We start from the raw sequence: 576,716 nt of genomic DNA on the forward strand, positions 1-576,716 counted from the left end.
CTGAAGATTCATTCAGATTGTTGTACATAGCAAGTTTGTTCCTTTCCTGGCGGGGGATATGTTTAACTGTCAACCCATTGAAGGACATACTAGTTTCCAATTTTTGGCCATTATAAGTAAAGCTTATAATGGATAAGTAAATATCCATGTGTAGGTTTTGAATATAAGTTTTCATTTAGGGTAAATACTTAGGAGTACAATTGTTGAATTGTATGATGGTTGTATGAATTTTTTTTTTAATTTTGTTATCATTAATCTACAATTACATGAAGAACATCATGTTTACTAGGCTCTCCCTTTCACCAAGTACCCCCCACAAACCCAATTACAATCACTGTCCATCAGCGTAGCAAGATGTTGCAGAATCACTACTTCTCTTCTCTGTGTTACACAGCCCACCCCTTTCCCCCATCCCACACATTTGTACATGCTAATCATAATACCCCCTTTTTTCTTCCCCACCATTATCCCTCCCTACCCTTCCATTCACCCCAGTCCCTTTCCCTTTAGGTAACTGTTAGTCCATTCTTGGGTTCTGTGATTCTGCCGCTGTTTTGTTCCTTCAGTTTTTCTTTGTTCTTATACTCCACATATGAGTGAAATCATTTGGTATTTGTCTTTCTCTGCCTGGCCTATTTCTCTGAGCATAATACCCTCTAGCTCCATCCATGTTGTTGCAAATGGTAGGATTTGTCTTCTTCTAATGTCTGAATAATATTCCATTGTGTATATGTACCACATCTTCTTTATCCATTCACCTACTGATGGTCACTTAGCTTGCTTCCATTCCTTGGCTATTGTAAACAGTGCTATGATAAACATAGGGGTGCATCTATCTTTTTCAAACTGGTCTGCTGCATTCTTAGGGTAAATTCCTAGGAGTGTAATTCCTGGGTCAAATGGTATTTCTATTTTGAGCTTTTTGAGGAACTTCCATACTGCTTTCCACAGTGGTTGAACTAGTTTACATTCCCACCAGCAGTGTAGGAGGGTTTCCCTTTCTCCACAACCTCGCCAACATTTGTTATTGTTTGTCTTCTGGATGGTGGCCATCCTTACTGGTGTGAGGTGATATCTCATTGTGGTTTTAATTTGCATTTCTCTGATAACTAGCGATGTGGAGCATCTTTTCATGTGTCTGTTGGCCATCTGTATTTGTTCTTTGGAGAACTGTCTGCTCAGCTCCTCTGCCCATTTTTTAATTGGATTATTTGCTTTTTGTTTGTTGAGGTGCGTGAGCTCTTTATATATTTTGGATGTCAAGCCTTTATCAGATCTGTCATTTACTAATATATTCTCCCATACTTGTAGGGTACCTTTTTGTTCTATTGATGGTATCCTTTGCTGTACAGAAGCTTTTCAGCTTGATGTAGTCCCACTTGTTCATTTTTGCTTTTGCTTTCCTTGCCCGGGAAGATATATTCATGAAGAAGTCACTAATGTTCACATCCAAGAGATTTTTGCCTAAGTTTTTTTCAAAGAGTTTTATGGTTTCTTGACTTACATTCAGGTCTTTGATCAATTTTGAATTTACTTTTGTGTATGGGGTTAGACAGTGATCCAGTTTCATTCTCTTACATGTAGCTGCCCAATTTTGCCAACACCATCTGTTGAAGAGACTGTCATTCCCGCATTGTATGTCCATGGCTCCTTTATCAAATATTAATTGACCATATATGTTTGGGTTAATGTCTGGAGTCTCTAATCTGTTCCACTGGTCTGTGGCTCTGTTTTTGTTCCAGTACCAAATTGTGTTGTTTACTATGGCCTTGTAGTAGAGCTTGAAGTTGGGGAGTGAGATCCCCCCATTTTTTTCTTCTTTCTCAGGATTGCTTTGGCTATTTGGGGTCTTTGGTGTTTCCGTATGAATTTTTAAACTATTTGTTCCAGTTCGTTGAAGAATGTTGTTGGTAATTTGATAGGGATTGCATCAAATCTGTATATTGCTTTGGGCAGGATGGCCATTTTGACAATATTAATTCTTCCTAGCCAAGAGCATGGGATGAGTTTCCACTTGTTATTGTCCTCTTTAATTTCTCTTAAGAGTGTCTTATAGTTTTCAGGGTATAGGTCTTTCACTTCTTTGGTTAGGTTTATTCATAGGTATTTTATTCTTTTCGATGCAATTGTGAATGGAATTGTTTTCCTAATTTCTCTTTCTATTTGTTCATTGTTAGTATATAGGAAGGCCACAGATTTCTGTGTGGTAATTTTGTATCCTGCAACTTTGCTGTATTCTGATATCAGTTCTAGTAGTTTTGGAGTGGAGTCTTAAGGGTTTTTTATGTACAGTATCATCTCATCCGCAAATAGTGACAGTTTAACTTCTTCTTTACCAATCTGGATTCCTTGTATTTCTTTGTTTTGTCTGATTGCCATGGCTAGGACCTCCAGTACTATGTTAAATAACAGTGGGGAGAGTGGGCATCCCTGTCTGGTTCCCGATCTCAGAGGAAATGCTTTCAGCTTCTCGCTGTTCAGTATAATGTTGGCTGTGGGTTTATCATATATGGCCTTTATTATGTTGAGGTACTTGCTCTCTATTCCCATTTTGCTGAGAGTTTTTATCATGAATGGATGTTGAATTTTGTCGAATGCTTTTTCAGCATCTATGGAGATGATCACGTGGTTTTTGTCTTTCTTTTTGTTGATGTGGTGGATGATGTTGATGGATTTTCAAATGTTGTACCATCCTTGCATCCCTGGATGAATCCCACTTGGTCTTGGTGTATGATCCTTTTGATATATTTTTGAATTCGGCTTGCTAATATTTTGTTGAGTATTTTTGCATCTACGTTCATCAGGGATATTGGTCTGTAATTTTCTTTTTTGGTGGGGTCTTTGCCTGGTTTTGGTATTAGGGTGATGTTGGCATCATAGAATGAGTTTGGGAGTATTCCCTCCTCTTCTATTTTTTGGAAAACTTTAAGGAGAATGGGTATTATGTCTTCTCTGTATGTCTGATAAAATTCCGAGGTAAATACATCTGGCCCGGGGGTTTTGTTCCTGGGTAGTTTTTTATTACTGCTTCAATTTCTTTGCTCGTTATTGATTTAACTTTTGTGTTTCTTCCTTGGTCAGTCTTGGGACGTTGTATTTTTCTAGGAAGTTGTCCATTTCTTCTAGGTTTTCCAGCTTGTTAGCATATAGGTTTTCATAGTAGCCTTTAATAATTATTTGTATTTCTCTGGTGTCTGTCGTGATTTCTCCATTCTCGTTTCTGATTCTGTTGATGTGTGTTGATTCTCTTTTTATCTTAAGTTTGGCTAGAGGCTTATCTATTTTGTTTATTTTCTCAAAGAACCAGCTCTTGGTTTCATTGATTTTTGCTATTGTTTTATTCTTCTCAATTTTGTTTATTTCTTCTCTGATCTTTATTATGTCCCTCCTTCTGCTGACTTTAGTCCTTATTTGTTCTTCTTTTTCCAGTTTCAATAATTGTGATGTTAGACTTTTCATTTGGGATTTTCTTAGTTCTTTAAGTATGCCTGGATTGCTATATACTTTCCTCTTAAGACTGCTTTCACTGCATCCCACGGAAGCTGGGGCTTTGTGTTGTTGTTGTCATTTGTTTCCATATATTCCTTGATCTCTATTTTAATTTCTTTGTTGATCCATTAATTATTTAGGTGCATGTTGTTAAGCCTCCATGTGTTTGTGAGCCTTTTTGTTTTCTTTGTAGAATTTATTTCTACTTTTATACCTTTGTGGTCTGAAAAGTTGGTTGGTAGAATTTCAATCTTTTTGAATTTACTGAGGCTCTTTTTGTGGCCTAGTATGTGGTCCATTCTGGAGAATGTTCCATGTGCACTTGAGAAGAATGTGTATCTTGTTCCTTTTGGGTGTATAGTTCTATAGATGTCTATTAGGTCCATCTATTCTAGTGTGTTGTTCAGTGCCTCCATGTCCTTACTTATTTTCTGCCCAGTGGATCTATCCTTTGGGATGAGTGGTGTGTTGAAGTCTCCTAAAATGAACGCATTGTATTCTATTTCCTCCTTTAGTTCTGTCAGTATTTGTTTCACATATGCTGGCGCTCCTGTGTTGGTTGCATATATATTTATAATGGTTATATCCTCTTGTTGGACTGAGCCCTTTATCTTTATGTAATGTCCTTCTTTATCTCTTGTTACTTTCTTTGTTTTGAAGTCTATTTTATCTGATATTAGTACTGTAACCCCTGCTTTTTTCTCCCTGTTGTTTGTATGAAATATCTTTTTCTATTCCTTGACTTTTAGTCTGTGCATGTCTTTGGGTTTGAGGTGAGTCTCTTGTAAGCAGCATATAGATGGGTCTTGCTTTTTTATCCATTCTATTACTCTGTGTCTTTTGATTAGTGCATTCAGTCCACTTATATTTAGAGTAACTATTGAAAGATATGTTCTTATTGCTATTGCAGGCTTTAGATTCATGGTTACGAAAGATTCAAGGTTAGCTTCTTTAGTATCTTACTGTCTAACCTTACTTGCTTATTGAGCTGTTATAAACACGGCCTGATGATTCTTTATTTCCCTCCCTTCTTATTCCTCCTCTTCTATTCTTTATATGTTGGTTGTTTTATTCTGTGCTCTTTTACGTTTCCTTTAACTGCTTTTGTGGGTAGTTGATTTTACTTTTTGCCTTTAGTTACTATTTGGTTGGTCTGCTTTCTTTGCTGTGATTTTATTTTCTCTGGTGACACCTATTTAGTCTTAGGAGTTCTCCCATCTAGAGCTTTCCTCTAAAATACCCTGTAGAGGTGGTTTGTGGGAGGCAAGTTCCCTCAACTTTTGCTTGTCTGGGAATTGTTTAATCCCTCCTTCATATTTAAATGATAATCATGCTGGATAAAGTATTCTTGGTTCAAGGCCCTTCTGTTTTATTGCATTAAATATATCATACCATTCTCTTCTGGCCTGTAAGGTTTCTGTTGAGAAGTCTGATGATAGCCTGATGGGTTTTCCTTTGTAGGTGACCTTTTTCCTCTCTCTCTAGCTGCCTGTAAAACTCTGTCCTTTTCCTCAATCTTTGCCATTTTATTTATTATGTGTCTTGGTGTTGGCCTCTGTGGGTCCCTTCTGTTGGGAGTTCTGTGTACTTCTGTGGTCTGATCGATTATTTCCTCCCCCAGTTTGGGGAAGTTTTCAACAATTATTTCTTCAAAGAGACTTTCTATCCCTTTTTCTCTCTCTTCTTCTTCTGGTACCCCTATAATCCTTGCTTTTGTCCATTCTATTACTTCTGTGTCTTTTGATTGGTGCATTCAGTCCATTTACATTTAGGGTCACTATTTAAAGATATGTACTTATTGCCATTGCAGGCTTTAGATTCATGGTTAACAAAGATTTAAAATTAGCTTCTTTAGTATCTTACTGTCTAACCTAACTTGCTTATTGAGCTGTTATAAACACTGTCTAGTGATTCTTTATTTCTCTCCCTTCTTATTCCTCCTCTTCGATTCTTTTTATGTTGGTTGTTCTATTCTGTGCTCTTTTATGTTTCCTTTAACTGCTTTTGTGGATAGTTGATTTTATTTTTTGCCTTTAGTTAGTATTTGTTATATCCCTATAATGAGGATATTGTTCCTTTTGGATTGGTCACACAGTTCTCTTAATATTGTTTCATTCCTTGAGATCCTTTTATCTCTCTCTCTGCTTTAGCTTCTATGCATTCCTGTTCTCTGGTTTCTATTCCATCAATGACCTCTTGCATCTTATCCATTCTCCTCATAAATCCTTCCAGAGATTGTTTCATTTCTGTAATCTCCCTCCAGACATCATCCCGTAGCTCTTGCCTATTTCTCTGCAGCTCCATCAGCATGGCTATGACCTTTATTTTGAATTCATTTTCAGGAAGATTGGTTAGGTCTATCTCCTCAGGGGTTGACTCTATGATTTTGGTCTGTATCATATTCTTCTGCCTTTTCATGGCAATAGAGATAGTTGTGCAAAGCTGGCGCCATGTGTAGGCTGGGAGAATGTCCCCTCTTGCTGGTTTGTGGCCTTCCTCTCTGGGAGAACAGCGACCTCTAGCAGCTTGTGCTGGGCAGTTGTGTACAGCTGGGGCCTCTGATTCTTGCTCATCTGCTGTGAAGTTTAGCTCCGCGGTTGTTGTGGGCATGGCCTGCCTCAGGCTGCTGCTTCAATATGATGGAGCTGCATCAGAGGGGAAACAGCCGGGAGGCTGTTTATCTCCATAAGGGGCCTCTGAGCTGTGCTGCTGCACAGGGGGTAGGGTGCCCAGAGTTCCCCGGGATTCCCAGCCGCTAGGCTAAGTGTCCCAGGATGCTTCCTTCCAGCTGTGGGGTCACTGTCCCTTTAAGACTTTCAAAAAGCACTCACTTTTCTTTGTCCCAGGGGCACCGGCTGCGGGGACCTGCTCACAGGTCTTACTGTCCTGTTTCCCTAGTATCCAGCACACCAAGCACTGTGTGTCTATGCTCCCAGTGTGGATGGCTAGGGTTGGGTATTTAGCAGTTCTGGGCTCCCTCTCCGTCCCCACTCCAACTCCTCTCCTCCTGCCGGGAGCTGGGGTGAGGGGCGCTTGGGTCCTGCCAGGCCGCGGCTTGTATCTTACCCCCTTTGCAAGGTGCTGGGTTCTCGCAGGTGTGGATGTAGTCTGGCTGTTGTCTTGTGTCTTCTGGTCTCTCTTTTAGGGATAGTTGTATTTGCTGTATTTTCAAAAATATATATGGTTTTGGGAAGAGATTTCCACTGCTCTACTCATGCTGCCACGTTGGCTCCGCCCCACATGATTAGTTTTTTTAAGAAATGAACAAATTGTTTTCCAGAGTGGCTATACTAGTGTACATTCCCAACAATGAGTAATGAAATTTCTTCACTCCTTTGCCAACATTTCTTGTCAATATATTTTTTTAACCATTCTGATTGGTGTGTAGCTTTATGTCTCTGTGGTTTTAATTTTCATATCCTTAGTGGTTAATGATGTTGAACATCTTCTCATGTTTCTTTGCCATCTGTTTATCCTCTTCAGTGAAATATCTCTTCAAGTCTTTTGGTTGAGTTTTGAGAGTTCTTTATATATTCTACAGTAGTATATTTTGTCAGATATGTGGTTACATATGTTTTTACCCAGTCTGTAGCTTGTCTTTTTATCCTTTAACAGAACATCTGCAGAGGAAATTGTTTTAATTTTTGTTAATCCAGATCCCAAAGATTTTCTCCTGTTTTTTTTTTTTTTTTGGTAAAAGTTTTATAGTTTTACACTTTACATTTAAGTCCACCATCAGTTATGAGTTATTTTTTGCATAAGGTATGGTATTTAGGTTGAGGTTCTTTTTATTTTAATCCATGGGTCTCCAATTGCTCTAGTTCTTATTTATTGAAAAGGTTTCCTTTCCTTCATTGAACTGCTTTTTCATGGGCACATTGGTATGAGTCTATTTCTGGGTTCTCCATTCTATTCCACTGACCTATGTGTCTATCTCTGCCAGTAGCACATATTTTGATTATTATAGCTACATATGAATTTTGAAATTGGGTAGACAGGTTCCTCCCACTACATTTTTAGTGTTTATAATTGTTTCACCTTTCCATATGTATTTTAGAATAATTCTATCTATATCTGTAAATTTATTGTTGGTATTTTGATACTAGTTGTATTAAACCTGCGTATACTTTGGAGGGAGTTAACATCTTACTATGTTGAACCTTTGAATTCATGAAAATTTGTATTACTTCACCTATTTAGACTGTGGTTTCTTTTATCGTTATATAGTTTTTAGTATCTAAACCCTCTACATTTTTATAATTATATCTAAGTATTTCATTTTTTTAATGATTGTAAATGGTGTTGTATTTTTAATCTCAGATCCGTATGTTTATTGCTAGTATATGGAAATACAACTGACTTTTATGTCAATATTTTGTAGTCCTATAACCTTGCTGAACTCACTTATTAGTTCCAGGAATGTTTTTGTAGACTGCTTGGTATTTTTCTATCTAGAGAATCATGTCATCTGCAAAAGAGGAATTTCTATATCTTTTTTTCTGATCTGTATGCATTTTAGCTTCTCTTCTTGACTTGTTGCATGGGCTAAAACTTCCAATACTATTGTGAATAAGAATAGTGACAGCATACATTCTTGTCTGGTTCCCAATCATAGGGGAAAAATATTCAGTCTTTCAGTCTTTCTCCAGTAAGTGTAATATTTTCTGCAGGGTACTTGTAGATGCCCCTTATCAAGGAAGTACCTAGATCAGTGTTTAGGATACAAAGGTAAATTGCATAATCTCCATCCTGGAGAGGCTCAAAGCTTAATGGAAGAGACAAATGCAAACATATAACTAAAATACAATTATGAAAATATGTGTAAGGCATTACAGGGACTCAAAGGAGGGGAAAATACATACTACAGTGGAGATGGGTGTGAAGGTCAGGAAAGATGTCAACAGGCCTATATGCCTTAGGTGAGTTTTATTTCCTCCTCAACATTTTATCATGAAAATTTTCAAACATACAGCTAAGTTGAAAGAATTGTGAAATCCCCACCTCAGGAACCTAGAAAGAGAAATATAAAATAAGCCCAAAGTAATCAGAAGGAAGGAAATAATAAAGACAAGAATAGAAATTAACAAAATTTAAAACAGAAAAATAAAACAAGTCAATGTAACAAAGACCTGGTTTTTTGAAAAGATCAATAAAAGTGAAAACCTCTAGTTAGACTGACAAAGAAAAAAGAGAGAAAGCACAATTTACCAAAATCAAGAATAAAATATTTCTCTATATCCTGCAGATGCCAAAGGATACCAAAGCATTACTATGGTCACCCCAACACACATGAACTCAGACGACTTAAAGTGAGCCACTTCATTGAAAAACACAAACTATCACAAAGTGTATAATATGAAATAGTTTGAATAGACCTCTAAATTTAAGAAAATTGAATTAATAATTTTAAAATTAGCAAGAAAGTTATCTACATATCTGTATGTTTCACTGGAGCCTTCTGCCAAACTTTTAAAGAGTTTAACAATTCTATGCAGTCTCTTCCAAAAATTAAATTAAAGAATTAACAATTCTACACAGTCTCTTCCAAAAATTAGAAAGAGAAGGAATAATTCTCAATTTATTTAATGAAAGGTTACCATGATATCAAAACCAGAGAAATACAGTAGAAAAAGAAAACTCTAAACCAATATCCCTCATGAATATAGATATAAAAATACTTATTAGCAAATGGAATCCAGCAATATACAAAAAAGGATTATAGAAAATGACCAAGCAGGGTGTATCTTGTTGAGATTTTTCTGTGTATTATCCTGAAGACAAAAGCTAAAGGACTTTTTCAAGTATTTATGCAAGTGCCCCTTTTTTGGTGAAATGTCAAATCTCTTGCCCATTTTTCTATTGTATTGTCTGTCATTTGCTTATTGATTTATAGGAGTTACCTGTATATTCTAGATACAAGAAAGGTTGCAAATATTTTCTCCCTTGTGACCTCTTAATGGTATCACTTGTAGAAGAGAAGTGCCTAATTTTACTGTAGTAAAGCTTAATAATCATTTCCTTTATGCTTAGTTTTTGTGTCCTATTTAAGAGTTTTTCCAATTATGAAGATATGCTCCTCTATTATCTTCTAGAAATTTTGTTACTTCACCTTTTATATTTAATTTTTAATCTCTAGATCTTTGTGTATGGTCTGAGGTAGAGATCATTTCATTTTTTCCCTAAATTAATATCTAATTGACCCAGTGCAATTTATGGAATAAACTACTCTATTCTCACTGCTTTTTAGGACTTCCTTTGTCATTACATGTGTAGCTCTATTTCTGGATTCTCTACTCTGTTTGACTAGACTATTTGTCTATCCTTGTGACTATGCCATAATTTCTCTATTTTTTTTTCTTTTCCTTAGAGATGTCATTGCAATTCTTAGTCCTTTACATTTCCATGTGAATTTTATGATTATCTTGCCAACTTCCACAAAAACAAAATGTGCTGTCACTTGGATTGGGATTGCATCTAATCTACAAACTAATTTCCAATAAAGTTCATGTACATTGTCTATCATTTAAATTATTTAGGTATTCTTTCATTTTTCTTAGAAGTGCTTTATAATTTTATGTGTCTGGAGGCCTTGCAGTCATTAAATTTATTCCTAGGTATTTGATTTTTTATGTTATTATAAATGTATCATTAGTCACTTAAATACTCAGTGTCCTATTTTCCTCATTTTTACCCCATGCGTTGGGTACAGCTACTTTAAATGAAGAAAATAAAGCTCAGAATAAATAAAACAATTAGGGAGGTTACTTAATTATCTCGTACAAGGTCACACATCTAATAATTGGCAGAGCCATGATTTAAATTCAAGCAATTTGACTTTGGAGTTTACACCCTTGATCACTACCTTATAAGATCTCATCAGTCACTGCAGATTTCAGAAACACCAATGGACTGTGAAGAGAATGGCCACAGAGAGTGTTACAAAATGCCCTATAACTGGGCACATGCCAGATGACAGTAATAGGAAAGGAAGAAAGGGAAGCGCAGCCACAATTAGCTGACAAAATTAAACTCTCAGATTCGCAAAGGAATAGCTAAAAAGGAAAAGATTTAAAGATGATTTTTAAAGCCTCAATTTCAACTCTAAAATTAAAAAAAAATCAAAAAAGAGGTGATGATTCCAGAGGTACCAGCTTAGGCTCCAACACTTAGAAGAGGTCTTACCCATTTAAAAGTCCTGACTGGCATTTTTCTAGCTTTATGGGAAGCCTGGTGGAATAACCACAGACCTCCAAAAGCTGGTCCAGAGCAAAGTTTTCTCCCAATGGGTAAACACTAAGTTTGCCTCCCATGTGGTGGCCTGGGCACAAATGGAGACACTAGGACCTAAGGGGAGAATTCCTGGTGAGAACACTCTTCGTCCCATTGAGATAATAATGTTCCTAAGATTAGGGGATGTGAAAGCACTTCTCTTTTGGTCCTGATTATGGAGAAGATGGACATTTTATGATAACTCTCTCCAAAAGACTAAAGTGCCCATCTTTTCATCCAGAGGGATGCAGCAACTGTGGGGGTGTTGTTTGGTGGACAGACTCCAGTTGCTGCCATTTCTGATCTGCTGATACAGTGGCTATGGGAGTCTGAAGAAACCAGAGCAGGACCAAAGAGTGGGGCCCCAATGGCCTCACAAGAGCCAGGCTCAGCTAAATCTGTTTGCTTTCTTACACCAGAGAGAGATCTGGTCTATGAGGAGGACAAGGTCATGGGGGGTCGAGTTGAAGAGCTTCTCATTGGCCCTCTCCTCCAATCCTGTTCCACTCCATACCGATTATGGGAGGCCTGCTGGAGAATCATCCCAAACAGGGAGCATTCCATCTGCACCTCTAGCTGAGCTGCCTAGATAGCAGGACTGAGACCTTCTTGAGGGAACATGCAGCGAGCCACAAAGGGGGCAGGATCCTATGCCCTATATAAACGTCCTGTAATGCGGCTCCCCGACTCCACTTAGGGAAGGATCACCGTGCAGCCAGCCATGCTATCTGAGTGGGAGTTGGAGCCCTCAAAACCTTTTTGGGACAAAGACACAAGGCCCACATTCGTGAGATGAAGGTGTCAGGATGGTATTTCTTCTGATATTTACTTCCTGTCCTAATATTTACTCCTTTCCATTGTCTTTATAATGAGCCTCAGGGAAGGGATGTGAGAGGTTTTAGGGAGTAGATTAAATAGCTTGGACTGAAACATGGGAGAGACAACAATTCCCAGAGACCAGAGAAAGCTTCTTGGATTAGAGAGACCGGAGAAAAAAATGAGGTCTCTTTGAAGAGCCTTCTGAGAGGATGTCTGAAGACATTCAGAGCCTGGGCAGCCTCACATGAGTCCCAGGCTCCAGGAGCGCACGGAAGCTGAGCGCATTTCCCGGACCTTCAGACCCTGCTGACTGGATCAGTGAGCACTCCGCAGCAACCTGTGTGTGCCTCTCCTCTGCCTTGTTGCCATGTCAACTCTCTGGGACATAATGCAACCCTGAATAGGACTGAGGAGGCTGCTGCTAGGATTTCCAAACCCAATGTGCCAGAGCTTAGAGAGAGAGGTTTTATTTCTTGGATTTCTGAGTTTGTGACCTGAGATTATTAACTATAACATTCTATTTTACCATACCTAAACAGACTAATATGGTATTTCCTAAAATGCATTTTTAGGATGCAAATAATTTTCCTTTTTTAAACACTTGTGTGGAACAGTGTCCAAACTATTAATAGTGATTATTTCTGTTGTTCCCAAAGCAAGGAGTTATTAGGAGATCAGTGCTGGAATTGGCCTGGGATCTACAGCAGAGAAACAAAGATGCTGAAAACTCAACACCTAAGTTCAGAGAAAGCTGGCTTTTGGGGCCAGGCACATTTACAAAGGCATACTGAGAGATGTCATTCAGCAGAACCAGGTGAAACAGACCAGACTTCCTCACCTCCAACTTCTCCATTCCCATGGAAGATTAAAGCTCAACAGTTGTCTTCAGGATGTAGATGAGACTGGGGCTTTAGCCTGACGGGGGACTGTCACAGCATGGCAGAGTGAGGGACGTGCTTCAGAGGAATACAATACAATGTTGTCAGCTGCCAGTCAGCACAAAGATATAGCTGAGTCTCCCACAAGCCGCCAAAGCCAGGGGCTGCTGGGAGTGAGTCCCTCAGCAGGGGGTCCAAATGGAGCCACCGCCTGTTTCAGATCATGATCAGAATAAGCTCGAAGTTACAGCACTTGCCAAGACACTCTATTAAGCAGATATTGGTATTTTCCTTCTATTTCCTGCCACATCAGCAAAGGAACAAACATTGTTTTAAGGAAGGAAAATAGAACGTGGTGTGGGGAAGACTATATATTTTAAAAGAATATTTCATGGTCAGGGACATTAGGAAGACATCATAATAAACAAACAAAGAATTTGTTTTTACTTCGCTGCTTCTTGGAACATTTAATAATATGAAATTCTGAGAAAGGGAATATTAAGCACAATGAACCCAAACTCTTAACCACCTAATCTTTTTGTTTTCACAGCATGATATAAAGGTCTAGCATGCTGCTAAACACCTTTTGAGAAATGTTAGATTATTTGTGCACAGTAAGCAGCAGGGGTTGTGGGATTTCAAGGAATACAAGGGAAATGTCCAAGTTCATTCTAACCCACTGGTTAAATCACACCCATATTTCTTTTAAAAAAGTAATTAGGCAAGTATTTTTCTCTTCACAGCTGAAATGGTACTAAATATCAAAACGTTGAAAAGTCCTTACATATGTGTAGGTCAGGAATGTTTTCAGTCTTCAGTGGGTTATCAAGTGTTTAAATGACCCTATTTGCCAGAACAAAACATTCTGGAGAAAATATTCCTTTCTGAGTCGTAGCTGCTGTAGAACAAGATAAACAGGTTTTACTGAAAGACAACAGGGTAACTTTCATTTTAAGAAGCAAACACTTTATTAAAAACAATAAATACATCTGTCAAAAAAGTTCAGTTGTGTCCTGAACTTCAATTTTACAAATGCAGTCACATTTTTATTTACTTCCCATTGACTTTTCCACCCTCCCCGTGAAACACACTCATTCTTGAGGACTACAGTTTTCCCTTGCATGATCATTCCCCAATGCAAGTGCATGTGCACACACCCATGCTTTTATATCTATCCTTCTCTAAAAATAATATGAGATCATGTCTTATAATCAAACACTGCCCTAGTAAGAATAAGTTAGGTTCAGTTGTGTTGTAGCCTGGGCAAACATGGAATGAGAAATTTATTTAGTGATTGAATTCCTGAAAGGGGAGAGTTCATCAGTGTAAAGTCTCGCTTTATCTTGTCTTTGTTTAACTAACCTAAACTGGAGTTAAACCATCTGAAGTGCAGCTTGTTGGAAAAACTTGACGTCAACATGCAGCAGTTACTTCCTTCTAATTTCCTGAGCTTCTGGGATCAAACAAAAGTGAAATTTTATGTGTCAATCACTTGCTCTTTACTCCTTATCCCCATCAAAATACCCAAAACTTGTCTCAAGAAAAAGAACTATTGTTGAAAGGACAAGTTTGATGGTACCCAAAGCCTAATTTCTTTTATTCAGCGAGTGACACATAACTGAAAAATATCCATTTAATTTTAGTAAGTAGGACTAGGAATCCCAACAATTGCCAAGATGATAAACACACCATAATGTACACCTTGTGCATGTTCACCTCTGGTTTTCAGGTGAAAATATCAGAAAATAAGGTGGAAGAATATGCGATGTAACATACGACATAATAGCCAAGTGTCACATTTTGTCTTGGGGCAAACTTCAGCACCTCCCTTATTTAGCACCTCCCTCCCTCTAGATAGACTTAGCTTCTAAGCCATCTTAATAAATTGAGGATCATTCAACACAAAGAAAAAAGCAGGATTTCAGACATAGAGACTGCCTTCCCATTGTTTCTCAATCACACCACAAATATACATAAGACCTGATCTAGTATTGTAAATAAAGATGAAAATATGTTATAAACATCTTCTTTATCAATTGTTATTTCTTGTCCTTTCCTTGATTTGTCTTCTCATTTTTCTAATTTGCTGTAGCAATTACTCAATTTATTTAATAGTAAAAAAAAGACCACTGAAAGTACAAAACACTATAAAGATTAATATCCAAATTGTCTTCTTACCCAGCAATGATGGATTTTTATTGACAATTTTAAGGAGCAATAATGAAAAAAGCAAAATAGCATGTAAAAAGCTGACACAAGTAAAAAAGAGCCATATTTGGTAACCATATGAAATTGTTGAGATTTCAGCAGTTTTGATACACAAATATATCTTAGGGATATTGTGGGTTCAGTTCCAGACCACCACAATAAAGCAAATGTTGTAATAAAGCAAGTCTGTTTCACTGTTTTAAAGATGTCAACTGAAGGTTAAAAATAACTGCTTTCTCATTCACTGCTATAAATGATACCAGGAAAAACAAACAAACTATCATTGAAACACATGAGTTCAAAATGTAACTAATAGTTGTCAAACTAAGCTAACCCAACTAAAAAGTTAGAGAAAGTAAGAAAAGTTTAGATTTTCATTTTATTGCCTGGTTTTCTCTAACCTGGTTAAACTGTCACATACAGTTCTTCAAATGCCAGGTAATAGAGACCAGCTTTAAATAATCTTTTCTTTAAAAAGTATTTTTTAGTGCAGAGTGTGATGGGCTTAATGGTTTTTAAAAAATGAAAACCCTCTAGGTGTCAAGTGTAGCCAGGTGAATCCACCTTTGAGGTTTGCCCTTCTGTGTATCTTGCTGCCTGAACCAAATGTGATCTGTCAGTCATCACAATCCCTGTGAAAGTACCTAAGGAAGGAAATACAGAGAGCCTTAGTACACATTTCAGTCAAATGCACACATACTTTATCACTAACAAATTTACCTGAAACTCTTACTAAAAATATTATAGCACATAGTTTAAGGAAGCATATGTTCAATATGTGCACTTCTACTCCTTCCTCTATAAATTTCTGAGAGTTATCAATGACATTTGTTTCTAGTGAAATGACAGTGAAGCTCAATTTACTATGAATCTTTGGCACCCCAGTGCTGCCTCTCTTATGTCATACCAGGACACAGCTGTAATATCATTTTCAGTATTGGTGCATGCATGAATTCATGAATGTCTTAATTATTTCTGTTAACATGGCTGGACAATGACAACCCTCTGACCGTTTAGTCAAGGAAAAAAATTGTGTTCGTGTGTGTGTATTTTTATTGGACTAAAGTTGGTATATGATATTAGATTGATTTCAGATGTGTTATAACATAGTGACTTGATAATTATATACCTTACTAGATGCTTGCCACAGTAAATGTAGTTCCCCTGTTACCATACCAAGATATTACAATATTATTGGTTATATTCTGTATGTTGTACTTCCATTCCTATGACTGACTTATTTTACAGTTTGGAGTTTTAACCTCTTTATCCTATCCTCTTCACCTATTTCACCATCCCTCTACCCTCCTCCCTATAGTAACTAACAGTCTGTTGTCCATATTTATGAGTCTATTTATTTTTTGTTTGTATTGTTTTACTACATTCACATATAGGTGAAATCATACAGTATCTGTCTTTTTCTAACCTGGCTTATTTCACTTAGCATGATAACCTCTAGGGCCATCCATGTTATCACAAATGGGAAGGTTTCCTTCTTTTTTATGGCTCAGTAATAGTCCATTCTGTATATGCATCACATTTTCTTTTCCATTCATCTATTGATGGGCATTTGGATTGCTTCGTTATCTTTGCTATTGTAAATAATGCTGCAATGAACATAGGTGTGCATATATCTTGTCAAATTATTGATTTTGTTCTCTTCAGTAAATCCCCAAGAAGTAGAATTGCTGGGTTTCATGGTATTTCTATTTTTGGCTTTTTGAGGAACCTCCATATTGTTTTCCACAGTGGCAGAATCAATTTACATTCCCACCAACAGTTTGGGAGGGTTCCCTTTTCTTCACATCCTGGCCAACACTTGTTTTTTCTTGTCTTTTGGATGGTAGCCATTCTGAGTGGTGTGAGGTAATACCTCACCATGGTTTTGATTGGTACTTGCCTGATGACTGGTGATGTTGAGCATCTTTTCACATATCTGTTGGCCATCTGTATGTCTTCTTTGGAAAAATGTCTATTAAGTTCCTCTGTCCATTTTTTAATTGGATTATTTGTTTTTTATGTGTTGAGTTCTTTATGTAATTTGGATATGAGCCCCTTATTGGATATATCATTTGCAAATATATTCTCACATATGTCAAGTTGTTTTTTTTTGTATTGTTGAGGATTTCCTTTGCTGTGCAGCAGCTTTTTACTTTGATGTAGACACATGTGTTAATTTTTGCATTTGTTTTCCTTGCCCATGGAAATGTATTCAGAAAGAAATTTCTCGTGCTGATGTATATGAGATTCTTGACTATGTTCTCTTCTAAGAGTTTCCTGTCTTACATATAGGTCTTTAATCTATTTAGAGTTTACTTTTTTGTATGGTGTAAGGCAGTGATCTAGTTTTATTCTCTTACAGGTAGTGGTCCAGTTTTCCTAACACCATTTATTGAAGAAATTGTCTTTTCCCCATTGTATATCCATGGCTTCTTTGTTATATACTAATTGGCCATATATGCATGGGCTTGTTTCTGGGATCTCTATTGTGTTCCACTAATCTATGGGTCTGTTCTTGTGCCAGTACCATATTGTTTCAATCACTGTAGTTTTTAGTATAGCTTGAAATCACAGCATGATACCCCCAGCTTTTTCCTTCTTCCTCATTATAACTTTGGGTATTCTGGGTCTATTGTGGTTCCATATGACTTTTAGGGTTATTTACCATAGTTCATTGAAAAATGTCATTATTTTGATAGGGATTGCATTAAATCTGTAAATTGCTTTGGGCAAGATGGCCATTTTGACAATATTAATTCTTCCTATCCACGAGCACAAAATAAATTTCTTTTTACTTGTTTTTTCTTTAATTTTTCTCATCACTGTCTTACAGTTTTCAAAACAAGTCTTTCACTTCCTTGGTTATGTTTATTTCAAGTTATTTTATTCTTTTTGATGCAATTATAAGTGGAATTGTTTTCCTAATTTGTCTTCTTGCTAGTTTATTGTTAGTATATAGGAATGCAACAGATTTCTGTGTATTAATTTTGTATCCTGTAGCTTTGCTGAATTCAGTTACTAGTTCTAGTAGTTTTTTGATGGAGTCTTTAGGGTTTTCTATATACAATCTCATGTCATCTGCAAATAGTGACAGTTTAATGTATTCCTTACCAATTTAGATACTGTTTATTTCTTTTCCTTGTCTGATTGCTGTGGCTAGGACCTCCAGTACTACGTTAAATAAAAGTGGTGAGAGTGGGCATCCTTGTCTTGTTTCCAATATTAGAGGAAAGGCTTTCAGCTTTTTGCCATGGAGTATGAAGTTAGCTTTGGGTTTCTCATATATGGCCTTTGTTATGTTGAGGTATGTTCCCTCCATACCCACTTTGTTAAGAGTTTTTGTTATGAATGGGTATTGAATATTGTCAATTGCCTTTTCAGCATCTATTGAGATAATTATATGATTTTTATTCTTCCTTTAGTTAATGTGTATCACATTGACTTGTTTGTGGTTAGTATACCATCCTTGTATGCCTGGAATGAATCCCACTTGGTCATGATGAATGATGGTTTTGATGTTTTTTTTTAAATTTTTTTAAATTTTGAGATCATTAATGTACAATTACTTGAACAACGTTTTGGTTACTAGACACTCTCAATATCAAGTCCCCCCCACATACTCCATTATAGTCACTATCCATCAGCATAGTAAGATGCTATAGAATCATTGCTTGTCTTCTCTCTATATACTGCCTTTCCAATGCACCCCTGCCTAGACTATGTGTGCCAATCGTAATGCCCCATTTTCCCCCTTATCCCTCCCTTTCCACCCACCCTCCCCAGTCCCTTTCCTTGGTAACTGTTAGTCCATTCTTTGGTTCTGTGAGTCTGCTGCTGCTTTGTTCCTTCAGTTTTATCTTTGTTCTTATAGTTCACATATGAGTGAAATCATTTGATACTTGTCTTTCTCTGCCTGGCTTATGTCACTGAGCATAACACCCTCTAGCTCCATCCATGTTGTTGCAATTGGTAGTATTTGTTTTCTTCTTATGGCTGAATAATATTCCATTGTGTATATGTACCACATCTTCTTTATCCATTCATCTTCTGATGGACACTTAGGTTGCTTCCATTTTTTGGCTATTGTAACTAGTGCTGAGATAAACATATGAGTGCATATGTCTTTTTCCAACTGGGCTGCTGCATTCTTAGGGTAAATTCCTAGAAGTGGAATTCCTGGGTCAAATGGTATTTCTATTTTTAGTTTTTTGAGGAACCTCCATACTGCTTTCCACAATGGTTGAACTAGTTTTCATTCCCACCAGCAGTGTAGGAGGGTTCCCCTTTCTCCACATCCTTGCCAACATTTGTTGTTGTTTGTCTTTTGGATGTTGGCCATCCTAACTGGTATGAGTTGATATCTCATTGTCATTTTAATTTGCATTTCTCTGATGATTAGCAATATGGAACATCTTTTCATGTGTCTGTTGGCCATCTGAATTTCTTCTTTGGAGAAGTGTCTGTTCAGCTCCTCTGCCCATTTTTTAATTGACTTATTTGCTTTTTGTTTGTTGAGGTGCATGAGCTTTTTATATAATTTGGATGTCAACCCCTTATCATATATGTCATTTATGAATATATTCTCCCACACTGTAGGATGTCTTTTTGTTCTACTGATGGTATCCTTTGCTGTATAGAAGCTTTTTTACTTTGATATAGTCCCACTTCTTCATTTTTGCTTTTGTTTCCTTTGCCCGGGGAGATATGTTCATAAAGAAGTTGCCGATGTTTATGTCTAAGAGATTTTTGCCTACATTTTTTTCTAAGAGTTTTATGGTTTCATGACTTACATTCAGGTCTTTGATCCATTTTGAGTTTACTTTTGTGTACTGCATTAGACAGTAATACAGTTTCATTCTCTTACATGTAGCTGTCCAATTTTGCCAACACCAGCTGTTGAAGAGGTTTTCATTTCCCCACTGTATACCCATGGCTCCTTTATCATATATTAATTGACCATATAGGCTTGCATTTATATCTGGACTCTCTAGTCTGTTCCACTGGTCTTTGGGTCTGTTCTTGTGACAGTACCAAATTGTCTTGATTACTGTGGCTTTGTAGTAGAGCTTGAAGTTGGGGAGTGAGATCCCCCCACTTTGTTCTTCCTTCTCAGGATTGCTTTAGCAATTTTGGTTCTTTGGTGGTTCCATATGAATTTTAGAATGATTTGCTCTAGTTCATTGTAGAATGCTGTGGGTATTTTGATAGGGATTGCATTTTATCTGTAGATTGCTTTAGGCAGATGGCCATTTTGACAATATTAATTCTTTCTAGCCAAGAGCATGGGATCAATTTCCATTTATTACTGTCCTCTTTAATTTCTGTTAAGAGTGTCTCATAGTTTTCAGGGTATAGTTCTTTCACTTCCTTGGTTAGGTTTATTACTAAGTATTTTATTCTTTTTGATGCAATTGTGAATGGAATTGTTTTCCTGATTTCTCTTTATGTTAGTTCATCGTTAGTGTATAGGAGTGCAACAGATTTCTGTGTATTAATTTTGTATCCTGCAACTTTGCTGAATTCACATATTAGATCTAGTAGTTTTGGAGTGGATTGTTTAGGGTTTTTTTATGTACAATATCATGTCACGTTTTGATGTATTTTGAATTCAGGTTACTAGTATGTGTTGAGGATTTTTGCATCTATGTTCATCAGACACAAAAATTTTTTTTATATGTGTTAGAATATTGGTCTGTAGTTGTCTTTTTTGGTAGTGTCTTTGGTTTTGGTGTTAGAGTAATGCTGGCCTCATAGGATGACTTTGGAAGTATTCCCTCCTCTACTGTTGGAATACATTAAGGACAGATATTTATCTTATCTTTAAAAGTTTGGTAGAATTCACCTTTGAAGTCATCTTGTCCTGAAATTTTGTTTGTTGGGAATTTTTTGATTACCAGTTCCATTTTGCTACTAGTAATTGGTCTGTTCAGATTTTCTGTTTCTTCCTGGATCAGTCTTGGAAGATTTTGTATGTTTCTATGAACTTTTACTTCTTCTAGGTTCTCCAATTTACTGGCATATAATTTTTCATAGTAGTCTCTTAACATTTTTTGAATTTCTATGGTGTTGGTTATAACTTTTCCATTTTTCATTTTTGATCTTGTTTATTTCTGTCCCCTCTTTTTTTTTCTTGGTAAGTCTAGCTAAGGTTTTGTCTGTTTTGTTTCTCTTCTCAAACCACCAGCTCTTGGCTTCCATGATTTTTTAATTGTTTTAGTCTTCTCCTTTTTATTTATTTCTGCTCTGATCTTTTTATGCCCCTCCTTCTACTAATTTTTTGTTTTTGTTTTTTTTCTTTTAGTTCCCTTAGTTGTAGGGTTAGAATGTTTATTTGAGATTCTTCTGTATCTTGAGCTAGGCCTGTTTGCTGTAAACTACCCTCTGAACCACTTTTGCTGCACCCCACATATTTTAAACTACTATGTTTCTGTTTTCATTTGTATCCATGTGTTGTTTGATTTCCTCCTAAGTCTCTTCCTTGACGCATTGATTATTTAGAAGCTTGTTGTTTAGCTTCCATGTGTTTGTGCTTTTTCCAGTTTTTTTCTTCTAACTGATTTCTGTTTTCATACCATTGTGGTCTGAGATGATGCTTGATACAGTTTCAATCTTCTTAAATTTGTTGAGACTTGTTTTGTGTCCTAAATTGTGACCTACTTTGGATAATGTTCCATGTGTGCTTGAGAAAAATGTAGTTTAGTTGTTCTTGAGTAGAATGTTCTGTATATATCTGTTAATTCCATCTGGACTGATGTGTCATTCAATGCCTGTTTCCTTTTTATTTTCTGTTTGGATATCTATCCATTTATCTAAGTGGAGCATTAAAATCCCCTACTATTATTGTGTTTCTGTCAGTTTCTCCCTTTAGGTCTGTTAGCATTTGGCTTATGCATTTAGGAGCTTCTGTGTTGGGTGCACAGATATTTATGATTGTTATGTCCTCTTGTTGGACTTTTCATTTTATCATTATGTAATGTCCCTCTTTGTTTTTTGTTACTTTCTTTATTTTGAAGTCTGCTTCATCTAATGTAAGTATTGCAATTCCAGCTTTCTTTTTGTCCCTATTTGTATGGTATATCTTCTTCCATCCCTTCAATTTCAGTCTGTGTGTGTCTTTAAGTCTGAGGTGGATCTCTTATAGGCAGAAAATAGATGGGTCATTTTTTTTTTTATCCATCAGTCACCCTGTCTTTTGACTGGAGCATTTAAGCCATTTACATTTAAAGTAAGTATCAATGTGTGAACTTATTACCATTTTGTTAAATGTTTTCTGGTTGTTTTTGTTCTATTCTGATCATTTTTTTCTTCTTTTTTATTTTATGACTTTCTTTAGTGTTATGGTTGGATTCTCTTCTCTTGCTTTTTTGTGGATCTAGTATAAGTTTTTGTTTGCAGTTACCATGAGGTCTTTCTATGGCTATGAATAAAACAATCTATAATAGGCTGATGGTCACTTAAGTTCAAATGCATTCTAATAGCACTATGTTTCTTACTCCCCCTTCTTCACATTTTATATATATAATATCTTCTTTTTATTGAGTGATTCCCTTAATTTTTAGGTGTAATTTCTTTCCTACTTTTTTCTTCTTCAACTTCAGACTAGCATTTAAATAATTGATCTGCTACCTTTACTATGTATTTGCTTTATATAATGGAAACTTTTTCCTTTCTTAAAGTTCTTGCTTCTATTTAGGGTCATTTCTTCCTCCTAAAGAAATCCCTGTAACATTTTTTTTAAGACTGATTAAGTTGTGGTGAAATCTTTTAACTTGTTTTATCTGTGAAACTTTTTATCTCACCTTAAATCCTGAATGATAACCTTGCTGGGTACAGTATTCCTTGTTGAAGGTTTTTCCTGTTAAGCACTTTAAATATACCATGCCATGCCCTTCTGGCCTGTAGAGTTTCTGTAGAAAAACAGATGATAACCATATGCAGTTTCCCTTTTATGTAATTTGTTGCTTTTAAGATTCTCTTCCTTTGATCTTTGACATTTTAACTACAGTGTGTCTTGGTGTGGACCTCCTTGGGTTCATCTTGTTTGGAGCTCTCTGTGCTTGCTGGATCTGGTAGAATGTTTCCTTCCTCATATTAGGGATGTTTTCAGCTATTATCTCTTCAAATAAATTTTCTACTCCTTTCTCTCTCTTTTCTCCTTCTGGGACTCCTATAATGCAGATGTTAGGATGTTTGATGTTGTCCCAGAGATCTTTTACCCTATTCTCATTTCTTTGAATTCTTTTTTCCTTCTGCTCTTCAGCTTCAATGCTTTCCATTACTCTATCTTTCAAGTCACTGCTCTGTTCTTCTGCAACCTCTAGTCTGATGTTTATTCCATCTAGTGCATTTTTTATTTCATCTGTTGAATTCTTCCTCTCTTCTTGGTTCTTTTTTAGACTTTCTGTCTCTTGGTTGAGGTCTGCCTTGAGTTCCAATATTGTTTTCTTTAGTCCAGTATCTTTAAAACCATTGCTTTAAACTCTTTATCAGGAAGATTGGTTAACACTATTTCATTTACAGTTTTTTCTGTTTTGTTTTTTTCTTGTTCTGTCATTTAGAATGTATTCCTCTGCTCATTTTGCATGACTTTCTGTGCTTGGTTCTACGAATTAGTTGAAATGGCTTGTTTTCCCTGTCTTCAAGGATTGGCCTTGTATAGGGGAAACCCCTGTGTAAGACTGCATGTGCCTCATGGTTCTGGCAAGTTGGAGGCCAAGTAAGTATGAGATGGACTTTTCCTGGTACTGGAGCTCCTAGGTTGTGGTCCAAGAAGTACAGCCTTGGGGGCCCATTGGAGGGGATCTTAGGTGGACATCTATGGGCTCCTTGCTGGCAAGGGGTGGGTGGTGAGCCAGTGGTGGGTTGAGGGTACACTCCAGGCAACTCCTGGACTGGTATAGCTGAATCCCTTGTGTCTCTTCACCTTTATGCCTATGCACACTCTTGGCCACTTGGGACCACTCCAGGGAATTCCTGTGTGGGACACTCACCAGATCCCACTGGCAGTGTGAAGTCAGGATCCATGCATGTTGCCCCATGGCTTCTGCATGCTCTGGGATGTCCTAGGGAATTTCTGCTTCAGGGCCTGCCAAGTCCTGCTGGTGGTGAGGGGTCAGCCTCACACATGCATTGCCCTGTAGTACTCTGGGTGACTGCCTTAGCAGCGCTGGCATGCAGATCCATGCACTGCCCTGTGAGCTGGGGAACTTTCTAGTCCTGATAGGAGCTGGGCTGGTGGATAAAAGTGAGCAGCAAGGTGGGATTACTGGATCTCCTGCAGTGCATCTGGTTATGGGAAGTCAGGAGTCTGCCTAGATCAAGTCTGAGATTGGTGTGTGTGCTCGTCCTGCTCTCTGCTGCACTAAGATACACAGAAAGCATGTGAACAATGGCGCTGGTCAGTTCCTGTGATTCCAGATTGCTTCCAGTGGTTTCGTTGCCAAGGGGTGGATCATTAGTTCTGAAACTTAGGTTCTTTCACTATGATCTAGTTGCACTTAAAACCACAGGGATATTTTTCCTGCACCTCAAGACAGGAAGTCTGAGCTTAGCTCTCTGTTATATTCCTTCTCCTCTCCTCTGCCAGTCACTGTGCTGGAGGTGAAGTTCTTGCAGTTACTGTGTCTCTGTCTCTCTTGTTGTTCTGGTTCTTTTTTTAGTTTGATCTTTCTGTCCCTCATTGTATAGAAAGTATTCACCTCAGTCTTCATTCTTCTTCAGGGTGAAATGCTCAGTGTGTAGGTATAGATTTGATGGTGGAAGAAAGTGGATTCAGGCTCTCTCTACTCTGGCTTCTTCCCAGAATACTCTGAAGATTTGTCTAATCAAGAAAATTTTAAGGATCACTTGAAGGCATAAAAATCCCAGACATTGTCTAAAAGCCTTCCTTTGACATGTTCTTATAAGATCAACAAATGCCAGCATCAAAGCTGACAACTTCAAAGGCAACCTCAGAAACAATAGTGAAACTCGTGTTGTCACAGAAGACAGTACTACATGGAAAAAATTGATTTTGACAATGTTGAGTAGCAAAATGACTTGTAAGAGATTTCTGAATGTGAAAATGTTTTAGGAATGCTTTAACAATTTTTTTTGCTTATTTTTTCCTTCTCAGAAGAGTAAAATATGATTTTTTAAAATAAATAAATCTAAGAAAAGCTCTTTCAGTGGGTTGGAAATAAAGATTCTAAGGGATAAGAAAGCATTATATCATAGTTTAATAGTTTTTTTCCAAAAAGGTGGAAGAAATAATGGTACATTTTCAATCAAAGTTGACAAAAATTGGTAATACTATAAGCTAAAGATGATCAGAGGCTTCCACAATATCTTCACCTTGTCAATTTTTCCTCTGGCATATAATTTTGATCTGATCACCCTCCCCCATTCCCACTGTTCCTTCCCTAATTATGACCCTCGTAATTTCTTGGAATATTGTTACAATAACCTTTTATAGATCACTTTGTCTTGGATCTCTTCCCAGACCAATTCATTCTTTTCAATGACTGACTGATCCCCATGAAATTTGATTGCATTCTGTCTGAAAACCCTCAATAGCTCTACATTTCCTAAAATAGGGTTAATAAATATACTGTAAGTGTGTCCTCTCCTCACATACCATGGCTAATCAATCATGTTTCTTTTTTCTCCTTTAGTTTATATGTTCAATGAGGGCCAAGTTTTTGTTTTTTTTGCCAACCATTAAATTTCAAATAATTATCATACCACTGCCACATAATAGGTCTCAATAATTTTTGATGAAAGAATAAATGGGCCAAATATGTTTTTTAATCCATGTCCAAACTCCAGGTAGCAACTATTTATCTCTTGCAGTTAGTACTCAAAGTTAACCATCCCAACCCTGTAAGACAATCTTTAACTCTTTAAATAGTAACCAAGGTCATTAAGAATCTATCCCTATGTCCTTTTACAATCTCATCTCTTGTTTCTCTCCATCATGTACCCTTATACTCCAACCTCATCAGGCCACTTGAAATTTTCTGAATAATTTGCCAAACTTTGTAACTTAATCCTCTGCACTTTCTTCATGCTGCTAACTCAATGTTATTACACTGTGTTAAAGTATTTGTGTCTGTTTGCCCTCTAGAAAGTGAGCTCTTGAAGGAGTTATACCATAGCCATTTTATGTTCTGAGTGCCTAGCATCATTTCCACCAGAAAAAGGTACTGAAGCAAAACGTTTATGGATAACTGTATTAGTTTCCCAGGGCTTTCATTACAAATAACCACAAACGTGATGGTTTATAAAAACAAATTTATTTCCTCACAGTTCTGGGAGCCGGAAATATGAAATCAGGGTGCTGGCAAGGCTGTACTCCTTTCAAAGGGTCCAATGGGGGAATCCTTTCTCACCCCTTCTAGCTTCTGTGGCTCCAGATGCTTCTTAGCCTCCATCTTCACATGAATTCTTTTTCTTCTCTGGGTCTTCCCTCTGTATATCTTTTGTACAGACACTTGTCATTGGATTCGGGGCCTAGCTGGATAATATTATCTCAAGATTCTTAGATTATTGTATCTGAAAATATCCTTTTTCCAAATAAGGTTGCATTCACAGGTTCAGGGATGTGGACATATCTATTTTGAGGGCTACCATTCAACCAACTAAATGACTTCCTAGCATACATACTTCCCTCACAAATAATTCTAAGAGTATGAATTCAATAAAACATAAGGGTAGATCTTAAGGGAGCACATACAAAAAAACTCTCACATAATTTTGAATAATACTAATAAATATTCATGTTGCTTAAATCTCAGCTTAATGTTGCCATTTTGTATTACTGCAGCTTTACTGATGTTAGAATTATGGCCATCCTATGGTATATCACTAAAATGCAAATAAATGATTCTATTACAGACCATGAAATATGATCACATCTCTGCACATTCAAAGTAAGCATTCATTTTGTCTGTATACTTTCCAGAGACAAGTAAATTATCCTAAAATCTATATATAGTTGTATATGTGGGGGCCCTGCATGGACTTGGCAATACGGACTTTGCTTCACTAAGGCTGAACACTTGTTACTGTATTCCTGACCCCTGACACAGTCTCTTACTTCATCCCTGAACCTCATCTCATTCCTGAGGGAAATGTCTACCACTGCAATAGCAAAAAGTTGAAGTAACAGAAAGACTGGTGCTTGAAATTTTACTCACTTTACATGTGTGCCTGGAATCTTATCTCCTTCCCCACCATTTGCTTAAAGTGATATTTTATAACGTACAGCTATATGGGACTGGTTTTCTACTCATTTCACACTTCACATTGAAGATGGGAATTCAAGTCTGCTTAGAAGAAAGGCATTTTAGAAGAAACTGCATCTCTCTGCTGACTTGTCATTTTAAACATTTATTTGACTGGCTGCTATAAATATCTGAAAATTTCAGCAAGTTGCAAAATACAAGTCTGTTTGCTGGCATGGACTTCGAAAGTGCTCCAACTGTCCCTCTTAGCTTTCTACAGCCCATGCTGTGACCCTGAATTCATGTAAATTGGAATGTTTTTATTCATTTAGAAAACTTTAGATTTGGAAGCAACACTGTAAAAGTATCTAGACAATTGGTTTCATTTACAAGTAGGGAATCTGGATCTAAGTCAGATACCTTGACTTGATGAAGGTCACACAGACCTAAGAGTTAGGGCTTAGACCCACTCTGTCTCCATTCTACTCAGGATGATGTAGGCAGGGATGTTTGCTTGGCCTCTCTGGAGTATATATGCCACTATTTTCATGAACTAACCAACAAATCTAATTAGTCAACAACAATAAAATAATGAGAAGGAAGCACCAGGTCTTTCCTGGAGATGTGAACATCCAGTTTCACATGTCACTAGACATGTCAGAGTACCTCTGTTCTTTCATTGAGCATTTACTGTGCATTGCTGCCAAAGTCTGGTGGGGCAGAATTCTGTTTTCCTTATATGAACAGAACTGTATATGAAACCTGCTGATGGGTGGGCACAGTCCATTTATTCATTTGCCAGGAAATTAGAAAATTAGAGTTTGACAGGAAGTGTGGTAGGGAACGTGAGGCAATCATTATCACTTTTGTCTGTTGAGTTCAAGATACATAGTGATGCTACTATTGTATAATGTAATCTGATCTTATTAAAATTCAAAGTTTTATAAACTTGCAAAAGAAGAGGAAATTTATCTACATAGCTGGTTTTTAGTTCAGCAGCAGAAATTTCATGCCAATTTTTTCTCCTTGAGCTATGATTTATTGGTCTAATAAATTCTTCAATTTCTATTTCCTCATTTAGGTTTCCACAACTTAGTCATCATTTACTCTGCATTTTTACTTTGTAAGAAGGCCCTATGATCCCTTTAAATTTAGGTGTTTGAGCTGTGAAAATGCTTACAAAAATAAACATGCTTTGTTTAATCTGTTCTAGTTGCTGGAAAACTCCACCCGATTCATGCTTTGGTTTTGTTCATTGTCTTGGCCGTTGTTTATTTTTCTGATAGAGTAAAGCCCATGATTTCCAGTCTAAATTTTTTATAACTGTGATTATTTTAAGTTATTTCTGTTATAGTCCCTGTCGTATTTAGTTTGCAAACTTTATTTAGGGGCTAAAAACTAAAGTTAAGTAGGGAATTTAATTTTGGTTCTTGAATTTACTGACAAAATATCATAGCTACATTTTTCTCTATTTCCCTGTGTCCCAGTTAAATAATTAGAAAAATTTAAGTTACTGTGCCCACTGAGCAATATAAATTTAACTCTGTATACTTTTTAATGAACCTTTTTATCTGTCAATCCTTGCTTAAAGTAAATATATTAAATGAATTTATTAAATCACATTTATTTCTATATTTTTAACTTAGCATCAGTAATATAAACCTGTTTCTAGAAGGACTTCCTTGGTTACTGCTTGGTACCAGACAGCTTTTTAAATAAATATAAATAGAAAAGTCTACCTGATTCAGTCATAAATTTGCTTCTCATGACTTTGTATCCACTTAAATTGAAAACTCAGTACTATTAATGTTTCTGAAAGTAACGGAATGATTCCTTCTAAGGTTATATGGCTTAAATTCCATCTTCTTTTTCAAATGCACTAGGCTATTAATATTTATTTAAAGTAATTATTAAAATAGTCATTTCTTTTAACTTAGCTTTAATCAATTATTAAAGCATGCATAATGATTCAAAATGAACATGTGCAAATTTGGAAACTGTGGCAGTATGGAATAAGCCATTTACTCCAATATTTGAGGAGTAATGCATCTAAGACCTGGTGCTGATTCTAGTTTGATTAATATCTGGCTCATCAGTCTATTCATTTCCATTTTTAATGTTGACATGTATAAACAACAGGTGCTATGCCTGTATACCTCCAATAAATGTTTTTTTCATTACACTATTACTTACATCATAAGAGAAGAGGTGTATCTGTCTATACATACACATACACCAACAGTTAAGGAAAGTGATTTTTAAACCAATTAAATGTACAGATAAAAATATGCTATAATGAAAGGGTCTGAGATAATTTTGATGTATTAAAAAGAAAGTGTTCTGATTATCAATTGCTTATTGAACGTTTTTTAACCAAAAATATACAGCTATGATAAAAATAATGCCTTTTAGTCTCTGCCAATATAATGCTAATTCTCTTTAATTATCTTTAGAACTCAGAGGCCAAACTATTCGGCAGATAGTATGTCAGGATCATCTCTGCAGTCAGGTCTCTCATGCTCTTGGTTAAAACTCAGAGGTAGGATTGTCAAACTACACCAGAAACCAGCAGGTGAAAAAAATTAACATAGTGGTATTTCTCATCATGAAATTCTAACATTTTTTATCCCTTTGGGAAGTCTGACTTTAAAAGGTAGATGCGGGGGAGGGACTGAGGATGGCGGCGTGAGTAGAGCAGTGGAAATCTCCTCCCAAAACCACATATACCTATGAAAATATAACAAAGACAACTCTTCCTAAAATAGAGACCAGAGGACACAGAACAACATCCAGACCACATCCACACCTGCGAGAACCCAGCGCCTCCTGAAGGGGGTAAGATACAAGCTCTGGCCCGGCGGGACCTGAGCACCCCTCCCACCGGCCCCTGGTGGGTGGAGAGGAGTCAACAGGGAGGGAGAGAGAACCCAGGACTGCAGAACACCCAGCCCCAGGATTCCGAACCAGAGCGCAGACACAGTGCATGCATGGGGTCCTGGATACTAGGGAAACAGGGCGGCAGGCCCGGTGAGCGGGTGCCTGATGCTGACTCCGGAGAACAAAAAAACAGGAGCGGTTTTTATTTTTTGGCGAGTGCTTTTTGGAAGCCTTAAAGGGACAGGGACCCCAATACTAGGGAAACAGGGCAGCAAGACCGGTGAGCGAGTGCCTGAGACCGGCGCCTGAGGTCAAAGAAAATCGCGCGTTTTTCCCTTTTTTTGGCGAGTGCTTTTTGGAAGCCTTAAAGGGACAGGGACCCCAATACTAGGGAAACAGGGCAGCAAGACCGGTGAGTGGGTGCCTGAGACCGGCGCCTGAGGACAAAGAAAATCACGCATTTTTCCCTTTTTTTTTTTTTTTTTCGCTTTTGTTGTTGCTGTTGTTGTTTTGGTTTGGAGAGTGCTTTTTGGAAGTCTTAAAGGGGCAGGACAGGACACTTAGCCCAGAGGCAGGGAATCTGGGGATCTCTGGGCATTCTAACCCCCTGGGCAACAGGGAGCACAGAGGCCCCTTACGGAGATAAATAGTCTCCCAGCTGCTCCCGCACCAATGGGGCTCCACCATTCTGGAGGAGCAGCCCCAGCCAGGCCACGCCCAAAGCAACAGTGGAGATAAACTCCAAATCAACCGGGGAGGTAGCTGAAGCCCTGTCTGCACACAGCTGCCAAGCATAAGCCCTAGAGGTCGTGATTCTCCCAGGAGAGGAAGGCCACAAACCAACAAGAAGGAAAGCTCTCCCAGCTATCACTCGTACCAGCTCTGCAAACTATCTCTATCACCATGAAAAGGCAAAACTACAGGCAGACAAAGATCACAGACACACACGTGAGAAGGAGACAGACCTAACCAGTCTTCCTGAAAAAGAATTCAAAATAAAAATCATGAACATGCTGATGGAGATGCAGAGAAAAATGCAAGAGCAATGGGATGAAGTCCGGAGGGAGATCACAGATGTCAGGAAGGAGATCACAGAAGTGAAACAAACCCTGGAAGGATTTATAAGCAGAATGGATAAGATGCAAGAGGCCATTGAAGGAATAGAAACCAGAGAACAGGAACATATAGAAGCTGACATAGAGAGAGATAAAAGGATCTCCAGGAATGAAACAACACTAAGAGAATTATGTGACCAATCCAAAAGGAATAATATTCATCTTATAGGGGTACCAGAAGAAGAAGAAAGAGGAAAAGGGATAGAAAGTCTCTTTGAAGAAATAATTGCTGAAAACTTCCCCAAACTGGGGGAGGAAAAAATCGAACAGACCACGGAAATACACAGAACCCCCAACAGAAAGGATACAAGGAGGACAACACCAAGACACATAATAATTAAAATGTCAAGGATCAAGGACAAGGAAAGAGTTTTAAAGGCAGCTAGAGAAAAAAAGGTCACCTATAAAGGAAAACCCATCAGGCTAACATCAGACTTCTCAACAGAAACCCTACAGGCCAGAAGAGAATGGCATGATATATTTAATGCAATGAAACAGAAGGGCCTTGAACCAAGGATACTGTATCCAGCACGACTATCATTTAAATATGATTGCGGGATTAAACAATTCCCAGACAAGCAAAAGCTGAGGGAATTTGCTTCCCACAAACCACCTCTACAGTGCATCTTACAGGGACTGCTCTAGATGGGAGCACTTCTAAAAAGAGCACAGAACAAAACACACAGCATATGAAGAATGGAGGAGGAGGAATAAGAAGGGAGAGAAGAAAAGAATCTCCAGACAGTGTATATAACAGCTCAATAAGCTAGCTAAGTTAGACAGTAAGATACGAAAGAGGCTAACCTTGAAGCTTTGGTAACCACGAATCTAAAGCCTGCAATGGCAATAAGTAAATATCTCTCAATAGTCACCCTAAATGTAAATGGACTTAATGCACCAATCAAAAGACACAGAGTAATAGAATGGATAAAAAAGCAAGACCCATCTATATGCTGCTTACAAGAAACTCACCTCAAGCCCAAAGACAGGCACAGACTAAAAGTCAAGGGATGGAAAAACATATTTCAAGCAAACAACAGTGAAAAGAAAGCAGGGGTTGCAGTACTAATATCAGACAAAATAGACTTCAAAACAAAGAAAATAACAAGAGATAAAGAAGGACACTACATAAAGATAAAGGGCTCAGTCCAACAAGAGGATATAACCAGTATAAATATATATGCACCCAACACAGCAGCACCAGCATTTGTGAAATAAATACTAACAGAACTAAAGAGGGAAATAGACTGCAATGCATTCATTTTAGGAGACTTCAACACACCAGTCACCCCAAAGGATAGATCCACCAGGCAGAAAATAAGTAAGGACACACAGGCACTGAACAACACACTAGAACAGATGGACCTAATAGACATCTATAAAACTCTACATCCAAAAGCAACAGGATATACATTCTTCTCAAGTGCACATGGAACATTCTCCAGAATAGACCACATACTAGCTCACAAAAAGGGCCTCAGAAAATTCCAAAATATTGAAATTCTACAAACCAATTTTTCAGACCACAAAGGTAAAAACTAGAAATAAATTCTACAAAGAAAGCAAAAAGGCTCACAAACACATGGAGGCTTAACAACATGCTTCTAAATAATCAATGGATCAATGAACAAGTCAAAATAGAGATCAAGGAATATATAGAAACAAATGACAGCAATAACACAAAGCCCCAACTTTTGTGGAATGCAGCGAAAGCAGTTCTAAGAGGAAAGTATATAGTGATCCAGGCACACTTGAAGAAGAAAGAACAATCGCAAATAAATAGTCAAACATCACAATTATCAAAACTGGAAAAAGAAGAACAAATGAGGCCTAAAGTCAGCAGAAGGAGGGACATAATAAAGATCATAGAAGAAATAAACAAAATTGAGAAGAATAAAACAATAGCAAAAATCAACGAAACCAAGAGCTGGTTCTTCGAGAAAATAAACAAAATAGATAAGCCTCTAGCCGAACTTATTAAGAGAAAAAGACAATCAACACAAATCAACAGCATCAGAAATTAGAACGGAATAATCATGACAGACTCCACAGAAATACAAAGAATTATTAAATACTACTATGAAAACCTATATGCCAACAAGCTGGAAAACCTAGAAGAAATGGACAGCTTCCTTGAAAAATACAACCTCCCAAGACTGACCAAGGAAGAAACACAAAAGATAAACAAACCAATTACGAGCAAAGAAATTGAAACGGTAATCAAAAAACTACCCAAGAACAAAACCCCGGGGCCAGACGGATTTAACTCAGAATTTTATCAGACACATAGAGAAGACATAATACCCATTCTCCTTAAAGTGTTCCAAAAATAGAAGAGGAGGGAATACTCCCAAACTCATTCTATGATTCCAACATCACCCTAATACCAAAACCAGGCAAAGACCCCACCAAAAAAGAAAATTACAGACCAATATCCCTGATGAATGTAGATGCAAAAATACTCAATAAAATATTAGCAAACAGAATTCAACAGTATATCAAAAGGATCATACACCATGACCAAGTGGGATTCACCCCAGGGATGCACGGATGGTACAACATTCGAAAATCCATCAACATCATCCACCACATCAACAAAAAGAAAGACAAAAACCATATGATCATCTCCATAGATGCTGAAAAGCATTTGACAAAATTCAACATCCATTCATGATAAAAACTCTCAGCAAAATGGGAATAGAGGGCAAGTACCTCAACATAATAAAGGCCATATATGATAAACCCACAGCCAACATTATACTGAACAGCGAGAAGCTGAAAGCATTTCCTCTGAGATCAGGAACCAGACAGGGATGCTCACTCTCCCCACTGTTATTTAACATAGTACTGGAGGTCCTAGCCACGGCAATCAGACAAAACAAAGAAATACAAGGAATCCAGATTGGTAAAGAAGAAGTTAAACTTTCACTGTTTGCAGATGAGATGATACTGTACATAAAAAACCCTAAAGACTCCACTCCAAAACTACTAGAACTGATATCAGAATACAGCAAAGTTGCAGGATACAAAATTAACACAGAAATCTGTGGCTTTCCTATACACTAAAAATGAACCAATAGAAAGAGAAATCAGGAAAACAATTCCATTCACAATTGCATCAAAAATAATAAAATACCTAGGAATAAACCTAACCAAAAAAGTGAAAGACCTATACCCTGAAAACTACAAGTCACTCTTAAGAGAAATTAAAGGGGACACTAACAAATGGAAACTCATCCCATGCTCATGGCTAAGAAGAATTAATATTGTCAAAATGGCCATCCTGCCCAAAGCAATATACAGATTTGATGCAATCTCTATCAAATTACCAGCAACATTCTTCAATGAACTGGAACAAATAATTCAAAAATTCATATGGAAACATCAAAGACCCCAAATATCCAAAGCAATCCTGAAAAAGAATAAAGTAGGGGGGATCTCACTCCCCAACTTCAGGCTCTACTACAAAGCCATAGTGATCAAGACAATTTGGTACTGGCAGAAGAACAGAGCCACAGACCAGTGGAACAGATTAGAGACTCTGGACATTAACCCAAACATATATGGTCAATTAATATTTGATAAAGGAGCCATGGACATACAATGGCAAAATGACAGTCTCTTCAACAGATGGTGCTGGCAAAACTGGACAGCTACATGTAGGAGAATGAAACTGGACTATTATCTAACCCCATATACAAAGGTAAACTCAAAATGGATCAAAGACCTGAATGTAAGTCATGAAGCCATTAAACTCTTAGAAAAAAACATAGGCAAAAACCTCTTAGACATAAACATGAGTGACCTCTTCTTGAACATATCTCCCCGGGGAAGGAAAACAAAAGCAAAAATGAGCAAGTGGAACTACATTAAGCTGAAAAGCTTCTGTACAGAGAAAGACACCATCAATAGAACAAAAAGGAACCCTACAGTATGGGAGAATATATTTGAAAATGACAGATCTGATAAAGGCTTGACGTCCAGAATATATAAAGAGCTCACACGCCTCAACAAACAAAAAACAAATAACCCAATTAAAAAATGGGCAGAGGAACTGAACAGACAGTTCTCTTAAAAAGAAATACAGATGGCCAACAGACACATGAAAAGATGCTCCACATCGCTAATTATCAGAGAAATGCAAATTAAAACTACAGTGAGGTATCACCTCACACCAGTAAGGATGGCTGCCATCCAAAAGGCAAACAACAACAAATGTTGCCGAGGCTGTGGAGAAAGGGGAACCCTCCTACACTGCTGGTGGGAATGTAAATTAGTTCAACCATTGTGGAAAGCAGTATGGAGGTTGCTCAGAATGCTCAAAACAGAACTACCATTTGACCCAGGAATTCCACTCCTAGGAATTTACCCTAAGAACGCAGCAATCAAGTTTGAGAAAGACAGATGCACCCCTATGTTTATCGCAGCACTATTTACAATAGCCAAAAATTTGAAGCAACCTAAATGTCCATCAGTAGATGAATGGATAAAGAAGATGTGGTACATATACACAATGGAATACTACTCAGCCATAAGAAGAGGGAAAATCCTACCATTTGCAGCAACATTGATGGAGCTGGAGAGTATTATGCTCAGTGAAATAAGCCAAGCGGAGAAAGAGAAATACCAAATGATTTCACTCATCTGAGGAGTATAAGAACAAAGGAAAAACTGAAGGAACAAAACAGCAGCGGAATTACAGAATCCAAAAATGGACTAACAGGTACCAAAGGGAAAGGAACTGGGGAGGATGGGTGAGCAGGGAGGGATAAGTGGGGAGAAGAAGATAGGGGGTATTAAGATTAGCATGCATGGGGGGGAGGGAGAAAGTGGAGGGAGGGCTGTACAACACAGAGAGGACAAGTAGTGACTCTACAACATTTTGCTATGCTGATAGACAGTGACTGTAATGTGGTTTTTAGGGGGGACTTGGTATAGGGGAGAGCATAGTAAACATAGTATTCTTCATTGTAAATGTAGATTAAAGATTTAAAAAAAAGGAAAAAAAAAGAAAGAAAGAAAGAAAAGGGGAATTAGTCCTTGATAGAATAAAACTATTGGTAAATCAAAGATTAAGGCATGCTTTAAATATCCTTAATTTTGATCACTTAAAGGGTGTCAGATGATCGGCTATGGAGGTACTCTTTTCTGATAGTATTCCTTCCTCTTAATTAAAAAAAAAAAGAGCAGTTCCTGTGTGCTGACCTCCAATGAGTTCTACACAGTGGTATAGAGGGCATGTCAAAGTGTGGGCAAAGGGTCTGTTTGTTTTTATGCAGAAGATCAAAGACTAGCTTGGCTACCCAGAAAATGAACTAAGATACGATAGGAGGAGCTTCCGGCACCAGCACTCTCTGGAGGACTCGTGCCAGGGGATGATCATCAAAAAGCCTCCACAAGAATCTGGGCGATGCTGCGGTTGTGGCTGCGTCCATCCCACCGTTTCCTGGACTTGCCACTGGAATGAGGAGGGAGATGTCTAGGCTGGCATGTGCATACAGTGAGACAATGAATTTGAGTGGATCTGTACTGTTGGAACTCAACCAGGAGTTGGGAGGGGTGCAAGTTGTAGCACTCCAAAATCTTACGACTATAGACTATCTAGGTTAAAAGAACATATGGGATGTGAACAGATCCCAGAAATGGGTTGCTTTAATTTGTCTGATTTCTCTCAGACTGTTCAAGTACAGTTGGACAATATCCATCATATCATAGACAAATTCTCACAAATGCCTAGGGTGCCTAACTGGTTTTCTTGGCTTAACTGGAGATGGCTGGTAATTAAAGATTTGCTTAGTTTATGTCATCTTACTCCTATTATGTTAATATGTGTGCACAAGTTAGTTAGTAGTTTAAAACCTATACTTGCTTAAGGTACTCTACATGAAGATATGTCAAAGAAATAATCAATCCTCCCATGTTTTCTTCCATATGCTACCTCTATAGCTTTTCTTCTTCCTTCCTAATTACAACCCTTAAATAGAATTCGTGCCTCATATCGAATTTACCGAGTATCATAATTCCTCCAGGTGGTAAAGATACCTCGAGACAAGGGCTGAGCATAGAAGCCACAGGGCATAAATCTGCAAAGAAGTAAAAAGCTAACCTTTTCAAACAATATGGCTTCTCTCTCACTTACCAACTTTACATCTCCCTGTATGGCCCCGGAAGGTGACTGGTTAGCCAGAGACGGGTAAGATTCCTCAAGGGAGGAACAACCTAAGACAGGCACAGTCACAGGAGGGCTATCAGGAGAGAAATTGGGGATCAACAGTGGTGAGGCTTAGAACCTCATCCCCCCTGTTTTGAGAGAAATCTTCTGCGTCCGTGGATGTTTTAATGCCCTTGTCTAGCTTGGATTAACACATAGTCTACAGGCACACACCTGATCATTTACAATTGGTCTCTTACAACACTAAACTATGTTTTCTACCTTTATCTTGCATCTACCTACCACTTCAGCATTTTATTAAAAATAAAAATAATAATAATAATAAAGGGAGAAATGTGGGATCCACATATAAATCAGGTATAAAAATCAAATCAATATTCATATTTGACCTGATTGTTTATAATTCATAATGCGTGATCAAAACCGAAAGTTTCTGTGATGAATGCCCTTGTACTGTTCACCATGTAAGAACTTATTCACTATATAAGAATTTGTTCACCATGTAAGAACTTGTTCGTTATGCCTCAGAAGATTGGAGACTGACTAGAATTAGGCTTGAGATGGATTAATGATTGTGCACTGAGCATTGACCCTCTATACAGAATTTTGTTGTTGTTAACAACCATTTGATCAATAAATATGAGAGATGCCCTCTCAAAAAAAATCAAATGAGTATTCATATTTGAACTTTTTATAGTTCATAATGCATGAGCAAAACCGAAAGCTTCTGTGATGACTGCCCTTGTAATATTCACCATGTAACTTATTCACTATGCAAGAATTTGTTCTCCATGTAAGAACTTGTTCGTTATGCTTCAGAAGAATGGAAACTGATGAAAATTAGGCTTGGGGTGGATTAATGATTGTGCATTGAGCATTGACCCCCTATACAGAATTTTATTGTTGTTAACAACAATTTGATCAATAAATATGAGAGATGCCCTCACAAAAAAAAATATATATATATATATATATATATACACACTTCCAATTGTAAAATAAATAAGTAACTGGGATGTAATGTATAGCATAAGGAATATAGTCAAAATATTGTAACAACTTGGTATGGTGATAGCTGGTACCTAGAATTATCATGTATATAAATGTTGAATCACTGTGTTGTACACCTGAAACTAATGTAATACTGTGTGTCAACTACCCTTCAATAAAAAATAATTATCTTAAAAAAAAAAGTAGATGCAATTTCAAATTTAGAAATTCTGGAGGGTGAAGTTTGCTAAACCTACTCTGGAGATTTACCAAGAGACAGACTTGTATGAAAAATACAGATCCTCAGCACCGCAGAGCATGTACTTGGGAATCAAAAACCTACCCTAACTTCTCCATGCTCTCTGGGGTACTGCCTCACACATTAGTCCCCATTCTTGGGCATTCTCAACCTATTCAAGCTCCCTTCTCTCTTCCTTCAGCCATGCACAGGTCTCCCTCATTCTGAAAGCATCTTCTCTCAGCTACTCTCCTCCTCTTGTTAGTACTGTTCCTCTCTCACTCCCCTCACCAACTGGCCTTCTTGAAAAAAAAATGGTCTATATTGGTTCAGTTCATTTCCTCAGCATTTATTCTCTCGGAGTCCTCTTACAATCTCAGTTCTGCTTCCAGCACTTTTCTGAAAACTGCCCTCACTAAGGTCACCAAGACAATTCTTCAAGGGTTTGGAGGGTCACTGGGTTACAGGTTGAAACCTCAGATAAGATGGAAGTTGAATCTAGACTTCCAAATGATGCAATTAGGGGAAAGACAGCCTAGGCTTTTCATTACGGCATGAAGGAAGGAGGCACTTTTTAATGTTTCAAAATGTGTGCCCTCTGATTCAAAACAGCTTACAGCTCAAGCCCAGTCAAGTTAAGGAAGCAAAGAGAAATTCTGACATAATCAAGAAATCTGAAAATAGAAACCTTGCATATTTTAATTAAAAAAACTACCCTCAAATGTACATAATTTAACTGAGAAATGAAGCAAAATTAATAGCTCAAGAATAGGAAACTTGTAAGAATTTGTGTAAAATGATGTCATGAAACAAGGCAAAAATAGAAGTAAGTCTAAGTGATTCAAACTTTCATGACAAAACTAATATCAGAGATAAATATTGCAAAAGAAGCTTTTTAATATAAAGAGCATGTTTTAATTAAATTATCTGGATCAAAAAATAATAGATTATACTCACAAGGATCAATACATGGATAGGGAACCCAAAAGGAAGAAGTTTATAAAATTCAAGCTGACAGAAGAGATTTGCAAATAATTAATGACTAAAAATATATGAGTTTAAACTCTCCTAATAAAGAGAAAGATTTTCATATGGAGTAAAAAATTGAAATAAATGCAATTACATGTTTTTTCCGACAGCTACCTCGTTAAGAATACAATTCACCTATTTAGGCTTCTGGGCCAAGATAGTTTCAAGTAATAGATAAAGTAGATAACTCCCTGTTATAGGGACTGAGAGCTTAGTTTTTTAAAAGGCAGCATAATAAACCAAACAATATAAACTCTTTAAAAGTTTTTGTAGTTTAAGAATTCAAAAAAACCCCCAAATCAAAAACCCCAACATTGAAAAATATACGATCTACAATGGAGATGTTAGTTATCGACCTTTAAGTACAACCATAAAAACATATAAATGCAAAATGTAAGAATACAAGGATTCATTGATAAAAATATAGAAACAGACCACACTGTTAATATTTGAATGAAAGCAAAACATGAATAAGATACAGGTGTGAATATATTGGAAAGTTCAACTTAAGAAATAGCAAATATGTAATTTTTTTGTTTTACAATTGAGAATACCAACTTTTCAGAATCCAAGGACTGTCTTGAAGACAGTCTTCCAGTAAGCCATAAAACAATAGAGTCTACATATTCTGACCACATTAAAATAAGTATAAAATTTAATATCTTAAAGTTTAAATATAGGCAACTTGGAGACAAAAAAAATATTATTCTGATGCTTAAATTACTAGGTATTAAAAACAGAAATTCACAGTAGAGAGAGGGCTTATATTTAATTATTTCACAACTCAAATTTGTAGGCATAAGATTCTCATATTGTTAGATTTTGCTTTAAATTTTTGAGAAACAATAATTTAGGTTCTAATTAAAATGACTATATATTGTGTATGAAAATTCATAGGTACAAGTCGGGCTTCAAGCAATCCTTAAATGTTTCTATTATTAACCAATAAGAATTAAAATAAATTACACATAATGATTAAAAAGGTAGAAAGAGAACACAACCATATAAAGAAATAAGGAAAAAAAGAGTTAATTTACTTACAGATATCAAATCAAAAGTCCTAAGCAAAACGTTCCACAAATTTGAAAATTGATTTGAAAATGATTAATGAAGGCAAAGTTGGGTTAGTAGGAGAGATACTACTATCTTTGTATTAGTAAATCAAAGAAGAAAAAGTTTCACTGTCTGGAACAATGTTGAAAAAATTTTACTAAACTAGAAAGACAAATTATCAACATGATCAAGAATTTCTATTTCTAGCCAACTGCTGGTCCTTATACTTAATGGAACATTTCTATTAAGTTAAATTTAGGAATGAGGAAGCCTGGCATCACCATCTCTATTTTATTATTTTTTCACAGAATTCTAGCTAATGCTATGAAAGAAACCAAAAAACGAAGGAAGGAAGGAAGGGAGGGATGGAAGGAGGGAGGGAGGGAGGGAGGGAGGGAGGGAGGGAGGAAAGGAAGAGGAAGAGAAAGAAAGGTGGAGGAAAAGAGTGAGAAAAAGACAATAAGTGGTACAAATATTAGAAAAGACAAAAATATACTTGGAGGTAACAGGATTATCATATAGTGCCCTAAGGATATGTTCTCTATTAACAACAACAAAAAACAGAATTTTTTATGAAAACAAATTAAATGAAAATATTACAAAGGAAAAAATTTACATGAATGGGTATTTTCTATTGGATTTCTTGGTAAGATTCAATGGGATAAATATATCATTTCCTCCCAAATTAATTTACATGCTAAATTCAGTTCAAATAAAAATCTTCCCAGAATGTATAAACAATCTTAAAGTACTTCTGTGATGCTTCTGGAAGAACACATGAACAAATATTACAAGAAAAACTATAAATAAATAAGAGTAATGAGAAGGAAACTGGCTTATTGATACTGAGACATATTTGTAGTTACAGTAATTAAAACATTAAGGTATAAGAATAGTCAAGTCAGTGTTATGAACTTAAAAACCTTTCCACAGGTGTATTTTTAACCATGTGAATCATCAGAGGAGACACTGAAACTTCATCTCTAGGAACTTGCAGTGAGGTCAACTGTTGTATCTGCAACATTAGGGAAATCCAAGTATGGACCTTCTGAAAAAAAACACAGACAAAATAACCATATGTTTATTTACAAGTGAAGGAATGAAAGCACTTAGTGAGACTGGGTAAAGCATGACTGAAGGTAAAAAGGAAAATTCAAAATCTAAGTACATAAAAAAGAGGCACACAAAATAATCCTGTGCTGCTGTTTGTAGCTAATGAGAAAAGGAAATCTGCAAAATAAGAGTTACATTTAAAGTAGTAAAATGTATTTACAATTTTTCTTTTTCAAATATTTGTGGCTCAAGACCAAGTAGAATTGATAAAAGATCATCTTTTAAAGGATTTGATCACTTGTAAATAAGTGTTTTTACAAGTTTTTGGACTTCATTCCAATTAGCAGTCCCTAAAGCAGCTGCGGGATTCCATGTTCTCAAAGATTTTGTTAGAGTCTTTGGTAAGCTCTTTAAAATGGAAACTAAGCTGACCTTGTAGTAATATATCATTAAAGGCTCTCTACAAAATAAACTTTAAAAATCATAAATGAACTGTCCAAAAACTTGTCACGAGATAAGTTTTCTGCCTACAAACTTCATAGGAGAAATCATTGCCTTGCTCTGGCAGTTGTCAGATATTTTTGTTTGGAGACTGAGTAAGTGAAATAGGTGCTTGTCCTACCAGTTTATTTTCTAGCCTTAAACCCTGCAGGTGCAGCATGACATTTTTTTTTTACGAGATTAAAACATGATCCTGAGAGTTGTGCCTCCTCCGTATCATTCCAGAGGCTATTCCCATCAGAAAAAGTATTTTAATGGAAACCCTTGTCCACAGATTCCTTTCTTCTCAGTGCTTGCTTTTCTTTGCCAGACACAACAATTTTTCAAATCAGTCCTTAGGTTCACCTCCCAATTGCTTTTCAAAAACTTCCCTGGAGGCAGGATAGGGGAGTGGACAGAGGCTCAGAGGAAAAGGAAACTGATTTTAATAATAGTTGTGCAGCTTTTTACAAGTTTACTTCTTTATCTGAAAAGGAAAGGTGATTTTATCTCTGCCCAACAGTCCCAAACCCTGGCTTGATTTTGTTCATTTAATCTTTATCTAAATAATGCCCCCATAACGTTATCTAATTATTTCAACATGTTAAGAACAAGAGACCATGACATGTACTTATATATAGTCACGGTTCTATCATGGGGATAAGAACTGTAGCATACTATTTTATATTTCTACGGAGTATCACAAATTTTGAATTGAATGAGAATTATCATTCCATGTTACCATGTTGAAAGGCTTTTAAAAGTCTAAGTTGATAAATAGAAGATTTTATAACTATTTATTCTCACAATAACAGAAATCAGAGGTTTACAGTATCTTAGGTCTCTTGTCTTTTTTTGTTAATCTTATTTAGTCCAACACTTATAATCCAAATTCTTTAATAGTAAACTCTTAGCATGTGGTCTAAATTTTATTGTTGTGTTACGTTCAGTAACACTTCAAAGTTGCCTGGATGCTGGAAATAATTCTGTTATATATAAATTTAATACATTTTTGATAGGAATAATTTTAGATTTTCTTTCAGGATGATAATTATCAGTCACTAATGCTAATCCTCAGTTTATCTTCAGAATGGTCAAACATATTTTTGTTAACTTAGATCTTAAGTACAGTAGCCTTCTTTCCAAGTGAAAGTTTGTTTTCTTATAGACATCTTCAGCTACAGCCAGTCTATTATAGGTGAACAATCTTTGGTCCACATTTACAAAATTCAAAAGGTTCTGAAAAATAAAAACTTTTCATGATTCACATAGAGCCAGAATCGAACCCAAATTGCACTCATTACGTGGCAAAACCTGAGTCAGACTGACATGAAGTTATTTATATCTTTATCTATTTTTGTACAGTTTGTTACAAAATACAAAAATATTAATGTGTTTGATTACAGAGTGTGGCCATAGACTTGGATGAAGTTGTGAAGAAACATATAGTAAATGTATTGCATTGCTTCCTAAATTTGGAAAACAATTTAAATTCCCAAACACATCTGGAATGTCAACCTGCATTTGTATTTTAATTTATGAAAACATTTTGATCAGAGCAGGAAAGATCATAAAACTTATTTTTAGGTTTAGTCTTTACAGGTAACTCCTCATCCTATTGCTGTTTGATTATTTGTTTGCTTAAACTCCCCTGGTTATGACACTCATGTTTCATTCTACCTTTACCAACATCCTATACTCAGTGCTCCTTTGTGTACATGGGACTAAAAGCCACTCTTTTCACATCTGTCCGCTGTCACTAGGACCCCTCTTTGCTTGTCCCTTTGGGGAAAGAGTCTGTGCACACTACCAAAGTAACCCTTGGACTTGTTCTTTAAAATTTCTCTCTCCCAAACTCTAAATTCTATCCTTAATTACCTTTTACTGTTATTATTAACTGGCAACAATCAATTTCTGTGGCTTTTAAAACATTTTTGCTCTTCATAAAATGGGAAGCTCACAACCCAGTTTAAGCGAAATTTATTCCAGTGTTCTTTAAGCCCAGAGATTGGTATACTAAACAGTATTTAGCACATGTAAGCTACTGAAGATGGCACGGTGTTTTGGTTACCTGTCACTTCATTACAGACTATTCCAAAACTTGATGATTAAAAAAAAAACTACGATTCATTTTAATTTTATTTCGTGATTCTGTGGGTCAGGATTTTGGACAGCCACAAGGGGATGCCTTCATCTTCACCACAATGTCTAAGGCCTCATTTCTCTCTCTCTTGACCCACTGCCTCTTCACATGGCTATTTTGAGGTCTCTCACAGCATGCTTGCCTCAGGGAGTCAGACTTCTTACAGAGTAAATGAAGGCACTAAGAGGCAGAACACTGGAAATAAGCTGTCATCTCAAAGGCTACGCCCAAATTTGGCCGAACATCATTTCCACCATACTTTATCTGTAAAGCAAAGAGAGAATTGTCAAAGAGCTTGTGGCCATCTTCAATCTGCCGCAGTGGGTCAATCAACTTCCTCTGTTCTCTGAAGTTCTTCTCTTTCCTTTTATTTTCTTTATTTTATGATCATACGACCTGATTCCATGATCACCCTAAGTTGATTTCCGTAAGTTTTCCTGAGCTGTTATTTAAAGAATCCAATTTATTTGCATTTTCTGTAATGCTTTTGCTTCCTCCGTTCTTTCTACCTCATATATTACAAGAATGCTAATGAGGTGATGATAGCCCTAGCCACTTATTCAGACTGCAGTCTGGCATTTATTTGGAAATATAATCAGTGGCAAAGAAAGAGAGTATTTCCATCTTATTACTCCTCCAAAAAAGGCTCACAATGAGAAAATCCTGGATACCTCTGCAATATCATCACTCTTTTCATATATAAGATTAACAGAGAAATGAATTTAGAGAATGATACAGAAAAGATCAAAGGAGAGATTTTAAAAGGCCTTTATTTCTTCCTTCTGATACCACATATTCTTGAAGACTAGGTTCAAACATATGTATTTTATAGAGTATAATTAAAGTTCTTAATCACAAACAAGGGAATTCACCCTGGCTTATTTACAGAAAAGAGTTGAAGGAAAGGAGGGAGAGGTAAAGAAACCAAGCAGGCTCCCAGGAGCAACAAACAGGAACACCTCAGAGAATAGGCCTGACAAGGGATCTGTCACCAATACCTCAAGAACGAAAGCATTCCTGGCAGTAACAGAAAAAAAAAAATCACCATATGGACACTTTTCACACATAGTTCACTTCTGAAGCATTGTCTTCTTGTAATGTTTCTTATTGATGGAACCATGGCCACAGGTCTCATCCAAGCTAGTAGACTCTCTAGGACAGGTAGGATTTTTGAAAAATGGAATCAAACTTGAGAAGGTAGATCTTAGGGTGCGGCAAAATATCAAAGGCAAAGTGGGTGTTTAGAATTTGTTAGGCAGACATAAATGAGAATTATCTATCTCAGCCCACCTTTCAGTTGACATACACCAATATACATTCTTTTACCATATTAAACTTAAAAATAACACAGCAATAATATTCTCTAACCTACCACTCTATAAATACCAATTATACTTTATAGGCTGTTATTCTTTTCCTGAAGGGAATACCCAAATTCTCTTTAATTATTTATTCCAGCTCTATGTTTGAGATCTTGGGGATATCCTTTTCTCCTCCGGTATATTCATAATTCCATCTTGATATTTTCTAACCTATGGACTAAAATATAATAATATTGGCAAGGGTGAGGCATGGAAAATTTTATTATATAATATATACATGATTATCAAGAAGTAAAATATAAGTGTCTACAGGTATCATTTTTTGTAATTGTAAAACTGTAGTTGGTACTTACTACTTTGTGCTTTCACTACACATTCCAAGTTCCCCAAAATCTTAGTTATGGCTCATCGCCTTATAGAGTGACCCAAATATTTGTTTTTGAGGAATCTGAACCTCTTGTTGATTTGTTTATATGAAGTTGTTAGAGTCTTTCATTTACTTTTACACCTGGACAAGCCACTCACTGTGAAGGCTTCTCTAGATTCCAGATATAATTCTCCCTGTCCTGTCAATGACAAAACTACCTGGTTTTCACTCCACTTACAAGGATCAATTACCAACAACTAATATGATACTTTCTCTTATATCTCATTGACACAAAAAGTAAAAAAAACTGCTCCTATCAATTTCCAGTTTAATGGAACCATTTTTTTGTGCCCTTGTACAAGTATGTATCCATTGGGTCTAAGACATTGAAACAGCAGAATCCTCTGTTGCAGGCACAGGAAGTAAATCTCTTATAAGGTAAGTATAATAGTGAGAGCTGCCAATCACACTTCTACATGTTGTATAGAGTTTTGTGGGGATGGAATAGAAATCACCATTGCTGGATTTTTTGATTTTTTGATGGAGGCACTGACTTCTGCAATTCCTCCAAAAATGTAACATTGCTTCTGTTTTATTATGTTCAAAGAGAGTAAATTCTCCCACGGTTTTCTCTTGGCTGTTCCACCTTAATGGCCCTCATTCCCCAGGGTAAGTAGCCAATATATAAATTTTTGCAGCTACTGAGGTTATCTATTCTTACAATAAATTCAGGAATTGAGGGAATACCTACAGGATGTGTTCACAGACCCTGGCCCCACCTTGATAAGTAATTCAATCCCCACTGCCATTTATCACTTGACCCTCCTCCCCATCAAGATTCACTTCTAGTAGAACATGGTATTTGGGGCTGCAGGATGAGCATTACATCAGACCACCTGACCCCCGGGGCACAGCGCAGGTCCTTTGGGGGGAGGCTAACAGTAATATTTATTGTGATTTATATAACATTTGTAATGGTCATTGTCAGTGCTCCATACAGTTCTACTTCGATCTCTTAACATTTCTGTGAATGGCCTGCATCTATAATTCTTCTTCTATAAACTGCCTTTGGGAAGATGGAGCCACTTTGTCTGCCAGTGCAGAGAACCAATGTACCTTGAAGTATACACTTGGATTCCCTAGGATGGCCTTTAGTCAGTTTCTGTGGATACAAAAATATGAGAGCTCAGCTTCATTGCCCCTTAGCCCTCAATTGGGACAAACTCTGAGGCCCAGTTTATACTCCAGAGATCCCTCAGGGTCAGGCTGACACTAGGACAATGCCTAAAATTGCACTCTGATTTGGCTTCTCCTCTTCCTGGTCCAGCCTCCCCAACTCTCTTCCTGCCTTCTCTTGGGAGCAATTTTAAAAAACATCTCTTGTACAGGAATCCTCACTTCCGAGCATGCTTCTAAAGGAACCCAATCTAAGACAATGTCATCACAAAGTTATCCACAAGAATTCCCAGCCTCTTCTTCATTCAGAAAATTCTGTGCTGTGAACTGATTTAGGGAGCTATGGCATGGAGGCTCAATGCTGGAATCTGCTTTTCAGGTAGAGTTATTGCTGCTGCTGTTTGTTTATTTGTTTTGTTTTGCTTATACAGATAAAGTGAGACATTAGTGGGTGCACAACTTTTCAGGCCATAGGCCCCAGGCAAGATACTTATTTAATTTTCAAAGAAGGCAGGAACAACTCAAATACTGGAAAAATACATCCAATACTGGAAAAGAAGCCTACCTTCTGTAAAGGATGTTTATGAGTTGGAGGCATCAAAGTATTCTGAGCTTTCAACGTTTTCCCATTTGTCCCAACTACAACTTGGATTCCAATGGTTTTAACTTTCAGTAAGAGACATGATACCATTCGAATTCAATTGACATAATTCAGAAACCACAGGATTAGACTGTGCATTTAATTTTCACTTTCATCAGCCCTGGAGAGATGAGAGCTAATTTTAGGGTAATCATTTTATCACCTTGGCATTTTGACTCTCTTGAGCTGAGAATTTAAAGCTTTAAGCTCATCGTTTCCTTTCTTTCAAAGCTCAGCACGTTCAGAAATGGTTGACTCACTTTTAAAGCTCTTGGATTCTTCACGCCCATTATACTGTTCTAAGGAAGCAACCATTTTTACTCCCTCAATTCTTTGCCTTTAATAGTCACCTTATTCCAGGTGGCCAAGGGCACAGATGATAAAATAAGAAACTGTTCCATTACACTATGCCATGGGTACCAGTGCTCTTCTCTAAGATTAGCTGGATCCTCAGAGCTTTCACACCTAACCTGCCAGGTAATGAATCCCAGATATCCATTTGCTTGAGGGTTCCTTGCACCTCTGATACAAATTTTGCTATTGTTAGGAATCTTAGTTGCAAGCAACAACGTTTATTCTGTCTAGTTTCAGCAGAAAAGGTATTTATTAAAGATACTAGCTAGCTTATATGTTTAAAAGGGCTGGGGAAAGAAACAGGCTAACCTCACCATGACATTACCCATAGTCTACTGCCAACTTCTGAACTGCTTCCAAAACAGTCCCAAGGGAGAAGCTGCATGGGACACTGCCAGGCTCCACAACCCCCAGAATAAAATAGATGCTTTGCAGAGTCTGCCCTTACTTAAACACTTCCAAACTGAAAACTCACTGGGTGTAGAAGATAGGTGGAAAATGGTTCCTTGCCCACAGTCCTGGGCACAAAGCAAGCTAGGAAATGCAGTTTCAAAATTCTATCTTGGGAAAGCAGAATTGAAAAATACCAAAATGTAGGTGGGGGTTCAAAGTATGTTGTGAAACCAAAAATGACAAATGTATACTATATATGGCTATACTATATATGGCTACTGTGTTGGAAATACTTTCATAACACTTGTGAAAATATTTCAGCAATTATACCTCCTTTTGTCTCACATATTCGTAATATGGAAATGGTTCTTGAGTGGTATAATACTTTCAGCAAAGTAATAATAAGCATAGTTTTATTAAGAACATCTAGGTTCACGATGCCTTATTTCCACATGTATAATTCTACAAGTGCTATTGGAGTTCACTCTAGCCAATCAGAGTTTGTATTTGATAGCAATTCTTAGGTGACAATTAAATTACCAAATTTATCAATTTTTTTGTCTGTTCATATGAGTTATCAATGTAAGATCTACAGCCCTTCATTAAGATATGAACAGAGGATGTGTATATTTTCTGAGCATGGCTTATTTGTGTTTATAGGGAATTCTACATGACTGGAAATTTTGTGCATTCCATCTACCTATAAATAAATGTCTGTGTATTTATATACAAACACACTTATATGTGTATGTGTGTTTATACACAATCTCCATAAATGAGAAACCTGAAAATAGCAATCCTTGTATTTATTAGAATATAATTATTAATATTAAACAATTATATAAGAAACCTTAAGATTTAACTTAAAAATAATTTCCTGAAGACTAGACACTCTTCTTTCCTCTTTCTCCCTTAAGTAATATCATACATGCCTAGTCATTTAGATACCATTGACACATTGATCACTTCCAGATTTATGTCTGCACTCCAGACTTCTGAGCTTCAGACCCACACCTCCAATTACATGTGTTAAAGTAGATCAAGCTCAACATATTCAAACATACAATTGTCCCCTCCAATCCTTGTCTTCTTGTGTTTTCTACCTCAGTACACATTGCAGCTTTCTGCTTTTACTATCTTGGCACCCTGAGACCACCAGGGTATGAAAAGATGGAGGATGAAACACTGCAAGCAAAGAGAGTCCCAGCCTCCCATCTGTGCCAGCCATCCTACTGAGACTCTAGATTGTGAAAAAGGATAACTTAGATTGTCCTTCCCCAAAGAAATCAAATAAACAAATTCTTGTCTCAGTATTTATCTCGCAGGGAACCTACATTAAGACGTCTATGTGAGCTTTCCCTACCTTCAAATTCCAATTCCAATCTAATCTCAAATGCTCAGTTTTACACTCTGAATATCTCTTGAATCCTTGTATATTTCTTTTACTTTCAACCTACCTATACTGTTGTCTTTGAAGTGAGTTTCTAACAGACGGCATGTAGTTGGATCATACTTTTTCTTATTGTCTTTTCTTTTGTTTGTTTTCAGTCCGGCCTGCCAACATCTGGTTTTAATTGACCACCTACATTTAATGTAACTTTTGAAATGTTAGGGATGAAGTTTTCTATTTTATTTGTTGTCTATTTCTTTTTTTCCCCTACCCTTCTGCTTTTATTATCTGCCTGTGAATTACTTGAACAGTGTTGATGATCTCATCTTGATTTACTTATCATGTTTATTAGAATATTGGTTTATATAATTTCTTACTTATTGCTCTAGATGATATACACATACATAACATCATAGTATACTGTTACTGACATTTTATCATTGTGAGTGTAGACTTACTTCCATTTAGGTCCCATTTATTACTACCCATTTTTAAAGTATAATTGTCTTAAGTATTTCCTCTATATTCATTGAGTACCACCTCAGATAGTGTTATAATTTTTGCTTCAACTATCAAATATGACTTAAGAAACTCATAAGAAGTAATGTAGTCTATTACATTGACCCTTAGTTTTATCCATTCTGGTGTTCTTTCTGTTCTGAAGTTTCAATTTTTCTTTTGTTATAATGTCTCTTTTTAGAGAACTTCCTTTAGCCATTCTTTAAGAGTAAATTTCTTGGAAACAAACCTATTTATTTTCTTTTTTTAGAGAATGTCTCTATTCTCCTTTCATTCTTGAATGGTATATTGTTAGTTTGCTTTTTTTTCTATTTCAGTTTTACTAAGGAACAATGGACAAAGTTGTAATATATTTAAAATGAACAACATAATAATTTGATAGATGTATACATTGTGAGATGATTCCCACAATCAAGTTACAATTCTCAATTAAAAGAAAACTTTCAGGACCTTAAAAATGTACCACTTTATTCTGACCTCCCTGGTTTCAGATGAAAAATCTACCATTTGTTTCACCTCTAAAGGTAAGGTGTCATTTCTCTTTGGGCGCTTTGAAGGTATTTTCGTTGCCTTCACTTTTCAAAAGTTTAATTTTTGTATCTTGATCTGAAATTCTTTGGTTTTAGCTTACTTGGGTTTCCCTCAGCCTCTTGAAACTGTAGGTTTATGTATTTTCACAAGTTTTAGACATTTTCAGCCATTATTTCTTTGAAGACTTTTTCAGTTCCACTGTCTCTCTCTTTTCCTGGAATTTGGTGATAGAAATGTAGCCCTTTTGTATTATCCCATCAGTATCTGAAACAATTTTTTTCCAGTCTTCTCTTTGTTGCTCAGATTACATAAATTCTATTGCTCTGTCCTCGAGTCCACTTGCTCTATTCTCTTTCATCTCCACTCTGCTAGTGAGCCTACCACAAGTGCATTTTCAGTTGATACTGTATTTTTCAGTTCTGTAATCCTCATGTGTTTTTTTAAAATAAGTTTTATTTCTTTGCTGAGATTCTGTCTTTCATTTGTTCCAACAAAATTTATAATGGCTTCTTGAAACATTTTTATTATTATGGTTGCTTTAAAATTTTTGTCAAATAATCCCAACATCTGTTTCTTCTTGGCATTGCAATCTGTTGATTTTTTTTCATACATGTGACTTTCTTGGTATCATGAATGATTTTTTTGTATCCTAGCCAGTTTGGAGGTGATATTATGAGATTCTGGATCCTATTTTTTAATCTTCTTTTAGAAGATGATCTCCTGGTGAGGTGTAGCCCAAGGGCTGGGTGAGAGTGTACATTCATCATCTTTCTGGGCTTCCCTGACACCACCCAGGCAAAAGTGGAGCACTGACTCACACTACTTCATCTGTCAAGCCAGAATTCTGTATCTAGTGAAAATAATCATTCAGGAATTAAGGTCAAATAGAGTCTCAGGTGAAGGAAGATGAAGAGAATTCAACTGACTTGCTCTAAAAGAATTACTAAAGAAGGCTCTTCAGATAGAAGGGAAATGATACCAGAGGAAATGTTAAGCCATTTGGAATGAAGGAAGAACAATAGAATCCATGGGAAAGTTACATAGTAGCTGGGGATATGGAACAAAAGAGAGTTGAGCAACATGGAAGTGTAGGCTGGTGATCCAGAAGATAAGGATGTGGAACTATGGGGAAAGGGGCTAGGTTTAGGGCATGGGCTAGCAGGTTTTCCAGCTAAGAAGAGGGGTTGGAAGCTACACAGAGATGCAGGCCAGCAGGCTTTGTGGCCAAGGACACAGAGTGGTATAGTGGCACTGTGTGGAGGGTTAGCCAGTGCTGTTGAGAGATTGGTTGTGTTGAAAAAATAAGTAAGTTAATGAGAAAATAATAAAAATAATGAGGATGTAAGACAGGCACAGTCGCAGGGGGCCATCAGGTGAGAAATTGGGGAACAACAGTGGTGAAGCTTAGAACCTCACCCCATCCCTGTGCTGAGAGAAAGCTTCTGCATCCATGGATGTTTTATTGTCCTTGTCTAGCTCGGATTAGCGCATAGTCTACAGGCACACACCTGGTCATCTACAATTGCTCTCTTACAACACTAAACTATGTTTTCTACCTTTATCTTGCATCTACCTACCACTTCAGCAGTTTATTAAAAATAAAAATAACAATAACAATAAAGGGAGAAATGTGAGATCCACATATAAATCAAGTATAAAAATCAAATGAATATTCATATTTGACCTGATTGTTTATAGTTCATAATGTGTGATCAGAACCGAAAGTTTCTGTGATGAATGCCCTTGTACTCTTTACCATGTAAGAACTTATTCACTATGTAAGAATTCGTTCACCATGTAAGAACTTGTTCATTATGCTTCAGAAGATTGGAGACTGATGGCAACTAGGCTTGAGATGCATTAATGATTGTGCATTGAGCATTGACCCCCCATACAGAATTTTGTTGTTGTTAACAACCATTTGATCAATAAATATGAGAGATGCCCTCTCAAAAAAAAAAAACTTAAAAAATAAAATAAAATAAATAATGAGGATGATGGGAACCAATTTCTCATGTTGAAGAATATATTAATAAAATCAGAAAAGGAAAATGCTAGAACACCCTGAGGTACTGGATTATAATTAGAGGTACCAACTTGAACTCATTGTTTTATGTTTGTACAAATGGATATAAAAAGTTATAGAAGTATGAATGTATGTTTATACATGTATACATATATACATACACATATTTCCTATCTCTATCTGTTGAAAGGAACTAGAAGGTACGACCCAGCAGTAACAATGAGCACCAGGCAAGGTCCTGATTTTAGTTTCTGGTAATTATCTGCCACTACAAGAAACCAGAACTTCTTGGGGAAATGTCTGATTCCAGGGCTGATGTTGGAGGATGAAGTGAGCCTGGAATACCTTTTTTGTGCCTCAAATTAAGAATACTCAGTGATAGGGACATATCAAAAGAACACAGGTATCAGCCAGAAGGGTCTCACTGACCAAGTACAGGAAAATTTGAGCACCACAATAAATAATAATTAAAGATTTCAACACTTAAGTAGGAATCCATGAGCCCATGATCATAAATTTTTTAAATGAATAGAGTATCTTCTTAGGAAAAGAAAATATGATAGCTAACAATGAGCTTTATGGAGGAAACCTCCATTAGAGGACAGGGACTCATAAATACTGAAAAAAACTTCCTGACTTCCCTGGATCTGAGATAAACTTCTCTTATACTTTAGATTTGAAGCTGACAATAAGTGATACATACATTCACTTGTCATTTTGGTATCTACAGGGTTAATAGTGATATACCTAGCTGCATTTCTGGTATCAGAAATCTGTGTCTTTTTCTCTGTCAGTTTTTGAAAGGAAAGGAGTGACACACAGCAGCAATTCACCGGAGAATTCTGCTTTATTAGGGAAAGGTGCTAGGTTATATAGGAAGGGGCATGAGCTGACTGAGGTGTCACTTCGATGGGGCTGGTGGCTATTGGCTAGGTGCTGGGATTTGGGGGGCGAGGGCTGAGTTCACCATCTTATGGGTGGGGGCCCTTCATTCCCCCCTTTCTCCTCTATGGGGTTGTGGACGTTGCTTTCTCTCTGACTGCTTCCTGCTGAACGGAGGTGGAGAAGGGCATGAGGGCTTGAGGATTGGGAAGAAAGGGTTGATAGGACTCCCCACAGTAAGGACGAGTAGATGTGGACTTCTTCAGGTTGGAAATCAATGAAGGTTCCCTGTAACTATAGGTTGAGGACTTGTTGATTCTAATGGTGCCAAGAGGATATGGGTGCCAGAAGCCAGGCGTCTGCGGCCATTGTTTCTAGGAACAGTTTCCAGCGGAGAGAGGGGTCCATCTCAGCATATGGTGAGGAGGTTACGTGAGGGTGAGGGATCTTCTGTGGCTAAAAGCTGGTAGTTCCTGAGTAAAAGCTGGTTGAAAGTTTGATTAGAGATTTTTCCGACTTGGGATTTGATGAACTTTATTATACAGGGTAAGAAGAAACAGGCGAGAAGAATGATTATTATGGGGCCTGCAATGGGCCAGAGCCAGGTAAGGAGGGGGTTTGTTAGTATTGAAGAGAATGGGTTGGAATTGGAAGCAGAGTGAAGGCTGGAGGCAAGGTCGGTGAGCTTGGTAATGTCAGTTTCTACAATGCCGGATTCGTTGATGTAATAGCAGCACTCTTCTCGAAGGAAGAAGCAGGTGCCACCCTTTTCGGCTGTAAGCAGATCTAAGGCCTGCCGGTTTTGAAGGGTGACTTTAGCTAGCGAAGTGACCTGTCTTTGGAGAGAGGCTAGAGAATCGGCAGTGGATGTCAGGGCTCCCTCAAGTTTGGCGTTGAGATCTCTAATTGACCATAGAGAGTGACCCAAGACTCCTCCCGAAAACCCTGCCCCAGTGGCTGAGGTGGTCAAAGAGATACCGACCATGATGGGAAGGAAAGCAGCCCTTTTTGTGCGCGAGGGCAAGGGAGATTGGAGCTCAAGAAATTCTGCCATGCTGTAAAGTGTAAGCTGTGGGATTAGGGTGACGAGAATGCAGGGTGTGCTGGAGTTGGGAGGCAGTGAGTTGAAAAGACTGCCATTACACCAAAAGAAGTGTCCCGGTTGCGTAAAAGTCTTAGAACCGGACGTAGGGGTGTAGATAGAGAAGCAGTGAAGTGCGTTGGAGTGGGGAGGGGTTGGGCCTACACAGTGGTGGATGGTGAGATTATCTGCGTATTCTGGTTCCCATAGGGGTATGTCTGCAGGGGGCAGAAGGGTTGTCCTTCTGCATGGAAGGAGTAGTTGGAAATATTAAGGGGCACGGTGGTCAGCAGTGGGCGCTGTAGTGATGCGCACAAGAAACAATTGGTGGTGTTGAGGGTGTGGTTGAGAAAGCTGTAACTAAGAGTAGGAGGAATAAGAAGATGAAGAGGTGCCATCAAGAGTTTGGATAATGACTTTTTCGGAATGTCCGATATCTGATGCAACTTGAGAGATCTGGGAGTGAGAGGGAACATACTCTTGAGAGATATGAAGGGTACCGTGGGGGTTCGAGGATCCCCCATAGTAAACTGAGGCTGTGACCCCGGCGGCCCATCGAGAGTCCCAGGGATCTGGGATTGATAAGGAGAATGAGCTGTTGGGATATTTCATGAAACGGTTGGAGGAGTAATACTGTGGGTACCGGGAGTTACCCATGTAGTGAATGGCGCAAGACCAGTAGGGACATCCCCTGTAGCTGTCTGGCCATCGCCTGCAATAGGCTTGTTTTTGGTCATAGAGGAAGCAGAGGTAGGGAGAATAAAGGTAGCTGCTAATGAATACTTCAGTGGAGGGGGAAAAGTGGAGGTATAAAGACTCAGAGCAGCTTTTCAGAGGGCAGTCTGATGTGGCAATGAGGGCAGTAACTTTTGTTTGATGCTGTGTGTAAGTCTGTCTGACTTTGAATCGCTATACAAAGGAGGCTGGGATGGTGGGGAAGACAATAGGAATGAGGAAAAAAAGCGAGAGAGCAGTAAAGGAGGAAAAAGTCATGATTCGGGTATGGATGGCAAAGGGGGTGAACAGGAGATGTGGAGTTTCAAGGGGTGATTTATTTAAGTAGGGTTTTGTCTTCAGGAGAGAGAGAGAAAAAAAGGATTGTAAAAAATGGATCAAGGATTGGGGGCTGGGATGGAACAGATCGTGTAAGAAGGGGAAGAGAGACTCTTTGTCCTGGAAACAGAGGGTGTCTTGTGATAATGCTAAAACCGCAAGGGCAGACGGATTGTTGTCTGGTGTGTCTTCTGATAGGGCAACTGACCGGGCTACTCTGTCGGCTTTGTTGTTACCTCTTGCAATGGGGGAGTCATCCTTTTGATGTGATTTGCAGTGGACTATGCCTAGTCGGTGTGGGAGTTATGAAGCCTCTAGAAGTTTAGTAATTAAGGCTGAATTAGTGATGGAATTTCCTTTTGTGGTGAGGAGGCCTCGTTCCTTCCATACTGCCATGTGAGACAAGAGAATGTGGAATACGTATTTGGAGTCAGTGTACAGTGTGAGAGACGTGTCCCGGGCCAGAGTGCAAGCTCTGGTGGCTGCAATGAGTTCAGCCTGTTGATTGGTTGTACCAGACGGTAGGGCTCATGCCTCAATGACGTCTTTGAGGGAGACTACTGCGTATCCTGCATAGTGGGTGCCCTCATGTTTAAAGGAGGACCCATCAGTAAACCAGATGAGGTCGGAGTGTGAGAGGGCTCCTTCAGAGATCGTGGAGTGGCACGGAAGGAAGTTGTGAAGGGCTTCCAGTCAATCATGCGAGGGAGTATGAGGAGAGTAGGGTAGAGGAAGAAGAGTGGCCGGATTCAGGGGCTGGCAGGGGAAGAAAGAAATGTCTGGATTTTGGAGGAAAGAGGATGGTAAGGTCAGGAGTCTGGAGGGAGGGAGAGTCTGTAAACTTTTGTAGGTTAAGAGATCTTTTAGGTGATGTGGGGACAGAATGGTAAGGGGCGCCTCGAATGTTAGTTTATGAGCTTCTTTCTGCAAGAGCTGCCCAGCAGCTAATGCCCATAGGCAGGGGGCCCATCCCTGAACTGTGGGGTCTAATTGCTTGGAGAGATAAGCTACTGGGGCAAAGGATGGGCCATAATACTGGCCTAGGACTCCTAGAGCTCGACTGGACCTCTCATGAATGTATAATGAGAAGGGCTTCGACAAATCAGGAAGATGGAGAGCTGGGGCTTCCACAAGGGCTTGATGGAGCTTAATGAAGGAGTGTCGGGGTGAGGATGATAATGGTTCTTCAGGGGGGCCCTTGCTGAGGTCATATAGGGGTCTTGCCAACAGGGAGAAGTTAGGGATCCACGCTCTAAAATACCCAGCCAGGCCTGGAAAGGAAAGGATTTCTGTCTTGGTTTTGGGAACGGGCAGGTTAGAGAGGAGCCGTTTTCTGTCTAAGGTAATGGACTTTCTTTGTTGAGATAGAAGGAATCCGAGGTAAGTGACAGAAGGGGAAGAGATTCGAGCTTTGATGGGGGATACCCGGTAACCTCTGGAAGCTAGAAGGTTAAGTAGGGAGGCAGTGTTAAGTTGAGACTGTTCCCACGAGGGACTGCAGAGTAGAAGATCTTCCACGTATTGTAATAAGGTGGACTTGGAGTGATCATGATGAAACTGTTTGAGGTCCTGAGCTAGGACCTGTCCAAAAATATGGGGACTATCTTGGAAGCCTTGTGGCAAAACTGTCCAAGTAAGTTGTTCAGAATGTCTCATGCATGGGTCCATCCAGGTGAAGGCAAAAAAATCTTGGGAGGAGGGGTCCAGAGGGATAGAAAAAATGCGTCCTTGAGATCTAGGACTGAGAAGTGGGATGCTGAGGCAGGGATCTGCGATAAAAGGGTGTATGGATTTGGAACTAAGGGATGGATAGGGACAACGGCCATGTTGATGAGGCGAAGGTCTTGGACAAGGTGGAAAGATCTGTTGGGTTTTTTTTAACAGCTAATATGGGGGTATTAAATGGGGAGTGAGTGGGTTTGAGGTAATTTTTGTTTAAGAGATCTTGAATGATGGGTTGGAGGCCTATGAGGGCTGAAGTGGTTAGGGGGTATTGGGCCTGACAGATATACTGAGAGGGGTCATGTAATTTGATAGAAGCAGGAGGACATAGAGCCACGGAGGGGCTGGTAATGTCCCAAACTTTGGGATTTACAGGGTGTATGAGGGCGGAACCTGAGCTTTCATTGGGTAGAGGGGGGTTGTCGGCTATGAGGGCCATCAGAAAGGGAGTACTGGGGGCTGTGGGAGTGGATATAGTTATGGAAACATGGAGGAGAGAAAGGATGTCCCATCCTAGTAAAGGGATGGGTCACTGTGGCATAACCAGGAAGGGGTGAGAGAAAGGTATGGGATTGTCTTGGATTGTGCATAAAAGGGGGGGGGTTTAATGGGAAAATCTGTTTACCTCCTACCCCGACTATAAGAGTAATGGCAGGCGTGGTAGGGCCCCGGTATTCTCACAAGACTGAGAAGGTGGCTCCTGTATCTAGGAGGAAGGAGATGGGGTGACCGTCTGCTATTAAAGTAACCCTGGGCTCCTGTTTGGTGATGGAAATGGTCGGGCGAGAAGCCCCCGGGCCCCATCAATCTTCTGCCAGCTCCACTACGGCAGGCTTAGGATGGGGGTTGTTCGTCCAGCCTCCCCTTTGGGTGGCTGGGCAATCAGACCCCCAGTGGCCCTTTTTGTGGCATCTGGGGCATGAGGTGGTAGGAGATCTGGGGGAGGGGCACGCCCTTGACCAATGTCATTCTTGTCCGCACTTGAAACAAACTCCTGGGGGGGGCTTGTTTGTAGAAGGGCACCCAGGTTGTGGTTTTATCAGCTGGGCCAACATTTGGAAATTGGCCTGATCAGCCTTTTGTTTACGGCGCTCTTTCTCCTCCTCCCGGTTATGGAGGACTTTAAAGGCCACTGTTAGGATCTCAGTCTGTGGGGTAGCGGGGCCCTTTTCTAACTTTTTGAGTTTAGCTTTAATGTCGGGGTAGCTTTGAGCTAGGAAGTATGTCATAAGGGCATGTTTTCCGTCAGGCATTTCTGGGTCCAGGCTGGTATACTGTAATAGGGCTTGAGTGAGTCAGTCTAAGAACTCGGAGGGAGTTTCCTCCCTCCTTTGAATTATGTCTTGGAGCTTTTGAAAATTGACTACTTTACGAGCTGCCTTTTTCAGACCTGCTATTAGGCAGGAAGCAAAAATATCTTGAGAGTGGAGACCCACGGCGGTGTTATAATCCCAGTGTGGGTCTTGTTCGGGGACAGCAGTAGGGCCAGGGGGATAGGTGGGGTCAGTCCTGTGGGTTTCAGTAGCGTGTGTTTGGGTGAAGTCCCAAACTCATCTACGCTCTTCAGGAAGGAGGGTATTGGCCAGGAGCATGAAAATGTCATGATGTGTGAGGCTGTATGACTGGAGGGTCCATTGAAACTCCCTGATATATGTTGTGGGATCAGTGGAAAATGAACCTAGGCATTTCTCAAGTTGGGCTAAATCTCTTAAGGAGAAAGGGACGTGAACACGCACGATGCCTTTGGATCCTGCTACCTCCCGGAAGGGGGCGATAATTTTGGGAGGCCCTTGGGACTGAGTCTGAGGGGGACTGAAGGGTTCTGGCTCAGTCTGTGGGGGAGAAACAGGTGATGAGGGCAAAGACGGAGGAGGCCCCCAGGACCTAGTTAAAGGGGGGCTGAAAGGCTCAGGCTCAATCTACGAGGGAGGGGCAGGTGAGGGGGACGAAGGCGGAGGAGATGAGATGGGGGAGGAGATGGTGGGGTAGGAAGGGAGAAGGGATGTTGTAGGAAAAGAAGGGGAAGGGAGTGCACGGGAGGCTTCTGCAGGGGTGGAGGCAGCGGTGGTGGAGGAAGGGGAGGGGCTGTTGTAGGAGAGGAGGGGGAAGGGGGTGGGCGGGAGGCTTCTGCTGGAGAGATGGCTTGCAGGTTAGGAGAATTTGTGGGGAGGCAGTGGGGGGGAGGAGGAGGCAGCAGCGGCGAGGGGGGTGGGAGGAGGAGGGGGACGGGAGTGAACAGGAGGCTTCTGCAGGGGAGATGGCTTGCAGGCTAGGAGAACTTGGGGAGAGGCGGGAGGAGGAGGAGGCGGTGGCGGCGAGGGTGGTGGGAGGAGGAGGCGGAAAGCTTTGATATAGTGAATCTCCTTCCATTTTTTCAGGCGCTGGCAGTAGTTAAAGAAATTGCGAGTGATGTTAGGATCAAGAGCTCCCCCTGCGGGGCATTGGTTGTTATTGTCTAGGGGGTATGTCGGCCAATCTTGGGAGCAGTATTTACGGAGAAGTTTTGGTTTTATATCAGGCATCAGGGAGAGGGTAGCCAGATGCTTAAGCAGGCATTCAAGAGGTGAACTTTCAGGGAGGGATGAGGAGGCTCCCATGGCTAAAGGACAGAGAAGGAGACAAACAGGGGAAGACGAACGGAGATCCTCGGACTGGGAGCAGACCACAAGGAGACAAAGGGCATCCCCGATGATCCTTGGTGGTCTGCAGAAACTCGTATACAAGTTGGAATTTCTTAGGAAGTGTGGTTCGTCACCCAGACTTCTCTAAGAAGGCAGAGTGCCGGAGTCACGAGGAACCTAGTACTAGGAATTTTCAGCGGAAGGAATTTTTGGCGGAAGGAACAGAAGGAGGAGGGGGGAGGAAAAAGGGAGCGTTCTCATCCACAAAGGAGTCACCTCATTTATGGCTGTTGGAGGGGGGCCTGAGGGTCCGCCACAGCTGTGAAGGCCTAAGGTGGGGATTTATGACTGTCGGAGGAGGGGCCTGAGGGTCCGCCGCAGCTGTGAAGGCCTGAGGCGGGGAGAGTTCTCTCCTCGTCCCTGAGCATCAGGGCCTTGCCGGATGATCACGGTCAATGGCGCTGCGATAGCTCGGGGAAGAGCGGCCCGCTCTGGGGGAAAACTTACCCAAAGGCCAGAGAGGAGTGGTGAGTGTGAGGAGCCAGCGCCGGAAAAAGAGGATGAGGGCAAGCTGCTGCTGGTGTTGGGGGAAGATGGGGCCCAGTTGGGGTGTCCCGTCTCCTGGGTTTTGGCACCAATGAAAGGAAAGGAGTGACACACAGCAGCAATTCACTGGAGAATTCTGCTTTATTAGGGAAAGGTTCTGGGTTATATAGGAAGGGGCATGAGCTGATTGAGGTGCCACTTCTATGGGGCTGGAGGCTATTGGCTAGGTGCTGGGATTAGTGGGGGCGAGGGGTGAGTTCGCCATCTTATGGGTGGGGGCCCTTCAGTTTTACTAGAGATTTTTTTAGTTATATCAATCATTTTAAAGAGCTGAATTTTATTTCCTTGATTTTCTCTATTTTTATGTTTTTAATTTTGTTAATTTCTATTCTTTATTATTTCCTTCCTTCTACTTATTTTCATTTTTTTCCTCCTAGGTTCTTAAGGTGGGAACTTAGATAATTGATTTGAGATTTTACTTTTTTCTAATGTTTGCCTTTAGTGATAAATTTGTCTCTCAGTGTTGCTTTAACTGTATCCCACACATTTGTATATGTTTTAATTTTTATTTAGTTCAACATATTTGAGTCCCCTGAAGAATTCCCCTCAGCCAATTGCTACTTAGAGGTATGCTGCTTGTTTTTCAATTGTTTCGAAATTTTCCTATTATTGTTCTCTAATTGATTAGAATGTTTGGTTCCATTATGTAAGAGAACATACTCTGTATGGTTTCAATTCTTTTGTTTGTTGATGTTTGTCTTAAGGCCCAGGATATGGTATATTTTGATAGATGTCCCATGGGTATTTTAAAAGAATGTATATTCTGCTCTTGTTGGGAGTGTTCTATAATTGTGAGTTCAATGTTGCTTGAGGTGTTGTTGATATCCTCTATATATTTGCTGATTTTCTGCTTAGATGGTCTAGCATTTGTTTAAAGGAGAGTGTTGACAACTCCAATTCTTAAATGCAAATCTGTCTATTTCTCCTTTCAGTTCTATCAGTTGTCTCACAACCCCCCACTCCCCACCCCCACCACACCAACACTCATTTTGCAGTGCTGATGTCTGGGGCATATACATTTAGTATTGCTATGTCTTCTTGGTGGATTCATCCTTTCATCATATGTAATGTCCCTCTCAGTGCTTCATAATTTTCTTCACTCTAAAGTCTGCTTTATCTGATATTAATATAAGCACTCCTGCTTTCTTTTCATTAATGTTTACATGGTATCTTTTTCATCCTTTTATTTTCAATCTTTCTATAGTGTTATATTTACATTAAGTTTTTATAGATGGTCTACTTTGGGTCATGATGTTTAAGCCACTTGCCAATCTCTGCCTTTTAATTGGTATATTTTGACCATCTACACAATGTAATTATAGATATGTTAGGGTTTATATCTGCTCTTTCATTTGCCTCCTGTTTATCTTAACTGCTTACTTTTCAGTTTTTTATTTTATTCTTCTCTTCCTGAACATTTTTATAATAATTCTTTGATTTATTGTAGTGTGTATATCTTGGTATAGATTCTTTTTAATGGTTACATTAGGTTTTACATTATTCATTTATAACTTATTATACTATACTGGTATCAACATTTTACCCATTCAATGAAGTGTAGTAATTGTATCTTTCTTCAAGTCCCTTTGCATCCCACCTTTTATATTTATCTTATCTATCCCCTCTAGTTAGACTGAGAATTATATTATAGAATGTTATAATTTTTCTTAAAACCAGCAAATCTAATTTTAAAAGCTCAAGAGAAGAAGACATCCATGCATTTATTTTCCCATTGTTCTTTCTTGCTTGCTTATGTTCCAAGTTTCCTTTTTTTATTGTTTCCTTTCTGTTTCAACAACTTCCTTTAGCCATTGTTTCAGGGTAGGTCAGCTGGCAACAACATTCTCTGTATTTTCCTTTAATCTGAGAGTATCTTTATTTCCCTTTTATTCCTCAAGGATATTTTCACTGGATATAGAATTCTGTGTTGACAGATCTTCTCCTTCAACGCTTAAATAATAGCTCTTCCTTCTAGCCTACATGGTTTTTGATGAAACACACTGTCATTCGAATTGTTTTTCTTCTAGAGATGAGGCAGTGGTGTCTGTTGATTTTCTTTCTCATTGAAGTTAGGATTTTCTGGTTCTTGCTTTGACAGTGATTTTCCAATTGTATCCAGAATATTTTGGGTATTGTGTTATGACACTCTGGGTCTTATTTAATCTTCCTTAGCAGGTCTTCTTTGACACTGTTTTAGAAGGGGAAAGAAGATACCATCTAATTATAAGTAGGAGGAGGGGAAAGTCGGATTCCCCTGTCAGTCTCCATTGACAATCCAGTGAGTTTCAGCCTCCCCGTTAGGCCTCGGCTGACACCACTCTAACCAGGGGAAAGGTTGCATCATTACCACTTGTAGGAGATGGAAGTCTAGATTTATCATATGCTTTTTACTGATAAGAGATTGTTGACACCTCACAGGATTGAACATTCACCTCCCAAGTTGGACTTCTCTGTTATCACAGGGACAGAGTTGTGTGTGTGTGTGTGTGTGTGTGTGTGTGTGTGTGTGTGTGGTGCCTGTTACAGTGGGTTGATGAGGATTGAAGTCTAAACTTTCCTCTCAGTCTTTGATGATAGGTATGGGTTGATGAGGATTGAAGTCTAAACTTTCCTCTCGGTCTTTGATGATAGGTATGGGTCCCAGTTTTTCTCATGTTGTTAGACTGGAGTAGTGCAGTTATCACCTCAACATCTTCTGTTTTATTAGGCTTCTTGTCTCCTAGACCTTTGTGTAGAAAAAGCAGGCTTTTCCTAGGGCTTTTTCATTTGCATCTATTGGTGTTAATAGATTGTAGGCTTCTTCAGCTCCCAGTTCAGACATTGAAGCAAAAAGAAAACACAGAGAACTTACTTCCATGATATTCCTTGGGTCTCAAAGTCCCTAGTAGGTCTTCTCTCCACTTTCTTGAGTTTCCCTGCATTTCTTTTGTATGCAGCATCTGGGGTTTTTAGTTGTACTTTACAGTAGGAATAGGGAAAAGTATATCTACCTGATGTTATACAGAATTGGTGGAAGCCCTACAAATGCCCTTTTAAATTTCTATTTTTGTATATAATTTACATGTCATATAATGTTGGTATAATTATATATACATATATATTAAATAACAAATATACAAACATATAGACAAGGTACATGTTCAATATTTTTTACTAATGGGGTGCATAGCCAGATGCAGATCACAGACCAACAATGTAATCAAAGCAGTGTTACTCATTTCTTAGTTTGTTAATGCTATCATAACAGAATACCACAGACTGGATGGTTTAAGCAACAGAAATTAATTGTCTCACAGTTCTGGGAGCTGGAAGCCTAAGATCAAGGTACCAGCAGAGCAGGTTTTTTTTTTTAAGGTCTCTGCTCTGCTGATGACTGTTCTCTTGTTGGGTTGCACACAGTCATCCCTCTGGGTATACATGTCCCTAGTGTCTCTCTGTGTGTCTTAAAATCTCTCTTCTTATTAAGATACCAGTGGATTGGATTAGGGCCCACCCTAATGCCTTCATTTTTCACTTAAAGGCCCTATCTCCAAATACAATCACATTCTGAGGTACTAGGGATTTGGACTTCAGCACAGCCATATTACTTACCATTCTGTCATTACAAAGTAAATTCTGCAAGTTAAGATTTTGAGATTAGGCTCAGAAGAGCTATTTTATAATGACCATAGCTTTATTCTAATATAGTACAGTGGAGAGAGTGCATACATGTCTATGTGTGTGTGTGCAATTGCACGCATGTATGTGTATGTATGTGCAACATATTTGTTCAACCTTCCCCAGCTTGTTTCAAGGCTGTGGGCTGCCAAAGTGCCCCACAGATATGTAGTTTAACAGTACTTAAAAATCTGGGTCAGTTAGAGATATTAATTATACTGACATAATTTGGGGATGAACCAAGCAAATTTTATAGGCCAAATAGAAGTGTTTGAAACTAAAAACTATTATTTCATCAACTGTATCATTTCTCAATAACCTATGGCTTTATAAGTTTGAAAAACAAGACTAGTTTCTTAAAATAGAAAGTTTTCTTTTAACATATTTTTTTATGTTATAGAAATCAATGCTAAACATCCTTTATTCCATCTGCTTTTGAACCATGTGTTTTTAATTTTAAAGGACCATACTTTAGCATTAAGATTAAATTGTAGTGAACAGAGTCAATAAAAAAAAGAAAATTAGATTGGCATTTATATTTTTAGCCAAAATGTATGGCTGGAAAGTAGGAAAGCAAATATTTTACAATTTCATTTGTCAGTGACATTTCATAAAGTTAATTAATTTCTGTCATAATAAAATACAGTAAAAAATATTATATATATTCTATTACTTTCCAAATATAGCATACATCACTATTTTGATTTCTGACAGCAGAACTGTTCTCGTGAGGTGTCAAATTTGATTTGAATATTCAAGTTAAAAATCTACTGAAATGCCTTTCTAATTGAAAGAGTGGCTTTGTAGGTTTTATGTCAGCTTACCATATTTCACCATTATGAATTTTTTGAAATATTGTATATCTTTAAATGATTCTTTTTTAAAAGACTCTAGATATAATCCTTGTTAGTAGAGTCCATCACTCCCACAATTTATTAATTATTCTTATTTATACTTCTTTCCTGCATTCCTAGATCTTTATTTCAATTTATGAGTACATTTTCTGCCCAAGTAATAGTACTATTAGTTACATATTTTTAAATGTGCTAACAATCACAGAGATAAAGCAACTGTTGTACCACAGGGAAATCACAAACTATATTCTAGAATATTCTGTAGCCACCCCAAATGATGTTTCGGAAGAATATTTAATGACATCAGAAAAATGCTATGATGTATTAATATTAAAAAATCAGATTAATAAAGATTTTGAAAATATGATTCCACACACACTCACATAAGAGAAGAGGTTAATATTAATTCTGAATTAGGAGATTATAGATGATTTTTACTTTTTTATATTTAGATTTTTTTCCAAATTTTAAAATTAACATGTATTACTTTTATAATCAGAAAAATAATGATACATGTTATTCTAAAATAGAAGCAAAGCTGAAGTAGTTGATTTTTGGGAAATACAGGCCATTAGATTATGCTGTTTAGCTATTGGAGGCATTTTAAACTCAAGTCATTAACTCATTCAGTAAACAGTTATTGAACTATACCAAGTATCAGCATCTATTCTATGCCAGGTATAATAATTGGTTCTGGAGACTTTAAGAGGGATATATGGAGATGATTACAAAATGGCTCCACAAGTATAAGATGCAAGTAAAATCAACACTATGTGTTAGGTTCTAGAGTAGCAGTCCTAAGAAAGTGCTATAAGCATATCTGGACAGGGGAGTTAACCCTGTCAATCTGCATTGGACTAGATCACAAGAATAGAACTTACCTGAGCCTCATTAACTGAGTCCCACAAGGACATGTCTGTATGACACAGAGTTGGTTTCTGTGACTTGAGATTTTGAACAGGGTGGATATAAAAGCCAATTGTCTTGAAAAAATGTTTGCAAAATTTTAATCTTAAAAATGTAGTTGAACAGTTTCTGGAAAAACACATTAATAAACATTTGCTATGTTCTGGTACTATATGTTTTCTCTCAGGCAGCTCAGAGACTCTGATTTAGAGTCTAAAGTGTTTTGCAGACTTGTATAATATGAACAATTGGGAAAATCTAAAGTTTTTGTTTAAAATCAGACAAGAATTAGAAAATACATCTTTTTCCTTATTTAATTTTGGCTGTGAAGATTAGAGCTAAATGTTACAGTAGATGTCATGGCTATTAGTTGAGAAATGTGTGCTATTTATTTTGTTAAATTTTCTATTCATTAAAATGGATTTATTTTTTTGAAAAGACAGGTGAATATATAATTATATATATTAAAACCACATAAATTCAATTATTTTTTAGTTATGACATATTTAAAATATTATATAAAGACAAAATATTTTGGTAAAGGAAATAAAGGTTAAAATGAATCTTCCTCTTTGGTGACTTTATTGTTTTATTTCTCCAAAGTAAAAATTTATTTCAATAATTAAATGTTTTAAGAGTTCATCGCAGGGTCAAACACAGATCAACATGTAAAGAAATAAAGAAAAGACTAAGATGTGTTAGGAAGTGATAGGACTGCTGTTGCTTGGACAAACTAACAAGCATTTAAATCCCACTTTAGACACTTATTCACTTTGGCATTCAACCAGAACAGCAAAGCACAAAGGTTAAGGTGCTCTAGAATGTTCTTTCAACTAAAAGAGTAAGTACATAATTCTTTTCTTGAATACATTCTGGAACAAGTCTAAAATATAATGATCTTTTCTTTTTTCAGTTTATAATAACTTCAGTTTTCCTAGACAGCCTGGATGATTGAACAAAAGAGAACATATTTATAAAATGTATATATAATATAATATAAAGAACGTATATAATTAAAACAAATATAAACTTAAGTTTTAATCAAGAAGTAGATACTATACTTAAAGCTACATGAGGCAGAGGTTTTTAGTTTGAATGCATGTGAGATCAAATGTGTGCTTTTAAAAATAATAAAGTATGGGAAAGAAGATATACTGTGGTTCAGTAAATACTAAAATTAGATTTTTTTAGGATTGTATATTTAAGGGTAAGAATTGAAGAAAATACAGCATGATGATTAGATAAAGCATGGCTTTAATTCCACATAAATGACTTCATTTTAATTATGCATCCTTTTATCCTAGTGGAAAATGAATTTTATACCAATAAGTGGATTTTAGAAATAATGCCACTTAGGATTTTACTAAGCCAAGAAAAGCAATTTATTTTTTCTTAAACTATTAAAACTATCTTTCCTGGTTATGTCACTAAGAAATAAATCTGCCAGATTCTTTCCCTTAAAAAGTTCATTTTCCAAATCAACCATTAGAAACCACACAGAGGAAATTTTGGCTCACAGATTTTTTTTCCAGGAAGGGACCCAAAAGTTACTTCGGGTTAATTGTACCTCCTTTATACTTTCTTGTTAATTTTTCAAACTTAAGTCAGTGCTTTATAAAATATGCTGAATAAAAGAATGTAAAGTCTCATAAAATGACATATACTAAAGAGAATAAATTAGGTAATGGAATATTATCAAGTAATGGAATGCATTTGGTAATTATAGTTGGAAAATGTTTGGCTATGACAACAAATAAGATTCAATAAGAATGGAGGGAAAGTTTGTGTTTCTGGAACCAATGGCCTTGAAAATAGGATTAGAAGAATTGCATCTTAAAAAAAACTAAATGTGGTGATGTTAATGGTTTCTGAATTTGAATGTTGGATTGACTTAATAAAAGCTAACGTGGACAATTAGAATTGGCAAATCTAAACAATAGCCTTCTGAGTATATTGAAGTTCAAGGAAAAAGTGTTTTATTCTGTTTTCTGCAGGGGACCTGAGCAAATTTTATGATAACTTGCAGTCAGCAGATTTTAGTTATTATTAGAACAGGAGTCAAAATTATTACTGTCTAGGAAGGAATGATGTTTAGGAAATTAAGTCTAACAAAAAACATGGTATAATAGAGAAATGCAAATATAGATATTTTGCATGTATGTAAGAAGTAAAAGCTTCAACATTTTGGACAAAAAATTTTCAAGTGCACTCATGACTTTAAAAATTAGAGAAATACAGGTTAAACGATAGTCTTAAAAACTTAAAGCTAAACACTGGAACTTGGATCTATTTATTTCTTCTAGCCCATTGATGAACATAAAAACAAAAATGTCCTTCAATAGTCATTGCTAAGGCACTTGACTTTTTAGGAAAAAACTGTCTAGAAAACAATACATATACTTAGATAGCTCCCACACTGATTAAAGTTTTTTTTAAAAATACAACTATAATACGAATAATAATGGCAAATAAAAACTATAGATGGTTTTTTTGATCAGATTAGCAAATGCCTTTTTAAGCAATATAAGCAGGGGCAGAAAAAGATATTTATAAATCAGATTGAAAGATATGACCCCATAAAAAATTAGACAATGAATGACAAAAAGCATTTGTCTTTTGGTATAACAAAGGAATAACATTCTTTACATATAACAATCTCTTACTCATTAACATCGGAAAAGGAATATTCAAAAATAAGGAATTAAGAATATTCAAAAAAGAAGATACACAAAGTGATCAATATGCATATTAAAATGTTTAATCTCATATGAGTAAAAATCATATGAGAATGAAAAATTCTGTTTTGCCTATAAATTAATTTTGGGGAGGGGAGGGTCTTAAAAAACTTAGCACTCATATACAGTTAGTAGAAATTATTTTTATCTTAAAATAACCTTTTTTAAAATTTACTCCTGCTCTTATAGTTTGTCTATTTTTATTCATTCTTTTTGCAGATATGTACTCATCTAAAATGTGTCTAAGTTTATTCATCACCTAGATCAGTTGTGATTTTATAGCTGAAAGCTTGTCTTTGAGAACCCCCTGTCCTTTTGGGGTCTCTGACTCTAAGATCATACATGCTTTATCTTTGAATTTTTGAAATCTGCTTTCTTAAAGAACAAATCAATTTTTCATCTTGGTGGAAATTACTTGCACAAGTTCACTTCTTTTCTGTTTTCTATTCCATGAGGTCATCAGCAAGATAAGGCAACATTTTGTCACATGCTCAGGTTTCAGCAGAAGACTTCAGCAGTTATCCAAATACACGACTGATGTCTCCGTTAGGACCTTATTTTTCTGATGTGCCAGTTTTGTGCCATTATTTTTATTTAATCTGATTTTACAGACTATAATTTATGACACTTTTAAACAAACAATATAAAATGTCTAATATATATTAATCCTCTATCATCCATCCATCCATCATCTTTATCCTAATGCATACAACTTCCAGCACTCAGTCACATAAAAGGGAGGACATCCTGGGACCATACTTTCTTTAGCAAATTTCTAATTTCCATATTGATATGTAATTTCTCTGAGCCTCAGTTTCTTAGGCTGTGAAATGGTTGTACTAGGGGACAGGATCCTTTCAGCCATAGAATTGCATGTTTTCTACTCTCTCTGCTGTCCATTTCATCTGGACAAAGCATACAATGCTTTTAGACTAACTCCCATGCTAATCGGGTTTTTCTCAATCCTCCTGATTATTAATTGTGAATTATTGGACACTTCCCACATTATGCATCTGTCTTGCCCGTTCATGCTCCTCTTCAGACAGTCTGTTTTAAACTATCTGAGCATTTTCTTTACCTTCAACTTTTACCCTAAATTCTTTTACATTTGTTGTCTGGTACTCAATTTCCTGAAGTTGCTCTGTGGAACACTTGTTATGTGAAATGTTAAGATATGCTCCATAATAAAAGACAGCAACAACAAAAAATGTGGAGTTCTAAGGTTAAAAACTGTCTAAAAAGTAATAAGTCAAGTGGAATAAACTTTTGTAGGACTTCTCAGTGCCTTTAAATGCTGATTTAATTTAAAGCAATAAAGAAAAATAAAATTTATTTCCAAAATTACTTTAATATTCAACCTTTTCTTGAAGGGCATCCTACAGGATTAGCATTCATCTATGAAAATTGTCATTAAGTACCTTGGCATACTTCGGCATTCCCAACTCATGTTTACATGGAGTCTTGATGAGGGTATTGGACCTTGTTCTAAGATGGTATTCCCAGTCACTGTCAGCAGTCCATTTTTCCAGTAATGTCAGCCATAATCCAAAAAATGAAATTACAGTTCATGAGTATAACTTCTATCAGCAGCTATTCACTTTCTATATCCTTCCCCCACACCCCGTATCCCAAAGTTCAAACATCTAGAATGGATTGAAACCACTGAATTATCTCTAATCCTTCAAGTGTTCTACGTATAACTTGACGTTACCATAGACATTCTGTCAGGTATTATCTATCGTTCATTCTCTTGTCATTCAGCAGAAATGGGTAGCAGGTAGCAAACTGTCAGATCTCAGGTGTCTACTATAGAAATTCCAATAGCCAACTCCACGGCAGTTTTCTGCTTGTAATGGGGAACTCCAGTGGTTTTGAGATTTTTTTTCTTCTTCTTATTTCTCTTGATTCACTCTTTTGCATTTTGTAATTTATCATCTTTGTAAAGGTAATTTTAATTCTCTAGGGCTTCTTAAAAATTCTCTCCCCTGTCCTTGCTTCCTTTTAAATTATTTCCAACACCCTACAAGAATCTTTCATACTGTTGAGAAAGCAGAGTATCAGAAGCAATTATTTACACGGCTTATTTTCTTCCTAAGTAAGACATCTAACTTCCTGTAAGCCTCATATAACTGATGAGTGCCTCAAGCGCCCCCTCTCTAGAGAGCTCCTCTAGTCTCACTTTAAAACATCTTCTCCACATTGGCAATTTCCAAATGTATTTCTGGCTGTCCTTTCTTCCCTGAACTCTGCACTCTGATATTAAGCTGTAGTTGAGGTTTAATGTCTAGTGGCATATCAAACTCAGCATGGTCAAAGCAGAACTCTGATTTATCGCAACACTTGCCTCCTCCCTATGTTCTCTGTCTCAATTATTGATACTACCCTCAGGCTAACAGCTCAGAAACTTAGGAGTCTTTCATAACTCCCTGGCTCTCTCCCTAGATTCATGAGGAGGAGACCTTCAGTTCTGCCTTGAAAATAGATCCTGCATCTTTCCATTTCTTGGTATCTCTACTGCAGCCACAGTCATCCAAGCCACAAATGTTTCTAGACTGGACAACATCAAGTCTCCTACCTGGTGTCTCTGCTTTGGCCTTTTTCTCTTACAGTAGCCAGACAGTGATCTTTTTAAAGCATGATAATGAAATATTATCACTCCCTGGTTTAGAACCTTCCAATCGTTCAGCAGTGCACTAAGAATAGAATAAAAACTCTTTACTATAGCTTTCAAGACCCTTTGTGATCTGGCTTCTCCCAGTTCTTTGACCTCCTCTCTCACACTTGCCCCTCTTTTCTGGTGCCTTGAAAATGCCAAGTACATCTTGTGTTGTGTTAGGCTCTCTGCACTAGCTGTTCCCTATGTCTCAGTTATTGACACCACCCTCAGGCTAACAGCTCAGAAACTTGGGAGTCTTTCATAACTCCCTCATTCTCTCAATCCCTAGATTCATGAGGAAGAGACCTTCAGTTCTGCCTCCAAAATAGATCCTGCATCTTTGCATTGCATATGTTTTCTACTCTCTCTGCTGTCCATGTCATCTGGACAAAGCATACAGTGCTTTTAGACTAACTCCCATGCTAATCAGGCTTTTCTCAATCCTCCTGATTATTAATTGTGAATTACTGGACACTTCCTACATTATGCATCTGTCCTGCCCATCCATGCTTTTCTTCCTCAGGCAGGCCCCCTTTCCATCATCCCGGTTTTGGCTCAAAAGTAAACTCAGTGAAAACTTCTTTTATTTCCTAGTTCAAAGTAGTTCACTAAGCACCACCCCCCACCCCAAGTCATTCATTACTACTCCATTATTTCTATTCATTGCAATTATGATTATCAGAAATGATCTTACCTATTGTTTTCTTTTTTAATGTGATATGTTATGGCAGAGACAGTAAATAAAACCTCCTAGGGATATCAGAAGGGCATTTCATTAAGAATGATTCCAGCATTCTCCTACCTTAGCTGAATCTGGTACATTAGGAAAATTATAGTCTATCATTAAGAGAACCATTTCATAAGTAAGTAAGCAGGTTAAACGCCAGTGCATACATGTAGACCTCATCACACTGTCAGATCCAGAGAGTAAGTTCAAGTCCCTTCTAGAGCAGTGAATGACAATGTCATTGGCAGACACTGGGGAATGTCCTCGGGGACATTCAATGCTCTACTACTGGCCATGGGAACAAGGTTTTAAGAGGAAACTACCTTGCAATATCCTGTCTTGGGCCAGAAAAAGAGGTCACGACACAAACAAACAAGACAAAACAAAATACAACCAAAGACAAAAGAAAACATACTTATCATTTTGCTTGGATATATGTATGTGTGCGTTTGTGTGAGTGCGCGGTGTTGAGGGTAAGATAGGGAAGTGGAGGTGTTCCATATGATTTGCGTGGCTCACTGCAAAATGAAAAAAACGTACTAAGCATTATAGTACGGTGTCAGGCAGCAGACCACTGTGGCAGAGCATCCCACCTGAGTAGGGCCCTTTCGAGGTCGGGGCCTGCAGTCATACACCCATGAAGCCCGCCCTGCAGAGAGATTAGAATTCAGCTCCAAGGCCTGGGAAGCAACACCCCTCTCCTACACCCACCAAAACAACAGCAACAAGAAACAACTACCAAAATTAGAGCAGATGGTGCCCAGCCTTGATGTTGGAGCCGGGAGCACCACTCTACAAAGCCGACTTTAGAGGGATGGATGGAAGAGAAAGAAAACAGTTTCTGAGGCTCTAGAAGTGGGAGCGCCAGACACAAAGCATAAAGTAAAGGGAAAGAGGCCACATCAGACCTTCCTGCTGTCTTTGTGCAGACAATGCCTTTTCTTTCAAAGAAGACCACCTTCTGAATCTGGGCACTTGTGTACGTCGGGTGCTTGGAGTAGGTAGCGGTGGGTATCAGGGTGTGTCAGAGAGACAGAAAAGGTAGAGACAGGTTAAATACCTTTCTGCGGGCTTCCTACCCTTTTTGGTAACAAACCCAAGGGGTCCTAAAAGGAGCCAGGATGTGGTTTCCGAGAACCCTCTGTTTCCATCCTCCCTTGACGCTCCGAAGACCCACGGGGAACCGCAGGACTCGACGTCTTGGGTCCGTCACTGGTCGCCTCACTGGTAAAGTGCGCTGTCCCCGGGCACTGAAGAGGCGGCGGGGACTGTGGGGACCGGGACGCCCGCGGCCCAGGGCGGCGGATCGGAGGAGGTGCGCCCTGTCCGTCCGCGGAGGCCGGAGTCCCGGCGCGGAGGCACGGCCCACGCCCGCGGAGGCGGCCCTGAGCCCGCCGCTCGGTGCTGCCCCGGCGGGGGAGGCTCAGGCCCCGGGAGCCGGCGGAGGGGGCGGCGGCCGGGCAGCCTGCGGCCACTGCGGTCCGGCGCCCGCCGGGCGGACGGTCCCGCCCCCGCCCGGGCCGCGCCGGCCCCGCCGCCCCGTCCCTCCGAGCGCGCCGCGGCGGCTGCTCCCCGGCGGCGCCTCCCCCGCGCGGCGCCCGCGCGGCCGGCCGCGCTCTCCTCCCGCCTCGGCCATTTTTCCTCCTCCCTCCCCTCCCGGTCCTCATCCTCTCGCCCTCCCCCCGCGCGGGGACTTTTCCGGAAAGTTTTTATTTTCCGCCTCGGCTCTCGGAGAAAGAAGCTCCCGGCTCCGCCGCAGCAAAACTTTTCGGCCTCTGGTCCTCGCGGCCTCCGGCGGCCCCGCCGAGCGATGAGCGCCCCTCCGGCCCTGCGGCCGCCCAGCCCGCTGCTGCCCGCGGCGGCGGCCGCGCTGGTCCCGGGGTCGGGGCCGGGGCCCGCGCCTCTCCTGGCTCCCGCCGCGGCCCCGGCCGGCGGCATCTCGTTCCATCTGCAGATCGGCCTGAGCCGCGAGCCGGTGCTGCTGCTGCGGGACTCGTGCGGCGACTACAGCCTGGCGCACGTCCGCGAGATGGCTTGCTCCATCGTCGACCAGAAGGTAAGGCGCCGCGCCGCTCCCCGCCGCGCAGGGTCGCCGGCCCGTTGGCCGGCCGTCGCCGCACCAACTTTCGGGCCCTGGCGGCTCAGCCAGGGGCCAGCCTCACCGGCGCTCCGTGAGGGTCCGGCCCCGGCCGAGGCTGGCCGCCGCGGCCGCCGCACTGCACTCCCTGCTGTCCGGCTTTCCCCTCGCCCCATCTTACATGCCCGATTTCTGTGCAGTCAGCGTCCTCCTCGCCCATTCCCACTTCTCTCAGGACACGTCCAGGTATCTTGCCCTTCTCCCGTTGCGTCTCTTCCTACCCTTAAGATTTTCTGGCTCTCCCTTCTCTTGCCTCGGGACCCAGCACATTCCTGGCGCCGGAGTCCTCTTTCCTGCACCCCCGGGACACGCTTAGCACGATTTCAGCACCACTCCCTTCCTCTTCAGGCCCCTCTCTCAGCTCAGATTGATGCTGAGGAGTTCCTGGAATGATCTGGAGATAAGGAACTAATTACCTGTCAAATAAGGTTTTAGGAGCGGATGACTGACGCAGCCAGTTGTGAAAACAACTGGCCAGAGCACAACTACCCACCTTCTTGTCTTCTTTTAGTACCACCTCTGTGTGAACATGGGAGTAAATCTTTCAACGATAAAACCTGAAAGTTGCAGCCTTCGTGCTTTCCATCTCTGGGCACTGACAGTGGGGCATGGAAGTACGTACACAGGCATTTCAAGGTGGGGTTACTTTCCAGGAACACCCCAAGCCTGACTGTGCCCTTGAGTTGGAGGCTGTGGGACTCTGGACAGCGGTCACCGAAGGCCGGTTGGAAAAAAAGGGCCATTGTCCTGCACCAGGCCCCCCGGGGAGGAGACCAGCCTGCTCACCACTGTTTACGTGCAATTCTGAATTTCGGGTTGCTTCTGTGGCCATCCAGAGGGATGTTGCATGGAAGAGGGTGATAAGAGTGTAAAGGAAAGGGGGCCAGTGGCGCCAGTCTTCTTTGTATAAACAGCCAAGGTTTAGTGGGTGGAGACAGGTGTCTAAAGGTGATGAATTTCAACCCTGGACGACTAGCTAACACTTGCCTTATAAAGATCACTTGAATAATCATGAATGCTTTCTTTAAACTTTTGGAACAGTTTGCACACCTGAGTTTGTGAATTGTGGCACTGAACACAGAGACATTAAGAAAAGCCCCAGGGAAAAATCACTAATCTGGGAAGTTGTAAAAGTTCTGGAGGCCAGCCACACTGAGGTAACAGTGAGTGCCAGAAATTTTGGATCATTGAATGGACTGACATTTTATATTACACGGGACTGTCAGATTTTTGCAACTTCCATGTAAATGACAAATTTTGTCTAATTCTGATACAAACCATATCATGTGCCTCCTCATTGTCAATATTAAGGGATTTCTGTGGTACATGAACAGGAGCGCTCTCCTGACATCAAAGACCTTCCTGCATTGGAAATTGTAGTCTACAGCTATCTCCATTATGGTGCAAATCAGTTAACTAAAGAACAATTTTATACTGGATAAAAATATAAACAAGATATAATAAAATTAATCAAAAAGCGAATACAATTGAGTAGAATTTTAACTTGCTTAATTCTAAGGCAAATGCCTAGAAATACAGAGTATTCAAAATAGGTCAAATTAATATGAACAGACTCTTTTTGACCAGCTTTAGGACAGACACATACACACGCGCATACACACATATGCGTACATATATACGCACCTTAACAGAGTTTAGGATGGGGAGAAACATGTATGGTTCAAGAGGTTTGTTCTGTGATTTTGAGTGGAGAGTGAATTATAGTTCTCTCAGTAGCTCCCAAGAGGGTCTGTGTTAAATGGAGGTGATGATGTGAGTGCAAAGAGAGAGGGATAGCCAGCACCTATGAAATGCAGCAAGCATGAGGCTAGTGATTACTGTATTTAGAAAAAGTATGATTATTTAGAGGCCTTGAAATGGAAATAAACCCCAAATTGTACAAACCTCAGTCATGTTCTACATAGAGATATCCAAGCGAGGACATCTGAAAGATGGATTTGCTTTGTGGAAGATGTTTTAGAGTGTAAAAATGTTATGGCAAGAAGAAAACGAGTTCAGGCATGAGCTAATTGAGACCTGTTTCAAAACTCGGTGGGGCCAGACCTGGAGAAACACCTGGAGGGGAAAATCATCCCCGTGGGGACTGATGTATACTTGAGTAGCTCTTCTGTCTCTAAAAGAAAAGTTTGAAAAGTTTGCTCAGCATAGCCAAGGTAGAGATCTCACTTGCATTTTTTTTAAGGTCATGGCAACAGGGGAGTTAGATTTAGAGATGTGGGTTTGAGAGTTATTTATATGCAGGATACTGTAAATAAATATTTACTGTGTGGTGAGTCTAGACATGCAAATTTCCGTCCATCAATCTATCTTCCATCATCTATTTTGAGATACATTATCTTCCCAGGTAGAAGCAAGATTAAGAGAACCAAATATCCATCACAGGGTAGCAGTCATCTCTTTGCTCTGTGGCCATTGGAATGGCAGAAAGGGTCACTGTGGAGTTAAGGAAATGGGAGAAGGTCCATTACCCCTATTTCAGGGTCTCTTTTAAGTACTTTCTGAAGATATCAACTGTGAGAAAGAATGACAGGAGAGAAAAAGAAGAGGGGAGGGAGGGAGGAGAAGGTTTTTGTTGAGAGCTGAGAGTCTGAAGTCATTTAGAATTTGCTATATAGACTGAAGTCAGGTTGAACTTACAGCAGAAGATTCTCCTAATTTTCTGAGTCCTCCACATTTCATTGGTTTATAACATGTGAGAGTTTTCATAGGATTTGTTTAATAGTTCCCTAAATATTAACAGAGGTCAGATTGGCTTAAATCTTTGAAAGTGTTAGCTGAAAATCCAGATTATTTCAGCAGCATTTATGGGACATTTTCTGTGGGCTGAACAACTGAACTGAGGTAAATAGAGTGAATAAGAGAGATCTTGTTCATGAAAAACTCATCTTTATTATTATTATTATTGTTTAGACTTTATAGTTTTTAATTACGTAGGTTTGAAAAGTAGCAGACATTCGATTATACTTAAAAAATTTTGATGGTAATTCAGCAAAAATATTCTTGTTTTAATATAATGTACCCTAAGTATGTACTGAATTTTATAACAAAAGATCTTTTTTTTCTTTTAGTTTAGGTGAAAGTTTTTGTCCATAACAATGTATGAATATAGAAAATCTAATCATTCTTTTTTTGTGGAAGTATTAGCCCGAGGTTTTATTTATATTTTACTTATTTCTTTACTTTGCAGTCATGTAACCTTACAGTCTGGTTGTATCTAAAGACATGCATTCTGTTAGTTACTGTACATGATTATTGTTTTCACTTTGAAATAACAGTAATTCACATTGAAACACTGTTGCTTTCTACTATCAAAGTAACCCTGAATATATGGACTAAGAAGGAGTTGTTTTCAAATAAGGACCACTATTCCAAAGGAAGAATTAGTCTGGTTTCATAGTACATCTACCCATCCATCTGTCTGTCTATCCACAAACACACACACACACACACACACACACACACACACACACACACACACACACACACACACACACACACTCTCTATCTCTCTCTTTCTCTCTCTCACTCACTCACACTCACTTTATTTTAAACAGGCAGCATTAATTTGGGGATGTGGGATGCAATTCATTTTATGTCTGTCCATTAATTTTGACTGTTACCAGAAAAACAACTTGTATTTCCCTTTGAATTTACTAAAATAGTGTAATAACATCTACAGGACTCCTGGCATATAGTTTCACCTTGTACTTTGATAAATCAGCCATTTATCTAATTTAAAAAAACAGTGAGATTTTCTAGAAGATAATTCACTAGAGGAATAACAAAGTTTAATGTCTTGATTTGAGAGCAGCTTTGCTCTGCTGGTAATTGTTTCACTTTCATAATTGTAAGTTGTTTTTTTGACAGTTGTAGGGTCATTTTTACCTTTATTGTTAGTTTTAGCTACTCTGCTTCTACATAGATTGAGAAGGCTGGAAGTAATTAGTGGCTTGATCAGTCCACTGCATGTGTAACAAAGAAAATCCTTTTAAGCTAATTGGATCTTAAGTGTATGTTTTTAATTCAGGTTTTCTGTTTGTCTTTATTGTATATCCATTGATTTGATTTAATGATGGCATGTAGGATTTGTCATTTCATTAGTGATTTTTAAGTATTATAACTTTAGTACCATATATTTAAAATTTTAATTTCTTTTCAAAGTTGGTACTATAATAATAGGATTATATTTTGGTGTATATGTAATGCCTCTGTAATATGTATGTTACATTTGCATACATACCTAAGTATCTAAGTGTGTTTTGAAACTTATCTTCTGAAGCCTAACTATCCACATGTAGCCTCCAGATGCTGAAATATCGTTTTGTATTTTGTATTGCAAGCTGCAAAAAGTGAGGCCTCATTATGTATCTCATAATCCAAAAGAGAAACTCTGCTTTATAGTTTTCTGTCAATACACAGAACTGATCACCTTTTCTTATATGTGTATACTGTCTAATTTTCACAAGGACAATATCCTTGGAGCCTGTGGAGTTAAAGGCCTTAATCCTTCCAGTTTTTGGGCTGGAGAGAATTGGATGATTGGCTATTTTGGCAAATATGAATTAATTTGAGCCTGTAGATCCAGGATTGAGATAAATTTGAAACAATTTCAAATATTCTTTGAAAACTATAAGTGATGTGGGAGTGGGATTAGGTGTAGGGAGTGTAGGGGTGGGGTTGGAAAATTGTTAATAATGTTTGAAAATTTGCCCCATACTTAATGCCTGTATTGCTCTGTATCAGTAGACTCTCATCATAATTATCAAGGGAAGTTTAAAAATGTATTTTGCCAGTTATTATTACTTTTTTTTGGTGAGATGATTGTATATGTCTTCACCAATTTATACATGAATGACTTTTAATGGCCCTACTAGACAATACAAAGCTGTAAGCTTATGAATGTATGATGGTGACTTATTTTGAAGATTGAAGGTAATATGTGTAAAGGATAAATATACTACCTGTAAATAGGTACATTATAAATAGGATTATTAATATTCTTGGGCTTTACAGACTAGCATACTGTCTTGTTGACAAAAGAAATTTGTGCTTTATTATCTTATTCTTATCTCAACATATAATTAACATTGTAGTATTAAAAGGCAATATGGCTGTAAAGCCCAGGTAATATTTTTTTTTCTTTACCCTCTAACAGTAGGGCAAATCTTAGGAGCAGTTGCATTTTGAAACTGTCTCTTAAATCTCAATCTCTTAGAATTCATTAAGGAGTTATTTGATTATTGCTAAAAGAAAAGCATATATGCTGAAAAAAGTAAAGCTTATCTTCATTACTTTTTATTATTTTTGACAAGAGGTTCATTTAAATATTTTTCAGTTGCAGCTGTAATTGCAATGATACGTCATTTGATAAGAAAGGGAAGTAAAATAGGTAATAGTGCAACATTTGGCAGCGTAATCATCCTCAAATCTGATCTTCAAGACTGAAATCAAAAGTTCCTTTGCAAATCAACCCTTAGCAAGAGGAAAATACTTGGAAATGAGTCACGGAGATCACATTGTGCTGTCATACTAGCATCTGGAGGTTATTTGCTAAGTTGTTATATCTCATGAGTAGCTAGTATAACATAGCAGACATATTATATTGGGATAGAAGCAATTTAACTGGGAAACAATTGAGTTAGCAGTTTGGCTAAGCCAATCGCCAGTCTTTCCCAAACCTTTTCATTACCTCTAATCACTAGCTTACCTCTCATGGAAGTCCATGTCCCATTATAAAACATTTAGACCACCACAGTCAGTAATTATTCATCCACCGCTTTAAAAAGAGTGGAATGACAATTACATGAAGTGTGTGTGTGTGTGTGTGTGTAAAATTGGAATAATTGAATAAGCTCTTGAGCTGTACCAAGAAGCTAGTGTAATGATCAAAATAGCGAGCTGGACTCAAGAGTGACTTAGAAGTGGGTAAAATGCAGTTCCATAGGAGTTGATCATAACATGAAAGTTCTTTATTATGTTTTTTATTTGTTTGCTTTGTTTTCATGTGTTGGGGGTAGCTAATCAATTTTTTTGACCTCTGATCTCTGACCATAACCTTGGTTCAAATGAAAGATCTAAACCCAAATGTGATATTAGAGGCAAAACAAAGGTGTTTTAAAATAGTGTTCACCTTTTACTTGCCCTAGCATTATTCTAGAGAGGTTTTGGAAATGAGTTTTCAGTTTCTTAAGTCTTTTCTTAATATATGTTAGGATGTATTGGAACAACACAAAACAACAACCATCAAAAATGCATCACTTTGTCTCTCTTTATTGATAAAATTTAGATACAGAGAAAATGGTAATTTTTCTCATAAATATTCAGAATTCTTTTCCATCTACAAGAATATGTGAAATTTCCCCTAGGAATTCCTTTGATACTGTCAGCCAAATATTTTTGTGCCATTAAAAACCAATAACGACAGCACCACTTGAAGTTACTTGGCAGCAGAGAAACCCACTTTATGCCTTTTCTTACTCTTTCTAGTCTCACACAGAAAACAGATAATTAAACTTACAAAGCCTTTAATTACATGGCTATTATGGTCATTATGGAATATCATATAATTTATATAGTTATAAAGGTAAGAAATGGTGTAAAAATACCACATATTGAGACACACTTAAGCCTGTCCAAATTTACAGTTTCCTGTATAGAAGTTTCTTCCAAAGTTGCAAAAAGGTTTTATTTGGCTAAAGCTAGACAGTTGATACAGCATCTTAGCAATGTTGGCAAATACAAAGATTAGGTTTTTAAATATGCAATCATGCAGGAATTTTGTCCAACTTACTTTGATGAAAAGGAAAAAAAAGATATGTACCCTTCACTGGTTCATTGGCTTTTATTCTGACTAAGCCACTGATTGATGAGGAATTTGTAGAATTTACTGCTTTTATTTAGGCACAATTTCAAAAATTTCTGAATGCCTCCCTCCCCCAAACTATCAGCAGCTGTTTTGTCACATATATATCATAAAATGAATGAAACTATGAATGTGATAATGATAATCGAGCAAAAGGTATGAATGTGCATAATAAATGGTATTATTGGTAATCTAAGGATCTGTAGACAAGTACATTGTCTTGTTAATAAGAGAAACATTTACTTTTTATTAGGAAATTTGTCCAATTTATTTTGGTAAAAATGAATAATTTTTATATGTACCTTCTGTTCATATTGTTGGAGGGACTGTGGCATACATATGAAATATTACACACTGAGACAATTGGAGCATGCTTCAGTAAACAAAGTTTGTTAAAGAAATAATAGTTCAGATCCAATTAAAAGAATATTAAATATGTAAAATAAAAATCTGAGTCTATTTCTTTTTTAAACACAATAAGATAAAAAGAATCTGAATATAACCTAGGCCTGAGTTGACCTGCCAGGCAAAAACATATTTGACATCAAATAAAACAACAGTTTATTCAAATATCAAATCCACATACCACTACATCAGCCTCCTTTTGTGTATTTTTGTAATGGTCTAGGTTGATTATAAAGTAAGAATATTTTGCTTGGAGCTTATTCAGCTAGATTTATGCTGATGTAAATTTCAGACTTTCTTAAGCAAAATATTTTCCATTAATCACTAATAAAGATTAAACCATTAGGTTAAGGTATTAATAAAAATTTTAAAACTGTCAGCATTGGACATAATCAAAAAAATAAAAGCTTTCTCCTAGATGGTCTAAATCAGTCATGCTAATGATGTAATAACTACTGGATAATTATAGAACTATTGCCTTGCTTTGAATGGATAACTATAGCCAGAGACAGACCAGGGATTCAAATCTAGTTCAGGTTGAATTAAGTTCCAGAGAAATTAATTGATTGAAATAGACCATCTATCACTGGTCAAATACTTATTAATGATACTGTGTCTCAACCTTTTTGTCAATTAAACATGAACATTATTTTTCCTCTTTTAACTCCTCAAATTATTGAGAAATGGTAGGTTTTAGTCTGGTAGGGCCTCTTATATGGTACCAGGTCCTTGTAATACCTCAGAGTGGCTACATCCTTCTCAGAGTACCAGGAGAGTCATGGCCGCCTTTGGGATGAACATATACAAGGGCCCTAGGGCACCTGGCATGGGGAATAGAAGGGATTTGGAGACATCCAAGGGTGATTTCTTTGCCTAAGAAAACAGATGATGAGGGTGGGACAGGAAAAGGAATCTCAGTTTGCAGAAAGGTGGGGTCTACGGTCCATCTGTATTGTCTTTGCACTCAGCATCTTTGAAAGGTTTGGTCTGTATCCCAGATTTGGAAGGCTGCAACTAAGAACATGTGTGATTAATAGAACTGTGATTACTTAGAGATTGGTTAGTCTGGTTAGACCCTCAGAACAGTAGTAACACTAGAAGTCAGGGCCTCTTGACTAGAACCGGTGGTCTAGGGCAAACAGCAGTAGCTTTCACCATTGTCAAAAGCAGGAAAGAATGGAGGGAATGGCGGGGGCAGGAGGCTGGCAGTTAAGCTTTGCTGATAGCCTTGAATCAGTGGTAGTGGGTAGACCTGAGCAGGCTGCCATGGGTAAGGCCTGAGGGATTATGAGGCTGGTGGCCTCTGAGGGCAGAAAGGGACAGTGACAGTGAAGCTCTGACCTACTGTGGGTTATGTAGCAGGAATGGCCTCACTAGATAACCCATGAATAGCAGTGGGGAGACATCTAGGAGGTGACTTATTACAAGCACAGTAACACTGGACATTTTCAGAGTGTCACAGGTGAGAGGCTCAAGGAGCTACCTCAGGATGACTTGATTGTGAGGGTTTTCAGAAGAGCTTGTCCCAGGAGTATTGGGTTGTTGTCTGCAAGATTCTGGGGCCTCATGGTAACAGTCGCCTGCAGAGGGGAGCCTCCAGGAGCAAAACCTTCCTGGCATTTGCCTGTGCCTGCCTGAGTCTTGGCTTCTTCTCATTTGTTTTCCTGATTTTCACAGTAGCTCTTTCCAGTAGTCATTTTCTCTTCATTTTGAGGATGAGGACACTAAGGGTTAGGGAGGTTAAAGCATTTACCCCAAATCACTTAGCTAGCTATTAGGAAAAAAAGCACTCCCCCCCACAACCCCCGCCGCCATCTGCCTGTACTCTATTCACTCCACTATAGCTAATCCTAAACACAGGGGAGGACTGGGATGGCCAAAGATCTGTACAGAGCATTTGGAATTATCAAATTGTGGGTGAGGGAAAAAATACTAAACTTTCTATTATGTGACTGAAATTTACTTAAAAACATTTCAGCTTTCACAGTGTGATATTACTTATATGTTAGTTTAAATTAGTCTTTAGTTTAGAAAGCTTCCCTCACTCGGAATTCACACCCGTTAGTGGTCAGCTAGAATTCCAGTCAATTGGGAGGCTGCCACAAGGCATCTCTTATCAGGGGCAAGATACCCACCCTAGGTATTGATAGTTAATGTAAGGAATGTGAACAAGGACTCTCATTGGAGATATTAGGGCCATTAAGAGATACATGATTGCCCAAAGTATTTTAGAGACATTGCTCACACTTGAGGAGTCATGTGAACTGTAATGTATATTCTTAATAATTTGTTTTGAAATTTGGTTTCATTAAACTCTGGTAAGAAAATGTGGGGATAGCCAGTCCTTGCCCATCCTTAAATTTCTACTGATATTTATACAAAGAAGTAAATTATCTTGTGTAATTTAGTTGGCCTAGGTTGATTCACAACACTTTTTCTAATGAAATATGAACACAGAGGTGTTTTGGAGGAAGTGGTTATAGTTAAGACCATATATTGATCCGTGTGTCTCAAGACTTGTGGATGTAAAAATTCTTAGCCACCACTGTAAATCAATGGATCATTTCTTCTGAATAACACATTGATTCTGAGCAGATTCTGAGAAAGTAACTAAGGGGGCTTAAGTAAAATACCTGCCAGTGGTTGCTTTTCATTTGAGAATTATATGGATTGTCCCTATGCTAAGGATCATGCTTTGCTAAGGATATATTTTCTCTTCTTAAAAAATTTCTGTATTTGTTTGCTTATTTTTGGTCAGTTATGAATGAACCCACCCTCTGGGAACCTTACTCCCACTTTCTGTGCATGATCAACCACAGGCTGTGTGAAGCTTCTCTTTCATCTCAGGAGTGCTCAACATTCTGAAAGGTCAATTGCCTTGCATTCCTTTGAATTGCCTGTGTATAGCACTACGGCCAAATATTCCCTTGAAGACTAACTGTACTATCTTTAGGCTTTACAAAATGTAGTTGTATTTATGGGTGGACATGATTTAATTGAAAGTATATCCATAATTCAATTAAATTCTAAGGGTTCCTGTCCTGAATGATTATTGGGAGGCAGATAGTAGTTACTCATTCCTTAATGGACTAATAAGGTACCTGAAATATTTCCTCTCTTCAATGAATTTGGAACTTATGCAGCTTTAATGCCATGGACAAGTTCTCTTTTGACATGATACACTTGTAGTCTCTTGACTGATAAAAAGGCAGCAGATCTGTGCCACTGTGCTAGAAGTCTGAATTTACTAGATGTCTACTAGTCCAGTACTGTGTCTTATAAGCCTTATCCTGGGATAACCCATCATTAACTAGTAGGACGCAAGGTACCAAGTGTTGTTTGAGGAGTAGTAAGGTGGATCACTCATGCTTAACTCTTCTCTACCAAATGACCAGTGATGAAAAAGAATTGATTAGCTGCAGAGTAGCCCCTGAACAGGACGGCTCTGTTCCCTTCCCTGCTCCAGACCTTAGCTTCATTTACTAATGTGGAATGAGCTGTCGTCACCTGGGATGATCTTTAGAATATTTAAATGAATCCAATAGCTTACACAGATTTTCAAAGAATAAAAAGACTAGATCTTACACGATTTTGCTTTTATTCAATTCCTTGGAAAGAATCAGGTGGACAACTGAACACATAGTGAGAGTGGACTAATGGAGTGGAGTTGAGCTAATAGTCTAAGAAGAGTGGCCATCTACCTACTTGTCCAGAACAGTCCCAGTTTATTTCTATTGTCCTACAGTTGTTTTGAACTCTGTGTTCACTGATAAAAACTATGGAGTTGTAAGTTGAAAACAACAAACAAAAACAGAAAGAAAAACTTTACTTATAGACATTTTATTACCTTTTGTCCAAAAATGTTTGTACATTTAAAGACAAAAACAAAACTTATATGTAGAATTTGTTTCATAGAGAGTCATCAGATTACATATATTGGCAATGTCACTTTGAGTAACTTTTCTAAATGGAGTTCTAAGCTATAAACAAAAATAAATAAAAACCTTACTTTGGTTAGAATGCTATCCCCTTTGATCGAAAGTTTCTGTACAACTTAAAAAAGAAAAGATAACAAAATTTAGAGTTGATTTCATAAAACAATTATTTGATTGTTATGATTTCATGAACCATTCTCACTTTGTAGTATCTAATATAATTTTAGCTCAATTTTTTCCATCCAATGGAAATCAAGATACTAAGATAGGTATGTGCATTTTTTTGGGTCAAATAGCAAATAATTACTTATTTTGATGGTTCATACTACCTTTATTAACTTAAATAGATAAACAGATAGGCCTGCCTTGAAGCTTCAACACCCCTGGCGACCGTCTAAACAGCAAAATATATTGACTTACATGTCGAGGGATATCATTATCATAGTTTCAAGTTTTACTTTACTGTATTCTTTTGTCTGGAGAAAATACAAGATGATTAGCAAAAAAGGAAGAGAAATTATGAAAAGATGCCCTTGATTATTTAGAAAGCTTGTTTTATATTTAAAAACCAAGAAGGCAAATAAGAGAGATAAAATTTTGGAAATTGTATTGTCCCACAGTAACAATGTGTAGGCTGTAGCTCATATTTTCTTAGGTGTTCACAGGCATAGCCTGGATGAAGCAGATGTAAGAGTCACACCTATTACTGTACAATCAATGTCTGTTGATGAATATACTGTTGAAGTAATATCAAGAATTATAGGTTCAGAAATTATGTTGAATGTTCTGGCTCCTGAAAAATAATGCAAGTCAATAGATCAAAAAAACCACTTGACAAGGAACTTGATTTTGCGTAATAATTACTGTTTAGAATTTTCCCCCCATAGAAAATTATAATTTTTATGCTTCAATTACATAATAGTTTTCCTTTTATTTTGAAAATTACAAAATTACCCTGTGTGTTAGGTTGAATAAATGACCCTCAAAGATGGCTGCCTCCTAACCCCTGGAACCTGTAAATACTCCACCAAAAGGGACTTTGCAGATGTGATTAAGTTACCAATTTCTAGTAGAAGAGATTATCCTCGATTTTCTGGGTGGACCCAATGCAAACACATGAGTCCATAAAAGTGGTGAATCTTCCAGGTTAGGTCAGACAGATGAGAGTGAAAAGCAGGAGAGATTCCCACTATAAGAGGGGCTCCATCCCGCAGCCGACTTTGAAGATAGAGGAAATGGGCAAGAGTCAAGGAATGCTGGGTCCTTATAGGAGGGAAACAGGAGTTAAAGCATTGTAGTAGTGGTAGGAGATGTGACAACAGGAACAAGAGGTTGTAGTGATGCAGTGAAAGGGCTATGAACCAAGTCAAAACTGGAAGCTGGAAAAAATAAGAAAAAATATTCTCCCCTAGAGCCTCCAGAAGGAAACACCTGTTGACGTTAGCTCAGTGTGACTGATTTCAGATTTCTGATTTCCAGAGCTGTAAGAGAGTACATTTGTGTTCTTTAAAACTACTAAAAGTGTGTGGTAGTTTGTTACAGCAGTTAACAGGAAATGAGTATGCTACATTCACTGCAGAAAAGGTGAGAAATGCAGATAAGCCGCCGAATGGATCATATGCCTCAGAGTGAAACGCAGTTAACATTTTGGTAAATATCTTATCAGATTTTTTTTTCTGTAAGTGAATATGCTCATCGTAATTTAAATATGGCTTTATTTGCTCTTTTCATTTGATAATGTCTTTATTTTTTTGTTCCATTTTTCCCCCCAGCTTTATTGAGATATAATGGACACCTAACATTGTATAAATTTATGGTATACAACCTGATGATATGATGTCTGTGTGGGTGTGTATGTATTGTAGAATGATTACCACAATAAGGTTACTTAACAGATCCATCACCTTAGATAATTTTTTTTGTAGTGAGAACATTTAGGATCTCCTCTTTTAAGCAACTTTCAAGTTATATAATATAGTGCAGTGTTGTTAACTATAGTCACTGTGCTGTACATTATATTCCCAGAACTTACTTATCTTATAGCTGAAGATTTGGTACTCTTTGCCCAACATCTCCCCATTTTAATCACCTCCCAGCTCCTGGCAACCACCATCCTAGTGTCTTTTTCTTTGAGTTCAGTTTTTTTTTTTAAGATTTTACATACAAGTGAGATCTTACAATATTTGGCTTTGTCTGACTTATTTCACTTTTCATAATGCTCTCAAGATCCATCATGTTGTGGCAAGTGACAGTATTTCCTTCTTTTTGTGGCTGAATAATATCCCTCTGTGTGTGTGTGTGTGTGTGTGTGTGTGTGTGTGTGTGTGTGTGTGTGTGTGTGTGTGAGACATTTTCTTTATCCATTTATCAGCACTTAGTTTGTTCCTATGTCTTGGCTGTTGTGACTAGTGCCACAGTGAAGAGGCGAGTGCAGACATCTCTTTGAGACAGTGATTTCATTTGGCTTCGATATCTCTTTCTAATCAGTCTGTCTTTGTACAGATGGGAAAAAAGAGGAAATGTCCAAACTCACAATTTCACTCCATATTTACTGTAACAATCAAAACCACATGGTTTTATTTTTCTTATTTATTTGAGGTAAAATTAATAGATAACATTGTATACTATTTCAGGTGTACAACATGATAATTCGATATTTGCATACATTACAAAGTGATCACCACAATAAGTCTAGTTAACATCTGTCACCTTCAGTTGACCCCCTTCACCCTTTTGCCCACTCCCTTACTCCTTTCCCCTCTGATAACCACCAGTCTGTTCTCTGTACCTTTGAGTTTTGTTTTACTTGTTTTTCAGAATCCACATAAAAGTGAAATCATATGATATTTGTCTCTCCCTGACTTATTTCATTTAACATCATACTCTCAAGGTCCATCTATGTTGTTGCAAATGGCAAGATTTCCTTCATTTTTATGGCTGAGTAGTATTCCATTGTGTATATATACCCCTTATTTACACATTCATCCTCCATTGATGGATATAGGTTGATTCCTTTTCTTGGGCCATTTGATACTATCTTTCAATGTTAGTTTTAAATGTAAAATCTTTAGTGCTCTTGGGGGTAATTCTTGTGTGCAGAAAAGGCTTTTCAAATATTTACTTTGGTTTTAAAATTTAATATTCACATTATTAAAATTACAGGTTCAGATGTTAGTCTTAATCATTTTTAGCACCTTTCATAAATATTTTTATTTTTTTTAAAGTCTAGCAGACTTTAACAATCATATTTTAGAACCTTTGAAGAATTATTAGTATACTTTATGAGTAGAATTATTTAGATACTTGCAAATATTTTAAATTGCATTTCTAAATATAAGAGATTCAATTTCCTTTAAATTCTGTAATCACCTGCTTGATAAACCTTTGTATGTTCTTAAGTAATTCTTATACAGCTAATAGATGAAACATAAATATATAAATATGGTAAGGTTTAAGTTCTTAAATGTTTCACTGCCATACATATAAGCCAAAATTAATTGCTTAATTATATGTGCATAATATGTACAAAAGTATTAATATTATGGTTTTAATTCTCTTAAACTTTTCTGTATTTAATTTTAAATATTTCCACATTTGAAAGATGTTTTTCACCTGGAAATAATTTCCAACACAATTTGTGGTGTTCCCATCCCATGTAAATTTTGCAGTTGTCTTTTGGTTTGGTTGATGTTTCATAACCCCCTGTGCTTTTAGCTGGGACAAAGATTGAATTCTTACTGGCAGTGTGGATGAGTTTCACAGAATCCTATTTCTGTCAGTGGCTCCATCAAGAAAGGGGATAACTATCTATTTCACATCCCTGGATTCAATTTATGTATTACCTCTGTGTGCTGAAAAATCTCAAATTCCTAAACAGGTTGGATTTTGAACTTTTTTAGCTTTTAAGATTGGTGAATCCCTTTTCTACATTAGAGACCTTTGAACCTAATGGAATATTGCATTTTCATATTATTTCTTTCTTTTAAAACTGTGTAATTCTTATAGACATTAAGTATGTGATTTTATGTTGACAGTCTCTGAGGGCTTTTCTGACCTGAGAGTCACAACTCATAAGGTCATTCTTCTAACTCGGTTATCTGCCCCTGTAAATAAAAGATTGCTCAGGGTACCACTTTCTAACGCCTGAATAGAATGGGTATGTGAATTTATCACTATGTTTAACTTGTCCCCTATTTTTGGATATTTAGGATTCTTTTGATTTTTGTTTTTTGTTTTTTTAAACATCGTTATTTATATGTGTTGGCAGATTTTTTTTCACACTTCCACATCTAATACTTGTATTTGACCTTGTCTGTTAATATTCCTAAAGTTAATATTATCTTTTAATCTTAATATTCCTAAGATTAATATGTAGATTCTAGTTTCTATTTCAGAATTTTAGTTATTTTTCAATTTCAAAAGTACAGATGCATTGGGTTTTGGGGTTTTGTATTTGAAGAGAAAAATCAATTGAAGCAAGTAGCAAGATGCAGAATAAACTGTTATAATTAATAGCCAATACTTAAATCCATTATTGGGTAGAGTACATATGAATTGTATCTAGCAAATGCATAATGAACAAGTAATAAACTAAAAACAATGGTGAACACTTTCCATTTTTCTTCTCTTCCTTCACAAGAACTGGCCTGATATTTTTTCTATATATCCAAATTAACTTTGATTTTTTAAAAAAACATGTTGAAAAACAAACATTTCTATATTTAAGAAAATCTCATAGAATAATTTCTTAAAAGTAAAATTTTACCTTTTTTGTTCTTACTTAGTTTTCTGTAGTGTTCTTTAAGAAACCTGAAATACAAACACAGGTTTTAAAGACAAAAGTGTGAATGTCATTTTTGACATATCCGTTTTCCTCCCAAAGTCCTTTCTTTTGCAAAGTAGTTACATTTTTTATTAAATATCATAGAGTGTCTTTGGTAATTTAAAATATATTTTGATTGAGAAAACTTTGATTTACATAAAAGGTTCAGAAACATCTTTATTGGTTGAATTAAGTAACACTGAATAAATCCCATTAAAGATGTAAACACCGTAGGGGCAGTGTTCTTTGACTGTTTTTTCACTATTCTAGCCAAGGTATGTAGAACTCTGCCTGGCACTGAATAATTTGAATGAATAATTTGTCCCATTAAGTTCTTAGGAGCAGAACTGTGTAGTCAGTCTGTATGCAAATTAAGTCTTATGTTACATCTGGGCTATTTGCTTTCTAGGAAGTGCTCATTTCTACCTTTGATCCATAATGATTATTCAAATAGTTGTGTTTTTAAAGTGAATTAGAAGGGTTTTGGAAATTAAGATGTATTTAGGAAGAGTGATGGATTTACTTGAGGAAACATGAAATCCTGGGATTTGAGTCTTATGAGCAGTTGATATTCTTTTCATATAACTGGGCCAAGGATTTAAAGCTAGCAAAAACCTTCCTTCCTGAAATCATTTTATGATAGGGCCTGAATAAATATTTGTTGAATTGAACTGAGTCTTGGAACAGAAGGAGTCTTTTGTGGTTGTTAGTGAATACCTCGTTGAAATATTATGAAAGACACATCAGTGTTTTACTTGTCAAATCTCAAATCTAATTTACCTGTAGATTTTTAAGAACATAATTGTGGAAATAATAAAAAGGCTGGCATATAAAATATAGTGGTAGGAGAGATGGTGATGGAGAGGGAAGAATAATGTCTTTGGAGGAAAAGAACCATTAGAAAATCACACAGACTCAACCAGTGTTAGCTGGAAATCCCTTTGCTGTTTATTTGCTTCCCACAGGCTTGTGAAGTGAATTTGAGAAACTCAGATGGGCTGACAGGAAACATTCAGCAAAGTGGCCTCCAGTGAGGGACTTTATAATAGTTAATAGTCACTAGTTTGGCTGCTTTGATGTGAGTCAGCAGGATTACAGTTTAAAACCATTTACCTCTTCTTTGTTTCCTGACAATTCTTAATCTTAGTTACTTTAATTTTTTTTTGCTTTTCACATCTAAATTCTTGAAGTCTGTTCTATTTACATAAAAATATTTTATAAATATAAGTGTCTTAAATATAAATATCTTATAAATTTAAATTTTAACTTTTAAAATGATTTAAAAAATTAGGCTTGTTTTTAAAAATAATCTTTCTTCATACTTTCAATACTTACTATATACTACAGGACAGGTGTTAAATTTGTATCCACCCATTTATGTGTGTGTGTGTGTGTGTGTGTGTGTGTGTACAGTGTGTTTTTTACCTTCTGGGATTTTTAAAAATCTTCTCCTAATTCTTATTTTCTCCTCTTTGTAATTTTAGCTCTTGACAACCCAGATTTACATCTCATCTGTTTTAAATTTTCTGCCCTGCTGTTTGTATCTTTTTTTTCCTTCAAAATTTACTTTTTCATGTAGTTTTAATCCTTCATGGACATTCTTAAATGTCTCATAGATACTCATGAGTTGATTTTCTCCAGAGTCATAAACCCCAGGAGGTGGAAATCATATTTGACTTTCTGTAACCCTGTTGCTTTTTAACATAACATCCAGTCCTTGGATGAGGAATCTGTGATTTCCCAAGTACATAAGTGCAGTATTTTGGGGAAACAGTTGAATGCTGTAAGCCAGAAGTACTATAACCTCTACAGTTACTCCTGGGGACAGCTTCTCCCAGCCAGGGGAGATGGTATCTCCTTATCACTCATTCTAGGAGGCAGAGCATTAGTAATTTTGTAGTCATGTTTCTAAACTATCCTGCTTCTAGGCTATTTATTACAAGAATTGTCGCCATCTTTCCTGAAACATTTTACAAAGAACTAAGGTGGTGTGAGAACAGGAGTAATCTCGCCTTGGATTTTCACAATGGAATCAGTTTTCTCACTGGGAAATAGTTGTTTAAAATCATCAATGTATCTTTAATTCAGGGATTTTAAGAGTAGAGCTCTTGTTATATAAAAAACATTACTCCTGTTTATTTTCAGACGTAACTTTGAGGAGAAAATGTGTTTCCAGCCTAGGGCAAATAAACCTTTGAACCTGAAATCAGTCAAAGGGAAAAAGAAAGTGGGAGAAACCTGCTTACAAGAAGTGATCTGCTCCTGCTCGCCCATGTCTGTCCCCATCCTGGCTGGGAAGAAGCCTCCCCCAAAAAACCTCTCTGGTCCCTCCAGGAATACTCCTCTCCACCTGCCTTGTAATCATCTATTGATATGGAGATGGACTACTTCTCTCCACCCTTCAGAAACACCTACTGATACAGAGATGCACTAAGGCCAGGCAAGAGATTCTGGAAGTATTGCTGTTTCACCCACATCAGATTATTGAACAGCCCCCACCCCCAAATTCCTTGGAGTGTAGGAACTTGGAGAAATAGAGTCCCTGGAAGGAAACTTGGTCAAAATTTAGGAATTAGGACAAATCACAACACTCTCAATGGTGTAGTATGACTTTCCTGTCTTTTCCCTTTAAGAATTTTCTCTCTGACTCCCTTGAAGGTTTGCTGTTCTGTTACAGGTAGGGTTTGTACTCCTTGGTTCTTGTCCCCATTGAAACAAAGAATTTTGTGCAGAGACACAATAGTGAAGCAGAACAAAAGTTTTATTTGAGTACACTCCAAGGGAGGAGAGGCCCAGTGAAGGTAGACAAAGGCCCGGAACTTTGAGGGGAGAATCTATTTATCATGTCCTAGCCAGGAGGCACCTCTGTGATTGATAGGGTGATGTCATTTGATTGACACCTCTAGTCATACTCACATTCCTCTTGGTGTGCTTGTGTTTTCCCAAAGCACACAGAAAAGCCCATGGGGTTGGAGGTGGGTGGAGGAAATCTGCAATTTTATTTTACTGAGATTATGATGAGGTGTCTTTTGGGTGGTTAGTTTTGTTCGACTGTGCCTGAATTGTGATCTGGTTGGGATCAGTTTGGCCTGGCCCCAATAGGCAAGGAAGTTACTCCCCTGCAAAGCCTTTGTTGTCTTCAAGTGGGACCTCCTAATGTCATTTTTTCCTTGAACCTCATCTTCACATTCCCTGGTTGCTCATGTCTATCTTTCTACCTAACACTTCCACCTTGAGGGGGTCTGTCACACACTATCAGTGTGGTTGTGCATCTGAAAACCATCTTGGAAAGTGACATCACTCATCTGGCAGACCTAGAATACAATTAAACTGTCTTCAGAAAAAGTAACCTTAGGTTCTCCACAGATTGCTGATTTATTGGCCTTTTGGCCAAGCTGATTTCCAACTAAAAATCTAAGTCTTGATATTTTAGGCCAGTGATTTTACACTAGGAGCAGTCAGGATTTAGATACTGTTCTTGTACCATCTCATCCAACTGGGAATAATGGCAGATTGCTTTCAGATTTTATCAATCTCACTTTGTCCTTAGAATCTGTGAACAACAACCAATTGTGAGCTAATCTGTTTGAACTCAGCACATAACTGGTCATTTAAGCTCTGTCAGAACCTGCTCAGTAAGGGACCATTGGCATAAAGAATCAGTAGGAATCAATTTAAGGTCACTTAAAATAATAATAGCAGTTACTGTTATTATTATTATTATTATTTTCTTTAATATAGCTGACATTTATCAGCCATTACTGTAACCACTCTTTTAAAGGGCCTACTTAGTTACTTAGACAAACTTATTTACCTAAGAGGTAGGTAACTACTTTTACCCCCATTTTACAAGTGAGGAAATTGGGGCACAGAAAATATTCTCCAGGATTATATAGGAGTGACAAAGCTGAGATTTAAGTTTAAGCATCTAGCCTCCAAAGTTTAAACCACCAGACTATCTGTAGAAAGTCTTAAACATTTACAGGTAGATTAATAAATCTGAAAACATAAGGCCCCCCCTTCCCTTTAGCTTGTTTCTTAGTGATTTGATAATACTTTTGAATGAGCTGGATGCCTGTCATAAAGAACATGAAGAAAATATTCTTTTATAAATGGATAAGTTTTATTATTTGGGACTGTGGAGAGCCCAGACTGGAGACTGATCCTGTTAATTAATGATGCCATAAAAACAAGGACCTATATATACACTTTCCTGAAACTACTATGTTGGAAAATGTTTCTGAGCTTATAATTGGTTTAAAAGAGGCAATCATATTATAGATGTGTGTGTATTTGTATATGTAAAAAAACTTCATAAAACATATATAATTACATGTAAAATGTATATGTTTATTTATTTTAAGTTTCTTGATATCCTTCTCACAACTAGTTAATTTTAAAGAGCTCATTGAGACTAGCACTGTACAATGGTAGGCTTTTGTTGGATACTTTATTAGATTGTTAGTTTCACATTTTAATTATGGACTCTATATACCCATTACCTAGCTTTAATAATTCTCAAAATATAGCAAATCTTATTACATTAATAACCAATTTCTTATTCCCCAGTCATTAACCCTTCAGGTTCTTCTTTCCAGATTATTTTAAAGCTAAATATTAAGATTTTTTTTTTTAATACAAGGTCTGGAAAGTCTTCAGAATGAGTTTTAGCAAGAATCCAGGTGTTGCAATAGTACTCCTCTCTCTGAGAAGGCCTTGCATTTAGGTGCTCAGCTTTCTAAGTTTCCTTAAATGTTCATTTTATTGTCTGCTAAAACATCTTCTCAGTTCAACTGGCAACAAGAAAAGCTCTACTCCCGCAGTTATAACTGATGTTTGTGCCTTGCAGTACTTCCTGTGAGAGAGATGGCCTCAAGAGGAATTGCTTAGGATATGCAGTCTGTCCATTCTCCCATATCTTTCCCTATAGTCCTGAATCAAGTTATATTAAGCAGCTGTGTGCCAAAAGGCATTGCATTAGTGAAATGCAATTACTTGTGCTGATGCCATTACCCCTTCTCTAGGTCAACTAGATTGTGATTCTGTGAGACTCAGGGCTAAAAGGTAAGGCCCATACATTGGTCATTGCAACGTTTGGTCTTCTTCATGAGGAATAGGAGGAAAAATTTCCTGTTAAATTTTAATTTCAAGGATAGCTGTTCTTCTTCGGAGCCATTCCTATGCTTTAATCTCACTGACAGCGTGGACTGTGAAATTAACATTTTTCTGTCTTGCGTTGACTGCTCTAAAGGTCAGAACCAAATTTGGGGCTCCAAGAGCAGATGTACAGGACAGTACAGCATGGATTTAAAAATTTGGCTCTACCTCCCCTTTGTCTTTACCCTTGTTTTTCTTTTTTCCTTTTTCAGTTAAGACAAAATGTAAACAAATTAACATAAGCCCCAATAGTGGTTATCTCTGGTTTGGGATGAGACAGGCAATTTTGTTATTTCATTTTTACTTGTCTAAATTTCATGCCATATGCATGATTACAAAAGTAATAAGGGAAAGAAGAAAACATTAAAAAATTTGAATCTATTAAATAATGAACCACTAATGTAAAAATTGTGGTTGGAAAGCCAGGGTCATGTGAGAATTAAAGGGATCTGTGGTGCAGGTTTTACTTTGTCATTTCCAATTAGACTTATTTGAAATGACCAAACAAATCTTGATGGTGTAGGGCTGTATGCTATGCACTTTCAGAACTCTATCTCCTTCCATTCTTGAAGCATCTACATAGGATGCTTCACATAGGAAGGACATTTTCCACTTTGGACCAATAAAAAAAACATAACGACCCATCCTCAAAAGTACCTTCAAAAGGAAATGACAACTTCAGCTAAAGCTTTAGCTTTACTGTATTGGCCTCACTTTTAGAAGGCATGGTACTCTTCTAATGAGCCATATTATTGATAAAAATAATTTTTCCCATTTCTTCCAGTAAACAATGTATTTTGCATGAGATTCATGTCATGAAAATGAATAAACCAAAATTCCAATGCACCTCCAAGTCATGCTTTGAGCCCCATGAGCAGAGTGACATCATGACAGTGTGGGAAGAGCATACTGGCTTGTGAGTAGAAGACCCAGTTATGGTCTTATACAAATGTGTACCTGGTACGTAATTTTGAAAAGGGCCCAGCAGTGTTGCAATTCAAAGGTAATATTACTGAGTGAAATAGTTTTGACATTTTCATTATTTGTTACAATAGATCAGATGCAAATATGTTTTGATTAAATGATAAATGTGGAGTTGAAAACTCATAGAATTAATGAACTTTTTATGCTTTACCTTTTAAATTGCTCTATAGTAGGGTTATTATAAAGATTTCTCTTTTTCCCTTTACAAAGCCAAGGGTTTTTATTAACAGTGGCTTTCACTGTGAACTCTATAAAAGAATGGTTAAGGGAAGGAATCTGGGTTGAATCCTTGCTTTCTGAGTAACCTTGGGCAGTTTACTTAGGTTTTCAGTTGCCTCTTCTGTAAAATGGGGGTAAGTGGATGATCATAATAACTTACTTTATAAGGTAACCCTGTGGGTTGGTATCTACAGAACACCCCATGCTCTGCATATACTAAGCAGTCAATTCATGCTAGCTATGATGACAAATTCATTTATAGTATTATTAAGGTCATTATTTCAGGGCTGTATGGGCAAAATCTTAAGGGATAAATTCTTATTTTACATGAACAGCCTCTCTGTGTTAAAGGGTAGATTGTATAAAAAAAATTGATTCTTCAGTTTTTTGACAAGGTTTAAAAACTGACAAATTGATTTATATGATAGTAACTCTCATGAAATGGTGTCTAAGTTTTATTTACAAATGTGCCTAAATTCAGTGTTATGAAAATACTGCTTTTATTTGATGTAAACTGCATTCTACTGGTGTATGCTTATATTGATTCTTAGTGAATTGTGGATTGAATTCAAAATAGCAAGTACTAATAACCTTGATATAAATATTTTCATATTTGCATCATAAGTATGAGAATTTGCACTTTGAACATTTCATGAATATTAATCAATTAAACTTCAGAACACTCCAGTGATCAAGATATTGTAAATCAGCCTTCAGGATGAGTATTAAAATTTGCCATCCCACAAAGATACTCTCTGCCTCTGTCCTCTAAAATAGCATTCAGATGAGTCTGTAATTTGATTTATCCTCAAATGTATCTTCCTTTTTGCTTTACAGAAGTAGTTTTAAATGTCTGTACTAAATAGCAAAGGAAGGCTCAGGCAATTTGTATCTGTGGACATAGCTGATGTAATCATTTGGGCTGAAGTGGAGCCTACTTAGTCAAATTCTCAGCCAGCTCAATTAAAAACAAACCCCACATGAAGAGTGGTAATCGTGGCTTTTATTTTGGTTAGAATTACTGATGTAGTTTTGTTGTAAGATATAATGATACAGATGAACTGCTAATGTTTTGTTGAACTGATAATGCTTTGTCTTAAGAAGTTTCATAACCAAGCGAAGTGATGAAATGTGATGTATTTTGCACTTACCCATCAAAAGTACCAGTATTTGAAGAATGTGGGGTTCATTTATTCAGTAAACATTTTGTAATGTATTTTTATTGTCCTGAACAGACATAGAAAAGAGGAGACAAAGGCCATGCCCCTCCCTAAGGAGCTCACAGACTACTCCTTGACTTCCTTAGTCACATCAGCTAAAATGCAGTGAATCTTTTGAATCCCTTTAAAAAAGAAGTAGCCTCTTTTGCTATTTCAAGCTTAGATTATTATTATATTTAACTACCTGTGTAAACATTATACAGAGAGTCCCTGCCTTTCTTGTCTTAATGTGCAAAAAGACATATTTAACTTTTAAATTTGTGAAATTAAGAAACAATCAGTAGTTTTAGGGTAAATTCATTTTAAGTTTATGTTAAGCAGATAACCATGTATGACACATATTATATTTCCTTTGTTTTAAGAAACATAGGTAACTCTCTATTAATTTCCAAGATTATTTTTGAGAAAACATCCTCAATATATAAGAAATGTTAACTACTGTTCTTGAACATTACTTTATAGAATTTGTCTTTTACCAAAAATCATTGACTACTGTTGAAGAAAAGAACTTAACCAAATTATTAAAAAACCCTTAATTTTTTCCCCAGATTTTAAGGTATTGTGTTTCTATCATTAGTGATATAGCATATGTGACCAATATTTGTTCCTGTTAACTTTTCTTTTAATTGAGGTACAGTTGACTTACTTTGTCGGTTTCAGGTGTACAACATAATGATTTGGTATCTGATACACTGCAAAATTATCACTACAGTAAATCTAGTTATTAACCATCACCGCACAAATTGCAAAACAGTTTTTTTTATGTGTTGTAATGGGAACTTTTAAAATTTACTCTCTTAGCCCCTTTCAAATATTCACTATGATATTATTGACTATAGTCACCATGCTGTACATTACATACCCATGTCTTATTTATTTTATAACTGGAAATTTGCATTCTTGACTTTATTTACCCATTTCACCCACCCTTCAACCTCCCTTTCCTCAGGTAACCGCCATTCTTTTCTCTGTATCCATGATTCTTTTGTTTTTTAGATTCCATGTAGTATTTTTCCTTTTCTGTCTGAATTGACTTAGCTTAATGCCCTTAGTGTCTATCCGTGTTGTCACAAATGTCGTTTCATTCTTTTTTTTTGCTAAGGATTCCATTGTATATGTACCAGAACTTCTTTATCCATTCATCCATTGGTGGACACTTAGGTTGTATTCATAGTCATTACCCCAATTTATATTCCCACCAGCAGTTCACAGGGGTTCCCTTTGCTCCACATCCTTGCTAACACTTACTTCTTTCTTTTTGACAGCAGCTTTGAGGTGATATCTCATGGTTTTGATTTGCATCTCCCTGACGATTAGTGATATTGAGCATCTTTTCACATGTATGTTGTCATCTGTATGTCTGTCTTCTTTGGAAAATATCTGTTCAGATCTTCTGTCCACTATTGAATCAGATTGTTAGTGTTTTTGCTATTGAGTTTTATAAATTCTTTATATATTCAGGTTATTAACCCTTATTGGATATATAATTTGCAAATATTTTCTCCCATTGAGTAGGTTGCCTTTCCATTATGTTGATAGTTTCCTTTGCTGTGCAGGTTTTTAGTTTAATGTAGTTCCACTTGTTTATTTTGCTTTTGTTACCTTTGCTTTTGAAGTCAGATCTGAAAAATCACCAAGACTAATGTCAAGGACCTTACTGCCTATGTTTTCTTCTAGGAGTTTTATGGTTTTAAGTTTTACATTCAAGTTTTTAATCCATTTTTGAATTAACTTTTGTGTGTAGTTTAAGATAGTACTCTGATTTCATTCTTTTGCATGTAGCTGTCCAGTTTTTGCACAACCATTATTAAAGAGACAGTTCTTTCCCCATTGTGCATTTTTTCCTCCTTTATTGTAAATTAATGGGTCATATATGTGTAAGTTTATTTCTGGGATATTTCTTCTGTTTCATTGATCTTTGGGTCTGTTTTTATGCCATACCATACTGTTTTGATTACTGTAACTTTGTAATGCCACTTGAAATCAGGGAGCATGGTGCCTTCCACATTGTTCTTCTTTCTCAAGATTGCTTTGGTATTCAGGGTCTTTTGTGATTCTGTATACATTTTAGGATTGTTTGTTCTGTTGTTGTGAAAAGTGCCATGGGATTTTGTTAAGGATTGCCTCGAATCTGTAGACTGCTTTGGGTGCTGTGGATATTTTAACAATATTAATTCTTTCAACCCTTGAGCAGTCTGTTTTTCCATTTATTTGTGTCTTCTTCAGTTTCTTTTATCAGTGTCTAATAGTTTTTAGTTTATAGAAATTTCACCTCCTAGGTGAAATTCCTAAGTACTTTATTCATTTTGGTGCAGTAATAAATGGGATTATTTTCTTAATTTCTCTTTCTGATAGTTTGTTGTTTATAGCAACACAACAATCTTTTTTTATTAAGGTATTGATATACAATCTTATGAAGGTTTCATATATGTAACATTGGCAACACAACAGATTTATTTATATATATATGTTGTTTTTTGTACTTTGAAACTGAATTCCTTTATTCTAACATTTTTTTTTGGTGTACTCCAGGTTTTTCTATATAAAATCAATCATGTTGTCTGTGAATATCAAATAGTGACATCTTTACTTCCTCTCATCCAATTTGGATGCCTTTTATTTCTTCTTCTTGTCTAATTGTGGTGACTAGGACTTCCAATAACTATGTTGAATTTAAGTGGTGGTCTGGGCATTCTTGTCTTGTTCCTGGTCTTAAAGGAATGTTTTCAGCTTTTTGCATTGGGTATGATGTTAGCTCTGGGTCTGTCATACATGGCTTTTATTATGTTGAGGTATGTTCCCTCAATAACCACTTTCTTGAGAATTTTTATCATAAATGGATGTTGAATTTTGTCAATGCTTTTTCTGTATCTGTTGAGGTGATCATATGATTTTTAGCCTTCATTTTATTAATGTGTATCATGTTGATTTGTGCATGTTGTTCTGTCCTTGTATCCTTGACTAAATCTCACTTGATTGTGGTATATGATCCTTTTAATGTATTGTTAAATTTGGTTTTCTGATATTTTGTTGAGAATTTTTGCATTTGTGCTCATCTGGGATATTTGCCTGTATTTTTCTTCTTTGTGGTGGTGTTGTCTGGTTTTGTTATCAGGGCAATGCTGACCTCATAAAATGAGTTTGAAGGCATTCTCTTCAACTTTTTGTAAGAGTTTTTTGAAAGATAAGTATTAAATCTTTAAATGTTTGGTATAATTCACCAGTAAAGCTCTCTGGTCCTGTACTTTTTGTTTTTTGGGAGGATTTTGATTACTGATTTAATCCCCTTACTAGTATTTGGTATATTCAGGTTTATGGTTCTTCATGATTCAGTCTTGGAAGACTGTAAGTTCCTGGAATTTATCCTTTTCTTCTAGTTAGTTGATTTGTTGGCCTTTAATTGTTCATAACACTCTCTTGTGTTGCTTTGTATTTCTGAGGTGTCAGTTGTAATTTCTCTTTAATTTCTGATTTTATTTGTAACTTCTCTCTTAATTTTCTTTTGTAAGTCTAGCTAAAGGTTTGTCATGTTTATCTTTTCAAAGAACCAGCTTTTAATTTCATTGATTTTTTCTATTGCCTTTTTAGTCCCTGTTTCACTTATTCTGCTTCCTTCCTTCTACTAACTTGGGCTTATTTCTTCTTTTTCTAATTCCTTTAGGTATAAAGTTGGATTGTTTATTTGAGATTTTTGTTTGTTTTGAGAGACACCTGTATCACTATACATTTCCCTCTTAGAACTGATTTTGGTAAGTTGTGTTTCCATTTTCATTTGTCTCAAGGTATTTTTTAATTTCTTTTTTCATTTTTTGTTAACCCATTGGTTGTTCAGTGGCACATTGTTTAATTTCTAGATATTTGTGATTTTTCCAGTTTTCTTCTTGTATTTGATTTTTAGTTTCCCACTGTTGTGGTTAGAAAAGATACTTGATATGACTTCAGTCTTCTAAAGTTTATTGAAACATTTTGTGGTCTAATATATAATCTTTCCTGGAGAATGTTCCATGTACACTTAAGAAGAATGTGTATTCTGCTACTTTGGATGGAATACACCAGATTTGAGCTAATGTATTGTGTAAGGCTGACATTTCCTTTTGATTTTTTGTCTGGTTGATTTATCCATTGATATAAATAGGGTTTTTTAGTCTCCTAGTAGTATTGTGTTCCTGTCTATTTCTCCCTTTATGTCTTTTAATATTTGCTTTATATATTAGGTGCTCCTATGTTGGGTGCATAAACATTTACAAATGTTATATCCCCTTGTTGGATTGACCTCTTTGTCATTATGTAATGCCCTTGTTTATCTTTTATTACAGTCTTTGTCATAGAGTCTATTTTGTCTGATATTGGTATAGCTACTCCAGCTTTCTTTTGGTTTCTATTTGCATGGAACATCTTCCACTCCTTCACTTTCACTCTATGTGTGTCCTTACATCTGAAGTGAGTCTCTTGTAGGCAGCATATAGATAGATCTCTCTTTTTCTTTTTATCCATTCAGCCACTTTCTTTTGATTGGAGAATTTAGTCTATTTACATTTGAAGCAGTTATTGATTGGCATGTACTTATTGCCACTTTGTTAATTGTTTTCTTATTGTTTTTGTACTTCTCTGTCTCTTTATTCTCTTGCTCTCTTTCCATGTGGTTTGATGACTTTAGTGCTGTGCTATCTTTTGTGTATCTACTATTGGTTTTTGCTTTGTGGTTACCTTGAGGTTCATATATAATAGCCTATATATGTAACAGTCTGTTTGAAGTGGAAAGCAACTTAAATCTTAAAGCACTCGGAAATTACATTTTACATTTTTTGATATCACATTTTACATCTTTTTATTTTGTCTGTCCTTAACTAATTGTTATAGCTTTAGTTAATTTTGCTCCTTTATATTTTAACATTGTAAGTGGCATGTAAGTGATTAATCCACTACCTTTACTATATATTTATCTTCACCAGTGCAGTGAGAATTTTTACTGTCATATTTTTTTTATTATTTATTAAGGCCCCTCTTTTTCAGCTTGAAATCCTTTTACATTTCTTATAAGGCAGGATGAACTCCTTTAGCTTTTGTTTGTCTGGAAAACTCTTTATCTGTTTTTGAACTCTGAGTGATAACTCTCCAGGTAGAGTATTTTGAATATATTATGCCACTCCCTTCTGGCCAGCAAAGTTACTGCTGAAAACTTTGCTGATAATCTTATGGGGTTCACTTGTACCAGTGTTTTTCTTTTGTTTTTAAGATTCTTTCTTTTTAACTTTTGACATTTTAATTACAATGTGTTTAAGTGTGGCTTTTTTGTTTTCATCTTATTTGGAACTCTCTGTACTTGGAGCTGGATGTCTGTTTTCCTTCCCCAGGTTAGGAAGTTCTTACCCATTACTTCATCAAATAATTTTTCTGCCCGTTTCTTCCTCTTTTCCTTCTGGGACCCCTGTAATGTGAATATTGTTCTTTTGATTCCATAGTCCCCTTAAGATATCTTCACTTTTTTAAATTCTTTTTTCTTTTTGCTTCTCTGTTTGGATACATTGCACTGCTCTGTCTTCTAGATGGCTGATCCTTTCTTCTGGTGCATCCAGTCTGTTTTTGAACCCATCTAGTGCATTTTTCTGTTCAGTTATTGTATTCTCAGTTCTATGACTTCTGTTTGGTCTTTCTTACATATTCTGTATCTTTATTGAATTTCTCACTGTATTCATCCATTCTTCTCCCAAGTTCAATGAGCATCTTTATGACCATTAATTTAATTCTTCATCCGGGAAATAACTTATCTCCATTTCATTAAGGTCTTACTTTCTAAGGTTTTATCTTGTTCTTTGTTTGTAACATATTCCTCTGTTTCCTCCTTTTGTTTGACTCTGATTTTTTCTGTGTATTATGTAAAATAGTTTTGTCGTCTGGTCTTGAAGGAATGACCTTGTGTAGGAGATAAAACTCTTCTTTCAACCTTGTCCTAGCTCTTGATTGACTCTTGACCCTGTGATTGTATAGGCAACCTGAATTATTTTCAAAGATCTCAGTTGTTGAGAGGTTGCCGGGAGCTGTCGGTGTTCCAAAGAAGGGGATATGTGTCAGCACCTAGTTTCAGGCTGATTGGAAGTGAGATCCTTATGTAGCAGCTTTAAAAGTATGCAAATATATACAGTCTTTGGGGTTATAATCATAAACCCTATTGGCCTCGAGACCAGGCAATCTGGAGGTGTCCCATTGGCGACATTTGCAGAAATCTGGGCTCACAAAAGCACATTTCTTGGAGGTACCAGCGAGCTGCTGTGAGGCTGAGGGAGTTAGCAAAGGTGTCCCCTGGCCTATATTTCCTGACAGCAGCTCTTTAGCCCCTATATTGTAGCAAATCTGAAGTCTGCCCTTCATGCTAAGGCTCCAGGACAAGTAAATAGGCCTTTCCCAGAAAAGCTTGGGAGTATGCTTCAATCTGTTTGTGCAGTGCCCTATCGGTAGCTGCCTGCTAGGAACTGTCTCTTGCTTTTCACTGTCCCATGGGACCCAGCAATGCCATGCTTCCCCTGGCCACCAGAGCCAGGTAATTAAGGAGCTTCACCTTAGTGTACTGCTCATGCTCATTAGGTTTCTCAGGCTGAGGGAGAGCACAAGGCCTGGGCACACCTGCAGCTTTTGTGGGGCTGAGGGGAAGTGCAGGGCTGGGGCATGCCTGCTGGCTTTGTGTGTCTTTGGGAGAGCTCAGGGCCAGAATGCCCCCACCACTCTGGGGCAATAGGGGAGGGTCAGGGTGTACCCACTGGCTTTAGTGGGTCAGCGTGAGCATGATGGGCCAGGGTGTGGCAGCTAGCTGGAGTGGGAGAGTGAGAGAGTTAAGGTCTAGGGCACGCCCACCTGCGTTATCGATGCAAAGGGAAAGCAAAAAATTGGTGCCAACTCGTGCCCTGCAGAGTGTCCCAACAGAACCCTGCTGCCCTGGCAGATACTGTCAGATTAGTAAATGCATTTTCATATAGTCCAGGTGCTTTTCAAATTGATGCTTTTGCACTGGTTCCTGGGGTGAGTGAATCTGCACACGAGCTCTTTAGGAGAAATATCTCAGTTCTCTATAGCCCTTTGGGTCTCCTAGATGTGACCCTGTTGTTTTCAAGAGCCAGATATTTTAGAGGCTTGTCTCTGTTGCTGGTCCCTAGGGTGAAAGTGCCTGATATGGGGCACAAACCCCTAGTTCCCCAGGGAGAAGCTCCTGATTTGTGAGATCCCTCCTGACTATGGGGTGCCATGCTGGGGGTACCATTTTGGTATGATCAAGTCTCTACCTCTTTGACCCATTTTGATGTGGCCCACTTACCATATTTGTTGTGAAGGAGCTGTTGAGCTAGTTTTCAGGTCTTTTCAGAGAGAATTATTCCTTCTGTAGCTAAAGATTTGGTGTGTCCACAGGACGAGGTGATTCAGTGTCTTCCTATGCTACTATCCTGGACCATTCCAGATTACTTTAACCCTTAAGCTTACCTCTTCAAGAAAGGAAAACATTATTAGTTTTCTACTTTTGCATAAAATGCCCTCCAAATCAAATTTCATGTGCAAAGACCTTTTTTTCTGATAACTGTGCATCACAATCTCTTAAGCAATAACCCAGCTTTTCTTGGATGTTTAATAGACTTTTTGGTGGGTCCTATTTTACTTGATAGCTTACTGTAGCTATTGTGCACTGAACAGTTAGTTAAGCTGTCAAAATACTATGAGATCATACAGAAGCAGTAAGTTTCTGCCAAGTTAGTACGTCTTTCAGAAATGCAACTCTAATTCTTAATTATATCTTTGGAAAAAAACAGTATGAAGGCACTTCTAGGTACATAGCTCTTTACCTATTTTCTTTCCTTTTTTCTGTTTATCTTCATAAAAATGCTGTGAGATTGGCATTGTTCTCATTTTATAGATTAGGAAACTGTCACACAAAGAACTTAATAACAAGGCTGCATAGTTAGTAAATGACAAAGGTCTATTTGCTCTACAACACTTGCTTTCGTAGTGGATCATGGTTCTGCCCCAGAGATCGTTGCACTGCAGTGCACAGTATGTATGACATTTGTCATCGGGTCATGGAAATACTCCCCTTTGCAAAATGAATCGGAAATGTTGCAGATGTGCGTGGGGTTCTATCTGTGCAGAGATTTAGTGGGGGCTTTGCACCACACTTTGCTTTCCAATATATGCTTCCTCTTTGTTTTCTCTGTAAGAGTGTTTCTTTTTAATTCCTTTAAAACAAATCAGTTTGAAACATAAAAACATTATATAATGCTTCCTTACATGGTTGTGCTTTAACCCTAAGGTGAAATGTGAGTTGCCAGAGTCACAGTTTACTACTAAGTAGTCTCCAATTTATGATGCATAATTTTAACATCTCTGAAATTGTAGTATGTTTAATCTCTGTTCTGTGGCATTATGCAGTGTTCATTCTTTTATTAACTATGTGACCTTGGGCAACTTACTAACCCTCTCTGAGCTTTTTCTTTTAAAATTTTGGGATGTGTCTCCTGATCTTCCTTCTCCACCTGTTTTGTGGGTAGATCTTTTGAGGCAAAGTAACAAGATCATTTGTAAGCCATTCAGTACTATAAACATTTAACATATGAGCTAGTGATTCTTGAATTTGAGTGTTCATGAGAATCATCTGCTGAATATGCCAAAAAGGCATAGTCCTGGGACCCTTTCCCAGTGAGTCTCCTTGTGTGAATGTGGGGAGTTTAAGCAGCCCATTATATAAAAAAGAAGATTGTACCAATAAGCATGTGAAATTTTGTAATAAAAATGCACATAAAGCATCTTTGAGAGACTAGTTTTTGCCTATTAAATTAGTAAAGATGAAAACAATTAATAATACTTGGTGTGGAAAATGACCATTCTGTATGTCATTGATATGAGTATAAACTTGGAATCATCTTTCTGGAGTATAGTCTGGGAATATGTACTAAAAAAATGGAAAAATTCTTGCCCTTTGATCTAGCAATTCCATTACTTGAATTTTTAAAATGAAAATCCCACATGTAGACAATCATATATGCAGAAATATCCATTGTATAGCTGTTTCTGGAAGGAAACCAACTGAAGACAACTCAAGTATCTCCAAATAAGGATCCAGTAAGTGAATTATGTTATATTCACATAATGAAGAATTATGCAGACATTAAAGTATGGGTATAGAGTTATACTTTTATTTCCATGAAAGATGTCTGTGTCATATATGATTAAGTGAAAAAAGTATAAAACATATAAAATGAGACAATAAAATATGTGGCTATATATATATATGTATATGTATCTGTATCTGGAAAGATACTCTGATCATCTGAAATGGTAAGTGGTTTTCTCTGGTTGATGTTATTATAATGTTTTAATCTTTATTATATATCATTTTTAATAAAATATGAAATTAAAAAAAATTTTTGTAATGAAAGTCACGAAAGCATTTTTTGCTTTTAAAAGGAAAAACAGAGAACACATTTTGATTATTTTCTCTCATACTTTGTGTGTATAGCCCCTTTCACTCCCTTATTCTTCTGCCAAACATGTTAGTTACTAGGTTTGTTTTCTTCTAAATCTCTTACAAGAAGACGTTTGTATGTAGTTGTGGTGACAGAAGCCAAGGAGATTCCTGCCCTTTCCCTGAATTTTGTATCCTTAATTCTCATGATAAATTGGAATGTCTTGAAGCTCATCCTTTCTGGACCACTTTATGTAACTAAGGTTTACCCACCATAATGTAATGTACTTTTACTTGTTTTGTATTGTGTTTGCCCAGCTTTATACCCAAAATGCAGATTTTTCTGATTGAGGGAGAAATAAATCCTGTCTTTTACTTTCCTAACAGCTTACTCTGATCATCAGGGACAGAAAGCCACTGATGTCCACTGGTCCTGTCGCCTAAGCAAATTTTACTTGTAGGAGGGAAAAACAAACCTATGTTTAGGCTGAAAGACTTGCTGGGGAATGTTTGTGTGTATGCACACATCTGCATGTGTAGAAGCTTTAAAAATCTGATGATTGGAAAAAATTAATGAAAAATGGATTTACTAAATATAAGAGTCAAGAAATCTAGATTGAAGCTCTGGCTTAGGATATTAACTATGTAAGAAAATCATTTAAATTCTCAGGTTCTGTTTTCTTATCTACAAAATAGATGAGAAAAAAAATTGTTCATATTTTACCTTACAGGGTTTGGGACATGATTCAATCAGATAATCCTTTGTCCTTACTTGATTAACTTGTTCTACAAATAAATACTGAGTACTGCTGTATACTAGGCACTACTCTAGGTACATGGATCTATCAGTTCACTTAACAGACAAAATTCCTGCTTCTTTGGAGCTTAGATTCTAGTGGGCAGAGAGGAACAGTGGAAAATAAGCATAATAAACAGCAAATTATAAAAAGTGTGATTAGTGCTATGGATAAAAGTGGAAGATATGGACGAGGAGAACCGAAAGTGCTGTGGGTGGGCAGAGGAGGCTAGTGGAGGCACAGATTGCAGTTTTATAGGGTGGTCAAGGTGGAGAAGGTGACATTTGAGCAAAGACTCAAATGAGGAGAAGGAGTAGCCATGTGCATATCTGGAAGAAGGTAGCAGGCTGAGATAACAGCCAGGGCAAAGGTACTGCAGTGTGTGAGGGGCAGCAGTGAGACCAGTGGGACAGTCAATGGAGTGAGGATCTGAGGTCAGACTGAGACAGCCTTGTGGGCTCTTTAAAGACTAGCTCTTCTTCTGAATAAGACATGAACCTCTTCAGGGTTTTGTTAGAATAAGTAATGTGACCTGATTTAAGTTTTTAAAGGGTAACTCTTGGCTGCTGTGTAGAGACTAGACTGCAGGAGTAAGAGTGAGAACAGAGAGGCTAGTTAGGAGCTTTTACAGAAATTCAGATGAGAGATGATGGTGGCTTGCATTGGAGAGAACAGTCTAAGTGGTGTGAGGAATCCATGAAGCACAATATAAATGAAAGCATGTTTATTTTTATAAACATGACATTGAGCTAGAGGGTATCTACTCAAAGTTTTCTTCAGGGCTTGGAATTTAAATACATACTATTATTTGAATGGATGCTTTTTAACATCATATGTCTAGAAATTAAATAGGATCTCTTAGTTTTAGACTGCTTTTGCTAACGCCCTTGTAAAGAATCAAGTTTCAAGCTCATAAAGATTTCTTTTATGTTTCTTCTGATAGCACATGCAGCACATGATCCTGGGGTGATTCAATATTGCCCTTGTTACTGCAGAAATTGAGAAATCACTCTCAACACCACCCTCTCACTGTCTCCTCTCTACTTTATAATCACCAAATCTTGTCCATTGTGTTTTCAGATGATAAATCTGTTTACTTCTCTCCATCTCTGCTATTAACCCCATGTCCTAGACATCTTTAGTTTTGCTTGTATTTCAAGTATCTTCAGACATTCTCTACTTAGTAAACAGAGTACAAATGAGAGTCTCATCACATCACACCAGGTAAAACCCCTTCAGTGATTTCCTCTGTAGGTATTCTCCATAGGTGCCTGCTCATTGTCTGCCTTTCTCTGACCTGCTCTTGAACCCCAAGAGGTACAGGCTACATCACTGGAACTCCTTTGGCTTCCAGATTTCCACTGAAGGTGAGATGTTTCTCCTTGCACCTAGGATGAAGTCCACAATCCATGAAATGGGCAAACATTTGCAAAGAAGGCCATCCACAAGCTGATTAATCTGCCCAGGAAACTCAGCTCACCGCTTTCCTCATGTCTGGTCCTGACAGGTGTCTTTCCTTTCCTTAAAGACTCCAAGTCCCTCCTACTTCCAAGGGTTCATACTTCCCAGTCCTTCTGACTGGACCGCTTTCCTCCACTTTCCATCCCCTTCACTTGTCTCACTCTTGCTCATCCTGAGTATCTCAGCTTTAAAGTCACTTCCTCAGAGAAACCTTCCCTGGTTATACACTCTCATTTATCACTGAATCTTTCCTTTGTAGCAGGTGGCATGACTCTACATAAATATTCATATAATTATTTGCATAATATATCTCTTCTGTGCTAGATTCCAGGCTTCATGAAGGTCAAAGATATGCAAGTTTTTGTTTATCATTTAAAACTTTGCTTCAGAAGTACTTGCTACATACAGAACACTTACAAACTCACTAACTGCCCAGAAAAAGGCATTCAGAAAGTGAAGATAGCTTCATGGGTAGTTTTAGTAATTATCAAAGAAATTTTGCTGTCTAAGTTTGCAGTCAGACCGAGGAGCAGAATTGGAAAGCAGAATTGCAGCTAGAACTAGAACTGGATCCAGGCGTCTTTGCATTCTTTCCCCTGCTGAAGCTGAGCCTCATGAGCCCAGCAGTGCTATGTACAGTCCTAAGTATCACATGCCAAAGAAAACAGTGTGAACAAGGCATTTCTCAGTTTTCAGTTTTGAAGTTTAAAAAATATATGTATTTTTTCCTTACCTATCCTTATTATAACTTTTGAAACTGGAATTATTGACATTTTTTTCTAACCTTAATGAAGAACAAAGTTATGTTTCACAAATAGAAATAGGGGAGAGAGGGAAAGCTTGGGCGCCAGATATGTGGGTACAGATAAAAAGAATGTCAATAAGACTTGAAAAGCAAACTTAAAAAACAGTATTATATATAATACTAGTTATTTAAAAATAAATTCAATTATTTTTAAAAAGAATAACTTTGGTCATTAATGTCCTCACTAAAGTATACCTTTTAAAGAAAATTTGGTTTTGCCAGTAATAAACTGTTATACACATTAAATGGTTTGAAATCTGAGCTTACACGTTTTTGTTATGAAACTTTACTTATCGCTACTATTTCTACTAGCAAATGGAAATGTACTAATCTCAGAGTATTATAGCTTAGTTTTATCTCATTCATTTTTAAAAGTTTGTACACTGACAGGGTCCATCAGTAACCATTTCAGAAGGAAGTAAACATATATTATTGAAATACATATGGTATTCTAAGTATTTCAGATTTGTAGAGATGAATGGAATTTATTGTTAACTTTATAAAGAAATAGTCTTTTATGGACTTTTTAATGGTGCTTCTATTCCAAAATAAGTTTTGTGGCTGTAACATTCTAGAAATAGATGTGTTTGATGGAAATGTTGACAGATTTTTATTTGTAAGCAATGAATGAAGCCACCTACAGTTTTAGTAACCTCCCTTCTGACGAATGGCTATTCATACTTATTATTATCATTCTAATAATAGTGTTGGAATGCCAGCTGGGCAGTGTATAATATTTGATGTGATCTCAAGTCTAGTGAGTCCACATCTCAAGTACTGGCACTCAGCACATTAAAGGCAGTGCACACCTAAGGAAAAGATTCAGCCTTGAGCCCCCCCCCCCCCACGAGTTAATAATATAGGATAGGAGGTCAGGACATATATGTAATAGACCTTGTAGCATTAAGTCATTCTTGGGTAAGACTTATTGTGAGGTCTGTCAGCATGGAAATTGCAAATCAAACTCTTAAAAGCTATGATGCCTAACACTCTTGTCACTTTTTTTGGTATGGATTGCCAGAAGTGATTCCACATTTAGTAGAAAAAGGCATAAAAGATTGTTTTTGATACAAAGAGAAACTTTCTCAGTAATTTGGTGGCTAAGGTGACTCCTCACTAAGGATTCCTTAAAAGAAAAGAGAAAACCCAATTAACAATTATTTAATTATCTGTTGTCTCCTGTGTACTTATCAAGGTGTTACATACTCAATACATGGGTGTGTTTTTAAATGAAAGAGAGTGGTTGTATGTATAGACATGGTTGTTGAAATGAATGTAAGGTGCCGAAGAGCTGTGAGTAGGAAAAGCATCTGGAGGATGTGTGACCTGTAAGAAGTGTGTGACACAACATCCCCCATATAATAAGAGGACATGCAGTTTGATGAAATTAAATAATTTTTCATTTATGCCAAGTGAAGTCATTACTATTAATAACCAAGGCAATGAGTTAAGTTATTTATTTGTGAGCGTCAGTGGGCCTTACAACTTTTGATGAAAGTCTTTTAGGAACTTGAAGGGACAAGTAGGGAAATCCTTTAGAAGTTTTTATAAAAAATAAATTTAGAGTGAATTATTTTGGTATGGTGACATATGAATATGTTTGTAAACAGCTAACTACTTATAAACTGTTTCTGAATTTAATTCCATAAATATCCTGTAGATACTTTTCAGGCAATGTGTTTTCTGTAAGGGCCAAAAAAGGGGTGAGGTACATGTGTCCTCTAGAAATTTTCCATATACATGGCAAAAAAAAAAAAAAATCTAGAAGGAGATTTAAATAAAAAAACAAACTAAAAACTTACCCAGTAGTAAAGACAGATTGTGAGAGACTGTGTCTTGGAGAGATGGAGTGCGGTCCTGTTCAATTAGAGGGATCTTGGAAGCCTTCATGGAAGAGGTAAGCACTGGGACAGACCTTGAGGGGAGAGCTTATTTGTGCCTATGAAGATGGGGAGGGAAGAGGCATCATGATTTTAGGGGATGGACGGTAATTGTATAATAGCACAATGTATGGATACCACAGACTGAAAAAGAAGGAGAGAGAGAGAGAGAGAGAGAGAGAGAGAGAGAGAGAGAGAGAGAGAGAGAGAGAGAGAGAGAGAGAGAGAGAGAAAACTGGTATCTAATGAAATATTTCACTTGAGTTTTTGGTTCTTGTCACTGAATTGGACAGAGGGTTTTGTCATCCTTGGTGGCTCTGCTTCCATTTCTGATTATTACTCTAACTAGGATGTTTTGTTAAATTCTTTGAGTCTCTGAGCAGCCTGTACCTGTACCACACTAATGATGTTTATGCTTTTTTAGAGGAGTTTTTCTGCCCACTCATTTTACCTTTGCAACTTACTACATAGCTGTCTTTTGGGCGTTCTGCTAGCATCCATTTGCCATAAGTGTGCTTGCTGATAGTAATGTTGTGCATTAGTGCATTTCTTCTTTGATAAGTCCTCAGTGTCTAGAAAAGTGCCTGGGTTATAGGAGACACTTGTTAAATATTTGATTAATGTTTTTGGTAGGGATTCTTGCTTGTTATTTGAAATAAGGAATACTTTGTGTGAAATGCAGATAAAACTTGTCACAGAAACTGTGGCCATGCTGAGAGATACAATTTTTAATCATATAACTTCACAACAGTGGGTCAGTTTCATAAAAAATTGCACATCTTTGTTTATCACAGAATGTAATGTCAAATAGCAATCTGGTTTCTTTGTATAATCATTTCCCGTGTTTGTACTACCATCCAGTCATATGCTATTTAGGCAATGTCTACCTTGGAAGAGTTATTTTATAGGAAAATATCCTTTGCTTGGAAGATATTTGGAATAGTTTACCTTTAACCATAATAAATATTGAAAAAAAAGAGATGAGTCAAGGGGCTTATATCAGTGCTGTGAAAGTCCTTAAAGTGTGTCTGAATTGTCTAATAAGGTTACTGCCTAACTCACCTTCATTCTTTATATTGTCAGGCATTTTCTTATGTATGTTTTATCTGTCTGTCTATCATCTGTATCTATACACACAGATACACAGACATATTTCTTTTTGGGTAACATTTATTATATCAGGTACTGGGCCACATTTGTTATTGCTCCTACATATTTGCTTCAGAGATGAAGAATTGAGGATTTGGGAGCTTAGCTCTTGGGGCAAGAATAAATATAGTAAGTTATGGGCAGAAATTAAAATCTAGGGAGATTCTTTATTTGATTGGGTTCTCACTTTCAAAAGGTACCATCCAGAGATTTATTCTTTTACTTATAACAGATTGGGAGAATTCATAAAAGTTCTCAACTGTGAGAAAAAAATAAAACACTTGAAATATCTGAGCATGTCAGAAACTAGTGGCTCTTTGCTTTATCTTAGGAGAACAGACAGGTGTCTGGAAAGAAATGCATTTGATAAAATATTGGCGAAAGTATTAAAAGGCTATTATGACAGTATCAATAATATAATCACCCAGGGATTTAAGAAATTCCTCTGTTAGAGAAAATGACACAAATTATTTGCAAACCTTTTTAGAGAATTACCAAGGAAAGATTTTTAGCTTCAGTGGTTTCTTATGTTTCCAGGGCTAACATTTGTCCTAAAGTTTCTCTCTTGAAGAGCCCAGAAGAATGCATAGGATTGAAATGTATCCATGAGCTTCTTCAGATTAGATTGGCTTAAATGCCTGGAGTATTACCAGTTGTTATTGCGAAAATTCTTAGTTTGTAGCATAGGGTATACTTTTGTGTTTTGGTAATTTCGGGGTATGACTGTGTCATATGATTTCAACTCCAAAGTGAGCAGTTTTTATAGTGAAATGATTTTAGTTATTTTATGCTACAGTAGCATAGACCTTTGGCTTTTACTATGTATTTCTTTTTTATTTACTTATTTTTAGTAATACTACATTACTGTCTTACAGTAGTATAATTTTATATTTCTTGTGTGATTCTCTAATTGATGTCTGTCTTCTCTATTGGCCTTTCCGCTCTACAAGAACATTTTGTTGCTTCTTTCTGTATTACCAGAGACTAGAATAGTGTCTGCCTTTGAATACATGCTCTGTATGTTCTTGTTGGTTGAATGAACCGACCTATGAGGGATTTTTAGACTAAGCTAGATAAGAAACCATTTTATAGCAACCTTGATTGCATTATTTTCTAAATGCTAAAAAGGCATTTATAAAGGCTGGAATTGTCATTTAGTAGCCCATAGTCTTTAAGTGACACCTTTTCCCATTTTGATAATCCTACTTTGATTTACCTGAATTTATTCATAACTGAACCTACTTACATATGTTGACTTGTCTGGTTTTCCCAACAGTTTTTTTTTAAGAAAACAACATAATATATATTTGAGATACTTGCCTGTATTTACAGATGAGGAAATTGAGGTAAAATAATTTATGATCACTTAGCTAATAATTAGTAGGAAGATGGAAAAAAATTATACTTTCTTATCTACTTTTTTTTGCAAATAAAATACCCACTTACTTAGAGGTTGTCAGTTGCTTTTCTCTCTATTTAGAGGTACAATAATACTGCAAATAATGGTACTGTCATTTTACTGTTCAATATGTAACTCTTTCATTCCTTTTTTTATGTCCATGGCATTGGTCAAAACTTCATAAAAAAGGTTTAAGATGTGAACAATAGTATTTCTAGAAAAATCTCCCAGTGTTTCTTTATCAAGTAATGTTACCTGTTGTTTCATATAGATCTTTTTCATGTAAGTGGAAATTTTTTTTTATCTCTAATATGAGCAGGTCTTAGTATGTTACCAGAAGAAGCTCTGGCAGTGATCATTGCAACTACAAATCCTAATAAAAATTTTGGTTTGGAATAGTCATTTTACTTAGATCTGAAACATTTCTGTTTTTAAAATCATATTTCAATCATTTTAGGCTAGCAGTATTTATACTTTTAAATTGCATTAAGGTTCAAATGAGTTTAAGAAATAGCATCAAGAGCTCAAGGGCCTAATTTTAGTACTCTTAATCTGAGGAGAGCCCAGACTTGGAACACTTGTGAGGTGTTTGCACACCATAGCTCAGGGGACAGGAGAATAGATGTTTTGGAAGTTTAGGTCGCTATCACTGCTTTTTCAATCATATAAGCATCTGATTTCAGTGTAATATAGGGATGGCCATGCTCAGCTTTACTTAAGTTATTTTCACTTTATTTCACCTTATAAGTTGAATGGTTTTTTGTGAACTTTTAAAAATCATTTTAGAAACATGGTTGAGTATGTATCAGTAAATACTGGGAATTTTGGAACTAGGTGAACTATAAATAATTAAGTATGGTAATAATAATGAACTATGCATTACCTAGGAGCTGAGTCTGTGATTTGTGTCAGTGCCTACTCTTTCTATCACTCCTCTCCTTTTTTGCCATTTCATCACTATATGGAGTTTTATTCCCATTACTTGTGTCAACCTTGTTGATCAGTATGGATGTCACAGATTTCTCAAATTCCCCTTGTTATTTGCTGTCCTTTTAGTGTTGAATGAAACTATTTAGGTCTGAATTTTTTTCCTTCTCTTTAACATATTTGTTTACCGAAATACAGTGTGTACTCCAGGTCTAGAGTGTATGGTCTCTCTCTTCATGAGATGCCTTTTCAGCCTATTCCGTGTAAAACTTGATGCGTCTTTCTGTAGCCTTTCTTGCATTGTGATGTTTTTCTACTCATATGGTATTTATACATTGCCTCAAGTCTTGATGAGTGGGGCTCATGTCACTTAAGATGTTATATTGTTTATTAGTAATTTGAGCTTTTCTGTCTTTTTGACTTTACAGTCTTTGAGGAAAGGCTCTAATAGACCTTACATAGTTTTATATCTGTCAAGGAGCCTAGTGTTGTTCCATCTATAGATCAGGTGCTCAGTTTGTCCATAGTATTCTTGGCCTCACAGAACAGATAGCTTATTGATGCATATTTGAAAGAAATATTGCTTCTCCTGCTTCATTAATATGGACATATTAAATGCATACACATACAGGTATAAAAAAGATCAAATCTTCATGCAACATAGAGGGCTTGCAGTGTGTTGACTCCCCATTATGTACCTGTTGCACCCCTAGTGGGAGACCTGACATCTTTGTGCAACAGAAAGGGAGAGCAACACTGCCAGTAGGCTGCCATAGAAGTTAACTCATGTCTATCCACAGGGCAGTTAGGAGTACATCCTGAGCTTTCCTTGTAGTTTGAGCTGATAGTAAGCATTAGAACTGCCTCTAGAAGATTTTATGTTAACATTGGCAAGAAACAAACCATTGACATCAGGCATAAGTCTTATTTTGAGTTATGCTTTTGGTGTATTGTTGCTGGAAAAATCATGCTAATCCTCACCATCTGCAGCTACCAGATGTGCCATTGAGAGGTGCACAAGTTCCTTTCCAGAAAACTGCTTAATGTTGAATGTCAGTCATTCATGTTACAATGACAGAAGAGGAATAATAACTACAATTCATATTTTTCCTTTATCATCACATACCAATCCAGATGATTAATTCTGTGATAAATTAATGACATGGGATAACAAGCAAATGTACTTAACTGCTTAGTCCATCTTTTGTTCTCTTCCAAAACAGCTATAGAATAAGCTAAAGGCTGTCCCATTGAGTGCACATGTGGGTGTGGTTATTACATCCTGCCGACTGCCTTCCATTGCCCAGCTTGTGTGGCTTATTAAGAGAATTGGCTGGAAGGGTGTCAGCAGATGGTGCTAGGCACAGAGTGAATGACTTCCATCACTGTACAGTAGAAGTGCTTTCAGGAACTCTCTCCCAAATACTTTTTTCAAAAGGAACTTGTTCCTTTGATTACACCGGCAGCTCTTTATCCAGATTCCTCTATCATAAAAAACATTGCCTTCAATTTAGTGGAACTATGATTTCGTGTTTTCGTTTTCTTTGTTGTTGTTGTTGTTGCTATTGGGGAAGAGAGGAAAAGAAAGAGAAGCAGTTACAGTCAACTTTCATCTGAGATCTTTCCGTGTTCTACCTGGGTCTGAATGTATGTATACCTAGAGATAATAGAAATGCTTTATGTTCTAGTTTCATATCTTCTCAATTTTGGCAGCTACTGCCAAGCATTAAAGGAATGCTAGGGCACAGAAGCAATTTGAACTGTTAAACATGCCAGGTACACCCTCAAATTCCATTGATTTTTAGAATATTAATGAATAACAGTGTTTGCCAGCGGCTAGAATTTACTGCAAGCTTTCCCGGTACAAGACGGTGTCAGAGTGGGAGCAAGTCTCTTCCTCTCCTTTCCATTATTTCTTGTTCTGAAGTTCTTGCCAGCCACATGCACTGTTGCCTGAAGGACTTTGTATGGACATCAGAGAGTATTTTCTCATAGCTTAGGCATTCTGTAAACATGTTCCAACCATTGTATCAGAAAAAATATTTTGATTTAAGCTCCTCTCCTTAGGGAATGGGGAATTCCCCTTAAGCCTGCTAAATGCTGTTCTTATTTAAGTTGTGTCAGAAACTGAGGCTTTTTTTCATTATAATTGTTTCTACAAACTGCCCTGGATAAATATCTGAAGTCGCCTTTTGGTCCTATACTTGGTATATGGTGGTGTTCCTAAGTCCTGAATAAATGGGGATTTATAAAGGGTTGTAAAGAAAGACCCAGCTTAGTCCAAAAAACATGGGGTTCTCTTGGATGAATAAGAGATCATAAATGTCAACAGTTACTCTGTTTTGCCTTACTGAATAATAGTGCTCACTGAAAGCTCATCTCAGAAATAAATCAAACCATACATTTCATTTTTTTAGGACTGAGGATTAGAGTCTAAAAAAAAAGTACTTTAAACAATTTTTTGCTGGTTTCTGTGCCTTTGCCCTGCTTGTTTCTGCTGCCTAGAGACTTGTCACTTGACCTGAGCAAACCCCAGGCTCAACACCAGGCAAACTGTTACTCATTCTCAGGCCTTAATTTACTCATCTTCTTTGTGGAATGCCTTTTTTTTTGTCCACTTATGAGGGGAGAATTCTATGCTTGCTCCATTCTCTACGCCCACCCTCTAAAACTATTTATATATATATATATATATATATATATATATATATATATATATATATATATATATATATATATATATATATATATACACACACAAACTATTTAATTTAATTTGTAATTATAAAATTATAATTGTATATTTTTACATGCAAAATTGTATATTTTCATGTATGAAAAATCATCCTTGCTGTCCTTCAAGGTTCATGAGGATATAAAATTGTGGAGCATAAATTATAGACCAAATGATTTGTAATCCTTTTAATTTTTAACAATGTAATAACAATATGCTATATTAAGTGGTCATTGGTATTGCTAATATTAGACATGAAATATTAATGCACCAATGTATATTTGTTTTTTATGGTCTAATTCTCTGTACAGTTTTACATTTAAGATACTATTTGTTATATGTTTCACATAAAAAAAGAAGTTACCTGGTTGAAAATCTTAGCTGCAAAAGTTAACTTTTAAAAGTTTTGTTCATTATACAACCAGAACAGTGTATATATACTTTGTAAAAATTCTTTTAATCCTAATCTCAGTAAATTGCTCTTCACATTTTTGTTTATAGCCCTATAGACTTTTTAAATGTACTTATGTATAAACTTTTAAGTAAGAAGATGATTACACCATGCATATTGTTCTTTAACTGAGTATCACTTTTGAGTTGGCAAAATTACCCAAAACATTTTAGGGTAGGAGTTGCCATTTGATGATTATCCCTGCAGATGATATTCACATTGAAACTATAAGGCCACCCATATGGAGAGGTTAAAAAGAAAATCTGCTGGCCTTCAGAATCCTCTTATCAACCATCTAACGGGGTCGGATGCTGACAGTGATGCATCTGAGAGCAGTGAGTAAAGACAGATTGCAGAAGTTTCATGATTGGAATTGTGTTCTCAATTTTTTCATTTTTGTTTATCTTTGTTCTCAGTCTTGGGGTCTTTGGACTATGCAAATTTAGGTGAGAAACCTCAGATGGCGCCCCAAAAGACTAAGTAGTCATTTATTATATATTCATGTATAAGATAAAGTATTTTATGATATGCCAATCACATATAACCAGAAATCAGAAAATAAATGTTTTCCCAAAGTTCCTTCTAAATGTAGCTAAAAAGAGCCACTTTGTCATTAAAGTGAATGAATATTCATTTTTAGAACAGACATGTTTGGATTGTGTTAAACATATGTCTGTTAGTGAAAGTGTGAGTCACAAAAATAAAATTTCATCTAAAAATATCTATAGAAAAAAGCAATAAATATACACATGGTAAAATACCTTTTCTGTAAACTTTCACTTTTTTATTTTTAAAGGTTGTGATACCATTTTCTCTTATTAAAACAAACTGGAGACCATGTTCATACTGCATTCTTCACATAATCGTGAGGTAGAAGCAACCCAAGTGTCCATCAGTGGATGAGCGGACACACAAATTGTGGTATATACATATAACAAAATACTGTTCATCTGAAAAAGGAAGGAAATTCTGACACATGCTGCAACATGGACGAATCATGAGGCCATTATGCCACATTTAAATAAGCCAGTCACAAGAAAGACAAATACCATATGATTCCAGGTATCTGAGGTGTCTAGAGTTGTCAAATTCATAGAAACAGGAAGTAGAATGGTGATTTCTAGGGGCTGGGGAGAGGGAGAAGCAGGGAGTTGTTTAATGGGTACAGAATTTCAATTTTGTAAGATGTGAAAGTCCTAGAGATACACAACAATGTGATTATACTTAACCCTTCTGAACTGCACTGTCAAAAATGGTTAAGATGGTAAATTTTATATTATGTGTATTTTACCACATTAAAAAAAACTGGAGAGAAAGTACAACTTTTATACTGGAGTTTATTTTTAGCCACAATTGTTTCTATGTCATAAACACCCAAGATTGGTTTTGTGCCATTAATAGAATTATAATATAATACATAATTACTGAGCAAATGCACATTTATAAGAAAAAAATAGTTGAGGTTCTGTGGCAAGTCACTTGCCCCTAAGTTGTCCTAATTCACTTATTTTTGGTAGAAAACATTGAATATAGTAAATTATTATTTGTATACTAATTAAGAGCTAATTAAAGTATTGAAATTCACCATGTCCAAATATGTATTTAACAGAGATCCTATGCTTTAATGGTCATTAATTCATAATCCAGAAATATTGTTTATTCTAATATTTATTAACTGCTTACTGTTGTGTTAGAGACTGAGCTGGGTCCCACATATGTAATGATGAATAAGTTAAGTCTTGTCTTCAAGGAATTTAAAGTCAATTGGAGTAAGGGAGGAAAGAGTAATAAACAAAATTACAACAAAGTACCATGAAGATTATGAAAAGGGTAAATTACAAGGTGCAATGGGAAATGGAAGGAAGCACTGGGATTTTAGGGTTTCTGTTCTGGGACTTCAGGGAATACTTTATGGAAAAAAACCAATACCTTAGTTCAATGAGAGATGGACATTAATTCAATGAAATGGTTGGAGAAGCAAATGGAGGGAACAATGAGTATGGAGGGATGTAAGTAGATCTTCTGTTCTAGTTTTCCTAGGATTGTCCTTTATGCCTGTCGTACTGCCAGTCCATGGTTTCTTTTTCATTCTCCTATGTGTAGGTGTGGTGGCCTGCCTGTGGGGCTCAGAGAAGGTGGTCAGTAACTCAGGGTGATTTACTATGCTTAGAGTGTTGAGTTTGGGGGTGAGGGAGAGAAGAGACACCATAAGTCAGAGGAGGTTTTATAATGAAGATATACTCCACCTTGTAACATGATTCTGGTGGCAGGGAGAGACCATGCAAGATTTTTATAGAGAAGAATAGTATGGAGAGAAGAGATTGGAATGAAACAAGTAGCAGGACCATCACTAATAAGGCAGCAGTCCAGTGGGAGCAATGCCTGACTTTGGTCATGGGCATAGAGAGGAGTGAATGAATTCCAGAACTATTAACAAGTTAGACTCAATGACATTTAAGAATATGTGAGTTTGTGTCTGGGCACATATGTGTGTGTTTGTGTGGATGGAAAAGTAAATGATGACATTATAGCTTGGACTGCTGAGTCAATGATGGAGCAGTTCATCAAGATATGGACTGAAAAGAAGAGGTTTTGGGAAAACACATGCATTTTTACTGACGTCTTGGCAGGGAGAGGAGTGGATAAGTCCAGTGGAAGTCCATCATATGGGAGCAAAAGAGGTCCAAAATATGGAGCCCAAGGGAAGAAAATAATTTAAAGATGATGAATAGCTCATAACCAAATCTAACCAGAGCAAACCAACAAAAACCAAAACAAATAACAAATACAACAAAACTGAGCAAGAATGGGGTCAAAGAGGAAGGAGGAAAACCTAATGCCATTTCAAGAAACCAAGGGAGTGGAGTGTTTTGGAAATGATAGTCAGTGGGCATTTCAGGGGGGATTTGGCAATGAAGTGCTAGGCTGTGTGCTTGGTGGGAGGCAGTTCAGAAACTGTGTCAGGTCTGGGCCAGGTTGGAGATGAGAAGTGGAGGCTGTGGGTAAAGAAAGCCCTTGCAAAAATTTTCACTATAAAAAGACGGAGAGAGGAGTAGAACTAATTAGACTGAAGAGAATATAATAATATAATTTTATATTTATTTATTAAAATTTTTGTGGTATAATACACATAACATAAATTTACTACTTTAATAATTTTTGAGAGTACAATTAAGTACATTCATGATGTGCAACCAACACCACTATCTAGTTCCAGAACTTTTTCATCACTCCAAAGAGAAACTCTGTGCTCATTAGATGTAACTGTGCTTTCCCTCCTCCTGCTACCCTCTGGTAACTTCTAATTTTCTTTCTTAGATATTCCATATTAATGGAATTGTACAATATTTGTCCTTTTGCACCCTGTCATTTCACTTAGCACAATATTTTAAAGGCTTATCTGTGTTGTAGTATGTGTCAGAACATTCATTTTTATGGCCGAATAATATTCCATTATGTGTATGTACCACAGTTTGTTTATTTATTCATCTATGTACACTTGGGTTATTTCTACCTTTTGGATCTTGTGAATAATACTGCTATGAACAAGTACCTATTTAAGAATCTGTCTTTTGAGTATATACCTAGAAGTGGAATTGCTGGGTCGTGTGGTAGGTAGTTCTATGTTTCACTTTTAAGAAAACAGGAATTACCAAACCATTTTCCACAGTAGCTGCAACATTTTAAATACCCACCAGCAATATGTCAGAGTTCCAGTTTCTCCACATTATTACAAACACTTGTTATTTGCCATAATTATATATGGTTCCTGGACCTTAATAATGATACTACTTCCTACCATACTGGCTTTCGTATACTCCCTCAACACCACCACCTACCCACCCAATTTTTTTTTAAATCTGTCTCTGAGGCATTATCTACATTTTATCAATGTAAAAACTGAGGCATAGGAAAGTTCAGAATTTTGTCTGAGATAAGTGTACCACATCTTTCAGGGTAAAATCTTTATAGTTACAAAGACCTAATATACTTATTGTGTTCATCATTGGATTTTTCTTTTTCTTTTTCTTTTCTATGAACATTAGCTAAAATTCAGAGCTGAAATGTGTGAGATTACAAAGCAGTCTGCTTGTTCAAAAATAAAGTCTGCTTATATAAAGCAGCCAGCTTTTACCATGCACTACTGAGCAATGACAATATATATTAATACATACACAACAGTCATGTTTGATGAAATTGTTAGGTAAAACTCTAGCAAATAAATCTTAGTAACATATAAAATGACAGCATGAATTTGATCTGTGAATGAAGTTTTCCATTTTTTTAATAATTTTCTAAGTCTTTTGAACACACAGCATTGGTAAAAACAATTTGATTGCATATTCCATATCAAGTATATACTGTATATGTATGTTATAATAAAATTTACATGGTAAAATAAACAAACATATAATAAAGAATAACTGTGAAATTATTTACTAGGAATATATTTTCTCTCTCTTTACAGTGGTTTTTCTTCCCCATTTCTGGGATGGGTGCACCCCTACTTGTGTAGATTACTGATGAATAAATGGCCAGCAGCCATCTTAAATGAAATATTCAGACACTTTTAAAAACAAATATCTAAAATATCCTTTGCCCATGAAGGTCATTTACTCAAATCAATTTACCAGATACATGTTGGATATCTGTTATGTACAAAGCATTTTTGTACATGTCATGATCTTGTTTTGCTCTCTGCAAAATGGTAGCTGTTTTTCTGTATCAGTAATCTCTTGTGAAATCTTATTTTAACTTAATTTCTAGCTAAAATTCCAAAAGTTTGTCCTTGGGGAAGTGCCTGTAATTATAAAAGTAGTGTAGGCAACATCAAATTTACTCGTAAGGCAATATTTGCAACCTTTATCTATAAGGTGAAATTTACCTCACGAAGCTTTTTGAGCTGATGTTTTGCCATTTTGAAGAAAAACACAAATACGTAAATCTAATGGAATGACAAGGGGAAAACAGCAAATGACTCTATGTGATTTCAGGAAAACAACATCTAAATACATATATGTATTTTAGTAGCCTGAATTCACTTGAATATGTTTGTGTCTTGACTGCTTCTGTACATAAAGAAACTTTCCAAAGGGGAAGAAAGAATAGGATACTTGGTGTGGAGATTGTAAATGGTTTTTGAGTCAGAGCAGTCAGTCATTTTCTTTTTGACTGTAGTAATTATTTAAGAAGATTTAAAATGTATGTGGCTACATTTTAAGTACATTTGTAAGTTTTTCTTAAATGGTGTGTTTTGTTTCTTCATTGGGGTAAATGAAATGAATTTCCTCTTCTGAAACATAATATTTAACTTTTCAAGGTCAGAATGTGTGAACTTTTCCTTCAGTGGCTCCTGAAAATCTAATGGCTAAGTAGAGGTTACTGTTCAGTTAAACTCTAGAGATGAGACTGAGTGAGAAGAATAACCTCATGGGAGCAGCTTAATAACGAATGCAGCTACTGTTACATTAGGTCTGGAATAAGCAAAAGATGACAATTTTCGATTTGTGCAGGAGAGTCAAGAACCCAGTGTGTTTCATATCTTTCACATAGCTCATCCTTATTTTAACTGGATTAGTAGATGGCATTTTGGGCCAAGAAGTTTACTGTCTCATGCAGAGCTGACTTGATTTCCAAATATGTTATATCCTTTGGAAAACAGGTTCATATATGAGACCCATGAGTATCCAGACATAGAAACAAACACTTGGCAGTCAATTCATGTAAAGCAGGTAAGAGCACTTACACTGATGCTCAGACAGCAGACATACTAGAACTGCTCTGTCGAACAATGATGCTGGTGGTGTTGATGTGCTGATAAGAGTAGCTAACATTTATGAGAACAGAGTAGAACCCACCTTGCTTAGAAGCTTGCATGTATTATCTAATTTAATCCTGAGCTACTCTCATTATCCCCTTTTATAGCTGAGGAAACTATGACACAGCAAGGACAAGTTCCCTGTTCAAGGTCACATATTTAATGGACTTGTCAACATAAGAACTCAGCCTTTGTGACTGACTATATGGCCTGTGTCTATTACATTGTACTGCCTCTAATTCTGGCAATAAATTTTTTGGCAGATGGTGATCACAGAAGTTGCTTAAAGTCACAACTTTTAAGTACTCTTTTTTCCACAGGCAAATTATGTAGCTTTTATCCCACCAAAATTATATTATCACTTTTGTAGTTTCAGAGAAGAAGGTGTGAAAATTTGAAGTTATCTATTCTCATTTAATTTCTCACTTTACATGAAGAACATACCGTACCCAGATCTAAATGTCACTACCAATTGTTTCTCACACTTAACAAAAGGGAAAGTGTGTGCTCAGTTTTGAGCAGAGGCTCTGTTGTAGTTCAACAGCCCTCAGCCAAGTTTTGGCACTTGCATTTGGCAAAACATCCCAGGCAGATGAGTGATTCATATGGTAGGAGCACTGCTACTCAAAAAGGTACATTAATATAATATTAGCGTCTCTAAGTGTTTGTGAAATAACCTTAATGCAAGGACTAGAATATTGATAAAAAATTTAAAAGAAATTATTACTATATTTAATAAATATATAAACAAAGAGTAATTTATTGCAGAAGTCTGTGATGATTCAATTCCAAGTTGTATGTGGTACCTGTAATTATATTTTAGAGATATATTAAACAATATGGATATAATAATCTGATTCTTAAATATCATCATTACACTGAATTCTAAGTGTAATTCTATAACCAAACAACAGATATACTATGTCACAAGCAGTACTTGAATATAACAAGAAAGAAATGGAAATTTAAACTTATGTGATTTCAAAATAATTCTTAGCATTTTTTTCAGGGGTTATTAAGGCAAATGAAAGGGGTTTTTACAAGGTATAGTTCACTTCCAGTTTTATTCCACAGAATTCACATTATTGCCACAGCCTACGAATGACAAACATTTGTGGACTATGGCAGCAATCTGTTGGGTGTTTCAATCTATTTTGAGCTGAAATTGATTAGCACTTTATGAAAAGTGTACAGAAAATTGCCATGCTTATCAAGGCAAATCAAGCTATAATTCTGCCTTTTTTTTTGTACACCTGCAGCTATGAATATTTTTTGGTGGATACATTGAGATGTGCTCAAGAATATACATATTGGACTGCATATCATGCAATTTATTCTGATCTTACTGACAGTTTGCAAACAAAAACTGAAAACAAGATGCAACTGTGTGCAGCTCCCGAACTGTAGGTTCTGATTTTGGCATCTATGAATGCATGAGGAAACGGGCTCTAGCTAAAGAGGTGTGTGTTTTTGCTCATCTAACTGTGAAATCTAATCTGGGCATTTGTTTGGTGGATTTCATGTAATATGGAGGAAATCTGAACTAAGGTTTTACCTGATTGCCTTTATTTTTACCTCACCTCGGTAATAATAAGAAGTGGAAAGGACCTGGAGTTTGTAGTGACATGAGTTAACCATATTCAAGGAGAGTCATTCAGAATGAGGAAAAGAGGAAATGAGGAAGTGAACAATCATAGTGAACTTCTTATTTAGAGAGAAAGAGCTCTCTCTGTGTGGCAATACTTCAAGAAAAAGCAAGTATTGTAGGCCAAAGGAAAAGGAGGAAGACCATGGACTACCTGGTATTATTTGATAGGATTTTTAAAAAGATAAACTATGTAGAAATAGGCTGGTGTTCATCCTGTTACTCTGAGGCATAGTTAAGGATATAATGAGATTAAAAAAAGAAAGAAAATCACTGAAAATTTACATTTGCTATGGACTAAGATATTTACCTAAAGCTCATCTGAATTTCAGCAACTGTTATAAGATCCTAGAAGTAGCATATTGTGTGCAAATATTTTATTTTATGCCTGGCTCTACCTAGAAAGAGATCATGAATCATCTTGCTAAACTCTGTATTTGCAATGAGTCTATTCTGATAAAATTCTATATTTTAAATGAAAAGCATTTCTAATAAAAATTGCCTTAAAATAACTTTTTTAGATGTTTGTTATGAAAAATAAAGGGGAAAAAGTAAATTTAAGTTGCTCATGATCCTAACAGTCAGAGATAACACTGTTAACATTTTGGAGTTTTATAGAGATTTGATATGGGATCTGGTTTTTTACATAATACATCATTAGCCTATTTCTATGTTATTAAATACTCTCCTGTAATACATTTAGAAAATAAACAGTGTTTTAAATCATATGGACTCTCCAGCATTATCATACAGATTTCCAGTCTCTACCTGGTTGGATGTTTAGATATTTCCAGTATTTTGCCATTAACAATGATAGTGATTTTCATCATCATCATCAACATTAAAAAATTAATTGAGGTGAAATATACATAACATAGCCCTCACAGTGTTGTGATCTACCACCTCTGGCTAGTTCCAAAGCCTGTCCATCACTCCAAAGTAAAAGTCCTTACCCGGAAAGGATATTTCTCTTTCTGGCCCCAGCCTACCTCTCCATCATTATTTTTTTTTCTTTTTATTAAGGTATCATTAGAATCTTATGCTCAGGTTTCACATGAGCAACATTGTGGTTACTACATTCCTCCCTATTATCAAGTCCCCACCACATACCCCATTACAGACACTGTCCATCAGCATAGTAAGTTTCCATCATTATTTCCATTCCTCTCAAGGTTAAACTCTCCAGTCTTTCAGAGCCCAAGCCAGCCTTGTAGACTCCTGCCCAGTCAACTTTGTCAGCTGTATTCCCTGTTGCATTTCTCGCCATCCATTCTTCAAGCCTCAAGTCAGTTCTCATCTCCTTTGTGAAAACTTTTCTTACCAGCTAAGCCTAAGTAACCTCTCTCTTATGAAAATTCTTAGCATTCATGTCTATACTGTTCATTTGGCCCATTTTTTCATCTTAGCTTGTAATGCCAGTTGAGTAGCACGTGTTGCCCAAAAATTATATTGCAAACAATTTCTGTGTTGCTGGAGTGGTATCTTACCTATTTTATGTTCCCTGATGATTATCTTAGTGCATAGTAAAACAGAAAAGCACAAAATGAATTAAAATTCAGTGTTTTGCTTTATAAACCTTAGTGCAGTGCTTAGCACATAGTAGAGTCCTAAAAACATTTGCTGACTGATTATAACATATTTATACTTTTATCGAATTCTCTCTCTTGAGGTCACAAGTTGTACAAAACTAATATCTTTGTAAGAAAGTTTTCTGTGTACTCTTATTTATATTACCTGAGATTTTTACTGATATGTTTAAATACCTGATATATTTAAATACTGAGATTTATTGAACAATGCAAGTTCATCATATGTAAACTGACATTTCTCCACTCTTCCTTTTGCTTCCCTCCCTTCCTCCCTCCCTTCCTGACTTCCTCTCTCTCTCTCTCTCTCTCTCTCCTCTTTTCTTCCTACCTTCCTGTCCTCTCTCTCTTTCCCCTCTCCTTGCCTCTCCTTTTTTAAGTAAGAGTTTGGTCTCGTCTTTTCTCACCCTTTATTTTCTAGGTGTGATGTTTGTTTGCACATGGCAGATTCCAAGTGTGGGATTCTGAAATGTAGGATTACATTTTTGCTTTTGTTTTCATAATTGTACTAGTGGCTAGTAACTTCAGAAAATATTCCACAATGACCTGTGGGTCCTTTTTGGCTATTATTTCTGGTATCTCAGAGCTGTTTTACTAGAGATATAAATTATATGATTTCTTCTAACGGTATTTGCCTTGCACTTGTGTCCATATTGATTGGCCTTAGTAAGTTGAATGCATGTTTCCATAGGAACCAGAAGTAATAAATTGCTATTACTATGCCTGGAATTTCATTGTTCCATGAAGACATTTGCAAGAGAATTTATATGCTAAATAATCTATCCATTTTGCTTTTAAAAATAATTTGTATTTTTGTATAGCTCCACTTTACTCCAAAAAAAATCTTTATTTTCCTTATTATTTCAGAGGAAAAAATCTCACTAGGAATTGATGCATTTCTCACCCTCCCACTTCCCTTCTTATAATTCCACGAAAAACAAATGAAAAAAAAATGCAGTGAAGATCAAATTCAGAGCGAAAACTCTCAAAGTGTACATACCTCCATGTATTTCTGACACTTTTTACAGCATAAGGGCCACCATTTATTTTTATTGTTCTTGTAATCAGTGAATTGGCTGAGCTTAATTTTATTGACACTCCTTTTAAAAACAATTCAGCCTGATTTCATGAGTGACATCTTTTGCATCAGAGAGGACTCAACTATGCAAAGTGGCATCTTTTGAGGAATGCTCATTACCAGAGTGGCGACAAGGAACTCAGCTCAAGCAGTTTCCTATAGTGATTGCAAACTGGCTCACTTCCCAGCTCTGAATAATTTCAGCATGGGTTTTTCTTGATTGACCATCAGCTTTCAGCATCACTGAACACATACATAGCACCCACATGCACACACACACTTGGCTAGACGTAAGATAAACAAACAAAAGACTCTTATTAAACTTGAACAGTTTATGCAGAGTGATTTAATCCTTTCTGCATAAATAACATCCCTGTTCTGTTATGCTGCTTTGGAATATGGAAAGCCTATAAAGCTTCACTCAAAATTTTCAGAAGGCATAGTCAACTGTAGAATGCTTTCCGGTGATCCAGATATTCAGGGTCTATGACTAATGTTCTGACATAGATTCTCTATAGTCTCAAACAGATTGCCAGACTACTCATTCTGAGACTGATTTGTGACTGCCACTTCTACCTTCTAAAGTGGCTGGCTTATTTTCATTAATTCTGTCATCTGTTTTTGGGATGTTTACCATGTGCCTGGCTCCCTACTAGACAAAGTGTCAGAAGCTCCCCTATAGTTGCCCCCATGCCCATTCTGCCTCTGGCATCACTTCTGCATGCCACAGTCATGGTCATCTCTTGACGACACACACTTGACCATGTTACCCTCCTGCTCAAAACATTTCAGTGAAGTCCCATTACAATTTGTGTAAGTTCCAAACTCCTTATCATAGCTCACAAAGCCTTATGCAGCATAGCCCCTGCCACCTGGCTGACCTCTTTTCCTTCTATTCTGTCCTTTAACCACAGTGTTCCAGCCACACTGCTGTCTTTCTGTTGCTAGATGAAGTCAGGATCTTTGTCATCTACAAGCCTTTGTATATGCTATTCCCTCTGCCTGGAACACCCTATTCCCTGTTCTTCCCAAAGTTGGTTCCTTCTACTCCTTCCTGTCTTACCTTAGATGTCACTCCTCAGTTCTCCTCTGAACACACTGGTAAATTAGCCTCTCCATAACTGTATCTTGATATATACTCTGTTTACCTTACAGCACATTCAGAGTTCTAAACTCATAGTTATTTGCTTTATTATTTTCTGCCTCCTCCATTAGCAAATGATGTGAGGAAGGAGTTTATCAACTGTGAGAGTAATGTTTCTTTTGAATTTTAGAGAAGGTGTGGTAGGAATGAAGGTTTGGGAGAACCAGAAAGATGGAAGGTTGTGGCCAGATTAGCTTCTGAGATTTTAAAGGTACAGCAGTTCTCAAGACAACTGTTGGGGTGAGGCTGTGGGTGTAGGAGGCTAATGTCAAGTGGAGTTGAAATGAGGGTTGCTGGAGTTGAGTGTCTACCATGACCAGGCTTCATTAGGCATTGAATACATAAGCCTTAAAACAAAATCCAAATTGTATATTCTTGATTCCTTTGTCTAGATTAGTTGACCATAAATGCATGGAATTATTTCTGTGATCTCTGTTATGTTCCATTGATTTGTGTCTTTATTTTTAATGCCACCACTGTATGGATTTGATTACCATAGCTTTATAATATAGTTTGAAATCAGGGAGCATGATGACTCCAACTTTGTTCTTTTTCTCAAAGTTTCTTTGGCTATTCAGGGTCTGTAGTGGTTCCATACAAATTTTAGGATTCTTTGTTCTAGTTCTATGAAAAATGCCATTGGTATTTTGATGGAGATTGCATGAATATGTAGATTGCTTGGGATAGTATGGCCATTTTAATTATTAATTCTTCAAATCTATGAGCATTGAATATCTTTCCATTTATTTGTGTCATCTTCAATGTCTTTCATCAGTGTCTTACAGTTTTCATTGTACAGGTATACAGGTCTTTCACCTCCTTGGTTACCTTTATTCCTAAGTACTTCATTCTTTTGATGCAGTTGTAAATGGGATTGTTTTCTTAGTTTCTCTTTCTATAGTTTGTTGTTAGTTTATAACAACACAACAGATTTTTGTATGTTGGTTTTATACTCTGTAGCTTTACTGAATTTTCTTATTAGTTCTAATAGTTTTATGATGGAGTCTTTAGGATTTTCTGCATATAAAATCTCGTCATCTGCAAGTAGTCAAATGGTGACAGTTTTACTTCTTTCTTTAAAGTTTGGATGTGTTTTCTTTTTCTCGCCTAGTTGTTCTGGTAGGACTTCTAACTATGCTCAATAAAAATGGAGATAGTGGGCATCCTTGTCTTGTTCCTAATCTTAGAGACAAAGCTTTCTTGTCAGCTTTTCACCAATGAGTATGATGTTAGCTGTGGGCTTGTCATATATAACCTTTATTATACTAATATATGTTATTTCTATACACACTTTGTTCAGTTTTTATCATAAATGGATGTTGAATTACATCAAGTGCTTTTTCTGCATCTGTTAAGATGACCATATGATTTTTATCATTTTCTTAATGTGGTATATATCATGATGATTGATTTGCAAATGTTGAATCATCATTACATTCCTGGAGTAAATCCACTTGATTGTGGTGAATGATCCTATTAATGTACTGTTGAATTAGGTTTGCTATTATTTTGAAGTATATTAGGGAACACATTGGAAAAAAATGTTTGCTGATAGAAAATTAAGGGAGGATTTCTTCTCATGTATAGCTGCCAAAGTATTAATATGGTGCTAATAATATATAACTGGTTAAAATGTTAACTATTTGACTGCTTTATTTAAATAATGTTTGTGTTGCCTGTTATTTCTGGAAGAAACTAATGGACAGAGACCTCTAAATGCCATAGTTGTATTTAGGGGTAATCCTTTTCTTTTCCTTCTTTGTTCTGAATTAATGGCAATATACTTACTAAATTCCCATGCCTTGTTTTCTACCGCTTTATCTTATGTGAAATTTAACAGTGATTAATGTATACATGAACATCGTCATTCAACATGTTTGAATAATGGTAGTTTTTGTTCATTTTGATTTTTGGATAAAGTTAATCAATTAAAAAATTAAATCATACTTAAAGAGTATTGAACACAAAGTAAACTTTGTTGATTAAAAGCTAAGGACCTAAAAGTTTTAAATTTTCAGCAAGAATTATTGTATCCCAGATGAATGAAAGTTAATGGATAGTTCTGCTCAGTAAAATACAGGACTAGCAGAGGGATTATTGTAATAGGTAATCTGTAGAGTAGCCATGTGAGTGGGATACGGTATTTCATTTCTTAGCATTACCAGAAAGCAGTGGCAGAGAGAGATATGGCAAATGGCAAGACACAGATAGTTCAACTAACAACCATGGCAATTTTGATTTCCTCATTTGCAGCATTTTTTAAAACTTATTTATTCATTCAGTAAATGTTTATTCAGTGCCTGCTCTGTTGTATTGGAGGCTAAAGAAAATTAGGAAGGGAATAAAGACAAGCACAGTCATCTATCCTCATGATGTTTACGTTATCTTCACATGCAAGTGAGCATGCAATTTTCTGCACCTACCTGCCTTGTATTTTGTCTGTCAGTTTCATATTAAGTAATTCCTGATTGATATTATCATACATATATGTTGGTAGCTGCTTTGTGTATATTTTTATAATTAGATATTGCTTGCACATGTGATTTGTATCTCAGAAAAATACAGAAAATAGTTGAAGATCTGAAAAGACTACCATAATTTCTCAGTTCATTAAAGACACAGCTATTTGAGGAAAAACCTCATTAAATATTTTGAGTCTGTGGCTTAATGATCAGACCTACAGATGATTCAAGAGCATCCTCTAACAAACTGAGGATTCAGAGAGAGAAATCCAGTACGTCTGTGCTAAGTTTATTCACATGGGCTGTTAACTCTACTGCTCTAGTTCCTTTATTTCCCTGCCCTTTTATACCTTAATCCCAGGCTTTTGAGATTTTAACTAAATTGCTTTTTCTTCAAATCATTTTCTGAGTGATTTGTTTTGGGTACAAACTGGCCCTCAATTTATCTACACATTCACACTCCCTCTTTGGCTTGTTTATGTTATAGGGGACATTTAAAATGTTTGTTCTGAGCCTTTGCAGTACAAAAATGACAATATGCTGTTGATAAAAAGGAGTGACATTCTTAGGAGAAAAAGTAGCTGTGCTTTCTTTTTAAGGGCAGAGCCTGCATTTAAAAAGAGAATTGGATTAGTTGGTAGACAAATTGAAATTTCATATTCAGGAATCCTTATAGACTTAAGTGCAGACGCCACTGTTTGGATGTTGGAGTGAAACTTTCCATATATATATATAATATATATATGTATATATATATTGTCTTTGATTCCTTCTGCAGAGTTATAAAGATGTATTCTGATGATTGATTTGCAAATGTTGAATCATCATTACATTCCTGGAGTAAATCCACTTGATTGTGGTGAATGATCCTATTAATGTACTGTTGAATTAGGTTTGCTATTATTTTGAAGTATATTAGGGAACACATTGGAAAAAAATGTTCTGATAGAAAATTAACTTGGAAAGAATATTAATATGTTATCAGTTGAATTCACATATGGCCATTGGCCAGTAGTGAAAAGTATGTCCCAGTTAATGTGATTTAGTTCTGCTTTTTAATTCATAAAATAAATGCCCTTTTTAGAATCTTGCTTCAGAGACAGAGTCATTACTTTAATTGATCCTGTATATCTGTATTCTAAAAACAAACTGCAAAATGGTATCCAACCATTTAATTTCAGGTTTACCTTAAATATTTTGTTGGCTGTTCTTACAGCCTCTGTTAACTCAATGTAGCCAAAATTGCTGTTATTCTTTTGTGGCTTTTGAGATCAGACCATGTCATATTAGATTATCTGGAGAGCTCCTTATGCTTTACTGATTTTGTGGGGAAAAAGTGTGCATTTCCAAATATGAATGAAAGTAAGAATGAATATGTAATATGAATGAATATGAATAGTAAGAATGTAGAATGTCCTAAGGAGGCTTGAAAACAAAGAACAAGAGAATTGTGGTCACATTTTCTTTGTCATGTGTATTTTGCTTGATTTTCCACTATATATGTTTACTTTTTCTCCCTTTTTTTCTCAGTTATATGAAGTCACATTTTGACCAGAGCTCTGGGAATACACTGAGGGCTCGTTTGGCTTTCAGCGGTTAGTTCTAAAGCCACATTGGATGTTGAAGCCTAAAATCTTTGTTTTGAAAGAAGTAAAGTGAGAGATTTGGAGAGAAAGGAAGATCATGAATTGAAAATCTCAACAAAAAGAAAATGATTTCATTAGCATCAAGTTAAGAACACTAATGACACTAATGACAAGAACACTAATGAATAGAAGCCATACTTGGAAGTGAAAGCTAGGGAGAAAAGAATTTTTATGTTTAAATATTACTTTCTCATGGGACCCATTTCCATCCTCTTAGACCAGGTCAGGGGAGGGCGCCTCTTCTGCTTTCTCACAGCCCTAGATGCCTTCTTGTTCATGGCGGCTATTGTGGTTGTACATGTCATTATTTAGTGACTATCTGTTTCTCCCTATTATTTTTTTATTCCCTGGCATTCCCAGTAAACATCATGGAGCATGGCTCATGGGCTCAGTGCATTAAAAATAAAACAAAATTCAAAAGTTGGAAAAACAGACAATTAGAAGAATGAGAAATAGTGTGCACATTATCGTGTGAGAGCCAAAGAATACAACTTTTGTTATGGTTCCCCAGATGAAAAACAGACAACAGAACTGAGAAATAAGATGGTCTGTTTTTGGTTCCAGGGGAGTGGTATATTTTCTTCATACAAATGAAACATTCAGTTAAAAAGTGTTTCAAAATTTTTGTATCTGATACCTTGTTTTTACCTTAGTATACTATAAGTAGGTAAGAATTGAAATTTATACTCGCCTTATTGATTGCTTTAAAGAATGATATTGAATAGATACCAAAGTGACCTACCTAAATGTCCAGAGTAGGAAATAAAATAAACTCTTTGGTTTTTGATTCCTATACTGACTCTTTTCTGCCAATTTTACTTAATATATGTTTTCCCAGTTTGAGAGGTCAGGGGAAGGAAACCCTTGAAACTCTGCTACAGTTATTCAGTAAGAAATTTTCAGTAAAGAGTGGCAGACTAATCTAGTTATTCAAATGTTGCTGTCTTTATCCAAGCCAAAGTTGATTTTGCTTTATGAAGCTGCCAAAGAAGAAAATGCCTGGTAAAGAGGTAAGATAGTTACATATGGTATAGAAGTCTCTAGAAATGGTGTGTAAGGATACAGTTTGTAAATCAGGGTTCTTCCTATTAGACATAAATGAGGTAAAACCAACTCACTTCGTAAGAACTGGCGTCAACTGTACTGAGGGAATTATTTTCTGCTTCCCATTTTTCCCCACAGCTATCACTTGGTAAAGGTTATGCTTGGTTTAGGAGTTGCCAGTTATAGTTTATTTGGACTATTTTTGTCATTTATTCTGGTTGAAAAGTAAGTTTAACTTGGCTTACTTGGTGTGTTATCAAATAATTTTTAATCAAGAAATATTATAAAGTAAATAATGGAAGGGAGGTCCTATTTCATCTAGGCTTAAAAATCAGGCTGGTCTGTTTTTTAGTGGATATGGAAAATGTAACCTGTCTAATTACAGAATTAACACATAATTAGGTGAGGTAATGATCTGGGAAAAGCTAGGAAGTTGATGTAGTGGAAAGTCTATTGGCCCACGAGTCAAATGATCTAAATTTGAGTCCAAGTTCTTATCGAGTGACCTTAGGGATATCATTTGAATTATTTAAGCCTCAGTTGCCTTATTTATAAAGAGAGGATAAAAACACCTACTTCAAGGGGTAGAGGTAAAAGCACTTTAGAAGTTGCAAATGGTTAAACACATACAAGCTATGACTATTAAATGAAAAAGGCATTTGTAATACATGCAAATCTTAGAATAACATTAGTAAACAATAGCTAAGTGTGATCTTAATTTCTAGAGTTATAGCTATAGATGAAGCATCTCTGTCAGCTATAGGAAACAATATCTCAGATGATATTAGAACTGAATGAGTTTAAGTTTGAACTGTCATGAAACCTCCACGTACTGTTTCTTGACTTTGCTGCTGCAAGTCTGAGAAGCCTGGTTTGACATCCTGCCTTGCGGTTTTTAATATTAGAAGCACGATTATTGTCTGTCTTCCCTTATGTTAAGAGGAGTATCTTCATGTCCCCTTCTAAGCTACACATTACCTATGCAATTGAGTTTGGATTTCATTCTTCCAGAAAAGCATAGCCACATATTTTCCAGTAGACCTTCTGCTCCTTCATAGCTTACAATGCAATGCAGTGGGTCTTGGCGAAAACCGAAGAGCTTGTCTTATAATCAAGACTTTCTTAAGGAATAGCACTCATGGCAGAAAGATGTGTACTTATTTTGGAGATAGTAGCTGTGACATATTTATTCATTTATTTATTCCAAGTGAACTGTTTATTTTCCTGAACCACTTCTTGCCCATCCCCTCTTACTCTTTAGTTTTTCAGGATGAAGAGCTGATTTGACTAGTGCTGAATTATATAGGAAAATGGTCTAAAACGCCAGAGGTGTCCTTTAATACATTTGGTTCAATTCAAAGATCAGTTTAATTGTTCAGGCTGTGAACATATTAATTATACATTGTTTTAAAGAAATATCTTAGACTGAATGCATTAGACTTAATTATTTTAAAACATGCAATTTCCTGAGCATTATCTCCAGCTGAAGAATTACAGATCTCTTTCTAGGCCTTGAATGTTTACTACCAAGTCATGTAACTTTTTGATCATTAGTAGTTACTAGTTATTAAGTTCCCCTTTCCATCTTTGAATACTTGTAATGAGATCAGGATTATAAAAAGAAGCTTATTTTGTTTCACCCATTTATTTCCATGAGGAAGCTGGGTGACTGAATATAAAGAAATCATTACTGCCAAACTTTTAAATAAGGTTTACAAAGCAGCTGGACTTTGACTATTGATAGCCTAATTTATTTTGAGAATTATCAAACATTTAATGTGTAAGTCTATCCAAGTGAGGAAAGGGTTTACTTAGTATAAACAATGACTCCTGGTCTAAGAAGGTAGATTTGACCTGCCTTATGCTATTAGTTAATAATCTGGGTCTTTTTGTAATTAAAAGGATAATAATTTCTTAAAAATAAATGGTATTGTGCTATTAATAGAATAGAGGAGACTTCTGTAATATTGGCAGTAGATGGCTCCAGAGGAAGTGACTTTCAGACACTAAACATGAAGTAGGCTGTAGTGCCCCTTCCCTCACTTTTCTAAATATCAGTATTTTTTCCTACATAAAAAGACATGGGAAGATCTTGCTGTTTCATTTATGTGATTTGGCTTCAGAGGTCTTTTCAAGGAAAGAGGATAAAGAGTACATGCTACTGGAAGAAAATGTAGGGAAAGCAATTATATATGGAGATTTTCTACCTTTGGTGCCGGTAGAAACTCTCTTTGAGGTTTGACATTCTTCTTAAAAGAATATTCCTGGGGAGAAGTGGTACCAATGCCAACCACCAATATAACAAATGACCTGTAGTGTTTCAAAGTCATCAGAGGGGCCTTATTTAAAAGAAAATGATCACAAGCCTGGAGAGTAGTCAGATACTTACGTTGTGAAATAGGAAGTAGAGACTGAGTGAGGAAGGGACCCAAGGTATTGTTTTTAAAGGTTTGTGTGTTTAACTTCAGTGTCTTATGAAGACATTTCCTGTTCAATCATTCACTCACTCAACAAATATTTACTGAGCATCCATGATTTGCCAGACACTGTTGGGTGAGAACAGTATATACCCTCGTGGAGTTTATGTTCTAATGAGGAAGTCAAACAATGAATTAACAAGCAAATAAGTATGAATTGTAAGTTCTGATAATAATATGTGCTTAAAAGAAAACCAAACCGAGATCAGGGGAGAGATTAATTAGGGTGCTGTTGACACTGGGTTGACAGGATGCCTTCATTTATTCACTTACTTGTGCCTCTGATTGCTTGTTAGCTGAATGAAGTATGTTACTCATCTTCAAGGGGACAGGTATGGTTTCTGCTTCCAGGGGGCCATGTGAGTGGGTTCTGTGGAGCTTAGAACTCATTTTCCTGTACAAAAAAATGTTAAACGAATGTACTTAAGATTTCTAGCTGGCTCACAAAAGTCCCTTTAGCCCATGTTAAAGTGTCACTGTGGTACTAACGGTGGGATACTGCATTCTGGCTCTTAGGAGAAGGAAGAGACTGAGGACCGGGAGGGAGGAGAAGGAGCATGTCTGGCAGCTCTCCTGTGAGCAGACTTTTGAATTGGCTACTTTTTAGTTTCCCATTCTTCTGTCAGATTTTCAGCACCCCAGACTCCTTATTTCCCCCATGCTACCCTTTTCACCTCCACTCACCCTGCTCTACTCTTAGAAAGTGCTCTGCAGTAATCCAGTATTTTCTCCAGTTTTGGTTCTCCCTCAGGGACCTGATGAGGAGAGCAGTTAGAACTACTCTTAAGTGTGAAGGGGAGACACAATGTGAGTGTAACCCTAACCGGAACAAAGGCATCTGCGTTTTCTAAGGAGGACCCTTGAGTCACTGATCGCTGGGGTTTTAAGCTGTCTAATAAAGTTAAGTGAAAGTACTCAGAGCGTGTAGAGGAACTAGTTAGTGTGGGCAGGGGTCACTGGGTTCCTTTCCTCTGCTGCCAGGTAACGTTTGCAATGTCGCTTTTTGCCATTTTCTCCTTTTCCTCCAAACAAATTAGATGGTTCTCTCCCATGGCTCCTATGCCAGCAAGGGAAGAGAGAGCAGGGACAGAAGGCATTTTAATTTTCTGCCTTTTGTAAGTTGGACGTTTGTAAGTCAGGTGGTCGTGGGTAGATTTGTTCCACTGAGGTAGGTAGGCTGATCCTTCACCACATGGGCGGAGAGCCAGTCAAAAAGACAAGAGCGATTGTATCAGAGACTGTGCTCTCAACTGTCTAATATGCTAAGCGTTTCACCGGCGCACATGGCCTCATTCAGTGCTCACTGCAGCCCTGCAGGGTGTGTGACAAGACCGTCCGCAGGAAGGCCGAGGTCAGGTCATGTGCCCAGGGCCACGTGGCTGGTGGTAGCGTCGGCGCTCACATCCATGTTTGTTTGACCCTGAAGTCTCTCTCCTCATTCCTCTCATCCCAGAAGTAAGCCGGGATGACTCCTGAGCACCGGTCCCATGTTAGACTTGAGCCGTGTTAGCTCAGGATCACACGTGGCTCCTCCTGCCCTCGGGCGAGGTAAACGGGTCGCTGCGGGAGGGGAGATGGGCGCCCGAGCTCTGTCGGGATGGCTGTTGTGTCAGCTGTTCCTGCCTCTGCCAGACAGACTTGAGCAGGCTCTTGGGGCCTCGGGCCCGGACTCTGCCTGACCGGCTCCTCTGCTCTCTCCGGGGGCATTTACAACGGAAACATGGGGCAGGGAATTTGCGCATGGGCCGCGGCCCTGTTGGGCCTTCTCATGCTCATTGTTAACAGGCCTCTTGCCACAGATTTTAGATAAAGTTCACGTCTTTTAGCTGTTCGTATTTTACTCCATGGGGATACTTTCACTAATTGTTTATTTTTATTCCCCAAAACACCTCATAAGAAATCTGTGATTTTAGTGTCTTTGTACTGCTGGAGAGCACCTGACAGAATTTGGTTGTGGTCATATTACCAGAAATACAGGTTTCAACAACTTGCTGTGTTATTTTTTTTCTTCTTTTGAAGATTTCGGGTAATGGATGCTGGTGCCTGAGTTGCTATATTTGGATGTAAAATGATCTGTTCGGCTTAAGTGAAAAGCTTGTAGAGTTGGCAAAAGGATTTTTCTTTGTATAGCTGGCACCTACTTTTTGGTTTTCTAGTATTTTCCAAATGGCCAATTTTAACTTCTTTTATTCCCTTTGTGATGTATTGGATGCATCTTTCATACAGATGCACAAATTTTAGTGAAGTCCAAAGCTGAAGGAATAGAATAATTCCATAGTGATAGGTGTGTGTACAGTTCATGATTGTATTCTGTATTATCAAAGATATCAAGTATACTTTTGCATCAGAAACTGCATCACCAGAGAAGTCAATGGAATTTAGTGGAAAGAGTAGGAATTCAGATGGCCTGGGTATGGTCCTGTCTCTGCCACTTACTAGAAATGTAACCTTGGATAAGTTCCATTATTTTGTGGGTCTTAGTTCCCTAGTTTATAAATTAAAGCCATTATTAAGGTGGCCATGAAGGCTGTTGTTCTGATCTCACATTCTATAATCCAAGGGAGAAATAAAATAGAACACAGGAGAGTGGATTCTAGAAATGAAGAAAATAAAACTGAACAGTTAAAAATGTGTCATGAAATATAGAAACAATAGCAAAACAGAATTGCATCTGTAGATTTCAGATTGAGATGTGCTAGAAGGATATGGATTTGGAATTCACTACTATAATCTACCTTAAAACATTTCATCAGCACAGTTTGTGTTAGTTTAAGCTGTATCCTAGGGTAGTCATTGCCTTAGTCAGGAATACATATCACTGAGAGCTAAGCATTTATTCAGAAGTTCAACTTGAAAAGGTGGATACAGCCAGCTATCATTATCTCTAGTCAACATGAGTTTTACTATTAAGCCAATAAATATTAGAACTGGATTTTCACTGGTGAAATGCATGGTTTTTTGGTTAGCATAATGGATGTGAGAATGAGTTTTTATTTTTAAATAAAAAATTGTGTTCAAGATTCATGGATTGGGTATAGTATCTTAGACATACATCCTGCTCCTGTAAGAACTTGGCATAGGAATCTAGTGAGGTCTTCAGGAATGGCAATGGAGTCATGAATCCTAAACTAGCCAATTGATAATTTAGAGCATTGTCATTGCTTGATAACTGTTCAAGTATAACTGAGACTACTCTCTGTAGATTGTTCCATGGAATGTGTGATCAAAGCCCCTGAAAGAATAGAAACCTGGGACCTCATTGGAGTGCAAAAACAAGTTTAAAAAACTGGGATTTTTTTGTTTGTGTGTTTTATGTCTATTTGCTGTTTTTTTATGCCTGATAGCTAATTAATATTCTAAGTGGATCACACCTTGTTCTAAGACTTATTTTCATACCTGCTTATGGTGTCTAGGGAAAGAAATTCTGACCCTTCACTTCTAAATATTGGTGGTGGCTGTCAAAAAGAGCTCCATAGTTGTGAATGTCCAAATTAGCTAAGTTTTCATGACAGTCAAAAAATCTCTCCTCTGACACTTAACTGTGATGATTTATGTAGCATTTGAATCTTGGTTTTGCCATCTGCACATTACCTCCACTGGTGGTTGTGGTTACTGGGATAATATATGCACTGTTCTTGGCACAGCTCTTGGAATAATGGTCAAAAAGAAGGCAGGGTTTCATTGCATATTACCTGACATATTTGTGCCTGACCAGGTTCCAGACGAAGCCAGTGATGTCAGACATAGCCCCTGGCCTCTACAGGACTCACGGAACCTGCTGGGTTAAACACCTGGTCCAAGATGGGCCAATTAGATTGCCTTTCTTAGGGATTTGGCCACTGACCCTGCAGTTGGTCTCTGTGTGCAGCTAGAAATGTATAACATGCTTAAATTTGGGAGCTGTGGGGTGGCCACCTTTCTTCATCCTGAAGTCCAACTGCATTTCTGCCTTGACTGCAAGAGAGACTTTTGTATCTGTCTAGTGAATAAAATAAATAATAGGTTTTATTTGGGCTAGTTCAGGTTAGTTTCTTTTAGTTATAAGCAAAAAAAACCCACAAAACAAACTATTCTATTTTTAAGGTAACCAAGTGGTATAGAGGTAGTCACATCTTTCTCGAACTGTCAGTAGCATTTGATGTAGTTGTAGTTGTCTTTGTCTGTCTTAAAATACTTTCTCACTGGGTAACTATTATACTGCATTCTTCTGACTTTCTTCTTACAACAGTGGTGACTTGTTTTCAGTCTCCTTTGCTGAATTCAGGTTCTCATTCCAGCCTCCAAATGCTGGAATCTTGAAAGGCTCAGTTGTTGGCCTTCTCTTCTCTTTACGCTTACTCCTGGTTGTTTCATCTTGTCTAATGGAATCAAGTCCTATCTACTTAACTAAATATTACCTGTCTGGTGATGGGGCCCAGTTTTGATTTTTGCCTTAGCCTCATCCTTGAGCTTCAGATCTGCATATTTAATGGGATAGTTAACATCTCCTTTTGAATGCCCAGTAGGAATTCCAAACTTAATGTGTCCCAACTGAACTCTTGATTTCCTTTGCCTGTTTCTCCCATTGTCTTCTTGATCTTAGTAAATGGCACCGATGTTCATCCAGTTGCTTGGTTAACACTGGTGTAGTGCTTGATTTCTCTCCACTTTCATCCATTTGTCATCCATCAGCAAGTGCTGCCAGCCTTACCTTTACAATGTGATCCAATCTGACTCCTCCTCATCTCTGTCACCTCCTTGTGTTTGCCACTGCCAGCCTCACCTGCCAGTCTACTTCCTAGCTGGTCTCTTTGCTTCTGCCCTTGTGTCTCTGGTTTCTTTTCTTCTCAGCAACCAAAGTGATCCTTCTAAAGTGTCATATCATATCTGTGCTCTACTATAAACCTTCCCAGTGGCTTCCCTTTGCACTATGAGTAAAACCCAAAACCCTTAACATGGTCCACTGGACTGTGAATTTCCTGACCTCTGTCTGCCCTTCTGACCCATCTTCTGTGACTTCTCTCCTTTCTCCTTCCAGCTCCTCTCCTGTGGTTTAAGCATGTATATTTAAGCATGTAGGGCTTTTGTGCTCACTGAGCTCCTGGTCTGGACTGTCCTTTCCTTGGATATTCATGCGGCATCCTTCAGTTAAAGCTCTGTTTAAATGTCACCTCCCCAGAATGACTTACCCCAGAGAGAATTTGACCAAATTCAATATACCCCTTCCTTACCCTCATGCTTGATTTTTCCTAACTAGTTTTATTTTTCCTTTTAGCACTTATCACCACCTGCAATTGTATTTTACATTTATTTGTTAATTATCTTCCACAGTAAAATGTAAGCTTCATAAGCCAGAGATTTGTTCTGTTTATTCTTGTATCCCCAGGGCTTGGAAGAATGCTTGACATCAATAAATATTGATTTTAGTTTTGTAAATGAATTAATAAATACCACCAGCAACTGTCACCACTTAGATGTTGAAAAATATACAATTTATTGGTTAGGTATAGAATATTTATAGTGTATTTCCTTCATTTTAAAATCAATTTGTTTTTTTTTTATTTGAAATCAAGTTCATCTTACAAATGATACCTATATTTAATGGTAGTGTAACATTCTGAGCTGTTATTAAATAGATTCATCAACTTCTCATTCTAGATTTTAATTTTGAGCATAATACAGGCCTGAAGTTCATAGAGTTACCAACCTTCTTGTCAAATATTTAATAATAATAGATGCATAGTTTGTTGTTTCAAAGTGTTTTTTTTTCAACAGAGGTTTTTGCTATGTATTCTTTATTATTTAGATAGTAACAAATTTCTTTCAGACATTATTTCCATTGTACTATACATTATAAGACATACTACAAGTGCCAGGTTTTGATTCTTTTTTATTTTTATTTTTTTTTGCAATTGTATTAGTTATATCAATTTGGCAAAATATGCTGCTATGTAAATGTGACATATTTTCTAAATCATATATAATCAAAATCATATGCTGTCTTCCATTTACTCATATTTTTGGAATTCTACATTGATCTTATATTCAGAGTTTATCTAAATATTTTCCAAATGTTGAATTTAATGGAAAATATAATTCTGCAGTTCTTTTAAAATAAATTTTTGCTTTTAAGTTGTTATTTCAACATTACAATTATCATTTCTTAAGAAAGGTGAAACTGTAATAAATTCTTAGCCAAAGAAAGGAGATTGGTGTCCAAAACAATTGACTAAATTAGGACTCAAGGAGGAAGGCAGCGCCACACTTCTTGACTTAGCATCATGTTTGAACTTTGAGAAGCAATATCATAGATCTGTTATCTTCTTCCTCCTTCCCACTAAGACTTTTCAGTAAGAGGATTGTTGTTTTCACTATTTGAGAGGCTACAGTGTTAGAGTTTAGTGGATATTTGGAACTTACCATAAATATATTATTCTGGTTTTTATATTTAAAAAAACCTCTGTGTTTTTAATGGTTTTTTATCTGCCTAGTGTCTATTGACTCAGTGATAATGTAAGTTTGTTTATTTTGGTAGGATCATTTTCCAGTACCTCAGCTCTCTAGACACTTTATTTTTCTTAATTAAAGTATAATTGGTATACAATATCATATTAGTTTCAGGTGTATATCATAGTGATTTGGTATTTTTATACATTGTGAAATGAGCCCCATAATATGTCTTCCATGTATTACCATACAGTATTAGTGACTGTATTCCCTATGCTGGACATTATATCCCCATTAGTTCCTTGTTTATAACTGAAAGGTATACCTTCACCTATTTCTTTTGTCCCCCAACTCCTCCCCAATCCGATAACAAGCAGTTTGTTTCTCATATCTTATGAGTCTGTTTCTGGTTCTTTTATTTGTTCATTTGTTTTGCTTTTAGATTCTACAAATAAGTGAAGTCGTGTACTATTTGCCCTTCTCTTCACTTAGCATAATACCTTCTAGGTCCATTGGTGCTATTGTAAATGGCAAGATTTCATTATTTTTATGGTCAAGTAATATTCATATATATATATATATATTTATATGTATTATACCACATCTTCTTTATCCATTCATCCATCAGTGGACACTTTGGTTGCTTCTGTATCTTGGCTACTCTAAATAATGCTGCAATGATCATAGGGGTTCATATACCTCTTTGAACAGGTGTTTCTGTTTTCTTTGGATAAATACCTAGAAGTGGAATTGTTGGATTGAAAGGTAGTCTTACTTTTAACTTTTTGAGAAATTTCCATGCTATTTTCCATAATGGCTGTACCAGTTTATATTTTCACCAACAATGTATGAGGATTCCCTATTCCCACATCCTTGCCAACACTTATTTTTTGTCATTTTGATGATAGCAAATCTGACAGATGTGAGATGACTTCTCATTCTGATTTAAATCTGCACATCCTGGATAATTAGCAATGTGAAGCATCTTCATGTGCCTGTTGGCTAACTGTATGTCTTCTTTAGAAAATATCTATTCAAGCCTTCTGCCCATTTTTGTGTTTTGTAAAATTAGGTTGTATAACTTCATATATTTTGGGGTTGCTCCCATTCAGTAGTTTGCCTTTGCATTTGTTCATGGTTTCCCTTGCTCTGCAAAAGCTTTTTAGTTTGATGTAATCCCATTTGTGTATTTTAGCTTTTTGCCTTGCCTGAGGAGACTGGTCAAAAAAAAAAAATTGTTAAGACTAGTTTCAAAGAACATACTGCCTAGGTTTTCTTCTAGGAGTTTTATAGTTTCAGGTCTTACATTCAAATCTGTAAATTTATTTTTGTGTAATGTGTAAGACAGTAGTCTGGTTTCATTCTTTTGCATGTAGCTCTAATGTATGGTTGAATTTGATTTGCTGAGGATTTTTGCATCTATGTTCATCAGGGATACTGGCCTATAATTTTCTTTTTTTTTTGTGGTGTCTTTGTCTGGTTTTGGTAAAAAGTGTATTTTATAACCTAATAAGCCTTTCTTGAAATAATTATTTTGGTAGTGTATTTTAGATGGAAGATATATTAAACGTGTGGATTTTGTATCTAAGATAGTATAATTCTTTAATATTTATGACAAATAGATATTTAATCAAGTTCTTAATAATTTAGTTTTTTTCCTTTTAACTTTAAGCTTTTTTTTTAACAGACCACTTATGTTTTGGTATAACTTAATAACTGAGTATCTTAAGCAAGAAAACCTTTTTGTTTCAGGGTTATTAATCTTATCATGCATTATAGAAAATTTAGAGATTGCAGAGAAGACTTGTGGCGAAGAGTGCTAGGTGCAACAACATGGTTAGCCTGGCTTGCTGACACCCATATAAGGACCGTTTATCTTTGTCATGCTGTAGATAGCTGTGTTCCAGCCAGAAGTGTTGTGTGATCCTTGTGAGAAATCATCTTCACAGTGAGAGGGCTCTGTGAAAAATAACAACAACATGGTTAGCCTGGCTTGCTGACACCCATATAAGGACCGTTTATCTTTGTCATGCTGTAGATAGCTGTGTTCCAGCCAGAAGTGTTGTGTGATCCTTGTGAGAAATCATCTTCACAGTGAGAGGGCTCTGTCTTCTTCCCCTTGTTCTCCATCATGCTGACTGCAATAGGTGTCTGATGGATAAAGCTCAAGAGCCTTGCTAGACCATGAGGATGAGGTCTATACTGTTAGGGTAGCAGAGTGATGAACTGGAAAGTGCTTGGGTGGTTGATAAGTTTGTGGAACCATCATACCAGCTCTGGGATGCCAACCTCCAGACTTTTTCTTTAATATGAAGAAAAAAGTAAGCTCTGTCTTGTTTAAACTGTTGTTACTTGCAGGTGATGATTTCTTATCCTGCAGTACAGGTCTAAATGCTGCTTCCCTTCTTGCAGCCTTCACCTGCGTGTGTGCATCTGATACACATATGTGCACAGTACACATGCACAAACCCCTACCGAACTGACGCCGACTGCTCATAGTGTACCTTATTGTATTTGTGTTTGTCTCAACATTATATTCTCATTTTCTCATATCATCAAAATTATTTTTAAACATTTTTATATCTACTTAACAAGTCTCTGTATCATAATCTGTTTAATTGGTCCACTATTTTTGGATACTTACTTGTTTTACTATATAGCATCTTTTTATCTATCCTAGGAATATATTGATTCATATTTTGACATACTGAGTATATGTGGTATCCAAAACCATATTTAAACACAGCACATACAATTCACTTGTACTTCTGCAAGAGCTCTTCCCTCTGAGAGATGCATCTTCATTCTCCTATAATCCCTTGCACTTGCCTCTAGTATACTGCTTGGCAATCTTATTTATTTTCTTCCATGCTTCTCTCAGTTGCCCTTCAGGAAGGCCTGGAGCTGGGTTTGGCTACTTGCTGAATATTTGGTTCATTCAGCTATCGCAAACCCTCCACACAATAGCTCTATGTTTCTCTAAACTTGAAGTGTCTTATCTGTAAAATAGGTATAATACATTTTTTCCACTATTAGCATCTTGAGGATAATGAGATAATGTGTATACATTGCTTACTACAATTCTGGACCCAAGGTCAATACTTAATAAATAACCTATTGCCTTCAAGTCTTTGCTCAATTGTCAGTTTCAGTGAAGCCTATCCTGCAGCTATTCACTTTCTCTGAAATGCGTTTTCTGTAAGCTGCATGGTGGGAGAGTCTGTCTGAATTTCCTTTACTCATTTCACCTTTTTGATGACCTTTTGCCCAAAGCTTGATTTGGCCAGTCATTCCCTCCTCCCTGTACTTCCCCCATCTCCCAATATCTAACCCTGGGCCTAGTTCATATTTCCAGGAGTCTTTCAGAAAAACGGGTTCAAAGAAGAGATTGCTTTTATGCCTGTTATGCTCCCAATCCTGTCAGTTTAGTTTAGTTTTGGAGGGTAATGTGGGTCAAAGGTGGACAATTAATATACAGAAAAGGATTACCTTATTATGTATTAAAAGAGTAATTCTTCAGGACAGTGTAACAATTTGGATATTGTATACATCCAAATAACAGCCTTGAAGTACTGAAAGCAAAGCAAACAGAATTGCAGGGAGAAACTGACAAATCTGTAATGGGAATAGGTATGTTTTTTTAAAAAAATAGGTAGGTTTTTAACATATTTTGCTTAATAATCTATAGATCAAACCAGTGTTTTTCCTGTGTTAGCATACACCACAAGCATTTGGAGAGCTTGTTAGAACAGATTGCTGGGCCTCACTTGCCATTCCCAGGCTTACTGATTCAGGAAGGCTGGTTTTTCCCAGTAGTTTCCCAGGTAACTGTGATGCTGCTGGCTTGGAATCACACTTTGAGAACCACTGAATCAAACAACTAGAAATGAGAAATTAGTAAGACATAGAAGATCTTGACAACAATTAGCAAACTTGGTCTAATGGATGTATTAGAATTTTGCACTCAATAATTAGAAAATAAACCATATTTCCAGTCATACAGTATTTCCAAAGTGGACCAAGAATTGTGGCATAAAGCCACCTCAAAGCACCACAAGTTGTTATAATACAGACATTTTTTATCACCATGCAATTAATTAAAAACCAATATAAACAGATAAAAAAATACCCCATTTATCTCAAAAGTATTTTTAGAAAAGTAATTCTAAGTAATTTCTTGGTAGGTTTATATAGAGGGCTTCAAGTTACTGTAATTTATTTTTATTAATAAATAAGATCTGAAGTACATATGGCATAATGCTAAGAATGTACAAATTGGAGGTGGCTCCATTGATGTTTGTTTTATTCTGCTCTTCAGTTTTCTCTTTGTTTTAAATATTTTAAAAAATGCTAAGTGACTTAGAATCCTATAGCCATGCCCTGAACTTTATGTGGGATGGCAAAATAGGGACATTTGCCCAGACTTAAGAGCCCAGAAAATTCACCACCTGTGGAACTTATCTGAAAGATAAAATCAGAAAAACCTTACAATCCAATTCACTTCACTAGGCATCCTTAAATCTTCTCCTCTGAAAACTAGTATGTGAATATAAACAGAGCATTTTGTGTTCTGCTGAGAAATCTATACAACTTCCAAAACCCAGCATTAACGAAGTAGCTTAATAGTATCTTTTAATGAAGTACAACATTGACTAATCAAGAATGTTTGAAAAATGGGTGTGCTGATGAAGAAAATCTGACATATTCAAAATTAATTAGAAAAGCTTTTTTTGCGGTGCAAAAAAATATGATCAAATTCTTCTAAAATATAGGTGTGTAATATTTATATATATATATGTATATACACTTATACACAAATACATATACAGTTCTGTGTGTATCACAATACAGTTAGCAAACCTAAGTAAATCTTATTAATGATCAAGAATCAATTTTTAGTTATGATTATTCACATCAATTACTGTCACTCTATATATTACTGTAATTATTAAGAATACTTGACATTTTATTTAATTTCTGTAAGCTTTAGGTACAAAATGTAGACCTTATACTGAATTTATACCTGACAAAGCGACAGAGTATAACTGCCTTTTTAAAATAAATCTCTTATGCTACTGTATTTGCAAGTAGGTTTTCAGTTACTCAAAGGTTAATATAAATAAATTTGATTACTGCTATACTTTTAGATTGTTAAATATTAAACTTCATAATAAAGCTGAATAAACATCCTTAGTGCTAATGGCTAATATTTATTAGAAAATAGATAATTGAAAGTGCAGTGGTTTATGTATTATGAACCAAATGACATTTATTTTGAAGGCAGACCAATCACATACTTCAGGGTATAGCAAAACAGGGTGACCCAAAAGTAGAGGATGTCATTTTTGTTTTTCTTTTAGTCTTGCAAATAATTTAATTTTGAAATCTTTTTAAAAAACACTTCAGTCATTTGACATAAGGGTTTTGTTTCCATTAGTATATTTATTAGAATTACTTAAAGTGTGAAAGTGCACAGTCTTCTTTTCAAGTTTATAGGGCCATGTAAGGTCTGTCCAGCCATGGATATAAAAACCTTTACTGTACAAGGAACTAGATGGAATCATTTTACTATACTTATAGCCAGAAGCTAAGCCAGCCATCCTGGTGATAGGTCTGTGGTTGTGACTTTATTATGATTTTTAAGATTACTTTGTGGAATCATGTGGCCTGTCATTTTTTCCTGTCACTTCCTTTTTGCTAAACTTTATCCTTACTCAGCTCTGGCCTTCCAAATTTCTTCAAAAGCAAATCCCATCCATGACAAGCTTTCAGAGTCTCATCAGTTCAGATTGAGGAAATGAGTCTTTGAATGAGAAGCAGCCCATTTTTAATCATATTTGATCTAAAATAACAGTTTCTTTAAATCTATACTTTATGCCTATTGAGGTAACTGTACTATTAAGATTTTTCATCCAATTAAAAAAGCAAAAGCTGAACCTGTCATCCAATTTTCAATTATTCAAGCCAATAAAGACAGGAAACAGAATATGAGATGGAAAGTATTATGTGCCAATCAGCATAACCAAGTTGCTAAATAAAAAGCAATGGGTAGTTTTGATCTTTTCATGTTCTTCAACTGCTCCAGTATTCCTATAAAACTATTTTTTTTCAGTGCATTGAAACAGTATTCACAGCATGGATACATGACACATTTTTAATTGAATTTACTTGTTGGCTGGTATTCCTACATTTATTTTGATTTCTTTATATGCTAATTTTAATATATCAGATTGTGAACTCCCAAATAAGGAGGATAAGTTTAATTCTTTGGTGAAAAAAATAATGGGACTTAGTACAGCATTATGTAATAGAAGGTCGTCATTCATAGCATTTAAAAGCATTAACTCTGGAGTCTACTGCCTGAATGTGAATCTTAGCTCCACTACATTTAGCTGTATGGCCTTTGGCTAATAAAGAGATATATATATGAGTCAGTTTCCTTCTCCCTAAAATGGGGATAATACTTACTTCAAAGTGCATGAGCATTAGTGAGAGACTCCTTGTAAAATGCTTAGTAGAATACCTAACACAGAGTAATTACTCTATAATGTTAGTAACTTGTTATTGATATTTTAATAAATATATTACAACATAGTACCACTAGTATTTAGTCAAGTAGAGAACAAAAGCACTGGAAAAAATTAATTCTATGTAAATTATGTATAAACTGGCATACTAAGCATTAAATAATGAGAGTGTGCATTTGTTATTTTTTCTTATTCTAAGATTTAGGTCTAACTAAACCCAAAACTTAATTATATGTGAGAACTAGTGTTAAAGAAAAATATTTATTGAAATACTGGTGATGTTTGCTTTTGAAAGAAACAAGACAAAATTATCTTATTATTTTAAAGAAAAAAACAGTAAAAAAATCAAGCCTCTATTTCAAGCAAAACAAGAAAAGTTAGACAATGATCTGTCAACACAAACTAGATAAATGGTAGGGCTTTATTTTGCCCAATTATACCTTGGATTTATGAGTTTCCCCAACCAGAACAATGAGCAGCTGACAGCTTCTGCCTCTAGCAGAGCCAGATTGATGAAACTCATTAACAGGTTTTAAAAATTATTATTGAGAACCCTTGCTTGAATATATTCATGTAGTTTAAAATGAAGTTTTATGAGCACATACAATTTAATATTAAAACCCACATAATTATATTTTAAAGGAAGAATAAGTATTGCTATAGGAAATCTATAGAGAGGATCTCCATCAGGGGGATATTGAAAAGGACATGCTCTTTCAGAAGAGAGCTGTCTTCGTTTGCTCTGTATTTTGCCTTGAAAGGTCTGAATAGCTACTATCTTGAGAATTTTTCTTCTCTTTTTTCAGACTCACTACAGTCTATTCAGTAGTGGGTCTGATGAATAGAAAATAGAGGAGTGAAAGGGATTGTATAGGTGAAATTGAAATTGGTAGAATTCAACAAATAGCAATATCAATGTATAGGAAGAATAAACCAACCAAACTGAAGTTCTTTCAGAGATAACTCAGAAAATGGATATGTGGTCAATTGTAAAGTAGAATCCTATGTTATACATTTCTTATTCTGAAATGTTCTTACTAGATGGGAAGGAAAAGCTGTTCAATTCTGTCTGTTCTGGAAGCAACAGTAAATTTGTGCCATCAGAATCCATTTGCTCTGAGACACACCGCCTTTGCTTTGTGAGTGATGGTTTTTATTTCAGTAGATATTTTGAAGAAAGAAAGTTACCTATCCCATTTTGGGAAGCTGAATTTAAAATAAAAGTTTAGTTTCATAGCTGCTGTTTAGGCCCTTAGGAATTGGGGTTGTGTATGTCTGTTTTGCAGACTTATTAACAAGGAATAGAATTTTGTAGATCACATCTAACGGCAGAGCATTAGATATATTAGATGTGTAGAACTATTGAAAATACTATTTACTTTAAAAGAATGATTTCCAAAAGAATAAAGAAAGGATAGGGAGAGCATTCGTTAGGCACCACCTTTCAAAAATGAATTCAAATGCTATGCCTTTCAGATATATGTTTTTAAAGGAATATTTTTATAGATAATGAATTACAGGGAAAAAAAGATTTTGTCCTTATTATCCCTCTTATAATACTCTTTAGTAATACATAGTTTATATTTCCAACTTCCCTGAAAACTTAAAAATGTATGCTACCTCAGTAATAAGAAAAATTGACTCAAAAGAAAAAAGAAAGCATGTGCAAAGTCTGATACCTCATATAAAGATGGTAAAATAAAGTATCACAGATGGGCCACTTGATAAAATGCATAATCATATGAGTTACTGGGCCTCCTGTTAGATGAATACTGTTACTTTAATAAAAATTTTAAGTATTTTAATATTTTTAGTTAAAACAATATAAAATAAAAAGATGCTTCCACTTAAAATGATGAATTCTGAATTTTATTGATAATGGCCAAACATTTAAATAGGCATTTTGAGGAGCATTATGCTCAATGCAGAGAAGAAACTAGTCCAATTCTTGTTGTTCTCTTACTTTTCTTTGAGGAAATTGTTATTCATTCCTGTAAATCTTGGATGAAAAATATATATGCTCAAGTCAATTTGAATTTATTGTGCTAAATCAAGGGGAAGAATTATATAAACTTTAATATCTCAGAATTAAAGTCCCTAAGTAATCATGGATACTATAAACAAAGCTTAAAAGCCCATTTAGTCCAAGAGAAAACAACATATGTAACAGATAAATTGAAAAAAAATTTTACAGATCAATAAGAAAAATACAAATAAGCCAATGGAGGAATGGTAAATGTTAGATGAATTAAGGAAGAGGAAATCTAAACAATTAGTATTAAAGCACTAGTTCCCAGAGAAATGCATAAAAAAACATTTCATTTCCACTAACACAGTTGAAAAGTTTAGACAATACTGTGTGCTTTAGAGAAAATTTGGCAGAGGCATCGGGTGGGGGTAACTCTGTACAATGGGGGGAAACGTGAAGTGCTACCACCCCTTTAGAAGAGTAATCGGCCATATCTAGTGAAGCTGGAAATACATATATACATCAAGTCAGAAATTTCTGCAAGTAAGCCCAAAGAGACATGTATAAATATGTTCACTACAACATTGTTTGTTATGATGGAAAACAGAAACAATTTAAATAATATAGTGTGTTCATAGGATGGATTTAACTAGAAATTTAAAATAATTTCCTGAATATACATTTATATATTTCAGGGACAGATCACCCAAGGATAATTTTGAGTGACAATGCAACATACTTATAGCATATAACATGTTCATAGATAAAAGTAATTCTATGTAGGTCAGTTATGAACACCTATCATAATAATCATAGCATGATTGAAGCATGATCTGGAAGAATACACAGCAGATTTAGGAATAGATAGATATAAACCAGAAGAATAAAAGAGACTAAAAAATTAACAAACCTCTGCACAGAATAAGAAAAAGATACTTGAATGACTACTGGACTGTGAATGAGAAAAACTAGGTTTAGGTTTAGATCTCTTTCTGTCACTAATTTAACTGTGACTTTAAACAGTCTGGCCTGTTTCCTAATCTACAAAACAAGATGATGTTATTAGGCCATCTTACATTTTCTTCCAAATTTGAAAATTTTATGCATTTTGTAGCTGTGTAACACTAGGCCAATTTTGTAAACATTCTTTGTCTCATTTTACTCATCTGTAAATGGGGAGCAGCAATAGTACCTACTTAATTAGGGTTGTTTTGAAGAGTAGATGAAATAATCCATGTAGAGTGCTTAGTTCTGTGCTGGCAAGTATCATCACTCAATAAATGTAAGCTACTACAACCTTGACTTTATGAAGTTTAAATTAAGAAAACAGGTCAATTATAGCATACTTTAGTCATAAAGAATATTTCCTTCTGTAGACACTTGTTTTAGATAAGTTTTTTCTAGATATTACAGTAAACTTAGTATATTATAGTCCCCAAGGACTCATGTCTTAAATAAAATAAGCTGTTCATACTTTTTCTAAATGTTGGTTAGATTATGGTTTTTAATCTGGAAAGGAAAAAATATATATGAAATAAGGAAAAATTTAAAGCAGTCTTTGATATGTGAAGTTTTTCTATGTATTGATTAGAAAGTAGACTGTCTACTTGACGCATGTCCTCTATTAAATCTGCTGATTATTATGGTTAAATATTTGAGGAAGTTGTAACACATAGACCACTTTGGTGGGGTATGTTGGTCATGGGAGGGGAAAGCTGTGCATTTGAGGAAGACTGAGAAATAGTTTGTTGAGAAAACACCATTTCATCCTCTAACAAGAGAGTGGACACACAGAATACCTCCAGGGTGGACCCAACTTAATTCTTAGATATAATTCAGTAAAATATAGATTTCTTAAATGAGAAGATTTGACAATGTGGATAATTTAATTGTAAAAAGACAAACTCCACTCTGAATGTCTTTTTGGCAAACAAGGCCCATTAATGCATGTTTCACTACAGGCTCTGGGTGGAGGGGAGGGAGGGAGGGAGGGACAATTTGTAGTACACTGTATCTACTTTATGGCTACTGATTTTAAACAATTTCAGATTACCCTTATTGTCTAATCATATGTTTGGGAGGATGGGCTATTTATGAGATGTTAGCTTTCCAGATGCTTGAACAATGTGCTTTAAATGCTGTATTCATAAACCAGCCCCCAAAATGCAGCAGATTAGCTGTTTCTAATCTTTGAATTCAGAACAAATGTTAGAAAAAGGAACACTTGCAGAGCTGTGTAGTCTCTATTACCTCATTAAAATGTATTTATAAATGAAGTAGACAGAGGAGCAAATGTCTGCACAAAACATTGCTACTTCATTAATTTTTTTTATTACAAAAGCACTCTCTATGAAATCTGTCAGCCTAAAGGAAATAAGTGAATCAGTTGTCTTTCATTTTTGTGTTTTGTTTATCTTCCCTGCTATGCAAACGCAAGTTTAAAAGAAATATTTTAGCAGTAAATATGAACTTAGTGAAATGAAAAAATGTAGCACGTGACTAGGAACAGCATCTGGTTCAAAGTATGCATAATGCATAAATGGGGAAGTTGTCTGAATTTGAACAAGGCACTATTTTGCTTAAATGTGAGGTTTCAGTGTTAGTGGAGAAGTATGTTGTGATGGGCTTGAAACCTAAGGGTAATTCTTTAAAGGTTTCTTTTATCAAGAGTAGCTAGAAACAACAAACGGCCTACAAACCTTTTTTCCCTTCCAAATTAGGAATTTTGTTTAAAACATTTAGGTTTAAAAGACACATTAAAAATATTTTTAAAAGGACTGAAAATACCCTGATACTAGAATGATGGATCTCTATCATCATTATTAGACATTATACATAAATATGTTTATAACCCAACACAAAGAGTGAACCCTAAGGTAAACTGTGGACTTTGAGTGGCAGTGCTGTCTTAGTGTAGGTTCATCAGTTGTGACACAAACACCACTTTGGTGGGGTTATGTTGGTCATGGGGGGAAGCTGTGCGTGTTTGGGGGCAGCGGGTTTATGGGAAATCTTCCTCTCAATTTTGCTGAGAAATCACACTGTAACATTTTTCCTTATTAATTTTGTATAAGGCAGTTTATTTTGGATCCTATTTAAGAAAGATCTGATAGTGAACTATCTGTCTTTAGTAAAAGACCTTTAAATGGATCTTCTTTTAAGGTTGGACCTTATGCCAATTATCTATCTATTTCTGTGTAATGAATCACTCCAGGATTTAGTTACATAAAATAACAAAAATTAAAAAAAATGTTAGTATATTCTATAGATCAGGACTAAGAAAGGGCACAGGGAAGCCTTGAGTAGCTGGGGCTGGAATCATCTGGAGAGTTCTCTAGTCCCGTATCTGGCTCTGGCAGGGGTGATTGAAGACTATATATGTCCATTCCATATATAGTCTATATATAGACTATATATGTCCAGCTTGGGACATAGCAGCTGGTTTCCCAGAGGTACCTCGTAAGAGGGAGAGTCCCAAGAGGGAGAATTCCAAGAGAGCCAGCGGGAAGGTCCACTGTCACTTAAGGGTACCCGAGGAAGTCACACACCATCATTCCCACTGCATTCTATTGGTCAGACAATAGTAAGCCTGACTGGGTTTCAGGCAAGGGGAGTGTTGACATTTGGAAAGTTACAGTTGACAAACAGTCCAATCTTTAAATCCTGCTTGATATAACAGGACTAAAATGTAATCAGCCCATGTTATTATCTCCTTTGGGGATTAGGTCCATACCTTGGTGTAGACTTGTTATAAACAGCTTTTATCATCTGGCAAATACCTACTTGTCATTCTCTATCCCACTGAAATTTATGCTGCTCTTTACTAGAGTGGCTTTCCTCTGCCTCATGGCAGTAACTGTGTGCACACACACACACACACACACACGACTCTTTGCACAGTTGCCACTACTTGTTGTCTGTCTGGTGTCAGTTCAGATATCACTTTTTCAGACCTCATATCTGCTATACATACTCCTTTCTCTGCATACCTCTGATATCGCACTCACATTGTAAAGAAACAGTGTTTTTATATTTATTTTCCCCTATGATACATCTTTATCTTCATTTCACTACGAAGCATCTATCACATTTCCTGGCAGATGTAATCTGAGAAAAATCTCTCTTCTGAAATCCAGAAGAGAACACTTATCTTTGAATTGCTTATTAAGGAAAATTGGAGACCCACTAGATTTTTTAGAACCAAAAGGATTATCTCTCTTTGGAAAATTCTTATACTCAACAAAATTTTAAAACCTGAATATTCTAATCCTCCCATGGGATGCAGCATTAATCTTAAAGCATTCCCTGCTGAAGGGACTGATTCTCTTGCTTTTTCAATATGTACTAACAAGTGGATAATTCCAGAGTTAGTGTCCAGTTGGACTAAATAAATGTTGTCATCATTACTGACAAATGCTGGGATATTTGGAATCATAAGGCTCTCTAATTTTTTTTTTTAAACTTAAGGAAGACACATTCTCAAGTATCTACCTAGGGGATTTCATGTGGCCGATCGTGTAATTATTTGCAGTTCACCTAGGATGGCAACCAGCAAAAGAATATACTTAATAGAGTTGTTGGTAGAGTCACTTCCTCCTGTATGGTGAATTGATTTCTTGCATATGAGTATGTTCTGTTGATGTCAGTCAAGCTGTTTTTTTTTCAAGTAACATTTTGACAGGTCTTTTGATACACAGATTATCCATTGGAGATACTGACATTGTGCCAGACTATTGGTTTAGGGTCCTGAACAGAAAATGATATTGACTCTAAATTGACTTCCCCTTGATAGATCTCATCTAGCAGGGAAGGGAAGGGGCCACTGTGTGTAGTGCTGCTTAAAACAGTGGTGGTTTTGAAGGGGGATGGGAGAGTTAAGAATCATGTTTATTTTAAAAACTCATTTTGGTTGTTCAAAATGATAAAATATAGTTCCTACCTTTAATTTTCATAAATGGAAAATTGTGAAAGCTTGTTTTGGAAACTTGGACAAAACATTATTGAACTTAGTCTGCTACCACTATGTTTGATCTTGTAGACTTTGGCAGAAGGTAGCAAGTGTGACAGAGGCTATTTCTCTGAAATGAATAAAGGAACATTAAAACATGTGGATCCTATTACTTCCATTTAGGAATTTTCCAAGTACAGAATTGCTGTACCCTCACCATAGCTGATAACTCACTTAAAATTCACATATAAACTGATTAAAAATCACGAAGGCCTCAAGCATTGCATTCCAGCTGTGCGTGTTCTGATTATATTGAATGCGTGCAGTGTGTGTCCGAAGAATATGTCAGTTTATGGAGAACTGGGGGAGTTTCTAAGGCTTAACCTCAGAGTTCTCAAACTGTACATTTGGAGAGCCAAAATACACAATGGAAAATACACACAATCTTGCTGTTTCTAATTAGGAGTGGGCTTCTGTTTCTTTAATTTCAGCAGGTGGTTATTAATCATTAAGATGAAAAATGTTTATTAATGTGAATAGATTCTTTTGGAATGTTTGCAATTGAACACCAAAGACTAAAAACCTTTTTTTTTCTCTTGCATCAATAATTTATAATGGTCTCATCCTAATGTTTCTGTCCTCTGACTTATTATTCAAGAACTTTACAAAAATACAGAAAGGTAATATTTGGTGAGTACTTATATGTACCAAGCGCTAGGCTTGTATATTTGCATAATATATTCAGATATTTCCAACTGGATTCTCAGTAAAGTCAAGCAATTTGTCCAAGTCACAAACCCGTAAATCTGGGAATTTAGGTCTATTTGAATTCAAATGTGACTTTCAAACTTGACTGCACTGTTTCCAATCTTGAAATAGTCTTTCATATGTTACTTTTGTCATAATTAAAAAATTTCTTCCCAGAAATATCCAGGTCTTCTTTAGTTAGATGTCCCTTTAAGAATGTAATGGGACTGAACCAGGAACTGTGGGAATATTTTCTTGGTAGCAAGAATCAGTAAAGAATGTCCTTTTTGCATCCTAGCTGCTTGCGGGATAGTCCCTAAACAGAATAGTTTCCAGATATGCATGAACAAAACCCAGGATTCTGTACTTAGAGCAACATTTTAAAAAATGTTGATGAAAATCTAGATATTATGTACCTAAAGTAAAGAGCAGAACGTTAACTGCTTGCAAACACATTGATTGCTTTTTTCCTTTGGAAGCTAAGGATCTCTCAACATGAGATTTTCTTTACAAACAATAATGTTTCTCTTACAGGAGGTTCATCATAAGGTCATCTTTTTGACTATCCAGATTGAGGCACTAAAATAATTATTGCTCTCTTAGCATGCTGGACCAACAGCAAAGCCAGTTTGGATTGAGCCTTTATTTGCTGAGTTAGAAAGGCACAAAGTATTGACCCAAGAGAAATACTCCTAAGTGAAAAAGAAGGTTGTACAATATACAATAGCATAAAATTCAAATCATTTCTGAGGAAAGAAACCAAAGGATTCTGTATCAGGCATACTTGCATCATTTGTTTGGAAGCTACTACACTTGATCTGTGACTGATGATTTTTTCTGTAGCTCATGTGTAATGAATACTTGCACTCAGGTGACTGGCCATTATTTATTCAAATGATTGTACAAGAAAAACATTGCTTTCTGTATTGACCTGGGAGGTCAAGAATATGGAAAGTCTGGGCAGTACATTAGTCATGAAATTTAAAGAGAAAAAACAATTAAATAGGGAAGAAATTAGTTGTAGAGTTCATTGTGAAACCTGGTTTCTATGCTGAGTTACTCATTACTGGCATCCCTGTTTCTGTGGAAGGGCAGGTGTTGGTACCAGCCTGGTGATTGCTGTGAGGGATGCAGGCAGAGTGCTTGAAGGTGAAGTCTGTGTGGTTGAGGACGTTGTGTGGGGGTGTGTTTGTGTGCACACACTCATGCTCTCACATGAGCATCTCTAGGCTTTGCATGTGGGGGAGGCTTATTGTGTACCTCAGAATCACTTGGCATTGCTATGTTGAAATTAGAAGTTGGCATTATTGTAACCATGGTTTACTATACTATTTTTCCCATTAATAATTTTTAAAAGAAGGGTGAATGTGTTCAGGAATTAGTTTGTGAACCTTTTTTTCTTTGTGTTGCTTTATAAGCCTTGAGTGGCTATAAAGGCTCTCGTGTGTCCATGATTATACTTCCATTTAAAATTAAGTCCTTTGCTTAATTTTCAGTATGTAAGGAGAACATGAATAGAATGAGCACTTAACTTGAACTGTATCCAAACTTAAAAGTCACTATCTTATGCAGATACATAGCGCATAGCCCAGCGCCTGCATAGGGGAGGCACTAAGTATTCATTGAGTCAGACCTTTAGAGTTGTAGCCATAAGGTGTTGCCTATGGATTGATGGGTGAACCTTATTTACAGGGCTGATCTGGGGTGGCTTTGTGATCCTATAACCATTGTGTCTAAGGTAGATATTCCTCACCTTCTCATTGCAGAGACTGACTTTACAGGAACTGGAATGTATCTAGGAGTGCCATTTTGAAAATACCTTAGTGTCAGAAATAACTGGCACTCCATTTGGACCAAGGTCTTTAGAGACATGGATGTCTGTGATAGTCTACAACATGGTATCTGTAACTTGAGGGCAGGTTTCAGAGACCCCATGCTTCTGTCTGTATCCTGCAAAGAGTGAGCCCAATCCATTTGGTTTCATTCATACTTCTGGTTCAGGTCAATAGTTCTTCACTGTTGCTTTTTAAACAGTTTTTTATTTGAAAATAATTTCAAATTCATGGGATATTTGCAAATAATAAAAATAATACAAAGAACATTCTTCTAACTTTTTCTCAGATTCACCTAAACATTTTACCCATTTTCCTTTCCCTTATTCTCATGTTTTTTTTCCCCCCTAAACCATCTTAGGATGTTACCTGCTTATATCCATCTACTATAATGTGCCTTTTCCAAGGATAGGGTATTCTTTTATGCAAACTAAGGTATAATTATCAACCCCAGTGAATGTATCACTGATAAAGCACATGAATCCATCATTTGTATTACAGTTTTATCAACTGAGTCAGTAACTTCAGAGCATTCTGTCACAGCCCTGCCCCAGTACAGAATCCACCTGGGGTCCGGTATTGCATGTAGTGATTATGTCTCTTAACCGTCCTTTAATGTGGACATTTCCACAGCCTTTTTTTTTATGTATTATGAAATTGACTTTTGAAGCATACAGTGTGTCAACTCTTTTTTTTTTTAGTAGCACATACCTTATTTGGGTATTTAATATTCCAGTAGATTTTGCCTTTTTTTTCTTAAACTAACACAAGTTGGATTTGAACTAATAGGTTATTATCACATCTAACATTAAAACTGTTACTAGTTTTCTTCAAGTTAATTCATATTATTTGTTAAAATTCACACAGAAATAAAGCACATCCTTCAAAAAATGTTTATATCTAAAAGAAGCAGATTGAATGCACCAGTTTTTAGTAAATACACAGGTTCTTTCTAATACTGCAGGAAAAAATAAAATGCCTACTATTGGCTTTTCACTGATAACAAAAACCAAATAAAAATAATTGTATTGGAGAACAGGTTAAATTTTTCTTTTACTTTGAAATAAAATGAAGTATTTACTTCAAATGGAATATTCATTACAGTATTTGAAATTTTAAATGCCAAGAAGATTGAGCTCATCTCCAGTTCCATATGTTGACCAATTAATTGATACTATAATTGATACTGTACCTTTAAAGAAAAGCTGGTGCTGGTTTTTTTTTTAGCAAAGTGTGCTATTTTTACTACAGGAACTTATACATTAATTCTTTGAAGAAGAAAACCCTCAAGGCATTAAAACATAATGCATGAATGTTTAATAGGTAACAAATATTTGGAATGTTTAAACAAGAAAGTAAATTAGCATTGAATTAGAGAAGCTGCTGTGGATCTTCATCCCCCCAGTGGAGAGAATTGTGTGGTGTGGTGTTTCTGTTTGTTGCAGTTTGTCATCTGTTATGCCATCTCAGCTAAACTCATGAATTGAGAAACAGCCTGGGCTTATTTCCACAACATTCAGACCTTACTGTGCATTTACATTGGCTTACAATATGCTTCTCTTTTCCTTCAAAGCTTGGTCATTGCTCATTTCCACACCACAGGGTGTCTGCATAGCCATCGTGCACAGTGCAGTCAGATTATCATTGGCAGCAAGGTAAAAGGGATACTGTCAAATGCTATTTGTTAAAATTTTAATTTGTTTTTCTCTCATTGTTTATGATAACCTCCTAGAAACTTGAATATAGCATTTCCTTTCCTGCTGTTTTTTGTCATTTGTGTTTGGAAATCAGTTTTTTTTTCCAATCAAGAATAGTTATGTTGCCTTTACTGAGAAGGAAAAAAAGCTCCAAAGCTATACAGTTTTATTTTTCTCTGTAGTAAAGGAATTGTGTTTTCTTTCTTACTGGATCTTTTGGTGGAGCTTCTGAGAAGAATTCAGGAAGCAGTGTCAGGAGGCACAGAGTAAGGCAGTCATGGAGAGCAATGGGCTCTTGAGTCTTACCACCTGGGTTGAAATTTTGGCCCCAAGCAGTTCACTAGCTGAGTATTCTTGGGCAAGGTACCCCATCTCTCTATTCCTCTACATCCTTATCTGTGAAATGCGAATTATATAACTCCTATTCATGAACTTATGAGTATTTATTGAGTCAATATTTGTAAAATACTTCAAATAGTGCCTAGATTATATATAGTAAAGGGTATGTGTTTGTGAAGTAAAAACAAGTATCTCCCCCTCTTCCAGTCTTAATATCTACCCTTTTTGTTCATGAATGTTAGTGGAAAACAGAACTCACAGCTCTTTTGATAGTCTTGCTCAGAAATCTTAATTGAAGATCTATAGATGGTTTTTTAAATTTAATCTTTTCAATTGTGACAGTGTGCCAATTTGCCCCCACCCTTATTCTTTGGCTTGGTTGAGAGGAGACATTATTAAAAGGCTAAATATGTTTACTCACTCCTGGACTTCTAATACTCATAGCATATCTTTATTTTGCTTTAGAAGGAGCCCCACTTTATAGTTCTTGTAAAAGAACACATAGTGTAAAATTTCACAGATGTGAGGTATGTAAACTTGAGAGAAGAACTTGTAAAATTACTCAGAACATGTAGTTTAAAATTTCACAGATGTGAGGTATGTAAACTTGAGAGAATACATTTTCAAATACGATCCTAGGACATCTATCCTCATTCTTCAAAACAAAACAGAACAGAAAAACTCAGCAATATAAAAGCAGAGTCTGTAAATCTGTATTTAGAAAAAAATTAGTTGTTAATCCTCAGGCCTTAATATGTTTTCTTTATCTGAATGCAGTTAAAATGAATCATTTTTTAAGCCATAGTTTATATTTAGTTTATACTGAAGGTAGCAACAGAGAAAACATGATATTTTGGACTGCGAGGAATTTGGGGGCATTTCAATGTGTGGATGTCATTTTGGTGTCATACAGTCACGTGGAATCAGTTATTTTATTGAGGGCGTGATATCCTGGATGGCAGCTGTGTTAGTTCTGGCTGCTATAACCAGTGACCATAGATGGGTAGTGTAAAAAACAAACGTTTATTTCTGAAGGCTGGAAAGGCTACAATCAAGGTGCCAACAGATTTGGTTTCTGGCAAGAGCTCCCTTTCTGATTTGCAAATGGCCATCTTTTTGCTGGGCTGAAAGGAGCCAGCAAGCAAAGGCAAGCTCTCTTATGTTTTTTCTTATAAGGATGCTAATCCCATCATGAAGGCTCCACCCTCAGGACCTGGTTACCTCCCACAGGTCCCATATCGTAAGACTATCACAGGGGAATTCAAGTTTAAACATGAATTTGGAGGTACATAGAAACAACTTTTACACTCATTTGAAATACAAAACCATTAGCACAGCTGAAGTAGCCCTAACACACCATATTCACACAGGACAAAGAGTAAATATAAACTTTTGAAAATTATTAATGACATGGTTGAGAGTATATATTTAATAGAAAAAAATCATCTTGCAATTAAGGACAATAGATATTAAAAGAAGTTCGTATTTTGGATAGTGAATGATGAGAACTTAAAAAGCAAATAACTTTCCGGATTATTTAAATGTATGCATGGGTAACAATTTTTCTCTTGTGTAAGTTTCATAACAATAGATTAAAGATAAGGCATGTTTTTTAAAAGGAGCGAACATCCACTCCACGCCACTATGGCTCTGTTGCCCTTCCTGAATGTGTGGCACATGGTTGGTTCTCTTATTAGACAGTGGTGTGAGCTCAGGGAGCCTGATTTTCTCTCTGTGTTGTTTTCTATAAAGTGCTGATTAAAAACTTCAAAGAGGACTTGTGATTACTGACATGACAGTGTCCATTCATTAAAGTATTCCCTTTGCTTATAACAGTGAAGGTAGAAATATAATTTCAAGTTAAAGAAGAAATGAGTATTATTAATATGTAGAAAATTGGCAACACATTTAAATTGGTAGACATGAGAGCTATTTTAATTTCTATAGCTTACCAGGAAATAAAAATTGGGTCTGGAGTTGTGCAATAGGAGCAGTAGGAAGGCAGTGCTCAGTGCACTCAGAGTCCACTTAAAGACTTTCCAAGTTAATGTCTGGGAAGAATCCTGAGACAAGGAGATAAATTCCACTCTGTCCAGCCAGGTGGGTGTTACATGATGCATTAGGCTGAATTGTTAGTGAATGTTCCACTGACTAGTTCTGTAAATTGTTCCAGGCTCTCTATTTAAGTACCACTTGGATGAATGGCTAGACTGTAATCAGTAAATTTCTCCCTTTTTCTATTTTCATATTTGGACATGAGTTTGTGCCAAAGGCTTGTATTTTATGTTTGTATTTTTCCCTCATTGTTATGATTAACATCTTGCTCTGAACAGTTTCACTCAAGAGACATTTTGAAACTGAATTTCTAGAATCAAGAGGTGAGAATATGCTGGAAGGGTAAATCATGAGACTTCATATGGTATTTATGTTAACTATGATATATTGGTAGATTAGAAAGGAATAGTAGAAGTTAGTAGATTAGAAAGAAATTACCATATATTTGATTTATCTTAAATAATTTAGTTCTTTCAAATGGTAGTTTTGCCATGTTGTGGTTAATTATTTAATGTTACAGTATCATGCAGTCAAATGTAGTAATTTTTCTTTGATGGTTGAAAGGTCACTTGATGTACTTTTGATAGCTCTTTAGCTTTAAAGGTAGTGAGAAACCTCTGAAATAGAGCTTGGAAGAAGAGCAGGGATGTTTGAACAGCAATTGATTTGGATGGCACATGTCAGAAAACTAGTTTTTAAGAATCAACAGAAAACACTTTGCATTGTTTATCTAAGTTAAACCACAAACTTTGTCATCTTCTTTTAGACTGGTATTTATATAAATATTAAGCCATCCTTGAAACAGTTTATATAGTGAAACAATTAAAGTTGGCTCTTACCTATATTTTTCTTAGTTATCAAAAGATTTGCATGTAGTTAACTAAATTTCATGAAATATAAGTAGCTTAGTTTCAAGTGCTAAGGAATCAGTGATAGTACAGAACAGAGTGAAGGTTTTTGTGGTGATTAGATACAAAGCTGCATTTGTGTAGGTGCCAGCGATGGAGGCAACAGGGAGTCACTGAGCTGGGCACACAGCCAGCCTGGGATCCAAGCCTCTGCCAAGTGGAGAGGGTTTGAATGTACCTTTGAGAAAGTGTCTGGAAGTTAGGTGTGTGGACTGTGGTTAGGGCACATGAAGACATTAAAGGTGAGCTATTCAGAACTTGCAGGCACAAGATGGGACAGGGGAAAGCCCAGTTCCTCAGCACACTGGCAGTCAGGGGTAGGAGCTTGAGATGGCCAGAATAAAACCAAAGCACCAGCGAGGAGATGTTAATCGTCAGTCAGTGCTACTCTCCTGCCTCTGGAGGTTTATTAAGTACTTTTTGTTTGACTCCCAGGCTCAAAGCCTGTGGCTAGACGAGGCCTCAGTAATTTGCCACACCAGGCAAACCCTGACTTAGAGTCATTGGCATATCCACATCTGACTAGTGCTGACAGTGATTAATTATGTAGTGGTGGGGAGCATACAGTCAAGTTAGGTGGTGAGCCAAGTGCTATTTTATTTGTGGTTCCCCCACTTCTCCTTTGATATTTTAACTCTAAAATGAAGCCAAAGGGAAGTTAGCTAGTAAAGAGAAAGAAGCCAGGTTGGAGGGAAGTCTGTACATATCCATTCATTAGTTCAGTCTTTCATTCAACACTTGTTTTTTGAATGCCATAGTATGTTATTACCAAGAGTCAGTGAATATTCATTTATTTTTGAAATTCAAATTTCATTTGACTAATGAGCAGCCCAGTGTTTTACCCAGAGATACAGAATTAGCAGTGGCAAAACTAATTTGGATCCCAAACATCTTGGTTTAATTAGTTCTTCAGGTCTCTGTAAAGTCCTGGCTTAAATCGAGGTGGGTTTGAGTGCTGTTTCATGTAGCAAGAAATAGTAATTAGAAACATAATTTATACTGAGTTGGTGCTAAGCACTTGAGAGGTCCGTGTGGGAACAGGCTGCCATGGTTGATATAAATTGTTAAAGTCTATTGAGTGTTTCTAATGTGCTGGACTCTGTGGGGTTAATGAGTCTCTTCTATGGCCTTATTTAATGCAGTGAGAAGTAGGTGCCCTTTGAGCACTCTATGTCACTGAGGCTCTCCAGTCATGGCCACACCCTTTCCCCTTGGGCTATGACAAGATTGGTCCCCTTTGGGCAATTGGTCACATACACAGCACTAAAAAGCAACACAGAAATCTCACCTGCCTAAGTTCCTTGGGACTCAGCCTGGAGAATTCATATTTTCTGTTATACTTTTGGTGTTTCAGCATATGTCAGGTAAGATATTTTGTCTTTTGTATATAAAAATTAAGTAACTGTACCACTATCAAATATGCAGTTGTAAATGGTATATAGACAAAATTTCTGGATCTACAACTTATTCTAAAGTTGATTTTGTGCTATTCCACACACAATTCTTCCCATTTTCTGAATAAAAGAATGCTTTTGCATAAACCACTTTGGTTTTCAGACTATTTTTATAGTTTCTAGATTATGTGTTTTCATTTTCTCTTTAAGTAGATAAGTTTCCACAAGAAATATAGCTGAGCACATTCCTCCTGATAGTATACTATGTGGTTAACATGCTGACTGCAGATTTTGGATTTGAGCTAGTTATTTAAAAGATTGCTGTCTTACATATACTGAATTCAAATAATATTCACTTTAATGTTCTGAATATATGCGGGTATAGGTAGTTTGGTAATGATTATATGCTTATTTTGTTCACTTAGTAGTCCTTGGAACTTTTTTTAAAATTGATATAGTTACAATATAAAGTTGTGGTAAATAATACAGAGAAGTCCCTTGTACAGTTTTTGTGGTTTCTCCTAATAGTAACTATAGCTCTGGGGGGAAGGGTGTGCCCAGCCTGGGGCAAATCTGCTATGAAACTGGTGAACCCGAAATAAGTCAAGGGAAAGGGTAGGCTTGCTCAAGGCTTGCTCGAATACACTAGCTAGGCCCTGCCCTGTCTGTCTCCTCTGGCCACTGCTCATTCTGCCACCTCTGCAGACTCTCTACTTCCTGCCACCCCTGGGAAGAACTCCATTGGAGGATCTCTGGTGACTGGCAGATGACAGACCAATTATGTACCAGGAATGGAAGAGAGGAGAAAATGCCGTTTCTCTAACCCTTGCCCCAGAGGCTGCAGGAGGTTGCAGTGGTAAACACCTATTGGTATGTAAATGGACTAAGGCCAGGTGGGAGATTCTTGAAATTGTGCAATTTACCCCATAGCAACATTTTGTAAAATTATAGTATAGTATTGCAACTAGGACACTGATACCGATAAAATCCACTTTTTCTTCTGACTTACTCAGATTTTCCAATTTTTAATGTGTACTCATTTATCTGTGAGTGTATGTGTGTGTATATATTTGTATTTAGTTCTGTAAAATAAAAATATGGAATACATAACAAATTTGCATGTCATCCTTGTGTAGGTGTCATGCTAATGTCTCTGTTTTCCCATTTTAGCATATATGCTGCATAAGTGAGTACAGGCCTTTGGTTTTTTTTTGAAAAGATGAATTTTTAATAACTGCTTTTACCACAAGGTTGTCATACAGTTACAAAGCAGTTAGACATTTCTGAAAGGTAATACTGTTTTTTTAAAATTTTTATTAAAGTATGATTGATATACACTCTTATGAAGGTTTCACATGAAAAAACAATGTGGTTACTACATTTACCCATATTATCAAGTCCTCACCCATACCCCAATGCAGTCATTGTCCATCAATGTAGTAAGATGCAACAGATCCACTATGTGCCTTCTCTGTGCTACACTGTTCTCCCTGTAATCAACCACACCATGTGTACTAAACATAATACCCCTTAATCCCCTTCTCCCTCCCTCCCCACCCACCCTCCCACACCCCTGCCCTTTGTTAACCACTAGGCCCTTCTTGGAGTCTCTGAGTCTGCTGCTGTTTTGTTCCTTCAGTTTTGCTTCATTGTTATACTCCACAAATGAGGGAAATCATTTGGCATTTGTCTTTCTCCACCTGGCTTATTTCACTGAGCATAATGTCCTCCAGCTCCATCCATGTTGTTGCAAATTGTAGGATTTGTTTCTTTCTTATGGCTGAATAGTATTCCATTGTGTATATGTACCACTTCTTCTTTATTCACTCATCTACTGATAGACACTTAGGTTGCTTCCATATCTTGGCTATTGTAAAAAGTGCTACAATAAACATAGGGGTGCATATGTCTTTTCAAATCTGAGAAGTTGTATGCTTTGGGTAAATTCCAAAGAGTGGGATTCTGGGGTCAAATGGTATTTCTATTTTTAGTTTTTTGAGGAACCTCCATATTGCTTTCCACAATGGTTGAACTAGCTTACATTCCCACCAGCAGTGTAGGAGGGTTGCCCTTTCTCTGCATCCTCGCCAGCATTTGTTATTCTTTGTCTTTTCGATGTTGGCCATCCTAACTGGTATGAAGTAATACCTCATTGTGGTTTTAATTTGCATTTCAATGATGATTAGTGATGTGGAGCATCTTTTCATGTGTCTGTTGGCCATCTGAATTTCTTCTTTGGAGAACTGTCTCTTCATATCCTTTGCCCATTTGTTAATAGGGTTATTTGCTTTTTGGGTGTTGAAGCATGTAAGTTCTTTTTATATTTTGGATGTTAACCCCTTGTCAGATATGTCATTTACAAATGTATTCTCCCATATTGTAGGATGCCTTTTTGTTTTGTTGATGATGTCCTTTACTATGCAAAAACTTTTTAGTTCCATGTAGTCCCATGAGTTTATTTATGCTTTTGTTTCCCTTTCTGGAGGAGATGGTTTCAGGAAGAAGTTGCTTATGCTTTTATTCAGGAGATGTTTGCCTATGTTGTCTTCTAAGAGTTTTATGGTTTCATGACTTACATTCAAGTCTTTAATCCATTTCGAGTTTACTTTTGTGTATGGGGTTAAACAATATTCCAGTTTCATTCTCTTACATGTAGCTGTCCAGTTTTGCCAACACCAGCTGTTGAGGAGGCTGTCATTTTCCCATTGTATGTCCATAGCTCCTTTATCATAAATTAATTGACCATCTATGGTTGGGTTTATATCAGGGCTCTCTAGTCTGTTCCACTGGTCTATGAGTCTGTTCTTGTGCCAGTACTAAATTGGTTTGATTACTCTGGCTTTGTAGAGCTTGAAGTTGGGGGCCTAATTCCCCCTGCTTTATTCTTCCTTCTCAGGATTGCTTTGGCTATTCGAGGTCTTTTGTTGTTCCATATGAATTTTAGGATGATTTTCTCTAGTTCATTGAAGAATGCTGTTGGTATTTTGATAGGAATTACTTTGAATCTATAGATTGCTTTAGGCAGGATGACCATTTTCACAATATTAGTTCTTCCTATCCATGAGCATGGCATATGTTTCCCTTTATTGGTATCTTCTTTAATTTCTCTCAATTAGTTCTTCCTATCCATGAGCATGGCATATGTTTCCCTTTATTGGTATCTTCTTTAATTTCTCTCATGAGTATCTTATAATTTTCAGAGTATAGGTCTTTCACTTCCTTGGTTAGGTTTATTCCTAGGTATTTTATTCTTTTTGATGCAATTGTGAATGGGATTGTTTTCTTCATTTCTCTCCCTGCTAGTTCATTGTTAATGTATAGGAATGCCACAGATTTCTGCGTATTAATATTGTATTCTGCAGTTTTGCTGAATTCAGATATTAGATCTAGTAGTTTTGGAGTGGATTATTTAGGGTTTTTTTATGTACAATATCAAGTCATCTGCAAACAGGGACAGTGTAACTTCTTCCTTGCCTATCTGGATGCCTTTTATTTCTTTGTGTTGTCTGATTGCCGTGGCTAGGACCTCCAGAACTATATTGAATAGTGGGGAGAGTGGGCATCCTTGTCTTATTCCCAATCTTAAAGGAAAAGCTTTCAGCTTCTCGCTGTTAAGTATAATGTTGGCTGTGGGTTTGTCATATATAGCCTTTATTATGTTGAGGTACTTGTTATCTATATGCATTTTGTTGAGAGTTTTTATCATGAATGGATGTTGAATTTTGTCAAATGGTTTTTCAGCATCTATGGAGATGATCATGTGGTTTTTGTCCTTTTTGTTGATGTGGTGGATGATGTTGATGGATATTTGAATGTTGTACCTTCCTTGCCTCCCTGGCATAAATCCTACTTGATCATGATGGATGATCTTTTCGATGGATTTTTGAATTTGGTTTGCTAATATTTTGTTGAGTATTTTTGCATGTGTGTTCATCAGGGACATTGGTCTGTAATTTTCTTTTTTTGTGGTGTCTTTGCCTGGTTTTGATATTAGAGTGCTGCTGGCCTCATAGAATGAGTTTGGAAGTATTCCCTCCTCTTCTATTTTTTTGGAAAACTTCAAGGAGAATGGGTATAAGGTCTTCACTAAATGTTTGATAAAGTTCAGCGGTGAAGCCACCTGGTCTAGGAGTTCTGTTCTTAGGTAGGTTTTTGATTAGCAGCTCAATTTCATTGCTGGTAATCGATCTGTTCAGATTTTGTTTCTTCCTTGGTCAGCCTTGGAAGGTTGTATTTTTCTAGAAAGTTGTCCATTTCTTATAAGTTATCCAGTTTGTTAGCATATAATTTTTCATAGTATTCTCTAATAATTCTTTGTATTTCTGTGGTGTCCGTAGTGATTTTTCCTTTCATTTCTGATTCTGTTTATGTAAGTAGACTCTCTTTTTTTATTGATAAGTCTGGCTAGGGGTTTATCTATTTTGTTTATTTTCTCGAAGAACCAGCTCCTGCTTTCATTGATTCTTTCTATTGTTTTATTCTTCTCAATTTTATTTATTTCTGCTCTAATTTTTATTATGTCCCTCCTCCTACTGACTTTGGGCCTCATTTGTTGTTCTCTTTCTAGTTTCATTAATTTTGAGTTTAGACTGCTTATATGGGATTGTTCTTCTTTCTTGAGGTAGTCCTGTATTGCAGTATACTTTCCTCTTAGCACAGCCTTGGCTGCGTCCCGCAGATTTTGCGGTGTTGAATTATTGTTGTCATTCGTCTCCATATATTGCTTGATCTCTGTTTTCATTTGTTCATTGATCCATTGGTTATTTAGGAGCATGTTGTGAAGCCTCCATGTGTTTGTGGGATTTTTCATTTTCTTTGTGTAATTTATTTCTAGTTTCATACCTTTGTGGTCTGAGAAACTGGTTGGTACAATTTCAGTCTTTTTGAATTTACTGAGGCTCTTTCTGTGGCCTAGTATATGATCTATTCTTGAAAATGTTCCATGTGCACTTGAGAAGAATGTGTATTCTGCTGCTTTTGGGTGTAGAGTTCTGTAGATGTCTGTTAGGTCCATCTGTTCTGTTGTGTTGTTCAGTGCCTCTGTGTCCTTACTTATCTTCTGTCTGGTTGATCTGTCCTTCAGAGTGAGTGGTGTGTTGAAGTCTCCTAGAATGAATGCATTGCATTCTATTTCTCCTTTTAATTCTGTTAGTATTTGTTTCATATATGTGGGTGCTCCTCTGTTGGGAGCATAAATATTTATAATGGTTATATCTTCTTGTTGAATTGACCTCTTTGTCATTATGTAATATCCTTCTTTGTCTGTTGTTACTTCTGTGTTTTGAAGTCTATTTAGTCTGATACAAGTACTGCAACTCCTGCTTTTTTCTCTCTGTTAGTTGCATGAAATATCTTTTTCTATCCCTTCACTTTTGGTCTTTGGGTTTAAAGTGAGTCTCTTGTAGGCAGCATATAGATGGATCTTGTTTTTTTATCCATTCAGTGACTCTATGTCTTTTGATTGGTGCATTCAGTCCATTTACATTTAGGGTGATTGTCGATAGTTATGTACTTATTGCCATTGCAGGCTTTAGATTTGTGGTTACCAAAGGTTCAAGGTTAACTTCCTTACTATCTTGTCTTGTACTTTATAGTCTAACTTAACTCACTTAATATGCTGTTACAAACACAATATAAAGGTTTCTGTTTCTCCTCCTTTTGCTTTCTCCTCCATTCTTTATTTATTAGGTATCATATTGTGTATTTTTTGTCTATCCCTTGATTGACTTTGGGGATAGTTAATTTAATTTTACATTTGCTTAGTAATTAGCTGTTGTACTTTCTTTACTGTAGTTTTATTATCTCCGGTGACAGCTATTAAACCTTAAGAACACTTCCATCTATATCAGTCCCTCCAAAATAGACTGTAGAGATCCTTTGTGGGAGTGAAATTCTCTCAGCTTTTTCTTATCTGGAAATTGTTTAATCCCTACTTCAAATTTACTTGATAATCTTGCCAGATAAAGTAATCTTGGTTCCAGGCCCTTCTGCTTCATTACATTAAATACATCATGCCACTCCCCTCTGGCCTGTAAGGTTTCTGCTGAGAAATCTGATGTTAGCCTGATGGGCTTTCCTTTGTATGTGATCTTATTTCTCTATCTGGTTGCTTTTAATTGTCTGTCCTTTTCCTTGATCCTTGCCAGTTTTATTACTGTATGTCTTGGTATTGTCTTCCTTGGGTCCCTTGTGTTGGGAGATCTGTGGATCTCCATAGCCTGAGAGACTTATCTCCTTCTGCAGATTGGGGAAGTTTTCAGCAATTACCTCCTAAAGACACTTTCTATCCTTTTCTCTCTCTCTTCTTCTTCTTCTGGTATCCCTATAATGTGAATATTGTTCCATTTGGATTGGTCACACAGTTCTCTCAATATTCTTTCATTCTTAGAGATCCTTTTTTCTCTCTGTGCCTCAGCTTCTTTGTATTCCTCTTCTCTAGTTTCTATTTTATTTATCATCTGCTCCACCGTATCCAGCCTTCTTTTAATACCCTCTATTGTGCTCTTCACCGATTGGATCTCTTACCGGAATTCATTCCTGAGTTCTTGAATATCTTTCCATACCTCCATTAGCATGTTGATGATTTTTATTTTGAACTCCCTTACAGGAAGAGTCATAAGGTCCATGTTATTTAAGTCTTTCTCGGAGTTATATTAATTTTACTCTGGACTCGGTTCCTTTGGCATTTCATATTTGTATATGGTGCCCTCTAGTGTACCTGCTCAGCCCCTGAAGCAATGTCGGGAGTCACAGGGGAGTGGTATTGGTGCCTGGGGTGAGGAAAGAGCTGTTTCCTGCTTCCCGGCTGCTATGCCTGTCTCTACTGCCTGAACCAGTGGGCCGAGCACAGAAGTATAAGCTTTTGTCCCAGAGTAGCTGGTATGAATCCCTGCTTTCCACAAGTGGCTGGAATCTCAGTCTCTCCAGGAATTCTGCCTGTATAAGCTTTCCAACCTTGTATTCATGCGAGTATCATGGAAGCACCATGAAATCTAGGTTTTTGCTCCCATGGAAGATCTCTGGAGCTAGGTATTCCACAGTCCCAGGTCTTCCACTCCCTCCCTGCTCTGTTTCTCTTCCTCCCTCCAGTGAGCTGGGGTGGGAGAAGGGCTTGGGTCCCGCCGGGCCACAGCGTTGGTACATTATCCTGTTCAGTGAGGTCTGCACTTTTCTCCAGGTGTGTGCAGTCTGGCTCTGTCCTCTTTCCTGTTGCTCTCTCAGGATTAGTTGCATCAACTATATTTTCCAATTGTATATGGTTTTAGGAGGAAGCCTCTGTCTAACCTCTCATGCTGTCTGTCATCCTTAATCCAGTCTCTATTCCAGGCCTTTGATTTTATATGAACCAGGGCTGGCTTCAGGGACCTGTTACTAGAACATTAGGTAAGAGTTTAATTTGTGGCTTTGCTATCTTGAAATCCTTAGTCTTCTGTTTGAGTTTGTGTTTTGTAAGTGAAGTTCAGTGGGATAGTGGGGTCTACCCAGTACTGGAAGCCTTGACTCCTTGGGATGGGTACTCTTCTCTCCACTTCTTCCTCCTCCACCTCCTAAGACCTAAAGGACCTGGCTTCTTGCTCCACACTTCTGCCCCACAACTGCTGTTGTCTTCAGTGCCTGGCAGGAGAGGGTGGGACCTGAGCCCAGGTGGGAGCAAGAGCCCAAGACCTTTTGGGACAGGACACTGATGCAGCCCCAGGACCCAGTGTCACAGAGAAGCCTCAGTGGGGCAAACCTCTCACCCACCCCAATCTAAGTACCTACTGCATCCTTGGGAAGAGATTGCAGTGCTCCTGGGGGTCTGTGGGTTGGGCCGGTGGGCCTAGGGGAAGGGAGATACCTGACTTCACTTTTCTCCTGGTTGGTGTGCAGAGCATTGGTCTGTGGATGGAGGGAGGGGGATCTCAAAGCTAATGTCTGAGAAGTCTGTGGGCACTGTGGGGACAGGGGAGGCCATGTCTCAGAAGTTCTGCACTCATGCTGGCTGCAGGTATCTTGTGCCTGCAGGAGCACAGCACTGAATAGCAAACAAATAATACCATGGGACGTAGAGAGAGATCACAGAAGAAAGGAAAAATTTTGATATTTTAGTACCTTTAATTGAAGTTTTTCTCTGCCTTTTAAACAGAGGGTCCCACATTTTCATCTGACATGGGTCCTGCAAATTATGTAGCCCATTTCTTGTAAGGGATAGTGTTATCTTGAGCAGTCATTTTCTATGCACAGTATCCACTTGTTTTCACTGCATTGTCCTATATTTGCTTCAAATTTCAGTGACATAGTAAGAAGATATTCAGAGAAACTATGTGGGAACTAGAACAGCACAAAACCCATAATGATATAAATATGTGGTGGAAAATTACAATAAAACCCTTGCATCTTACACTTTAATTTTGCCTCAAGGAAATGGCAAAGTGCCCAGATGGCGATAACCAGTTCCAAAGAGCGGCCAGAACTGCTAGGGGCTGAAATACATAGTTTGTTGCTTTTCCCATTTTGGTGCTTGACTATAGGTTTTGAGGTTAGTGTTTGAAAGCTGGAGCAGGTGCCTGACACCTGGAAGTGTTTTCTTTACTGCCTTGCTAATATCAACACAATGAGACCTATTGAAGTGTATTTTTAAGTAACACTGAAACTGCTTTACATGTGTATATATGTCTATTGAAATACAATCATAAATAGGCCTGAAGTGTTTTCATTTGGAATTCAAAGGGATATGATTTGTGTCTTGGAACAATGAAAGATTCTTATAAAAAGGAACATGCTGATGGAAAATATTTAAGTAAAATTAAAATATTTGAAAAGTTTGTAAATGTAGATTGAAGTACCAACATAACAAAATTAAATTGCTTCACCTTAGAACCCTACAAACAGAGGTGCCTAGTAAACATCAGGCAGTCGTGCTATGGGATGATGACTAAGAAGTACAGTTGTTCGGACAAATTTCAATCTTGGAGGCTGAGGGACCTCTCTTGTTTCATTTGAAAAGAACACCTTCATTTTGGTGCTTAGAAATACATTTGCACATCAGATCATTTCAGTACACTGGAAGGTGGTTCCTTTTTTCCATTGAAGGTTTTTCTTTTTCTTAAGTTAGTGCTGGAGTTTTCCCTGAGCATCTCTGCATATATATTACATTAGGGATCAGTGAATTTCAGAAGTTTCCAAGGTCAATTTTTGTTTTAATGCTTGTCTGAACAACTTGATCTGTTTCCCAGTGCTCATTTAACCAAACAACCACTTTGTTTATAGTTCTGCCTGACCTGAAGTATACTCTGCAGAATGTGCTGGCTGTTTTTTGTTTGAAACTACATGATTCATGCTGGGTCCAGCAACATGAAGGCCAGGCAAAGGGGGTTCATTGAAATCTAGGACTAATAAGTGTGTGTTTTTCATCATTACTTTCACATCCTAACTCCCTTTCTGAAACCTATTCCTAGATCCCCAAATAAGAGCAAAAAAACAGAAAAAGCAAAAAACAGCTCCCTGCCCCAACTGCCCCCTCTCCCTGCCCCAGATTTAATATCTTCTTTGCTCCCTACTCACTCTCACAAAGTTGTTAATTAGAAGCAAAATGTCCAAATGTCTTTGTTTTTCCTACAGAGAGACCCAGGCAGGTGCCCAGATAACCTGTAAATTAGGTCATTAGTATAAGAATAATCATGCCCTGATGTGTTTGAGTGCTTTTTTTAGACCAGGAGGTGGAAGTAAACTCCTCATGCCCTGTGGTGGTTGCTGAGCTCTACAGCCTGACTTGCCTTCCTCTTCTGGGAGAGGACTTGTCAAACAGATCGGTTTTCATTCAGGCACCTGCATCAGGTGGAAGATGTCTCTGTGACCACAGTACACACTCCTCAATCTACTTTTTCTCCAAACATGACTGCATTTTCTAATTTTTCCCTTTTCCAGCTTCTTCTCACTTTCTATATTGCTCTAACTTTCAAATTTTCTTTTCTCCTTTCCATTGTATATTCAACTGCATTGGCAACTTACAAGTACTTATATCACCTTGTGGCCATTCATACTTTCCATGAACATAGAAATGTGTTCCAGAGATCAGAGTGTGTGCCTTGGAGGCATCCTGCAGGGGACTGTGCTTGGCTCCACCACTCACCAGCATTGTGACTGGGCAAGTTACTTAACCTCCCCTGGCTTCTTTTTCCACATCTGTAAAATGGGGATGATAATGTAATTTCTACCTCATAGAGTTACTGTGAAGATTAAATGAGTTTTTTCTTATTAAGTATTTAGAACAATTGTTGGCACAAAGTTAGTGCTTCACAAATGTTAACCAATATTATTACTTAATTTTGTTTAGCTCAATTACATACCATTGGGCCTTCTATTAGCATCCTATTTTTCTGGCAACACCTGTTAATATACCAGATAATAAGTGTAAGATAAATTCTAACTGAAATAAGCAGGCGACGAGAGGCAACAAAGGGACAGGCAGTTTATTTGAGTGCAATTACCAGGTGATGTTCCCTAGTCTGGCTATCACAACCAGGGAAGTCACACTCAGCAGGGCAGGCAGTGAGATTTTAAAGGAGGTAGGGGGAGGCAGAGCTTAGATTTACAGCGGCACAAGGATTGGCTAGCCTAAGGCACATTTTTCAGGTTGGGAGGGGGCAGCAGCAGGGGACTTTGGCATGTCATCAGTGTCTGACATGCTCACCCCTCCCTCTGGTGCCTCCAACCTTACATTCTAGCCTTTTGGTTATAATAGGCACCGACTTGATCTGGCTGCTTCATGCTGAGATGGGGCGCAGTAAAGGGTGCAGCTAGGTTTCTATCACTGGTCAGTTGAGAGGGTCTCAGAAGGTTAGCGCTTCTATTCTGGGTTTCATTTCTATTACTATTTGCAGTTTTGTGGCTTCTAGGCAAGATAGAACAAATTGTGTTATTAGGTTAAGTAGCAACATCTGGAGTTGGATTTTCTATTCTGGAAGGACAAACTTGATGAGATTAAGAATGCATGGCTGAATATGAGAACTAGAAATATGAAGAGTCTAATCGAGAATCATAGCTAGGTATCATGGGGAAACTAGAATTCTGGATCGAGTTTACATCTCAATGACTAGTAGGATTTAGTATAGATAAGACTGCATTACTGAAACAATACTTTTCTCTAAAATCACTCTCATTTTTATTAGAAGTAGCCAGATAAGAAAAGTAATTAACCGTTGGCTTGATTATTTGCATGAGTGCAGCAAGAAGAATAATTGATTACATGGGATCTTTTAAATGTGCTTTGCTGGGACTTTTTGTAAGGAATTTCAGTTAAACTTTTAAAGGCTTCTCAAGGTCAGACAGCCAAGCCAGACTTGCCATCAGGTTATGCCTGGAGTACCTGTACATTTGGGTGAATTCCTCTCTTCTTGAGGTTCTCAAGACATTCCTGAGGTTCCTGCACCTGCCAGGAAGTGATCTTCTTTACTCACCTGGCAAAGATGCTGGGAACTCTGTAAGCAAGGTACCAGGCCAGTTCTTCTAAGGGGCTTTGTGGGCTTTATAAAGTCAATCTTAGTTCTTTAAAGCTGTTTGTTCATATCTGAGTTTACACACATGTCTCTCAGGTATGACATTCTAGTCAAAGCCTTGGTAATATAACCAGTGTTTTTAATTGGTCTTCTTACAAGGAAAGCAGATTCTTATTGAACTTGTGCAAATAAACATACTGCCATGAAATATAAAAGTAGTTACTGAGAGTTTTTAAATTCTGGAGGGATCAGGTAGAGAGAAAGATAAAGTTTCAATTCTGCTTATAAAGGCAGTCATTTACTAAACTGTTGTCAGCTTAAGAGAAAAAGCTTAAAACACTTTATCAACAACATTTGAAACAAAAAGCCACAAAATCATTTTCTTAGTTTACTTAATCCTATGTAACTAATACCTGTTCTGCTGAAATCTAGTTTTTTACTAGTTTAGGAGTAATAAAAGTCACTATAAATGACAAAAGACTTACAAATGACAATGGTTAAAGATCTGATGAGAGCTTACTGTAAGACAGTTGTCATAAGGAAATTTGGATATTTCTGTAACACAAAACATTCAGTAACAAAGTTTAGCATCATTCCTTTTGACAGGGTTTTCCAGGTAATGAAGCAGGTAATTACATATCAGATAAATAAGTCAAATTAGCCAAATATTTTCTCCAATGAGAAAAAGTTCTTCTGACATGTTCTAGGGGCCTTCTGGAAAATATCAGAGTTAACTAGAGGTAAAAGTACCTTTTTTGAATTTGATTTTTTTTTTTTTTGGCACTTGCTTAAATAGGATTATAGGTTGCCATGAAGCAATACTTACACATGTAACTAGAATGACAACAAAATACGTTAAAGGCAAAGAAAGAAAAGTTAGAAAAGTTTAGCTTTTAGTCCTTTTAATATTAAAATCTTATTATCTTAAATACTCAGACAACTCATTGAGACTTTAAACATGAGAAACTGATAAAACAATTAGAAAACCTTTTTCAATCTTTCAACATTAAGAGCAGACCTTCAGTTTAAGAAAACTTTGTCTTTTTAACTGAAAACAAAATTCCAATTTTGCTGTGTACTTGATACAGAGACTCATTTGCCTTAATTTTATATAGCATGACCATATCAATTCTTCCACTAACTTTCTACAACTTTTTACATTTAGAGTTCTCTCTCTTTAAATAAACAGCTGTACTTTAGAACAAAGTTACTTTCTTTTATCAAAAGATACATTCTTTAGCATGCAAAAATGTTTTCTTTATTACTTTAACTAGTTTTAATTAGAACTTAAAACTATTAGGTACCTTAATATTCAGTGAACACTGAGAAGTAGGCTATTATAAACTGTTACACTAGCATTCTTTGAAAAATTTATGAACACATTTTTAATTTCTGGAATCATGTACTTTACAGCATAATCTCATTAAGCACAAAATATGTTTAAACTTAGCAAAACTTTAAGGTTTTAGGTTACCACAAAGATTTTCAGGCTGTTTGTAGGTATACACACTGTAACACACAATTAAGATGTTCACTTGCTATACTTACTTTACTTATTCTTAACAACTATGCTAGATTACTTACAAAACTTTTACTGAACATTACACAAAGTTAAGCCTTTCTTTAAGCATCTTCTTGAAATGTTTAACAGATAACATCAACTTAAATGACTTTAGGTAAATTTTGGCAGCTGATAACTATAAGGACATGTCTGTTTCAGTTAAACTTAAATTAGCATTAATGCTTAAATTTTATATTAGATTTTCTGGAAGTTTTAGAATGCCCGATTTTCACAAGTGCTTGTTTTTAAATCAATTTTTATTAATACCATCTGGATGTAGGAAAATATTTTTCATTTACACACTTAGACAAACATACAAATTGAGACATAACGACTGTAGTCAGGAACACTTTTCATATGAAAACATATACACAGACAGACAAACTGATATAAAGGTCTGTGCGGGAGCACAAAGTCCAAAAGGCCTGCACATATGTGATTTCACCCCACTCTCCGCTCCGGTGGCAATAATTAGTCAAGTCAGTGAGGAGGCCAAAATTGAAAGTTCTCTCAGGGGGCCAACAAGATTGGTTGTCCAAGGGATACTGAGGCCCGGCCTCAGAGCAAAGAAAGACTAGCTTCCATTTGCGAACTTCCTGGGACAAATATAGAGTAGCCAAATTAGAAATGAGACACTGCAGTGGGGTCTGAGCCTCTGCTTTTGAGGGCTGGTTCCCCATGTCTGCGCCACTTCTCAACTAATCCCGCTGAGAGGAGCGCCCAGCGTCCCAAGCACACCAAGTCATGGGAGATGTCCTGGGAGCCTGGGTGAAGGGTGTCTCCCATACCACAGGGCCAGGGGTGGGCCGGATGCCCACAGAGGGTGGGCCGGATGCCCTAATCTGGATGTAGCTATGATTTCGAATGGACCAGGTGAAACAGAGTTAGGAAGGGAAACAGACCAGGGGAAACTGAGGGACTCACTGGAAAATAGTCCACGCAGTGGAGAGCAGGCTGAGGTCCCGGGTTGGGGAAGGAGGGGGCAGTGCCGCTGGTGGCCAGTTGGGGCCCCACGCTCACTCTCCTTTCCGGGTTTTGGCACCAAATGTAAGATAAATTCTAACCAAAATAAGCAGGTGACGAGAGGCAACAAAGGGCCAGGCAGTTTATTTGAGCGCAATTCCTGGGTGATGTTCCCTGGTCTGGCTATCACAGGCCAGGGAAGTCACACTCAGCAGGGCAGGCAGCGAGTTTTTAAAGAAGATAGGGGGAGGCAGGGCTTAGATTTACAGTGGCGTGAGGATTGGCTAGCCTAAGGCACATTTTTCAGGTTGGGAGGGGTCAGCAGCAGGGGACTTTGGCACGTCATCAGTGTCTGACGTGCTCACCCCTCCCTCTGGTGCCTCCAACCTTACAATAAGGTATAGAGAATGGAAGTTCCATGGCCAGAATCCTCACCTGATTCTAATATCTACACATTGTATACATGCAATGATGTAATAGCCTACTGCACAGGCATGTATTTGTATATACATTGGCAATATGCCATTACTGCCAGTATTGTATTAAAAGAGTTCCCTGGTGCTAAGAGTGAGCCTAAAGAAGAGAGCAATAGAGCAGGAGAGAGGAGAGCAGAGGCTGGAAGTTAGGGCAGAGCCTGAACTGGAGGGAGAGATAGAGGCTACTGGGATTCTAGTGCTCGACCTGCCACTGTGAGAATAAAGCTTGTATGGGTCCCTTTTTATCCTCAATGTTCTATTGTCATTTTTCAGTCTCACCAAATCCATAGTGAACTTACCCCAGGGCTGAAATCCTCAGGAGAGACAGGAGTTTCCTTGGAACACATTTGGAATATGCTACTCTTCAAAAAAAGTTTAGCATTGGCATTTTCTCAAGTCATTTTCCAAGGACGGCAGTTTGAGGTAGAAGATATAGAATTGGAATGTCTCTTATGGTCAAATTCTTTTTTTGTACCCATCCCTTTGCCGGTGAGTATGCCTTTTGCTCTTTCTCCCAACCAAACAGGTATGCATTCTGACATCCTGATGCTTCACTTGTGATCAGCTGACCAGCATCATGGGCAATGCCTGGGAGCTTGTAGAATGTAGATCCGAGGCCCCACCTCAGACCAGCTGAATCAGAATCTGCATTGTAACAAAATCCCCAGGTGATTCCTAAGCACATTAATGTGTGAGAATATTATTGAGCTGATACTTATGGGTCTGGAGAACCAAAATTTTCCTCTAGGGAAATAGTTAGAAATCAACCTGAATTTCATTTTACAATACATAATATTGACTACTTCTACAAGTACAGCACTTTAAGCCCTATGAGATTTCCTGGAAAATCCATTGCCATTCTCTTGAGCATAATTGTTATTGATTAATGTCATGATTAAAAGTAGTTTAGGTCTACTGGGAAGTTTAGCTCATTCAAAGAAAAAAAAATTGATCTGAGCCTTTAGTCAGTCATTCTTAACTTTTCAGAAAACACTTCAGATAAATAGCAATAATCTTAACAGTGAGGGATTTGTCTCTAGGGATAATCCTTCCAACAATGACTTGCATTGATTAACTTCATTGCTTTTTAACTGTTCACTTTGTTGCCGTGGTAACTGTTTTAAAATTTAGGATGCATTTTCTTAGTTGGGATTGAGTATGGGGAAGGTAGCACAAAGAAGCACATTTGAGCTTCTTCTGCCACTGGTTAAGTACTTGATAAGAGTCTCGTGTTCTTGCTGATTTCTGAAACAAGGTTTTTGGACATGTTTTTGTGATAGGTAGAATACTGAAGGGTCAGGCTAGTATTAGGATTCTTGGTATCTCTGTCAGCTATCAAAAAGGACCAAAAGCACTAGATTATTAGTGACAGAACTTTGCTTTTTAAACCAGTTTAGTCTTATAAAGCAGGTATAATAGTGTTGTTAGATATTGTTCTCTTGCCTTTCACATATGTCTGTCTTTATGGGTGAGTGGAAGATTTGGAAAATCTCCAGCTTGCTGTGGTTGTAAAGAATGAAGGCTCAGCTTGCTAGATTGGATTTTGACTTATGAAACACAAAATGGAGTGTATTAACTCATTCAGCTCCCTTGGCTACCATGCATTCTTTATAACTGCAACCATAAATATTAATTCAAAAAATAGAACTTACCTGAGTTTCCATAACATTTGCTGCTTCTGCACAAAGAAAGACAGCAGAAATAAAAGACTGGTATCACTTGTCTCCCATTCTTTGCCTCATCAAGGGGATCTTTTAAAAATGTAATTCAGATATTGTCTTTTCCTCATTTTAAATGCTTCCCATCACCCTCTGGACAGAGCATGACTCACCAAGACTGAGCTTCTAGTCACCCTGTGTCTGTACCTGGAGTTCTTGCTGGGGAGAAATACTTGACACTTGCCTGAACACTTGAAGCTCTCTTAAACCTCTGAACTCCTCTACCTGGATTACACTGTGGTCCCTGCCTCCCTCCCTTCCCTCCCTGGTGCCACAGCTTCAAGACTCAACCAGTGGTACCACCTCAGGGGAACCTTCTGTAACCCCACAGGTCATTCCCTTCTTGAGCTCATACCTCTGCTGTGGCATTTGTCATACTGCATTAGTCAGGTTCTCCAGAGAAACGGAACCAGTAGGTGGTGCATGTCTGTGTGTGCGTGCATGTGTGTGTATGAAGTTCATTTCAAAGAACAAGCTTATGTGATTGTAGAGGATGGCAAGACTGAAATTCACAGGGCAGGCTGTCAGGTTGGAAGCGCTTAGGCAGGAACTGGTTCTACAATCTTGAGGCAGAATCTCATCCTCCTCAGGAAGTCTCCATTTTGCTTTTAAGTCCTTTTGACTCATGGGATTAGGTCCATCCAGACTCCTGAGTGTGATCCATTACGTAAAGTCAGCTAATTATAAATATTAATCACATCTACAAAGTACTTTTACAGCAACATTTATATGAATGTTTGATTGATTAAATAACTAGGTACTGTAGCCTAGCCAGGTTGACACACAAAACTATCCATCACTCATGTCGTACTGTAATCGTTTATGTACCTGTGTTTCCACTTTAGAACTGTGAGCTTTCTCAGTCATAAACAAACATTACCTTTACATAATCAAAATATTTATTTGTAGACTGCTTAAATTATAAAATTTTAAAAAGCCCATAATATTTCTATCGTTTAAATATATTGGTCCTTTAAAACTTGTGAGTCAGTTTGCTCATGAATTATAATGAAGTTCTCCATTGATACTGTGCTAATATTTTTAACTGAAGGGAAAGAAAGGAAGCAGTATATTTGTTAATAATAATTTATATATTATATATTTGTAGATGTTCATGAGGTACCTTATTAAATTATTAAAGTTATGGAATATGAGTATAAAAATGAAAGAAAAAGATCTATAGAAAAATTGAGATTTAGCTTGTTTTAAAAATAAAAGATCTGTACCATTATATGTACATAAAGGCTATATTTATTTCCATTCGGAAAAATCCCCACTATAAAAATATTAAGTATACTTAATGGCAATGGAAGCCACCAAGTTTTGTTTTATAAATATTTAAAACATACTGCTTTATAAATATTTAATGTCAGCTTTTTTCCCATGCTGGGTCACCTTATTTTGATCTTATCTTTATATTACAAATTTTTGAAAATATTGCCCAAAACTCTCTTCCCTCATGAAGACCTTCAGGATTAATTAGTATATTTTGATATTCTTTTTTTCTCCTTAACCCATTTATATGTGTTCACCTTTGCTTTTTTAAAAAAGTACTGATATGCTGTTCCATAACTTTTAAACATCATTTATGTTAACGGTTTGACTCTCTTAACATCACTATTTGACATCTGCACCTGGGTTCATTATTTAAGGCCAAATTCAGATTGTTGAAACCCATCTTCTTTGTCTTTCCTGCTGCCCTATATCTGTGTTTTCCCTTGTGTATTTCTCTTAGTGGTGCTGTTGTACTCCAAACTTGACTTGGAGTGTACAGCTTTTCCCAGTCCCTCACCTTTCACTCCAATCAGATGCTTAGTGAATCCCAATGATTGTCCTTTCCTTAGGGTCTCATCTTTACATCCTCTGTTTTTATTCCAAGAACCATATTTTCAGCTTGGATTATTATTATTACCACCTATGGAAATTCTTACAGTAAATCTACTGGAGAGTTCTCCTTAAAAATCTGTGTTATTAACATGTTAATTATGCTAAGATAGAGTTGCAATTTTGATATTCACCAGTTCAAAAACAAACAAAACAAAACTTGGTGGCTTCCATTGCCATTAATATACAAAAACGCTTTATAATCACTTAAAGTGTTCCAAATGGCAGTTTACCTTTACAGTTTTCTGTTCAGTTTTCCTATACATGGACATCAAAATTGGACTATTTATTCTAATCAATATATACATTGTTTCCCCATCTCTGAATGTTAGCTTTGCTTTTCTTTCCATCTGGAATGGTCTACTTGGAATTTCTGCCCCTTAAAATATTTCTTATCCTCTTTTTCCGGAAGTCTGTGGGTCCCTTTAGCCTTTGACATAAAGATATGACTCAAAGACCAACTTGGGGGAGGAGAATAAAGGGCAGTCTTGAATGGCCTGTCAAGCTGGCTTATGGCATGACTGGTTCATTGAGGTAGTTTCTGGTTCTCAAATTTTAAGTTACAGAAATTTTATTTTTACTTCCACCCAGAGTTGCCATACTTCATGAAGACAACCTCCTGCTAATAAAACTCACAAAACATATTTTTATGAACTGCAGTGCTTTTTACCAATTCCTAGCGAGTGGTGTGCTTTTCTAGGGTATAGCCTCTGTGGCCAGGTATGGGTCCTTGGACTCGTTGTGAGAAAGAATTCAAGAACAGGCACAAAAACAGCTGAGCAGCAAGAGTTTATTTGGAGAAAGTAAGTTTGGGTAAAACAAACCTACACACCTGACAGGTGGGCTGGGCAGACCTTCAGGGAGCCATGCCTGGGTAAGCAATAGGAAGTCTTCTTTATGTAAAGGAACCTGAATACTCACTAAATGGGTGTAGGTTTCAAAGCGAACACGGAGTTTTCTTGAGTTCTAGTTTTCTTCACTCTCACATCAGGAGGGAGAGTTGTGGCTATATTTGGTTTTCATCGGAACTGTCCCGGCGGGGGAGGTGTGATTTTTACTGTGTTTAGAATGGAGGGGTGTGATTTTTATTATGTTAGTGAGCGTATAATGTATTTTGGGGGGAAGTTTGGGTCAACTTCTCCTCCCTGTTGGAACCAGTGAGTTTGGGCCGTCTGTTACCTAGGCTAACTCTTCTCGTCCCAATAGGACAGCTTACACAGAACGTCTAGAAGCAAGCCTCTAGCCAAATGTAAACATCGGCCGAAGTCCCCCTCCTCTTCCCTGCTCCTGTCTGGCTGTTTACCTATCGTAAGACCTGTCTATAGCAAGATGCTTGTGAAGCAGAATCAGTAACTAGAAAGTTGCTGAATTGGCCCAGAATTGAAACATAAGGAATTGACTGATATTGACGGATTTAGGTTATGGGAAAACCTCATTGTCTTATTGGGTCACCTGATAAGTTTCCTTCCCTTGGATAATTAGATATAAGTAATGATGGATTTTCAGGTCTTCATCTCATATCCATCACCCCAACTGTCTGAATTGCTGTTCTCCTTTATGTTTTCCATTCCAGTAGTAGTGTCATTCTAAAAATGTTGCATTGTTTTAATTTAGCAACACTCTTTCCTTATCAATTAATATGTAAGGTAATCAGGTCTACAAAACCCCTCTTAGATCCGTCTACTACAGTGTCTTTGGATGGCTGATTTCATACATTATATGCTTAGTTTTGACCCTTCATACTCTCAAAATGTGCCTTTTGTTTGAACTTACACCAAAATTCTTAAATTGTTTTATTCATTAGATGCATTCACTTCTGCATTTCTTTCTTAATATGTTTGAATCATGGTCATTTGCAAAGTGACCTTTTTTCTTTACTGCTTGTTAGGTCTAAATTGCTTGAAAGCAGGAACCCGTTTTAAATTCTCATTTGTTTTTTGCTATAGTCTCAAGTATTGTGACTGTTAAATTCGTTCCAGAAGTGAATTTTGACATTAGTTCCTTAATTTACCTATTTACTCGTTCACTTTTTCTCTTCCTTTCTTCCTTCCCCCTTCCCCTCCCTCCCTCCCTCCTTTCCTTCCTTTTTTCCTTCCACACACATTTGTGAAATACTTGCTACATGCTGGGAATATATTAGTGTCTGGTTATACAGTTGTAAAAAACATAGACCCAAATAACTCAGTACTACCACTCATTGACTCCTCTGACCTCCTCAGTTAATCCATGTAATAGCACCAAAATGTGTTACTACAACTTCCGCACACACACACACACACTTCTTTCCTTTTTTGCAAACAAGCATACTGAGGTTCAAAGAAGAAAAATGGCTCACTTAAATCCAGGAAGTTAGTGATACAACTGGGATTTAAGTCCAGGACTGTTGCCTCCATTTTTTCCCCCCTATTGTTTGTTGGTGTTCATCGGAGGCAACTCTGTGGTTTGAGGTACTGCGATGGTTAGTTATATATTCTAGCTTGGCTAGTCTGTATTTTAGCAGTTGTAAGTGAAACACTGATCTCTGTTGCTGTGAAGGTGTTTTATGCTTGTCATTTGCATCTACAATCAGTTGGCTTTAAGTAATAGTGCAGGTGGCCCTCATCCATCAGTTGAAGGCCTTAAGAGCAAAAACTGAGAAGGCATTTCACCTCAGGACTGCACATCAACCCCTGCCTGAGGTTCCAGCTTGCCCGTCTGTATGCCCTATAATTTTGGACTTGCCAGCCCTCACATTCACCTGAGCCATTTATATATATATAAATTACACTTGACCTTTGAACTGTGTGGGTTCACTTCTACATGGATTTTTTTTCAATAAATATATTGGAAAAGTTTTGCAACAATTTGAAAATTTTTCTTTTCTCTATTGTAAACTGATCTTTATTATAAGAATACGGTGTATAATACATACAACATACAAAATGTGTGTTAGTTGAGTGTTTATGTTATTGCTAAGGCTTCCAGTCAGCAGTATTAGTAGTTGAATTTTGGGGAAGTCAAAGTTATATGTGGATTTTTGACTGGGCAGTTGGCCAGCACCCCTAACTCCTTTATTATTCAAAGATCAACTGTACATATATATTATATATATCATATATATGTATGTATAAAAATATGTAATATGTAAAAATATATAAAATACATATATAACATGTTATATATATATAGTGTATACACACACTATTCAGTTGTGTTTCTCTGGAAACAAAGATTTATTGCCTAATAAATACAAGTTCTGGATAATAAAACAGACATAAGTATTACACAAAAGTGTTTACTGCATTATCTTAAATTCCCAAATTAAAACAATGTTTTAAATTTAAAATCTATTTGGCATACAACATTTCTGTTTTTTTTTAATAGGGAGAATTGGTATCAGTGGTATTACCAGGAAGGGAGCAAGTGTGGAGAGACAAGAGAGGGATTGGATTGTTTCCCAAAGTGACTAAAACCACCCAGAGACATACATATGACAGCTGTCCAGGGAAAGATTTATATGATTACCAAAGACTTTCTCTTTCAAGAAAATCAAGCAATAACAAAACAAAAACCTTTTTTTAAAAATTTTTTATCTTCTTATTTAGCATCTATCTGTAGAGTTTGTAGTGTTCTGTAGAGTTTACTTTTGGATTTTATAAGGTAGAGCAAGTCAAATACTTTCCTGAAACACTGTCTTTCCAAAGTAGAAGATTTTGAAGAGGAAAAGGAGTAGTGATTTTAGAAATTTGGATTGCGTAACAAAAGTACTTTCATTGTTAAACCCGAAGTCATGGCATTCAATCTATAGATTGAATTTGTTTCCTGTAAATAAGAGATAATACTCTAATAAACCCCAAAGTCTCAAATACAGTTTTTGCTGTAAGTAGAAAAGGACAAAATCCAGGAACAGAGTTTTAAGTAAGTATGACTGCTCTGCTTTACTCAAAGTACAGCCTTTCCCAGGGATGGGACGTCACAGCCACATTGACTGAAAGCACCCAATTGTGGTAGTTGTGTTCTGCAAAGGTCCTTAAACACTACTGAATCAACAAACACTGAACCATTGCTCCTGGGGGAATACAGTGTTGGTTCCTCTGAGCCTCTGGTCACATTGTGATTGACCAGTAAATACGTAAACTTGTTGATGTGTTTCTGTTTAAAGACACTTTGTTTAATATACTCATGACCAGCAGCGCTGTAACTTGTACCTGAATGAAGCTTATTAAACACACATAGTTTCTCCATAAAACCCATCACAGCTTTATTCTTAGAACATGAGACAGCAATTCAGCACTATGTTTGGGGGCCATTTTGAACAGTGAAATCACCAGGAAGCACAAAATATGAAAAGGTGGCACTAGATAGATTGAGAAAAGTACACTTGTTTACAGAACGAAGAGCCAAAATAAGAAAGCAGAGTGTCAACTGAGGATGTGCACATTGGGCAACTCAGAAATTTTGCCACTTCTGGATGACCCAGAAATGTCTGTGAATGACCCCAAAACACTATGAGTATTGATATTGGGGTTACAAATACAGTTTAGCCAGTAAGCAAATTCACAAATAGAGAATCTACAAATATTGAGGCTCTACTGAAAATAGTTTGGGTCTTTCTGGACAATACATACATTTGTAATTATATAGCCTCCCCTAAAACTGCTCGGTAAGAGAGTACAGTGCTGCCGAAGAAAGTTGGACTTCTGAACATTTTATGTTCATTTGCAAGATTCTTTAACAGACATTTTAAATCCTTGCTACTGCAGCCTTTCAGGAGGCTGTATGTGCTATAAATAACAAAACTCCGAATATTGCAATAGGCTTTTTCTCAGGAAACCCTGAGCAATTTCAGGTGTCTGTTTTGAACTACTGGCATGGTTAATAACATCAACTCAAATAAACAAAAAATCAAAATCCAAGCAATGTGATGTGTCATCTTTTCCAAAATATTAGTGGAGAAGCAATTTGTTTTCTTTCACCAAGATTTACAAAGTCAATTCATTAACGTGTCATGTGTTTAACCATGTTAAAACAATTAGTTGTTTAATTGAGGTTTTTCACCTTTTAATGACTTTTTTCATATTGAAATTTGCCAAGAAATTAGCAAGTCTACAACTTTGATTATTGCAAACTGTGTATGTACTTTTAGGTTGATGCCAATCTTCTAATTCTTTGTCAAGCACTTATGTGCAAATTTCTGTGCTTAAAAATTCCAAATAGGCAAACCAGGGCTTTTCTTGGCTTAAGCAGCTGCCACATCATGGAGGTACCCCAAATCCAAGAAAGAGGAATTAAAGAGAGATTAGCTTCTTTATAGCTACTGAAGCAAAATTAGAACTCAAGGGCAGACGCAGAAGTAGATCAGCTCAATTCCTGGTGAAATTATTACCAAAAAAAAGAAAGGGAAAAAAATGAAAGAAAATCAGTGATGTGGAAGATGATTTGAACATTTTATTTCAGTGTTTCTTCAACTATTGTGCACTGAACAAGAAGAAAGGGTAGGTTGTTATTTATTTTGAAAAGATACTGCAAACCACTTTTTTCTTCAGCCATTTTATAAATTAGAATGAGAGAAGAAAGATTTATATTATAGCAAGGAGAATTATTTTAGACTCGTGGAAAGGGACACTACCAGAGGACAAAGGTTATGAATATTTATAATCTGAAATATAAGAAGTAGATCAGAGAAATTAGCATAGGCAATAATCATATTCATATAGTGACACTCTCTGACTTGGAGAGAATTCTATTAGGTAGTCAGAAAAAAGCCTATTGCTACTTGAAATTATGTATATGTGGATCCCTAACGTTCTGGGCATGAATTTGAAAGACTCACTCATCAAGATTTTTAGACACATTATATTTGCTTTTGCAAATTAGAAGCTCCAACCACAGATGCAAGTGTACATTGCCATGTGTGGAATTAATGCTTCAGACAGCTTATGAATATGTATGTGTATTTTTGTGGTGCTTCTGCTACATAAGTCTGAAAAGCAGTGGGAAGTGGGTGGAACTGTGTGGAACTGCATATTGCTGTCAGGAAAGTGCAATTCTCAAAGAAAAAATTATAGGGGAAAATTTTCATTTCAGATGTGTCTTCAAAGACATAAAATTTTCCCAAAGAGGAAAGCTGATATTTGTCCATTTTAATTGTTAGAATTTCTGTTGACATTTTCATAACAACTTGAGAATGTTCTGAGGACAGTCCTTTGTGTTTGAGTGTGCATACATCATACATAATGATTTCCGGAATGCCTTAAATATTAATATGCAGTATGATTTGGATGATACTTAGTTTTATAGTTACAGTTGTAACTGATTGAATGTCTATTACTGGTATGTATTGGTTTGCGTCCAGCTTAAGTTTTAGTATGAGGTTTTGTTTCTGTATATCACCTGGATTTTGATATTAACTAGTGATTACCTCAAAATTTTGTTTCAACAAAGAAATGCAAAATAAATTGTAGTGCACTTGGAATTCATTCTGATTTATGTTCCCCAGGCCTAGGTCATGGAACCTGGGTGGACTGGGGAGGAACAGGAAAGCTAGGGTGAATGGCGCTTTGTGCAGTCGGGCGGTCTTGCAGTGGTGGAGGTGTCTTGAGATTCCTTGGGGTCAGTGGGACACAGGGTCTACATCAACTGATTGTGGTCCCCATGCGTAGTTTGAATTTATTACCCACTATGGTCAGTGCAAAGTGACCTCTTTCATAGAAGTTTTAGGTGTAACTACTTAGTGATAAGTTGGTTTAAAAATGTGGCTAGAGCAGGATCACATCACATTTACATATTTTATATACTCTAACAGAACAATTCTGATACATCAGATGTTTAAACCATTCTTTCCAGAGCACATTTTAAATATCAGATTTGAATGGGTGATAATAACGTCATCCCTATAGCTCTATTTTATTGAATAAAACTTATTATATTTGCTCAATCAGTCAACACCAACGAGGTTTTAATTCACTTAACTGCAAGTTGTTTACAAGGCACCTTAATATCCTTCCTAAAAGACCACCTGTTACAGTTTTGCTTTTTTACCTTTTCTGGGAAGTGTCCCTCAGGGGATTTCCTATTACCCAGAATCATTTATGAAAGGGAAAGGAATACTTGGGTGTTGCTCTTTTATATGTAGTTAGAATCCCTGTGCATGTTAATTACTTTGAAAATGGGACTGGCCTAATTGAGGGTCAAGTTTTCTAGACAAAAATACTTTCTTCCAGTTAGCCCAGCTCATCGTTTCATATTAGCCTTCTTCCTCTTTAGAGCTCTTCATTGGATTAGGAGGTATTTTGTCTGGGAACTTCATAAAGAATTGCTATAAATTTTCATTGTCTTGAAAACAAACTCTCCCCCTTCCCCTTGCCTCTGCACCTCTCTTGCTTTTCTAGCCATTCTCGTTTCCTTTGACAATGAAACTCAGTGAGTCTATACTCATCTCTACTTCTCCATTAGTTATCTCTTAAATATACCTTAATCAGATTTTTGTCTGCCCTGCTCCACCAGAAATCTGTTCAGTTTCAGCAGTTGCTTCCAATCCAAGTTCCTGTATCTGCCAGTCAGTGCTTGGTCTTCATCATGACCTACCCCAGAGCAGCAGGGAGTGTGTCCTGCCAGACGCCTGTGACTCACGTGTTCCTTCCTCCTGGTGTTCCAGACCGCCTCATGTTGGCGTACCCCAGGGATCAGTACTTTTCCTCTTCTTTTCTCTGTTTGCATTTATCACTGGGGGTAAGTGTGTGACCTGACGTTAAATATCATTTATAGGCTGATGACTGCCAAATGAGTATCCTTAACCCAGAATTCTCTCCCAACATTCAGTGTTTCTATTTCAGAAGTTACAGGAGTTCCTGGTTCACATCCAAAAATTTTAGACCAGTTTTGTATCTTCCACTAAAAAGAAAAAGCCATCTACAAGATGATAGAGAATGCAGTTTTAAAACTTTGATATTGTTGAATTAAACATTCATTTTAATTTCCTTATTCAGAATTGGGGAATTTAACTTCACGTAGACAAACTAGAATCACTCAATTCAGGAAAGCACATCGTACGTGTTTAAATGATTTTTATGCATCCTTGTTGATTGCTGTTTCATACTTAAAGTTATTTACCTAACAAACTATTTCATGCAGACATAATATACCATATAATCCTATTGGAAGATATCATTTAGCCAGAGAAATCATATCCTTATTTAGAAGAGTGTTACAAATAATGCATATCACTGTTATTTATATATCAATAGGTGAAAGAAGAAAACAGCATTTATAATTAAGGAAGAAACACATATACAAACATGACCAGCTAACACATTTAGAATAATCTTACTAAATTACATTTATTTTGCTCATCTTATTTTGTAAACATCCTTTTTGCTTATTTACCAGTAAAATTTAACTGTTTTAGTTAACTTAAAAAGTTGAATTTTGTAACTCAAATATGCAGTCCACGGCATAATTCTTATATTTTCAGCCTTAAAAATTTTCAGAATTTTAGTAATGAGCATCCTAGAACAATTTGTGTTCTGTTAAGTGTCCTAACTGCTTGCTTTAATACGTGGAGTTTGGGAATATTCCAAATATTGTATTTGTCATTATTACGTAGTTGATCAGTTTTGCTATAATTTCACACTGGAAAAGAAATCTGATTTAAAAGCAGTATCAGACTGCTTCATTTTAACCACAGAGTCACCAAAATCATTCTCAAAGTGATACTACTACTTCCTATGTTGAAGAAAAGACAAAGTTAAAGATTCTAGAAATGTTCATTAGGATTTATTATATGAAAATGAAATGAGAATATAATGGGAACATGAATTATTTAATGCACAATATTGAAAAAGAATAAAGAGGTAGATAAATTTTCCCTATAACTCCTGGTTCCAAAACCAGGAACACATATTCAATATATAAAATAGATTAAAAGTAATTAAATATATATACATAAATAAATAATATATTTAAAATATATAAATAGAAGAAATGCAAAAATAAAAACTGGTTTAGGGATCAGTTTCTGGCTTTCTCAATATTTAGATTCTCAATAAATTTAATGGTATGATGAACTCGATACATCTATTTAATGACTAGAAGATTGATATTGGCATTTTGAGAATTAAAATATGTAAGAGTGATATTAAAAAAACAAGAAAATGGAATTAAATTTCATATAAATGAAAGCAAATATAAAGTTAAAAGGAAAAATGTTCACTTAGTAATATTATAGAAATCAAAATAAGAGTATATTAATATCCATCTAGTAAATTATTGAGTAACTAAAAATTTTAACTCCATTTTAGGTGACTCTGAAGGAACATGTGTGAACTCATATATTGCTGCTAGTATTATAAATTGGACGAATTTATCTTTTTTTATTAAAGTATTATTTTATGTACAATCTGAAGTTGGTTTCAAATATACAACACAGTCGTTCAACAGTTATCCATATTATTAAATTCTCACCCCCATCTAGTACAGTCACTATCTATCAATGTAGTAAGAAGTAACAGAATCATTAACTGTATTCTCTGTGCTGTATTACCATCCCCATGACCAACTTATATTACGATTGTGAATTATTGTGCCCTTTCATTCCCTTCCCCCATCCCCTACACCCCTCCTCCTCCCCCTTGGTAACCATCAGCCCCTCCCTTCACAGTGTCTATGAGTCCACTGCTATTTTGTTCCTTCTGTTTTGTTTTGTTTTTATACTCCACAAGTAAGGGAAATCATTTGGTATTTGTCTTTCTTTGCCTGGCTTATTTCGCTGAGCATAATACCCTCTAGATCCATCCATCTTGTGGCAAATAGGAGAATTTCTTCTTATGGCTGAATAGTATTCCTCTATATATGTACCACGTCTTCTTTATCCATTCATCTACTGATGGACATTTAGGTTGCTTCCATATCTTGGCTATTGCAAATAGTGCAGTAACAAACAGGTGTGCATATGTCTTTTCAAATCAGGGATTTTGTTTTCTTCAGGTAAATTCCAAGAAATGAAATTACTGGGTCAAATGGTATTTCTATTTTTAGTTTTTTGAGGTATCTGCATGTTGCTTTCCACAATTATCGTACCAATTTACATTCCCACCAACAGTGTAGGAGGGTTCCCATTTCTCCTCATCCTTGCCAGCATCTGTTATTTCTTGTCTTTTGGATAGTGGCCTTCCTAACTGGTGTGAGGTGATATCTCATTGTGGTTTCAATTTGCATTTCCCTGACGATTAGTGATGTAGAGCATCTTTTCATGTGTCTGTTGGCCATTCATATTTCTTCTTTGGAGAAGTTATTTGGAAATAAAAAATTGGGTTATTTGCTTTTTGGTTGTTGAGGCATGTGAGTTTTTTATATATTTTGGGTGTTAACCACTTGTTGGCTATCTCTTTTGCAAACATATTCTCCCATACTGTAGGCTGCCTTTTTGTTCAGCTGATGGTGTCCTTTGCTGTACAGAAGCTTTTTAGTTTGATGTTGTTCACTTTTTATTTTGTTTTCCTTGCCTAAGGAGATGTACCCAGGAAAAATTGCTCATACTTATGTTCAAGAGCTTTTTGACTATGTTTTCTTCTAGGAGTTTTATGGTTTCATGACTTACATTCAGGTCTTTGATCCATTTCGAGTTCACTTTTGTGTATGGAGTTAGACAATAGTCCAGTTTCATTCTCTTATATGTAGTTGTCCAGTTTTGCTAACACCAGTAGTTGAAGAGGCTGTCCTTTCCCCATTGTATATTCATGGCACCTTTATAGTATATTAATTGGCCATATATGTGTGGGTTTATATCTGGATTCTCTGTCCCATTGATCTGTGGGTCTGTTCGTGTGCCAGTACCAAATTGTTTTGATTATTGCGGTTTTGTAGTAGAGCTTGAAGTCAGGGACCATAATCTCCTGAGCTTAGTTGTTCCTTCTCAGGATTACTTTGGCTATTTGGAATCTTTTGTGGTTCCATATGAATTTTAGAACTATCTAGTTCATTGAAGAATGCTATTGATATTTTGATAGGCATTGCACTGAATCTGTAAGGAAAAATTTATCTTTATATTGAGAGAGTTACAACTGTGCTTATACCTTTGATTCTACCATTTGGCTTCTATTTCTGAGACTTTTCCTTTAGAAAATAACTGCAAAATAAAATACTGTGGCAAAGACAGAGAGAAGTATCATTTTTTTATACCAATTTATGAAGGTGTATCAATGAACAAGTATGTTTAAAATAAATAAGTAAATCAGTGTACAACATTTGACCTTCGCAATGATTACACATAGTCTAAAAGTTTGTATGTAGAAGGGAAATGAAAGGGTTAGGCCAAAAATATTTTCAAAAACCCTAATATTTTATAGATATTATTTTGTGTAAGGGGTACTTGATATCTTTGTTTACTTATTAACTAATCTGAATTTCTTTTTATAATTGTTGCATATTCATACTTTAAAAAGGAATCAGTAATTTTATATACTAAAGTATACTGTATACCATAGTATATATTATAAAGCATGGCCCTTGTTTTGTCTGAATAAAATTAAGACTTGGATTATTCTAAAATAACTTTTTGAAATTCTGAGCTTCCTTGTATAAATCAGCATTTTAATCTTAAATAATAAGTTGGATTTGAACCATAAATATATGTTAATATGTCTGCATTTTACAGCAACAAAACAAACATAATCATTGTGCACAGCAGAAATTTACAAACTGCTAATAAGCTTGATTTAAAATGGCCTCAGTAAAAATTAGTGTTGGAAGAACAGTTGATATTTAGTAAATTCAGAACACAGCCATGAATTGCTGTGTTTAGAAAAGGTACTCTTGTAGCTTGCCTGTTTCATTGTCTATTTTTAGCTCTCTGGTTAATGCAAGATACACCTATGGATGGAATAAAAATAATATTATATACTTAAGAAAAAATGTAATGAAATTCTATACTTCATTTTCTGTGGTTAGACACAACTGTGGATTATTTAAAATCTGCTTCAATCATGTTATGTAAGAGTTCTAGAGCCCAAGATCATTTTACAAAGCTTCAGACATTAAAAAAAACAAAAAACCCAAAACCAAACTCTAAAACAAACCAAAAACCCAAACTTGTACTTGTTTTTCCTGTTTGAATCAGAAATATGCACTGTTCATGGTATGATTATTTTGAACACTGCTCCTGTTTAAGTGTAAGAAACTAAATTATTCAAACATGATAGTGTTTTTACCCCCAACTTCCCACAGAACACACATTGAAAAGATAACTGTGGGATTTAGGATACACAAGTATCTTAGAACAAGTTGATTCTTGATAGTGGCTTTTGTTTTTCTTGAAGGAGAATATATCTCAAATTTACCTGAAAGGTGGGAGAAAACTGAACAGATGAAGCATTTCTTTGGTTATTAGAGTTGGGATGATTTTAAAAGACGTTGCCCCTTTTATTTTTCCTGTGGGCATTTGTTCTTGCCAACATTATGAAGATGACTACTATATATGAGGTGTAGAATTGGATGTCTTTTTAAGTGCAATTCCATTTTCTATTCTGCAGAAACACCTACCATTTAAATAAAATTACAGTGTTCCTACAAGCAAAAAATAGTCTTTTGTTACCTTTGTATATTTATGCATATTTTGCTTTTATTTTAACCACAAGAACTTTTTCCAATTTTGGCAGCACTAATAATCTGCAGATTGTCATTTTTTTTTCCATGAAGCAGGTATGAAGTCTTTAAAGAAGAATCTGATTTGTAGCTGTCTCTATATTGCCATTACATTTTCTTGTATGTTTTTTAATGCTTTATATTTTGCAGTTAGATCACTTTTGATCCAGTGAACATTAGGAGGATGTTTGACTTTTTAAAGCAATGGCTTCAAATTGGCAACACTTTAATGTGGGCTATTTTATTAAAACCTTGCTAAGTGAGTTTGAATTAATTTTCCTTTCTAGTTTCCATTATGTCATTGCTTAACAAGTATTGCTGTGTGCAGGTATTTGAAAGTTGGTAACAAGTTTCCATATAGATAATAAACCTTTTCTTTCTGCCCAGATTCTTCAACAGTGTCACTTTCTGACACTTAGGACATTTTAGCAATTTTCCTGGCTGCTGTTATCACTTAGATAGCAAAATTATTTCCTCTTCATTTTTTTGACTTACTTATAATGGTCATCACATTTCAGCATCCAGGCTGAGATTTCACAGGCTCAAATTGTTCTTAGATGTTGGTCTTGGAAACTTTAAATATTGAATGAAATTCTTTTCTACAGAGGAAATGCTTATAATAACATTTGGGATAAATTGATATATGAAACATATGTAATATTACTAATATTTGATAACTTTACTAAGAAGGTATTTCATTCTGCTTAACTCCACAGGATTAATACAAAATTTAGACCTTCTGACCTTATGAGATTTCATTTTTATACTATTTCATGTTATAGACTGTGCTTGGGATAAAACTTACCTGTTTACAAATTTTCTGTGACATAAACCTATAGTATGAAAGTTCAATTATAATATTAAATGGCATAAGAATTTTGACATTTTTAAAGTTTTATATTTTTATAGTAGAACAATTTTGTGTAAATTGAGGGGACTTTTCATAACTTATCTCATGGGTGGGAAAATATGAACAGAGCTTCACTTTTCTGACGTATGACAAGGAGATGATACGTCTGTTTCATAAAATGAGAATTAAACCAGGTGCTCCTTTAGAATGGCAAAAGTTAAAATGATTTACCATAACCAGTGTTTGTAAGAATGTGAACGAACTAGAACTCTCATACACTGCTTTTGGGAATATCAAATGGAAAATAGTTCAGCAGTTTCTTAAAAAGTTAAGCAAATATCTACTATAGCTATTCCAGCTATTCCACTCCTGGTATTTACCTAGGAGAAATGTACTGTACCTTGGTACAATATGTCCATACCAAAAGTGAAGTAGACTCACGCAGAAAATTGCCCAACTATCAACAAGTGAATGTATAAACAAACTGTGGTATATGCATTCAATGAAATACTACTTAGCAATAAAAAGAAATGGACTATTGATACATGGCACAACATGGATGGATCTCAAAATAATTATACTGAGTGAAAGATGCTAGGCACAAAAAAATACATAATGTATGATTCCATTTATAGAAAACTCTGGGAAGTGCAATCTAATCTATAGAGCAGAAGAGCAGATCAGTGGTTGCCTGAAATCACAGGCTGGGAAGGAGCTAAGGGACGACAAAGGAGCTTGAGAGGTGAAAAGTATGTTGCTATCTGAGTGAGTTTGGCTGTTACAATAGAATACCAGACTGAGTGACTTAAACAACAGAAATTTATTTCTGATAATTCTAGAGATTTGGAATTTGAGATCCTGGTGTTAGCATGGTTGGGTTCTGGCGAGGGCCCTTTTTGTGACTTGGGGACAGTACTTCTCACTGTTAGAGGCATACCTTATGTTATTGTACTTCACTTTATTATGCCCTGTGTTTATTAAATTTTTTACATATTCAAGGTTTGTGGCAACCCTATGCCATACAAGTTTGTTGGTACCACTTTTACAACAGCATTTCAAGGGAGCACACTTGGTGTCTCTATGCCACATTTAATGATTCCCGCAATATTTCAAACTTGTTCATTATTATAATTATTATGATGATCTGTGATCAGTGATCTCTGATGTCACTATTACGACTGTTTGTGACACCATGAACAGCACCCATCTAAGACTGTAAACTTCATTGATAAATGTGTATGTACTGACTGCTCCACAAACCAACGGTTCCCCAATCTCTCTCCCTCTCCTCCAGCCTTCCTATTCCTTGATATCCAGCGCAATTGGATTCAGCCCAGTTCATAACCCTACCGTGGTGTCTAAATGCGGAGGTGAAAGGAGCGCACCCCACTCACTGTAAGGCAGAAGCTGGCAATCGTTAAGCTCAGTGAGTAAGGCATTTCCGATGCCAAGACAGGCTGAAAGCTGGGCTTCTTTTACCAAACAGTTAACCAAGTTGTGCATTCAAGGGAAAAGTTTTTGAAGGAAATTAAAATTGCTGCTCGAGTGAACATATGAGTGATAAGTAAGTGAAGCAGCCTTATTGCTGATATGGAGAAAGTTTAGTGGTCTGGATGGGAGGTCAAACCAGCCACAACATTCTCTTAACCCAAAGCCTAGTCCAGGCAAGGCACTAGTTGTCTTTAATTCTGTGAAGGCTGAGAGAAAAGTTAAACTAGCAGAGGTTGGTTCATGAGACTGAGGGAAAGAAGCCATGTCCATAACCTCAAAGTAGAAGATGAAGCTGCAAGTGCTGATGTAGAAGCTACAGCAAGTTATCGAGAAGATCTAGCTGAGATCATTAGTGAAGGTGGCTGCACTAAACAATTTTTTAATGTAGGTAAACTGCCTTCTATTGGAAGGTGATGCCATCTAGGACTTCATAGCCAGGGAGGAGAAGCCAATGCCTGGCTTCAAAACTTCCAAGGACAGCCTGACTCTCTTGTTAGGGGCTAATGCAGCTGGTGAGTTTTAAGTTAAGGACAGTGCTCATTTATCATTCCAAAAATCCTAGGGCCCTTAAGAATTATGCCTAATCCACTCTGCCTGTGCTCTGTAATAGAACAACAAAGCTGGATGACAGCACGTCTATTTACAACATGGCTTACTGAGTGTTTTAAGCCCATTGTTGAGAAATGCCACTCAGAAAACAAGATTCCTTTCAACATAGGACTGACTGCTCATTGATAGTGTACCTGGTCTCAACCAAAAGCTCTGACAATGAGATTAATGTTATTTTCATGTCTGGTAACACACATCTTTTCTGCAGCCCATGAATCAAGGAGTAAGTTAAGCTTTCAAGTCTTCTTATTTACAAAATACATTTTGTAAGGCTACAGTTGTGGTAGATAGTGATTCCTCTGATGGATCTGGACATATTAAATTGAAAACCTCTGGAAAGGATTTACCATTCTAGATGCCATTAAGAATATTTTTGATGGATGGGAAGAGGTCCAAATATCAACATGAACAGGAGTTTGGAAGGAGTTGATTCTAAACTTCATGAATGATACTTTGAGGGGTTCAGGACCTAAGTGGAGGAAGTAACTACAGATCTGGTGGAAATAGCAAGAGAACTAGAGTTAGAATTGGAGCCTGAATTGCTGAAATCTCATGGTAAAACTTCAGTGGATGAGGAGTTGATTCTTACAGATGATCAAAGAAAGCGGTTTCTTGAGATAGAATCCACTCCTGATGAAGATGCTATGAAGATTGTTGAAATGAAAACAAAGGACTTAGAATATTGCATAAACCTAGTTGATAAAGCAGCGGCAGGGTTTGAGAGGATTGACTCCAGTTTTGAAAGAAGTTCTGTGGGCAAAATGCTATCAAATAGCATCACATGTTACAGAGAAATCATTTGTGAAGGGAAGAGTCAAGTGATGCAGCAGACTTCATTGTTGTCCTATTTTAAGAAATTTCCACAACCACCCCAACCTTCAGCAACCATCACCCTACTACCCTGATCAGTCAGCTGGCATCAACACTGAGGCAAGACCCTCCACTAACAAAAAGATTACAACTCACAGAATAGTATATTTCAGCAATAAAGTATATTTATATTAAGGCATGTACATTTTTTTAGACATAATGCTATTGTATACTTAATAGACTACTGTATGGTATAAAGATATCTTTTTTATGCACTAGGAAACTAAAATATTCATGTGATTCACTTTATTGCTATAATTTGTTATCTTGTGGTAATGTGGAACTGAACCTGCAATATCCCTGCAGTATCCCTGTGTCATATGGTAGAGAGTTCATCTCTCTTATAATGGCACTAATCCCATTCATGAGGGTTCCACATAAGAATTTTGGAGATGGCACAGTCATTCAGTCCATAAGAGTTCCTTTGGGATGATGCCTATAGTCATTATATTGATTTCTGTGGAGATTTCAGTGGTGTATTCCTATGTCAAAACTTATCAAATTGTGTACTTTAAATAAGTGTAATTTTAAACAAGATAGCCCATATCAAAGCACCTAATAAGTTGCTCAGAAAATGACAATCTCACAATGAATGGTATTAAATTGAAATAAAATGATGAGGTGAGGAAAATCAGAGACAGTTTTACTTGTAACACAGGGTAGAAAATGGTTAAACGATAGTTTTTTTTTTTTTTTGGTGTTGAAACTGCTGTGTATGTTTAAGGACTGTTATATACAGTGGTTTATATTTGTTTTCTGCTTGCAGTCATTGAAGCTACTTGTGCCCTTTTTCAGTCACCAGGTTGCCCACACGTGTGAATGAATATAGTAGTAGGTCGTGGACTCTTCAGTTGACTTCTAAGGCTGGGGCTTACTGGGATGGCCCAGACTGGGAAGAGAGATGACTGAAGAATGTGGACAGATGCAGAAGGGCAGAGCTGAATGCATCAAGAATGCTAAGTTTCTCAGTGCCAACTGGAGGAATGAGGGACCTAATTATGACTGCAGTTGCCTGTGCTCATCCCTGCCCCTTGTATTTCCCAGCAGGTAACATGTCAGCTCCCATATGGATGCCAAATAATGTATTTGGTGTAGGAGAGCCAGAAATATCCCAGGAAGGCGTGTACTGTTATGCCCCTGATGATCAGATCTGGTGATGAAGTAATGACAAAGGCAGTGAGACTGGCAAACTCTAAGGCCCTTTGTTACTTGTTCTGAAACAACAGACAACATAGTTGTTCTTCACACATCTGATTCTATTCATAATTTATTCTAAACATGCCTGATCTGGGGGACCAGGAAAGATCTTGAGCTGAATGGTCTGAACTGTGCAGTCGTTATGGTCATCACCATCATTACAGCCTCACAGAGTGGCTGCTGTGTGCTGGGCACCAGGCTGAGTGTTTTTCATTTTAATTTTCCCAGTAACTTTGTGAAAGAGAAGACTTTCCTGAAAGCCTTTCTTCCTTCCCTCTTCTCCAAATTAAGTTCAGAATTCATTTTATATGATCTCTTAACAGCCAGAATATAGCACTATAACACTGTGACTGTTGCAGTCATATAATGGTTTGCACAATCAGTTGATTAATATCTATATCCCATCTAAAAGGGGGAGCTAGATATGTCTGTGCACACACCTCTACATACTGAAGCTTAATATTATTTTTTGAGTGGGTGAATGACTGAAGTGTCATCATAATTTAAGTTTCATGGTATGACAATAAAGAAACTGTGATAACAGTGATTCGAAGTTACATATGAAGATGTTTCAACTAGCGATAATTTTAAACAAGTGAAAAAAAACTGAGCAGAATTATAAGCAGTGCAATTAAAAAACACGCATAGAGTTGGGAAATTGGGATGATGTAGATAGGATAAATCAGATAGAAAAACCCTCTGGGGGGGTTGCTATTTCCAAGGATTGTTAAACTCAATCAATTGATGAATACCTTCATCAATGAGAGGCATCAGCTCTTTTTTTCAAAAAGTAAAGAACCTAGTGGTATTTATGGCATATGATCAGCATATTGTTGAATAAATTATAAATCTTCTGTTACATTACAGCTGGCATGATGAAAACTAAATAATAATTAGACTGTACCTGTAATATACATCTTTTTGTCAAAAGTTGCTCACTCAGCGAAGCATACATCATTAGCAAATATAACTTTTATGATATGTATCTTTAAATGGCACATACTTAGATCATAGTTCTAACGAGTTTTAATTCTTACTATTAAATAGTGAAAAGTTCCCAAATCAAATAAAACAAGATAATTTAAGTATTAAAATTGTTTAAAGGAAAGGTTCATAGTTATAATTCATTTCCCTTACCTAATATAAAGTCATATTTTGTGTCTTGTTTCAGGACTTTGTCACTGTTGCTGTTAGTAATTTACTCAAAACTCAGGAGAAATCCTTACAGTAAAATGCCTTCAAAATAAAGCAAATTACCCAAAATGTCAATCATACCAGAACATGTTCGTTCAAGTGCTCTTGAAAAGAGGACACTTGACTACAACACAGAGGAGCGTTAATAGCGTTCAGAAATGTTCACTGGTACTTTAGAGTATCAGTTCAGAACCTTCTCTAAATTAGCAAAACTTTAGTCTTCAAGTGAACTGGGCTTCATGATACATTATCTTAGGAAAACAAATGTTTTTAGGTACTCAAGGAATAGGTACTCAAAGAATATATCGTAAACATATTTCTGGATACACAAACCATACAGATATTCTTGACAAGACAAAAGAATAGTGATTTCATCAAAGAGGAAGAAGACAAACCAGCCACTGTATAAAGCGGTAGCAGAGTGAATCACATACATTAATGCATTTACAAAAATACTCACAAATGATAGAACTGTCTCCTTTTAAATACTCTCTAGGAAGAATATACTGACTTCTCTTTTTCCCTGTCAAGTTCCTTTAGTAAAAGTGTGTTCTATAAGTATGCGATGGGAGTTCTTACATAAACTAAAAATCTCTGAATATACAACATACAAAGTGAACATAAAAAATGTTTCTGCTCTAACCTGGTGGTGGATATTTGTCATTTTTTAGATCCTCCGTATTTTGGGGACTCCCCTACCTTTTAAGACAGAGCCCTCAGACATAACTGCCACTGAAAAACCCTTCCCAGTCTTCTCTGTAGCTTAGCACAGACTGCTGGACTTTGGACTTGTGCCACAGGGGCTCCCTGACTATTCTGTGCTAATTCCATCCAGTTGCCTGAGAAAGCAGTGGTCACCACACCGATGGCAGTGTCTGGCAGGGTCTTGCTGTGGAAGTGTTGGGGGTGCAAACTGGTGGCTTAATGTCCAGTCATGCGACCTCTTCCTTGTAACTTGAGGCATTTCATGGCCAGTGAACTTCCTGGCTGTCTGGTCCTCTCAGGATTCTACAAGCTACTCAAAGCTCTTTAAGAATATTCATTTTCTTCGTAAATTATCAGACCTTGTTTCTGTTACATCCAATTAAGAACCCTCAATGATATAAACTCTTCTATTTAAACTGTCATCAAGTCTTGTCATTTCATGCTTCAGAATGACCTCAGCCAAGTGCAGCTCATCTCTGTAAGCATGATTGCTACAACTTCTTGCTAAATATCTTTTTTTTAACCTTCTCCCATGATTTATATTTTAGAGACACCTCCCTAAAACACAACTGTTATTATGATGCTTTCCTATGGCAGAACCCCAGAATACTTCCTTAGTATCTGTGAAGTACTATTATTAGTATTTGTATTATTAGTATTAATATTATCCCTAAAGGCTGTGAAGCTTTGGAATCAGATGAACTTGAGCTAACAGCCTTACTTTTTTCAAGTTAAATTGTATGACCATGAGCAAGGGAATTTATCTCCTTTCACCACTTTCCTCATCTTTAAATGTGGGACTATCACATATAAAATGTTATTGTGGGAACTGACATGAGAAAATGCAGAATAATGTGGACTGCCTCTATTTCAAATCCTGATTCCACCATTTAAAAACTGAATTCCCACAAGTTACTCAACCTCCCTGTGCCTCGGTTTTCTCAGCTGTAAAACAAGGACGGGAATAGGTCCTAACTCCTGTATGTAATATGCTTAGAAGAGTGCCTGGCACAGTAAGCACTCACTTAGCATTTATATTATTAGGAGTAACAAACATTCAAGTAATGGCAGCACTGATTTCCTCCTCCTTCCCCTCCTCTTCTCTTCCTTTCTTGCTTTACTACTACTACAAAATCAACTGCTGTGCATACTTTCTGGAGGAATGATTTAATAATAAAGAAAGCAAGAAAAAAGTTAGGAAATGCTCTTAAATTTTTAGCTGAGCACTTTAGGTTCATCATAATCTTACTCCATCTCACCCTCCCGATGCCCATCGTCTCTGGTGACACACGTCTCGTTCTCTCTAGTACATGCCACACTAATCATATTCCCTTGTTGCTTTTGTGCTCAGTCGTACTTCCAGTGCAAACAGAGAGGGCATTTGGCTTTTTGATTGGTTGTACCATGAGCTTATACACATCCCATTTTTCAAGATTCCATTCATATTTCCCCTTTTCTGGAAACCTTTCCCATATACTCCAGCTCCACTGATCTTTAAACTTAGTCCCTTCACTTCTCTACTATTCCTTATGTATATTAGTTTGTGTCTTTGTGGCTTGAAGTAGGAGTCCTGTGGGTGGGGGCCAGTGACTCACTCACTACTGGTCAAAAAATGGTTGACTTTCATTAAATGCATAGTCCTGAATTAGTCACTCTAGAGTAATTTCCATGTTGTGTGGGTACATATCATAGTCTCATGTCTAGCTTGTGGTCCCTTATCAATTTAGGTCTTTCAAAATAAGAAAAATCAATTTTTAACAATAGTCAAACTTAATGAAAGTTTGGAGTAAGTTGTGTTTCTTTCTGTAGAAATAATATATCAAATGTGATTAAGTTATATAACCTGATATATTTATATTTCTAAAACGAAGTGACAAGCAGCACAAATGGCCCTGATGAGCACAACAGCTCATCAGGAAAATAGATCTGAAGGTAATTTGTGTGTCACATAGAAATACACACACACACACACACACACACCTACATAATATAACCTTCCTGAGTTGTCTTCACAGTTTTTTAAAACTAATTCTTTTTAAAAGAGTTATCTAAAACTATCTTTGGTAGAAAGATTTATCAAAAAGTATCTTTGTTGGTTACTACCCCTTATTTTAAAAACATTTTAGCAGTCCAAAAAACTTAAGGACATTTTAGCATTTAAGGAATCTTAACCCACTGGGCCCCAGAGAAAACTGAAATTATTAAAACACAAAAAGTGAGCCCAAACAAGAAGATGCTGTAAAGTGAAGATAAAGAATATAGTCACTAAGATTTCTCTAGAATAAAATCTTATGAAGAAAACTGTTATCAGTTGTGCTTCTTAAGGAATGTGTGAGAGATGAAAATTGTGAAGGTAGACATGTAGGGGATAGCAAAGAAAAAATGGGCATTATTAAGATTTCTGAGGGACAAAATCCTATGGTCTTTGAAGGCAGGTTAAATATACTTTTATTTGTTTGTTGATCTAAAGTGTATAGTCTCATAACATTTTATGTTAGGTAGAGCTTTGCAACCTATGGGAAATTGTCAAATGTCAGTAAAAATAAGATTGGTATCCACTAGGTGTCAGGAATTTCAGATAATAATAGAAGAAAAAATGTATACTTATACACATAAATCAATATGCTATACATAATATGTAAGGTATAATGTATGACATGATTTATAATATGTAACACATAATACATACATAACATTCATTGTATATTATTTTGTGTAACATATATAGTGTTTAATAATATATTAGTATGAATCTTTGTTTATGTTCATATATGTAAATAAATTTCCTCATATAAGAGTCCATACCACACTTTTCCTATACATTTTGTGTATATGTATATGTAACATGGTATATAGTTTTTTTTTTTAGTTTCTTTAATAAACAGATGGGTTGAGGCCTGAGACAGTAAATTAATGCTTTTTCCACGTAAAGGGAAATGTTGGCATGGACTTTTTCTCAAGAAATAGTTACATAAATTTCTGTGAAACATTGATACTATATATTCCAAAAAATAAACAAAAAAGAGAAAAAGAGCTACCCAGGGAGGAGTCCTTCTCAGAGTGTGTCCCCAGAGGAAGGAGCTGTGGTGCTTCGGCTTCTCCTGTTAGTGATGTGCGGAGCTCCCATGACCTGTTTTTTTTTTCCTTCAGGACTCATATCTGTTGATGATTCTGCTATTTTTTGGTACAAGTCACTGTAATGCTTTTAGTTCCCTTCTTATCTGCTAAAATTTGGCCCAGGTTCAACATGTTGCAGTGTGGATTGTAGAAGGAAATGTAGAGTTTAGGAATTACAAGTGACTTGGTCTCCCCAGTTTGGGGTGGTACATGTCCTGTTGTGCCTGAGACACCTGTAGCCAAGGATGGTTGTAATAGAGGGGAAACATCTTTTAAAACTAGCTTCAGAAAGTTTAAAGCATTGAGTAACCTACAATATAAAATATTCTGCCAAAAAGAAGGCACTAGCTTCAGAATAAGAAGACAATGGAAGAGGTAGGCTAATGATTGAGACCTGTTATGTCATGTTCCTAGATGACAAAGAGAAAGGTATTTAATAATTATTTTGTTTTGATCTTTTTTTTAATTAAAGAGAAGGAGCTTTAAACTCTAAACGTAGAACAAAGCTCTAGCTAACAGGAATTTGATGCCTTAATAGATGTGGAATAGTGAATGAACCCTTAGGTTTAATGAAGGAGTTTTGTGTTGAGTTTATGGATTTCCCATACAGGGATCTTAGGAACATCATTAGTCATCTTTATAGATTTAAAGAACTGATGAGTTCTAAGAGATTAAAGATAATTTTCCAGAAGGGGTAATAGAAGAATTTATAAATTACTTTTTAGTGAATTTAATCTTAAACTTTTATCAAAATTTCTAAACAAAATTGAAGCTGTGTGAACAGTTAGAAAAATATCAGTGATCACTAGAAGATGATATGGCTTCCAGAATCCAAGAACAAATCATATGCTGTCTTGTGTAAAATTGATTAAACAAGGAGGTCACTAGACTGAGGTGTTTCTAATGCCCTAGTAGCCTATGTAAACAAACCAAAACCTAAGCCTATAATGACTCAAGATTAGGAAAACAAAACCTAATCACAAACAGCCAACTAGGCTTTACCAAATAAGGAAGCAGCATAAACTATAACCAATCAAATCATTTCCTTCTGGGTCTTCTCTGTAGAAGTCTTGCCCCAGCTCCTGTAGGTGGAGTGCTCTTAACCACTTCTGGTTTGTCACTGCCCTAATCCAGTGGATTTTTGCTCAAATAAACTTAAATTGTTTAATATGCCTGGCATCATCTTTTAACAGTTGACATCTCTATTTAAACAGTTACTTGAGTGGGATGCAGAGAACTTTATGCATGTGGTGAGTCTGGAAAGTTTTTATGAAAGACTATTTCTTTTAATAGTCTTAGGGAGTACATGGGAAGTATGGGCTTGATGGAAATGGTTAGCTTAGTTGTTAGTTGTGAACAAACCCATCGAGGACTGTTTAGTAGGTCAGTGTGTTTCCCTGTGAGAGGTTTCTAGTAATGCATTGCAAGGTTCCATCTTGGGGCCTTATCCCATTCAAAAGTTTATCAGTGATCTGGGTAAAGACTAGAAGGCCTTCTTGTCCTTCTGTGTAGGTCTAAAGTCCTGGGGTGGTTAGTAAAGGTCTGGGAGATAGAGTACAGACTGCACAGTCACACAGACTAGGCACAAATGCTGATTCTAATGCAAGTTACTTTAAAGCTTTTGGACTTCCACATCTTTAAAATAACCAATTTTCTGTGTTACCAAACAGTAGATACTCATTGAATGTTAACTGACTGACCTCTTGGTTGAAAGAATAAAGATGAACATTTCAAGCAACTCAAAAATTGGTCTGTAATTAACAGGGAGGTATTTATTATGCTCAAGCATAAAACTAAACATAAACTCTAGTGAAATTAATCACCTACACATAAATTGTGTATGAGAGAGGGAGATATTCTGAAGGATTTGCTGACTGTTTTTCAGGTAACAGTGTAATTTTGCTGACAAAAATAAGTTTTATCCCAGGCTTCTTAATAGTAACATAGTTTAAGTACATAGTACCATGTTCAGTTTAAACATTTTATTTTGGAGAGCACATTGACTAAATGGAGCCCAGTCCAGTGATGGATCCTGAAACCACATCCTTTAAAAAATAGTTGAAGACATGGAATATGTTCAACCTGGAAATAAGACAATAGAATACCCTTCAGGTATATATTATGGACCTCATGATGCTGAGAGATTGGTGTTTAGCATGGTGCCAGAATGGACAACATGGACCAGCTGTTCCTATTCACAAGAATTCATTAGAACTTCCTTACAATTAAGCTACTAAGATTATGGATCCTGTCTCATTGGAGGTTGAGTTCACCATTGTTGAAGCTTATCAGGCTGGATACGTACTCAACAGAGAAGAATTGGATGGAATTATTTCAAGGGTTTTGGGAGACTCCTTCTCTCAGAATTGGAGCTGTACAGGCAGATGAAACAAGACCTCCAGAAATGAAATAGACTGTCGAGGTCAAATGGAAATCTGGGCAGGTTTTCTATTGCAGGAGCAGAAAAGATTCAGGAGAGTCTGACAGCATGAAAATCAGGATTTAGAGGTGAGGATTGGGGACTATAAATTCCTAACCTTAAGCAGAGTTTCTTCCTCAAGAGTCAGGGATTGATTTAGTCAATTTCTAAGTGCAGTGCATTGAGTGATACCAAACTATCCCCAAATACTGTGCAGTATGTTGAACAAATGTTTTAATAAAAGTTTGTCTCCTTCTCCTACCCCTGAACATCTATAATTTTATTTTCTGAACTAAAGTTTCACATTTAAAAGAGTCATATTGTTTGTCCCCTAAAATGTTATTTCAGAATCTGTTAGAAGCTATGAATTATGTCCAGCAGTCATATTTTTACAACTACATTTTTTTAAGGTATTTAAAAAGTCTGTGGGGGTATACATATATAAATTACAGGTAGCACTTCTACTCCTGCTAAGGTTGTGGAGAGAAGAGTCACATATTTCCTCTCTTATAATTTATCTGAAGAATATGGCATTGACTGTCACACAGTCAACGCTGTTCAGCACGAGCGAGATTCACAGACAATACCCTTGAAAACAGCCACGATTGAGTAGTAAGAATGATGTCTGTAAGGTTAAATCAAGCCAAAGTTGTATTGAATAAGTGTCATCCTGTAATATCCTGCCCATTTCCCCTGCTTCTTGAATAGTCTTTCCAGGATGCATGTGTTATAGTTTTTGCTGATTGAGAAAGCTATCACAGAGAACCAAAAGCCAGGACATAGGTCCAATTAAGCCTACAGTGAACAGTGGGGCAGTAGAGAGGGTCACCAAAAGGCACTATAGGGTAAGAACTGGTCTGACAGTGCATTCAGAGAAAAAAATTGATCATTGGTCTAATGGAGATTGGGATTTGACTCAGCGTTGTTCCCAGCTGTCCCATTCACCCCCTCCTCTTATTCCCTTTCCTCCCCCTCCTCCTTCTCTTTCTCCTCTTTTCTCTTTCTCTTATTCCCTCTTACTATTACTTCTATTCTTTTTTTTTTTCATTTTTTTAAAATTGTGAAATAGAACTGGCAACCAGGAAAGTCCATAAAGCTAAAACTATGGTTTAATGAATTAGTATGATGCATAAATCATGCATTCATCACCAGGTCAAGGTAAAAGACATTGCCAACTGTCCTGTGTGTCCCTTCCCAATTATAACCACTTCCACTTCCCAATTTCTTTGCTTTTTAAAAAAATTTTACCACTATGTGTGTATGCCTGAACAATATTGTTTGGTCTTACGTGTTTTTGGCTTTTATATAAGTGGAATCATACGATAGGTATGTTAGTGACTTGCTTATTTTCATTACTATAATGATTTTTTTTATGTTATCATGTATGGTTGTAGGTTGTTTATTCTCATTGCTATGTAATATCCTATTTAGTGTGTCTAAACCAAGATTTATTTATCCATTCTACTGTTGATGGACTTTTAGGTTGTTTCCAAGTGGGGCTATTAAGAACAGTGTTGCTAAGGACATTATATGTCTTGATGTTTCCTATTCATGAGTTTCTGTAACATGTATACTCAGAGTGGAATTTCTGTAGCATGTGAGTTTCTTCACTTTTACTAGAAAAGGTCAAATGCTTCCAAAGGTTTCTTACCAATTGTTATTCATGCAGTTTGAGAGTTAACTGTTTCTCAATTCTCAAAAACGTGGCTGATTCTCAGGCTTCAATACCAAGCAAGAGGGTATGTAGTGTCTTTAGTTATGGCTTTATTTTGCATTTCTCTGATTATTAATGAAGTTGAGCACCTTTTCTTGTATATATTCCCCATTTGTATTTCCCCTTTTGTGAAGTATCTATGGAAATCTTATACAGGTCTCTTTATATTCTGGGTACTAGTCCTTTGTCTCTACCCGTGGCACATTCTTCTCCCATTCAGTTGCTCACACTTTCCTATCATTATGATGTCTTTTGATTAACTGAAGTACTTTATTTGAATATAGTCATATTTAGTTGGGGTCTGGAACAGAATACCTTCTCCAGAAAGAATCTGTATTTGCTTCTGCCAGGTACCTGGAGGCACTTTGAGACTAGTACCAAACAAGTTCAAGGCTTGAGTTTCGTTGGAGGGTCCTCATACCGCCAGTCTGGGTCACAAATCCATTCTGTTTCACCTGTACCCTGAATCTAAGTTGAAATTCCAAAAGGAAAGTATATTTGCTTCTGTCAGATGATCTCATATTAGATCTCCACCCTGTGTCAGCCTGGGACTTTGATTTCAGTCACATTCTACTAGTTAGGCCATTGAGATAAAAGTTCAAGTCTACAGGAATCTTGAAATGTGTCAGAAATGGCAGATGCACTCTTGAAAAGATATCTTCCATGCTAGCTTCTCTCTCCAGGTTCCTGTTTTTCTTTCAGTATTAACCTGATAACTCCTTGTTATCTTGTCAGTTCTTTGCTGCTTTTAAAGTGACTTATTAAAAAAAAAAGGAACTACCCAGCATTTTACATAAAAATAAAATATGGAGGAGGATTGGTTTGAAAACCTAGTTCATCATTACTGCAGACTGGCAGTTCCCCAGCGGTTCTTTATCAAGGGTGCATATCAGAACCAAATACGAATCTCTTTTTTAACCCCCAATATGCATGTGGTTGGGTCCTACCACAGAAATTCTGATTCAGCATGTCTGTAGGATAAGACATGTCTAATATAAGAAGTCTCCCTAGGTGATTCTGTTCTGCAAAATGATTGAAGTATCATTGTAAAAACAAACTCAGTCAATTAACCTATCTACAAAAAACCAACATAGACTATTCTAATCCATAAATTTAAAGTAGATTAGAGTTAACAAATTCAGTGAGGTGCAGGGTGATTTAGGTTGCTTGGATTGCATTTGGATCCAGGATGAGCCATGTCCTAACTAGAGTAGAGCTGCTGTGGCCAGTTCTCTACTCCATGAGGATTCTTAAGCAGGAAGAATAACAGGGAAAACTGGTTCTTGAGGCTCAGTTCCCAATCCATTGTCCTTTCTATGGCTCCTGTGAGTGCAAACACATCCTCAGCACTTTGAACGTCTGTGGGAGGCCCTAGGCACCACCCAAGGCTACTGGAGTTAATTTCCTGGCTGCAAAACATCTGTCTTTCATTCTCCCTCCCACCAGGAACACAATTAACAATAATCACAACCCCCTACCTCTTTCTTGTCACTAACTTGTAATTCATATTTAAAATACTTCAGTATAGATAGGAATTTAATTGTGTGCTCAAGTTTACTTTACACATATAAAGACCTTGGGGGAGTCCGCAATCTGAAGTGGTCACTAAGCACACTTCAAGTACTGCCATACAGATATGAACTATAAAACTCATTAATTAGTGAAATGGATGTTAGAGATAATTCTCCAATGGTGAGACGAGTGTGGCTTGTTAGGAGTTATACAGGTACCTCCATCCTTTTTATGAAAGGTGTATGAGAATCTTGCAAGTAGAACAGCTAACACCTCCAGAGTGAAGTCCCTAGATGGAGAATTCCAGTTCTACTCAAAGGAGCATTCTCTCTCCCCGTTAGGCTGGAGGCTTAACTTACCCTTCTGAAATGATGAATCTTTTATGCAGAGTGGTGATTGGAGTGCCTAAAAATACTGAGAGGGGAATTCAGCACTATAGTAACAGGTAGCATGTTGGTATTTATGCCTGACTGATAATGCTTGTTTGAATTTGGGGCTGAGTTCAGTCTAGGATTTGTTGTCCTTAAAACATGTTTTTCAGAATGAACAAAACAGCAGTAGACTCATAGATACTGAGGGGTAACTGGTAGTTACCATGGTGGAGGGGTTGGGATGGGTGGGTGAGGAGGGCGAGGGGGATAAAGGGAAATTCTCAGTCATAATGTAGGTTGGTCACAGGGATGCTAGTATAGCATGGAGAATATAGTCAATGATTCTGTAACATCTTTCGATGTTGATAGATAGTAGCCACTCTAGAGGGTGTAAGGATTTAATAATCTGGGTAACTGTTGAACTACTGTTGAATATATATCAATTAAAAACATGCCTAGTTTTAATTTATGTTAGTTGAAAAGTAGCTTTGGTCTTTAAAATATTAGGCTTCTGAGTTATTTACCTCCATACAGTTTCTGTAGCTAACAAAAATATGTGGTAAAGGCATTAAGACATAACATTACAGTAAAAAGTAAAGCAAAATCTGAGGATTATTCTAGGGAAGACTACTATAGGAGTTGGGCTTTGTAAGACATGACTGACACAGTCTCATCTAAAAAATTTTCAGGCTAGGTGAATTGAAGATTATTAGGAGACAGTGGTTTTGAAAAGTGGCAACACTCTGTTACTTCTGTGTTTAAATGTTGGTTCCTTTCAGTGATAGAGGGGGCATAGTGATGAAACCAGAAGAAATTTGTAGACAGAGTGATACACTGTTTAGTTTTCTCCCCCTTGTTTTATGTGTCATATGTAAACAATAATGGGCAATAATTTGATTATTTTATTCTTCTAGAGGACAAATGCATAGGTTCCTAAATAAAACTCATTTCTGTAAACATGTAGTTTTTAAAAAACAAACAAACATCTTTGCTTATTATCATATATTTGTCAAAAGAATTGGACAGCTATGACTGGTCCAATTGGTGTAAATCAGTTTGTAACCCTCTTCTTCTTCAGTTTTCCTTCAAGAACCTCTTCATTTAGGGAAATTCACTTCTCTTGCTTTCAGGGGGAAGGAGAATTCTCATCTGTTTTACACAGGAGGGCTCCTTTTATTTATTATATCCTGTGATCCCACCCCCCTTTATTTTTACTTGTTAAACCACTGGCTAACAGAATGAAGTAGTGATAGCATCAGCTCACAGCACAGGCAAATAGATGATAATAATAATAAAATCAAGCCTGAGAACTCCAAATGTGCAGTAGTCTGGAGCTGTATAGATTAGAAGCAGAAGTTTCACCCATCTCAGCAGGTCTGAGCCCCTCCAGCCTTCTAGAGGAATGACACAGACTTATGTTTTTTGAGTGCTGTTAATTATCTCCAGTCATCCCAACAACTATAAGAAAAATGTGTTCTTACTCCCATTTTGTGAATAAGAAATCCAAGGCTCAGACAGTCCCAAATAACTTGATAAATTTAAGCACTAAGTCTGGGACTTTAAAATGCTTGTGCTTTCAGTGCTCTGCTGAATTGCAGCCAGTAATTATTGATATTTAGTCTGTGTTTAAGATTTAACTTATGTTTAACAAGTACAATTAAAGAGGCAAGGAAGCATGTATTGTAGTTAGAAATATTTCAGTACTTCTAAATAGAAATATTTCAAAACTGGGTGCTTAAAATAAGGGGTTAAATTGGTAATTCAAAGTAAAACATAGGGCGGAGCCAGGATGGCGGCATCAGTAGAGCAGCGGAAATCTCCTCTCAAAGTAAAACATAGGGCGGAGCCAGGATGGCGGCATCAGTAGAGCAGCGGAAATCTCCTCCCAAAACCACATATATCTATGAAAATATAACAAAGACAACTCTTCCTAAAATAGAGACCAGAGGACACAGAACAACATCCAGACCACATCCACACCTGCGAGAACCCAGCGCCTCGCAAAGGGGGTAAGATACAAGCCCTGGTCCGGCAGGTCCCGAGCGCCCCTTCCCCCAGCTCCCGGTGGTAGGAGAGAGGTCTGAGCGGGAGGGAGAAGGAGCCCAGGACGGCTGAACACCCAGCCCCAGCCATCCGGACCAGAGTGCAGGCACAGTGCATGCGCGGGGCCCTGGGTACTAGGGAAACGGCAGCAAGAACGGTGAGCGGGTACTGGAGGCTGGTGCCGGAGGACAAAAGAAAAGCGAGTGGCCATCTTTTTTTTTTTTTGGGGTGTTTTGTTTTGGCAAGCGCTTTTTGGAAGTATTAAAGGGATAGAGACCCCAATACTATTGAAACAGGGCAGCAAATCCGGTGAGTGGGTGTGCGAGGCTGGAGCCAGAGAATAAAGAAAAACGAGTGGTCATTTTTTTTTTTCTTTTTTTTCTGGTCGTTTTGTTTTGGCGGGTGCTTTTGGTACTTTTAAAGGGGCAGAGCAGGACACTTAGTCAAGAGGTAGGGAATCCCGGGATCTCTGGACACTCTAATCCCCTGGGCTGCAGGGAGCACTGAGGCCCCTTACGGAGATAAATAGCCTCCCAGTCGCTCCCTCTCCAACGCAACTCCACCACTTTGGAGCAGCAGCCTGAGCCAGGCCACACCCAGATCAACACCAGAGATAAAATCCATAGCAGCCGGGCAGGAAGCAGAAGCCTTGTCTGCATGCAGCACAAGCCACTAGAGTTTGCTATTCTCCCAGGAGAGGAAGGCCACAAACCAACAAGAGGGCAAGTTCTTCCAGCCGTCACTAGTCGCAGCACTGCAAACTATTCCTATCACCATGAAAAGACAAAATTACAGGCAAACCAAGATCACAGAGACACCAGAGAAGGAGACAGACCTAACCAGTCTTCCTGACAAAGAATTCAAAATAAAAATCATAAACATGCTGACAGAGATGCAGAGAAATACACAAGAGAAATGGGATGAAGTCCGGAGGGAGATCACAGATGCCAGAAAGGAGATCACAGAAATGAAACAAACTCTGGAAGGAATTATAGCAGAATGAATAAGATGCAAGAGGCCATTGATGGAATAGAAACTAGAGAACAGGAACGCATAGAAGCTGACACAGAGAGAGATAAAAGGATCTCCAGGAATGAAACAATATTAAGAGAACTGTGTGACCAATCCAAAAGGAACAATATCCGTATTATAGGGGTACCAGAAGAAGAAGAGAGAGAAAAAGGGATAGAAAGTGTCTTTGAAGAAATAATTGCTGAAAGCATCCCCAAACTGGGGGAGGAAATAATCGAACAGACCACGGAAATACACAGAACCCCCAACAGAAAGGATGCAAGGAGGACAACACCAAGATACATAATAATTAAAATGGCAAGGATGAAGGACAAAGAAAGAGTTTTAAAGGCAGCTAGAGAGAAAAAGGTCACCTATAAAGGAAAACCCCTTAGGCTATCATCAGACTTTTCGACAGAAACCCTACAGATCAGAAGAGAATGGCATGATATATGTAATACAATGAAACAGAGGGGCCTTGAACCGAGGATACTGTATCCAACACGATTATCATTTAAAGATGAAGGAGGGATTAAACAATTCCCAGACAAGCAAAAGTTGAGGGAATTTGCTTCCCACAAACCACCTCTACAGGGTATTTTAGAGGAACTGTTCTAGATGGGAGCACTCCTAAGAATAAACAGATGTTACCAGAGAAAATAACATCACAGCAAAGAAAGCAGACCAACCAAATACTAAGTAAAGGCAAAAAATAAAATCAACTACCCACTGAAAGCAGTTAAAGGAAACACGAAAGAGCACAGAATAAAAAAACCAACATATAAAGAATGGAGAAGGAGGAATAAGAAGGGAGAGAAGAAAAGAATCTCCAGACAGTGTATATAACAGCTCAATAAACGAGCTAAGTTAGGCAGTAAGGCAAACCCTGAACCTTTGGTAACCACGAATTTAAAGCCTGCAATGGCAATAAGCACATATCTCGCAATAGTCACCCTAAATGTAAATGGACTGAATGCACCAATCAAAAGACACAGAGTAATAGAATGGATAAAAAAGCAAGACCCATCTATATGCTGCTTACAAGAAACTCAACTCAAACCCAAAGACATGTGCAGACTAAAAGTCAAGGGATGGAAAAACGTATTTCAGGCAAACAACAGCGAGAAGAAAGCAGGGGTTGCAGTACTAATATCAGACAAAATAGACTTCAAAACAAAGAAAGTAACAAGAGATAAAGAAGGACACTACATAATGATAAAGGGCTCAGTCCAACAAGAGGATATAACCATTCTAAATATATATGCACCCAACACAGGAGCACCAGCATATGTGAAACAAATACTAACATAACTAAAGAGGGAAATAGACTGCAATGCATTCATTTTAGGAGACTTCAACACACCACTCACCCCAAAGGATAGATCCACCGGGCAGAAAATAAGTAAGGACACACAGGCACTGAACAACACACTAGAGCAGATGTACCTAATAGACATCTATAGAACTCTACATCCAAAAGCAACAGGATATACATTCTTCTCAAGTGCACATGGAACATTTTCCGGAATAGACCACATACTAGCTCACAAAAAGAGCCTCAGCAAAATCTAAAATATTGAAATTCTACCCCCAATTTTTCAGACTACAAAGGTATAAAACTAGAAATAAATTCTACAAAGAAAACAAAAAGGCTCACAAACACATGGAGGTTTAGCAACATGCCTCTAAATAATCAATGGATCAATGAACAAATTAAAATAGAGATCAAGGAATATATAGAAACAAATGACAACAACATCACAAAGTCCCAACTTCTGTGGAATGCAGCGAAAGCAGTCCTAAGAGGAAAGCATATAGTGATCCAGGCACACGTGAAGAAGGAAGAACATCAAATGAATAGTCTAACATCACAATTATCGAAATTGGAAAAAGAAGAACAAATGAGGCCTACAGTCAGCAGAAGGAGGGACATAATAAAGATCAGAGAAGAAATAAACAAAATTGAGAAGAATAAAATAATAGCAAAAATCAATGAAACTAAGAGCTGGTTCTTTGAGAAAATAAACAAAATAGATAAGCCTCTACCCAAACTTATCAAGAGAAAAAGAGAATCAACACACATCAACAGAATCAGAAATGAGAATGGAAAAATCATGACAGACACCACAGAAATACAAAGAATTATTAAAGACTACTATGAAAACCTATATGCCAACAAGCTGGAAAACCTAGAAGAAATGGACAACTTCCTAGAAAAATGCAACCTTCCAAGACTGACCAAGGAAGAAACACAAAAGTTAAACAAACCAATTTCAAGCAAAGAAATTGAAATGGTAATCAAAAATCTACCCAAGAACAAAGCACCCGGATCGGATGGATTTACCTCTGAATTTTATCAGACTAACAGAGAAGACATGATACCCATTCTCCTTAAAGTTTTCCAAAAAATAGAAGAGGAGGGAATACTCCCAAATGCATTCTATGAAGCCAACATCACCCTAATACCAAAACCAGGCAAAGACCCCACCAAAAAAGAAAATTACAGACCAATATCCCTGATGAATTTAGATGCAAAAATATTTAATAAAATATTAGCAAACCGAATTCAAAACTATATCAAAAGCATCATACACCATGACCAAGTGGGATTCATCCCAGGGATGCAAGGATGGTACAACATTCGAAAATCCATCAACATCATCCACCACATCAACAAAAAGAAAGACAAAAACCACATGATCATCTCCATAGATGCTGAAAAAACATTCGACAAAATTCAACATCCATTCATGATAAAAACTCTCAGCAAAATGGGCATAGATGGCAAGTACCTCCACATAATAAAGGCCATATATGATAAACCCACAGCCAACATTATGTGAGAAGCTGAAAGCTTTTCCTCTGAGATCGGGATCTAGACAGGAATGCCCACTCTCCCCTCTGCTATTTAACATAGTACTGGAGGTCCTAGCCATGGCAATCAGACAAAACAAAGAAATACAAAGAATCCAGATTGGTAAAGAAGAAGTTAAACTGTCACTATTTGCAGATGACATGATATTGCACATAAAAAACCCTAAAGACTCCACCCCAAAACTACTAGAACTGATATCTGAATACAGCAAAGTTGCAGGATACAAAATTAACACACAGAAATCTGTAGCTTTCCTATACACCAGCAATGAACCAACAGAAAGAGAAATCAGGAAAACAATTCCATTCACAATTGCATCAAAAAGAATAAAATACCTAGGAATAAATCTAACCAAAGAAGTGAATGACCTATACTCTGAAAACTTCAAGTCACTCTTAAGAGAAATTAAAGGGGACACTAACAAATAGAAACTCATCCCATGCTTGTGGATAGGAAGAATCAATATTGTCAAAATGGCCATCCTGCCCAAAGCAATATACATGTTTGATGCAATCCCTATCAAATTACCAGCAACATTCTTCAATGAACTGGAACAAATAATTCAAAAATTCATATGGAAACACCAAAGACCCCAAATAGCCAAAGCAATCCTGAGAAAGAAGAATAAAATAGGGGGGATCACACTCCCCAACTTCAAGCTCTACTGTAAAGCCATAGTAATCAAGACAATTTGGTAGTGGCACAAGAACAGAGCCACAGACCAGTGGAACAGACTAGAGACTCCAGACATTAACCCAAACATATATGGTCAATTAATATTTGATAAAGGAGCCATGGACATACAATGGCGAAATGACAGTCTCTTCAACAGATGGTGCTGGCAAAACTGTTCAGCTACATGTAGGAGAATGAAACTGGACCATTGTCTAACCCCACTTACAGAAGTAAATTCAAAATGGATCAAATATCTGAATGTAAGTCATGAAACCATTAAACTCGTGTTAAAATACATAGGCAAAAACCTCTTAGACATAAACATGAGTGACCTCTTCTTGAACCTATCTCCCTGGGCAAGGAAAACAACAGCAAAAATGAACAGGTGAGACTATATTAAGCTGAAAGGCTTCTGTGCAGCAAAAGAAACCATCAATAGAACAAAAAGGAACCCTACAGTATGGGAGAATATATATGAAAATGACAGATCTGATAAAGGCTTGACGTCCAAAATATATAAAGAGCTCACACATCTCAACAAACAAAAATCAAATAATCCAATTAAAAAATGGGCAGAGGAACTGAACAGACAGTTCTCTAAAAAAGAAATACACATGGCCAACAGAGATATGAAAAGATGCTCCACATCACTAATTATCAGAGAAATGCAAATTAAAACTAAAATGAGGTATCACCTCACACCAGTAAGGATGGCTGCCATCCAAAAGACAAACAACAACAAATGTTGGCGAGGCTGTGGAGAAAGGGGAACCCTCCTACACTGCTGGTGGGAATGTAAATTAGTTCAACCATTGTGGAAAGCAGTATGGAGGTTCATCAAAATGCTCAAAACAGACCTACCATTTGACCCAGGAATTCCACTCCTAGGAATTTACCCTAAGAATGCAGCAATCAAGTTTGAGAAAGACCGATGCACCCCTATGTTTATCGCAGCACTATTTACAATAGCCAAGAATTGGAAGCAACCTAAATGTCCATCGGTAGATGAATGGATAAAGAAGATGTGGTACATATACACAATGGAATACTACTCAGCCATAAGAAGAGGGCGAATCCTACCATTTGCAGCAACATGGATGGACCTGGAGGGTATTATGCTCAGTGAAATAAGCCAAGTGTAGAAAGAGAAATACCAAATGATTTCACTCATCTGTGGAGTGTAAGAACAAAGGAAAAACTGATGGAAGAAAACAGCAGTGGAATCACAGAACCCAAGAATTGTCTAACAGGTACCAAAGGGAAAGGGACTGGGGAGGATGGGTGGGCGGGGAGGATGGGTGGGTAGGGAGGGATAAAGAGGGGGAAAGAAGAAGAGGGGTATTAAGATTAGCATCCATGGGTGGGTGGGAGAAAGGGGAGGGCTGTACAAGACAGAGAAGACAAGTAGTGATTCTACAACATTTTGCTATGCTGATGGACAGTGACTGTAAAGGGGTTTATAGGGGAGACCTGGTATAGGGGAGAGCCTAGTAAACATAATATTCTTCATGTAAGTGTAGATTAAAGATACCAAAAAAAAAAAATAAAAGAAAGAAAGAGAAGGGGGATTACTCCCTGATAGGATAAAACTAACTGCAAATCAACGATTAATGCATGCTTTAAATATCCTTAATTTCGATCACTTAAAGGGTGTCAGATGATGAGCTGTGGATGTACACTTTTCTGATAATATTCTTTTCTCTACACAATGTTATAAAGGGCATATCAAAGTGTGGGCAAAGGGTCTCTTTGTGTTTATACAGAGGATCAAAGCCAAATTTGGCTACCCAGAAAATGAACTAAGATACGATATGAAGAAGAACTTCCAACGTCAGCACTCTCTGGAAGAGACATACCAGAAGATGATCATCAAAAATCCTCAACAAAGATGCAGGCGATGCTGCAGTTGTAGCTGCATTCATCCCACCGGTTCCTGGACTTGCCATTGGAATGAAGGAGATATCTAAGCTGGCCTGTGCATACAGTAAAACAACACATTTGACTAGATCTATACTGTTGGAACTCAACCAAGAATTAGGAGAAGTGCAAGTTGTAGCGCTCCAAAATCTTACAACTACAGACTATCTACTGTTAAAAGAACATATGGGATGTGAACAGTTCCCAGGAATGGGTTGTTTTAATTTGTCTTATTTCTCTCAGACTGTTCAAGTACAGTTGGACAATATCCATTATATCATAGACAAATTTTCACAAGTGCCTAGGGTGCCTAACTGGTTTTCTTGGCTTCACTGGAGATGGCTGGTAATTATAGATCTGCTTTGGTTATGTAACTGTATTCCTATTATGTTAATGTGTGTGCGCAATTTAATTAGGAGTTTAAAACCTATACATGCTTAAGTTACTCTACAAGAAGATATGTCAAATAATCAATCTTCCCATGTTTTCTTCCATCTGCTTCCTCTATAGCTTTTCTTCTTCCTTCCTAATTACAACCCTTAAATAGAATTCGTGCCTCATGTCGAATTCACGGAATATCATAACTCCTCCAAGTGGTAAAGATACCTCAAGACAAATGCTGGGCATAGAAGCCACAGGGCATAAATCTGCAAAGAAGTAAAAAGCTAAGCTTTTCAGACAATATGGCTTCTCTCTCACTTACATTTCCCTGTATGGCCCCGAAAGATGACTGGTTAGCCAGAGACGGGTAAGATTACTCAAGGGAGGAACAACCTAAGACAGGCACAGTTGCAGGGGGGCCATCAGGTGAGAAATTGGGGATCAACAGTGGTGAGGCTTAGAACCTCACCCCTCCTGTTTTGAGAGAAATCTTCAGCATCCGTGGATGTATTATTGCCCTTGTCTAGCTTGGATTAACACATAGGCTACAGGCACACACCTGATCATCTACATTTGCTCTCTTACAACACTAAACTGTGTTTTCTACCTTTATCTTGTATCTACCTACCACTTCAGCATTTTATTTAAAAAAAATAATAATAATATAGGGAGAAATGTGGGATTCACATATAAATCAGGTATAAAAATCAAACGAATATTCATATTTGACCTGATTGTTTATAGTTCATAATGAGTGATCAAAACCAAAAGTTTTTGTGATGACTGCCCTTGTACTGTTTACCATGTAAGATCTTATTCACTATGTAAGAATTTGTTCACCATGTAAGAAGTTGTTCATTATGCTTCAGAATATTGGAGACTGATGAGAATTAGGCTGGGGGTGGATTAATGATTGTGCATTGCATTGAGCATTGATTCCCCTATACAGAATTTTATTGTTGTTAACAACCATTTGATCAATAAATATGAGAGATGCCCTCTCAAAAAAAAAAAAAAGTAAAACATTATGCCGTCTAGCTAACGAGAGTGTGCCAATGACCACCAATTCTCCAAGAGTTTTGTTTAGGTTAAACTTTAACATATACAACTATATAAACATAAAAATTTATAAGTACATAAAAACAAGCTACCGAAAGATAAGCAAGCAGCTGTAGAACATCTAGAAAGACTGAAGAAAAAAGTGGACTGACTTGCATTGTAGGGCCTGGTACAATGGAACTACTAGATAGTAATCAAGAAATAATTACCAAGGTGCGTTTTAACTATCATGTTCAGTGTCAGTTACATGTGAGAAAATGTCAAGTGAGATCCAAGTGTCAACTTCGAGTGATTTTGAAATCCAAAAGCAGTTGTAATGAGCCACTGGTGCAAGCAGGATGGATTGTGTGTGGTCTCACTGGCGTAAGGCAGCGACTACAAACTAGCTCTCAAACAGTTTCTCCAGTATGAGTAAAGAGGGAATTTGGGGTTGGCTGAATGGAATGCTGCCTATTAAAAAGAGAATAAGAGAGCTATTGAAAACTGCCATCCCACAAAAATAGCAAACAATAGTTCTTGCCCATTCAGTGACACAATAGTCTCTTATTTAATAACATTGGGAATGTCTCTATTTCTAAAGCCATTACATGTGTTTATAGTCAACTGTATAGTTATCCAGATTATTTTAACTCTTGACCATAAACCTATGACTATGAAAAATTTGAAATTAATTTTATAAATAGGGAATATTTTGCCAATGACTAATATGCAGTTTCTTAGTCATGAAAAATACATGTACAGAATTTTCTGTATAAGTGCTCTCTTTAAGAATTTTCACATGGTGAATTTTGCCACAGCACACTAGCTTTTCAACTTATGTGAGTTTGGTACCTTATAGCACAATATGTTCTAGCACATGCTTGTGGCTCTTAAATTTTCTGTGTGCTTGGTAGGCTTTCATATTTCTTGCATTAATGTACAGTGTTACCCGTTTTAATAGAAGCCCTCTCTTCTGTGCTAAAATGACTCCCAAACTTATCTAAGGATCACTGAATTTTACAGCCTCCAAGCTACTGTCAAAATGCAGAAGGCTAGGAATACATTTGCTTTCCTGTTCTGTGGTGGCTTCTGGAAAATTTAAATGTTTAAATTAGTGTTAGGACAGTGTTTAAAGTTACCCACAGTGTGAAGATGCTTCACACATTTTATTAAATGACCGGTTTAATGATTGAGTTAAACTTTCATACTAATAGAAAGATTGGATTTTTTATATTGATTAGGGTCCCTTACATGGGCCGTGTGCTTCCCACACACCAGGTGATTCACATGCTCTTCCAGGAGAATTCCATGTGTACTTGGCATAGTCCCAGTTACTCTTGTCTCGTTTTCTTCTGTTTGTTTCCTAATAGTATGTCTCACTAGCACTTTGTGCACTTCCTGCCTTTGCACCTAATCTCAGCAGCCTGTGCTAACTACAGTGTGGAACCCACAAAACCCAGCACAGTTAGAGCAGTCTCCTTAGGCTGGGAACCCTGTGATGGTTAGGACCAACGTGGCCATGTATGACAAGTGAACACCATCTGGAACATGTGGAGACACTACTGCTTGAGCACAGCTTTATTCTTATACACGAAAATTTATAAATTGGCAGTGTGTAAGTATAGGAACTCTTGGATTTAAAAATCTATTCCTACTGGAAGTAAATATGAATTTGTTCCTATCAAATGAATATAATTGCAGTATGGAAAACCATTGATGTGACAAAAACAGTCTTTTTCTTAAAGAGTGATAGATTGGCATTCCAAAATTAACATGTTCTCTGCCTCTGAAGAGTGAGTCTTCTCTCAGTCCCAGCTTTGCATGTCCTGCCCAAAGGTTGGCCTCAGGTGGCCAGATCTAATTTTTTAAGAAAAATCACAAATTACATGAAAGCTCCTAATTTCTAAATATTGGTCAAAAGTAAAGTATGGACCACACCCAACACCTTGGTGGAATTGACCTCATGCTCTAAAGTTCAGTTGAGGAACTGACTTTTTACAAATGTGACATGAATAAGTCCTGATATTGCAGTAAAACTCCAGTTACATAGTTGCCAACTGTTTGCATCTGCAGAAATAGGAGTAAGATACTCCCTGCTCAATCTTTTACCCACTTGGCACCCTCCGAGAGAGAACAGGCTTTCGCTAAAAGAGGTGCCTGAGGCCCCTGACCTCCTGCTGAACTGAGCAGTCCCTAAGTCTCTCACTGTGGAGCCCTGGGAGTCAGGTCTGTGCAGCTGCTGAGGTTTGACGTACTTTTGCCACTGCTGATGATTCTCTTCTCCCTTTCCTTGGTTATCGCTTCCCTCATCTCCTTCCTCATTGTTCTCTCTGCTCACTGAAGTATCTTCTTTTCTCTCTTTCTCCATTCCATGATTTTATCCCCCTCTCTTGGTAAGAAGAGATTTTTATTTACCCTGTAGGAAGCTATAATATTGGCAGAAAATTACCAGTTTCTGAGCTGTGCCATCAGAAGAAGAGACACACCCAGGAAAGAAACCTTGCATCCTGGCATTTCCTAGCTCCTAAGAACAGTTTCTCATCCCCTCCCCTAAGCCTGCTCTCCTCCTATGTTGCCAATTTTATCTAGTGGGTCAGTCCTGGGATCTGCATCCCAACCCAGCCTCTCCACTTCCCTGTGCACACCACACCATCCATGTCAAAGCTGCTGCCCTTCCCTGCATCCTCACGGCTACGTCCTAGGGAAAGCCCTCAACATGCCCTGTTTGGATGGCTGCCTCTCCCACTCCCACTCCCTTTAAGCCGGTCTGGAAAACCTCATTCATGATCGGGCCATGTTTCTGCTAAAAAAAGTAATCAAACTCTTTGGTATCCACAATAGGACAAAAAGTTTTGGGTGTAGCAATCAAGGGCTGTTCCCTGCCTACCCCTCCTGCCATTTTCCTGAAATGTATTTTGTTAGAGCCATCCTGTCATTAGTCATTTCCATGGAGTGCTCTGTATTTGCACATGCCCCTCTCTGCACTCAGCTACACCTCATGCTGCAAAAGCAGGTGAGATGACACTTTCTCCTTGCAGCCTTCAGGTGGGGCTTGGTCCCCCTCTTGGGTGCTTCCTTGGCACCCTACATTCAGCTTTATCATTGTATAAGTCCTGCACAGTTCTCCTGCTCCTCACTAAATTGTGATCTCCTTGAAAGCAGGAAACGTCTTTCATTCAGAATCCTTAGGGTTGCATGTGGTGCTTGTCTCTGCCCAGGCACTGTGCGGGAGCCTAAGAATCGTGAAAGAGCTGATGGACTTCAATTATTCATGCCTTTGGGGTATGGAGCTGTTCCAGTGTACTAGCAGTATGACGTGTTAGCACTGCTGATCTTATATTAAGATTCATATGCCATCAATTCATTTAGCCCATATCTTAAATTCCTATTTTTTATAGAGTTGAAAACTCTGGGTTATAATTAAATGATTTTTAGTCTTTACACAGAAGAGTTTAAAATTAAAAACATGAAGTTTATATGACATGAATACTGTGAAGTTTATATGAAACATGAAAGTTGCTATGGTCTGAATGCTTGTGTCTCAAATGCAAATGCTGAAATCCTAATGCCTTGTGTGACTGTAATTAGGAGGTAGGACCTTTGGGAGGTGCTTAAGTCACAAGGGTAAAACACTCATAAAAGAGACCCCACGTAGCTCCCTAGATCCCTCTACATTGTGAGGAAAGGTTGAGAAGCCCTGCAAAATGGCCCTAACCCAGCCGTGCTGTGCTGGCACCCTGATCTTGAACTTCTAGCCTCCCGAACTGTGAGAAATAAATTTCTATTAGCCACCCAGCCTGAATGGACTAAGACAAAGGGACTTCAAAGTCAAGTGGCCTATCTACTGGAGAGTATTTAGGTCAAAAAAGATACAGAAATTGATCTGTGGCCACTCTGCCCTTGGTTATAAAATCCATGAACAGCTCCCTGAAAGGGCAGTGCTTTGTGACGACCCCAAGTCTGGGGCTACCACTGTGGTACCTTTTTGCCACTCTGCAGGCTCACAGAATCTTGTCTGCAGGTCCTCAGACTTTCTCATCATGTGATAAGGGCTCCAGCCTGCAGTGAGGCTTTAAGAGGGACCAGTGGCCTGGCTGCTAAAGTCCCATGAGCACTCAGTATCCATACTGGTCCTGTTTCCACCACATCAGAACCTTGGACAGTTTTGGTGTAAGTTTTGTCTTGTTTTATTTTAAAGAACTATCTATACTATTAGTGCTTTTTTAAGCATTGTTTTAATTCTTGAAAGCTTAATTGATAAGAGATGAACTGCTATGTACATATTTTCAGATTCTAAAAAAAAAAGTTCCTCAAAATCTTGAATATATCTTCATCACTGACTAAATTTTGATTTAAAAACGTAGAAAGGCTTTATACATAGTACAGAGAAAGAACACTTCAAACAGACTTTGGCAGCATGTGTCATTGTTTCTAAATGTAAAGTTTTTAAACATAGCTTGGTACAACAGTTTGTTACAGTTAAAATTCAGTTTGTGTCACTTGTAGAAATCTAAACATTGTTTCTCTGTCATATGTCTTTGAAATGATATCATATGTTCTGGTAGCTCATGGGGGTATATAGAGTGCCAGAACTTACTAGAGGAAAAATATATATGTATAACCATTATAGATACAGACATAGACATAGATGTACATGTGACTATATATAAATATACTTTTCCTATTTCTTTCTGATTAGGTTTATGAAACCTTAATGTCACAACTGGGAACTAACTATGGAAACTGAGTGATAAATGTATGTGAAAATTAGAAAATATTTCGTGTACAGATCTATGACACTGTGACCTAGGCAGTGTGGAGCTAAGCTGACGGGGGAGAGCTGAAGAGAAAACTGGTTGTTCACAAGGTGGAAGAAAGCCAGGGTCTGAAAGTGAGGTCAAGGCCACTGTTGAAGAGGGCTCTGTCCCAGCATACGTGAAAACAAGCAGAAAATGTGGGCCCCTGTCAAGGCAAGGTCACTGAGTCAACGACTTTTTTTCAGGCAATGTTCTAGGCAAGCAGGAGAACTGAGGAGGGTCCAAGTTTACGGTCTGCAGTGTGACAGCCAAATTTTTAGGAGTCATGTGATTACAAATGTCAGAAACTAGTTGAAAAACTTTTCTTGAGTAACTCTTAGTACACCAGACTGATGACCAGGGATGGATTTGGTTTTATCCAGGACTCAAACAGCATCACCAGGGTTTCTCTCTCAGTTTTGTTAATTCCACATTGGCTCCAACCTGCAGAGTGAGCCCCGGTCTCTTCCCTTATAATTCCAAGCCTCATATTCTTATGCTGCTAACCAGACAATGAAGAGCTTAATTTTTCCAACTCTGAATTTAAAAAGGTTTAGTCTGCCTAGGCCAATTATGTATACCCAACCCCTGAATTATCACTGTGGCAAAGGTAACAGATTTTTCTGATTAGTAGGTTTCAAATACCTGCCCCACCTCTAGAACTGGGGATAGAGACACTTCTCTGAAGTGTAATGTCTGATTTGTGAATTTAGATAAAAGGAATCTATTCCTAGAAAAAATAAAAACTATGCACATTGGCACAGGATGCAGTAAAGGGTTGCAGTTAATCAATTAACTATTAAAAACACATAAGACAGTATTACTTGGCATTAGAAATTAATTATACCAAACTTTTAAGGAACTCTCATTCCTATAGATGAAAGTTGTTCCAGAAAATTGAAAATGAGCAAAAATTGTTGAGCTCATTTATCAAGGTTAGTGTAATCCTAACTCTGAAGCTTGATATGCACAATAGAGGAAAAGATTATTATAGGCCTGTTCCTCTTATGACTGTCTATCCTACAGTAAGTTAAACATTAACTAAGTAGATCCAACAACACATTACAAATAATGCATATGATCAAGTAGGGCCTGATATTTGATGTATTTTTTTAAATGTCAGAATAATTCATCATGCTATTAGATCAAAGGTGAAGAAAAATGAAATGGTCATCTTAATTGACTCCAAGAAAGCATTGAGAAGTCTCAGTATATGTTTATGAAAAATGTATCTTGAGAAAAAATGTATTAAAAAGGTGCATTCTTATTTTGGCAAAGGTTATGTAAAAAAATCTTGGAAAAATAATTGTATTTCATGGGAAAATTTAGTATGTATTTTGAAAGATGAAAAGTTAATAGGTAAAACACAACACTGTTAAAAAAAAGAAATGGAAATTTTGGAATAAGAGAGATAAAAGTTTTATTATTTACAAATGACATCACCATCTGTAAAAAGAAAATGCCCAAAGAATTAACAAACAATTAAAAATATAAAAGAATAAACCAAGCTCCAGGGTACAAGATCAATTTTCTTTTCAATTTTTTTTATTAAGGTATCATTGATATACAATCTTATAAAGCTTTCACATGAGCAACATTGTGGTTACTACATTCACCCACATTATCAACACCCCAATCCCACTGCAGTCACTGTCCCATCAGCATAGAAATATGCCACAAGTCACTACTTGTCTTCTCTGTGCTACACTGTCTTCCCCATGACCCCCCACACCATGTGTGCCAATCATAATGCCCCATAATCCCCTTCTCCCTGCATATATCCTTTTGAATCTGGGATCTTGTTTTCTTCGGGTAAACTCCTAGGAGTGGAATTCCTGGGTCAAATGGTATTTCTATTTTGAGTTTTTTTAGGAACCTCCATATTGCTTTCCACAATGAACAACTTTGCATTCCCATCACAGTGTAGGAGGGTTCCCCTTTCTCTGCATCCACCCCAGCATTTATTATTCCTTGTCTTTTGGATGTTGGCCATCCTAACTGGTGTGAGGTGATAATCTCATTGTGGTTTTAATTTGCATTTCCCTGATAATTAGTGATGTGGACCATCTTTTCATGTGCCTGTTGGCCTTCTGAATTTCTTCTTTTGAGAAGTTTCTCTACATATCCTCCACTCATTTTTTAATTGAGTCATTTGCTTTTTGGGTGTTGAGGTGTATGAGTTCTGTATATATTTTTGGATGTTAACCCTTATTGGATATGTCATTTATGAATATATTCTCCCATACTGTAGGATGCCTTTTTGTTCTACTAATGTTTTCCTTTGCTGTACAGTAGCTTTTTAGTTTGATACAGTCCTACTTGTTCATTTTTGCTTTTGTTTCCCTTGCCTGAGGAGATGTTTTCAGGAAAAATTTGCTCATGTTTATATTCAAGGGATTTTTGCTTATGTTTTCTTCTAAGAGTTATATGGTTTCATGACTTTCATTCAGGTCTTTGATCTATTTTGAGTTTACTTTTGTGTATGGAGTTAGTAATCAAGTTTCATTCTTTTACATGTAGCTGTCCTGTTTTTTCAACACCAGTTGTTGAAGAGGCTGTCATTTCCCCATTGTATATCCATGGCTCCTTTATTGTATATTAATTGGCCATATATGTGTGGGTTTATATCTGGGCTATCTGTTCTTTTCCATTGGTCTATGGGTCTGTTCTTGTGCCAGTACCAAATTGTCTTGGTTACTGTGGCTTTGTAGTAGAGCTTGAAGTTAGGGAGCATAATCCCCCTAGCTTTATTTTTCCTTCTCAGGATTGCTTTAGCTATTCGGGGTCTTTTTTGGTTCTGTATGAATTTTAGAACTATTTGTTCTAGTTTATTGAAGAATGCTGTTGGTGTTTTTATAGGGATTGCCTTGAATCTATAGATTGCTTTACATAGGATGGCCATTTTGACAATATTAATTCTTCCTATCCATGAGCATGGGATGTATTTCCATTTATTGGTGTCTTCTCTAATTTCTCTCATGAGTGTCTTGTCGTTCTCAGAGTATAGGTCTTTCACCTCCTTGGTTAGGTTTATTCCTAGATATTGTATTCTTTTTGATGTAATTGTAAATCAAATTGTTTACTTGATTTCTCTTTCTGCTATTCATCATTAGTATATAGGAATGCAACATATTTCTGAGTATTAATTTTGTATCCTGCAACTTTGCAGAGTTTATTTATTAGTTCTAGTAGTGTTGGGGTGGATTCTTTAGGGTGTTTTATGTACAATGTCATGTCATCTGCAAACAATGACAGTTTAACTTCTTCCTTACAAATCAGGATGCCTTTTATTTCTTTGTGTTGTCTGATTGCTGTGGTTAGGACCTCCAGTACTATGTTGAATAAAAGTGGAGAGAATTGGCCTTGTTTTGTTCCTGATCTTAAAGGAAAAGCTTTCAGCTTTTTGCTGTCAAGTATGTTGTTGGCTGTGGGTTTGTTGTATATGTCCTTTATTATGTTGATATACTTGCCCTCTACACCCACTTTGTTGAGAGTATTTATTAGGAATGGATGTTGAATTTTGTTAAATGTCTTTTAAGTATCTGTAGAGATGATCATGTCATTTTTGTCCATCTTTTGGTTGATGTGGTGTATCATGTTGGTGGATTTTTTAATAGTGTGCTGTCCTTGCATTCCTGGAATAAGTCCTACTTGATCATGATGGATAAATCTTTTTGATGTATTTTTGAATTCTGTTTGCACATGTTTTGTTGAGTATTTTTCCATTTCTGTTCATCAGAGATATTGGTCTGTAATTTTCTTTTTTTGTGGTGTCTTTGCCTGGTTTTGGTATTAGAGTGATGTTGGTCTCATAGAATGAGTTTGGGAGTACTCCCTCCTCTTCTACTTTTTGGAAAACTTGGAGGAGAATGGGTATTAGCTCTTCTCTAAATGTTTAATAAAATTTGGCAGCAAAGCCATCTGGTCCAGGGGTTTTGTTCTTAGGTAATTTTTTGATTACCAATTCAGTTTCATTGGTGGTAATTAGTCAGTTCAGATTTTATGTTTCTTTCTGGGTCAGTCTCAGAAGGTTATATTACTCTAGAAAGTTCTCCATTTTTTCTAGGTTATCCAATTTGTTTGCATGTAATTTTTCATAGTGTTCTCTAATAATTCTTTGTATTTCTGTGGTGTCTGTAGTGACTTTCTCTTTCTCATTTCTGATTCTGTTTATGTGTGCACACTCTTTTTTTCTTGATAAATCTGGCTAGGGGTTTATCTATTTTGTTTGTTTTCTTGAAGAACCAGCTCCTGCTATCATTGATTCTATTGATTTATTCTTCTCAATTTTATTTATTTCTGCTCTAATCTTTATTATGTCCTTCCTTCTACTGACTTTGGACCTCATTTGTTCTTCTTTCCCTAGTTTCGTTAATTGTGTGTTTAGACTGTTCATTTGGGATTGTTCTTTATTGAGGTAAGCCTGTATTGCTATATACTTTCCTCTTAGAAGTGCTTTTGCTGTATCCCACAGGTTTAGGCTGTTGAGTTGTGTTCATTTGTCTCCATATATTGCTTGATCTTTGTTTTAATTTGGTCATTTATCCATTGATTATTTAGGAGCATGTTATTAAGCCTCCACGTATTTGTGGTCTTTTTTGTTTTCTTTGCATAATTTTTTCTAGTTTCATACTTTTGTGTTCTGAGAAGCTGGTTGACAAAATTTCAATCCTTCTGAATTTACTGAGGCTTTTTTTGTTGCCTCCTATATGATCTATTCTTGAAAATATTCCATGTCCACTTGAGAATAATGTGTATCCTGCTGCATTTGGGTGAAGTGTTCTACCGATGTCTGTTAGGTCCATCTATCTGTTCTAATGTGTTGTTCAGTGCCTCTGTCTCCTTACTTATTTTCTGTCTGGTTGATCTGCCCTTTGGAGTGAGTGGATGTGTTGAAGTCTCCTAAAATGAATGCATTGCATTCTATTTCCCCCTTTACTTCTGTTTCTATTTGTTTCACATATGTAGGTGCTCCTATGTTGGGTTCATAGATATTTATAAAGGTTGTATTCTCTTGTTGGACTGACCCCTTTATCATTATGTAATGTTCTTCTTTGTCTCATTACTTTGTTTCTTTTGAAGTCTGTTTTGTCTGATACAAGTACTGCAACTCCTGCTTTTTTCTCCCTATTAGTTGCATGAAATATCTTTTTCCATCCCTTTGCTTTTAGTCTGTATATGTCTTAGGGTTTAAAGTGAGTCTCTTGTAGGCATCACATAGATGGGTCTTTTTTTTTTTTAATGCATTCTGTAGCTCTATGTCTTTTGATTGGTATATTCAGTTCACTTACATTTAGGGTGATTATCGATAGTTACATAGTTATTGCCATTGCAGGCTTTAGATGAGTGGTTGACAAATGTTCAAGGGTCGCTTCTTTGCTACCTAACAGTCTAACTTAAGTCACTTAGTATGCTGTTTCAAACACAATCTAAAGGTTTTTTTTTCCCCTTCTTTTTCTTCCTCCTCCTCTATCATATTCTGTATTCTTTATGTATCCGTTGACTGACTTTGTGGGTAGTTGATTTAATTTTCCATTTTCTTAGTAATTAATTGGTCTACTTCTTTTACTGTGGTTTTATCTTCTCTGGTGAGAGCTCTTTAGCCTTAGGAGCTCTTTCATCTAGAGAAGTTCCTCCAAAATACACTGTAGAGATGGTTTGTGGGAGGTAAGGAGGTAAATTCCCTCAACTTTTGCTTATCTGAAATTGTTTAATCCCTGCTTAAAATTTAAGTGATAATGTTGCTGGATACAGTATCCTTGGTTCAAGGCCCTTCTGTTTCATTGCATTAAATATATCATGACACTCCCTTCTGGACTGTAAGATTTCTCCTGAGGTGTCTGATGATAGCCTGATGGTTTTTCCTTTGTATGGGATCTTTTTTCTCTCTCTACCTGCTTTTAATACTGTGTCTTTGTCCTTAATCTTTGCCATTTTAATTATTATATGTCTTGGTGTTGTCTTCCTCGGGTTTTCAGAGTGGGGAGGTTTTCAGCAACTATTACCTCAAAGACACTTTCCCTTTTCTCTCTTCTTCTGGTACCCCTATAATGCAAATATTGTTCCATTTGGATTGGTCACACAGTTCTCTTAATATTCTTTCAATCCTAGAGATCCTTTTTTCTCTTTCTGCCTCAGCTTCTTTGTATTCCTGTTCTCTAATTTCTGTCACATTTACTCTCCTCTTCATCTTCCAGTATGCTTTTAAACCCCTCCATTGTATGTTTCATTTCAGATACTGTATTTTTCAAAATTTAGATCTTTCTTGAAGTTCTCCCTGAGATCTTGAATATTTCTGTAGCTCCATGAGCATGTTTATGATTTTTATTTTGAAATCTTTGTCAAGAAATTTGGTGATTTCAGTTTAAATGAGCTCCTTTCTAGTGTTTGAGGGATTTTGGTTTGCACCAGTTTCTTTTGCTATTTCATATTTGTAATAAATAATATGGAATAATAACTTTGTGCAGGTGGCACCCACTAGTGCCCAGAGCTCTACTGTCTGGAGCTGCCCAGCATCTGGAGCGATTGAGGGGGTTACCAGTGATCAGCACTGTGCCTCCTGGGAGGAAAGAGCTCTTTCCTGCTTCCCAGCTGTAGTGCCTGCCTCCACTTCCAGGGCTAGTCAGCCGAGCGTGTAGGGAGCAGCCTCTGCATTACACCCATGTAGCTGCTGTATGTGAGGGTACTCTCTGACAGACCTGGTGCAGTCTCATGGGCTGCAGGTGTACGAACCAGTGCCGGCTGGGAGTAAGGAACAGCAGGCTGCATATCGCAGTGGGCTCCTCACTGCTGCATTGCATGACAGGGGATATAGCCCCTGAAGCTCCTGAAAGTTCTTAAACTGCTAGACTGAGTGTGCTGGGACAATTTTGTCCACCTATCCTTTCTCCTGAGCAGCAAGCTCTGTATAATCCTTGCCCCTTTAAGCAGCCTTCCCTTATTGGGAAGTCTCTCAGAGGGCCTGCCTTTCTTTGGTCCCTCAGTGGCCCACTGTGGGTACCTGTTCTCCACAAGTGGCTATAATCTCAGTCTCTCCAAATATTCTGCCTGTGTTTGCTTTTCAACCTCACTGATCTCCAGAGGACCATGTGATGTAGGTTTGTGCTCCTGGAGCAGATCTCCAGTCTAGGTGTTCAGCAGTTCTGGGCTTCTACCCGCTCCCCACTCCATTTCTCTTTCTCCTGCTGGTGAGCTAGGGTGGGGGTGGGCTCCATCCCACTGGAACACGGCTTTGCTACTTTTCCCTTTTCTGTGAGGTCTTCTCTTTTCCCCAGAAGTAGGCAGTCTGTTGCAGTCTTCTTTCTGGTCACTGTTTAAGGATTAGTTGTATTTGCTGTATTTTCGTATTATTAAGTGGTTTGGGGAGGAGTTTTCTTCTCACTTTTCATGCCACCATCTTTAAGCCCCTCCCAACAAGATCAATTTTCATAAGCCTGTAAGTTTTCCCCTTAAAAGGAATAATCACTTCAAAATTACAGTGGTAAAAAGAAAAAATGATACAAGTACCGAATGTGCAGGAATTAACATAATTGAGTTTATACAAGACTTATATGGGGAATGTTAAAACTCTAATAAAAGCATAATAGATCATGTGCATAAAAGACAGTCCATGCTTTTGAGATGATATAATTTAATAATAGAAAGATATTAAATTTCCTTAAATTAACTTTTACCTCAGTTTCAGTTGGATTAAAAAAGTACTGAAAAAAGTTTTTATTGAAGAATAAAAATCCAGAAATAGTTGAATCAACCTTAAGAATTAGAAGCAGAGAAATTTGGCCATCAATATTAAGACATAATACTATTATGATATTTTTTTCAGAGAGTTTTATTGGAAAACAAATTGACTGAAGAGATCGAATGAAGGGCTCAGAAATAAACTGATAAATATAGAAGAATTTTCTATAAGATAAAGAGTTGTACCACAGATCAGTGGGGAACCAGAGGGATTTGTTAGTAGAAAATGTTGGGAGAATTGTTTTACACTATGGAAAAAAGTAAAGCTGATGCCTTTTTGATACCGTGTATAAAGTATATTCCAAGTAAATGAGACATGTAAGTATGAAAGTTAAATTGTAAGTTGAAGAAAGGTTAGGAGACTATCTTGTAATGGAAAGAGGGAAGAAGGCCACCTTAAATTTTCAAAAGCTAGATCGTAAGTAAAAAACTGATGTACTTGATGACATCACTTACAGAATTTGTTCTCATCAAAGGATACCACAGACAACCATTAATAAACTTGTGACTAAATGGGTGAAAATATTTGTCATAACTGAAACCCAAAAAGGGACCAATATATAGAATATAAGGAGTTTCAAAATATCGACTAGAGAAAATAACACCAATAGAAAAATAGGCAAAGAATACAAACAGCTAACTTAACAACGGAAGAAATTCCTAATGCCCACAACCTCAAATTTTGTAATCAAATAAATGCAACTAAAGTTATTATGAGATGTCATCATTCACCTTATGTCATCTTCTTAAAGTACAAAACAATTAAAGTGGGTATGCCAAGTGTTGATCAGGGTTTGTGTGTTGAGGAAGTCTCAGGCACTGCTGGTGAAAGTGGTAGACTGGTGCATCCATCCTAGAGAGAAATCTGGCAGTATTTAGTTAAATTAAAATGTATAAATATTGTAACTCAGCACTTTGAGGTACATGTAGCCTTAACATTTTCTTACACAGGTAGATGGGGAGGCATGTATCACTATATCCATTGCAGCATTGTGTGTAGCGGAATGAGTTGGTAGAAATCTAAGTGTCATCACTGGAAAAGTGGATAAGTAAATTATGGTGGACGTCAAGGAATGTTGTGTAGCAGGCAGAAACTATTGATCTGTGCATATAGCAAGTAAATTATGGTGGATGTCAAGGAATGTTGTGTAGCAGGCAGAAACTATTGATCTGTGCATATAGCAACATGGCTACATCTCAAAAACAAAAAAGGAACAAAATATTATGTTATATAATGCTATTTATGTAAATCAAAAGGTATGCATACACATGCAAACTAAAGATACACATGAAACACATTCTAATGGCTTTCTCTTGGGGTGGAGAGAGGAAAAACAAAGGGCATATGCCAAGGGAAGCAAGAAGCAGAGACAGCCTTTCCAAGAGAAATAAGAATGAAACCTGTCTGGCCAAAAGTGGGATCTTCTGTCACAGGAGTATTCAAGAAATCAGGACATCAAAACTAGATTCTAGTAGGCAGAATATATACGAATATTGTTTGAAGCCCAACCTAAGGCACAGAGTGTTGACTTCATTTATAGTTATTACCAAATTGAGAGCCACTGAAGCCCTAGGACCAAGAAACGTAGAGAAAATGGCAGGCTACTTAAAGTGAAGGAGAAGGTTTGGCAAGCGTATGCAGAGTGGATTCTGAAATAGTCATCATGGCACAGTAAGCCAGAAACTAGTCATGTTACATGCAAAAGTTTCTAGCTCTGGTAAAATGTGTTTCATTGTGAATCTTTCTTTCTGGCTTTCTTTTGCTCTTCTTGTTTCTTTTATATGCCACTTCATTTTTAGTATACAATCATTCACATTTCTTGGCTCTGTCCCTGCCTAATTTTTTTACCACATGGAGTTACTTTTTCCTTTGTTTCTTTTCTTTTCTCTTTATATTTAAAATAATCTATTGTTACTTCTTTTTCCACATTTTTTCTGCTGTTCCAAATAGTCACACATGTCTGGCCCCATTTCTTTCTAAGAGGTTGATTTTCCTCAGCCTGCAACTCTATCCTGCACACCTCCCACTGTTCCTATACTTCAGGAGGGAAATGGTAGGAGGGAATAAATTACTAGGTTCCTTGATCTTATTTTCATGCACATATTTTAACAACAGAAAGTAAGTTTATGAAAGAAAAAAACCAGGAAATCAGAGAAGTTCACTTCTAAATATACTCTTTTCATATTTTTTTAGCACTGTAGGTTGTTCTTTGATGACTTTACACAAGCGGAAAAATTAAATTTAATCATTGCATCAACTAACATTATTTTTTGGCCTTTGACCTTATGTTAAGTTGGTGATGCCCTCACAGATCCTCAAAAATGAGGCCTACATAAGAAGTTGTTACCTGATTCCTGTTTCTAATTGGTGCAGATATTTTAGAGCATGGATATAATAAAAAAAAAATTGTTCACTTCTGGAGAGGAGTGCAAACAAGAAGTCATTCTTTTGGAAATCTATCTCCCCACTGCAACTCCAGCCATTATTTTAGCTTCTCCCTGCAGGTTTATAAGGAAGTTGCAATCTACTTTCACTGATTATTTCATCCTTTTCCTATAGAGCTGAGAAGCATTCTCTCAGGAAAAATAATTTATTATTTTTTAGTCATGATGGGGAACTGGAAGAATATCTTTTCTGTCTCAGCCTCAGAAACTTAGGAGGCAAGACGGGACATTATGTCGTACTCAGTAGTATGCTGGTAAATGTTTAATAAACCAACTCTCTGAAAAAGGTATTTATTATAAATTTTAATGATACAAAAGGTGATGAGTAATTTACTACTAGTAATAAAATGTACAATACCTTTTAATTCCATATAGGCAATTATATCTCATAGAATAATTTTGTCTATTTTTTTTTTGGTATCATTAATCTACAATTACATGAAGAACATTCTGTTTACTAGGCTCCCCCCTTCACCAAATCTCCCCCACATACCCCTTCACAGTCACTGTCCATCAGTGTTACGTAAGATGTTGTAAAATCACTGCTTGTCTTCTTTGTGTTCTAGAGCCCATACCCCCTCCACATTATACATGCTAATTGTAGTGCCCCCTTCCTTTTTCCTACCCTTATCCCTCCCTTCCCACCCATCCTCCCCATTCCCTTTCACTTTGGTAACTGTTAGTCCATTTGTGGGTTCTGTGATTCTGCTGCTGTTTTCTTCCTTCAGTTTTTCTTTGCTCTTATACTCCATATATGAGTGAAATCATTTGGTACTTGTCTTTCTCTGCCTGGCTTATTTCACTGAGCATAATACCCTTTAGCTCCATCCATGTTGTTGCAAATGGTAGGATTTGTTTTCTTCTTATGGCTGAGTAATATTCCATTGTGTATATGTACCACATCTTCTTTATCCATTCATCTACTGATGGACATTTAGGTTGCTTCCATTTCTTGGCTATTGTAAATAGCGCTGCGATAAACATAGGGGTGCATCTGTCTTTTTCGAACTGGGCTGCTGCATTCTTAGGGTAAATTCCTAGAAGAAGAATTCCTGGGTCAAATGGTATTTCTGTTTTAAGTGTTTTGAGGAACCTCCATACTGCTTTCCAATTTCGTCTATTTTTAATAAACTTTCTTTTTCAAAACTCATATCCTATGAATGTAACATACAGTTGCAAATAGTGAGTGAGTACAGTTTGACATGATAGTTGGTTTGTCTTCTTGTTTATGTGATCAAGTAAGCTGAAAATGAAATAACAATGATGGATGTCAGAACTTCACATGCTCACAAATGACATGAATGAGGTCTTTGCTGAATTGAATAATAGTAGTTTTCAATACTGGGAGAAAATACCTTCAGCTACTGTGTGTGTGCACATGGGAGTGGCAGATTTCAAGGACAGCAAAAGAACACAAACTCTTATCTACGGAGCTTGAGACATGTTTGCTTTACATTGTGTTGACCAAAGCAGGTTATATGGCCGACCTCAGAGTCATACTGGGAGGACACCAAAAATAACAGGATGGCTGAATGGGCATGGATACAGAGAAGGAAATAATTACTGGTTATTTTTACATATTCAGTCTATCATAGATGCCTTCAAATCCATGTCACAGAACACCCAGAGAACATTATTTAACTATAAGGACACACAAAAGTATTTAACACTGAGTTTGTAGGTAGGAGGGTCTAGGTCTCGCCCACCACTCCACAGTCTCAGGTCACAGGGATGGTACCTTTGCAGTTCCCTTGGCTTTGTCTTTTTGGTCATAAGATGGTTGCCCACATTCCAAACATAAAGCCTTACAAAACTTTGAATAAAGGCAGAAGGTATCTGAGGGGCCAGAATAGTGAGAGAGCTTAATTTGTGTGCCATATCCTTTTATCAAGAAGGAAAAAGTGTTCACAGTAGCTGCCAGGAGAACGCTCCATATGTTACTGGCCAGAATTACAGTGTGTGACCTTCTCTAGCTTCAGGAGACAGGCATAGTAATTTTCAGGCTTTTTCCAGGAAGGGATGTTAATAGCTGAGAGATAGACCACTAATAGTGACTAAGCAGGACTCAGTAACATCCTAGGATCCCAGAATTGATTAAAAGTTGAGTCAGTGTCCCCTCTTATGCCCTTGTATCACTCAAGTCAAGGACTGGAGGCATAGCAGAGTTTGGTTTAACAGTGTGGGTCATGCCATCATCCCTTTACCAGAGGAAGAAATATTCCTTCTTTGTACATTCAGTGGACCAAAGATGGAGTAGTAATTCCCTCCACCGAAAAGTAAAATCCTGTTTCCCCAGAAAGACACGGATGTTGAATGGCCAAAACCACCACACGACCACCACAACAGTTGTTTCCCATCACAGGGGTAGATCTGTGAATAGGAAGGTAAAATTTTCTGACTAATTACAAATACCTTCTGTGCCACCCTGAATACTCTCAAAAGTATGTGGCACAAGAGAATATGATTTGAAGCTTTGGTAAGCTAAAAAATGTTAAAATCCATAGATAATTGTTCACAAATTTATTTTAGTAGAATGAATTGATATTCTAACTGGGATTTGCTTGGCCCACATTAGTTACAATACTGATTGTGCCTCTGAGGGAAACTTATAATGACTTGTGAGGCAGCAACCCTTGTTTTAGACAGTGCAAGGACAAGGTAAGAATTCCTTGGCAATCCATCAGACTGCCTTGTGATACCTCTTTCTTGTGATCTCTTACAAATTTTTGTAATTTCTGCTGTGTGACATTTCATGTATGTATGGTGTTCATCCCAACTAATACTGCTAGCAACTTAATATATTTCCTCTAAAGTGATCTTGCACATGGTAGGATGAAAATAAATATTCTATCTGTGATTAAATTAGAGTTTAGAGGTATACACTTTTTATATCCTCTCCTTGTCTTACTCAATAACTAATTATAAGAATGTTGATAATTGATTATGCTTTACTATATGCCAGCCCCTGTCCTAATGACTTTACAAATAGGCACATGATTTACATGCACATAAATAAAGGAAAGTGACACCAAGCACAGGTCAGCAATGACCAGTAGGTGAGTAGTTGAGTTAAACGTGCCTGACCTGCTCCGCCTGTTAGCTGTGTTCTTCCCACGATCTCATCTTGGCGCTGGTGATTGTATTGTGGAGGAAGCATTCCAGAAATGTTGGTAGGGAAGGAGTTGCTGGAAGAGTGACTGTCCCAACATAGACACATATACACACTTACAGATGTGTCTAACGTATATTCCAACCTGAATAGGGTATAAAATTCTGTCCTAGAAGGAAGGACAAAACCCCTAGCCTAGTTCTTACCTGTCTCTGTAACTGCTTCCATGCCAACCCTCCATTTTTCTCTCCTTTCCTATGTATTTGAAAAATGGGGCTATAGTCTGGCACATTAACATGGTATGTGGGAGAGAGTGGGAGAGGAGATAGTGTTAGTACTTCTAAGGCAGTAGCAGAACTGATTCCTTCTGTTGTACAACAGCTTCTTCCACCTCCTTAATTGCAGAGGAATTATATGTATGTAATGGGAAGCCAGAAAATTTTTTTTAAAGAAACATGAAAGACAATACAGTCTTTCATAATCCCATTCCTAGATATATCTACAGTTAATATTTTGGATTCCCTTCAAGCCCTTTTTTTATGAATGCATTTATTTTTAACAAAATGAGAGCTCTGTTGTCTATACTATTTTATAATCTTTTTCACTTACTGGAGCATCATGACAAATTTCTCATAACATTAAAGATTTCATTTTCTGCCATTTTATTTGTTTATTTATTTATAACATATTTATTGAGGCCTTCATATGAGATTGCCACTGAATTTTAAAGGTAACATAGTAGTACATTAAAATGATTCATCTTAATTTATTTAATTTTCTATTGATGGATGTTAATTCATTCAGTAGACAAATATGTATTGAACAGCTATTATGTACCTGGCATATTCTAGCTGCTGAGGATGTTGCAGTGAATGATGCAGACAAGACCCCTACTTCCTGGAAGTTTACACAGAGGGAAAGGAAGTTAGTCTCCATGTAAATATATGCACAGGAAAGGTGAGGGGCTGTCTGACTGCTTCCATCAGATATCCATCCTCTTGATACTTGTCAAAAACTTAGGTTCATTGAAGGCTCTTCACTCCCGTGGTGCAGTGGTGATTCAGGTTAAATTCCCTTTGACCTGTAGTGTTGTTTCAGTAGATTTTGTGGAAACAAAATGGTAAGTGCTATGTCTACCATCTTGATCCAGAAGGTTTCTTGGCTTAAATAACTAGAAAGAACTTTCCCAACCAGATAAATATACTCTTCTGTTTCTTTCTTATTTATTTATTTAACTATTTATTTTATATTTAATTTCTTTAGTATATATTTTGGTTTGTTGTAGATATTTCAGTGTGTTTTCCTCCAGTATTTTGAAATCCAAAATCAGCACATTATATATATTTAATAAATTATAACTGGGATTCTAATAATTAATAGAATCAGAATATTTTCTATTGATATATTCTATTAGGAAATATTGCCAAGTAGTGATTCTGAGGCAGGTAGATTACAGTGCCCATAGATATGTTATATAAAATAGTTGGAGTGGTTTTGATATATGTGTTTAGGAATTGTATTTTTAAACTGATATTCTTTGAAGCTACTTACATTCAAATTACTTACAGTATATTGACAGTAGGACCTTATAGAATAAAATGGGGATTTATTATTCCAGAGAAGTGGCAAAACAAAATAAGACTCCTAAAATATTTCAATTCACAAATTAATGAAATATATTAATAATTGTCAGCTGTTAGTAATATTTGTTGACATTCAGTAATGTCATCCAAATCAATAAAGTGAATCATTTCACAACTAAGCAAGGAAATTATAAAGTAGGTATCAAAATAGAGTGCTCTTAATAGTTCTGAAGTAAATGAAAATCTATTCAGTGAATAATGAGGGGAATTGGGAAGGGCTGATGAAGATGTACTATTTATGGTGCATACATTCAACAATAGTTTATCGACTACTTGCTCTGAGTGTGGCCTTGTCCTGGGTTCTGGAAAACAGTAATGCACCAAACAGACAGTCCTTCTATCAGAGAAGAAATACACATTTTAGTGATTAAAAAAATACTGTACATATATACAGGGAGATAAATTATATAAAGAAATTTGGAAAGAGACCTGGATTAGGTGAAGGTGTTAGTGGACCGTTGGGTGGAAGCGTGTTCCAGGGAAAGGGAACAGCAAGAACCAAGACCACCATGAGGCCAGCCGTGCTAAAGCTTTCTGAGAAGAGTGACTGAGGGAAGAGCAGAGAATGGCTGTTGGTGAGCGGGAGAGGTGAACTGCGCCAGGGTCGTGTGGTTATGTGTTGGTTTTGTGATTCAAGCAAGTTTTCCTTCCTTGCTTAATTTAAAGTTTTCTGGAGGTGACAAAGTCAAGCCACTCTGAGAAGACAACTGATGAAATACCTACAGTGGCCCAGAAAGTGAGAATTGGACCCGCAAAGACCTGGAGTTTCTGTACCAGGGAAGCTTCTCCAGGGTGAGGGCCACTGTGAACATGTGAGCGCTCAGATGTGTCTCAGCTGCAACCTCTGCAGGGAGAGGAAATCCTGATTTCTAAAAATAAAAACTGTTTTTATTTTAAGAGTCAAAGGGGAACAGACTGTCCGAGTAAATACAGGTCATTGACATGTTTTAATTGTGGAATTAGAACACATCATCTCTTTAAATCCATGAGTAAACTAGTCACCCATTTCTTAAATGGCTCCAAACTGGTCATCACCCCTCCATTAAGAAGTTATGGGTTTGTTTTCAGTACTGCTTGGCTTGGTAATGTTAAGGAGAAATGAAATAATAGTTAAATAAGTCCCTCTAGTACCTTTGTGAAGTGAGATAGCTCACTTTGTGTGACTTAGTCATGCATTCACCACTGTATGTCGAGCACATGCTATGTAACCCAATGCTACTTTAGGCTCTTGAGGAATAGTGGGTAAGATGGAAAAGGGCCCTCCTCAGTGGAGCGTATATTCTAGTTGGGAAACAGATAATGATTTTCTAGAATGGAGATAGATATATAATATCTATATAAAATTATGTATAGATATATAATTTAGGGTAATAATTTCTGTTAAGTAAAAGGAAGCAGGATGAAAGAAATAATGAGTTAAAGGAGCTGTAATTTACTTAAGGTGGTCAGGAAAGCCTCACTGAGGAGGTGACACTTGAGCAACTTGAAAGAATTACCCATGTGAATTTCAGAAAAGGAGTATTTCAGGCAGGAGAAGAAGAGCAGGTGCAGAAGCCTGGAGGAAGAATGGGTTATGATTTACTTGAAGAGTAGCAATGGCCCACATTAGAGGAAGAGTGGTGGAGATGAGGGTAACAGCTGGCGTTAAGAGCCTCATGGGCTTAGGGTGTTTCTTAGTATAGAAGGAAGCCATCAGAGAGCTCTGATCTGACGCATGGTTTAAAAGGAAGGACGACTCCTATTCCTGTGTGTAGAATAGAACGTAGGGTCAAGAGCAGGAGGAGGGGGCTTGAGCAGTTGTTAGGGTCTGGGTGAGAGATGGTGGCTGCGGCTGGGGAGGCAGCAGTGGAGATGGCAACAAATTTTATATTTGGAGCATATTGTAATGTTACATGGAGTTAACAGGAGCTTTTGAGGGCTTGCATGTGAAGAGAGAAAGGGAAAGTTCAAAAATGATTCCAAGGTGTTTGACCTGGACAGCTGGATGTTCGTGCCATTTCTTGAGATGGGGAGCAGCAAAGCACAGCAGTTAGGGGCTGGTAATTAAGAGTTATGTTGTGAACTACAGAGCTTTAAAATACAATGTTTAATTCAAATATTTCAGTGTTAATGTTTATATGTACCCATTCCCTCCTAGTGAGTGAAAAGGGGTGTGGATCTAGAAGAAGTGTCATAGCCATGGGCCACTCTTTTATTAGCTCCCTTTTCCTTGAGAATACAATAGAGAGTTCTGACAACTTGCAGTTGCCAAGCTATTCAGATGGCCCGGATTTCTCAGTTATCATTGTATACACACAGATTCCTGTTAAGAGGAATTTGTTCTGCCCTCTTTTAAAGGCAAATGGGAACTTCTCTCAATATGCCTTACTTAAAACATTTCCCATCCTTATTTCTTCCCTCTGTACTGTCTTGTGGTTATAAGCAAATTAGATTATAAAAATACAAAAAGAACAGGATGAAGAATGTCAAGAAATTAGCTTTTTGAGGATTGCTTGTGGCAACTCTAGGAAACTCATGAATTTTAGGCAGAGAAAACGGGGTGTCTCAGATCTTCATGTAGGTTGGGGCTCTTTGTCTATATTTTTTACCTCTGTGTATATAGTCACTCAATAAAATAAAAATATTAACTTGTATTGGAATAACTAGTCACATGGTATTAGTATAGTTACTAGCAGGCCAGCTACCATAGTTTTTCTTCTTAAAAAATTTGTTATTGTATGTTACCACATAGATATGTGCAGATGACCTTTAATATATATGAACAAAGAAAGAAAGCAGTCTTCTTAATGCTAAGTCATAGTGTAAGGCTTCATTCATTTACATATGGAGATTGTCTGCTTTTAGAAAGTTTAGATTATGCCAGTTTGTTTTTATGAAAGACCTACATTAGTACCTGTTTTTACTAACCAAAATAAATCTGAAAGAGAATTTTCATTTTTAGGAAAAATGGTGAACAGCAAAAATGGCATTCAGGCTTTGTTGTGCAGTGAACAGGTATGGAGGCAGCATGCACCCCAAATAGCAAGTGGCCCCACCAGGCTCCTAACCCAGGAGTTACGCCCAGCATCTCGGCATCAACCACCATAGCTTTAAACGGCATCAAGCACCATAGCCTTAAACCGTGTCTCTGAGTCTCTGTGCTTTATGTTGATTTATTTTCTGCAGCCATTAGCAAGAGGTGTCCCCAGGTATCAGAAAAGACTAGGAGAGGTTATATTTTGGGTGTGGGAATACTCAACCACTTTTCAATATAAATTAGTGGTAATTGCTTGTCTTTATTCCATTTCAACCTACACAAGGTTTCATAGTAATGCTCTGCTTTTGGATAGTGGAGAAACCTATATTCATTTTTAATGTACCCTAAATCAAAGCACATAAAAATATGTAGATTTTTTTCCCCCCTCAGTGTCTCATTCTTTAATTCTGCCTCTCTTGGGATCCAGTGTATTTGCTCTCTCACCACTCTTCAGATTTAGTCTTTGTATAGTATCTGCCTTTGCGAGAGACAACAGACCAGTGGTCAGTTTTACTGGAAATATAATACATTTCTCTGTGACCCAGTAACCTGAATCACAGATATCCATAAAAACCTTTGCAGAATCTTTTTAATGCAAGCTTTGGAAGGTCTTTGTAAAGGGGGCCAAAACCTGCTCTTTCACTGGGAGCTTGGCTGAGGACATCTGGCCCTTGGGGTGAACTAAAAGGCCAATTTATTAAACATTACTTCTGATGGTGTGGCAGATGGCTTTATTATTTTTGGCCCCTCTTGACTATTCCACAGGTTACAGCATTCTTTCCAGAAGCTGTATAGCATTTTACAAGGGGACAAGAAATTCTTTCCTATGTTGGGGAACATCAAAGTAAGTGAGAGAAATTGTTTTCATTTTGATCCTTTAAATCAGATGTACTGTCTGCTTATCGGTACAAAGAAAAAAAAAATACACCAGCTCCCTGGAGATTTGGTCTTCGGGAAATGAGATTTTTATCCATGCAACCAAAGGATCATTAGTAGCACAATCAGAACAATGGAATTCCACAGTATCAATGCCAACATCCAGGTGTATCGCCCTTGGTTATTCTAGCACAGTACTTGAAATTAATGTAATAATGTCCTAATAGGAATAATACAAAGAAGGGAGTTGTTAAAACACTGGTTAAATTATTTTCACCAAATATAAGTTGGTTTGTAGAAAAATAAGACATCTTAGTTATAATGAATATATGTATGAGAAAAGTTATAAAACTGGAAGTGAAGAAAGCCTGTGTGAGACCTTTTTAGTTTCAGGATCTGGCTGGAACCAATTAGAAATCATGCAAACTATATTGAAGTTGTAGAGCCAAGCAGAAAAATAGCAGAACACTTAGTATGCCTGATGTGTATGGCTGAGTCGTCCATCATCTGGAGTTTTTGATGAAGAATAAAGTGAAATGAAAACCTTAATTTTCTTATACTAATACATACTTAAGTGTACTGACTTATTTTATTATAGTTATTTATAATAACAACAAAAAACACATGTCAAGCAATTACTTTAGGTCTGGCCCTATTATAAATACGTAGCATATGTTAGCACATTTCATCTCTACAGTGGTCCTGGGAGGCGGTCAGCCAACAAGTAAATGTATATATGTAAGTGTCTGTGTGTGTGTGTGTGTGTATGCATATACACACATAGATCACATATATACATATCTGTGTTAAATATAAAAATATTATTGGGAGACATTTATTTATAAACATTGTGATAATGTGCATGGTGAATTTTGAAGAAGAGGATAGTATGTGCCACATTTTTCAAACTTACTTCAAATTTTATCATCATAGAGCTTGTCATGTGCATATGTTTGGGAAATGCTAATTTAATCATTAAAGTCCCATCTAGGACTACATCCAAGGGATTCTTAAATGAATGAGCAGTCTGTGGGGTCTCATGTGGTACCAGAGCTACACAGCTGATCCTGCCATAGGCATTGGGCCCCATGTGGATTATCAGGAGATGTGAAGAGGTGATGATGTGGGAGCCAGCAATACTTTTTTCTACCCTTAATCAAAGGAGGCTTAGCATCATTATTTTTAAAGATAATAAAAAACACGTAAGATTTTTGCACAGATGCCTGCTTTGCTGGGAACTCTCACCTCATACCACCCTTCATCCAAAGTTACTGCGTTTAAACACTGGATCTGAGCTGAAATGTCATTTCCTCAGGGAAGTCTTTCCTAATTCCCTTCTAGTCCTTTGTTATATGCTTTCTTAAACTGGCACTCGTTTCTTTATAACACTCCTCTCACTGTTCTCTTAAACCCTCATTTGTGTGATTACCTGTCTAATGTTTGTCCCTGCATGTGCCCTCCTGCTTCTACAGCCCCCCCTGACTCATGAGAATAAGGGACCAAGTCTGGTTTGAATTATCATTGTATCTCTAGCTAGCGACCCAGTGTCCAAGTGTTTGCTTGTTCTTCACTGGGTGAATGAAGGACTGCGAGCACTGTGAGGCCGGCCTGTATTTACCTGTTGTGAGAGGTGTTATGGGTGGTATGTATGCTGTAACAACCCACGTGAGTTCTTGTGGTGGTTCCTGGATTCGTGACATCAGCTTTTCCACTTCATTTGGAAAGCTGGTGTTCGCACCCAGTCCTTGTTTCTAAATGGTGTATCATTCACATATGGTATATCACTTGCTAAGAAAAGTGTCTTACCTCTAAACTCTTCCCTAACCTGCATTTCTGTATTTATGACCCAGGGCATAAGCCAGGCAATGCTCCTCTCTCCTGCACCCTTCCTCAGTGTTGTTATATTCCTGATTATTACGCATACTTAGGCCTATCCAATTATTCTTTTTAAAGAAAATTACCTAGAATGAAGTTAATTTAGTAAGAATCAAACATTTTAGAACATGAGAGTAAACAGTTAAAAAGGAGATGAGATGGTTATTTCATTTTTTTATGAAAGGTTGATTTTTTAACTGACTTTCGTAAAATTAGCAAATTGTTCAAGCAGTCCCATAACTATTTGAGGGTTAGTGCCATCTTTAAGGGTTCCATAAATACTTTTTGTAAATGTGTGCTATAAAATTAGCATTTCCTGGTAATCGGTCTGTGTGCGCTAATGTTTAGAATTTAGTTTTAATTTAATGGAAAATTATACTTCATGCATCTGAAATACAGACACACACTCTAGTATACTAATACCATTATCCTTCATTTATCATCACCAGTGAAGATGGTAGTCACATGTGCAAATTTTCCAAATAAGAGTACATTTTATTTTCCAGTTATTTTAGATAATTTAATAGAAATCTTTTCAAATGTATTAATACTATGTATATATCTCTTTTTATTTAAAGGGCCAATAATTCTTTAGGTATTAATTATTGTTCTCTTTACAATACTCTTTTGAGGGTAGGATGTGTAAGACTGCTGACTGCACCTGTCTTAATGACCCCAGCCAGTTTTTCTACCGAAGCTGTCCCTCCTGCTGTCAGCCAGCCTTCAGTGGGCCAGCCCATTGCCACTACCTTGTCTAGTGAAAACTGAAGTTTGCCAGAGAAAATCTTCTACAGAATTCATTAAGTCATTCACTTTGGTCTTGTCCAAAATCCAGAATCTCTAGTTGCTGTCCTGTTCTTCATTTTACCCTGTGCTTACATCCTTTACCATTCATTCATTAAAGTAATGAACAAACATATAGCCTTATTAGGAAATGTAAAAAATCTACAGTATGCTATAATGACAGTTTTACTCAGAGGGAAAGAGTGTAAAGTACATTTTTTTCTATTTCTAAGCTGCACATCCACATATCTAATTACTGTTGTATGAATAATTTTAGAATGCCTACTAAGGCTTCTAAGAGCTGTCACTGACTAGTCATTTGTCAAGGTATAATGCAGGATAATATGTTTTTACACAACAATGGTGAGGCTCTTATTAATTATTACCACCTATAATTGCTTGATATGAACATTTATTTTAAAACTTAAAAATTATATACAACAAGGTAATTATTTAAAATACCTCCAGGAAGTTGATACACAGAAGTTGCTGCACTAGTGTTAATGATGTATTAAGTCATTTCTTATTACTTTTGTCTTTTTTAATAGATGACATATTATTCAAATTAAAATAGAAGGAAAGCTTCTGCCAACAATTAAGCATCACACTGAGTCACATCTGCTGCTTAAAGATAAGCATATAATTTATTAAGCAGACTTCTTTAGCAATAATGAATGTCTACATGCCAATATATCAATATGCCCAGAGAAGAAGAATTTATAGCCTGGCTTTATTCCCCAGGTTATATGCATGTTTCTGTGTTTTATAACTGACTTTTAAGTCTCGTAACCAAAATCTACCATTTCACATTTAATCAAAACTTTAATTCCAGAAGATTTCATGCAGACCTCTCTTTGGTGAAATATATTCCTTCTATTCTCAGATAAACTTTTTTCCTCTTATTTTCCTTTGCTGTAATACAAATAGAGGGTAAGGCTAAGGTCCAAATTCAGAATTATTAGTAGAAGTGATTATTTAAGCAATGAGATTTTGAACTTAATGGAAAGGAAAATGATTTTAAAAAATGATATCTAATTCCTCAAGGGAGGAACAACCTAAGATAGGCACAGTCGCAGGGGGGCCATTAGGCGAGAAATTGGGGACCAACAGAGGTGAGGCTTAAAACCTCACCCCCCCCTGTTTTGAGAGAAATCTTCTGCATCCGTGGATGTTTTGTTGCCCTTGTCTAGCTTGGATTAATACTTAGTCTATAGGCACAGACCTGATCATCTACATGTGCCCTCTTACAGCACTAAATTATGTTTTCTACCTTTATCTTGCATCTACCTACCACTTCAGCATTTTATTAAAAAAATAATAATAATAATAATAAGTGAGAAATGTGGGATTCACATATAAATGAAGTATAAAAATCAAACAAATAATCATATCTGACTTGATTGTTTATAGTTCATGATGCGTGATCAAAACCGAAAGTTTCTGTGATATGGCTGCCCTTGCACTCTTCACCATGTAAGAACTTATTCACTATGTAAGAATTTGTTCACCATATACGAACTTGTTCGTTATGCTTCAGAAGATTGGAGACTGTTGAGAATTAGGCTTGGAGTTGATTAATGATTGTGCATTGAGTCCCCTGTACAGAATTTTATTGTTGTTAACAACCATTTGATCAATAAATATGAGAGATGCCCTCTCAAAAAAAAAAAAAGAATATCTAAACAGAAGAGAGTCCTTGGGTCAGATTCTAGATCTGCCTTTAGGAAGGCAAGAGTAGAATATATGAAAGCCCTATCTTGAACAAGAAAAGGAATTTTTTTTGGCAGGAGGGTGGAGAGAGAAATACTAGAATGGCTTTGTGTTTCTAAATATGGACCTTGAAGATTTCTAAAGTTGATAGACCCTTGGTGTTAGGCATCCCTTTTCAAGGGAATATTGGGTTTGTGGAGCAGGGAGTCATATAATTGCAGGTGCTGGTTTGAGAGAAAGAACTGCAGAGTGAACAAGGCAAGGGCTTTGAATTATCTGCCAGGGTTATCTCCATTTGGACAGCATGCCTATGGCCCAGAAAATACCAAGGTAAAATGGAGAATGCATATGTAAGTGGCTCTGAACTGGACAGTTGTGCTGTATTACATGGCTTGGGAAATGTATAGTGAATCTTCTTAGTTCAACATTGAATACCATTTAGTCTTCATCATTTCAGAAACTGGAAGTTTTCAGAGGCCTTTAAAAATATTTCATGAAAATAGGTATTACAGACTTATTATCACGACACATCTTTGGGACTGAGAGATCAATGATTCGACCAGCAATCTCAAATAAAAGTCGCCACTAAAGAGAGAGCAAATACTACCTTTGATAATGGGGTCTTAGTTACTGTAATGGGTGATGGAACACCATTCATTTTTCTGCCTAGCTTGGGGGTGCTGGGGAGGACCCTGTGTGCAAGAGGTGGGGAGGAAAACAGAAAAGCTAAAAAATCCTATGGTTTCTGTTTCCCAAGGTTACATTCAGAAAATAGTCTCATAGCTGTGTGCTCATAGTGTGGAATTCTTTTCATGTTCCTCCTTTTGAGGTTATGAAGTCACCAAATAAGACTCCTGTGCCCAAATTTGAATACATTTCAGAACTATGCCTCCAAATAATGTATTTCACTTTTTCTTTTCCTCTTTCACTTATAAGTTGTGTTTCTAGGTGAAAATTTAGTGTTCAATGAAGTTGGTAGTCTTTAGTCATCTTATATTTTTGTTGTTAGAGCTGTAGTGCTGTATACATGGTAATCACCCAGTGCTTATTCACTAAGTATTTGCTGTTTTTTCATATACTTAAGTTTTTGAATGGCTTAAATTTGTACTCTGTTTTTAGATGATTTTTTAAAGTTGTGAGGTGACTGAAAAGCAGTGGTTTAGTTTCTTTGGCAAAGTTAATAGTATGAGTTTATGACTGGTGTCTTTGTTCTTACTCATGGTGTCCCTCAGAAGGATCCAGTTGGCCTAAGGACCTTCTGCCTTCAGTACCATCTTCAGTTGCCTTAATCTTTCCTGCTTTTCAGAGCCCAGTGCTGACATCACTCAGGTACAGCTTCACCAAGGGAATTGAGAGATATTTTCACCCAGCTTTTTCTTGGGCCTTCTTGTTAAATAGTTGCTCAGAATGTGTCATTGATGTCCCTGTATTTCTGGAACAACACTTAGGGAGCAATTTGGCCAAGCTAGGAAGTGGTAACATCTTTTCAATTTATTTGCTCATTAAGGGTGACCAGTCATGGCACTACTTGTTGTAAATAGGAGAGTTCTTGGAAATGACTTAGGAATTATTTTCAGTAAGAGGAGTACAGCATTCAGCTGCCTAATGTGTTCTGTTATTGAGCAGAATAATTTAATTTCAGGATTGTCATCACCTTTAGCAAAAGTAAATGGCAGTATATTTTCATTTCCTAATCAGGCCATCTCTCTCTCTTTCTCTTTTTTTTTTTTTGACTTGACTGAATCATGGATTAACTTTTTTTTTGTATTGCTTGTTGCTTGCCCTTGTGATTGGCCTCAACTGTGGAAAAGCACCCTGTGTTCCTTACAGTGCCTGTTGGCCAGGTCGCATTTCAGCTACTCATTAAAACATGTATTTATTCTACTCTGGAGTGCATTGTTTGGCCAGCCATAAATTTACAGTGAAATGTAACAGTAAATTGTGCTCTGTGGTCAAGAATGCCAAATGACACACACAGCACAGAGGTTTCCAGTACAGGGTAGAATTAAAGAGCTTAGGACCAGTGCTGGGATTGTTGGCCATATTTTCACAGTGGCCAGTTTTGTTAGTCAAACTTGGAGAGAGCTTGAAATCATTTATCTCAGATGTTTGTGCTCACAACCACAAAGCCTCTGAGAAACACAGAACTGATCTTGTAATAAGCTCTAGCTGAGTTTACAAGCTTCTGAGCCTTTCTGAAAGCCTGTTTAGTTTAATGAGGGTTTTCAGATTTCAAAGCTCACACACCTTCACATAAAAACAGATGATTATGACCAAATTAGGGAATGTTGTTCCATGAGTGTTTCCCCCAATATGTTCTCTTCTCAGTTGTCAGGCATTGTTCTGTTACATTTTTCACCTTCCAGACATCATTTATAAATATACTTTTTGAAAGTCTTATTGTATATAGTTTCTATTCAAGCGGAATATTATGTTACATAAAAGAAAAGATTTTTTTCCTCTAACATTAAAAGACAATGTACATATATTTTGTTTCTGGCCAATAATAAAAGGTGTAATCTGAAAAAAATCGAACCCTCAGCTCTTGCTGCCATGACAACGATCCCAAGAGGCTAGGCCTCCATGTTCACCCTTGTGCCATGCTTCACAAGGCTCTACAATCTATTTCTGAATGGTTTGTTAATGAAGAGAGAAAAGCCATGTCTCTAACCCAGTAAGAAAGAATTTGGAAGAGAGGATATCTATACCTCAGTTCAATACAATTTATGTATTGGACAGATAAACTTCATGAATATTATAACTATCTTCATTTTAAAAATTTAGTCTTTTTAAACAATACTTTTAATATGTGTGGATTTATTGGTATTAGTCCACCTATTCTTATTTTTCAAAATGTTTTCTGAGCCACTGTGGGGAAGTTGGGGTTCCTATGGCCAGGATCCTCACTGAACTTAAATCACCTGATGATGTAGCTGGCCTGTTGCTAGGCTACTGCTTCCACACCTTTAGGCAATAAACCATTACTATGCTATATAGAGAGCTTGGCCCAGTGCTCTGAACGGACGTAGAGACGCTAGTGCTCGACCTACCGCCAGAGATTAAGCCAGGTAATAAACCCTTTCACCCCAAGATCGTTCTGCTGTCAATTTCTTTGGTCACATTGAATCCATAGTGAACTTGCCCGGGGCTGAAACCCATTGGCAAGATAGCCACCCTTAGAAAGAAATACAGTAATTAGGATATGAGGCATTCAGGCCTTACTTGGATACCAAATTACTTATTACATTATGCCCATGGTTTTACAGAGGCACAACACAGAATGTGATGTTCAAATGTTAGCAATTCAGGACCACAGAGAAACAGAATATAGTGATGTCCTTGAGGAAAGCAAGAGGTGTGTGGATAAGGCCACGTTGTGCGAAAATGGTGGAGAGCCAGCAGAGTCCTTGTCTCCTAAGCCCCTCCTCAGGATTCCTGCGTGATCCTTCCACCGCACAGGCTCACTGACAAGGCATTGGTTAGAAGACACTGTAAAGTTTAGCTATTCTTTGGAGAAACAATTGCCTTGCATCTCCTGCCTCTCCAGCTATTATTTTCTATTCACCCCAGCCCAAACACTGAATCCTTTCAATTTTCTCTCTCCTTTCTTGAGTCAGAATCAGCTACTCATGCTTTAAAGATAAGGTGAAAGGATCTGTGCATTTGTTAATATATTATATTTTGAAGAACATTTGTACAGTCTCTTAGCAGTTAAACTCAGTATAGCTCAAACTGGGGTTTGAGAGTTATATAATAATAACTACATTTTGCATTTTTATTTAATTAAATATATGTTGCATACTTATTTTAATGTAATCTTAAAAGTGCACTCATAAGGTATGCACATTTTTTTCTATAACTTAATTTTCTTGCAAATGACATTTACATAGAATTAAGTAGTCCAAAGGTTGGGTAAAAAAGATTAATATTCTATATCTAAAAACCACATGAGACTTTGGGTTCCATTCACAAGGATTACTTGGTATGGGACACGCCTGCTCCAAGCAAGTAGAAAACAATATAAAATATGTATAAAATGCTTGTTTTAGACACTGGCCAATAGATAGTGTGGGACTGTGATTCCTGAGAGAAGGGACAAAAAGCAAGGTAAGTACTACAGTCATCTGAGCTTCCTGCCCAGAGGCAGGTCCCAGTACAGTCCAGGCAGAGAGAACCCAAGAAGCTTGGTTGCCTGGTTACATGGAGGGGACACAGAATAGAGCTCAGGATGACCATGTCAACAGGAGTTTTAGGGATGGAATACTGGAAGGTGGGACCTATACAAAGAAAGAGCTCTAGAAATCTGCTTAAAGGTTCCCTTGAGTATTGGACTAAATAGACATCTGTGCATGCATAGGGTAAAAAAATCTATAAGGCAGACGAAAGAATAGCTGTTGGAAATTATGACATGAACACTTTCCTGATCTCACACAGGGCTAGAGACATTTGAGTTTCTACCAGGCAAATAGGAGAGATTTCACTGAACGTTTGGGAACTCCATAGAGATGTTCAAAGAGTCATGCATTAATGGTAGAGCTAAATTATCCCTAGAGCAAATACTGTTCTTGAGCTGCCTTAACAAAGCTTAAATTTAAGCTTTGAAAAAATAAAATTGATTTGTAAGTACCTTAATGTTTTGCCAAAACAAGTATCAACATTCTTTAAAGGAAGACAACAATGTCAAACTGCTCACATTAATTCATAAAATCTGGCATTTATTTAAAAAATACACGTGTGAAAAAACAGGAAAATGTGACCCATAATAAGGATTAGAAGTGTTGATGGAAACAGACCACAAATGGTAGAGGTTATAGACATAGCAGAAAATAACCTTCAAAAAATTACATGAAAATAGGAGAGGAATGACATGTACATGGAAAATCATGAAACACCACTGAAAGAAATCAAAACAAACAGGAATAAAGAAAGGCATTGTGTGTTCATGTTTTGGAAGAATTAGTATTATTAAAATGTCCATACTACCCCAAGCAATCTACATATTCAATGCAATCCCTATCAAAATCCTGGCATTTTTACAGAAATAGAAAACACAATCCTAAAATTCATATGGAACCACATAAGACCCCAGATAGCCCAAGCAAGTTTGAACTGGAGGCATAACACTTCTTGATTTCAAAATGTATTATGGTAACCCAAACAATATAGTACTGGCATAAAAACAAATAGACCAATGGCCAGAGCAATCAATAAAAAAAGAAAGACATAAATATAAGAAAATAATAATGAGACATCACTAAAGACCCTACAGAAAAGGGTATAAGGGAATAATATGAAAAAATGTTTTTGCCCATAAATTTGACAACTGCAATGAAGTGAATAGGTTCCTTGAGAGATACAAATTGCCAAAGCTCACTTAAAGGGAACTTGAAATCTAGGTAGTGCTATTACTATTAGGGAAATTGAATATGTAGTTTTAAACCTTACAAAAAAGAAAAATCCAACCTCAGATGGCTTTGCTGAAGAATTCTAACCAAAATTTAAGGAAAAACTTGTACCAATGCCATATAAATCTTCCTGAATATGCAAAAATAAGAACCTCAATCCATATTCGTTAACTTCATTCAAAAATTACCGCACAGTAGATCATAGACCCAAATGTAAGACTCCAATTAATTTATAGAATAAGACATAGGAGAAAATCTATGTTACTTCAGATAATACAAAGATTAATTAGATGTTAAAAGCATGACCCATAAAGATATATTTAATAACATTGGTTTCATATAAATTAACAACTTAAGAAAAAAAATGTTGGTATGAAAGGACAAACCACAGAGTGAAAGAAAATATATGTGAAACATAACCAATAAATTGCTTTTTTTCTATAATAGAAAGTATTGTCAGAACTTAATAAAAAACAAACGACAAAATTTTCATAAAATGGGCAAAGGAGTTGATCAAATGTGTATATGTGTGTGTGTGGCAAATAAGCACATGAAAAGATGCTAAACATCAGTAGTCATTAGGGAAATACAGATTAAAACTATGAGATACCATTACACACCTAATTAGAATGTCTAAAATAAAAACAACCAATATTACCAAGTTCTGTCAAGGATGCAGAGCCACTGTAAATCTCTTGCATAGCCTGTGGGAATGCAAATGTACAGCCATTTTTAAAACAGTTTGTCAGTTTCTTATTAAGTTATACAGCCATTTCTCTACACCCCAGAAAAATAAAAAGTTATATTCACACAAAAACCTCTAAGTGAGCATTTTTAGCAGCTGTATTTGTAATAGTCAAAAACTGAAACTAACTGAAATGCTCCTCAGTTGAGGAATGGATACATTCCTCATTGTGGTACAGCCATACAATACAATGGAATACTCAACAACAAAATGAAATAGATTAATCATGCACGGAAGAACAAGGAAAAATTTCAAATTTACTATGCTAAGTGAAAAAAGTCAGGTTCAAAATTATATACTGTATGATACCATTTATATGACATTCTTGAAAAGACCAAATTACGGGAACAAAACAGATCAGTATTTGCCAGGGGCTGGGGGTTAAGGGAGAAGTTGACTGTAAATGGGCATGGAGAAATTTTTTTGCTGATGGAATTGTTCTATATCTTGTCTGTGATGTGATGTGTATACTACATTTATGGCATTTGGTTTTGGTATACATTTTTCAGAACTTGCAGAACTACATACTACAAAGGTTTAATTTAACTATATGTTTATTATACCTTAACCATTTATAATAGCATAAAAATATTAAATACTTAGGGACAAATTTAACAAATATGTCCAAATATGCATGCACTGAAAGCTACAAAACATTTTTGAGAGAAATTTAAAAGAAGCTAATAAATAGGGCAATATACTTAGTTCATGATTTCATTTGTATGAAATTCTACAGAAGATGAATTAATCTATGGAATGAGAGAGCAAATCTGTGCTAGGGTCAAGACTGTGGGTAGCACCAACTACAAGAGGACACAGTAAAATTCAGGAAGTTGATGAAAATGTTTCATGGCTTGGTTGTGATTTTGATTGCATGGGTGTTGATGTTTGCCAAACCTCATAGACTTATACACTTATAATATGTTCATTTTATTTCATTAAATTGTACTTCAGTGAAGTTGATTTTTGGAATAGTACACAAACTATCCATTGCTTTTAATACCATTGGGGAAAATGGTGTTTTAGTTTTTCCTTTCTTTCCTTGTACTCTAATTATTGGAGAAATTACAAAAAAGGGAACTATTTTTTTCTTTTAACTAGCATAATGAAAGCAGTTACATCATTTCAGCTCTTGTGTTTCTTTTAAGGAAACTAACTCTACTAAGTGATGTGCAGAAGTAATTTCAAGCCAAGTCATCAACAGACTCCTAAGAGCAAAAGGATGTTCTGAATGTACTCATTCTAAATTCATACAAAATGGCTCATGTGAATGCAGACCCTAATTTTATTAGTAAGAAAAAATAAAGAGGAATTCACAATATATTGTGTTTATCTTCAGAAGATATCATGCTCTGGACATTTTCCATGACAGTAGCCCCTTAAAAACCACTTTTATTGATGTAACTGTCAAACCCATCACTAGTTGCAGAAATAGGAAGACAATTTTCTCTCTTTGGCTTATGATCTTTTTCTATGACATTACAAATATCAATTTATAAAAGAAATAAAAATCCTTAATAATTATGTGAAAAAGTCACATACAAGAAGAGTCCTTTTAACATACCAAATTAACCTAGATCATTTGTTTTAACAAAAATACTCAGAGCTGGTGCTGATGGACCTTCTCTCACACAGCTCATGAGATTTGGGTTGAGCTTTGTAATCAGTTTGAAATTTGTTTTGAGATCCTTAAGGCTGTTCCTTCCCTTTTATCAAATAATTCTACTTTTAAGCAAGTACAGCTACGATTTGAATTTAGGGTTCTTCCTTGCATTAGAAGGAAGAAAGGAAATGCAGGGAATAATAGTAATAGTTAATATTATAATAACAATTGTTAATACAATAACTTTCCTGGGTTTGTTCACTATAACTTTGTCATTTGTTTAGGTTTCAATATATGCCTGCTATTGGGAGATTGTCCTTGAGTAATAAATTCTTTAATTTATCCCTGTGCAGAGAATATAAACTATTTATACTTAAACTTATGTTTAGCTATTGTATTTATCTATTTTACCTTTATTGCATGAAAGCTAAATGCAATGTATGGGCAGCAACAGAAGGGAGAGTTGGGTTGTCTCCTTTGCTGTTAGAATTCCTGAGTCAAAGATTCTAGATAACGCTTCTGCCCACACACGAACACATTTAGATTTATTGACTCATGTCTTATTTTTGAATATGCCAAAATGGACTGACCTTATTTTTGCAAACAGATTGCAACAGTATGTGTAATGGAATTGCAATAAATTAACTCCCATTTTTATGCTATTGATTGGTATAGATCATATGAAAATGCACAGTTCTTCCCACCTATTAAATTTCTTAACCACCTTACTGCCAGGAATTGTTTTGAATCTTATCCCCTGTTCTCCTGTTACTTGCTCTCCAATGAGATGATTTTGTCATTATGCCCCATGGTAGGTGATTTCTTTCCTCCTAATTTGGAGTCATGTCAGTATCAATTTTTGCCATGCATTTTTATTTTGAATGTTCTTGAAACTTAGAACTGTTCTAATTAGCTTGTGTTTGTGCCCTGACATTTATTTATTTTGTTTTCATTTTAAATTTAGAGGATTTTGACATTTAATCTGTTGTGGTATTTGTATTTACAGTTCCCTGAATGTGGTTTCTATGGAATGTATGATAAGATCCTGCTTTTTCGCCATGACCCTACCTCTGAAAACATCCTTCAGCTGGTGAAAATGGCCTGCGATATCCAGGAAGGTGATCTTATTGAAGTTGTCTTGTCAGGTAGTATATTTTTTTTCTCTATCCATAGATTAATAATTTGCATTTGAAGAATTCTTGAGCATAAGGCAACATAGAAAATACACATCAGACTTGGCCCTAAAAGGAAATTTTACGGTTCTATCTGTATCAACTCTCAAAATTATTTTGGAAAATCCAAAAGGTCTCCCTTGAATTAGCTGTTTCCATTCCCAGTACTGTCGCAGTCACGTTCTCCCCAGTCCCCCAAAGCACACACGTGTGCTTTCATTCTTTACTGATCTTTTGGACAGAAACAGCAAAAGCAAACAAAACCTAACCTACAGTGAGGCTAAGACAGATGTCCGGACCGCAAATGTCCTGAGTATCTTAAAGCCAAGAAATAACAGTAGGGCTAGGAAACCATTGCTTTAGTTGAGTCAGAAGTCCAATAGATCCAAGCCAAGCCCAACTCAGAATCCAAAGATGAGGGGTTAGAGCAGGCTAGGTCAAGCCAGGCCCTACGGCACTAGCTAACTCAGTGGCTGAGCAATGGCCACATTGCCCTCTATCCAGATTTATATTTCTTGTTTAGAAGTTAGTAACGTGTGTCTATCACTGCAGAAAAAGTGGATATATTTAACTTAAAAAAAGTGCCAGAAGACAGCTCTATGGGAATCCTTATAATAATGATCATTGCAATATTGTGATGAGGTCCAGATTTTTACTATTTATTTTTGTTAAAATTGAGTCATTATTGAGAAACTCAGATTTTTCTATTTATTTTTGTTAAAATTAAGCAATGAGGAACTCATTGCTGCTTTCTCCCCTCCAGCCTTCTTTCCTTGCTGTCCCTTTGAGTAAAGGAAATTCGTTACCTCCACAATTCTAGGCTCCATTTCAAGTTCTTCCACTTGTCCTGAGCCCCACACTGAGTGCACTGATTATGATTCAGTTGGTCTGTGTTTGATTTAGTCTAGTTTGCTTTGACTTTATCGATTGCCTATCACTGTATGAGTCCTGGGATTGCCACATTTTCATTATGTAGATAGATTATATAAAACAACCTGTTTTGCAAGGTAAAAGTAATACTTTTCCTGTTTATAAGGTTGCCCATTGCTAAATAAACAAACCAAAAGCAAAAGCTTTCATGGGGTCTCATTAAGCCCAGCAAAAGCCGCTTGCTTTGACTGTGTTCTCCCTTTGCTTTTTGTTTGTTTCCTTCGTCATTGGCCTATGCACAACTAGTGCCTGGACATCTTGTTTTCTAAGTTTCCTGTTTCTGAATGCCAGGGGCTGCCTGGAATAAATTATTCAGGGAAGTCACACACTGGATCTATTCTTACCATAATTCATATTAAACTCACAGCCAGACTGTTTCACAAATAATGTAATATGTTTTATGAGCATTTTTTCCCTGTGGCAATGTCCAGAAATATATGAGGATTTTTAAAATTGCATATCTAAATTTATTTTTCTTTTCATTTTACTTTTGTTATCAAGAGCTTTATAGTAGTACCAGACAGACTGGGTGCAAGCTGTGTGTGGGTGTGTGTGGGCTCATGGAGGGGGGCTGCCCCTTCACGTTTATCCCAAATTTCGTGAGCAGACCTGCCCTTCCCCACAGACCTGTGCCCTCCAAAGAGCCCCTCCTGCCTGAGGAACAGCGTGCCACTTTCACTTGCCCTCTTTGCAGACCAAGGACCCATTGTGCTTATACTCAGTCATCCTGCCATTTACCCTTTGGGTTCCATGTTCTGCCTCTCCTGTCTCCCTGGCCACAATTGCTGAGGGTGTTTAAGGACAGAACTTTCTCTTTTCTTTTAGTATTTAAACAACTTTTATTACAAAAGAACAGTGTGTGTTCATTGTAGGAAATGTGGACACATTAAAAAGTAGAAGAATTACCCTTAAATCCTATCACCCAGAGATAACCATTGTTAATAATCTATTACAGGCATTTCCAAATTACCTCAGCAAGTGAGGAAAATCCCCATTTCCTTTCTGGTTCATAAAGTCCACATCCAGACACAAATTTTGTCCAATTTTTCTTTTTTTTTTTTAATCTTTATGCTGTTTTTTTTTTCCTTTTCTTTTTTTTTTTTTTGGAGCAAAGTTGATATGCAATATTATATTGGTTTCAGATGTATAACATAGTGACTTGGTAATTGTGTACATTACCAGATGCTTGCCATGGTAAGTTAGTTTGCCCTCTTACAATATCAAAATATTACAATATTATTGGTTATATTCTATCTGTTGTACTTCCATTTCTATGACTGACTTACTTGCAGTTTGTACCTCTTTAACCCTTTCACTTATTTCACCCATCCCCCAGTCCCTTCCCTATGGGAACCAATAGTCTGTTGTCCATATGTATGGGTCTGTTTCTGTTTTGCTTGTTGGTTTTGTTTTTTTAGATTCCACATATCAGTTAAATCACATGGTATTTGTCTTCCTCAGCCTGGCTTATTTCACTGAGCAGGACACCCTCATGGTCCTTCCATGTTGTCTCAAATGGCAAGATTTCCTTCTTTTTTATGGCTGAGTAATATTCCATTGTGTAGATGTACCACATCTTTAACCATTCATCTATTCATGGGTATTTGGGTTGCTTCTATATCTTTCTATTGTAAATAGTGCTGCAATGAACATAGGTGGATGTATGTCTTTTCAAATTAGTGATTTTGTTTTCTTCAGGTAAATTTCCAAGAAGTGGAATTGCTGGGTCACATGGCATTTCTATTTTTAGTTTTTTTGAGGAACCCCTGTGTTGTTTTCCAAAGTGGCTGGACCAGTTTACATTCCCACCAACAGTTTAGGAGGTTCCCTTTTTTCCATATCCTGGTCAACATTTGTTATTTCTTGTGTTTTGTATAGTGGCCATTCTGATTGGTGTGCAGTGATACCTCACTGTGGTTTTGATTTGCATTTGCCTTACGATTAGTGATACTGAGCATCATTTCATGTGTCTGTCAGCCATCTATCTATAGGTCTTCTTTGGAGAATGAAGGACAGACCTTTTTCTCAGTTGCTGTCCCAGCACCTGCTCATGATGGCCTCTCCTACTCTTATCAGCTACCTTGTTGGTGTTTAAAAGGAGCCAATTATATAATAGCCCAATTCCAATTTTGAATGTGGAGCCTTTGAACCCTTTTGTCATTCCACATATACCTATTTCCCCAGTCCTATTTCCCCACTGTCATTTAATAGTCAAGTTAGTTATTCAATTATACAAATTTAATTTTACACATATACACACACACGCACACACACACACACATGCACACACACTCAGTTATACTTAGATCTCCAGCATTTACCTGCCAACTTCCTTGGTAGCTATATTCTCCTACCTCGTCTTTGACTCTAATGCTTAGCATTGTGAATTTCTCAATAAATGTTTAAAATTAACATTCCTTAAGATCGCCCATCCCTCCATTTTACAGCCCAGTCTGTCCCCCATGCCTCTCACATTGTCTGTTTGTTGTCAGTCATCTGCAGCATAGTCCATAGCTTACCTCACTGCCGATCTCCGCTTGGGGCACCGAGCTGCATCTTAACCATCACTGCCACATGCCCATACCTGTTTCCTATCTTCTTCACTCTAGTTTTCATTTGATAGCTCTCTACCATTTTTGGACTATATTGTTCCCTTTCTTTTTCTCTCCCCATAGCACATGGCCCATCCTATGCATGTCTGACATCACTTTGATGCAGTCTCAACTACTTTGTATGTTTCTAGCAGGGCCTGCTTTACCTGTCTGTAATCTGAATTATGTACTTTACCATCCATTTTTGCCATTCCTGTTTCCTGAGCCACACATCACTTCTGGACACAGTCCCCTGACACCATGGCACAAGGCAGATCAACCTCACCTGGCCTCACTATTGTTCAGCAGCCCTCTCCCCCCATCCTTTTATTACCAGAGTCATGAGGTTCTCAATGAACATATGAGTTCAATAATTAACTATTGGCTATCACATTAGAAGTTATCTTTGTGATAATATTTATAAAAATATTGATGTATTATAAAAATATTACTTCTAGCTATATCCTCAAAAGTAAACGGAAATTCAAGTCTCCTTGCCATGCATTCAGTCAACCCTGACAAGAAGTTGGTACCTGGGATGTGGGAAGGATTGCATTACATTATAATTTGAGGCAAGACAAATGATAGTAACTAAGATACTTAGGCCATGGGTACAAGGGAGTTCATATCAAATATTCATTCCTGAGCCAGTTCTTGAAGAGGATGGAGTGCTATGATTGGGCACTTCCTGAAGATGTGATTAAAGATCAGCTTCCTTCAGAATGCAGTGGGTATGGGAGTAGAGGAATAAACACTGGACATACCCTTTATTGCCTTCCAACCAGTTCCAGAATGTAAACATGCTGTGGAAATTTTCCTCTTGAAGACTAAAATTCTACCATTGAATTGTATTTATTTAAGTTTCCTTGTTTCTCATGAAAAATTAAATTGCACTCTGTAGTTCAACATAAATATAATCTGTTTCTTTGAATGTTTACCCAACATTCCACCAACAGGAAGATTTTTCTGACAAAGGAGTAGAGTGAAATGTGAGAAAATACAGCAACAATTAATTTTGAGGAAGGTTAAATACTCTTCTCTCAGAAAACATCAAGAATTTTCTTTTGCTTGTGCCATTTTTCTGCTGAGATCTTTCATCATCTGTTAGTACTAACCAAGCTGCTCCTGGCTAATTTGCTGATTTTTTTCTCTCTTTTTCTTTTTGAGAAACATTGCTTGTGTGAGCTAGTACATTTAGACCCAGTAAGCTAGGAAAAGATTCCTCATGGGTGGGTGGGTTGGGTTACGGAGAAAAAAAGAAATAACTGTATTTAAGTTCCCCACCATGTACTCTCCCACCCCTGGCAAATGTCCTTTGTCTGTTGAGCAAAGGATTAGCAATCGCTACTATTGTTATGAAATAGGAAAGCACAGCAAATGGAATATCTCTAATTAAAGCCAGAGTCAGGTTCAACTGTGTGGTACTGAACTGTAAAATAGAGTTCATGGAATTTATCTGAAGTCTTCTTCGTGATGGGTCACTATCAAAGCCTGGTAATTCAGCCATAGCAAAACAAATTAATAACAGCACTGCATTCAACTCAACTCATTCAACTCAACTCAGCTGCACAACTCAGCTCTTTTTTAGTTTTTGTTTTGAGGTTTGATCTCTAATAATGTGTGTGGGTGTGTGTATCTATCTTCTAGGTGGTTAAATGGAAAATAGACAAGGACTAAAGAATTTTTCAAATACAGTCACAATTTCTAAATCAGAGCTAAATGCGGAATCTTTCCTTCTTTCATTAATGGTAAAGATCATATTTTTCGTCATTCTTTTTTTTTTTTTACTTCTGAATTGGACTTTATTGAAAACAATGTAGAGAACATCTTTGTAAGAAAGTTATATTAACTATTATTAATACATTTAAGATTTTGTTTCCTACTTCAGAATAATAAATCTTAGAGCTATCAGAGAAATTTGCCAATGTCACTTTTTTTTTTTTTTTGAGAGGGCATCTCTCATATTTATTGATCAAATGGTTGTTAACAACAATAAAATTCTGTATAGGGGATTCAATGCTCAATGCACAATCATTAATAGACCCCAAGCCTAATTCTCGTCAGTCTCCAATCTTCTGAAACATAACGAACAAGTTCTTACATTGTGAACAAATTCTTACATAGTGAATAAGTTCTTACATGGTGCACAGTACAAGGGCAGTCATCACAGAAACTTTCGGTTTTGATCACGCATTATGAACTATAAACAATCAGGTCAAATATGAATATTTGTTTGATTATTGTACTTGCTTTATATGTGGATACCACATTTCTCCCTTTATTATTATTATTATTTTTATTTTTAATAAAATGCTGAAGTGGTAGGTAGATGCAAGATTAAGGTAGAAAACATAGTTTAGTGCTGTAAGAGGGCACATGTAGATGATCAGGTGTGTGCCTATAGACTAAGTATTAATCCAAGCTAGACAAGGGCAACAAAACATCCATGGATGCAGAAGATTTCTCTCAAAACAGGGGGGGGGGGTGAGGTTCTAAGCCTCCCCTCTGTTGGTCCCCAATTTCTCACCTGATGGCCCCCCTGCGACTGTGCCTGTCTTAGGTTGTTCCTCCCTTGAGGAATCTTACCTGTCTCTGGCTAACCAGTCATCTTCCGGGACCATACAGGGAAATGTAAAGTTGGTAAGTGAGAGAGAAGCCATATTGTTTGAAAAGGCTAGCTTTTTACTTCTTGGCAGATTTATGCCCTGTGGCTTCTATGCCCAGCATTTGTCTTGAGGTATCTTTACCACTTGGAAGAATTATGATACTCGGTAATTTTCGATATGAGGCACTAATTCTACTAAAGGGTTGTAATTAGGGATGAAGAAGAAAAGCTATAGAAGTAGCACATGGAAGAAAACATGAGAAGACTGATTATTTCTTTGACATATCTTCTTGTAGAGTAACATAAGCATGTATAGGTTTTAAACTACTAATGAAATTGCGCATACACATTAACATAATAGGAATACAGCTACATAACAAAAGCAGACCTACAATTACCAGCCATATCCAGTGAAACCAAGAAAACCAGTTAGGTACCCTAGGCATTTGTGGAAACTTATCAATGATATGATGGATATTGTCTAATGGAATTTGAGTAGTTTGAGAAAAATCAGACAAATTAAAACAACACATTCCTGGGAACTGTTCACATCCCATGTGTTGTTTTAACAGTAGATAGTCTATAGTTGCACGATTTTGGAGCACTGCAACTTGCGCTTCTCCTAATTCTTGGTTGAGTTCCAACAGTATAGGTCCAGTCAAATTTGTTGTTTTACTGTATGCACAGCCAGCTTAGATATCTCCTTCTTCATTCCAGTGGCAAGTCCAGGAACCGGTGGGATGACTGCAGCTACAACTGCAGCAGCGCCAGGATCTTTTTTGAAGTTTTTTGATGTTCATCTTCTGGAATGACTCTTCCAGAGGATGTTGATGCTGGAAGTTCTTCTTCATATCATATCTTAATTCATTTTCTGTGTAGCCAAATTAGGATTTGATCCTCTGTATAAACACAAACAAACCCTTTGCCCCCACTTTGATATGACTTTTATACCATTGTGAAGAACCTATTGGAGATCACCACACAGGATCTGCTTTTTTTTTAAGAGAAAAGAATATTATCAGAAAAATGTACTTCCATAGCTGATCATCTGACACCCTTTGAAAGATCAAAATTAAGGATATTTAAAGCATGCATTAATTGTTGATTTGCAGTTAGTTTTATCCTATCAGGGAGTAATCCCTCTCTTCTTTCTCTTTTTTTTTTTATCATTAATCTACAATTACATGAAGAATATTATGTTTATTAGGCTCTCCCCTATACCAAGTCCCCTCCACAAACCCCATCAGCATAGCATAATGTTGTAGAATCACTACTTGTCTTCTCTGTGTTGCCGAGCCCTCCCCTTTCTCCCACCCCCCACATTATGCATGGTAATCATAATACCCACTATCTTCTTCCTCCCCTTATCCCTCCCTACCCACCCATCCTCCCCAGTCCCTTTCCCTTTGGTACCTGTTACTCCATTTTTGGGTTCTGTAATTCCACTGCTGTTTTGTTCCTTGAGTTTTTCCTTTGTTCTTATACTCTACAGATGAGTGAAATCATTTGGTATTTCTCTTTCTACGCTTGGCTTCTTTCACTGAGCATAATACCCTCCAGGTCCATCCATGTTGCTGCAAATGGTAGGATTTGCCCTCTTCTTATGGCTGAGTAGTATTCCATTGTGTATATGTACCACATCTTCTTTATCCATTCATCTACCGATGGACATTTAGGTTGCTTCCAATTCTTGGCTATTGTAAATAGTGCTGCGATAAACATAGGGGTGCATCGGTCTTTCTCAAACTTGATTGCTGCATTCTTAGGGTAAATTCCTAGGAGTGGAATTCCTGGGTCAAATGGTAGGTCTGTTTTGAGCATTTTGAGGAACCTCCATACTGCTTTCCACAATGGTTGAACTAATTTACATTCCCACCAGCAGTGTAGGAGGGTTCCCCTTTCTCCACAGCCTCGCCAACATTTGTTGTTGTTTGTCTTTTGGATGGCAGCCATCCTTACTGGTGTGAGGTGATACCTCATTGTAGTTTTAATTTGCATTTCTCTGATAATTAGCGATCTGGAGCATCTTTTTATGTGTCTGTTGGCCATCTGTATTTCTTTTTTAGAGAACTGTCTGTTCAGTTCCTCTGCCCATTTTTTAATTGGATTATTTGATTTTTGTTTGTTGAGGCATGTGAGCTCTTTATATATTTTAGATGTCAAGCCTTTATCGGATCGGTCATTTACAAATATATTCCCCCATACTGTAGGGTTCCTTTTTGTTCTACTGATGGTGTCTTTTGCTGTACAGAAGCTTTTCAGCTTAATATAGTCCCACTTGTTCATTTTTGCTGTTGTTTTCCTTGCCCGGGGAGATATGTTCATGAAGAAGTCACTCATGTTTATGTCTAAAAGGTTTTTGCCTATGTTTTTTTCTAAGAGTTTTATGGTTTCATGACTTACATTCAGGTCTTTAATCCATTTCAAATTTACTTTTGTGTATGGGGATAGACAATGGTCCAGTTTCATTCTCCTACATGTAGCTGTCCAGTTTTGCCAGCACCATCTGTTGAAGAGACTGTCATTTCACCATTGTATGTCCATGGCTCCTTTATCAAATATTAATTGACCATATATGTTTGGGTTAATGTCTGGTGTCTCTAATCTGTTGCACTGGTCTGTGGCTCTGTTCTTGTTCCAGTACCAAATTGTCTTCATTACTATGGCTTTGTAGTAGAGCTTGAAGTTGGGGAGTGAGATCCCCCATACTTTATTCTTCTTTCTCAGGATTGCTTTGGTTATTTGGGGTCTTTGGTGTTTCCATATGAATTTTTGAATTATTTGTTCCAGTTCATTGAAGAATGTTGCTGGTAATTTGATAGGGATTGCATCAAATCTGTATATCGCTTTGGGCAGGATGGCCATTTTGACAATATTGATTCTTCCTATCCACGAGCATGGGATGAGTTTCCATTTGTTAGGGTCCCCTTTAATTTCCCTTAAGAGTGACTTGTAGTTTTCAGAGTATAGGTCATTCACTTCTTTGGTTAGATTTATTCCTAGGTATTTTATTCTTTTTGATGCAATTGTGAATGGAATTGTTTTCCTGATTTCTCTTTCTATTGGTTCATTGTTAGTGTATAGGAAAGCTACAGATTTCTGTGTGTTAATTTTGTATCCTGCAACTTTGCTGTATTCAGATATCAGTTCTAGTAGTTTTGGGGTGGAGTCTTTAGGGTTTTTTATGTGCAATATCATGTCATCTGCAAATAGTGACAGTTTAACTTCTTCTTTACCGATGTGGATTCTTTGTATTTCTTTGTTTTGTCTGATTGCCATGGCTAGGACCTCCAGTACTATGTTAAGTAGCAGTGGGAAGAGTGGGCATCCCTGTCTACTTCCCGATCTCAGAGGAAAAGCTTTCAGCTTCTCGCTGTTAAGTATAATGTTGGCTGTGGGTTTATGATAGATGGCCTTTATTATGTTGAGGTACTTTCCCTCTATTCCCATTTTGCTGAGAGTTTTTATCATGAATGGATGTTGAATTTTTTCAAATGCTTTTTCAGCATCTATGGAGATGATCATGTGGTTTTTGTCTTTCTTTTTGTTGATGTGGTGGATGATGTTGATGGATTTTTGAATGTTGTACCATCCTTGCATCCCTAGGAGGAATTCCACTTGGTCATGGTGTATTATCCTTTTGATATGCTGTTGAATTCTGTTGGTAATATTTTATTGAGTATTTTTGCATCTACATTCATCAGGGATATTGGTCTGTAATTTTCTTTTTTGGTGGGGTCTTTGCCTGGTTTTGGTATTAGGGTGATGTTGGCTTCATAGAATGCATTTGGGAGTATTCCCTCCTCTTCTATTTTATGGAAAACTTTAAGGAGAATCGGTATTATGTCTTCTCTGTGTGTCTGATAAAATTCCAAGGTAAATCCATCTGGCCCTGGGATTTTGTTCTTGGGTAGTTTTTTGATTACCGTTTCAATTTCTTTGCTTGTAATTGGTTTGTTTAACTTTGTGTTTCTTCCTTGGTCAGTCTTGGGAAGTTGTATTTTTCTAGGAAGTTGTCCATTTCTTGTAGGTTTTCCAGCTTGTTGGCATATAGGTTTTCATAGTAGTCTTTAATAATTCTTTGTATTTCTGTGGAGTCTGTCGTGATTTTTCCATTCGCATTTCTGATTCTGTTGATGTGTGTTGATTCTCTTTTTCTCTTAATAAGTTTGGCTAGAGGCTTATCTATTTTGTTTATTTTCTCGAAGAACCAGCTCTTGGTTTCGTTGATTTTTGCTATTGTTTTATTCTTCTCAATTTTGTTTATTTCTTCTCTGCTCTTTATTATGTCCCTCCTTCTGCTGACATTGGGCCTCATTTGTTCTTCTTTTTCCAGTTTCGATAATTGTGATGGTAGACTATTCATTTGAGATTGTTCTTCCTTATTCAAGTGTGCCTGGTTCGGTATATACTTTCCTCTTAAGATTGCTTTCTCTGCGTTCCACAGAAGTTGGGGCGTTGTGTTGTTGTTGTCATTTGTTTCTATATATTCCTTGATCTCTATTTTGATTTGTTTGTTGATCCATTGATTATTTAGAAGTATGTTGTTAAGCCTCCATGTGTTTGTGAGCCTTTTTGTTTTCTCTGTAGAATTTATTTCTAGTTTTATACCATTGTGGTCAGAAAAATTGGTTGGTAGAATTTCAATCTTTTAGAATTTACTGAGGCTCTTTTTGTGGGCTAGTATGTGGTCTATTCTGGAGAATGTTCCATGTGCACTTGAGAAGAATGTGTATCCTGTTGCTTTTGGATGTAGACTTCTATAGATGTCTATTAGGTCCGTCTGTTCTAGTGTGTTGTTCAGTGCCTGTGTGTCCTTACATATTTTCTGCCCAGTGGATCTATCCTTTGGAGTGAGTGATGTGTTGAAGTCTCCTAAAATGAATGCATTGCATTCTATTTTCACTTTTAGTTCTGTTAGTATTTGTTTCACATATGCTGGTGCTCCCTTGTTGGGTTCATATATATTTAGAATGGTTATATCCTCTTGTTGGACTGAGCCCTTTATCATTATGTAGTGTCCTTCTTTATCTCTTGTTACTTTCTTTGTTTTGAAGTCTATTTTGTCTGATATTAGTACTCTAACCCCTGCTTTCTTTTCTCTGTTGTTTGCCTGAAATATGTTTTTCCATCCCTTGACTTTTAGTCTGCACATGTCTTTGGGTCTGAGGTGAATTTCTTGTAAGCAGCATATAGATGGGTCTTGCTTTTTTATCCATTGTATTACTCTGTGTCTTTTGATTGGTGCATTCAGTCCATTTACATTTAGGGTGACTATTGTGAGATATGTACTTATTGCCATTGCAGGCTTTAAATTCGTGGTTACCAAAGGTTCAGGGTTAGCCTTACACTGCCTATCTTAGCTCGTTTATTGAGCTGTTATATACACTGTCTGGAGATTCTTTTCTTCTCTCCCTTCTTATTCCTACTCCTCCACTTTTCATATCTTGTGTGTTTTGTTCTGTGCTCTTTTTAGGAGTGCTCCCATCTAGAGCAGTCCCTGTAAGATGCCCTTTGGAGGTGGTTTGTGGGAAGCAAATTCCCTCAGCTTTTGCTTGTCTGGGAATTGTTTAATCCCGCCATCATATTTCAATGATAGTCGCGCTGGATACAGTATCCTTGATTCAAGGCCCTTCTGTTTCATTGTATTAAATATATCATGCCATTCTCTTCTGACCTGTAGGGTTTCTGTTGAGGAGTCTGATTCAGCCTGATGGGTTTTCCTTTATAGGTGACCTTTTTCTCTCTAGCTGCCTTTAAAACTCTTTCCTTGTCCTTGATCCTTGCCATTTTAATTATTATGTGTCTTGGTGTTGTCCTCTTTGGATCCTTTCTGTTGGGGGTTCTGTGTATTTCCATGGTCTGTTCAATTATTTCCTCCCCCAATTTGGGGAAGTTTTCAGCAATTATTTCTTCAAAGAGACTTTCTATCCCTTTTCCTCTCTCTTCTTCTTCTGGTACCCCTATAATACGGATATTGTTCCTTTTGGATTGGTCACATAGTTCTCTTAGTATTGTTTCGTCCCTGGAGATCCTTTTATCTCTCTCTATGTCAGCTTATATACGTTCCTGTTCTCTAGTTTCTATTCCTTCAATGGCCTCTTGCATCTCATCCATTCTGCTTATAAGTCCTTCCAGGGTTTGTTTCACTTCTGTGATCTCCTTCATGACATCTGTGATCTCCCTCTGCACTTCATCCCATTGCTCTTGCATTTTTCTCTGCATCTCTGTCAGCATGTTTATGATTTTTATTTTGAATTCTTTGTCAGGAAGACTGGTTAGGTCTGTCTCCTTCTCAGGTGTTGTCTCTGTGATCTTTGTCTGCCTGTAGTTTTGCCTTTTCATGGTGATAGAGATAGTTTGCAGAGCTGGTACGAGTGACGGCTGGAAGAGCTTTCCTTCTTGTTGGTTTGTGGCCTTCCTCTCCTGGGAGAATAGCATCCTCTAGTGGCTTGTGCTGGGCAGCTGTATGCAGACAGGGCTTCTGCTTCCTGCCCTGCTGCTATGGAGTTCATCTCCGCTGTTCCTGTGGGCATGGCCTGGCTCCGGCTGTTGCTCCAAAATGGTGGAACCCCGTTGGAGGGGGAGCGGCAGGAGGCTATTTATCTCCGTAAGGGGCCTCCATCCTCCCTGCTGCCCAGGGGGTTAGAGTGCACACAGATTCCTAGAATCCCTGCTTCTGAACTAAGTGTCCTGTCCTGCCCCTTTAAGACTCCCAAAAAGCAGTCTCCAAACCAAAACAACAGCAGCGACAACAACACAAATAATAAAATAAATAAATAATTTTTTAAAAAAAAGAAAAACACATGATTTTCTTTGTCCTCAGGCACCGGTCTCAGGCACCCGCTCACCGGTCTTGCTGCCCTGTTTCCCTAGTATTGGGGTCCCTGTCCCTTTAAGACTTCCAAAAAGCACTCGCCAAAAAAGAAAGAAAAAAAAAGAGGAGAAAAAAAATATGGCCGCTCCCATTTCTTTGTTCTCCCGCGTCGGCCTGAGGCACCCGCTCCCCTATCCTGCTGTCCTATTTCCCTAGTTTCCCACACTCCACGCATGCCCTATGTCTGCGCTCTGGTGTGGATGGCTGGGTCTGGGTGTTCAGCAGTCCTGCGCTCCCTCTCCCTCCCTGCTAGCTTCTTTCCTCCCACTGGGAGCTGCCGGCATGGGCGCTCGGGTCCCGCCAGGCCAGGGCTTGTATCTTACCCCCTTCACGAGGCGCTGGGTTCTCACAGGTGTGAATGTGTTCTGGTTGTTGTCCTGTGTCCTCTGGTTTCTCTTTTAGGAAGAGTTGTCTTTGTTATATTTTCATAGATATATGTGGTTTTGGGAGGAGATTTCTGCTGCTCTACTCACACCGCCATCTTGTCTCCGCCCTCGCCAATCTCATTATTCTTTATAATAGATTATCCTGTATTATTTTTAACTTTTGCAAAAGGCTTTTTCCACATTTTCCACAGATGTGGTCATATGTTCCCCAGTATCTAGAGGTGGGGGCCCCATTAGAAAGCTAGTGCTGTAGCCTCAGCAGAGGGGATATGGGTCTATTTTAAGCAGTGAAAAAAGAGCTCCTGAAAATGAGGTAGAGAGAGCAAGAAATCGTTTAAAGGTAATATTAAAGAGCTATAATAACCATATGGATATAGTTGAAAAGGAGTATGAGAACATGAAGAAGACTGTAAGGAGAGCTGCGGTCATGTAAGAGCCATCACAGTTCCTTTTCCCCATCGCAGGTCTTGTCCTCATACACTGTTCATTGTGTTTGCCAAATGGGTTTTGCGTCTGCCCTGAAGGGCTGAAGAATTTATTTCTTGGGCAATAGTGCTATTGATTTACTTTGTGATTTTGTACAAATTTTATAACCTCTACATTATGGGTTTTGTTTGTTTTTTCACCTAAAGAAAGGAACTGACAATGGATGAAAGTATCATATAGCGCTAATAATACATGGATTCTGTGTTTTCTTCAGTCTGCAAGTAAAGTGGTATGCCTAACAATTGGCTGGATCATCTGGTTCATATCTTTTCTGTTCCTCACTACTTGTACCTTTGCCAAGACATTTAATCATTCTTTGCCCCAGTTGTCTTGGCTATAAAGTGGAGAGAACACTACAACTTACATGGTAAGGTTGTTCCAAAAATCAAAGTACGTTAATGCATACAAAGCGCTTCAAAGAGTTTCTACACATAGCAACGGCACAATAAACGTTGGCTATTGTGACTGCTCTTCTCCTCACACTCTAAGTAGCCTTTCCCTGTGGTGTTCATGGTTTGTTAAACATACCACAGAAGGAGCACTGGTCTGATAACTTTGAGAAATGTTGTGTTAAACAATATTAAAAGAATTATTTATGCAGGACTCTTCAGAACTTCGGTACATGAAAATGTGAAGTATAACTCTCCCAGATTAGTTCCCAGATTCACTTGGTCACAGAGTACTTTTTCTTTCCTCCAAGTATCTGTTGAGGCTTGGGCCCGGCTGTCCACACAGGAGACGCTCTTCTGGGTCAAGCCCCTGGACCAAATGGTCTGAGAGGGCTTGTACATTACACACAGGTCATTTCTCTCTCACAGACGGCAATATGTGCTCCATGGAGAAGTAGGAGTTTGAAAGAAAGAATCTTTGTTTATATAATAACACAAGTTTTTGAGACAGTTTACATAAGTAATATTTCCTTCAGAGTGACTCAGGGAGGTAGTGAAATCAGATATCTTAAAAGCTATAGAATATAAATGTTCACTTGCCCACACCCTTCAGTAAGTAGAGGTAGTACCAGAGCTTGAATCTAAGTGTTCAGTCACTCTTCACACACTTCAACCTTAGCTTAGCCCTTTGAACATGGACCAGTAAGCTGGAATTCTTAAGGACCTGTTCAAAGAATTTCTACCACAGTAAGGCAGTTTGTATTTCAGGGAAACATTAATGATATTTGTAACAATAAAACCAGTAATGAGCTACAAGTTCCATTGACGTGATTTTTACCACAGAACCATTATCCCCCTCTTCCCATAAAAAAATAAATATTTGATAAATATACAAACTGTAATCAGATTAAGAAAACCCTGGAGGCTCTTTTCTATAGAACTAAAAAATATAAAATCTGAAATAATAAAGTAACCATGCCCCTGCCTAAACAGGATCCCATGATACAATTTCACAACTCTGATCAAAATTGAAATAGTGTCTTAAGGTCCTCATATTTAAGGGGTCCTCATGACCATGTTTTTCTTTTACTAAGATTCAGTGCCTAAACAGCAGCCAGGAAAAAATATATGGTAAGAAAATTCTAGCAAGGTCCTCCTTTCTTCTATAGAAACTGACTTATATGGCATTGTGACAGTTATATCCACTCCTCTTGGGTTTAGTACATTGCTTAGCAGTGTTTTATCCCCCTCTGAAATATGGGCAGGAGAGAAAATCCTTGAGAGATCAGTGTATTGCTATTTCTCCAAGAGTGTATTATATGGATACAGTTTTGTTTGTTTGCTTTTAGGAAGGCAGAATTAAATGTGGGAACCACCTTCCCAGCCCTAATACTGCTTGGGCAGTTAAGTTTGCAAAATACTAGCTTTTTGTATTTATGTTTCTTTGTAGTTGTTCTTGAACATCTAAATTTGCCAGGCTGAGTAGTGCCAATTCCCATCCAACTCTAGTTGCAATTATCTATGTGGGTGAGTTTGTCACAATGGAAAAAGTAAGTGCAAGATTACAGGTCATTACTCTTTTCTTCTAAGTATGGTTTATGTTAAGTGTGTCTTCAGCATTTCCTTTTTATTATTTTAATATTAATTCTTTTTTTGTCCCTGTCTTTCAAAAAACTAGGTTTTAGTTTCTTTGTGCCACACTAAACTACTTTCATAGAAAAATGAATACAGATAGCAGGCTGTCGGGATGTTTCCATAGACTTCCCATCTCTCCCAACTTGTGACCTCAGTGGGGACATGGAGACTTTGAGCAGTCCTTTCTTGCTGTTATCATTTTCTCAGTTACTTGTTTCTGTATAGAATGGATTCTCTAGGGAGATATGGTACCACAGTGTGTGTGGCTTCTCTCTTTGTACCCAAGTACCCCTAAGTGTCAAGGCAGAGTGAAGACATTCTCCCCAGGTGACTAATATGGGGCATAAGACAAACCCTAAAGGGAAAAGTTCTTTGAAGAATCTTATTTCATTTGAAAATTTTATGCACATTCTGCATTCTTTATTATATTTCTCTTGCTTAATTTTGAGTAACATTTCTTGTCTATGTTGTTCTTTAAGAAATAATGATAACATTAGTGATGGTGGTATAAGGACATAGAGCATTTATGATGCATTAGGCACTATTCTAACACAGTGCCTAGCATATATTTACATATATTAACAGAAATGTGCTTCATATTTATTTTATGGATATATCCACATATATCCACATTCAATTTGGTAAGTAGTGGACTTTTAGTTAAAGACTTTGGTTTGAGTCCCAGAGCTGCCATTTACTTCTTATAATATATTTGGCAAGTCACGTTATTTCATTGAGTCTTTACTATCACTTGCCAAAAAGCAATAATAATATCTCCAATATAGGATTGGGCAGTAGATTTTATGAGGATAAATATAAAGGATCTCATAAACTACCTGGCAGACGTGAAGTAGTCAACCAACCTTCTTGCCCTCCCTCCACCTGCCTGGACTATGCATTTGAAAAAGGATCCCTTTATTTTTATATTAAATCCTCAGGACCTGACATATCACATACAGTCAATGTCCATTTGTTGAGTGAATGAATGAATACTTGAATTAACAAAATGAACAAATCAACAATTGAATGATTAAATCAAGGCACTATGTATCATATCCAGAAGCTGCTGTTGTTCTGTAGGAATTGAATTTCAATGCTTTCTGTTGGTTGTCCTTGGCCTAATCTATTAGGAATCATCAGATCAATCCTTTTATTCTAGAATCTTATTATCCTCTACATATTATCAAAAACTAATTTCTCTTTAGAAATTATTTATTTTTAGAAATCTAATTCTGCTTTCAAAGCATTGCAATGTTTTTCACATTTCTCATGTAAAATGAAACCTAATTCATAAAATACCTATTGTTTTCCCTTCTAATTCCTACATCACCCGGATTATGCGATTCACCATGACCAAGTAACCTCATTTGCCACCAAACTCAATTCACTCTTCCTTGAATCAGTTTTTTCAACCATTTCTCTTTTCTTCCAAATATTCTTGCTTGCTTTCTAATATGTATTCAGTAACCACTCCTTTTTAATGACTTTTGAAATCCCCAATGCTCATCACACTTGTCTTCATCACTTGGAGCCTCAGTACTCCATACCTGCATTAAAGCTCACAGTGGTGACCCTAGACCTGGCCCAAGGCTCTGATTTTTCCAATTTAGTGTTTGAAAGGAAGAAGACTGATGTCCTGAGATGCTGGTGATCTTTCTTGCTTCTCCCACTCCTTACATAGAGCTCTGTAGCTTTTTCCACCTAGCAGAACAGCTGCCCCACTGTGCCTTAGGGTCAGCTGGCAAGATCTATAGGAAAAGCTGTCATGGGCTCCAAAACTGGAGTCTAAATCTCCATAGATCTCTGTCCATGTACATACCGTGGTTTTCGAAGAGGGACATACCAAAACCCTCTGTTCACACAGATTAGCCTAAGGCCTGGTTCTTAACCATCTGGCAAGTGGATATCTAGCCAAAAATCATAGTTTCTCCTTCTCTTTTTCTTTCATCTATTACTTGTCTAACTGAGGACAGTATTATAAATCATCCAGATAATCAGAAAAAGAACAAAGAGAGCTTTTTCTGTGTATTCTCTGGTCTCTGTGTAACCAAAAATTCCTTCTATGCACTTCTTAGGGTAGATATTTAATAGTCTCATGTATATAAATCTTACCATGTTAACACTTCAGTATAACAGGATCTCAGAGGTCTTTGCATATTCAGAATCCTTCTAGAAAATATAGTAAGATGTTAGCTAGTTCTTTTTGCCTTTTTTTATGAATTGGTTTATAAAACACATAAAAATGTCTTATTAATCTACTATACTTACCAATTTGACTCTGAATTAATTTGGGGCTTATTTCCATAGATCATACTCCAACTCAAAAATGAAGATTTTTTTCTACATCAGAGATACTAAAATAGATGAGTTGTAGAATCTGACCCTAATATAAAACATTTTTTAAGCAGTAATAGTGTCTTGTAAACAGATATTTCCTTGGCTTACTTCTATGTAGAAGTGATAGGGACTTCTTTAAAGACAGAATTTTTTAAAAAATTACTAGTTTTCTGCTTGAATCAGACAGCACAAATCTTGTGCTTTAGGCTCTCTCTAGAGAATAAAATTGCTTGGGTTTTTATTTTGTCCATTTCTTATAAAAATGTGAAATCCTATTGGTGAGAACTGGCTGAGAGATATGCAGTCTAGCTAGTCCTCTAGTTCTGCCCAGTCCAGCATGGTAGCCGTTATGTATGGCTATTTAAGTTAATGAAAAGAAGTACAACTAAAATTCAGTCCCTCAATCGCACTAACTACATTTCAAATATTTAATAGACACATTGGCTAAGAGATGCCATATTGATAAAGAACATTTTCACCATCAGAAAAGCTCTATTGGATAGATTGAAAAATCTCATGGGAGAAATTGTCCAGTCTATCAGCTGTGATTTCCTTATAGGGTAAATTCCTTAGGTTTTAGTGCCCAAACAGCTCTATTTTATACGGTCACTCTTATGACATCTAGTTTTTCTTCTTGCTTTGGCCTTGCTCCCTCACGTTTGAATCCATGGCCACCTTTAATGGGATAAGTCAATACTAGATCACTTTACTATACTAATTCTTTGTATTTGGCCCAACATTCAGCTTCCCCTGGGTTTCTTAATTTCTCTGTCTTATTTCATTATGTGCTACACAGAATACCCTAGGGTTAAAGGCACAGACTCTGGAACCAAACTGCCTGAGTTCAGTTCCCAGCAGCGCATTGATTAGCTCTGTGGCTATGGAAAGCTATTTAGTGTTCAGGTGACCATTTCCTCATCTTCAAACTGAAAATTAACTATGATAATAATGTAAAGTATCAATACATTACCTAGGATAGAAGGATCTTGAAAAATCATCTTAAGAAGGAAGGGGACAAAGAAAGTAGGTAGAGAAAGAAGGGGAAACAGATCAGGAAGAGCAGTGTTGCATCATGGGACCATCTTTAGCCTCCTTGTACAATTTATGCATGGCTTCATTTATTTGTTTTATGTCACATTTTTTCAAAGTGTATTTATGGCGGCTTAATAAAATACCAGCAATGGACAATGAGTGTTGTCCAAGTTAGAAAAGACAACATTATTTAAGAATGTAAATTATAGAATACTTATTTAAAAACAATTATATACTTTTTTTCATTCCTTCATAAGCTACATTGAATCAGAGGAAAACCTGCTTCTGAAGGCCAGACCTTTTTTTAGTATAGTGCCTGGACATTTACTCTCAGGAAAATCATCTTTCTGGGTTTTAGGTAAATTTACAGAGTAGCATTCTGAATGCAATTTTTAAAGTGTATTGATTAAAATTGATCAATAAAGATTAATACTGATCAAGATCTTATGTGGGTGGGTTCTCCTTTTCAGTATGATGACGTACGGCCTTCTTGACATCTTCCTATGCAGCAATACTCCCCTTAGTGATAGGGGAAACTGTTAACATGTACTTTGTATCTACATTCATCTCTCTCTCTCTCTCTCACACACACACACACACACACACACACACGCACAAGAGAGGAGAGCCTAGAGGAGGAAAGGAAGGATGGAAAGGTTCGATTATATTTGATATACGATCAAAATTGATATACCATTGAAATCAGTGAAATAAAGCCATTGAGGGCTACCTGCATTAACAAGAGCCAATTGGAGAATGGCTACTGAGTGGCTGCCTGATGACTTCGTGGGCCTGCATTATCTCTGTTTGAGGTAAAGGTTTGGGCTTCACTTGAAGAACTGCCAAATATCCCTTTTTGATGTCCCATGATTGGTGGCACATAGCATTTCGATTCAGTAACTCAGCCATGCCACCATCTGCCCAGAGCTCTCATTCTGCCGGTTGGCATGTCATTTATTTGCTTTTAACATGCAACCCATGAACCCATGTAAAAATTACTCATAATCTGCCAAAATTAGAAATGCAGCTGTTTTAAGTCTTAAACAGCAATAGCACTCTTCATTATGCCAATGTGGAGGAATAAAATAGAAAGATGTATTTGAAAAGAGCAGTATTACACCAGAATATATTTGTACCTCCACTATTCTAAGTTATTTTTAAGACATCTATAACCTATTACCAGTGTTTACTTCAGGCTCAAAGGGAAATTGACAGATAAATATACCAAATATCTCTCTTCTTACATATATTTTAATGTAAGATTTGGGATTTGAGTCAAGCTCTGAATTCTTTTAAGTTTTTTTCTTATGTTGTGAAGCAATTTTGAACTTCAGTTTCTTGAAAATGAAAAATTTCTGGCTAACTCTGGGTCTCATCTTACCCTATTTTTATTTTCTCCAGAAGAATTTTAAGGTTCTCATCATTCCGACTTGTTAATCCTGAGAACATGATAATGTTGAGCTGTGTGGGGAATTGTCAGTGAGGCCAAGCAGTTGGTCCTCTATTAAAAAATGAAAAAAAAAAAAGATTTCTTTTCTCCCTCACACACAGTAATCCTGTGATGGTCAAAAATAAGAACCAGAAGTATAGCAAAACCTACCCCTTGGTTCACTATGTTATTCACAGTCAGATTATCCAGGAGTGATAGACATTAGGAAACAATAAAGATCTGGAACAGAGATTCCATCCAAAGACACCTTTCTTCACAGTGACTGGACATACCTGTTCTGAACGTAAAGTTGGATAATGTGAAATTGGTTTGCTCCATTCATTCGTTACACTTTGATATTCATATAGCATTTGAATTGAATTAATTTGGTTATATGTTAATGCTGCCCCACATAATCTTTCGCCATTTGAATGTTGAGCACTTAAAAAAAATCTCTTGTATGTGTGAAAACTGATCTGTAAAAAAATCACTTCCTGTGGAATCAGGGTGTGAAAAGCAATGATGGAACAGACACAAGTTTGCTGAAATGGATGTACTTGATAGGCATTTATCTTACATATCCAACAAGATTGATAACACTAAAGAACAGGAACAGTATATTAAAGAGTTTTAAAAATCCGTTTAACAATTAACTCAGTGCCAGACATACAATAGTCAACTCTGAAAATACTTGTTCATGACTAATATGCTTTTCTTGGCAATTTAAGACTTCATAAATGGGTCTCCATTTTGAAAATAAAAATTTAAGCTTGGTTTTAAGAAATTAAAATATTTGTACAATTCTGAAGTTAAAAGACACACTAGATCTTATGACATCTTATTATAAAAATCGTTGTAAAATGTTAATTCTATAGCCTTAACATACTACCTTTTCTACATAGAACAAATGTGTGATGTTTTTATATTGAGCCAAATAGATTCATCTTCTTGTCTTTCAAGCTTAACAGCAGCCTCCGATTATCTCATGTATAAATCTCTACTCTTGCTGGTTTTATGCTTTTAAAAACATTTAGTGCTGAGCAGAGGTCTTGGTTTGTTATCTCTAATGACTGAAATCTATTTTTGGCCTCCTGGAGTCTTTAACACAAAGAATAAGCAAGACAAGCAGCTTTGAAGTCAGACTGGCCTCCGAGATGAGATCACACAAGTGAGTCAGTAGTCAAACTTGGTAGTTGTTAAATAAACTGCTTAATCCTTGAATGGTTTTATATTTACAGAAAAGTTGCAAATATAGCACAGAGAGTGAATTTCAATTAGAATCATTTTCCTGTCATGTTGTCATTACACACTGCATGGCACATTGTCAAAACTAAGAAGTCAACTTTGGCACAGGACTGGAACTTGCCAGTTTTTTCCCCATCAGTGTCCTGTTTGCTCCAGGACCACGTCAGAGTACCACCTTGCATTTAATTGTCCTATTTCTCTGGTCTCCTCTGGCTTGCGACAGTTTCTCAAATTTTCCTTATTTCATAATTAAACTGAGGTTATGGATATTTGGTAAGAAAAAAATACCGTGGAGGTGAAATACACTTCTTATTACATCACATCAGGGGTACCTGACATCCGTACATCCCTGATGACACTAAACTTCACCACTTGATGAAGGTGGTATTGGCCAAGTTTCTCCACCAAAAGTTACTCTTTCTCTCATACTCTGTCACTGAGTCTAGTCCTCCTTTAAGAGGGTGGGGAGGAGATAAATCCCGCCCTCTGGAAGGGGGAATATCTACATGTATTAAACTGAATTATTCTGGAAGGAAGATGTGTCTCTCCTCCATTTATGTATTCAAAATCCAATTTTAGGGTTTATTTTCCACTAAGTTTGATAATATAAGTTCCAGTGCCACTTGTTGTAATGTTTTTGAGCTTAGCTTTTCATATTAAAACATGTAAAGAGAATACACACCAACCATCCCAACTGAAGAATTAGGGAAACTATAACCCTGAGAACCCTTTGTGTTCCCCTTCCCTCAGTCTGTCCCTTTCTGCTGCCTTGAAATTTATGTTAATCATCTCTTTGCATTTATCATTTTACATGATAAGATTTTAAAACTTGAAAATTTGGTCCCTTCTGAAATGGTTAAGTAGGTGTGATTCGTAGCCAGCAAAAGCTGTAAAATAATTACGCTTCAAAAATTTTCCCTTTCATTAAAGGAAATAAAATGCATCTCTTCCTTAATTCTTTGTAATAACAATGATGAAGCATGCTCTTAGTACTAAATAAACTCTTACCAAGTGTCTTCACTCCATAACTAATCTGCTGCTGAAGCAGGTGCTAATCATGCAAAAGGATCCTCTCATCTTAGATCTGAATTTTCTGTAAAACAAAAACTTAATGGCAATTTTCAAGTGTCTAAATGCAAATTGAAGAAACTTGGACATTAACACTATGGTAAAAGTTAAGTTACAGAAACATGTATCTTAGACAAGTACAAAAATTTTTACTATCTTGTGTAGAAGGAATGATTGTGACTTTATCTTGATTTAAAGACCTTTGTTTATAAAAAAATATATTATAATTATAATTTATAAGGATGCTAGGTGTCTTTACCTTACTGGGACTAATAGGTAATAACAAAATATTTACAGGACTTGTTTTGGCCACCGTATAAATTTTGAAATTACTTTTTTTTAAGATTTCAAATGTTTATTCACTTATAACAGTAGTCATACAATCACCAAAGATTCACAAGATTCAAATCCTAGTAGTTACCTCAGCAATCAAAGTCATTTAAATTTGCCCACTGAAGACATGTAGAATAACTCTAATCCCACTCCTTTAAATCATCCTTTAAATATTTAATCCCCCAAAGTCTCCTCTTTTCTAGGACACATTTTCTTTTATTTTTTTACTTTGTCTTTTTTGTAGCTTTATTGAAATATAATTAATAAAGAAAATTGCAAAGTGTTTGAAGTATACACATGACAATTTAATATATGCATACATTGTGAAAGGACTGCCATCACTGAGTTGCTTAACATATCTATCACCTCACATATCTACTTTTTTTTTCCTTTGGTGAGAACATTTAAGTTCTACTCTCTGTAAAGTTCAATTATACAATGCAGAGTTATCAACTGTAGTCACCATGCTTCACATAAGATTCTAAGACCTTATTTATCTTATAACTAGGATGTATTTTCATAGTTCCTTCAAGTGCCCACTTACATAAAGATCATTTGGGTACTTGATTTGGTCATCCTATTAAACTGTCCTTTCTAATGTCATCTTGTTTGCTTTATAAGGGCATCACTATGTGTTAATCCATTAGATAGGAAGGCTAAACATACTAGAATGACTAACAATACTTACTTATTAAGCAACATTTGTGTTTTGGATAAGAGGTGAGCCTCCAAATGTAAGATTGACAAATTTACCTTTAATGTCAATTGGAGGTATAGTCAGAAGTGAAGGGTAGTTAATGAAGATTGAAATCTCAGAAGCCAGATATTTCAAGAGGTCATTACAGGATCAGTATCTATAAGGCTGAAAAATGTGTCCCAGAGGCCATTTTATATTGATGGATAAGCAACAAGTCCAGGTAGGTGCATTAGCATTCAGGAAGCCAGTGGACACAGGCTAGTTCAGGGGTCCAGAGAAAGTTACAAATATCATGAAGTTGTCAGTTAATGAGCTTCATATACAAGCAGGGAGTTAAACCCCAGAAGTCACAAAAAGTGCCTAAAATGGAGGATATGATTGGAAGTGACACTGACAATTGTTAGCTGTTTGGTTGTATCTGGGGAAGAAACTGATGCCGGGGTGGGGGTGGCAGGGTAGGCCATGATGCTTCACCTATAGCTGTGTGCCATAAATTTTTTATATAGCTATTGTTATTTTTTTCCCCAACTAGAATATAAGTTCCAGAAAGGCAGGTGCATTAGCTTTCTTTTTTATTGCTTTACCCCAGAGAATAGCACGTGACACTTAGTAAGCATAATAAATAAATGTAAGTTAAGTGAATGAATGTATGAATGAATCCAGTAAATCAGCAAGTTCTATTGATACTGCCTTCTAGTTGATACCTGTATCTCTTAACTATTTGCTAGTTCAAGTCGCTGTATTCTGTCACCTGTACCACTGGAATGGTTTCCTTGCCTCTAGTCTTATGTCCTCTCATCCTGTCTCCTTTATTGTGCAACCCTCATAAATTCTAAAGCCTAAATTGGGTCATGCCATTCATCTATGTGAAACCCTTCAATAGCACAAGCATAAAGCCTCCTACATGGGTTATGAAACTGTTTGTGATTTGCCTTCAGCTTATTTCTGTAGCCATATGGCCCCATATTCTGCTCCCTACCCTACCGAACTCTAGTATGTGGGCATCTGGAAACTTGTTTTATTTCTTCCAATATTTTATAATGTCCTATCTTATTTCCAGTGCCCATTTGCACCTGCTAGTCTTGCAGCCTGTACTATTCACCTGCACCTCCATTCTCCTTTAATATGCCTGACCTAACTTCTATTCATCTTTCATGACTTGGCATGTATATCATCCTCCAGGAAGTCCTATCTGAAACAGCAAGTTTGGCCAGGCATCTCTTCCTACCACGTACTCTCCCTTACTGTTTTTAAAGTAGATGGTACTCTGTGAGGGAATGGGTCATGGTTATTTAATTTGTAAGTTAAATAGTAATATCATTGGATTTTTGGTAAAGATTCTACTGTATATAGATTCTACTGTAAGCCACTTACATGTTTTTGACTTTTCTTCTTGTCACCATATCCAGGGCCTTGTGTACCATCTGGCAATAATTGTTTACTAAATAATTATTGTTGACTATATTAAACTTCCACACTGATTATCATCCTGGGCCTTTAAGTCAGACTTGGATTTAAATATGGTATGGATGATAATCAGTTTATAACATTATTATTACTTGTCCATACCAAAAGAATTTTTTGAATGAATGTGTGTATGGTTTTTTTAAAATTCATAACTTGAATAGCATCTAACAGTGCTCCTGAAAAACATTCATCACTAAACAAAATAAAGAATATACAGGAACATATGGATTGGATTTCCATTGATGTTCAAATGCATAAAAAGAAGTGGGGAAACCAAATATCCATTAACTGATGAATGGATAAATAAAATATGGTATATCCATTCAGTACAATATTATTTAGCCACAAAAATAAAGTACTGAAACATACTATGTAATGGATGAACCTTAAAAACATTATCTTAAATGAAAGAAACCAGATACAAATGGTAATGTATTGCATGATCCCATTTATATGAAGATGTCCAGAACAGGCACAACCATAGAGACAGAAAGTAGATGAAAAAGAAAAGAAAAAATAAATAGGGAGAATTTTTTTTTCTTTTTGTCTAGAAGATAAAGGTTTGGTGGAGGAAGGGCAAGGGAAGGTATTATAAAAAAAAATACTGTCTTTTGTATACAATTTCAGTTGCTTTAAGATCTTTCAATTGTTTAGGATTGAAATTAAGACTCAAGAAGCTGAAAATAAACTTTATGTCTAGAGCTTACTAAAGGAAAGATCATTAATAAAATTATCCTCTTTTGAGGATAACCTGTGAATGTGAGCAATTAAAAGGATTTGGCTGGGCTGTATGTAGCACCTTGCAGTTCTAAAGTACAATATGCTTTGATCCTTTTGTAGCAGAAATTTTCCATTTTTGCCAATGTAGATCTACTCTTATCTTTAACTTATACACGTTTCTGTGGTGATATGATATTCCTGATGGAATACTACAACATCTGTAGCTTTGACAGGACAAAAACTGCATCGACTGGATTGCATGTGAGTCTATACACACACATGTGTGTGTATAATAATTAGTTGGTACCCTAATTATTTCCAGTAATGTTCAATAATTATTTATTTTTTTCATTTTCACTCTTTGTCTTACATATGATGAGCTCACAGATTTTTATGTATTCATTTGAACTAAAGCACTAGACATAACCCAAAACCTAGTGGAATATGATGATTCACATGTAGCACTGTACATGATCTGCATATCAAAACGACAACCCCAGAATTTAATTTTCACACCTGGTGTAGTGGAGGCTTAGCAGAAGTGAAGTAGATTTCTTGAAGGATGAAAGGCAGAAAATAAAAAGGAGACATTAGCTTTAGTCTACAATCTGATAGGTGTAGTCATATAGTAATAGTTAACACTTGCACAGAAGGTGATGGATTTAAGTCGGAAGATTCATAGATAAGGATCAGTAAGTGGAGATGAGGTGACTGAAGCAGAAGCATAGACAAAGGATGATCAAAAACCCATGAAAAAAATTCATGGATTTGACTACATCATAGAAACTCTTAATAAATTCCTCAAAGTAGAAACCACCAACCTGGGCTATGTTGCTTAACCTCAATGCAATAAAATAAAAATAAAAAAAAAAAAAAACAATTGATCAACTCAGAAATTTAAAAATACCCTTCTAAAAATTTGGGTTAAAGAAAAAAAACACATGATGAAACTATAGACTATTTGGAAATGAATGATGATGAAAGCACTGTATATCATGCACTTTAAGGATATTGCCCAAGTGATCTTAAGAAAATATGTATTCTTAAGTGCATTTATTAGAACACAAGAGTATTTGAAAATAATGTATTAATCATTTCACTCAAGAACATATAAAGAGAACAATAAACTAAGGGAATCACAAAAGATAAAAGAGGATATAATGCATGATTTTTACCAATACCTTTGAAAATCTAAATGGGGTTTATTCTAGGAGTGAAGGATTCTACACTTTCAGAAATTCATTAATGTAATTTTCTACATTAGTAGATAAAAAGAGAAAAATGATCAGCTCAACTGGTACTGGGAAAGCTTTGTACCCTTTTTTGTGACAAATCTGTAGCAAGTTAAGAATAAAGATAAACTTCTCTAGCATTATAAAGCATATTTTATGAAACCTGGATCAAACATTTCATGGAACAGTGAAGTAAAAAAGAACCATTCTCTTAAAAGTCTGGAATAAAATACAGTAGAGTGGTCTCATGCCACCATCTTTAAATACTGTACAGGAGATTTTAGCTAATGACACATGAAAAAGAAATTACATATAAATATTAGAAAAGAGAAAAACCAACTATTACTTTTAAAACAATTTGATTTTCTAATTGTTATATCTGAGGAATTTAACTGGAAAGCTCTTAGAAGCTCTTAGAAGAATAAGCTGATAATAAACCATAAATCATGAAAGACATCCATAAAATACTTAGGGATAAACCTTAAAATGTTAATGCTTCTAAAAGAAAACTATTATACATTCCTGGAAGGCATTAAATTGACAGCAAAGGAGATAGTTCTATATTCCAAGCTAGGAAGGTTCAATAAAATAAATATTTCTGTTCTTCCCAGATTAGTGATGAGTTTATTGCAATCTTAATAAAGTTTAAAAGAAATTTTATTTCATGTGAAAAGCTAATTTGAAAGAGAAAATGTTCAAGAATAGGACTATTGAGGGTGTCCAGATTATGGCTTTCTTGTGATTGCTAGAAGTTTGGAGGACTTAGGTTTGAGGCAGGAAATATACAAGATGAGCATGCAATATTTTGTTGTTCCAGAAAGTGAAGTGACTATCAAGAATTAATTAGCTGGGAGTGACATCAACAAGATGGCATTCATTCCTGACTTCGCTCTCCCCCGCAAGAATAGTTAACGACTATTCAAGAACAAAACACCACATAGAATTCTAGAACATGAAGAATAAGACTAAAGCACCACCCTGTACTTCAGAGGCCAAGACATTGAGAGTAAGAGAAGGGGCTGCACATTGACTGCATTGCCCCTCACCAGGCTATCATAGACCACACAAAGAGGTCTCTCCTGAGTTCCAGTTCCTCCAGTGGGAAAATAGAACTCAGAGGGGACAACAAGCATCCCTAGCATTATGGGTTGCTTTGCAGGAGCCCCTACTATTACCTGCACTACAAGGATTTCAGGGGTATGGGTGGGGCTCAATCACTGGGGATCTGAATGACTGCAAAGGGAGGAAGGGCTTGCAACAACCAGCACATAGATCTTGGCAGACCATGTTCATACCTATAGTGCCCATGCAGTAATCTCAACTAGCAACATTGCTCATCTGCAGAACCAAGATGGGGCTACACTCTGACCAGTGTGGGGTGCAGATCTGTCTGATTTGGATCCTCAAATAAGTTGTTTTGCTTGTTTGGGAAATTGAGAGTAGTCTGGAGCAACGCAGGCAAGGGAGCTGAGACATAGACCCACCCCCTGCACAGAGTGTCTTACGGCCCCATCTGATGAGAAGGGCTGGCAACAACTCCTGGAAGCTTTACAGCCCAGTGCCACTCAAGCCGCGAGGTGTGTGGGCAGAGCCAGTAGTTTGCAGAACAAAGCCAGTGGTCCTTTTCAGTCAGGGAACTTGGGGTGCTGTTGGTTTGAGTTAAAAAAACAAAGAGCTTTACCAGCTTTAGAGCTGCTCTTCTGCTGTACCTGGGTAGGGAATCTAGTTTGTAGCCCCACCCATCACTGAATATAGCCTTTCAGCTGTCCAACCAGGGAACCTAATGAGAGCACATGGAAGCTGCATAGCTCATTCAGCAGTTCTGTGTCCAGTGGAACTTGACCAGAGAGCATAGCCCATGACTTCTCCCATGGCAAAACCTATGGCCTCCCTCCCTGACCAGGGAATTCAGCGCACACTCAGGTGTGATTTAAGTCCCCAAACAGTGAGCTGTGTAGGCCCTGAGTGTCATCCTGCTGCCCTGCCAGAGATGGGAAGCTAATTCATAGCCCCATATATACAGAATTTAGTACCCAGTTCTGTCCATCTAGTAAGCCTGACCAGAGAATACAGGCAACCATGGATCCCATCCTAATACTCACTTGGATAGGGAACCAAGCCATCATCAGTCCTGTCGAACTGTCCTCAGCTATTTGGCACACTCCCCATCTCCATCCTCAGAACATGAACAGCTGCTTCACCCAAAATTAGACCATAACAGCAGTCCCCATTTCCCCAAGGACATTACAGTCAGACACACTAAGAAACCCAAACTGAGCTGACTGTTGAACTGTCTGTCAAAACAAATCTGCAGTCTGGTAAAGGACCCTGATTACTCAAATGTGCAGATATCAATGTAAAGAATCAAGGATCACAAAGAGAAAAAAAAAGAGGTAAATATGACACCACCAAAGGAAACTAATAAAGCTCCAATACCTGACCCTAAAGAAACGGAGATCCATGAACTTTCAGGCAAAGATTTTAGAATAATCCTCTTAAGGGAGTTTAGTGAACTACAAGAAAACACAGACAACTAAACACAATTAGGAAAACAATGCATAAACAAAACAAAAAGTTCAACAAGGAAATAGCAACCATCAAAACAAACAAGTAAACAGAAACCCTAGAGTTGAAAAATACAATAACTGAACTGAAAAATTCAATAAAGAGTTTTTAAAAATAGACTTCACCATGCAGAAGTCTCTGTGACCTGGAGGAGAGGACATTGGAAAAGAGCAAAATGAAAAAAGAAAAGTCTACTGGAATAATAGGACACAATGAAAAGAAACAATATTTGCTTATGAGAATTCAGAAGAAGAGTAAGAGAAAAGGACAGAAAATATGTTTAAATCAATAATGGCTAAAAACTTCCTGAAACTGAGGAGATAAATGTATATTCTGATCCATGAGGCCTGAAGGACCCCACATGAGACACATTATAATCAAATTTCAAAGGACAAAGACAAAGAATTATAAAAGCAGCAAGAGAAAAGAGAAGTTGCATGTAAGGGACTCCTTCCATCAAGATAACTGGCAATTTCTCAACAGGAATTTTTAAGGTCAGAAGGGAATGGAATAACATATTCAAAATATTGAAAGAAAATAATTGTCAACCAAGATTTCTGTACCTGGTGAAGCTGTCCTTCAGAAATGAAGGAGGTATAAAGACTACCCTGAAGAAACAAAGCTGAGGGAGTTAACACCAGACCTGCCTTCCAAGAAATGCTAAAGGGAGTTCTTTGAGTGGAAGAATGCTAATTAATATCAACATTAAAAGGTAGTGCAAATCTCACTAGTAGTGGCAGTTAGATTCTACAATATGTAATAGTGGTACATCATTTACTTACTACTGTAGTTTAAAAACTAAAAAAAAAAAAGAACATAGTAAAAATTACCATAACTGCAATAATCCATTATTAGTTATACAATATAAAAAACAAAAATGGAACAGCACTGATCTACAATGTGAGGAGGAGGAGGAGAAGTAGAAGTGTAAACTTTACAAATTCTGTTTTAGTTAACTTATCACTTTAAAATCAATTTTAAGATTAAGATATTTGATGTAAGCTTCATGGTAACCACAATGAAAAATCCTGTAGTAATTACACAATAGAGCATGTTATAGAATGCAAAGCATACTGACACCAAAAGACATAAAAACACAAAATATACAGCAGAATATGAAACAAGGAACAACAGATCTACAGAGTAACCAGAAAAAAAATGAATAAAATTGCAATAAGTCCTTACCTAACAATAATTACTTTAGATGTAAGTGGATTAAATTTTTCAATTAAAAGACATAGAATGGATAAATGGATAAAAAACAAGATCCAACAGTATGCTGTCTATTAGAGACTCACTTTAATCTTAAAGACACACATAGATAGAGAGTGAAGGGATGGAAAAGATATTTTAAGCAAATGGTAATCAAAAACTAGTAGGGGTAGTTATGCTTATATCAGACTAATAGACTGTAAACTAAAATGGTAAAAAGAGACAAAGAAGGTCATTATATAATAATAAAGAGGTCAATACATCAAGAAGATATAACAGTTGCAACTATTTAGGTGTCCAACATTGGGGTGCCTAAATATATCTAGCAAAAACTAATAGAGCTAAAAGGAGAAATAAACAGTAAAATGTCAGGGACTTTAATATCCTACTCTCCACAACGTATAGATCATCCAGAGAATCAACAAGGAAACAGCAGATTTGAAAAACACATACAGACCAAATGGAAATTCAACAGTGTTTTCCTGAACAACCAGTGGATAAAAGAATAAATTAAAGGGAAATAAAAAAGTTTCTTGAGACAAATGAAATGGAAATACAACATACTAGAACTTGTGGGATGCAGCAAAAGAAGTTCTGAGAGAACTTCATAGGGAATATCTGAAGGAAACACAAACAGATATCTGCATCCCATGCTCACAGCAGAATTATTTACATATGAAACAAGTGTCCATTGATGGATGAATGGATTAAAGATGTGGTGGGGGGTGGGTGTGTGTGTATACAAATACAGTAGAATATTATATCTTCACCCATAGAAAAGTAAGGAAATCTTACCATTTGCAATAGCATGGATGATGGGCCTTGAAAGCATTATGCTAAATGAAATAAGACAGAGAAAGATAAATACTGTATGATCTCACTTATATGTGGAATATTAAAAGACAACTTATAATGGTAAAAAGGTACAAACTTTCAGTTATAGTAAGTGCCTGGAATGTAATGTACAAAATGATACTATAGCTAACACTACTGTGTAATATATAGCAAAGTTGTTAAGAGAGTAAACCCTATGTGTTCTCAACACAAGGAGAAAATTTTTTTCCTCTTTTCTTTTTTACTTTCTTTTGACTGTATCTGTGTGAGAAGATGGCTGTTGACTGAATGAATTGTGGTGATCATTTCACAATACATAAATCGAACCATCATGCTGTATGCCTTAAACTTATACAGTGATGTATTTCAGTTATTTCTTAATAAAACTACCATTTATTTCTCTCAAGAAAAAAATAGGACTATTAAGTCTTGTCAGAAGGATACAGGAGCCAACAAAGTCTCCCAATGAGTAAATATGGCACAATTTAAGCATCAAAAAGAACAATAAGTCAACTGATGGAAACATATTGAATATATATATAAAAATCTGTGAACTCATAATATATAAGACAAAAATAGGATGAAAAATAAAAAATAGTGAAACCACAGGAAATAATTGGGGCACTAATTATTGCAAATGATAGCAAGTAAAAGGAAAGAATTAAGAATTTATCTTGCCTTTCCTGTACTAACTGTATTGCAAAACAGTCAAATAGCACCAGTTTATGGGAAAAGATATTCTTAATAGAAATATTCCATCTAACAATGTGGATTAAATGATAGATTTTTAAAATCATTATTTTGCTGCCTCTAACAAAATCACCTATTCAGGCAGGAAGCTTTGGTTTCCAGATTTTAGTATGCATCAAAATCTCCTGGGAACTTGTTAAAACACAGATTGTTGGGCTTCACCCCTGGAGTTTCCGATTCAGTACATTTAGGGTGTGGCCAAGAATGTCCATTTCAAACAAGTTTCCAGGTAATACTGATGCTGGTGGGCTGAGGACCATCCGTTTTGGGCTTCCACAGCATAAGAAACCTTGGTGGGGAATCTCAGAATGGAAAAATCAAGCTATAACCACCTGAATCTACTCATTGGTCGGCATTACTAAAGTGAGGCAACCATATATTGTGGAAATAATCAGGCTTCTTCAACATGTCAGTGGTATTTGACAGAGAGAAGGAAAGAAAGAAGAAAAAGGAAGGAAGGGAGAGAGGGAGGGAGAAAGGAAGGAAGGAAGGAAGGAATCTGTCCTAAACTAAAAGTGATTTAAGAGACATAACAACCAAATGTAATCTGTTGAACTTATTTGGACCTTATTCAAACAAATAAATGATAAAAAGAAATTTTGAAATGTTAGAGACATTTGTTTATGGAATAAGAATTACCAACAAATGAAGTTTTTGTTAGTTTCAATAGATGTTATGGCATTTGTGATTATGTATGAATATGTCTTTTTTTAAGAAATAACACTCTAAAATATGTAGGGGTATAATGACAAAATGTGTGTAATCTGCTTTAAAATACTTGCAAAGAATGAAAGAAAGATTTAAAAGGGATAGGTGAAGCAAATGTGTCAAAATCTCAGTAAGTTTTGAATCTGGTATTGGGAATGGGAGTTCACTATACTGTTCTTTCTACAAGTTGGAAAATTTTCATAATAAAAATTTAAAAACCCTTCTAAAAGCAGAATGATAGAGGGGTACTGTCTTGCCTGAGGGGTATTGCCCCCATACAAGTTCACTCTAGATTCGATGAGACCGAATAACAACAAAAGAATGTCTGTCTCCAGCAGAGAACTGGGCGGAGCTCTTTGTATAATAACACTGACAATAATGGCTCATTGCCAATGTGTGTGTAAACAGTAGCCTAGCAGTAGGCCAATTACATCAAGTAGTTTAGAGTCAGGTGAGGATCCTGGCCATAAGAATGTTCATTTTTCCTCCAGGTACTCACTGTTCCAGATACCAAAACATACTATACATCTACATAATTAAAACAATGTGCTTTTGACTTAGAGATAGGCAGATTAGTAGAAAAATACAGTCAAGAAGGAGGCATATCTGTGTATAAAAATTTAGTTTCATTTTGTTTCAGTAGAAAGAAACATACAATAGGTAAATTTGTCTGTGCTATTCAGGTAATGTTGGGTCAATTGTATATTCACTTAGAAAATAAATTCTAAAATAAATTTTAAATCAAGAGCCAGGAAGCAAATCTATAAATTATAGGTAAAAGCATTCTGAAGGGCCATATAAAACTCTAAGTTCATAAAGGAAATAAGTGTCAGACCCAACCTTATGAAAATATTTAAACTTCTGAACAATTGAATAATGTCATAAACATAAAGCACTAACACAAGGATTGAAGAATGTTTTTCCATATAAGACAAAGGATTAAGATTTTGGATCTCCTGCAGATATAAGAACAAGTGAAATTAATGGAAAAATGTGCAGAGGTCTGGACAGACACTTCACAAAAGGAGAATTAGAAGTATGAGGATAAATGAGAGACTGTTAATAAACATTTGAAAAGATGGTCAACCTCATTTGTAAGCAAAGAAATTCAAATTAATATAGTTTTCACCTAGTAGATTGTCTAAAAAGTAAAAACCCAGGCAATATCCAGTACTGATGAGAGTACAGAGAAATGTGCAGCCTCAGATGTTATTGGTTGAACAAATTTGTAAAGTTCTTTTGGTAGGCAACTTGGTAGTTCCTTTCAAAAATTTTAAAGAGCAAACTCATTGACCCAGCAATTCTTCTAGCAATCCATTCATTAGAAATAAACTCTCACATGTAAAGAGACAAAGTTATTAGCAACAAATTAAAATTCACTATAAGTGCCCATTAATGACCAAAAAAATTTTGACACTTCATTGCCATGAAATATTATATAATAGTTAGAAGGAAAACTGTCAGCAATCTATATTTATTGACATGGAAATATTCATGACATTGAATTAAGTGAAAAAAAGTGAGCAAATTATATTCTGCATTACGCACTTTGTCCAAGGCTGCACTGGACTATGTCAATCTGTATTTGCACTGAAGCATCTAACAGGAAAAGACTTCTTCACTTAGTCCCAAACAAAATTTCTTTTTTTATCCAAAAGTAAAACTTATTTTACTTCATTAAGGCAGGGTGCAGGCTGAGCTTTGTGTTTTCTGACTTCTTTATAGAGTCCTAACTGCTGTTAATTTTGTCCTTAATTTCAGGGCAAATGGCACATGATTATGTGGACTGTCAATACTCACACCAGCAATTGGTGCTGTTGCATATTGGGTGGAGCTGTGTCTGGGAGACTCAAGCACTGTCAAATGGCTCTACATATGTGCATATGGAGAGTTAGGATGGTGGTCTTCCAATGAGCAGGGTATGCCCTCTCCAACTTTAAGAGTAATAAACGCTTACTCTTTTATAATGAAGCATTATAAACGCTTCATTATAAGAAAGCTAAAAAGGAATTGGAAAGGCTAGAATTTCCCTATAGCATTTAAACTTCAGTGACAACCTGGGAAGTTAGAAATTAATTTAGAAGACCAAATTGTACCCACCATCTATGATTTTTCCTTAATAGAGCATGTTTTACTATCACATTTCTTCCCTGTCAAGCTTGCTAGAGCTAGATAAAGCTTGCTTTATGAAATTTCAAACTGCACTATGCTTTCCTTATAAATAACCCTGCTACATTGGTTACGTTGCTCTCTTCATTGAAAAATGACTTCCTAGGAAGCCACATCACAGCTATGTCACTCACTGTTAGTAATTTAACAAGTTATATATATAATCTCATGATCCAAATAATAATAATTAGAAACATTTATTTATGTTTTAAATGTCATTTTTTCAAATTTTCCAAAACTTAGTTTCAAATATCCACATTTTGAAGTAAGGAAATACTGGGTTAGTACTCCAAATATTGATGCTTTGACAGATCCCATATGATTAATAACAGTTTTTGGAAATATAAGGTATAATAAAAAAATATGCCTCAGTGAAGTTTTTTGAGCATCACTCATTTTCTTGTGAATTTTGACCTCAGGTTACTTTAGAAATGCATAGTACCTCTTCAGATACTGCTCTACAACTTTGAACAGGCATTTATTCTCAGGTGCTCTGTCTTCTCTGGCATATAAAATTACAGGGTTCTTATATAATATCAAAAAGTAGAAAGCTGTGGGAGTTACACAATTTTGTTATGTCAAACAGGAATACATTAAAGCTTACTGTTTGTTAGGTTTAAAATACATTTTCTGAAATTGTTGGAGAAATTCAAGCACAATCATGTCAAAAACAATGAAAAGGCACTGAAGTATGATTAGCTAGAATTTCTTTAGTCCAATTTACAAAACAAAATTTTATATTAAAATATTATTCCCTTTCTCCAAAAGTTATTTTGCATAGATTTTAAGAAAATAGATGTTTATAATAGGATAACATTGTTTGTTAATTAGTGGGTACCCTAAAACAGTTTCATGAAATTTTAAATGTTACTAGAAGCAGATCTGCACACGTGATCCAGACTATCCTTATTTTAGAAAATAGTAATCAGATGGAATTTTGAATTTAATTGTTAAATGTTTAATCCTGTGTGCATGTATTCATTTCTGCAATAGAAACACTGGGTATTGTGTTGGTGTTATCATTTGCCATCTGAGTATAAGTGGCCATCTGCCTTGGAGCACAGTGTAAGAATACTTTTCAAAAGATGTAGCCATATGTTTTAGCTCCTGATACTGAGATTTTAAATTATCTGGTCAGAGTAGGAGTGGACTTAAATAAGGGGACATGGTACATGGACCAGATGCAACCTGCAGGTATGCTTTATTGACCCAGCAAAATGTTTTCTTCAGAAAATGACACCATTTTAAAATGTAGAGATTTCATATAAAAGCGGGATTCCAGTTTTCTTGAAAATCCAGAGAAACTGGCACTCAAGCTCAGTATTCCCTGCCAGCCACCACCTGGAGTAGGTAGCCTCTCCTCTGATGGATCTTCAACTCTCCTGTGCACTACACTCACCTCCACTCTCTACTGTCTTCCTAAATCTTCCTAACACTGAGGCCATATCAATTGCCACTCATCTTTGCAACTGTAAATTATGCCTCTCATAATTCAGAAATATTTAGCAGAAACTGTTTCTGTAGCAAATGACAGAAAACAAAAAATTGAAACAGCTGAATGTTCCAAGAAGAACAGGTTGAAATAATAGGAAGTGGTTCACTTTATTCATTCTGGTTTATTTTCCTCTAGGTCTTATAGACATTTAAAAATATATATTTATGGAAATTTAATTCATATCATAAAATTCAGCCACATAAAATTTATAGTTCAGTGGTTTTCAGTATATTCACAGAATTGTGTGGCCATCCCCATCTAGTTTTAGAAATTTCCAACACCCCCAAAAGAAACCTCATAACCGTTAACCATCTTTATAGACATTTTGAAAGTGTGAACCTGCTGGAAGATGTGAAGCAAAGGGATCAGCTTTAGTCTGTAACAGATATTATTTCAAAATTGGGGAAATTTGATTTTCATGTCTCATAACAGCTGGCCTTTCCTAGCTTTGTGTTTACCTCAAATCTTATAACCAAGCTTCTCATCTCTTTTTTCCAAAATAATGATTTGTAAAAAAAAGCAAAACCAAAAACCTTGTACATAAGCACGTAAGTAGGCAAGTACTTGGCTCCATGGAGTATTACCAGATGCTTTCCTGGTGATAGATCTGAAGCCATTAATGAGCAGCCTGTATGCTTAATGTACAGCTCATGGTTTGGTTTGGTTTTTTAATGTATTGGGCTAACCTTAGCCACTCTGCACCGTGCTTTGCAGAAAACTAGATGCGTTATGCTCTGGTTACTCCCTCATTTTTCAGCATATACCAAAAAGAACACTTATAGATGACTGACTTCTTAGACAGAGTGACTTTAGCTGGCTCAAACCAATCAGCTAATCAGCTTTTTTCCCCCTCAGTGCTCTCAGTGCTCTCAACTGTCGAATAATCCAATCAGAAATTTATATTTTAAGTTTATTGGCCTATCATTTTCCTACTTCCTTTTTAAAATCTAGGATCACATGTGCCAGTTTCCATTGCCTGGCCATCCTCCTTGTTTCTGAGATTTCTCTAAAAATTCACTCTAAACTCTTTCCAGTTTGAAGATGTCTCCCTTGAACTCTAGACTTTCATATCCAGTTGGCAGCCACTGGGTTGAGTAGGCTACTCATCATCTCCGTTTGGAATGTTTGATAAGGTTTGCAAAGGCAATACGTGTCCAAAACTGGTCTCTTCCTTGATTCCTCTAGACCTGCTGCTCCCATCCTCTTCCCTTCTAGGTGAATGGCCATTCCATGGCGTCTGCTGCTCAGACTACAACCTTATAGTTATGTTTGCTATCTCTCTTTCATAGCCTGCATCTGCTCTGTTTTGAAATCATTTCACGCTGCCTTCAGCATGTATCCAGATGCTAATCACTTTTCTTTTTCTCTACTGCTTTCACCCTGTTTAAACCAACTTCATCTCTCACCTGCTTCTGACTTCCCCCAAAACATTCTACTCACACTTTGACAGCTGGGTGATCTAATTAAATTCTAATTTAGTAGTCTCTTTACTATTCATAGAACACACCAAGTCTGCTTCCTCCTCTGGGTCTTTGCACATACTGTTCCTTCTCCCTGGAATGCTTTTGCCCCAGATATCTGTGCAGTTCACTTTCATTTCCTTCACTCTCACTCAGATGGTAACTTCTCTGTGAGTTCTTCTCTAGCCATACTATTCAATTTTTTTCTCTTTAAAAGTCCTTTATACTCTCTCTATATATATATATCCTTATTTATAATGCATATATTCAGTATAATATATATATCCCCATAATCTCTTCTTTATAGTAATATTCCTTATAATAAATCTATCCCTTATATATGTTATATATATATTACTGTATAATTATAAGAATATATTCTAATAAATCTATATATAATACAAAGATATATATACACATATACATACACGTATATATCTGTGTGTATATACATAGAGATATTTCTTATAAGGAACAGACTCACATGATTACAGAGGTTAAGAAGTACTGCAATATGCCATCTGCAAGCTGGTGAACCAGGAAGGCTGGTGGTGTAGTTCTAGTACGAGTCTGAAGGTCTGAGTCTAGTACAAGTGCCAATGGTGTTAGTCCCAGTTGAAGTGCAGAAGACCAGTATCCCAGCTCAACAGTCAGGCAGAAAGAGTGAATTCTCCCTTCATCTACTTCTGTGCTATTCAGGACCTCAGTGGATTGGATGATGCCCACCCATACTGGGGAAGGCAGTCTGCCTTACTCAGGCTACCAGCTTAAATACTAAACTTTTCTGGAAATACCCTCACAGGCATGTGCAGAAATAATGTTTAACCAAGTATCTGGGCACCCCATGACCCAGTCAAGTTGACATGTAAAATTATTACACATGGCTATGTTCTTGCATTGATTTCTGGGTTCTCTGGGATTTTATTAGTTATAATATGGGAACTTTGTATTTGCTACAGTTGTGGGGAAATAAATGGAATGATTTGACCCAAACTTGCAGTAAAGAGTATCAGATTTCACTACATCTTCAACAATCCTTGGGCACAAAAATCCAACCGTGATGGGCTTCAGAACACAAAGTACTTAAAGCTCTAGATTTCTGACTTCGAAGAGGTATTTTCTGAATATCAACATTAAGCAGTGAAGACATAAGTTATAACATTTTTAGAATTTAACCAATTTGTCAGGGCACCAGAATTGTACTGCTTGTGTAACTTAAATACTTTCCAGACATTGTCTCTAAGTAAAGGACAGATGTTTGTTATTTGTACTGAAAAAAATGCACAAACTCATTACCAAATAAAGGAAGATTTCAAAATATACAATGTATTACTGAGCAATTGTTTGAGAAATAACAGGGCTGTAGAATAATTGCTTTCTTGCACATTGTCTGTACTTCACCTCTTTATTTGAGGATATTTGTAGTCATATACAATTTAGTTACTGTGGAATGAATCAACATTAGCCAATTCAGAGAAAACTACTGTAGTTATTTGGCAAAAGTATTTCTCAAATAACTTCCAGTATCATAAAAATCTTCTGTTAATCAGGCTCCCAATAAAGACATGATAACAATTATTTCTTGAAAGCACAAAGAGGAAGGATGGGTGAAGCAGGTGTTTGTGGAATAGCATTCAGAGTAGGCTGAACCAGGGGAAGTTGAAGAAGTCGAATTAGTATTTTAAGAATGGCCATGGCCATCCTTATAAAAAAAAAGTCAACTGAGTTTGTAATGTTTCCATTAATTTACATTTAAACTACACTTTAATTATGAAGGGAAAATGTTCTGACTGTCTCCTTGTATCACATGTTTAAATCCCTTTTTCTGGTGGCCTCCAAAATTTATGATTGTTTTGTCTCCTGTCTCTAAAGAGAAACAATCCTTTCTCTTAAAGCAACCCCAAGAATGGTCATTCTGTGATGTTCCCCTTGACTGAAGCCTAGTGGTTCAGTCCGTGCTGTGATATTCTCTTGGATTAAAGCCCAATCCGTAAGTCAGAACGCTCTCTTGCTTTCGGAATGCAAACAAGGCAATGTGAAGACAATCTGAAGCTCTAGGGATATTTAATTTTTTATTTAATTGTGTACATAGAGAAATTTAAAGGCAGAAATTGAATCATCTGATCGGTACATTTAGATCAAAGGCTGTTGGAACATTACATTTTCTTTTGAGCAGAATTTTAAAAAATGAATGAGAAGTCTGTTGTGAACTCCATTTAAGGGCATTTTAATGCTCTTACAATGGCCCACTCATATTATTATAAGGGGCGGGGCTAACTTATAAGTTAATTATCTAAAACCACAATACCAAAGTAGAAAGATTTAAGTTTTACATAAAACTTGGTTGTGTGCTTTGTTTCACATTTAAAATATTGCATTTATATGCATCCATGAAAGTTTAATATGCTACTTACTTTGGTGGAGCAACTACCTAGAACTGTATGTGTACATCTCTAAAAGCCCTCAACGAAGGAAGGCTGCCTCTTCATTACGGCAGGCAGTAGGAAAGGGAAAACCTCTGTTTAAAGCTCCCAGAGTGAATGCTAGTTCAGACTATTCTAAATGCGCCCTCATAGTTTGGTGGAAATGTAGCTCTTGTTGTTATATAATGGTGACAAATCGTGGGGATGTTTGTTTTAATTATAAGTGCCAAAGAAGTGACTTATTTACAACAGTCATATTAAACCCTGTATGCTGCCAATCCAAAAATTCTACCCCTCAAAGTACCATTGCTGGTATTAGATGCTGCCTTGATAGAACAGAACTTTTTTCTTATGGCTGTTGTTTTGGCCACTCTCTGCAGGGCAGTGTGGAACTCAAGGTGTAGAGGTCATGATGGCCCATATGTTGTCAGAAAGTTCTTAGTCCCATGGGAGTATCTTTAAATTGGACCACACAAGTAGTTCTAAACTTTGGCTGCTTATTAAAATCATGGGAGACTTTAAAAAAATACCTATGTTTCACCATCTGTGAGACCTATTCAGTGTCTGTAGATATAATCCAACATGGACATACCTTAAAAGCCCCTCAGGTGATTTTAATGTATAGCCAGAAGTTAATCACAACTGGATAGAATAATCATTGGCCTTGGGACCTGGCATGGTGACCTATGTGGTTCAGCTATGGATTTTAGGGACTTGGAACAATAGAGAAGATCAAGTGTATAAAAGACCGCAATAGTATTATTGTGTAAAAATGGGCTCCTTCTCAACTCCACTTAAATTTCTGCCTTAATATAATTAAACATGCCACTTATTCATGTCACAAAAGCATATTGAGCATCTATTATTATATGCCAGGCACTGTACCAGCATGAGATAAATTGGGGCTTGAGATAGTCATGCAATACCATTTTGGGACCAAGAGCCAAATCAAGGGTAAACAAGTTACAGTTTTCTTATAGTATCACAGTGAAGACAAGCCGGTGAGGAGGTTATCTACCCATACTAAGGAGAAGACGGAAGTCAGGGGAGAACAAATGGGGTTTAAGCTGAGAACTGAAGGATAACTAGGACTCAGCCAGATGGGGTAGGAATGGGGAGCTGTCTTGCCAATGGGTTTCAGCCCTGCGCAAGTTTACTATGGATTCAGTGTGACCAAAGAAATGACAGTAGAACATTCTTGGGGTGAAAGGGTTATACCCAAATTTATTCCTGTGGTGGCAGGTCAATCACTAGAATCCCATCCACTCAGAATGAGCCTGCATGCAGCAAGCCTGTCCCTGTCTCTGGGCCCCTCTACCCCTGTGGCCATCTCAGTCTTTGCCCTCGGTGCTGCCACCACTCCAGTCTCTGCTCTCCTGCAGCCTTGCAGCCATGCCACCTTGTGCCCAGAGCACTGGGCAGAGCTCTTTACATACAGTCAGTAACGTATTGCCCACACATATGTAGTGACCAAGCCAACCAGGGCCAGGTGAGAATCCTGACTATAGGAACCTTCACTTTATCCACGGGAGCATTCTGAGGAAATCAGATACTCGAAGGCCAGAAGCAAGAAGGAGTGCATGTGTGTCACAAAATGAAAGAATTTTAGTGAAGCTGGAGTGAGGGATCCAGGGTTAGGAGAGTTAGATGAGGTCAAACAGAGAAACAGATCTTAGGATTATAGAGTCATGTCATTATTCACTAAAGCAGTGGTTTACCTCCTGCTAAAACATTGTGAGTAGAATGCAAACAGAGGCCAGAGTGAAGGCAGAAAGAAAGGACACTGAAGCAGAAATCCAGGTAAGAGGTGATGGTGGCTTCAGTCAAGCAGGAGAAATGGAAAAGGCAGAAATGTGAGACTAGGTGTTTGTTACTGGGTATTCGGAGACAGCAAAGAGGAACAACACAAAAATGACCCATGTGTGGGGAATGAGCAGTTTGACCGAATTAAAGTAAGAACCTAGGAGGAGAAGCAGGTTTTGAGGAGAAATTGGTGAGTTTGATTTTTAGTATTTTACATCAAAGGCTCCTGTGACCTGAAAAATCAAACTACCTTTTAAGATAGCCAGTAATAGAAATCTAAACTCCTGACAGATATTGGGGCTAGGACCTTGGGGAGGATAAACATTCATGGGATAATGAAACTGGGCAGTAGATGACATTGTCCAGAAAGTGAAAAGAGAAAGGAGCCTGTATTTGAAAGTTTAAGGAATAAAGGAATTTGTAGTGGAAGTACCTGACCTTACATTGGACATCAGTATAACTGGGTGATAGTTCTGTCTTTGCCACTGCTTGTAACTATGCCGTAGGCAACTGATACAACTGTTCTCATTTAATTTTCCCAGCCCATACCAGGAGAAACCCCTGCCTCCACCTGGCTTGTAAGGTTCTGTGGAAGGCAGAATTGTGATCTACCAAAGATGCCCATGTCCTAATTGCTCCCTGGAACCTGTGAATATGTTAGGTTATGTGGCAAAGGAGAATTAAAGTTGCAGATGGAATTAAGTTGCTAATCATTTGACTTTAAAATAGACTATTTGTGGGTCCAATATAATCACCACAGTTCTTAAATGTAGAGGAAACAGGCAAAAGAAAGAGTACCCATGAGCTGGCAGCATGAAAGAACTTGACCTGATGTTACTGGCTTTGAAGAGGGAGGAGGGACCATGAGCCAAGGAATGCCAACCCGTATTAGGAGAAAAAAACATGTTGCACTTGGTAACACCGGCCTAAAGAAACGCAGTGAGCTGGCATGACCTCTGCCTCTTGAGGGCTTGAGCCAGCAGGTCACAGAAACTTCAGCACAGAGGAGGTGGTCAAGACTGGACTGTGGGGAATGAAGTAGAATAGACAGAGCTTTAAGAACTGAGCAGAGAAGGCTCTGACAGCAAAACTCTGACATTAGTATATTGTCAGCTGGTGGTAACGTCAGCCCTGTCTCACCTCCAGTGGAAGGAACGGTAGTGATGATAGATTGCCTTCCTCAGTATTTAACAGAGTGTCAAGTATTACAAGGATTCCTCAAAATGTTTTGTTAGATAAGCAATGTGATTATCATTCTCCTTTTATAGATGGAAAAGCTGGGGCATAGAGGGGTTCAGGCCACTGAAAACCTGGTGATTGGTGAGCCAAGTTACAGGGCCTACAGGCCGAGGCTTTGACTGGGAATCCAGAACATCTATCAGCTAATAGAGCAAGTCCCCAGCCCCTGATTTAGCGTCTGTGGCTGACCCTCTGGGAGGAAACATGGAAAACCCAAATGGGGAAACAGATGCATAAGGGATTACCTAAACATGGATCCTAGTACGGACAACAGGAAAAAGATGCAGCCCTGAGAACCGGGTATTGGAGGTTGCTGAGTGTGGAGCAGCTGCAGAAGCATGGCTGTCACAGCGACAAACAAGGGTAGCTGATAACATGTCAGAATGAGGACCACCAGCATAAAGCTCCCCACTCTCTCCCAGCTGAGCACACCTCCCATAGGTACTCCCCTGAATGCCTCCATCCAGACACCTAGTGTGTGGGCCCTGCTGCTCGCCAGTCCATCCAGGCAGTCAGGCATGTCCAGCAAGCGTGTCACCAACTGAATCGTAGAACAAACTCTCCACTCAAACGAGAAAGAACTCCAAAGGATTCCAACTGAGAGGGGAAGGGAGAAGGGAGGTTTCAAGCTACCAGTGGGACAGAGTCTCTGTATCCAATTGCACAAAACTGTTAAAGAAAGTAGGAAGACCTTTGTAAGAATTGTGCAGACCCAGTCCAAAACTGCATCGTGTCTTCCCCTGTAGAATACCGTAACTATGGAGAGTTATTTTATGTCTCTTTGAAGACTTTAAAATGGAGATAAACATTTTCCCCAAATCAGCTGTCATCATCAAAATGAGAATCTGTCTTACTGTTAGAAATTCTGAGTTTAAAAAGTTTCTATTTCTAAAACTAAATGCTGATGAGAGCTATACAGTCCAAAATAGAAACATTTTTTTTTCTAAGTATAAACATCTGAAGTTTGAGTTATAGTTAGCTGGTCCAGTATTGCAAAGAAAAGATGGTTAATATACACACACAAAGTAAGGATAAAGATACATCTTTGCTCATTCTCTGAATTATAACCATTCATCTTTCTAAAGTATTAAACTAAATTTTCACAAAGGATGCTATTTGCCTCCAAAGAGTTATCACCTTTCCTGGAAAATATGGCAAAGTGTTTATCACCGGATTGGGAATTTTAACCTTCCATATTTTGTCCAATTCACCCTCAACCTAATTCTGATTTCTTTTAGAGTCTGGAGACATGAGTTAATTCATAACAGCTGTTTCCTGACTGGCTACATCATGCCTCTGACTGACAAGTTGCTTTGTAGGGTACAGAAGAAATATAAAAGGTGATAAATCTCTGTCTGACGGTGCCAACAACCTAGTTGAGGAGAGAACGATGCACTTCAGTCATTCACGTACAACATAGGACATTACTTCAAACACAGTGGCTGTGTATATCTTAAAGAGCAAATGCTCTGAACATTATAAAGAGAGGATAGTTAGAGTGTTAGGAAGACTTTCTGGAAAAGATGTTCTTGAACTGGACTCTGAGGGCCAGTTTGGAGGAGTCTAAGGGACAATTCAGTAACAAAGTCCCATCACAGTGGTACATGTGGGCACAAGAATTCGTTAACTGTGAGAAAATGGTCTTTGGGGTCTGAGAGCCCCAGAGCATCCTTACTCTGCCAGTACCAACTAGCATGACATCCTTGGACTAGTGCCTTAAATCCTGAAAGCCTTAATTTTCTCATCTGTTAATTGATGATAATAGTAGAATCTATCTCTTTGTGTTTTGGGATCAGGATTAAATGAGATCATAAATGTAAAATGTTTAACATAATGCCTGATACATGCTATGTGTATACTAAATGTTAATTATTATTTCTTCATCCATATTCTACTCCATAGTCCTCTCTTCATCATTGGATAATGGTTTAAACACCCGTCTCCTTGGACATCCCTTCTCCCACGTCTTCTGCTGAACTCCTGTGTGCTGTCTGACTCTGGCTCTAACATCCTCCGAAGGCCTCCGCTTGGCCTCTTTCCTCTGCTGGTTCCTTTTCACTCCCGTATCTTTAGGAACTGCCTGTGGGCTGGGTGACTGCTCCAGTCTCAGGCTCTCTCCTAACCTCCCTCCTGAAGCACATTTGTTGGACATTTCCACCTGGAAATCCACTGGCACTCCTAGCTCAACATATCCACAACAGAACTCATTGTTCCTCCTGCCGGTGACCTGTCATCATTAACAGTACCAGCTGGTTTTCAGTCGGTTGTAAGGGCTCAGTTGATGGCTTTTCTCAGTAACTTCTCGGCACATCCATTGTCAAATTTACAACTACATTTATTTTTCTCCTATTTCTTTTCACTGCTAGAACCCCTGTAACTCTTCCTAACTAGTGTCCTTGCCCCTCTGCAATTTATCTTTCATGTTGATCTTCCAAAAACCTGAGGCTGATCTGGCGCCGCCTCTGCTCTGTAGCCTCCAGTGCCTCCCATGCCACCATTGGATGGATACTGTTGCCCTGCCAGGCACCCAGCCCTCTCTGCACAAGCCCTGACTCATCTGGCTTAGCCCTGGCACACTTCTGTACACCCCCTTCGGTATTCCATGGTTCAGCCAAAAGGAACAACTGTGCTCCTTTAACTGTCCTTAGCCTTTCTGGGCATTTCTTTCTGCCTGGAATACCAGCCTCTTCCCAGCCTTGCCTTTTAAGTTCCACATTCACCCTTCAAGATCCAGCTGAGGTCCCAAGTTCTACATGAAATTCTCCTTCCCCCATTACAGCACTTGTATTCTACCACTCCACATAGTTGTAGACATTTTATTCCTTCCAGTAAACGGTATTTTACTTCTTTTCCCCAACTCCACTTCCCTGACCACTTCCTCGCACTGTGTCTTCTATGCAGTTGCTGTTGACCAAGTGTTTCTTGAATAAATAATACAGTGAGAAACAAAAAGCCATTTATTTTAAGTAAGGGACAGATATAGATGAAAGTAGTATTTCAAGAAGCTTAGTCTGATACTAGTTACATGAAGGGTCTGAGCTAATTTTTCAGAATATTTGAAACTTATAAAGGGAAGTAATGAGACCCTGAATCTACTGCATCCTTTCAGTCATAGAGAGGCTGTAGAAAAGCCTTTGAATTAGAGGTTAATGGAAATTCTTCTAATTTGTGTCTTCTCTCCTACCAAGGTACATAGTTTCATCATCACGATATTTGTTGATATTCCCAGACATGACATTTACATTTCTAGATGACCTTGGTATGACAGAAAACTGTAACTCAGATTGCATACCTGAATCCTTGACTACATGAATACACAGACACACACACTTTATAATTCAGTGGATATCAAAGTATGTACGAATGATCCATTGCCATTTTACTAGGTTTCACTTTCCATTTGTTCATTATCTTCAGGTTCAGTGTATTTTTTTTGCTATGGCAAATGCCTTTGGTAGTATAATTGAGAATTACATCTGTACTCAGCAATTCAACTGCTCATTTTCTCATCATACTCATAGTGTTATTGGCTTGTATAGATCCTTCTGAAAACATTTCACCATTAGGTATGTGAACACAAATTGTACCATGTTACATATTTGAATCAAAAGCTCAGTTTCAGAAGTATGGTCCATGAGGGAGGTTTTAGTTTTACACAAACGACAATGTAACTATGACAAAATAGAAATATTTTTCAGAGATAATATTGTTTCTTATTGAATATAAAGATATTCAAGCATATAATCATTTGATATATGTAAGTGCCCTCCTAATTATTTCAACATAATAAAAGTCTCTATTTGGTTCATATTACTCAAAGTGCAATGGAGAATAATATCTGTCATAACAAGTTTCCAAATATGAATTGTCTGGTGATATGAGGAACGCAGGGCTGGTCCTGTGTGGAGATCCTTTGTGACAGTGACAATGTATTCACCTTTTCTTTCACCCAATATGAAAATATCCTTCATCTGTTATTGACACATATTAATAAAATAAATCTGTGATTACTTAGAAGCAGAACAAATATTCAAGGATACCAGTTTATTCTCTTTTTGATCTTGAGATTTTTAATTCATCACATATTCTCAGTATCATACAAAGACAAAGGTTCAGGAGGCCAACTTAAAAGTAAACAAGAAAATGTTCAGTTTTACTGTGGGAAAAAAATTGAGGGCAGTAGCTAAATAAAGTTTGGGGATTGTTTTTAATGCATTAGCCTCCCGTTTTTGAAAGTAAGAAAATATGAAAGAGAGTAGGCAAACAAGAAGTGATACTTTATTTGCAGGAGGAAATTTGTTGCAAAATACTGTAGGAACTCTACAGAGCTAAGCTGAAACAAATAGAAGAGTGCTTCTGTGGATTAGTTTTCTTTTGCTGCTTTAAGGAATTACCACAAATATATTGACTTATAACAGTAGAAATTTATCTTAAAGTTCTGTAGGCCAGACATCCGGAGGAGTCTCGATGGGCTGAAATCCAGGTGTTGGCAGGGCTACCTTCCTCTTTGGAGGCTTTAGGAAAGAGAATGTTTCCTTGCCTTTTCCTGTTTCTAGAGGCTGTCCACATTCCTTGGCCCATGGCTGCCCACCATCTTCAAAGCCAGCAATGGCTAGTTGCATCCTTTTCATTTTGCATCACTCTGCCCTTGACTCTGTTCCCCTTTTCTACATTTAAGGACCATTGTGATTACATTGTGGTAACCCAGATAATCCAGGATAGTGTCCCTATATAAAGTCAGCTGATTAACAACCTTAATTCCATCTGCTACCTTTATCTTTGCCATAACATATTCACAGTTTGGGGGATTTAGATGTAGACTTCTTTGGAGGAGGGGAGGGATGATGGTTCTGTTGATCACAGTCTTCCCTCTGGCCTGCAAGGATTCACATCCAGCCCACAGCCAAAATACATTTACCACATCCTAAGATCTCAGAAAGCCATTATAGAATCAACTCAAAGTCTAAAACCTCAGCAGCTCTAAAATCTCCAAGCTCATTATGTGCATTTGAATACTCTGGGTGTCCTATTGAGATGTAGGTTCTGATTCCCTATGTCTGGCAAAGGTAGGAGGACATGGTATGGATGTCTGATATTTTGCATTTCTAAGAAGCTTCCAGGGATGATGATGCAGGTCCATGGACCACATTTTTAAATAGCAAGAATTTAACTTCTTTTCCAAAAGCCCTGGTGGGGATTCTTAAAAAACCTTTTCTGAGATTTGGATTTGGACTTTTGGATTGAATACAAAGGGAAGGTCTTTGGCCGACTTTAATACAATGCTATCTGGTAGACACACACACACACACACACACACGGAAGACAGGGAAAGAGGAAGAGGAAAAAGAAAAAGATATAGTAAACAACAAAAAAATTTTGTTTCCTGCATGTTTACTGCTTTCCAGGTATTATTCTAAGGGCTCACTCAAACCTCAAAACCAGTTAGTGTCTGTTTTTCTTAACTCCTTTCTAACATGAGGACACTGAGGCACAAAAAAATGACTCACCTCAGGCCACCTAGCAGGTGCGTGATGAGGAGGAGCCAAAGGCTTGTGCCCGGGGCTCTGAGCCCAGGGCGTTCGCTCTTGGCCATGACTTAGAACTACAGTATTTGCTTTCCTGCCATCTTTGCCATATTATAGTGGATATCCTAGCTGCACATACAGGTCAAGTTGATGAGGGAAGTAGGTATAGCCGTGGGCTTTCCCGGCAGATTACAAAGAATACTACTGCCAGGCAGTCCTCAGCTCTCACCTCCTAGGCTGCAAGGAAGACTAGAGAAGGAAAAGGGATGGGAAGTACAGTGGCTATTTATTATTACATACATTCTTTAAGCTATACATGTTATGTATGTTCTTTGGTATATGTGATACTTTTCACTAAAAGAAGTTACAATCATTTTTTTAAAAGAGTCAATATTATATGTCCTATTGCATTCTGGAGCATCAGCTTGAAATCCAAAATTGGCTATCAGCTAATCTTAAATGAACCTCTTTCCCACCACTTGGCTACAGTAACCATCCCTTCCAGTCATGCTGATTGCTTCAGTACCCCTCACTTCCCACAAGGTTTCCTCCTCTGCACCTTACTTCCATTGTGTTTCTATCTGAGAAATTCTGTTTCTTCTTCAATTCAAGATGCGTACTTTCCCTTCATCCTTTGCAGCATTATCTTGCTGTATGCTCTTCCTTCTCCTTGCCTGGCACTCTTCCTGACCTTTACAATCTGCAAATCCATGTTTGCTTACATACAGGGTTATAGTCTACTTGACCTCTTTTGTTTGCCTTTTATTATATTTATCATCTTTCCTCAGCCAAAATATAAAATCCTAGAGGGTTGACCATGAATCTTTTGCTGCTTTGTTTTAAATACGCCAGAGAATGCTGTTTTTGTTTGTTTTAATCAAGTCAAGTGTCAAAATAATCCAGAGAATGTTACTGTAAATGTGGAGTGAGCCAAAAATGTTGATACGATCTTTGAATGCGGAGAACAATGGACTTTGAAAATGACTTCAAAGCTCTACTACATGTAATAATCCTGCAGGCAAAATCACCTTTCAAAGAATGTTTTGCTCAGTATCACTTGTGCTAATGTTATGTTTATAGCACACTTTTGGAAAATGGGCTAAATTGCCATATGGTACACATTTAATCCATTCTCTGTTTATCATCAAATCAATTTCTTCCATTTAAAATTTTCCATTTTTAGGTTCATTTTCATCAGCTTTTTTTAAAAATATATGTAACACATGGCTTGGTTTCTAGTTTTGTACATTTTTCTTTATACTTTCATCTAGGAAAACTACTAAAAAGAGTCCAGGAAAATGATTGCTTTCTTTCTTGCCATATAGTCATCTGTTTAACAAGCAGCTCCTAATAATCTCGAAAGTTTTTTAATTTACCTAAGCTGGAAGTTGATGTACACATTGTCCTGTTTTTAATGTTTATTTGGATGCTTACTATCATTTCAAATAATATTTTTTGATTTAAGGTGAGAATTATCATGTAAAATGTATACTGTGTGTTGTGACTCAAATGTTCACAGTTTATTAATTTAAATCTGTACATTTATGGTAAAATCCATTATTTTCATCAGAAATAAAATTAAAATCATTTAAGTATCCAAATACATAAATAGTAAGATTTATCCAACATCATACAATTTGGGATTTAATCATTGGAATGTCCTCTTTATTTTCTTGCTCACACACACACACACATACACTTTCCGCTAGAAACTGAAATATCTTTAGGATATAACAACTCCTCAACTTTCCCCTACCCCCTCAAAAAAAGAGCATTGTATATGTAAGTTTAGGTGAGATTTCTACCAAACACTTAAGCAGAAATTATTTCAGAAAATATAAAAGTTGAAAATCTAAAAAGTTCTCCAAATTAAAAAATTTTAATACTGAAATACTGAAAAGACAGTGTAAGGATGAAAAGGAATGCAATGGATTGAATGTTTATGTCCCCCCAAAATTCATGCTGTAATCCTAACCACCAAGGTAAGTTTTAGGAGGTGGGGTCTTTAGGAGACTATTAGGTCTTGAGGGCCAAGTAGGCCATAAACAAGATCCCAGAGAGCTCCCTCACCCCTTCTACCATGTGAGGTTACAGGGAAAGAAAGCCATCTGTGAACCAGAAAATGGACCCTCTACCAGATCCAAATCTGCTGGCGCCTTAGTCTTGGGCTTCTCAGCCTCCAGAATTGTTTGTAAGCTACGCGATCTGTTAGAGCAGTCCAAATGGCTTAAGACAGAACACACTATAGCCTGTTATGGTTTTGAATGCATACTATTCACTAGGCATAGTGATAAATGAAACTTTTTCAGAGGTGTAGAGACTTTAAATAATTTGCCAAGAATCACCAAGTTACTTATACTAAAATTGCACTTAAAACCCAGGAATATCTGAATCAGAACCCACATACAATTAATGAAATAATATTTTTGCTTCCTGAATACAGAGTCTTAAATAAAATGTTGGGAAAAAATAGAAATACAGGAATACAAAAGAATAATACAAAATAACCAAGTAAAATATTCTCAGAATAAAAAAGTAAGTTGACATTATTCATAATCAATTTTTATCGTCTTTCATGAGTTTTATTACTCTTTTAAAGTGATAAAGAATAGCTAACTCAAATCAATAGGGTCATATTTAGCTAAAATATAGGAGGCACAGTCCAGTCAAGGTTAAGAAGAAAAGAGCTATCTTTACTGGTGGTATTCAGCATTGTTTGGGAGGTTCTTAGCAAATGAACTAACACCACAAAAAGAAATGAAGTAAAAATATTGGAAAGGAGCAGGCAAAGTGATACTTATTTGCCATCTATATGATTGATGACTTGGAAAATCCATCTGTAGGTCTGAATTCAGATTGATCTAAATTATGCTCTAGAGCTTTTCTATTATTAGTTTGTAGTCTAAATTTGTCCACACTCAAAGACTTAATTTCTTCATCAATAAAGTGAGGATTATAATAGAACTTATTTTGAGGAATTGGGAGATTAAATTATATAAATAATAGATTGCTTTTAGTACAGAGCCTAACTAAAAGTTCAGTAGATGTCAGCCTGTTATTAGTAAGTGCAGTAATTTTAAAGTGTAAGAATAAAAATGAAACGAGCTTAGTAAATAAATGTAGAAAAAATCACTATATGTTTTACATACCAGCTACGAGGTCCTTTTTCTTTGCTAAATTCTCACTCTGGAGTGGTGCTGTCTGATACAGCTTTCTGCAATCATGGAAATGTTCTGTGCTTTCCAATGTAGTAACCACTAGCTACATGTAGCTATTAAGAACTTGAAATGTAGCTAGTGTGACTGAGAAACTGAATGTTTTTATTTTATTAAATTTAAATAAATTTAAATTGGAGTAACATACAACTAGTGGCTACCATATTAGAACTTAAAGGTCTTGAGGATCTCATAAATTCACATGGCTTCATTTGTTATTATGCTGATGATTCCTGTTAACTCCCCTGCTCACACTTTATTCTAAACTTCCCTTGCATGCTGTATAACCATTTGCCTACTCCTTACCCATCCCTGATGGAAAATCTTGGTTTCTCAGTTGCACAATTTACTTACAGATCCAAAATTGAACTTGGGAATTGTTCCCGTTGATGTTTAAGGAAATGAAATATATAGACATTCCTTATGAGTAGATAGACATTAAAAATGAAAGACTTTTTGCCTCCCAGTATCATTCTACCTTCTTTAGCAATATGAGCCCTTTTTTTTTTCTGTTTTGGACACATTTTCTGTAGGATTCCTTTCAGTTAATGTCTTCTAACAGGGTCTGTCCTGCTGTCCAGAACTAATGGCCATTTTGAAGCTGGAGGGAAAATCAAGCTGAGGGGCTGTCAGGGTCAGCTGGAAGGAACCTCGGGTAGTGGAGCAGCCGTGGCAGCACCGCGCTTCCCGCCTCCATGTGTAAGAGTGTAACACACGTCTGTTCTTGTTAATGCCATTGTTATTTTGGGTTTCTTCAAAATAAATGTATAAACCTAATCCCATCCTAAGACAAGTACTAGATCCACATAATGAAAATATTAAGAACATTAAAAAATGGATTCAATGGATCATCATACAAACGAACAATAATAATGTTTGCTATCATTCTTATGTTTGATTAGCACCCTACCTGGCACGTATAGTAAGTGTTAAATAAATTTTTGTTTTTCTTAGTTAACAAATACTTGTTGAATGAATGGATATTCCTTTGAAAAACAGAAATAATGAATTCATTCAACATGTATCTACTGAATACCTGAAATGCCAAGCAGTGTGCTCTCTTCTGCAGAATAAAAATGAAACTTAATGAAACAAAGAAAAGCCAAACAAAAACAGGGAATTAAGAGTAAGTACCTTGGCATAGTTATTTTCAGTGATAATTTGTAAATGTTGATTAGAGAGTTAGCTCGGATAAACTTTCAATTGAGAAACAGTCTTTTAAAAATTATTCTCCATGAAAACTAAATAAAAATCTAAGTTACACTATTCCATTCCTGTAACATTTTCACATAACTTTAAAACAAATGAGCTGAAATGAATATGGACAGAATAAGCTAGATTGGACAAGCTTTTTGCAAACATCATAGTGTGTTAATAATAACTTTATAGTAAGACTAGAGAAACAGAAGAATTTTCTAAATATTCGCGTATAATATTTATATGAAAAGGTTATTATATGCCAGGCACTTATCTAAATGCTTTATACCTATTAAATACTTCAGCAGTCCTGAGGGAATTACTATTATATTTATCACTGTCACTTTACAGATGTGGTAACTGTCCTGCAGAGTTGAGAAACAGGAGTAAACTTAGACACCTAGTAAGTTGTGAAGCTGGGTTTCAAATGTGGGCATTATTGCTCCCAGAACTGCATCCCTATCCCATTACACAATCTTTTCGGCCACTATGTTATTACCTCTATGCCCAGCATAGGATAAACTCTGCCACCACATGGAATAATAATCACAGTAGAATATTCCTCTAGACTAGAAAAAGACCTTCTATCAGAATTTCAAGGGGTACAGATGAATTTGAAAACTACTTAATTCCCTCCCTCCCAGCACTGAACTATCTCACTGGGAAAACATTACTTCTGTTTAAGTCACTTACCTAAAGACACCATAACAGAAAATATCAAATTTAGAAAAAAAATTATTCTGTCTCCTTTTAAACATTTTCCTATTCTGTTTATCCTTTATTGTCCTGAAATCACTAGGTAATTGGTTCAGAATTTATATCATGATAAAATCAGCCCCTTGTTTCTTTTAATAATAATAACATTGTGATTTATGTTTTAAAAAGGGATAGGGAATGGTATTAAAATGAATGCTAAAATCAGGTATGACTATAATAGTACTATGTGAGAATAAAATGTATATTAAATGAGTAAATGAACAAAGCTGAAACAATTCACTTCCCATATACCTGCAGAACATTTTGATAATAAAAAAATTAGTGTTGTTACACAAATTGATCACAGGCTGTCCAAACAGTAAATTTTAGATTAAAAATCATAATCTACAACTATTTGTGATGTTTTCTAAAATTTGTTTGGTAGCGATGGCTTGACTGTCCAAAATAATCCCTCAAGTAGGACCAAATCAGTTACAAAGATGGAATATAAGGTCCTGAAATATAGATAACTCTGAATACGAGTGAGTTATGTTCCAAACTGCATTAGTTTGTAAGTTGAATATTTAGAACACAGAACGATTTTGTTCTGTGTTCTAAATATCATGTACAGTGATAATAATTCCAAACTAACTCACCAAAGCCCACTGCATCCACAGTGTACCCACAGCAAGCTAGATCTCATGTACTTATTTGCCATCCAGGTAGCTTCTTGAGTCAACTGTCTTTTCAAACCTTTTGCCTATTTTTTAATTGGTTTTTTTCTTAATATGGTTGAGAGTTTTAAAAATATTCTGGATACAAGTCCTTTATCAAAAATAGATTTTGCAAATATTTTCTCCTAGAATGTAATTCTTTTCTTCATTTCCTTAAAAGGTCTTTCAAACAGCCAAAGTTTTACATTTTGATATTTTTAAAAATAAGTTACATTTTTGATGTACCTAGGAGCTTTGCTTAAACTGAGGTCATATACATTTTCTCTGAGACTAGAAGTTTTATAGTTTAGGCTTTATATTTACATCTATGATCTGTTGAGTTAATTTTTGCAAATGTTGCAAAAACAAAAGATTATTATAAATCTGTGTATGAAAATGTCTGCTATATTTTACATTTTGTGCCCTACTGCAGTATAGTGCGGAGTTCAATACTGTTATTTTTGAATGTTTTGTCATTGAAATGATCATGAAACTATTCTCTAAGTTAATAATTATACCCATTTCATAGATGAGGAAAATGAGGTATAGAGAGTTCCTGTAGCTTAGAAGCGGTAGGTGCAAATAGCAGTGAAGCCACTTTCTCCTACTCTAAAAGTCATATGCTGACCAGTGTTGTAAAAAAGGAAATTGTTGTTTTCAACAATAAACACATTCCCCACCTTATGAATGTCTGTTCAGATCACAAATAAACACTCCTTTGCACCTCAACCTCCCCATTGGACCCTAGATTCCTACCACCCTCAATTCCAGCCTTACCCTGGGCCCCAATGAGTGGGTAAACTGATGCCCTGATAAATGTATATAAACTGAAGGCCTGTTGAAAGGTTCCAGCTGGGGAATTGTTAAGCAAATTAGAGTGTGTCAACCAAATAGAATACAACTCAGCAATGAAAATGAACGGACTTTAGATACACACCTAATATGGATGAATTTTAAATACATTATGCTGATAGAAGCTACTCTCAAAAGGCTACATTTGCATAACATTTTGGAAAAGGGACAGAAAATAAATCACTGGTTGCCATGGGGAAGTGATTCTCCTCAAAGAGACACAGGTAAACTTGGGAGGGGGTGGTATGATCGTTATCTTGATTATGATGTTTGTTACACAATTGTCTATGTTTGCTGAAGCTGTACACAAAAAAGGATGAATTTTACTTAATGTAAATTACACCTCAGTAAACTTGACTAAAGAGCATAAACTCAGATTTTCAGTTAATAAAGCTCTTTTATTCTGATGAACCAGAGTGGACCAATGAATCAGTCAGCCTGATTCTTTAAAAAAGAATACAGAGTCCCTCAACAGCAAATTTTCTTCTGGAACTCCTTAGCAGCGGTCAGAACAACCCTGCACACAGCAGGTGCCCGGTCAGCAAGCACGGGATTGAATTCAACTATCGTTGAATTTTTCCTTCTTCTGGAGTGGGAATACCCAGCAGATTGCACAGTTTTGAAGGGGTTTGTTGTTTATGAATCAAACATAAACATGTGTTTTTATGAAAAGTACAGTGAGACTTAAGGAAACTTGAAGCAAAACATATAGGACCTCGGCCTGGTGTCTCTGTGCGCAAAATGTATCTGACAACAGTGATGCCATTTGTCACCAGAAACCCTGCTGTCTATTAGAACATTTCAGCATAGTTCTATCCCTAGCCTTTGTCTACCAGCCTTTTATAAGTAGTCTAAAGGGCAATTTGTATGCTAGTGTTCCTCATGTAAATGAGGTCATTATCCTTTTAAAGGTATAATGTCTCCTGGATGCGATGGAGCTTTCGAAGAAACAGACTTAACCTTTCCTTCCCTCTATTCAGGGTGCCTGCAGAGCCTGCACTCATTAGCTGGAATTTGACTCCATGACATTTTTACTTAATTTTCTTTTTCCTCTATGTTGGACACATGGGGCAACCATTTATGTTCTTTCTTGACCTGAGATGCTCTCTAATTTCTTTCCAGCTGTGGCATTTGTCATTCAGTCACATCAGGATATGGTGACCCTTCTTTCCCCACGGCAATTCCCAACTGTTAATTGATTCGTTTTAGAGAAGTAACTAGACACAGTCCCATGGACTGAGCTCCATTTAATTACTGTTAACCAGAACAGTGGATAGAAAAGCAATTTCCTCTCAAGTGGAAACATTTTTTATGAGGTAGTAAGGGGAACAAATAATACTAATTTTCAAACCCTTAGTTTTTTTAAGTGCTTGGGAATGGCAATAGACTTAAAACCAGTATTTCCCTCTAGTAGTATTTGTGATGATGATCATATTCATCATTATAAATGTAATGATTATAAATAATATTAATAATAACTGGGATTCAGATCCAGGTCTTTCTGATTACAAAGCCTATATGTTAACCATTATATTAATCATCATGGTAAGAAACTTTTGTGATAATTACTACCGGTGTGCCAAAGACAATGCCAGTTGCTTTGTTCCTCCTGATAGCCCAGCAAGGTAAGCTTCACTAACCAGTTCAGCACAGAGGGACACTGGCACTTAGAGGGGTGAGGTAGCTACCCAAGGCACCCGTTTGTTAGAATGGATGTCCATTCTCTTTATTGCCAGTACACCACACTGTTTGTAGATTACTAAGGTGTTAGCAGGGACATCTCTGGAAAGCATTTGCTAGATACTTTTTTAAGTGTGATCAAAATTATGGTTCTGATAGCCTTTGCTTTTGAACTTGAAATATAAGATTCACAGATTATTAGGATTTAGTGAAGTGTAGACTCTTGGAACTGCAGGCAAGCCATGAGAGTTTTAATAGCCTTGCTTTATTTATTCAATCCCATTTATTAACTGATCACTCAGTATGTGCATGTAACTCAGAGAAGGTGTGCTCTCTATCCTCCAGCAATCTGTTATGACGGGCATGAACAGGTAGAGGAGTAAGGGATGGTAGTCGAGAGTGATACGTTTTATAGTACAATGTGCCCTGGAGCCTGTGAGAGCAAAGAAAAGGGCAGTTTACATTAGGTGGGGGCAGACTATCACAGAAGGCTTCTCAGAGCCGGTGCTGCTGAGCTGAGTTGTAGGAATTAGGAATTAGCTTCAGCTTCGTGAGGGGTGAAAGGTCTGTGTGAAAGGCAGTGATGGAGCAAAAGGTATGTTGGGAGTGTTCTTGGCTGACTTCTCAGATGGAAATGGATGGAATAAAGTAACTCCATAGGGTAGCTCTCCTTTTTTAGTTACGTAGAGTTCCATTTTGTATGTATTTCATCCTAGAAGGAGACATTGCTGCTTCCAAAGCTTATGTTCTGCTGCAGCCCTAGAGTTCAGGCTCCTGGGAGGAAAACAGAGGATCCGTCAGATGTGAACTGTAACTCCCTTGCGTCATGAATAAATCCTAAGCTTGAGCAGGGTTTTAGTCCTGCCATCATACTCTTCTACTGTCCTTCTGCTTGCTTCTGGTTAAAAAGTAAAAGAACAAGGATTTGGCATTTTTTTCTCAGCAGGAATGAATACATGTGAACTTTCCTAATTTTCATAATACAACATAGGATGGTCATCTGAATGCCTCATAACAACAACCATTAGCTTTCTATGGCCTAACATATAGAAATATTATAAATAAACCTATTATAGTTATGCTAAATAAGAGAGACTGTTTTATGGCTCTTTGGCGAGTCAGCGCACAGTGCCTGATACGTGAGCATGCTAATGTATCTTTCCCACTCAATTTCTTCCATCACGTTGAAGACTAATGAACTTCTCTTACTTTCTAACATCGTTTCTCCTCTAGAGATTTGATAAGCATTCACTTTCATTTCCTTTTAGTTGCTCATCAGGGATCGTGATTTTATTCAGCTTTTTACTTATCATTTTTATTCAGCTTTTTATTCAGTATATGTTAGTATAAATAGGAGATAAGTTTCTAAATTGTATTGTCCCTGAAGTAACTCGTTGTTGCTAATTGTTAATCGTTTGTTAAATGATGTTTCCCTTCTGCTTTGATTTATGATCTCTCTTCTGTGGTACTTTAAATTCATACGTAGGGTGGTGTCTTGCCAATGGGTGTCAGCCCCAGGCAAGTTCACTATGGATTCAGTGTGCCCAAAGAAATGGCAATAGAACATCCTTGGGGCAAAAGGGTTTATTACCCAGCTTGTTCTCCCAGTTGTTGGTGGAGCACTAGAGTTACGTCTGCATCCAACAGTCTGCAGGTCTGTGCAGGGCCGCAATAGCATGGAAATGATCAGTTGTCATCTCTCAGATACTTGCCTCATTGACAGTTTGCAGTCGCCTTTGCTCACTGTCCTGATAGCACACCAAATATGATGCAGTGTCAAGAAGCCAAAATAATTACAATTATAAAGAACTATGTGATAATCCCATAAGTTATCTATAATTAAATAAAATTAGACTATATAACAGCATTCCCTCTTTTCTTTATCCCATTCTCTGCTTTTCAAAGTATACTTCATCCTTCAAGTTGTTCGGAGTTTGTCCTAGAAGCTTTCCCTGACAGATCCAGGTAGTCTCAGTCAGCCTTTCTTTTGTGTTTACAACCTTGCATTTTGATTATTTATGGGTCTGTCGTCCTCATTTTGACTTTGAACCTCAACAAGAAATACTACTCCTTGTGATTTTCCATATCCAACATATACTATATTACTAGTAGGTTCTGGATATACTAGTAAAGCAAACATAAATCAACTCTATGCTTGGAGGTTTTAGGACTGCTTGGCCTACATTTTTAAGATAGACATGAAAATATCTTACTTTTGAAATGCTTGCTTTTAAAACTATCACCACCCAGTAGAAGTTATAGAAGAGAGCTTGGGGCTCAATATTAAAAAATCATTCTAATAATTGAAGATACTCATAAATGCAATAAACTGATTTGTAAATAGTCATCATTGCAGCAGTATAAGCTCTCAAGGAACCATGAATAACTTATGTTTGTCTATTTGTGTGTGTGTATGGATGAATGCTAAGATGTTAAAGTAGATATGGTTTCCTATCTACAGAATACCTTAAAACTGATGAGTATGTGTATTTAAGTGGGGAAGAATGGTGTCCAGCAGTTATTTTCAATATTTCAGAGGTTGGGGAATAAACAAATTTATCTACAGCAAATCTTAACATCTTAAAAAATAATAATAATATTTTCCTTTTGGCCAGATTTGTCAAATGAATGTGGTGACACTGGTTATCGTGAACAAAAAGCTCCAATTGACTGTTAGTTTGGCATTACCTTTGATTTCTGTAAAAATTTAAAAATCCAGTTTTGTTGCTAACTCCAGTTTGTTTGGAGGGGGAAGGGTTTCAAAAAATGGAGTCTTTGCAGAAGCATGTTAAAAGGGTTTTTTATCCATGAACTGAATTGATTTCATTCCATTTGTTATTTCATGGACTCTTTCTTCCAGTATTTTTTTGCATCTCTGAGATTAGGAAGCATCTTTTCAATGGTGGCGTGCTATAATTAACTGCAGTGCTTTTTTTTTTTTTTTACTATTTCCTATTGATTGATTCAGATATAGTTTATAAACCATAGTGTTTGAACGGTCAGAGAAAAATGATAATTTGATTCAGAGTGGCTGAGAAAATCTGTATGGTTCAGATGTGAAAGCTGTCTGAATCAAGATCCTGTGTTACCTAGGGCAGCTCCTAAATTTCTGAGACTCAGTTTTTCCTCATGTGTAAAATGGGGATGTTAATAATAATAGCTGCTTCATAGATTGCTTGTGAAAAATTGAATGAGATGATACTTGCAATGTGTTAACCTTTTCTGTTTGTATGTCTTCTGTCCCAACTGCCAATGCTAGAACAAGTTGATGTTTCTCCCCAATTGGTAAAATTACCTGTAAAAAAAAAAAAGAAAAGACTTATTGAAAATCTTGGAGGATTTAACATTATTTTATTTTATTATGCAAATAATTTTGACCTCCAGAGATTATTTATTTTTCTCTGGAATCCTCATTTCTTCTTTACTGCTAACCAAACAGTTTATTCCATTTTGTGCAACAATTATAATGACCCTTAAAAGAACTACTGAGTATCTTAGAGTTTTTGGCTCAATTACCTGTTTCAAATGCTCAATGACTAAGGAAAGCATGTCATTTTCTGCTCTCCTGCATACTGGAGTATAACAATAGACTGTGAATAGAGCAAATCAAAGAGACACAAATACTAGTATAAGGGGCCCATTGTTTAGTTTGTAGCCCTGTCATATGGTTTTAATTTAGGTCGCCTGATTGATTATGACAGAATGACAGATAGCACATTGTTCCTCTCCTAGAATCACAAGACACTTTGATATTCCTATTCTTATCTGTCCATTTTGATTCCAAAACTTAAATGAAATGGAATTACAGCATTCACTTTGTTTTCCCGTGCTAAGTGATTATCTCTGAAGTGCAATTTTGTGATTAGGCGAGATGGCATGCATACACTCAGCTAATGCTGATTTCCCCCAGGGTGCAGAACAGGTAAATTCATAATGAATGGATGTTGTGCTTTGATTTCAGATGGATGCAAAGCCTTACCACACTTGGTAGTTTTATTTTAAAAATGTGTTTAATTATTCAAAAATTAACAGGAGAATATTAAAATTGAACTTTAGAAAATGGCATTTAAACATAAGTCAAGGGTGCTAACTGCTTATGAATGTTAATCCCTTTCAAAAAGTGAAAAAACAAATTTACCTGACGTAAATTGGTGGGGATGGGTGGAGAGTGCTGGTCACTGAAAACCTTTAGCTTAATTATTTATATTTTTTCTGATTAAATCAAAAATATCTGAACACAGCTTGCTACAACGATTTGTCAGTCTAAAGTTTCTTACTTTGAAAGCAAAAGTAATTAAATTATCCAACTGATTGCTATCATAGTATTGTCACGGTGGTTTGGTCCTGAGGGGTGACTTTTTTTGTTTCAGGGGGCAGGGGGAGGGAGAAGCTAGGAGTGAATGGTTAGCACAAAGAATTATCTTTAATGTTTTAAAAACAAATTTTGTCCATGAGTATAGAGCCCAATTTTAAAGAGCATTTACCATTCCCAAACTTTAGACACATTTTGACCAAACCACAAAAGTAGATGATTGGTACCTAAATCATACATCTTCACTGACTTAGAATAAGCATGGACCTTTATACTGTGTATGTTGAAGTGAGAAACAGAATTCTCAATTTCCTAGACTTATTTCAGTTGTGATGCTTTTTATGAAGAATACTAATCAGTCGGAACTCCATGTAGGCAATGCCAGTGTGTGGTTATTTGACTGTGGTTCTTTGACCTGGTCCTTCTTCCACACTGAGATCTCTTAATGTAGTGTCCTGTAGGTTAAGAAGAGCTCAATAAATCTTAGTTGTTCTTGTTATTATTTTCATTATCTTTCCAATTGAGTAAAAATACTAACTTTAATGAGTTGATAGGTGATTTTCAATAATAAAGCACATTAACTTGGAATAAAATGCTCTTATTCAAGATTCAAAGAAAAAACAACCCATTAAAATTTTAATCTCCTATTTTAGTCCAATTATATGTCCTGTTAAAGCACTGATAATATTCTTTCTGGTGAAAGTTATTCATTTTCTTGCATGTTCTGTTATCACCCTGAGGGGTGTGATACCCTCAAAGCAATCCTCAGAATTTTGGACACATATCTCACAGAAATGAATTGCATTTCCAGCATTCACTCTGTCACACACACCTTGCATACTTGAGTTTAACAAGGAAAGCTCTTTATAATTACACTCAGTGAGTCATTTGTCAGCCAGTAGCCTGCTGTCTGAGGACCAACCCCAAATGGTTATTCCCCACATCATAGGGCTGTTAGCTGTAACAGTTGGGTAGAGATAGATAGGGAAGATAAGAGGTAACACCAACATGATGAAAGGGAAGTGGATCAGGGGCCAAAACACCTGTGAGTTGTAGTCCTGTTCTGTTTAGTATCTATGTCTCTTAGGCTGCATTCTGTAGCTTCTCTGAACTTGAAAAAAAATTTTCATAGTTATTGTGGGTTGGTTTGTTTATTTTTACTTGTCTTTCTTGCTAGTCTGGCGGACTCTGTAAAGATGTCATTCTCATTATTATATCTTTATCCCGGTGCTATGCCATTGACAGCACTAAAGATGCTTTACAAATGTGTGTTGTAAAAGTAAAGCAAGGAGACAAAAAGAAGGAAGAAAGAGGAAGGTAGAATAGAAGGATATATTTAAGACCTAACTTTCTCCCCAAATTCTCTTTGAATAAAACCTTCTGAGATCAAGTGCACATGGTTCTGCACATGGGGAGATAGAGTTGCCTTAAGGGTTCAAACAACTCTATCTCCCCAAGAAGTGGCTTTCAGCTTGACAAGTTGGTGAAGTGGCTACATGGTTATTTTTAGGTCATAATTATTTATGCCCTACATTAATGGAAGTTTAAACTTTTAGGGCCTGGAGAAGTCACCATCAGTTAGACCTTTGTGTATGTATGAGAAACTGAGGCCTGTGATGATGATGTGTCACCCAGGTAACAGCAAAACCTTTCAGCTCCTCTCACTGCCAGTTCGGCAGCTCTGTGCTCTGTACTGGGCAGCCTTGGCATTAGGTTATGTGCGCAAATAGGTCTAGAAGGATACACCCCTTCCCATTAGAATTTGGGGGAAGATGTGATCTTTCACTTTCAATTCCCTATATACTTTTCTGTTTCTTAATTTAAACAACAGCAAAAATATGAATTACATTTATAACATACTAAAAATATCATGTGGAAAAGTATAATTGAAAAAATAAAGAATCAATACTCTGCATGGATATCATGTAGCATACATAACAATAGGCAATAACATAAAGTACCTTGAAGCACTAATACGATTTGCTAAACTGCATTTCTCAAAGAGTAGACTGGAATTCACCAGTGTTTGTAAATCTCTCAGCTTGACAAATTGGTGAAGTGGCTACATGGTTATTTGTAGGTCTTAATTAATTAATTAATTAATTTTGAAATTTTAGTATCATTAATATACAATTACATGAGCAACAAACATTATGGTTACTAGACTCCCCCCATTATCAAGTCCCCAGCACATACCCCATTACAGTCACTGTCCATCAGCATAGTAAGATGCTGTAGAATCACTGTGTGTCTTCTCTGTGTTGTACTGCCTTAGGTCATAATTTAAAAGCTCAGTTGCCTTAAGGGTTCAAACAACTCTATCTCCCCAAGAAGTGGCTGCTCAGATTTCTTAATTGCCTCCCTATGTGGCCCTGCTTTTCTAACATAGCTCTTATGGTCATATTCAAGTACACTATCTTTGATTTGTCTAAATGTAATTCATCAAATGTTTTCCTTTCATGAATATTTCTGAATACCTCTCTGATTTATTTGAGGAAGAGAGAAAGCAAAATATTTTTAAGTAGCATCAGTTATTTTTAAGTCTGGTTGAGCTATCCTTTCATTCATGCTTTCTTCAAGCATTTTAGCTGTTTTCAGAGTGGCCTGAAACCTTAGCAAGCAGAAAAAAGAGACGAGACAGGGCTGCTGAGCCACCACCACTTGTAAAGCTGTGCTTGGGAAGAATGGAGTCTAATGGCTGAAAGTCAGTGTTGCATCTCCTCTTTCCTAATTTTTCCCAGTGAGTTATATCCATACTTGCATATTAATCACCTTACATACAAGAATTATCAACAGATCTGAGTACCCATTCAACTTACTTTTCAACCTTGCCATTTTTACAGCTTCCGCCACCTTTGAGGACTTTCAGATTCGTCCCCACGCTCTTTTTGTTCATTCATACAGAGCCCCAGCTTTCTGTGATCACTGTGGAGAAATGCTGTGGGGGTTGGTGCGTCAAGGCCTTAAATGTGAAGGTAAGGTATTTCCTTCCTCAGCCAGATGGAACATGTGCTGGAATTATCTCCTTATGTTGTGCCCTCTGCAATGTCCTCTTTCCTTCAGATGTCTTCTCAGGGATTTTTTTTTTGGGGGGGTGCCTGGATTATGTTCTGTTCATTTCTTTACATTTCCTGTCTTTAATATATTTGCTCTGATTTGGGAAACCTGGTTCTCATATTTTTCCCCCTATATTGTGTGGATATGTTTCTTTTATATTGGTTATTTTGGCAACAGACTAAAAATAAATTTTGCTTCTTATGTCAGTGCTTGGAATAGTAGTCATTTAATAAATTTTTGTTGAAGTGAGCAGAGATTCAGGAGGTTAATCAAACCATGAAAGGTCACTCAGTTATTGAGTGGCAGACTGGAACTTATATTCACATTTCTACTCCAATATCATAGTTTTATAATCCTCTGTGGAAAGAACTCCTTAAAGTGCATAATTGAACGTTAGAACACCATGATATAATATTAAAAACTTACCAAATCATACCCTGTTCTCTTTGTATTGGGAAGTATATTGCTGTTTGAACTTTGGCCAATATAAGTAAGCACTTACGATGCAATCTATAAGTAAGGTAATCACAGTTTTTGAATTTTTGTCTTTGAGAATAAAGGTTAGGAGACAGTGATCTAGAAGAAACTGCCCGAAGTGTAGTTTTATGAAAATTTTTCTGGCTTTCGGAATAACACCTGGAGAAATTTTGAGTAGTAAGACTACATGGGGGAACTATGAATAGTAGAATTCATGAAAGGGAAATGGAACTTCCCTAATTATTGACCATGTGGAAACCAGAGCGTGAGGTATTTACATATTTTCTTAACAATTCTACCAGATAGTTATTACCCCCATTTTCTAGACAGAAAACTGACATAAAGCAATTTGTCCAAGGCCATGTAGGCAAAGAAGTTGTAGAGCCAGGATTCCAATCAATGTAGTTCAAAAGTTGTGAAGCCTATGATTAATTTTTTCCTTAATATGACTCTCACATTAGAACTTGCAGCAGCTGAAAATGACTCTTACCGTCTCTTTGGAGTTTTGCTTCTAGATCTTTCAAAGCCGAAGTCCATTATATCAGAAAACACTGAAAAAAGTGATAACTAGGGTAGTTACTGAGCTCTTCCAATTGAACCAGAATTCAAAACCCAGCTTATTTACAACTGGGAAAAGAAATGAGTGAAAGCTCTTAAGAAAATTTGAATTTCCAAATAGCCTTAAGAAAAGTGGATGCAGTACTATTTTTAAAATTTGTGACTTACAGATAATAAATAGCTTTTAATTTATGGTTGAACAAAAGTCATGTTTACTTTCTTTTTCCAGGATGTGGTCTGAATTACCATAAGAGATGTGCATTTAAAATCCCTAACAATTGCAGTGGTGTGAGGCGGAGAAGGCTCTCGAATGTTTCCCTCACTGGGCTCAGCACCGTCCGCACAGCATCTGTGGAGCTCTCTACCAGTGCTCCTGATGAACCCCTTCTGGTACAGCCTCCTGCTTATCTATTTCCTGGATTGTGTGGCAGTGGGACAATGTGATGAGTGTCAGTCCGGGACAGTACCCTGGGGGGAGGACACAGCCAGGGTGTTACTGACTGTGTTTCTTCAGGGCCCATGCTGTTGATTGGTCAGTACTTCATCAAATATCTAACATCTTTTGAGTTTGCTTTCATCGTGAGCTAGTGCACTTATAAAATATGTGAGGTTTCATCACGGCCATAGGGCCAGAGCAGCCCAAACTAATGTATGGATGTTGCAAATCATAGTTTGTAAAAATTTGGAAACCAGAGATAAAAGCTGTTCTTCTCTGAAGATTATTAGAGTATTTTGTGGCATAGCTCAAAAATATTTATTCTGGGAAACAATTTGAAATTTGCTCTTATAACAATATGAAAGTCTTTTAACTGCTGGTGTTACTGCCATACATGCTAATATACTGTCAGAGTGACACTGATTAACAAAGGCCATGAGAAAAACAGCACCTATTAGTTTACTATTTCCCTTAGCTCTAAAATATATATATATTTAATGGGTGGCTTAAATAGTTTTCTTCAAGAAAGTTAAATTTGAACTTTCCAAGCATTCAAGACATAGTGAAAAGGTGGTAAATATAAAAATTTTTGAAGTCAGAGTATTGTTCTCAAATAAGCTAATGATATGATTTTCCATTTGCTTTCTTCTCCCAATGGATATTACAAAGACTCTTCAGAACCTAGCCATTATAAAAATCAATTAAAGAAAAAATTAAAAGTAACTAAACTGTTTAGGTTATATAAATCCCTCTTGAAATGGGGAAGGATAATACATTTTGAAGACATTTCTAAAACCTATTAGTCCATTGTTTGGAAAATATTTTATTGTGATCTCTATGTCACGTATATTTTAACATTAACCAGACATAACTCAAATGAATGTGCATTTTGATAAATAGGAAAATACTATACTCTGTTTTCTTAAGACTTTCTTTTGGGAGTTTCTTGTGTTTTAAGTCCTTCATGAAGTGAACCTGTTGGTGGAAGGCAGGTACTAAATCCTACTCGTAACTAAAATATATTATATTTGGGTAACTATTCAGGATGCATTATTATTAATTACATATATTTGGGCTTTGTGTCTGATTATATTTATTCCATAAAGTTGTATTGGAATTAATGATTCTACTGAGAGGTGCTTTAAATAGTGATATACTTATTTAAAGGTGCTTTTAAATAACTAATATCACCTTCTCAACTCTAAAGTTCCTTGATTTAGTTTGAATTTTTATAAGTAGTTATTTTATGTCACAGCATTACTCTTGATTTTAAGGATAGTCACTGACTCACACTGTTTATAAAATAGATATGTAAAAAAACAAGTTTAAGAAAGAAAAATCATAAATTGTGTATTGTTTTCAGTCTTACCAGGAAAAGGTTTTAAAAAATTACTTATCTCACAAGAAATCTAAAGCACTAACGTCATTCATCATTAGAATAGATTAGAATATAGATAATGCTAAAGATTTTTCTTTTCAACTATCTCAACTCTTTTTTAATATATAGACACACATATATATGTGTGTGTGTATATAAATAACACATATATATACTTTAAAATATCACATAGATGTAATTATATTTTTATAAGTATAAATTATATATTATATGCATGCATATATATGCATAAATTTACATTTAAATATAACTTAGCTCACATAACTATAGTCTTTAACACAGGCTTTTGTATTTTTAAACCATATTAGTTTATCTAAACTACATAATTATTTATTTCGGTTATTTGATCACAAACTATATTTTGCATCAAATGTTGGAATTTATTAGTGCTTTATTTGCTGAATGGATATTTTTTATAGTAGAATGCTTAAAAATATTTTAAAAATTCAGTTCTAACCACGTTTGTCAAGAATGCTCATAGAAGATATTTATGAGGTAAGAAAATATTGGGGCCATAAGGTACTTTGAAAAATAGTATTATCATAGACTTTCATAACCTCGTATAAAATGCCCTACAGGTAACCTTTAAATGAGAAATACAATTGGAAATGATGTTTGTGATAGCATTTAATATATTAGCTCTCAAAATCATGTGCTTCGTGCATCAAAGCCCTTTGTGCCCTCCTGGGGCCCCTGTGTGTCTTTTTTTATCCAATACCTGAAGAGGGAAGAAACACTGGCCCACCTTGAGGAGGGCACGAATTTCTCAGTTGCCTTGGGTCGTGCTTTGGCTGCTGCTTCATGTAGGGACAGAACCACTTTGTTCTGCCCAGGCATGCTTGGAGTGTAATGAATATGCCCCTTTTCATTCCTGGGAGAGACATAAAAGGCCAGTAAACTATACTTTAAGATGTATAGTGAGTGCCTAATCAAAGGTAGTATTGTGGAAATAAGAGTAAGACCTTTTAGTTCTGTTGACACTAAAGAATATTTTCCATTTCTGAAAAGGATGATGTCCTAGATAATGATGGCATTGCTTATTAATGCCACAAACCATCCATGTTGCAAGTCTGCCATGATGAGTGAATAGATTTTTTCCTTAAGTAATAGAAAATTATTTTTTTTTCCATACTTGGTTGTCTATTTTGACTATTAAATTCATCTCACATTCAGATTAAGACATTAATAATTCCATTAATTTGTCCATTTTGGGCACATAAACTGAATCTCAGATTTCTGTAATGCTAGTAATAAAAATATATAACAACATAGATCAGATGATAAGCTTTATCTGTCATCATCTCTTGAGAAAATCCAAAATGTAGTCAAAAAGGTCCTTAAGTAGGACACACTAATACATTGTGTCATTATATGTAAGTATACTTATTAGAATTGTATCAGTTTTAAAGACTATTAGACACTTGCAGAAGAGAAGTCAGGATTATATCACTTCTTTTTGTTTTGCTCATCTTTTTATTTACAAATGTTCTTGTGATATTTGGTTAAAGTCAAAACCAATTTTAACTATGTTATACAATACTTGGGCAAAAAGTTAATAATCTTATCCAGAACTTCTGCTCCTAGGTATGAAGAAGCTTGTTTGTATCAGATTAACTCTCCTGCAAAGGAAAGTTAAAAACCTGGATAAAATAGAACAGAACAGAACAAAACAATTTGAAGGTATCCAAATGCAGCCAAGGCAATCAGGATTTGAGGGACTAATGTCCCAGAAAGAAGGAAGTCATAGAGAAGTCAATGCACAGGACAGCCCCACACAGCAAAGAAGTATCCAGCCCAAGATATCAGTAGTGCTGAAATTGAAAACCCCTGAGGTAGAACAAAGCTGGAGAATTTCCAAACATGTTATAAAGCCACAGTTGAGATAGTGTGGTATTATATAAAAGCAGAAAAATAAGCCAATGAAAAAGAACAGAGTCCAGAAACTACATACTTATAAGAATACTTGTAAAATTGTGATCAACTCAGATATTTATAAGATAAGAAAATATTGGGGCCACAAGATACTTTGAAAAATATTGTTATAAGCACACATATACAGATCAATAGATTTATGACAAGGATACCACTGCTATGGGAAAAGGACCTTTTCAACAAATATTTCTGGGACCAATTCAATTTCTGTAGAGAAAATATGAATTTTAACTCTACCTTGCAGCTTTTATTTAGTAATTTCTGATTGGTTTGAAGCTTCTAGCAGATAACATAGAAAAACATCTGCAAGAACTGGAGGCAGGAAAAACTTTTTGGGCAGGATGCAAATCACTGATGACAAAGGAAAAATCAATAAATGGAGCATCGTTAAAACTAATGAATTATTTTCAGCAAAATACATCACTGAAAGTAAAAAAGTAAGTCATAGAATGGAAGAAGATATTTTCAATATATACATACTGTAAAATACTCATATCCAGATTGTATAAAGAACACCCAAAAAATTTAGAAGACAACCCCATTTAAGAAATAGGCAAAATACTCAAAAGCACTTTACAAAAGAAGACTGCCAATAAATGTGAAAATATACTCTACATAATTAATTATCAAGGAATCTAAAATTAAATCTGTAGTGTTTAATCTCTACACCAGAATATCTAATGTTAGGAAAAAACTGACAATATCAAGTATTGGTGAAGATATTAAGCAATTGGAACTCAAATACATTGCTAATGGGGCTACAAATTGACTTAACAACTTTGGAAAACTTGACAGCAGTTTCCTTCTAAAGCAGAACATATGTCCATCATGTGACTCAACCTTTCTACTACTAGGTATTTATTCAACAAAAATGTATATGGACATGCATAGAAAGATATGTACAAGCATTTTTAAAAAAATTTTTAGACTTCATTTTTTTTTAGAGCAGTTTTAGGTTCAAGGCAAAATTGAGAAGGTTAACAGAGATTTCCTGTGTACCCTCTGCTCCCACACGATACTTTTGTATACACTGATGAACTTAAATTGACACATAACCACCCCAAGTCCATAGTTTACTTTAGGGTTTTCTCTTGGTATTGCACATTCCTTGGGTTTGGAGAAATAGATAATAACATGTATCATACACAGTATTTTCACTCCCCTAAAAAGCCTTTGTACTGCACTTATTCTACCCTCTTTCCTCCAGTACCTGCCAACCACTGATCTTTTTACTGTCTTCATAATTTTGCCTTTCCCGAATGTCATGTGGTTGGAATCATATAATATGTATCCTTTCCAGACTAGCTTCTTTGACTTAATAATGTGCACTTAAATTTCCTTCATGTCTTTTCATGGCTTAATAGCTCATTTCTTTTCAGTGTGGAATAATATTCCATTGCCTGAATATTCACATTTTGTCCATACACCTAATGGCATCTTTGTTTCTTACAAGTTTTGGCAGTTATGCATAAGGCTACTATAACATCCATGTGTAATGGATCTGAAGTGTGTGGGGTTTTTATGTAGACATGTTTTCAACTCTTTTGAATAAGCATCAAGGAGTGTGATTTCCTGGATCATATGGTAAGAGTATGTTAAGTTAGTGAGGAATTGCTAAACTGTCTTCAAAACTGGCTGTACCATTTTGTAGTCCTGCCAGCAGTGAATGAGAATTCCTGTTGCTCCACATCCTCATCAGCATTTGATGTTGTCAGTATTTTGAATTTTGGCCATTCAGGGTATGTAGTGGTATCTTGTTGTTTTCATTTGTATTTCCTTTACAACATATGATGTGAAGCATCTTTTCATATGTCTTTTTGTCTTCTGTATATTTGATGAGGTGTTTGTTATGGTCTTTGGCCCATTTTTAAATTGGATTGTTTGTTTTCTTATTGTTGAGTTTTAAGAGTTCTTTGATCATTTTGGACAACAGTCCTTTATTAGATGTGTCTTTTGCAAGTGTTTTGCAAAAATTTTCTCCCAGTCTGAGGAGACTTATCTTCTAATTCTCTTGATGATTTCTTTTGCAGAGCAGAAGTTTTTAATTTCAATGTAGTTCAGTTTATCAATTATTTCTTTCAGGGATTATACCCTTGGTATTGTAACTAAAAAGGCATCACCATAGCCCAGGTCATCTAGGTTTTCTTCTATGGTATCTTCTAGGAGTTTTATGGTATTGTTATTTATATTGAGGTCTACAATACATTTAAAGTTAATTTTTCTGACATGTGTAAGGTCTGTATCTAGATTCTTTTTTTTTTTTTCTTATGGTTGTCCAGTTGTTCCAGCACCATTTGTTGAGGAGACTATCTTTGCTTCATTGTATTGCCTTTGTTACTTCATCAAAGATCAGTTGACTGTATTTATGGGGGTCTGTTTTGGGGCTCACTATTCGGATCCACTGATCTGTTTGTCTCTTCTTTCACCATTACTGTACTTTCTTGATTATTGTATCTTTATAGTAAGCCTTGAAGTTGGGTAACAATTGTCCTCCAACTTTGTTCTTCTCTTTTAATATTGTGTTGGTTATTCTGGGTTTTTTGCCTCATTATATAAACTTTAGAATCAGTTTGTTGATATCCATAAAATAACTTGCTGGGATTTTATTTTAGAATTACATTGGATCTGTAGATCAAGTTGCAAAAAACTGACATCTTGATGATACTGAGTCTTGATATCCATGAACATGGAATTTCTCTCCACCTTCCTCTTCTGTGATTTCTTTCATTAGAGTTCTGTGGTTTTCTTCATATAGCTCTTATCCATATTTGGTTAGATTTATACCTAAGTATTTCATTTGGGGATGGGGGGGTGCTAATGTGAATGGATTGTTACAAACATATTTTTGACATCTTTACTCATAATAGCTAAAAGTTAGAAACATATAAATAGCAAGTTATAAAGTTATTAGGTTTCTTCATCGCAGGTCATATGAGGAAAGGAAAACCTTTTTATCAGAATAACTAATAATTAAATTTAGTTCCTAGATTTCTATCAGCTAGTCAAAAGAAAGTGGACTATAGAAATTACATTATTCAATTACAGGAAATATAAATTCTTTGGGTGCTAAATGAAGTGTAATGTAAATCATTTTAGTATACATCGCATTCATTTGCATTATAAGCATTGCTTCTACTATAGTTTGACCACAGATGCAAAACCATGATTCAAATGATCTTCCTTCATGGGGAAAACAAAACTATAATATAATACAAGCAACTACTAAAGGAATAGGTGGCTCTCCTTTTTTGGGGGGGATCTATGGACATTTCTGGCAATTATAACTTGATAGCAAGGTGAAAGAACAAAGCTGTGTGTTTCCCAAGCTTTTCTTCAAAATTATGGCCCTATAAAATATTCTGCAAATAAAAGATTTTCCTGGTCAAATAGATTGGGAAATGCTTTATGGTCCACTTAACTACTGGACATCACAATAACTATTAAGCATAGTTATGGGTCTAAGAAATCTTGCAAAATGAAATCAGTGTTCCTAAACTGACTCAAATATGGAATTGTTTGTTTCTCATTAAACTTAGGAATATCTTATGGAGAAAAAACAACATCTACTTTGAGAAATGGTAACTTAGAAGAATAAGTGATGTAATGCATTTTGCTTAGACCATCTTCAGATTTCATGAAGCTGAACAGAACTCAGATGTACCTGAATTCTGATGAGATCCCAGAGTAAAGGTATTCAGGGCTACAGACTGGAGGAGTACTCTGAGCTTTGCATATCAGCTATATTGATGATGATAATATCTTATTTTGGAAATTGAGAAACTTGATTTATTTCCTCTCCCAAAGAGAAAACTTTGCCACGTCTCTATATAAGTGTTTCATGAAAGTCATGTTTGGGTTGGTTCAAATGTGGTTGTTTACCCTGACTTCTGCACAGGCTTCATGTCAGTCCAAAAATGTAGCAGGTATTACTGGGCAACAGTTAACTTTGGCAGAACCTCAATCTAAATGTACACCACTTCCCAATGTTTCTAACAAAATGAGTTAGCTATAGATTGCAAGTGAGGATATAGGGGTTCAGAGAACACATAATAGGATTTTTCTCAAAGTTCAATAGTTTATTCAACACTGGAAAAATCAGATTTCAAGACATAGTCATGCATTTTTGTTAACTATATTTTAGTTTTCATTTGCGTTCTAGTTATCAAATAGAGCTTGCCTGCAAAAGCTGGAGGGAAGAGGGATGAAAAGGAACATATTCAGTATAAATTACTAGATATGTGGCATCTACTTAACTAAGATGTTTCTTAAATTTTCCATTGGTAATCATTTAAAAAAATTTCAGAATAACTTTTTGAATTATATTTCAACCTTAAATGAAATCATACAGAAAACAATGTATGTAACAAAGACTAAAATGAGCAAAGAATGCTCTGTAGGCATATTTTTCTCATTAAAACTCTAACCCACTACTGGACTTTACAGGTTTGAAAACCACCGACTGGTATTGATTATTCACTAGCTTATTCTTGCCTGCAGGCAGGTAACAACTATGTAATATTTGATTACTTTAATGACCTTTTCCTTTCTTTTCCCTTTGAGAGGATGAATTACGGTGAAGAAAATCTAATTTTTCACTTAAAGGTCAAAAATACTTCATTCCGACTAAAATTTATTTTCAACAAGGTGAAAGAGCCATCTTTCATCACTGACACTATGACAAGTAGATTTTTAAAAAATCTCTGCCAGCTCACAACTGTAAACTGTTTTTGCAATCTTGACTTCGTGTCTATAGTTCCATTGAAATGTTAGAAGTAGTTTCCAACTCAGACATCTCTGTGGCTGTAAAGACCAATGAATGTTAGCATTTTGCTTTTCTTAAAAGCGCACCTATATTAAACATTATTGAGTAACAATGCATTGCTTTCCTCTAATAACACAGTTTTCTTGTCTTTTACTCCCTTTATTCTGCACCTTTGCTGCTTTTTTTCTTACAACTTCATGTTTCAGTCTCCTCTGAGTCCTGGCTTTGAGGTAGGTACTAAAGCTATTTGGACTAAGAATGTGCTTTCACCACCTTTTGCAAACCAGCATTATAATATTAGAGTGACACTAGACAATTATCTGTATTGACTTGAAGAACATAATCAGCTCAGGATCCAACCTGTTGAACTGCAGAAAGCCCACAGGTTTGTCTATGAATCTGAGCGGATGGGTTGAGAATTAGCAGCGTGTACTGTCCGCACTCACTTCACCCACACTAACATGACCTTGGAACTGTGTCCTGATACCAGGTACAAGAGAGCCATGCAAACTGAGGTCACCATTCCTATATACACAAGTTTTTGTTGGCGTAGTAAAGCATAAAGCAAGGACTACCTGCAGATAAACACAACTTTTTCAAGAAAAGAGCTTTTAATCCTTAATATTTTATCACAATTGAACCATTTTTAAAAAGGATGGTATGCAAGCGAAGATAGCAAGCTCTCAAGTCAAGAAGAAATTACATGTGGAAAAGACACAAATTTCCTTCATAAAGGTTTGAGTTAGTCCCCCTCCAAAGCTGACAATTAATATCTTAAGCAAGTAATAAACTGAAAAAGGAGGAGAGGCATTTAGGTTGAGCGTCAAAGCAGAGTATACAACAGTATTCTTCTTATGATAACTTGTTTTGACCAATTGACTTGTAAATGTTTAGTTTGCCTTATTTCTGTACCTCTGGAAAATTGAGAGTTGATATACTGTTATTTTTCCCTCATGATGCTATAAATTTCAAATACCATTATAAGTAGCCATTCTAAGATGGCTCTTGTTAACTTTAACAAAGGAAGCTAATGAGAACATAATCAGGACATTCTGAGTTAAATAAAACTAACAAGTCAAGATACCTTGATTCATAAGATGTAAAATGAGGAAATCTGCTTCGATAATAATAAATTCTTGTGTTTGGAGAGATCATCTTAGTTTAAAAGCTGCTCTACTTAGAAAAGTCCAGGGTAAAAGCTAGGTATGTGTAATTTTTTATATTCTTGAAAATTTAAATTTTGTGACTTAGAGTTCCTTCCAGTCATACTTTTAAATGTGAATTAGTATATTTCCCTTCAAATTATCCTTTGGGAATGAAGCCAGAGAAGTATGGAAGCATTTCTTCATTTCATTCTCCTACATCACAGTCAAGAACAGATTGTATCAAGGAGGACTGAAGAGTAGTCTGTTTTTCTGTGGAAGTTGTACAACTTAAGGCAGCCAGGCCTTCACAGTACAGCTAAGATGCATTTTCCACATAAGCTATTGTTCTTGAACTTGCTTATATCTCCTTTGTTGAAAAGGTAGCAGACTTTTCTTTTCTCTTTATAAATGTCTTGGAAGAAAATGTTGCATAAAATTTGCCAATATTTTAGTGCCAGTTGTGTGAATTGCAGAACAGTTATGGAAACCTGGTCATGACTCCACATTTAGCATGTCCTGGCCAGTTTATGCTTTCATGTTTGGTACTCCAGGATGCAAAAGTATATCAAATTAGGCACAGGCTGTGCCCTCATGGAGCTTGCAAAAATAGATAATATGCAAACAAATAAATATAGCATATGTCTTTGTAAAAGTTTCCTGGTATTACATCACAATGATATATATTAATTTACTTAATCTCTCCTTTGATTGGGTAGTTTTCATTCTTTTATTTTAAACAGTGCTGAAATAAGCATCATTTTATGTATTGTTTGCACATTAGCGGAAGTATTAGGTTTCTTGATCAATAAGGATTTCTTCTTAGAATCCAAAGGGACTAAGAATATATGCGTTTTTTCCCAAATAGTTCCTCAAAAAGTTGTAGAAGTTTAAATCTGTGACTCCACTGACCATAGTTTATAAAAGTTTCTTTCCTTATACTCCTCCCAACAGTAGATTTTATCAATATCTTAGGCTCCTTTTCATTAATTTGATAGGCCAGGAATTTTCTACGCCTAAATACTGTGTCTTTATTGGAGGATAAACAACTTTTCATGTATTCATTGTCATTTGTCTTTCACCTATGGTGAATTGCCTCTTTACTGAGTTACTTATTGGTTCTTAGAGTCTTTTTATATTATGATAGTTGTCTTCTGTCTATTAATATATGATGGAAGTATATTTTCAGTTTTACGTGGGTTTTCACATCATTCCCATATTGATATTTTAACACATTTTCACTCATTCTCTTACTGTATATGTAGATATTGGAAATAAATCAATGTGGGCAGATTAAACATGTTATTCTGTCAAATGATTGAGGAGAATATTTTTTTCTTGAGGTAAAGAGGCTGAAGTCAAGGTAGAAAATGAAGCAGAATTTAAGACACTGGTGTCATGTGCGACTGCAGAATGCAATTGATGACACTCCTTTTTTTTAAGTAAGTTAGGTCTTACGGAATTTTTTTTAAATTTAAGAACTTTACTGGAGGTTTTAAAAATGTTTTTAAATATCTTTGAGGAAGGATTTACTTTTATAGCTTTGAGATTAAGAGGCTTTTCAGAGAATTTATTTCTGGCGAAACTAAATGCTTCTAGCCCCATCTTTTTGGTAATTCTTAACATTCAGACCACCTTACAGAAAATACTAGGAAATAAATAGCCCAAAATTTTCCCCATGTTTGACTATTCTATACCCTCACTTTTTGCATCCTGTAGTTTTATGAAAGTTAGGCAATATTCAATGTAGCTTTTTATAGAAGGGTGCATATTTTCTAAAAAATAATTTACCATTAACTACAAATATTTTCATGAAATTTCCTGGCTCACATTTAATTAAGACAAGTATTATACTAAAAGGAACTCTTAGCTTCATACTTTCCTAGAAAATCTCCCCCCAAAATGACTCATTCAGTTACTGTTTTTGTTCATTAAAAAACAAAAAGAAAGATGAGAGAATACCAATATTGCAATTGTCAATGCATTAGCAGTCTTTAACTGGATATGATCCTGATACGCTTTATAATAGTCAAGGTAGATTCTTTTCAAATGAACGAATAATGAAAAAAAAAGCTATTTCTAATCCTGAATGAGACTATGATGATTTATTTCTGGCCAAATGAATATTTTCCAGGACATTTTCCAAAGTAGCAAAAGTCTATCTAGAAATAGAGGCTTTAATTGTTACTCATGTTCTGGAGTTCCAGGAATCCTGGTGATTCATCTTAAGTAAAAAGTCATTTTTCCATTTAAATATGCACCATGACATTCATGTAGTACATTTGCCAGAGATTGCAAGATTTCTTTTGATGATTGTATAAACTAGTTCTCCAAATTCAAACGTGGGCAGTGTATGCTTTCAGTGAGGAAAGATGTCCAAGAATTTTTCAACCAGCACTTAATCCACCTCCTGAGAGTCAGAAGAGCAGGTGCAATTAGAGGTCTGTCAGGAGGGAGCCCTTCAGTACAATTAAGAATGTGTGGTCTACTTTGATAAGCTACTAATCAGCTGTCACCCAGTGTTACTCAACGTGTTTGGCTGATTGTATGTGTATTGTTGATTCATGCTCTGAACCAAAGCTTCCAGATGTGTGATTCTAAATGGTAACCTTAGCAGAAGAGTTCTTCATATATGCCACTAGCCCACACTTATACAGGTCTTAGGAACAAATGCATCTTTATGAAGGGCCTGCGCTCCCTTAAGGAAAAGGTACCAGGCTTCCCTAACACTCCCCACAAGCCATGCCACAAGACGCAAAACATTGCTCTCCACCTTAAGGTGCAAAACAGTGTGCTGCCCCACCTTGGTACTATTAACAGACATTTGCTTAGTGGCCATCTGTATCCACCTATTGTCATGCCACACCTGGCCAGATTTCAGACTCTTCCTCTTTAATTCCCAGCCAGTTATGACCGCTGAGCTCCTAGCTGAAAAACGAACACTCATGTTTGCTTTGAGAGCTGATGTGTCTTCATGAGTGGTCCTATCCAGAAACAAAGAAATAAAGGTTGGTGTAGGAGAAATAATAATGAGGCATGAGGAAAGTGGGAGATTAGAATTGGTACTATAGACTTCTAGAAACTTAAGAAATAATTCAGCTTCTAAAATATTTATCTCTTTTTACAGAGTTATTTAGGTACATTATTTTACTTGATCTATTAGACAGGGTTTTTTGATATTTGGTTCAAATATTGATCAGATTGATCAGATGAATTCCTCTCTCCCTTCTCAGGAAAAGCAAAAGTATCGCTATTTTGATAATAAAAACGTATGGTGAAGTGCAAGGTGAAGCAATGTCCAGATGCTATGAATAAAATATACCTCTTTCTCCAAGTAGCCCAGATTTTCATGATATCTATTTCTGTGTATCCATGAGCTGAAAATGCATTCCTGCATTTTTAAAACCTGAGTTGTTTTTGGTAGACAAAGTAAAATGTCTCATCTTTTTCCTCTCTCTTTTTTTAACTGAGTTGCATTAAAATCTACTATTTGGTTCTACCATGTTGTTTTAGAAGCATATGTGCATTCATGCACACACCTCTATGTTCAGCATTGACTGTTATAAGCTAAGATTCTATAAAATATGAAATTATCCTGTGGGCCATTTCTGAAAGGAGAGGCTCTAACCCTTGTAGCCTTGTACTATGTTTACAGCATGCTTTTCCAGCTTCTCCTTCGTGTCTCCGAGGCAGTCTTCAGTGAAACAGCCTCTTTCCAGATTATTTCATTCAGCTTCCCAGTGAGCTCATAAATCCAGGCCAGGCCCCTGACAATTGAGGCAGGGTCCAATGCTGTGGGAGTGTAATTTTTACTTTTTCCACATGATCTATTTGCCCTTCACTTCACTTTCTATGTGTAGATCAAGTCTGACATTGGGAGCCCCAAAACAGAAGTTGCTGACATGCAAAATTATTTTCTTCTTCAGTGGAAATACTTCTTTTTGAATTGTATAAACAGAGTGCCTGGCCTTACGGTTGCACTGATTTCAGAAAAAAAAGTCTTCTAATAGTACAATTCCCCTTTCCTCCAGGAACCCACAGATTTGTAGGATGTTGCTAACTGACATTTTGAGAACAGTACTTGTAATCTGCAGCATTCTTGGGTAGTTCTGGTGCTTTCTCTGCAAAGGGTGGATCACTTAAGAAAATAGTAAGGTTCCTTTACCCTTCATTCTGTTTACTTAAAAAAGTTAATGTAACTTCTAAGACTACTTTAGCACTCAGCAAATTGAGATCACCTTGTATTTTTAATAAGGGATTACATATGCTATTACTGTGAAAGCTTTCAAACTGCTGCAAACATAAATAGATTCTCCACTGTGAAATACAGCATCCATCATCACTAAATGAGGGGCACTGTAGCAACCCTTTTCTGCCCTGTAGTAACCCTTTTCATGGTTATAAAAAGGTGCTGATTGGCTTTTATTTATGCTACATATTTAGGGTATCCAGCGGAAGAGCTAAACTCATTTATCTGGCACACTAGGCTGGTAGTTCAAGGAATGGAGAATCAGAAATGTAACAGAATAGCACTGAACAATTTGAAACTCACCCAACACCCTATCCTCTACTCAGTAAATTACAGGGAATGGAAACATGTGTGTTCCTATGTGCATTCCTTTTCCCAGGGGTCTTCAGACTTGTCTGTTGCCCAAGAACTACTCCATGCTGGAAAATCCCTGATTCCTTGTGTGGGAGATTATGTTCATCTAAGAGTTGTTGAAAAGAGTCGATTGTTTCTTTTGGCTTCAGAAAGTAGTCAGCCTCAGACTGAGCATTAACAATGATGTTTTACCAGCAGTGACTATGGGCAGGGTTAAATAATAACTTCGAGATAAACAGGTTTCAGAGTATATAAAAAAATATCTCTAAGCAGTCTAAAGATTGGAAGGACTGAGTTCTCCTAAACCAAATTTTAATTGCTAATAATAATCAACATAGTCTTTGCGTGCCAAGACTCACTTCAGAGTCCTCAACAAATGCTTCTTCTTCAGGAAACCCCTTTTCTGAATGATCCTTTCACCTCACCATGAAAGTGGTTTATCTGTTCTTGGAACTTTCATCTATATGGGCACTTATTCTGTGTCAGGCAGTATTTCCAGAAGTTTGTGACACAGTGATGAACAAAGTAGTCAAGACCTTTTCCTCATGGAATTTATACTCTATTGAAGGGAGACAATAAAAAACAAATAAGTAAATAGGTAAATAAGACAGGTGCAGGCTGCAGTAATGGCCCCAGAAGAGACACAATGATGTGCCAGAAGGTAATAGGGTATGGACAAGGAGTAGGTCATACTTAGATGGTCATACTTAGTAGGTCATACTTAGAGGCCTCTGGAGAAGGTGATAGGTGAAAAAAAATCTGAAGAATAAAGCAGAACCATACAGAAAGAAGGAAAGAGCATATATTGTTGCTGTTAATAGAAACAGTTATGTTGTATCCAGAATTCTATTGGATAGTAAACTCATTGGGCACAAAAACTGTTATTTCCTGGTCTTTAAATATCCTTCTGCATCTGATTTGGGCCTTCAGGTAGGATTTGCCTCAGGAAGTACTTGTTAAGCCAGGTAGATCCATCTTGATGGCAATGGGAGAGAACTGTTGTGAGGTGTGTTCTGCCCCACTCTTTGATGGATAGTCCAAAAACTTCTAAAATAAGGAATGAATGTTTGGTTGGATCAGTTTACACACAACTGTGCTAATACCTTTTAAACATAATATCACCTAAATAGGAAAGTAGGCAGCCAACTGAATGATGCTTATGCAATAGAAACTGTTTATTTAGCTAGTTCAATACACATGACTCAGATTCTATCCTCCAAATCAGACAAGCTGGTTAAAATTCTCTTCTGTGGGTCAAGGTTAAGTTAAGGGATTCACAACTTTTTCTACATTGCATTTCAGCATGTAGAACATACTATTGTTTAATTATTCTGTCTCTTATGAGCTCTTCCTTCATGACTTAAGTGAGGGGAAGAAAATAATATTCATTTCAATAAAACCAGGCTTGTGAGAGCTGGGACGGACTGAGAAGAGAAGAATCATCATTAGGATCTGGAGCAAGGCTACCTGAATTCATAGTCCTGCTACTTACAAGCTGGGTGATCTTGGGCAAACAATTTAACCTCCCCGTGATTCAGTTTCTTTAGCTGCAAAATGGGATGACAACACTAATGGTCACGTGATTTGAGTGAATTAATGCATGTAAACTACTATGAAAAGACCATGGCACATATAAAGAGTTGTAAAAAGTGTTTTATTTCCTAATTTAATTCAGGTCTCAGACTCCCCATGAAACACATTTATTTCCCAAATAAACTGACTGGCGTGATGTTTCAAATTTTTTTCCGAGTTGCTAATGTTGAGGAAGAGTTACTTCATGAAACAACTATATTTTCTGCATCTTTTGAAAAACTAAGCAGTCTGGGCTTACATAATTCTAAGGCAACTGTTATCAGTATTTGAGCAGTGACCATCCTTTTTACACTGAGCCTGTCCTCTCCAATTTACTGTACCCTCCACCATTCTCTTTTGCTTCTCTGACTAAAGGCCATCCATTAATATTAACAGGCTCTGTGTATTTGAGCTTGCTACCCATCTCTTTCCAGAGTAAAAGAGGTCTTACGGATTCCATATTCATGTTGGATATGCCAAGCAGGAGTGAGGAGCAGGCAGACAAGAACAAGAGCAGTCTCAGTGAAAAATCCAGCTAATTGTATGCTCTTAAAATTTAAATCCTTTAAAGAAATTACATCAAAGTTATAGCTATGTTCTATTTAATTTTTAAAAGATTTATATTCCATTCTTGTTTTGAATATCTCTATTGAAATGTCTCATCCATTATTTCCATGCATTTAACTTCTTGAAAAACATTCATTCTGTTCAGCTCAAGCAATACTTATTGTTTATCATGTAGCAGGCACTTCCTTCCATTAACAAAGGACCAGTGTGATTAAGACATTGTCCTTCTCTGGAAGCTTGTTGTCTACTGATCGAGACAAGTTCACAGAGAGATGTCAACATGTATACTAAAGTATTTTCTACTTTTTTTTTTCTCTTTATCTCAAGGGGAGTTTACATCACCCAAATCTACTCCCCATATGGAGCTGTGAAATGAATTTTAGCTAATAAACATAAAATTTTTAATATTACAAAAGTTTTCATTTGAACCATGCTTTTGTCAAGTGACTTTCACCTCTCAGGAAATCTTATGTTTGATTTTTACATAAATGACAGTGAGCAAACTGTAAGTAAAAGCAGCATTTCTCCCTCTGTTTTCTGGCTTCACTGATGAAGAGAATTCATTTTGAATTGTGCAGTGGAATATACCTTGTTGGGAAGTTCAGAGTCCTGTTAAATGTTTAAAGACGTGCTGGCAGCTGGAGTTTCCATAATGTAATCTGAGCAATCATTTCCTGGGAAGGTCCCACGCTTGCTGAGTCATTAATTTAGCATACCAGGTTAAAAAACACATCCACTCTAGAAACGCAAGACACATAGTCTTTGTAAGTAGGTGCTGGGTGCATATGTTTTTGAGTTTAGCAGTAATTTAGATAAACACTATTGGTATAAGGATGTTACAGATGCTTCACAAAACTATAGACTTTAAAAATTTTTTAATCTTTATAATCATTATTTATCTGATCTCTAATCCTGGCTTTAAAATTCAGCTTCCATCATTTTTCTGTTCTCATATTCTCTCCCATCCATTACACAGAGAACAAAAAAGAGACCTATCTACTTTCTATCACCTACAATTTGCCAAATCAAATCATTTACATCCACCCATCCCAATTCTATCCTTGAATCCCAATACCATACTTGACAGTTGTGTCAATTCTCAAAAAAGTTCCACACATGTAACTTGATCCAAACTCCTCCACTCAGGAAGAGAACAATTCATAGGACCATTGGCTAATGTAAAAATGTAAATTTTTAGAAGCACCTCTGTATGCATATGCTTTCCATAATTATAGAGAAGGGAATTTTAGATCTGTTCTGCAAATTTTGAGCCAGTTTTTGCTCTGAGCATAATAATGGAGCAGAATGAAGCAAAATGTAGCTGTTCCCTTTCCAGAGCATTTCAACTTTCCTTCCTATTCCTGTAAAAAACAGTTGTCTGCAGATTGCTCAGGTTCACCAAATACACTGTGCCAAACTGGGAAAGCATGTAAGAGTGGAAATTAACTTAAACACCATTTAGTTAATCTAGTAAAACCTTTAGTAGTGTTGATGTGGGTAAGGAAGAATTTTTACTTGAAGAAAGATCTTACTTAAAACTGTAGAGTACTGTGCACATTATAATCATACAAATATAAAATAAAATGAAAAAAAAAATGAAGTAAGTTAAAGAAACAAAATAATACTTTATCTCTTCACTGTATATAAAAATGCATTAAGTGCAAAAAAGCCTGGTTATTTAAGTCAGTATTACCCTTTGAATCCAGGTCTGGCTTTATGTTGAAGTTACCGTAAAGTCCAAGCTACTTGGATTTAGATCATTGAGGTTTTTAAAGCATCTGTTTCCTCTAAAATGACTAAGTTCTAAATTTCTGTCTATGCTGCAACTTGGCATATCAAACAGAAATTATTATAATTAAGGCTTTCTGGTGTGCATGCCTTCAAATAAAACTTCACATCATAATTGAAATTACACATTTTTTGTTTAAAAAAATAACAGAATATTAATAATGAAAAATGTATCACTGAATCTCAAAACCCATAGAAGTGTTTGGTTTATAGTCACATCAGCAGAAATTTTTTTTTTTTGGATTTTCCACAGTCATTACTAAAGCATAAGCAGCATTTTATAAGTATATACACATTATCCTCAGGAAAGAATCCAGGTTTCTTCACTGCAAATGATGAGATAGAATATATGGAAATTTGAGAATCATCATATAATTTATAATGTCCTTTAACCCTAAGGCTCTAAGATTCAGTGAAACACGGTATTTTCTATTTAGCCTAACACTCCCTGGGCTCAATCATCATCTATTAGGTTTTTTTTTTCTTTTGAGAGGGCATCTCTCATATTTATTGATCAAATGGTTGTTAACAACAATAAAATTCTGTATAGGGAACTCAAGGCACAGTCATTAATTAACCCCAAGCCTATATCTCAACAGTCTCCAATCTTCTGAAGCATAACAAACAAGTTCTTACATGGTGAACAAGGTCTTACATAGTAAGTAAGTTCTTACATGGTGAACAGTGCAAGGGCAGTCATATCACAGAAACTTTCGGTTTTGATCACGCATCATGAACTATAAACAATCAAGTCAGATATGATTATTCATTTGATTTTTATACTTGATTTATATGTGAATCCCACATTTCTCCCTTATTATTATTATTATTTTTTAATAGAATGCTGAAGTGGTAGGTAGATGCAAGATAAAGGTAGAAAACATAATTTAGTGCTGTAAGAGGGCAAATGTAGATGATCAGGTCTGTGCCTATAGACTAAGTATTAATCCAAGCTAGACAAGGGCAACAAAACATCCATGGATGCAGAAGATTTCTCTCAAAACAGGGGGGGTGAGGTTCTAAGCCTCACCTCTGTTGGTCCCCAATTTCTCACCTGATGGCCCCCCTGTAACTGTGCCTGTCTTAGGTTGTTCCTCCCTTGAGGAATCTTACCTGTCTCTGGCTAACCAGTCATCTTCCAGGGCCATACAGGGAAATGTAAAGTTGGAAAGTAAGAGAGAAGCCATATTGTTTGAAAAGGTTAGCTTTTTACTTCTTGGCAGATTTATGCCCTGTGGCTTCTATGCCCAGCATTTATCTTGAGGTATCTTTACCACTTGGAAGAATTACGATACTCGGTAATTTTCGATATGAGGCACTAATTCTACTAAAGGGTTGTAATTAGGGATGAAGAAGAAAAGCTATAGAAGTAGCACATGGAAGAAAACATGAGAAGACTGATTATTTCTTTGACATATCTTCTTGTAGAGTAACATAAGCATGTATAGGTTTTAAACTACTAATGAAATTGCACATACACATTAACATAATAGGAATACAGCTACATAACAAAAGCAGACCTACAATTACCAGCCATATCCAGTGAAACCAAGAAAACCAGTTAGGTACCCTAGGCATTTGTGAAAACTTATCAATGATATAATGGATATTGTCTAACGGAATTTGAGTAGTTTGAGAAAAATCAGACAAATTAAAACAACACATTCCTGGGAACTGTTCACATCCCATGTGTTCTTTTAACAGTAGATAGTCTATAGTCGCACGATTTTGGAGCACTGCAACTTGCGCTTCTCCTAATTCTTGGTTGAGTTCCAACAGTATAGGTCCAGTCAAATTTGTTGTTTTACTGTATGCACAGCCAGCTTAGATATCTCCTTCTTCATTCCAGTGGCAAGTCCAGGAACCGGTGGGATGACTGCAGCTACAACTGCAGCAGCGCCAGGATCTTTCTTGAAGTTTTTTGATGTTCATCTTCTGGAATGACTCTTCCAGAGGATGTTGATGCTGGAAGTTCTTCTTCATATCATATCTTAATTCGTTCTCTGTGTAGCCAAATTAGGATTTGAACCTCTGTATAAACACAAACAAACCCTTTGCCCCCACTTTGATATGACTTTTATACCATTGTGAAGAACCTATTGGAGATCACCACACAGGATCTGCTTTTTTTTTTAAGAGAAAGGAATATTATCAGAAAAATGTACTTCCATAGCTGATCATCTGACACCCTTTGAAAGATCAAAATTAAGGATATTTAAAGCATGCATTAATCGTTGATTTGCAGTTAGTTTTATCCTATCAGGGAGTAATCCCTCTCTTCTTTCTCTTTTTTTTTTTGTTATCATTAATCTACAATTACATGAAGAATATTATGTTTACTAGGCTCTCCCCTATACCAAGTCCCCCCCACAAACCCCATTATAGTCACTGTCCATCAGCATAGCAAAATGTTGTAGAATCACTACTTGTCTTCTCTGTGTTGCCGAGCCCTCCCCTTTCTCCCACCCCCCACATTATGCATGCTAATCATAATACCCACTATCTTCTTCCTCCCCTTATCCCTCCCTACCCACCCATCCTCCCCAGTCCCTTTCCCTTTGGTACCTGTTAGTCCATTCTTGGGTTCTGTGATTCTGCTGCTGTTTTGTTCCTTGAGTTTTTCCTTTGTTCTTATACTCCACAGATGAGTGAAATCATTTGGTATTTGTCTTTCTCCGCCTCGCTTATTTCACTGAACATAATACCCTCTAGCTCCATCCATGTTGTTGCAAATTGTAGGATTTGTTTTCTTCTTATGGCTGAATAATATTCCATTGTGTATGTGTACCACATCTTCTTTATCCATTCATCTACTGGACACTTAAGTTGCTTCCAATTCTTGGCTATTGTAAATAGTGCTGCAATAAACATAGGGGTGCATCTGTCTTTTTCAAACTGGAGTGCTGCATTCTTAGGATAAATTCCTAGGAGTGGAATTCCTGGGTCAAATGGTATTTCTATTTTGTGCAATTTGAGGAACTTCCATACTGCTTTCCACAATGGTTGAACTAATTTACATTCCCACCAGCAGTGTAGGAGGGTTCCCCTTTCTCCACAACCTCGCCAACATTTCTTGTTGGTTGTCTTTTGGATGGTAGCCATGCTTACTGGTTTGAGGTGGTACCTCATTGTGGTTTTAATTTGCATTTCTCTGATAATTAGTGATGTGGAGCATCTTCTCATGTGTCTGTTGACCATCGGAATTTCTATGTTGGAGAAATATCTGTTCAGCTCCTCTGCCCATTTTTTAATTGGATTATTTGCTTATTGTTTGTTGAGGTGTGTGAGCTCTTTATATATTTTGGATATCAAGCCTTTCTTGGATCTGTCATTTACAAATATATTCTCCCATACTGTAGGGTACCTTTTTGTTCTGTTGATGGTGTCTTTTGCTGTACAGAAGCTTTTCAGCTTAATATAGTCCCACTTGTTCATTTTTGCTTTTGTTTTCCTTGCCCAGGGAGATATGTTCAAGAAGAGGTCACTCATGTTTATGTCTAAGAGATTTTTGCCTGTGTTTTTTTCTCAGAGTTTTATAGTTTCATGACTTACATTCAGGTCTTTGATCCATTTTGAGTTTACTTTTGTGTATGGGGTTAGACAGTGGTCCAGTTTCATTCTCTTACATGTAGCTGGCCAGTCTTGCCAGCACCATCTGTTGAATAGACTGTCATTTCTCCATTGTATGTCCATGGCTCCTTTATCAAACATTAATTGACCATGTATGTTTGGGTTAATGTCTGGAGTCTCTAATCTGTTCCACTGGTCTGTGGCTCTGTTCTTGTGCCAGGACCAAATTGTCTTGATTACTATGGCTTTGTAGTAGAGCTTGAAGTTGGGGAGTGAGATCCCCCCTACTTTATTCTTCCTTCTCAGGATTGCTTTGGCTATTCAGGGTCTTTGGTGTTTCCATATGAATTTCTGAACTATTTGTTCCAGTTCATTGAAGAATATTGCTGGTAATTTGATTGGGATTGCATCAAATCTGTATATTGCTTTGGGCAGGATGGCCATTTTGACGATATTAATTCTTCCTAGCCAAGAGCATGGGATGAGTTTCCATTTGTTAGTGTCCCCTTTAATTTCTCTTAAGAGTGACTTGTAGTTTTCAGGGTATAGGTCTTTCACTTCTTTGGTTAGTTTTATTCCTAGGTATTTCATTCTTTTTGATGCAATTGTGAATGGAATTGTTTTCCTGATTTCTCTTTCTATTGGTTCATTGTTATTGTATAGGAAAGCCACAGATTTCTGTGTGTTAATTTAGTATCCCGCAACTTTGCTGTATTCAGGTATCAGTTCTAGTAGTTTTGGAGTGGAGTCTTTAGGGATTTTGTGTACAATATCATGTCATCTGCAAATAGTGACAGTTTAACTTCTTTACCAATCTGGATTCCTTGGATTTCTTTGTTTTGTCTAATTGCCATGGCTAGGACCTCCACTACTATGTTAAATAACAGTGGGGAGAGTGGGCATCCCTGTCTTATTCCCAATGTCAGAGGAAAAGCTTTCAGCTTCTCTCTGTTCAGTATGATGTTGGCTGTGGGTTTATCATATATGGCCTTTATTATGTTGAGGTACTTGCCCTCTATACCCATTTTGTTGAGAGTTTTTATCATGAATGAATGTTGAATTTTGTCAAATGCTTTTTCAGCATCTATGGCGATGATCATGTGATTTTTGTCCTTCATTTTGTTGATGTGGTGGATGATGTTGATGGATTTTTTAATGTTGTACCATCCTTGCATCCCTGGGATGAATCCCACTTGGTCATGGTGTATGATGCTTTTGATATATTTTTGAATTCGGTATGCTAATATTTTATTGAGTATTTTAGCATCTACATTCATCAGGGATATTGGTCTGTAGTTTTCTTTTTTGGTGGGGTCTTTGCCTGGTTTTGGTACTAGGGTGATGTTGGCTTCATAGAATGAGTTTGGGAGTATTCCCTCCTCTTCTATTTTTTGGAAGACTTTAAGGAGAATAGGTATTATGTCTTCTCTGTGTGTCTGATAAAATTCAGAGGTAAATCCATCTGGCCCGGGGGTTTTGTTCTTGGGTAGTTTTTTGATTAACGTTTCAATTTCTTTGCTTGTAATTGGTTTGTTTAACTTTTGTGTTTCTTCCTTGGTCATTCTTGGAAGGTTGTATTTTTCTAGGAAGTTGTCCATTTCTTCTAGGTTTTCCAGCTTGTTAGCATATAGGTTTTCATAGTAGTCTTTAATAATTCTCTGTATGTCTGTGGACTCTGTCATGATTTTTCCATTCTCATTTCTGATTCTGTTGGTGGGTTGATTCTCTTTTTCTCTTCATAAGTTTGGCTAGAGGCTTATCTATTTTGTTTATTTCCTTAAAGAACCAGCTCTTGGTTTCATTGATTTTTTCTATTGTTTTATTCTTCTCAATTTTATTTATTTCTTCTCTAATCTTTATTATGTCCCTCCTCCTGACTTTAGGCCTCACTTGTTCTTCTTTTTCCAGTTTTCATAATTGTGATGTTAGACTATTCATTTGGGATTGTTCTTGCTTCTTCAAGTGTCCCTGGATCGCTATATACTTTCCTCTTAAGACTGCTTTTGCTGCGTCCCACAGAAGTTGGGGCTTTGTGTTGTTGTTGTCATTTGTTTCCATATGTATCCTTGATCTCCATTTTAATTTGTTCATTGATCCATTGATTATTTAGGAGCATGTTGTTAAGCTTTCATGCGTTTCTGAGCCTTTTTGTTTTCTTTGTAGAATTTATTTCTAGTTTTATACCTTTGTGGTCTGAAAAGTTGGTTGGTAAAATTTCAATCTTTTGGAATTTACTGAAGCTCTTTTTGTGAGCTAGTATGTGGTCTATTCTGGAGAATGTTCCATGTGCACTTGAGAAGAATGTGTATCCTGTTGCTTTTGGATGTAGAGTTCTATAGATCTCTGTTAGGTCCATCTGTTCTAGTGTGTTGTTCAGTGCTTCCGTGTCCTTACTTATTTTCTGCCCAATGGATCTATCCTTTGGGGTGAGTGGTGTGCTGAAGTCTCCTAAAATGAATGCATTGCATTCTATTTCCACTTTTAGTTCTGTTAGTATTTGTTTCACATATGCTGGTGCTTCTGTGTTGGGTACATATATATTTAGAAAGGTTATATCCTCTTGTTGGACTGAGCCCTTTATCATTATGTAGTGCCCTTCTTTATCTCTTGTTATTTTCTTTGTTTTGATGTCTATTTTGTCTGATACTAGTACTGCAACCCCTGCTTTCTTCTCTCTGTTGTTTGCCTGAAATATGTTTTTCCATCCCTGACTTTTAGTCTGCACATGTCTTTGGGTTTGAGTTGAGTTTCTTGTAAGCAGCATATAGATGGGTCTTGCATTTTTATCCATTCTGTTACTCTGTGTCTTTTGATTGGTGCATTCAGTCCATTTACATTTAGGGTGACTATTGAAAGATATGTACTTATTGCCATTGCACGCTTTAGATTCGTGGTTACCAAAGGTTCAAGGTTAGCTTCTTCAGTATCTTATTGCCTAACTTAGCTCACTTATCGAGCTGTTATATACACTGTCTGGAGATTCTTTTCTTCTCTCCCTTCTTATTCCTCCTCCTCCATTCTTTATATGTTGGTTTTTTTATTCTGTGCTCTTTCGTGTTTCCTTTAACTGCTTTCAGTGGGTAGTTGATTTTATTTTTTGCCTTTACTGAGTATTTGGTTGGTCTGCTTTCTTTGCTGTGATGTTATTTTCTCTGGTAACATCTGTTTATTCTTAGGAGTGCTCCCATCTAGAACAGTTCCTCTAAAATACCCTGTAGAGGTGGTTTGTGGGAAGCAAATTCCCTCAACTTTTGCTTGTCTGGGAATTGTTTAATCCCTTCTTCATCTTTAAATGATAATCGTGCTGGATACAGTATCCTTGGTTCAAGGCCCTTCTCTTTCATTGCATTAAATATGTCATGCCATTCTCTTCTGGCCTGTAAGGTTTCTGTTGAGAAGTCTGATGTTAGCCTGATGGGTTTTCCTTTGTAGGTGTCCTTTTTAACTCTCTAGCTGCCTTTAAAACTCTTTCCTTTTCCTTGATCTTTGCCATTTTAATTATTATGTGTCCTGGTGTTGTCCTCCTTGGATCCTTTCTGTTGGGGGTTCTGTGTATTTCCGTGGTCTGTTCGATTATTTCCTCCCCCAGTTTGGGGAAGTTTTCAGCAATTATGTCTTCCAACATACTTTCTGTCCCTTTTCCTCTTTCTTCTTCTTCTGGTACCCCTATAATACAGATATTGTTCCTTTTGGATTGGTCACACAGTTCTTTAAATATTGTTTCATTCCTGGAGATCCTTTTATCTCTCTCTGTGTCAGCTTCTATGCGTTCCTGTTCTCTAGTTTCTATTCCATCAATGGCCTCTTGCATCTTATCCATTCTGCTTATAAATCCTTCCAGAGTTTGTTTCACTTCTGTAATCTCCTTCCTGGCACCTGTAATCTCCCTCCAGACTTCATCCCATTTCTCTTGTATATTTCTCTCCATCTCCGTCAGCATGTTTATGATTTTTTTTTGAATTCTTTTTCAGAAAGTCTGGTTAGGTCTGTCTCCTTCTCTGGTGTTGACTCTGTGATCTTGGTCTGCCTGTAACTTTGCCTTTTCATGGTGATAGAGATAGTTTGCAGAGCTGGCATGAGTGACGGCTGGAAGAACTTCCCTTCTTGTTGGTTTGTGGCCTTCCTCTCCTGGGAAAACAGCAACCTCTAGTGGCTTGTGCTGAGCAGCTGCACACAGAAAGGGCTTCTGATTCCTGCCCGGTTACAATGGAGTTTATCTCCGCTATAGCTTTGTGTGTGGCCTGCCTCGGGCTGCTGCTCCGATATGGTGGAGCCGCGTTGGAGGGGGAACGGCCAGAAGGCTATTTATCTCCATGCTCCCTGCTGCCCAGGGGGTTAGAGTGCCCAGTGACCCCCAGATTCCCTCTTGCTGGACTAAGTGTCCCAGGATGTTTCCATCCAGCTGTGTGGTCCCTGTCCCTTTAGGACTTTCAAAAAGCACTCGCTTTTCTTTGTCCCACATGCAACGTCTGCAGGGACCTGCTCACAGGTCTTACTGTCCTTTTTCCCTAGTTTCCAGCACCTCATGCATGCACTGTGTCTGCGCTCTGGTGCGGTTGGCTGGGGCTGGGTATTTAGCAGTCCTGGGCTCCCTCTCCCTCCCCGCTCCGACTCCTCTCCTCCCGCTGGGAGCTGGGGTGTGGGGTGCTCGTGTCCCACTGGGCCGGGGCTTGTATCTTACCCCCTTTGCAGGGCGCTGGGTTCTCACAGGTGTGGATGTGGTCTGGCTGTTGTCCTGTGTCTTCTGGTCTCTCTTTTAGGAAGAGTTTTCTTTGTTGTATTTTCAAAAATATATGTGGTTTTGGGAGGAGATTTCCGCTGCTCTACTCACACCACCATCTTCGGTTCTGCCCCCTAGCAGAAATATTTTTAAAGGGATAATTGGGAATACTAATGAAATGGTGGTTCTTAAACTTTTATGTAAACAGTGGTAAATATTTATTACAGGGCAGTGGACTTACTTCATAGGCTTTTGTTTCCTGTTTATTTTATAATCTTTTATATATCACTGAAGGGCTTGTTTTATATTTCGATTGGAGAATAAACATCTTATAAGTATTTATAAAGTCATCAGGTAGTGACCCAGTTTTTCTTTTTCTTCTTAGCATCATGTCATGGTAATGTACACACAAATGTATGTGTGTAACTGATGGAAACATATACTATAATTTGGCAAACAAAACTTCCGAAGGCTTCTCCACTCTTGCCTTCCCAAAGTGTTTGTTATATAATCAAATTGAACAACCCAACCTCCTTCCAGTAGTAAATCAGTTACTACATGAAAAGTCACCATGCATGTACCCCCTCTTTTAAAGATTTTAAAGCTTTGCCTTTTCATTTAGAAATATAGGCCACATTGAAAATAATTATGTTTGAACAGTAACAAAAGGTAACAAGAAGTATTTCTGGCTGTGTTGCTAGCTGATTTTAATTTCAAAAATATCATGAATGACAAGAGGGCACTCTTTATTAATGCTATTAAAATCTTAAATTGCTGTTAAATCTGAAATACTATGAAAGTCTTAATTTCTGGCACTATAAATTATGCAGTTTGTGAGTCGTTATTCTGTTCCAAGAACACATGGCTGTGTGAACCCCACCATGGCCTGATTATGTGTGTGGTGTAGTCTCTGGGCCACAAAGTGACAGCCAGTTTCTTCTCCCTAAGCTCATGTAACATTTTCAACTTCTTTATGCAATCCTGCCTTGAAGGGAATAAATGAAATGACTCATAGTTTAAGGCAGTGTTTATGTGAATGTTACCAGGTTGGATGAGAAGAGAACATTTCTTTTTCTCAGATTGCCTCCATGGTATAGTAAGTAGCTCTCTGTAAAAGTGGCTCTGTTAGCACAGCCTAGAATTAGGTATCTTACATTAAGGAAAATAACTGAAGAGTGATTTGATCAACTTTTCATAGGATTTTCCAAATCTGAGAACATTTCAAGTCTGCTAAGAAAGTGTGACCTCAGATCAGCATTTATTCTGAGTGTTAAGACTTCCCAACCATGGAAAAATATCACTTTTTATTTTAGTCTATGCTTAAAACTGGTACATTGGCTTCAATTACTCAAGATGGACACATAAAACAGGGACCTAACCCTGTGGGTTTAATTATTTTTCAATTCTGTTGAAGATATTCAATATATTCATGATTCTGGTTTGGCCATCTTTTGGTCTATCTTTATAAACTTGTAGACTTCTCTGTAATAATTGAACCTTTCCAGAGTAACTATGCTTTATGGTTGTCTTTTACTGAATTGCAATTACAAATATAACTGTAGACCTCAAATCCCTATTTAGAACCTCATCTCAAATTTCATTTTACCACAGCTGGTGAATCTGCAAAATCAAAATTTCCCCATTTGGTAATGAATGGTGTTGCCCTTTGGTGCAGATAGGCATTGAAATGGGTGGAAATTGTGTATAAATGTCATTTATTTCTCATCCTGTCAATAACTATTCCGAACTTGAAATTAACTGAGTACAGTCATAATTCAAGGGCTCTGGAGGCAAACAAATGTAGGTTCATGTTTTGATCCACTATTTGTCAGCAACTGACCCAAAAGGAATTATTTAATCTTTTTGAGCTTAGGTGACTCAACTGTAGATAGCAAGGCCTGTGTAAGTTGTCTAACATGATGATCACTAAGAGTAGGAGCTTAACAATTGAGGTAAATAATTTTATTACCTATTAAAAGATAATTCAATTCATCTTTTTTTCTGACAATTCCTAATATATTTATTCTGATGATTCTCGTGTTTCCATGATATCAAGAGATACCATGAAATTGTCTAAAAAATTATAGCCAAAACACCAATATTTTTGTGTCTTCAAGGGCCACTAGTTGCTATGTTTTTCAATTATAAAAATGATGGTATAATTTTAACCCTTTACTTTTATGGTTGAGAAGTAATTTAGAATCATATTTATTTTTTTCTTTGAGAGAATCCAAAGAAATTGTAGCACTTTTCAGATGTAGTACTATGTGGGCAACTTGAGTGTGTATTTACTTTTCACCTTCTGTCTTCCACAACCACTTGAATTTTCTAACCACGTTTATGTAATAGTTGAGAAAATGTTAATGAAGTGGAATGTGCAGTGGGGTTAGTGACCATGTTTGTGTTTGCTTTCAACTTAATTTTTCTATATTAAAACTAATTGTTACTTTTTAAAATCCAAAAATTATTTGAAAGTCCTAGAAGTCAGGTTCAAATATCCTGATCTCCAGTATTCTTCTTTTTAGACTACAAAAACAAGTTAATTGAATAAGAAAATAAAAGAAGGATAAATTACCATATATAGTCCTAATTTATAGATAGCTTTAATTTATTTCTCTCACTTGCTTAAGGATCAAACCACTAGTAAATAGTAAAGCAAAATGTGATTTAGAAATACATAAATATATACATCAAATAATATCTTACATCTTATTATCCTGTAATATTTTTCAAACATTTAGCAAAAGTCACCATCAGAGTCATTTATTGGTCGAGAGAAGAGGTCGAATTCTCAGTCCTATATTGGCCGGCCAATTCAGCTCGACAAGATTTTGATGTCTAAAGTCAAAGTGCCGCACACGTTCGTCATCCACTCCTACACCCGGCCCACCGTGTGCCAGTACTGCAAGAAGCTTCTCAAGGGGCTCTTCAGGCAGGGCCTGCAGTGCAAAGGTAAGGATATTCTTGCCACCAAATATTTGTCACCTGCCAAACTTTGACCCTTATATTAATCCTCAAACCTCATTTTTTTTAATTTCACGAGTTCTCTTTGACGGATTCTTGGTTTTATTTGTTCTCTTTTAAAAATCACCATGATTAGATTGCAGATTCAACTGTCATAAACGTTGTGCATCAAAAGTACCAAACAACTGCCTTGGTGAAGTGACTCTCAATGGAGGTAAGTGAAAGATAGCCGTCATCTGCTTCCTCATGGGTGGAGGGGTGTCAGTTATGACTTAGAAGAATATTTCAACTTCTTTTTTCTGTTCAGATATTTGTGACCCAGTCCAGAGTAAACCATGGCCTCTATTTTTTCTAGTTTACTAATGTAGGAAAGCACCCATCATTGAGTTTTGATAAAAACAAAAAGATTTTCTTGATTTTTACACAGTGTACGGCTAGTACTGAAAATTTGGAGGTCCAGAATTTCTTCCCCCAACTGTCTCTTTTAACACTTCTGACCTAGTTTGTTCATAAATGTGAAAAATGTTGGAATGCCTGCAAATTACCCTCAGTCTCTCTTCAGTCTCTTTCCTCATCCTTCTCATTCCAAGCTTCGAGACAAAAGTGATGTTTTTTCACTTGTTTGTCAAGGAACCACAGAGATGGACCCATCAGAAATACTTGCTTGCTTCATCCAGTTACTTCTGTTATATATGTGCTTGAAAACCTGAATTTTTAATGTTAATAAAAAAACTTTAATTCAGCTCTCGACTAAAATCAAGACCGTGTAGTGTATTAAGAAAGATAGAGTTTATTCAGAGTCAAGTTGAGGTATATAACTCTGAAAGTTAGAAAGTTCTGAGTGATTGTTCTGTAGCTCTTTGGAGACAGTTTATATGCAGTCTACAGGGAATATGTGAGGAAAAGCTGCTACACTAACACATCAAGCAGGACGTCAAGGGTGTGTTGGGTCAGTGTCTTTCAAGGACAGACCACGTTCTGGCGCTGTCACTGTCTGAGAGGAGGCAGAGTTTAGGAGGGTTACTCATTCTCCTAAAGTATGAGAGCCAGATTCCTGTTCAGTTTTGTCTTCTTTGAATATTCAAGGCTATTTATCCTCTTGGCCCTGGATGGGGGTGCTGTGGCAGTCTTGCTGAACTGGGTGAGGATTGCTTTATGGCATCTTCACAGCTCAGCATGACTTGCCCTGGCAGACTTAGGGCCTCTGCACCTTGCATAGCTTTCGTTGCCTGTGAGGCCACCACTGGGAAACCATGAAAATTTCATTTATATCACACAGCCAATTAAAAATACATATCATTTTCTATATTTGGGTATATTACTTTGGAAAAACTCTTAACTGCATTGATTAACTCTAAAGGAAACCTAAGAAAAAGAGTATCTTGTCCTAAAAGAACAGCTCACATTTTCTTCCCACATAGTATTCCTAATGGTTCTTAGCAAAACATTTGACTTACTACAGCATGCCAGCTTTTTCCATAGACAGTGGACTGCTCTAGACATTCAGTCAGACATCAGTTTTCTGATTCCTCTGGAAAGAAAATAGTAATCGAAGATCACAGAAACAGTTCAGTATCTTTGTTGCTAAAGCATTAAAGAACAAGTGATCTTTGCTATAGAACTTTCTTCTGTGGAAGAAATATATACCTAGAAGAAGAAGAAGAGGGGAAGTCTCTTTAGGAAGACATTCCTATACGAGTTTATGCCTTAGAGATTTGTGAATTATCTGCCAAAATGGAAAGCTCAGCAGTCTTCCCTTTTTCTGTGGCATGTGGTGTTGACTTTGTTCAGGCCCAGGAAATGTCACTGTGTTCTTGATAACTAGAACTGAAGGGGAATAGTGCAGTTTTTTTATTTTGTTAATTACTTTGAAATTGCATTTTCCCCATACAGCTAGAAAATCTGGTAAAATGCGAATTTTCCAAGCTTGGCAGGCTAAGGTCTCTGATCGATCTATTTTCTAATTTTAAAATAACATCCTGCATTAGTAAGTAATTATAATTAACTGCACAGCCATAAACTGCATGACAGGATTCAGTATATCTTAAGCACTTAGAAGCTCCTGCTTATATGACCAGTTTAATATATTGGAATACATGGCATAAAAGCCAACTGGAATAATAAGAATCCATGAGTCTGAGTCTTGCATATGAATATTTCTTTCATCCTCTTGTCCTTACAAGGCTGTGTTACTAAAATACCATCAGTTCCCTCTTCCCTCATGCCTGGTATCACTGAGCTTCCTGGCACTTTGCTTCTAACCCACCCTTGGCTTCCTTCTGAGGCTCTCCATGACTTTTCATGTTTTTAGGCTTAGGGGCATGAAAAATAAGCATCAGCTTGTACAATTATGTATTCAGCCTCTCATAATTTAGATACTGATGAGCTACAAAAATATGAAAGGGGAAGAGAAGATAAATTCTTCAAGTAACTGTTTTTTTAGTGCTTCCAATTGATTTGTTTTAGGATTGCCTAACTTTCTCTTAAGCCCTGGTTCCAAGATTCCAGGCTTATCTTCATGGGTGCCAAATAATTTTTTAGACTTGCTTAGCCCTGGGGCTGAGTCTGACGTGGTCATGGAGGAAGGGAGCGATGACAATGACAGTGAGAGGAACAGTGGGCTCCTGGACGACATGGAGGAGGCAATGGCTCAGGATGCTGAGATGGTGATGGCAGAGTGCCGGAATGACAGTGGGGAGGCTCAGGATGCAGACCCGGACCACGAGGACTCCAGCAGAACCATCAGGTGAGAGCCACGCTCCCAGCCTCAGTCCAGCACTGGGATTTCAAGTGGTGTTTACTATTTAAAGCTCTTTGATATTTTAATCTATTATAAAAGAAATTAAATTGTGTGCTTAATTTGCTTATTTATGGGCTGTGTACCATAGAGGAGAGGCTTTTAAGTTAGAAGGGCAAAATTCCCGTGGAGAAGTGTAGTTTGCATCCTTTCCTAGCGTTGCCTCATTCTTCGACCCATTATCTTTTGCGTGTGAAACACACTCATATTCGCCATCCACACATTTACTACTAAATTAATGTTTATTCAAAACTCATGTGGAAATACAAAGATCAGGGACCAACCTCAGAAGACAGCATCTACTTTATAGCTGGCCCCTAATACACATATCACATATGTCTCCGTATTCCTGCTCTTGATTTTATTTCAGGAGTCTGTGAAATTTTATATTTGTGATCTAACTATCTATATATCTTATTATTAAATGATCCCTGTTTTTTATATCAGGGGTCAGCACCCTGTGGCCAAATCAGGCTGCTGCCTGTTTCCTAATGAAGTGTTATTTGGTCATAGCCATGCTGATTCATACTGTCTGTGGCTGCTTTTGTACTGCAAATGTCAGAGTTAAGTATTGTGCAAAGCTTAAAATATTTATTAGCTGACCCTTTACAGAAAAAAATTTCCCAACCTCTAATTTGTATTATAAAGTTAATTCAAACTTTTGTGTCCATTTTACATATGCTGTGTTTATTGGCAAACTAAAATTGTTCATAGAGTAGAGCAATGAAACAATGGGATTTTTTCCACTTAATGAAGTAAGAAATATTTTTAAGGTACTGGAAAATATTAATCTTATGACCCAACTGTCTTTTGAAGGTGTACTTTTCTTTAGTATCAAAGTAGCGAGTAGGGGATTGTGTTTGCGTACACACTTTGGGGGAGGAAGGAAGAAGAAAGGAAGAGACAGGAAGGAAAGAGGAAGAAAGAAATGGAGGATCATCATGATTCCATGAGCGATAGTTATTTAGAAGTTAAGTTTAAACAGTAGATTCTAATTTTTATGAAATTATCCAGAAGGAGACTTATACTCATATTAAGTGATATGATCTATAAATGATTAATATTTTGCCTGTAATATGGAAAAAAGGAAGCAAATAAGCTTTCTTGTGTGATTCTGAATACTGTTGCCTCAGTACACAGAGAGTAATCTACTTGATGTTTACCTGAAAACTGAACACTATGTACAAGTTCAACCTCAAAACTAAGATGCTTATTATCCTACTCAAGATTTCTAAAGTGGACATATAAAGTGCCATCACTCACCAGAGTAGTGCAGATTCTGAACTCTGGTACTCTATGATACATTTCACTAAAAATGGGATGTGAATTTTTTTTTACTTTCATTTTGAAATAGCAGGAAAAAGGTTTTATGCAGGAAAGAAGATCTGTATCTAAAAACACTTTATTCCTAAAATATTTTGACTTTTGAAGCCCATCAACGAGCAACAATATCCCACTTATGAGAGTAGTGCAGTCTGTGAAACACACGAAGAGGAAAAGCAGCACAGTGATGAAAGAAGGCTGGATGGTCCACTACACCAGCAAGGACACGCTGGTAAGATCCAGCAGGCAGTTTCTCTTGTCTTGCTGGCTTTAATTAGAAGAGTTGCTAATGCCCTGTGTGGACCATGGGATGTGTGAGTTACCAGGAGCAAAGCTCCGTGCAGGTGCACCACAGGATCTGCTGGAGCCCATTAACAGTCTGTGGGGATCAGATATAGAGAGCAAGCAACTTTTTAGTGTGGGCAGCAATCTCGGGGAAACAAATTCATTTACCTCTATTACTTGAGATGATCTTCAAACAACTTGGAGTCTACCCGCCATTGTATGGCAATCATGAAAATGACAGTATATGCTTTCAGAATGCTCCTCTGTGGTTCAGAATTAAAACACACAGACACACACACTGCACTTTAGGGAGAGTAAAAACAATGCTAAATTTTGTATACCTCTTAAATCCTTTATTAAGTGTTCATTTAAAAGCTAACTTATTCAGAAACATGGTAATCTTAAACGTTATTAGATAAAAACAACATATTTTTAATTTTTTAATATAATCTCAGTTGTTCACTACTCCAGATTTTAATAGTTGATGAATGAGATTGTACATGTGTGTAAGAGAAAAAATTTGATCTACGCTTCAATTAAACCAATTGACATTTGGTGATAAGCTGCTTTCTCAGTTACTGGTCGTGTTTTCCTCACTGCTATTTATAGGATCCCCATCATTTCTTTAGATAACTAGACACCCATAACCTAATCACTCTGTTTATAATCTCAATCTCTTCTGGAGAGAGGTTTACATGACTTAGAAATCAAGTGAATACCATGTAATTCTTCCCAGACATGGTAAAATACTTAAAGCATATTTACTGTTTCTCCTGGTCTACGATTAATTGTGGAAGAGACCAAGAATAACATTAGGGCCTTTGGACTGAAAAGATTAAGAACACATACACACACACACACACACCCTAAAATCATGGAGCATATACCAAGGGTGAACAAGAGCCTTATCTCCAAATCATAGACATTTACATCTGGAGTGAGCTTCAGGGAAGGTAGTGCTTTAATGTACTTTCCTGACTTCGTTAAGTTGATGCCATCAAGTCATCCTTGCCATCCACAAAATATTCTTCAATTCTGTGTAACATGCAGAATTCTTGCACCTCTCATGGAAACAAGAATACCCAGCTGGATCAGCATGGCATTCCTTATGTCCAAATATAATAATGTGTATATATTAGTAAGCCTTTCTTTTTTTATTTTTTTTAGTACAAATTCACCTTTAGCTCTTCAAGCAGTCAAATATATTTAAAAATACTTTTTTTCTTTTCACTGTCAGGCCCTAAGTGTCAGACATGGTGCTAGGTACTAACATATCATCTCCTTTATTACTCATAACTCTGATGCAAATGTGCAGTTTTATCACACATTTGCTAAATGGTCACCTCCTGGAATATGAAGTTGAGTGAGGTCCAGAGCCCATGCACTCCCTGCCATCAGATCTTATCTTCCCATTGGGAAAATGCTTTGATTTTGTCAATCTTGGGTATTAAATTTTAAGTTTTTAAAAGATCCTAAATGTAACTTGTGTTCCAGCGGAAACGGCACTATTGGAGATTGGATAGCAAATGTATCACTCTCTTTCAAAACGACACAGGAAGCAGATACTACAAGGTAAGGGTGGCTTTTTCCTTGATTGGAGCCTCATGCTGCCTCTTGCTTTCTCATGGGAATATAAAGCATCAGAAATACAAAATATATCCAACAGACATGATTGTTTTTGTGCTTACTCCAAGAGGTATTTTTTCTTCTCTGTAGTTTACAAAGCTGGGGGAATTAGGTTGTGATCCCATTATAGTCTTCTGTGAATTTAAAATTTCCCTGAGGAGTGCCTCTGGCCCCATGGGATGGTAGGGGGTGGGGAGGGGAAACTTAATTGAGTATTTTTTTAGAGATGTGTGAATTTAACCAGAAAATTGGAGGTCACAGCATATTAGCTGCAAGTAAACTCCTGAAATCCACTACATCCAGCTTTTTTCTTTTCTTTTTTTTTTTTTTGCATCTATAACCTTGAAGTGCATTGCTGGGAGTTAAGAAACATTGTGTAATTTCTCCATGCATTGCCAATATTCATAAGAAGCACTTTCCCCTAGAGAAAACTTTGGCAGCAATTTTCATTCTGTCTCCCCACATGAAATACTACAGATGTCCCACAATATATCACCCAGTAAAACACGGTTCCAAAAGAAATTAATAGTGAAAACAGTATATATGTGTGCCTTCAAAATTAATGCAGGATCAAAAAAAAATTAATGCAGGATCAGGCACAGTGGATATGATTCTCCTTGGCCACCTCACACAGCTCTAACAGGAAGAGGAAACTTACTTAATTTCTTAATTAAAATTTTATTTTAAACATTATTATTTCTTGTCATTCCATACCTGATGGAAGACAATGTGGTGATTAACTTTTTTAATATCAAAATTGTCTTAAAAGCAATTGTTTTTAAAACCAATCTCTGTGATTTTCCTCACTAAAACTATTTATTTGGCTATATTACATTAACATCTATCAAATCAAATCATATAATTCATTTTCAGTGCCTTAAAGAATAGCTAAAATTTACAAACACCATGCATACCCAATGGCATTTCAAGAGTGTTGTGATTCTACCTCACAGTTATACAAATTCACATTTAATAATTCTAGGTGTTAAGACTCTGATACAGGTTCAAAATCATCTTATATTTATTCTTGCCCATGAACATAGTAAAAAAGGCACTTGAATTTCCTGGGAAAAGGAGATGGGAAGGTTTCCCCTCATAAAGGGATTTTTGAATTTTGCTTAGTAATATTCTGTGTTTTAGAAAACCATTTTATGTAAATGATGGCTGTTTGTAATGTCATGCCTTACTGGTCCTGGCATGAATTTTATTTGAAAGTTTACACACCTGTGATAATCTACATGTAGCATCCCCTTTCTTCCACAGGAAATTCCTTTATCAGAAATTTTGTCTCTGGAACCAGCAAAACCTTCAGCTTTAATTCCTAATGGAGCCAATCCTCACTGTTTTGAGATCACTACGGCAAATGTGGTATATTACGTGGGAGAAAATGCGGTCACTCCTTCCAGCCCACCACCAAATAGCAGCGTCCTCACCAGTGGCATTGGGGCAGACGTGGCCAGAATGTGGGAGATGGCGATCCAGCATGCCCTCATGCCCGTCATTCCCAAGGGCGCGTCCGTAGGTCTAGGAAGCAACTCGCACAGTGAGTCCGCTAGCTTTCTGCCTAGAAAACAGATGAAGAGAGCCGCCTGGGGGCTGATTTAGTTTATTGGAGAACATTCCAAACAAACAAAAAAAGCTGCTTCACATACTAAGATGTTCATTAAATTATCCTATTGATTTTGTATTAAAATTGAACAAACTCATATAAACCTTATATATTAGGCAATAGCAGAGACCTACAGCTATTGGTCATAAAGGAAATAATCTAGTCAGCTTGATCTTGATCTGGAATGCCAGTCTTGCTATTTGCAAATCTTGAGTTACCATGTTTCTCCAAACCACCGACCGTGGTGCTCTGTGCAGGATACTTGGTGTGCAGGGTGCTTGGAAGTCCTTGATGATATTATCCCAGGGATAAATCTGTGCTCACCAAGAACGTGATAGATTTACCAAAATACAACTGGGATCAAGTACTGAGGATGAATTTTAAAAAGATATTTTAAAGGAATAGCTATATAAAAATGTAATTTTGAATTTCATAATGGCTATTAATGAAGCCTGTGGAAAAGTCTGTTTTTTCACATCATAGTGTGTTATCTGATGATCTGTCACAACTTTTTAATTAATCTCTACAACCAAAGTACATATTGATGGACTATAAATTCTTATTTTAGTACTAAGCAGTTCACATGAGATCTCTATAATGCCTAAACCATCCCAACAGGTGGACGGCCATGATTTGCCTTATTTACAGATGAGGAAAGCAGGCCCTGGAGAGAAAGAGTTGTCTCAGCTTGTTCCACAGCTGCAAAGTGGCATGCCAGTATTTGAAACCAAGTATTTATGACTCCAAACTCTAGATGACAAAATATTATTTTTCAAAGTCAAGTAGAGAGTATATCTGCAATTGTAAAAGGAAATAAATATTCTAATAGACATTTTCTTAGAAAAATATAAATACTGTGATTTAAAAACAGCCCTGCAGCTTGATTAATAAGCATGGTTTACTTGTTTTGCTATTACCTCTCTTACTTCTTTTGTGTATTTTTAACATGTATTTCTAGGAGATATTTCTGTCAGTATTTCGGTATCAAATTGCCAGATTCAAGAAAATGTGGTGAGTATGAATCTACTAATATAAAACTTGGTGGTACTGTAATTCTTTATTGGAAAATAAAAGCATCATATCATAAAATACATTTTTATTCATCCAACATTTTAATTTTTCAGTATTTTCTAGACAATAAATTAGGTCAATTTGGATCTTTATCTTCCATAATATTTTAGAAATGTTACATTATATGGATTCTTTCAGTGATTTTTCTGTAATCTGTACTGTTGTGTAGAGAACTAAATACCTATTACTCATCTCAGATAAGCATCTATAATGCAATGCCTGAATTTTCATGTTTGCCCATCTTGGTATTAGAATTTTCATGGTAGATTTTACACAATTTCAAATTCAGTAAATTATTTGAGTTGCATGAGTAGCTTTAACATGCCTTATTCTCATTCCTTGATTGCTGTCATATAACAACCAGTTGCAAATGCTCTTTGCCACTTGTACATATCCAGGAGACCTCAGAAATCTGCATAAATCAGACTGTATGGGTCCATAGTCTAACATCTCAGTCAACTGTGCTATATAACTTCAGCCTTTCAGCTCAGTTCTTGAAAATCATAGATCATACATATTATGAAATAATTCACGCTTTGCTTTATTGTATTTTGACACTATGGCAGGTAGCCAAAAAGTAATAAGCCCTTTACTGCATCATCTTGTGACTAAGACCTTTCACTCTACTTTGCCTGCTATACCTATGACCAAAAATGTTGACAACCATACTTATACTGATGTGAGTTTATATTTTAAAGAATAAACTCAGTAAAATAACTTCTGTGTAATGATTGAGATCAGGACTCACACACACATGTGATTGGAAACTGTGATTATTTAACCTGAAATTTCTAAATAACCATCTCAATAAGCAAATCCCTTTTTGAATACTTATGGTAAATGCCATTGTATAGTTTTAAGTCTTATTTCTCTTTATTAAGACACATTTGATTGGATTTTAGAAAACCTCTGCTGCCTGAGAGCCAAATAATTTTCAAAACATTACATAAATTGAAGAGTATGCTTTATTATAGTGATATCTCAGATTTCATCTAGCATTTCTAATCTAATTATTTATCTTAAAATATTTGTTAATATTTATGATTTTTTAATAAAATTATATAATTTATTAGGATTAACGTTTTGTTCCACTTCATGTTTGTTTTTCACTGGACTTATACGGCTAGGACATCAGCATAGTATATCAGATTTTTCCTGATGAAGTACTGGGTTCTGGGCAGTTTGGAATTGTTTATGGAGGTAGGTTAGTTTACTAGTATTTTTATTAATTTGAAATTTTAGCTGCTTGTGTTTGGAAAAGTAATCATCTCCAAGAAAAATATAAAAGACAAGGCCTATGTATATTCATGGTTGTATGTATGTCTCTTGGTGTTTTACCTTTTAGAGATTTCTCTAGGGGTAGTCATTACTTGGAAAATTGGTATATTTCTGTTTGGAAAGAGAAATTTTTCTACTCCTAAAAATCTTTTTTTGTTTAAATATTGACAAACTTTGTGTACAATACTGCTTAAATATTGATTTATTTAGACAAAATACTGAGAACCAAGGAAACTGTAATTCATAAGTTAGTTCTATTTCCTTTGAGCATATATTATCAGAACTCTATAGAAATCCATTCATATAACTAGAAAAAAATATTTTAATTCTGATATCCTTAACAATAAATGTGTTTCATTAAGGTTTGCATTTTTTAAATCTTTGAAGTGCAATACCAAATTTTTGCCTTTTTTCTTATTATCATTTGGTAAATTTATTATTTTAACATCTACTGTTTTAGATTCTAGACAATTCAATTATCTTTCAAGTCTTTAAGAAACATTTAATATTAATGTTTTACCTGCCTTATAAAATGACATAACTTTCAGTTTCTGAGGTGGGGTGCTCTGAAATAATTGCGAAGACTCACTCAATATTATTTATGATAGTATAATATTATGCTGTTTTAATTAAAAACTAAGTTCTACTCTATTTACAAAATAATTTTGATTCTTATGAAATGATTTTTTTGATGAGTCAGCAGCCATTGAGCTTTTTGTTAATGCAGAACAATGTTGTAATAGGAGAGCAAGTACTACATAGAGTTTTGCTCTACAATGTAGCAAATGCATGCAAAAAAAATCATGCTCCATAGAACATGGTAAGTACACATAAAGACACATAATGTGAGGCAGGCATGAGACAGCAGGATCCAGGTGATTTGTAACCTTCAACACTGAAGGAACATGCAGAGGCCTCCACAAGGAAGAACGAAAAGTTAAGACTAGGCCCGTATGGGATGAAGCAGGTGAGAACAGATCTTAGAAGAGAGGTCAAGTACTATAGTGACAAAGGACGAGAGACAAAAGAAGTGTGACCTTGAAGAGAGCAGTTGGAGTTAAAGGGCTGAACTTTATACTCTTGGGACAGAGTTTGTAGTGAGTCAAGAAGTAAAGGGTGGTGTTCAGGAAGCAGAGAATGTGAAAACCAGACAATTTGGTAGTGATAGCAAACAGTCTTGAAGCAGTTAGAAGGAACAGTGAGAAGGGATATAGGGGAAACAACACCAGTTTCACAGCAAATGTTGAAATAATGGACTTTCAAGTTAGTCTGTATGTGACAAAAATGTGAGTAATAATTAGTTCCATTTTCCATTTTTGTTTTCAGATTGATTTTCATTTTCCATTTTCAGAATGAGTTAACACTATTAGATGCTTTATCACTACAAGATAGTGCGGAAGTTAAGAGCTTCAGGGTGCCCTATAGATTCCCTGAAAGGTTTGTTGTGAGAATTAAATGGGATGTAGTCTATGTAAAGGTCCTATCTTGTGGTGTGATAAGGATGATGGTAATGGTGATGAGAATCTAGGTTTTATGCACATGTGTAGTTATCTGGGCACTGTGTGCACCTTACGTAATCTCATTTCATCTGCTTTTCACAACTCTGCTTTGAAGATGAGGACCCTAGCTCAGAAAGTTTGAGTGATTTGCTCAAGATCACTGAGCTTGTAAGTGAAAGAGCCACGACTTTTACTCTTTCCATTATAACATGTATTAGTTTATCAGGACTTTAAAATTATACTTTCATGAGGAGAGCACTTTGCTGGTGGTATGAATATTTTCTTTATTAAATAACTCAATATCTTTATTAAATAACTCAAATCTAAAATATATTTTTATGAGAAAATATCATGCTGTGGATACATATAACTTTTAATGGACATTAAAACAGACTTCTTTTGGTTCTAAATTGTGGCTAATTTTATAATACATATTTATTTAGAATGGAGCTAAGAAATGAAATCTTTATGGATGTAAATCAGAGCTCATCAGAAGGGTTAATTTATTCAGTGAAACATTAAAAAAATTCCTATAAGGGTCCTTATAAATTTTGGTATTCTCTAATGTAGATGCTGTTTAATAACATTATGTTAATATTTCCCTTTTTATTTTAAAGGAAAACATCGAAAAACCGGAAGAGATGTAGCTATCAAAATCATTGACAAATTAAGATTTCCAACAAAACAAGAAAGCCAGCTTCGCAATGAGGTTGCGATTCTGCAGGTACTGCTGTGTTTTTCATCTAGAGGCTGTAAAATACCCCCTTAACTTCTGCTATACAAGGAAAAGTTTCCCAATATCTGTGGCATATATCTAGGAACCCCTTGAAAATAACTGAAAAAGCAGATCAAGTATCAGACTACTGCCTGGAGAGTGTCTCTCCTGAGTCTAGGCAGCAGTTGTTCTTTTTTATGTGCTTGATTCTAGGTTTTAATATATTATTAATACTCATTAAATGGGTAATGTTTCAACATTTGCTCATAGTGGACATGCTGAGACCATTTTATTTTACATTGTTAATGACCTTGTCTTCATAAACATTCCTCCTTTAAGCTGTGATAATTATAAGGATTGAGTATGTAACTGTCAGCTTATCAGGTAAATGAGTATTTTATGTCTGAGAATCAGATCATCTTGATATTATTAATGTCCCCTTTGTCTTTCAAGGTAAGTCTTTCATTTAACTGAGCATGTTACTTAATTCCTCTCGTAAATAGCAATCTCTTTTTAAAGCCATAATTTGTTAATAAAAGGTACTATGCAGTATATATAATTTTTGTAACTATTTGAACTTTTCCCCCACACCAAAAGGAAATTGAGCAACTGCTCTGTAAATGTGGTCAACTTTGCTATCCTGTCTAGACAGTTGAGACCCTGACAAATCTCTATTTTTATATAACACTGCAGCTCTCTACTTGTCCTGCAGTGTGATCATAATTTCTAATTCACAATCTTATTGAATAGTTTTCATTTGAACATTACTGCAAAGCAAACCATTGCATTTCTTCATTTATTGTTTCATTTAGCTGCCATTTATTGAGTTTCACACAATAAAAAGTTGAAAAGATATGAACTGTGCTCTAAAGAAGCTCATACATACAGACAACGAAAAATAATGCCTGCTGCACATAGAAAAATAATATAGACTTTTCTGGGACTCATGATTTCTAAAAATGGTGTTTTTGTGCTTTTGGACAACTAATGTAACCCAGAGAACTACCACGCCATGGTGTTTTCTGTTTTCACAGGGAAGGAGATAACCATGGCTCTGAAGATGCCAATTCACAAATTCATAGCTTAGTGCTTACTGATCAGTTACCAAAAAATGATGCTTAAAAAATTATTAACTTTGCAACACTAAGCTCCATGTGACATCTGAAAACTTAATAAAGGACATCTCCCCAAATGTCCACGTGGTGTCCTGCAGGCCGATTGCCTTGCAGCACAGCAGCCTCCAGACTGGCATATGTACAGATATTTATCCTTCCTTACAGGGCATGACAGAAGTCTCATGGTTAACATGGCTGCGGTCTCTATATTTTACTGCAATTGCAGAAGACTGACTAGATGTTGCAGGTTTAATTTTCTGTGTCTAAGCCCTGTCAACACATGATCAGCTGCAGACTTGGTAGTAAGCCAGAAAAACAAAATATATCTGTATATAAATTGCCTCCTTTCTCCTTTTCTAAAAGAGTAGATGCAATCAACAACTCAGATGCAATAAACAGATATTTGGCAAAATTTTCAATATAACGTGATTTTCTAAAAAAGAATAGGTAGGTAGGTTGGTAGGTTGAAAGTCAAATTCTTCCCCTTGAGTATATGAATAGGTTGAACAACTCATGTTACCTGAAGTCTCAAAAATCCTCGTCACTTATCACTGTTTCCCAATAACCCCAACCATTATTCGCTTCATTCATCAAACTTGTGTTTATTGGTTGTATATCATGAACTAAGCACAATTTTCTCAAAACTTGTTCATCAGAAATAGGGAACTCATTGTGGCCACCAACTGAAGTAAATGAAAGAAATTCTCCCTTCTGTACATCCTTACTTCCGATTTGTGCTCTACTCTGTTTCAGTTCTTATTCATCATTTCCCTTCTTGTCTTTGATTTCACACATTTTGAGAAAATTCAAGGCCCTTTGCCATCCCCTTGTTCTAATTCTGCCTGACTATCACCCTCTGGCTACTTTTTAATCTTCACCTTACTTGACTAATCTCAGTCCTTCAATAGCATTGATTCTTCACTCCTTTTTAAATCTCTCTCCTCACTTCAGCCCCACATTTATCAGATCCTTCATCAAACTTTTACAAACTGTTACTCCTTTCCTGCTAGCTTTTCCACCTGTCTTCCTGGACATCTCCTTCTATTCATCTCCATGGGTTATGCTGATTTGGAACTCATTCCCAGAGTGAGGTCATCCTCTTTGAGAGTCACCTGTCATCACTTCACAGGTCATGCCTTAATTTATCTCTCAGCTCTGATCTTTCACAGGCACTCCAGTCTGATATTTCCAACCTCAGGACATCTCCACTTGGCTGTGCCCATCTTATCCCAAACCAGCCAGCCTAAAGCCAAATGCTTGATCCTAATGTCTTTCACTGCAAGCTACTGTCTCCTTAGCTTGGTCTATTTTGCTATCATTCTTCCAGTTTCTAAGGCAAGAACCCTTTTTTTCGTTAACTAATGAAAATATTGGACCATTCAGCAGTACCTGCAAAGTATTTCCTCTGTACAAGCAATTTACTGATCATCTGAGCCATATAAAAATGAATTAAACCCTTTCAGATGTTTCTCATCTATTTGGGCAGTCACGTATGAGTAGCTGCAACCAGTATAGCTGTGAGGGTGTAGTGCAAGAAGTCACGGGTTATGACTGAGGCCAGGGTGTTGGACTCAGGGAGCACTTCACAGAGAAGGGGCACGGGTGAAATCTTCAAAGAGTCATACACTTTTGATTACTGAAGAAATACTGGAAAACGTTATTAGACTCAGGTGCCACCTTAGTAAAATGAATATTCTATGAAAAATGAGAGAAAACTTTAGATCATTTTAGAATATGGGTCTTGAAACACTTTTCCTCATGTGTCCTCAAAAAGGATTCCAAGACACTGTGTAACTGCCTATGTATTTTTAGTTGACAGCTTGAACTATTTTGTCAGATATTTAAAGAGTTTTAATTTTATAGTTATTGAAAATACTGATATTTGAAAATACAGCTGTTATATCACTCCTTTAAATGTACGCATTAGAATCTAATATCATAGACATTTGATATTCTTTATCAGTCTTTTGAAAAAATACATGAATAGGCTCTTCTTTAACAATAGTATATTTTACAACATTCCTTGTTTTCTTTGAATATATTACAGTTTTCTCACAGAATTGTATTCCTGTGTAATGTGTTTTTCTACTTGGAAGTTCTTTGTTCATCCCCCTTTCATAACTATTTACAAAAAAAATAACTATTTTTAAATTTATTGATTACAGCACATTACATGCTTAAAGCATTCTCCTAATTTAATTATCATTACAATTATTGTTAGTAGTAAAAACTTTATCCAGCAAGATAAATATTCTTTAGATTTTATCTATGCTTGTTAAACATAAAAAATAAAGTGTTACTGAAAATACATTATTAAATGAGATTGATTTTTTAAATTTAGTTCATAAATTGGTAGATGAATATTACTTGTTTAAATCAGACCAAGTTCAGCAACAATTTTATTACTTTTTTTAAACTCTAGGAGCCAAGTTGTAAGCCAAAAAAAAAATAATAAAATAAAATGACAGTGATGAATCTTTAGAAATTTATTTTAATCTTCTCTCTGTTAATAAATCTATTAAATCATTCTCTACTTTTGGTGAAAGCATGAATTAGAAACTAAGTTCCAGAAAAATTAATTTCCAAGTTATTAGGGTCATTCAGTTCATACCAACACAATATTTCAAATTTCCTCTTATTTTTCTCCCAGAGGATTTTCCTCCCATGGCAAGACACCCTACTAATATTTGGAACATGTGGGAAGCCTACCTTCCTTTTGGAAAGTAGGAAAAAAATTATTGTGAAAGGAAATTTGGGGATACAGAATTTGAAGACTAGAGGGTTATTTTCAGATCTGTATTAGAGGAGTATTTATGGACTATTATGATTCATCCATCATTGAAAGTATAGTTATTGAGTGCTCACCATGCCCTAAGCAATAGGGACACAGATGTAAACAAAAAAGATTTTCATAAAAATTATCCCTAGACTTACATAGCTCTTAAAAATCTTTTATGTTCTCCAAGAGTATGCCTACCATAATTTAGAGTTTGCTTTGGTGGGAAGGGTATACACTGAGACCAGAAAATGGCTTTTGTGTGAGTTCATGGAGGACCTTAGATATTATGCCAGGTCAGTTGGATTTTATTATGCTTGAGTGATTGTGAATTATTGAAATGTTTTGATAAAGAAATTGTTATGACCAGATAACTATTTAAGGATGACGTATTATAGAGAAGAAAGTTTAAATGCAAAGAAACTTACTTACAGGCTGTTTTCAGCTAGTGGTGACAGTCAAAGTACCCGCATTCCTCTTCTTTATTTCTATAAGGTCATCTTGCCTTCAGTCTTACCATTTCCATTGCCACTGGTCTAGAGCAGGCTTTTAAACATGCCTCGATTACTGCAGTAGGTGATGTTCCTGATAGTTGGGGCCTCCCTCTCCTCCCCTCTGTCATCATCTTCCTGGCCCTCCCTTTCCCTGGCCCATCCTAAAGACCACAACCAGATGAGTCTTTGTGGATTTTCATCCTATCCCTCCTTACATGAGTAGTTTTATTTCATCAAATCTATTTTTTCTGGCTTTTAGCACTATAGGTCATTTCACTGAAGCCTGTTTCTCCTCTTCTACTGAGTCTTTCATTTCTCTTCAAATCATTGTCCTCATCATACTCTTAGCCTCTGGCCATTACTCAGCTTTTAGTTCCAAGCCTGGAGGCCCATCTTGGTGTACCACATTGGATTGTGCTTCAAGATCCACCAATCCTCCCTGACTATCTTGTGTTATTTTCCACACCTCCTCTTTACTTATGGCTTCTAGTCTTAGTATAAAGTAGTACTTTAATACTTATCCAATAATTCTTAAGTAGTAATTAGATTATAAGTAATCTGAAGGTCTCAGCATGCCTTTTTTTTTCCAGCTTCCACAATGCCTAGCATAATAGTAAAGACATTACAGGTAATCAGTTAATAGTTGACAAAATTGTCTTAAATCACATACTGTATTTTCTCAAATTCTTCCTCAGAGCCTTTGTTATAATACCTTTTATATAAATAAATCATTAAACTTTAGGATCTAGAAAATCATGGTAATTGATGAGGAGGAAGAGTTTGTGGAAGAGCCCTTCATTGTTCCAGATGTTGCAGGCTGTCTCAAAAGCTGAGTCCTGGAGGGGAAAAACGGGTTTAGGGCGCAGAGGAAATCAGAGAACATGTCAGAGTGATACTTTTAAGATGGCAGAACCTCTGTATCAAGAGATTTGCTAGCACAGAATGATACTGTAGTGGTATATCGGCTTAAAAATAGAGAAATAGAGCTGTAGAGAAAAAGTGCTGCCAGTCAGGAAGACAGGGAATACACAACACTGAGGAAGAGTGTCAAGGCGGATGTTGTAACAGGTAGAGGGGACATTGTGCTGACTGACAATAGGCAGCATCTAGAAATCCAGAACGTATGTCCAGATGGGTTGCAAGATCACAGGGAAGAAACTCAAGTGGTGTGGCCCCTGAAACATACTAGTTAGTAGAAAAGGCAGAACCCTGGTCCTAAATGGATTTGAGTCCAGGGAAAGAATTAGGGCCACATATAACACAGTGCTTCAAGGGCATGGTTCTGGAGTCAAACTGCCAGTGTTAAATGTTCAGGCTTGTTATCTAAGAGTTCATAGGAATGTGGATATGTTATTTAAGCTCTCTGAGCCTCAATTTCCTTATATAGAAAATCTCGCAGAGATGTTATAAGCATCAAATGTAATAATTTTGTGAATTTCTTAGCCATGCCTAGCATACAGTTAAAGTTGCATAATTATCAGATGTTACCAGTATTACCACCACTGGGTTGTAAGTTTTGCTCCTAGGAGCAAGTTCAAATAACTTGATATTTAATTCCCTGAAGACAGAACCTAGAGACACATAATTCCATCATAACAAAGAACATGGTTGACTCAAAACCCTAGGCTGGGGCCTAAATGCCTTAACATATTCATGGCCCCTGGTAGCCACTCAGTAAATATTTACTCAACAAATTATGAAGCCACAACTGAAGAAACCAGAGGGATACAGAGTTTCAGGGTATGCCAGTAAGACAACAGAGTATTCTTTACTTTTATTCCTTTTTTGTCTAAAAACTTGGTTATTTGTCTTCATGGAGCAAGATTAAATATATATCTTGTAAATAAATGGCTTTCTTCTCTTAAAAGAGAAGTGGCTTTCTTTTTTTCATCTAAAAAGATGATCAGGAGTAGGTGGAGAGGAGACAATCATGATAGAAAATCAAAGAATAATGTTGCTAAGTGTGGGTGGGAAAAATGAAAATTTTTGCAAAGCCGATTTTTTTTTTAAATCACGAAGGAGTTTCTTCTTTCTTAGAGAAAAATATGCAAATCTGAGTTCTTTTTCTTTTACTGTATACTGAGAGGTTTATTCATCTGTTGTGTCACATGTATGTGTCATATATAATACATCTATAATATCTCTTCAAATTTTTCTTTCTTTGTATTTTATTGCATGAAGAATTTCCATGAAATTGTTTCTTTAGACAAGACATATTTTGCATCTCTAAGGTAATCTTTTTATCTTCTGCATGTTCCAAAAAAAACAAAGCCTTTAGATTATATATATATATGTATACATGTCTAAAATAGAGGGGAACAGAAAACAAAGGTATATCACAAGAAAAAGAAAACTAATTTGGAAAATTTTTCAAATAGATATTGTGTTCAATAAGAAGTTAGTCAAAATTTAGTGACAAAAGTCCAGGTTCGAAGTTAAAACTTTTCCATTTTATTTTCTAAATCTTTTAATCTTTGTTTCCATAACTAAGATTAGAACTCATCTGACCTATTGTGCTTGCTTCACAGGAATATTTTAAATAATTAAATTAAATAATATATTTTTTTAAATTAATGTTTCTCATCATGTTTTTGGGAAAACACTAGTCTTTTGAGTTCCTTTATAGAAGGGGTTAGGGGTGAAGATTCCCTCACTATGCAGTTTAAAAAATATTGTGCGCTATCTCCAAATGTTGGAAGTGAACAGTCTTTCACTTATTAAAGGTTTCCAGAAGCCCTGTACTTAAGAACTTGTTTAATTTTGAGAGTATGCCAATTATTTGGATTTTGCCACAGAACACTTACACAAATATAAGATATCACCTTTTGACCTTTTTCCACATAATGTTCTGTCTTCTAATCCTACCCAGTGGACCCTGTATGTTTGCTCCAGTTCCCTTACCTGGTATATATGACATCAGAAGGATGTGTCTACACAGGTCATTTAATATTGTAATAATAATGTTATTCTTTCTGGAGTGCTGGCAACTAAATATAGAGGCTGGGCTATAGTGATACAATTTGTTTAAAATTACACTTCAAAATCTAATACCAAGACTCCATTAGATTTATGTGTTCATGTTTCCAGCAAGGCAGATTAGGAGGAAATAAAAAAATATTCCACAGGTGTCTCCATTGCTCTGCATTTGAGAACAAACAGAAAAGATACCCAGATATTTGGTCTTTTATTCAATTTTTTATATAATAAACACATCTTGAACTACAAATTCCAATTTCCTTATTTTAACAAGCCATACTTTAAATTCTTGCCTTTTCCCTGAATACAAACTGAATAATGCCATGGAGGGGCATACTTTATGGGTGGAATGTTACTGGGCTTTTTTAAAAGTAGTGATGAGTTGTTAATTTTCTGTTTAAAGCCTTTGTTGCCAATTCTTCAATATTACACCCTTTTGCCTACATTGAAATTCTGGCCTTGCCTGGTAACTGGGGGTTAGGTATTAGAATGCATACAAGGTCCTTGCTATGTGAGGGTCTTCCGCAGATTCCTGCAGCAGAAACCACTCCCTCTGCCCCCAAATTCAACCATATACAAACACTGTTGCCAATGAAACCTCAGTGTATGAGTTCAGGGAATGGGCTTAGGACATCTGGATTTTTTTAAATTGCCCCTTCATATCTTTAATCTGAAGGATTCCTGGTGGTGGATAAAAAATATTACATATTTCATACTATTTCTACCTGGTGAAAAGTCAAGAAAGGCTGGAAACAACATGAAGATGATGAGAGAGTTTTTTTTTAAGCGGTGCTTTCTATGTGCTTCTCCTCTGTCCCTGCATTTAGCTTCTCCTTTTATAGGGAAAGGAGAGGACTCATTATATATACTGTCTATCTGTAGCAAACCTAGGTTGAATATTGACAACTGATGAAGCAAGGAATGACTGAAGAGGTGTTATAGATAGGTTCATGGATATACATGATTCCAAAGTTGTGTATCAGGCCTCAGATGATTTTTTTGCTGTGTAAATAAATATTGAATTGTTTTTGTTTTCTTCTATTTGGGCCAGTGTTATTTAACTGAATACACAAGACCTACAGCCAATTTAAGATGAAAATAAAATGTTATGGTAAATTGTGCATTAGAAGGTAGCCACCTAAAAGTCGGCTCCCTTTCTTGATGACCCAGCCCAATACATCCACTGTCATTAGCAGTTAATGAAGATGCTTCAACTTATTATATGTCTCCCACACAGTTTTGGACTACATTAAACCAGAGTCAATCTTTGCTAATTACTGCTGCAACACAAGTGAATTATACTCATTTTGATGGATGGTACGAGCAAACACTTCTCACCAGGAATTATCTAAACATTTCTGAGTTCCCAGAGTCCAGTGACTTAAATTTGATTGTGGCCCCACTGATCTAAATGTCAGTGATACTTATTCACAGGAAGATGGATTATTATATCTCATCTTGCTGTTGGAGTAATATTGTTTGCATTTCTTCTTTTGACAGTATATTTAGCTTTATTTTATACTAGGGTAATGTTAATGTGCATTTCTAAAATTGTACAGATGAAATTTCCCGAAGAGGCTGTCTCCTAAAAGATAACTGCTGAGCCTATGAGCCTGTTTAAATTGTAGACTATTTTGCCAACTGAATTTGAAATGGGAACATGGTCACATGCAACAACCGAGTGATCTCCATTCTCTCTTTAGGCCAGGAGGGCTCTCAGGTGGAGCAACACAGCCTGTACCTGGCCGGCCTAAGAGGCTGGCCTAACATAGAGGTACCTCTGCTATCACTGAGGCCAAAAACAGAGCAGGGGAAAGACAGGGGGTGCGGAGGACAAGCCCAAAGGTGCAAGTTTGTAGCAGCTCATACTTAACCTCATTAGCCTCTGTTAGGTGAAAGGCAAAAGGAAATTTTATTTCTGCCACTTACTCTAAACTTTCGGTTATCAAACTAAAGGGACAAATGTGGCCCAGGCCTTTTAAAAAGACAGAAAACCTGCCTAATAATAATATCAACTAACCCTTACTATGTACCGGGCATGATTCCAAGTATTTTGTATACATTCAATAAAGGCCTAATTACATTACAAGATTATACATACTATGATTATCCAATTTTACTTATGAGGAACTGGCAGTCAGGAACTTGGAAGTGGCAGGACTGAAGTTCATAGCCAGGCAGTCTGTCTCCAAAGACTGTGCTCCGGAAATTATGCTCCAGGCCTCCAGGCTTTCCTGTAGGCCTACCTGTCCTGAGCCAAATCACAAACAGAAAGAGACCGGAATTGAAAGGACTTTTATATGTAAGGGGGTGGAAGTATAGTGATCATTGTTACTGGGAGAGCCCATTTTCAGTGCTTTTTTTCCTCATCCTCAGGACAATAATGAAATCTCATAGGAAATTAGGTTTCCAGTCTCCTGTAAGGGAGGGTCAGCATGGAGGGAAAGGGATAATTTAGAAGGAATATCCTGACTATGGCCTTTAGCTGCTGCTTATCTCCCTCCAATGACTGCTTCCTAGTGGCCTTTGAGAATGAGCTGAAATTGGGAGTATCTCCTTTTTGAGAGCCAAGATAAAATAAATATAGATCACCTACAGAGTTGGAAAATTGTGTGTTTCTCTCTATCAACTATGCTGAAATATTTACCAAAGCAGTAGCGGAAACTCACATTTTGAAGGAGTGGTACCTAGAAACCACCAGGACATCATTGTCATTCCTTTGGGACTTTAGAAAATGATTTCACAGTTAATACCAATGTGGCATCTCTGATAATCACATCCATATTATTGGTATTCTTCATAAAGATTATTACATATGATCCTATTAGTCATTATTCAGAATCCTGAGGTTGCTCATTAGCAAATTCAACTGAACTCAAAATGAAAAAGTCACGTACTGTATATTCTTCTGAGGAGAGGATATAAGTATATGTCATATTTGATGCAAGATGTGTTATCACTAAATGTGTCAGGTATCTATTGGCATCTCTTCAATAAAATCATTTAAATCTTACAGAATGTTATTTATGTACTGAAGAAAGGAGATACAGGGAGTCTTTATCTTTCAACCAAATTTACAAACTTGTGTTGAACATTTAATATGCACCAGGCACTAGGCTTGAGCTGACTGGGATTATAATAGAAAAAATAACAGCCTTAAGGAGCTTGCAGTCCTGTAGGTAAGACAAGTAGGTTCACCGTAACTAAATTATGATAACTGTTATCAAAGAGGGCTGTACCAATGACTGAGAAAAGAGAAGCATCTAAGTCAGATGGAAGCTGCCTCACAGCTGAATATTCACGCCAGGCGAAAATGATCTGGTTCAGGTAAGAGAAAAGTGTGAAAGCCTAGAAAGGAGAGAGAAAGAACAGGGTTTGTTTTGAAATCGTTTAGTACAGCTAGAGGGGAGGTAGATCTGTAGCAGAAGAGAAGAAGCTGGGGAAATAATCTGGGTGGGAGGAGAAAAAGAAGCCGCCAGGGAAGGGCCCCATGTGTCTTGTGAAAGGGGGGCCCCCTTCTGAAGCTGGTGGTGGTTCACTTAGGGACCTGAAGAATCACTTTTGGGAAGATTACAGTGGCAGCCATTTGAAGAAAGGTTTGAAGGAAAACAAGACCTAAGATGAGATTTTTCGAGAGGCTGTGGCAGGTCCTTACAGAAGAGAGAAGGCTCAAACCAAGGGAGTGACTGAGGCCGAAGGTGAGGTGTCAGTGTGAGAGGAATTCAGGAGGTAGACTCTGTTAGTTTTAGACACCAATTGGTTGCTGGAAATGAGGGAGAAATAAATATTTAGAATGACTCTTTGGTGGCTGGTCATTTACCAAGAGTGAAAACACCACTAGAACAGTAAGTTTAGAGAGAAAGACACTGATTCCATTGTTAGACATCTTTCATTTAAATGAACATACCAAAGGACAGTTGGATATAAGGTTCTGGAATTTAGAGAGAGCTGAGCTGATCGTATCCATTTGGGTATTATCTTGAATGAGTCTTTTTATAGTCAGCTGCTCTCCACATGATGACTTTTTTAGCATCTATCAGGCAATTATATGCTATTTCCCCTTCAGAAGGCATTAGGTAATTGTGGTTTCTAGGACCGTTAAATGAAGCCTAAATTATAAGAGACTGTAATTAGAAAATGGATAAGGTAGTGTGCTCTTTTCACAACCTGGCAAACCGGCCAGAGTGAGAACCAGCCGAGCCACTGCCGCAGTCCTGTACCTCTGAGAAGGGCACCTCACGTCCCCATCCACACCATTGTGCAGGGGAATAGCCTTCCTTCTGCTCTGCATGCCGTTTCGAATTTAGATCTTGGACTCATCACTTTTAAGGTTTATTTCTCTGTCTCAATATGAGCTAAATAATTTAGCGGTTTGATAAAAAGGAATCTGAAGTCTCCATATTAAGGCTACATTGCCTGCCCCTAAATATCCTGTTGAGAAGTTATATTGATTTTCATTCTCCTCTTTCCTGCCTGTCACATGTTTGAGTATAATGATCTTGAAGGTTAAAGAAAGACAGGAAAAATATGATATCTTTAACTTATCTCAGTGAAATATATGAACTGAATTTTCAACTCCAGATTTATAGTAAAGCAGCACCCTTAGAATTAAAGAATATAAATATGAATGAAACATTAACACATATTCAAAAAATATAAAATAGAATTACATAAACTAAAAATGTTAATTACTTAAATTTTTTTGCATAAAATATTGTTACTTCTATAAAATCTTTGGCTCTTAGTGACTAGTTTCCATTAATTACATAAGAATTCTCTAGGCGACTTCAGTCAGGAAAATTTTTGTCTTGGTCTCCAAATGGTATTTCCTCCAGACTTCGAAACAACTTATATTCACCCCATGGATATGTCGTCAGTCTGTTATGGATGAATGGATACTGTTCTTTCCTGTACTTACTTGACCAACCACATGTTTCATTTCCTGAAAACTAAATGACTTAAATGCAGCAAACAGATGGTCATAGCGTCCTATAGTAGCTTATTCTGCCATGAAATTTATTTTCTGGATTCCTGAGGTGAGCCTGAGAAGTTAGCAACAGTCCTTCCTGAACATTAATATGCCATAGCCAGTGTTACAGTAATCAAGCCATTTTTCAATTAAGTCAGTTACTTTGGACATTAGGAGGAGGTTGAAAAGGTATTTCATATTTAGGTAGGAAATTAGAATTCTGAACAAGTCACATGGACCACTTCAGTTAAAGCTTATTTTTTAGAGTTGCTTTTAAGGTATGGACTTCTTACGAATTGTACGTGATAATAGAAAATAATAGCTTGTATTTTTTTTCTGTTTTCAGTCTTCAAATATTGTCTTCTTTAGGCTAAAGAAATACTTCTCATCAGTTTAGAATACTGAATTTGCATAAGTAAGACATGATGCTTTATATTCTCTTTTTATTTGTTACTCTCAGAAAAACAAGTTTGGTAATTTGGTTCAATGCAAAAAATTATAATTCATGAGTAAGCATCTATGATGGTCTTGTCCCAACTCCTCATAATAAACTTTAAAATATCAATTTATTACATATCAGCTATGAAGAAAAAATTAAGTCATTTTGTTCTTGGAATGATTTTTCAGCTACCACTCAATGTATTATTTAGCAAATCTATGAAGCATAAAGATTTTTGTAAAAGATCAAGGGCCAAGTACAACAAACGTATGAGTTAAACATTTCTAAATTGTCTTACCAGTTGTGTAGACATGGCTTTTAGTTTAGCTTTCAGTGAATATGTCTTTTAAAAATCTATATAACTAAATATATAAAAAGTCCTGTATTGATAAATAGCAAAATTTTCCCTATCCTTTTCATTAAGATGCCATTAGAGGACATTTGTAGTGTCCCTCGGAGTTTACAGTAAACATGCCACAATATAGTTGACAGGGAACTATCTCATTACTCTATCGTTTTGGCCTGGAACATTCTAGGAATACACCAATTAAATTAAAACTTATGTCCTCTCTGTAGAGGGGCTCTTCAAGTTATGTTTGTAGAGCAGGAAAATGGAAAAAGGAATATATTGAGTGAAAGATTTTAGTCCCTCTGAGAGTGCACATACTTAGAGGAGTACAGGTGGAGACACATGAGGACAGACGTTGCATAGTATTTGGATAGTTAGGTAGGAGAGCTAACTGGTCATCTGCTGACTTGCTCTTCTCCCCCAACCCCATGGCCTAAAATAAGGTCAGCAGAAGCAGCAGACTGAACTGCTCCGGCACCACTGTCTTCCCAAGCCCCCCAAGCTCACTCTCCCTTACCCTGTATCTTCTTCTTCCCATTCCAGAGTTTCCTCTGCTGCAGACACAGGGAGCTCCCTTGCCTTGCAGCCTGCTTCCATTGGTCTGCTCCTATTCTATTCATTGTTCCTGCTCCCCAGCCAGCCAACAAGGCCTTGGACATTAAAGGAAGCCAGACTCTCCAGAACACTGCTTAGTCTTTAAGGTCACAGTAAATAAAAAAGAATCAGTTAAGAAGATACTCAAAGAGGAAGGTACACTTAGCACAATTCATAGATACTGTGGAAATCATAACTCAGGCAGGGCTCTCATGTCATCCCCAAAGCTTCTGCTGTGACCATTGATTTAGAAGAGGAGAACTGAGATGCCTGCTGGCAGTCTGTCCAGGGAGGCTGTCTTCTCTATCAGGGAAGGGGATAAATGAGGTGGTACAGGTATGAAAAATGCTATAACTGATATTCCATATTGCGTCTCAGATGGATATATGCTGTCCTTCCTTAGAGTCTCCCACCTAAGGACCCGGTGCTCCCATACGGTCAAAGCCAGTCAGCTGTCTGGTCTAATTTGTAGGCAGTCAGGACAAATACAGTAAGAGTAGTGACAGTGGGAGCTTGTTAACCCCGCCCTCTCCCATGTGCTTCACCTCCACCAGGGATGAGTACTTGGAGACCTGGTCCATGTGCAGTAACCAGATTTGACCAGTTATCAGTGCGACAATTTCAAGAACAATGACCCCAGCCCTCTAGAGGTGAAAGGTTATTGGGTAGACATGCAGGCATCTACACAGACCTGAACTTTCAGAAACTTGCTGTCCCATGACCACATTGTACTGTGTGTACTCTGAATCAAAAAGACCCATCAAATGTCTGAGGCAAGATCAAAATCACCAAAATGCTGAGGTGGTGGAAGGGCACGCAGAGACACACGTTATCGTCACAGGAGCCCCTGCCCACCATCACGTGGCTCTGTGTCCAGTTGATGGCAGCCTTTCCTTGCCAGCGGGTAGCACATGGATGACAATGCTGATTCAGCCCCAGGCCCTTCTGCCGTTCACATCCATCTCTCAGGTCTGAATAGTGAGCCATTTCGGGTTTCGAGTAGTTTGCGAAGATTTCATTTCACATACAATTTTACCACTTACAAAGATTTCTTTTTTCAAAACTAAAGCATTTAATTTTTTTCTCTGTTCCTCTGTTCACATTTAACTTAGTCCCTGTTTTTTTTTCTTTATGTAGTTTTTGTTTATGATTTTTTTAATTGAAATATCAGTGGAATATATTTCTTTTAATGTTAGAATTTTTTTTAATGTTAGGAATTTTTTGTTATTGTGCACAGAAAAAGAATAAAGGTCAAATGATCAAAGGCTTTTGTTGTTAACTCCAGACCAACATACAGACTTTGGCATCATTATAAGAACCCATCTAATGTTAAGAGTAATTTCATTTGACATGTGTCACAATTAACTGGTCAAGCTGAATACAGCTTGTCATTATTAGCCATGACTTTGTTGTGGAAATAGTTATTGAGTGCTTGAGAACTGTGCAGGACTACAACATAGCTGGACTACCTACATACACAGGTGTCCTCAGCAAGGCAGGGGCTCAATAATAACTGGTTTTTTGCTATTTTCGTGGTGATCACTCCATGCAAGAGCTTCCACAGCAAACTATTGCAGCCTCCATATAGCAGAGCAATTCCAAAAGATTTTGACCAAGGTGCTTTGTTGGTACAGTTAGATGCAGTACATGAACCAATTTTATTTTGTCTACATTAAATTTCTACTGAGTGTGTAGAGATGGCCTATTTATGCTTATTTAGGACAGTATGCTTAATACTGGAGATGATCCCAAGAAAGTATGGGTCTCAATATCGCATTCTAATTAAAACATGATTAGCATTTCACTGTGCTAGAACTTAGATTTTTAGCATAGAAAAAATAATCTCACTATGCAAAAGAAGTGAAGATGTATATTTTGGAGACATTAGAATTTCAAAAATGTAAAGCAGCACATGTGGAATTTAGAGATGCTAGAAATCTAAAGTGTGGGTTTCTCTATAGCTTTAAGCTGGAACCATTTTGTCTAATCACTGAGCTTGCCAAACAGTATCAAAAAACTCATTTGCTTCAAGTGCTTTGTTTATCTTTAATAGAACCTTCATCACCCTGGTGTTGTGAATTTGGAGTGTATGTTCGAGACGCCTGAAAGAGTGTTTGTTGTTATGGAAAAACTCCATGGAGACATGCTGGAGATGATCTTGTCAAGTGAAAAGGGCAGGTTGCCAGAGCACATCACGAAGTTTTTAATTACTCAGGTAAAAAATCAATTAGAGACAGAAGAAAAGATAATATTTAATATCAAATGTTATCATTGTTTAATTATAGCTTTCTATCCTTGTTTAGTCCCTGCTTTTAAACTCTAAATTACACTTGCAAATTGCATTATTTAATAAATGTCTGTGGTACCCAGAGTCCAGCAGACCAAAGGAGCACTCTGTGTGCAGGCCCAGGTATTAAAAAAATCCTCATGAAATTTTAAAATGCACAGTGGCTGAGTCCTGGTCCTTTCAAGATATTCAGGAATGGGTGTCCCTGTTAGATATTATTTTCTTGTTTGCTGTATGAATACCATAATATGGTACTTTTCCCACTGATGTTCCCTTAGAAACCTGCTATGTTAATCTAGCTTATTTCAGTGTCTTAAGCATCAAGAAGCTTAACTGTTCATTGTGAGTTTTCTTGTGGCCCTTTATGTTTATGTCCTAATAGAAAACATCTTGAAATAAACTAAGAGAACAAAATAAAATTATTTTGATGATTTTCTTCTTTATAGATACTTGTGGCTTTGCGGCACCTTCACTTTAAAAATATTGTTCACTGTGACCTCAAGCCCGAAAACGTGTTGCTGGCATCAGCCGACCCTTTCCCTCAGGCAAGTATAAAAGCCTTTGTAAGCAAAAAGGCAGCTGACAGTATCACTGTCTCCCTTCAGCATTCTGTCATCTCTTTTAACTCAAAACCTTTATTTGTTTCAAGTTTTACCTGTTCATTTTCATCCATGTGTTGTTATATTCTCTGGACTGTGGCTTTGTCTCCCTGCCTTCCCACCTCAGCCTGCCTGATACTACACACTGACCCTGCTCCTCCGGCTTTTTTGGCTTCTGTCACCTGCAGATCCTGAAGAATTGGCAGCCCTACGCCAAAGTTTAGCACTGGCCTAAGGATGAGAATACTCACTAGCTACAGGGATATGCCACCAGCACCCTCATGTTGGGCAAGACGTTTAAGTTCAGTGTCCTCAGGGACAAGGGCTAAAGTTGCTTCTTTTCCTCAACTCAGAGGATGGAAAACAACTGGATGTCTCCTCAGAGATTCTTGGACCTGAAGCAACCTGGCCCAGGTGGCTGTCGTGCGTTGCCTCCCTGGCACCTTCAGGTCCCACCCAGGTGCCCATGCAGAGCTAAGGCTGAGGATTACTGTGAATAACACGAAAGCCCCTGTGCTGATCCTTCAGCCTGTGTTTATAATAAGCCCTTGAGTCAAGTTGGTTACTTTGGGAATTTGCATGTTTTCTTGTCTTGGAAAACAATATTACCCACTTCTGAGTATACATATTTTCACATCTAGCTCTCTGTTTTAGTGAGGAAGAAGGGAGGATGTTTAGATGATTTTTTATGAATGAAAGTATGCTTTTGTATCAGTACATAAACCGCTGTCTTCAGGTACATGAAATGGAAAATAGCTATTATTACTTCCACCGTGAGAAACCCATACAATGTATATAAAGTATCATAGCTGTCTTTGGTGGACCTGCACTAAGATATACACAGACACACATTGTGACTTTACCATTTCTGCCAACTATTATTATCAACAGGTGAAGCTTTGCGATTTCGGATTTGCCCGTATCATTGGCGAGAAGTCGTTTCGGAGGTCTGTGGTGGGCACCCCCGCTTACCTGGCTCCTGAGGTTCTGAGGAACAAGGGCTATAATCGCTCTCTAGACATGTGGTCTGTTGGAGTCATCATCTATGTCAGCCTGAGTGGCACATTCCCATTTAATGAGGATGAAGACATACACGACCAAATCCAAAATGCAGCCTTCATGTACCCACCCAACCCCTGGAAGGAAATCTCTCATGAAGGTACTCTCTTCCATTCAAAAATGATAATGGTGCAACCCTTAAACCATTACTGTATTATTATTTATAATATATGTGATTATATAGTAATTATATTATTAATCCAGCTGTGAATTATTAACTGAATAAAAGCTTCTTGTAAATGGCCCCCTTGAGTAGAGAGCAAATTGATTAAGGTGGGTTGATAAGAAAATGGAGACCAAAAATATCTCATGATGAAATGTATATATATTAATAGAGAAATTAAGAAACATATATTAAGAGGTAAGTGAAACAAAGAGAAAGGGTTACCATTTGGGTGTATTTTCTTAGAACATATAAATACTTATACATTGATGTAATGGTACCAAATAATCTTTACTTACCATAGACCTATTTCTGTATTAAGCACTTTTAATCTGTTATGGACACCAGAACTTTATGATATTGGTGTTTTAATGATCCTCCTACATATATTTGTTCACCAAGTTCTTTGTGCACTAATTGCCTTTGTGTGAGATTTGAGCGTGTATGATATTTTATTTAGCCAGTTAGGGTGCTTCTATTTGTTCATTAGTAGATCATCCTTACATATAACTTCTATCTCTGATGATTTCTTCAGGATAGATTACCTCAGCAGTGGGTTGCATTATTTAACATCAAATGCTTCTTAATAAATCGGTCTGTCTCCCACAAGAAGAGAGATTGTTTTAAATGAACTGGCCAGGCAGTCTGCGCTGGAAAAATGGCTTGCTCAATGCTTCAGAAAGGAGTTCCTCAGTGAGCGTGCTTTGGGGTGTATTTAATTCTCAAAAAAACCAAAAAGATAGGTTTTACTATTATAGCTATACTTCAAGTAAGAACACAGACAGAAGAAGTGACACCCCAGGCCAAAATCACAAAGCTAGTCAGTGGCAGAGCCAGAATTTATACCTGGATAGTCTGAGCATACATTCTTTAATCACTAATCTGCTTCAATTTACTTTTCAGCCTGCATCTAGTTTTAATTTTGTTCAGATTTTTCACCACCTAAAAAGGCATATACATTCATAAATAAACATCTACTTGATACTTGTTATTGTGTGTGGTTGTGTAGCAATTGGAAAAGAGCACATGTAAACTGCCAGAAATGTTTAAGGTCTGACTACTGTTAGTATTAAATGGTGAGAGATACCCATTGTCAGGGCCTTGAGTTACTATTAGCAACAACCTTCCACATCCTTTAACTGGTTGTAAATCATAGCTGGATAGCTGTCTCTTAGAGAAATCTGTGACCTACAAATGAACTGTCATGTAGCCAAAGGACTAATTAAATATTTAGGATAATTCAACAAAGGCCAACAATGAAGTGTCACTACCTTTCTTGGCCAGGAGACAGAAAGAAGAAATTATCAAATAACCTTGTGACCAGTACCCTTGTTAGGAAATGTTACCTTTAAATATGGTTAACCATTATGCTTCATATGTGCAATCTAGAAGTCCAGTACTAATGTTGTTACCATAGTGCATATCTGGAATATCTGTGAACCCAGTTACACATCTTCCTGTTATGTGGGAATAGGACATTGTGAAAACAACCTTCATGTTTTTAATTTTTTTTCTTGGAGTAGTAGAATGAGTGATGCCCACCCTCTCGTACCATGGAAACGTGCTGGCCATGATATGTAGATTTGACCTATTTCAGCCAGAAATGAATAGCTATAGATTGTGAACATTTATTTATCACTGATAATAGAGACCAGAGGCATAAATATCAGTGGCTTATGAAACTCTTGCTGGGAAACCACAATATACTTACATCATAGGTAACATGAAAGTAAAGGACAGAACATGAAATGTGCTCAAAGAACTTGAAGCTAGCTAGAGAGATGAATTGTATGAATTTGGAAAAATTATCATTTATGTCCTTGAATTGCTAGCTAGCTATAAAATCAGGGTCTTCAGGTTCTGGACTGCACTAGTCAGAATTGCATTTTCAAAGGAGACAGAACTTAGGCCAGACACTAAAAATTGAAAAGAATGAAAACAGCATTTCAGAACGAGTGACATGGGACAGTTCAAATGGCACTATGTTTGATCAGGAAGTGCACATTTTACTTGGCTGTAGATACATGTAAGCCCTAAAAATGTCCTGCCACTCAAAGTGATGTGAGACTAGGGCAGGTGGAGCCCAAGCTCACGGGTGAGAAGCTCGGGTACCAGTCCGGGAGCTAACCGGCCCCTTATCCCCTCCTTGGGTCTGCCTCTGGCTCGCCCTTGCCTTTGTCACACAGGAGTTGTGCTACTTGCTATCCAAGGCTCAGGATGGCAAGTGAGTTACCGAACTGCTGGTATATGAGCAGAACTAATACTTGATGTAAAGAAAAGTTAGTTAAATTATATCATAATATTAGCTGAAGTGTTACATTACCGGCCTAGCTTCTATTCCACTATCTTGCTGAGAACAAAAAACTTTCTGATTACAAGTTGTAATGGGGCTGGTACCAAATAATTTTAAGCACTTAAGATCTGATAAATCTGCGAGCCAACTGGTATTTGGTAAAGGGTGGTCACAACTGATGTTAGTAAATTTTCAGTCTCAGGATACTTTAAACCACACCACAACCACTAAAAATCCAGATACAAGGAAGTGATAATCTAGGCACTGACCGCATTGACTGAAGTCAAAGGTCAGGATCAACAGTCAAGCAGTTTAGATATCGTCCTACCTGCCATTCTAATTAGCCATCACTTACCTTCTTTGAGCTTCACTTCCTCTCTCACCTGTAAAACAGAATGATTCCTGTTTATATAATGTGGTTGCAATGGAAACTAAATGAGATAAAGGATGTGAAAGGTACGTGTGAAGGCAGGTGTGGCGTGAGCCAAGGATTTGGATCCGGAGGAGGGTAGCAGAACATAAGCTAAGCAATTGTTCTGGTGGGTAACCAGGAGTTGATTGTATAATTTTAGAAATTGTATGCAAACTGATGTGCATATTTCTAAGTGTTCTTCAGACGTATTGTTTGTTGTATTTTTTTCTTGCCATGAAAAGCAAAAGTTTTAATGTCTGTAAAATACGTGGAAGTGTCAGAATGAAAAAATTCCTTTATCATGCATTTTTTTTCCGTTAGTGTAGACATGGACTTGATACCATGTAATACTATATATTAGAGTGCTTCACCTGTCATTTTGCCATTTGATCCTCACAGCTACCCTCTAATAAGTAATATATTTTAGTCTCTGTTTTAGAGAGAAACCAGAAAGGTTAGGTGATTTACCTAAGGTCTCCCAGTGGTAGGTCTTGAACTTGAAATAACTTGTTTGTCTCCATTCTTTGTACCATACATTGTTGCACACCAAAGGGTGTTTGTTTTTTATGCATGATATTTAGGAACCTGTAGGAAATATTTTAAACTCGTTATATTTGCCGTGATACTGTAACAAGCTGAGTACTGGCATTCTGGAGATATGCTTACTAATAATTTATTAGTGAATTAATCAGCACTGTAGTGTGCAAATAATAGAAACCTATCTGTAACTTAGGCAGAAGATAGGTTATTTATTAACACAACTGGGAGATCCAATTGGTGAACCTCATCCATCCGGATCCTGCGGTTCAGGTGTCTCATTTCTCTGTCTGTCAGTTCTGCTTTTGTTTGTGGTGGTTTCCCTCTCCAGTGGACTCTTCATGTGGTACAGAGTGACCCCCCAGCAGCTCCAGGCTTACATGCCACTCATTGTACATGATCTCAGAATGGAAGAGCAATTTTCCCTCAGGAGCCATAGAGTCTGTGAAAAGGGCACTGATTGGCTCTGCTTAAATCCTGGGAATAATCACGTAGTCATTCAGGAGCCTGGCTCTGACTGGCCATATGGGTGATGGAGAGCACCTCGAGGTTGGAGAGAGGAGGTCCCTGTGGGGAAAAGATACTAGGCTAAAAACAAACAAAAGCATTAACAGAGGCCCATTATAAAAATAGATTGTTTTGGGAATCAAAGTATGATTTGAAAAATGAGAAAAATTTGAGGAAAACTTAAGGTAGCATATATTAGAGACAAAATGGTGATAGTAAAATTAATTAAATTTTGAAAGGAAAATATAAAAATACCTAATACTTTTACATTTGCACTGTAGCCAAGCACTACTTTAAACTTAACATATATGAACTCATTTAATTGTCCCCAACCTTTGAACACTATAATTTTTTCATTTTGAAGCTGAGGCAGTACCCGAATAGAGCATTAAGTGGCTTGTCTGGGTGGGGCCAGGGTGTAAATCCTGAAAGATAGTTCCAAGGTAAATCTTCTTATCCACTACATTTACAGCCTCTTGATTTTCTTTCTAATGGATTTAGCCATGCTGTCATTAGATTTTTAATACACTTTCACTAGCCTAGAGCTAGCGTAGCAGCACATTTTTTAATAATATCTAAAAATACAGCAAAACAGGGTCATGTTGTGATGCAGACCTGAGTTGAGAGGTCTTCCACTCAGTGTCTTGATGGCTTCTTCCAAATTATTGAGACTTACTCTCTTAGGTCTCAGTTTTCATGTCTGAAATATAAGGATCTTAATTCCTAACTCACTGGGTCATTTTAAGTATTAAATGAGATTCCACTGAAAAGCGCTTAGCACAGTGATTGACATAACTAGATTACCTTAAATATACTAAATGCTTTACATCATCTGTTTGTCAATATTTATCTATTTTATAAATCACTTTGCATGATCTATCATTATATATGTATTTATACACACATACACATATGTAACTACAATTATATGAAGTTATGTATGTAGCCAAACATTTAATTAGTTACATATAATTATATATAACTAAATACATACATTGCATATATATATATTATACAAATATAACTACATTAGAATGCATAGTATACAAAAGAACACTTCAGGATGAATCACATGATTACAAATAATCACACAGAGGAGACTAGATAATCACAGGAAGGGAGTTTGAGAACTGTTTGGTTCATCCTGAGGCACGGTTGTGTGTCCCACCTTTTTTCACTGCATCATTGTGACTATCTGGATGGCCAAGTGACATCATCTGGTTGATCGTTACTACCCATCAGTAATCACAGCCTCACTCTCACCTCCAGCTCTACCTCATAATAGATTGAGTTTATCCCTCAGTGTCCCTGTGACCTTTTCAGGTCCTTGAAAGACTTGCACATCAATTTAAAAATATTTATCTGATTAGGCAAATTTACTTTATCCTGTGGAAAGGCAGCAGCCCATTATCACTTCAACACTTTTTAGATAACCTGGTGAAACTAAGGAAAATTGTGCCTTACTTGATCATATACAATATTACCTTCCTTTCATTACATTTTGAGCAACTCCAAAAGAATGAGAGATAGTCCAGGCTATCCTCCATGTTTGTCACATCTGGTACATCAGAGAGTGAATCTTTCATGGATGTTGACAAAAAATCAGATAATTGCAGGTGAGACTCAGTCTGTTTTAAGAATTAGGTACCAGAGGTACCAGTAGAAATATTACTATTTCTAAGTAGAGTTTGGAAATAGCAAATAGAAAAACTAGCTAATAGAACACTGGTGTATTTCTAAGGTAGAGGATCCTAATAATCTTGCCAAAGAACCTCCTTGATTATGGCTCATCTTAAATGACCTGTCATGGTCTAGCTCTAGATCTACAGCAGGCATTGCTTTAACCTCTGTCAGAGGAGCTACTTAAATGGAGATGGCCAAGCTCCACCCCTGCACTGAGACTGAGAACATGGATCACCAATCAAAACTCTGCTCCTTGAGAGCCTTAATCCCCTGGAAGACCTGACATCCTCCAGTACTCTAAAACATGTTTAAATTAAGCTCCCAATATTCAAATTAAAATAAATTATAAAATTCCTCTCTCATTCCTAACATCATTTGTACCACATCATCTTCTTTATCACATACTTAATATAAGGACAAGTTATGTGTTCCATATGTCAAATGTATTTCAATATAGATTGCCGTGAAAATAGTAAGAATAGAAAAGCGTCTCAACAAACTTCTTTATGTCAAGAAGAAAGAAGAAAAAATATATACACTTCAGGAAATAGAAAAAGGTTTATAATAAAGTTATGTGTAATAAAGAAGAAACTAAGGTGTCATGATTTTGAGCAATTAAAGGAATATAGGAAAATAGAATCCTTTTAACGTTTAAATTCTGCTTTGTGTGGGCATAGGTTTAGAAATTTAATGTTATAGGGCATAGGGGGTATGGATTATAATCTTATAGTTCCTAATAGTATATATAAATTATTCACACATAGCTTATTAATTTAAAATTTTAGAAAACATTTAGACCACACATGCCTGACTTCATTATGATTATGCAAAAGGATCTAAATAATGAAACTTCTCTAACACTGGGAAGGAGGAGGATAAAGAAGAAGTGAAAAGAGCTGTAAAAGCCAAAACTTTCAGAGTTCATAAGGGTTCTGCCTAAGGGAATTGGTTGAGTTATGTACATTTACATGCATGATTTAATCTATGATTTAATCATAAGTGCTAACACTTTTGTAAATGTTCCGTATGTGGAAATGTACATATCTATCTCACACAATATATAATGTCATGTGCATGGCACTGTTCTAAATTACAAAGGTAGCTAGTACATTAAATTAATATAACTAAGTTAATTGGGAGGAGGAAGACAATAAAATAGAGGAAACAGAAATGAAATAATTCATTGTCCTTAATGAAAGGGAATCAGTTTTTTTAAGTGTTTCTTCTCAAACTATCTATGACCTGGAGTGATAAGAAAGCATTTGTTAAAGATATGCTTCCATCATCATGTTGAATTGGTGTGTTCAATTAGAGACACATGGTAAATTTGAGGAAGATTAATAATAGACCATGAAAATCATCAGAAAATTACTGTTTTTTTCCTTTTGAGTTTTGATATTCCCTTATACACCATTAGGGAGGCAAGCAGGCAGTAATCAACACAAAGGCAATTTCGGAAACTGTCTCACACTGAGCCCCCGGCCCCTCCAGGCAGAGATCATATTCTGAGTTCACAGGTGAGGTCTAGACAAGCACCTGCCCTCAGGTCACCTGCTGAGTTAACTGCTCAATGCCAGTCACATGGTTAGTTGGTATTATCAGGATTTAAGATCAGACACGAAACCTTGACATTCTATATATAAAAAGGGGAAAAAAAGAAATGCCCTTGCATGAATCCATACAGCTTGTCTTTCATTCAGAATCATTGTGATGGTTCACGAGTGGCATAGGTTTTTTCCACTTGTGTGCTCCGGGAGCCTCCACGGTAGTATTTCTGCCACTTCCTTTCCTTGGTAAGCACAGCTAAAACTTATTCTTTCATTTGGCCTCAATCTTCTGCTGACATGTATGTACAGTATAGAATATATGGCATCTCAGGAGATAGAATGGCTATCCTAATATACCAGTATATTTGTCAAAGCACCCAAATTTTATTTTTAAAGTAATTTTTGTTATTCAGCGTGGTACATTCAAATAAATTGGTCATAAGTGTGTTTTTTCCCCCAGAAATTGGAGATGAAAAATACAGCCAGTCCAAACACAAAGCAAAGCTAAATAAAAACCTAACACCAATAGCACATGGTATGTTTTCAAAATCCAACAGTGTTCCAGAATGCTAAACACTGAAGTTGGAAGTAGCACTTTGCCATGAAAAGGAACCAGCTGTAGGTCCCTCTTTCACTACATATTGTTCAAAACAAAAAATAACCCTATTGAAAATAAGCCTTGGATAGTTGAGACCCAGAAATCCAATGGTATGAGAAACAAAAGAAAGACAATTGTCATTTTAATAATTAAACTGTGTTTGTGGCAGTTTATGAGGCTTACAGATCCAGCAAGCCTGCTGAATATTAATGAATAGATTGATTTGTCAACATATTAGCACCACTGTCAGACATAACAGCGTGGAGATGTGCGGAGACTAGCCAGTGACCTGCTTAAAAATGCTTGACTGGGTGCCAGGAAATTCTATCATGATTGATAAACTAAATGAATTATGAGGGACAGAACTTGCATCAGGGTTTAACATTTTAACGTTTTAAATTGGGGCTTAACATTTTAAACAAATTTGTTTAAACACAAGTCTGAAATGACTTGTGGTTCATATTTTTAAAACATATATTTTGTTCAATAATAAGGAAGTTTAAAATGAAGAACCAAAGGCATACAGTGATTTTTAAAACTACCAGGAAAGCAAATGTTAAAATTATGTATATATATATATCCACATACATTTCAAAATCTAAATGAGATAGTATCTGAAAGATGTGCCACCAGGAAAGGAATCATTTGTTTTGATAGCAAGTAAAATATAACTAATAGAATTTTCTGTAACAAATGATAATTTGATTAGAGAAGCTGCTAAAAAAAGTTTTAGCAAGAGCTCTGGCATTATAAGTGCTCAGAAATTAGGTGTTTATTTACCCCTGAAATTGAAATGTTTCCTATATATCCCAATTATAAAAGTAAAAATGCACTTTTGAATGTATAGTTGAGTTGAAATGTAACATCTCAATATATGTGGGGATGTAGGATAGAGGAACAACAAGGGTTAAATATTCTGTGAGTTTTTCTTCCACAGTGACAACAGAGAATAATATTTAAAATACATAATGTTAAAAATCTAATCTAACCCCACTATTTCTCTATAGTACCAATCCAGTGAGTAATATTCCAGAAGATTCTTAAATTGCTCCAGTGATGGAAAATATACAATTTCATGAGAACCCCTTTCCTTCTTAATTTGACCCTTGCACAATGAGCAAAAATGTCATTGTGTTTATACTCACTGGCAGAACAAGCCCACTCCTTTTTCCAAATAAAGCTCATCTCAGAGGTTTGAAAGTAGCCATCACATCATCCGCAGGACTTCCCTTGTCCTGGGCAATCAGTTTTCTTTCAACCTCCTGTTCACTCTGTCCAAACACTCTCCTCTTTGTTTATGTTCTTGTGAAATCAAACCCCAAAACTGTTCAGGCTCAAGGTTCAATGAGCCTAGTTAAGAGTAAGGTGGAGCCACCACTTCCCTCGTTACAAAGAACACATTCCTTTCAGCATGCCATTAAAAATACCATAAAATAACAACTGATTTGGGAGCAGAAGTAGCCTCATGTTCAGCTCACTGTGCATTTACAACCTGAATTCTTTCTCTTGTGTGTTGTTACGAGCCACATTTTCCAATTCTGTACTTAGACCTTTTCTTGAGGGGTGGGGAGGCAGCCCTAAATAGAGGACTTCGTTTCATTTGTCCCTTTTAAGTGTTATCTTACCAGCATGGCCCGTAACCTGAGACTGCAGGTTTTCTTGGAACTTATTTGTGTAATCCAATGTGTGTGCTCTTCCAGTCAGTATATCTGAGTCCTAGAACCTTTCTGTATCTTCATACTGAAACACTGAGACAGGTGGGACTGAGGACAGATACCTTTCTCTGTGTCCAGATACCTTTCTTTGTGTTTGCATCCATCTATTCATAGACCCTTTGGGCAATACTAAACCGGTAATTAACTATTTTAAATGTTCTCGTATCCCCAGTACCTTGCTACTCAAAATGTGGTCTGAGGTTCTGCCTAGGAGTCATTAAAAACAAACTCTCAGGTCCCACCCCAGACCAACTGAATCAGTATCTTCAGTTTTAAGATCCCTGGATTATTCATAGGCATGTAAAAATCTAAAGAGCACTGCTTAGCACAAGCATTTTCAACCCTAACTGCACAGACCAGAAACACCTGAGGCACTTCTAAAAATACCAATATGTGGAGACCCCTCCCCTCAAGATTTTCACTTGATCTTTGGCTTCTGTGCCAGCATTGTTGAAAAACAAAAACAAAAACCTCTCCGAAGGATGTTAATGGGCAGTGAAAAAGAAAAAAAAAATAACTCTCTGAACATCATTAGACTAATATAAATATATTGATGTCTACTTGAAATTTTGCAATTTGGCTTCAGTTTGGAAGCCACTGTATGCTGTGTTTAAACAATTCATGATTTCCAAGATCGCGTTTCTAGTCTTCACGAGGAAATGCACTCGAATGTAAAGCAAAGGAGTAACTGTTGATAGAATAACTTTCTACAGAGGAAAGAACCTGAGAAGGAAAGGCACTACTGGCTTGGGTCTCTGAAGGTATTGCACTTCACTGGATTGAGGTCATTGACTCCAGACAGGGGAAGTCCATGGTTTCCAGCGGCCTTGTTTGCTGCTGGCAGCCTCTGGTTTCAGCCCCTGAGAGGAGCGTCCCACTTAGTGTTGCTGGGCAACAGCCTGCTGGACTGAGAGCTGGAATGTGAAGGGTTGCAAAACGATTTTAAAAATAAACACACAACTTAGCATCAGCATGAAGCAAGCCAAAGAAGTACTGAACAAGCCCTGTGGCAGGCAGCGAGGCAGAATGGAAAGGGGAAAAAAGAAAACACTTCCATGAAGGCAAGGAGCTCGGTGGTTGATAGATGATGGCTCCATCACTAGAAGGATAGTTCTGTTCTGGTTTCAGATTTGCAGGTTTGTACCTGAATAATCTGTGGGTGTACCTAAAGAAGACAGTAAATATGAAATGAAAAAGTACATAAAAATGGTAAGTATTGTGCCTGGACAGAACAGGTTGGCCCTGGGGTTTCATAGGTGACTTCTCTTCTGCAAGGTAAACATTGCAAAATAAGCATGCTCTGTATTATAGATATTCCCAGCATGATTCTAATTTTCTGATAGAAGTCATTCTCCCTGTGACCTGTTATATTTTGTAAAGTTGTGATGTCCTACCATCCAGGAATATTTTTAGCCAAAAGGATGAAAACCATGTGCATATAATGTGGATATTAAAACTTAGAGCTGAGAAAATGGCCACTTAAAATTTTAATTAATAGGTTCAATCTACTGAGTGCTATGTAGTGAGGATTTTTCTAATGCATCAAATGATGCATTTCAAAAAACTATTTATGAAACGTATGTACAATAATAAATACACAATCTGTGTGACCTTAAAGGAATGAAAATCTTGTGGCGAGGGTGGGGAGACACAGGCATGTCCTGAAATAATACAAGATGAGAAGTGGAAGATGACTGAGAGATATGACCTGAGGAACCTATTATGTATTCAAATATGTCCAATTCCATTCTTTTAGGATTTTCTCCAAGCTTTGGATACTTGGCCCTAGCAATGGCAGTGCAAATGTCCTGTCTGCCTACACAGAACCTATTGTGTCCATGCTCGTGGTATTTGCTTTGAAATATTGAATGACTACAGTATAGTCTCCACAATTTCAAAGAAAATTCTGAATTTTGATACCAAAATAAAATGGAATCTGTACAGTTAACACTCTTGTGGAACATTGCTTTTCATATTAAAACACAAAGCCCTTCAGCTCCTGCATATACTATTTAATTTTGGTTTTGTTCAGATATATTTGTGTACCTGGCAAACAGCCCACACAGAATTTCAGCTATCCTAACATCCTTTCTGTTGAAAAGTCCCATTCTGGTAAAAACAAAAAAAAATAAGAATGTTTAATTAAATTTTCTGTTTGCTTTCTTGATATTTTGATCTCTCAATTCATGGGGCAATGAGAGGAATTGTTGTCCAGGAAGTTAGGAGGACAGTAACTATGTTAGTCAAGAATTTCTTATAGCTAAAAAAGAAACTTCAGACTTCAAGAAAACAGATTTTTTTTATAGGAAATATTTTTCTTTTATAGGTGATGTTAGTGTAAATCCATAGCTAGAGACATTTTAGAAAGTACAAACTCTTTGCTCATAAGGGCTTGGGGAACCTTTAAAAATGAAAATTTGATCCATACAATTGTTAAAAATTTTCCAGTAAAAAAGGAAAGGGAAGACTTCGCACATTTCCCCCATGTGGTTGTCCAAGGTGTGAGAGCTTGGACTTAAGATATTTACTAATAGAGTGGAAGGAAGGGATTGAGCTTAAAGATGAATAAGGCACCAACACTCTCAGAGAAATATTAGAAAGACTGACTTCCCGAATAAATGGGCTGGTTCAATCAGGAAATAACCCTACTACTCTCTCAAAAACTTGGTATCGTATTTGCTGTAAAAAGGAGGAACAAGCCAGTGCCTATTTTTCTCCTGCTTTCTCCTAGCTGGAAGGGAGTCTTCTTACTGAGAGAGAAAGTGGTGGAGGGTGTGAAACAAAAAGTAGAACCCAAGAGAGTAGAGGATGCTCTTTTCCTGCCCGGCATTGGCCCTAGCCCAGTGCCAGCTGTTTAAAATGGCATCTGCTTATTGCCCGAATCCACAGAGACTAGCACTGTGTTGCAGTAAACCCCACCTCATACATATGTCTGTGGAAGGGAGTACTGGGTAACAGAAATTCCTGAGGCATTCTCTACATCTCCAAATACCCCTGTCTCACAGGCTCCAGATCCTCACAGAGCTCTACGGAACTGGGAGTGTCTGCATTCTTTACCCCTGGGGCACCAGCATCCCTTTCTGCCACAACCCTCTTTACCTCCTGTGTCCCATAGCCAGACCAAGTTCCTTTTCACCTTTACTTTGCTCTGGGAAGAAACTCACAGATTCGTCTCTCCCTCTCCCTCTGCCCCACTCCCTGTAGTTCTAAAGGCATGCCCTACCATATTCCCTCTAGATCAAAATTCTGAGTCTTATTTGCCTTTTGCACCTGAAGTTGAAAACCCCTTTAGACTTCCTTTCTGATGGCTGGCTTTCTTTAGAGACTGCCATGGCTACTCCAGTTTTACTAGTCTTTTTGCTCTGTTGCTATTGGCTTCCCCCTTACGGTAACTTGGATCCTTTACACATTGCATTACACACAGCAGCCCTCTCCTGGGAGCTGCCACCGGCAGGGAAATGGAGGTGTCACACGAGGACGCTCAGTGGCTGCTGTGAAATACAATAAATGTTCGGACTTACTGAATATTGAAGAAGCTAACAGAGGTGCTCTTAGAGCCATTGTGAATAATTTTTAATAAATCATGAGTAAAAAGAGAGAGATACCAGGATACATAAAACAAGCCAGAGTTTTCTGAATTTCTAAAAGGGGGGGAAGAATGGATTCTGAAATCATCCAACAAGAAGCTTAACATTTATCCTTGACAATCCTACAATGAATGATTGAATAGTTTGCAAGGATTTAGAAAACAAATCCTGGTCTTTAGAAGGAAATTACTAAAAGTTTATGTGAACTAAAAGTCAGTGTTAGTTTACTTAGAATCCATTATTCCAGAATAATTTCATTTTCTTTTTAAAAAGGAGTGTTGGATTTATAGAATGAGTAGTACTGAGAGCTGATGTGCTTTGACTATCATAAAACGTTTGAAAAAATCTCCCACAACATCCTTTAAAGAAGATGATGAAATACAGACTGGATGGGAGTACTCCTAGGAGGAAACACTGCTTTTTTATCAGTCTTGCTCAAATAATAATTAATAGACACAACAGTTATGAATGTAACTTGGGATAGAGTCATCAAGTCCAGTATTTAAGCCTTGTCCTGAAAAAGTTCCCAATAAACCTACATAGCAGATAGGTTTCTTCATTTGGAAGTAGTGGAAAGTTGGGGAGATTTCTTGATAGGAAGGGATCAATCACATCACATTCAGAATTGTCTTTACAAGCTAAAATACTTAGTTAAAATCACAAAGATAAAATTACAGATAGAAAAATAGCTGATAGATTGAACTACCCCTCCATTTAAGTATGTAGAAGTTTGGTGGAAATGCAACTAAGAAAAATTTGTTTAATGTTCAAGATTAGAAAAATTTAAAGTATAGCTCATATTTGACTTCATTATCAGTCAACAATGAGTCAATGATCTGTTCGGGCTGCCGAACGCCGTAGTGTTTGAGACCCCAGCTTTGGAGCCAGTCCCTCTGGGTTTCTACCTCAGCTCTGTTACCTAGGAGCTGTCTGACTTTGACCTTTGAAACCTTTAGTTTTTCCTTTTATGTAAACTGGAGATTAAATAATAACTACTTTCATAGAGTTGTTATGAGGAATACCTAAGAATATGAATGTAAAATTAAAAACAAAAAGGAAAACCCTTAATCCTAGACTGTATGAATAATATCTGTGTGCACAAATCAAGTTGGCAATTAATTATGAGGAAAGTTCTAGTCAATAAATGGACAAAGACATTGAAAATATGCTAGTGACCATTAAAATAAGGGTTCACAGGAAGACCGAGTCCAAAGGGCAACCTGAGGAGCTGTGCAAGGTGAAGTTAAGGTGAATCACTGTCATACAGAATAGAGTCAAGTTTTCAGTTACACCTAAAAATAAGTAGTATTAACATGGGTAAGTTATAAAAAGATGACTTTGGGCACAAAATAGGAGAAAAGAATTCTTGTCACTACTATCATGTAACACAACTGACATGAAATAGATCAGACCACTGAAGATAATCACTAGAACCCCAGCTAGTTATAGTTCACAAATGCTAAACACAGCATTTTTTTCTTTGAGTAGAATATTCATTAAAGGTCAAAGATTCAGAATGGTGCATTTTCCATTTTGGTCATATGTGTGTGTGTGGTGTGTACCCATATTTTGTCTTTGCAACTAGATTGGAAGCTTTGTGGATCCAGGGCTTTATCATTCATTTCTTAGGGAAAATTTGGTGAGTAAACAGGTAAATGAATGATTGATACATACATGTAAGGAAAAGAGCCATCGAAGAGAACATTAGGGGAAAAAAACTTCAGAATCTCTTTCAAATATGGGTTTATGAAGGCATTCAGGTTGGTGCAAGTAAAGCTGGATTGTATGAGAACTTCATTAATGAAAAGGATGTTTTAAAAGTTCCAGAAATAATGACAGTAGAATGGAGTTCTCAAACACTAATGATGGACCTATTTTTTCTGTAACACCTGATTCCCAACATTTAGCTACAGGTTCCAATATTCAGTAGTTAATTGTTTCTGTTACTTTGCTGCCAAGAACAACAAAATATATTTATAAGCACACAAATACACATACACATATTTATACACACATGCATCCCCTCTAATTCTCTACATATATCCTAAACTATTGCCTCTTGGAGGTATTCATCATTACCTGGCTGTGCTTATTCAGGTCACCTGGGCACTGGCTGTAGTCAGATGTGTGATTCTATGCTTTACTCAGCAAAGAGTTTTTCCATCTTCACCTATTCCATTCCCTTCAGACCCTCCTTGTCTTGTTTCTTGTCTGGCAGTACTTCCCTCCCTGTTAGGCAGGGAGGTTCACTGCTGGGACCCATTTGGGTACAAACCAAACCTTCTGTTGAGTTACTGTGCTCCTACCTTCCTAATTACATAATTCAAAGCAGAATGAGTGAATTAAACACATGTATTTATTCCCTGCAGTGCCTGGAGAAGCATATGATGTGGCATGCATACAGTAGCACATAAGCTCTGCCTTCATTCTTCATCCTCCATTTTTGCTGTGTGACTTCACAGCAGCAAGAATGGAAGGTTCACTTTACACACACATCAGTGAGTAAATCACGTGAATGGATGTTTTAAAAGCACATGTCCAATACACAGGTCACTAAGAGAACTATATGTTCAAAAACTCTCTGAGAACACATGCTTGGGATTTGAAATTGTCCTAAGTACTGTGTTTCCTAAGGTATCCTAGCTAAGGCATGGACAACATTTAAATGTGTGCAGTTGGCTTTACCTTCTCCAATCAGTGAATTCTTAGGTGTTTGATTCTATAGGCCATCCATGCAGACAAATGCTTGGAATATTAATGTTAGAGAAAGACCATTCTGGATTACCAAAAGACTGTAGAAATCATTTCTTTTTGCCTGATAATGAGAAGGATTCTGATTCATTCTGATTGAATCAAACAGTCTTCATTCCAGATGGCCTCTGGACTCCTGTGACAGTCTGTATTTTCAGGACCATCCATGTTAATACAGACCAAACAATAGAATCAAAGCTACCTGACTTGAGACTTGATAGTTGGGGAAGTTGGGGAGTTAATCTGAAATTTTTCTTTATCAGCTACCTATTTAATTACAATTTTTGGTGGAAATATCCATCTCTTAAGAAACATAATAATCAGGGTAGGTTAAAGGTGAAAATTAACTAGTGAAATGTGAATGAATGATTCCATTAGTATGGCAAATTTCACTAAGCTCTTTTTGGGAAGAAAATGCTAAAATGATGAAAGAAATATGGGAAGTTATTACAACACTGAGTGGGAATCATAAGGCAATAAATAATGAGCTATTAATGGTCTAGGCTGAAAATATAATTTTTCAGAAAAGTGAGAACTCTATCACATGGTACTATAGGAAACTAAGATACTTTGTAGATTAGATAAATAGAAAACCAAACCACTTTTCTCCCTAAATTACACTTGTAAGAGTCCCAATCACAGGCAGATACTAAGCTGGATATTTTCATTTTAACTTCATAGAATAATTTTTGTTGGACAAGGTTTTTGCTGTGTTCTCCTAGAAAACAATGGAGGCTGACATAATTCCAATTCATTGGTTATTTTTAAAAGCATAGTGAAAAAGACAGTGTTTTCCTATTGAGCCATTGGTTTTTAGGCTTTAAGTTTATCATGAGTCATAGCCCATGTTATGCTTATTTTATTCCTTTTAAATATGGTGTCCAGATGTCTGTCATTTAATTCAAGACTATGGAACCCATTATGTATATTCAAACTTTAAACACACTTTATAACAAAATTACTACATGCTTTCTCTTGAATATTAGTTTTATCCTACCATTAGTGCAAAGCATATTTAAATGATGCATATGTAAATAAAACTCCTACTTTAGAAAAATGTTTTAAGACTAGACCAAGAGAAATTCATATCCTACTCACTGAAGACTCATACTCCTTCCTCCAGAATTATTTCCTGTTTCATTTTTTAGCATCTGAAATAAATGAAGGCCAAGGTTTTCTCAAGTGGACTTTTCTTCAGGTTCTGGTGCCTATGACCACTGTGCTACATTTAACTGTGTGAAATAACAGATGTGAAATAAACTGTAAATGAATTCTGCATATGTTCCAGATTTTTCAGCCATTTTTACCAATAATTTAAATTTTTTTCAGCCATTGATCTTATCAATAACTTGCTGCAAGTAAAAATGAGAAAGCGCTATAGTGTGGATAAGACCCTGAGTCACCCATGGCTACAGGTAAAAATCAATGCTTGGATATTTTCTCAGTTAAATGACCTTCTAAATATTTATAATTTGATTATTATATATAAAAATCTTTTGTCATTTTTAAAAGTAATTCTAATACCAATTTTTTGCCAAATGCCTAAAACTTTTTCGGATTTAATAACAATGAAGTGTTTCTAAACCTCTCTACCAGGAACATTTGACAGGTGAGAGACATACCACACACACACTAAAATCAAAAACAAAAAAACTATGGGCCATAACAAAACTCCAAAGATCAGATATCAAAAGTATCTGTATGTGTAATCCTGATAAATGCCCAAGTAGATGCCCATCTGGTCATGCACTGTATTCATTTGGAAGCTATGTTTTTAAATCCTAGGCTTATACTCATGGAACAAATGCATGGCAAATGTAAAGTATATGCATGTGTTTGTTTTCTCTTAAATATTTGTTATTGTCACATTGAACTTTAAGTTCAGATAAATGATACTCTGAATTACTGAAGAATTATTTGTAGGCATTAAATGTGAAAGAAACACCAACATTCATAGCTGCTTGACTGCAAGCATTAATTGGCCACCCTTTGGTACATGACATCATATAAACAGTATGCATTTTTGAAGTTTAGGCAAATGGATGGCTTGGTGCTGATGCTCTCACATCAGGGTGCCTGGTTAAAGATGCAGCACTGTAAAGAGTGGAGAGAAAAGGGTAACTCCTCAGTTGTGGGAGCTGACAACATATGAAACAGTGTTTTAATGAATTTCATCATCTCCATGGTAATATTTTGGAATTTCTTCCACAGGATTATCAGACCTGGTTAGATTTACGAGAGCTGGAATGCAAAATCGGGGAGCGCTACATCACCCATGAAAGTGATGATTTGCGGTGGACACAGTATGCAGGCGAGCAGGGGCTTCAGTACCCGGCACGCCTGGTCACTCCAAGTGTTGGCCACAGTGACAGTCCTGAGACTGAGGAGGCAGAAATGAAGGCCCTCAGTGAGCGTGTCAGCATCCTCTGAGTTCCAGCCCCTATAATCTGTCAAAACACTGTGGAATTAATAAATACATACGGTCAGGTTTAACATTTGCCTTGCAGAACTGCCATTATTTTCTGTCAGATGAGAACAAAGCTGTTAAGCTGTTAGCACTGTTGATGTATCTGAGTTGCCAAGACAAATCAACAGAAGCATTTGTATTTTGTGTGACCAACTGTGTTGTATTAACAAAAGTTCCCTGAAACACTAAACTTGTTATTGTGAATGATTCATGTTGTATTTAATGCATTAAACCTGTCTCCACGGTGCCTTTGCAAATCGGTGTTTTTCTTACTGGATGCTCTGTTTGTTAAGAGTCTACAGGAGCTGCCCATGAAATAGTTCTGTTTTGTGTGTCCCATTGGTGTTGTCATTATAAGCAAACTCTTGAAGAGTAGATTATTACCAGTGTTCTATGAACAACTTCAAAACTCATGTGGAAAAAAATGAATGATGAGGATTAGAGGGTATGGACATACAATCCTAAGACACAGATGCATGTAAGAGTTTTACTGTTTCAAAACCTTTGCCTGCCTGGTGTGCCTCAGTATATTTAAACTCTAGTAAATGGACCTAGATGCACCTACTATTATGCCTAAATGCCTTAGAAATGTAAACTGCCATGTATAACAGATATATTTTCCCCCTTTCTTACAATACCTTGCTGTACTGTGGAAAATCAGCAGCTAAGCAAACTTCGCCTTCATGTATTTTTCAATAATGACAAATAAATATTCTTCTCAAAATATGTGTCCCTCTGAATAAATTATTTTCATTTGTAATCCCCACTAGGGTTTTCATGCCAATTAGGAGCAGAAGTATCTGTTCAAAAAGCAGAAAAAGGTTTAGAGTCTAGAATTTAACTTTAACTCTAAAGCCATGTAAGTGTGCTTCAAAGTGTAATAAAATCTTTCTGTCTTTCATGTCATGTACTTTCCAAAAAAAGACAGCTTTCAAAGAGAAAAATGACCAAAGCCATACAGGACATTTGGAGGCATAAGAAAACTGTAAGTAGAAATCTCAGAGTAGCTTCCTGATTTAGTCAATATAAGCCAAAGATTGAGTAGAATAATGACTAGTTTCTTTCTAACAGTATATAAACAAAAAGGTTCCAAGGTGAACTACAGAAATACATACAGATTGGAAAAGAATTCCTACAGAGAAAACCAACTGAAGTGAAGTTCCTAGAGCATGGGGAAGAGAAAACTTATCTTAGACCCAATAGACTTTAGGTGTATGGGATGGGTAATGGGGGCTGTTTTCCTTTGTAGCAGGATGACAATGAATTATCTATTGTAACTATGTAACAGAAAAGTATAATGAATATTTGGAAGAATTTTGTACATGTTGTGAGACACGAATATATTAGAGAAGTATGTTGACTGCAGACAATATTTACACTTGGAGAATGGGGAGAGAATAGTTGATCTTCCCAATTAGTACAATGCAATCAGTATTTTGTACTATTGCTTGTCACTTATTCTAAGGGATTTGAAATTCATTTTGTGTCCAAGTCTCAGGAATAGAGCTATTCTGTTTATTTGGAATTGTTTTAAGGAACAAAATACTGATTCATCTGAAGACACACTAAAGTCCATGCAGAACAGCCTACTACTTTTAGTTGCCAAAAGGGAACTTGTTTTTTCATCCTTACCTGTCCACATTACCAGAAAACACTGTTCTTTCCACCCTCTCTCTTGCCTTAACTCCTATTCATCCCTTTGCCATGCATTTGACCTATGTCCCGTGTCTTTTTTGTTCCTTTACTCCTCTTTATCTTCTTTTTTGTTAGATGGATATTTTTAATGTGCCATTTTAATTCCTTTGTTGGATTTTTATTATTTTTAAGTTTTTTTAAATGATTGGTCTACAGATTATAATATGCATCTTTACTTAATAGTCTGCTTCAGGTAAATACTAACTCAATTCCAGTGAAATGTACAAACTTTGCTCCAACATAGTTCAGATCCCTCCACCCTTATTTGTGATATTATATTATGAGCCCAATAGTGCTGATTTATAACTACTGCTTTATGTGATTATCCTCTGAATCAGTTGAGGGAAGAAAAGAGAAAATATGTACTATATTTTATATTTACATACCTTTTCATTGCTCTATTTCCTTGTGTGAATATCAAGGTACTATTTACCTCAGTGACCTCCTTTGGTATTTCTTTATGGCAGGTCTGTTGCAATAAATTTTCTCAGTCTGCATTCCTCAGAATGTTTTTGTTTTGCCTTTATTTTTAAAGGAACATCTTGCTGGATATAGAATTCTTGGTTGATAGGGTTTTTTTTTTCTTTCAGCATTCTGAATATATCATCCACTGCTTTTAGCCTCTTTTTTCTGATGAGAGGTCACCTTTAATCTTGTCATTCCCTTTTATATGAAGAATTGCTTTTCTCTTGGTAGCTTTCAATATTTTTTCTTTGTCTATCAACAATTTGACTATGTCATGTCTGAGTTTGAATTTTCTTGCTGTTTTCCTATTTGAATTTATTGAGCTTCTTGCATGTGTAGATAAATGTTTTCATCCAGTTTGTTAAAGTTTTGTCCATTGTTTCTTCAAATACGTTTCTGCCCCTTTATCCCTCTCTTCTCTACCTGAAACTCCCATTACATATGTCAGAATACTTGAGTCTCACAGTTCTCAGAGGTTCTGTTCATTTTTCTTCATTCATTTTCTTTGTATCCTGCAGATTGGATAATCTTTACTTATCTATCTTCAGATTCACTAGTTCTTTCTTCTGCCAGATCCAATCTGCTATTGAGCCCCTTCAATTAATTTTTCATTTCATTTTTTCTTCCCCAGCTCTTAAATTTCTATTTGGCTCATTTTTATTATGCTGCTCTTTTTAAAGACTATTTTCTATTAGGTGAGTTACTATTATCATACTTTCCTTTAATCCTTTAAACATGGTTTCCCTGAGTTCATTGAACAATTTTGTAATACCTACTTTTAAGTCTTTGTTAAGTCCAACATTGTGCGTGCTCTTTTTAACCCTCCCCTCAACCAGAGTCAGTTTTCATCGAATGCCATTTTTTCTTGTGTATGCGTAAGACTTTCCTCTTTCTTTTCATGTCTTATAATTTGTTATAAAAAACTAGGTATTTAATATATTATAGCATCTATATATTGTGAGTTCCTCCAATGCTGTTGTGGCTTTTTGCTTTTTGTTTTTTGAGATTTTTTTGGTAACTTTCTAGAATTAATATTGTAGAATCTGTCTTCCTTGCAGTATGCAGTTGCAGGTCTCTCTGCTCAGTTTTATTTTGTATGTGTTTATTTCTTTTAAGTCTGACTTCCTAAATGCCACCTCTGAACCAGCATAGATCAGTAGTCAAAACGACAGCTCAGAGTTTGTGTTGAAGCACCTTCAATCAGTAAGGTATCCTTTGCTGATAGATCTGAGTGTGGGTTAGGTTCAAGCAGTTAATAAGTTTCTTTCCCCCAGACCTTTTACTTTATGTACAAAGTCTTACATTCAACCAGGTAATGAATAGATGCCTAAGGCTTAGTCTCTTCTGAGTGTGTGTACAGCTTTGCACATACCAGTAGCCTTTCAGCTACCAGGGATTTGTGGAAGGGAACCTTCTCTGTATCTCCCTTTTAAATTTCTGCTTGTTCTACCAGTCTGTTCATTACCCCAGTCAGCATTGCAACCTCTGGGTGGCCAACATTGCAGCTATCCTAAATAGCCCTGGAAATGGGTTTTTCCATGCTCTCAAATCAAATCAGACCCCTCTATCAGTAAGATTCGGTTTTTTTTCCAGCCTTCCCCATCCTAGTGGGACTCCCTTGCCATGATGGGAGGAGGCAAAAAGGCCACAGACTCCTGTTGTTTACTAAGGTTTAGTAGTTTTCCCTGAATAAATTCTAATCAATTTATTGTTTGACCTTTGCCAATTTCCAAAGACCTAAAATGGTTGTTTTGGAAAATTTTGCCCATTTTATCATTGCTTTTTGGGAAAAGATTCACTGAGCTCCTCCACTATTCTGGAAGTCCCCAGAGGCAATATTAAGCACACTTTAAAAATAGCTATAGGTCATTAAAAATACCCTGAAAACTTATATAATCTATTATAAGTAAGAAGATTAGTTAGGAGAAAATATTCATAGAATTCCAACTTTTCTCATTTATGTAGATTTATCATGATGAGCTACTAAACTATCAGGTAGTTAAATATTAATTTTCTTGTGAAAGTGAAACATTTTAAAATTGCTTTTATTCCATTCTCACTCTCTTGGGCTCCTAGTGCCTGAACAACATGACTCCCTGGACCTAAGTGGGTAAAAACCTTCCCTATTTCCATAAGGTATGAGTGATTGTGAGTGCGGTCCATGTGAACCTTCAAACCCTTAAAGCTAGTCTCAGCTAACAGCAGCATGCCACTTGAGGAGAATGCTTTGGCACATATACAAAAATTTGGCATTAATGGTTACTATTCTGCATGTTTCCTCAGCATCTTGAGCTTCATTGTTACTTCTAAACATTTCCTTGCAGTTCAGAGAAAGAATTGTTTTTTTAATCTCCTCAGGGGCTCTTTCTTCCCCACATCTGGGGATATATATATTTGTGTATATATACCAAGGAACAAAATCATTTTCATCATCAATAAATCTCTTCTCACTAATGTCATCAGTAACCCCTAATTCAAAATTGATGGATTTTCTCAATATTGCATAGAGGTTAGAAACTCAAATGTAGAGACAGACTAACTTTTGCTTGAAATCTGAGTGACCTTGAAAGCATTGTAATCTTTGATGTTTTCTTAGGGATATTCTAAGAGACTGAAGAGAATAACACGTACAGCCACCAATAGGTCATATTTATTATTCTTTATAGTCATTCAACAACTGTTTTTTAATCCCTTTCTATGTGCTAGAAATATAGTAGTTGAAAAGACAGATGTGGTCACTGCCCGTATTACCTATGAACTTTGTTCTATTGTGTCCTGCCTCCCTCAGTTTTGATGAATTACTAACAAGGGCATGAACTTTGAAGCTTAACAGGAATGGATCAAATCCCAACTCCAAGTTTTGCTAAGTGAAGTTAGAAAAACTACTCTATACTCAGGAGTAGAAGGGCAACAGTGAAATTTTAGAGTGCAGAGTATTTTAGAGTATCTTACTTAGCTGTAAGGTAAGTACTTAAATTTCTTAGGCAAATTCCTGCCATATGTTGCAGCTCAACTTATACTAATTTCCTCCTCTCCCATACCTCTGTATGCATTTCCCAAGGTTTTTGTTTTCTCTTTCAGTATTTTCTCCTGATGTGACTTATGTGCATGAATTCAACTATTACTTTGCCAGTACTCCCAAATTCATTTTGGCCACCATAAGCTCTCAAAAATCCAATTTAATTTCTCCTTGAATTTATGAATTTATGGAATATGTGTATCTATAAGTCCCACCATGACATAAATTCAACAAGTCCCAAATCACCATTATCATTTTAACCGTCTAAGTCAGCTGCATTGTAGAAAGATTCTAAGTGAAATCTTTTTCTTCAGGCTCTTTCTCCCCCCACCCTGTCTACTCTGCACACTACTGCTAGATTTATCTTCCCCCAAATTGCTTTCATCACTGTGCTTTTATGTTCTGAAATCCTCAAAGACTCAGCTGCTCCCAGTTACTTACAAGGTAACTTCAAATTCCTTAGTGTTATGAAAGCTGCAGGGTCCAAAAACTAATAAAGTACTGTTCAATAAGAATTTCTTATACCCCACAGATTTCTAGACCACAGAAATGAATGTCAGAGCTAATACAGAAATAATTTTCACCTCTTTGAAGTTCATTTCTTATTTCTACAAGAAGCTGAACAAGATAACTGCTAACTTATCTTCTAATACATAGATTATATGAAAGCCTAGTTTAATTTGAATGTCAACAAGGTGTCCATGATGTATACTTTTTGTCACCTCTTTATGCTTTCTAGTTCTCTGGGGTAAATGCTACTTTGAAAAAGGAAAGGTCACACCTTTCCTGCACCTCCTTTGTATCATAGATTGTGTCCAGGGACTTTTTGACAATAGATGATTTCTTTAAGTGAACCTAGGCTTCCAGCTAATCTCTGCTGAAAAGTGTGAACATTTGCTACAAAACTTCTTTCTGTACCTTAAGTAAAAATGGTAAGATTTTGAATCAAGATTTATTTTTCTGGGAAATGGAAGAATCTTAATGTCTTATGTGGTTTTGGGGATATACCTAACACCCTTGGATCTTTTCCTTTTGAATTATTTAGGCTGGCTCAGTCTGAGAACTGAGGTTGAGCTTTACTTGAGCTTTGGACACTAAATGATCCCAGTAATCAAGGAGATTCAAATGGATTTTTATTATCTCCTAATTTTGCCTCCACACTTTAAGGTAGGTAACTGACTAGTATTGGTTGGCTACTAGATTCCACTAGCTGCCATAGAGACAGGGATTATTACAAGCAAGTACCTGAACATGACCTATATTTAGGTCTCTTCAAAATCTCCAACAAAGTGGATTCTTTGCAACCTTCACCCTCTAAATTAAGGCAAGGAAGCTGAAAGAATCACCTATATAAAGATGTAAAAGTAAGAGTGAACCTGACATGAATAGGGAAAAAGCTCCTGATGAAGTAGAGGGTTAATATGAAGGATACTCAGGAGATAATGTTGTCCAGGTTAAGCAGAGGTAGATTATCAAAGGCATCAAAAGATGGGAAGAATTCACACGTTGTTGCCAAATAAGTAGTAAGCAATTGGCAATTTTTGTCGAGAATTCTGAAATTTTTTATTTTGCACTTAAGAAAGAAACAATACAGTTTTTGTTTGGGGGGGTCTAAGAATTTAAATAATATCTTTAAATTACACTTAGGTTCATCTAAAGATTAAAAGGCTTTTTTAAAAAAGGAATGTAAGCAGAGTCTAAGTTGACTATACTTGCATTACTTCCATTTGAAGACAGAGTACTGTTTGCTGTCAGATGTGAAATTCTTTCTCATACTTGATTCACTTTGTTCAGACACCAAGATAAACTAAAGGCATCTAAGAGGAGACAGTGACTCTTGAAGAACGCTCCGTAGGCAAAACTGCAGAATAAGCCACATTTGGACTCCATAAAATTGTAGCTTATGTACAGAGAAATAATCATTAGAGCCAATTATCTTTAGACAGACTGATGTTTCAAATTCTAATTACAAAGTTTTAGCCTCATTAACACATGTGCTTCACTTTATATCTTGGCTACCACATTTTATTGTTACAATTCATTAAATATAACATGAAAATGAAGATCATCATAAACTTCATCATATAAGCAAAAGAAAAAGTAGGGCCTGGGTAACGATAATAACGCTTTATATTTGCATAGCAACTTCCTTTTAAGCTGAAAACATTTCACAAACATTATCTCATTAATCCTATGAGTACAGCAATAAAAAATGTTTCTTAGGTCACTGAGTTTGGGACATTGGTGCATTAAATGGCTACAGTTTGTTCCCAGTGTTGCACATTGAACTATGAACAAATGAAGTAAAAGTAGTTCAGATTCATTTATTATTTAAAAATTTACATACAGTAAAATTGACCCTTTTTGGTCTACATTTTTTATGAATTTTAACACATAGATTAATGTCATTGCCACCACATGGAGGATACAGAATTGCCTTATGACTCCAAAATGCTTCTTTATGATATTCCTTTGTAGTCAAACTCTCCCACATTTTCCCCTGACAAACACTAAGTGGCTCTCCAGCCCTTCTGATTTGCTGTTTTCAGAATTTCATATAAATGGGATCGTAGATTATGTAACTTTTTGAGGTTGATTTCTTTCCCTCAGTATAATGCCTTTGAGATTCCTCTGTGTTGTGTGAATCAATAGTTCATTCCTTTTTATTGCTTAGTAGTATTCCCTTGCATGGATGTATCTAGTTTGTTTATCCATTCACCTATCACAGGACATTGAAGCTGTTTCTAGTTTGCGTTGATTTTTAATAGAGCTGCTATATATATTTGTGTACAGATTTTTGCATGAAAATAAATTTCATTTTCTCTAAGTTGAATACCCATGAGTGGGCTTGCTGGGTTATATGGTGTCTGTTAACTTTATACAAAACTGACAAATTGTTTTCCAGATAGTCGAATTACCACCATCAATGTATGAAAGTTCCAGTTGCTCCACACTCTCAGTAGGACTTGCTGTTGTCACCCTTAAAATTTTTATTTACCCATTCTAGTCAGTGTATAATGGTAGGTCACTGTGGCTTTTGCTTTATTTCCATAATGGCTAAGATACTATTATTAACATGTTTATTTTCCATCAGTATATCTACTTTGGTAAGATATTTGTTTAATTGTTTTATTCTTGGTAATTTGTAGATTCTTTGTGATTTTCTACACAGTCCTCTTCATGTAGAGACAATTTTACATATTCCTTCCTAATCATAGGCACTTATTTCTTGGTCCATTGTATCTCAGTTGTCATATTTAGGCACACGGATTTATTTGTATTATTCCCTTATTATCCTTTTAATATGAGGAGCCTGTAGTAATCTTCCATTATTGATTTTGGCAATTTCTGTCTTCTCTCTTTTTCTTTGTTAGTCTACAGATTTATTAACTTCATTGATCTTTTGAAAGAACCAGCTTGTAGTTTCACTGATTTTTTTCCTGCTGCTTTTTTGTTTTAAATATAATTAATCATATCATCATTATTTTCTTCTTTCTGCTTGCTTTGGGATTGCTCTGTAGTTTCTTAAGGTGCATCTTCAATTTTGATTGAACAATTATTTTTAATATAGCATTTTATTGCTATAAATTGTCCTTTAAACATTATTTTAGCTGCATCTCTCAAATATTGATATGTTATATTTTCATTTTGATCAAGTTCAAAATATTTTCTAGTTTCCCTTCAGTCTTCCTCTTTGACCCATGGATTATATAGAAGCATGTTCTTTAATTCCTAAATATTTGGAGATTTTTTCAGTTATCTTTATTTTATTGATTTCTAATTTAATTCCATTATGACCAGGCAATATACTTTGTATGATTTCAAATCTCTTGAATTTGTTAAGATTTGCTTTATGACCAGTATATGGCCAATCTTGAGAACATTGCATGTGTACTTGAAAAGAATATCTATTTTGATATTGCTGGGTAGAGCATTCTGAAAATGTCAGCTAAATCTGTTAGATTGATGGTGTTGTTAAGTTCTATATCCTCTGGTTAGCATTTGCATGGTATGATTTTCTATCCTTTTATTTAAACTTACTATATATATATATATATATATATATATATATATATATATATATAAAGTTTCTTGTCAATATCATGTAGTTGGGGCTTTATATTTTTAAAAATTATGAAAATTTTTTATAATTTATAATATATAATATTTTTATAATTTATATGTTATATATATTATAAATTGTAATAATCTTTGGTGTGCCCAATTTAAATTTAATGTTGATATTTTTGGATTTGGATCTACCATGATCTCAATTTTTCATTTCATATTTTTTCATTTCCTTCTTTTCCCTGTCTTCGTTGAATTATTAGAATATATTTTAGTATTCCATTTTTGTTAATATGTTGAATATTTTACTATGTTTTTGGAATTTTTTATTAGTGGTTGATCTAAGAATTATAATATACCTACTTAACTGTTCACAATGCATTTATAATTAATATTTCACTGCTTTCAGTGGAACATAGAAACTTTACTACCTTATAGGTCCCTTTACCCTCCTCTCTTTATGTTTAGTTGTAACATGTATTACATCTACATATATTGAAAATCCCATCAAACTGTTATAATTTTTGCTTTCAACCTTCATACATATTTTCAAGAGCTTAAAAAGCCTGTATTTGTCTATTATGTTTACCATGATATTTACTATTTCTGTCCCTCTTGCTTCACTGCTCGTATTCCAAGTTGCCTTACAGTAGCACTTTTATTCAATCTGAAGACCTCCCTTTTGCACATCTTTAAGAGCATTTCTGCTGGCAACAGATTTTCTATTTTTCCTTCATCTGAGAATATATTTTGCTTCCATTAATGAAGGGTAATTTCACTAACTATAGAATTATGGGTTGACATTTCTTTTCTTTCAGTACTTTAAAATTACCCCACTGCCTTCAGACCACTACTTTCTTGATTCTGATAAGAAATCTGCCTTAATTCAATACTGACTCCTGTTACACATATGTTGTTTCATTTTTCTCTGGCAGCTTTCAAGATTTTTTGCTTGTCATTAGTTTTCAGGGGTTTAATGATGTTTCTGGGCATGGGTTTCTTTGCATTTATCATATTTGTTTCACTGACCTTCATGAATCTCTAAATTTATGTTTTGGGCCAAATTTGTAAAGTATTCAGTCAGTATTTCTTAAAACAGTTTTTCTTAACCATACTTTTCTATTATCATTCTGGGACTCCAAGAACATTAATGTTCAATCTTTTAGTATTATCCCACAGAGCCCCAAGACTTCATTTTTTTTCAAATTAAATATTTTCTATTGATCTACATTCAAGTTTTCTGACTTTCCTCTGTCATCTCCATTTTGTTCTTGAATCCATCCAAGTTTTTAGTTTTTCTTAGTGTATTTTTCAGTTCTAAAGTTTACCTTTGGTTATGTTTTTATATCTCCTATTATTCTGCTGAGACTTCTTATCTTTCCATTAATTTCAAGAGTATTTGGTGTTATTTCTTAGAATACAGTTAAAATAGGTATTTGAATTTTTTTCCTGTTAATTTCTATATCTGTGCCATTTAGGATTGATATCTATTGATTGTAATTTTTCTTGTGTAGTGTTGAAATTTTCTTGTTTCTCTGTATGTTGGATAATTTGTGGGTTTATCATGAACATTTTGAAAAATATTTTTCTTTTTGTCTTGGCTGAATCTTATGAAGAATTATTGATTGTATTATTTCTTTCTTAATTTTAGTAGTCCTTGATCCTGTTAGGAGTCAGTCTATATATTCCTACTTGCCTTCTGTGGGCTGTAGCTCTACAGTCAGTTCACTTCTTAAAGGCTTTGCAGTGCTAGTTGTACCTGTCTTTTGTGTGGCAGTGTTGGAACTGGGAAGTGGTCTACCCCACAGTTAAATTCTAAAGCCTTTGGTGTACTGATTAGATCCAGATTTAAGCATACACAACTTATGACTAATAAGAGTTCATATACAATTTTTTGGAATTGTTTTTCTGAGTTCTCTCCCTTCTGCGATTTCCCTGACACCTTTTGTCTCAGGAACCTCTGGCTAGTAAGCAAAGACTTTAGATTTCCCATTCTGCTGCAAATTACTATGGCTTTGTTTGTCTCCAGGGCCAAGCAACCAGAGGATATATATTCAAAAAACAAAAAACCCCAAAATGATGAGGCTCTTCCCTACATTCTTAGGACTAGAGTTTCTCTGGTCAAAGGGACATGTTCCCTTATTTGAGTTTTTGGTGCCTCCCTGACGGTCACTACCACTCCTGTTACTGCTGCTGGAGGGTTGCCTGGGGGCTGGTGTGAAAGACAACAGGAAAAAACACAAACAGATGATTTTTTCCACTTTCTCTGACTCTAGGAGGCACCTTTCCTGCTCATTAGTGAAGAAATAGAGTTCTCCTCTTGGAGCTGTTTCTGTTCACATTCAATGTACAGACCCAGGTTTTAGGCTGCTTTGGATTCATTGCCAAGTGAAACCAGAGAAGAAAAACATTGGAAACTCATTGCTGACTTGGTGAGAATTTAAGGTCTGTTTTTTTCCTCCCTGTCTGTCTTCTACCATTCACTTTTCAGAGTCTTCAGATAGCTGCTGTGTGCATCATGTCTAGGGTTTTTAGTTGCTTGGGGGGGTGGAGAAACAGGATGGAATGTGTTTACTCCATTTTGATTGGAACCAGAAACCAAGGTTTAGATTTCTTGAGTCCTAGTCATCAAACCAATCTTGAAAGTATGCTTTAGTCCAGAGACTAAAAACAAATTTCCAAACAATAATAGTATGTAAGATTTAAATAACAAGGGTGCCAAAAACTCAGGCATTTCATTTAACCCTGTCATGACTCTATAAGTGTTATGTGATAGTTGTTTTATTTATTTTTACTTTACAGATAGGAGACTGCAATGCAAAGATACTAAGTATTCCACTGCAGGTCACACAGCTAATAACTGACGGAGTCAGGATTTGAATCTGGTCTGGCTCCAGAAACCAGGCTCTTAATCATATGATGTGCTTAATACTCTATTTTCTCTTTTTGTTTTACTTCAGTGCACACAATATCGTACTGGTATGAGGGAGCACTGTGTTTAATTGATATAACTACACTGAGTTTAATTGATATAACTACAAGTGTAACATATTAGAAAGAGAAAAAATAAATTGGCAAAGAGGTGGTATTACCATTTCTCAAGGGTCAAGAAATTATTTTGGGAATCAGAATAATTTTAAAGTTCCATCGAACCTTTAAAATTATGTGCATGTCAGCTGGATTCATTCGCACAGTTCTTTGCCTCTCAGATCTCTGAACTCTAACGTTAAGCGGAAGGGCATATAGAGGGGAGGAGGTTTCTGTAAGTTTTGTTCCCTGCTGCAGTGGCAGCAAAAACTATTTTTTATTAAAATAATCAATAGCTTTCACTTATCCATAAAATTAAAGTCCAGCCAAGGCACTAATGAGTCCTATAAAGAATGACATCTGTGGAGTAGGGCTGGTCTTGGGCCACCACAAGAAGAGTACAGAAATTGAAACCAAGTGTTTAGGAATTTTCATGGTAATTTGATAGAGTAATTTTATGTCACTGGATATAATAATTAAAAAATGGACTTGAGTATTTTATGGTTTTTCTTTTTATTTATTCTCATAGTAATTCATTTTTGCTGTATTTTCCAAAAGTGTAAGTATGCAATGAATTGGAAATTTAAAACAAAACCCAAACCAAAAACCAAATTCTTCACCACCACCAGTTTCAGAAGAGCCACACTAAAGCACGGTGAGTGACTACCTTCTAAGTTTAAAAGAAACAATGGCAAAATTAATTAGAACACAGGGTCCCTGACATGATTTTCTTTCTTCAGTGATTCTTAACTTTTCTAAAACGTATGTATGTCTGGCATTCTAAGTAAGGTTGTGTTTGTTTGTAAGAGACAAAGGCTTGGAGAGTTCCCCAGAGCTGGTTTTGAATCTGTCTTAAAGCTGGTGTTTGTACTTACTTCTTCCTTCAAATTTTAAGCTTGGAGGTTAAGCCCCTCCAGTCCCATACGAAAAGCCCTAAAGGGGCTGAAGCAGGGGAAAACCACTGAGGCTAGGCAAGTCCCAGTCCGAGGTTTCTGAGGGCTGAAGTTCTCTTTGGAGCACCACAGCCCTGTAGTCACAACCTTTGCAAGAGAAAAGGGAATGAAGACAAAACAGAGGAAAATGCAGGCAAGTGCATTCCTCCATGTGCTCACTGTTTCCCTTACTATTCAGCTCAGTCAGCCACAAACAGGTCCTTCTCCTTTAATCTAATCAGCTCAAGGGACACCCTGCTAATACTTTTTTCCATCCACATGCTACATAAACATTGATATCTAGTTAAATATGACAACCAACTCCTCTTGAGGTTCCCGTAAGTATCTAGAATTCTATCTTAATGTGAAATAATGTATTACAACAAACACTAAATGTGTTCTCCAAGAAAAGAACTGTCCACAGTGTGGAGATTGTGTTCCTTGTGATACAGTTTACCACATTTAATCAGAAAAAACTATCATGTTTGTTCAAGACTTTCTTTTCTTTTTTTCTTTTCATTTTAACTGATCCAAATCTCAGTTTTGTAAAAGGTACTAACAGAATTGAAAAACAGAAATATATAAATGTCTCAATTTGTTCCAACAAAACACTAATAAGAATTAGTCAAAAAATACAGAAAACAAAAATAAGTCATTACATGTATTGTGTTCTATGAAGTAGTCCATCAATATTTGTTCATAGCCTTCAGAAAACAGTTGCCTGAATATATTCAAGTCTTTCAGTCTACTTGAGCCGCTCTATCCTGTTAAGATAAGTATTTTTTTTAAAGTAAGAAACACAATGTTTTGTCTAGAATTTCCTTGATACTTTTGGGGTAGTAGGATATTTCTCCCAGTATGACCTCTCTTCCTGCTTGCAAAATTATTTTTGATCTCCTGTGTTTTCTCTAGTTTACATTTACTCAAATGTAAAACGTAGCCTTTAATTTCCCTAAATTATTACTTCCATGAGGCATCTGTGTTTTGAAAACCTTTCCTGCAGATTGGAGTTCGTAATTGTTCCTATGTCATAGAACTGTTAAGAGCATAGAATAAAGTTATAAAAGTAAACTGCCTGGTATACAGTAAACATCTAATAAATGTTGGCTCTTACTGTTTGTTTGGGGATAGTGGTATGGAGTTACATCAGAGCAGAGAGAATGAAATGAAATATTAGACATCCCTGCTCCCTCTGGGATTTCTTCAGCTTGTTCAAACATGGATATTTCCCACTAGGTCGAACTTGCTTCTGTAACCTGCTTGTTACTTTTTAAGTCTAGCTGTCCTTATCTCAATTCCTGGTACTGAATTTAAAGAGGAACTCTCTCTGCCTCACTCTCTCCCCCTTGTCTCATGTCCCCCTATCCCATGGTGTGGTGGAGAGACTAGGTCAGACAGGAGACCAGGAATCTTTCGATGGATTCTTCCATATTCCAAACCCAAGTGACCTATCAAGGAGAAATTATTCTAGAGTCAGATAAGCTAATCAATTGTTAAAGTAAAGGTTAAAGTGGCTCCTGAACTACAATTAGATTTTAGCCAAAACTTTTTCCAGAAATGAAACCATCACTGAAGCAAGGAGAGTTTGATTGTGTGGAAAATTACTCGTCAAAAACTGATATAAAATACAGTTCCTTATTTAATCTTCTAATAAACTATAGCCCCTAATCTGAACAAGAAATAAAGATTTTGAATATACTTGTTTAATCAATTCAGTTAAAATTATATTGAAACATTCTTTCCAAAGAAAGTCTGATATTAACAGAACTCTAAGAAAAAATAAAAACTTCAAATATTTAATCAAAAAAATTCTACTTAATGGATTTTTAGAGGTTGCTCATGTATTTGTTTCTTAGGGTTGCATTCACAAATTACCACAAATTTTGTGGATTGAAACAACATAAATGTATTCTGTCCTAGTTCTGGAGATCACAAGTTCCAACTCAAGATGTTGGCAGGGCCCTGCTCCTTCTGAAGTCTCTAGTGAAGAAGGATCCTTGCATTCTTCTTCCTGCTTCTAGTGGCTCCAGGTTTTCCTTGGTTTATGGCTGCATGATTCCAATCTCTGCTTTGTTTTCACATGATCTTCTTCTCTGTGTCGCTCCTCTGTGTGTCTTGTATAAGAATAGGTGCCATTGAATTTCATACCTACCCTAATCCATGACGGTCACATCTTGAGACCTTTAACTTCCTTACATCTGCAAAGACTATTTATTCCAAATTAGGTCACATCCACAGATTTGAGGAATTAGGATATAGACACATCTTTTTGAGACCATAAGTCAGACCTTTGTAGCTCAAAAAAATGGAAAATGAACTGAGTTGGCAAAAAAAAAGCTGTTCTAGCAAAATTTCATTAATTGGTTAGAATTAGGGTAAGCATGAAATAATAAAAAATACTTGAAAATCTAATTATATTTTAGTATATATAATAATTTTAGCAAAGCGAGCAACCTGTCAAATGAGTTATAGTACCAGTGAAATGAGAATGTTGCCCAGCAAATTTGAAAGCAACTCCTTTTTCTCTTAAGAATATTCTTTATATTATTATGTATGGTTGCTGATATAGTTAGCAGATACTTTAATCACAAATCAATTTCAGTTGAGCTTTTATGAATAATCAAAAATTAGTTGTTTGAATTTACAGAATACAATTCATAAATTTTAAAAGTTGAGGAATTCCATAGTTGAAGAATTAAAACTTAACCTGAATTCACCAGGAGACTTGCTTATTTCAACACATATTCCTATAGGTTAATATTATTCCATATTCTGGAAGAACCCACAGTTTGGTAAACTTAAGAGGGGAAAAGAGGATATTAAAGTCTTAAATCTTGACCCACAAAATCACGGTATATTAGAATATCAGTAATTTCTAACCAAGTAGCTAAACAAATTAAAATTAATTACTTTTTATATCAGAAGATAATTGACACAAGAAACATAAGGCCTTTCATACCTGCTTGTCTCAGTTACGTTTTGATCTAAAGAATTCTCAGCCACCCTCAGAGTAAATCAGTTGAGTATCATAATATGCCTTTAATTGTATTCACTAATATTCATTTGGAAAAAGTGTATCATAGTTTCTATTTCAAGGACAAAAGCTGGAATATTAAACTTTGCTTTTGTCTAGAACATTCAGTTTGAAGCTAATCTTTTCAAGGTTTTTCCTCTGAGGAAGTTATTGTGCTTTAACAGTTCAGTTCCTGAAATGTAACAAACTTGCTTTGTTGCATTATTAATGGTTTCTTTCAAGAGTACCGTATTTAGGCCAAAGGTGGATGATTTTCTAGTTTAATAATTGCCTCATTTTCCTGAGACTACATCAGCATTGGAAATTAATAAAGGAAAATGTATCAAAACAACTATCAACATAGGATGTCAATGGTTTAATAGCGCCATGAAAATCATCAGAACCCCAATCCTGAACTAGAACATCAGCAGACTTTTATTTAGGACTTACTATATGTCAGTCACTGTTGGCATGTGTTAAGTCATGTAATCCTCATAACAGATCTATTCTTATCATTCCCATTCTTTTCATGAGAGAACTGAGGAGCAGAAAGAATAAATAACTTGTAGTGAGAAACTAACTGAGCTGAGATATGAATCAGGTAGTCTGGGCTCAGAATCCTCTAACCCTCCCAGACTTTTTTACTTGATATTATACAACAAACATTTTTCTAAACCATAACATTATTTGAAATGCTGTTTGCATAGCTGCACAACATTCTTGAGCTTTACTGTAATTTATTTTATTATTTCTCTATTGTCTAAGTTTTCTGGGTTTTTTTTGCTATCAGAAATAATATTTATACAAATGTCAGAACAACTGTTTGATGATTTACTTTTTTAAAGTGGAATTTGACAAATACAAGAATATGAATTTTTTAAGGTGCTTAATACATTATGCTGAAAGCTTCCAGGAAGTTTATATCAGTTTATAACTTCAGGAGTACTAGATAACAAAAATAGTACGAGTAAGGCACATAGGGTGAGAGTTTGTAAGTTTGGGGAAAAGGCATGGAAGAGTGGCAGAGACTAAGACGGAAGAAGTGAGCAGGATCCAGACCATGAAGGGTGCAGAGAAACCAAAACAGATACCAGGCAGTCCCTTTCTGGGTTGGATGTCGAAGTCCATTGGATTACCAGGAGAGAAATCAAATGACCAAGGAGTAGGCATTTTGGTAGGAAAATAATGAGATCAGTTTTAAGTATATTAAATATAAATCATGTATGATATATCCAGATGGCTTTGTTAGATTTTCTGGTCTAGGACTCAGGAAGCCAGGACTTCAGATGTAAATTTGAGAGTCATTATTATATATTATTAGGTCATTGAAAATTGATCACTCAAAGTATATATTTCGTGGAAAAAGAAGCCAGAGCATAGTTTTTGGGAACAATAATGTTAAGAAGAAGTCTTAGAATCTAGCTTCTCTAAACCAAGAATTTTTGAAATATAAATAACTGTAATTTTGTGATAACTAGCACTAATCATATAATCACATCATGGTTCTGGATTTGGGTACTAATAACGCCCACTTTCCGACTGACTCATGTATACATATCAAACGTATTTAAGATGTTGCAAGAGAAGGACCCAATAATTTTGTCTTTGAAATACACATTTAGGATTTAAGAAATTCAGTGTTCCTCTAAAAAGGGAAAACTTATAATAAATTAGAATAGAAACACGTACACACACTCATCTCAAGAGCCAGGAATTTGGAGTAATTACCAAATTTTGAGAAATTAGTGTAATTTTGCTATTCTCTAGCCAGCAGACAATCATAAGAGGAGCCTTCCCCTCACCCCATCCCCCCAGGTTGAAAGACGTTTTTTTCTTCAGGATAATGACATCCAGAAGACGTAGATTTGTATACTTTGCCACCTTGTGGTCATTGTAGTTATTTGCACGACTCCACCTGTGCTGTTTGAAGATTTTCCTATTAAAATAGCTAGTTGTTCTTATATAGTTAATCAATGACAATACCAGCAAAAACATATTAGAATAAACATGAAAGACCTTGACAAAAAGATGCTCATGCCCAAGATGAATAGCCTAACTGATGAACATATTATGGACTTCTAGGTCTGCTTGATAACTTTCTTTGTACATTTCTTAAATTTTTTCCCCCACATGTTGCTACAGTAATTATTTTGACACAAAATAAATGTTAATAAAATTTTTTTAAAGGCTTTAACTCTTGACAGTGTGAATATTAGCATAATCTTCTTTTGCATTTTGCTAAGGTTTTAAACAGAAAATAAGACTCATGACATTATATAGGTAATATAGATATAAATAAATAAGACAACTTTCTGTACAACTAAAACCAAAGCATCCACAGGCACTTAGGCTAAGGTCTAATTTCTATATTTTCTAGTTTATATGAAACAAATGTGCTGGAGAAATGAATTTTTTAAATGTCTCTAGAGATTCAGTAGCTATTGCCTGACAATTAATGTAATACAGATGCATTTTTCAGAGGTTTGGGTTACTCGCAAATTAACTGCTGTATTTTTTTGTAATTTTATCTCAACTTCTGATTGCTTTTCACTGAGATTTGATTTTCCTATGTTTGTAAATCTACAAAATATTCAAACATTCGTGTTGAAAGCCACTCAGAGAACACTATCTTGGTTTGTGGTCTTCTTAAGCATAAACAGAGCTTTTCGCCATTCCAGGTCACTAATTCCCTGAGATAATGAACTGAATTTTGAACAATAGCTTCATAAGAATAATCATTCTTAAGCTTCATTTTATTTTTCAAAATATATGAAATGCTATTGAAATTTAGCTAGCTGAACAGCTTGGCTAAATTTCCTTAATTTTTTTCCCTAAAAAAAAAAAAAAGACATGCTTTGACTCATTTAAGCTTTGGTGATACAGTTGGTAGACTGCATATTTATTTACATCATTCAAATGAAGAGACTTCTCCAAAGTTACACCAGTAGTAAGGAATCCTTCAAATGCAAAACTTGAAAACATATAATGTTGACTTTAAAAGAAAGCTGGGGGAGAAATGATTATCATTCTGTCTCTATTACTAGAAAACCAGCCCAAATGCTCTTGATATTAGGTCCATAGTGCCCACATTCTATGTAATGGGTTCTTAGGAATTATTTTGGCTCATGTATCCAGCAAAGGACTTCCCCCCCCAGAACCATGAAGTAGCCAAGACACACAGGATTCTGTCCCATATTTGTTCCCAATTACCCACCAGCTTTAATTGGAGTGAGGAGGGAGGGAGATTTCCTAGAAGGAAGATTGTTCTCTGCTGCACATTGGAAACAAATGGTAGAACCTTGTTAAACTATACCTCTGAGTTGGGGAGTCTGGGTTTTTCCTCATAAATAAGAAGCTCTACTTACACATTAAGGATGGTCATGGCAGGGATACTGTGAAAAACAAGGATAAAAAGGGATAAAAGGAATGACTTTTGTTCACATACTAGGGAGATTTGATGCAAAGATAGTAGCTTCATTCCATGCATGTCACGTTAAATGTGATATAATAAAGGAATCATTTAAGTTAAAAAATATATGTCAGTTCAAATGAAAGCTCTATTTACATTCCAGCTGAACAGTTTCCTATTTAGGCAAGTTTTAAACGTCTCCAAGTCTTTGCTTCCTCATATATAATATACAAATATATTTGCCTCAAGCAAACTCATGGGCATTAAACAGGAAAATTCTAAAACTTATACAAAGGTATTAGTCAGGATGGCATAGACTATGCTGTAGTAACAGAGAAACCCCAAAAATCTCTGACTTAACACAAAAAAGGGCTAATTTTGCTCATATTATAGTTTGATGCAAACCTGGTGAGGCTGTTTTCTAAGCAGAAACCCAGAGATCTTGAGTTTCTAGCAGCACAAATGGGAGAGAGCACACAATAGAAAGCACACCCCATTTTTGCTGTCTAAAGCAGAAGTGACATCACTTCTATGTCACTTCTATGTAGATGAGCACTTGGATATCTAATGCAAAAACCAACAACCTCTACTACAAGCAATGCATTTTTATTGTTGGAAAATTAGAAAGCACAGATGCACATAAAGAAAAAAATACATGTTAATTAAGCACAATCCCCTTTTCAAAATTTCAATATCCTTTCAAACTTCTCTACATATGCATTTTCATATACTTTTAAATGAGTACACAGGTTTTCAATAAATGCTGTTCCTTCTCCCTTGGAGAGTCTACCCATTTCTCTTCCACTCAAGAAAAGCATACAAATTGGGAACAAGAGTGACTTTGTAAGGGTAAACTTAAATCTGCTCTAGTTTCCATAAATACACATTAGTTATACATTTCTGAAATTATTGGCAACAGATTACTTGTGACACAACTTTCACCCAAGATCCTGGTTCCTGATTCAGAGGATGAAAACCCCTCCTTGTAGAACCTGTCAGTAGAGTTAGGTGTTGATGGAAGAAGCCATTAAACTTAGAGCATATTTCCCTGGCTACCTATGTTGCTACCTTAATTTTACTTGACAAAGTAGTGTGTATGATTTTTCATTGTTTTTAATGATGTTTGTATATTCAGTAAGTCAAATTGCAACACTCAATAAATCCTATGTTTCTGTTCAAAACAAGTCACAGTGCGCACAAATTTATTTTTCTTTCTCTGGACTAACTTCATATCAGGTAGCCATTATAAATACTACAAAACAAACACTTTATTTTAGAAAATTACAGAAAATAGCATCAGCTCTTATAATGTTACAGAAATACATAGTTATCTGGAAACCCTAAATCAAAATGTCTATGAGTTAATATCCAAATGGACGGAGAAGAAATTATTGATTTTTACAAGCCTTTTAAAAATAATTTTTAATGCTAAGGTGGGTATTTCATTATAGATAAGCAAAGCTATAGAAATGTATAGACGAGATCATATATTCCTGCCACCAGGACAGTAAAGACAATGGTTGTATAAGGTTATTTTTTTATAAGAAAAAATAATTAAATCTTAAGTGATATTCTTAGAACTGTAAAATACACTGTTGGTAGTCTCAGGAATACACTCACAATAATTTACTTAAACATTCTTTGCTGAACTTAATTTAAGGTATTAAATTAGTAGATGCTATTCATTTCCAGTCTGTTACATGCCACATACTGTGCTGGGAGCTGGTCTGTGCTCTACCTCATGTATGCACACACAAAAAATTGCAATATAGCTTTAGATTCATTTTACAAGCGAAGAAACTGAAGATCAAATAACTTATATAAAGATAGAATGCAGTGTAACCAGGCTTGGAATTCAGATCTTTTTGCTTATAAAATTCCTCCTCACCCCACAGTTTTCCAGTACACATTTTCAGGTCCCTATTCCAGGCATACTGTAATCGTTGACTTAGTATTTTTGTATATATATAAGGGCTCTGAAATTATCTAATGCATGCCTCTTATTTTACAGATATGAAAACTGAGACAATGTGACATTTTTTTCACTGTAATACAATTGCATATCAACAGAGCTGGACCTAAATTCTGAATTTACAGATTCTCCAATGTTCCCTCATGAGTATTTCAAATCATAGGCATCAAACAACTGAAGACTAGAAAACTGGGAGTGGCGTTCAGGACCAAGCCATTTGTGTAATGCTGCAGAAAGAGAGAAAGGAAATGTAAAATGCTCAGAGAAAATCAGAAAAGCCATGATAGATTGAGGATGAGGTATGGGCACAAATTTATCTGACTCCTGAGACTCTGAAATGATGATTCAAGAGGTAGAGGAGAAGCTCACAGTCTGAAAATAGGAAGACAAAGAAGAATGCTTGTCCTTGACAAACATTGAGTGTCTTCAAGCCTTGCCGTATTATCCCTCCCTTAAAAATCTATTAAAACTTCCACTTCAGTCTGTTACATGCCACATACCGTGGCATGAACATTCTTGACAGTGATGAACCTTCTTGCAATTTGGTGTCCCCTCCTTCCTGTATCTTCTGTAACCACAACACAACTTTGCTTAATCTGTAGCAACAACTGGTGTTGTGCTGTTCTTGCATATTAGTACTGGCATGGTTTTGATTACTTTGTTAATGAAAATGTTTTAGTTTTTAGTGGACTATAAAAGCAAGATAAGATACTATGTTTGAAGGTTAAGAATTTCCAGTTTCAGCTGCAAAGTTCTTGCCTTACTAGAAGGAACCACTCATCTAGGGTATGGAAGCTTCCCTCCTTCTACTTGTGTAAACAAGATGATCCAAAGTCTGGGCTAGAGGCATCACCTTTCACCACAAAGAACTGATGTGAATCAGGGTGTGAAATTAAGGCTAAAATTTTTTAGTCAAAGATGAAAATTTCTGGGATATGGAAAAATTGTGTCCTGTTGTAATAGTATGTTTTAGGAGGTTTGGAATAAACCAGGATAAAACATTTCTAAATCCCAGCAAACAATAAACTCACAATAAATATCTGTAGGAAGTCTATCATATAACTTGAGCAGCTAGAGTTAACACAGAAAGATGGGAGAGTAAGAGGATGATAGAGAAGAAGACAAAAACAGGAGAGTTGGAGAGAAACAAACAGATAAACAGCCAAGATAAATGGGCAAACAGCTGCCCCAATCCATGAAGAGCTTCTTGTCCCAATACCAGGTCACATATAACTTAGTTGTACTTCATTTTGATGAGCCCATTATATCATTAAAATACAAATAGTATTTGTCGACCTGGTTTAACTGGATTTCTCATCTTTGCAACACACACAGAGACATACACACACACCCCTTGACAAATGCATTCATTTTCTGTGTTTCAAGAAACCTTCTGTGTATAACAAAGGTAGTGTATTCTCTGTAGAGAGTATGAAATAAACAAAACAGGAGTTGAGTTTTACCTGGTATGACTTGATAAAACCAAGATAATACTACAGGGTGTATTTATCCTTTTATATATTTTTTCAAGCAGCATTTATAAATATCCCATGTTCTCTGGGGATTTATAGAAAAGCAATAAAAAGACATAATTCCCAACCTGGAAAAGTTGGAATCCAGCAGTGGAGGTTCACAGTCTGGCAAACCCTGGAGAGTTCTGTTGTGGACTAGAAATATCTCTGCTTTGAATTAATCCATTGAGGTTGTAGGCTGCCTGGAGTGGGTAATGCCTGCTATTACCACTTCAGTCTGTATTCCAGTACCATACCATGTCAGTATTTCATGGGGCCCCTCCTTCTCATTATATTGTTAGATATCATACTCTATAATTGCATTTACAGAAAATCCATTAGCAATCTGAATTCTTAAACACAAGATTCCATTTTGCTTGTGAACAAACCAGAGTTACTTGCCATTTTAGCAGCTTGGTTGATATAACAAAAATATCATAAACTGGATGGTTTAAACAATGTATTTCTTACAGTCCTGGAGACTGGGAAGTCCAAGATCAAAGAGCTGGTAGGTTCAGGTCCTGGTGAGGCTCCCCTTACTGGTTTTCAGACGGTCGCCTTCTTGCTGTGTGCTTATATGGTGGAGCTGGAGGGCTCTGGTCTCCGTCTCCTTGGTAGGGTACAAGCCATCATAAGGGCTCCACTGCCATAACTTCATCCAAACCTAATCACCTCCCAAAGGCCCTACCTCCAAATACCATCACACTGAGGATTAGGGCTTCAACATAAACTTTGGGGAGACAAAACATCCAGCCCACACCACTTGCCCAGGGTCGCCACTTGCACAGGGCATTAGTGACGAACCAATGCTCTGGTTTTTCTAGGCAAAATTTTAGTTAAAACATGAAATGTAAACATGTTCTTTTGCCCAACTGAGATAAACAGACTTGAATTCTCTTTCCAGAAATCTAATCAAGTGGAGAGGTCTAACCCTGGCCAAGTTTTCTAAAAATTCAAAACACTCCATTGACCTACAGCTTTGTACATTGTTAGCAGCTGAAAACATAACATCATAGTTTGCAAAAACTAGAATTACAAAGTGTTTTGAAATAGTTCTAGAGACCTGGTTATGCTTAAATAGCTCAGCAAAACATTCAGTCCTGCATTACTTACTGACTTCCTACTACGCGTTTTGTAGGCACTGTACAAGATGGTGAGAACTTGGCCCTCAAGTGAATTTTAATCCAGAAGATCAAAACACAAAGGGATAATATGTCAAAACTTGTAGAATGCCTGTAGCATTCCTTAGAAGTCTGACCAAATCATCTGGCTCAGCCCTTCACTGGGCAGATGAGCTGAGGTTCAAAGTCACTCACTACCAACTCGGCAGAACTAGAACCCAGCACTTCTGACTATCGTATGAGGATTGCTTGTTTATCAGAGAGTGGGTACACACTAGAGATCCTATATTCACAAAAAAGTGTATTTGTTTTGGGGACTCATTTAAATTCTTGGTTTTCTTATTTTTTGTAGGAGTCAAGTTTGCATCCCAAAGAATATTATGAGTTTCTAATTTCAAAAATGCTGTGGAAAGTTTCCAGTACCAATTTATAAGGTATTGTTACTGTTCACAATATTTTTCTATTTTTAACTCTTAAAAGGAAGTTGAACAAACTGGTATATCCTCACAACATAGAACACATGTTTGGTGTTAAATACCAAGTTGTTAGATTGATTAATTAATATTTAAATTGGGGACAGGGTAGTACAAAGGTAGAGTTTCAGGAAGAAGTAATTGAGTCAGTTCTGAAAAAAATTTACCTCATAGCAATATCCAGCTGGGTTATAAATGACTGAAAATAGCACAGCACTTCCTATGAAAGCATAAATCTTATGTATGGTAGCCTTGCCAAGCAAAATTCTAATCAAGTTTTCATGGAAAGTGATAGAACAAATGACAGATAAATAGATGGTATGATACAAAGGTTGATACAATGTTCTTCCTTTAGGTGCCTTTGGATTTCAGACATACTCAGATTGAACCTTCACCATTAAAAGAAATCTTGGTCTCCTGAGAGGTACCATGGGACCTCATAACCCTTATTCTACTTGCATGTAACTTTCCCATGGCCTGCTGTTCAGGCCGGCAGCTACTGCACAAAGCCAGGCCTGCTTCTGCAGCAGCTCCAGGGCAAGCTCAGGCAGGAAGCCAGTCACTGACATCAGCCCCGGCCCCTCCATAGTCACAGAATTGCAAACCCTCTTGTTTTTGTTTTTCTTTTTTAAAAGTTTTAACATGACCTCAGAGTACATGTTTTTTTATTTGTATTAGATCACTTAAATCCTTTTCATACAAAAAAAGTCTCCAAATCTACAGAACATTAATATTTGTTTAAGAGGGATGGGTTTATAAAAAAAAAAGCCTTAATTCCCAAGAGGTAGCACCCACTGTGTAGCACAAAAACTGCCATTGACTTGAAAGAATACTCTGCATTTAGAGGGATGGAGGCTAAAGAAATAATCACAAAGTTAGGGACCAGGGTTAGTGCTGGGTGTCGTCCTTTGTCCCTCCAGATGCTCCGCACTGTTCCAGGAGGCTGAGCTCTGGGCACTGCCTCACCTGGGCTTCCTGCTCTGGGCCCACTTGGCTTCAGCCAGCGGGAGGAAACAGTAGGAGAAGGAGAGAGGAACGAGAGGTCTAGCAACTGATTTTCTGGGCCCCCTCTCTAAAGAGAGCCTGAATGCTGGCTGGATCCCCCCTGTGAAGGCTGCAGTTTTCATTTCATCCCGCAGCCTTCCCCATACAATTGCCCAAGCGGAGTTTGGCAATTTTTATGCCTTTTCCTCCGGAGGCTGGGACAGTGGTGGATCCCCTTGGTGTGAGCCACAGGCTGCTGCTCTCTCCTCTTCGTTTCCCTCCTTCTTCTCTCGACAGACATAGAAAATCTTAAGCAAAAGCATGGAGCTAATTAAGCTCAAAGAGGTTAAGAATTTCTGTCTTCTTTGCTTGGTACCCAAAAGAGTACCTGGCAAATAGTAGGCACTCAATACATAGTTTTTGAATAAATTGTTATACACGTAACTGTTTAGTGAAAATTACAACTTTAACTTGTCAAAAATGATATTTATGATTTTCCAACATAGAAACTAAAAATAAATTCCTGCATGCATACAAAAAAACCCCAATCACATCAATTTTTGTTATATGTACTTTATTGTTGCTACAAATACGTGAATGAAAAGATATTAATGAATGAGAGTGACACTGGCAGGGTCTTAACAAATAACTAGAGAAAGATGGTTACTACTTAAGACAGAACTGAAATGTTCACTACTTAAGACAGAATTGAACCTTGTAGGCAGGAGATAGCTCATGCTTTCTCTTTCAACTTCCCCAAAATAGACATGCCTACTTTTATGTCCCTTATGTAACAGATATGTATCTAGCCCTGTCTGGGCACCTGCTCTTCTCTAGAGGCTGGGTGGGAGTAGAATGCCGGATACACTAGACCTCACCCCTGCACCCCTGTGGAAATGTCGTGGCACAGGGGTGGGGCTGATGAGTACTGAGTGTGAGGGGAGACCGAGAAAGGGTTATCTGACCCCTGTCTTAAGGCTCCTTGACAGGAGTGCTGAGAGATGAGAAAGTGGTAGCCAGGTGATTGGGGCAGAGCTAGGAGGAGAAAGGGGTTCCAGGCACAGGTGACAAGAGCAGGCGTGAAGGGCTGGAGAGTGAAAACATGGCTCACTCGGGCAACTGAAAGTGCCTTGTGGCCAGAAAACAAGATTTGAGAAAGAGAATATTGGAAAATGAGCATAGAAAAGTAAGGAGATATCCAACCGTGAAAGGCTTTATATAGGACTCAATGGAGTTGAGATTTCACACTATTTGTGCTCATAGAGTGGGGGGGAAAAGTAAAAAAATAGTTTTCTTCCCCTATTCTCCAAAACAACATGCATATGCACATTATACTGGTGAACTGGGAAGAAGTTAAGGATTCCAAAGTTACTGTAAAGCAATGATTCTCAAGTTGATATTAATCTATATTCTTTGACATGCTTAAAAAACAACTATGACAAAGTAGCTAACAGTTTTTGTGTTTACTATGTTACAGGCATTCTTCTAAGATCTTTATGGGTATGCTTCTCTTTACCACTAACATTACCAACTATTAGATTACCCTATTCCGTAGTTACTCTTAGTACCTGAAACTTACAGATAAGGAAGAAGCAGCACAGGAAAGTTAAGTGACTTGCTCAGTCAGATTCACACAGATGGGGGGCGGTTGCTTTTCCTCTCCTCTTAGAGAAGGTAGATTGGGAAAAGACCTGAGAAGAGCATTGATAATTGAATGTGAATAGTAAGAACTATCCTGATAAGCTTGCCTTATAGAAAGGCAACAAATTGTGCATATATCTTATATCATGGCATAGATAACAAGTTTAGTAAATGCATAAATTAAGCCTTTATACATTGAAGTTGATGTAATCAGAAACACAGCAGTTAAATTGCTTTTCTAAGGGGAAAATTTAATAAACTTAAAAAATCGGGGGAGCCAAGAAAACTAAAAAATGAAACTTCAATCCAAACAGGTTAGGAACCAGTAAATCAAGACAATGTCTGGTACCTCCCATTTTCCTAACTTTAGAATTAAATGACATTTTATATTACCATATGGGGGTATTAAAGAATTATTCATCAGGCAACCATTTGAAAGTAGTCTATACTTCTAAAAGAAAAGAGAAAAAGTTATTTGAGTCAAATAACTTCTATGTCTTTAGGTTTATTAGAAGCATTCATCTTCAAGTAAAAGAAGTCTTTGGTTGTTTGACACCAGCAGATGGCACCCTAACAAAATAATTTATGTGCCATAGGTGAACTTTTTATAGCCCTCAGTACATCCAAATGCATGGCCAGCTCGCTGTATTCTGGACAAGCTGGGTAGGAAAGAGAAAAACCAAAGACAATACTTGCTCTTTTTGAGTCAGATAATTTTTATTTTTTAGAGAAAAAAGCAGAAAGAACATTTTCTTTATTAGTCTTTATTTTGCGAATATGTAGGTAGCTTGAGCCATTATTATAAGAAAACCCTCTATAAAACCGCATAAAAATCCAACTGTAAAAAGTAACATGATTACGTGGAAAGGAATTAAGTGAACCAATCCATATGTTATCCAGCCAAAAAAAGGACAGAATTTATGGAAAGAAATATTCTTTTTGATTGCTTCAGTTGTTGGACATATTAGAGTTTTGTTTCATTTTTTAACAGTTTAATTGAGAAGAAACTTTACCAAGAAGTCCACACTGAAGCTATTTGCTATGATACCCATTTCAATATCAGACCTGTTCAGCTTGAATTGTTCCAATTAGGTAACTGGTGCTTGAATGCTACCCTCCTACCTCCCCCACTACCCCTCTATTTCACCCCCACCTTGCCATTCATGTATTAACTGTTATTTTAAAGTAAATACAGGATATTTTGTATAGAATATGATAAATGCATCTATGCGGGATGAGTATTTTCCTGTTTTGGAAGATGTTCAGGGTTACTACTTTTTCTTTCTTCTTCATTTTGTCAGCCTTTTGCTTAATTCCAGGTATTTGATTTAAGGAATCAAGATTTGCAGCTTGCCTATCATTTCTTGTCTCTGAAAAGAGTAATGGCCCAAGTTATTAGCCTCTTTACTAAACCCTCTCACCTGCCTCAGTCTCCTAAACAATACTTATTTTCTAAAGATACCATCCTTTAATGACTTTGCAAGGAACTATAATAAAATAAACAGACTTTGGTATAAAAACTACCCAGGACCCAGCCCACCCGTCACTGGACGGTGGAAACAGCAGGCATGACGCAGCAGCAACAGGTCACATTCAGAGCTGACTTGCTCCCCTGGCGCACATCCTGTGAGGGAGAGGACAGGGCAGACCCAGAGGGCGCACGAGGCTGCTTTCAGGACGGGCGTGAGGAGGTGGGGCCCAGTTGTGAAGACCAGTAGGGATCCCAAAGAAGACTGCAATTCCTCTGCCTTCAAGGTGTGCATCAAGGAAAAGACTGACTGCAGTTAAGTATATAATTCCATCTTTTTTAAGACCCTGAATGAGAAGAAAGACTAAATAGGCTGATTTGTTATTTCAGAGACAGGAGTGTGTGGGAAGAAACAGAGTGATTTGCGTGCTGAGAAACAAAATGGTTACTGGAGGCAAAGCCCTCTCACATGAAGAAGGAAAGCAGCTCACTTCCACCCGAAAAACAACTGCTTGCAAGACGAAGGAAATGAATCTCAAATTAATGACCTGCCTTGAGAAGATCATTCACTTGTAAGTAATAATGGGTAACATTTACTGAGCATAAACTATGATGTGAGGACTCTCTAAGCACTTTATATTAATTACTTAGGTAAATGCTTGCAACAGTCCTATGATCTTGGTACTATTGCACATATATTCTAAAGCTGAGGAATCTGCAGCATGAACAGCTTTACCCAAATGAGGATAAAGTGAAGGTTCTTGTGGCCAGGATTCTCACCTGGCCCTGGTCGGCTAGCTCACTACACACATGTGGGCAATATGTCGTTACTGATATATAAAGAGCTCCACCCAGTACTCTGGGCGATACAATGGCACAGCCGCAGGACTGCAGGAGAGCAGGAGATGAGACTGGAGTGGTGACAGCGCTGAGGACAGAGACTGAGACAGCTGTGCGTGTAGAGAGGCCCAGAGGCAAAGACCTGCTTGCTACTGCAGACTCCCTCTGAGTGGACAGGATTCTAGTGATTGACTTGCCACCGTGGGAATAAAGTTGGGTATATCCCTTTCACCCCAAGAATGTTCCACTGTCAGTCATTTCTTCGGTCACATTGAATCCATAGTGAACTTGCCCAGGTCAGAAACCTATTGGCAAGACACCAAATCACTCAGGTTGTCTGGATCTGCTTTTACCCACTAATCCATGCACCTTTCTAATAATTTCCTATGAGCTTCTTATGAGTGCTGAATTTTCTCTGGGAGAAGTCTGCAACTTTACTTGCATTACCACTGTCTACATAAAGCTGGAGAAAGACTAAGGTTTTACATAGCAAGAAGAGAAGGTGCTTTTCTTTACTTAATTTTGGAGCAGTGGAATTTCCTGGCTTGGTAACAAACCTCTATGCTGCCACATCTTTTCACCACCTGGAAATGTGGTTCAGCTGGTCAGTGAACCCAAGTGCCTGGTCAGCACGGCAGATCTATCTATCAGTGTCTGCAGAAGAGGAAAGTGCCCACTCCTCAAGAGTAACGTGAAGGAAAAGTGCTTCAGGACCGTGGGAGGCACAGGGAGAAATGCAACAGCAGGTAGAGAATGAGTCAAGGAAACGAATGCTTTAAGCAAATGCAGGGAGGTCATTTTGGAATCACAGCAAAAGAGTCATCAGCAAAGCAAAACACCAGGATGGTTGAAGTCAGCAAAGGGGGCCTTCAATGCTTCTCTCTCCCCCTACAGACACCCTCTTCTGGGCATGAAAGAGAGGTTCTACCAGTTTGGGGTCTCCCACTTTTCAACAACTGTTCGAGTATTCTTAAGCGAGAAACCTGTCTGGAGATTCCTTGGCCAAACATTAGGTTATTGGTGTCATTTGTGAGTCTGTTCTTCTACCAGATAACTTTTAACTGCCACCCGTGCTAGCCAACTCTTTGGTCAAGAAAGAGCAATTTAGCCCTACTTTCTTCACTTTTATTTCCTTCTCGGGATTCCAAAAATGGCAGTGGCTCCTGGGTCTTCTTCTTAACAACTATCTTTCACCACTCACTTCCCATCAGCCCAATTTGTTTTCCCACTTTATCCTAAAGAACTCCAAGGAGGGAAGCTAATAAAACCCATTAAGCAGAAGTTGGGTAACTACAGTCATTAGCGTCTCTGAAGTTTTTTCTCCTTCTGTGCATCATCACCATCAAGGCTAGGCTGCTGTTTAGCAAGAAAAGCACCTGTCAAAACAAAAGAAGAGTTTCACACCTCACAGTTTTAAGCCCCAGGTAAGAAATTCAGCCTGGTGGATGCAAAGAGGAAGACAAGAAACCTGAAACTCCAAGACTTGAAGAGTTAAAAGAGTTTCCTCTGGGTACCAACAGGCTTTTGTTTAACATGATTAAATCCTCTTTGTTTCATTACAGACATCAATTTGAAAACAAACACTGTGATCAAGATAAAGGCCTGGAGCAGCATTCTGTTTCTCTTTCTCTTTCTTCTTTTTCTCAGAGAGCTATCACCACCTCTCAGCGGACAGGCTTAAAGGAATTTAACTGGCTCACAGAAAATGGATGAGCTGAGCAGTGCAGGTGTACAGGAAAGCTTTGTGCTGCAGGGTTAGGGAATGGAAAAAGTGTGAAGCACTTATGTCCAGGACCAGATCTAGTGATAAGAGGACCAGCTTCTTTTGCTATCTAATTAATTGTCTTTCTTTTCAAAACACAGGCTTTGATTTCAAGAAGCACCTGAAGAAGATAAGATCTAGTCCTCACATTGGGGCTGAGGGTGGGGGAAGGAGTGCGTCATGCAGACAGGGAAGATGGAGAGGGGAAGAGGCAGACACTGAAGAGTCAGTAACCAAAACAGCAAAATATTGACCAGTCAAGAGACAGCAGACAGTTGAGTTATATCAGGGATGCAAAGAAATTGAAACTGGTGTGCACTTCCTAGGTAATTCTTTCCATATTATTAAATTGCTTCTCTTATTGTTGTTAGACAACACTAATTCCTTTTTCTAAACAAAACATGGACGTTGTCAGCGTAGTAGCTACACTGAGCTGACAGAAGTTGGGGTCATCTATATACACATTTTAATTACCTCTTTTCAGTCAGGGATATCATTAGAAGTTTATTATTACCAGCCACTATCTTGTGATCTTAATTGGCTTCCTTCACAGACAACACCATGAAGCCAGTGCAGGAGCTCTGGCAGCCACCCAGAGATAGTGACCAGATCCGCTGCACTTTACACTGATACTGTCTTCGGCTGAATGACAACCATCAATTTAAATTTTAATGCTAGACATGAGGTGGAAGCTTCTGTTAACACCTGTATGCAGAGATGTTCGTGATTCCATGGTGTTGAAAAACATACTGAGAGGTAATAACTTTTCAGACACTTTTGTTAGGGCTATAAAGAAATTATCTATAGTGGGAGAGCGATATGCCAAGCAAGCAGTTATTCCTTTTGGCTCTCTTGGATTCTGGTAACGTGAAAAAAGAAACAAAACACAAAAGTTTGCTTATCAAATGGAAAAATCTGGATGCATTGACAAGCAAATTAAATCTGCAGCACGGGCCATGGTTATCCGGCTGCTTGCTACTCAGAAATCATGGAAACACCCTTAAATTAATAGTTAGCATTAATAACATTGGGGCTGAATCAATAATAGTTATTAACTTGGTTTCCAAAGCATTTGCAATCATGTTGGGAAAAAGATCAAATTCTGAGGCAGGGGTAAAAAGAGAAAGATTATGAAATAAATATATTGTAATGTCCTGTTGTGGATGAGAAAGAGGAAGTGCCTTTCTATGAATAGAATGAGTGTCTTTTTCTTTGAAGAAGGAAAAGAAATCCTGAAATTTTAAAGACTGGGGTTCACACTTAAGATCAGGCTGATGAACTCTGGGAACATTACTTGGATACCGTCTTATTATAGGTAATTATACTTTTGATTCTGGCCCTTTGGGCTATTCCTTAGGCTCTTGTAGAAAACAAGTATTCTAACTTTGGGTTAGGATAAATTTCAGTAAAATTTCAAACTCTACCAAGAGAAAAAACATTTTTAAAAAGCAACGTATATCAATTGATTACTTTATTCAGAATAATAATGGTTAGAAAGTGTGTTTGTATTCTTATGGTTAAGAGTCAAATAATACTGCTATTAATACATTCCTGAGTTACACTTTTAAAAGAGGTTCTTTTCATTTATCATATTCTGCAGTTTAAAGGGACGTATCTTCAAAGATCATTGCAAAAAGAACCTAGTAATGGGTGGAGTAAATTTACTCTTAGGAGTAAAATTTTCCATTCAGTGAATTGAACTAGTATAGGTATTAACATTTTTGGAAAGAGCCATTAATCCACTTTACTATCTCCCCAGAATTTTGGTTATCAGAGGATTAATACATCTGTTTTCTTTCTGGCAAATACTCTATAGCAGCCTGGAACACATAGGCTGCTTTTCCAAGACTTTATGTTTCACTCTTTAATAGCACTCAACCATCTAATTATAGGTAAATGTTATGAAATTTTAGAAAATATAAATGACAAAACCAACTTCAGTTTGTGAAATTCCTGGAATACGAGGTCATGTCATGGTTATCCATATGTAAGTATAATTTCTATGCCATTTGTATAGGTTTAAATTTAAAATGTCTTTTAAGACATGACATTATATATTCTTTCTACAAATACAGCTAAATTCTCACTGAGAAGGATCTTGAATTTAAAAAATTGTATGAAAGTTCAACTCCCCATAATTATTTGAGACAGCTAAGTATGGTTTAAACTACACACAGTGAACTGGGAACTAAATAAAATAATAATTCTCCTTCACTACCGCGCATAACCTCTTGGTGGCTCCACCTGTGTTATTGAAATGGTCATCTTTTGCCTCCAGAGAATAAATGGTTTCCTTCTCATCCTCATTTTTATTTACCTGGTGAATTTCCTCTTTTAGGAAAGCATGAAGAGTAGCTTTACATTTCAAATACTTTACTGTATTGAAACAGGATGGTGAAAATACAGCTGTTTAAAACATACTTTGAGCAAAAAGGCAATGAAATATTATTTTTAAGAAGAGTTATAAAACCCAAGTGCCAATCACTCTCAGAAACGGTAAAAATTACTTGCACTTCAATATTTATATTTATATTTATCCTAATAAAAAAGTTTCTTTTTGTAGAAAGAAGGTGCAGAAAAGGGCACAGTATTAGCTAAATATTGTACCTTAGAACATCAGTCATTTCCTTCTCAATAGTACTGAAAGGGTCTAATTTATAAGTTTTTCCATCTCCCTGTTATGCTGGTTTGTAAGTTCTGACACTGCTACTGGTATGTTAATGAGAAGCTAGCGTTCCATTAAGAGAAAACCATATGCTCTGCTGCCTACTGTGAAAGAGAAAGCATGTAATGTGGCTGTTGCCTTAGTAACACATTAATTCATTTTGTCAGTGTTGGCACAGATCATTTCATTTATAAGAAAACAAGTATAATAGTTTACCACATCTATAATATTTACAGTGTTTCTGTTACAAAACAGTGACAAAATGAGTTTAAAAAATAGAGTTAGTATAATATCATTAAAATATGGAATTTGTGGTAAAATTTTCTCTGTAAAAATGAAAAAAAATAAAGATTGGTGAAAAATTTCTCCTCACAATCCTACTTAAAACATTTTAACACCAAACTGTTTGCTTTTTAGCATATTTGTATTATACTAATAACGTGCGTCTGCTGCAAAAGATTTAGTCCATGGAAAACACAAGTGCATTAACAGTTTTTAATGAATGCTAAACAAAATATTTCATACAACAGTTTTGTTAAATTACAACCATTATAAACCTAATCGTATGCTAGTGTGTTACTCATAACAAGGCTAAACATTTATCTAGTTTTATCTGTTCTTCCAGATGTTTATTAGTATTCTAGCACTCCTAAAACATTTAAATTAAACCACTCCATTTTCTCATGTGAATGCATTTTAGGTTTATTCACAGAAAATCTAGTCACATGTATATCTAAATAAATATAGTGCACTGTATATGCTTTATGCACAAGTGATACTTAACGTGAATTGAGATAATCCAAAAGCGTGATAAAGGAGAGAAGTGATTAGAGGAAAGACAAGTTCCTGTTATTAAAGCATGCACCTGCAGCAGAGTATCAGTTCTACCCATCCTGAGGGTGGCCTACACCTGTAAACACACATTCTTACCAACAAACATTTTGCATCTGTGATGTTCACCTACCTTTTTTTAACCAATCAAAAGGGGCCGGTGTACAAGATAGCAAGCAAGTATCATTTACCAGTTTATGTAGTGATTCGAGTTTTATCATTTCAAAGGAGGCATTTATACATTTACAGAAGTTATACAAATGGGTGCAAAGCATCCCAGAGCTGACCATCTAAGTAATGAATGGCCAATTATACTTTCAACATTAAGAAACACCTTTCTAACATATTAGTGTTCCATGGTTCATCCAAAGCTTTAGGAGCCAAATGTGGGTGCTTTTGTTTTTGCTCTCCCCACTATATTCACAGCAGTGCTCCCAAGTCTGATGGAATTCTTTCTCATTGGAACCCAAGACCTGAGAATACTTCTAAGAGTCTCCTTTACAGACCCGCAAAGCGATTACTCTGGGTAACACTTAACGAAATAAAATTTATGATTAGCTTTGATGAAAATGACTTTAACTTTAACTTCATAATATCTCTGCTTTGATATGAGTAAAATACTTTGAATGGCTACATCACCAGAAGAGAAAATATAACCAAACATCAATGTGATTTTATATGATGGGGAATTAAATGTCTGAAATGTAATCATATCACATTGACTCACCCAATAAAAGTAACTTAATGAAGTATTTTATCTAATTCATATGTTTTTACTTATTAGTTTGTGGTGCTTGAAAAAATAAAGCTGTAAACTTTTCAAGATCCTTCTTTCAACTCAAGCTATTTCTATCAATAAAACTGGTTTGTCAGCAATTAAATGGCACCACACTTATGCTTTAAGTATACTAAATTATGGGTAGCTTTATAATAAGATTCACTGATTAGGTGTACTATAAATAATATGATATATATAATACTATGACTTTGGTTAAATAAAAAATAATTTTGTGGTGTATAACACCTCAAATTTTAAATCCTTTTGAAGTCACTTGTTACATGGTCCCCTCTCCATTAATTAATGCATTAATTAATGTAAAGATAGAAAATAAGATTATAAACTGGAAAATATACATATGTAACTGTATAAATATACCAAAATATACACATATATATATTTTTACACTATTTTTTATTGAATAATTGACATACAGTAGTGTATTAGTTTCAGGTGTACAGTATAGTGATTCTATATTTATATATGTTAAGAAATGGTCTAGTTACCATCTGTCACCATGCAAAGCTGTTACAGTATTATTGACTGTATTCCCTCTTCTGTATATTATTACATCCCTGTGTCTTATTTATTTTATAATTAGAAGATTATACTCACTAATACCCTTCACCTATTTAATTCATTTCCTCTGGCAACCATCATTTGTTCTCTGTATTTTTGAGTCTGTTTCTGTTTGTTTCATTTGTTCTTTGTTTTGTTTTTTAGATTCCACATATAAGTGAAGTCATGTAGTATTTGTCTTTGTCTGACTGACTTTGCTTAGCATAATATTCTCTAGGTCTATTCATGTTGTCACAAATGACAAGATTTCCTTCTTTTTTATGGCTGAGTAGTATTCCATTGTGTTTATATATTCATATATGCATATATCTATATATATTATATATATCATTATCTTCATCTATTGATGAACATTTATGTTGCTTCTATATATGGGACATTATAAATAATGCTGTGATAATCATAAGGATACATATATCTTTTTAAATTAGTGTTTTTGTTTTTTTCAGATGAATACCTAGAATTGGAATTGTACTATTTGATATATTATTTTCTCTTGATAAGTAAAACCATATATTTTATATCTAATATTATTACCCTAGTGAATTATTATTTTCTCAACAGTGATTTTCAAAATCCACATTTAATATTAAGAACAAAGAAAATTAATGCTGTACCTACAAGAACAAGAAAACAAAATAAAATAAAAATTCACAGAAAAAAATCATCTATTAAGTTTAGATACATCATACCCCATAATCAGGTTAACTATCTTTTACTCACTGTTAGCATCAGCTGTTTTTATTTCCATAGAGAAATATGAGTAATACACAATGGCAATCATGAAAGCCAACTACAGTCAGGTCAGCTTTATATAAGGAGTTCAACTCTGGTAATAATTATTGTGTTGCTTTATAACTGCTTACTCACAATATTATAAAATGTTGTGATCTTTATAAATTACCATTTTGAAATTTTTATGAAATATAACAATACATAGCAAGTAAAAGTAGATATTTTTTTAGCTTTTTTGAGTTTTTAAGAACTATAAAGGGGCCTATAGTAAATATAAAAGAAAGATACATGTCAAATAATAAATGCTTAACAAATACTTGAGTGAATGAACATAAAATATGTATACTTGCATTCAAAGCAACCCTCTAGTCACATAATCATTAAATTTATGGTCCGTATAAACTTGTTAGTGGAGCATTTTCATTATGAGTGCTAACTATAAGTATTTAAAATTTAGTAGTAGCTAGCTATAGTTAGTAGCAGGTTTAGCTTCTGGAGTTACTCTTTCATGGAGTAATGTTTCTGTCCAGTTCACATCAATGTGAATTTGCTAAGTGGTGGAGAATGTGCAGGCAGAAGTAGATTACCTCTCAAATCATTTAGAACTTTAAGATTTGATCAGGTAAAAATGTTCATATTTGGACAATGACTAAATAATGTCAGCTTCACATTTATGCCTCTTTAATACTTTCCACGTTTGTTTAAGGGCACATGATTCAACAAAAAAAAGGGTCAGTATTTGCAGCATAACTCAAATCAGACATGATAAAGACTCAAGTTCCCCTAGAAATGAATCATTTAAAATAAATTTATGAATACTCATTATTCCTTAATTAAGTAGAGTAGCACATTTACACAATATATACTTAAAGTGTATAAAATGTACACATATATTTTATCATAGTTATATTAAAATAGTTGTATATTAACAATGCAAATGTTAATAGATGACAAAAGATATTTTAACCTGCGATGTAATTTGTTATTGTCACAATTTATTTAACACAAAATACATAATATGATACAAGTGATAAACTTTAAATAGTTGGATACAGAAAAAAATTGGTCTAATACATTATGGAAATAGAGACAGAAAGATGTCATATAAAAGATAAAGGTGTGATTTGGGCAGTGTTTTCTGAGAAAATGCAGATCACTGTCTCAAGTTTTTCTTATTTATTATCTACTACATGAATAACATTTCCTAAGGAGGAATATATAAAATTACTATGCATGTTGTAGTATTTTAGAATATATTCATATTATTTTATGTATTTGCATTAATTAATATACAATTATTGGTTCTTAACTTATATTTAACTATTCCAGTGATTAGGGTACTCTAGTCCTAGGATATCATTTTCTCAGCTTAAAGGTAAACATATTATAGCACATGCGACCAACACTTTCATGATACAGTTAGTATATAAAAAGGCTTTATGTATAAATATTGGAGCACTAGATAGTAATCTGTTCTTTCAGTTGATTTAGAAAGAACATGTTGGAATAGAAATTTTCCCAAGTTGATGTTAAGATTGTTCAAATGTGTACAAAATGCATTTTTTTTAGTTTTGTCTTCTTTTAACTTTTGGTCACATTGATAAGCAGCTTGGCTTCAGAGCCTTATAATATGGAGGCGTATGATTATATCTGAAGTTTGGACTTTTTACTTATGGGATTTTATGTTCTAGCTAGTCTCTCAGGGTTTTTCATTTGTTTTGCTTTCTCCTCTTAAATACAGAGAAAGAATCTTATATCTCAAAAAGAAAGACTCTTGGGGGAGGGGGAAGGTAGTAAAGTACACAATATCAAATATGAAATCTTCTATATAGAAAATTATATGTATATATGTTATATATAAACTGATTTTATTAAGAATTCTATCCTCAAACTACACCATATTTTGATAAAATCAAAGAATATCTTCAAGAACAAAGATATCCTAAGACATCCATGTCACCACTGGACCTTTCCATCTTTAATGTATAAATGCTGCTTGCAAAATTTTTACCATGCTAGTATTTTCTAATTTGTTAATAAAGGTTAATATAAGTTTTCTCTAAAAATCCCATTCTATTCAAGTCCCCTCAAGGCTGCTTTACTGGCCATTTTTATAAACTTTTGGTTATGCACTTATGACTAACATTTTTAAAAAGAAATTGATGTTACCATTCAAAGCAATAAATAATTATTTCAGATTTGGTGTATGGGGAATGCTAGACCCATGGCCTCCTTAAAGAGCTAATCATTAGCTTTTCAAAGGTGGGTTCCCTTATTTGTACAAAGTTAATATTTGTAAACAACCAACTTTTTTTTTCATTTACTTTTTGTGTGAAAATAGATCTCTGATTTTTCCTGCTGAATTCATTCATGCTCCAGGAGGCTGGAAGTTTTGGCTTCTTCATCTGTGTATTCCTAATAGTGCTAAATCATTGCTCACTAAATGTTTGATGACTTAAACTGAAGCTGTACAATGGGTGAATTTGTCCTTACTTATAAGAGATGACGTTGAACATTGTGTTAAAATATTTATTAAATGTATGGAAACAATTCATTTCATTAGGTAAACCTAGAAAATGTAATTCTCCTTCTTGGTTTCCATGTACTGAATGCATAAGCAATTTTGGCCATAATTGCTTTGGAGAATTATGAGCTTATGCAACATTTTTAAGTAATACACAGTTGATTGTATATTAAAGGTTTCAAGAAATACAGAATGACACAATATCTCAAGCTAAAGTAGGTAAGTAATCAACATTCATACCAAGTAATTTTCATGAAATTAATTTTGACATGTAAGAATTCTTTTATGTATGTTTTCTTTTCAATGGTCATCAATATACTTGTAAATTATCCATAGAGAAATTGCCACTCAATTGAGCATCTAACCTGTTGAGTTTCATATGTAATTCCAGAAAGATTAAATTATTTATTCAAGATTATAGTTTAAATACTGTTTGGAATTAAACAGTTTCTGCCAGTTTAGATTATTTCTAGATATAGGTAATTTTAAAAGATTTTTATAATCATAAACTTGCAACATTAATTACATTATGGTTCAGATAGGGGAAGTAAAATCTACATTGAAAATTATAAAACAAACCTATTTTGTTTTTACCTTTTAATTTAATTTTTCTGTTATTGAGCTCAAATTTTTTCACTGAACATATATACAAGTCAGTCATTACTTAATAACCTAATGATTCGTTGAGATTATACATGTTTGCTATATTTACCTTATTTATCCCTAATACAGATGCAGAACATTATTACCATAAACTTTATAAAATTTTAGGCTTTATCAGAATGCTAATGGCACAGATACATAGCACTTTGGTTTTATAAGCCAGAAGTAATTTAGAAAGTTTTATCTTACAAATAATGATAAGCTAAAAGTTGGAAAGTAGATTTCTGGAAATTTGAATGTATCTTTATACATATATAATATGATAATGACGAAGGGAGAGGAAGAAGCTGAGAGGACGAGAAGGAGGCTGGAGGTGGTGGCGAAGGAAAAAGAGGAGGGTGGGGAGAACACTACTGAAGTAATTTTTTCTGAATGAACAAAAGTTGAAATAGAAAAAAAATAGGTAATGTAGAAGGCTGTGTGTGTATGCGTGAGAAAGGGATTGACTGAAGTTCGGTTATGTGTTTAAAATTGGAGAGAAGGTTGAGGCATGAGGAGAATGTGCTGGGGGCCTAGCTGCCATCGGAGGAGGAAGAAGATGGCATGAGACAGATAAGGACCAACAGGTGGCACCAATGGATTGAGACAGTTCAGTTGCTCAGCAAGTATAGCCAGTCAGTTTGATATTGGGAAAAAGAGGAAAAGACTGAAAATATTGCATAGGATACATATTGGTTGTAAAGAAAGATTAAACAGAATAATTTCTCTGGTAGAGAGAAAAACAAAAAATGATTATTGAACACCAACTATTTGCTGAATACTGTTACAGGCCCTGGGATTATAGCAGTGAGCAAATAGACATAGTTATGAAGTTCACAGCCTAATGAAGCCAGTAGGCACTATTTTGGAATGCCATAAACAAGTAAACTTTGATAAGTATAAACTTTGATAAGTTGGAGGAAATGCACCTGGATTGTGTTAGTTTATAGCACAGATGCTGTACTTGTCCTGGGAACAGCAAGACTTCTTTGTGGAAGTGATGTTTGAGCTGGAATCAGAATAGGAGGGCACGGGAATTAGGCAAAAGGTGGTAGAAGAAAAAACCCTAACTAAGAAAAAAACCCTAAAACAAGAAAGATTTTAATGTATTCAGGGAACTAGACAAAGGACACCATGGCCCAAAATTTGCAGACAGGAATGGTTAGATACAAGATTGGAAAAGTAGAGTGAGAAGGTCAGGTAGGGCTTTTGGCAACATTAGGGTTGGGCACTTTATCTTACGAGTCATAGAAAATGGTTGAGATTTTTAAACTAATGTGTTATTTCATCATATTTGTGTTTTCAAAAGATTACCCTGACTGCGATTTGGAGACAAACATCAGAGTGTGTATTTGGGGTAGTGGGTACAAGGAGTGTTAAATGGGGGAACAGCATGGATTCAGTAATATTGATTTGGAGGCTCCTGTACCAGACCAGATGGAAGATGATAGTATCTTTGACTAGGGTGGTAATGGTGAAGGTGGAGCAGAATGGGAAGATTGAAGATGTGTTTAGGAAATAAAATGTGCAATGTCAGTATATTGAGAATGGGAGTGAGAAAAAGGAGGACGTCAAAGGCTGTTCTTGGGATGAGAGACCTTTTCAACTCTAACTGACGATTATTTTCTCACATTATCCTGCACTCTGGTTTGAAATTCATGCATGATTTTGAAATTAAGGGATCCCAAAACATCGCATTGCAGTGGTAGCTCTGCAAAATAATTATTATGTCTGTTTCTGAAATGATGATAAATTCAGTGTTCTGTTGTTCCCAAGGTTTTCCTCCTGGAGGTAAAAATGACAAGCATCCTTGTTCCCTGCTTTATCCTCTGACTTCCTTTGTCCAGGATGCCCCTGAATCCCGTGGTAGATGGCTAACTTGTGTTCTCTACACCCCTTCTGGCCCCAGTTGGAGATGGAAAGGCTTTGTAAGTTCCAGATTGTATTAGCTTCAGGAAAAAATATGGGTCTCTGCTACTTATTATCAGGTTTTAATATTGAGAATTTAATTTAAACAAATTATTTAGGTTAACGAAAGTATAAATAATGTTAATATAAACATTCACATCATTGAATTTTCTTATCATTCTCACCTGCTATGAACATTAAACATACCACATATAATTATACTAATGTTAAATTTGAAGGATAAGGAATTAGCAGTTATTGACATGTGGCCATCTTAGCCACCAAATAAAGTTAAGCTGTGTTTTCTTTTAAGCTCATGACACAGATCTAAGCTTTTTGCCCACTAATAATGGTTATAATGTTTAAGCCTGTATCAAGGGCAAGAATATATATATATATATGTATGTGTGTATTATATATACATGATCTCATGTAAATCTCACTAGTATCTTATGAGGTAGATTATTATTATTCCCATTTTTCAGAAGAAGAATTTTTTTGACTCACTAATTTTTTTTTTAATTAAGTAACTTGTCTAAACACAGATCTGGCTCATTTCAAAGTTCTGTGTTATATCATATTCTTAAGACATTTCATGATTTATATATTTATTGAAAGCTGTTATAGACTGAATCTTGGAAAGAAAGCACTTTTCAGTATTCTTTTTGTGTTTTAAAACTAGAGTAAAGTTGGATATTCTTAGCCTAAAACAAAGTTTTGGAAATAAAATTTAAGAAATACATATCAGTTGCTCTTTGAAAAGCTTTTGCTGACATCTGACTTCTGAATATAGGTGTGTAAAGGCCACGTGTTGGGCCCACGCATCATATAGTGATGCATGCTTATATCTGGGAAAGTCATTTAACTGCACTAATAATTAATTGTTTCATTTTAAGTGTGAATAGTAACATTTGCTTCTAGGAACTCCAGGATGACCAATGACTATAATCGAGATAATTGGTTAAAAAATATTAGTAATTATGAATTTATAAATGAATGGTTTAAGATAATTCAGTACATTTATTATCTTTCAACTACCAAGTTAAGAAATGTGCTATGACCCTAGAAAGTCTCAAGAAGATTGTAAAAAGGATATTTTCACAACATCTAGAATTCCCTCTCCATGCATATCAAAGTGGAATAAGGTGATGGTAAAATTAAAAATCTTTCCAATAATTATCTTACATAGGGAATAGTATTATCACAAGTTTTTCTGCCTAAATTTCAAAACATCATTTCTTTAAAATGAGATAAGTTAATTTGATCAGATAAAATATAAAACTGATATATATTTGTTTAATCAAAACAATTACAGTTTGGATATATTAAATAATTTTAGGAAAAACTAAGCCAAGTAAATAGGGGAAAGGCAGCTGCATTTTTGGAGGCTGTCACAAGAGGGCATTTATGGATTAACTCAGTAAATCTTTCTATATTTGAAAACATTTCTAACTCCCAAAAGAAAACTAAGAATAATTAATTAATAAACATTTAAAGAGAGGAAAAGAAAGTCTCTAAAATTTCTATTTGATATTAATTCTGCCTTATGAAATTGGCTGCTCTTTTTCAGGTGTTTCTGTCAAATGAAAAGTAGCCTATACTTTTAAGTGTTAGATGTCAGTAACTAATTTCTCCAAAATATTGAGATCCTAAAAAAAAATGTATCAGCTAAAAAATAAAAAAGAAGAAACATCCACCCATATTTTGTTTCTAACATTGGTTTGTATATTATTGGAAAACAAATATGTGAAATAAATCTTATTACTACAACTCATAAAAGGTAATTACATTTTTTAAACATGATTTTATCTTTTGTGCTGAAAAACAAGCTAATTAATATTCCTAAGTATTTTGAAAACAGGTGCCATTTAGACAATACAAGCATAAATGCCTTAATAAAATAATGAAAAGCAGCATAGTGTCATTAGGAAGTAGGTAAAACAAATTGCTAGAAAGAAAGTGCTTTGGGGCCCAGGTAACAGGGAAAAAAACAAACAGAAACAAAGTTAAAATATTTTTACTCATGATGTCTTGAGATTTTTAAGAGCAAGGCCTTTGTAATATTCGTCTGTAATCCCAACCCAGCATGGTGCTGAGCATATAGTAAGTAGGCACTCAGTGAAGATAGCTAAATGAATACATGAACGCATTTTTTAAATCGGGGATAAATTTAGAAGTGGCAGGGCAAGGGAGAATTTTCAGTGATTCTTAATTAAATTAATGACTTTCTTGTTGCATTAATTGATGTCAAACCTTCAAATACAAAGGGAAAACTTCATTCAATCACCTGGGGTTTCCGAAAAAGTGCAGAGTTGGTGCCACATAAACAAAACATCAGGAAAGCTAATGTGACAATATGTATATATTCAATTGACAAGAACAAAGAAGTTGTAAATATAAAGCAATAATGTATATAATATAACCTGGGAATCCCAGAGCTATAAATCTTCATGATTGCCTCATCTATCCCAGTGACACCAAATTTGTAACATGACAGATCCCTATAATTTTTATCCAATTGAGTCAATATTTTCTTTTTTTAATCAAAGACCTGTAATGGGCTATAAGAGTATTTAATAATCATTACATAATCCTTACCATATGATTTTATATAATTTCAATCAAAAGTAAAGAAATGTGACATTTTAGATAACCTTCAGTTTTATTACAGATAAACATACAATTTCCGTTAGACATTTTAACATAATTAAGATAAATTTCAGATTTATGTCCCTATTTATGCCAAAGCACAAGCTTTAAAAAGCCATTTTCATTATACTATACTTCAAGGAAGACAGTGAGACATGGAGAAACAGTCTTACTGTTTGTGTGAGTTAAACAGCACTGGATTCAGAACTCAACTCCCAATACTTATTAGGAAAACTGCTTTCTCTAAATCTGTTTTTCATCATAAAATTGGGATAATATTGCCTACTTTAGTGGATTATAGGTTGTACAGTTGTAGGTTATGAGGTTTAATATTATAGATAGTAAGTTTTAACTTATGTAAATTGCCTAATAAATAGCAGGTAGTCAGTAAAAGCCAGCCTTTATGGAGAACTATAGATTTTAGAACCCCTGTTGAGAAATTTGTGTTGGTAGCAGATACAGATATAATACAAAATATTTCAAATGCCGCTTTATATTTTTCAGACACTTTTACAATTAGTTTGGACCATGAGAATAGTTCTGAATGAGACAATTAAAAGCTGTTTGTCCCATTCATCAATATCTTTGTACTGTGGTGCCCTGTGATGCCTGGTCCCAAGTTGGTGGAGTCTCAACATAACAAGGCCTCCGTCAGCTGGGTTGCTTGGTGACTACATGGAGCAGAACCCTTACAGATCAGTGTTGGACATGTGCAAGATTTAACATTTGTTGGGTTAGGCCATGGATATTTAAGGGTTAACTTAATGCTGCAGCATCATTAATAATTTGGCCTAACCCCAGTACTTCATTTTATTAAAAAGGAAACTAAAGTCCAGAGGTTAGTTTGTGTAACACTCAAGAATAGAATGTAAAGATTAAATAAATATAGAGGTATCATGGATCTTCTCTTGTGTTATGTCTTATGAATCACAGAGCACTTTCTCAAGTTTCTCTATATAAATATGCCTAATATATATTCCTAACTTCCTTTAGTTTAACAGACATTTCAAGTTTTTCTCCTTATCATTTTTTTCTTCCTTCCATTTATATTCAGTATAAAGGTCTACTCAAGCCAGATAATCTTCTGGGAAAAACTCCTTAATGTCTACCTATTCTTGTCTTCACCTCTGTCCAGATATCATTATTTTTGTGTTTTAAGCTATGGTCCAGATAGTAAATCCCATTCATCAAGAACATATATGAAACCAGAAGTTCATTTCCCAGATACTTTTCTCTAACAATTGGTTGAATTTTTTAAAAGATAAAATATAACTTTAAAGTATTTTAAGTTCTAATTTGAATTAATCAGGTACTACATTCTACAAAGGATTATTTTAAGCCATTTACCCTTAATGAAACTTTTCATTGTACTAAAGAGGTGTGGACTGAGATTTCTGGTTATAATTTGAATTTGCTTTCCCAAAGTTTGGCTACCTCTTGAAAGGATTAACTCCTTTTAGTAGTCATAGTACAGTGATGAGAAGTGGGGTTATTTAAATCTACATTTGATATATTCATTTACTTAATCCTCAGTCCTCTTTATTCCTTTGCCCAATAATTAAATGTTAAAAGTAGTTTTTTGAGTATTTTATAGAAATGGGAATAGTTGTTAGGAATGAAAGTATAGAAACAGAAAATAACTTTGCAGGACACACACATCTAAGGGCAAAAAAGATGAAGAGGAGCCAGTGGAAAAGAAAGATTAGGCATCAAGTAAGGAGAAGTGCAGGCAATACAGTAAGTTTTTGAGGACCGTAGGATAGTGTTGCAAGAAAGAGATGGTAAGCATCACAAGGCTCTGAGAGATAAGGATTACAACTGAGAGAAGGCATCTGATTTGATGACAAAGACATCTTTGGTGGTTTTTGAGCATAATGATTCTTAAACTTCTTTTTCTCTTTGTAACATAAAATACATAACCACTCCCATCAGCAATAATGCATTGTCTTAGCAGCAAATTATCAGCAGTAACTTGTATCTGAATCTCATAGTAGAACATGGGCAGTTTAAGAATCTTTGAAGTTGTTCAGATCCATCATCCCAGTCAGCCACATAGCTCTTTCCTCTGTCCCACTGAGAACCATAATTCCAAAGTCTGGTTTTCTCAGACTGTCCTCTGTACAGTCCTGGGGTTCATAGATTCAGCTTTGGGGCCTATGAGTTCACTGTGAAAACATTTAAAATTCTATGTTTTCATTTTAGTTGAAAATCTAAAAAATAATATAAACATAAATCATTATTGAATATCCACTTGCTACATGGTCAGTGCTCATGTGTGCACTGAAAATATATTTTTTAGGAAATGAGGAACAGGTGTCATGTCTATCAGTGTGTGCTGTACTAATGTTGGTTTCATAGTACCTCTTGGGGAAGTTGTGGGAGTTACAGTATGATGTGTACTTCAGAGTAGAGGCACCCGAGCTCAAAAGAAGCAGAGCAGTAGGAGGTCATCCCGTATTCACTTTGTGAACTCTATTGTGTGGACTCTGTCTTTGTTCACATCAATCATTAACAGTATACTGAATATAGAGACCTTAATGAGGACATTTTGTTTCTTCTTGTGGAACTAACTATTACATAGGCATTTAACATAGATTACAACAATATAAAGATACTAAATTTATCTTTAAACAAAGAAGGCAAGTTTAGAGTTCTCAAGGGCCATCTCATTAAAATTGACATATTAAGATTGCTTCCTCAAAGAGTTTAGGTTAAGTATAAGGACTGATTATCATGAACCAGAATTCAGACTTAATATTATTCACACACACACACACACACACACACACACACATATATATATATATATATATATATATATATATATATATATATATTTCTGAAACTGGGACATATGGATAGGCATAACTTATTGATATCAAAATAGAGAAGCAGATATTATGCTACATTATATTATTGGGAAACACAACCAAGTATTTTTTGAAATAAATATATATAATATATTACATTGATAGTATTAATTATAATTTGTTGGTCTCCCAGTTTGTATATAATTTATACTTTATGGTTATGTTATCATAATGGAAAACAGTTATATACAGAGTTTAAATTAAATTTGTATTTATGCATATTTAAGTAACATGAAAATGCAAATAATTTAATACTGCCAATGTTTTAGAAGAGTACAAGAAGTACTCTGTTACAAGAAGTACACATCTCAAATATAAGAAAAACTGTTCTAGAGTTTCCTTCATAAAGTAATATGGATAAAATGCAGATTCCTTTCATCTAAAGAAAGTATGTTGAGAAAACAGTGGTTGTAGTGATATAAAACATCCATTTGATAAATGTGATGGGAAAAGGAATAAGAAAAATAAGGCTGCAGCTGTAGAAATCAACTGAGTCAGGCAGGGTGAGCCAAAATAGAGAAGACCCAGGCATGAAGGGAAGCCAGTGAGGTCAGAAAGCCATGGAAGGAGAGTCCAAGGAGAGCAGATTATGGGGAAACAAGATCTGTCCTCACACTTGCCAAATGGAAACAGACTGATAACACATGGTGACTTGCCACATGGCCTCAGTCCATGAAGCGGCACTATACAAAAAACCAGGACATTATCTCCACTGCCCTCTGCCAACGGTCTCTTGTTGGTAGGGTCCCTAACCTTGCCTGATGAGAAGGATCATTTAGGATAACTGTTAAAATAAAAATTCCTCAATCCCATGCCAAACATTCTGAGTCAAAATCTTCATGAGACTGCTCTGGGAAGCTGTGTTATTAATAGGTTTCCAAGGTAGTAAGATCATCTGGTACTTTCTGTGACATTGTTTACTACAGTGTTTATCAAAATATGGTTCACAGACAAGTAGTATCAACAATACTTACAAAATCTCAGTCTTCACCCCAGACCAGTGAATCAGAAACCCCAGAGGTGAGGTCTAAGAATCTGTATTTTCACAAGCCATCCAGATAATTTGAGGCATGCTAACCTTTGAGAACCACTGAATTAGTGCAAACCAACTGAAACAGAATCTCTGGAAATGGAGGCCTAGGCATTTTGGATTTTTTAAAAAGGTTTCCTAGGTGGTACTAATATGTAGCTGTGGTTGAGAAGCACTAAGAAATCACATACTAGATTATGTATCAGGTAATTGGTTGATAAGGATTGAGTAATAAATTAATTTATAGCACAGAAGAAAGCCTCCCTCCCTCCCAGATTCCCTCCTGTGCATTATTATGCTAACTAAAGCACTTCTTTCTATCCCAAGGCCCTCCCTCACTTAGATCCTCCTCCTCATGTATTTACAATAAACACATCATCATATCAGTGGTTGTTCGTTGATTGAATAATCACTTAATGCATTAGTCCTAAATAATATCTTTCCTATTACAGGTATGAGAAAAAGTGTTTACATGCTGAACCCATACTTAATTTTCTACATGTTCTCTCTCTAATTTCATCTTTCTTATGCCAGGAAAGATTAGAATATACATTGGTGAGAATGATATTATAGATAGTAGTAACTTTGCTCCAATTTATCTAAAATTTTATCTATTTCTGCAATATTTGGTAGTTTATATAAGCAACAAATTCCTTGAGGCACACTTCACAATCAAGGCACACAGCAATATTGAGGTATTTCAAGATTGAGAACAGCAGATTATCATATATGGAAACTAGTCAGGTTTTTGACTCCAGTTTAGAGTCCTTTAGCCTGAGAGACACAAAATTATTTTGCCCAGGAAAGAGTGTATATAGATGGTCTATGTGGTCTGCTTTAGGACTCCTTCCTTTTCTAATCACAGTGGGCCCCAAGGTGAGAGACTGAAGATTTCATTAATTATCCTAATTCCCAGAGTCACTTTCCTTTAAAACTAGACCTCTCCCTTTTTGAGACCTAGAAGGAGGGCTCGGGAAAAGAAAGAGTTATGCAAAGGAAAGACCTGTCCATTTTTTAGATATGTAGCATAGAACTGGGATGAACTGGTATGAAATATTTGTCTATTAAACTATGTATCTATCAGGATTATCATATCTGAGACCTTCATTTTACATGTGAAGAAACCGAGCCTGAGAGTTTGTCCCTGAGCTTCCTCTCCAGGTGTGCCATTCTCTCCTAGATGTGAGTCAGTTCAGAGGAAGTGTAGGTGAAAGTGAGTAGGCTGGTCTCCCTCTGTGAGTCATCTCCTGGGATTCTAACTCATTATCTAGAGCCTTGGAAAACTGCATTTTGACTTCTTATTAGAAGACAAGAGGAACGCTTGTCATTGAATAAGAGAAAAATTCTGAATTGAATGGAAGAAGAAGGAAAGGACTGGGCTCATTGGATAAATAATAGGAAGCAGAGACATAAATGAACATGAATCCCAGGTCACTTGAAAAAATACACTATTTTTAGGTAATACATCAGCCATTACTTCCAGTGTATGTAGAATTATTCATAAAAGAAGTTATTATATCTACATGTTCATAAGCTTCTCAGTGAGGCCTTAAAAAATGGATATAAGAGTTGGACAGGCTGATGGAGATCGAACTTCAGAAAGAGGAAATAGAATTTATTCCTCAATTTACCAGTTCCCTTGTTCTTTGTTCACACACGCATGCATTTGTTCACTGAACAAATACTTACTGAGAGCCTACACAGACAAAATATCTGCCTTCATGCAGCTTTTACTGAGTAATAAAGCTCAGAGCCATGATATAGTACAGCTTATTTTGAGAAACCAGTGAACTATAGTTTGGTGTGACTAATGGAAAAGATTCACAGTTCAGCACTGCGTGACAGGCTAAAGATTTAGGGAGAAACTCAGAGATATGGGGAAAAACTCAGAGTTCACTTTAGAAAGATTACTCTAGCTGTAATGTGGAGGGATTGATTTGCAGTAGCAAATTTGGAGTTGTAGAGCTCACTTAAGGAGCTATTTTAGTAGTCAATGGAGATAGACAACCATGGACAATTTCAGCGAGGACAGACTAAATGGGGTAGACACTGCAAACGTACAAGATGACAAGCAATGTAACTTGACTTCCTTCTGGCCATTTTGCTCTAGGTATGGCTCTTGAATAAAGAAAAATCTCCATTTTTATAACTTACTTCAACAATCTCTGTTTTTGAGTATAGGAATTTAATAAATTCATATTATTATGGGTAACTGAATATTTGCTCCTACCGTCTCTTTTTTTGTTTTCTACTTTGTTACCATTCTATGATGTTTTCCTGCTACTCTTTTGCTATTACTTTTACTTTCCTCTTGTTTCATTCCTTATTCTTGCTAACTTGACAAAGATGTCTTTTGAATTCCTTTTTTGGAGGGTATTTGGAAGTTCTATTATGTAATTTATTTTTCTAGTAGTTACCTTCATTTTTTTAAATCAAATACATTTAGATATTTTATCTACATAACTGTAGAAGGATAAAATTAAGCTAAGGAAAGATATAATGACATGAATCCTCATCTTCCAAATAATTTATTAGTAGAATACCTGTAATTTCTTACAAATAAAGAGAGCTGATACCATAATCATAGTGGATGAGTTTATTATATTAGAATTTAACAGATGAACTAGACAAAGAATGTTAGTGATATAAAGGATTTGATTAACAAAAATAAAAATCTTAATTATACCCCCTAATACACACACATATACAGAGAGAGAGAAAGAAGGAAGAATATATATATATATATATATATATATATATATATATATATATAAGATACAACAATTTTTGTTTTTATGAAACGTTTGTGGGAAGAAAAGAAATTTTCATTAGAAAGGTTACAAGTGAAGCTTAAACAATAATTCCTAAAGTGTGCATCATGCAGAATATATGCTGTATATGATTAAATAAAACAATAAGTTAAGAATTAAAAGAACACAGAAGAATTAGGCACATGAGTAAAGAAGCTATTCTAAATAACCCACAGACTAAAAAACCAATCAAAATATAAGCAAATGATTTGCAATTTAATAAAATAAATGTGACTATTAAAACATATGACTACAGTGCAGGCTGTAGTTAAGAACTATTACCTTATATGCTTTATTATTAAATAACCATTGAACAAATAGAAAAAGTGAAAAGCAGCAAAAAGGCACATTAATGTAGATAAAGAAGAATACATTCTAGTCATCTGTTGTACAACACTGTACCTATTGTTAACAATACTGTATTTTGCACATAAGAATTCACCAAAAGGGTTGATCTCATGTTAACTGTTTTTATATCAATAAAGGAAAAGATAGAAGATTCAACAGTAAAATAGGAAAAAAAAAATAGAACTGATGAATAAAGCCAAAGTTTTCACCTCAAGCTGTTGAATGAATCTGATGTGAATGCAATACAGAAAGACAGCAAATTTATAATACTATACATTAATAAATTGATATAATTATGACAAATATGATTGACCATATTATACAAAAATATTTATAAACATGTCAATACATTAAGACATCATCTGTTGAATAAATTAAAAATGCAGTCAAAGATATACCACTAAATAAGGCTATAGACCAAAAGTTTATATGTACATCTATTTAACCTCCAAGGAGCTAGTACATCCTATGTTGTTTAAATTATTTTTGAGCCCAGAAAAAGATGGAGAACTTTCCAGTTCATTTTAGAAAAAGTAAGATGTCACAAATAGTAAAATCTCATACATTTACTTTTCACACAACACTGTGTATACCAGTCTCATTTGTTCATGTAGAATTAACAATGTACATTATGTAATTATATTCTGTACTGTATTTAAAGTTATTTATTTTATTAATATCACATAATGATAAAATATGGTTTATTCCATGAATCCAAGGATTGCTAAATTCTAAGAAATAGACCAACATAAAAGAGGAATAATTTATAGTAGTTCTGAATGCAGACTCTGCATCTAGACTGCTAGGTGTAAATCCTGATTGTTCTTCTGAAAACTGAGTGACCTCTTTATGTGTCAGCTTTTTCATTTTAAAGTTGGGGGTAATAATATGACATACCTCAATAAGTTCATGAATATAAAATGTTAATTATGCTTGGTACATAGTGAGAAACTATTAGCATTAGTGATTATCATTATTAGTAAACTGATGCCAAAAAACTTATGATTATACAAAAATACTTGACAAAATTCAGTCATTTCTAATAATTCCTTACAGGCAAAAATAGGAATAATAGATACAACCTAAATGTTTTAAAATATTTATTAGAAACATCAAACATCTGAAATCATATTAAATTATGAAATGCTAAGTACTTTAAGGAGAGATTAAAACAACAAAAACAGAATAATTATCAGAAGCAAGTAAAAGATACTAGTTTTCTCAGTTGATAAGTAATGTGAAATTTACTTAGAACATGTGACAGACTTTACAAAAGCAAGTTTATATCATAAAGTTGAAGGATACAAAATATATGTAAGTCAATGGCTTTTAAATTTATGCCGGTGAAAAGTAGCTAGAAAATAAAATGTAAGCAAAGGTTTCAATCACCCTTGCATCAAAAACTATAGTAATAAAGTTTGTAAGAATGATATATATATATATTTCTACATATATATATATATATACCCATAATACATATGTATGTATGTGTAACTTGAAACTTCACTGAAACATACATGGATTGGTCTGAAATAAACCATTAAGTAGGATTTCAAATCAATAGGAATAGGCTCTTTCAATAAGTGGTTTGGGAAGAATTAGCAAACATTTGGAAGAAAATGAACTTGCCTCACTGCATATTTAAATACAAATTTTGGATGCATTAAAGGCATAAGTATGTTTGTGTACAGTATTTGAAATAAATATAACATTTTCCTTGAAGATTACAGAGGATTGGGGGAAGATTTAATTTTCTTTTTCAAGATGGAGTTTGTTTAATAAACTTATAGGAAGGAGTCAGAAAGGAAGGATGCTTTGTAATAGAAACATGTAAGAAAATAATAAAAGGAATGAACTCTCTGAGAAGTCATGAGGGGAGGTGACACAACGCCCTAGTGGAGAGGATTGCATTAGGGATAGGAGACTTCTTCCTCTGCAGCCAGAATGTGGAGCTACCACATGGGTAGTTAGGTTTCAGGTTGTAAAAAAACCAGAAACGAATTCAATGCATTTTTTTCTTCATGAAAACTAGAGATTGTGGAAACAAAATTATTTCTTGTGAGGAGTGGGTGGAGTTCCTCCAGAAAGGCACTTGCGAGAGTGGTCTTTAGCCACAGCAGGAGTGAGAGAAGTCAGCGGTTGGAAAGTCTGCATGGGACACTATCGTTTCAGTAGCCTCAGGCTGTGAGAGCTTCCTTCTGTGAAGGCGCTGTGCCTCCAGGAAGCAGCTAACCAGATAGAATTATAAGGTCTGCTTGCTGCTGTCCATGCTAACCCTTTTGAGATTTATGAGACCATTTATGAAACCTTTTCTTATTTCTCCCCTGTAGTCCCAGAGTATGGACTGAGGAAAACTTGCCAGACCAGGAGTTATGTCAGAATAATTATCATTCCCCAGATATTTTAGGAGCCTCTTGTGGAGATGGGACTGTTGGGGCAAAATTACCTTAGCTTAGAGTACCAAAGTTTCTTTTGATGAAATAACTGTTAATTTGAAATGTATTTTCAAAATTGATATCATAAATGCTTCTTTTTCTTTTTTTCTTTACAAGCCAAAGAGATGGCCAGCTGACTTCTTTTGGGACAAAATAGCTGGAAGAAAAATAGGAGCTGTTAAGCTAAAACCTGCTATGCCAAGTTGTAAACTACAGCACATTTTCATGGTTGAGTGGAAAAAATCCTGAAAGACCAGGCTTATAATGGCAGTGCTGACAAAACCGGCTCTAGCAGCACAAACGCAGGACTATTACCAGGCCCTTAGGGTGGACCAGTTGATATCATTTGCACTTTAAGCAGTTTAGGTGTTAAATTGCATGCAATTGCACAGTGTGATAAAACACCCTTCAAAGATATGAAATAATCCCTCTTTTTTCCTGCACTATTTTCTTACAGGAAATCTTAACTCATAAATGGTAGTATTGGGTAATTTGTTTCTAGTAAAATGCAGCATAATCCATTTAGTTACAATGCTTATCCCGTTCCAGTGGCAAAATGTAACAGGTGTAGGGTATATTCAACAGACAGTGAGCCTAATTTAACAGATCTGAGTTTAGATTCAGATCTTCCTTCTTATTTATTCCTTTACTGACTTTTAATGGCAATCTAAAACCATCTGACCACAAGAAAACAGGAAAGTAGCCAGAAATGGATTTTTTTTTAGATGTGAAAATTTTAATGTAACTGCTTCTCTGTCATCTCTCCTTTTCTGGGTTTGAGAGCACATTGAAAATAATCTGTTCCATTCTGGGACAATATAGGGTTTGCTTGCTCAGTTTTGTTCACTCATGTCATTTTGGTTTAATTCAGTGAGTAACAGCTGTCATGATCAACCTGAAGCTGGGCTAATGATACAGAAATAAAGTAAAAATGATTTTAGGTTTTTGGTAAAGGCTTCTTGACAGTGACAGCATTAGGGGAAGAATTTTTTCTATCACTTTATGGAGATTGCCAATCTTAAATTGGTCAAACAAAGACACCAGAGAGGCTCTACCTCTTAATGAAAATGCTGGTTACAAGAGTTTTTAAATATATTTTAGAATATATTTCAAATAAAATCTTATTAGTTGATGACCCTTGTTAGAAAAGATCAAGAAATAATCTTTTGGAGAACTGAGAAAAGAGGAACTGCAAGAACCAATGAAAATGGTTGACCAGAAAGATGGAAACATACTGTTTTTTTCATAAATGAGGTTACTTATTAATGTCTTGGATTAATCTTTTCTGGGAGGTGTGAAGGTTTTAAAACACTGTTCTTATAATAATATATCAACACAGTAGAGTCAGGACAATACCTAATGGTTAACAAGAACTATATACTAACTACCTCTCTAGAAATTCTATACATAAAGTTCTTTACAATGAAATAAAGCTAAAAGATGTAAGTGAATATACCTGTCCATTCAGCCAGCCATCTATCTACCCATCCATCATTCCACTTACCCATAAAATATTTATTTTCTATTTCTCTATGCCAGACAAAGGTAGGTAAATATTACATACTGAGGTTACAGCAATGAATAAAACTTAACATTCATCCACAAGGAATTTATCGAACAGGGATGAGACATTCAATAACAGTAAATGCACAGATAGAAAAACTAAAAAACAAAAACATAGACATAGGCTATAGAGCAGGCAAATGCTGTTTTGGTGAATGGGTTCCAAGTGAATAAGATGCGATTGTTTACATGTATTGCTGTCTAGTTAGCTATGTGACTGCAGGGAGTAACAATTCTCTCAGCTCAGTGGGCTATCTTAAGGAACTAGATGGAATCAGAACAAGTGCGACTGCTGACTGAACCATAAATGTATGGACTAGGCCAAAATGTTGCAACAAAATTTTCAAAATTTTAAAGAGACATTTACGTATCACCAATGCTACTGCAGTGAACTTCAGTAGAGAAATGTGGCTGGAGAATCTGGTGGTCTTTTAAATGATATTTTTGGTTTAGTTTGTCTATGCAGTGAAATGGCCTCAAAAAGTTCCCTGGGCTTGAATACAGGTGTTTGTCCATTAGAACTTTTTTCACTTAAGCTTAATTATGTTTGTTGGTTGCTGAGAATGGGGATCTATGCCTATTGTCCTAGCTGAGGGTAGGAATATTCTTCATCTCAATAGTTTGGATCTTCACAAAAATTTGAATATCCTTCAAGTAACCGCTCTTAACTGTATGCTTGCATTGTTCCAGTTTCATTTTATTTATTTACACATATAAACACACACACACACACACATACAAATGCATAGGTTTTTTTCTTCCAACATAAATACAGCGTTTTGTAATTTGTTTCCAAACATAAAATTTCAAAAGAATATCCAAGTCATTAATTGCATTACCAATGCATTTTGAAAGATAACCTAATAAAAATACATAAGAGATAATAATAGACCTCAAGTGAATCTGTCATTTGTCTTTGACAGTGGTGCTTGAAAGTAATTGACAGGGGACCTCAAGAAAGCCACCATCTCAATGCATGGATGGGTTTGCTCAGAAGTGTAAGTACCCGGAGGATAGAAGGGAATTTAAACATTTTCTTTTCAGTTGAGATCTTTCCTGTTTAAATTTTAGACATCTTTATGATTATTATTAGATTTTTATAGCTTCATAGTTGTGGTTAACAAGGCTAACAACCTATAAATAGAAAGATAATTTTCATAAGAAGTGTTCAGTAATATTTCTCCTTTCATTTTGCCTGGTACCAAGTTGGGCTCTTTCAATTTGAACCATTGAGTCTTTAAAGAAATACCTTTTTTTGAAAATTTGATTCTTCCTAATTTTGGTTTCGTTTTTTTGGAAATATATATAATTTATAAAAGTCTCTCTATATGTTATATATATTATCTTTTGGTGCTATCTTCTTTTTTCCCCTCATTATCTTCATCACTTCATGCTACTGTAAGCATATATATAGCTGATATTTGTGTTGATTTACTATCTCCACGGTATTTTTAAATTCAGTAATGCTTTTCCTTCAGTTTTAGAATTTCTTTATTTCTGAAATGAAGATAATATCTCTCTCTTATAGTAGTATGTGAATTGTGGCAAGAGAATGTGTTCTATAAATGGTCTCTTTTGGAAGTTACTGAGACATTTCATTTCTTAGTGGCTGATTAATTTTTTCTGAGTCTTTAGGAAAAAATATGTTTCTCAGGAACAAAGCTCTCTGTATATATTTACAATATACATTTGTCAATCATTCATTCAGTTCTGATCATGTAAAATGTTAAGCTAGTTCACTCCACAATTATAGTATTATCAAGTTACTGTACATTGTTCAGGTTTTTTACTTTATGTATTTCAATATTACCTTCTTTAGTGCCCAAAAGCTCCTGGCTTTTGTATCTTTTAAATTTTTAGTCTTAGAAAATGTCCATCCCTCCCACTTTTCTTCATTCAATGATTTTAAGTTGAATTCTACTTTTATGACTTATTTGTGCTGGAAATCTCATGATTATGTTGATTTTTGTTCCTTTAAAAAAATCTCCGTAGAGGTTTGGAAATTTTACATCCTGTTTCTTTTTTCCCCTATTTATATAAAAGAGTTGACTTTATGTTTCATTATTATCATAGAGAATATTGATAACCAAATCTTCAAGTAGGATTTGACTTTGGCATCCTTTTATTTTCTACCACCCCAAGACTCCAAATTTCTTAAAAATCAGAAATTTCTCTCCCAAATAGTTACAAAAGTTTATTCTACAATAAGCAGCAAAGATGAAAAGAATGTATGGGATAATTATAGTTTTGGAAGTGCTAGAAAAGATGACCATTCCTCATTATTTAAAAAAATTAATTAATGCTGGGCTTAACTGATGACATTTATTATTGTAAATTAATTTTTGATAATAGCTACTTTCTTAGTAATGCAACAATTGTAATATAAAAATATAGACTATTTAAAAAATAATTGACCTGCTTCAAGAATTATTTTATTCCTTAATTCACCATATATTATTGAATCCTACTGTGTACCAAGCATTGTCATAAATCTATGAGCAAATTAGACAAAAATCCCTGTCCTGGAGAAGATTATATTCATGGAGCAGAAGACAGACAAAAATAGTATGCATAATGAATAAAACTGGTCTTCTTTGGCTTCTCCCTCTATTATGCTATTTTGAACTTTGTTTCAGGTCATAAGTGAATCTTCTTGCTTTTCTTAGATCTCCTTTTATTTGATCTCTCCTGAGGCCTTCAGTATTTATAAAAGGAAGGCCTCCTTCCCGTCTTATAAATTTGTATTCTCTTACCTTCTCAAACTACAAGGGCTTGATTAATTTTTTTTTCTTCATGAGTTTCTGTACCTTTTCCTACCCTTTAGCTGAGAGTATGTTTTTAAGTCTAAGACATTGACTCTCTTTTTTTCTCTACAGTCTCAGAAATTTCATTAATCACTTCTACAAAGTAATTTACATAATAATCACTTCTACAAAAATTTTCTAATTTCCTGTTGCCAAATCTCTACTGGATATTTCTTTCTTAGCTGATCATTTTCTCCTCCAAAATTGCTGTTTTTTTTCTTTTCTGTCCTCTGTATTTTGTCAATACCATTCTTATTCTTTCCTTCAGCAAGGTTCAATGTAATAATAATGCAATGATAATAAGAAATAAGAATTATTGAACTCTTTCTATATGTCAAACACTATTACATGCACTTTACATTTAATAACTCATTTACTCCTCACAAAAACCCTATGAGATAGGTAAACTTAGTTTCTATATTTTATAGATGTGGAAACTGAAGTATAGAAATATGAAAAGTTTTCTAAATGGTTTCCCAGAATCCACAGCTTCTACTATCTTTATCCAAACTCCTTCTAGGCAGTCTCTAATCAATATTTCTAAAACTTTCCCTTGATCATGTAAAAAAAACTCTTACTTAAGTTCTTAACTGTTTGTACATTGTGCTTTTACTCATAATAATGTCTCTCATTTATTGAGAATATACTATATGTGCTGAGAACTGATAAAAAAAAACAGGCCAAAGTTTGAAATTTGTATATATTAATAAGTGCTTTTTACTTTTTTTGTTTTTTTAAGTAAACATTTAATTTCAGAATAGTTTTAGATTTGCAGAAAAGTTGCAAAGAGAGTACAGTGCTCCCAAATACCTGACACCTGTTTTCCTCTATTGTTATCATCTACGTTACTATGGTAAATTTGTCACAACTATGAACCAACTTGGGAACATTACTATTAGCTAAACTATATTTTATTATTATTACCTAAACTCCACCTGATTTCATTAGTTTTTCTCGAAAGCTCTTTTTCTGTTCCAGTGGTTCCATGTAGAAAATATACTTTGCTCTAATGCCCAATCACCCACACAAGCTTACTGCAGGAAGCCCAGGTTTTTTGGTCAGGTTTCTTCCCCCAATTATTTCTGTAATCCCAAGGGAAATTTAAATGCTGCACATTTATCTTACTGTCACATCTGTCCTCACTGAGCCACCTCATCACAAGTCCTTCTCTGGCTGCCGCTTTGTCATCTGAAAAACCAAGCCAACGCTTGCACAATATCCTCTGAATGTCTTGTTTCTGCTAGTGGCCATGAAGAGTAAAAACTGTTATATTAATGGAATGAAGCTAAAATATTAAACTGTCTTCGAACTTCAGTATACCTTTGACATCTTCCTCTTCTTAGTCACCCATTTTCTGGTTCACCAAATCCACTTACTCTTCTTGGGCAACACCTTTGGATTTTTCCATTCATTTCATTTCATGGTGTTGTGATAATAGACCAAAGTTTGCTCTTTGTTTTTAAGCTTAGTATGGCCCTGCTGTATGAAAAACCCATAATTGTGAGAGTGTGCATATTAGATGGTGTTTAGTGTTCTGATCAGATATGACCTTCATGCTTAAAGGTATACATGCTCACTTTGAGCAGCATGGTAATTAGGCATAAATTGTAAGTGGTAGAAATAAATAACTGGACTTGGTTATATACATTTTTTCTTTGAACAGCTTCCAAGAAATAGCCCATTGATTTCATAAAGGTTCCCTCCCACATTTTCAGGATTTAACATGGTATTTTCTTCACTTATAGAATAACTTGCGCATACTTATAGTATTTATTATCTTTGGGTAACCAGATACCCGTGAAATGATGGAACTTCAACTCTGAGCACTATTGCCATTTGTTACACTGTGGCTTCCTTTGAATAAATTGGATGTAAAAGACTAGAACAAGTTTAAGTTCAGTTTTGGAGAAATAGCTACTGGGAAAATCATATGACATAAAGAAATGTAAATGACCTTTCTATTTAGTAACTACATTTCAGGATATTTCAATAGAAGTGATGAAGTGAGTCTGGACAAAAGTTCTTTGAACATTGTGGTTCCCTTTGTTTTTTCTTTGCTGCAATACGGCTTCTACGTATCCCTGATCTAGATGGAAAAGAATGCCTTTGAAACATTCATTTATTGTGAATCATAGAGCATATCTCTCCGAGAGCATATCTGAGTTCCAGGTTCTATCTCATAAACATGTTATGGCAGTTGCAGTGCTTTATAGGACAGATGACCTGAGGTCTGGTTTGACATCTCTGAGTATTTAAAAACACCATGGTTTGGCAGGTAATCTTCATTTCCCCTCAGGGGGAAGTATTACAATGTTTTCTGCCAGACTGTAGGATTTAAACTGAGACACCTTTGCTAGTAAGTGGGGTTGCTAAGGGTTAAGAAACATGCATTCCTCCCTTCCCTTCTTATTTCTCCTTTTTCCTTTCTTTCCCCCCTGTTCTGCTTCCCACTCACCCCAACTTTGTGCATTCACTAAACCAGTTGAGGGCTTGAGGCTAAATTATCTCTTTATCTCTCTCTCTTTTTTTCACCTTAGTCTACTAATCACTGCATTGGGTTCTAATAACATTGACAGTGATTTAGATTTCCAAGATTGCTATGGAGAATGATGGAGCTGGTTGGAAGGTAGAGGTCTTTTCTTACATGTGTTCCAAGCCAGGTTTTCTAGAGTTCCACACATGGGAGAAGTGGGTGCTGGTCCAATTATTATAACAATGGTCCTTTCATTCCCATTTTGAAGTTTCTTGCTTTTAGCTCCAGAGGTTGCACATTGTGAGTTTAAGCAATGGTAGTTCTAGGTTCTGATAGTGCTGAACATAATCTCACCAAAGTCCTGCAAAATTTCACCTCAGTTCTCGTGGGGCAGTTCAGCTTGCTTCCAAGGCTCCCAGAGGGAGAATGGGGTGGGCCAGTCTGGAGGTGTTGAGAGAAGCACTTCACTGCATTCTGCTTCTGTTAGCCTTCAAACTTATGCTTAGTGCCTGTGCCTTGTGGGGAAAGCCCAGGTGGAGATTGTGAGAACAGACTTGTCATGGCACCTCCCTCTCTTATTTTGTTACCCTGAGAATGCCATTCCTCCCACCAAGGAGAAGTGCGATTGCTTGCATATGCCATCTGCTTGCAAACCCCGGTGAGCTGAAATTCTCCCCCAAAAGGTTTATGTAAGCCCCCTGTGAACTCAAACCACTATGTTTTGCTCAGCTCAAATAAACATCGAAAAAGTATCCAAGCATTTGAACTTATAATAACATATTTATCCCAACACATGAGGCTACTCATCATTGGTGTATGTGTAATATATAATTGCAGCATGCAGAAAACAAACAGCTCTCGATCAGAGAAGTCTCTGGATCCCATGGGGCACTAATCATCTACCAAAAATAGAGATGGTTGGGGAAAATAACTTATAATTGCATTGGCAATCCACTATTAAGGTATAATTTCATGTTGTTTTCATTTCTAGCAAATAAATAATAAAAAACTGATTTGAAAAAATTGCTTATTGCACTTAGTAGCAGACTCAAACATGAAATCTAGAAATTGAGTATGTATGCATACTTTATTAAGTGTACATTTAAAAAGTCAAGGAAAAAAATATGCACACACACATATATGAACTTGTACTCTTAATTTATAAATTTAGTTTATGCTCATAAAATTTTAATTATGCTCTTTAAAAATATAAATTTATACTCAAGTTATAAATAAAAATTATGAATATATGTATATTTCTCTTTAATGGTTTTAAAATATTTATATTTACCAAGACCTCATCTTGCTATATGTTCTCAAGATGGAGGGATTGCATTTTAACTATATTTGTGCATGTGAATCATGAGACTGCAGGTCAACTAGCAAGGTGACCCTGAAATTATATAGCAGTAATTGAATCCGGAATTATTTAAACCAAAGAATTTATGTTAATTAAAATCATACAGGCTTAATCAAGGAGGAATAAAAATTTTATTATAAGGCAAAGAAAATGAATGAAACCAAAGTTAATGGGTTACCAATGCCCATAAAGCAAACGGTTTGTCCATGTTTTTTCCTTGTTGCTATTTCACTGAAATTTAGTCATGAAATGGGTCAGGGCTGAAGCACGGTAGGGAATGATCTTTCATCTATGAAATATTATCCCTGTAAGTCTCATTTAAAACTCTACCTAATAGCTAGTTGTAACAATGAACAACAAAAATAAGTAATTTGTTACCACAATAGAATGCAAAATTAGAATAATATATATAGTAATAGATAATGAAGAATAAAATCTATCTTCCAAATTGTAAGTAAGAGCCAAGATTGCCTTCCACAGGTTTTCATGGGGGCAGGGCATTCGGACTAGACACAGCCAGCAATAAGTGTCCCCACTCCTTGATGTGACTGTAGAAATTTATTGTACTTTTTGGTGCTAGAACATACTGAATGTAGTCTTCACCTTTAAAAATGTATAAAGCAGACTTTGTAGTTGCTGAGATGAGCTACTAGGAAAACACATTCTGTTGAATACAGTTGATCTATATAGGTCAAGGGAGAGATTCAAATCTGACCCTAGGAGCTTCTTCTCAGAAAACAACATTTTGGGCATATACATAAGCTGCCCAGTATATGGGTTTGCTTTGCAAGTCAGTTTTTTTTAAAAAGATTCCCAGGAATGGTACCTTTTGAATTTTTAGTTTGCCTGTCTACTGGAAGGGATGGTGTCTACTAAGCAGTAGATTTAATGGAACTGAGCAGAACTTCCAATGGCTGGTACCTTAGGAAGGTGGATTAGTAAAATGAACATTGCTTTATTGGTGACAATAAATCAGTTAGTCTATACTTAAAGATGGAAAATATGAAGGAAACCCCACAGAAGTCCAAGTAGGGGAAGAGAAAAATCTGAGACAGCTAGTTGTGTGGGTTTTATATAACATATAACCTTTTTAAATAAAATGATCTGCATTGGCTCATGTAGACTGTGGGAAGGCTTGGCGAGGAATGCTTTTGGGTATATTCAAGTCTGTATAAATGACTCCCAATGTGTCATCTGAAAGCTGTTAGGATTGAAAAAGGCACTGGAACCAATTCTTTCTTTTGTCTCCAGGAGGATTTGAACAGCCCACTCTCCTGGACTCAGAGAGAAGTTTTTTCACACCTCTTCCAAAGACACTGGTGCCGGAAGCATGCTTTGGGCCATATGTAAGAAGCAGCTAGTGCAAAGATAGCCTTGCCAGCGTATTCCCAGCGGCCTTTAAAGGGCAAGGGCAGAGGTAAACTGAGGCAACACCCTCAGAGCCACTCATGCTTTGCAGCCTCTTTGCTAAGTATGTTGCTACATTTGGGGATTATACTCACAGAGGTTAAGGAAATGGTATGAAGCAAAATCTCATCATTACATGTAGGGAATGCAGTCCCTGAATTTGAGTTTCTCAATATCTTAAAAGGGGATACTCTAAAGCTCAAATGAAATAATAAAAAACATCTCAACCCTTTCAAAGTGCTAAACATAAGATATTATGAGCTGGTATAAAAACTCAGTTTCAGAAAGAAAATATAACAATACTGCATTGTGAAATGGGTCCCATCTCAAACCAGCAGAAGTGTGCATATTCTGGTTTTACAGAATTGGCAGGATCCCCACACATCAGAATCATCTCATTACAGGACACTGACTGGTAGTGTGGTCCTGCGAGGGCTTCACCTTTCACTGAACATGCCAGCTTCGGGGCCGTATCTCAGGGTCACCAAATTTTATGTAAATCAACATTATTTGGCATAGTTCTCTAAACCCATGTAAGCAGTCCAGATTTGAACTGTACTGCTCTGAGAACAAGGTTGCTAAAAGGGAGCAAGGGACTATTTTGGAAAAAAGGTCCCTAACTATTATACTTTAACAAATATGACTGTTAACTTAGTACTGCTTCAGAAAATCAGGAAAATAAGCAAAATCCACCCAGAGACTGGCACTTAGGTGCTTGTGTTTCCAAGACGCTCACCCCACTAAGAAGGTGAAGAGCTATATTCTCTTCTGTAGAAAACTCTGGATGGTCTTGTAAGCAGCATTAAGTATAGAGCTTTACAGCGATTAGCCTGGAGGTGACAAAAGCCTGAATGGATGAGTATTTCACTGATGCTATACCAACAGTCCCACATCAGATGCTACTTAACAGAATGTATATATTTCTAGTTTCTCATTTTAAATGTCAGAATATTGCATTTCTTTAACTTTATGATTTCTCTTCCATCAAATATACTATAATGAGATCCACAGAAAAAAAAACAAAATAAAAGCAAGCACATATTTAAGGCTTTTGATCCATCTGAATTTACTCTTCAGAAATGTATTCCTACAAATTCAATTTAAGTTTTATTTCCTTGTGTTTTACCAACATTAAATATTACATTAAAAATTTCATAATTAATTCCAATAGATAAAAATGCTACCTATATATCTTTATAGTTAATTTATAATTATTCATTTGTGAATTCAGTATCTATGTAATCTGAACTCATTTTAGAACTTCCAGTGGAAAAAAATCCATAACTCTTAAGTCTCAGTGACAACCCATTGTCATTAAATTATTTTTGAACCTGAAGTATTAAGTTTAAATCTCATGTATCATCAACAATAATGGCTAGTATTTATTGAATGTTAACTATCTGCCATATACTCTGGTAAGGGCTCTCAGACATCACACACAGGTCTACCTATTCGTCCTCCAGCTACTTGTCTACTTCTCAACTTCCCCGACAGTAAAACTTACTTTTAAGTCCATGCTTATTGCCTCTAGTTTGTTACCCTCCCCCAGGTTTTGCCTCAGTCCACTTGAATACAGATTCTGTATGTCATTTCACTGATTCTTAAGGGCACAAGCAATTTCCTTATCATCGAATTAAAAATCATTTTGTATTTCTAATCTTTCTCGGCATCAGCAGACATTCACAGAGTTAAACAGCTGCTTAAAAAAAAGGATTTAAATGAGTGAGTCACTTTCTCTTGGCCTCTGTGACACCACAGACTTCTGGTTTATCTCCTCCTCTGGCAGTTTTTTCACTTCATTCTCTATGGGCTCCTCCCTGTCCGGCCATCCAGTCAAGGTGGGAATACCCCAGAGATCAGTCCTGGATCCTCTTCTTGCCTTCTACATTTTCTTTCTAGGGGATCTCTTCAGACAATGTTCATGCCACAAGGGCAAGGATTGCTATCTGAAGTTTTTCAATGTTGTATCCCTAATTCTTAGAACGGTACATGGTTCATATTAGATGCTCAATAGATATTTGTTGGATACGTGAATGAATGAATGACTCTCTGCTCAAAGTGTATCATCTCTATGTTGATGACTTTCAGATGAGAACCTCCTGATGGACTTCAGCTTGTGGATCCCAGATCTATGACTCTGATCACCTCCCATGCCTCCACAGGAATGGTGAAAAGGTACTTCTACCTTGTCGTGTCTGAAGTGCAACTCTTGATGACTCTGGCCTGTTTGTCCTTCAGTCTTCTTCATCTCATGACATGGTTACTTGAGAGAAAAACCTAGCATTAGTCCTCGATTCCCTAGCCCCACTTCTAATCCTTGAGAAAGTCACTTTAGCACTCTTGCCAACATATCCTGAATCTGTCCATCTGGCACCATCTTTGCTGCCCTCACTTCTCACCTGGACTACAGAAACAGATTTGTCACACTTCTCTTTCTACACTAATCCACATAGTACCCCAACAGAGTGTTTTTAAAATGTCATCTCACTTTTCTATGTAGTACTAAACTTTCTAATGGCTTTTCACTGCTCTAATATTACAATCTCAACTTCTTACCAATACTTAAGATTTGAATCATCATTAGTACTAAGTCCAGATGTGAACTGGAATGCAGAGTATGTTAATATCTACAAGATTTGGAAGTTTGCTGTGTTTTTAGGTGGAAGATAGCAACCCCCCTCGTTAATAGCCAATGACTAGCTTATCAGATTTTTTAGTTCAGATTTTATTTCCTAAAATCTGGTGCTTTGTAGGGAGGAGGATATGGATAGAGGGTATTTCATAGCTATTAGGATAGGCACTAAAGGAATACATATTGGAAATGAATGCTACAATACTTAAAGCTTATGGCAAATGCTTAAAGTAAATATTGTATTTATACTTAAATGAATAGGCAAACTGCAACATCAGAAATGACCACAGGCTGTTGCTATTTACCCACAGTTTGGGAATAGGTAGCATTTCTTATTATACAGGATTTTTTTTTATTGACTGTCATTTCACTGTAGTATATTGACTAACTTATTACATATATTATATATTATAGGTATATAATTATGAATATTGAATGTATGTATAAACACACATATCTCAACACTTTGGTTCTGTTTCATGATTGTTTGCCTATGGAAATGAAGGCTATTTTAATGTGTGAGGACGCTAGAATAAAATAGTGTAGGATATGTGATTTTTACTTTTATTCACTTTTTTAATAGATATTTAAAAAATGTCTAATATTTTCTCATAAATGTTCAGAACTTGACATGTGGGTATTTCATATACTCAACTATTTTTTAAAAAAATATACATATTATTTTCATAGGCATATGTCCAGTCATACATAACTCTATGGCATTTGTATTTACATAGTAGTTATAATTATATGATACATAAATCCTAGTATTTTTAGTTATATTTCTTACTGTCATTTGGGTTATTAAATAGTAGATGTTATTCACATTTAAATTGTCAATTTCTTCAAATATATCTAGCTTATTGTCTACAGCCTTCTTTTAGATTTTAACATATTTGTGGGAAAGAACTAAAGATTTAAAGGGATTAATCAATTCACTAATCACGTCTGTCCACTTCACATTTTATAGAGATAAATTACCATGCTATTTTAGAATATAGTATCATTTGTTTTTCAGTCTCTAATATTAGTATGAAAAATAAACTTCCCTTTGTGTTGGGTATTTTTGATCCAGCAACACCCAGCTATTAAAAAGGTTTTAAAAGAAAACTATTTGTTGTTAATTTAAATGACTTTCAAAATCAACCCCTTAATTTCCCTTGATATCGGTCAGTTTTCTTGGTCTTTGAAATCTTTAGTTAAAAAAATACACCTTAAAATAGCCTATCATTAATTCCAACTTTAAAGTTTGCCTCCTCCCCAATCACTAAGAAAAACTAAAAGGTATCACAACTTTATTTTTTTAAATATGGGAACATCTACTGCCAATGTATAATGTACAGCCTAAATTTCAAATGCAAATTTGACAGTTGGGACAATGACTCAAACTCCATATTAAATGTTTTAAAATCTATCTAAGGGTTCTGTAGAAGGCTCATAAGGTGGTGTATTGTGAATGCCAAGGCTTATACTCTGGTGTGAACTAAAATATTAAAAGAAAAGTCTACCGTGAATGTGAATTTTTAAACCATCATCAAGTTTTTTCTCTTTCTGACCATTTTCATATTTAGTTAACAAAATAAAAGATGAAGCAAATGACATGCTAAAGAAAAAAACTCATAATCTTTAATTGTGTATTAATGTATTGTAAACTACTACTGTTAAGAACGTCTTGACTACAGTACTAAACTGGCTTTCTTCCAAAAGTTTAAGAAGTTTTAAGTTATGAATATTTTTAAGAAATGCACAGGTACAGAGAATTATAAAGCAGTAGCATGTGTTTCCACTACCAAGATTTACATTGGCTTCTTCAATTCTTAGAATGAGTAAATATGGGAAATTAGATAAGATTCTGTTTATATAGGATTCTGTTTATATATAGAGTAGCTCCCTCCTGCACAGAGCTGAATTGAAAGATGACAATCCTCAAAGCTAAACTTTTCCTTTAAAAAGCAGCTTTTCAGTTACTCAGATTACTGAAGATGGATTTGAATGGAAACTTCTATTTACACATTAGAATGCATGGCAGAAATAATTTTACCCTGAAACTTTAAGAGTAATTCATTTACCTCAGCCATGGGGGCACTACAATTTTATACCTTTGATATGTTAACTTTAATTCATTTACTTCAGCCACAAGGGCACTATAGTTTTATACCTTTGAAATGTTTAACTTTGAATTTTACCAAAATCACCAGCTAAACTAGCAAAAGCTAAACAGTTAAATACATTTCTAGGAAATTAAGTAATTTTGAAGTACTAGATTAGATTGTTTAATATTGGCAATACCAATTTTAGTTTTAGTAGAATTGATAACAGAAATGTTATGAGTTAGTAATAGCAAGGCAAGAACTTATAATATGTAAAGAATTGAAGAGACATGCAAAGGATAATTCAACCTGTACTATGGCATTTCAGTAGGGGCTACTTAAAACATTTCTTAATATAGGAAGGAGTCTTATTGTAAATATGGGTTAGGAGAGAAAAGATACAGTACTGTTGAACATAGAGTATTATGCAAATTTCCTAGCATGTCCATTGGAGAACCCCACTGACTCAACAGATCTTTCTCCTCTTTCTCTCTGGACTGAACTGCCCCCCCAAACTCAAAGGAACAATAATTAATTAAGAAGTGCTGTCTCTTGTAATTTACCTGTTATAATCTCTCTCAAGTCACCAGCTGCGACCCCTATAGTGACCTATGCTGTTATTAATAAGAAAAACATCATTATCTCTCTAAATCAAAGATGTGTGGATTATTAATAACTGTAGTGTTTTATCTATCTTTAATTTGAGTCAGTCTGCTGGCCCTAAAATGTATTAGGAAGTTGGATTGAAAGGAACTAAAGAGGTAAGCATTTCAAATCATCCATTGAAATCTTTCTTAAAGGTGATAGCTTAGTATTTAAATATCATGGACTTTGGCTGGACATCAACAGGAATACCAGAAGAAGGAACTTCAGATATTCACTCCTACATAAGGGAATGAGCATATTTGCAAAATGGTTAAGATAACTTTTTCAGAACTCTGGAAATTACCCAGAGCCCTACAACAATCCAAGGAACATTTATTCAAGAAAATGGTTTAATCTTGGTAAGAACAGCAAGATTTGTGGTATGTTAACTTGCCCTAATTCCACCCTTGACTCCCCAGCTGCAGTAACTCCACAATTGCAATGGAAACAAGCAGCTTATAGGACACTGAAATGGTCATAATGGGATTAAAGCTTTTTCAAAGCTGCATTCTCAGAAAACTATCATCAGTTGACCTGATAGGCCTCTGGAAATCTCCACTTGCAAGGCTTTCATTTAACTGACCCAACTCAGAGATCACTCAGTGAAAATAATTTTTTGCCTGGGAGAAAATCACCAGTTGGAATTATTTAACATAACCTATAAGGCAGCAATAACAATTGGAACAAACAAGAAGCAGACCCAAAATATGCTAGGGAATGAGATGTCCACCAGGAACTTTGAAAGCTCCTATGTACATTCCTGAGGATCTAGAAGACCACAATGCACAGAGCTGGGCACAATGCAAGGGCTGTGTGAATGCCCAGGAAAGGGCTGAGAAGGTGCTAAGTTCTCACCTTAGTTGTCCTTGAGGCTCTGTGAAGGCAGGAAGTGAAGGCTAACACCAAAATGTAAACTGTCTGCCTGGACATTGAAGGAATGCCCCCATCACATGTGCAGAGGACCTCAGCAAGAGCCGGGAAATGTACTGCATTCCAAAATTTAAGGAAATCTTTCTCTAATCATTAGTCACCTACTAAGCTAACTGAGCTGTGACTTCAGGGACCACACACAATGAAGAGTACAGACTTCCCAGAATCACAGTTAATTCAGGAAAGTCACTAAACCAACAGTAGCAGCAGTGACAATAAGCCGTGGGATAGGGAATCCAGTTCACAGAGTCATCACATTACATTGATCTAAATGTTAATTTTCAACAACAAAATTGTGAGACATCTAAAGAAATAAGAAAATATGAGTCATACACAAGAATAAGAGCTGTCAATAGAAGATGCCCCTGAAGAAGTCCAGATGTTGGACTAATTACATTAAGACTTTAGCAATTTAAAATATGTTCAAACAACTAAAGGAAACAATATCTAAAAAACTAAAAAAAAAAAGACTAGAATGGTGTCTCACTAAATAGAGAATATCAATATAAAGAAGTTATAAAAAAAGACATAATTAGAAATTATGGAATTGAAAAGTCCAGTAACTGAAGTGAGAAATTCACTAAAGGACTCAGTAGCAGATGTGAGATGGCAGAAATAAAAATCAGTGAACTTGAGGATAGGTCAGTTGAGATTATGCAATCTGAAGAACAAAAGAAATGAAGAAAATGGAACACAGCTTCAGAGGCCTGTGGAACACCTCTCAGCACACCATCATATACAAAATGAGACTCTCAAAAGAAGAGGAGAGAGAAAGAAGCAAAAAGAATACCTCCAGAAATAAACTGGGCCAAAACCTTCTCAAACATTCTGTGTATCTAAGATTCTGCATATCCAAGAGCTCAAAGGATTCCAAGGAAAATAGATTCAAAGAGATCCACACTCAAACACAATACATCCAGCTGCCAAAAGTCAAAAACAAAGACTGAATCTTGAAAGCAGCAAAGAGAAGTGATTTTTCATATACAAGTGAATCCTCAGTAAAATTAAAGGTAGTTTCTCAGTGGAAATTACAGAGGCCAGAAGGATGTAGAATGGCTAAGAAAAAATGAGTCAATCAAGAATTCTATATCTACCAAAGCTGTCCTTCAAAAATGAAGGAGAAATTAAGGCATTCCAAGATAAACAAAAAAAGAGAATTTGTTGCCAGTATAGCAGACCTGCCCTAACAGAAGACTAAATGGAGACCTTTAGGCTGAAACAAAAGGACTCTAGAAAATAACTTGAATCCACATGAAGAAATAAAGAGCACCAATAAAGATAACCACATAGGTCAATATAAAAAACAATATTAATACACACTTTAGCTTGTTTTTTTTCCTCCCATTTGATTTAAAAAGAAAACTGTATAAAGCAATAATTATAAATCTGTGTTTATGGGCATGTAATGTTTAAAGAAGTAATATGTATGACAATAATAGCACAAAGACGTGAAGAGTGAATGGAACTATAGAGGAGCACAGTTTTTATACACTGTTGAAATTAACTTGGTATTATTTTGAGCTGGAGTATTGTAAATTAAGATGTTAATTGTAAAGCCCAAGATAGCCACTGAGGAAAAAACTTGAAAATATATAGTAAAAGAAATGACATTGAATTAAAATGGTTCACTACAAAATATCTAACACACAGGATACCAATGATGGAGGAGTAGAAGAATGAAAAAAAACATACGTTATAGAGAATAATACCAAAATGGCATACATAATCATCAGTAATTACATTAAATGAAATGGACTTACTGCTCCAATTAAAAGGCAGAGATTGGCAAAGTGAATTAAAAACACAATCCAATTATATGCTGTGTGTAAGACATACACTTTAGATCCAGAAGCACAAATTGATTAAAAGTAGAAAGAATGGAAAATGATATACTGTGAAGCATTAACCAAAAGAGACTGGAATGACTTTAATAATATCAGACAAAATAGACTTTAAGAAAAAATTTGTTACTAGAGATAATGAAGGATATTTCATGATGAAACAATCAATACATCAATAAGACATAACAATTATAAACATTATATGCATACAGTTAAAGTGGTCTAAAATACTTGAAGCAAAAACTGATAGAATTGTAGAAATAAACAGATAATTCACTAACAGTTGAAGATTTCAATAACCCAATGTCAACAATGGATAGAATGAATACCAGACAGAATATCAACAATGAAATAGAAGACTTTAACAACACTATAAAACAAGTAGACCTAACAAAGAGTTACTGAACACTCCACCCAGCAATGGCAGAATGCACATCTCCTCTCAGGTGTACATGACATCTTCTCCAGGATAGACTATATATTGAACCAATTTTCAATGCATCTAAACATTGTAAAATCATATCAAGTATATCCTATGACCACAATATATTGATACTTGAAGTCAATAGTAAGGAGAAATTTGGGAAATTCACAAATATGTGGAAATTAAACAATAAACTCTTAGATAAGCAATGGGCCAAAAAAGAAATCACAAGAAAATAGAAAACACTTTGAAGTGAAAGAAAATGAAAACATGGTACACCAAAGCTTGTGGGATGTTGCTAAACCAGTACTTGGAAAAAATTTATAGCTGTAAACATCTATATTAAAAGAGAACAAAGATCTCAAACAAGTAACCTAACTTTCCACTGTAAGTAGCTAGAAAAAGAGGAGTAAACTGTACCCAAAATAAATAGAAGGAAGGCAATAATAAAGATTAGAATAAAAATCAACAGATTAAAGAATAGGAAAAAAATTTGAGAAAAATTGATGTAACCAAAAGTTGGTTCTTTGAAACAACTAACAAAATTGAGAAATCTTTAGGTAGGCTGCTAAGAGAGAAGATTCAACTTATTAAAATCAGAAATAGAAGAGAAGGTATTACTACTGTTATAGAAATATTAAGAATTATAAAGGAATACTATGAACAATTGCTGGCAAACAAATTATATGACCTATATTAAATGGGCTAATTCCTAGAAAGTCACAAACTATCAAAACTGAATAGAGAAAAAAAACCAAAATCTGAATAGATGTATAGTTGGAATATTGAATTAGTAATAATAATCATAAACTTCCTATCAAGAAAAATCCAGATCCAAGTGGCTTCACTGTGAATTCAACCAAACATTTAAAAATGAATTGACACCAATTCTTTACAAACTCTTCCAAAAAATAGAAGCGGAAAGGATACTTCCCAGTTCATTCTGTGAGTCCCAGTATTATCTGATACCAAAACTAGAAAAGACATCACAAGAAAGAAAAACTACAGACCAATATTTCTTATAAATATAGACAAAAAAAATCCTTAGTAAAAGCTAGCAAACCTAATCCTGCAACATATAAATAGTATTTTATACAATCACTAAGTGGGATTTATATTAGGAATATAAGGTTACTTCAACATAAACAAAAAAAGATTTAATAATCTTTTGATTTAATAATCAATCAAAGTAATACTCCATATTAATAGAGTAAAAGACAAAAACCTCTTGGCCATTTTAATAGATGTAGAAAAAGTATTTAACAAAACTCAACATCCTTTCATGATTAAAAACATTTAAGAAACTAGGAATAGAAAGGAGCTTTTTCATCTACAAAAAAGCACTATGGAAAGAACATCTGTGAAAGGCTACAGCTAACTTAATATTTAATGTTGAAAGACTGAATGCCTTGCCCCTAAGATCCAGAACAAGATTAGGATCCAGTCTTATCACTTCTATGCAACTTTTTCCTGAAGGTCCTAGACAGAGACAAGGACAAGAAATTTAAAAAGCATGCAGTTTGGAAAACGTGAAACTAAGCCATCTCTTTTTGCATATGGCATGATATTTTATATAGACAATCCTAAGAAATTCACACACATAAAACCTATTAGAGTTCAGCAAAGTTGCCAGATGCAAGAACAATATACAAAAATAATTGCATTTCTATACACTTGCAATGAACATTCCAAAATGAAATTAAGAAAGTAATTCCACTTATGGTATCATCAAAAAGAATAAAATATTTAGGAATAAATTTAAGGAAAAAGTGCAAGATGTGTACAGTGAAAAATATAAAACACTGTTGAAAGAAATTTAAAAAGGCCTAATAAATTGAAAGATATACACTTAAATATCAGCTAACATCAACTGTGATGAGTATTGGTAAGAACAGATTTTCTACTGCTTCACCAACTATTCCACCCAAGCACCTCCCTCAAGCAGTAGAGAGGAGTAGACTGGCACTCCATAGAGACCTAAGGAGGGACCATGCTTGGACTGAAGTATTTTGCTGAGAATTTTATCTTATAAATATATGTGAGAAATTCTTATGCTGAATACATTTTTCACACAACATATCAATTTTAGCACAAAATAGGTTTTATCCAACACTTTGCAATAATTATGAGAAGATGCAACATGTTGAATCTGAATATGCAAACTGTGGTTTAAGAAATAGCGTTTCACCTCACATCCATTAGAATGTCAAAAAAAACCCCATAAAATAACAAGTGCTGGAGATGACGTGGAAAAATTGGAACACTTATGCAAGAACACTTGCACACTACTCATGGGAATGTAAAATGGTACAGACTCTGTGGAAAACAGTATGGTGGTTCCTCAAAATATTAAAAATAGAATTACTATGATCCAACAATTTCACTTCTGAATATATACCAGAATATATTCCAGAGTATATCAAAGAATTGAAAGCAGAGTCTTGAAGAAATATTGGTGTGCCCATGTTCATAGCAGCATTATTTACAATAGCCAAAAGATGGAAGCAACCCAAATGTCAATTAGTGGATGAACAGATAAACAAAATGTGGCATATACATACAATGGAATATTATTCAGCCTTAAAATGGAAGGAAATTCTGACACTTGCTTCAACATGGATGAACGTTGAGGACATTATGCCAAGTGTGATAAGCCAGTCATAAAAAGACAAATGCTGTATGATTCCATTTATATAAAGTGCCTACAGTAGTCAAATTCACAGAAAGTAGAATGGTGGTTGTCAGAGGATCGGGGGAGGGAGAATGGGAGCTATGGTTTAATGGGAAGACAGTTTCAGTTTTGAGATGAAAAGAGTTCTGGAGATGGATGGAGGTGACGGCTGCCCAGCCATGTGAAAGTGCTTAATGCCGTTGAACCACACACCTACAAATGGTTGAAATGGCAAAATTATATTTATTTTGACTCAATTAAAAATAAAAAGAAACAGGACTATGTGATAAAAATATCCATTTCCTGGGCATAAAATGCTTTATTTCACTGCTACCGTCCTTATCCAAGCTACCTGGATCAACGTTTTACTGGGTCCATAGCCTCACTGTCAGGTGACCATATATTTGTCATCCAAAATGGGACACCTTTGAGAGTAAGAGAGGGCACTGTTAATAGTCATCTTAAAACAACTGCCATAAGCCAACATTGTTCTAGTCTCAACAGAGAAACCCAAGTGATCTTTGAAAAACGTCAGATCATGTTCTCCTGAAAAACTGCAATAGCCCTCTATTTCCACACATGGCTAATGACTTTCATATTGGACAGTGCTGATTTAGATAATTATATCCCTAAGCTCTCTATTTTTCCTAAGAATTGGACTTTTCCTCACTTAGGGAAGTTTAATAGTTTCCATAATTTAACAGCTAGTATGTAAGTTCCCTGCGAGCGGACTATGTGTTTATTGCTTGCTACACCTCAATATTCAGTTCAGTGTCTGGCATGAGGTAAGGAATTTATATTTGTTTAAATAAAGACTAATTATATTAGCAGGTATTCAAATGAAAAATGATTTTTAAGACCATAAAGATATTTAGAAATACAGCACAGCATTTGAGGAATGTCTACTGGAACTGTGTTTTTTTTTCTATTTCCAATTTCTCTGATAAATATTACGACAGATAATATAGAAATGTTTGGTTGAAAGATAAACGAGTAGACATCAAAGGATCAAGATTATGTCAATGTAACTGGTACATCATGCTGGAAAAGCAAACAACGTATTTGAACTTTGTCTTTCCTTAACTACTATGGAGTTTTTCATTTTTCCTAGCATTTTTTTTGATGCAATAGAAATATCTGTTGTATTGGCATCTACTTGAAATATATCCACTGATTGAATCATCTTTTACGTAACTGCCCTTTGTACTTTTCACTTTTGGGCTGTGGGTGAGGAGGGAATGGGAAATATTGTTGGCATGCAGGGCCCACAAAGAGATTAAGTCCTGCTTCTCCTCTTCTTTAACTTGGTTCAGATGAGGAACATATAAAAATGCATGTGTGTGAGTATCAGAGAGAGAGGGAGGAACAGAGACACAGAGAAACAGAAGGAACACCTGAACTTACGAAAATTAGAGCATAAGGACACAGAGACTTGTATCAACATGGCTATGTGTTCCAGGCATAGTTCTTAGAAATTCGGCCTATCATTTTTTAAGTCAATGAATTTTTCAATTCTATTATATTACAAGACAATTATGAGTAGTTTCTGTATTTTATTTATTTATGCATTCCTCCCAGCACCAAGCTTTCACTAGGCTCTCTGAAAATGTTATTTAAAAATAATAGCTTGCCAATTTGCATTTGTTATCAACCAATGGCGGCCAAAATTACATTTCAGTAACCATTTGTGGATATGGCTCAAATTTGTAAAGATTTATTAGATTAGTATTACTGCAACCAGGGGGCATTTTGAAAACTCTGCATTTCATATATTCAATGCAAGTATCTTCTTGATATATTAAATTACTGTGATAAAAGTTGTATTAATTAATAACAGATGATTAAAGATGAATATTGAAGAATGTTCTTGTTGAATGGATGGACAAAGTGTCTAAAAGCATTTAAGGAAAAAGTTTATTAAACATTTATTTTCATGAGGCTGTCAGCAGTTTAAAAGGAAACTAGTATGTATGTGTGTGTGTGCGCGTGCATAGGAAGTAAAGACCAATGCAAAGATCAATTTTTAAATTCATGGCATTAAATTTAGAGTTAGCTCATAGATGCACAGAACTTAATCTCTTTTCTCTCTGTCATTCTCTTCTTTTATAATTTGTTGGCCATGAAGAGGTTGGAGAAGGCTGTTAAAGTACAATGGCAGGAGAATAGAGGATCACAGAAGAAATCCAGTAATTGAGCCACTCTGCCTTGCAAGTAACCCATTGGAAGGTAATGGCTCTGGAGAATAAGTTGGTAAGGGCACTTAATTATTGCAGCCTTTAATTTAATGTGAGCTCCCTGAACACCAAGAGTTTGATCAGCCTGTGTTATCTAGTTAAAATAGGTACTTTTTCTCAAAATAAACTGGGTGCATAATGTACGCATCTCAAATTCTGATTTATAGTGTATCTAAACTTCAGAGATAAGGATTCAGTTAAGGTTGCATTTAAAACAAACAATATGCCATTATCTTTAAAAATGTGGTTATTCTAACTTCAGGATTTAGTCTCTCCAAAGTCTTTTCCCTTTATATACATATGTTTTCTCACATATATGTAATGAATGATGATGGCATCCAGTGAAATAATATTGCATTCTCAAAGCCACTACTTACCTTTTAACCCACCCGCAACAATACCTACTTACACTGATTATGTGGTAGTTGGGCCAGCTGCCTTATGCCTTCTTTCCTATTGAAGTTACATCTATAAATGACAGAAGGTTTAACCTTTATTTAGCAGGAGAAGCCATTAATCTGTCTTCAGACTTTCCCCTACCTCCCACAGAAAAAACAATTTGTTCTTCATAAGTTTGTTTGGAAATGAAACCAAATTCTATGTTTCCTCTACAGATGGTTGACCTCTTTCAGTTAGTGGCTGCATTACTCATTTAAAGAATCATACAGGTCAATATAGCGTAATCTAAATTATTTAGTCTCTTAGTATTTTTCAGACACTACTGACATTTGGAGAAGCTCCAGCTGCTAGTTGTACCTGAATTTGAACTCCACCCAATGATAACAAGAATTTTAGTCTGAATTCCAGAGCCGGTCCATTCACAATGCCTACTAACCCACTTGACAGTCTTGCACATTGGTCCTGAGGGATTTAGACCTTAAGAATCAATGTCGACACGTGATGATTATTTTCAGACGAAAAGTTTAAAGTACGTGTGATTTTCAAAGACTCATTCTTACCTGGAACCTCTTTCTTCTGAAGCCTAACTTTAAAATACCTTTCTTTTTTGTTTGTTCCCCACAGACAGCAATTCAAATCTACCAAACAGACTAGCAAAAATATTTTGATAACCTTTTCTATCCTAATTTGTACTGGAGGCTGTGTGGGTACTGGGATCAACATTAATTACTGTATAACATTTCAACAGTGTGGTTCATGGAGATGTCAGGGAGTTAGCTAAAGGGGACTTGGGGTCCTGGAAACAGCAGGTGGGGGAACAGCTAAAGAACATATGCTCCACAGGACAATGGGGACTAACAAACATGAAATGTAGAACTAAGATGGAAATAAAACCCAGGACTAAGGACCAAGGAAAGCCAGCAAAAGTTAGGTTTATCAAGGTAGAGAAAAGAACAATACAGTACAATCTGGTGGTCTTTCTACCACCTTTAAATAATTTTAAAGTTAGTAAAATTTATGTCCCAGCCATAAACACAACGGTTTGTAAAAATGGTTCTTTAAATAAGGAATCTAGTTTGTTAATCTATCAGTTTGAATTAATGAATTTTTAATTCAGATTCCTTTTGCAGCTTGAATTTAGACTAATTACAGGTTTTAAATTGTCACTAGTCGGAGCCCAGCCAAGGCATATTTCCTCTCTTCTTTACTTGTACCCTGAGAATTCATGAGTCAGTTTTTTTCTGGGTCATGACTTTACCCCACCAGGAGTAGAGAAAACCCTTCAGTGAGAAGAAAATTCAATGGCAGGGATTCCAGTCAGAATTTATACGAAAAAATGCGAAGAAGTAAATGACAGAGGAAATTCCCAGCTATGAGGGAAAAAGGCTTAAAATCACATAGATAATCTAAACAGTAATGAATTTAGTAAATACTTTTAAACACAGCAGTATTCACCTCCATCCTTGTAATTTAGGATTACTGGATATTTTAGGGAAGGGACTGCTTTTTGCAGGCTTTTTTTTTAAACAGCAGAGGTCACCTTAGTACAAACCTCTTTCAGGGGGGTGGGAATGCTTTCTGTTCAGTGGTGATAAATTAAGTACTTTTAAACCATTAGCAAGTCTTCTCTTATTTCATTGAAACTCAAAAATCAAACACACATGGTTAGTTGGAATTTTTTTTTAAGTTAAACGAAATGAAATTGTTTGAAAATCAAGTTACTTTCTAAGTTTATATCCTTTAAAAAAATGATTCTTTTCAAAAATGAATGAGAATAATATGAAATGATTTAAGTAATCATAGCATCAATTACACTTCCAATTTCTTAACGAATTCCATTTTGTATTTACTATTAGAAAACATCCAGTAAATCATTCTGGCTCAGCCACTGTAGCTTATTTTTAAAACTAATTGTATCTATAAAATATGTTCATTAGCAAAATATAGTTAATAAATAGATGACTAAATGTTAAAACTTCCAAAAGTACCAGGGGGGAGTTACTAAATAGAGCTCTATTTAATAAAACATGCATTATCTTAGATAAATTGGTAATAATCTCAATTTTTATTTTGTGACTGTTCTAACTTTAGAGTTCATCTAATGTTGCATTATGTGTGAATACAGGCATTTGCTTTTCAGATATTTAAAAATCAGAAGGTATACGATGAAATGTTTGTTTTATAAGGTTCCATGTAAAATATTCTTTTAGTTGTCTAAAGTTCATTAGAATATACTTTTAATTAATAATTATATCTGGTTACATTAAATGATCTTTAAATATTTAACCCATGCTTTCCAATGAACTCATTATCTATATCAATGTTAAACAAATACTTCCAATATCCTTTTATTACATATGCCAACATATCATTTTCATTTTATAATGAACAATAACTATTTTGACAATGAGAATAAGATTTATTAACACTCTTTCTCTGCTCTGTCCTTCTCTCCCCACTGTTTCAAAGTTCTGCTACAACTTTCATTCTAAGACTGCTAAGACAGATGCTATCTTTCAGGGAATGAGGTGGGGGGTGGGAAAATTCAAAGAAATAAAAATGCCCAGGAGAGTCTTAAATGCTATTTTTGATTTTAATTACCTTATTAGATTTTTTGCTTGAGTGATTTGTGCAGAAAACATTTTATCTATTTTGTTTTCGTCTGATTACTAAACTGTGTTAGACACAAAAGTCTTCTTGTTAAACTAGCTTACAGTTTAAAGACAGGTTTAATAACAGGTGAACACTGGAAAATATGCAAACAAAATGGCAGACATGAATGACTTCATTTAAGGCATAATTGCTTCTCATCAACCCAAGAAATCATGCAGAAACAGTCTCTGTTTTACCCAGCCAGGAAGAGACCAGAGAAATCACTCAGGCAGAGATACCAAAAGGAAGGTCCATTCTTGGGTCTCAGCCAGACAACCACTCCACACACAGATCCAAGTGTAAAGACAATAGTCCTTAGAATCACAGTTCATCATAACAGATAATTATACAGCAAGTAAGACAATAAGGTTTTTTGGCCTTTGACTATATAGACTAATTGCTGGCTATGGAGCTCTGCCTGGAAGGCATAAAACACAGCCTCTGCAATGTCTTCTTATTATGTGAAGACTGCTATAATTTGGGTGGACAAGAGGTTTAGTGTCTGGTGAATTCCATATGGTAGTTCTTTGTCTTTTATGGATTTCTTTTTCTCCCTGACAGTCATGCAGCAGTATTCCAAATGTTTGTTGACATATCTACCTGGAAGGAGTTTTAAAGGAAATAATCCTGCCTAATATTCCAAAGATAAGTTTTCATTTGATTTTTAAAAAATTTGATAGAAATGGACATAAGAAAATCTGGCCCCTGAACTATAGGATTTGCCTTTATACCTCACAAAACATTAAAATTAGGATAAGATGTCAGGTTTTACTTAAATTGTGTGTGGGTGTCAGCAGATTTGCTGGGTAATACAGGCAAAACCTGAAGTTAACAAACACTGCTTTCAAATATGCATCTGGCAGGAATAAAGTCCCACCTTTATGTTTGTCTTGTTTTGTCTTGCTCCTTTTACTCCCTAGCAGAATATATCATGATTGCGTTTATTATTTATGTATATATTATCAGGAAAGATGAAAGAGTCTGCTTTTAAGATACTGACTTAGTAGAGCGAGTTCCTGATAAGATAGCAAGGGAGTGCAGAGGCTCTGCACCAGAGACCCACTCATCCCCCATCAGAAACAAACATACCTCTCTTCAACTGTACAGCTCCCAGTGCCAGCCCAATTAACTTAGAGTTGAGTTTTGACTCAAACTGGTGACCCTTCGAGCCAGAAAGCCCTATTCTACATCTGGCATCATTGAACCAATTTAGGGTAAAAATAATCTCTGCTATTGTTTTTGTGTGTGTGTTGCTTTTCTTGTTTTTTTAAAAAAATAATTGATGTTTTGACGACCTACAGAGGTCTTTGGGATTCCTAAAGCTTTCTACATGGTATTTTTATGTTTTCCCCTCTTTGGGAGGAAAAAAGAACTGGAGCACAATCATTTTTATTGAATAAAGTTTGCAGTTCATGAAAGGCTTTCTTGCTCCCATTTGCAAGTGCTGACCATTACATCATGCGCCCTGAGGGTTGTGCTAGAAGAGAGAAGAGAAGGCAAAATCAGCAAAAATAAATGAGTCTTCCTGACTTGAATTGAAAAATGTGCTTGTTTTTTGTTAAACACCACAACTTTGCAGCAAGGCTGGCATTCTAAGCATGTGCTACGTCGGAGGTACAAGCCCTCGCCTAAAGAAATACACATGAAATGTATACTTTGATCCCCAAGATTTGTTCAAATAAAACTATAGTTTCCAAGCTGTTTTATCTATTTTGAACTTAGTTTAAACATTCTATTAAATAGGATGGAATAGGTACTACCCAAACTAATTTCGTTTCATTCCCTTTTACTGTGAGCTAACTTGAAAAATAATTTTCCAGTGGAAGAAGGAAGAAGGGGGTATCTTGAAAAAAAGGTGAGCTGAGAATCAAAATAAGCAAACCAGAAATTCTGTGCATAGCAAATTTGCTCTGTTTTTCCAGTGTTACTCCTATTTTTCTAAGAATGCACTAATATTTGGCTATTGAAGATGTTTGGTATCTAAGATTATGTATAAAGAATACTCAGACTATTGTAAGTAATATTATAATAGAGGAGTGTAATGAGGTGCATGTGTCCAAAAAGGGCTTTGAGCCGTGTCTGCAATTTCGCAGCTATTAAATACTCATCTAATTTGACCCCATATAAGTGTCTACTTTTTTATTGGGAGTAAAGTGAATTCACAATATATTTGTGGTTTGATTTGCAGAAGAAAATGAAAACAAAACCAAGTTCAACAAGGCCAATCACTTTGCTATTGTGGTGGTATTCTAATGTATTCTCTTATTCTGTATGAATGTTTTTTTTCAAAGTACACAGATCTTAAATATCATAGCTAGAAAGTTGATATGGTTTGGATTTCAGATGATAAACACTACCAAACGGTGTCATATTAAAATGTAAAAACTATGCATGCATGCCACAGCCTCTGCCTGCTATGAGTTTGGTTGTACGAATGTTTTTCTGACTTCTAAATCACACATTTGCTAAAATGAGCTCTGCTAGATATCAGTTTGCGCACAGGCACAATGTGTCTCAGTCAGATTCATAAAACAGATAGCTGAACTAGACTTTGACTTTTGACATCAACAATCTGACTTCAATATTTCTCCACAGAAAGAGACTCCTGACTCTGCTCTGTTTTCATGTGATGGATAGCTTTTCAGCTGCTGACAGCACAAAACATAATAAATGTATTCATTAGCATTGGAGACTGCGTATCTCCATGTCTTAAGTTTTACAGCTAGTGGCTTTGAAATGCCACCCAGAAACACCTGCAAGCACTGCCTTGTCTCTGCAGAACTGCAAAGCCACTGTGAAAAAATATTATTATAAAGTTGTCTGTATATCAGCATTTCTGTGCTAAACAACCTTTTAATTGCCTACCCTCTAATTTTTCTTTGCCTGGAAACACTTGAAGGCACATATTTTCATTTAAGCTGCTCTGTTTGACTCCTCTGATCATCTGGGTTTTCATTGTCATTGCTTCACAATAATTTAATGTCATATATAATGGCATCAAATTGGGAAAAGCCCTAAAAGCTGCCAGTCCACAGTGATCTGAATGTTCCCGCGTTCAAGCATAGATAAGCTTGATTTGTTTGTGCCAACATTATTCATCACATTCTGTGTCTAACTGGGGCAGTGTTCTCTTGCTCTTGCGTTTTCAAATCCTCTTTCAGCATACACCGAACCTTCTTAATCACTGTGTTTTCTATACTACAGTTACAAAATGGTTGCAAGTATGCGTTTGTGACAAAAAAACATATTATGATGATGCTTCCCACACTACAATCTAAACATTTTACCATACTTTTCTTTAACTTGGTTCTTGTTAAACAAATTTCATTTTGTTTGCTGCTAGAAGAGGAGAGTTGGACCACATGTGCAATTCGACATTTGTTTCAGATTTTCATTTAATAACATTACCAAAAGCTAACTACCATTAATGGAAACTTGTGAGTCTACTCCAAAGCTGGTCATATATGTCTTCTTGGGAGGAGAAGAGTTTTATTTTATAGCTAATTAAAAGTTTCTAAAGATGCCATGGATATTTTTTTGTGTAAATTAAAATTAATTAGAGTTATTAAGGAGCCATGAAAAGAAGGGTTTGAGAAATAGTGAGAAATATTATTTAAACCCTAATGGAATTCAGTGAAACCCACAGGTCTATTACAGGCCCCTGATTTGCCAGGATCACTGCAGGGAATCTAACATTAATAAGCACACTGGTAATTAAATCATTTGTTACTTTGTCTGTAATGTTGTAATGTTTCACTGATACTCTGTCAGAGCTCTTTGTGCAGATCAGAGCTAATCAAAGGTAATCAATTTTCAGCATTTGAGAAATCTGTAAATGATTATACATTCATCAGATCATTTAGTGGAGTGCAAGGAAAGTGCAATGCAATTAATCTTCCTGCATGAGGAGGAATTACCACCACAGAATTCAACAGTTATAATTAATTTCATTGTCTTGCTGTGAATTTTGATTGCTTTTCTTTGGACTGTATAGTACAAATGATGATTCATTGCAAAGTATTTGCAAAGCAAACACACCAGTGTGCTATGCAAATTAAAGTAGCTTTATAACAGATAGGTTTCAAACTTCCTATTTACTCAGGGTTGTTGAGTACTAATTTGCCAAATAATAATTGCTTGTTAACTTTATACACTCTTCCCTTGAATATCAAGATTGGTAACCAACATAAATAGAAAGCACGTGTTATTTTGTATCTTATGGTATGTATCCAAAATACTAGTTAATACTTAAACTTGTTCACTTTACCAAATAATTTAAGCATTAAAAAGGGTTATTTACCCCTGAATAATTTGCTACTTATTTTACCTACATAAAATAGATAGTAGCAATAGATTATGCTTTTCTTATGAGTGTGTTTCTTTCCAACATTGTGACTGTACCCCTTTAAGAGACTTTCACTTGAAACACTTGATTCTTAGAATCCATTTGCATCTAGAATGTTGCTTATTGAAAGAAAAATGTAATTTTTTGGTACATAGTAGTATGTTGCCAGAACACATTCTCCGTAATTTACGGATTTCCTATATAAATCCTTTTCAGTTTCCTCAATCTGTTAATTTAAAATGTGCCTGTGGAAAAAAAAAAAACAATTCAAAATAACCTGAAGGTTCACCTCACATTTTGTGGTAAAATGAAATGATCAAAAAAATTCATATTAGTGACAATGAAAAAGTGTGCATAACTTTAATACTGTTTGCCAGATGAGCCCAGTTCTCATGGTTAAAATGTGGAGCAAAATTTTTCTTTTCTTTAAATTACTTTGTGACATCAAAGTCTCTAACGTTGTTTCCCAAATTAAACTCTCTGTCTTAAAATCAGCTCTAGTTCTTCCAACTCTTAGAGGTCCACAAACATGAAACACTATTTTAATATTTCTTAATCAAGAAGTTGAGCCAGGTACCTGATTTCCAATTGAAAACCAACATAAGATGTGACTTTTCCCTAAAATATACACTGTCTATGATGTTATTTGAATGTGCATTGAAGAATAAGTCACTTTTCCTGTATGTTGATCTTTTAACCAGTGAATAGGCTTAAATTAGTTTAAACAATTACTTGCTAAAACCAGAAGGGTTAATATAAGTCTTTTCTATTCCAAAAACCAAACAAAACCAAAAAACCTTGAATGGGTTAACTGACTAAAGTAACACATCCCAAATAGTGTGCAATTAAAATGTCAAGGTATCTTCACTTAAAATCCTGGCAAGGTAAATAATACTAGGAAACAGAACACGATAATACAATATAATAGTGAAACAATACTTTTTTTCTGAGAGAATTAAATTATTAAATTGTCCAGAAGTCCAAAGAACTAGCCTAAAACAAATTAGTTCCCAAACCACTATTTTTCTGTCCAAATCAGTAAAACAACTATGGGAAAATTCCATGATAGTATCAAATCTTCCACATACTTTGAAATATTTGTCTAATGTGGAGATGCAATGAATGCCTCATTTAAGATTTTGATAAAAGATACATAGTACAGGTAGGGGATGCAGAAGGAACCTGCTTGCCACCCCCACCCTCTGACACATAGTACATAAGTTCATTGTTTCTTAACCTTCAGTGTACCTATATTGTCTATTTTTTTATGGGAATTGCTTCCTTTTAATTTGATCAAGTTGCCATGTTTACCTTTGCTAGTATCTCCTTTTAAACCATTTTCCATTGTTCATGGGGTCATAGCATTCGTCTATGACAATTCCTTCTAGTTTTCACATTTGATGCACTATGCTAATTTTGGGTATTGCAGTTAGTCCAGAAATATTATGTGCTAAATATAGGTCTATCAATTTAAAATTATTTGAACTGCCAAGCTTAGAAAATTCACTTAAAGAAAAATTAATCCTCTCAGTCGACATCTTCCATCATAATTCCTTAAGGTTGAATCTGCAAATATCAATCCATATGATTGTTTTGACTAAATTTACTGATCAAATAATTTGGAAAAAGATAACCTCTTTGAGTTAATAGAGGAAGTAGAGGTCTAAAGCAATTAAAGTTAAATGTATAATGCAGCATATTTTGTATGAAGATCATGGGCTTTCATTGGTTAACCTGTTCAAAGTGCTATGTATGATCTTGGGAAACTTTCCTTATGTAATCTTTCTAAGTCTTATCCATAAAATGGGGATAATAATCTATTTTGCAGGAAGTTGTTTCATTGCAAATGTACATCACTGGCATATAGTAGGCATTCAAAGAAGAAAGCAGTTATTACAACCCATGGAATGAAGAAATGGAAATGTGTAAGGTGAAGGTGGAATAGTATAAGAATGAGCCCTAGCTGCTGTGTTTTATATATGAATGCAAATCAGTTTTTCCACCAGATTTGCCTCTTAGTTACAAAAATCAGACAAATAATAATATAGAATGTTACCGATTAAAGAATTTAAAACACATGATTTGGATTGGGTTAGGTGTTATGGAGTTTTCCATTCACTGATTCCAGAAAGTTTTCCTTTTTTTCCCACTAATACTGTTGAACTACTCTAAGCTTCTCTTTCTAAATGTTCATCAACTTAGGTCTCCTGCATATTTATTAAAAAACAATGTCTATAGGTCTCAACTTATTATGTTCTCCTTCATTTGCATTGGGACAGACAAGTAGAAATATTTTATTCACTTCTACTAGCTGTTTCAGCATTACCTTTAATAGCAAAAATTCAGAATATCATTTATTAGATTTATCATTAATTTATTAAGCAATGATTTTCCAGATAGGACTGTAAAATACAAGAATTTCAGAAAATATTGGCTTACCAGAAGTCAATTTGAAAAATTTAGTCAAGGGTCAATAGGAAGTTGTCAAAATGCAAACTAAACATTTTTTAGAGTAAAAGTATTTGAGGAAAGATTGATTTTCATGGTATAGTTTATAATTCTTGGTTTGCTCTTTTCTAATTCTCTTGTAAAATTTTCTAGTTTGAATATAAATAAAAAATCTTTGTGAGTGTTAAAGTCAGGGATTATTTTATAAGAATGCAAAATCAACTTTTGTTTTGATTTAAACAATTACAGATTAAAATATTCATTATCTGTCATTGAATTAAAAATTTGGTGAAGCCAGGCTTCTCCCAATGCAAAATTCAGAGAAATATTTTATAACTCAGTAATTATCCTTATAACAGAATATATTTGATGAATATTTTCTTCCACTGGTAATTGCAATGATCTGTCTACTAAGTAACAATTGCTTTATCCTTTTTCCTATTTTTTAAATTCATAAAGTCTAATTTTATTTTGTTGGACAACCAAGTGGCTTTGAGGAATCCCTAACTATAGTAGCTAATAAAATGCAACTGGGGAATGATATATATGTATATTTTTTTGATAGATTCTGCAAATGTTCTTTTAAAGCATTAATCTTTGAAATTTTTCTTTGATACAAGATTGAGAGCAATATAAATAATCTTATCTGATTTAGAGGATCTGAAAAAAGAGAAAGAAAACTTAATAGGCTCTTGCAATATCATAATTTATGTGAAACATGAAAAAAAATGCATACATAACACCTTTCCTGTCTGGCTACATCTGTATTCATTTGTTGTCAAAACAGGTTTCCATATTTAACTTTTTTTGATTATGCCTTTTCCTTTATTTCCTGGAATGATATGTTATTATCTCTGAAGTGTAGATTTCTGCCAAGTTCTATGCACTTCAGTGTTAAGAGTATGGCCCACAACTCTGGGAATCTTTGTTGAAGCTGTAGAAATAAAATGAATAGTATAAAAGCTTGATGGCATCTGTGGATAGGAAACTCATTAAAGGCCCCAGCCCTCTGTTTTATTTCTAACCACATTTTCCCTGTGGGATTTCAGTGTCTTGCAGGATGAAACCAGCAGGACTCATTACTTACAAAACAATGTTTAAAGTCCTTTCGTGGTGATGGAATGCTTCTGCCAGTCAGGTAAAGAACCTAGGCCTTTATCCTTTAGGGGACAATGCCGGCTAGCTCACAAACTGCTTGGAAAAGTCATGCCTTTGAATGTAACTGCAGGTGTTGCTCCCCAAAGGCTGTTGGTTGGTACCCTCCTATGCAACGTACAATGGGATAATAGAAAATTCACTATGGAATTCAAACAAAGTCTTAGAGAAATGGAAATAATAGGAACACAAATTTGAGACTTCCTTAGTTTTTCCCACGAACTAAGGACCATGACTAATACCCTCAGGGCAAAAAACATCCCTTTGCCTTTAAGGGATGTATACAATTCAGTGTTTCAAGATAAATAAGTTTCATGACCTCACTAATTTTGTGGCTTCCTTTCATTTACTAGAAAATAAATTTAAGCCATAGAAGAAAGCATGTTACGGACAGAACTTTACGATACTCAATCTAATAAAAGATCAATGCCTTTGAATATAAAGTATAACAAACAATTTTTTTTCTTCTTCTTAAAGGAATCATTGTTTTAACTGGGTTCCCTAAATCAAATTAGTGTAGTTCTGACTGAATTGCCTGTCTTTCTTTGGCAATGTGGCTAGTGGCATTTTGGAAATATTCTTAGAACTTGTAAAATTCCTGCAAGAATAATAAGGACCTTGCCATTGTAGAATCAAAGAGATTCAATCACTTAAAGTAGTACTATAGGCTTGTCAAGTGGAATTGCTTTTACAGATTTGCTGAATAACTCATCCATAATGGCTGAAAATTTCAGCCATTTTGTTAAAACACCCATGGCAGAAGAGATTAGTGTGCACCATAGAATAGCATATGTATAATCATGAAGAAGTTTAGACCACGCCTGTGCCAACAAGTAGCATTTAAACATCCCAAGCTCCAGTCATTACATTATGGAAAACAATGTGAGCTATCTAAAAAATGAAGTGTGGCTTGCCCTCCACTAGCCGATGAGACTTCAAGAGCATTTAAGCTTGGTAAGTGTATTTCTAAACAAAATTGCCATCTTTGCAGATGAAAAGGTCATGTAGAATTTGACTGCAAGGAATTAAAAAAAAACAGTTAAATATGGCAACTATAGAGAGGAAGTTAAACAGTGAGAAAGTGCTAACCTCGTTGTTGAAGAATTACTATCAATTAGATTCCTATTAATAATAAGATAAGCTGACAACAAACATCTGAGTTGCTAAAATGAGAAACCATTAAGTTATTCCCTTATAAACACATTTTTGACAATGGAGACTTGTGTGTTATTTGTCAATGGGTGTTTCAACATGCAGACATCCAGCATTTATTTTCACAATTTTATTCTGAAAAAGCAAACAAGAAATACATTGCCATTTTAAAGATTGTCCCTCAAGCCTCTGGTGATTTGCAGAAGCTATTGTCGAAGTAGGTTCTTAAGAGGAAGGGGAGGCAGAAATTTTACATATTTTTAAATGTAAAATTCACCTCTCATTTTCTATCCAGAAAATGTCAATAATGCAAAGGTTCAGATGGACTTCATGGAGAATATTTTTCCCAATCTATACTTTGAATTTTGAGTTTTGAGAGCTAGGTTTAGCTTGAGTTGTATATGGCATACAACAGAATAAATGCATGTATATAAAAGTTATCTTCATCTTAAATTTAAATTCATCTGCTAGCTACCTTATTTAAACAATGAAAGGAAAATATACCCCAGGGAAGATGGTTAAATACCAGTATGTAAACAATGATGTCATCTTCTAATTTGAATGAAATATTAATGGAAAGAAAGAGCAGATGAATATCAGAATATATTATGAATAGAGTAAATGTGACAAAAGGGTATTTTCTATCAAAAGAAAGGCGGTGAGAAATTTAATAGATATAAATCATAGTCTCAGTAAAATTAATGCATTTGGAATAGCATATATAGAAGTCATTTAGCCTCTCTTAAGAATTTCAAGAGCTATACACTTGCAGATTAACAAACTGAGTCAGAAGGATGATAACTCAATGATAATAATTTCTTTGGGTTTTCACTGTTTGCAGAGGTCATGCAGCAGGTCAGCTGCCCTATCAGGAATCCAAACTTTAATTCTACATTCTTTCTATAACATTCCTCTGTTCTCCAAAGCAAAGTTGCCAACATAGAAAGGATTAGAAAATTTCTCTTGCACACAAAGTTATTTGGAAAAAAAAAATCAGTTAACTAACCCACGTAATGAGCTATTCAATGGTAAAATCAGGATTTATTTGACATGTTCCAAATATGCCAGCAATTGCTACCTCTTCTTCCAAATCCCAGGAGTCCTTCTCTACCAAGCTTTCCCATTCCAGCTAGCTGTCTTAGGGTTTTGGAAGAGGCCAGTAAATAACTTCTTTCTCTCATAAGTTTAGAATCAATGAAAAGATAGGTATTGGAGCAGCTGGATGAAGCTCAGACTGCTAGCTTTATTACTGGTAAATGATGGGAAGCAGGCTCTAACAGGTGAAACACTCAGAACATCACTCAAAGTAAACCTTCTGACCTACTCAGGTGATGCCACATACCTGCGGGCCCCCCTCACAGGGCACAGGTCTCTTGACTAACAGACGTGTGGATCTAGACACTCTCACCATGGTCAGACAAACCTGAAGGAGAAAAATGCTGAAGTTTCTCCTGAAAGAACCTTCAGAAAAATTGCTCCCCCTCTCTTGGGACCTGAGAGTGAAGGCCACATGGGGCCCCGTGGACCTTTCCCCTCCTAGGAAATAGAGTGGGCATTTCGTCTCTTCTCAAGGAGAAAAGAGAAGTAGAGAATAGCTGTCAGTTGAATCCTATTATTTCTGCTTCTGAATCAAAAGTCTCACTTGTTCTGTGTACTTACTTGCTTCCTTGCTCTATGTCAACCTTATACTATTGCTTTTGGGATTGCTCTTCATTCCACATGTTTATTTCTTTTTATCTTCCTAGATTATTTTATCATCTAAATATTTGGGACCTGGAGAGGAGGATTTTATTTTTTTACATACTGTAGAGAAAATTGAAGTTGCTATGGCCAGGATCCTCATCTCACCCTAAACTACTTGGTGATGTAATGGGCATATGGCCAGGCTACTGCTTCCACACCCATGGGAATGAGCCATTTTTGTTGGTATTACCATATAAAGAGCTCCTTCCAGGGCTTTTCTTGGAGGCAGAGATGGAGACAGACTGTGAACACCCCAGAGTCAGACGTTATTCCAGCACTTGACCTTGGTATAAACCCTTTCAACCCTGACATTCTTCCATTGTTTTTATTCAGTGTCACTGTGAACTTGCCAGGGAGCACCCACCTCTGGCAAGACACATAACCTGTCTGCCTATCTGCATATATGTATATGAGAACATCCAAGCCAGATAGTGTAGCTGAAAGAATAGAGTAATAATGATAAAACCAATGAACTTAATTTTCAAGGGGCTAGAGGAAGCAGGTGCCCATACTTATATATTAATGACTTTAATTATAATCTGCTTCTCCCTCATTCTCATATTTTTGCAGACTCTTCCCAGTTTTCATTCTCACTAGTGAGTGGCCCTTTTGTACCAATCAAATAAATTGATTGCTTTAGGCAAGTAAACTTATTTGAGAAGGATATGGATCCTCCTACTTAAAAATTGTCTTAGATCAAACCAGTGCATACTATAGCAAACAGGCACTAAATTACTGAATAAAACTGATTTCTGTCTTTCGCACGTAAGAGAACCTGTTACTGATACTCAAAGCTTGGTTTCAGCGCTAGCAGCATCAGAATCAGGGGAGCTATTAGAAATACAGACTCCTGGGTGCCATGCTGGACCTCCTGAACCACACCCTGCACTTCACAGGTAACTCGAGGGAATGTTAACTTTTCAGGAACACTGATGTAGGAAATTATAACCTTCTCCCATGTGGTCAACTGGTTGAGGAGGAGACTCAGCCTACACAAACTTGTTGGAGCTGTGGAGTGAAGGAGAGGTGGGCCTGCATTGTTCAGTTCTCATAGTAGAAAGAAGAGTTTTAATCTAATAGCTGGGATAGTGTGTGGGCAGGCAGAACTCTGCACAACAGGTCCATGACCATGAGCAGTGGCAGGGCATTATTCAGACAATATGGACTGTGCACTCAGACCTGGGTTTGAATCCCAGGTTTGTCGTTTACCAGAATTGTGAGCTTGTCAAGTTACTTTTCTTCTCCCAGCCTCATATTCTTGTATATGAAAATAGGATGACACTGACCTTTAGATTTATTGTAAAGATCACATTAAAAATGATATAGTAAGTGCATGCATACAGTAGGGAAACAATACATTTTAGTTTATTTCCCCTTCATCTATCTCCTACAAGTCAAAGATGTCCTTACTTGTTTTAATAGCCTCAGCTTTAACATTCCTGATTCTATACCAGCAGGTATGAGACATGTGGAGATAGGGATGTTAGCTCCTTCCTACGAGGCCATTGTCCTTACTGGCTAAGCAATGACTTTCATATTCTATTCTGCTTCTGTAGTACAAATATCTCCTGTGTATTCATCACTAACTATTCCCACAACAACCCCAGGAAGTGGGAACAATTTCTATTCCCGTTCTCACAGGTGATAAAGAGGCACAACAAAATTATGGACCCAGTTTCTAAGAGTTTAAGTTGATGTCAAACCCTGTGCTATTCATCCAGAGCCCACATTAATAACAATTATGTTAGACATGGAATTGGAAAGATTCTTTTTCATGTGGTTTCTATATGACCAAGGGCACGTGTTTCTGTTATGACCAAGGTTAAGAGTGAAGTCTAAAACCTGCAAAGAAACACAGAAGCACAGGTAGGAGATGCCAGGCCTTAGATTTTGATCTCATTTTTCTAGGTATGAGTCACCCCCTTCCATCTGGTAATAATAATTCCTTTACACTGCAAAGTTAGTTACTTCATCTTTCCTATTCCCTTTGGAAATAATTCTGGTTTTGCACAACCTACTTTCAAGGATTCATACTAAATAGTCAATGGTTGTGTGGATAAGATGGGCTGGCTGCCTCCCTGGCCTTCCTCTGTGGTCAACCATTCCCCATTTACTTCCATATGGAGAACAAAAATGTGTGCTAATTTACTTCTTTAGCCTCTTCATTAAAACTGTTATAATTCTCAAATTTTATTAAGATATTACATTTATATTTATAATAAGATGTTTCAAAAGTTTCAAAACTATACTCAAAATGTTAGTTTTAAAGGAAACTTAAAAATTCTGTATGCTTTTATTGTGCCATTTACTCATTCATTCAACAACTGTATATTGTGCATCTTCCTAGGTACAGAGCATTTCATAAGTACTGAGAGCACAGCATTCAACAAGACAGACAAGATGCCCACTTTCCTGGATCCCGTGTTCCAATCAGAGGAGAGAGAACTCGTGCTCTAGGGGTAAAGCCTTTGATGTCCCATTTCATCACTCTTGTTCACTTTTAGCTAATGATGAAGGAAAAAGACACAGAATGTTTAATTTAGTGAAATGCATCCAGTATTTTTTAACTACATGAATAAAAACGATTAGTAACAGTCTTTACTTGATGAAAACCAACCATTTTGATAGGTACATATCTTAACATAATCAGGTTGTCTCAGAAAACATTGAATGATGGTAATAATTTAAATAAACTATCATTTGAACTGCATGATAAAACAATTAATATCCAAATATATGAACTTAGCTGTCTAGGATCATATCAAATAATGTCCAGAAAATACAGTATAAAACACGAAAACATCTATCTAGCAATTCATCTATTATATACATCATTTCCAATAAGTTTACTATTTTTGATATAACTAAATTATTGCCAGGTGCTATTACTGAACTGATCGAATTGACATTTTAATCACCTATACTTCAGCAACAACTCTTTGAAGAGAAATGTGCCTTGGAATTTTCCAGGTAATTATAATTCTATGGAAAGGCAGTGTTGCACATTTCCTGAAGAAGGTGCTCATAGTTTTACTTTTCATCCAAGACTATTACATTTTCTATTTTAAACATTTCTTTTCTTCCACTCCTGACATTTGAATTCATCATTCACGTCTGTGACATGTTTTCATATTATCATTTAATACCGATGTCAGTACCAAACAGTAATAAGGGTGCAAACATCTGTTGTTTACTCTGAAATGATTAGCTTCCATATATAATAATAAAAATTTACCCTATTGCAATAATGTTTAAAAAAAAACCTTGCAAACATTTTGGACTCTGGTGATACCTTTAAAAAGGCAATGGAAAACCACATATATAAAGTTTGCCTGCTATTTGCTTAATCCCAGTGTAATCTAGTATGAGTGGGACTAAAGTACATTGCAGATAATGTTTATATTAAGGAGAGTCTGTTAAATATATGCAGAGGCCTGCTTGGTGTTTAATGGCACTGAGACTCAGAAACAACACAACTGAAGTGATAGAATCACCTAGGCTTCTGGTGAGGAAGGCCTGTTACTTTACTGTCCTTTTCCATGTTGGCTGGTAGTTTCTTCGGTGACATTTAAGTTCATAATACTTAAATGTTGGTTCATAATACTACTGCTGACTCTAAGCTGAAATGGAAACATCTGGAGGTATCACAGTTCTTTGCCTGGGTAACCTTATTCCTCCTTTGAAATTCTGCTCAGGCATCATTTTCTAGAGCAAACTTTCCCTAAACCCCTAGGTTAGGCCAAATGTTCCTCTTTGAAATTCAAGGTACTCAGTGGATACCCCTAACTCAGAACTCATCACAGGATTATTTTTGAGCCATCTCGTATATGAAAATCTTCCCTATTAGACTGTAAGCAGAGACCCAGCCTTACTCACCTTTGTACCATTGGTACCGTTAGTCTGGAAGGTCTCTCTTGTGCACCAGGTGAAACCTCAGCCAAGACCAGGAAGGGTTCTTGACTGAATGAGAAAGAATTCTCCAGCAGGTTGGGAGAGTGTAGGTAAGGAAGGAATTTATTAAAGTGAAGGTAGCAGGGAATGGTAGCTGCCTTGCAGGTGGCTGAGAACAGGAAAGTGCAGGGGGAAAGAAAGTTCACTGAACATTTCTTGATATAGGGCAGATTCTCTTGCTATCTCTTTAAGCCAGGGTCACTTGGCATCCGTGTCCACTTGGATCTGCACTGTGTGGGGACTAGCCCCTACTACCCCAGGATTTGGGGGAGCTGCAGAGCACAGGATGGAGAGAGATTATGTTCTGAGAACTACCCCAAAAAGGAGACTTTCAGGCAGGCTCTTGCAGCCACAGTTCCCTCCGGGTAACCCAGGCGACGGAAACTGGCAGACCCATATCTGAGCTCTCAGCAGCCCCTCCCTGCTTATCAGGAGCAAGTGCAGACTAAGAGAAGACTTAGAAATAGAATGAAATAGCAAAGAAACAAAGACGCTTACCACTGGAAAGCACAGAGAGACAAAATGCAATTAAGTTGAGCAGTGAGGAAGCTTTATTTAAAGTTTGCACTGAAACAGAGAAAAACTGCAGGTGTCCTCAGAGATGATGCAAACTAAAAGGTTGGGGGTTCCCTCTTTTAAGGATTTTTCAAAGGGCCAGGGGGCATAAACTTGTAAAGTGGTCTCAAAATACTTACCTCCAGTGAGTGACATTAAGTCTCTTCTCTTCTATTATCAGTTCTCCATGTAATTCTGCAAAATTAACTTAATACAAAAAATTTACTGATATAGTTTCTCTCCGGGATAGCAGCTTCCCTCTGGGAACATATCAGTCAAGACCACCCACCCTGCCCCCAAAGTGGATTGAGTTATTGTGTGTTTGCTAAAGAATATGTTAGGAATCTTACTTCCTAACTTCCTGGTTTTTAAAATGGAATCTTAACTTTAAGATGGAACCCTTCCTGTTCATAGTATACTGTTTATATCTCAGATTTTTTGGAAAATTAATCATGATGCTCATCTTCTGTCTCTGCCCTCCATCAGTACCAAATACAGTGATACATTGCCAAATCATGGATGAGGGGCCAAAAGTTGTACAAAATGACAATAGTTAGAACATTACATCAGGCAATGTGCTAGGCAGGCCCAGGATGAACAAGATACTTTGTTCCTTTATGATGTAATCATCTAATAATCTAGGCATAAATAAATACTACTATGACATTATGCACAGGTTGCAATGGGAAACAAAAAGGGAAACAAAAAGGGGAAATTAATCAGCCTGAGGGAAAGGGGATGCCAAGGAAGTCATGTAGAAGATCTAATGTGGGAACCCAGTATTGAATGATACATAGGTGCTCAGTGGTTGCCTCAAGAGCAAGAGAGCAAGACGACTTGAGTAAACTACAAAGAGTTAAATGGGTCTGGAGTTTAGGACTTTAAGGTTAGAAGATGGTGCTGGAAAAGTTCATAGGACTTAGAACAGGATGCACACATCTGAAATGCCAAATACCTAGTTTTAAACTGCAAAATGAGAAGCCATTGGGAAATTTTAAGTAGAGGAGTGATGCAGTAAGGTTCAGTTTGAGAGTGATGATTCACAGTAGTGTGAGGGAAGATAAATTATTGTGGGGGGGGGCACAGGAAACAAGGACACAGGAGATTGCTAAACTGGAACTAAGGTATAGGAGTCAGGGATAGATTAGGTAATCAATAGGTAAAATCAAGATGTTGAATAGGTAAAATCAAGAGGGTGTGGTGAATTTAAGGGCGAGGTGTCTGGCAAGGTGAATCAAATTTTCTGGATTGGCCCATGGGGGTTTGAAAGTGACATTCCCTGAGCAAAGCAGTACATGAGGATGAGGATGTGAGCACAGCTTTGGACAGGGTGTTTTTGGGGAGCCTGGCCGACAAGAAAGGAGTCCAATAGTCAATTAGGTATACAGGTCAGGAGTTCAAGGACAAGATCTGTAGTAATGATACAGAGTTGGAATTTCTCATGCTGGTTGAGGCTGTGTGTGTTACAGTGGACATTGGTATTTTGCACACAGATCCCCTGGGATCCCTTTTGTGGTTTCTATTTTCTAGTCAGCATCCCACCCCAGATTCCTTAGGGTTTTGTATCTAGGGGCTGGAACCTGTGGAGGGCTTCCCTTAGGTACTGTGGCTGCTTTACCTGCAATCTCACAAAGCTGGAAGCAGGTGGTTATTTCAGTGCCCATGGACAGACCAGTGATCAAGTGGTCCAGGAGTACAAAAGCACAGCTCTCTGCCTGCAGATGGGGCAGACTATGAGGTGTGCCCTCCAGGACCTGGCCCCAAATAGCACTTCTGATTCGTTTGTTCCCATCCCTTACTAATCTCCCTGGGAAGAATTTCTTTAGCGAATCACTTGTACACAAATTCTTATCTCAGTATCTCTTTCTGGGGATGTCTACCTAAGACATGTTAGGAATAAGACCACCCAAGTAGAGAATTTAAACTGAAAAGGGAAAATGTCCAAGAAAGGAACTCCAGGGAGTATTGCCAGTTAAGAGGTAGACTGTGATCCATTATCTTGAATCCCACATTTGTGGGCAGGGCCATTTGAGGAGGTGAGGACTGTCCTCGCAGAACAGGTGGTTTCCTCACCTCTAGCTCTCTTCCTGGCAGGATGAAACTCCTGTGGCTGTTAAATATGAAGAGATGAGGGATTGTCTGGTGAGGCATCACACTGATCCTGTTAGCAAGGATGTTGATAAGCATAATATTGGTCCTAATAGGAAATAAATCCTGAATTAGGGCCAAGTGGATATTATGGATTTATTTATTAGGAAAGAATGAAACTCTAATTCTTCATATATGGGGAGGAGCTGTCATTTTTCCCCCTTTAGTCAGTATAATGTGGTAATATCTTTCTATGCAAATAAATACAGATTTACATAATTATTTTTCTATATTATTTGCACCATTATTTTTAATGAGTATTGTATACTATTATGTATATGAATTATGCTTCAGTAAAAACTAGTCTTTCCTTGTTAGATACTTTGTTTTTTTTACATCTTTCTGATTATGAACAATGCTGTGATGAACAACCTAAGACACATCACTTTTCATATAGTTGATTATTGTCTTGGGGAAAATTTCTTCAAGTGGGACTTGTTGGTTAAAGGGTATATGTTATACATTTTGACACTGGTAGTATACGAATTTTAAAACTGTTATACTACATTCACGTGTATAACTTACACCTTTGTTTTCTCATGATTCAACATTATCTCTAGCATAAGCCCCCATTTTCACTTGATAACAGAAAATGTTGCCTGGTCGATTCCAGGTGGAATCAGTCCAATAAATTAATCTTACACTTAGTTAATGCAGATTAAAATTTCAAACATGTGGAGGTTTAAATTTTCTGCTCTGGTTCTCACCTTATCCTCTCCTAGGGCCATTCAAAGTTCCAAGGACCTTTATGTATTACCCACAGGGCCTGGGAGGGGAGATGACTTTCTGCTCTGGCTCTGAGTTTGTTCTACACTGGCATTTCCCTGGATGTGACTTATCGAGCTTGTCCTTTGGCACAAATGGCTTCCAGTGTGTCTTCTATGATGACTAATCTGTGGTGTTACTGGAACCTGGCTTGGATCTTTGGAACAAGTGTTTTCCCTGAGGTCCCACCATGTTGCCCTCAGATTTCTAATGGGAATAGTATCCAATGTTGTGTCCCCTCATCCTGGCCATATGACCTCTGAACTCCTGCTGGATTTCTCTCTCAGTCAATCCTCACATCCCACCTTTTAACGTGGGAACTTTGGATATGCTTAAACACCAGTTAGGGGTTGCACAAAAAACTGTAGAAAATACAGGAAGTCTAACAATTTCCCTCTTTTTGCTTAAGGTCAAGTCACTAAGTAATTCTGAAAAGAATGAGGTTGAGCTTGGAGGAGAGTGAAGTTTTAAAAGAGCAGCTGAGAAGAAAAAGCAAACCAGGGGGTAGAAATGTCAAGTAGTATTAAAAGTGCAATATAAGTTCCCAATCAAAAATTTCTAGTGGGAAAAACTGGGCAAATATGTGATACTTTCTCCATCATTGCTCAGTGATAGTGAGGCATTGAAGACTGGGAGAGAACAGGTGGGTGAGAGACTGGAAGCACGAGGATGTCAACAAGTCGTGGCAGTAAAACAGTAAGTGAGCTGGACAGATGGCGGGTGTGGTTAGAGAAGAAGGTAATGGATTTTAACAGTTTAAAGGTAGAACATTTTGGGGTGATGAAACCTTTCCTGGGTGGGAGGTTGGTAAAGAAATGGCAAACACTAAACTGAGTAAGCCAAATCATGGTTTTATATGGAAATTGAAGCTGATTAGAACAAAGGTTGAAACTGAGGTTAAGAAAGATCTGGGACAAGCCACATTCTGAAGTGTTTGAAACATGTCCAGAGGTGATGGGGAGGTAAATGGAATGAAATAATGTGAGTGGCAACAGAAAGAGGAGTAAAACATGAGCTACGAGAGGGCAAAAGCCCTAGAGGAGGACAGATTTGACATGCTGGAGAAGATAATAGTCTGGAAGTGGAAACCAGGAACATGGAATAACCAGGAACTAATCAAGCCCTCCATTCCACTTCCCCAGCTCCTAATATACAAGACATCAAGAGCCTGAGAAGAGCTGTTCCTGGGGGAGAAACAGGTTTCAGCGAGGGCAGAGAGGCAGAGGGAGTTTGTCAGGCAGCTGACTCAGAGAGCAGGAAGAGCAAAGTGGTAAGAAAGGGAGAGTACAGAAAAGATTAAATGACTGGTGGGGCTTGCATCTTGGATGATAGGCAAAGCAGACCGGATAGAGAGAGAAATTTAGTTGACTGTTCTCAGTGTCCTAAAGAGAACTTTCACAAACTGTTCGCTGTTTGTGGCTGAGGTCTCAGAAGTTGTAAGCTTTTCCATTGCATCTCTGTCACCTAGTCAGCAGAAGTTAACTTGGCTTGAGGTTGCAAACAGAATATTGATTAAAATACATTTTGAAGATTAAATCCAGACTTAGTAGTTGGGAGCAAGATTGATGTGCTTAATGTATCAAATAAAAGTAGAATTCACTTGTGGGACAAAGTGGTTAAAATTATAATGTGAACCTAGGCAAAATCTAGTGTGAAGTTGTTGAATTTCTTGGATTGTATGGTATAACTAGCAAAAATATTATCGAGGACTTTTAAAGTCACCTTTCTCAAAGCAGATGCTCATAGCAGCAAAAGAAAGAGTCTATTTTGTCTCAGATCTGAGGATTATAAGAGGGGGCTGAGGTGAACACCCTGCAAAAGCCACAGCTAAACGTGAGTAACTCTATTTGAATTTTATCATCCTTAGTTTTTACTCTTAGTTATAATAACAAAATCAAACCACAAATCACATAGGAAAGAAATAAAAAAATAAGTAGAGTAATTCAGTGAGAAAGAAATGACAGCATGCCTGTTATTTTCTTGTTATCATTTCTGCTTCTCCAAGAAAGTGACAATAGTATCAGGCAATCTAGGTGGCTGCTCCATGTTACAAGCCTGCCTGCAGGGGCCCAGCTAAAGATTTCAGACTTGAGCTGGGTCCTAGCTCTGCATTTCTGTTCTGTCTTTAATCAATTATTTCCTGTTTGAAAAGAGTTAACAGTTCCTTTGGTAGTTTTTTTTCCCTCTCTGAGTCATCTTACTTGATAACGTCAGCCATGGGCTCACTGGCACATGTTGTATTGTCAATCTGTGATTCTCACTTTGGGCCATTTCTGTTGCTTGTGTCTCTTCTACTTGCAATTTCCCTTTGGTCGCCATCCCCTATTTTAGGAGAACTCAATCCACGTGCAGAGAAATATTATAGGTTAATCTCAGCAGGATGTGTGAGAAAGAGACCTTGGAAACAGGATGAAACATGGAGTGTCATAATTCTATTTGCAGAGACTTGATCCTTGCTTACATGGACTGATCACAGTTGCTGAAAAAAAATAACTCTGTGATATTTTCATGGATTCAGCCATATGGCACCACCCTACCTGAACCGTCATTCTGTTTTCCCTTACAGACACTGAGGAATGCAATATGGACATCCCGTCTGACTACACAGTATACAAACTCTTTACCTAATGTTGCAGATGGGTTTCATATATCCAAGGGGCTGTTTATTAATGTGGATATTTTTTCTTTTGCTTATTTACATATTTCTCAGAAGCCTGCCTACAACATGGAAATGATTTGCATGCATCTCATTTTTTAGGAGTAAGGCACGCTCCTACACAATAAGGCACATCATTTCACACAGAGGCAAGTCATTTTGGGGTTTCCGTGTCCATGTTTTGTGGGAGCAGTGCCATAAAAGCACTCTACACAAGTCATTCTACAATTTACTTGGGGTTTGGAGCAAATAGAAAGAGGTGCTTAAATGCTTGAAAGTAGTAGGGTAAGGTAGGGAAATAGTATCCTGAGGGAGTGGCTGTCAGGAGAATGAGTACAAGCCTTAGAATAAGACAGATTAAAGAAATATTCCTGGTTTTACTATTTACTACCTGTGCAGCCTTAGAAAATATCTAACCTGTATCAACCTGGTTCCACATCTATAAAATAGGAAAAGTAACACATTATCGTAAAGTTGCGAAGATTGGACATTATGTATGTGATTTGAAAATGGAGTAGAAATGGCATTATTAAAAATACTGTTGTTAAGAATTATTTAGGAATTAATCTGTTTTCTCAGGCCAAGAGTATTGATGCTTCCAAGAAGTAAAGGGAATTGCCTTTAATTATTTGTCTCTACTCCATAAGAATTCTTGAAAATGTACATTCCCAGTCCCTGTGAAAGTGCCTGGCAAGTAGTATATTCTCAGACCATGTTTATTTAATTAATTAGAAAATTGATTCACTCATATAAAAACATTTAATGTGCCTAAATAGGTATTCATATTTAGGGAGATAAAAATAAACATTTTATAGACAATCACTGGATAATTTTCTGGCAGGAAAAGAAATCCAATATGAAAAGAGGTAGATTTGTTTCACTCTTTTCTTGCCTCAGACTCTTTTGGTTACAAGTGGAATCCTGACACTTGGAGAACAAAAGAATAGGACACCATTCAGTGAATTTTTTCATTTTTATAGACTGCCTTCCTTCAATAGAATTCTAGCCCACTGGACAATAGGGATCTTGTCTATTTTATTTTCTACAAAAAAACTGCTTAGGGCCTAAAACAGTGTCTTGAACAGAGTAGTGGCTCAATAGTTATTGAATAAATTTCAATCTCTTTGTATCTAATATCTGGAGAGAAGTTTATAGTAATACATCTTTCTTCCTTTTCACCCAGAGAATTATGAAGCCCAAAGTCCTTCTTTGCAGAATGGTTTTTTTAAATTCCAATATTTATTTTTATTTTTAACAAAAATATTTCTTCTTCTACTATTAACTTCTGCTTCTATCACTTGGTTAAATGGCAATCCAAATAGTTTACCCTGTAATCATTTGTTTCAGTGAAAATTCTTAAATTTAGCTATCCATAGCAATCAAATAAGTGTTTCTTTTTTTGTTTTATCTGTGTAGACTCAGTAAGGGTTTTTCAGGTATTCCTGTTTGGAACAGACCTTAGCTAGCACAGCAAGCTTTTGTGGAGGAAAAAAAATGTACATTAATTATTTTCTCAGGACTTAATTTCTTTTTTGTTTCTATTCAGATAAAACTTCCAGATGGATGGCAGATCATAGAATCACATTTTCCTGCTATCTTATGGCACATTGAAACACTTGATTTGCAAGCTGGAACACAACGATCTGACCATGAAACTGTCAACAGCATAACTGAGTATACACCTTATGCCTGGATCCTCTGATTTGCACATTTTTTTCTGACACATTAGTAAGTCTACAGTCTGAATCCTTCAATTCATGTTCACTTAGAAGTCAGTAAAGTTTTAAAATATACCAACTCTAATAGGAGTCTGAGATAACCAATAAGCAACAATCATCAATTATTCCTAAAGCCAATTGATATCTCTTATTGGAATTAGAGCAAGGTTTGGTATAATTTAAATTTATTGTTCTTCTTATAGTATATTTTTTGATATGCATAGCTGGCCACAACATGAGGTGTCACACACACTAGGAGGGATTTCACAATTGAGCAGAAAGGTGGATTCTAGATTCCCAGCCCATTTTCTGGTTGTGTGAAATTAGGCAAGCTGTTTAAATTTGGGGCCAGTAATTTCTCATAGAAAAAAGGGTTTCAATACGATTATTTTGAGACCCTTTATATCTCTACAATCTGTATAATTTACAAACCAGATAGATCAACCCTAATCTTTGAAAAATCGGTACATAGTTATGTGAAACAAAGTAGGTCTATCACAATATGCCCTTTAATAGCAAAGACACCTTCGACTTGCTTACCTTTATATGACAAAATGCCATGTCAGCAACAGCTCCCCTCTTTGATGATATCATTCTTCAGCAATATATTTTAAAACATTTGAGGGATTCAAAGGATCACTCAGAATTTGCATCTTACAATTTGAGGAAAAATAAGCTCTGACAGAAATAAGATTCAAGGTCTGGATTAGGGTGCTCTGGAAAATGTTAAATATTTTTTAAAAACCAGCGATAGCAAATATAACCGTAATTTATGGATCATGGTAGAGCTCCGGCATGTCTGTGGCTTCTCTCTGTATTCTAACATGTTGACAACAGAACAATAATGATGTTTAATTCAAACAATCTTTTTATGGCAGGCAGTATGTGAGAAATATTTTTGATATATTCATCATGTTTTTGTGTTTCAGGATCATCTTGCAAAAGCAGGCTTGAATCCTTCCTAAATGCATGGTCCTTCGATTTGAACTGATAGAATATTATGACTTCCTTTGTCTTCTGTTTTGTGATTTTGCCAGTAGTTGAAACAAGGAGAACAATAGAGTGTGTACATGAATAGAATTGAACGTTACGGAAGGTGTAAAGATACTGAAAGCTGACAAAAAAAAGAACACTAATGAAACAAAAAAAAATTGGTTTAATTTCTTGAGTTAGGGATTTTTATATCTATATCTCTGGTTCTTTTGTTTTCCTTGAAAACAGAACAAATAGTTTATTCAAAGGGAATTAATTCCCTCAGTACTAGCTATGTAATACAATTTATTTTAACTCAAATGGAATTTGTGTAATAGATAACATAAAGACAGAGATAAAAAAATGATACTAGTCTTTGTGGGGTAAAGGCCCCACGTAAAAATAATGGCACCTCAAATACATGTGTTGAAATGTAAAAACAGTTGCACATGTAAAATGTAAATGTAAAAATGCGACCTGATGAATTAACACTCCAGACTCTTCTCCCTCAGTCAATCTATTTGGATATTTTAGTCTATACTGAAGTGTGAAGAGATGTAGCTCTAGTGTAATTTTAATTTTTAAACGCTTCTTTTCAATGCAGAGGGAGCTCTTAACAGATGGGCTTACCTGCCTCCCATCTTCATTCCCTGTTCATTCTCTGCCTTGGTCCTTCTCATTCTGCCAATAAAAGATCTCCATTGGTTACTTTGAATTTTCATGTTTGTGGAAAGATTGTTTTCTTTCTTTAAAAAAAAGCATATTGTGGGGATATATTTTATGTTTTTTCTATGTGGCCCCTAGTTTTGTAGTTAGATATTGCTCTCTGCATTATACTAGATCCCACAGCTAATGAGTCCCAGGTGAGAGCACACTTTAGCTTGTTCCTGGCGCAGTGGGTCTATACACTTCATCTGCCAAACCAAATAATGCCTCTTTACCTTCCGCTGTGCAGGATCTCTGTGGCATTTCCAAGGAGGTGCAGGGACTCGGTATTACAGCCCCAGGTTCTGCCTCTGCTTCTCTCTGCTCCAGCTGCATGTGTTTTCTTTGCCTGCCTTCAGTCTCTATAGTTTGGGATAGGAATGATGGACGTGCTCTCATCTAAGGTGTTCCACGGTGTCTCAGAGGCCACTTGGGGGTAATTTCTAACTGCTTGCACTTCTGATCTTTGGTAGTAAAGTTTCTTTCCATCCAGTAAAGAAACACCTTCCCTTTTGTGTCCAGATTGTTAAATGTGGTGATCTAATGGCAACAATCCCAGCTCCAGGGTAACATCAAGCTTTCAGTTTTAGTGTACCGATGCTCTGTTCCTGAAACTCCATCCCCTGGAGGGGGTGCTTGAATTTGCCCAGCAAGGCCACTTCTGAGCCTCACTCATGATGCTTTTTCTCTTAGGACACCCATTGTTTCTCTCTGTAATCTGGCTTCTATTTTCACTCCCTTTTAGCCTATAAGATATATTAGTATATGTTGGGATTCCTTTTGAAGAATGGGTTCAAGTTCCCCACGATGTTCATGTGTAGCATACAAATCAGAGGATGCGGCTCTTGACCTTTGCTTAAGTTTCTGTAATCAGATAAGGAGGCTTTGTCTTACTAGTGTCAGCTCTGGCCCAAATAAATCATGTTACACCACATTTTTTCATTTGGTCAGACTAATTTATTTGTTCAGAGTACAGGAGGAAGAAAGATCTCTCTCTTCACTGCTAGTCTAAATATTATACTAGCGAAGCTGCCTGCTTTGTTATTGGCTTGAGGAGAGTCAGTGGCAGGGCATATGGGGGTTATCATGACTCCATGATTTAAATTATAAAGTATTAGTTGCACATTCTAGACCAACAGATAAGAATGGGGTGAGGAGAACCCTTCTCCACAGTTGGGGTCAAATGAGAAAAAAATGGGGAGAAACATGGTAAATGTGAAATGAGCATGAGCTTAGAAATAGAAAAAGAGGGACCCACAGATTTTGCAAGCAGAGTAGCATTTTGCGGCACTCTGAAGATTTTGTTTAGGAAATGAAGCTCAAAAATTCAGAAAGCTTCTCTGAGTTTTGGAATGGAGACACAAAACCAGAGAGGTTTTCTTAAATCATACCCAAAAGAGTTTTACTACTACCAAGAGATATGAAGATGATAATGTCTTAACAAAGTGGGGGTACAGTTGTGAAAAGACTAAGAGAAACAAGTCTGACCTGGATAGAAATAGAAGCCATCAGCAATAACCCAGACTAGGAAGGGAAACTAGATGAAAGGGGCTTTAAAGTTGAAACTGATTATTCCTAAAATCTACCTTATTTTCAATTATTTCCTAATTTTAAAACATTTTATATTCTGAGTTTTCCACATTTGGCCACTGGGCCACAATGGATGCCATGACAGAAAGGGAACATAGGGTAGAAAAATAATTTAGTGTCAAGAGGTGGGTCCTGAGAAAGGTGAGTGTGGCTGAGATCTCAGATGCTGAGAAGGGAATTCAGATTTTCCAGTTAAATGAGAGATTCCAAGGCAGAAAGTATGTGTACAAAGTCTCCTGTGTACATTACAAAAAAACTATGAGCTCATACTTTTTAATGACATTAATGTATTTTTCTAAAAGAGGGAAATTTATATCTGTATATAGTCTGTCTCAAGAAATAACCTTACAATTTTGATTCTCAAGCCTTAACTTCTACAAATTTATCAATAGAACTTTGGAAAACTTAATTTCAGTGTATTTATGCTTCATAGTATAGCTAGGCTTATTACTCCATCTTTGCTTATAGTAAACAGAGTATTTGTATTAATTTCAACTTTAAAGCTTTTTTTTTCACATGAAACAGAAGATATACAAATAGGAAAGGTCTTTTTCTCCCCTGTTTTTTTATTGAAGTACACTTGATATACACATTATATTGGTTTCAAGTGTACAACACAGTGATTCAATAGTTACACACATTAAATCCTCACCGCAACTAGTGCAGTTACTATGTCAACACAGAAAGACGATTGGCTATATTTGCCATGCTGCCCTACCATCCCCATGATCAACTAATATTTTGATTGAGAATTTTTGAGCCTTTTATCTGCCTCACCCACCCCAACCCCTCCCCCATGGTAGCCATCAGTTCCTTCTCTGTGTCTTAGAGTCTACTGCTGTTTGGTTCATTCTGTTTGCTTTGTATTTATAGTCCACAAAAAGTGAGATCAAAGGGTATTTGTCTTTCTCTGCCTGGCTTATTTCACTGAGCATAATACCCTCTAGATCCATCCATGTTGTTGCAAATATCAGGGTTTCTTTTCCTTTTATGGCTGAATAATATTCCATTGTATATAAGTATCACATCTTTATCCATTCATTCACTGATGGACACTTTGGTTGCTTCAATATCTTGGCTATTATAAATAATGTGGCAATAACATAGGGATGCATGTATCTGTTGAAATTAGGTGTTTTGTTTTCTTCAGGTAAATTCCTAGGAGTGGAATTACTGGGTTGTATGAATTCGTATTTTTAGTGTTTTGAGGAACCTCCACACTCAAGGAAAAAATTGCTCATGCTTATATTTGAGAGCTTTTTCCTATGTTTTCTTCTAAGAGTTCAATGGTTTCATATCTTATAGTTATATCTTTAATCCATTTGGAGTTTACTTTTTGTGTATGAAGTTAAGATAGTGATCCAATTTCATTCTTTTGCCTGTAGCTGTGTAGTTTCCAAACACCAGTTGTGTTCCCCACTGTGTATTCATGGCTCCTTTAATGCATATTAATTGACCACCTATGCATGGGTTTATATCTGGGCCCTCTATTCTGTTCCATTGATGTATGAGGTCTTTTCTTGTACCAGTTCTATGCTGTTTGATTACTGTAGCTTTGTAGTATAGCTTGAAGTCAGATAGCATAATACAGCCAGCTTTGTTCTTTCTCAGGATTGCTTTGGCTATTTGGGGTCTTTTGTGGTTCCATATGAATTTTAGGGTTATTTGCTCTACTTCACTGAAAAATGCCATTGGTATTTGGATAGGGACTGCATTGAATCTGTAAAATGCTTTGGCCATTTTGACAATATTAATTCTTCCTATCTGTGAGCATGGGGCAGATTTCCATTTATTTGTGTCTTCTTTAATTTCTCTCATCAGTGCCCTGTAGTTTTCAGAGTACAGTTCTTTTTCCTCCTTGTTTAGGTTTACTCCTAGGTATTTTATTCTTTTTGTTGCAATTGTAAATGTACTTGTTTTTCTGATTTCTCTTTCTGCTACTTTATTGTTAGTATATAGGAATGAAACAGATTTCTGTGTATTAATTTTATATCCTGCAAATTTGCTGAATCCAGTTATTCTAATAGTTTTTTGATGGAGTCTTTAGGGTTTTCTATATATAGTATCACATCATTTGCAAATAGTGACTATTTTAGTTCTTCCTTACCAATTTGGATGCCTTTTATCTTGTCTGACTGCTGTGACTAGGACCTCCAGCTGTGTTGAATAACACATCCTTGGACATCCTTGTCCTGTTCCTGATCTTAAAGGGAAAGCTTTCAGCTTTTCACCATTGAGTATGATTTTAGCTGTGGGTTTGTTACATGTGGACTTTATAATGTTGAGGTACATATCCTCTATTCCCATTTTGTTGACAGTTTTTACCTTGAATGGATATTGAATTTATCAAATGCTTTTTCAGCATCTATTGAGAACATCATATGGTTTTTACCTTTTTTTTTGTTAATGTGGTATATGATATTGATTGATGTATGAATATTATACCATCCTGGCATCCCTGGAATAAATCCCACTTTTGATGTATTTGTTAACTTGATTTGCTAATATTTTTTGAGGATTTTTGTATCTATTTTCATCAGGAATATTGGCCTGTAATTTTATTTTTTTGTAGTGTCTTTGTCTGCTTTTGGTATTAGAGTGATGCTGGCTTCATAGAATGAGTTTGGAAGTATTCCCTCCTCTTCCATTTTTCAGAATACTTTAAGAAGAATGGGTATTAGTTGTTCTTTAAAAGTTTGGTAGAATCCAGCTGTGAAGCTACCTGGTCCTGGAATTTTGTTTGTTGGGAGTTTTTGATTACCAATTCAATTTCATTATTGGTAATTGGTCTGTTCAGATTTTCTGTTTCTTCCTGGATAAATCTTGAAAGGTTGTACTTTTCTAGAAATTTTTCCATTTGTTCTAGGTGGTCCAATTGATTGGCATATAATTTTTTAATATTCTTTCTAATATTTCCTTGTATTTCTGTGGTATCTGTTGGGACTATTCCTTTTTCATTTCTGATTTTGTTTGTGTGCACTCTCTTTTTTTCTTGATAAGTCTGACTAGGGATCTATTTTGTTTATCTTCTCAAAGAACCAGCTCTTGTTTTCACTGATTTTTTTCTACTGTTTTATTTTTCTCTATTAATTTCTGCTTTGTTCTTTATTATGTCCCTCCTTCTACTAACTTTGTGTGTCATTTGTTCTTCTTTTTCTAGTTTATGTAGTTGTGAGTTTAGACTGTTTATTTGGAATCTTCCTTGTTTCTTGGGGTAGGCCTGGATTGCTATGTATTTTTCTCTTAGAACCACATATTTGCAGTGTTCCACATATTTTGAACTGTTGCATTTTTGTTTTGATTTGTCTCTTTGTACTGCTTGATTTCTTTTTGGTTTGTTCATTGACCCATTGATTATCTAGAAGCATATTGTTTAGCCTCCATGTGTTTGTGGGTTTTTTTTTTCTTCATATGATTTCATTCTAGTTTTATTACATTGTGATCTGAAAAGATGGTTGTTAAGATTTCTATATTTTTAAATTTATTGAGGCTCTTTATATGTCCTAATATGTGATTTCTTCTTGAGAATGTTCCATGTGCACCTAAGAAAAATGTGTATCCTGTTGCTTTTGGGTGAAATGTTCTGTACATATCTACTAAGTCCATCTGATTTAGTGTGTTGTTCAGTCTATTTGTCCCTTTAGTTCTGTTAGTATTTGTTTTACATATTTAGGTGGTCCTGTGTTGGGTGCATAGACATTTATAATTGCTATATCCTCTTATTGGACTGACCCCTTTATCATTATGTAATGTCCTTCTTTGTCTCTTGTTACTTCTTTGTTGTGAAGTCTGTTTTGCCTAATATAAGTATTGCTACTTCTGCTTTTTCTTCCCATTTATTGCATGAGATCTTTTTCTAACAAATAGGAGAAGTCTTAAACATAAGGATACAATTTTTAGTGATTCATAAATATCTCACTGCTTAATATAGTCCAGAAATTGTAATAGTGTCCATATCTTTGCTCTTTGGGGATCAATTATATCAGCTTCCAAATATCTATGTTTATGAAATAGTTCCACTAAAATATCTTTACCAGAAAGACATCATAAATTTCTATTACATTTGGTTGAAATATCCAAAGAATTTCTTCTGCAAAAATCAGAAAAAATAGCTGAATAATAGCAAATATTGTCTTTATTTGATCCATTGCTTTAGAATGAGTGTCCAGTTCTTGGAGAAAATGATGGAAACATTCAAGCCCAGTGTCTTTTGTCTCCTGGAATTTATACAATGGTAGAATTGAAGTAAGTCCAGTTCAATTTATTCATCTCTATAATCAGCCTTGGTGTCATTTTTGTTTTTTTATTATAAATGCAGAGATATGTCATATCATAAGGGTTCTAGATGCAAACAGTGCCTGAAGCAACCTTGAATTATTCTGAACTCTAATGAACTTTCTCTCCATACAAATCCATGTAACCGAGTCCTATGTATAGTCCATGTATACTGTCCATGTATACTGACTGTATAACTAAGTTTTCTTCATATTACTTTCCAGATATGTTATAATTTTTAAAGGATAAATAATAAAATGTGCTAATTTGAAACATATTTATAATGCATTATATATATAGTGTAGTATTTTTATATAAGTAATAAAGAACAATCATTTAAATAGTTTTAGAACTTAGACCAACAAAAATTTTTTTTTCACAGAATGCTCTTCTATCATTGATGTTTATTAGAATTGCTGGCACATAATAATAAAAGCTGACTAAGTTTTAGTTGGTTTTGCTACTGTTTTATAGTTCTCTACAGATAATGTACACCTCTATGTATCTGAAGTCCACCATTCTTATCACTACACTATAGCCATGATAACGAACATTCTTGACTAGATCCTGAATGAAATGAAATTGTCTCTAATTTTTCATTATGTTTAAGTTTTTCATAACTCTTTTGTAAATAACCCATTATCAAGCAAAAGAAGATTCCTTTTATTTATAATTTACTGATCTTTTTTTACCAGAAATAAGAGTTGAATTTTATGAAATAATTTTCTTATCTATTATGATGATTATATGGTTTTTATCCTTCAACTTGTAAATACAATATTAATAGTTTTCAAGAGGTTGAAGCACCCTTGAACATTTGGAATAAAACCTACTTCGTAATGTATTATTTATATACTGGTTTTTGGAATTTGCTGGTATGTTGTTTATAAACATTAATAAACAGTACAGGTGTAGAGTTTGTCTTTTTGTGTGTTACTCTTTTTTAGTTTCGGTATGGGGGTCACAACATCTAACTGAATGAGTTTGGAAGGTTTCCATTCTCTTTTTTTTCTTTTTTGGTTCTTTATAAGAATTTATGTAGTAAAACAATAGTCCTTGCTGGCTTTTTTCCCCCACCTTTTATTTTTAAGGAATAGTTTTATATTTTGTTATCTTTTGTCTATTGCTACCAGAATTAAGTTTATAATATTGTGACAGTGAGTCTATCTCAATTTAAAATATAGATGTGTTGTCCTCTTCAATCTCTCAGATACAAACATTATGTAATTTATTTTAGAGTTACCACTTGTTTCCTGTAATAACACTTCCATTTGGTGCAGTTTAATTCTTTTCTGCGTTGGCCATGCTGACTTTAGTTTCTCTCTTGCTTGTGGTTTTCCTCAAATGCCTGCCAATTCTTGGTTATCTCTTTTCATGTGTAAATGAGGTTCTAGGTTGAACAGTACTGATATCTGAAATCGAGTTTCAAGATATCTGTAGACAGCAAAAAGTTGCTAATGGAATTTGAAAACAATTCTCATCACTTCACGCTTTTTACTCCCCAGCCATGAGAACAAACAGGCCCTAGGGCAGTTATAGCAAAGATTAGGGTGGGTGAAAAATGATCCTTTCTTTCTAGTTCAAAAATATTCATTCTTAAGGATGAGAGTAAGTAGTAGGGAACTCTCTCTTGTATCTGTGTGATGCTGAAAACTTGCATGATTATAAAAAGCTGAGTTAAATTTCCTTTACTTTGTGTTCAGTGACTCAGAGATAACAGGGGTTCTATTTGTTTTTAAATAAATGTGGAGAATTTTTCATTTAACTTGCCATATCCAAATCTTGGTTCTTGCATGTGGAAAAGGAGTTAAGCGGTTTCCAAATTCTTAGTTGCTTCAGTTATAATTGCAATCAGTTTACCACAAACCTTGGGTTAATATATGTCATGGGATATATAAGGGAAAATATATTAAAAATTAAATATTTTTAATTAAAAAATAATTAGAGTAAGGATTCCTCAAGAATTCGGGTCGGGTGGAGGGTAATCCTCATCATGCAGAAACACATTAGTTAGTGCTCAGGGTCCAGTCAGGGCATTTAGAAAGCTGAGCAGTTCTCTAGGCTCTGTGGAATCCACCTTTTTTCTTTTCTTGTTCTGGGGACAGCACCAAAAGAGGCTTCTGACCAGGCGGTAGAGTTCAGCTAGAGTTGTTGGAAAGCCACTGTTTAACCTCAGATGGCTGTGAATCTAACTTTTGCTAGAATGTCCACAAAGCCTCCTCCCACACTACCATATTTGCCAGTTCTTTACATTTATGCAGATGTCAAGATACCAATGCTGAGGACTCTGGCTGGGCTGTCCTGTGCTCTTGGTGCCCCATATATACTTCAGTCAGGCAGCTATTTCAGGTTGTTGTCCCAAAACATAGGCATGGGACAGTGATGGACAGACTGACACATGCCTCTCAATACTGGCCTAAAACCCTTGGGTCTCTTCTGGATCCCTCACCTCCCTGCTTCCTTGAGATGAATTCTTTTCCAGGAAGTTCCTAGGTCCTTTATGCAAAGAAATCATTGACAGGTCTATCACAGGTGTTCCCAGACACAAAAACTTTTCTCAGTCATAGAGTGCAATCAGTTTAGATTGCCAAGCTTGGAAATGGATGAAAGGATGAATAATGAATGCATAATAGTGAATAAATAATGTTCTGTTTTAAAAATCTGGGGCCTGCTTAGTGGACACAGATGTTCATTTTGCTATTATCTTTTATAATTTGTATAAAAACATCATATACATACATATATTATATATGAAACATTTCAAAAGTAAAAATAAAAAAGGTAAAACAAAATGAGTTATGTTTCCAGGACCTCGCCATACCCAAAAAATTAATTCTTGAAATATATGTACAGACTATGACTACAGATAAATCTATGCAAATGATGGCTAGTTTACATGGTATAACCTGATCATTCTGTTAAATTCCATCTATTATTTAGATTTCCAACTCTGCTTTATATCTGAGTTCAGAATTATTTTACCTTAAACTCACCTTTCACATGGGCATTACTTGGAGAGGTAATTGAAGGTGAAATTTCCCCCTTGAGTTTGACTAACACATTAACAAGTATTAAAATGACAGATTCTTTAACTGCCATCTTTAATGGCACAAAGGGTCTGAACCTAGATGGGGAAGGGAGAAATGACATAGTACATTCCAGTGGGGGAGACAGGCGTAGCAATCAAAGTCCTAGTTGACTGGGACAGGGAAGGAATAAGAAGGAGGCCCGAGAATTCCTGGGGAGGAAGCCTGGACACCTGTGAAATCCATCTCTGAAAAGATTCTTGCATCCTTCTATTATTGCCCTGGCTCATTCTCTCATTTTCTATTTAGGTTATCACCTAATATTATTATCCTAATTATTCCCCTTGACTGAAGTGTCTACTTCACCACCAAGCATCACCCATATTATCCTTCTAGCCCAGATACTTGAACAAGTCATTCTCTTAAAAACCTTCAATGGCTCCCTATTACTACAGAATAAAGTACAAATTCCTTGGAGTGACATTCAAGGCCATTCCCTGTTCCTCATTCTACCTCTTCTGCAGTATTCATTGATGTTTGGGAGCTCATGCTCTGGACTGTCTGGCTTCAAATCTTGACTCTACCATTTACCTATTGCATGACTTTGGGTGTGATACCAAAGCTTCTGTCTCTATTTTCTCTTCTAAAATAATAATAATCCTAACTTTGTATGGGATTGTTGTGAAGGATAATTGAAATAATACATGTTAGGTAGAAGTGGTACATGCTAAGCACTCAATAAATGTTAGCAATTATTATAAATATCATAATATACAATCTCCTCCATGTAACTTACACATATTTAAGTATTTATATATATTATTTATATTAAAGTATTTACATTTCCCAGAAAGTGCTAAGTAGGCATTCAACATCCTCCCAATGCCACAATTTTGATTCTATCCTGGAAGTTGCAAATTTAAGTATTTTCAGGCATTTAGCAAAACAAGGAAGGGAATTGTGTAATTTAGAGAACATATGCCCTTTCTTCACAAAGGTAGGCAAATTAAAATTTATATATTAATACAGTGCTAACCAAAAGAATTATGTTCTGTGATTCCTCCTCTACTTTTGTGGAAAATACAACCCCATCACTTCAAGACCAACAGCAAATATTAGTTTTTCCATTGATTTATTTGACTTCCTCCCTCCTTGGTACTTACATAGTGCTGACTGTATTCATGCCCCACTGTAATGTTTATCATATATGTTAGTTACCTACATAATTGTCTGATCACTTAAGATTTTAGTTCTCCAAGTACAAGCAAAATGACTTATATATTTTGGCTTTTCCAATATCTAGCTAGAGTTTACTACATTTTTTTAAATGAATGGTGAAAATACCTGGGATTTTGCAAATATAGAAAGCCAGTATGAGTAGGGATGAAAAGGGTTAAGAAGCTCAACTGGATGGGTAGTGGAGACCAACATAAACTGCTTCCCATGTTTGTATTGGCTTTGACGGGAATCTCACTCATGGATTGTTGCCCTATACAGTTTTTGAGCAAATTTAGTTATTAATAACACCACTATTAAGCCTCTGCCAATTCAACAAAGCAAGCAATTAAAAGATGCTTTGATAAAGTAATAGACTTTTCAAGGAAGGGTCCCTTTCAAGGGGGGTTGGCTGGTTTTTACATAAAAATTCCTAAGAATCATCAAAATTATTAGTGGAAAATACTGAATAAAAGATTAGTTATTTTTCAGATGTGGTAAAGATGGTGATTTTATTCTCTGTTTCTTTAAGAAATGCCAGTAATTACCCAATAGAATGCTTCTATTTTTATATACAGCAGACAAACTAAAGCCAAACAAACAGCTCGCTTCTCTCCATAAACACACAAGAAAACAAAACACACACAGCCAAAACCATCCATAAGAAGGGGCATGGCACTTGTCTAGGGTCTGTGGCAATGTCTGAGGGACTGTTCAGGCCCCGTGGCTATTCAGGACACAGGGAAGCAGCTCTCACCTCCCACTGCCCAGTCCCCGTGGCTTCCCAGTGGCTTCAGAGGGTGGGCTTGCTTCTTTCTGGGTGTATTAATCAGCTTAGGCTGCTGTAACCAAATATCATAACCTGGGTGTCTTAAACAACAGAAACTAATTTTCTCACAGTGCTGGATGCTAGGGAGTCCATGATCAAGGTCTGGCAGGGTGTGCTTTCTGGTGAGGGCTCCCTTCCTGGCTTGCAGATGACCACCTTCTCCTGTGTGCTCCCACGTGACCTCTTCTTGGTGTGCCAACTGAAAAGAAGGAGAGAGATCTCACTCTCTTCTTATAAGGCCACAAATCCTATTGGATTAGGGCCCCATTTTTATGACTTTGTTTAACCTCAAGTACCTCTTAGAGACCTTGTCTCCAAATACAGTCACACTGGGCAATACAGTTTCAACATATGAAGTTACGAAGTTTGGTGTGGGACATGTTTCAGTGCATAGCACTAAGCAAGGTCGTCTTAACAACTTGCTTTGAGTGCCAGTTCACAAAGTCATTCTCTTTCCTTTTGATCAAAACAGTTTTTTTGATTAATTATATCATAAACATTGACTTTGTATCTTTTGGACCTCTCTGAACATCTTAACACTCATGAATTGAATGAGTTTTGATTATTATTGGGGCAGAGTCTAACAAATAAAATGTCTACCTTAAATAAAAATACCAATGAAGGGAAAAAATTACATTGTAATATCCTTCCTTCCCCCAAATTTTTCACTATGTATTTATTCATATCAATATGATCTCAATAAAAAACAAAATCCCAATGTTTATTTGTGATCACATTCAACATTAAAAATAGTGCCAACATTTTATGGATTCTCCTTAGGCTAAATTCTTAAGAATCCCAAAGTTAATGGTGTAAATATAGTTCGACTAAATAATTCAATTGATAAACATAATGCAATAGATTCAGCAAAGGAGAGAAAACGAGATATTTTTAAATACATCTCTTAGGTGTTTCCAATAAAGCTTGACATTTTTTCTTCGTCTTTGAGACACCCAGTCCTTCCTAGAAACTTTCCTGTCATGATAGTACCTGCAGAGTGATACCACTAGCAAACCTGGCTGTTTGTTTCTGAGTAAGAACAGCTGTGCGACAGACTGTCTGAGCAGTCCCCGTTTCAGGCTATGGCGTGGAACTCTGACACCGAGGCAGTACGGCACCAGCTGGTTCTGTGCTCAGTACTTTGCTATTCCTGGATGATTTACCTGTTCTAAGCCCTGTCACCTTACTGTTTCTGCCATCTAATTAAAAACCCATGTTACTGGATTCACTCTGCTACAAATTAGCAATGCTATCTGTGTTCTTTCTGAGCCTAAACTGGCCATTTTTACTTTATGAAATATGATTTATTTTTAAATTCATACAAGATGCTTGATTATTTATTTGTGGTATATTTTAGCTCTCTTGTGGAGTCTCGATCAGAGTAATCCTCTTCTAATGTATTCATATAGAGTGAAGATCTAAATTTCCTAATCAAAATCATGTCAGCAAAAGTAGAGCTGCTCTTATGATAACATTTTAGTCTAGAAAATGATTTTCCTTTAAAAGGGATTCAATGGACATGATGACATAAAAAGAAGCAGCAAAATTACACACAATCAGTTCACATAATCAAAACAGCAATGTTTTATATTCAGCAAGGATTTCTTTTTTACTATAATAAATGGAAGAAAATAGTCCTTTTGAAATTCTGCAACTGTATTACAACTACAAATGCAATACTACTAACATTCTGTAGAATTAGGGACAAGCATTTTCAAACCTTTAGAGAAAAGGATCCCACTGAGACATGGCTCCTAATATACATTTGGATATTTCATCACTAACACTGGTGTTCTGCTTTCACTTTAACCTCATTAGGAACTCACAATTAAACCAATATTTGTCTATTTTCAAAACAGCCTAATTCGTGCAAATAGTTCAAATGGTTACATTTTAATCACAACTGCCTGGAAAAGAAATATATACCCCAATATATACATTAGAAGTGTATTAAGACCTATGGAAACTCTCTAGATCTATCATGACAGTCTGGTCCTTTCTGTGGGATGCTGTAATGACTTCTGTGCATACTTCTATCAGCCTGGTATTCTAGAAGTATGTGTTGTAAGGTGTGTTGAGTTTCTTAGTATGATTGAAGTTCTGTGAAACGGGAACCACATATTGCCTATCTTTATAATTCTAGAACCTAACCTGGGCGTTCCTAAAATGATGGTTGATTCACTTCATGGAACTAAAGGAACATGGACTCGTATTTGTATGGACTAAGGTGCTAAGTTAATTTCCTTCACAAGATGTAAAATTATAGTCACACCAATATCTATAAAGGAGTAACCAAATCAATTGCAGAAAAGATGTGCATACTCATAATCAAAGCTCTGCGTCTCTTTTATTAAAGGCTTTTTGATTCATAATCACACACACCTTTTATGAATTTCAATTGGTTAGATAACCGCTTCCTACTGAGTGATCAAATTATCCTTTAGTCTTTGTAGACTTGGACTTTAAGGATTTTATTTATAAAGTGTATTTCTTTACTTTTACTGTGAACTATAACAAACTGTGTGAATTTTGGAACTGTCAGCTTACATACTGTGGTGGATATATTTGGGAAGTAGAGATGGAGTGACAGAGGAGGCTGGAGAATTAAAAAAAAACTTGTAGGTGTCCCTCAGAAGTTAGGCTGCCTTTAGTGTACAAGACGTTGCAACCTCAATCCAGGATAGATACATACTGCCACAGTGGGTTACAAAGGGCTGGTTGTGAGCCTGGAAGTCACTAAACATTTTAAAGGTAGAAGAAAATACCATTGAGAAAGAGGACTTAATTCCACAGGGGCAGTCTGCCTGGCTTCCCTTTGCCCAGAAGCTATTTTTTCCTGCTTCAAACCATAAGGATATCAAGAAAGGAAGCCTTTCCCTTTTCTTGAAAGCAAACTGTAAAGATTCATAAAGATTCACAGATCAGAACAGAACAGCCTGTTAACGGGAAGTTGTCAGAGATTACTCTGTGACTTAGAACTAGCATTATAACTGGCTGAAGTTAAACTGCTAAGTTTACAGAAACCAAGAATCTAGCTTCGGTGGCCAACAATACAAAACCATAAGTGAGCAATAGTCATTGATGGAAACATGATCGGAAAGATCATTGCTCTTGTAGCCCTGTGGAAACAGCCTAATGGTAGCCAAAGAGAGTGTGTAACATTCAAGGCCTATCTTGACAGCAGCAGGACATGAGTACAAGAGGGAAAGCATAGAATCAGGAAATGCACAAGGAGAAGAAGATAAAGAACAGTAGTAGTAGTAATTATGTCCTCATATTGTAGTAGAAAAATCACTGTGAACACAGAGAGTCCTTTATTGCTTATACGAAATATCAACACAGAGCCCAGGAACTGGGCAATCTGATTAGGGAATAGAAAGAAAGGAGGCCAAAAAAAAGGAAGCTAAAGATGAGTTCGCATACAATTTTCTTACAGGAGTGTATAGTTCTTTGTATAGATCACACATGCTGTTTTTTGTGTTTCACAGTAGTAACTTGTGGATTGCATTTATGCATTTTATTATTAACTTTTTTCTGAGCTTGAAAAATCTTCTAATTTATATTTTTTTCTGATTCTCGCTTTAATTTAAAAAGTATATTTAATTATGTCATGTGTCTATTTGCTTAAATATCCTCAATTATTTGAGATTAAGGCAGATAATTTGAAAATAAAAAAATAAGTACATATGTGTTGAAGTTAATTATATACATATAACAATTACCTTAAGCACAAATGTAATTAATTATATAGTATATTTTATATAAAATTTATAATTAGGCATATAGTTGCCTACATTAATTGTGTGCACATATTTACTTAAGTGTTAATTTAGGCATTTCTATAACTAATTATAAAAAGTTATAAAAAATGTATTTGTTCACTGAAAGTGTTATTTAATTCTTCTGAATTGATTAGTTTTTTTCTCCTCTGGATGCTGAAGAACCTGTTCAAGCATTATAATCCACATGCAGAATGCAGGGGAACCCAACCAATGTTAGGCATCATCTTGGGATATTTGTCCAAAATAAAGTACAAATTATTACACCTATTATGAAAAAGGAAGCACATGGCCTCATGAGCCTCACTGGATTTCGGAGACATCACAGACCACATGTTTGAATGCTCTTCTGACTTAACACAGGTGACATAAGAGGCTGCTCTTTTGATTGAGCCCTGTAAAGGGCTTTGTATCAGGTCTAAGCTGTAGTAAAGGTAGCTTTGCCTCTTGGCCTTTATGGTCTGGTAAACCCCATGGTGTTTGATGCACCCTGGTGGGAAGAATGGCACGTAGATTTTACGGCAAACACCAATGGGCATATCACAACACAGACAGCGAGGGTTTTGAAACAAGAGTCTTCCTTTTGCATTGAATAATTTACACCTTGTCAGGAACAGCTATTTGTAGGCATCTGATTCCAAATAGAGAAGAGGCTCTATCTTGTTGGGCAGACTAACCCTGACTCAACTGGCCATGCCAGGAGGCCTGGCCTGGCAGTGTTCTCTGTTCTGAATGTGAGTGCCTCCCCACTTTATTCTTTCACCACTAGTCTGATACAAAGACAAATCTTAAAAAATAACTTGGAACATACTAGATTGAACTATATGAAAATTATGTTTTTTATAGATAAAAATTATATCAGTAATTGCATATGCTTCAACATAATGAAGAATAACTGACGTTTATTCAGTGCCTACTATATGCCTAACACAACTCTTTCCTCACTCTTTTCCTCCCTTCCTTCTTTCCTCCTTCCCCTCCCCCTCCATTCCTTTCTTTCCTTTCTTCACAATGTACTTCCCATCCTATTGTATGATTTGACACCTTTATTCCTTTCATAGCTTCAAAATGCATTTGTATTTTTGCAGCATTTACTGCCTTGATTTTTTGTGATTATGGTTCTTGGTTGTGATAAAAAATTGCGTGGAAATCATAACCAGCACCAGCTTACAAATGGTTAGAAAAACCTTCTTCTAAGATGCCATCCAAATGTATGAGGAATATCACTGAGCATAATGTTAGAAACCTGCAGGCAATAAAACAAAATGCTCAAAAATTAGTAAATAAAGGTTTCCCGGGTTGAACTTAATTTCAGCCAAACTAAAAACATTAATGGCTTAGTTGGAAGCATGCCTGACTTTTGGTTCCTTCTTCCTTTTTTATCCTTTAGGTACCCAAAAGCAAAAATAACACCATCTGATACCTAGAATTACTGAGTAAACTTTTGTACCACTGAAAATGCACATCAGGTGCTTGGACAGAATTGCGGGGGACAGACTGCCCTTGTCATCTGGTAAGTTATACAAGGATGTGTGCTGCTCAGAGTTAAATATTTCCTTTTAAGAGAAGAGGATTGGTTTAAAGTATAAGGCTTAAAAAAACCTGTACTGATTTCTTTTCTCCACAAATGGTATAATAAGATCGACTCAATGATTTTTATTTGAATAAATTTAGAAACATTATTAATATTTAGAGGCTATTTTATCCCACCTTATTTACTATAATATTTATTGAAATAACTGCAACTAATAGAGAAAAGCAATGTAAAATGTTCTTTAAGGAATTGCATCGATCATAGATATATCCTCTTCATTTTCAAATTTTTAAAATAAGACGTCAAAAGGTAGAATAAAGTCTAAGAAAAGGATATTAGGGGGCAGCTAGTCCGAGTCCTTTTAGTTTTCAGATGAGAGAGGATGACTTGTTGATGGAACTGGAACTCATGTCTCTTGACTCCCCGTCCCTGTGCCGTACTTCATTACATACATGAAACAAGATGAGAAACACTAGCATTCGGTAGTGAGGACCACTTTGTCAATTGCTGTATAAGCATGCTTTGGCTCAGTATATTTACCAAGTGTAAAGAAATATAGGTATACCACATCCTAAATGTGCATGACTTGAGTACTAGAGGGTAATATGAGGACTGACTGGTGTGTGATTAAATTTTTCACAAAGTAAACAGACTGCTTGGATGTTATCTTTAAAGCAAATAGGAAATTAATTTCAATCTAAAGAGTGTCTTAACTACACAGAATAGTAGAGAGGAGGGAGGAAGGATTTTCAAACCATGAACTTAGAAGACATGGTTAATTTTTGACATGTTTCCATATGCTTTTACCTACAAGTCACTTGAAGAAAATGACCTAAAAAGTTTTTTCCTGATGTTATCTCCTCAGCATCTAACCATGTCATTTTAACTAGCAGAAATGCAGCCCATTTGTACTTTTTTCCTTCTGCATCAGTTTCGATTCCTTTTTATATACTTGCTTTTATCTAGGTGTCAGATTCTCTCTAAATGATAGATTGTAATCTCAGCTATAGAAAAAAATGAAACTTACAAAATGGATGGATTTGATTTTAAGAGATGTGATCTAGCCAGGTGGCAGCTACAGAGAGATGAGCGTCCAGTGAGCTTCGGCATTATGTGGGTTTTACATTAACTCTTGTTCTCATGCATATAAAAATATTCCTTAACAAACTTGTAGTTTGTAAAATTATTTTAAAAGTCCTTCCTCTTTAGATCTTTGAGGATAACCCAAAACCTCTGGCAGTTTTTAAGTCAGAATATGAATTATATTCTGAAAAATGGTCCATTTTTTTCCCTCTAAATACATATAGTCATTTATTCAATCTTTTTATATATTGAGAATTTACAAATGCTATATATTGATCACATTTAGCAAGGTGAGTAAGAATGAATAAAACCTGCATGAAGCATATAGTCTAATGGAAGAAACAGGGAAGTAAAGAGACAATTACAGTTTAACAGACCTCATTATAGGGGTATTGAAACCACAATAGAGGGAATAAAGTTGTGGCTTTTATAAGGCAGGGACTGTGCTGGCAACTGCTTAGGTTTTATTATAAAGAATATATCTGTGGCATTGAGTTGAAGGTCTGTGCAGATGCTATGATCCTCCTAGAGTACATCAAACAGGCATCAGTAGTATGTAAGCTGGATCTTAAAAACAGCTGAATCTAGAAGGGAAATGCAGGATAACCAAATTATTTAAATGATTTCTCCACTCTAAAGCAAAGTTTAAAGAACCATATTTAAAGGAATCTAGTTTCATATGTGACTGATGATGTTTCACATGAATTTGAAAGGGAAGTGGTTTGGGGCATAAAAGAGGTTAGAGGAGGCATCTAATTCTGTTGAACCAGCTTTCCCAGTATGGTTTCATTTTAAGTTAAGGTTTGCATTGGAGTTTCTAAATATCATGCTCCGATTTTAAGTATAAACATTACATAGGGACATTTCATAATTAATAACTTTTCTTAATAGTAGCAACAATTCAATTTCTCTATATTCAAACAGATAATTAAGAGGTGATAGTTTTTACACTGGGAATGTCCAATGGAAAAATCATGATCATGAGTTATTGAGACCTGTGTCAGGCCTCTAAGTGCCTTCTATGTATTAACTCATTTAATCTTGTAACACCTCTAATATATATACAAACATTATTTGTATTTTACAAGTAAGAAAATTAAGGCCAGAGAAGGTAAGTACTTTTCTTAATGTCAACATCTAGTAAATGGTAAAAATTTAGGTAATCTCCTCAAGGAGTCACTTGTCAATCTCAAATTCAGAAATTTTTTATAGTCAAGACATTCACAGATCTCTTTTTAACAACAGGTCTATAGGTTCAGAGAACATTAAAAAGTATCCTATGTTTTCTAGATTCTATATTTAAAAATTTGGATTTAATTATCTGACCTCATGAAACTCCATTTTAAAATTTGATTTTATTTAAACAATGATGAGATGCACAATCAGACCTATCATAAAAATAATCATTAGATGGAAAACTGACATATACTTTTCTTTAAAAAATTACCTTATATTTAGTATTTTATGGTTTAGAAAGCTGTCTTGTCAATGGATTTCAGCCTCAGGCAAGTTCGCTATGGATTCAATGTGACCAAAGAAATTGATAGCAAAACATTCTTGGGGTGAAAGGGTCATACCCAACTTTATTTCCAGGTGGCAGGTCAGTCACTAGAACCCCATTCACCCAGAGTAAGTCTGCATGCAGCAAGCTGGTCTCTGCATCCAGGCCCCTCTGTCCGCACAGCCGTCCTCTGGGCCCCTCTGCCTGCACAGCCATCCCACACAGCCATCCTGCACAGCCATCCTCTGAACTTCTGTCCTCAGTGCTGCCACCACTCCAGCCTCTGCTCTGCTCTCCTGCAGCCTTGCAGCCCTGCCACCGTGTCATTCCCAGAGCACTGGGTAGAGCTCTTTTTATAGAGTCAACAGCCATGTATTGCCCACAGGTGTGCAATGAGCGAGTCAGCCAGGGCCAGGTGAGAATCCTGGCCATGGGAACTCTCATTTTATCCACAAAAACACAGATGTTTGTCCATGCTAATCTTATACTTTTTCCTATTATGAAATTTAAATTTGCTCCAGTATCTTGGTTGTATATATCCTTTTACCTTTTTTCCATGTCTTTCCTCCAATCACTCCTCTCTCTTTTCTATTTCTTCAGTAGTGTCAGAGTTCCAAATGAGTAGTTTTTCCATATACCTAGCTTCAGGTCTATTCTTCATTCTGGATCCATTGTTGCTGGTGGTTGAGGGTTCTGTGTCTGAACCTGGGGTGGAGTTAGGTGAGGAGAAGGCAGAAGTATATTGCCCTGGTAGCTATAGACTGATGCTTTCTCCATGCTCTTTCCCCCACATTCCTGGCTTCTGAGAGCAATGTGGCATGTCTTTACCTTGTGCCTTCAAAGCAATGTTTGTTTTAAATCCCTGCTTCCCATACCCAATGACACCTGATATTTTGATGTCATTTCTGATTTCTTGTCATCTGGCTAGCAGAGCTGTGACAAGTGTGTCTTTGACAATCAGGTGAGACACTTTTATTAGAGAACTCCTTACTAAGAATTGTATCCCAACAAACCTATCACGTGGGAACATTAGATCAAAATCAGGCAAAATGCCTTCAAGCAAGACACATGAATCCCATCCCAATCTTTTTCCTTTCTTTCTTTCTTTTCTCCTTCTCCTCTTTTTGTAGGTTTTTTCTTTTTTGATAAAAAGTAAGAAGCTGTGATTTGTTTTTTGACAAACGAAGAGTAATGTGTAGGAGACTGGAACACAGGAGGAGGGAGAACGTGGGGTACTTCTGTCTTCTGAGACAGGTTTGTCACAGCCCCTGGCAGGGTTGTGTTCCTTTGTAGCTTTCACTTTGTGCTCCAGTAAGACTCTTTCTTGCCCTCAACCCTGCAGGCTCAAGGATGTTAATGGATTCCTATTGCTATCAACATCTAGGTGCCTCAGATCCCAAGTTAGTTCCATTATTTCTGTCCACACCTGTGTAAAATGTCTTCATCAAGATCTCAAAAGGTCAGGTGAGTGTGTCCTCTGCTTCCTGTTGGGACTCATACTCACATTCAGTGGAACTTAAAATCCTGAATCTCCCCTAGCAAGTATTCTAGAGTTAAAGCCTCAGTAAGCCCATGGTTTGAGACCCTAGTTAAAGCTGGGCAACATTTCAGGCAACTGTTGCCCTAGGACATTACAATAATGTACAACTTTACAGCTGGAATATATGTGTCATCATTCAGTTCATTCTGTTTAAGGTTTATCATTTATAAGACCCCACTTTTAGGACCAGATTCTATATCAAGTATGATATTATTATTTGTAAGTGGCAGAAAAATCTAACTCAAACCAGCTTAAATATTTAAGAAGATGTATTATCTCATGTAATATAAAAACCAGAAGTAGGAAGGGCTTTAGTCATGGTTCCATCAGAGCAAAAAGTCTGTTATTTTTGTATTTTCCCTCTTTATTTCTCATGCTGACATCATTTGCTTTTCAGACTTCATTCTTATGTGGCTTCCCTCTTGGTTCCAAGATGGCTGACAAGTGCAGCCAGAATTACTAGCTTCCTGGATTATGTTGGGCAACAGCCCTTGACCCTCACAACTATCATATCCATGTCCTATGTTCTACAGTGTAGAATAAATAAGAACAACAACAATAACAAATATTTTAAAAATAAGGCAGGAGACAATGATCTTATTTGACTTGGCAGAAAAATATCTGAATTCTGAATAATGGAATACAGGAAGGTTGCTTTTATTTTTCCTTAAATATTAGGTGACAGTTAAATACATTCCAGAACTTGTCTATATTTTATTGTGACAAAATGGCTTTGAACAAGTCCGACTTAGCAGCCTACACTTATTCTTTTTTACTTATATTTTCCCCACAGGTAAGAGTTATCTTGTTCACTACAACATTATTAAATATATGGAGCATATGTTTTCATGAGAATAACAGTGTACAAAACGTTTAGCTATTTAACAAATAGCTATGAAGTTCACTCTGTTGGTCAAGTACTATTAGAAAGTATAGAAAGATGCCAAGAGAACGGTGATGTGGTCCTTGGTGAAAAATGCTTCCAGATCATCAACTAGGCAACATCCCATCTACCATCCACTTCTGGTGAAGATAAATGCTTAGATGCTGTTCAAAAGGTACATTTCAATTTGTTTCCCAAAGTGTGTTCCAAATAACAGCACTTTTAAGCTGCAATAGTAAGGTTACATGGCCCAATAAGTTTAGGAAATGATGTGTTAAAGGATAATTTCAAAATGTGTCTTTATATTTGGATTTCTCAGAAGTTTTAATATGAAAGTGCACATTGCAAATTGTCAAGAGGGTGGTAGAGTATGCTGTGTTTCTCAAATATATTTATATAATAGAGACTTTTGAGACTACTGTTTGAAAGAGTGTATGTAAATAAATGACAGGTTAAGTTACTTCTGAATCGGGCTATCTTGTACTTGTATTTAAAATTTATAAATGTTTACATGGTTTGAAAAATGTTTTATTCATTCCGCAGATATTTAAGATTGTTCACTTTGGGCTGCTATAACAAGTTCCATAGATAACAGGATTGCTGATTAACATCAGAAATTTATTTCTTACAGGTTAGGGAGGCTGGGAAGTCCACAGCCCAGGCACTGGCAGATTTGGTGTCTGGTGAGAACCTGCCTCTTCTTTCATAGACGGCTATTTTCCCTGTGTCCTCGCATGGTGGAAGGGGCAAAGGATCTCCCTGGAGCCTCTTTTTTAAGGTATAATCCCATTCGTGAGGGCTCCAATCTCACTATCACCTCCCTAAGGCCCTACCTCCTAATACCAGCCCACTGAGGGTTAGGATCCAACATATCAATTTTGAGGGAATGCAAACATTCAGTCAATGGCACCCTCCTTATTTGATATAGTGAAAAGGACTAAGCAGGAGCTCCATAAACTTTGAGGCATAATTATCTCTGTTAAGGCCACTTATGTCTATTGACAATGTCCCACTATGCTTGGGACTTTGTAATAATAGACCCTGACTTTAAGGACCTGTTAAAATTTGAAATACCAGATTGACATAAAAAGTAATTAAATCTACCAGATACTGTGTGCTCAGTGACAAATATCATATAACAAGTGTTCAAATTACGGGGTCATCACCAAGGACTGTAAAGGCGAGAAAAGGCTTTTTGAAGAATGTGGGAGTTAAATTGAACTTTGAAGGAAGAATAGGCCTTGTAGGAATTCTAGGTGAAGAGGGCATTTTGAGATCCTGTGAGAGTGGTTTCTCAGAGAAACAGGATGATTCCACCGAATTACAGAGATTGTCTTTCCCTACAAGATTAATGATCAGTCTTGTTCTTCATCAATGTAGATTGAACATCTTTGTCTTAAAAAAATGATATAGAGCAAAGGATCCATTTGAGGAATTACATATCTCACCCACCATTTAAAGAGCTCTTTATATCAGGAATGGTTTTAAAACATTTATATAACTTTGAAAGTAAGAGAAGTTACGGCATTTTAAGACATTTTCAGACCATGCCAAATCTAAATGACTATTGGAAATCTAATAAGAACTGGAGTTCTTGTCACAGAAAGCACCTCTCATTGTCATCTAATTTCAGGGTTATCTACTAGGGATAGTGGAAAATCATGAACATCAAAAATTGTAGATTCTGTAATTTCCTTGCCTTTTGCAATTTTTCTTGTTTTCTTCCAAAGGTAAGTTTTCATTTTAAGGAAATACATTTCTGTCCTTTCCAGTAGCAAAGGTAAAAACCTTAAAAAATTTCTGAAATTGACATGCTATATCTCAGCTATACTTGTTTCAACTTAGCCAGAAAAAGCCTATAAAGTAAGCTATAATTATTCCATTTCCACTTTAAGAAGTCACACAGAAGCCTGTGTTGGGTCCTTTAAATTCTAGCTGTTGTTGAGAATTTTATTGTTTCATAAGCACTCAGCTGGAGTTAAAGCACTTGAAATGACCAAACTGGTTTGTCTTTTTTTTTTTTTTCTCTAATGGGCCATTTTGATTATTCATAAAAGCTGTTGATCCTACTCATTGGAGTCATGTTCCAATGGTCCACTTACTTCATTTTGGTGAACAAGCCTGACAACATAGGAATGTGAAATAAGTTATTGCCTAAACTCACTACTTGGAACCCACAAAACTTTAGGTTTGTCACTAACACTATTAAACAAATCTTTATCAAACATTTAGAGTCTGAGGTACTATTCAAATTAGAGGAGGGGACCAAAGATGGATGAGTAAATCATAGGCCATATTTTCAAAGGTTTTATTGTCTGCTTGATGGGGCTACCAAATACCTAAGCAGCAGTGAGTTAATGCAAATATGTGCAACAATATTGAGGAATAAGGTGAGAAGTCAAGGTAGGGAATGACAGCAACTGGGCTACTGACCAAGAAATGCTCTCTGTGGTAGAGAATATGTCTTTAAAAGCAAGTGAGAGATTCTACTAGAAAAAGGGTCTGAAGATGAAGGTGCAAGTGAGGGGTATGTTAGGAACAAAAGCAGAGAAACAGGAAAGTGACGGGCTTCGGAGGATAATGAGTAGTATCAGTTGGATTGCCTCACGGGTTTCCAGTGGGGAAAGAGCCAGAGCAAAGTTTGGAAGGCAGGCTGGGACCACACCGAAGTGCCTAGGAAAGACAGGGTGGGGGGTCTGGCCGTGATTCCGTTTTGACAATAAAAGGATTACTTAAGATAATGTTATCACTGGCACATAGACTGTAGCTCAGTGTAGATGACACTGAAGTTGGCTACCAGGTAGGAGGTCCCTGACTTACTCTTGCGATACAGCCTTAGCTCTGTGTTAGAAAGAGACTCCTGAAGCAAAATAAAATAACCCACGTCATACGTAGAAGGTATTTGAATCCAAGAAAAATTTTTACTAACCCTTGATTCATTTTTTCTTATTTCAGACATAACGTATTGAATGAAAGCTCTCCCTAATGCCTAGTTTCATACTAGCTTACTGTTCCAAAGATAATGATTAATGCCAATAATAATTTCTTGTAGGTTAGGATACTTAATGATTAAAAGTGTTTCCATATGAGTAGGCTATAGATTAAAAGAAAAATAATATATGGCCCCTAGATTGTAACCCCTCAACACAACACTGCCCTACATTCAGCATTGAGCCTTAGCTGCTCCTGCTTCTCCTCCAGCATTTCGGTTTGGGGGTTCAAAGGGATTTTTTTTTCCCTTAGCAAAAGCACTAATACAGTCTGCTTTCCAATATAAAAACAGCTTTTTTTAAATTCTTCACCACTTTCTATCACCCCTTCAATTACCTCAATCTTCCTTTTTCCTTCCTCCCTTCTCCCGTTTTCTCTCTTCTCACCCTCTTTTGTTCTCACTCTCTCATACACAGAAAGGGTAAAAATATATTTATTTTTTACTTCCTAACCAATTACTTTCATTCTCTGTTAATATTTTGGGGGCTATAATTCTTTGGTTTTGTGTTAACTTTTATGATTAAGAGCAATTTCTAAAATATAACACATTATATTTGATGCCTTTTTAAACATTTCTAAAAATGTATATGTAAATCTAACTCTTGTACAGTGAGTTATATTTTTCTTTTGACATTTTAAAATATAGAGTTGTCAGATAAAATACAGGATACCCATTTAAATCTGAATTTCAGATAAACAACAAATAATTGTTTTGTATAAGTGTATCCCAAATATTGTGGGGAGCACACTTACACTAAAAAGTACTTGCTATTTATCTGAAATTCAAATTCAACTAGTGTCCAGTATGGTTTTTTGTTTTGTTTTTGCCAAATCTGACAACCCTTTATTCAAATGCAAATAATTACTCTTCTTTTGCTGAAGCATTTTTAGGTCTAAGTAGCTGAGCTCACTAAGACATTACTACAGGTATCTGGCAGGACTACTCCAGTTGGAAAGAGCACATGGAAATACTTTTTCAAATAGCTTAGTCAATGTACAAAGTTCTTGATGTCACTTAAAGGAGTCATACTCTTCTTATTAAAAATAAACCAAATCTCACTAAATAAGAGTAAATAGTTCTCAAGATAAAATACAAGAAAGGTTGGCAACCCTATTCCACTTTCTAGAATTCTTCAGATAATTTTACTATTTTCCTTACATGTTGGGAGCCAATGATTCAAAATATTTGATTGCCTTTGGGTAGTTCAAATCCGGAACTGTGAATTGGTATATTTTCTAGCTTTCAGAAGGATGATAAAAATGGTATTAATGTGATTTCATCAACATGGATTTATCTTTGCTTATCCAATTGCTCCCAAGGTAAATTAAACTAAATTTTCTATTGAGAAAGAATGTCTATTATATACTGAATCACAATTACATATTATAAAAATCATTATAAATTATGAAAATGCAGATTGACTTTCACTTTGGGAGAGATAAATTAGACAGAGTTTTCTCTGAGTAAAACTAAAAACCCTGGACATTATATATAAAACAAACATAAAGAGATCTGGAAAAGTGAAGAGGAAAATTTACAAGGGACCCCAGGACCCAGAGTGAGTTCCCTAATTCATTTTTTTCCCCTCATGTATTCCAGACTTGGAGATGAAGAAGTTGGTAACCCGGAAATGCGAATAGGTGCAGACACAAAAAGCCCCATCAAAAGCCTGCTCTCTAGCCAAAGGACAGGAAAGGGGCCGTCTAGCAAAATAGAAAACTTTTAGACAATCGCTGCTTTACTTTAGCCAAAACAGTGCAGAAAAAAATGTAGCCCAGCTCCTACTCACACTAGCAAACGCTAAGTGCGGAGTCAAGAATTCTACCCTTTCTAGGCTGTAATGAGGCTCCTCAAATCCCTCACTACGGTGGTGTCAGAGAAGCTGATCAGAAAGCTGAAACTTTCATCCCCCACTAAGAAGTAATGAGCCCTCCCACCACCTCCCTGCCTGTCCTCTGCCCCTGCCCCACGATGTCAGTAGAGACCACCCGGAGAGCCTGAACTTAAACCCTTACCTAGCTATAATGAGGTGCCAGTCCTCTTCCCAGCGAGGGTGGTATCTTTCCATCCTCTACCCCTACCCCTGTGGTGTGGGTAATGAAGCACTCCTAACCCTCCCAGCCAGGGACTCATCAGTGGAGGCAAAATAAATCCAAAGTAAGCAGAAGTAAGGAAATAATAAAGAAATTGAAAGAACAGCAGAGGAAATATACATGAAATAAAGAGATGGTTCTTTGCGAAGATTAATAAAATTGAAATCTCTAGCCTTGTGATTAACAGCAGGAGTGAAATGGGAGTATCATTCCAGATCCTGCAGACATCAAATGAATAATAAGGGAATACTATATACTAGATATAAAAACTGGGGCATGAGACATTTCTCACATCTTCCCTCTGAGATGCTGGCACACTGGGGCGCGGCAGATGGAGAGCTCGAGGTTAGTTAGCACCCATCCTGTGATCTCAGGAAAGGATTACAGCCAGCCCTCAGATGTGTTTAATGATAGGCCTGCCCTTCAGGCTGAAGCTATAAAGATAAGCTCATAGGCTTCTTTCACAGGAAGACGGAGCTCCTGGGTCTCTAGTATTGCGCTGTGCCTTGGGGGTCGTAGCTATTGAAGGACTTTATCTCTGGTTACAATCCTGTGGGATCCGTGAGTCTAAACGTGCTGGCCACCAGAGTCAGGCAATGTAGAGCATCCCCTGGCAGCAGCCACGGAAATGAGGGTGCCAGACAAGGGCAAAGGGTCTCCTCTGAGAGATTCCGGAGAGCTGGAGTGGGGCCGAGGGAAAGCGCAAAGACTGTGCCTACCAGTCCGCTCCCTGAGAACACCTCCACAGGCCTCCGTATGGGTCCCAAACCAGAAAGCAGCCCCTCAGGCCAAAGCACCTGGACAAGCAAAAAGGCCTCTTTCTCAGAAAGGCCGTGGGCGCATTCAGTCGGCAGCGCGGTGCCCTCAGGTGGCAGGGAGTCCTCCCAGGGCCGTCCCTGCCCTTGTTACAATCCCGTGGGACCCAGGAATTCAAGCCCCCTTGGCCTCCCGAGCCAGGTAACCAAGGGGTGGCGGCCATAAAACCTGATTTACCAGACATAAAAGTTGGGGCAGACGTGTATAGAGGCTCTCCTCCGGGAGACGCCGGGCTCCGGGCTGCAGCAGGGAGAGCGCGGGAGGATGGCGCCCAGCGGCCAGCGAGCAGCAGACGCGGAGTGTACACTCGGTCCCCCGGAAAACGAAAGGAAAGATGGTGCCCTCCAGCTTTGGCACAGCAGAAGCCACTCAGGAAGCTGGCACCAGCCCCGGACCGGAGGGCTTCCCGCAGGCCCCTGCCCCTCCACCGTGGCTTGAAAAGTAGCTCGAGTCTCCCGGGGAGGCCGGTGGTTCCCGAGGCGCGGCTGTGCCCGGGTGAGTCTCGCGGGCTGCTCTGGGCCGTCCTCGGTGTGCGCCTGCCCTGCGGCTTCTGCGGGCCTGAGTTTGGGGGCTTGTCGCTCAGGGACTGGCCTTAAAAGTTGGGACGCCTATTGTGGGGTCGAACCGTCCGCTCCTCAGAGCGGAGCCCCGGGCCAGGCCCCTGCTCACTGCGGGTCCCGCCGCGCGGCTGCGCTTAGGGCTGCCTCGGCCTCGCCTGGCTGCTTCCACGTGGTTGCCCGCCCGTCTGCCCCCGGCCTGAGGTGCCGGGACGCTCTGCCAGGTTTCAGGTTTTTTCAGAGGAAATTGTTCGTGTGTAGCTTCAGATTCGGTGTCTGTGGGAAGAGGTGATTGAGGATCTTGCTATGTTAGCATTTGAAGTAGAACCTCTAAAAATCCTAATACAAGAAAGCGGAGCATTGAATCAGCAAACTTGTGGGGAACCAGGTTGAGGTGAGAGATGACATCAGACTCTTTTTTAGACATCCATTTTCCTCTACTCAAATACTTTTGAATTCTTTAAGGAATGCTCAAGGTAAAGCCATCTTGTTTATACTTTTGTGACTCAGCTCAGCTGAATTGATTCTGAGGCTGATCTCCATGTATTAATTGCAACTATTTTGGGTCAATTTTAGTAGTTTGCACTGAGGGAAGAGAGTTCATTACATTTTCAGTGTGGTGAAGTGGAACGTTCCTATGGATCATTGGAATGAATACACTTGCCTTTCACAAAAGTCATTCAGGGCCTTATGTTTTGAAAATATTCCAACTTTTTCTCCCTGAATGTACAGAACTCAGGCACAGTAACAGACACTTCTTTTTCTTTTACTTTGTTGTTATAAGCTTTTCTAACTTTTTGGAAACAACCAAATTCAGGTTTGATTTCATATGACTGTAAAGAGATGCTAAAAGAACTTAGACAACATTTTGAGGACTCTAGGAAGGGTCATACTATTTTTACTTGTCTATCTTTGCTCACTCAGTATTATTTCCAAGTTGATGTAATTATTATAAAGATTTAGAAATTATTAAAGTTCATAGAACTATTCTTATTTTCCCCTCAAACTTTGCCAGTAATATGCCTATTAATAGCAGTTCCATAGTTTGGTGATTCAGCTGGTGGCTGGTCAGAAGTGATTGCTACAACTCACCTATAAGTTTCCTCTGATGTTTACCTCTATTTTTACTTAGATATGATATGAACAAATAAAGCAATAGAACTAAAATAAAATGGAATGCAGCTGAGCTGTTTTAGTGTCAGAATCAGCTCATGTACTCTGAATAGTATCTTACACATTCCGTATTTCTTCAAAAGTCAAAACTGACTCACATATTGAATACATGGAATTAGTAACAGTAGGAGAGTTACTTAAAGAGCCTTCAATAAAAGTCCACATTTCAAAAAGAAAAAATGAAATAATATTTGTAAGCTATAAGTTCTATTTTGCAAAACCGTGTTTTTTTCTGTGTTTTAGTTTTTATATTCAGGTTTTTAATCAAAACCTTTGAAAAGCAACAACATACAGAATGCTTGAATGAATGAGTGAAAAACATGTCAAGTCTTGTCAAAGAGAGTGGAATTTGGGAGTGGCTTCTTAGGAAAATCATCTTTTCATTCTAGAAGCAGAAATGGTCATGTTTCTAATATACTGTTAGACACAGAGACCAAGTATACCAACTTTTGAACTATGTGCTTCATATTTTAAGTTGTCATTTATTATGACAGTTATTATTGTAAAAACAGGGCATATTTATCTCATCCTCACCCTCTCAAGTGTGTCCTGTTCTAGTGTTCCTCAAGATGGGGCCTATTGGAATGTATTATTTTTTCCTGTTTACTGGTAGACAGTTGTTTTTCCCCCAAACTGTAATAATACAGTTTTTATGTATAGCCATGGCAAGACAGGGAGTTGGTTACCTAAAATAATAATTAGTAAAATGTGAGTCCTTTAGGTATAATTTGGGAGAGCTGTCAAAGGATAGGACTATATTTATTAGAATGCTATAATCATAAACATAAGGAATTCCAGAGTTGTCGGTAGAGCAGGGTGATTTACATATTGGATGACAGGAAATGTAGAAGCCCAATCTAGGCTTCCATTGTTCAGTGACATGATCTCCAAACCTTAAAACAAACAGACAATAAAGAAAAGTAGAACTGGAGTTATTTTGTAAAGAAAAGGGACATCCGAGTGGGCATTAATTGATCTCAAGTAAAACTGGTGATACAAGTAGTTTCTACTTCCATTAAGGAGATGAGGAATACCATGTAATTTTTCATCCAAACTTGGGTAATTTTGAAAATGAGTGGGGTCTATTAATAAACATGAAAAAATAGGCAAAATACAGAATATAGAATTACCCCAAGAATGATTCCTTTATTCATTAATTCAACAGACACTCTGCTAAATACTTGGGAAAAAAATGAAGAAGATGCCATTCCTGTCCTCAAAAAAGATCAAGGCCATAAGGGTGGAATACATATATTTTTTTACAAGAAATAAAGATAAAACTCTTCTGGTGAGCACAAAGGAGAGGTTTCTCTCCGTAAATGAGGATGCAAAAAGATGCTGTTAAGCCTTTAAAAATCTATAGGGTTAAGAATAATGAGTTCCCAATCCCATTTGACAGCTGGGGAAACTGAGACTGATGCTATTCAACCATCCAATAGCAGATTTGAGGCTGACGTATCTCTGAGTCCATTCAAAATCGTTCATCCCACTCTGTTTTCCTTATAGGACTTAGCAGAAGGAAAGGGGCATATGAAAACACGAGATTTACTTTGCATTGCTCTTCAGACAAACAGTAGCATGAAGCTTCTTTGTGATTTATCCTTGCAGTGAAAGAAGTCTGAACAACCCAACTTAGTCACTTTTAACCTTATGACTCTCACACCATACAGTCTGTTCTTTTCATGCTTTGACATATCTAGCATTTTTTTTTTTAAGGAAGCCTGTTTGAGACAAGGTTTTCCTTGCAAGTTTAATCTGGTGACAAGAGGAATTGCAATTTGCATATTGAACTACTAGGATAACTGAGCCTTCTACTATACCACATTCTAAATGGAATTTCATTATAACTGAGTATAGCCTAAGCAGATCCCACTGTGTATCCATATCAACTCAACTGACAGCCATTGTGAAAATATTTCTCAGAAGATGAGTTATTATATGCTAGAAACATACTCGTTAACTGGATATTGTGCTAGTCCATAATATCTGGGGTGAACCTCCCCACATTTTCATTTAGGCACATGTTACATAGTCATGCTGTTCTGCCATTTGTAATTTCTTCAATGCTACTCATTTCATTGTTCATTTTGTTGACTCTTTTGATTCAGTTCGCAACATATCATTAAACAAACATGAAAAACATGAATACCTGAAACTTATTTTTAATATCATTTGCTGTTTTTACATTAGTATAAAAATGTTTATTAGTTCAGTGTACCTATTTTAAAGGTGAAATTTTAAAGATAGAAAATGGTAACTGTAAGAAAAGTAATGTGCTCTATTTGAGGCAGAAAGTTAGAAAAGACAATGCCCTACATTCTCTGACAGGTGGATATCACATTAGATGAAAATAATAAGAGATTTAGTAGACTGAAGAATAACTTCCTCTTGACAGTGCCCTGACCCTTGGCCTATGGCCTAACTCTTGTTAGCTTCACTAACACAGGGTAATTGTCACAGGTGTAGGATAAAAGACGTCTCTACTGAAGCTACCAACAGTCTGAGATTTATTTCTTTTGATGACCACAAATGTGCTGTTGAGACAAAACCATAAGTTCTGACCTTCTCTGACCTATAAGGACATGAAAATTTACCCATGAGAAAATAAAATTGTAGGTACAAAGAGCTTTCTTTACTGTTTGGCTTGAAGATTACTTTTGTAACAGGGAGGGTACACACATCAGGGCAAAGTGGTGGTAAATATGCTATTGTCGTTACCTGTAAGCATGTTTCACACTTAATTGTGACACAGTTCTATAGAGAATGCTCTGTCTACAATAGACTCCCTGAATTTTTATAATTATTAGTAAACTCTTACTATATCATACTCTGGAAGTGTGTCCTATTCTGAAACGGTTCTTTTGTATTTATATGCTAATCACCTTCTTCAAAAGAAATCAGTTCTTTGAGTTCTATTTAAATGTTCTGAAGGTTGTGGCTTTAAGAGTACTTACCAATGATGTGGTAACAATTGGTGATTTCTCATGAAAGTTAATGCTTCCTCCTGTAAGAAAATATATTGTATTCTTTTTCCGCAACACAGGTAAGAAACTCAGAAAACACAGTGAGGCATAATGAGTTATGCAAATCATATCATAATAGAAGAATATTACAAGGGGAACCAAATGGCTGTAACATCATTAAAGTCAAGTCAATATAGTTATGTACCCATGAATAAAAAAAACTGCAGAAGAATGAATATTGCTGGTAAAATGAAAATGACTTCACATTTCATTTAAATGAAGTCAAAGAGGCAACCTGGCAGCATTTTCAAAATGTTTTATCATGAAGGAAAGGAAGTCAACTCTTCAAACACTTGGCACAGTAAGATGGTGTATTTTATTATTCTACTTATTGGGTGTAATACTAGAATCATCAAAATGTTTATTACTCAGTATGAAGAAACCGTAACAGTTTCCTAACCACAGTAGATTTCCAGGATCCAATTTCTATTCAAAACTATGTAAAAGACATAAATTACTTTTACTTCATTGAGGGTTCTTCCTCAGGTTACAGGTCTTGCCCTTCAGCAGTTTTTTATCCATAGCATGCTTTGATGACATAGAATTAAGTATATATATATAAGCTTTAGGATCACCAGATAAGGGAATACAAAGATTAGGTTTATCTTAACCTGATTCTATAGAAAATTACCTTAATTGGTTCAGTAAAGGTGTAGCCAAACCCATCTGTTTCCAAAATATCATGCTTTCTTGTTATTAAATCATGAAAATAAGGGATTATAATCATGTAACTTATTGTCATGCATAGTTGCTATAATAATGCCTTCTTCCCAGATTACCATCTTTTCAAATGCGATGAGATCATCAGGTAACGGTGTAGGATATGAAGGCTTAGCATGCTGTGTTGTTAGCACATTAAAAAAAGAAATTGCTGGGATAATTAACAACTACCTATTTGTCTGTGGGATGCATTCATTATGGCTCTACAAATTGGAGGTCTCCAAAATCTGTGCAATAAAATTTACTCTTTGTTCAGGAAGTTCCCCTTGGATTTGGGGAAAATTCTGGTTTGCTGTGTCTATTGTAATTGTGACAGGCAGTTGACATGTCTCATAGTCTAAATGTAGTGGCAAGCAGGGGGTGGTACAATGATGAAAAAACTGCCATTCATTCTTGTGCAAAGGAAAGGTGTTTCTTAGCATATTCCAACGTATATTCAGACTAGAGTTGGGTCTCTGGGGTTGAAGGTCAAATCTGTGAGGTCAAAGCTATTTCTTGTCAATCTTCGTTCACTAATGACACATGAATTGGAAATTAGAACAAAGTAAGTAAAACGAATAGCCAGAAGGTGAGTGTCTGTTTTATTACTCAGAAGAGCTGGGAAATCTGGCCAATTGTTGCCCTATGTGGCTTGAATGACAGTTGTTAAGTTGAAAAAGGGACAGTGTGATGGGAATGCCACTTTAAATCTCAATTACCTCCTCCACTCCAATCAGCTTGGTAGAGCTTTAATGAAGTGCAATTCTCTGTCCTTTTCCTCATACTTCTATCTCTAGAATAAGCCTCACATTCAAGTTTGACAGCAGTACAATCAGTTTTCCATTCATCACTGGCCCTGTTTTAACCCTGCTGAAAAAGGGCCTAATGTACGTGGCAGTGATGGCAATTAGGCAGAAAAGTAATATTAGAAACAGACAAAAGCCTGAGTCTTTTAGCATTACAGGTGTTTTTTTTTTTAGCCCGTTCTAGACATAAAGGAATAGGCAGTGTTGTTAAGTTCCCTTCTTCAGTCTTCTCTTAAGCTGAAAGTCCAACGATTTCAAGATTCAATTAATTAGACACATGGAGAGCCAAAGAACAAGGTAAAAGCTAAGTTCTTTCTAACTGAAGACACACTTAGTAATTGGCCCCTTATTAAAATGGATATCTTCTGGGTGTATGTTTAATAAAGTTGATAAAAACTCGTCATTTCCTCATTAGGATAGCACATGAATACACTATGTAGAAAAGAAATCTTAAAGAGAACAAACAGGAAAATATCATTCTGTTAAATGTAAGAATGTAAAACATAAAAATTGAAAAGCTTAAGAACTATAGCTTCAGAGATGGGAGATGTTAATGCTTTGTGCATGTGTATGTGTGTGTAAATGTGAATGAGTATGTAAGCTGAGATTTTTTTTTTAAGGCAAGTCTTGGCTCTTCAATCAGTTTTTTCTTCGGATGCAAAATATTTAAGCATTTGAGTTTTATAACCTGGATCAATGATATTTACTATGACTTTTTTTTAAATCATAAGGATAGATGACACATTTCAATGACTTTCTCATTAAAAACAAATACAAGCTTTCAAAATCTATACGTTTATGTCCGCATGTGTAAGAATCCATGTAATAACCATGCCTGTATCTTTGCACAGAAAAGTCATATATACATGTTTAAGGTACACACACGTACTGTTTAACCTAGTTATCTTTGTAAATATGTCCATATGAGTGTGTGAAATCTTAGAAAAGATACAAGTTCGCTGATTTTTGTGCATGCTTTAGTTGTTATATATGTTTTCCTAATGGATCTTTTTATGCCAATTTTGAAAAACATCAGCCAGGTTGGGGTGTTTTTCTGTTTTGTTTTGTTTGATAGATTCCACAGGAACATGTGGCATCAGTGTAAGGATCTTGTTTAAGAGAATGGAGGCTTGGAGGGAAAAAAAAACAGATGCAGCAATTAGGCGTCTCTTGCTGCTCATTGGGGAGGTGACACAAGTGGGTGATAGTGGCTTTCACCTCTCACACTCCCTTCTCTCCTGCCTGATTCCTAGAACAATCCCTGTCAGAAACACTCTTTGAAAAAGGCTGCATTAGACAATGGCTCTTCACCCTTATTTTACGCTTTAAGTAGTGGAGCAGAATGCTGTAAGGGGCTGAAAACAAGGCGTAATCTGAGAAAGACGCGCAGGCATTGTTATCACTGTGAAAACCAGAAGAGCCCCTTTCAGAGCCGTGACTGAAAGTGCTCGGAAGACCTTTAGTCCTTTGCACTCTCCCAATCACCAATTAGACAAACATTAACATCAATTAAGCTGTTATACGGCACAGGTTCCATATAATTACCTTAATGGGTTGACGCTTTCTTTAGCAGCAATTTCTTAAACAAACTTCATCTTTTGTGCAACAGGCTAAGAAAATTTTCAGCAGGGAGCATTTCCTTTTGTCAAGTTTTCTAAAGAGACAGCTGAATTGTTCTATTTAACAACAAACACCTTCACTAAGGACCCTCGTCTTGTCCCCGTTCCCACCACATTTGACTACTAGGCTCAAAGCTTATTAACCATCAGAGACAAAAAAACGGACTGGCCAGGGGAGCCCAGACACATGCAGGGCGGGCAGTACACAAAGGACCAGTGAGTCTGGCACCGGTTTGCAAGCAGACCCTCGGAGAAAGCACCAATTGAATTAGTTGCCTATTTAGTATCCAAAGCGCCAGATCCGTCCTTACCAAAAGCACAAAGAAAATGAAATAGAAAAACAGGATCTTGCTCATAAAACAAGACAAATCTGTCTAATTTATTTTGTACCAGTAAGTGCTAATTAAATGCAAGCTACTCAGATTCTTCCTGTTCCTGCCTCACCTAATTCGCTTAGAATCACGACAATGCCAGTCTGATTTTTCCCCCTGTTTAACAAACATTCATTTGAAATGTACTCAAATACAGCTATAAAAATACAACCCTTATATCACTTCTATTTTTATTTTATATAAAGTCCATGTGTTTTTACTCTGTTGTGAAATTATTTGGGGGGGAAGCTCTTGGCAGAAACAAGCCCTTAAACTATCCTTGTGCATCGTAAGGAATAAACAACTTGAGATGCATATAATGAACTACAATTGTTCCTCCCCACCCCCCTCAGGGTTAGAGTAATGTATGTAACCAAATTTCACAGCAATTCATTAAAAGTCAGAAGCCTAACTCTTCTATCTACAGTTTTTAAAGCAGAGTATGATTTAAAAAAACAAAAAAAACAAAATGAAACAAATAGAAAATATAGACTAAATGCCTATGCCAAACCAATGTCATTAAAATGTTTTTCTTTAACCCCCTTATGCCCCAAATTTCTCTTTTTTTCTTTCTTTCACATTCCTACTGCTCATTTTCACATACCTGACTATAACAATATCCTCGGGAGTATGCAATTCATTTTATATCTTTAAGGTCAGGGTTTGGGCTCCAAACACAGTGTTTGCTCCATTTAGTCCTGCCCTTGTAAACCCCCAATGCCTCTTTGGGCCAAAAGCTAAAGGCCACAACATGAAAAGATGATGATGAATTTATGTTTTGATTTTTAACCTCAGGCCACTGTCACCCATGGCCAGAGGATTTTATAGGGAAACAGTTCTAGGATGGAAACATATGCAATTACAAAACAATTGTTCTTGTGTTGTCAAGAACTAGCATTTGGGAAAAAAAATATATACACACACACACATACACATACACACACACACACATATATATATATCAGAGATCATTTATATACAGTATCTAATTGGTAGCATATTAAATGAAGAGCTTTATGATCATCAAATAAAATAAAGGTTAACCTGTCTTAAACTTTTCCCTAGGTAAACTTAATATATAGAGTGATGTTCTTCATTTCAATGTTAGTTTGTTATTTATTAGAAGTTATTCTTTTGTACTCAATTTATACTTTATGTTCACACTGATTTGGCTTAAAAAAAATCCTTTGAATTTTCCTGTATTTACTATCTTGGTGCCTTATGACATGACTTTAAATATAAAACTGTATTGCTTCTGTTTTCTTTATTGTTTATTTCTGTCTGCTCCAGCACAAATACAACTACAAATTGGAGATACCATATATTAATGTGGAAGCCCAAGTAAAGAGTTTCCATCACTGAATTTTCTGACTGGAGTTCAGTCACTCATGATATAGTAGGAACATGTAAGATTAAATAAGGAGAGTCCTGAAGAAGAGATCATGGTAGATATCCTCTTAACATTTACTTTATAGTTAAAGAATCATTAATCTTTTCATAATGGACAAGGAATTGGAGTTAAAAAATAATTTCTTTGTAAAGTACCACCTGAGAATTATTTTTTATATATTTATATTTTTCCTAGACCTTTTACATAGGACAGATATAATTGGATATAAAAAGGAGGGACAGGATGCCAAGTGGCAAGGTCCCCTCTGTAACCACAAAGAAAATGTGTGCAGAATCTGAAGATACCTTTTCCAGATTTCCAGTATTAGGAATGAATCTGCGATGTATGAATGGATATTTTTTTCCATTCAACATATCAGGCAAAGATCTGAATAAAGTTAAATGTTCGCTTTTTGACACCCATATCAAACTGAAAACACCTCAATCAACTGTTGGATGTATTTGGCATAATTATTGATACATTTTGCAGGATTTAAACAGTGAGGATTCAGTGCTCACGTACCACATTTGAAACGAACACAGCTTATCAAGTAGAGTTCTGACATGTGTGACTCTTAGTATCATTTTGGAAGTGAAATAACCTGTCAGATTTTAAAATGTGTTAACAACTGGAATGTTAAATGGCAGGGACATGAAGAAAGGACATGGGCTTGGTTTGAGATTTTGTTCTGGAGTAGAGTCACTGACTGCCAACATAGAAGTAATCACAACAAAAGTTTTTTCCCAGGGGTTCTGAACAAAAATTCTGTAGTAGAATAAATAAACTACTATACAGTTAGATTATCTTAACTAGCATCTGCAGTCTTCCTTACAGTAGCCATTAATTGATGTCATTCCAAATACATTAGAAGTGGCAGATGATTTATTTTGCCTTTGAAAAGTGCGTATAACCATTCACTCATTTAACAAATATTTTTCTATGTACCAGACATTCTTTTCTAAGTACATTATCAAAATTGAATAGTACAAAACACCTAACATCCTTTTATTGGAGATGTCTTAACTTTAAATGGATTAAATCAATTTAGAAGGTATAGACAAAAAAAATCTACTTTCAGATTTGTACATTTGCTTACCCTGTTTAATTTATATCTGGTGCCTGACACATAATAGGTGCTTCAAATATGGTCCTGTTAGTTTCTCTATATTCCAACACTAGTTAATTTTTGACTGTATGCAAAACTGTCAAACAACAAAAAAAATTCTCTGACCGCTGCCATCCTTCATTTGGACTAGTCTCATTGCCATCTATAACTGATTTATGCAAGGGGGCTTTGATACCTTTTTTTGTGTGATTTCAAAATGCACTTTCCTTATTTCTATCACATTCCCCTTGGAAAAATGTGGGACGGCTGTGTGCAGGAGGTAGGGTGATGGGTGGTATTGGGAGATGGCTCAGCATTTATTTTTGAAATTAGAGCTTAAATGACTTTGTGTTTGTGTGTATGTTATACTTTAGATTGAACTGGAATCTACCAAAATAAGAGTTAATGATTATGGCTCTTCAAGGAAAAGTAATGGAATTGATAACAGCAATAGGTGGGCTGGATACAATTTCCCTTTTAAGAACAGAGAATCAGTCAGTGTCCATGTTGCTGACCATCTGAGGTGCTGAGCAAAGCTCTGGGTACCACTGGAACTGCTGCAGAAGGAGTTAAGTATTTGATATACAAGTGTAATTGAAACCTTCTTCTGATGGACTTCAGAACTTGGGGTCAGGACTGTCATACTGGGATAGGACATTTATAACATATCCCTTGACAACTTCTTGCTTCCTGAGGAGAGATTTTGGCCATCCATTTATGCTAAAGTTGCCATTTATGCCAACCATGAAAAACTATAATATCTTTGATTCATAATTACTAAAGAAAATAGGTAACAGTCGTTACATGCAGTTGATCTAAAAGGACACCTAAGGGCAAAAAAAGAATTCCATGCCAAAACTGATCCTTCTGACTATTACTGAGGTTCTGTCAATACATCCATATTCATATCTATATCCACCTATGTGAACTCTGTTTTCTACCTATCTTCTGGATTATCCTAAAAAAAATGTACTGTCTATTAAAATAAATACAATAAAAATGTACTCTTAATTCAACATAATGATATACTGTAATTGTTCAATAAGTGGTATATACCCACTTATATACTGACAAAAGCAAAGAAGTGGTATTATACTGAGATATTTGAAAATGCGAATATACAGCACTTCAAATATCTTGAATGTCCATAGATACAAAGGAACAAGCCCATAGAACATCTTGGAGGGAGGTAAGCAGTTTCATTTAAAATTTTGAGGATAAAATAGGAAGGCAATGCCCGGCAATAGACATACAAATAAATATCTCCTTTGGGATTCTTCACTGCTGTATTTCACAGTTCAGATTAGTGAGAGGAAGGTTCTTTATTGCAAAGGAGTTTTTTCAAGCCCCTGGAACCTGTATGTGCACATTGTTTCTATGATCTCAAAAATCAGATATATTTTATTAACCTTCTGCCTTTACCCAAGCTCTTCCCTAGGAGTTATATTGCTTAAAGAGGGACCATCAGTATATTAGATTTGGACTATATTTCAGTTTTTAATCTAATTCTTTTTTATTTTCTAATCATGTTCTTCTTTTTACTCTGAGTAAAAATAAAACAAAAACCTGGGGGAATCATATTTCTTTTGAATACTTTCAAATTATCCTTCATCTTTCTCATGTAATATTTAAAACCCAAACCCTGTTGAAGTCAATTTATTGACCATCAGTCCTGTATGGTTTTGTGTTTTATTTCTGACATGCATATATGTTTCTGCTCTAATGAAGTATTGTCAATGTGCCAAGTATTCTTTCATCCTCGTGAAATTAAAAAAAAAGGTCTTCATAACCCAGTTCTTTGAAGATCCTGTCTAAAGTTGGTCTTTTGGATGTCTGGGGGTCAGGAATGTTCACCTGATTTATTGGCTTCCCATTTAGTTGATCTGGTATAGTCTAAATGCCTCAGAGTTTCTAAAGCCACCCTGTCGTGTGTGACCTTTTTAATGGTTCAGGCTGGTTAACAAACACTTTCTGCATTGTGCATCCCTATCTGTATTAGAGGCCAGAGTTTTCATTCCGACTCTGGAAAGTTTCATCCCCATTTGCAGGTGGTGGTGTAAACAGGGAAGATTAGGGGTGTGTCTAGGGCCATGTCATTCCTCAATGTCCCTCCTCCCCTCTTTATGAGAAAGGAGTGACAAGAGAAGACTAGTTGACTTGAGGAGAGTTAGTCAATATGATATGTACCAGGGTGGTGTGAGTAGGGAGTATGAAACAATAATGGAAAAGATGAAATGAGGGAATTTTGGAAAATACAGTAAGAAAAGTAGGCACAGTCAAAAAGAGGCCTTAGCCCCTATAGAAGCAGCTTGTTTGTTTTGCTTTTGATGTGGTGTTACAGTGAGTGTGCATTAGGTCAGTTAGTGGTATCTCAGATCCTATAAAGGAAAGAAAGGGGGGGAAACCCTCTCCTTTTTCCAACCCTTGTTTTGGTATAGCACCTCAGGAAAGGATTATGACACAGCAGCCTTGCTATTTATAAATGCATCATCTTTTTCTCATATAAATATTAACTACATTTGGCTTTTGGGGTGTCACACAATTAGCAAATTAGTTGTTCACTAAGAGTATTCATCTAAGTTTTATAACACCTTCCCCATGTTAATTTTAGAATATTACATACAGGGGGTGGAAAATTGCCTTCTTTTTTATTGTACTCATTGAAATCCCTTCTCTTAATGCTATACTCTGGAGTTAACAGTGGCAGTTAGTTCTGTCATCAGAATATCAGCACTTCGAATGGAATTGGAAAATTACAAAGACTGCACTGGCATTAGAACAGAATCAATCCTTTCTATACAATAAATGCACTTTCATTTTGAAGCTTATGCATTCCCTTTAATATAGCCCCCCTTTCAATTCAGTTCATTGCATTTATTACAAGAGATGGAAATTAAAAACTTCCTTCAAGGTTTCAGGTCTTTTATGCAATATTTATGAGAAAGAAAACTTTTTACTGTTCTTTTATATATGACATTTAGTGAATTGAACTAAAGTTATATAACAAGTAAAACAAACTGCTCATTTGCACTTATATATTCAAGTATGAAGTACAATATCCATTTCTAAGAGAATCCAGAGGTATAATGGAGGGCTTTTAGTTCCATGTTTAAAGTATCCTCATTCTTTCTCACATGGTGTACTTCCAAAAGGCAGTATTCTAAGTATGACATTCAGAGAGGCCCAGATGCTCTGTTGCATCTCTCTGAAACAGCCATGTTGAAAATTTGCCAAAGGACTGTCATCTCTGTGGACTTGGAGTAATGAATCTTGGGTTATTTGAAGCTGAAACAGAGGCCATTTTATTTTAGTCCATTTCTTCTAAACTCTCAGGATTTTGCCATTGGAAAAAAAAAATCTATTCCCCAGCAAATCCAAGAGCAGCTGGTCATGCTTTACCAGAGGGCATAACCCTCTATTATTAGAGGCTAGAGGGTACACAAGGGTGGCAGTGTATGCCATCTCCAAGAACTGGAGGGGTGACTTGAATACAACCTATAGTGTTTTGTCCATCACACCTATTAAGAGAGTTGTACAGTGAAATTTCATTTTTGAGTTGAGTATTTAGCTTTTGGAGTCATTGTGTATTAGACCTTTAGCAAGGTCCTCCTCTTAGGAGCTAGCACTGTATAAAATAGTCATATAAGTTCATGTATTTCCATACGTTTCTCCAAATATAGGTGTTTCTTTACTCATCAAGTTACTAATCCTTTACTTAATATCACACTCAAACTGAAACCTAATTATATGAGTCCAGAACCATAGCATAATATTATGCAGACAAGCGCATATATTAAAGTTCCAGCAATAGTTTTAAAGATTTGTATAACTTGGAATCACCATTTTGAATATTATTGGTAAAATTATGAAAAGTAGTTATAGGATCAAAACACAATGGCATGTTAATTTCATAGTAAAATGTGATCCTGCAACTGTAATTAATGTTATCCGTCTCAAGAGCTATGGGTCATTATATAGTTTAATTCAATTATTCTTGATTAAACAGAGTTAATCCGTTGTAGGTATCCGTTAACATAATTCATGGCAATTTATAGTGGATAGACCTATTAAAGATATATAGTGAGAAATATTTTATTTAACATATTTATACTAGTTTAGTTTTAGCACTTAAATATCATAATTTGTCTGGCAGCACACACACACACACACACACACACACACCCTGTGGTTTGTTTATTCCTTGCTACTTTTACAATCAGTTACTGCTTTGGTGAAGCTTAAAGCTTAATCCATTAAGAGCCATTCAGAACAAAACAAACAAACAAAGCTTTAACCACTCCAGTGACAACAGTGCAGAACCAACAAGCAGCCTTCTTAGAAAACCCTAGTAATTTTAGGATCAATAGTCTCATACTGGATGCTCCTAAGTGATAAAAGCTAGAACATTTCTGCTGCCAGGTTTTAGAGAATAAAACAAAACACAAGACTGTCTGGGAAAGCTAAATTGCTAACTCTAGTTTGGAAATACCTATGTAGTCCAGAGGGCTGACTTAAGTCCTATCAGCAGTCAAGATGAAAACAAACTAATTTAAGCATCACTTTGGGTTGAAAATTTTACCTCCATGTCCTGAGAGTTGGAACTGTTAAAACATTTTTTAGTCTTCTTCCAACTTCTACTACTTACAGATTTATTATTACTACTTTTAATTAGCGTAAGTGACATCTTTGGTATATCTATGTCTTTGAAAACATCTTCTACTGTCTTTATATTAAAGTATTTAGAAGAATTCAAGTCTATAATTATAACAATAAAACTAACAAATACATTTATATATGAGAAAAGTAAAAACAAACTTTTTCCCTACATTAAAAGTCTGTTCATTTTCTTTTAGAATTATTCCATTGTATATTATCCTTTGTGAAAAACCCATTAGCTTCTTTTATACATCCTCAAGTCTTAAATAATACACTAGGGCTACAGAATATGTTTCATGGAAAAAAATCTACTGTCATTCTATAAAATAAAAAAAAGGCCTCCTACATCTTTTGTATTCATTCCATTATCCTTTTCAGTTTCAAAAAATAATCTTACAATGCTATATCTCCTGTAGTTATAGTTTTTTAAATGTCTTTACATTTATACTTCATTATAAACTCAGTAATGAAATAGGAGTATTATTTATTATTTATCTCAAAATGTCAACTGGTTAAACTTTACCCACAAATTACCTAGAGGCATTAAATTATATACCTTCATAGGTAATCAACAGACACTGTTGGGATTGCCCACAGTATGTTTACAAGCTAATTTGTTTACTGAATATTGTCTACCCTTACATTTCTGCTTTTTTTTAAAAAAAAAAGCACATCCTGACTGAAGAAATATGCTTAATATATGGATCTCATAAAATCTTTTTAGTTCTAAAAATAAGTATCTGATCAAAAGCATAATTTAATCTCTTTGCTGAAATGTTATCAAATAACACTGACCATCAACATTTACAGACTAAAGAAATAAATCACCCTGTAATACCATTAAAATGCATGATTTTCCTGTGTGTCAGGAATGCTGTGCAGTTTTGTCTGGATTCATTAAGGCGCTCACTGCATAAGTGCATTGCCAACAGGGATGTGGGTGGCTGTAATGGCAGCCTGTAGGTTTGTATGGAAAACAAGTATGGCACTGTGAAAAAAATCCTTCTCTCACCCTACAGATACCTGTACGGAGAGCTTGGGAGGCATTTCCATAGGCTCACTGTCAAGTGAATATTAAAGCCCCCATTCACTGGGAAGCCAAGGTAAGTCTGCGAAATGCACCGAAAGGAAAGGAAAGGGGGTGGGGGTGGGGGTGAAATCACCTAGCATTGAAGCAGCCTAACCAAGTGACAGACACATAGACAACTCTGATGCTGCCAGAACAACACTCTGCACAGCCCACCAGCAAGCAGTTTGTCACTGCGACAAGAATATCCTCCGCAATTTGGCATCAGGGTCCTTGGGCAGCCAACTGCGCCTGTACAGCACGAGACGTGCTCTTCGGCAACAGGGAAGATGGGAACCAAGGTTCTCGTTATGTCCAAATGTGTTATTTTGTGAAAAACATGTCTTTTGTCATGATCAACATAGAGGTAGAACAGTAGTAATTGATAATAACTGGGGCAAATAGGACAACAAATTGAGAAAAATATGGTCTTGTCTGTTTTTGAGGTATCCTGTGTGTTGAGAAGATTTCGGGGTGTTTGCTCTATTCATCCGGTATTTGATGGCACACTCCCGCAGTGTTTCACAGAAATAATGACTCTATAGGTACAAGAATGAACTGGGAAGATTTTTGGTAGCAAACTGTTCACTTTTAGCAGGACATACTCTGCTTTGTTTTAAACTTTATGTGTTTGTGTATGGCTTGTTGATTACTATGTCACTGTGTGCAGATCCTTTCTCACTGGGCTGATTTGAAATAAGACAAAGAGTTCAAGGTAAGTTGGGTTATAAATGTGCAAAGGAAAGACCCTTTACTCTTTACATTGCTACCCTGATAATCTATTATAAAAGTGCAGTAAAGGAGAGAAGCCAGGGGCATAGGATAAAGGTATCTGATAAATAAGCAAGTAGTGTTCCCCTTGCCAATTACTTGGCATCTTACTTTGTAATTAATGCCACAGTAATGAAAAAAGTGGTAGGCACAAAGATTGGGCCTTTTGTGCATTCTATACAGAACCAAACACTCATAAAAACCTAGCTCAAAGCTAGCCTAGTTTGGCTCTCTCCACAAACTTTGCTAGAGAATTAAAACAATCCTGTTGTGTGTGTGTGTGTGTGCATGTGCACGTGTGTGCCTGCATGTGTTGCAATGTATTATATGAGTGGCATCAGGCAATTGTGGTATTGCTGTCTTCATCCCACAGACAAGGGTGTCCTTCATTTCCCAGACATGATGGGAACTTGTGCCCATTCTGCCAGGATCCTACATCATGGTATCTATTATGCTGTTCACTAGTTGTCCTATGAAATACTTGAGTGAACTGCTGCTTTAAGTGGCTATGATAACTGCCTTGCAGTGCCTGATGTATTTTCTGGTAGCTTATATTTGTGCTCCTTGGGAACTTTCAGGAAATATTAAAAGTACTTAAGATTTCAATAAAAGTGATAATACTAAGAGCCATTTTTAAGATGTGGGAAAGAATATAATTTAGGCAATTTTGATATTTAAAATACAGGGCAAGTTTTGAAAACATCCATCTAATGTATCAATATTCCTTAAAAATATAAAAAAATATTTTCTGTTGCTATCCACATAAACTGGACAATAATGGATGGCTTGGTGTTGGGGGGTGTTGGAGAAAGAGGTATTTAATGTGAATGGTTAACTGAGAAAGATATTTAACGTGGAAATGGTGTTAGGAGTGAAGTATGTTGACTAGCTATGTACAGAGATGGTTAAATACAAAGGCCTATCTCTGTACTTTTGAATGTAAGACAAAAAGAGAAGGCAGAACAGAGAGGTACGTGAAGAGAGAATGTTCAAAGCTAGAGGGTACAAAATGGAGTGGAAATCATAAAGAAAACTAACCCCTTACTTTTCTAAGCTTTGCATGGGGTGTTTTCCTTGCAACTCCCATTAAAGTCAATGGGAATCATGTGGCTAAAACCCTGTGTAACTCTTTTGACAATTTACTTCCTAGTGTCTGGAAAAGAGTGCTACCTACTAAGGGCAATTTACACATTTTAGTTTGTGACTCCCATACAAAGATGAATTTGATAGCATATAGCAGGGGGAAAAGAGAAACTGCATATAAGGTTTTGTTATTGCAAAAGAAATAATCATTGAAAAGTGTCGCCTAAACTCTCACCTTGTTTAGCAACAACAATAAACAGAGGAAAGCAATCCAGTGAAAGAATATGAAAAGGGGTATGGACTTGATTACAGGAAAAATGCTGATTGCTAGTATGAGTTGGTTTTTTTTTTTTTCATTTTAAATTCTCAAGCTCTGAACACAATCGAGGGATAATAAGAATAGAGGACAATTCTTAAGACACCAAATTGAAGCTCTTGATTACTTGCTTATTCCCGTGTACCTCAAGTCGTACATATGTAAATATAGCTATGATATCCTTATAAAATCTTTAATAATACAAATACACTGAAAGGAGGATTATCATGGGATTCTAGTTAGAGGTAGAAATACAGATAAAATAACAGATATTTATCCTGCTGTAAGCAGTCACTGAATAAATGCACCATACCCTCTACATAATTTTTGAAAGCTATAGGATGTGCATGCTAAAAAAATGCATGCTATTTACAGTTTCTGTCATGAACTTTGAAGTCAGAAAACTAACTGGCTTTCAAAGTCTTGTTTTTATTATAAGGGTTTTTATTTCTTCACTCTCAAATGAAATGTCTAGGTGCTATGCTGCCTTACTGATAACAATTCTTATAACTGCACAACCATATAATAAGCTCGTGTGGGCTGAAGACACAGCTCCTGTGTTTTCTGAATCACTTCTCTGTGATTTGTTTTGTGACTTTTCCTTTGCAGGGTGAAGAAGTAAGATCCTACATGGTTCTGCTTCTTAGTGGATGGAGTAGAGTCACGTCTATGAACAGCTATTGCCTATGCAAGTTGGTGACTGGGCAATATAATTTCTCAGTTTTTATGGGTAAATAAGCTTCTTGCCATGGATCTAGCTTGTGCTTCAATTTAGGTAAGCATACTGCTGCAGCAGCCTTGAAACCATTGCTCTCTGATTGTTCCATTTAGCAAATCCTGAACTTTACCACCAGGAAAAGCCATAGCTCCACATTGATGAACGCCTGGCTTTTGAGAATTAAAGTAATTATGACACCAAACCTATCAGTGATTTTCAGATAGACATTTTGGTAATTTTGGAAGAGTAAAAACTTTTCTGAAAGCATACTGATCTTTTTTATAGCCAAAATAACACACAGGGATGAATACAGTGATTTGATTGATATGTGAGAATATTTAGTGGAGAGAGATATTTTACTTAAGCAGAATTTAGATGTGTTTCTGGGCTAGTTTTTGATTATAATTTTCAAGCTATAGGGTTTTGACTGTTCAAACTTCTGAAATCTGACTTCATTGGAGGAGGGGCTGGGAATTCACAAAATAATGAAAAGCATGTGCTGTTATTGAAGTAGATTGTGGCATTATTATAAAATCAGAGAGTGATAAATTTAAGAGGTAGAATACTCTAAGTTTTAGTTTTAAAACTCATAGCTGGTTCTTAAATCCCATGCCATTCATCATTTATGACCAGATCACATATCCTTCACTGAATGTATATTAAAAGATTTCCATCACAAATTAAACCTGAATTTAATTTAGCACACAAAGGTCTTTAGTCATCTATTAATTTTTTTCAATTTCTTCTTCTTACAGTACTTTTATAACCAGCAAGAATCAGTTAATATCAGGGTTTAAAGCCAAAAAAAGAAAAAGTCAGACATTGTGGTGGTACTGTCATTCACAGTGTTACAGAAATTTTCCTCCTATATTATCCTGCCATTGTTTCATTTTGGGCAAGAAACTGAATAATCATTAACTCACTTCATAGAATCATAGATTTACAAGATTATATATTCTAGATCTTTTATCTTAGAAATTATCTTTGATCTAAATGAAAAAGATATTTTAACCAATTAAATTCTAAAATTAATCTCTTTATTTCAGACTTGCTTCTCTGGGAATTTACTATAAATCAATGTTTGCTACCACTGAAGTTTAAGACGTCTTTCAGTATTCATTTTTTTTATATGTCCCTTCACATGGTTAAGAAGTTATGACTTTGACATGACATCTATGCAGTTTTTTGCAGTATAATATACTTTTCCTTACAATATCTCAAAATCACATATTTAGTTTGTAACACACACACACACACACACACACACACACACACACACACACACACACACACACACACACACACACACACTGCATTTCTTTTAGCTCAATGAGCACATTTTGAATGTATTTGCCCTGAAACATTTCCCAGTCCCAGGAATGGTGTTTCATTAGCTGAGTTTATCACCTGTATGAGAGAATTATACAAACGTTCTCACTAAAAAACCAAACAAATTATGTGTATAGTCAAATTAATGAATAACTATTCATAAGGATGAGTTTATATACATTATTTTCTTTACTGTGACCAACTCTTCTCTTTTTACTGTATCCTATTAATCTATATATCTTCAAACATGAAACTTGAATAGTGTTCTACAACTAAAACATTATTTGGACAGCTAAAGCATGGAGAGATAATTTTTGGGTAAGGGTATAGTACTGTTAACGATGTTGATTCTCTGGCTCCATAGATCTTTGGGATTTTTCATATGGTAAATTTCTGTGCTCCAATTCAAAGATTAGAGGCCTAAACTCTTCTTTGCTACATCTAAGAAAAAGAAGCCACTGTACAATAGGCTGAGAAGTCCGGAGCTAAAGGTCACCAACATGCTTGTTTGGGACAAAAGCACAGACAGGAGATTCTCCTAAACAATGTTGTCTGCCCTCTCCTTAGTGTATGAGCATAACTTCTTTAACATGAAGGAGATTCATGCACAGGTATTGAGAGAGAAAGAGGCCTTTTAAAGTGAAATGAGATTTGGAAATGTTTAAACGATACTCTAAAACAGTTAAAATCTATTTCAAATAATAGTAAGAACTTTGAGCCTTAAAAATGATGGTGCAGAATGAAAAACTTTCTTTTTTATAATTCTAAAATACGCAGTGAACTAAGGTAATGGTTCAGGTGAAATGCAACATAATTTTCATAATTATTTAAGTATGGAAGGCACCTAATTGGTAGATTCATTCATGGTCTTTCAAATGGCAGTGTTGGGCAATGGAAAAACTGGTTTTTCAATACCATGCTATACAAATTTGAGCAAGTCACTTAACTGTTCAAGGCCTACATGGATACAAAGCAAACCAAATTCTAACACTGTTGGCATATAGAGGAATGTAAAGTTCTTTCAGAATATTTTGGATACCTGACACTTCCACTGTTGTTTGAGCTCTTATGCTCTGGAGGGTATATTCTGTATACTATGATAGTTTCATTCATTTACTCATTTGTTCATTCAGAGATATTTACTAAGTATTGACTAAATGGTATAGCTATGCTTGCTATCAGTGACTTTGAGATTACTCAGATTTAAGTGCCAAACCTGCCTAGTACTTAAAGTCTGGTCAATGAAGCCATAAACCAAAATTAACAACACAGAACCCTGAGGGCTCTGATAAATGCAGGACAATATTTCAATGGAAAGTCAGCAGAGTACCTTCTAACTCTGCCTCAGAGACTGGAAGGCTTCATGTAAGAGGTGATCACTGAACTGGACTGAGTGAAAATGGGGCCATTTCAGCTTCTCGCCAGTAGACCGAAGATGGCCACACGACATGGGGGCTAAATTAATTTGTGTTTTTTAGGAGGCCCTTGACTTTAAAATATTTCTCTTTCTTTGTGGCATTTGTATTTCTTTATGGCATGTATGAAAAAGTAAACATAAGTAAATGTGATTGTGAGAATTTTTTATCTTTTGAGATAGCAGAAGTGATATCGCTAAATTAACAAACCCTAACAGGGAAATGTATGCTCAACTTGTTTTAAATATTTGCATGGATTCTAGGGCTTTCCAAGAACAGTTAAATATACATGCGATTTTGTCTTTTATACAATGTGTTAGACTCTCTAACAGGTGTGAAATAGAAGCAGGTAGCAGGAAGTCATGGTACAGAGAAAATGTTTGAAACAAAATCAGAATTTAATGATGTAGGCCAGTGATTCTCAAACTTTATTGTAAAAACCAACTAGAGAACTTGTTAAAGTACAGTAGACCTGCTGTTGGACTGATTAATTTTCATTTTTCACAAACTCACAAGTGAGGCCTATGCTGCTGGTTGAGCATCACACAATGCGAACCATTGATCTAGACAAGGGCACCTTAGATTTAATCTGTATGTGAATCACCTGGAGATCTTGTCAAATTGAAAATGATGATTTAGTAGGCCTGGGGTGGGCAAATGCATTTCAAGCAAGCTCAAAGGTGATGCTGAGCAGGGGGTCTGCTGACTGCACTGGGAGAAGTCTGAGACCATTCAAGGCATGTAACATGATGTGGTAGTTTCAGAACCATTTCAAGTTCATTTAATGAGCAGCTACCATTGTATCCTTACCAACAAAGGCTGATAAAGAATTAATGTTTCTTCTTATATATCATGTGAATGAATAATTAGAACCATACTGAGAAGTATTTACTGAGCTGTTCCCTGTGTAAAATGCCTGCCCTAGTAACTGTAAAAGGTTAGGTGAAACATGGCTTGCTTCTTTTAAGTAACTTCCATAACTGCCTGGGAACTTTAGAAATGAAATACTATCCTGCATGGTCATGTATTAAATGCATTGTATTTTTCTGGTTCTGATAAATTGTAAGTGCAAAAGGTAAAAAAGAATTGGTCTAACATCTCCAAAAAGAAAAAAAAAATCTTAGAAATAGTACACTACTCAAGTACTCGAGTTGTGTTATGTGGCCCTCCTCCCTGTTTAAAAATTCTGTTTAGTTAAACAAGTTCTATTTATATACAGCAAAGGTTGAACTAAATCTAGGAAAATGAGCTGGATAATATACTTGATTTTGATCAGGTAACCGTCCCTGGTGGATTCTATGGGTATGGGTGTGGGTGTGAAAGAGCCTTACTGATATGTGCTGGCTGTGTTCAACCTACATTTTCTCAGTAATTGATAATTCTTCAGTTCCTCTCATCTCTGTAGACCTTTTAAAAAATGGTAATGATAGTCCATTAAGGGATGTGAAGTAGAATTTTCTAAGAGAACATTCAAATAAAAAATACAAGGAATAGCATCTGTTGTATATACTTTGGCTGAGTTTGGATGACTTTAAGCACCCTGGGGATGCATACATTTTTGTTCTTATCCCCTTCCATTCACAGATTTTCAAGTGATATGACACAGTTAAATTCGATGACTCAACATGGGTTTTGCATAGTTGTCAGTAAACTTCTTAATTCTCATTTGATTTATTTTTTTTGGTGGACGGGATCAAATAGTGGTGACTCACCATGTATATGCAAATACTAAAGCCCTAAGCCAAATAAATGTAAAAATACTTGAAGTTAATATAATTTTTACTTTTTTCCCCCCCCAGGATATGTGTTTTCAATTATCATTTCTGAGGATAATTGATTTTCTTTACAACAATAATTTATGATTAAATGCTTTTGTCATTTCTACTCCTTCTTCCATTTACCAAGATTAATTTCTGCTCAATTCACAAATTGGATTCTTCCAAGAAGAAATTTACTTAAAGGATGTTTAACTTCTTAAAATACCATACTTGCATCTTTACTTAATATCTATCTAAAAGAAGATGCAAATAATATGATTTTAAAATGTAGATGTTTGGACTAGAAGAGCTGTGGTTCTTAATCTTTTTGGCAGTATGACCTTTTTAAAAGCTATGGCTCCTCTTCCCTGAAAATGATCATGAAATACACACAAATTTCGTGTGAATATGCACAAAGTAGTATATATTTACTGGCCTTTTGAAGGAAGATTAACAAATGTGATCTTGATAAATGAAGTGAAATTAACTGAAGTGACATCTTTCTTTTCTTCTTTCTTGCATAGACATTGAAACCAGATGGATCAATAGACTTTTTCTAAATACATCATTTTGTTTTTATTGTGAAAACCTTGCCTTACAAATAAGCCTTTATACTGATTTGTAACATGGAAGCCAGTGGACATCTGGCTTCTGTGAAAAATATGATTCATTCATTTGCATTTTAAAATTCCATTCATTCCATTTTTAAATTGTTCACTTGTCTTCTTTGCTCTTTCTAAAAGCAACTCTTCTCAGTTCTCTTCAATTTCAAATACCCACAGAGTTTATGTTACTTATAATTCTGAACTTTAAAATTTTTGTTGAAAATTTTAAAATGAAAATCAATATTCAAGGCCCACAACATGAGAGAACCCACAGTATCTAGGTTATCAGGAAGTTAACTGAAAACCAGTAAGGTGACAAAAAAATCAGTTTATCCCTAGTACTTTATATTGGTCTTGGATGACTTTGAAATATCTTTCAAAGGCCATTTAGAAATTTTCAGGATCAAAATTCTAATAAGTAGTTTATTCTTCAGGTTGGTTATAATATTACCTCAGAAATTTTTTATATATATAAAAGTGTTTCTATCACTAATGATGTGCTATACACAAATTCTGGGATGAACAGATATAATGCTATTTGACTGCAAATGAATATTTTTTTGCAGTAATAGCTTTTGTGAGTAAAAATTGAATGTATAATAACTTGAAACCTGCATGCATTCTTCATTCATTCTCCACCCTAGTCCTTCCTCTTTATAGTGGCAAATCCAGAATCTACTAATTTCAACAACATCCCAATCTTACAATAACCAAGAGCAGAATAATTCTGAAGTATCATTACAATTATAAATAAGACTTGTGAGTGTTTCATTTCTCATCTTAAATAATTGGACTGTGTGGTAAAATGGAAACCTAGCACTTAAAAGGGTAACATTGAATAGTTATAGTTAAAGTTAATCTCTTTTCATATATTTTCCTATAACCAATTAGTTATATTCTGGAAAAATGTGAGCCTGTATGTATGTGTGTGCACATGAAAAAAATTTTTTTTCCTCCAATTGAATGGAATAGCTGATGAATCTAAAACTAGATAATGGAAACAGGAATTACCATGACAGGCAAAAATGAGAGAATGGGAGAAGTTAGTTTACATGATCTACAGCTGTGAATTGTGGACTTGTTTCTGAAAGTATACCAGAAGATACTGCTTTTCTAAGAATATCAGTTACATGTGTTTTAAGGAGATTTATGTAGGTAACATATAGCAGGGACAGTAGAGATGTATAGATGGTACCAAAAAGAACAGATGGTAGAAGTTCTCAAGCTCTGAGCTTGCATGCTCTCATTTATGATTCATGTGTCACTGCTAATGTTCTTTGCTAACATCATACAATTTAGAAAACTCCTGGAAGAACGGACTGGACTTGAAATTAGAGAAGTGAATTTGATTAAGTTTCCCAGGCTGGATTTCATGACAGCTATCGCATTGAACTAATTCACATTCCATTCAAGTTTTAGTGCCTATAACTGGGAGTAAATAAATGATTGTCTTAGTGATTTGGTCCATAGTCCTTTTACAGAGTGAGAGCCCCCTTCTTGAGGGCACATCATTATAAACCCATTTGAGACAAGCTGGAGAATTTTATGAGGCTGGAATCATAGATGTAGATCCCTCCTAGAACTACACACAAAAGTAACCTGCTCCCTACGATAATCTGAAAGTAACCTGAAACATAATCAAATAGACCAACTTGATTCTAGTGAGGTAAGGCAACTTGGTCCATCAGTCATTTAAAAAATGCCTCAACTATTCTGTTTTGAGGAGGAGGAGATGTACTATCATCAAAACACTCATTAGATCTTTGAGACGTTGTTACTACTTTCTAGTATGTTGGGTGGAAGTTCCATATGGATGAAACAATCTGCAAGTCCTTTAAGAACAAGAACAAGTACCCCTCTCTTTCCCAGGGATGCAAACTGTCAGAATTCTGGATCAAGGGATACATTCTCTCTATTTAAAGGAAATTTAGCTGCCCTTCTGGTGGGAGATAATAAAGCTAGGTAAGGTGTTGAATGTTGATTGGCATGTCAGTCAGGCTTTTTATTTTATGTAACCAAAAGAATTAAAGGAGCTTTGAAAAAAAGAGTTCTGGAGAGCAATGTGAACAACTCTTCGAAGCATTTTGTGTCTGGAACAGATGTTCATGAACTTTTCCACTGAAGGAGATGCTAAAGTCTCTGAAAATGACTAGAGGAGTCTGTGTTAGGTAGGTTAGGTTGAAAAAAAAATTGGATGCTTGGGTTGGTAGGTCACAAAACAAATACTGGGTCCATCAGTCATTGTTTAGTAAAAATCCAAATGTGTTTTGACTGTGTTTTTGGTTCATTCTACCTTACTTGTGAGATGGGATAATAGTATCCCCCTGCTCACTTTATAGGTATGTAGTCAGGGCATAATAAAATAATTAGTTCTCAATATAATAACTTTTGAGATTTTTTGGGAAAAAATGGAAGCTCACAGAACTCTAAGACAAGCATTCTACTGTGCTTTATAGTGCCTTTCATTTGGAGTTATTATTATAGAGGTATTTACAACCTTAACTTCTCTTTTCCATTACTAAAGTTGAGGTCTAAAGTCTTCATGAAGTCAATATTGAATCCAAAGCTATGGAACAATTTCTTTGTTGGTATAGCAAGTCAGTAAAGAAGATGAAAAAGCAAAGCTTAAGCTCTCCTTCTGAAAACTGGTTTTCTTTGCCATGTAATTATTTGTTTTTTATTAAGTAAACTTTTCATTGAAGAAACACATATTCAAAAAATGCACAAATGTAAGTGTATATATTATTGAATATTTGAACAAAGTGAATATATCCATGTAATCCTCAGTGATTTCAAGGAATAGAACAGTATAGCATATAAGAAATCCCCCTTTGTCTCATTGTGTTATGACCCCAAAAAAGAAATCACTGATTTGATTCCTCTCTCCTCTGATTAATTTATGTTGTTGACCTTTATATAAGTAGTAAGATATGATTTGTATTTTGTAGTACCCATTCTGTGAACAAATGTGATGTAACTGCAGTTCATTTATTTTCATTGCTCTTGAGTATTTCATCCCATAAATGCATCAAAATTTATTTATCCTACTTTTGATGGTCATGGGTTGTTTCCAGTTTTGGGCTTCTATTCATCTTCTTGTATGTGTTTTGGAAACATAAGTATACTTTTCTGTTAAATATATACTAAGGAGTGGAAATGCTGGATAATAAGATATGTTCAGATGTGGTAGATCTGACCAATTTTCTAAAATGGTTGTGCCATTTCATCCTTGTACCAGTAATATCTCATGTTGCTTCATATTCCACACCAGAGTTTGGTATTATTATTCTACTTAATTTTAGCCATTTTGGTGGGTATGAAGTAATAAATATGTCATTATACTTTTAATTTGTACTCCTTTGGCAACTGATAAGGTTTGGCTACTTTTCCTGTTTGTAGTGGCCATTGGATATTCTCTTTTGTGAATTCTCTGTTGCCCATTTGTCTTTTGGGTTATCTGCCTATTTCTTATGGTTTTGTAGTACTTGATATATTCTGCACATATGTCCTGTGTGAGATAAATGCTTTGATTCTTCCAGTCTAGAATTTCCCTTTTTCACTTTCTTAATGTTATCTTTGGATGAACATAATCTCTTAATTTTAATGTAGTCTTTTCCTTTATGGTTAATGCATTTTGTGTCCTGTTAAAGATATCTTTACCTTCCACAAGGGTGTGATAATATACTCTTATTATTGGGGGGATGCTTATTTTTTACTTTTTATTTTTACTTTTATGGACTGACCACCTAAATTGACTTTAGTGTATGCTATAGGGTAGGAATAAGTTTTAATTTTTGCCTTACATACAATTCAATTGAACCAACACCATTTATTGAAAAGGCAGTTCTTTTCATTCTTTTTCTTTCTGATTCTTATTTCTTTTTCTTGTTATTCTGACTTGATATTGAACAGAAGAGGCATTAATGAACATCATTTTTCCCCATTCTCAAAGACAAAGAGTTCCTATGTTTTACTACCACATATGATATCTGTTTTGTAAGTTTTATATAGATGTTTATTAACAGATTAAGGATGTTTAATCCATTCCTAAAAGTATTGATTAATTTTCAAACATCTATGAAGTTTTCCATTTACATTTTAGAAAATAGGTTTCTAATCTAACAGCAATGGTGTCAGAAAATACATTATGACATTGATTCTCTGAAATTTATTGACTATATACCAACATTAAAAAATGCAGTCTATTTGGTATACATTCCATATACACTTGAGAGAATATCTATTCCATCATATTTGAAGACAGTATTCTAAATAAGTCAGTTTCATCAAGAGTACTTATTTTCTTGCTAAAATATTCTATTTCCTTACTGGCATTTTTTCTATTTGTAGAAAAATCACTACTGAGAGAAGTATACTAAAATCTTCCAATCTGATTTTTGATTTCTGCCTTTCCCCTCTATTTCTGTCAATCTTATTTTGCTTCATATATTTGAAAGCAATGTTATTATAAATATGTAAATTTAAAATTGCTATATTTTCCTGATATATGAATTCTTTTATCATTAGAAAATGCCCCTTTTTATCTGTAACAAGATTATCTGTCTGAATATCTACCTTGTTTTATATCAGTATAACCCTTAAATTTTCTTGTGCTTAGTATTTGCAAGATTTGTGTTTTCCATTCTAAAATTTCAACTTCTCTGTGATATCTAAGAGCATATTTTCTCCCCAATAGCTTTAAAAAAAGATCACTGGACATTTTTTTTACAGTAGTGTTTAGTCCATTTATATTTAATGTAATTTCTGATATATTGGAGTTTATATTTATCCTTCTATTTATTTCCTATTACTTTTCCCACATGTTTTATGTTACTTTTCTTTATTTTCTTATTTTTTTACTAATCAAATATTTGTAGCAATCCATGCCCCCTCCTTGAACCCCTGGTTAGTTTGTTAATCATGAAAGTTATGATTTTTTTTATTGATTTCCCTAAAGAGTATAACTCACACCCTTATTTTATGACCATCTTTTAAAAGTTTGTCCTTTTATGACTTTCCAGACAATGCAAGATACATAGAATACCTTATTTCCATTTCATCTTTTGACTTTTGTATTATTTGTACACAGTTTAATCCTAATTGTACTTTAAATCACAAAATATTTCTTTTTGTAGATTTAATATCTATTTTGATCTATAAACATTTTTTACTATTGCTCTTATTCCTCTGTATGCTTCTGGATTCATTTTCATTCTGCTCAAAGAATTTTTTTTTTTTACTATTTTCTTTAATGTGAATCTACTGCTATGAATAATATTACGTTTTGCACTTTTATTTCATTTTCATTTTTTGAAAGATATCTCATCTGGGTATAAAATTGTAATTTAGCAGGGTTTTTGTTTGTTTGTTTCCTTTTCAGAACTTTAAAGATAGTTCATTATCTCTGGCTTCCATTGTTTCTTTCACATCTTTGAAAGTAATGACTTTTCCCCCTCTGGGTACTATTAAGATTAAGCTCTTTGTTTATGGTTTTTGCCTGTTTTATGATGAACTTCTGTGTAATTTTCTCTTTTGTAATTTTTTTTTTGTATTTATGTGCATTGGGTTTCTAAGATACCCTGGATTTTTTCTTGAAGCTTTTCTAAAGCATTGAAAAATCTTGGTAATAATCTCTGCAATATGGTATTTCCCATATTCTCCATCTACTCCTCCCAAGGACTCAAATTGCATGTATGGAAGACCTTTTTTTTTTAACCACAACTCACATATTATTTATAATATTTTCTATACCTTCCACTCATATTATTCTCCATGCTTTCTTCTGTATTTTTCCTGCTAACCTGTTCTTCCAGCTCTTTAAGCCCTTCTTGAGCTCTTTCCAAACTTCTGTTCAGCCTTTCTTTTGAAGTCTAAATTTAAATTACTGTAATTTTTGAGTCCAGAATATTTTTTATTCTTTTCACATGGTCTAGTTGTATAGTAAAATCCTATGTCTTGTTTAGTTTCTTGAACATATTGATCAATTTATCTTAAATTACATGTCTACTAACTAATATTTGTATCACTTATGGGTGTGTTTCTGTCATCTACTTTTTCTTTTGATGCTTCTTATTCAATGAGACTATAATTTTTTGTAGAATTCTAGACATTGTATTTGATTATAGAATTAATATCTGTTACATCATTCTAGAGAGGATTCATCCTGTCCTGGCAGGCAACAAAAGAACAGAATGTTTCAATCTAATGATGGATTGAGTTTACTAGAGGCTGATTTTTTTTGTCTTTGTGAGGGTTGGTTTTCTTCTTATTTATGCATTTCCAAAGGTATAGCTTTCAAGGGTTTCCAATTAAGAGTCTTCCTAGGGCAATGAGAATGCCAATACTCTGAACTGCTCTTTATTTGCTTTCTGCTCTGCTTATTCACCTACTGATCAATGCAGTCTTTTTGTAACTTCACTGAAGAAAAGAGATTCTTCCTTTTTGGGGGGTTCTAGGCCTCTCAAATTCCTGCCTTTCTTGATAGTACAAAACTACAATTTTTTCCTTCTCAGCAGGTAGCTGTTTTTGTCATCTCCGTGCCCTAGGCCAATAATTGGCATATGCCAGGAGAGGAAAGGAAGCATTCAAAAAAGTGGGCTTGTCTTAGTAAGCTTCTATTTTTCCAGAAGTTTGTCCATCAAATCCTGGATCTCCTAAATGCCTTCAAGCTAATTTTGAATTGCAAGTAGCTCCAATAACTTTTTGAGTATCCTTTCTTGCATATTGTGAATCTGAATTCAGATAACTTTCCATTATCATTTAAAATACATGTACTATATACTTTAGGAGCATAATTATGTTTTGAAATATTAATAAGTCAGAATTTTGGTATGTGGTACTTCAGTTATAAAGTGATAACAAAATAAGAGGAAAAACATCCCTTAGGGCATCACAATAGTTAATTCTTGGGGTATAAGCTTATCACAATATTTGGTACTTGGGGTATAAGCTTACATAGTTGTTTTAAAATAGTCTCAGTAATTAGATTCTGTTGGATGAGGTTCAAGAAATCCATTCAGCAATATAATGATCACTGAATGTTGTTAAAATTAGTTTTTAGAATCATGGCTCTCAGTTATCTAAAAAATAGAAGAAGCATTTATCTAAAATATTTCACAAGTGCAGTAAGCCCTATAATCCCTACTCAAGAATCAGACATTAGGAAAACCCTATGTTACCTGAAAGGTTTTTGGAACTGCTATTTCAGCACCTCTTTCCTTTTTGACATTGCACAATCACTGTATGTATGTGCCAAAGGCCCATCTTACAGATTCCACCAAAATTGTGGTTATTCTTTCCTCTATATCTTAATATCTTCATTCTCAGGGAGGCTTAGTCCATATTTTCCCCTCTTTCCCATTCCTTATGTAATTTTACTTGACCTCTATCTCATCTTTTTATGATCTTTATTATCAAATAGTGACCTGATAAACAGTAATAAGATAAATGTTTCAATTGGAAAGCTTTAAACACATCTCAATCAAAATAATTCATTGTAACAGCTCCTGAATAAAATAATTTTGAGAGTATTCTGTTACATACATTTTCAAAGGAAAAACATTGCTATTTTTTTATTAAGCATTTTCATGAACTTTTAAATTACAGCATTCTGGTTAAAAACTTATAAATGTGAGTTCTAAAGATTTTTTCTCTCCCAAACAGTTCAAACCTGGAGGATATGGTATAACAACTGTCATAGTAATTAAGATATTCTTGTGCTTTGAAACTTTTCTTTCAACGAAGGTAGCATCTGGTTTTCTTTATTTTGACAATTGCAATTTCCCAGTTTCAGGACTTTTTTTACATTATCTTTCAAATTAAGGTTGCATAGTGTCTGTCAGTTTTCATGGTTTGCAAGTATAATACCCAATGGATGTTTTTACTGGAAATTGCAGGTTTTATGTTATATAATAAATTTTTAGGAGGGATGTAATTTGTAAATCTATGAAAGAATGAATCCACTTTCATTCAATCTCTGAATTACTTTATTTCTTTTGTTCTACAAAGATAAATTTGTCTCAAGAACATTGAAGGATGCATTAGAAAACAGTATATGGTTGCCCCTTGTATGTAAAAGCAGTTTTGAAGATATTTTACATGAATAGAAAACAAGCCATGAAAAAGGAAATATTACTATGTTGTTTATGGTCTTTATCCTCAGATTTTACTGTCTTAATATTATCATAAGCCTTATTTTCAGATTATTCCTTTTATATAAATTATCAACAGACCAGTATCACTATTGTCTTGCATGTATCATTAAACACCTTGCTACTTAACTATGGTTTATAACTGGTGTTAATATAGAAATGTTGTGGCTTCAAAACATTGAAAATCCCTGGTCTAGCTGTTATAACACCATGTCCACAAGATATAGCTATATGCCTGTTTTTATACTGCACTTATGTTTAAATTTAATGCCAACATTTCATTGCTAAGAAACATGTTAAACGAGGATGGAGATGCCATATTTATTGAAGGGCATATCTACATTGGCAGGTGTTTTCTGAATTAAACATTTGTTTCAGATAATATTTTATTCAGGAGCATCTTATCAGCCAAAATGTTTTCTCTCTTTTTTTTTTCAAGTTTTGAAAATTCCAGTTTCCTCACCACATATTCTAAGCTGGAAATGTTTGGGAAGAAATATTCTTTTCCTTTGGTCCCAAATGCTTCAAAACTCTCATTTCCACAGTGAAAATCTTCTGTCCGGGGCTGGTATTCACACAGAATATTTCAGCTCTTTAGACATTGAACTTTATTTTCCAAATGTTTTTCTTTAAAAATAGACTGTTAGATTGGAGCTTCTCATTTGGAAATAGTTGAAAGAACATGTAAGTATACAGGTCAAGGTAGCAGGACTGGAAAAATACCATTTAAAATATGACACTTGTCTAAGACAATTTTCATAGTACTTTCAGAACGATGAGTGATTAAGGTTCTCAGACTGACTGCTGACAATGTCTGGAATTAACACACTTAATTCTGAATCTTTGCAATTTGACCTTAATTTTTTTGTGAACAAAAGTTACACTTTGCACCGATTTGCATTGCTGCTACTTTCATTTTAAATTGGAATTTTTTATCAGCATCCATCTGTAAGATACCTCCTGTTACTAATTTCTGATGTGGATTCCCTCATTAATATGAGATTCACAATTGCATAGATTTAAAGTTATCTGATCATATCTGGCTCATCCCATGTTGTATCATTCTATTCCTATATTTGATAGATAGTGATTTAACTGTGACAGTGTTAGTATATAAAGATAATGAGTCAGATAGTAATATTGGAAGAGTAAAATTTAATATATCTATTGATGTTTTATTTTACAGAATTTAAAGTTATTAGGTGCAGTTTTCTTTTTAGCTATTTTAGTAAAGTAGAAAATGTAGATTTTATATACTTTTCTCTTATGAATAGTAAAGATTTATATCTAAATAGTGTCAAAATGAGAATGTAAATAGTTCTCTAATTAAATGTTATGCACATCTGAGTGAAACAATTTTCTTTTTATGATTAATCATTTTGAAAGTTCAAGTGAAAAAAAATTTCTGTTTCTGATAACAATCTTCATAAGTACATGACACACTATAAAAAACATTGTTTTTAGAATATTTGAAAATCAAAAGGTTGGGTTACTGAGAAGAGCAAGAAACATCTGGAATATACTGCCCACAGAAACTCTTAATACTCTTAATTGGTTGTTTAGATCAGGGACAAAGGGAAAAAAAACTTGTCAAAAACACTTGAGTACAGAGAACTGAGGGTTCCTTTAAGAGCTGGATTTGATAGCCCTGTTAAAGCATTGATAGAGACATCAGGATTCCCTTCATAACCTGAGACTTAACTTGAATTGGCCAATGCTGAGGCTTGAGTCTACTTGGAAACTTTAAGCATTGTTTCTTAATTTGCTGAAAAAATGAGCATCTCTAACTATTAAAATGCTGTCTTTATTATCTGAGAACTTACTGAAGGATAAAGGACTCTTGCTTCTCTCAGATTTCAATAAATATAATAAGCTCTATGGAAAACAGTACATTTTTAATCTCTCTCCTTCCTCTTGCCTGGTCCTAAGTACCTAATATTTGGGCTGTTCTTTCCCAACCTGCCCAGTGTTTTAAACCTGAGGACAAATATGTCCCTTGACTAGTGCTTCCTAAAAACTATGCATCTGTTTTGTCTTCTAGAGAATAAGGATGGCGCTACCCATTTCCCAAAGTGGTCAGACAATAAAGGAAATAATTTTTGTGAAGGTGCTTAGCCCAGTGCCTTGTACATGGAAGGCACCATTACATTTTGGCTCTTTTACCATCTATTCTTTTTCCCCTAAACTGCGCCGCATGTGATGAGAACTGTGGTGGCCTGGGTGAGGAGAGCTTTTGGAGCCAGTGGGTTTCATGCTCATGCTTTGTGGAGGACCACCTGCCTTTGCTAGACTCTACTGCTGCTCACTGGACCTTAAACTCCTTTGCTCTGAGTTTCTATATATTTCGTGCTATTTGATTTAATTGAGACCTGAAGCCTACATTTTTAGAAGTTATAAACTATTCCTAAGTGAAGAGAAGAACTGAAAAACAATTAAAAAAAACAGTGTGAGAGCCATGGAGGGAAAAATGAAAAGAACTCTGGCTGGGTAGACAGAGCCCTTTGCTTTTTCTGAGTTTTGAGTGTGACATGATAGTAGGCTACTTTAACTTTTCATTAATCAGTTATAGTATTTGAGTGTTAAACTAGTTCAGGTGAAATGATTTTCCCAGAACACTAGTACAATGAGACAGTCTAAAAACCCAGTTAAATACATTTGAAAACTACTATGTACTATGCCCTGTTCTTTGCAACCCCTAGTCTGTGGACATAAAATGACATTAACAGAGTCTACGAATTCCTGGAAAATAAAATTTGCTTAAGATCTCCTAATCCAGTGTCCCCCTCAAATGATCATTATTTCCTAAAATTCATTCTGGAAGTCAATGTTGATCTTAAGTGCATGTCAATCCTCATTTTAATTAGCCATTCCTCTTAGTGAAAGAGGAGTATATGTCATCAAACCTTCAAATTTTCTATTGAACGATTTCCCTAAAGAGGTGTCATTTTCTGGCCTCTTTGGCTTATTTAGAGCCACAGAGTAACATTAGTTATTGTCAGCAGTTAAAAACAGCTCAACGAGAATGAAGGCAGCCTGTCATCATAGAACAACCATTTCCTTTGATGTAATCCTAAATATATATGATGTGTTATTACAAAAAAGGTTATTAGTTCCCACGTTGTAACAGATTTTTCTTCTTTGTAGGTTAAGTGTAATTTCTTATCAGCCAATATTAATTTAGTTTAATCCTAGTAAACTCCTACCCCATGTCTCCCATTGGAATGCTTTGTGCAGAAGTGCCTGGTTGTGCCTCTCCCACTTTGGTGGCTGACTTGGGACACAGCAGACAGAGGTTCAGAAAGGTTAAGTGATGTGGTAAAGGAACTGAGGGGTAAACTCATGCTCTGGCGCATGGGCAGAGGCAAAGTGGCTGAAGGGACTCTTGACCTTTCTCAGCCAAACAAAGCACAGGCCCCTTGCCCTCCCAGTGTCCCATTTCTTCCTTTGACAAATGAGGGTTAACTAAACCCCAGCATTTTCAGGTCCTTTCACATTTTAATCATTCAAAGAATTCATCCATTAGTTAATAATTCCTTTTCATCATAATAGATCCTTAGAGCATAATTCAGATCATGGTTAAGCATAGTTAAGTGAAGCAGTGTTAATTAATAGGCATTTTATATTTCACATGTCAGGTACCTTTGTAGATGAGGATGAACTCTGAGATAGGTGTCTCAGACATATTGGTGTGTGTGAGTGCACGTGTGCGCACACGTGCCCAGATGAAGAAGGAACAAACAAGGGCAGAAGAAAAGCAGTGAAGTAAAAAGAAAAAAATTTAGAGATGAATGTGAAGGAACATGGTTGTGGTCTGGCTGACAGTCTTTAGAAGGGGAGCTACAGCTTATGTTTGTGATGGAAAGAGGTTATGCAAAGTGCTGAACTGAAGGAATGTGTTAAGTGTGCATAGTGATGAAAGGTGGGAGTTTGGTATTGAAAGTGTCTGTTGGGAGTGGAGTAATGGCTGGGACATGTTTTCAATCTAAGTGACAGAAAAGTAGGAAAGTGTAGTTTTTGCTGTTTCTGACCTGCAAGAATGAATGGTGTACATGTGCCAACTAATGAAACAGCAGATTTGGGTTCAATTTTGAATTTCAGAGGGATTATCAAAGTAAGTACTGAATTATTCCACCAGAAAGCTTCAGTAAACAGAGCACCTTATTCCTTTTTCATTAAAGGCTTGATTGTTAAATATTAAACTTGACATTTTGATTAGCATGACTGTCAAAATGTTCTCTGTCTTAGAGGTAATTAAGCATTATGTGAGAGCATATCCCATTTTTAAGGGTAACTTTTTTTATCAATGCTAGAGAAATACTAACCATATAGGAAAACATATATAATTTGTTGATACACAAGTCAGAAAATTACACTAATGGTTTTAATTTACATTCCACCCTAGCCTTCTATTTTACAGGCAGAAAATTTGTGCTCCCTTTAATTGCACAAGCAATTAAGCATTTACACTCTCAAAATTAAGAGAAAATGGCTAATTGTGTATGCAATATCTGTGCCCACCACCAGCAGTGGCTACAAACAATCCTGCTACCAAATGAAAGGCAGGAATAAAAAGCCGGCCCCAAGTCATTGCCCTTTTTGAAGCTTGGAACATGCTTTGCTCATAACTTCAGTGGCTTTGAAAGTTCTGTTTTTGACAGATGTAGCATTAGCCTGTAGTGCTCCTTACGATCTGAAGTACAAATTATTATCATTTAAATAAAGTGGAAACGATGATGAATTCTGAACAATTTTACTGCAAGATATATTTGAAAATTTTCTCTGGAGTATTTCAGACCAGTGTTGCTGGAAATTTAATATGAGTGCCTGATTTTTAAAGTTACATGTCTTGTTCTTAGAGCCCACCCAGACTTTGTCATTTTATACCTTTTCAAGACACCCAAATATTTACAGCCCCAAAAGTACCATAGGAGTTCCACAAAATATAGTACATTCCTAAAAATTGCTGCAGAAGTGAACAAAGGATGGGACTATGTCTTTCCATCTAAGATATGTTTCATTTGTATACCACTGAGTTTATATTGCTTTTTCCTCACTAAAATATGTAAAATATGCTTTCTCTGTTCAATGTGTATCTTTCAAAGTAAGAGTTTGGAGGTATCCATTTATTACTGGATATTTGTATTCACCATCTCCAAACGTTTTTTAAGACCCTTACCCAATTTAAATACCCTCCATGCAGTTACCAAATACAGCTATTTTAAAAAATCATTAATAACAGTTGTTAAACAAACATCCATGAGACTGAATTTTGCTATAACTATGCACTGAAAATCTCTCTTTCGCTAAATCTATTTAGAAGCCCACAGGAATATCTGAGCACAGCCAACTAACTCTTATTTCTACTTTATTCCTTCATCCTGATATTCTAGCCATTATTTTGTTGTTTTTCAAAAAAATCTAACTACCCTTGCACTTATGTCATAAAAATTCTGCCGTTTTTCCCTTTTTTAATATTTGTATTCAAGACAAACAACAGGAGGTTGAAATCAGGCCATTTAAAAGAAACATCTGCTGACATTTATTCATATGCTACATGTTCCACTTTCATCATTGAATATAATGATAAACACACATTCCAGTCAATAATGGCAATTCCCAGCCAAGCTTTACAAATGGTCTCTTTAACACCTAAATTGACAGCTCGGGAGATTTTGAGATAGAAGCTAAATATGGTACATTTGGACACTGTTTGCCTAAGTCTAGGATGTCTTGAAGACTTTAATAAGCAGACATACATTATAAAATAGAAGAAAGTCTTAACTGTGCAGGTATTGGAGCAGTTGAGTTTGACACTTTGTGAGCAGATTCAAAAGCAGAAAAAAAGAAGCTTCAAAAACAAATGGCCACTTGGAAGAAGAAAGTAAAATAAAGCTCTGGCCCACACTATGTGGAGCCTCACTTTGTGGAAGAGAGAGAACTAACTGCATCTCATTTAAATTATAGATCTTAGTTGTGGAATGCTAAATAAGTTAAATATTTTTTTCCTCCCTGAGTTAATAAACCCTGCTCTGAGTTTCAATTATTATAAGAACATTTTGATAAAATATTATATGTGTTCCATTTATTGCTTGCAATGAATAATTGTGTCAGGTTTTAATATGTAAGGATTTCTGTCAGCCCATGCCATAGGTTTTTACACAAACTCCTAATTTTTCCTTAGAAAGGAATGTCTCACAGCAAAGTGAATTAACAACACTCAAGGTAACCATTAGAAAGCTCATGATAGGACTGAAATTAACTTGACTCACCACTGTGAGGACATAAAAAATATGCTCCTCTGAGGCATTAAGGATCCAATTTTACATGTATCTTTTATGCATATCTCATTACATTTTAGTTCAGATTGATTAACCTTATAACTGAATCATAGACTGTGTTCCAACCAAGCAGAAAATCACAGCTTTACCCAACTTCATCATGTGTGAAGAGTTTTATTTTTCAAAACTCTGCCATTACCATGATTTAAAACAGGTCACTCATTATTTAACTAAAAAGAATCTAGACATTTAATAAACGATCTCAGAAACATAATAACAGGTTTGTAATTATCTCATACAATGTCGTGGAAAGTACAAGTCACACCAATCTATAGTGCTCCAATTAATGGTATTTTTCTCTAAAATCAGCTCAATTTAGTAGACAGCTTGAAATTGTTTTTTGTTTTTTTTAATTTATTTCTCTATGTAGGACAAATGGAGCTAAATTTGGAATGTCATATTACGATGTTTTCATCTGTTTCCAAGGCATGTTGAGCAAAGTAGCCAGACAAATCCTAACACTTTATTGTTCTTTGTGGGAAAATCAAACATTCAGAAGATGAATTTATAGTGTTGTGTGCTGCAGCAATACAGTGTGGTGGGTGGAGGACAGGTCACAAGGATTCTCAAGCAGTATGAAAGAAGTCTGGTTTGAAAACAGTTTTCAGAGTCAGCATTTAGATTAACAATGAGTACATTGTGGAAAAACCTTAACACTTTTTTCATAATGTCACCTCTCCCATAAATTTTTTGAAGCTAATTCAGTGAAATTTTCCTTCAACCACCCACTTTCACATATTTGCATCTTTATTGCACAGTAAAATTATGATGGGTAAACCAATTTGTTAAAGCTTTTGGGTAGAATTTAGAGGTATAAGTTAATTTTTACTAATACTCTGTCCTAAAAGCTTTTTAGACATGGATGTTTGGCAGGAGTGTAACCCAGACTTTCAGTAACTACACTTGAGCAGAATGTACTTAATGGTAAAAGTGAGAGACAGTAGAATGTGCTCTCTCCCAGGCCCCCAAAGCCAGAGCGGAGCGAAGATGGGACGCCAAATAAATCTGCCAGTGATTACGCTAAAGGAAATTATGATCTTGTTATAGAAACCATTAAAGGAAAACCAGAGTTGGTATGTAAATATTGTTGCATCATTATACCACTGAAAAAAACAACCTAGTGCAACATTAGTATGTTATGCAATTAACAAAATGAAAAATGAGCTGCTTGAATTTAAAGCTTTTAATGTTTTTCAAACAAATTATAAGCATTTTTGACACCACTGTAAAACATAATAGAAAAGGTCTCCTTCAAAGAGTATGTAATATATTTCATCAATACTTATTATTCATTAAAGAGCTGATATACATTCACATTATCTCTGTTATTTTCTAACTCATCAAACAGCAATTATGTGGAAACTAAAGCAGGGTGAACATCGAATATTTGTGAGATCAGGAAGTGATTTTTGTGATTTTGTAGAGATTTTTGGCCTCCGTGTGTTTTACTGATTTTGATAAAAACGGCTCAGATAGCCAACTTTGTGTAGGCAAAAGTCCCATTAAGTGTTATATGAAATATTTGAAATGTAGAATTTTAAAAATATTAATATACTTCTTCAGTCTTTGGATTATAAAATATAGTCTACATTTAATCTATTATTCATATTCTT

General features: G+C 36.3%; 1 protein-coding gene, 1 long non-coding RNA gene and 1 other non-coding gene across 4 annotated transcripts; 1 reads left to right on the forward strand and 2 right to left on the reverse strand.

Moving 5' to 3' along the window:
• Positions 1-73,914: 73,914 nt before the first annotated feature.
• On the forward strand, positions 73,915-404,603 carry PRKD1 (protein kinase D1). 2 transcript variants are annotated; one of them, XM_036999390.2, is made up of 18 exons: positions 73,915-74,290; positions 260,219-260,357; positions 325,535-325,666; positions 327,013-327,173; positions 356,016-356,226; positions 356,375-356,452; positions 358,780-358,984; positions 360,467-360,590; positions 362,138-362,215; positions 363,533-363,812; positions 364,837-364,889; positions 366,077-366,149; positions 368,344-368,450; positions 384,207-384,368; positions 384,887-384,985; positions 385,931-386,198; positions 403,221-403,306; positions 404,103-404,603. In XM_036999390.2, the coding sequence occupies exons 1-18, from the start codon at positions 74,045-74,047 to the stop codon at positions 404,319-404,321; spliced, it is 2,721 nt and encodes a 906-aa protein (XP_036855285.1). In that variant the 5' UTR covers positions 73,915-74,044; the 3' UTR covers positions 404,322-404,603. The 2 variants fall into 2 exon arrangements, with proteins under 2 accessions (XP_036855285.1, XP_073067517.1); XM_073211416.1 differs by lacking the exon at positions 73,915-74,290 and adding an exon at positions 199,705-199,725.
• Positions 167,875-167,977, reverse strand: LOC118968587 (U6 spliceosomal RNA). The gene has a single exon (XR_005056320.1). It is a non-coding gene; the product is annotated as a U6 spliceosomal RNA (small nuclear RNA).
• A 115,410-nt stretch (positions 404,604-520,013) lies between the features above and the next one.
• On the reverse strand, positions 520,014-544,195 carry LOC140843270 (uncharacterized). The gene is made up of 3 exons (XR_012120885.1): positions 543,960-544,195; positions 540,841-540,890; positions 520,014-520,134 (listed from the first exon to the last, which is right to left on the reverse strand). It is a non-coding gene; the product is annotated as an uncharacterized lncRNA (long non-coding RNA).
• Between the last annotated feature and the right edge of the window lie 32,521 nt (positions 544,196-576,716).

This window comes from Manis javanica, chromosome 8 (genome assembly GCF_040802235.1).
Source record: "Manis javanica isolate MJ-LG chromosome 8, MJ_LKY, whole genome shotgun sequence".
In the NCBI taxonomy this organism is placed as follows: domain Eukaryota; kingdom Metazoa; phylum Chordata; class Mammalia; order Pholidota; family Manidae; genus Manis; species Manis javanica.

Excerpts from the sequence above, each read along its gene's own strand:
- PRKD1 (XM_036999390.2), top strand. The coding sequence starts at position 74,045 with ATGAGCGCCCCTCCGGCCCTGCGGCCGCCCAGCCCGCTGCTGCCCGCG. Across the intron at positions 358,985-360,466 it reads GACTCCAGCAGAACCATCAG|CCCATCAACGAGCAACAATA; the intron begins GTGAGAGCCACG and ends TGACTTTTGAAG. Across the intron at positions 384,369-384,886 it reads CGAAGTTTTTAATTACTCAG|ATACTTGTGGCTTTGCGGCA; the intron begins GTAAAAAATCAA and ends TCTTCTTTATAG.